Source organism: Buteo buteo, chromosome Z, assembly GCF_964188355.1.
Source record: "Buteo buteo chromosome Z, bButBut1.hap1.1, whole genome shotgun sequence".
NCBI lineage: Eukaryota > Metazoa > Chordata > Aves > Accipitriformes > Accipitridae > Buteo > Buteo buteo.
In genome coordinates, this window is record NC_134204.1 from 64,124,346 (window position 1) to 64,701,061 (window position 576,716).

General features: G+C 40.9%; 7 protein-coding genes and 3 long non-coding RNA genes across 25 annotated transcripts; 6 read left to right on the forward strand and 4 right to left on the reverse strand.

Moving 5' to 3' along the window:
* The first annotated feature begins 35,047 nt into the window (after positions 1 to 35,047).
* APC (APC regulator of Wnt signaling pathway) lies at positions 35,048 to 148,384 on the forward strand. 4 transcript variants are annotated; one of them, XM_075020999.1, is made up of 17 exons: positions 35,048 to 35,420; positions 36,402 to 36,489; positions 79,769 to 79,921; positions 98,870 to 98,954; positions 99,900 to 100,101; positions 106,656 to 106,764; positions 108,390 to 108,503; positions 112,420 to 112,503; positions 121,020 to 121,124; positions 124,858 to 124,980; positions 127,592 to 127,970; positions 129,054 to 129,149; positions 130,017 to 130,156; positions 131,615 to 131,692; positions 134,297 to 134,413; positions 135,097 to 135,311; positions 135,730 to 148,384. In XM_075020999.1, exons 3-17 carry the CDS (start codon positions 79,787 to 79,789, stop codon positions 142,295 to 142,297), a joined length of 8,550 nt encoding a protein of 2,849 aa, XP_074877100.1. In that variant the 5' UTR covers positions 35,048 to 35,420; positions 36,402 to 36,489; positions 79,769 to 79,786; the 3' UTR covers positions 142,298 to 148,384. The 4 variants fall into 4 exon arrangements, with proteins under 4 accessions (XP_074877100.1, XP_074877099.1, XP_074877102.1 ...); XM_075020998.1 differs by lacking the exon at positions 36,402 to 36,489; XM_075021001.1 differs by lacking the exon at positions 36,402 to 36,489 and having other exon boundaries at positions 124,858 to 124,956.
* A 7,277-nt stretch (positions 148,385 to 155,661) lies between these two features.
* On the forward strand, positions 155,662 to 162,362 carry SRP19 (signal recognition particle 19). Its single transcript, XM_075020074.1, has 5 exons — positions 155,662 to 155,789; positions 157,470 to 157,545; positions 158,594 to 158,665; positions 159,853 to 159,964; positions 161,037 to 162,362. Exons 1-5 carry the CDS (start codon positions 155,746 to 155,748, stop codon positions 161,168 to 161,170), a joined length of 438 nt encoding a protein of 145 aa, XP_074876175.1. The 5' UTR covers positions 155,662 to 155,745; the 3' UTR covers positions 161,171 to 162,362.
* Positions 162,363 to 167,633: 5,271 nt separating this feature from the next.
* Positions 167,634 to 190,167, reverse strand: REEP5 (receptor accessory protein 5). The gene is made up of 5 exons (XM_075019766.1): positions 189,879 to 190,167; positions 189,537 to 189,630; positions 178,019 to 178,157; positions 171,297 to 171,465; positions 167,634 to 169,914 (listed from the first exon to the last, which is right to left on the reverse strand). The coding sequence occupies exons 1-5, from the start codon at positions 189,994 to 189,996 to the stop codon at positions 169,865 to 169,867; spliced, it is 570 nt and encodes a 189-aa protein (XP_074875867.1). The 5' UTR covers positions 189,997 to 190,167; the 3' UTR covers positions 167,634 to 169,864.
* An 8,232-nt stretch (positions 190,168 to 198,399) lies between these two features.
* Positions 198,400 to 224,850, forward strand: DCP2 (decapping mRNA 2). 6 transcript variants are annotated; one of them, XM_075020646.1, is made up of 11 exons: positions 198,400 to 198,535; positions 206,403 to 206,554; positions 208,831 to 208,958; positions 209,365 to 209,463; positions 212,847 to 212,999; positions 214,665 to 214,777; positions 214,882 to 214,989; positions 215,759 to 215,882; positions 216,444 to 216,551; positions 218,295 to 218,346; positions 219,033 to 224,850. In XM_075020646.1, exons 1-11 carry the CDS (start codon positions 198,483 to 198,485, stop codon positions 219,194 to 219,196), a joined length of 1,254 nt encoding a protein of 417 aa, XP_074876747.1. In that variant the 5' UTR covers positions 198,400 to 198,482; the 3' UTR covers positions 219,197 to 224,850. The 6 variants fall into 6 exon arrangements, with proteins under 6 accessions (XP_074876747.1, XP_074876750.1, XP_074876744.1 ...); XM_075020643.1 differs by lacking the exon at positions 198,400 to 198,535 and adding an exon at positions 198,763 to 199,022; XM_075020645.1 differs by lacking the exon at positions 198,400 to 198,535 and adding an exon at positions 198,763 to 199,022 and having other exon boundaries at positions 216,444 to 216,530.
* A 277-nt stretch (positions 224,851 to 225,127) lies between these two features.
* MCC (MCC regulator of Wnt signaling pathway) lies at positions 225,128 to 450,566 on the reverse strand. Of its 4 annotated transcripts, XM_075020639.1 has the most exons (19): positions 450,162 to 450,566; positions 427,579 to 427,826; positions 411,216 to 411,427; positions 299,147 to 299,260; positions 292,114 to 292,256; positions 284,510 to 284,646; positions 280,447 to 280,610; positions 273,083 to 273,289; positions 262,103 to 262,249; positions 261,696 to 261,785; positions 260,867 to 261,015; positions 258,988 to 259,128; positions 257,685 to 257,785; positions 254,897 to 255,080; positions 247,566 to 247,800; positions 241,720 to 241,926; positions 240,652 to 240,749; positions 229,667 to 229,789; positions 225,128 to 228,613 (listed from the first exon to the last, which is right to left on the reverse strand). In XM_075020639.1, the coding sequence occupies exons 1-19, from the start codon at positions 450,296 to 450,298 to the stop codon at positions 228,433 to 228,435; spliced, it is 3,018 nt and encodes a 1,005-aa protein (XP_074876740.1). In that variant the 5' UTR covers positions 450,299 to 450,566; the 3' UTR covers positions 225,128 to 228,432. The 4 variants fall into 4 exon arrangements, with proteins under 4 accessions (XP_074876740.1, XP_074876741.1, XP_074876742.1 ...); XM_075020640.1 differs by lacking the exon at positions 427,579 to 427,826 and having other exon boundaries at positions 450,162 to 450,309; XM_075020641.1 differs by lacking the exons at positions 411,216 to 411,427; positions 427,579 to 427,826; positions 450,162 to 450,566 and adding an exon at positions 392,134 to 392,785.
* A 21,427-nt stretch (positions 450,567 to 471,993) lies between these two features.
* Positions 471,994 to 521,049, forward strand: LOC142027534 (3'-5' RNA helicase YTHDC2-like). The gene is given in 30 exon segments (XM_075021903.1): positions 471,994 to 472,457; positions 472,890 to 472,980; positions 475,967 to 476,163; positions 477,911 to 478,110; positions 478,717 to 478,883; positions 481,884 to 481,986; positions 483,191 to 483,201; positions 483,203 to 483,345; positions 485,608 to 485,715; positions 486,815 to 486,963; positions 487,357 to 487,492; positions 487,855 to 487,981; positions 489,015 to 489,080; positions 490,051 to 490,229; positions 490,405 to 490,501; positions 490,587 to 490,674; positions 490,792 to 490,872; positions 491,817 to 491,896; positions 492,946 to 493,057; positions 493,160 to 493,276; positions 493,631 to 493,828; positions 494,275 to 494,428; positions 494,930 to 495,135; positions 495,679 to 495,874; positions 502,867 to 502,915; positions 506,092 to 506,245; positions 509,708 to 509,840; positions 517,432 to 517,616; positions 517,900 to 518,008; positions 520,238 to 521,049. Coding segments are annotated over 26 exon segments (3,459 nt in total). The 5' UTR covers positions 471,994 to 472,081; the 3' UTR covers positions 506,120 to 506,245; positions 509,708 to 509,840; positions 517,432 to 517,616; positions 517,900 to 518,008; positions 520,238 to 521,049.
* Positions 521,050 to 526,869: 5,820 nt separating this feature from the next.
* On the reverse strand, positions 526,870 to 529,983 carry LOC142026720 (uncharacterized). The gene is made up of 3 exons (XR_012648896.1): positions 529,844 to 529,983; positions 529,281 to 529,393; positions 526,870 to 526,911 (listed from the first exon to the last, which is right to left on the reverse strand). It is a non-coding gene; the product is annotated as an uncharacterized LOC142026720 (long non-coding RNA).
* On the forward strand, positions 529,305 to 529,993 carry LOC142026718 (uncharacterized). Of its 2 annotated transcripts, none has more exons than XR_012648894.1 (3): positions 529,305 to 529,424; positions 529,501 to 529,739; positions 529,859 to 529,993. It is a non-coding gene; the product is annotated as an uncharacterized LOC142026718 (long non-coding RNA). The 2 variants fall into 2 exon arrangements; XR_012648893.1 differs by having other exon boundaries at positions 529,834 to 529,969.
* A 2,008-nt stretch (positions 529,994 to 532,001) lies between these two features.
* Positions 532,002 to 537,314, reverse strand: LOC142026719 (uncharacterized). The gene is made up of 3 exons (XR_012648895.1): positions 537,180 to 537,314; positions 532,800 to 533,029; positions 532,002 to 532,116 (listed from the first exon to the last, which is right to left on the reverse strand). It is a non-coding gene; the product is annotated as an uncharacterized LOC142026719 (long non-coding RNA).
* A 726-nt stretch (positions 537,315 to 538,040) lies between these two features.
* TRIM36 (tripartite motif containing 36) lies at positions 538,041 to 566,546 on the forward strand. Of its 4 annotated transcripts, none has more exons than XM_075019989.1 (10): positions 538,041 to 538,121; positions 547,227 to 547,461; positions 555,613 to 555,956; positions 558,282 to 558,428; positions 559,504 to 559,599; positions 560,542 to 560,795; positions 561,446 to 561,570; positions 562,115 to 562,408; positions 562,703 to 563,000; positions 564,540 to 566,546. In XM_075019989.1, exons 1-10 carry the CDS (start codon positions 538,059 to 538,061, stop codon positions 564,892 to 564,894), a joined length of 2,211 nt encoding a protein of 736 aa, XP_074876090.1. In that variant the 5' UTR covers positions 538,041 to 538,058; the 3' UTR covers positions 564,895 to 566,546. The 4 variants fall into 4 exon arrangements, with proteins under 4 accessions (XP_074876090.1, XP_074876092.1, XP_074876093.1 ...); XM_075019991.1 differs by having other exon boundaries at positions 555,631 to 555,956; XM_075019992.1 differs by lacking the exon at positions 538,041 to 538,121 and adding an exon at positions 546,069 to 546,181.
* Positions 566,547 to 576,716: the final 10,170 nt, after the last annotated feature.

Here is a 576,716-nt window from a genome sequence, read left to right on the forward strand (position 1 = left end):
ACTAGGTCCTGGCACTTTGGTGGGATTGAGGTTATATGAATACAGTCCTCTTCACAAAACAAATGTGGTGCAGATCCTCATCAACCATAGCGGCACCTATGTTAGGCATTTGTGTACCCCACCCTTGTTATGGCTCTAATCATGGCCGTAAGAGAAATAGGTTGGATGATGCAGTTGGGAGGGCCTATAACAAAACACATTAAGAAATCTCAGAATGTGGTGCGTTAGACCTGATTTTCAGAGGTACTGAGCTTTAGAACTAAAGCAGTTTGCTATATATTTTTCAATCTTTTCTAGGCGTATACTTTACCACTATTACCCATAAAGAGCTAAAAAAAGCATGTGTCCTTTGGATAAGTGGATTACAATGTCAGATGCAGGAAGAAGTAGGAATTCATTATTAATGCCAGATAAAGCTAGATCCCACCACTCCAATTTCTCTGCTGTGACAATTGGAGGCTGCATGTTCTGCAGATAAGGGAAATACATATGCTTCTAGAAAGTCTGGAAAGCACTTGTGTGTGTGTGCTTCAGTTGATTGGATACTGGGAGAACTGAACATCAGATCAGAGTATAGGTGAAGATTAATAAAAATGCTTGCAAATATACAGAATTCAAAAGGTGGCTGGGTCTTCTATACGAGATGGAAAAAGATGTGAAGAGAGACAGAGGCAACAAAAGGAATCATTACAAATATTTCCTGTTCAGTTCTGCTGGTGCTAGCAACATTGGTGTGCAACACAAGCAGCTGCTTAAGCTATTTTAAAGTTGCTTAACACCTGCTGGAGATGAAGTTCCATATTTTAAGATCATGTTACTGGCTACACTGTAACATGGTGTCACTCCAAGTACTGACAATGCATGGTAGTAGGGATTTAAAGGTGTTAAATCTTCTCTAATTCTATCTAAATTTAATTGCTATTTTAACATGCAGCATGTATTTGTTTCACTATTCTTTTTCCTAAACAACTAAATACAGTGTGTAAAACACAACAGCACATAAATACTACAGTACTCAGAAGATTTTCTTCATATTTGCTCAACCACAGGAATTACTGAGATAAGAAATGAACTGAAATGTGTAATTTAGACTTTAGAATTTATTTATGACTGAACAGCACTGCTTAAGAATCTTCTTGTTAAATCTGTAGTGACCCAAAGAAAGCATTCGTAATGCTCCTGCAATCACTGGGAGATGGCTCAGTGTCTTCAGTATCCTCTCTAAATTTATTTTTCTTGGCACACGCTCCCCACCCCACCCCCCACCCCTATATGCATTTAAAATTCTCAGATACAACTTTATCAGTACCTCTGCCTCACCTAATCATCTAGGCACCTGCTCTCTACCTGAGTCCAGGTCTCACCTGTAGGTAGGTGAGGTCCTCTGCAGAGCCTGAGCTGGTTGGCATGCCTAGATCACAGCACCATCTGTGTGCAGTGTCAGAGAAGAGGTAGAGGATGTCACCTGTGCAATGGGCTAATTGCTAAAGGAGCTATGCAGAAAGCAGGAGGTTTGGCTTTGTGCCCCTCCAGAACACGAGAGAAATCAAACCCATTCTCTCTGGTTTTTGCCTGTGGTTTTATAAAAGTCCTGATGCCACCTGCAGATGGAATTTCCTCTGACACCCATCTCCCTTTCTTCTCTGTCCACCTGCCACATGGTCTCGTCCATGCCCTTTTATCTGCTCTGACGCTTGCCAAACCCTTCACAGAGATGCCTTACCTGACTGACACAGCAACACCAAAAAAATGAAACCAACACCCACCCTCCTTTTCCTCTGGTAATTTCTGCCATGTCAGTGAATTAAATCAGCTTATGAAGGTCTAATTAGTGTCAGGGTCAAGTGTTAAAGGAGTGGCACTCAGGAGCAGAATCTGTTCTTCTTTTGGTGCCAACAAGCTATGATATTAGCTAAACCCATCTCATGCAGATGTGTTTTAAACTGGTGGCTGGTCACCAGGCTAAAGGCTAGACTGTCCTGCGTAGGCTGCCTGAGAAAGTTACCTTCTGCTCTCCTTGCTGTGTGTGCCACTTAAGTGTGCCACTACATAGCCAGGAATACAAGCCTAGGAGTTCACAAGAGAATGAGCAAATGACAAAGAGAATTGGTTTGCGATGTAATGGTGTTCAAAACAGGTCATTATTAATTTTTGCCATCTTATTGCTGCTTATATGAGGAAAAAGAGAAGTTTAAGTGCTCTTCCTTGCAAATCACAAAACTTTGCAATTTTTTCTTCCTGACTTGTTAAATAACCATTTCACTTCTTTACACAGGGTCTTAACAAGTAACAAAAGCATAATAGATTACAAATGACAAAATTACATGGTTTATGGCAATGCAGTGATATTTCTGATCTTTTTTCCCCATGTCTGCTTCCAAAATAGAAATGTTAATAGAATAGAATGTCCATGCATCTAACCACCATGGCATTCGCAAAGGAACACTTTTGCCATATATTTTACCTTTGATCTGAAGAATTGGCTAAATGATCCCTTTTTCATAATAGTCATTATCAGTTTTCACCTTCAAACCCAAATTCTAAATGCAAAATGAAAGACTACTTATAAACGTGCTATTTTAAATCTGATAAATTTAATATGGGTTTTAATAAATGCTTCCTGTGCTCATCACAATTTTGCAATTAAACTGAAGGAAAACATTCATTTTATACTGACATTGCACTGATGATAAGACTATCTCCACTATATTCATGTTTAACTCATCCATTATTACATTACTTAATTAGGAAAAAGGAAATGAAGTAAAGTCTCCTTCTCCCTGGGTGATCACTTAGACTTCCCTATTCTTTCCCCCCCACTCCTCATTATTAGGGTTAAAATGAAATTACAGGGATTAGTTCCTATTTCCTTCTGGAAGCATGGAGCTCTGTTACAACAAATTATTGAGCTAAAATGCAAAATTTAGATTAAGAAATAAAGCACTGTAGTAACTACTTGGTTTAAAATGTGCATTTCAAGGGAAATATTTGTAAGCTTATTTAAGTATTGATCAGTTGATAGTCAAACAGCAGGAGGACTGAAGATCGCAGTGAAGAATCTCAGTTATAATGCTGTTCTCCTTTTGTAATTATTCATCAGAATAGTTACCTGGTCTCATATTAGTACAAAGTTTATTTCATTTGTTACACTTTAAACGCACTTTCTGTGAAGATTAATGAAAGAGTTGATTGGAGAGGCAGTCAATAATTAATAAGCCTGATCCCTATCTAGTGCATATATAATTAGGACAGGTGTGATTATTCTTTTTTCGTTAACAGTTCAAGAAGTATCTTGTGCCTAATACATCCAATCCAGGCACCAGCATTTAGCTCCATATGAAAAATTGACTTCAAGATATGGCAAGATGTTGCCTGGCAACAGCTCTTTTCTTTTATTTTGAATGGCATTTTTGGGGCAGAGAGTGAAAAGGGAAGAGCTGGAAGGGAAGTTCGACTCGAGAGGCCTGCTCTGAGCTAGATTCCCGTGTTACTATAGGACTGTGATTCTGCTCAGGATGGATGTGGATCCCACAGGGGACTGCGTTTTGTGGCTCTGTCAGTTTATAGGATTGCAGACGGCTCCGCTTTCCCTTTGTGTCCAATTCAAGCTGCGTAGTTTCTTCTTTGACCCGGCCAAGCAAGCCTTATTAAGAGATGCAAATAAACTGAGTTTATTTTGATGTCAGCCACATGAGGAAGAGCTGTGATGTCTGGTTCCAGAGAGGAGCACTTTTTCTTTGGAATATATGCCAGGAAAGCCATACTGAAAAAAAAGGATCCTCATGCAGACCTGGGCTTACTTTGATATCTGTAGATTGCACAGCAGTCCTCCTACTCAGGCCTCCCAAATGCTACTAAAATTTCCAGCTCTGCTCATGTGGCAGGAGTGGTTCATTCAGTCTTGGGACTATAAGTAGCAAATACACATTCAAAATGTCCTTTTTCAGAATACTTGGGACCTATGTCCCCATAACCCTCAGCTTAGGCTAGATAGGATAGTTCAGTCACCTTTTTAGTTTTTTGGAGGGCTTTGTTCTGACTCAGTTATAAGGTATTTTATCTCTAATTAAAAAAAATAGCCCAAAGGAAAGGAGAAGGTGGAGAAGTTTGGAAAAACAAAATACACCAACAAAGCAATACGCTCAGAAGGCAAGATGTGAGCTTAAAGGCATGTTAATATGCCAACAGTACCACCAAGAAAGCTGAACAGAAGCTAAAAAGGAGAGAAAAAGACCCAACAAAACCCAGAGAACTTAATACCAGATATTTTATTTATCTATCATATGTCTCGTCTATCTACAACTCCAATGTGTTTCTCTACAAAAGCAGTAGTAGTTTAGAAAAAAAAATTGTGTGACTGACTGCCCATGAGACTTTCATTGGGAAAAGCAAATCAACTCCTGCAAAATCCCTAGGTGTTTTAACAGCAGCAAATCAAGAAAACAAGGTTCTGACTCTGCTGCTTATGATACTACCTTGTGAGGACTGTAATTTTCCTCCCTGCGGTGCTGCCATTCTCTTCCATCTATTCCCTCCAGGTAGAAAAAAATGAAATCACTTGTTTCTTAAGTCACTTGAATCATTATCCAACAGTTTCCTTCACATCCCATTGGGTTCATATATTAGAGTGATTTTGAAAGGGTATTGCTAACCTTTGAGCTTTTGACTAAGCTTGTCCTTGTCAAAAAATCCAATCTATCTTACTACTTCTGTTTTAGTTTTGTTTTTTAAAGTAAACTTAGCACACATGAAGAGTGTGAAGGAGACAAGTGCCTGATGTGTTAGCCTCCATATTAAAAGGAGTCTTGCTTTACTTTGTGAGCTCTTTTGATAACCCAGAAAACAAATTATTGGGGAAAAATATCAACCAATTTTTTCATAGTTTTTGTTCATGAATGCTGGATGCAACATGGCAAGATTTAGAGCTATTTTGCTGGTTTTGTTTTGAGGCAAAATTAAAAAAAGAGAAAAAAAAAAAAGTGAGATAAAAGCAAAGGGAATGACCTTACTATGAACCACATCCTCTCAGTCTGCTTTTAAGCTTGCACTTTTTCTTTAGTTTTCTGTTCTTGCTTTCACTTGCAGCATTATTGGTAATAGAAACAATGGGAAATACTAAAAAAAACCCACCTGCATGCAACTGACAGCCTTTTAATGCAATTATCATTTGGGCCTTCTCTGAAACACGGTAAAATCTTACCTACACCCATGTTCCCACCATTTTATATTTTAAAAGGAAAGGATGAGCATAGATGTGTCCCAGGGTCAGAAAGCAATTTACTGTCTGTGCTTATAAAATAAGGATTCATGCAAATGATAATAACAGTTGTTAGTTTATTTAAACCACAACTTCCTGAACAACTGCCCCACTGTGGGTGGAGGGGTTTGGTGTTTCTCAGCCTAATGTTTGAACCAAACAAGAAAAAATGGCATACACTTTTTCTATGCAAAAAATGTTTCAAGTTTGAATTCTGATACTGCCCCTCAGAGTGACTGCAAACTTTCCTGTCATGGTGTTATCTGGAAACTGCACAAGTATAGTATGTATTCAACTATGAATGGAAATACTGTTAAGCATAGGATTTGGGACAGTAACCTGTCGACCCAGCCTGAAATTCTTTCTCTCTTTCTAACAGCAGCTCCTTGACAGTTAGTTTCTGAGAGCAGCCTTTCAGCCAGTGGTATATGAATGTACTAGTAATTTAATCTGGAACATGTTTTACTAGTTTGCTTTACAAAATGTCAAAGGCAACAGCAGTAAAGCTTTTCATAAAAGGCAATAGACATAACAGCTGTTTCCCACTTTGTCTACTATAACCATCACTCTCTCAAGAATGAAATTCAATTGATTTGACAGGATTTCTTCTTGATAAATCCATGCAGCCTCTGTCTTATTGCTTTATTATCCAAATGTTTTGAAATGGTCACATACAATTTGTTCCTGTATCTTCCCTAGAATCAGTATCAAGTGGGACTGCTCTGTAACTCTTCATGGTGTCCCTTCCACTTGACTTTTTTAAAGATAAGTATCACAGTTGCCTTTCTCCTACCCTTCCTTTTTCTTTGAAGAGATCTTGAAAATAATTGCTGAGGTTTAGAGAGCGCTGACTGGAATACACATAACTTATGTCTGTATTCTTTCAAGGCTCACTCTTCCATTTTCTTGCCAGTTATTTAACCCTTAGTTAAAACTATGTTTTGTTCAGGCAGCGATCATGAATAAGCTCTAATTGCCTTTCTGTGAAGAGAGAAGCTAAAGATATAGCTGAAACGCTTCAGCCTTCCCTGCTTCCTCCATTATTTCCTTTCCCCTTTGTTACATTGCTGAACTGTATTTTCCTTTGTAGCCCCCCCTACACGAGTTTACTTTCCTTGTAACACACTGAAACTCAATTTGTGCCTTGGTCTTCTTAATTTATGGTTACATGCTCATGGTAATCCTATAAATTCATGTGCCACTTGGTTGTACTGCTTTAATAACAATAACTCAGGCGCATCATCTTTCCAGAAAGAATTCAGTTTAAGCTGAATTCAGTCCATGCCATTTCGGCATTAAAGCACAGGCTTTAGCAGTGGAAGCTTATGCATGCTGGCATAATGGTGTCTCCATCAGCAGTTGTAAAACTAAGGCTGCAACTGGACTGTTTTTCCCAGAACTCATATACTGCCTTGCCCCCAGCAATGTGTCACCTCTCTGCCTCCACTCTGCCTGCAGGTTTGCCTAAGTGGTCTTTATCAGGGACAGGTTAGGAAACACACAAGTAGTTCTTTCAGCAATTCTGACAGATGGCACAGGCAAATTGGGAGAGGTTGATAGGCAGGAATCTTCTTCACCAACATGGCTTTTCATAGACACAATGAGTGTCTGCTCCCTATTACCAGTAGGAAAGTACACTCCTAGAGAAATTTTACACCAGTATAAAATTAAAGTGTAAGCCAGATCTGTGAATTCCAGAGACAAAAGGTATCCCTCAGACTACATGTCCTGGTTTCAGCTGGGGTAGAGTTAACTGTCTTCCTAGTAGCTGGTACAGTGCTGTGTTTTGAGTTCAGTATGTGAAGAATGTTGATAACACTGATGTTTTCAGTTGTTGCTCAGTAGTGTTTAGACTATAGTCAAGGATTTTTCAGCTTCTTATGCCCAGCCAGGGCACCTGACCCAAACTGGCCAACGGTGTATTCCATACCATGTGACGTCCCATCTAGTTTAGGAACTGGGAAGGGGGGGGCAGGGAGTCACCGCTCGGGGGACTGGCGGGGTGTTGGTCAGCGGGTGGTGAGCAATTGCCCTGCGCATCATTTGTACATTTCAATCCTTTTATTACTACTGTTGTCATTTTATTAGTGTTATCACTATTAGTTTCTTCTTTTCTGTTCTATTAAACCATTCTTATCTCAACCCACGAGTTTTACTTCTTTTCCCCGATTTTCTCCCCCATCCCACTGGATGGGAGGGGAGTAAGTGAGCGGCTGCGTGGTGCTCAGTTGGTGGCTGGGGTTAAACCATGACACTACATCAGTCAAGCACAATGTTTGCTTTCACCTTCCTTTCTGTAGGAACTGCCATTAAATGTGTAACAGTCATCATGAGTATGACTTGACTGTAACAAGTGGTGTTTTCCAATCTGCTATATCTTGGCAGAATTGAACATACATTTAAGTATTGACATTGATCTATTAGTTCCGTCTTCAGCTGACAAAACAGCTGAAACAATCAGTGACTTGGCCAGAAAGAATAGATATTTATTTACATGTCATCACTGGTGATTTGAGCTGTGGAAATAAAAACCTGACTTCAATAGTCACTTGCTACTTGTGCGGTTGAAAAAGAAATACCCCAACGCTTGCTCTGTTATTTTCAAGACAGAGATGAAAATGCTTTAGGAAAACTGAGAATAAAAAAGGGGACTTCAACTAAGTGGATTGATTGTTGATGGTATCATTTGCAAATGACAGTACTAATGTTAACTTTATCAACCACTCTGTTACAAAATAAGGTGAGATGAAAATGAACTTTTGCTTCCATTTAATTGCCCAGCTTACATACTGAAAAATACATTAAAGTACAGTATAGGTAAGTATAACCTGATTTTGAGGTTGGGTAATATTTTTTCCTCACATATCAAAAGAATTTGAGAATCTTGAGTATATTTAAATTTGTAAGCCTTGGCACATACATCTGGTTAGGTACATCCCACAAATCAGTTATTTCTATATATTTTAGTTAGAAAGATCTTACTATGTTCTGCAGATATTTTAAAATACTAGATTATTAGATTGTCCATTTGCAGTTTTTTAATTTTTGTAAGACAAATGTTAGAAAGACAAGTTATATTTCTTTTACAAATTGCTAACCCAATTTTGTGATAGTGTTAAAAATGTGACTTTATAGGTGCTAAACTTCATGTCATAGTGTCCTAAATGAAAAAACAAGCTAGAAAGCTATTGGCAAATTCCTTGGTCATGAATTTCCAAAACACATTTTAGAAAAGCATTAAAAATAGCAAGTGTTTTCATCCAGTAAAATACATAATCTTTCAAATAACTACCCTCACATTTTTGTTTCTCATTATATTTCAATGAACAAAATTACTTCAATGACCTTTAACTCCTCTTTGGTATAAGAGGAAGTTGACTTTTTAGGAAACAGTAAGTCTTAGTGAGAAGCATCTAGCAGACATGCAAAGTTAGCATCTAAGCCTGGTGGGACTGTCCTTAGAAAAGATCACTACATAGTAGAACGCTGCTTAGCTGGCCTACTGGGTTTCACTTTTCATGTTAAATTGGTTGCAGCTAGAACATAATCTTGATTGCAGGTGCTCTTTATATAATTTTGTTTAAATAAATTTTTACCTGTAACTGAGTTTCTAGCCTGGCAACTGAGAAGTCAACCCTTTACTTCAATAGCAGAAACTTGTATCCTTTGCTTTTATAGACAAAATAAATACAAACAAAATGGTATTGTAGAAAAAATCACTGAGCATCTGCCAGCCAAGGCAAGTTTGGGAATACAGGTGACACAACACGTTTCTTGCTGTGTTGCCTGGGCCTATCTGGAGACTAGCACGTCTCCACACTTTTGTCTGTAGTCGTATACTTAACCAATCCTACCAGATCATCTTTGCAAAGGGTATCAGTTTTTATTATGACTGTTGCCATTATAGTCCATGGCAAATTAAAAGTCCTTAAAATTTTAAGCCATCTAACTAGCATCGAAGTGATGCAGATTACAATGTTATGATTTTGTTCTTTTCCACAGCAACAATTTTTCTGAACTATCATATTTCCTACCAAGAAAACAATTATCTAGTCTAAAACAAGACTTAATCATTTACATCATCTAGCTTGACCCACAAAAACTTAACTGTTTCATCTTACTCTTTATTCACATGATAAATGAAGGAAATAAGTGATATTCCTTAGAATAGGTGAGTGGTTGCTACTGTCCTTGAGGTTCTTGTTTGTTCTTTTCTTCTGATAAATGTTGGCTTTGGGAACCAAAGTTCCTGACTTACATCAATAATGAATCAAAGGTGCCTATGCTTGACTCTGAGCACTGTTATAGGTAGTGTAAATGCAGACATCTCAATTCCAGGGAGCAGCCCTGCCCTCCTGTATCCTTTCACTACTGTATCTTTCCAGCTTAAGGGCCCTTCCCACAATTCACTAACACCTTCAAGTCTGCCAAAAACTTTATAAATAATATAGTATAAGAAGTATTCACTCTACATATATTTGATTAACTCCTAGCTTGCATTTTAGTTTTCCCAATAGACCATACATGGCATACCAATAATAAAGGTGGCATGTGTTTAGGGTGTCCTTTTCCTAAACTTGTTTTCCCTCCCTACAGGGTTCCATCAATTTAAGGCTCCTACTAGCACACTAAGTGTGACAGTTTCCATTTACAAGAACAGATATTATACTATTCAGTTAATTTATTTATGATACTGAACAATCATTGTATAAACCAGTTGCTTTGGACATTGACTTGTAATCAGGGGCCTCTCGGGTTGAGACTGCTTACAAGGGTAGGACTGTCATCTGCCCATCCTTTACCAGTTGCACAGATATCTGACAGCTGCATCTCCTAAACTATGGGAGCGATTATGGTTACTTTAAAATCTTGTGCTATGAACAATGGTGTTTCAAGATCTGGCTGTTGAGAAACTGAGCTGTCTGCATAGCAGGAAGGCATGGAGCACCTCATCAGCCATCCAAGTTAAACTCTCATTGCTCGTCAGTCTGACCCTGCAGTCTTTGATTCAAACTGATGGTTAGAAATGAAAAGATTTCAAGAGTATTATTTGGAACATTTATTTCCCCTGTATCTTTGACCTTTTATTTAATTAAAAGCAAGCAATTTTCCTTTTATAAATTTTTCATCAAAATAAACTTTCTTTTGCCAATAAACAAAACTCAATACATATAATTAAAAATCATAGGTGCTAGCTGTGGCAATATAATTTCTCATTTCTGAATCTCAAAACACCTAACAAACTTCATTTACTGATAGTATTGATCCACCATTGTTATGTAGATAACTAATTGCCTACATTTACATACCCTATTTTAAAGCTAGAATTGGGCTTATTGGGCAGGAAGTAAAAATAGGCTACATTTTTGGCACAATCCAACCCAAACAAGAATATCCATGTTTCCTTTACCTAGAAATTTTTAGGCAAAAAGTCATGTGTCATCTCTGAGACAGATGAAAGAGCTAATCATGCTGAAAGGATCTAATTCTATAGCACTCCAGCCCTGCAAAATCTGGGAATGTGGCAACATTGCAGCGAGAAGAGTCTTGCTGAGCAGCTGAACACTGCAGACTGAGTGATCAGGAGCTCTGTAGGACTGGAGCTCATGTGCAGCTCTGCTGATTTGCTGAACTCTGTGGAAGCAGAGAAGCAGAATCAGCAGCCTGTGATGAAACTTTTCATCTCCCTATATTTCAGAAAGCTAGCCCAGCAGGCTTTGAACTAATCAAAACTCAGATGATGCACTTGGAGCAGACCTTTTAAGATGGAGCCTATTTTATCTGAACACTATACGTTTTCTGATCATGAGTACAGAGAGCTGTTTCAGAGATGCCAAATCTTTCTATAGTTAAACAGTTTCCTTTTAAGCTTGACTTTTTTGCATGAGATATTTTTGGATCAGATAGGTTCTACAAAAGCATTAAGGATTCATTTACATTCACAGTGAAGAAAAAAATATTTTCCCCTGAGAGAGCTGGAAAGCTCTGAAAAACCTATGTTCTGCCACACCAAGTTTAATGGGAGGGGAATGATATCTTGTAACTGGCTTTTCATAGTATCAGTATGTGCTAAGGTAAAAAATAGTACCAAGCTCCTCTGCATACAAATTAAAACCTTCCTTGGACATGTCTTCTCACTTAGTGACTGACTAACTGGTGTTCAGGCATTTACTGTCCCTCCCTCGAGTGGCACACACTTAAATGAGTGTTATTTTTTCAAGGATTAATATCCCAGCTTTAAATCTGGCACCTTAGCCCAGAGAGTTCACTATTTTAATTGTGTCTATGTCTTGATCTCAACAGTATTTGTATAGATAACAACTACAAATATGAATGCACAGTTTGGGATTTATGATAAGTGCTTACACTCCAGTAGAACTGTAGTCCCGTTTGCCCCTGTATGTTAGGTAACTTCATTTTGGAAATAAATGTCATAATTATCATAAGGTAAATGAGATTTAAAATGTTTAGCTACATACTTTGTTCTGTCTTCATATCTTCAGAACTGCTTGGATGTCAAAGGCTGATGACAGTGTTACATGAAGTTCAAGAAAGTTTTTTGTCCTTTGAAAAATACTAACACATAGAATTATGCTTAAAAAGTGGGTAACCTTACTGAAACCATATTACAGTACATTACATTAACTATTGAACAGCCATTCATTTCACAAGACAGTTACTTGTTTATATTGAATATAGTCTCCTTTCAGCCTCATTTGGAATAATCACATGCATGTCGTCTTAGAACAGTTTCACCACATGGTTGTCATCCACACATAACTCTATAAATCTTAGGTACACTATAAGTATGGGATTTCCAGACAGGATCACATTGCAAAATAAGGAGTACCAGTCAGCAGACATTAACTAGATTTAGGAGTAGATGGGTCTGTAAGAATATTAAGAGAGCCTCAGGAAATGGGTGGTGAAATACATACGGATTTATAAGCTGAAGGCATCCCCCAGTTTATTCTGTAAAACTATTAATATAGTCATGACAGCTTTATTGTTTCCTTAGTTAAAGGAGTATCTCTGGGCTGCAATTGTCAGAAACACAGAGCCACAGCTAGCACATAATGTCCAGTGCTTCATGCACAGCTGTTCCAAATATTGAGCCTACTAGCAAATTTTGTTGCTGATGATGTGACCTCCATGGGTGATACTAATTATGGAAAAGTTGAAAAACATTGTTTTCTGTCTATTCTCCTTTTGATTTTTACATCAGTATTTTCAGAGTAGACAATATGCTTTCCCACCTTTGCAGATCTACACTCAGGTGTAAGTGGGGACATGGAAACAAGCAGTTGTTGTGATGTGTGACCTATATTCTCTCTGTAACTTTTGGCAGGGCATTGAACATCTTTTCTTGATTTCTGCCTTGGCAAAATAAGTGCTACCATTTTAGTATATTATGCAATATAATGATAAAAAAATAAAACAGGTTATTTCCATTACTGTATCAGCAACTTCTTTCAGAGACCTGTGGCAGACAATTTGCTTAGTAAACTACTTCAAACTGCAACAAACTAATAGCAGAATGAATGTATACAAGTTGAACAAAACTGCTGAAGAAAGCACTAACTATAACAGTATCTCACATTAATGAGCTTTGTGTTGTTATATAGTAGTATACCATGGTACTGCCGATTCTGAGAATTCAAAACCTAAAAGCCATTTCCCAAAAAACATAACACTGGCATTAGCATATATTATTTTAAATAAAATAATAATTCTTTTTTTACCTTTCAGACCACACTCAAAAAAGTCTTCAACAAATTCAAGGAACTTGTTCCTATGAGAACGAAATCTAAACGGGAAACAAGGGTTCATCAAACTAGCATTTGAAAGAGGTAACATTAAAAAAAGTAGTGAATTATTCCAACAAGCAAGAAAACCAGGAAGTATACTATAAGACTAAAATGGTTACATCAGAAGCTTGTTAATGCTCTGAAAACCAAAAAAGAGTCACAAAAACATGAAATGAATGACACATTGCTAGGGTACAGTGCAAGATAATAGCTGAAGCATGTAAGGACAAATTAGAAATTGGAAGTATTCAATGGCTTTCTTCACCCTTTCACTTAAAATAAAAAGTATTCTGACCCAATTTTTCATACATATAAAGTTTAATAATAAGGTAGTAGGAACACAGCTTTCAGAACAGGAACTGAACAGGCTAGAGGATATTTAGACGTAAATTTAAAAATGTTTTTAAAGTGTAAGTAACTGAAATCAACAGGGCTTGATGAAGGTCACCCTAAAGCAATGGTTCTCTGGTGAATTTTCAGCTCCCACATCTGACCACATTTTCTCTCTCACAAGACAAAGATAAATAATTTAAAAAGAAGCTTTCTATTTAATTTTCTCAAGAGGAGAAAAAGCAGAGATTGAGGAATAATTATGAAATGTCATATATACAGGAAATACCTTTACTATCATATGCTTGAAGCAGTCTCAAATTTATTATCCAAGCAGCTCACATTACTAAAAAGTTTGGACAGCACTTTGACAAAAGCTGTGTCCTTGACAATTCTCCTCCAACAGCAGCTAAGTAAAATAGATGCCATATTATTTGTCCTTTAACATTACTGTGACAGATTTTTTCCTACAAAATCTTATTTAAATATTGTAATTTGAAGGAGTATCAAATTCTATTACCACTCAAAGCATTTAAGAAAAACAGTAGGAAGTAATTTTTCACACTACACATATTAAACTGTATGGAATGTTATGGACATCAAAACCATAAATGCTTAAAGATCAGTTGGACAAGTTCATGGGCAAAAACCTCTGACATGTAGTTTCAAGGCTCTGGAAGTCCTGTAGGTCACAACTCTTTGAGTTCGGAACAGTACATTGGGAGAAATATCCCTATATACTTCCTTCAGTCTTGGAAATGAGTGGTTGCATTTTTGAAACAAAATTTAGTGTCAAATTTTGCATTCATTTAGTTCTCCAGTTATAAGTACTCAAATAAGATGAAAAATACTCTTTTCTAATCTGACACAGGCAAGCAGCAGTCAGATATCATACATAATTCATGCCTGTTGAGCCAGTCTTCAAACACTGAGTGTTTTAATAAAGAGATAGAATTTTCTTTTTTTTTTTTTAAGACAGATATCTCTACAGATGCAGGAGACTCCAAAATTCATTGCCAAAAAAATTAATATAGGTTTATTACTTGAAATCATTAATTTTGCTTAAGTCACTCAGGTCGAGCAAAGAATTATCTGGTAAAACATTTACATATATGAGTATTATGTGTATGACATATTTACAGCATAGCGTGTGACTGTACAAAGCCAAAGTGGCTATAGCACTTGAAATATTTAAAGATGAGAGAACTGTCAACCAATCTTAGCCTGTGGGGAAAAATCATTTTTATACAAAGCAAAAAACACAACATGGATTAGAATGAGTGATTAATAGATGGGACCCCAAAAATAAGAGCCCTTGAGACAGAGATGTAAAAAAAACCAAGACAAGACAAGCAGGTAATATTTAAAATACTTGCTTTTAAAGAATAGTTTCTGGTGGTTTTTTAAGTTAATCACACTTCTGGGTATCAGTGAAAAGAATGCAACTTTGAGGCATTCATAGTGTCAGGATGTTGTCTGGAACCCTGGATTCCCTCAAGGGAGCTGAGGTATTTTTTAATACTACATTCATCATACAATTTCCAATCAACCCACTTCAGCCACCTAGAAGTACGTTTTGTGTCCTTTAGCATTACCACTACTACCAGCTTAACCTCAAAACTGCAGTAATCACAATTATGTGACTGCTTGGTCAAACAGGTAGAAAAAGCTTGTATTTGTGCTACATATCATGCAGATGTATTATTCTCCATAGCCTAGTGATTAGTACTCTTATCTTATTCTCCCAAGACTCTTTATGTGTCTTATGATGAACACTCACTCAGCATAAAACAGAAATAATACCCACAAAAGGTTCAGAATAGATGATCACAATTATCCCCTCTGGCCACTCAGGCTATTAGCTTATACATCTGCAGCAAAACATTGGACATTTTTCTAATGGGATGCTCTTATGAAGAATTGAATCTCTGACCGATGCTCTGCCAATGTTGCAAGTAAACAACCTCAGGGTTCCTCAGTTGAGGCTCTTCTTTTGCTGTGATCACTCCAGATGTCTATGAAATATGACTAGATATTGGCCAAAAACCTTTTGGCTATTAATAAATGCCATTTCTGGTTAGAATTATGTTTTAGCAAAAACATTTCAAAGGCCTGGATGCTACAAATAAGAAGGTTTCATTCCTGACCTTATTATTTTTCCATTTGACAGTCAGCTCCCTGACAGATCAACCCAGCTAAAAAATGTGGGTAAAATACTGCTGTAAGCAAGTTATGTATTAAATGTTTTAACCTTGAAAATAAATACAAATCTTTTTTTACCCCAGTAACTAAAAAGGTAAATAAAAAGTGAATAGTTTTTCTCAAGTTTGCCTTGACTATTCAGATCTGATTAGAAACTACAGGAATACCTGAGGCTGAATTTAAAAAAGTGAACAGCAAGTATTATGACAACAGTGTCTATATGAAGTTTAACTTTTGTAATTCTGAAGTATATATAAAAGGTAATATTTCTACCATGATTTCTAAAAATGGATCTCAACACCCCATCAAAGGAAACAGACCTATAATTTCTAGACTAAGGAGGGCAGTAACATTTCCCCTTTTCATCACCTTGAAGCTGCTTCTATTGAAGGCAAAGCTCCCAGATGGATATAGCTCAAAAGACAGAAATTAAAGCAGTGAAGCTCTTGTCACTCTTTCCCTTCATTCACGCACTGAATAAAATAATTTCCCTCATAATGCAGCTCTGTTTGTCTCCTGGTTTACTTTCCTTTTCTCATGTAAAGTAGCTACATTCATTTCTGTATTTTTGGAAGCTGCAGAATACCAATGACACAGAAGAAAAATACAGTGACTGTGCCAATATGCAGAGACTGATAGAAAAATACAAGATAATGAAATGCTCCCTCACTGTCTTTGTTTTCAAGATACAGGTTTCCTAACTTTTACTTCTTTCTCTTCTTTTTTCCACGTGTTGTGTTTTCCTTCTCTTCAGTCCATCCTTCCTCATCTTCATTTACCTAACCTCTCTCTTATTGTTTTTCTATTGAAAATAACATTCAAACTTCTGGTTTTCCTCATGAACTCCAGTAAGAGGATATAGCAAAAAATCCCTACACTTCCTTTGGGAAATGAGTAATCACAAGGGATGGATTTTCACTAATACTCTAACATGAACAAACAGTGGGGAAAAGTGCCTCTCCCTCCTAGTGAGTGCGTTCAGGCTGCTCGTACCACAAATGTGGCTCTGAGAGTGGTTCAGCCCCTGACCTGCTGCTCTACTTGTGAACATTCAGGTGCAGGAGGAAGCATTCATTTGGCAGAGCTGTGGCCTTTTTCCTTCAACAGTCCTCCACACCAATCAACGGCGATGGCTGGTTGCAGAGGAAGAAGCAGGCTGAAAGACCTTTGGCTGAGAAGGAAGCAGCAGGACTGAGATATTGATGCTCCCTATCTTGGCTGAGTATCTCTCCATACTCCTTTAGTCAAAGTCAAGAGGATGACTCTGACCACCTAATGTTGCAAAGTAGATGTGTAAAACAAGTGGGTCTGAACACATTCCTTACAATTCTTTTCCAATGCTCCTTCTGTGGAAGAGGGAGGCCGTAGGTAGAACCAGAATAGACTGGACTGACTAAACCAGAAGGCTTCGGTTCACTTTCACTTCTTTTCCATTTCTATTTCCTTTATAAGAAAAGGTTGCTATACTGCACTTGCTTGATGCCACAAAGGGCTAAATAAATTCCTTAGATTGCAGTAGTACTGCAAATTGTTATTTATGAAATATCCAAGATAAAGATTTTATGGCAGGTAATTCCATGTTCAATCCTCTGCTTACTGATGGCAAGCTGTGACCAGCAAATGTTTCTATACAATCACCCTCACTGCAGTTGTATAGTGATATTAGTTTCAGTGCTTTCTCTTAATGGTAATATTTCAAAGTGATGCTGAGTTACATATTCATGCTTATTAGCATAATTCAGCACATTAGGAGGCATTCAGGAACTGGAAAATGTAAGGGGCAATGCACAAAGGGATATTTTCTTTTTAAAATGTATACAGATGGCGAGCCATTACAAAAGGACTGAATGGCAACATAGAATAAGCAGGAAGTGTGTACTTGAGGAAAAGCTGTGGGGCGATACGCATGTATCCGTGCTGCATGGGCACAGCAATCAGCAACATCCCAGAAAGTATTGCTACACTGCCGGTGATTCTCTCAAAATCAATTGAGTCCCCTAAGGCAATGCAATATACTGGAAAACAAGATTGGTGCAACCTACATTATGATTGTGGGAAATTAAAACACTAGTTCCCTTTGTTAGAAGAAAAGCAACCTGCTTTTCAGAGGAAACGTCATAGATGCAGCCCCCTCTTCATTATTTGCATATGGTGTTGCCTAAAACCTACTGGTATTCAGGAACTGAACAGCAGTTGATACTGTAACTGGAGTATGGCAGAAACACAATTCTCTATGTTGTGCAGCCTCCCTGGTCCTCTTGCTTTAGCTTAGCACTGTCAGCACCCCCATCTGTGTGTAAAATCCACCCTTTCTTAGGATCTCCAGATTGAGCTCCCTGAGACTACTGTAATATTTAATGGTTAGAATGTGGATGAAATGGCTTGTGAGTAGCTTGATGATGATCTAATTGCGGCCTAAAAGCTTAAGAGAGACCAGTGACGATGTGATAACTGTAATTTTTGTTCATTTCACATTCTTTAACAGCATTGGTTACTTCACAGAAGCACCTGGCTATTTATAGAAGAGAAATAGAGAATACATAGAAACAGAGTTGTTGTATCCTCTCCTTTCCATTTAGCATAAAAAACCTCACCAACACAGGAAAGAAGGAAAAATATGATACTCATTACCCTGGATGTTTTACCAATTATTTTAAGACAACAAGAAAATAATTAATTACAAATAATTTCTAGATTCCAGACAGGAGTCCAAAATTGAAACTACTTGTATGTGGAAAGCAGCCTTATGTTTTTATACTTCAGCTTTATCTTTTTTATTAGCTTCACTGACTTTACCATTTCCTTCCTGTACAGAAACATCTTTAGAATTTGAGGTTTATACTTAAAAAATGCAACAAAAAATATTCTAATTTGTTTATTGCTATAACATTTACTAAGTTAAATATAATCTCCAGAAATTAAGGTACAATGCCAGTGTGTAAGCAGTGGAGAGATGCAGCTGAAGGAGTGATTTCCAAAGGGTAGGCTTTTATGTTTGGGAACAGAGTTACCTATTGTACTGTGGTCATTAATGATTAGCGCCACCAGAAACCACGCTGACATGACAGTAAGGCTGTACTTGAGACAGAAGTCTGTGTGTTAACCTAGCTTCTGACATAAACATAGCATCAATATACAGATGTGTGTTGCTATTGTGGTTTAACCCCAGCCAGCAAATAAGCACCACACAGTCGCTCTATCACTCCCACTCCCCCTCCTCAACTGGACAGGGGAGAGAAAATATAACAAAGAGCTCGTGGGTCGAGATAAGGACAGGGAGAGATCACTCAGGAATTACCATCACAGGCAAAACAGACTCAACTTGGGGAAAATTAACTTAATTTATTGCCAATCAACCAGAGCAGGTTCATGAGAAATAAAACCAAATCTTAAAACACATTCCCCCCACTCCTCCCTTCTTCCCAGGCACAGTTTCACTCCCGGATTCTTTACCTACCCCCACCCAGCGGCAGAGGGGAACAGGGGATGGGTGTTACGGTCAATTCATCACATATTGTCTCTGCTGCTCCTTCCTCCTCAGGGGGACGACTCCTCACTCTTCCCCTGCTCCAGCGTGGGGTTCCTCCCACGGGAGACAGCTCTCCATGAACTTCTCCAATGTAATTCCTTCCCACAGGCTGCAGCTCTTCATGAACTGCTCCAGCGTGGGTCCCCCACGGGGTCACAAGTCCTGCCAGAAAACCTGCTCCGTGGGCTCCTCTCTCCACAGATCTGCAGGTCCTGCCAGGAGCCTGCTCCAGTGTGGGCTTCCCTCAGGGTCACAGCCTCCTTTGGGCAACCTCCTGCTCTGGCATGGGATCCTCCACGGACTGCAGGTGGATATCTCCTCCACCATGGACCTCCCTGGGCTGCAGGGGGACAGCCTGCCTCACCAGGGTCTTCACCACGGGCTGCAGGGGAATCTCTGCTCCGGTGCCTGGAGCATCTCCTCCCCCTCCTTCTTCACTGACCTGGGGGTCTGCACGGTTCTTTCTCTTACATGGTCTCACTCCTCTCTCTGGCTGCAGTTTCTGTGCTGCAGCAACTTCTTCCCCCTCTTAAACCTCCATCAGACATGGCGGAAGCTTCTGGCAGCTTCTCACAGAAGCCACCCCTGTAGCCCCCCTCACTACCAAAACCTTGCCATACAGACCCAATACTGTTGCTAACCTGTAAAAAGTGGAGCAAGCTGATATCACATGGTGAGAGAAAAAGTTAATCTTGCATAGAAAAATTAACACAAAGCAAATGAAAAATAAATGTAATCATATATGCAAGCTTGGAGTTAGAAATCTTCACAAACACCTGAGCCAAAGTCAACAGGGGCAACTGATGTCTCATTGCTATGATATCCCACTCATTTTTACAAGGAGAGAACATGAAGATAGGTTCTGTTTTGCTGCTTCTTTTTTTTTCTTTAATCTGCAAGAACATACAATACTAGGTTAGAGAATAGTATAATGCATGAGGTCTTGTGATAGGATGCAGTGAAATATACTATGTTATTCAAACCACGAGGAGCTAAAGAAGGGTGTGTGTGTTATACCTCTTAGCAGATAGGAGAGAAGCATTACTTTCTTTCAAACAGTGGTTCATTCCTGAAACAGAAAATATCCTTGTTAGAATACCTACACAGAAGCACCTCTATTATATCCTTTGAAAACTTTTTTATTTACTAGTTGGTTCATTTATTATTTATTTATTTATTTATAAAGTGACTTTACAAGGTGTTAGATGGTAAGATTTCATTTGAAAATACGTATTTATTTTACACAACCTACCTGTTCCTCCTTTTCCTTACACAACACTGCATGATACAACAGCCCCTCATTAGAAGGAGGCATATTTTTACAGCCTTAAAAACATAAGTTTACCCCTCAAAGTAAACATGAATGAACTGCTTAGTATGAAGGGGGATTTGCTTACACTGAACTCTCAAAGAAAATACGACTGTTCCTCTTAGGTAGTGTATTGATCCCAAGCAGGAGAGCGTTCCACATTGAGGGACTAGTGATCCACATAATAGTTGACCTGTGTAGGCACAGGACTGTGCTACATTAGCAGCTCACTGGAACAGAGAAGACCACAGGCAGCACCCACTGGGTACCAGCAATTATATCACTTGCCTGGCCTTGCCTTTATCTAAAAGTGTAGCAGGAAGTTCTCATTACAGCATCCTTTAGGAACAGAGTTACTTTCTTGTAAGGAAAATATATAATCGCTCAGAGGACCAAAAGGGAGAGCGTCTCTCCATGGACAGGATCTGCTCTGCACAGTGCCATGGGAAAATCCATCTGGGCTCCACCCGATGCTACACAAGTGCAGGGTGCCCAGCAACTGAAGGGACGTAAGATCTACTCACTACCTATATCGCTCTTCTTATTCTGTCTAATTAAAGCAGTTATCTAGTTAAGCCATTTGTTGTCAAGCCTTGCTTACCGATCCAGAAAAAGCCCTGCACTGTTTCTCTCTCACCTCACCTCTCATCTTCCACCCCAGTACAGAACATGCAAGTACATGGCATGAGGAGACAGGTATGCTTGCACAGCTTACGCTCTGCGTTTGATCTTTTTTCAGTTCTTGTTTGTACAGGAAAGTTTGTATACATTTGCCTTCTCCAGCAATAGTTTCAAGTTCAGATCTCAGAAGAATTAAATAAATTAATTCGATTGATTCTACCATGCAAGTTTCTGATCTATAATCCATGGCCTGTAATCATGGAAATGCTTACATAAGCCCATAATTGTGCACAGCATTATCCCTTCAATGAAATAAACTTAAGTAAATGCTCAAATTTTTCCATGACCAAGGCCTGAATTTCTTGTGGTACCATGTATCTGATGGTTGAATTAAGGCAAATCTGTTAGCCTGTCTTTCTCATGTCTGTTTCCTTACCTATAGTACTAGCTGAGCAGAGCAGATTTCTGTAAACATGGTAAGTAATCAGAGAAAATCAGAAGGACATTGGGGGATAACTGAGAGGAGAGAAGGAGATGGTGGAGACTATAGTAATATAAATGCCTCTATATGCAGGAACTACTTTAAGCCCACACTTCTTTTAGTCAAAGAAAATGGTGTAAATATTTCTTCGTTAATAAGATCAACATATAAAGGTGTGGATATCGAACAGTTATTTATGAATCAACCTGATTTGCAAAAAGAAAGCTAGTAAGCTTGCAGCCAAATATTTTCAATGTCTCAAAGTAAGGTCTTCTCTCAGGCCTACTTCTAATTGTTTATCATTATTTGTTAATGTTACTAACTTTTTGTCCATTGCTTTAACTTAATTTTCTGTCTTGAGAACACAGAATTTAGGCCGCTTTTTAATGAAGTTGTACATTATGAGACATTTTGAATAATATATGGTAATGGATTCATTTCAGGAACTGGCAGAGTTCCTAACAAAATCATATTAAGCTTGATTGAATAGTATTTCCAGAAATTATATACATTTTGAGAATTCTGAAAGTATAAAACATTAAATGTGAATTTCCAGATTCCTAGACACAGATTTTTTCATAACTGTTAAATGAAGTTACCAGATTAGGTTTCACTTATGTCAGAGTTGAGGGCATAGTTACTTGCCCACTCTTCAAACAGGTAGTATGTAATCCATATATTTTGGTTATTTATTTAAGTGTCCCATATTTGCTACACAGACACAGGTAAGAAAACGGGTAAAATTGACCTCCTGTACTATTCTGTCCTTATTTATTTTCTCCATCTAATGAATGGCATAAGAAGTGAACCACAGATTTTTTTTTTTCATAGGGTATTTATAGTTCAGCCAGTTAGATTATTTAATGAAATTGCATCCAGGACAGAATGTGTACAGGAGGCAACCTCTCTATTAAGATGCAGACTTCTCAGTGAAAGTACTTAAGAATGATGTAGCAGCTGTGAGAGTGACAGAGGTAATTAAACTAAGGTTCTAAAAATAAAAGAAAGCGCATGGTGATGCATCCCATATTTGATTTTTCTTCCAGCTGCTAATTATGCAAATTTATCCTGATAATTGTTACTTAGGCTGGAATCTTCCTATTACATATTCATATCACTTACAAAGATTCAGTCAACCAACCTGCGTTTTGCCTCTGCCAATGTCTTCGTATACAGTTAAGCTTCTGACAACTTGGGCTTCAATATCTGTACTGGTTTTATAATGGTGTTACAAACTAGGTAATGCCAAGGATGTCAATAATTAGTCACTCAGGGAGGAGGAGAAGCCAATTCTCTTTCTTACGTTATCTCTGTGTGTTAACAGCCTCTTGGTTTCTATTTGTTTGTTTTTACATATTCAAAATCTTCATATAAGATAGGGGACACTGTGCTTGCCCTGTAGTTTGTAGTTTTCAGGCAGCCTGAACACACAGAGGTATAGGCATATGTGTCAATATTTCGGAGCTACTTCTCATAGGACTTTAAAGCTATAATCACAGGCAGCTGTAAACTTGTTTATACCAAACACTTTCACATTGAATACAATTTCTGCTTCACTTGTAAATAACAATCCCAGTATTACAGTTAGATCCTGGTTCATTCAAAGTTCTCTTTTTTGCACTTGCTTTAAGATTTGTGTATTATCTTCTGCATCTCAAAATACACATGCTTCATACTAGTCAGGAGGTGTTTTTATCTATCCATACAGAAAAATTCAGAAAAATATTAAAAATGTGATTATTCAGATTTTGTGCCTAATTAACTAAAGTTCACCAGGAATAGAAATCTCAGATTAGTATTATTTAGAAAATTAGACTGTGATGTAAATATTAAGCCATGTTTAAACAAAGTTGTTTTAGCACTCTAGAAGTTACAAATATTTAAATTCAGCAGTTTCATACAAGCACATTCAAGTTTTTCAAATGGACTTGAAGTATACGCTTATTAACTGTGTCCTATTGCACTACCAAATAAGTATGCAGAAGTGTAACTTTTACAATATTCCTTAACAGGGACTTACTAACATGCAATTATACTTGGTCTATCAAGTCCTGCAAGATTTGGCTCCATGACTTCCTTAGATTTCACAAACCTTTAGCATTTTTTTTCTCTTGTTCTGATGACAACGTTCTTGGAAATAAAAGAAACATTTTTCTAATTATTTTTATGTTTACAGATGGAAGATTCCCTATAACGTTATTTATTTTTAATGTAACACAGCTGCTATATAAAAAAGAATGAATACTTTCAAAGAGGTAACCAATCCTTTTTTAAATTATCAGTGTTTTCATCAGCTTAACCACATCTTTGCTTCATCACAAGGATATTTCTCAATACATTACATGATTCATTTGTACCTAACTTGCTAGAAACATGAACATATGTTGAACTTGTCTCTGAGAATCAAGCTTTTTGAGTTACAAAAGAGGACAAGGAGGACAGGAATGCAAACCTTTCCATACAGGTAATGTGTCCAAGAAACTGCCTTAAATTCAAGTGTGAGTAGACCACATTAAGGAGAAAAACAAACGGAACAATATCAGATCATCAGGACACAATGGCATTCACCCAAGGGCTCTAAAGAAACTGAAGGATATTGCTGAGTGACTGATTGAACAACCTCTTTTCAATGGGCCCAAGCATCAGAGGACTGCAAAGTGGTCAGTATGACACTGACTTTTAAAAGGCTTCCAAAGGAGATGCAGAAGAGGAACTACAGAGCCGTAAACCTGACTTCTGCATTGGGCAAGTTAGTGGGAAGCCATCAAAAAAAAAAAAAAAAATTAATGGGAGTGTGGATAAATGCTTTCAGCTGGGGAAGAATCCATATAGGTATTGCATGACTTCTCTTTACACATGAATCCAATGGCATTCTTTGAAGGAATCAGTAATCATGTGCATTAGAAAGGTCCTGCTGATATAGTCTACTTCAGTTTCCAAACAATGTCACTGTGTATCCCCGCATCTGGAAGGTTAGGCACAGTTGTCGTGCCTCCATGTCAAAATATGGAGTAAAACTCAAAGGTACACAGGCGGGTGTAAAAGACTTGGTACACCTTTCATATTAGGACTGACTAGCTCAACTAGCACAGTTCATCCTGGGAAAAAAGATGACTGAGAAGGCATTTCATATGAGAGAGGATTAATAGAGAAGAATTCCTTACTATCTCTCTGAACACATGAACTAAGGGGCTTCAAATAAATAAGCAGCATTCCCATTCAGAACAAACAGAACAATGTGTTCTTCACAGAGAGCATAACTAAGCCACACCGCATTCTCTACATTTTTAGTAGATGTGGTTCACTGACTGATTCTTGATTCCTGTGGAAAAGATACCATGATTTTATGAGCAAGCATTGTTTCATAATATTCATATGCAAATGAAATTAATGAAGATTGCACAGGCAACCTTCAGATTTCTTAATATTTAAGCGCTTGTCTTTACAAATAATCTTTTTTAAGGTTCTCTGTACATTGTGCCTAATAGCTCTACCACTCCATGAAGTGGTACACGCTGACCCAGAAGTGATTGCAAATGACAGCATTCTGATGCATAAGAAACATACGCCTTTCTCCAATACTCCTGCAGCATCCCACTGCAGTTTTCAACAGTTTCAGAATTGATTTGCACTTGTGACTTTCACTCTGCATGAAAGCAGCTGTGCTGCTGCTGGAATTTAAGAGCTGATCAGCACTATTTGTGACCAAGCAGTGCCTCAAAAAAATCTATATTGTACTAACACCTGTGAATGTGGAAATACTGTCTCCACTTCATGGTCTAGAGTTAACGGGCATGTCAGAACAGCTTTGTTTTTCAAGTAACCAACTGAGCAGCTACTTAGAAATATTTATTTCTGAATCATGACTAAAACTCTTGCAGTTTATCTTCCATAAAAACATGGAATACATGAGAGCAGGACACTAGAAATCTTAGCTAGGCTCAAATATCCTGTCTCTGGAGTATAAAAATACCTCTTTTACTCCTAAACCAAGATTATGATGTATAATTCTATTAACATACCAGGAATTTTGAAAGTGGTCACGGATGTGACCTTCTGTGAGGTCTGTCCCATAATGAAGAATTCAGTAATACTACAGCCTATCTCAAGCAAAAGATACCTCTTATTTTTTCTTAGGGAATTGCTCAACTCAGCCAGCTTCTACTGCACAAGAACTGTGATTAAGGTGTGGTCCATCACGTAGGTGCTGGCACAATTTTTTGAGCATGGCCTAATCTAAAACTCCATATTTTCCCCCTTATATTTCCTAAATCCCTGCCATTTCTCAGCTCTTAACACATGCCTTTAAGGGCCCTGAGAGCATGCTCCCTCCTGGCCAGGGCTCCGGACCAACATAGTATGATAACGCAGCTGCTGCCCCTTCCAGCCAGTGACTTTGAGGTGAGGGCCCCAGGCAGGGCCGAACCCCGTCCCACGGGAGCCGCTTTCGGCTGCGGCTTTACTGCTCAGCCGCAGCCAAGCCCCGGCTCCTGCTGCCTCGCAGCCCTGCCTGTGCCTGGCCGCGCGCCCCCTTCGCCCGCTCCTGGGCCCTGACCGCGGGCCGGCTTGTCACTACGAACCTGCCCACCGGCCCTGGGGCTGTGTCTGATGCTGGTTCCCCTCGCTGGCCTTCACCCTGGCCCCCACCCGTGGGCTAATGTCCCAGCGCAGCCCTGACCCATCCCTGTGCCCGCGGAGGTGCTCGATGCTCCAGGCTGGGAACTGCCGCCGGCTGCCCCCTGGCCCACCCCGCTCCCTGCCTGTGGGTGGCGGGACGGGCCCTGGCTGGCGATGCCCCTGCCCCGCGGTCCCCCGCCCTGTCCGAGGGTCTCCCTTGGCCCCCACGGAGCAGCGGACCCCCCCCGGTGCCCTGAGTACGCCGGGTGTTTCAGCTGCTCTCTGAACTGCGGTAGGTCAGCATTTCTCTTTCAGCATTTCAAACAACGCTGCAATACAATGATCAGATCAATGGTAACTAGATCGACTCAGCTTCCTAATACACTCCTGCCTGATGAATGTCCCCTGTAAATTACTGATTATTCTATGAACTTCAGTAAATGAATCATGTAAATGAGAGAAGCTTGGATACTACACAAAATCAAGCTCTCACCGAGCTTTCAAGGAAGCATCCTGACTCTCTAACGGCTTTTTTCCTCAAAATTTGCCACTTGTGTCAGTGATATCGTTATATTCATGAGCTTTTAATTTAGGCAGCCTTCAAAAATTTTTCCAGAATACTGTGTGGACAGAGAGACTGTGCTTATCTTGAACTATACATAAGCATTGCAAATACTGTTGCTATCAGTGAACTACAATTATAGACTTTCAGAAAGAAAGAATACCTAGTGTAGAGATGGTCATGAGCATAGCCATTTGATCTCACTGATACTGATGCATCAGTTTAAATTGAGGTATATCTGACCCAGATCCGATAATTCAGGCCTCAAAGGTTTTTTTTCAGGGAAACAGTAGCAGCATCTCAGATAAAGGTCACATGACTTAAGAATAGATCAATGACAGTAACAATCAAAAATGACAAAATTTCAAATTTCAAAATTTACATCTTTGACACAAAATCATCTATGTGTGTTGATTCTTACATAGCTTGCTTAAAGTATATTATTTCATTAATTTCCTGGATTATTGTATTGTATCTTATTGTGTGCTGATACGAGACAAGATTTCTATGTTTTCATTTAAGAATATAAATGCTAGACATTTAAGTCTAAAATGGTCGCTCTCGACTCCATTTATAATCAGCAGACAGAAACAGGTAACTCTAGCAGGTAATTTATCTTAACCGTCTAAAATAAATTAGATTAATCTCCCCATGTGGTATCTTCAATGCAACTTCAGATGCCCGAGATGAATCTCACATAGGCTGTCCAAAATCATGTCCTATCCAAACAGCGCACTGTATCATCTGCCATATTTACTCAAATTTCACAGAAGTTAAGGCTTAATATGGAAATAATTATAGTATGCACTGGAGCATTAGCATGCTGAAACAAAGTACCAAGACTTTCACATAAAATGTCATATTCTGGAGAACACTGAAACGTACTGCCCCATTTCCTTCCTACAATTTCTAACTTTCTTCCTCCAAGAAAACCACAAGTGTGGGTACTAGCAGTGTTAGTTCATTTATTCTACACAACAACCAATTGAGAAGTATGTCAAGCCCACACTTTTGAATAGTTGCTTCCCTGATAAAGAACTCTCTCAAAAGTTGTATCTGATGGTTAGAAAAATTTGAGGAAAAGAACAGATATTTGCTTCACTTGGAAGAATCCATAAAAATTGGTTCAGTAATGCTAATTCTGTTGGGTTTAGGGCTCATTTGAAATCCATATTATTCTTGCTGTTCGCAGTAATCAGTTACTCCTATACACAGAATAGAGACAGATTTTAACAAGGCTATATTTTTTTCCAGTTTTGGAAACGACCACATCAGCAAATTCGTACACCTTTATTTTGTAAGTTCAGTTTTAGTATCTTCACTGTGTAAACTATTTACCATTACTATTTGTTCTGTGCTGAAGTTTTAGCATGCAGATGGCTGCCTGTCTTTACTCATAATACAATATTTGTTAATATGATTACAGTATCTTGGGGTACCATGTGTATTTTTTCTGTTGATCATGGGCAATGTTTTAGATGTGATGATCAGATTCTAATTTCCCCAAAGATTCTATCACTTGTGTCCTGACCTTTGGTAGCCACAGCAGACTTTTAACTGAAACTTTCCTCAACAGAGTTTCCTTTGCACATCTGTTAGGTGTCTGTACTCTTTTCAGGTCTTTTGAGTAATCCAGAAAGAAAATTCTAACTCTGTCTCCTTGCTTATTGACCCCTCTTATTGTAAAGCAAGAACTATTTCACAGTCTTCTAGGCTTAATAGACTTCAGTACGTAAAGCACATGAACTGAATTTGGTCTTTAGGATTTCTCTGTCCATTCTATGTCTCAAGGGAGGTAACAGTGTTATTTAAAGATGCAGACAACTGACTTTCACAAAAACCCCCACCCTTCTTTTAGAAAGCTCAAGATTTAGGGTGCAAGTCCAGACCTCTTCTGATGTCTGGACTTGAGCATAACTCAAAATGATTCATTCCCTGGACTAAACTCAAAGCCATTTTTCATGAATATTCAAGACCCTCATATCTCATTTTCTTTCCTACTTCAATTCCAGCACAGGAAACTTGGATATATTCCACGCAACTATCACTTTCCTTTAGACCGACAGGATAAAATTAACTAAAAATTATGTGGCTTTAAGAGCCATCTCTATTTTTAATCCTGTAACCCCGAGATTGGATTTCTTTTCTGGCACTAGTGTCTAGTGTTTTTTTTCTTTGTTTTCCTTTAGAAGTGTGAACCTTAACATGAACCAGACAAGCCATCAATGATTCGTAACATGCTTCATTGCTCCAAGTTCTCTGATTTAATTAATTGGTGGACTGATACTTAACTACACACACACAAAAAAAAACCCAACTCAAAAAAACCCAACAAGCTTTACAGATCTAATTATAACTTTAGGATTCTGGGGTTACAGAATATCCAAGTTTAGGACTATTTCTCTTGAGAAGCATCTTTTTTTTCCTTTGTTATACTTTGGAACCCTAGGCATAAAATGTTGTGGGTTCTTGCTTTCCTATTTCTTTCCATTGATTGCAGCTACCCTAGACAGTACATTAATGAGTGACATTTTAATATGAAACTATTAATTGCTCAAACCAAATGTAAAAAACCAAAGTCATTCTTGTTAAGGGTCATTTGTCTTTGTGATTGGCAATCCTTAAAAAGAGAAGGCCAGTCCCCCAATAGCAGACATCTGTAAAACTACTATCTAAATGGTTCTCTCTATAGTTATATTTACTGAAGGTCCTCTGGACTGGCGTTTCTGCTGAAAGGTAAAAGTTGCCAAAATGGCTCCTACAAAATGCTCTTTAAATCCACAACACTGCAAACCGCCAATTGTGAGAAATGCTTTCCTTTTCAAACTATGAAGAATATGATTCTGCTTCATAATATAGTTAACATCATTGACAAATAATTTATTTTTCATGCATTTACTTAAAACTTAGGCCAACAGAAAAGATTTCACAGCGAGCTGTAGAAGTGCCCCTGCAAAAGCACTTCTGAAAATGTTCCATCTTACAACAAGCATCTGAAGATGTGGACCAATAGATAGAGAACTTTTCTTGGTGGTCAAATGTCCCTTAGAACAGGCTATAACTTTTCAGAATGTATCTTCAGTATGATCATCTTGGTCATTTGTCAAACTACTGAATAAGAGCTGCTGTCATTTTATGTTGCCCAGCAGGTTTTGGGGTCTTTCTGTCATATGGCCTTAGGTTTAGCAATTGAGGGCAGAAATTGACTTGTGTACGTATGTCAAACATTAGTGCAATGGGATACTAGTCTGATCATCACCTGAACATGCTCAGAAAAACTAAACTATAAATAGTAATAATCTTCAGATGAGTAACTGGCCAGCAGGCTGAAAAGACAGGAAAGCAGATTATTTCAAAGGCTACGTTAAGAAACATATTCTAGTCCGCTACTTTTGTGCTGCCAAGGTATATACTATTCACCCTTATCCAGCGAACTCCCCAGTAGGCGCACCAGAAAATCCTGTGTTTACTTCCAGAATGGGTAGTCGCACCAGCACAAGGCGCAGTGGGAGGGCAAGGAGAGGTCATAGCTAGGGCAAATTCCTATTGATTGCTAATAGCATATGCTTCCTTATACCACAATTTAGAGCAGCCACAGCCAGGTCTCTTCAGAATCATAACTAGTTATTGTTTTTTTACTTCTCTTGTATCTCCTTATCCTGTAAGAGGCAGATTAGCTCTAGAGTCTGATACAGTGACTTGCTCTCCCTTTCATGGAGTCGGATGGCGTATAAGCCAAAGTTTCTTTCTTCACTAGCAGTGCAGCAGGTGTTCAGCCACAGGGACCAGGGAAGAGCTAAGCTGCAAAAGCGTTGCAGCTGCTGCTTGAAATGCTCTCAGCATACCTCTGAGCTGGTCAGGCTCACGCTGCTAGGGCAGATACTCTCCCTACTTTTTTCCTGTGCAGATAGTCCTGATTGCAGCACTTCAGCACAAAGGTGCAGCTCATAGTCAAAATGCATATGTTCACTTTATTACCTCAAGGAATCAAGGTACTGCAGATGGTATATGACTACTGCTGTTGTTTCATTTTCTTGAAGTTGCTTGCATTTGGCTTGTTTATCATTTCTTCAACAGAGATGCTTTAGGAAATACTGAATAAGAAAATATAAACAAGGAGTTGCTACCTCATATCTTCCTTCTGTTTTCAGTCTTCCTCAATGAGATGCACTGTAAGATTAATTTCCTTTCAACATTAGTTGCTTTTATTGTTAGAACTCTCCACCTGATACTCAAATGAATCATAGAATCACCGAATGGTTTGAGTTGAAAAGGAGCTCTAAAGATCATCTAGTCCAACCTTCCTGCCCTGGGCAGGGACATTCTTCACTAGGTCAGATTGCTGAAAGCCACATCCAACCTGATCTTGAACACATCCAGGGATGGGGTATCCACAACTTCTCTGGACAACCTGTTTGTGGCTCTCACCACCTCATCATAAAAAAATGTCTTCCTTATGTCCAATCTAAATCTACCCTCTTTCAGTTTAAAATCATTGCCCCTTGTCCTGTCACTACAGGCCTTGGTAAAAAGTCTCTCTATATCTTTCTTATAAGCAAGCCCCCTTTCTATATTGAAAGGCCACAATAAGGTCTTCCCAGAGCCTTCTTTTCTCCAGGCTAAACAACCCCAACTCTCTCAGCCCTTTGTCATAGCAGAGGTGTTCCAGCCCTCTGACCATTTTCGTGGCCCTCCTCTGGACTCACTCTAACAGGGCCATGTCTTTCCTGTGCTGGGGGCCCCAGAGCTGGATGCAGTACTCCAGGTGGGGTCTCCCAAGAGTAGAGGGGCAGAATCCCCTCCCTTGACCTGCTGAGCACACTTCTTTTGATGCAGCTCAGGATATAGTTGGCTTTCTGGGTGTCATGTCCCAATTTCTCAGGACAACGACTCAGGTTTGCTGATTCCCAGGTCAGGACTAAGGTGAAAAGACACTGGGGATCCTTTAACTCACAAAACTCAATTTTTATTTGCTCCACAACAATTGGCATGAAACTACATCAGTAAACTGTGTAATGTGCTATCCATACGTCACCAAACATATACTACAAGCCTCATCTATTTGGGGATCAGTTCAGGGAAGAAAATAAGGAAAGTCCTCCCACTGAGTCATAAGGTTCAGAGCGGACCCCCTTCTTTTCTAGACTCCCTCTCAGACAGGAGCCCAGGGGCAGCTAGGTCCACTTCTAGTCCCAGACTTGGTCAACGGTTTATGTTTAAAGGGATGAGGTGTAGTGATTATGGAAAAAAAGAGAGAGAGGAAGAGAAAGGTTTCACCGGTCCTGGGTCCAGCGTTGGTCCAGTCAGCCTAGAGGTCCAGTTCCAGAAGGTGTGCACACGTGGGGCTTCAATTCGTGTCCTTTTATATTCTCCTTGCCCCTCCTCTGGGTAGGCACTTGAACTCATTACACTAATTAGGTGTCATGCATGGTTTGTGTTTCCAGAACCTTTGGGAAATGGGTCAGTGGGCTTGGCAGTCGTTTGGGGAGTAACTTCTCCCTCCCTGCAGGCATGGCCATTGTTTGATCTTTGGCCATACACGGTGAGCTGCCCCTCTCAGCGTATCAGAACACGGAGCTGCGCACCCTGTGGCACAGCATGCCCTCCACGCCCTGTTGCTACCCGGTTTCTCACCTGCAGTCCTGGGGTTTGTTGTTATGCAGAGTTCAATTATACAGATCTTGCCCCACTAGAATGTTTGAGACATTAACTCTTTCAGTCCCTCACACTGGGCTGCCAGCTCATGACCAATTTTTCATGCACCCCTACCCTCAAGTCCTTCTTCTCTGCTCTCAATCCATTCATCCACGAGTCTGTACTGATAGTGGAGATTGCCCTGACCCAGGTGCAGGACCTTGCACTGGCCTTGTTGAGCTTTGTGAGGTTCACATGGGCTCACTCCTCAAGCCTGTCAAGGTCCCTCTGGATGGCATCCCTTCCCTCTAGAGTATCAACTGGACCACTCAGCTTGGTGTCGTCTTCAAACTTGCTGAGAGCGCACTCAATCCCAGTGTCTATGTCATCAGTGAAGATACTATTAGTCCCAGTACAGACCCTTGAGGGACACCACTCCTTACTGGTTTCCACTTGGACACTGGGCCATTGGTAGTAACTCTTCGGACGTGACCATGCAGCCAGCTCCTTCTCCATCAAACAGTCCATCTGTCAAACTCAAATCTCTCCAATTTAGAGGTGAGAATGTTGTGTGGGACTGTATCAAAGGCCTTACAGAAGTCTGGGGAGATGACATCCATAGCTCTTCCCTTGTCCACTGACGCAGTTACTCCACTGTAGAAGACCACTATGTTAGTCAGGAGGAAATTTATTTGAAGATAGACTCTCATAAATTGGGTTCAAGAAATTTTGAAGGTTACTCTCTTTTATGAAGAGGAAGGTTACTGTGTGTACCACAGAGACATTTAAAATTGTTTTTATTTAGACTGTCATACAGCTAGACATTCTTTGATTTAATCCAAACTCCTTAGAATATTAAATTATTATGATTCTCATCTTTTAGCTTTTAGGCAATATGCCAGGGAAACTAAAGGTGGCTGAATTTACAAAAATACTACCAAGAACCATTGTCTTTCAAAAAGCCATAATCAGTGTGATACATCATATAATTATGTAAAATACACCACTTGGAACAGCTAATATTAGTTCACCTCACCCATTTGCATTATATTGGTCAAACCTGTATCAGCTTGTATTTAGCTATTCGTGATCACGGTTTGTAGGATACAGTTTTATGGCCCTTGAAATGGATTAGGGGATAATCAGGACACAGCAATGACAGAAATCACAACTAAAAATTTTATTCAAATTCCGGGAAAATTTCATTACTAAAATAAGCAGTACAAACAACATCAAAACAAAATGCATAGACTCAGCTATTTATCAGTATGTGCCAGCTTTCCTAAGTATCTGTTTAACACTCACAAACACTTGCAGTTTGACAGCAGCTTGTGACAGACTCTAGTATGATCTCTGTCCAAGAGGAGCAAGAGAGAGCTTGGCAAGACAATTCCTTTGATACTAACAAGGGGGCAGAACCTGTCTAGGCCCAAATGAGGAGAACAGAAAGCTGTAAAACACTGCGCTGCAGGTCAAATCTAAGGAGGAAATGAAGAGGACTAAAAAATGATTTGAAGAGCGCCTTGCAAAGGATGCTCAAACTGGTAGTAAAAAGGCCTTTATATACATCAAAAGGAAGAAGGTAGTTAGGAAACTGGTGAGATTGCTTAACGACAAAAGTCTAGAAGGGGTATGGGGGGAGTGTGTGTCAATGATGGCAAAGCTAGCACAGAGAAGCTCAAAGCGTTGTCTGCCCTCGACTGCAGCTGGGGGTGCTGGGGATTCATAACCCCACACCGGCTTCACACTGGGGAGGCTGGAAGAACTGTATCAACCTGAAGTAACTTTACAGGAAGTATGAGCCCAAACTGGGAAGTGAAATACTGGGTGTATAAGCCTGTCACCTGGAAGTGGAGAATGTCACCTGAACCAGGTGACATTCAGCTAAAAGTGATGAAGGACTTCATCTATGAAACTCCATAACTACTGGTTGTGGTGTACAACCCATCCTTACAGCTGGGGCCTGGCCACCAAAGCATCTCTGCCATCCCAGGGCATGCCAGAGCCCACCTTGAGAAGGAGAGACCGGAGACACTGACCTCTCTCGCTGTGAGGCTGAACCATTTATGTTAAAAGCTCACCGAGCACATGGACAAACATGCGCTGACAGGGAAGAACGTATCTTCTGTGAAGGGAAACTGCCTGGCTGACTGCTGGGTGAGGGTCCCAATAAACACATAGAGAAAGGAAGGGGGCACGTCCCACCTTTCCCTTCAGCTTCCAGAGTTGGCTGCCCGTGGGCACGCAGCTTTCTGCCAGGGCGAGTGGCGTTTCTGGCCTGTCTCTCCGACACCTGACAGCACGCTACTCTCCGCAGCCGAGCCAGGCCACCCCTCTACAGGGGAGTACCTCTGTTCTGCTGCAACCACTCGAGCACTGCTTCGGGCTCTCGCCTTCCGGCGACTTCGCCCTGCCAGCGCAACGCCGCCCCGCTCCAGGCCTCCGTTCGACGCCGGCGCGAAGCCACGGAGGCGGCAGGCGGCCCGGGAGGCGGCAGGCGGCCTGGGAGGCGGCGGGGGACCGGGACCCGCCGCCCCGCCCCCGCCGGGCCCTGCCCCCGCGGCAGGTGTGCGCCACCGAGAGGGGTGCGGGGGAGCTCCCGCCTTCGCGCATGCGCGCCGCCCCGGCGGCCCGGATTTCCTCGACTGCGCCTGCGCGCTCTCCTCTCCCCTCGGGCAAGATGGCGGCGGGGCGATAGGTCACGGGAAGCCAGTGAGGCGGGCGTTTGGGGGGGCCGGGCTGGCGGGGAGAGGGCCCCGGCGTCGCGGCTGAGGCGCGCCCGAGGGAGGCGGCTGCCGGGCAGGGTCTGGGCCCGCGCAGGAGCTGGGGAGGAGGCTGGGCTGTCCCGGAGCCCTCCGCGGGGATATGAAGAGCTGGGGAGACGGGGCAGAGGCCGGCCCTCGCCGGTGAGGAGGCGGAGCGGCTGTCCCCGTATGCGCGCCCGCCGGCTGCCCCTTCGCCCGCCCCGGGGAGGAGGCGCAGCTCGCGGGTCCGCGCCGGTGGCGGCAGCGGCGGGAGGCGTCGGAGGAGTCGCCGCGGCGCTGCCGGGCGGGGAGAGGAAGGCGGACAGGTGAGTGCCCCTCGGCCGAAGCGCCGGCCCCGGTGGACCCTGCCCGCTTCACCGGGCCCTTCTCGGGCAGCCCCCGCTAGCGGCAGCCCCGGGCGGGTTTGAACCAGGATTCCGGCTGTCTCAGGATTCCGTCTGGCTCGGGCTTGTGTGCGCTTCTCCTTGAAGGCGCCCGCCCCTGCCCCTCGTCCCCGGCGGTGGGTCGCCGCCCCGGCACAGGGCTGAGTCCCGTAGCTGCAGCCCCCCAGGCAGAAGGAGCCAGATCTCGTGGGTGTTACTCAAAGCCAGTAGTGGCTTGCTTGCTTTTTTTTTTTTTTTTTTTTGGTGTGTGTGGTAGTATAATGCCATTTGACTTCATTTAGTGATTTTGTTCTTCAAAATCTGCCTTGAAGTATTCAGATATTAGGTAGCTAAAATACTACTGGAATATGAAGGCAATAGGGTTAAGGCCCAGTGACTAGGTCTTAGGAAGAGCTCAGCTGCTGTCTTGTATGAAAAGATATTTAAAGTCCTTGACCTGCAAAAACCTTCCTCTAACTGTTAGATGAGTCTAACTTCAAAACTCGGTATTAGCCAGACTTATTTCTTCTGTTATGTGTCCTCTCTGACCTCTTGTAATGAGGGGTGGATCTGTACAGGTGTCTGTGACTACAGCCTCAGTTTCTGAAGTCATTCTAGCCTTAGCTGTCATTCAGGGCTTCAGAAGTGATTGAGTGTGAAGTAAAATAGTTCAGATTTCTGTAAATGTTGGCTTCATTGTGTGACTGCAGAGTAATGGAGAAGTGAAGATACAAGTGTACTAAACTATACAATGGACTTGTTTGTTGTTGCCTTGGCCCCCTTCATAATAAACAATAGGATGGTAGTGACCTGTAAAACTGGAAAGACAAGCCTTTTGATAACGCTGTCATAGAAACTTTTAACTTTCCAAAAAATAAAATAAGGTTCTGCAGAAACTGTTTTCATGTACTTGCTTCTACCAAGTACTGATTGAACAAGGGAGATTTTTCTACGGACCAGTGGAGAAACACAGATTTGAATGCTTTCCTTCAGGAGAACTGCTAACATTTTGGTAAGTTAAGCCTATGGCAAGAGTTAAGTAACATTAAGTCACTAATTGAAATGCAGAGAAACTGAACCTTTTTCCTATTCAGGTGCTGTAGCCTTATATTTTTAAACTGTGTTTGAAAAAAATGGAATGCCAGATGGATTCAACCAATCCTAAGCACTCAAGAAACATTACTTTTAAAGTGAATGTCATGAGATCATTGTTATGCTTCAGCTTCAACTTCCTTTATGCGTATTTTTTCCTTTAGTTACGATGAAGACTATTTATAGAATAGTTCTTTCCAGTGAGAAAGATCTTGCAAGTACTTGCTCTCCTTGGATGCTTTAGGTTTCAAAAAAAAAAAAAATTTACTTGGTAGAAGGTGTTTATACTTAGGGGTAAAAAGGAAAAAAAACCCAAAACTGTGGAAATCCAAATGGTGATATAGTTGATGAAATATTTTATTTCTAAATAATGCAATAGGAAACAGTATTGAGCGTAAGAACATGTCTTACCATGTGTCTTATTTCCATGCAATGTAATCCATGCTCAAGTATGTTGTCCTGGCTTTGGCTGGGATAGAGTTAACTTTCTTTCTAGTAGCTGGTATAGTGTTATTTTTTGCATTCAGTATGAGAAGAATGTTGATAACACATGGATGTTTTCAGTTGTTTCTAACTAGTGTTTAGACTAAGTCAAGGATTTTTCAGCTTCTCATCCCCAGCCAGCAAGAAGGCTGGAGGGGCACAAGAAGTTGGGAGGGGACACAGCCAGGACGGCTGACCCAAACTAGCCAAAGGGGTACTCCATACTGTGTGACATCATGCCCAGTATATAAACTGGTGGGGGGATGGCCTGTGGGGGGATGGCCTGGGAGGGTGATCGCTGCTCGGGAACTAACTGGGCATCAGTCAGTGAGTGGCAAGCAATTGCATTGTGCACCACTTGTTTTATATATTCCAATCCTTTTATTAGTATTGCCATTTTAATGTTGTTATTATTATCATTATTAGTTTCTTCATTTCTGTTCTATTAAAGTGCTCTTATCTCAACCCATGAGTTTTACTCCCCCCCATTTCTCTCCCCCATCCTTTTGGGTTGGGGGGGAAGTGAGTGAGCAGCTTTGTGGTGCTTAGTTGCTGGCTGGGGTTAAACCATGACATGTCAAGTTTTGATACCTAGGCATCTGTTGCAGCAAATGTTCGTCAAGTAACTAACATTATAACTACAGTTTCTTTAAAATGTTCAATGAATACCATCAGCAATGTGCTGTGCCAATGTATGCACAAAGTTTTTGATACTCTGTTTTGGTCTGTATTAGTGCTAAACAAATAGTTGGCCCCAGTGAATACCTGCATTTTGTATTTATATGTGTTGTGTGTGTGTGTATATATATTTACTTTCAGTAAAGACTTCTAGATTATTTCTAGAATCTTCTTGTATCTAGATAATCTCTAGAGTAAGGGATTTATATCCCTTTATGATTGTATTTAAAACTAAATAGCATAGTTAACAATTAAACTTCCTTAATCCTGTAATGATCAAGAAAGAAGATTTTGATTTGGCTGTCTTTATTTTGGCTAGACTGAAAATTTGTTCTTTTCTTTAGTTGGGATTGTTTTATAGTAGTTAACTTGTTTGTTCAATCAGCTCAGTAACAATAAACAGAATCATTCACACAGGTATTTTTATATGCTTTTGGAAATATTTTATGGTAGCAAGTTGTTCTGAAATATCATGAATGGCAAGTGAAAGTTTAGCACTGATTTAGGATAATGTGCATCTTGCTTCCACTTTCAAACTATGCCGTAGAAGTTGTTTCATAGCATTATACAATAGAAATCCATTAATTCTCTGGTCTTCTCTCACACTATCTGAAACTCAGGGTAAGAATCCTTTTTTTTGTTGTACGTCAACACAACAGTAGAAAGCAATGCTTCTTTTTCTTTTCTTTGTATCAAGGTACCATGTTTTCACAGTATCATTTATAGTAACTTGTAGGATAGTGATGGAATAAGCAGTGGTTTAATGGACTGGAATTATGTAGGTAGCCAGCTTGGCAAACAAAACATACACTGCTAACTTTTCATCTTTTAATGGCAGTATCAGTATTACAAATGTTAAAAGAAAAAAATGTATCAAGATTATTTTATGAGCTTAGCTTTCAATGAAGTCTACATTGTAAGTTTAAAAATGCAGTATGACTGTACTAAATGAATATATATGGACTCACCTGGGAGGTAGTTGTAACTGATCTTTAAATGGATCTTTTAGTCATTTTCTGTTCATGTTCATACTATTTTCATTATCCATTTATTTCCAGTATGAGTGAAGCAAAACCACTTCTACTGTATAGTCTTAGCTTTGAGTCCTTCAGATTCACATATATAACTTCTAACGTTTTGATATTTAATAACCCACACTGTTGGGATTTTGATCCTAAATTAACTTGAATCATGGCTACAAGTATGACTTTGTTAAAACAGTGTTAAAAGAACCTGTGATAGTGATTTCAATGCCAAGTAGTGCTGTGCTGTTGTAGAACTTGGGTTGTATGATTGCCATTCGGTTTTAGTTGAAAGTTTGCATCATGTTGCATCAGTTGTAGCTGGGCGATAAAGGTACTACACAGTAACCATTTGCTCAAAGTATCAGAGGTCTATATTCAGCAGGGGTGCTATGTTTCAGTGACAGTTATGGGAGAGGTAGGTAGTTGGCAAAAAGGTTAAAAAGAATAATACGTGTTTGGTTTTGTTATCTCCATGTGCTGCTATAGCAGTACCTCTGATACTGCTTGCTGGTCATGGTCACAAGGCTAGTATATGCTAATTTGAATTGACTGCCAAAGACTAATTGGGTTCCATGAGTATGTTCATTTGTGTCTTTGTTAGAGGATGATGGCTTTAATGTTAGTCATCACAAGTGGAAATCAGAAATTTTAAAAACATAAATGCTTTCTGAGATCAGAGAGAATTCATTATGCCATTACTTCCATGTGGATTTTCAGAAGGTGAGAAATAAAGTTCAGTAGACAAGAGTATCTTTCAAATTAGTAAATACAGTTGTATTAGAGCACAAGTAGTTTGATTTCTCAATTGAAATGGTAAATTAAGACCTTGAGTTTAAGGATCAATAGCATTTTGATTTGTCTTTTATAAGCATAGTGTTATTCTTCAGGGGTGCATTTTAACCGCAAATTGATAGAATAGTAACCTCTAATGGAAGCAGAGACCTTACTCACGTAGACTTTACAGTTCAAAATAGAAAGAACTTAGGCTTGTGTGAGATAGTATAGTGATGCTTCTTTTAATGCTGTAGTTTTTTTGAAGAGATGAACTTTTTCTTATCCTGTAATAGAACTCTGGCAACACAGTAACGCATCACTTAAGGCTTAGCTTTTCATACATAGATTAAATACTTTGAAAATTGTGTATTTTTTTTGTGGAAGTTGGATATCAATAAAAAGCTTTCTTATTTGTGCAGTTACTGGTATGAGTGTTGGTTGCTTTAAATAGATTCTGAAAAGTGCTGAGTTTCACAAAACTGAATTTGGCTGTTAGTAGATTGGCCTTTTTGTAGTAACTGGCATGTGGAGGGAACTGGAAGGAAACTAGGACTTCTCATTGTTGTGTAACAAGAGTGCAAAGAAATCATGAAAGCATAAATTGTGTGAGTTGGCTTTCCCTTTATTAATGCAAAAAGGTTCTCGGGATCACATGAGCTTTTTCTCCTCTCTGAAACCCCTGCTATGGAGATCTCACATTGCTGCTGTTCTTTCATTTAAAGGGCTTCAGCTAAGAATCTCTTTAGAACTAAGCAATAATTTTTCTTGTAGGGTTAAAAAATCCAATAAACAAACAATTTTATACAGAAATTTAGTTATATTGCTCAAACATGCCTACTTTGTCTCACTGTCCTTTCACTTTGTCGTGGTTTAACCCCAGCCAGCAATTAAGCACCACGAAGCTGCTCACTCACTTCCCCCCCAACCCAAAAGGATGGGGGAGAGAAATGGGGGGGAGTAAAACTCATGGGTTGAGATAAGAGCACTTTATTATCATTATTAGTTTCTTCATTTCTATTCTATTAATAACAATATTAAAATGGCAATACTAATAAAAGGATTGGAATATACAAAACAAGTGGTGCACAATGCAATTGCTCGCCACTCACTGACTGATGCCCAGTTAGTTCCCGAGCAGCGATCACCCTCCCAGGCTATCCCCCCACAGGCCATCCCCCCGCCAGTTTATATACTGGGCATGATGTCACACAGTATGGAGTACCCCTTTGGCCAGTTTGGGTCAGCCGTCCTGGCTGTGTCCCCTCCCAACTTCTTGTGCCCCTCCAGCCTTCTTGCTGGCTGGGGATGAGAAGCTGAAAAATCCTTGACTTAGTCTAAACACTAGTTAGAAACAACTGAAAACATCCATGTGTTATCAACATTCTTCTCATACTGAATGCAAAAAATAACACTATACCAGCTACTAGAAAGAAAATTAACTCTACCTGAACTGAAACCAGGACAACTTTAAGCTAATTGAGTCACATATTGAGTTTTATGGCTTGGTTGTGCTTTGCTGCTATTTCTTTGAATAAGATTCCCACTTTTTTTTTATATACTAGAAATTGAAATTCATTTGATCAATAAGAAGCGTTCCCCTCAATCCCCCTCTGGCTTTCTTTTTTACAGACTCTACTGGAGTTTGTGTTCGGATTGCAAACTCCCTGTTTAGTTAGTGGGGTGACTTCTGACTCAGGCCTGTCAGCCTGGCCTTGGTGCTGGGGAATGTTATGGAGTGGAACACCTTGAGTGCCATCATGCGGTGTGTACAGGACAACCAGGTGATCAGGCCCAGTCACTGTGGGTTTATGAAAGGCAGGTTCTGCTTGACTAACCTGATATCCGTCTATGACAACATGACCTGCGTCCTAGGTGAGGCGAAAGGCTGTGGATGTTGTCTACCTAGACTTCAGTAAAGCTCTTGATGCTGTTTACCATAGCGTTCTCCTGGAGAAACTGGCTGCTCATGGCTTGGACAGGTGTACTCTTTGCTGGGTAAAAAAACTGGCTGGATGGCTAAGCCCAAAGAGTTGTGGTGAATGAACTTAAATCCAGTTGGTGGCCAGTCACAAGTGGTGTTCCCCGGGGCTCAGTATTGGGGCCAGTTCTTTTTAATATCTTTATCAATGACCTGGATGAGGGGATTGGTTGCACCCTCAGTAAGTTTGCAGATGACACTGAAGTGGGCAGGAGTGTTGATCTGCTTGTGGGTAGGAAGGCTCTAGAGAGGGATCTGGACAGGCTGGATCGATGGGCCAAGGCCAGTTGTATGAGTTTCAACAAGGTTAAGTGCTGGGTCCTGCACTGGGGTCACAACAACCCCATGCAATGCTACAGGCTTGGGGAAGAGTGTCTGGAAAGCTGCCTGGCGGAAAAAGAGCTGGGGCTGTTGATCAGCAGCTGACTGAATATGAGCTGGCAGTGTGTCCAGGTGGCCAGAAAGGCCAATAACATCCTAGCTTGTATCAGAAATAGTGTGACCAGCAGGACTAGGGAAGTGATTGTCCCCCATACTCGGCCCTGGTGTGACTGCATCTTGAATACTGTCTTCTGCTGTGGGCCCCTCACTACAAGAAAGTCACTGAGGTGCTGAAGCGTGTCCAAAGGAGAGCAACGAAGCTGATGAGGGGTCTAGTAGAGCACAAGTCTTATGAGGAGTGACTGAGGGAACTGGGGTCATTTAGCCTGGAGAAAAGGAGGCTGAGTAGAGAGCAATAAGGTGTCCCCAAGTACCTGAAAGGAGGTGGTAGCAAGGTGCATGTCAGTCTCTTTTCCCAAGTAAAAAGTGATAGCACAAGAGGAAACAGCCCCAAGCTGAACTAGGGGAGGTTTAGGTTGGATATTAGGAAAAATTTCTTCACCAAAAGGATTCTCAAGCATTAGAACTGGCTGCCCAGGCAAGTGGTTGAGTCACCATCCCTGGAGGTATTTAAAAGATGGGTAGATGTGGCACTTAGGGACATGGTTTAGTGCTGGACCTGGCAATGTTAGGTTTACTGTTGGACTTGATGATCTTAAAGGTCTTTTCCAACCTAAATGATTCTATGATTCTAATAAAATTATTTGAATGTCTGAATAAGTATGTCAGGATAGAACTTACAGCTGTCACTGTATATGCAGAAGTGGATTCCTGCTGCTTATTTTGGTTTGTCTCCTGATGTGTGATTTGTTTGTGTTTTGGGTTTCTTCTTGTGTTTGGGGGATTTTTTTTGTTATACAGCAGTATTTTTCTTACCTTTCCATATTCCCCCAAATCAGTTAAGTATTAGTGTGAATAAAAATGTAGACTGAGGATGTGGTTAGATAAATAAGAAATGAGGTTCCAACATGGTGGTGAAAATCAGAAGTACTGTAATATTAAAGGTATCCCTATGGCTTTAGTGGAAATTATGCTCCAGATTGTCTTTGCAAGACTTTTTTTGACAAAAATCCTGTGAGCATCTTTGGTCACAGACTTTATATTCAGGTATATACAGCAAAACAGATCTGAATCCATGTTGCTACTTGGGTTATCCTTGGAGAAATAGAGTAATCTTCAGAGTGACAGGAGCAAAGTGTTACTACATCAGAATTATTACATGGAGTTTGTCTAACCTAGTAGTTTTATGTAATGTGGCTTTGTGTTGTAATCGTTTCCTAGAAATTGAGGGGTGTTACTAAAAACAAAGAAATATGGCATGTAGTGTGCAGAGATTTTTGTTGTTGTGAAGAGTGTTTCTTGTTTGGGGGTTTTATAATTAATCGTTTTTCATAACTAGTCTTTGTAATAAATATGTGGCCTCTGCTGGGACAGAGTTGATAGGGTTCATTCTTCCCTACAATTCAATCATTATAATGATGATTCTCCAGTTTGTTACAGGTAGCTCTTACTGCACTGTGGGTGTAAAGTTCTTGCTTACAATGTCTCACCTTGCAGCTGATCTCTGTTCTCAGAAGTGATTGATTTGCCAAGCTTGTGAAGTTTGTAATGTTGCTTTTTGTGCCAATTGTGCTTGGATTTGAAGGAGAATATAAGAAAAGGTGTTGAAGGTAGAAGAGTAGTTAAATGTTGTAATTAAGAGAAACAAAGGAGTGTGCTGCAGAGCAAGTTAAAATTGAGGTCAGTATATAGCTGTACCTGTATTTCAGTGCTTTTGTTTGGGGGGAGGAGCAGGAGAAGGTTTAGTTATTCCTATATTGGAATTTAGTAGTTCAGAGATTAGAGTCTTTCAGTTCCTGATTTTTCTAGAAGTGTTATTTCAGACCTGGTAACAGTACTGTCCTGGAATGTAGTAACTCTAGGAATAAGCTTTTCATGAGGCTCTGCTGTAAGATTTTGAGCAGATGCATTCATGTTCTACAAGAAGCAGTCATGCTACTTGTTATCCTAATAGATGCTTTAATGGTCAAGGTTTCTTCTAATAGTGTGATAGAGTAACAGCTTTTATTTTTATTTGAATGATAATGGAAGCAGTGAAACATTCAATTATCATTGATAATTTAAACATTTAAAATGTTTCTGTATTTTTAAAAAAATCCTGGAGTAGAAAATGCCTAATTTATCTTTGATTTATTTTAATAATGCAATCCATTCCTTGCTGTCTTGAACCATCTGAAAAGAGTATGTTGGAAAGTGCAACAGGTTTTTTGTGTGGGTTTGGTTTTTTTTAACTGCATGAAATTGTCACTTCAGTCACAACAGTTACCTCCATTGCTTTGTGTATGTATAGCATCCTTTGGAATAGGCTAAGATTCATTAAACTGTGAAACAAGACATTTCTTTTGAAAATGGAGCAAAATAGTTTCATTAAACAAGTTCATAATCTTACTAAGTTGTATTTTGTATGTACAGTATCTGAATAAAAATACTGAGATCCTCAGCTATTCCTCTTGGATGCAGGTCATAGTAGTCCTGTCTTTGTAGATCTAAATTCAGATGTCAGTCTTGCAAAGAACTTCAACTTTGCCTCAAATTGCTGACATCTTAGTGTAATACTGCTGTTGTCCCAAAAGTGGGGTCATTTACCTGGTGTGCGAAAGGCCAACGTGCACACAGAGCAGAGGTATTTTATTCCAATTCATGTTTGCGCAAAGATGGGAGCTAGGTGGTAATCCACAAAGCTAGCACACCTTATACCTGAACAGGCAAGCAATTTATACAGTTTAGTTTTACATATTTAGTTTCCAAAGTTCTTCCCCCAAACTCTTATTGGTAGTTGCTTATCTGCCACAGTTTCTATTGGGCTGAAGTTTTCCCCACTTCAGATTAAAGGTACAGTGTTCTTTTATTCTACAGCGCGTGCTCAGGGAGGGGTGGGGTGGGTAAGACTTTTTGGTCTTGAATTGAGTCGGTGGTCATGACCTCCCCCTGCTGCCTTTACCTTCCTCCAGTTACTGAAGATCTTTGCTGACTTCATGCCTATTAGCAAAGTTGAAGACCTTTGCTGACTTCATGCCTATTAGCAATTATGCAATTTTCAGTACCACCTGGGGTAGGATGCTCCCTTCTTACCAGTCTTTTAGTTCTTCTTCGGGGGCACAGTTGTTAGCAAGGCATGCATAGTTTGTACAGAGGGCATCCTGTTTCACAAGACCATTGTGGCCTTTTTAAGGTGGCTTAAGTACATAATTTTCCCCCTTTGAGACTGAGATCTCTTCATTTGAGTCTCATAAGTCTCACTACTTTGTTTTATCGTCATTATATATGCTCTAGTTGTGGCTTGTAAAACCAGTCTCTTGATACAACTTAAAACAACACAAAGTACGATTGTAAAAATTACAACAGTGATCAAAGTTTTAATTAGGTTTGCCAATCATCTAGTAAGGGAGAATCCTATTCCGTGTAATATTTTATTTAACCACCCTATTTCAATTGTTGTTCAGAACTTTTTTCTAGGTCTAAAGTTAATACTCCTCCATTTAAAGGATTGTCTGCCAACTCAGGTGGAGGGAGACAAGCGTTTACGCTGCTAACATTCTGGATTCGCCTAAAGGACTGGATAAGCTGTAAAACCAAATTCTCTTGACCTAGAGCTTGTACCAAATAGCATATTATAATAATCAGCTTCTTCATTCTCACAAAGTTCAACGATCTCTGATTAGCTGAAATTTAAGTTTCCCAGTCTGTGTGGCTCTCCACTTTTCTTAATCTGGTTCTGGTGCTCTTTTCACTTGCATGTAAGGAATCCAGAAGTCAATTCCTTCCACTTTGACTACAGTATAGGTTTTAAATAAGAGTGGAAGGTCCTTTCCTTTAGAGGTTCATCTTTCCAGGTCCATATGTAAATGATGTCCCCTGGTTGGAACGGATTAACTGGTATATCCAACAGGAGAGAGAACTTATGATTTACATACCTGTGCATTGAAGATAAAGTCTGTGAAAGAGGAATCAAATGTTCTTTAACATCAGCCTGCCCTTTTATATGCATTTGGTCTCCTTTGTTGTTCAAAAAAATTCATGGGATATGCTTTCCCATCCACAATCTCAAAAGGACTTAATTTCTCTTTGACCATAGGAGTTACTTGAATTCATAAAAGAGCTAAAGGTAAAATTTCTGTCCATTTAAGGTGTGTTTCTTCACAGAGTTTAGCAAGTTGTTTAAGAGTTTGATTCATTCTTTCTACCTTTCCACTTGATTGTGGCCTCCAAGGGGTGTGTAATTACCACTTAATCTGTAAAAACTTAGAAATCCCTTGCACCACTTCTGCAATAAAATGAGGCACGTTATCAGAGGAGATTCTTTCTGAAATACCAAATTGGAGTATTATTTCCTTCAGTAAGATTCTAATTGGCTCTCTAGCTGTGTTGGTACAGCAAAGGAAAGCCTCTGGCCAACCAGGAAAGGTATCTATCAAGACCAATAAATATTTATATTGGTTACACCTAGGTTGTAAAAAAAAAAAAAAAAAAAATCTGAAAAATCAATTTGTTGGTATTCCCTAGGAGTTATTCCTTGTTTCACAATTCCTTTTATAACCTTTTTCCCAATTTTTGGATTATTAGCACAGCAGATGGGGCAATCTTTTACTACCATGTCTGCTACCCTTTGAATTTTTGGTCCAAAAAGATTTCTTTTTGCAGTTATTGTCAGTGCATCTGCTCCTGTATGTGTCTCCTGATGTAATCTCTTGAGCAAAGTTTCTATCATTCTTTCAGGAATCAATAATTGCTTTAGTGGTGTTATCCACCAATCTTGTTCATTTTTGGAGCAGTCTATTTGTTCTGCTAACTGATCTTCCTTCTCAGTATATTTTGGTGATGGTAATTCTAAACAAGGCCCTGGTATTAAAGCTCCTTCAAATTTTGGCTCCTTTAGGGCTGCCTTTTTTGCAAGACAATTAGTCTTCCGGTTTTCCTTTTATAATTTCACTATTTCCCCTTTGGGCTTTACAGTGCATTAGTGCAACCTTCTTTGGTAGGAGAACCGCTTGCAGCAGTCTCAAAATTTCGGTCCCATATTTTGAGTTCCTTGTGAGTTTAACAGTCCTCTTTCCTTCCACATTGTCCCATGTGCATGTACCACCCCCAATGCATATTTAGAATCTGGGTATGTATTAACTCTTTTTCCATTACTTAATTCCAGAACTTGGGTCAGTGCTATTCCTTTTGAGTGGAAGTGTTGCTAGGCAGTGCCTTAGTTTCTAGTGGTTGGGCATTTGTTACCACTGCATATCCAGCTGTGGTAGGTTGACCCTGGCTAGGTGCCAGGTGTCCACTAAAGCTGCTCTATCACTCCATGTCCTCAGCTGCACAGGGGAGAGAAAATATAACACAAGTCTCATGGGTCAAGATAAGGACAGTTTAATAAACTGAAAGCAAAGGAAAACAAAAGATTTTACTCTCTACTTCCCATCAGCAGGCAATGTCTGGCCACTTCCTGGGAAGCAGGGCTTCAGTACTCATAGCACTTGCTCCAGAAGACAAATGTAAAATAACCAATGCCCGCCCTTCCATCTCCCTCTACTTAACTTTTGTAGCTGAGCTGATGTCATATGGTATGGAATATCCATTTGGTCAGTTTGGGTCAGCTGTCCTGGCTATGTCCTCTCCCAAGATCTTGCCCAGCCCTGGCCTGCTGGTGAGGGGAGGGAGGGTGGAAATGTTGGAGGGACAGCCTTGATGCTGTGCAAGCACTGCTCAGTGGCAGCCAAAACACTGGTGTGTTAATCAACACCTTTCTAGCTACTAATACAGAGCACAGCACTAGAGGGCTGCTATGGGGAGAATTAAATTCATCTCAGCCAGACCCAATACAATCTTCACCCCTTATTCTGTACCATTTGTGTTATGCTTAGGTCCCACATAATTTAATACATATGTATCTTCTAACTCTTCCATTGTGTTTAATTCTCATTACTGAAATCCTTCCTTACCAACACTTAACAACTGAAACTACATACTTAAACCACCTTTATACCTAACATACAGATTTATATGTTCTTGTTAAATACTATCCCCTGTCCTTTAGCAGATAGATATTCCATGGGCTTCTTCCACTCCTCTAGATGTTCATATACAGGCTATGACTTGGCCCCCATCTGTCAAGATGAGTGGTCAAGACAGGAGAAGCAGTATGTTCAGTTGTTGGGCACCAACACTGGCTTGGCTGGGGTCACTGTTACACTTGTCTGGTTCCTTGCTAATTTCACTCTTCTGTGGTTCAGGTCATTCCCGCTACATTACTTCCTACAACATACAACTTGCATCACAGATTATTTTTCCCCCAAGGTTAAATGTCCTTGAGGCACACAGCAGGTCTCCCCATCCTCCTGCGTTACCCACCAAGTACACCCAGGTCCTTGAGCAAAGACAATCCCATGGATGGGTTTGCCTTTTCCCATGAGAGGAGCAATCCACACTGCCTTCCCCAGCCACTTCCCCATGTGCACTACGGGGACCTTATCTCCTCCCACAGTATGTAGGGGTTTTGTTTGGGCAGGACCAGGATGGTTATCAGATCCTCTGCTGTTAACTAGCCAAGTGGCTTCTGTATCCCAGTGCTTCCATGCCCCATTGTCCAGTGCTCTCAACATTGTCTTTAACAGTCCATTATATCTCTCAACCCTTCCAGATGCTTGTGGGTGACAGGGGATGTGATACACCCACTCAGTGCCATGTCTCTTTGCCCAGGAGTTTATTTCAGAAATGAGTCCTATTGATTCAGTTCTTTCTAGGGTACCATATTCCCACAGACTTTGCTTTTCAAGGCCTAAGATGGTGTTCCAGACAGTGGCATGGTTTACAGGATATGTTTCTAGCCAACCAGTAGTTGCTTCCACCATGGTGAGTATGTAGCGCTTGCCTTGGCATGTTTGAGGCAGTGGTCCAAGGTAGTCAATTTGCCAGGCCTCTCCATATTGAAAACCCAGCCACTGCCCTCTGTTCCAGGGAGACCTTACTCTTGTGGCTTGCTTGATTGCAGTACATGTTTCACATTCATGAGTGACCTGTGTGATAGCCTCCATGGTCAGGTCCACCCCTTGATCACGAGCCCATCTATATGTTGCATCTCTCCCTAGATGTTCCAATGTTTTGTGGGCCCATTGAGCTACAAGTAGCTCACCCTTATGCTCCCAGTCCAGGTCCACCTGAGCTACTTCAATTTTGGCAGCTGTGTCTACCTCTTCATTGTTTCATTGTTCTTCAGTGGCATGGCTTTTGGGCATGTGAGTGTCTACATGACATACCTTTAGAGCCATGTGTTCTACCTGGGCAGCAATGTCCTGCCACAATGCAGCAGCCCAGATGGGTTTACCCCTGTGCTGCCAATTGGTCATCTTCTACTGCTGTAGCCACCCCCATAGGGCATTAGCCACCATCCAGGAGTCAGTATAGAGAGAGTACTGGCCACTTTCTTCATTCTGCAATATCTAGGGCTAGTTGGATGGCTTTCACTTCTGCAAACTGACTTGACTCACCTTCTCCTTCAGTGGCCTCAATGATGTGTCATGTGGGACTCCACACAGCACCTTTGCACTTCCGATGGTTTCCTACCAGAAGACAGTATCCATCAGTAAACAAAGCATAATGCCTTTCATCTTCTGATAACTCATTATATGGTGGTACCTTTTGGGCACAAGCCACCTCCTCAGGCAGTGCTCCAAAATCTCTGCCTTCTGGCCAGTCCATGATCTCTTCCAGGATTCCTGGGCAGTTGGATTTCCCCAGCTGAGCTTGTTGGGTGATCAACGCTATCGACTTATTCCTTGTAGCGCTGATTGCATGATGTGTAGAGGGGGTGTTTCCTTTGAACATCCAGTGCAGTACGGGCAATTGTGATGCCACGAGGAGATATGCTTCTGAACCAACAACTTCTGAAGTGGCTTGAGTCTGCTGATATGCTGCTAGTATCTCTTTTTCAATCAGGGTGTAGTGGGCTTCTGATCATCCATACCCCTGGCTCCAAAACCCTGGTGGTCAACCTTAGGTTTCTCCTGGTGTTTTCTGCCAGAGGCTCCAGGTTGAGACCATGCTCCCCAGCTGCAGTGTAGGTTACATTTTGTACATCTGGTCCTGTCTGGACAGGCCCAAGAGCTACCGCACGAGCTCTTTCCTGTCTGATATGCTCAAAGTCTTGTTGTTGCTCAGGGCCCCACTCAAAATAGTTCTTTTGAGTTACTCAACAGAGGGCTCACAAACTGACTATAGCCTGCAATATGCATTCTCCAGAACCCTACAAGGCCTAGGAAAGTTTGTGTTTCCTTCTTGTTAACTTGTGGAGACATAGTTGCTATCTTGTTGACCACATCCATAGGCACATGATGGTGTCCTTCCTGCCATTTTATTTCCCAAGAACTGAATCTCCTGTGCAGATCCCTTGATCTTGCTTTTCTCTATGGTGAAACCAGCTTTCAGAAGAATCTGTATTACTCTTTTTCCCTTCTCAAACACTTCTTCTGCCTTGTTGCCCCACACGATGATGTCATCTATGTATTGTAGATGTTCAGGGGCATCACCCTGTTCCAGGGTAGTTTGGATTAGTCCGTGACAAATGGTAGGGCTGTGCTTCTACCCCTGCGGCAGTTGATTCCCGGTGTATTGGACACCTCTCCATGTGAAAGCAAACTGTGGCCTGCGCTCTGCTGCCAAGGGAATTGAGAAAAGTGCATTGGTAATGTCAGCTGTAGCATACCACTTTCATGCCTTCGATGCCAGTTGATATTGGAGCTCTAACGTGACTGGTACAGCAGCACTCGGTGGTAGTGTCACTTTGTTCAGGCTGCGATAGTCTACTGTTAACCTCCACCCTCCCATCAGACTTCTGCACTGGCCATATGAGACTATTAAAATGTGAGTGAGTCTTGCTGATGACTCCTTGGCTCTCCAGTTGATGAGTCAGCTCATGGGTGGGAGCCAGGGAGTCTCGGTTTGTGCAATATTGCCGCTGGTGCACTGTCCTGGTAGCGGTTGGCACCTGCTGTTCTTCAGCTCACAGCAATCCCACAATGAAGGGATCTTCCGAGAGGCCAGGCAGGGGAGATAGCTGTTTGATCTTCTTTATGTTCACAGTGGCTACACCAAAAGCCCATTGGTGCCCCTTTGGGTCCTTGAAGTACCCTCTCCTGAGGTAGTCTATGCCAAGGATACAAGTGGCTTCTGGGCTGGTCACAATGGGGTGCTTTTCCCACTTGTGCCCTGTTAAGCTCACCTCAGCCTCCAATACAGACAATTCTTGGCATCCCTGTGTCCCCCCAGAGATCCAGATGGGTTCTGTACCCTGATGGTACCAGCGTACACTGTGCACCAGTGTCTATCAAAGCCTTATACTTCTGTGGGTCTGATGTGTCAGGCCATCACATCCACACAGTTTGGTATATCTGGTCATCCCTTTACTCCTCCTGGCTGAAAGCAGGGACCCTCTACTGCTATTCCTTGTCAGACTATTGACTGTCTGACCCTTGCAATGCCAGACCAGAAGTCCCCTCACCAGAATCAAGGGAGGTGGTTTCAGTTGTTCTATGCCTGGAAGATCACTGATTGCTTTCTTGGGTCTCTAAAGCAACACGCTGCCAGACGCCTTCTTGGGTGACCCCTTCTTAACAGCTGTCTTCCTTCTCGGTTCACGTACGCGGGCTTCCAGCTTAAAGGTGGGTTCACCATCCCACTTCATCATGTCCTTCCCTTGGTCACGCAGGAAGAACCAGAGTGTACTACATGGCATACACCTGGGGCTCCCTTTCCCTCTGATCAGGACAGGAGAGGACTGATTTCTTGGAGCATTCCTAACAGCCAAGGCGCTGTCCCATAGGGATGAGGAGATACAGAGATTTTCTTCAAAGTTTTGGAGCCAGGATGACACTCTCTCCACAGTTGGTGTATCCATATCTGGGCAATACATCGCTGCCAAGCTGTTAGAATATGACGATGGAGCACCTTGAATCACCTTCCTCCACGTGGCTCATGTGCACAGGACATCCTCTGGATCTTTGGAGACCTCATCATCATCTAGATCACTGTAGATGACTTGCAGCACTGCTAACTTTCTCAGGTACTGGATGCCTTCCTCTGCAGTAGTCCACTTTCCTGAGGAGTTCACAAGATCTTCCTTGAATGTACCCTCACACTTGAGAGGAGCTATTTCCAGAGACTGCAAATTGCTGTCTCTTCTTCCAATTCCTCTCTGAATTTCCCAGTTTCTAGCAAGGGATCCCAGCTGTCAGGCTTCCTTACCTTTCAGTTGCTGACTGTCAGCCCTGTTATCCCAGCATCAGAGCAGCCAGGCAGCAAGCCGCTCACCTGACTGGCGGCTGTAATCTTTCCACATGTCTTGAAGTTCTGATGAGGTCAGGGACTGGGTAGTTTCTGCTTCCTGTCTAAGTTCTCTCACTTCTTCCTCCAATTTCTTTATCAAAGGACCAGTTTCTAGATCAAACCTTTCCTCTTCTTCTTCTTCTTCTTCTTCCCTTACTAATTGATGATATGGACCCATTGATCTCCTTGTCCACTGTTTCTTTTTCACTACTGGGCCAATTACTGTAGTTGTTGTTTGGGTCCCTATATCAAGCGTGGTGTCCCCAGGTGCAGTTTGGGTCCCTGCCTCAACCATAGTCCTCTTGAGAGTGCTGAACTGTGGCTGGATAAGCACAGGCCAGGCCCCAGTACAGTGCGAGAAGCTGCTTGTTTTCATTGGGGTGGGCAAGGCATGCCTCTATCAGGTGGCGTGTCAGTTTGCCAGGGTTGCTTGCCTGTTAAGGTGTAAAGTCCCAGGTTATGGGACATGATAACTGTCCTAGGAATCTGCCCAAATTCTTCCATACACCCTACCACCCAGGGACTGGCCGCTTGAGGGCACATTTCAGTATTGCCTCACCCAAAAGTTGTCTTCTCTTATATCAGGATGAGACCAGATTGCACAAAACCCATAATATACCACCAGTATTAATTAGTAATATTGAACAGCTCACATAAGGATGAACAAGGACCTCAGGAGCCTGCATAATAAAACCATCCACATCAATCTCAGGTAGGGAGAGGGAGGTGTATTCCCTCATCTCCTCCACAAGATAGCTCCCTCAGCACAGCCATCAGTGCCAGGGCAAAGCACATAGCCATTGTTTGTTTTGGCACATTCCCAAGTTCCTTTATCCTCCCCACAAAATAGCTCCCCCAGCACAGTAAGGCCATCAATGCTAGGACAAAGCATGTAACTATTGCTTGTATTAAAACTTCCCAAGCTCGGCAAAATAGAGATAAGGAAAGCAGCCAACAAACTCTGTGACCCACACAAGAGCTTGCCACTTAATAACTACTATAGCTATAGCACACTTAATGCAAAACTGCCATTGTTGGGTCCCTGTTTAGGTGCCAAAAAGGACTGTGGTAGGTTGACCCTGGCTGGGTGCCAGGTGCCTACCAAAGCTGCTCTATCACTTCCCCTCCTCAACTGGACAGGGGAGAGAGAATGTAGCAAAAGGTTCATGGGTCAAGATAAGGACAGTTTAATAAACTGAAAGCAAAGGTTGCATGTGAAAGCAAAGGAAAACAAAAGATTTTACTCTCTACTTCCCGTCAGCAGGTGATGTCTGGCCACTTCCTGGGAAGCAGGGCTTCAGTACTCGTAGTGGTTGCTCCAGAAGACAAATGTAAAATAACCAATGCTCGCCCTTCCATCTCCCTCTACTTAACTTTTATAGCTGAGCTGATGTCATATGGTATGGAATATCCATTTGGTCAGTTTGGGTCAGCTGTCCTGGCTATGTCCTCTCCCAAGATCTTGCCCAGCCCTGGCCTGCTGGTGAGGGGAGGGAGGGTGGAAATGTTGGAGGGACAGCCTTGATGCTGTGCAAGCACTGCTCAGCGGCAGCCAAAACACTGGTGTGTTAAATCAACACCTTTCTAGCTACTAATACAGAGTACAGCACTAGAGGGCTGCTATGGGGAGAATTAAATTCATCTCAGCCAGACCCAATACACCAGCTCTTTGTTTTCCTTCCAGCATACAGCTGTTGCCATCAGTGAAGACCTCTACTTCCGCATCAGGCAGGGGTTCATCCTGTAGGTCTGGTCTGCTGGAATACACTTGTTCAATAGTGGTTAGACAATCATGTTGCAATTAATTGGTTTCAGAGATTGGGGGCAAGGTGGGAATATTCAAAGTGGAGATCAAAGAAAGTGTGACATCATCTTGCTCCACTAACACAGCTTGATATTTAGCTAATCTACTTGGGGAAATCCAGTGATGCCCCTTATATTCAAGGAGGGATGATACAGCATGAGGTACAAACATGGTAATTGGTTGGCCCAGTGTCAGTTTTTGAGACTCTTCAGTCAAGGTTGTGGTCAGTGCTACTGCCCTCAAGCAAGCAGGCCAACCTTTGCTGATCTTACCCAATTGTTTGGAAAAGTATCCCACTGGTCTCTTTTCATTTCCCAATTTCTGTGTTAATATTCCCAGAGCCACCTGCTGTCTCTCATGTACATATAATTGAAAGGGTTTTCTTAAATTTGGTCGTCCCAAAGTGGGAGCTTCCATCAACTTTCTTTTAATTTCATCAAAACCTGTACAGCATTCTGCTGTCCATCCCAAGATTCCCTCAGGTCTTTTTAGAGCAGCATGTAACTGTTTGGCAATCAGTCTAAAACTAGGAATCCATAGCTGGCACTGTCTGGCCATTCCTAAAAATCCCTTCAATTGTTTCTTTCTTACTGGTTGGGCTCCTGGTTTTAGTTTGACTTTTACTGGAGCAGCATCCTTGGCTCATCTAGGTTTCTTGGAGGCCCATACCAGAAGTATTACAGCACCTAAAATTTCCTCTGGGATTCTGGTCTCTTCTTGTTTCTTTTCAGTCAATAGACACAACTGATCTCTCCATGCTGTCTCTTCAGGCATGCGTAGCAGAATAGACTTATCAAAAAATGTTAATTGTGCTTTCAGTTTACACAATAGGTCTTGTCCCAAAAATGGTAGGGGGCATTCTGGTTTATATAGAAATTCATGACTCAAAGTAGTATTTCCAACTGTACATTCCATAGGTTTTAAAAATGGCCTAAAAGCTCACTTTCCTGTGACCCCAACAATTGGCATATACATTTTACTTAAAGGCCCCTTACAGCTACTTAGTACCGAATGGGTTGTTCTGCTATCTATCAGGAGATCTATAACTTCGTTCCCCAGCTTTATGGGAACAAGGGGATTGGCTGGGGAAATCTCAATATTCTCCTCCTGTCCCCTTCACACAGTGTCAGATGTCCCTAGTGAATTAGGTTAGTACTTGATTCTGGCCCCCCTTTTCCTGAGGATTCAGCAAATAATTTTTCTTTCTGTGGCATTCCTTCCACATTTTCTTGATAGGACCCCACTGATTGCTTCCAGTTCAATAGATCTGAGGTAGCGAATGGGACATGCACAAATACTGACTGTCCCTCCACCCTCATTGCCTGTCTCAAAGGAGCTTGTATAATGGGATGCTGTCCCCTCATTCTCCCTGAGATTGGGCTAAAATTCTCACTCCCTGCTCTTGAGCTGGAATTGGACTGGTCTTCATCTTCACTCTCACTACTATCCTGTGATTTCCTTTTCTCATCTCTTCATTCTACATTTAACCGGATTCCCCTCTGGGACCAACATCTACACATCTTCAGCCTCCCCAGTGTCCTTAACACACCTCATTTTACATTCTTTTCCAAAACAATAATTCTTTTTCTTTTCCTTTCTGTTAATACTTTCTGCTAATACATTCCATCAGCATCATCCACCAACATTCTACATTTTTACATGTTTCATGATCACGTCTTAAAACAAAAACAAATCAACATATGCAACTTCACCCCATTTATCCATCCCTCTACAAAACAACATCAATTGTAAAATAATATTATAATTCAATGATCCATTCTCTGCCCTTTTTCTCCATCCTCCACTTAATACATCAGCCACCATTGTGCACAATAAGCTTTTAATTTATCTTTCTTTAGGGGATCCCCTCCAAACTTTTTCCAGTTTGTCAAGGTGCTTTCTAAGGGAGAACAAAGGGAAGTCTCCAGAGAAGTAGCATTGCCCATATCAGTACCAATTCTAACCCAGTGTTCCATACACCAAAATGAGGGGATGTCTCCCTTCATTACAAAACAACATGTAGAAATGAAATAATAACCAAGTGTTTCATACACCAAAATGAGGGATGTCTCTCTTTGTTACAAAAACAATGCGTAGGAATGAAATTATGCTATTGCTGCGTATCTTTTGATGCGTCTTACGCAGAGCCCAAATGGGACAAAATGTCCCCCCAAATGCTTGCTATTCCCCCAAAGACTTTTTTTCCCCTTTTCCCTTATTTATCTATCAGAAAATACCTCTCTTCCAATAGTGTTGCACTATTGGCGTTGCTTACCGCCTAACTGTAGGAGAGGAGCCAATAGAGTCCCTTAATAACAGGTCGGTGCATGCTAGAGTCCACTCGCTTCTCTCCTTCCCATCAGGTGCAGCAAGATGAACTGGGCAAGGCTGTCAGCACTGTCCCATCTTAGTGTAATACTGCTGTTGTCCCAAAAGTGGGGTCATTTACCTGGTGTGCGAAAGGCCAACGTGCACACAGAGCAGAGGTATTTTATTCCAATTCATGTTTGCGCAAAGATGGGAGCTAGGTGGTAATCCACAAAGCTAGCACACCTTATACCTGAACAGGCAAGCAATTTATACAGTTTAGTTTTACATATTTAGTTTCCAAAGTTCTTCCCCCAAACTCTTATTGGTAGTTGCTTATCTGCCACAGTTTCTATTGGGCTGAAGTTTTCCCCACTTCAGATTAAAGGTACAGTGTTCTTTTATTCTACAGCGCGTGCTCAGGGAGGGGTGGGGTGGGTAAGACTTTTTGGTCTTGAATTGAGTCGGTGGTCATGACCTCCCCCTGCTGCCTTTACCTTCCTCCAGTTACTGAAGATCTTTGCTGACTTCATGCCTATTAGCAAAGTTGAAGACCTTTGCTGACTTCATGCCTATTAGCAATTATGCAATTTTCAGTACCACCTGGGGTAGGATGCTCCCTTCTTACCAGTCTTTTAGTTCTTCTTCGGGGGCACAGTTGTTAGCAAGGCATGCATAGTTTGTACAGAGGGCATCCTGTTTCACAAGACCATTGTGGCCTTTTTAAGGTGGCTTAAGTACATCACTGCTACTGTCTATATATCTTTGCTTGTGCTGCTCATCTTAAATATCATTTTCTGTGGTTACTTGTTTTCAAAACACCATCCTATTATTGGATGTGTTTTGAAAACATAATAGAAAATTTTTTTTCTTGTTGCAGGGTCTTTTAGTACTCATATTGGTCTTGATGGTTGGTCACATGGGTCTAGAAGCTTGTTTAGATCAGCAATTTATCATGCCTTCATTTGTGAACTTTTTCTTGCAATTAAATGTTGACTACTAGTTGCCAAAGCTTTGAAACATTGCCAGAAGTCTGCTTAATGCCTTGTAAGGGCCTAAGGAAGTGGGTGACCTTCACTCTGCTCTTGCTTATGTAGTAAGAAATACCTTTCCTGTAGCTGATCCTAGTGCCTGATTTGAAATTTTAGTATCATGTTGCAACCTGCTTTTTGGTGAAAATGCTGGCCATTTTGTCATGTTGCTATGCAGCAAAAGCTTCAAATGGATAGGTAGGAGCTTCATTTTCATGACAAAGAGAAATCAGCTTCCATTCTGAAAGAGAAGTTTGTATTTTATCAGTCCTGCTGTAGTGCCCTTCCAGTGCCCATAAAACTTGGCCCAAGAAAGGAGTGTGTCTTTTCGTCATGTTTAGGAGTTCTTCGAGTAGAAAATTCCCATTTATGATGTGCAAAGCATAGGTCATAAAGGGCTAAGTAGCTGTGGTTCTTTTACTGTAGTAGAAGGGATACAAGACAGAAGTTGTTTTTTTGAACCCAGAACTACTTCTTTTGTTCGGGTTTTATTTTTTGTTAGGTTTTGTTTTGTTGGTTAGGCTTTTTTAGAATTCAGCTATGGGTGGGGGTGGTGGTGGAGATTTAGGTGTTTGAATTAGACATTCCGCAAAGGAAACACTGTACACGCCTTGAATAATGGGATTTCTGGAGCTAAATGCTTGCATTGTCTCACTGAGATTGTTTTCAACTTCTGTATTTTCTGCTCAGAAAGATGTGCATTCAAAATGTCTACTCTTTTTAAGCTGTTTCCCACAGAACTTGAGATCCAAGGGCTCATGTAAAGTCTCCTTGATTACTGTGTATTAGTCATTAAAGGCTTGGCTGTGGAATAAAATTTGGGTAAATTTGTTGGCTGTCAGCAGGTGCTATACACCAGGATCTAGACCAACAACAAAGAAAATGCTGATTATGTTAGAATTTACTTATTTGCTTACTTTTGGTATCAGAAGCCTCCTCGTCAGCAATTTTGGAGTAAAAGCTTTGGTGCCAGTAACCTTGACGTTATAATTGGCACCTACCACTGCCAAGAAGACAGCGTCAGCAGGCAGTGCAGAGATACATGAGATTCTGAGGTTAGCAAAACCTAATATATGGCCAAATTCCTTCCATATTGTTGCTTTTTAACACAAATCTAAATTGATTTTTTAATAATACCATGTAACAAAAATTTTGTTTATGGACTTTATCAATACTAGGATTAAGCACAACTCTGAATACTTCCTAATTCCCTTATATGTCTATTTCTTTAATCTTTCTTGGTACCAGTCTTCCTCCTCCCCTGTATTTCAGCAGAATGACTCTATTGGGATTTTGTTCCATGGTATTCAAATTGTTCAACTACAAGCCTTTCATTGTATAGGACTCTAATTTTAGCTCAGTCTAGTGGAGTGGTGACTCAAACCTCTGTAAAATTCCTATTTCCGCAAGAGCAGGAAAAAAACCCACAGAGTTCCTGCCACTTGCTCTAGTATTTTTCTACATTTTATATTTTGTTGTTATTTCAGTGGAAACTGCAGATCTAAATTAGAAATACAAGCTGAAAAGCAGCATTAGCTAATGTGTGTTTTCTTCTTTGGTTCTAAATGTAGCTTATTTGTTTATAGGTATTGTTATATATGTTCATAACTTCTTTAATATTCTGTATACTGAATATGACTTGGGGTAGAAATGCCAACATAGAATAATGGTACTTAATTCGCATGTGTAAATCTCTAAATATGGTTCAGAATGAGCTCCAAAAAGGTTTAAGATCAGGACTCAGCTTGGAATCAGTGAAACAGTTTTAATTCGATCAGATTTTTTTTTTTTTTTTCCCCCACTTGGATGTCATAATTGTATCCAGGCTACCAGGAAGCACAGAGTATGCCTGAGTACCAGTTCATACATGAATGTGGTTATTATATTTTTGTCTTAGAACATCCTTGCTAGTTTAACATGTGTACACTGTCAGTCTATGTCTTTGCGTTCAGTTAGATTCACTCCGCTGTTGTGTTAATGCATGCCAGTGCAATCAAGTAGCCAGAATATTATGAGACTTCTTGTTAGTTAATATAAGACTAATGGGATGTTTGAATTGGCATGGAATTAGGTCTCTGACAAAAGGTTTAGATGCCAGTCCAAGTGATGGCTTGCTAATTAAATGTCTAAATGTCATTGTTAAGACCTTGAGAACTAGACTTGATTCACAGAGCTTTTTTCCAAAAAATGTTTCAAGTGCTCGAAGCTGAAAAGAGTGAATTGAATGGAGAAATAGAGCTTGTCTTCCTCTAAAATGAGTGGATTTGTGTCTTGCTTTATTTGCATGAAAAAGTAGTTGTCTGTACATTACGGTCTTTATACTGTTCCAAATCTCTCTCTCAATTTTACTTGTGAGCAAGATGTCCAGGTCTTTTTTTTTTCTTCTTTTTTTTTTTTCCCTTTTTTTTTTTCTTTTTCCACAAGTAGTGCCCTGAATGATGTAAAGGTACTGAAAAGTCCATGTAACAGTCTAGTATGCATGCAGCAAGGAAGACCTGAAGCTAGTTGTAATGACAAAGCCTGGTTGTAATTCACTGTTTTGTAAGTCTCGGGTGTTTTAGAATGTTTTAACTTGTTCAGAGAATAATGGGAAAACGTCTACCTTCAACATACTGGGGTTAAGTTTTGCATTTACTCTCTGCCAATATATTAATTCTTGCCTTTAAAGTCAACTGCTCTGAATATAGATAGCGTAGGAATGTATGAATTTGTTACTTGCTCAATCAGTGTTTATTGCTTGAAAATTTTCTGACTTGTGACTTATAAGTGATGGAGTTTTTTACAAAGCCAAGTAATTGTTCTTGGGCTATTTTAGTTCACTGTTTGAAGGAGAATTGCTTATTTTATTAAACTCATACTCTTTTAAGTTTATTGCACCATTTGTAAACATGGATGGATAGTGCTTTTCATCATTCTTGCCTCTGTTCTGCATTTCCCAGGTTGTTATGTAATTATATTGCAGGAGTCTCTAGAAGCCTGGTAAGCATCAGAACTGCTTTGTGTTGGGCAAACCTCAAACCCATAAAAAGACGTGATTCTTGTTCTGAAGCAATTACATTGCTTATAGCCTGTGGTGTAGAATGTTACCAGGCATTTGAACTGGGGAATGAGATTTTCATAGGCTCACTACTAGCGCTTGCCAGCATTTAGTCTTGGGGAAAGGAAAGGTGATAAAGAGTAAATAAAAGAATATCAGGAAAGTATCAGGCAGGTGTGGACTAGAAAGCCCCTGCTCTTGTAACTTTCTTGTTTTCAGTGAAGTCATGCTATACAGCCTTTCATGGAAGTGCTTGAACTTGATGGAGTGGCCATGCTCTATCACATGACTGAAGCATAGGTGTACCCTTCTATGTGGCAGATGCACACCTGGTTCCAGTCAAGTCACTCAACCAGATGACTTCTGTCACATGCATGTTTGATCACATGAAGAATGAGTGCCATGACATGAATGTCACATGAAATTTCCAAGGGATAAGACATGTCACAAGATAGGGCAAAAAATTCAGGGAAAGTGGAAAAAGTAAGAAGTGAGACTGGGGAGCAATTCATTCATAATCTTAAGTAAGAAAATTTCAATTACTGCTGATTGTGTTTCTGGAGTTTTCTGTTCGTGTGACAGAAGGGTTTTTTGCCAATGACATGGGATGTCTTCTGTTTTTTCTTCCTTGTCAGAACAAGTAGTACCCACTGTGCAGACTTTTTCTTGCCACCTGGGGTAATTAGCTTGCAAACTTAACCCCTTTAGTGGTGTGGGAAATGCTTAAAATTCTTGTGATCTCAGTTTACCTTCATTTGCAGGCACTAAGTTTGCCACCATTGGAGTGGGGATTGTTTTTAAAAAACTCTGAGGAGTCTAAAATACCTTAGGATATTTTTCTCCTAATAATGAAGGTTTAGCATCCGTTTTTTTAGCAGTGACCTCTGTCAACCATAGTGTAACAAGAAACTGAATCTGATCGTGCATCTGCATGGACATTCATCCATTTGTCATGTATAGATGTGAATACTGTAAATTCTTATAGTTGATGCTAAATATTAAGAAGAAGCAAAATAGGGCTTTGTCTTGGAACTCGGGCCACTCTAAGTATTCTAGGTATGTGCTCAGTTTCTTCTACTAGGTTTGACCCTTACTTAGTCTTTGGGCAGCTGATGGGTGTGCAGCCTTGGGTAAAAAGGTAAAACAGAGCCAAGAGCTGTGCGACAGCTAAGGACAAAGTATTCTACGACAGAGCGCTTTGATTACAAAATATAGGTCTAGTGGTGACCAGGCAGATCCAGAGCCTGGCACTCTCCAAGAAACATTGGAAAACGTAAAATTCTTGGTCTTTGTTTAAACATTTAATATTTTTATACTCTGTGGCCCAGATGCGGAAAAGAGGAGAAATCTGTGTTAATTAATGAACAGTCTTCTAGGAAGAGCTTTTCCTCTGAAAAAATTTCCCCAGAGAATCCCTGAGGTACACTAGACAAGGGCTTTTATATGGAAGATGTTCAGCCTTCAATACTGGTAACAGATGACTGAAACGGCATTAAAGATGGGTTAGAAGGTGCAATTACAGTTTTCCAAAAGTGCTGAATAAGCCTTTACTTTGCTGGAGGTTTGGGATGAGTGGGTCGGCACATGCATGAATCAGTGGAGTAAACTAAACTATGCTTGAAAGTCAACTCTTTAGTTTATCTGGTCAGTGTGAATTCACTTTCTGCACATTACAGACAGGTGCTAAGTTTTCTAGCTCGCATCTTTAAAATCATCTTTCCAAATTTCTGTAAAAGTCCGCCCCTTTAGAGGATTGAGTGAGCACCATCCATTTCTGTTTTCTGCCTTTTTAGCTTTTTCATCTTTCTTTTATGTTGTTGCAACAGAGCTTTTAGGATAAGATTGTTTTTCCCTTTAAAAACCAGAAATCTTTGTGAAAATTAATGCCCAATGTTAATACTGGGTAAGATGAAGGTATCTGCGGTTAGCTGGGGAAAGCAAGAGCTGATGTAGGTATGTATTGAACTTCTCTGTTGCCTTTCATCTGAGGTACTGCACAGCATTGGTCTGACTTGCTGCCTCCTCATGTCCTACAGATGAGGCCCAGATTAAGTAACAACTTATTTTGTTATATTTGAACAGAAATATTTCTGATAAAGACTTGTACTCTAAATTAAAGTCCCTTAGAAATGAGGCCTAAAAACTGTCACGCTTTGACATAGTATTAAGAGGAGGTGGAAAAGAAAGGTAAATAAAAGGAAGGCTGAAAATATGATGTGCAGCTGGTTAGAAGGGAAAGAAAACACAAGGCATGGCTGAAGTAAGAAGTGGTAATTACAGTACACAGATAACAGTAAACTACTTTATAAGCCTGAAAGAGCTGCAGTAGGGGAAACAAAGCGATGCAATACTGGGATGCTCTGTTGCTTTTAATTAGAGGATGAGGAAACCATAGGTAGTGCCACACAAAGTTTGTCAGATGGGGTTTATTATGTAGCTGAGCTAGAAGAATAGGTAAACGGATTAATGGTTTGCTATGCAAACTCTTCCTGTTTGCATAGAACATATGTGACCAATACTACAGATTAGGCCATAGCTCTGTACTAGATCTAACAGATTTGAGAAAGGAAGCAGTCCTTCTCCTTGAAGCTTCATTTCTTTAAGTTGCAGCAAGAAACCTGCATGCAGATGGAAAAACTCAGTGAGAGGGAAGAAAGCAGTACTTCTGGACAAAACTAAGGAATTGGCAAACAATAGAGAGCATGAGATAGTGAAGGATTTAAAGAGCAGGTGATTGCTTTCTGTATGTCTGGCTTATTTATGAAGTAATTAAAAGGCATGCATTTTTCTGCTTTTCTCATTTAGCTTGTTTACATGACTTTCTGGTATTTAATTGACCCCTGTGAAAGACAGATCTTTTCATTGCTTCTGGAAAAATCTCAAGTTCAGGAATGTGTGTAGCACAACCTTCTGAAAAAAAAAAAAAAGTGGAATTTTAGTACATTAGTATAATAGAAAATCTTAACAGAACAACTTGATTTCTGGGCCTGTATTCTCCGTGCAGAAATTTTCTGTTTATTTTTGTAGGACTAGTGTCAGAAGAGTTGAGTGCATGTGGTCTGGATGATGCATTAGGAACAGTGACAGTTCTTTTCTCCATTCTTTCTGGATCTGCATGAGAAAGGTGGTCCTTTAGATTCTTGATCCTCAGGAAGCCTCTTTTTCTGATGATCTTTCTAATTCTCATAGTTGGAGGTCATCTGTATGGGGAAATACTATGCAACGTTTCTGAGAGGTTCCTGATGGACAAAGTAGGAATACAGCTTTTCGTGGTGAAAACACTGGCGTTACTGGTTATGGGAGCAGGTTATGAGTATTCCCAGTAAGTGTAGATACAAACTATCACTGATCCTAGTCACATGATAAGGACAAGGCTCAGAGGCAACAATACACAGTCTGTGTGTGGTAGTGAGAGGTGAAAGCAACTTCATAATTTCCAAGGAAATGAGTAGCAGAGAGCATGTTCAGCTTCATAGATTTTTTAAATAAGGTTGAAAGGCAGGAGACAATTTTGTTAATAAAATCTGTTTATAGCACCTTTCTAAAAGGTGCAGCCTGATGTAAGTCAATGTGTAAAACACTTGTAAGCAAAGTTCTGAAGGCAAGATCTCTTAAATTGGCAACACTACACTTCACGGTTGCGAGTAATACCAACCATAGAGCCTGGCAACAGAGAGAGAGAATTTAACTCATTATCCAACCCACTCACTGCCCAGAGTCTCTGAGGTAAGTAGTACTGTGCATGTACAATGACTAGTAATGAAATATCAATCACTTTCATTATATTAAATAGTTAAAAGCTGCTAGGGAGAAGGGTACTGCTGCAGAGGGTGAGGTTATGAAGGCACAGAAAACTGTCCCATTTATGAGCCAGTTATCTAAAACTAGAAAACCTCTTGCATTTGCTGTTGTAATAGTCTTGATTTTATGAAGCAAATAAATATTTTGAGGAATGTCCTTTATGTTTTTAAAAATGTGGATCTTAATCTGCTCAGAGCTTCTATTTAGCACTACTTAGTAGTGAGGGGGAAACAGGGTTATGACAATTTTAGTTGGTCTCAGACTGGATTTTTATAAATGCAATAAAAGGTTGGGAAATACTTAGTGCATGGATTACATAAAATATTCTAGGAAAAGATTGCCAGTTCCTTTTCTGGAGCCAAATTCCCATTAGGCTGTTTGAGAATGCTGTGCTGGGTAGACTGCAGGGATCTTGTCCAAAATAATAGAAGTAATTGTATTTTGAATACTGAAACTGAGCTGATATTTTTCAGTACTGAAATGTTGTGTCCCTGAGATTCGATGGCTTCCATGCAGAGATTTCGTTCTTTTGATAGATTTTAAAGGAGTTTTTATGTAATACAGAGCAGGTATTGGTAGATCTGTCATGGTAATGGTATCTTTCAAAAAATGAAAAAGCCATCTTGTTCCTTCTGCCAGATAGAAAGTAACTAACCAAAAATAAACTTAGTCTAAATAAGACTTTTCTCTGTACAATTCCTTTCTGTGTTTCATTTTTTTTCCTGAGAGCCTGACCTTTTTTATTCAAATACTGTTTCATTGGTATCAGTTCTATTAGCAGAATTCTGTACTGCACAGAGAAAGCAGTTTTGAAAGAAAAAAAGAGTATGTGTAGCAATACCATTCACCTGTTTGGCTGTATATCAATGTTTTAACACCACTGGAAGGTACAGTGTGAGAAAGGTCATGTTATTACTAATAACATGCTGTTTCTTAAACGGTATTTCACTTAATGTTCACTTACTTCAGAGGCAAGTGCATGTGACAGACACAAAACATAAGCTACCATTTTTATGAAATCATAACAGAATGGGCATTACTATAAGCAAGGAAGGGAAAGCTTTCTGCTTCCCACTCAACTGTCATCTTGGCAGAATGTATTAGAGAATTTGTGCTGCTGCTTATGGTCTGCTTGTTCTGCAAATAAATACGGGACCTCACACTATAGAGCAGTGAATCTAACATCGCTCATCAGCACTGAATTTATTCAAACTTATGCAGCTTGTGACTACCATGCTCAGAAAGGACTAAGCAGTTCCAGGACTAACAAGGATCTTTTCACAAAGTGAGAGCTATAGTTAGTTTTTCAGAGTTGCAGAAAATGTAGTATGATGTGTGTAAATGACTGGAATACATTATGTAGCCTTCAATCTTTGATATTCCCATTTTGGATTCTAGAAAATTAACTGTATGCATTGAGCTTAGTTTTTCACTTGGAAGTATTCAATTTAGTTTTAAAGTGTATAGGATTTCAGTTTCTCTGGCATTTTCTTTGGCATCAGTTGTCTGGTATTGTCTTTGCGCAGAGTACTCATTCCAGACTGCATTGCACTTGCAATTTCTGAACATGATTTAAAACCATTACTGGACCAACCTGATTGGTATGTAAGCCACAACTCATATTGCAACAACTTGCTAACTGGTAAGGTAGGTGTTGAGCTATGTCCATACTTATTTGACTATACACTTACGCTAATGTAAATAATTTTAGGACGGAGAGAGCTGCACAGTAAAAACTGGGAGCATTTTGCTTTGCTTTTCTGAGGGGAGGAGCAGTGGTGTATATCAGTACTACATCAGTAAGATACAAAGAAACATGTCTTTAGGTCTAATGCCTAGCTAAGTTCTAAACTTTAAACCTGTTAAGAGTCATGTGATAATTTGTTACAGCTGAGGGAATGTGAACTCAGTCTCTGTGAAATGAAATTGAGTGGATCAAAAACCAGAGGGATGTCAACTATTGCTGTAATTAATAGAAGCTTTGTAGCAAAAAATCATATAGCCTGAAACACTTACCTTTGAATACGGCCCACTAAACTTTTGTTTAAAATGGTGTGCCCTAACAGCTTAAGTGACAGAACCTCTATAGTTAGCCATACTGATGAAAGTCAAAAGAGGATTGTGTGTGATGCTATGCTGAAGGTAGCAGATGACATCATGATTAAAGAGATGTGTAACATTAAGATGTTTGGTGAAAGGTTATCTGGTAAAGAACATGTTTCCTGAGAGTGGAGTGTTGCCTTCTATGACTGGAAAAAAGAGCCATGAGAAAACTGCTGAAATTTGTAGTAGTATTTAAGTATTTGTGGTGTGATTGCTCACATGCATACACAGGTCTGTCATGCCTTTAATTTTGTCTGGTCCCAACCATGAGGTATCATGAGCCTGCTTTTTTCATACGAATCAAAGAAATGATTATAGGAAAAATGAAATTTCCTCAGGCACGTGAAGATACATGTTTTTAATGAGCTATCTATCCTTATGTCCACTTGTATAAGTGTGTAACTCCATAATTCATTTGAAGTGCCACAGGGAAGGGCATTCATTTGCTCTAGCTGAGAAACTGTTGCACTTTTTCAGATGTTTTCTGTCACACTATTCTGTTGAGATGGACTGCACTGCCCATAGATTCATTCTTGAATACTTCTAGAGGATTAAGAAGGCTTAATACTGTGCTGTTTCTACAAAGCTGCCTTTTATATTAGAGGTGGATTATTTTTTTTAAACAACATCCCCATAGTACCTGTTACCTAGTTAACCTTTTTTAAAAAGTGAAAATACAGACTACAAACTCAAACAGCTGAAATATGGCTTAATTTCTGCTGTCTCTTGTATTCAGTAGTGTGCTTCTGTAGGGTTTTAAGTCATCTTCATGAATACTTTGTAACATCCTTATCCTTGGAGAGAGATCAGTTCTGAAAGAAGATTCTAAAATAGTTTCATTGATTTGTTTGTTTACCTGTCTTTTGGACTTTTTCCAGCCCATCACTAAAACTGGTACTGACTGTTGTAATTTGGTATACCTTAAACATATACATTCTTGATCTGTTATTGAAGTAGCAAGTAGCGGTGACAACTTTATGTCTGAAAAGCACATGAAAACAGTGTTTTTACTGAACTGCAAATAGGTCTGAGATACCCTTGAAGGATACGCCTACAGGTCACCTTTTTCAGACTCAGTGTCTATATGTGCTTTAAAAGTTAGATGAACTGTTTTGATTCTAATACACGCAGAACCTCATTTCATTTTCATGTAAAAGCAAAGTATTTGCCCTTATATAAATGCAAACGATCGTACTCCGACACGGTCTTTAGTCCTTGTGTACTTTTATTGAAAGGAGAACGAACGATCATCATCACAACTGAGCCGTGCCGATGCCTGCGAGCCGATGTCTGCAGGCTGCGTCAGGTCTCCTGCCCAGGGCTGTGCAGAGTACTGGCGCTCGAACGTACCGCTGCGCCTGCTTCTGCGTCGGGAAGAAGGTCCTGCTGCCCGCTCGGCGGTTCAAAACCTACCCAGCAGCTGGCACCGCACGTAAGCCTGTGTGCACGGACAGAAATCGCAGGCTCTGCTGTACGTCATGCGTGCGCAGCAGGTGGCAAGAGGCCGGGGACGGCTCAGGCCGTGGGCCGTGTGCGCCGGCGGGGACGGCCGCAGGGCCGTCCAGCCAGGAGCGCGGCGCCCGAGCTCGCCTCGCCTCGCCGCCTTCCCGTTAACTTCCCGGCCCCGGGCCTCGCCTGCCGCGGAAGAGCGCTCGGCCCCTCCGGGCGGCGGTGGGGCGCGGGGCAGCCCGCCGCAGCGGCGCCCCGCCGCCGCGGGCCGCGCCGGTGCCGAGAGCCGCAGCTCCCGGTCGGGCCGCCGGCGCGGCTCCGCCTGCGGTGGTGACGCGGGGCGGGGCGGGGGCGCAGCTGTTCGCCGCGGAGGGGGCGGGCGCATCCTCAGGGGCGCGCCGCCCCATTGGCCGCGCCGCCGCGCCGGGCCGCACGTGACCGGTGGGGCAGTATTGGCCGCGGCGCTGGCGCAGCCGGTGGGCGCGGGCGGGGCCGGCCGGGCCGGGTCGGGCGCGGGCGGCGGGATGGAGGCGCAGCGGCCGCGGCCATGGGGTGAGTGCGGCGGCGGCAGCTCCGCGGGGCCGCCGCACCCGGGCGGCAGCGGCAGGCGCGGCGGGGCGGCGCGGCTCCCTGTGACAGGGAGGCGACGGCGCCGCCAGGAAGGGAGAAGAAAGAGGCTTTTGTGGCCAAAAAAGCTTCCCCCCCCCCCCCCCCCCGAAACCCACCCCACCGGGCTGCGAGAAAGGGCTGTCGGCGCGGAGCGGGGGGGGGGGAACCCCGCGCCCGGGGAGACGGGCGGGGAGCCACTGCGGGCGGCACGGAGCCCCAGCCCGCCGCGCCGGCGAGGGGCACAAAGCCGCCGCGAAGCCCCGGTGCGGCCGTGCGCCCCGCAGCGCGGGCTCCGGGGCTGGGAGGAGGAGAAGGGAGGGGGGGCGGGCAGCCCCCGCCCGGCGTGCGGCGGTGCCCCTCGGGGGGCGGCGAGGCGCTGCCCGCCGGTGGCGGCAGCCCGGCTTTGTTAGTGGCGGGGGCGGCGGTGCCTCCGCTGCCGCAGCGCGTCCCTCTCGCCGGGAAGGGCGAGCCGCGCCGAGCGGGCCTGGCGGGGAGCGCTCTGGGGGGAGCGCTGCGCGTTCCCTGCGCCCGGGGATCCGCTGACTTCTTACAAATTATTTAACATCACAAAGAGATGCTTGGGTCCGTGACTTAACCTGAATGCTGGGGGAAATCTTAATAAATTATGTATGAAGCAGCGGGTCCTTTCTTTCCCTTTGTCAGATACGCAGCTTTTATTCTAGTAATTAGGTCATTGCCAGCAGAGCGCTCCTTGCTTTTGCAGGAGCGTGTAGCGATTTTTTGAAGGCGCATATGCTGCCTAATTGTTTCATCCTATTCGTTGTTTGGGTCGAGATTTAAAATTCTTCCTGTTGACTTACATGGAGGACCCTGGCTATGAGCTGTGAGGAGCGTTTTTCGCTTGATAGGATTTTCTTCAAGGGATCAGCGGAGCCCGGTTTTGACTTGATTTGGATAGTCATACACTGAAGGATGCCTTTTAAAGGCGTAGCGAGAAACATACAGCTGCTTAGTTTGCGTAGAAGGCTTTTCAGTAAACTGTCATGCCTATGTGAATAATACATTATAGATCAAATTTAGTTTTTAAAAACTTCCCCCTCGCTGTTCTGTTGAAAGTGCTCCTTAATGTTCTACCTGCTCTCTTTCTACTACTTAGTTAATTTTTCTGTTACTTCTAATGCAGTTGATAGATTTATGAATATTTTGTCAAAATTACAGTTCTTTGAAAATACACATAGGCATATATACTGAAAGCAGTTTCCTGGAACCAGACTCTTCTCTATTTTTAAGGACACTCGAAGTAACTGGTAAAATATTATTTTATCTTCCTCGGTTCTGTTAAATACAATGAATGATGCACAAAAAAGATTTGAAGACAAGTCTAACTTACTGAATTTAAATTTCTGCTTTGTAGTAAACATGCCCTCAAAACGTTTTCTGTATATACCATTATTTTTAGAATCACAGATTTCCTCTCTATCAGTAAGAGAGGCTTTGGATGATGTTAAATTTTAAGACATCAGTTGAGGACTTACCATTTGGAGTAATTGGTTTCAAAAGGTAAATTGGTGATCCTGGATGTTTCTTCTGTAATGTTTTGAATGTTTGTTACAGTTGCTTAAATATTAGGATACAGTAGCCGCAGAGGTGCTTTCACTGCTTTTTTTCTGAAATGAAAAAGGGTGACAAAAGCATGGTAGTGATGATGATGATGATTGTTATGGTGATGCTTCTTTCTCTACCTTTTTAAATCTTAAAAAGAAGCAGCCTTAGTATTGTTTTTTGTAACAAGAAGAGTGGTTCCTGTAAGAAACTGTAGTCAGACTCTTAAAAATGGCAGCTTGAATAAAAGTTCACTCTTAAATATAATACTTTGAATTATTTATGAGTGCAGACTTTCCTAAACATCATCACTCAAATGCTGTCGTACTTGCCAAAATATTTGTACAAAATATTTGGTTATGATAAATGTACTGATACGTGTTGTCATAGTACACTATTAGTATATCATCGGCATGGGATAATACAGCATAAGTTAGAAATGCGTATGGCTAAAGTTGGTTCCTTTGGTCTCTAAATTCTTATGTTGGATTTCAGTATGCGTCTTAGTTCAGTTGGTAAAATGTTTATGTTGATGAAACATGTTTAATTATTTTTTCACCAATGTAATGAGATCCTACTTAAAATAAGCTGTATTACTAATGATGATGCTGTGACAGTAAGTTATTGTCAGTGAAGTCCAAGTCTCCACTGGTGGTTTTCCAAAATTCGTGCAGGACTTGTGTGAACGGATGCTGATACATTTCCTGCAAGACAAATGGTCTTCTGTTCCCTACAAGCGCTGAAGGGAACCCTGAAAATGACCCTGATAGGTCATCTAATATGGGGAAATACTTCTTTATTACAAAATTAAAAAATTTTTTTTTTTAATTAAAGCTCTTTTATTTAATGTTAGTGGGTTTAGGTTTAATTTGTGTTTTCAGTTAAAATAGGAAAATAAAGACCTGTCTCAGACTTTCTAATAGCTTAAAGTTTCTAGAATTTTATCCTTAAAAGATTAGGAGAAATACAAAAGTAAACAGGAGCAAGTCATATGCAGTGAGGGCATACACAATTAGCCATGAATAGCAAAGACGATCATTATGAAGAATGAGTGTTCAGGCTTGTGAATCATCACTGGTCCAATATAAGTTATGATTCAAATGATGTCTGGACTGCTTTGTATTCAATATAGTATTTAAATGCAAATCATGTTTCGTGTTTTCACAGTCGTACTCTACTCTGAATGCAGCATGACTAACCAGCTAAGGAACTTCCCAACCCAGAATTATAAAGGAAGAAGCGGGGCTTTTTTCTTGGCAGTGTAATAAAGGCTGAACTTGACTGTTCATAGCCTGAAATGTATGGCTTCTTGATTTCACTCTTTTCGTATTAACAGGAATGTTTTTTTGATTGTTGGCATTCTTCAGTAAGATTCTAAACATGGGGTCATTTCTGTTTCTCATAAACACACACACACACACACTTGACCCCCATCATACTTGACCTGTAACAAGGAATGCAGGCCAAGAGTTCAGACCATCATCTTCTCTTTCCTTCTCCTCCTGGTCGTTTAAGGAATGAGGACAACATGGATCACTTATTATTTCATCAGCCAAGTTACGTTTTGGTTAGGAAGAACACATGATGCTTCTGCTTACGGTTGGTGAGTACAGGCCAAGTATCGAACTTAAGGAAGTATCCCAAAATATAACTGGTTTGAAAGCTCTTGGGCAAGTTATGAATTCATTTATGGAAGAACAAAAAACCTCTCTGCCCTATGCCCACCAGTCAAAAGGATTTAGGAAGGTCAGGTGTAGAAACACTTCAGTGTTTTAGTCTGCTGTCCACAAAGATAACCTTCATGCAGAAGTGGGTAGAAAAAACCAAGAAGAAAATCCTGTCAATGCAGCTGACGTTCAGAGAGAATTGTGTGGCCTTCTTTTAAAGGGACTAACCCTTTCACACATTTTATTAGGATAACTGATAATAGTGATGGCTTTTCATCAGGCCCTTGTTTTTTCTACATGGCTGAAAACCCCAGGAATTCGGAGCGTACCTAATATGGAGATTATAATTTGGTATAATTTGTTGTCAAATTTTTTCAATGTCAGCTTTTTCAAATTATTTATTAAAAGGGGTAATGTTACAGAACTTGCAGTTCACTTTCTGATATCAAAGCCCTTGTTGCTAAAACAAGCTGATGAAGAGCAGTTTTCTGTGATGGCTTTTCTGTTCCTTCCTGCATCTCTCTGATGACCTGAGCATGTTAATGTAGAGTGAATGAGAACGCAAACAGAAGGTACCAGATCTGCTGTTCCACCCACGGGAGATTCTCATTCTGTACCAACTACTTTCTTAATTCTTTTAACCACACCCAAAGCCTTGCAGCACTTTCAGACTCCTCATTATATTTGTGTGCCTGCGTAGCCCGGATGAGGAAAAACCAAACAAAATAGCTTCCCTTCTAGCTGCTACTGACTGGAATTTTTGTGGTTTGTTCTTAAATGCAGGTAGGGATCAGAGGATTAAATATGCTGGCAACAAAAGCCATTTTAATAAAGCATAATCTTATCACCAGGTGGAAATAACAGTTGTTTGGTGTGATGCTAGAGAAGGCAGAAATACAATTTTTCTGCTCTGTCTGGAAAGAATCAGGATAATGGGCTTTTACAATCTGAGGCCAGTGGAGTGTTTTTCAGTGAGTAGAAAAGGAGGTTATTAAGCAATGCCTGTGAAGGATAAACATTTTTAAATCCGCAAACCTGGAAAGCTTGCTCCAGACTGAAATGGGTAAGACAATCCTTGGCCCACTGATGGTCATTTTTGATAAGTTCTTAAACATGGTACTTAGAGTGCCGATATTTTGCCAGAGAGGATATTTACAGACCTTTTAACCTGAAGACAGGCTTGAAGCAAAATAATGGAAAATCTGATATAGGATTCAATCAACAGAGAAATTGAATTAATGCGAATTGGCATGCTTTGATATGTTAAAAATAAGAATGGCCAAAAACCCCCTCACTTTATTCTCTTAGGTGTATAGATAAAGGTAACTATATGAAAATTGTCCATGGAAGGCTGACGTTAGTAAGTGGGGCTGGCTTACCTTAGAACAGCTGTGCTGGATTTTTTTTTGCCCCTGTGTGTCAGCCGTACCCTTCTTTTGGAAATAGCCGTGTAACAGCTGCCAAATGATTGTGGTCAATGGCCCAGCATAGTAAATTAAACTGACACCTATTTCACATTACCTTGGTAGTCAAGGCAGTAATCTGCAGTGGTTTAGGCAGCTGCCACTTGAGCAGCTGAGCCTTTCTCTCTTCCCTGGGTGGGAACCTTGCGGAGATGGGTAGGGCAGACAGCTGGGGGCAAGCACTGGTGCGGCTGTCCCGGCATTAGCACTGACCACTTCCAAGTCAGAATCCCTGGACCTAGTGCTTAAAAAAGTCTGGTTTCAAATGTATTTAAGTTAAACTAATTGGAAAAATCTTGTGACAGTATGAGTGGTTTTTTCCCTGAATTCAGTGTGATATGCCCTTGAAGAAACAATTTCCCATTAGTCACATGGGGATGAATGACACAAATGAACAGAATGGTAAAGAATACTATGGACAAGATATTGGGCTCAGCACTGAAGAGCTGGGTAAAATTTGTGGAGGTAGGAGGAAGTCAGAGTTGACGGTCCTTTCCAGCCTTACTGAATTATAATCTAGATATTAATGAACTTTAGATACAGTGATTATATGTTGTTATATTAAGAACATAAGCTACATTGTGAAAAATCTTTAAGTTACAGAGTGTAGGAGCACATCTGCTTACTGGTGGTGGTAGTAGAATGCTAAATTCTGTGCATAATAAATGCTTATTAGAGGGTTGAACATCTTATTTACTACTCTCAATAAATCCAAAATCCATTACATGAACAGGAGCCTTGGTTGACATCGGTGATTTTTGGATTGGGCCTTATTGAAGAAAGTAGTTTTGCTGTTTTTCACTGCTTTTGATGTTTGAAACAGCCATACAACTTATTTGCTAACAAAAACCAAACAAAAATATCACCCTCAGGCAGTTACTGTGGGTGACAGAATAATTATTCCGTTGAAAATAGCTAAAATTGAAACACATAGGTTGTGGTTGTCTAAGAATGTTATCTAGCCTTACATATAGACAGTGCCAGGTCTCTGTCTTTATTGTTGAAAAAACACATGGTAAGGTTTTATATCTTAGATTATTCTGTTAGGAAAAGACTACAACTAATTTGTTCTATAAAAGTTGCTTTATAAAAATAGGACACTCTGGTAACAATGATAGCTTTTATGGTTAAAAAATTAGTAATGGGAGTCTGAAATGTTTTCATAAGGAGATTTGATTAATGTATCACAAATTGTTGGGGTTCTTAAGTAGAACTTCTTTAGGGCATGTTGAGTATATCTGCTTACTGATTTCAAAGAAAAAGGCTCTGATCAATAAAAAAATTGTAAGTTTTCAGAGAGTATTGCATTTTTTTCCTATCTCTTGAGATTTGAGACTGAAAAGAGTACATCTAAATTCCTGATTTCTGGGCAGTTGTTAACTGATATGGATTTCTTAATGTAGAAGAATGCATATCTAAATCTTAACAGTATGTTTGCATAAATTTAGACTTCTTATTAATTTTGATTTTAGTGTGTGAAAGAGTTATATCCAGCTTGAAATTCTTCTTTGATATGTATACTCATGCAAAATGCTGATTCAGTAAAGCATGACATTTCTTGTCATAATTTCACCTTACTTTGATAGCAGATGGAGAAGAAGCTTCTTAATGATGAGAAATATGGGTCAGGGAAGTAGGAGACCTAGATTTTAGGTGCTACTTACAATGAGGGAATTAAATTTAAAAGTTTCTGTATTCCGAGAGGGTTATTTCTTGAAGTAGATCTAGAGAAAGGGGTATCTCCATTCATCCCTATGAATGATGGCTACTCTGCGAGGAACAAACACAGAGCGCAAAAGGGAGCTTGACAGAAGCATAATAGTGAACTTTGCAAAGGTGGGTTGTGTTGCATGCATCATGCATTTTCCCTTGGGCTGGGTAAAATGTGAAATGGGTATTGGAGGCCAGAGTCGTGTGTCCCCCCCCTCTAGTGGCTTTGTGTAAGGGGCAAGGAAGAGTCATCTGTTCTTGACTCAGCTGATTCTGGTCCCAGTAATCTTGAATATGTTTATGTGAGCATGTACAGTGGTACAGCTTCAGGCTAGTGGGCCACGTGTAAACTATTCCTTGCTTTCGTTCGGACTGGTTACTGGTTACTTCTGCTGTGAATGAGGTGATATGTGGCTGTGAACCCTGTCTGGCTGAGAGGATCCAGAGTTTGACTCTTTCCCCAAGGCAAGTGTTTTGACCACTGAGAAATTACAAGAAGGTGCAGCGATACAGTCAATTTCTATCGATGCCATCAATTCTGTGTTTAAAAAGTGTTTTTAAGTAATTTTTTTTTGCATTCAAATAATTTGGAGCATAAATCCAAGGATTTGGTAAAACCCTATTTCCGGAAGAGGGGCAGATTTTAATTTTGAGGGTGTTAGCTCAATATACATGGAACAGCTTGTGTGTAATGGAGCCTTGTGATTTCACTCTGCAAAGTGCAGTCCCTGAGAGGCGTTGCGGTGTTCAGCATCAGGAAGCCTGAGCTGCTTGGTGGTTATGCATTACCTGTGTCCATTTCCCTCATTATAAAATTAAATAATGGTGCCTTTTGTGAAATGCTTTGGCATTTCATTATTTCAGGACAAGAAGATACAAATATCTTGGAGCTATGAAAATAAGTACAGTATTCTTCTATACTGCAGTTTAGGAATGTAGGATTGGATTTCTGAACAGCTAAGTCCAGTTCCTTTCTGTGCAGTGAGCTAGGCGAGGATGTTGCTGAATTTACAACTTCTGATGGATGTTGCCAGCCTACATTGATAAATGACCGATTTATACCCATTTGTTCTGTGTCAATATGTGTTTCAGCATAAGTATTTTTCTCCCTCTTGGGTGTTTTCCCCTCCCTAATAACAAAGTGTAGCTTTGTAGTGTTGTTCCAGCCTTTGTTGTGCTTGCCTGTCAAAGTCTCATATGGGAAAAGCTCTAGTCCCCTGATCGCTTAGCATCTTTCTCTGCAACCACTTAAATTCACTTTTCTTAGCCATGTCTTTGTAAAATGACTTGATAACTCTGGGGATCGTGTTTGCTTTCTTGTGCTAGTCTCATGTTGGTGGTGCCTGGGTGCCTTGCAGGCTGGCTGCCGAGAGGCTCCAAGTTGCTTCTCCCTGCTTCCAGGTGACAAGATTCCTACATGAGTGACCTTACATTTTTATGCTATTTAAATCCACCCTGTTTCTACTGCTCCGTTTCTCAGTTTGTCAGATTCCTTGTGTATTACCTGTAGTCCTCTGACCTTGTGAAGCCTGTTGAATTTATGGAAGCAAGTTTTGATGCTGCTTCTTGTCCCAAGGTCAATAATGAAGCATTTAAAAATACCTGTCATGACCTAGTTTTGGGGGAACTTTGCTAACAACCTGCCTCCAGCCTAACAGTTCGGCTTTCAGTACTGCCCAGTGTCATCTTGTCTTTGAGCTACTCCTTAGCAATGTACAGTTTTTCTGCTCATCTCTCTTACCGTTGTGGCTAGTTTTACATGTGGCACTGTATCAAACACCTTGGTGCAGCTGGGGTAGGTGAGATCTAGTATTTCTAGAAAGTAGTTTACTTTTCTCAAATAGATAGTAGTCCTTTATTACAGGCAGGAAAAAGGAGAATTAGAGGGCCAGGGAGGTAGGTATACATCTGCATGCCCCCAAGAAGTCCAGACGCTTCAGCCAGTGGGGTGGCAGGCATCGCTGGAAGCAGATGCCTAGGTGGCTCGCAGCATATTGCTAACGTGAGACTGGCTGTCTTCAGTCCATTTTTCAGCATGGGTATACTGACTGCAAACCCACTTTGCCCAAACCTTGCTATGCTCCCCAAAGATATGATGAGCACTTCCTCCCCTTGCCTCCCCCTCCCCAGAGGTTCTCTTTAAAATTCTTGCCATATCCTGAGGTGCTGATGTGACGCCCTGGTAGTAGAGAGCAGCTGCCAGGCATTACTGCAACTCCTGCTGGTGCAGGCACCTTTCTGGCAAGGGCCTCCGCGGGCAGCAGAGCTGCAGTCAGGCAGCACGGCTCCTGCTGGATGCCAAACTGGCAGGAGTGAGTGTCTGCCTGTGGCAGTGTTGCTTATTGCCCATTTGGGCATCTATTTAACAACAAGAAAAAAAATCTATTTAACAAAAAAATGAAGATGTTTTGGATTACCCAGCTTCCAGTAATCACCTAACTCAATTTTTTTAATCTGAAAACCCACAGAGTAAAGTTTGACATTTGAATGAATCAGGAAGCGTCTCCTAGTCTGAGGCAGAATGCTGTCTCTTAGTGGTGATGTCCTACTTCCGTGTTGTGAAAATAAAATACACAAAAGGACGTTTGGGAACTTAGATCAGGACAGGGAGAAGACAAACCAAACCTCCCCTTCAGAAACTGGTTTCTTACTCATTTAACTTAAGTACTCATTTAATTTAAGCTTATTTGGGATTTAAAATTTCAGAGCTATTCAGTTGCTGTCTTTCTACTTTAGCTCCTTCCCTCGTTCGGTTTTCTCCATTTTCTTTGTTGTGTGTATGTGTCTTGTTAATATGGCTAATTGTTTTACATTGCAAATTTTGTGAGTGAAAATTCATTAGTGTGGACAGAAAATGGAAAAACTTGATATTTATTATCATTACATGTCCTTTCATACTAATAACGAATTAAAATAATTGGAGAAAAAGGATCTTCTAGCTAGAGTCAAAATGCCTGTCAAATACATGGCACACAGCAGCCTCTGTAAATTAGATAGAGTTGAATAAATGTATGATATTCTTGAGTTGAAACCAACAGATCCTATGAATATTACAATACAATACAATACTGATTTATGACAACTAATGTGAAAATGTTTGCCGTTCTACCTACCTTTCCTTGGGCTTGTGCAGAATTGTCCATGCGGTGTATGTTCTGGAATGTGAACTACAGCTGTTGGTTTTATTAACAACAGTGGAAACTGTTACCTATTAAATAAAATAAAAACATACATGAAATGGAACAGAAGCAGTCTGCCTTTTTTTATTATTATTATTTTTTGGTTACAGCTCTCTTTGACAGCTCTTCACCTTTTAAGTAAAACAGCCTGATGGTAAAAGCACAGAATTCACAGTATAGAGTAGATGTTTCAGATTGCCTTTATTTCTCTAAAAATGAGGCCTCCAGTAAAGCATGACCAAATTTTGAAAAAGAAATTTGTTAGGGATTTTTTTTCTTCAGGTTATTGGTAGTGTCATGGAAATCACAATTCCATAAGCGGCAGGCTTCTTTCTTCTGTCTTTGATGATGACAGGTGCTTAGGGCGTGAAGACTTGCTTCTTGAAAAGGAAATAAATTCATCCTATCAACAGCACTACGGCTTTTGTTATTGTTCATGTCTTCAGTGGTATATATTCTTCTTTACGTTTCGTTGAGTTTAAATTTAGAAAGATTAAACACAATTTTCAAAATTTGTATTGGGGAACTAAAACCTTTCTGAATAATTTTACCTATTTTTTGGTAAGCTGGATAATTCAATTAAGATTCGTCTGGAAGAGCAAAGTTGATTACATAAGGAGTTACACAAGCAGTAAGGTCAAAGGCATAGTGAGAAGATACACAGAAAATGCTAAATAAGAGCTTTTAATTCTTTCATCTTTTCCAAAGTACTGCAGTAATGATGAAAAGGAATGTTGTCCCATAAGCTTTTTATTTTTTTTTTTCCTTTGAGTTACAGGTCGCATACTTAGGAAATTCCTGCAATGACATTGGAAGGGTCATTTGTACATGTATGAAGTGCTAGGCTTCTTTCTATTCTCTTGAATGGTTGATGAATAATAAATTGATAGCTTCAACTGTAAAGAGCTTCAAACATGGTTAGCCATGTTTTAGTTAACTTTTGTTGTTAGATGAACAACTTTGCTGGTTTTTGGTTTGGAAAGTGGGAAACAATTTGGATTTTATAATTTGAATTGGAGTATTTGTTTCTTTCTCCTTTGCAATGTCTGAGTAATTGTGGTGGCATTCTAGAACTGTGTTGCAGTATTACCCGAAATAATATGGGATATCTTGATATCAAGAATACCCTTCTATCTTTCTATTCTACTGTGCAGTATGACCACTTCTTGTGTTGGAATTTTGTAAGTGTATTTGTTCTAATCTTCATACCTTGGAGGGTATTTTTACAAAAGACTTGATTACTACTACATTTGATGCTTTTTTTCCTGTTAAAATTCCTCAGTATTTACTGTTTGCCTTTCATACATCTCCTTCAGTGTGTGCTATTCCTAGGAATTTTGAACATCTGTGACTATCTTTCATTTCATAAAATAAGTAGGCAGTCAGCATCTTTCACATATGGTTGACGGTGCTTGTTGTCTATCCAAAAATGATTAAATGTGGTCTGTTATCTGCATAGTTTCTCAGTGTTAGTATTGAAATGTGAATAGTAAGGATGCTTTTGTATGATGCTATGATTTTTTTCATGTATTCTGGCTTCCCTAATACCTAATGCAATTGTTAATGAACTTCTTTCATTTGCTTAATCATGTGTATCAAATAGAAGCCCACTGAAAAAAAGTCTTTGAACTGGCATTAGTTTTAGGAATTAATAGTTTGGTTTAATGGATTTAAATTTGTAGAAAGTTGAGTGGTAAATGGCAAAGAGAGAGATATAATTTTATGGTTAGATAAATTTGGAGTGTTTTTCTAAAATGTTTACTTTTTTAAATTTATTTTTTTTTAGGGCTGAGGGTAGCCCAGGATGGCCGCAGCTTCATATGATCAGTTGTTAAAGCAAGTTGAGGCATTAAAGATGGAGAACTCCAACCTTCGGCAAGAGCTAGAGGATAACTCAAATCACCTAACAAAACTGGAAACTGAGGCATCTAATATGAAGGTATTGCAAACTCTGTGTCTGTGTGCATCAGCATTTCAGTTGCTGCCTTTTGTGTTATGGGCTGGTAGTTAGTTACTCAACAAGTTTTGTGTGCTTTTAGATTCCTACAGAAGTCCTCTTCCAGACGGTGTAAGGGAAAACTATCAAATCTACTTCGTGAATTTTTTTTTTAATTTGAAAACTGAAATATTTCAGAACAGTTTTTAGAAACAGCTTCCTGGTTTCATAGCTTCTTTTCTGGTGTGTCATGATACATGCTACCATTTTAGCACTGCTGTGCTTACCAGCAGGAAGTCCAGTCTGCTGACATAGTTTGACAAAGCAAGTATTGTTCAGCTCTTGAAAACATGGGAGAGACTAGAGGTTTTCAGTGTTTTAAGGTAAGTTTAAAAATTTTTGGGTTTACTGCAGTTACAGTATTTAACATCCTGAAAGGAAAAGTTCATTTTAAAATAAGACCACAAGTTCTCCAGCCTCTCCCAAAGCATAAATTCATACTTAATAATTTCACCCAGATCTGTCCATCTGGTGTTTATTGGCTAGGTGTAGGCCTTCAGAGCCACCTATTCAAGAGGAAACACTAGGCTCAGCTGGAATTCAGATGGATTTTGATCAGTAAGAAGATACATACACAGCTGTATCCATGTGATCCATGACACTGAACAAGGCAGAATTTTACAAGCATTATAGCTGCATTAATGTAGTGCTCTTAAGCTGACAAATCCTGCTGCTTTTTGCTAATAGCCAGCAAAACCAGACTGCTTTTGGTACCTCAGTTAATAGGGCTCAGAAATTGTTGGTATCTCTGCATGTACTCCTGTATAGGGTAGGCATATTCTAAATACTAAACATTTGTATGTTCATCTCCTTGCTTTCTGTTCTTCGTATCACAGATTTACTGTTCCTTTATAACTATTCTTTATTTTTTTAAAATATGGTAATCTGGTGAATATAGGAATTAAAAATACTTTGAACTGAACTTTCTTTTCCTCCAGCATGTAGGTTGTGACCTGTATATTCACTATAAGAAGAAATATTTTCTTGGGTTCTGAAGCACTGTCACTAGTTACAGCACTTGAAAGAAGCACAGATTTTTCAGATGCATTTAATCCTTGCATTGCAGTGTAAAATGAAAATGCTTCTGCTAAATTGAAATGAAATTAAAATTAGTCCTTTACACCAGGTACTTGAAACAGTGGTTGGCATTAGCAGCTGTGGGGAAAAAAAATTTTGTTTGCTGTTATGTATCTGAAAGCTAGTTCTGTCATCTACATGGTTTTTCTTAATATAAGAAATTTGTCAGTAACTCTCCTTCCCTCCTTGTCATTGCAGTCTAAAATAAGGGAGGAATGAACAGGAGAGATGATCTTCTCATAGTTTGAGAAAGGAAGAGTGAAAATGTCTTTTTTCCTTTCTTTTTCCCCATACAGTTCTTTTTTCTTTCTTTTTTTTTTTTTTTTAGCAGATAATTAAATTTCCACTGACCTAGAGGCAGACCAGCTGTATAAGCTGGTCTCTAGGGCATTAATTTGGGATGTGGAACAGCTTTCTGTCCTTACTTAAAACCTGGCAGACCACCAAACGGAAAGTGGCTCTATCGCACTCCACAGAGGAGTCCTTATGAGTGTATTCAGAGTAGATGCCACATTTTTTCTCTCCTGAAATGCCATTCTAGATCCAAGGAATTTATCCTAAAAAAAATATCAACTTAAATATCAAATCCAGTATGTTTCTTTTCATTTTTGGGGATGGGTGGGGAGGAGGTTGTTCAGATTAATTTGTTTTGTTGTTTTTTTACTCCATATTCTATGAAGAAATCCTAATCAACTGTGTTCTTCGGGGGTGCTTGCTCCTGTGCCTGAACCAAGAAGCTGTTTCTTTCCCTTGTTTGTTTCAGATGTGTTTGGAAAGGTTGAAACCTAGCTTTGACTTGAACCTGAAGGATAGTATGGGAATGATCTTGAGTCCGATTGGAGTCTGTGGGTGAAGTTTGATGGGGATCATTGCAGACTTCTCTTTAGTCAGGAGATAATTGCAGTTTTGCAAGCTTTTGGAGGAAGTATGCAGTGGCTTTGTTCCACTGAAAGACACTGCATGGTTTGTATGCTTCCAGTGCCATAATTAGGGATAATTACAAGAAAAGTAATTAGAAGGACCAGAACAGTGGTGATTGAAAGCCCTTTGGCTACCATATAAGCAGTTAAAACTCCAAATATTTTGGAAAAATTTGCAAGAATGCAAGTGTCACAGAGCCCTAGCAGCCCCTCCAACCAAGTAAAATCCCAAGTACTAGTGGGGGAAGGGGAGTGGCAGTGGGGAGAACAAGCTGTCCTTCTGTGGCAAACATCACTGTTCTTGCACCATTAATTTTGATCTATGGGCTAGCATAGAAACATCTCACAGTGATTCTTTGGACTGTTAATGTGTTAGCTTGTGTCTCTTTTGCCTTATATTCTTTAATCAGTTGTGAAAGGCAATAGGAAGGACATTTTAAAGACAATATTGTATCTTTAAAGAAATTGGGTTTGGAAGTAGTAGTGTTAAAATGTTGTGTCAGTGTGCCTCATCTTTATAATCACTCTATTTCAGAAATATAAGGTAGTCATCCTGGAATTAAAAGCTTAACATGATCTCATCTTGCACATGTATTTATTACAAACTACTACTGACCTATATAGGAACAATGTCTGAATGCTTCATATTTAAAGCTAAATTTCATGTTTAAATGTGGAAACTGTCCATTTGCTGGCCAGAAAATGACATGATGGGTGAACAAAGATAAATGTGGTAACAGGGGTGCCAAAATGTTTAGTAAAACAGTGTCCACTTTGTTTTTTAATTTGTGTTGTCCTAGGGATTAACTGTTCAAACACAATAAATCCCTCAGAGTATTATGACTAACTTGGGAAATTCAGTTGTTACTATTGGCTTACTTTCAGATGAAATATAGCAGTTTGGTATGATAAAATGTTCTCTCTAAATCAACAAATGTGCTGTTTGATGGTCAATGAAATAATTATATTGGCCCATAAATGGAAAAAAAGGGTTTCAGTGTCTAGATGTAGATAGTAACTGCATAAAACAGACTATGGACAAGTTTAGAAAAAAATTAATAGTTTTATTTCAATTCAAAACCTGTAAAATGCATGAAGAGACAAAAAGCAGTCCAATATCAGCTGTACTACTTTGTGCGTGTAAATGTAGGAGACTTTTTGTCAGACTCTTCTGCCTGGTTCTTGTAAAAGACAAGTATTTTTCTGTTAAGAATGGCTTTTTTTTTTTTTAAATTATGTCATAGCTAATTCATACCAGCATTTTTCCCCTTGTAAAATCTGGGGGGAAATAGACATATGTAACTTCAAGTACTAAAGAGGTAGCAGAAGAATAACATCGTGCTTGATTTCCACACTCACTATCTGATTACTTGGATTTTACAGTAAATGAGCAATGCGTGTTATCTTGTGTAAGAAAGCCATCTTTATTACATGTAATGCTCTGTGGGCAAAACGTTCTCTTTCATCTTTATATAGTACACTTAAAATTATATTCTACATATGATTTTCCAGCTTATTTAATGTCCTCCGTTGTGTCCACATGTATCAATAATTAAATAGGAAGACTGTCAGTAGAACTGATTCAGATTTCTTGATTTTTTTTGAGAAATGTTCTACCCAGCTAAACATACACTGTAAAGAAACAAGGCAATGGTTAAACTCTTGTTCTCAGAAAATCATGAGCTGCTTATTCATGGGGTTTTTTTACAGGTTGGTTTTTGTTGGTTTTTTTTTGTGGAGGGTGTTTTTTTGGCAGATCATTGTCCTCATATAAAGGTTTTAGTTTTAGTAATTTTCTGTGGACTTTTTTGGTTATTGCTTTGTTTGTTTGTTTTAAGGAATTCAGATTTAGAAGGCAAAGTCCTAGAGAGCTAGTTACTATCATGTCTAGTGCAGATCCAAAGAGTGGTTTATTTTTGACATGGATAGTGTTCATGGGTTTCTTCTGCTAATTAGACAGCAGGGTAATAAACCTTGTGATGCTGTTGTAATAGATTGGAGTGGATTTTGATTAAATAAAAAAGCAAACGCTAAGATATTTTGAGGATTTTGATTTTAAATGTGTTTGTACAATGTTCAGCTTAGATGATTTAATGTGGTTGCAAAAGAAATTTTAAGCCTATAGAATATAATATCCCAGATTTATTGCAGTGTTGTGCACACTCTGTGAAGTTGATTAATTAACACTCAAATTAACAAAATTAAAGGTAAAAAGTGTGCTAAAGAAGATGCCATGGTGCCTGGTTTTTGTCTTGTTTCTGTCATGATGGATTTGTGAGAATATGAGAAAGCTTATACCTTATTAGAACTGAGTGTGATGTTACAATTAAATATGATTAAGTTGCATTTTATTTTATCTGCAAATATAACTTCCTATATCTTTGTATGACTATTTAAAGGGATGAATACACAAATCCTTAGCAGGAAGAGCAGACTGACTATCAAGTTAGCAACTTAACAGTTGCAGTAGCTTGTTTTTTTCATTAAAAAGAGGGTATCTGAAAAATGTACTTTTTCCAGCGTGGAGTTTGCTAGCATATTTTGTTAATAAAAACAGAAGATGGGTGTTCAGAGTGTTTCAGGAACTGGCTTGCAATGTTTTGACAATCTGTTACACTTTTTGGACATGAACTCTTTGTTAGCCTGGTATGGAAGTAGCATTTTGTGATCTTTAAGCTGTGAGAGTTTAAAAAAGAGTGCTGATCCTTTACATCATGTATACCAGGGCTGAATCACATCCTTTTTTTTTAGAAGTTTACTGTTGTGGCAACATAAGAGTTCAGATACTATTGGTACCCTTTATCCCCCTTGCCTAATTTTTAAGGTTTGCTTTAAAATGGCTGTCGAGGGATTCTTTCTTTTGGAATGTGTGACTACTTTTACCAGATGTCTCCTTGATTAGGTAAGCAGCTGATGACATTTTCTTTTAACTCACCAAACCCCATTTTATGGTCATACAATCTGCTTAGCTACCACTTCTTGATATTTAACCTTGAAAACCTACTTTATTCTGATCAGCTGTCTCTGATCATCAGTGTTTAATGATACTGATTGTAAAGCACAGAAGGTGCTAGGAGGTATTTTTGTATCTGGTACAAGAATTTTTAGTTCCAATATATCATGGTAAGCCATGTGCTTGCAAATTAGAATTTGAAGCCTAACATGTTCACAGAGACCTCTGATGCATACAGCTTAACAATTTTGTCATGTGCTGTATACATATGGAGTGTGTATCTGTCTATCTGTATATGAGGTTCCTCAAGTAGATGGTAGATAAATACATTTAATGGATACCCATGTTTGCAATACCATCTTCAGAAGTCTAACAGGAAAGGTTTTTAGTTGGCGTCACACACAGTAAAATGTTTCACCAAGGCATACAGAAATAAAAAATAATTATTGAAAAACTATGTTAAGCTATGAAAGCAAAGCATTCAGTAGACAGAATAGAAATGCTTATGTTAAAATAGATATATTTGATCTGGGATGGCTATTAGTGAATAGGCTACACATGGTAAGCAAACTGCGGTATAATTACATTTGTATTTGAATCTTAAATTTAGTGTGATAGGCATTTCTTTGTGGATCCTGTTGCACATTAAAGTATTAACATCATTTCCAGAACTGTCACTGGAAATCTGATTTACCTAAGTTATCTGGTATGTTACTTCTGCTAAGAGGGCAAGTCAGGTATAACATAGTGGATTATAGTTGCTCCATGAACCAAACCCAGTGTTGTGGTATCTCCACAGTAATTGCTCATACGGAGCTGAGGGATATTTCCCTACTACGTAGAGAACATCTCAGTGCCTCTGTCTCAAATTTAGGTGTCAACAGTAAAACTTCCAGAACAAAGGGATAAAACAGATACAGTGAATTGTCAGAAATAAATTATACTCACCCAAGTGTTTGAAAGCAACTTGAGTATGAAATTACTGAACTCTAAGGTACTATGTGTTCCACCCTCTCCTCTTCAGCAGTTGGCAAGATTGAGGTATGACCCCTTTGGCTTTAAAGAAGGAGCAGATTACAGCGTAAGAAAGAGGAGAAATCATTTACTGGAGTGATTGTGAGATCTGGATACTTAAAATTGTAGTAATGCAGATTGTTTCCCTTCTGTCAAAAGTCTTCATCAGTTTGTCAGCTGGTAATTTCTTGTTTGTTCATGGATCCTGAAGTTCCTCTGTAGTGGGTTTCCTCTTTGCAGCAATTCGTCAGGTATGGCTTCTTAGTCAAAGCTTCTCTTCTGTATAATGCACACTATGTCAGCCTTACTGCTTAAGAGAGATCTTGTGTTAGTTAGGTAGCCCCTAGCCCCTGAGATTCTTCGCCAGCATCTTTCCACTTGCTTCCTTATGTATCTTCCTTCATTTGTTTTCTGTTAAACTTAATGATACGCTCTCAAACTGTAGAATTCAAACTGAAGAAAGTTCAGTAATCTTTTTGGTTTTTCTTGCTCTTCCACAGACATCTGAATTGCTTACCAAATTTGTGTATGTATGTAATTTTCCTGCAAGATCCTTTGCATGTTTAAGTCCTTCTGGTATAACAATCACTTGTGATTGTCGAAGATCAAGATCTGTATTCTGTGTTTAAAATGGCCTCAGCATGCAAGTTATGGAAGCTGGCATGTGTGATGCCACTTTTAAAGAAAAAGTTTAGGAAAAACTGCTGATCTACTGACCTGCAAGCTTGAGTTTGTAATGGACATGCCAGAAACCACAGTAAAGAACAGACTACTAGTGGGCAAAGAGTTAACATTTCTTCCTTAGGGAGAAGCGTAGCTCACATATACGAGTTCTTTGAAGGAATCATTGGGTAGGAGATGAGCAATATTGGCACTAATGAGTCTGCTTGGATTTCTAAAATGAGTTTAGTAATGTCCCTCACCAAAGACTCCTGAATAACCTAAGTTGATTTAGGAAGATTCTTTGATTACTATCTAACTGAAAAGTAGAAAATGAAGAGCAGAATAAATAGCCAGGGTTTGGTTTTTTTATTTTACCAGTAGTGTCCTACTGAGATTTCTGCCATGACCTGTGTTTTTTCAAGATATTCGTAAGTTATCTGGAAAAAAAGAATGAGATTTAAAAGTTTGGTTTTTAGTGTGGTAAAAATGAACACAGAGTGTGAAGAGCTTCGGAAGAATCTTGTGGTGTTGAGTGACTGAATTGAATACAGAGCAAATAAAATTCAGTGCTCCGAAGCATAAAACCATCGTGACAGAAACAGCCTTAATTTTGTATACATAACGAGCGGTTCTGAATTAGCATAGCAACAACATAGAAGGAGGTCTTAGAGATGCTGTAAATATCTGAAAATGTCAGTTTTTTTGCTAAGTGGTCAGGTTAGTGCTTGGTTTGGATCCAAAAAGTCGGTCTAATATTGGGAATTACTGGGCATACATAGGGAGACAAAAAAGCTGTAATTATGTCAGGCTGGACACTTGCTGCATCCAGAAGTTGAGTAGTATGTCCTGTTCTGATGAACCTTCTCAGGAAGGATCTAGTAGAATTAGTATGTGTGCAAAGAAAATTAAGTGATATGAAAAGCTTCCTTAAGTGGCATGATTGACTAGAATGGGACTTTTCAGGTAGAGTGAGCTGGAAGAAAGAGAGGAGCAGGATGGGAGGAAGACTGTTGAGCTCTAAAAGATCATAAATAGCATAAGGAAAATTAATAGGGAATTACTAGTTTCCCTCAATACCAGATCTAAGGGACATCAAATAACATTATGGGATAGCAAGTGGAAAACAAAGAAAACAAGGTTCGTTTCTCGCTGTAAGTCTTTGCCATGGGAGCATTTGGATGCCAGAAGAATTGATCAGGAGGTAGTGCCACTGGAAATGTGGTTTCAGGAAGTCCGCAAGTCAAGGCTGGTTGGAAGCTGAGGGGAGGACATACAAGAGAAATGAACAGTAGGTTTTGTTTTGTTCATGTATCCTCACCAGGTTCCTGCTGTGGGAGGTGGGATGCTGGTGTCGATGGGTGTTTGGTCTATTTCAGTGTGAAGGACAGCATTTGCTCTTGGTTCTGTTCCTTTTTTTTTTCCAGTTGGATTATGCCACCTTAAGAAGGGGGAGGAGGATGAGGAGGAATTTCCCTCCCTTCTAGAACTCCAGAGCTTGTGAAGGAAAGGGGCCTTCTGAGGCGGGGGGGGGGGGTTGGGGGGTGGCTGAAGTGGCGTGAAGGAGGGAAGGTGGGAGCAGCAGCCTGTAGGAAATGGAGACCGCTGCGTAGCTGGTGATGGAGAGTGCGTTCTTGGACCAGGTAGTGCTCTGCAGTTCATATCTGCCCTGCAGGGGTACAGTAGGCACTGGGTGGAGGTGGGAGGGTGTTGTACCGAGACTCAAGAATAGGATTTGAAGTGTCTTTACAAATAACTTTTTTTTTTCCATTCAAATGGTTAATATTTTTAATTAAAAGGTTAGCTAATTATCCTGGTTGATAGTTTAGCTTCTTGTTTAGTTTTAAAACTTTTTAGTGTTCTTTGGGACCTCAACAGAAGGTGTTAATGAGAAGGTGTAAGCAGATCCACCACAAAGCTCTGGCCACCTGAAACATAGCATGGTCCCCAGTGCATTAGTTTTTATGTTCCTGGAGAACACTTCAGCAAATAATTTCAGGAAAGCATTTCTGGTGAAAATTTGTACTTACGTCAATTGGGACTAAAATGAGTGGTAACATAACTTCAGAAATTCTGTATGAGGTGGCACTAGGATAACTTTGTCACATTAAAAAGTGGTAGGTTTTGCGTGATGGGATTTTTGTTTTGGTGGGTTTGAGTGGTTTTTTGAGGAAACCAGAGTAGTTAGATTGTTGTATAAAGGTCCAGTGAATTTGAATAATTTAAGTTGCCAATATGATCCCATAGTTTCCTTACAATTTATGAAGCAGTTGCAAAGCATCATGGTCATCCTGTGATGTCAATAATATGCTGCTATGAGGCTGCGGACACATTACCATTTTTTACTGTATCCTTTGGTTCTGGTATTTGGTTTTTTCGCATCATCCTAGTTCTGCCTGTGTATGGCTGGCTTACAGCTCTTTGGAGAAGAACCCTGTTTACCTGGATACAGATGCTAGTGAAAGAAACTTCTTTTTTCCTTGCTACTAGCAGCAGTTAAACATAAATTTTCCCCCTTCAATTAGCCTGTGTGTCACCAGCTGATGAGAGCCTTCTAGCATGCTCTTTATTTGCTCATTGCCATGCAAGTAGTGTACCTTATAAAGTGGTGCCTGTGTTGAATCTGCCCTTGTTCTGGTATTGTTTCCATGCATCTTCCAGCCAACTCTAATGAGTCAACTTCATTTTGTCTGTCTGATTTTTCAGCATTCTGGCTGATGTGGCCAAAGTTAAGGGTTTTTTGGTTTTTTTTTACTTTGTACTCCTGGCTTTTTGGGAGTTATTTGTATGATACTGTGCACTCTGCTGACTTAACAGAGCTTGTTTTTCTTCTCTAAACTTCTATTTTTTTAAAGCTTGTTTTGATACATGCTCTGTCTAGCACACAGTAGAGGCTTTGTCTTGATTTCTTTGATACTTCACTGAATTTTGTTGTGACCCAGCTTTAGGGGAGCTTTAAGCAGGAGCATAAATTACAGCAGGCAATAAAAGGAAATGTAGAAGGAACTAGAAGTGTTTTGAAGGACAGCTCAAGGTGCAGTAGCAAAGGAGTTTGTGTAATAAGTTTCCTGCTTTTGAGAAGGAAGCTATGGGACGGAATTGGTGAATCAAAAGCATAAATTAAAGAAATTTCTGTGCGATTCTTGTCTGTATCCGTTTTCAATGGTGGGGACATTGCAATGAATCTGACCCCCAGATCTGTTCTTAGCTTGTAACACTAACAAACCTGTGATTGAAATAAACTACAATAAAGTAGTAATTCACACAATAGTTTATTTTTACTTTTTTTCCTCTTTAGATGAAAAAAATACTGCCAAAAAAAGACTTAAAATGCATTTTGTTTTATTTGGGTTTGCACATTCAAACATTATGGAAATGCCAGCTTTAAGATAGACAATGCCACCCTGATTTTGTCAGCTGGTGTCCTGGTTTTGGCTGGGATAGAGTTAATTTTCTTTCTAGTACCTGGTATAGTGTTATGTTTTGGATTTAGTATGAGAAGAATGTTGGTAACACACTGATGTTTTTAAGTTGTTTCTAAGTAGTGTTTATACTAAGTTAAGGATTTTTCAGCTTCTCATGCCCAGCCAGCAAGAAGGCTGGAGAGGCACAAGAAGTTGCGAGGGGATACTGCCAGGACAGCTGACCCAAACTGGCCAAAGGGGTATTCCATACTGTGTGATGTCAAGCCCAGTATATAAAGTGGGGGGAGTTGGCTGGGGCGGATCACTGCTGGGGAACTAACTGAGCATCAGTTGGTGAGTGGCGAGCAATTGCGTTGTGCATCACTTGTTTTGTATATTTCATTTCTTCTATTATTATTGTTGTTGTTATTATCATTACTATTTTCTTCCTTTCTGTACTGTTAAACTTTTCTTATCTTAACCCATGGGGTTTACCTTTTTTTTTTTTTTCCCCCCCCTTCTTTCCCAATTCCCTCCCCCATCCCACTGGGTAGGGGTGAAGTGAGTGAGTGGCTGCGTGGTGCTTAGCTGCTGGCTGGGGTTAAACCATGACAGCTGGTTTATACACCCTATGACGCAATTTTATCTATTCTACAAAAAAAGCTTCCAAAGTTAGCATACTAAATGGTCACAGTAAGGATGAAGATATACCCTTGTATAAAATAGTGTTATTTTCTGATTTACCTCTGCAGATAAAGTCTTTAAATGCAGATTTTTATGTGTATAATGATCTGTAGAGAGTCAGGTATTTCACTTGAAAGTTACTTCTTAACAGAAATGCAGTTTGCAGGAAAAAAACAGAACTCTTTTTTCCAGAAAGTTTTCGGGGTTTTTTGGGTTTGTTTTTTTTTTTACAGTATTAAACCTAAGCTAAAACTCCATCTTCTTCTAGCAGCTGGATTTCTTAGCCAAACCATGTCTCCTTGAATAAGCTGTGGTCTCACTATGAGCAGGTCGAATACATCGTGGAAGTTACACGAATGCAGTCACTGTCAGAAACACTGTCTGCAGGCAGCTGAGCTAGTAGGAAAGAATTAAGTGAGAATTGTGAGATACAGATCTCACGTAGCACTGTGGCATCCTGGACAGACAGTGCTCAAAATCCAATTATGTTCAGTACAACCTACCAAAATACTTTGATTCAATAATAATGTATACTTTGCTTTCAGTGTGACTGAATTATGTTTTGTATTCTGAAATAATATAAATTTAAAAAATTCACTACAAACTAACTGTCTTTGTTGTGCACAGTAATGAATCAGCTAGCTGTAGAAATATCACATTATACCTATTTAATAAGGGAGAAATCTGAAAATATAATAGTAGCGTAGGATCTGACATTTTCAAAGTCAGGTCCTCTTCCAAATGATTGGCTGTATAGGCATTTGCACAACAGATACGTGTATACCCCTGCTTTTGGTTAGAGCCTGTTTTAGCTTTATATTCATCCCACTCTGTACAATATGTGTGATAAAAATGGACAGAACGTGGTGACACCTTGTTTTGTTCTTTGAGTAGCCATACTAGCTTTCTACTTTTTTCCTCAAGTCTTCATATTTGCTTTACTGAACTGCCTATATGAACAGTCTTACTGTACATGAATAATAGCTAGCTAGTCTCGTTTGAGAGTGAGATGAGCTAGCTGTGTATAGTCTTACAAAGGCTGTTCAACTGGAGAATAAACTCTTAGGGGCAAGTTGGCAGAGTACTAGCTACTATCTTTTTGCTGCCCGGTAGTCTTCCATTGACACTGACAATGCCTATTTTGAGGGGCTAAATTTCTGAAGACTGTAGTTGCTACTCATGAAAATATTATTTTTCAGTGTTTTTCAACAAATGCGTTGCCTGGTGAACAAGTAGGGAGAAAATGCATTGATACAGCAGTAAAATTCCTTGCCTGTATAAATATTTGTGGAATAGGTGCTAAATTCTGAGCTTCTGTAACTTGTACTGTGTGAATTCATCCAGTATATTCTTTCCAGTATATGCTTCATTTCCATTTAATTTCAATACATCTTTTCCCAGTGTGTAAGCGCTTGAAATTCTGAAGTCTTTCAAGGGAAGACAGTTAGCATAGGAAACATGATATGCTTTTTTTTCTTTTTTTTACTCGTGTAAGATTTCATCTTCCTTCTCAAATTAATTCCCTTACTGTCAGGTGTTTGCAGAATGTTTTTGTGGTGCCCCACGCACCTATGTCTTTCAGGCGGGAAGAAGTGATGTCAGTCTTAAGGCACATAAAGGAGACTGTCACATCAGGATTGTGACATGGGGAGGAAGAATACTAGTAGTACAGTAGATCTGCAAGGGACAGTGCAATGGATAGATCCTCTAAAAATAAAAGTAATTTTGAACATATTAATGTGTGTTGGTCATTTGATAAATTCTAATGTGCGAGTGGGAGAAACTCCCATAAGGTGAACTGAGTTTTACAGATTGAATCAAATGATGAATTGTCTTCAGTGTCTGCACAACTAATATAGTCAGACATTTGTAAATAACTCTTTTTAAGGTCATGTGAACTAAAAATGTGGTTAGAAAAGTCATTTAGCATTTTACAAAACAGGCAATTAAAATAGCAGTGAATTTATTTAAGCAGTAAAGAAACAGCAGTTGGCGTTATGTTGTGTTTGGTTTGTGTCTTTTTAAGTTTGTTGTTATGAATTCATAGTAAGTAATATTTTTAGCACAATCTTAGCAATTCTGAAGATTCTTCCAGAATCGAAACTGGTTGGGAAATTGAATACAAGATTTTTTTAAATTTTTTTTTTTTAAGAATTTAGGTGAAATTCAGCTGATGATATAGATAGTTACTGCTGTTATGTCAGACAGCATTGGTTTTGAGCATAAAATCAGATAATGTTAGTTGATTTGACAGTGGGCTTGCACTGAAATCTTGGTACTGACTTCAGTATGTGGTTACAGCGAGTGACAGCTCTTGAGCATGGTAGCACCAAGTGAATTATTTTTCTTTTAGAAAATGACATTGTTTGAAATTAAAATGAACATGGTCATGTCACATAACAAATAACGTTCTGCAAGGTTAAAAGTTGAGTTGCTCCAGTGTTTCACCTCAGTCAGCAGTGCTGTCATCGTTGTTGTCACTGGGACCTGATTATAGGGTTGAGCAACGAAAACAATTGCTCGGCAGTTCAGGATCCCACCAAGCTTAATGACGTAGCGGTGTAATTCACCAAAGTATATAGGAGTAAAGGGCCTCTTCCATAGCTCTCACTCAGCCCCTGTGAGTGTTATACCATGTGTGATACAGTATTAAGGCACTTTCAAGTTCATACAGTTACGAAGGGTCATGTAAGACCTTGAACTTAAGTTTATGCTATATATAAATGCATAGAAAATAGTATTCTGCTGTCCATCCGTCACCTACTGTTTTGACAGCTGCTTTTAGTATATGTTACCTTTTTTCTGCCCTTTTAAGCAAATAATAATTGAAACAATGTGCAACACTGGGTTGAACTTGAAAAACTGCTTCCGGTTTAGCGTGCAGTTGGGTTAAAACATGAGTACAAATGCTGTCAGAAATATTCTCATTTAAAAATGCTGCTGATTTGGTTAAAAATAATAGTTCTCAGTCATTCAATATGCATATTCCCATCCTATATGGTGCTAAGATAGATGTTCAATTATTGTCTGAAATTGAATCACTTTCTGTATTTGTGCAGTTAAAGCTGTTTTTATACTCAAATGTTGTAAATGTAGTGGTAACCAAGATAAGCATAACATAAAAAACATGAACTGAAGGATAACTCAATTTGAGTTTTGTTTACAAACGTTGAAAGAAACACACAGTGAAGTCTATGTGTGTGTATATATATGTAGGTGACAGGAATGTCTCTTCACACAGGCCCAAGAATAGTTCTTAGCTAAAAAGGAGGAATGGGTATGAAGAGTGTCTTACTAAAAATTGATTGATAGAATAGCTTTTGTTGGAAATCTTTTTAAATGTAGACTCATGCTTACCTTTAAAAGATCCAGTAAATTTCAAAACATCTTGTTGCCTTACTCTTCCAGCTGATACTGGCCTGTGAGTATATCTGGCGTAGTGCTGCCGGCGATTTCATATATTTAATTTTCATGATGGTTTTAATACATTTTGGTGTTTGCTGAACACACAAAACTTTTAGAAAAAGTGAATACAAATAATAAAGCTTCTTCTATTTAAAAAGGGGGGGGCGAGGCGGGAAACAAGCAGTGTTTACAGAAGACAAGAATGTATTTGATTTGTCTCAGTTGTCATCAGTGCTCCTTTTCTGCCAAAGGAAAGGTATGTGTCTAAACTAGTATGTCTTTTTACAGATACCGTCTTTTGAAATATTTCTAAATATGAATATAAATATATATACTTAAAATTCTCAAAAATTGAATATACTTTAAAATCTTAATTCATTGGGATTTGAAATCTGGCATTTGTTAGCATTGTTCCTCTGTGATTCTTTTCTTTATTAGCAGCTTGAGTAAATTTACAGTCCTTAAGCAATTTTATTTACAACCCTTACCACTTAGCTGAATGCATGTATTGTTAGTTAAGGTGCTTTTCTTCTCAGTAGTTTTCCAATTACTCACTGACAGGTCTGATCTTTTTTATTTAATTATCCATAAAATAGTTGTAAGGTCAGGACTATATTCATAGAGTCCAAAAAAAAAAAAAGTACTTTGTTTCTGTACTTCACAGTCCAGAGACTGTGAAGACAGAAACCTTTTTGAATGATGATGAGTCATAGGGCCAGCTCCATTTCCAAAAGCATTCTTTTGTACTTCTGCAGTAGGATGGTAAACTAGGTTATATTTAAGTGACCATTAAAATAATTTGACTTTACATTCTTTAAAAGAACAGGAAAAAACTTTGCAGCCTTCCTTATAGATACACTTAGGTTTGCATATTTTTTTCAGAAAGTCACTACTAAGTCAGTAGGGAATTTGCTTAGAATTATGCTATAAACTGCTACTAATATGTTTATTCAAACTTGCATAACTAAAGGGAATATTAATCTAACTTTAGTTAAATTGATTCAGGTTTATTTGTGAAGAAGATTTTACATTATTTAGCAGACATATCAAATGCAATATAAAATTATCGTGGAAAAGTACTATTTCAAAGCACTGTATTAATCTTGGGGGTGGGGGGGGGGATGGGAGAACTGCTTGTAAACTTTAGTATTGAGTCCTGGAGTTATAGTAAGTGAATAAATAAAAATTTGCGTTATTACAGTAATAGATAACTTGCTGTATTTCCTCCAAATGGGCTATTGCAGAAAACTTCTCTGTTCCTTTATTCAAGTAAAACTGTAAATTCCCCAATTTGTCATTTTAGCACACTGCCTCATTTTCCACCACTACCTGGCCCAGGGGCTGCATCTCCCTCTCTAACCTTTGTCTGCTTTGTCAGGCTAGATTTCAAATCTTGCAGTGATTGAGTTTGAAACTGATGTCATAGCCTCATAACAGCATTGTTACTTTACAATGTTAGTATTAAAAAGAAATGTAGAAAAATATAGAAAAGAACGCTTTGCCTACTAATGTGAAAAAAATGCATGTGCTGTTGAAAAAGGGTATAATTCAAAAACTAAAAGTTACAAACTAAATTAATGAGTTGTGGCAGAGAAAATTGAGAGATGCAATCCAATATGCTAATGTTTAACTGTTGCCAGTATTCAGAAAGAGCAGTCCCTAGCTGCCTGGACACCTCAGTCATGTAATTTGGTAGCACAGGAAAAGATGATAGTATTTCCACTTAGCTGTTCATATTGTCTCTTGAAGAAGGAAGACTCATTATGTAGGAAAGTATCCTGAACATAAGATTTCTGATATCACAGAACTGCCACGCAGAGAGGTGAGAAAGAGGCTCTGAAGAAGAGAATGGGAAGAGGAGCTAGATGTTTCTGTTGGTTTTTTCCCCTGCACCAAGGTGCTGTTCTCAGAGGAAAGGGATTCATTAGTTATTTCTAAATTTATCTGAGTTGACAGGTCTTTCAGAAGCCTGCAAAAATCCCAAGACCACTCCCCGTACCCACATTGCCCTTTTAGGCTTTTCAGCTAAGACTGCTGTCTGCAAATGTTATCTGCTGTTACGTCAGATAATGTAGGAGTCCTTTGAAAAACACCAGGTTACTTGTTTGTCTGACTTTGCTGACAAGACAGATGTTACGTATAGAGATGGCTGGGCTATGTGGCTAATGAGGGTGCCCTTGAATGTACTTAAAAGCACAAGCACAGTGAAGACATCTTTCTGAGAGTAGTGATTTTTATCACACCAGACTTGATCCTAAAGGCTATGCCAGCATTAACAGGTAGTGCAGTAAGAGCAGGTCTGTAGATGAATTATGTTGAGGACCCAGCATGCATACTGTGTATGTTTCAGAGGATTTTGTTTTTGGACTAGCTCCAGCTAGTCCCATAAGAGTGAATGCCCATTAGCAGACTTGAGTGTAACTGCTGTCTTGGTTTGATTGGAAAGGAATTCGATTCATGCTTAGAGATCACCCTGAGATATGAACCGAAGTACAGCTGGTGGAGCAGACGGGAGTCTGGCATCAGACTGATCCAAACTAAAATGCAAATGCGGACTGACTCCATCAGTAGGGCAACATCTAAATTGGGGAATTTGGCCTCAAGTCCACCTGCAGAATTATTTCCACAAAACAGTGTAAACATAATTAGCATGTCTGTACTCTTCCTAGAGTACCAGCATCTAATTACACGGTGGGTGGCTGCAGTGACTGGGCTGCTACTGTTTACTCTGAGTCTAGTGCTTGGAGATTATTTCCCCAGAAGCCTGTGCAGTTCTTTACTCAAAATCCTTTTACCTTTTTTTTTTTTTTTTTGGTACAAGAAACAGTACTTTGAATATAGAAAAGCTCAGTAGTGTGTCTGTTTAAAGAATACCTTGACTTCTTGTAGATGCCATTTTGTTTCCTTTGAAAAGAGCAAAATGCATTTAAAAGATACCTTCTGTATAAGAACCATTGAACCATTAATGTTGATAGTAAGGTATGCTAGGCTCCTAAAAGAGCAAAACAGTGATGTGGAGATCTTTTAAATTGTCTAAAAGTCATTAGTTTTCAGGTCTGAACAGAAGTGCAATTCTGGGTGTAGAGCTATGTATGAAAAGTATGGAGTACCTTTCGTTATTGAAATTTGTTTTCATTTCCTGACTCTTGCTGCTTCTAAAAATATTTTCTATGGCACAGTATGAAAAATGATATTTTAAATTCCAGTTAGAGCTTTTTGCCTTGTGGCCAGTCTTTTCAATTTATATTTGCTATTGATGTGTCTGCCATTATGATCTAGAAAAGGTATTCACTAACTTGCATTTAATTTTCTACCTGAATTTAGGCCACTGAGCTTTAGGGACCTGGGGGCTTAGAAGGCCCTTTTAGTGTAGTTGTCATTGTTTACTATGAATCTTTTTGTGCATTAGAAGTATGTGCCTTCAGCCATATCATTTTATCATACATAGTTTCAGCAGCACACGACAATATTCTTGGCTTTGAAGCTTCAGGTGCATGAAGGAGTCCTAAATCTCTGTCTTCTAGGTGAGGTGGTGCTAGCAGCAGTAGTAGTAATAAGCCAAATAATATGACACCATAAAGAAATCTTAAGTCTTTTCCTCATAGGTGTGGTGGTGTGTCATGGTTTAACCCCATTCAGCAACTAAGCCCCACGCAGCCACTCACTCACCTCCCTCCCAGTGGGATGGGGGAGAGAATCAGAAGGGTAAAAGTGAGAAAACTCATGGGTTGAGATAAAGACAGTTTAGTAGGTAAAGCAAAAGCCACACACACAAGCGAGGAAGAACAAGGAATTCATTCACCACTTCCCACCGGCAGGCAGGTGTTCAGCCACCTCCAGGACAGCAGGGCTCCATCACGCATAACAGTTACTTGGGAAGATAAACGCCATCACTCTGAACATCCTCTGCTTCCTTCTTCTTCCCCCAGCTCTATTTGCTGAGCATGACACCATATGGTGTAGAATATCCCTGTGGTCATTTGGGGTCAGCTGTCCCAGCCGTGTCCCCTCCCAACTTCTTGTGCCCCCCCCAGCCTGCTCGCTGGTGGGGTGGGGGGAGAAGCAGAAAAGGCCTGGACTCTGTGTGAGCACTGCTCAGCAGTAACGACAACAGCCCTGGGTTACCAACACTGTTCTCAGCACAAACCCAAAACGTAGCCCCATACCAGCTACTATGAAGAAAATCAACTCTGCCGCAGCCCAAACCAGCACATGGTGGTAGCATTGATGGTAGTAGCAGTCATCGTAGTAAGAATAATATGACTTTGCTGGTTTACAGTGGTGCTAAGGCCTCACAGAAAATAAATCTTGGGGATTAGTTCTGCTCCGATATCTCTGAGGTTTAAAAAGTGTGGTATTCAAGATACTTCTGTAACTTTCAGAGGTGTCCAAATTTTATATTTTCAAGACTAACTTCAGGTACACAGATGGAGAAATTTAGCTAATTTCTCTGTGCTTTCAATTCTCCATCTGTAAATTCGAGATAACTGGTATTCACTTTGAGAAGAATTTTAAATAAGCTGATACATTGGACTGCCAGAGAGGATGAGTTATTCAGGATATACTTTATATCGTGACAGTGCTTGGGGAAATACTGTAGAATGTATTTGATGGCAATTAAAATTATGACACTTGATTACTGCTCACATGAAATATAGTTTACATCAGTGTCTCAGCAGCTGTTACATAAATGTGCACTTGAGGCAGGATAAGATGTATTTACCTTGTGGTTTATTATTGTGAGGATTTCTTAATTAAGCTTAATTTCTCACAGGAGGTGCTGAAACAGCTACAAGGAAGTATTGAAGATGAGGCAATGGCGTCCTCTGGACAAATTGACTTACTGGAACGACTTAAAGGTAAATCTAGAATTATGTTTTAAGTGAGTTCATTTGTTTCTCAGTTGTTTTTTCTTCAGGATAAAATTTTCAGCTCAGCTGCGTCTTTTTTCCAGTGCTGACTGATGGTTAGGCATAGTCTCAGTGCTTGTTATTGTTGCTAAGCATTTTTAGACACATTCTCAAAAAAAGTATGTTCCTATGCTGCTTTTATGCTTTTGCTACTGTTACCCTAGGGCTTCATACAAATTGCTTTTGATATAACTCACATTTAATTCAGTTCTTCAGAAAATATACATTTGTTTAAGCTAATGATGGATTAGTTCCACCAGTTTTCTAAACTTGTTTGCATGCCCTTCCCTCTCCATGTCATATTACTGGAATTGTGTCTGTTGCGCTGCAAATTGATGACCCCTTCCCTAGAGCATGTGCTGTAATGTGCATCATCCCATTATATGGGATGTGCAAAACAAGCCCAGACCTCTGACTCCCTGTGTGCATCCGTTATCCCTACCACTGAACCAGAAATTTCATAGGGGATGTCTACATTTAAAGGCCCTGTGGTGAACAAAGTTGTCATCGTTTACATGACAGTGAAGCATCTACAGGATATCTGAGAAAGAAGCTATTAGGAAGTGGGCCACAAGAACAATTAATATGACATTTATGCAAAACTCTGCCCATTTCTTAAGTCCTCTGGGAAAGAGGCAGGCAGGCTCATGTGGGGCATATTGTTCTGATTGTCAGGATTGCAGTTTGGCCATCTGCTCAGATGGCTAGTATTCTCCAAATGTATCATTAAGATTGGTTTTGTTCACATTACGTTATTCTGTGGATTTCCATGCAAAATGTTGCCATCAAAAAATCATGGATTTGTTTAGGAAATAAGAAATTAAGATATAAATGATCTTTTAAATTTGTGCTGCTGAACTTCAACTCTGAAAATGTTTGCTCTTTATTATCCAGAACTGAACTTGGAAAGTACCAACTTCCCTGGAGTGAAGTTAAGGCCAAAGGTGTCTGTGCGTTCTTATGGGAGCCGGGAAGGGTCTGTGTCAAGCCGTTCAGGAGAGTGCAGTCCTGTTCCCATGGGATCATTTCCAAGAAGAGGATTTATGAATGGAAGCAGAGAAAGCACTGGTTATTTAGAAGAGCTAGAAAAAGAGAGGTAAATTTCTTTGTTTATTCATCTAGTATGGATTGACTTCTAATTTTAACATGACATTTTACTGACACACCTAGTATTTAGCTATCATGCATATGGTTTTGATCACTGGTATATTTATCTTGACAGGTAAGGAAACCAGGAGTCTACATTATATTTAGGTTCACACAAAAAAAAAACCCCAAAAATCTTAGAGCACATCATACAGTCTCTACTGTTTCTTCATATATGCATTTCATTGTTACTCTTTGTTTGCTGAAGGTTCTTTTATTTTGATCAGCGGATTGTCAGCATCTGAAATATATTTAGAGAGAGGGGGTGGAGCATCCCAAACACCTCCATATCTCCTCACCAGTGTTGATAAGTGCTGAAACTGTAACAATGTGATGGTGCAATCTCTTCTCTTTTTTGCAAGTGGTTATAACTACCATAGCTGGTTGATCAGTTATTTACTATTAGAAGACATTTACCTAGTGATTCTGCTCTCTCAGCAAACCTGTCAGCCAAACAAAGATATTTACTCTTATCTTCAAGATGCTGTTCCCACCTGATGTTTTATGTTGACAAAATCATGGAATTTCTTTTCTTGGAAGGTAGTGGTATCCATTTAATAGGAAGAACATACTTTCAGGACATAATACAGATTTGTAGTACTTATGAATCACTTATAAAGAAAATGCAAAGAGCATGCAGCTGTTTCCACTGAAGACATCTTTCTATTTTAAAATGAACCTGACTGAAATCCCAGATGCTTTCATAAGCCTGTCCATAAGACAGGGTTTCCTAAAGATTTGGTCATTGACTGCTACTTAATGGATGGGATGTCAAGCTGGGGGCTGCAAAAGGGCTGCAAACCCAAATAAACAGCAACACAATATTTTTATGCCTAGTAGTCATTAGCAAGCAAAAAAATCCACTTCGGAGTCTTAATACAAAAGTTTGGTGGGTGGGTAATAAGTGGTTTGTGGGCAGCCCTTCAGAAACCCCTCCTCTAAAGGGCCTTTCCTGGTATTCAGTGAAATTTTTGCAGTCAAGAGCTGAGAGGAGTACACTTTGCTTCCAAGGTACTATTTCTAGCTCCCTTTCTTTTGGTCCTGTCAGTAGAATGAAAGTAACTTCCCATGGGTCCATACTGAGCTTCTTCTAGCAGCCACTCTATTCTAGTCAGGATCACTAATCATATTTGTTCTGTTGCATAAAATCTAGATTCCTGAGGAGCTGCATAGGAATATTTCGGAATTTGGGAATCTCTTCCCACTTGCTCATCCCAGTCTTCAAGAATCTAATGTGTCTGTCATTTTCCATCTTGACAAAACAGTGTACTTGTTTGAATTCTTCCAGTGCTGTTTTTTACCGCATGTAATTCTAAAATCTTTAAGTGTAGTTAGGACTTGCAGTTACGATTCAAGTGAACTCTGGGTACCTTTGAACAAAGAGTATTAATTTATAGCAGCTGGAGTTCTTCAGGGTTGTTAGCACATCTGATTTATGATCTGTGATCCTTTCCCACTCTTACGGATTCTAAGGTGATAGTTCTTTGGACTTTTTTCTTGGCAATAAAGACAGCTTAGGCAGTGAACTGGTCTTCGTTGCAAATAATGCTGAAAAAAAGGGATAAGGATATTTTAATTTCAGATGAGCTTAGGCAGTTTTACTGTCATAGCTGATGGGGTAAGATTTATGCTGTGGAGAAGATCTTTAGAGGCATGGCCAGATCACATCTGGCTTTATTAATAGTGAAATGATGGATAATCCAAACTGCCCTATCCTTTATGCTGTTTCAGGGGACATGTAGGAATGTGTGGGGCATTGATGCAGACCCTGGGTAGCCAAATGAATCAGAATTTGGGGTGGGGGGTGTAGGACCATGCGTGTGAAATCACTACAATTTCTGAAAGAAGATTAACCACTTGTTTTCCTATGCTTTGTGTCTGAACTTGTTTGGCATACTTAACTAAGTTTCTGTGTTTCTAAACATGTATATAAACATGTTATTTGCTAGTGGAATTTTATTTGGCACTTAAACAGATTTTCAAAGAACTCATGGAACTTGACAAGCCTCAAAATATTAAAATTATTTAGAAGAAACTAACATTTTTTGGAAACCTGCAGCAGGGTGACATTTCCAGTCAGTATCTTAACACACTGGCACAATATATGCTGCTCACAGGCTACAGTGTTTGGGCAAGGACCAAATCATGTACTAACTGTGTGTGAACTTGGCAAATTCCTGAGACATTTATTAATAAACTAATTCACTAGATGTTTATTAAAGTAAACAAGTAAGAAAAAAATTGCTAAAATTTGTTTTGTGTTGAAAAAATTACTTAGCTTGGCTAAATGTGATCTTCTGAGGGGAAGATTAATCAATTCACTTGCCAGAATGAAGTTGAAATTATCTGCCTGTTTCTCATTTGCTTGGCTCTCCTCTAATTTCAAAGTCAAAAAAAGAAAAGAGAAAAAAGTGAGGGGATGTATGTTTTTTGGTTGCCAATTTAGAATATGCTGTTCATTAAAAAAAACCTTACCAAGGTTTATTTGGTAAGACACTGTATCAAGAACAAAACATTTCAGAGTACACTGCAGGTTACTTTTTCTGTTGGTTTGCCTTCTGCAATTTAGGAGATTTAATAATCTCAACTTTGTAAATTCTGTAATTTACCACTAAAGATGATAATGTTGTGGTGAATATTTTACAAAAATGTATGCCTTGTTATTCCTTCTGGTTTATGCCACCCTTTTTTTTTTCTTAAACTTGATTTTGAGCATTTTCTCTGTCTCATGACTGCTTTCTCCCTCTACTCTTCTCTCCCTTTGTCTGACTGTATGACTTACCCAAGTCTTTACAGCATCTATCAGGAGTGTGTCATTTTCAAGATTTTATTACCTGCCAATTTAAGTGAAAGTATTAATTATAATTGTAATTTACATAATGCAAGTAGAGTAGCATGTAGTTTGTTTCCCTTCTCCCTTTTAACTGGGAATAACATTGACATAGTTATGCAGAAAAGATTTCCAAAAGAAGAAACCCCTTTTCTGCATTCATTTAGCTTCATATATTGTTGGGAGCTTCAGAAATACCACATTAGAGAAGTGTTTCAAAATACCCACCCTTCAGAAAAGCAGTTCAGATTGGAAACTTCTTTTTAACTCATAAAAGTAGTGTGAAGTTCCAAAAGCTTGCTTCATTTGCCTTGGTGCATTCTCACTGAACTTGACAGTGTATGACAGAACAGAATTTTCTCTGGTACTGTGAAAGTCTTGTTGTAAACAATTCTGGCATATAAAAAGGTGGAATAACTGCACTGTGTTTTTCCATGAATTTTTTTCCATGATTAGTAACAGCTCTTCTACCTTAAATGCTCTCCTAACCTCAGGAGGTTCCAGAAGGCTGAGAAGGAGCTGTACTTCTGGTTGGTGTAGTATCTGACAGTAATGTCAAGTGTGGGGAGCAGCTTATCACAGGCATATCTACAGAGACTTGCTTATTTTCAAGGAAATTGAAGTGCAACCTGCTATAGTTGTACCAACCCTTCAGGCTTTGTGCTGAGCGACCTTAAAGACATTGTTAAAACCTCAATTCTCATGGAGCGGTGATACCAAACTAGTAATCCCAAATAAAGCATTACTCAAAAGCTAAAATGACACTATTAAGTTAAAGGAGTTGCCCTCAGGTCATGCATTATGTTGTTTATGCAGCATTTATGGTTCCTAAGTTCTTTTCTTGCTTCTAGCATCCATTGTGCATGTCGAAACAGATTGAATGACACAGTGTCTCACAAACTGAATACATTTTACAAGAGAAACTTAATCACATGTTCACTTAGCTGAAAGTAATGCCTCCCATTTCTACTACCACTTCTTTGACATCCAGAGGCAGAACTAGTCAGTCCTTTAACATTTTCAAATCCTCATATAGTAAAAATACTTTCTATAAGGATTGCATTAATTTTGCTTTTGCAAATTTGATGTCACAAACTGGACACAACTGGTGCACGGGCACCCAAGGTGCTAAGAAGGGAAGCCATGCAGAATGCCTGTGTGCGCAGAGATCAGGCACCTGGGGTATATGTTAAGAAGATGGGCAGGTGGGAGGCTGAAAAAAATTACTTTCCGCGCAGGCTTTCCCTGAGCACCATCCATTAGCTTTTCCTTCAGTCTGTCTAAAGGACTTAAGGAATTCCTGCCAGCCCCATCCTTGTGGCTGAAGAATTACTATTTTCCTGTAACCCTGCTACAGTTACCTGCAATGGTATGGTAATTGGTGTTTATTGCTTCTTTTCACTGATTTTGACTGTAAACCTGTCTGATGTAAAACCTGCCCAGTAAATGACTTAATGTGTAGTCTTGACATCTTAGAACAGTTCTGTTTCAACGTAACTGTTGAATCAAATCTGGAAATTTATGTCATTGTTCATGTATAAAAACAGTCAGCACACTTAGATGTGTGTAGTTTTTCAGTCTTTTGCAGCTGAAGTGAGGGATCCTGTGAATTTTAATTTTCCAGTTGAACACTAGTCAGGTCACTTGCATTGGATATGGAGTATAAACGTTAAGTCATTAAAACTAGTTTGAAACATTTTAAAAGCAGGAACTAAGTCAAACAGATCCTTCAAAATACATATTTTTAAATTCTTTCTTCTAGATGAAGTTCTGTCCTATGGAAGTTAGATTATCTCCCATCTCAAACCATGGGTGGGATGCATTATCGAAGTAATCAGGGGAAATTTGTATTTTTGTTGTATGTTGTGTTTTTGTTCCTTAATGACCTACAGTAGTTATCCATAATGTGTTTGTGTGCTTTGTAAAGGTTCATGTGGCTCTTGCTCAGAAAGATCACAACCTGAGTTTAGAGAGGGATGCGGAAGTTAAGGCATGGGAAATAATACTGGGCAAACTTATATGCAGCTTTCTGTCTTCTGGCTAAGTGTTGATTTTAGCATTTCCGTTAATGTTAATGAGCAATATTAAAATGTCAGAAGGAAGAAGAGTGCTCACAGAAAGCATTTATAAGAAACTAATAAAACTTGTATTTTGGGGAAAAAAAGGGCAAAAAAAACCCCAACAAAAAAACAAGAGTGGATTTTCTGTATACTCCTACTTCGTCAGATTTTGCCTGAAAGTTTTAATACATATTTTGAAAAGTGCTGTAACAATGAACGCTGTATAACTATATTGGTAAAATTTACAACTGTATAAAGGTAGTTCATGAAGGATTGATAAAATAGTACCTAAAACTTCTAACAAATTATTGTCTTGGTAGTCTGCGTATAGTAATCTTATCTTTCTCATCTACTACTCAGGTATGCAGCATGCTTATGATACTCATTTAAAATGTTTTAAGCAGCTGCAAATGTATCCTGTCTATAATATTTGATGGAAAATACTCTTTTAAAGTATTTTTAATACTCATAAAAATAGCTTGATTTTTGTGTGCTTTACCCATGGTTTGGTATGGGTGACAAAGTTAGTAAGGAGATACTGTGTTGTGGTTTAACCCCAGCCAGAAACTAAGCCCCACAGAGCCACTTGCTCACTTCCCCCGTCCACCCAGTGGGATGGGGGAGAGAATCAGAAGGGTAAAAGTGAGAAAACTCATGAGTTGAGATAAAGACAGTTTAGTAGGTAAAGCAAAAGCCACACACACAAGCGAAGCAGACCAAGGAATTCATTCACCACTTCCCACCGGCAGGCAGGTGTTCAGCCATCTCCAGGACAGCAGGGCTCCATCACGCATAACAGTTACTTGGGAAGACAAACGTCATCACTCCAAACATCCCCCACCTCCTTCTTCTTTCCCCAGCTTTATTTGCTGAACGTGACATCATACAGTATGGAATATCCCTGTGGTCATTTGGGGTCAGCTGTCCCAGCCGTGTCCTCTCCCAACTTCTTGTGCCCCCCCAGCCTGCTCGCTGGTGGGGTGGGGGGAGAAGCAGAAAAGGCCTGGACTCTGTGTGAGCACTGCTCAGCAGTAACGACAACAGCCCTGGGTTACCAACACTGTTCTCAGCACAAACCCAAAATGTAGCCCCGTACCAGCTACTATGAAGAAAAGTAACTATCCCAGCTGAAACCAGGACACACTGTGAAGGCAGATGAGTTAATTTAATTCAGTAATGTAATTCAGGGATGTATACGCTCCTGTAACATCCAGGACTTTTCTTAAATGTAGTTTGATGCATTGTACAAACCATATTGTCTAAAAGAAGCAGAATACAAGTTAGCACATGACTAATAACTGGTTTTTGCTTTCACAAAATGCCTCTTAGCTTTAGATTTCAAAGTCGTTTTGTAGAGAAGTGTAGGTATTTTCCTCTTTTATAGATGTGGACCCGATATACAAGAAGCTAGTGACTTGCTTAGCACAGAGGAATGGATAGGTTTATTAGCTAGGGCCATGGAACTGCACTCACCTTCTCAAACGTCATCTTAGTGCCCTCTTCAAACCTTGTTTCTCATTCAACCTTTTATATGGGTATCAATGCCTATTTCTGTACCTACGTATGGTAACGAGGTCTTAACAGTGAGACATTTTCCACTTCTGTTTTTAATAGATCCCTTCTGCTTGCGGAGCTTGAGAAGGAAGAGAAAGAAAAGGACTGGTATTATGCCCAGCTTCAGAACCTGACTAAAAGGATTGATAGTCTCCCCCTTACTGAAAATGTAAGTACCTTCAGTATGTTTGGTCATGTATCTGGTGCTATGATCTCTGTTTAAATGCTCTGTGTATTTTGTGAAGTTGGTGACTTTCTCTACTATTATTTTAATTTAAAACATTATTTATTCACTATGTAAAACTAGCTTAGCCTAAACAATGCATTTTTCGTATATAATTTTACACATTTATACTGATAGGTATGAATTTTGTCAGTGATAGAGAGGAGCACTGCAAAGTCATAATGACAAATGAATTACATGTCAGTATGCTGCTTCCCTAACTCTATCCTCCAAAGGTCTTTTCTCTATCCATTCTGTTATTTAGTGGATTCTTTTCTTTTTGAGAGCAATATTAGCCTAAGAGACAATTAAGGAGCTCTTAATTCATAACAGCAAGAAAGTGGTGCTATAGCCTGTGCATGTATTGTTGCTCCAAGCTTTTACCTTCGCATCTCCAAACTATTTATAGTCAAGTCACCGTTATGTGAGATAATGAAGGTGTCTAATATGCCAGATAGCACAGGTTTTCCTGTTGTCAGACCTCAGCAACCTGGATATATTTGCATTGCATTCCTTCACACATACAGTGTTGGGAAGACCTGGTTACATGTCTTTACCTGATCAGGAATCAGTCAGCCACTTGGAAATGGAAACAGAGAATGGAAACGCTTCCGTGACTGGGGTGGAGCAGCTGCACTTCAGCAAACGTAACACTGAGTCATGGCTGAGCTTATCAGAGCACCAGAAGCAAGGGGAGAAGGTCTGAAAAGGATCTTGATGAAGTGCAAACCATTCCCAAGGACACAGCTGTGTCTGTGTCACTCTGTTGTAGGTTTTAAGATTGTCTCCCCAGTTTCATAGGTAATAAATTAACTTAGGCCTTCTTATGATTAGAATGTCTTACTTAACATCTACACTAAATCTCTTTTGTGATAATTTATATCCATTACTACTTACTCCAGCCACAACAAAATGACAGATCCCATTCTCTTTAGTAGCATTTTATGTATTTGTAGATGATTGTCTCTTTTTGACTCTCTGAATTGATCTTGGTACAGTCTTCTGGAAGGACTGCTCTTGGAGACTCATTCATTTGCAAACTGAGTAATTGTCCAAAACCAGTCAAGTGCTTTGCTCCTGCCTTGAAAAATCTGTATCAGATGGAATGTCTTCCCTTAAGCTGTGTTGTTGTTCCTGAATTGAACACTTGTGCTTTTAGTTAAGATAGTTAAAAATAGGGTAGGTGGCAGATGAATACTATCACTATGTGCAGTAGTTTGATACCCCTGAATACTTTTGAAAATACTGATTCAGATGGCATGCATAACAGTTTTATTGGTATGCTGACATACGTTAGTAGCCAGATATTATAGGCTTGTAAGAATGGTACTGTCTCAATGTTTATCTATTACATTTAGTCATTTGGCAGAACTTACAGGTAGTCTGTTGGTTAAAAACAAGAACACATAATATTGTTTAATAATGCAGTCCTATTTTAAGGATCTGTTACTATGTTTTGTTTGTTTATGAAGTTTGGTGTGGAAAAGTAATTGTTCTGCTTTTGTTCAGAGAAATACATAGTTTACATAAATGTTTTTTACTAAAATGCCTTCTCTGTACTTCAATTTCAGTTCTCCTTGCAAACAGATATGACCAGAAGGCAGCTGGAGTATGAGGCAAGACAAATCAGAGCTGCAATGGAAGAACAACTAGGTACTTGTCAGGACATGGAGAAGCGAGCACAGGTATAGTTTGTCTTTCATAATTAGAAGGAAGGGGAAAAGTTTTCCTGCATTTTTATTCAATTATTGGTAGTTGTATCTTTAAACTGTGTGTAAACACAGTGATACCTTAGAACATTTAGTTGGCCTTTCAAACACAAAAATAGGAATCAGAACGTAGGAAATAACTACTCAGCAAAAAGTACCCTCCTCTGCCTGTTCAAAAGAAGACTTATGAGTAGGCAGAGGTAGGCAATTTCTTCAAAAGAAAATACTTTTTAATGATTATTTGTTTATAATTTATTACCATTTTAGCTTCAAACAATCATATATTTGCTCTGTTTTGCATCTGTCATGCTGGGTTTTTTCATGCTTTTTAGTTTAGAATAAAGTCCAGCTACTTTTGTTAAGTTTCCTTAACCAGAAACTGTGTATCAAGGAATAATCTTTGAAAACAAGGTATTCAAGTGAGTAAGTGAGTGGCTGTGTGGTGCTTAGTTCCTGGCTGGAGTTAAACCATGACAGTAATTCACATACATATCTGGAATTTGTTTGCTCTCACAAAGAGCTGTTTTGCATTCATGATGAAGACATGTACAATTCTGTATGCAAATCATGTTACACACATTTGGAAGTATAACTCAGAATGTAATTGTGTGGAACCTGTAAATGGAATAATCAGTTGCTTGCTGGTTATAAAAACCATTCCCCCACAGTAGTAGAATAACAATTTGTATTATTTCCTACCATTTATTTCCAGAGATGTTTAATAACCAGCTTGGTAAGATAGTCTGGGTTTTTTTTATGGTGAATGTTACAAAAATAAGTCCTTTCAATAAAAATAGGCTGTTTAGGCTCTATTTTTCTTGCTAGGTTTACTCAACACAAAATTTTGCTACATAAGAAACATTTCTGATTAATTTTGTTTGTAATTAGAAAAGCTGCTTTAAATTTTAAAGTAAGTAATTCAGTAGGACTTTTCAGAAAATTCTTATGGTTACAAGTATTTAGCAAAACAGATATCCTGCGATTGTCAGGTGTGTACATAAAGGCTGTGTAGGGATTTGTCTATATAGATGTACTCAGACAGAGCCAAGTTTAATCTGCCTGGATAATAACTGGCTCTGATGTGGAAGCTGTATGGCTGTGTTATCAAGGTTTATCAGCACTGGTGATGCCCTGCATGAATTCAGCTGTGCAACTTGTGTCAGCCAGTCCTGAGTGAAGGCAGAACAGACTCAGGTTTGTCTGCAGATAACTGGTTACCCCTATTACAGAAGAAAGTGTTACAGCATTGACACTAGAACTTCTGGGAAGGTTTTTTTGCTGCTAACAAGCTTAAGCTAGAGTAAGGTGAATTAAGCTAAATAGGTGTGGTAGGCTGCTAGCAAAATTCTGAATGCCCTCGGGGAGAGAATAAATGCTACCCAGAGATGTTGAAACATTTTACGGTTTTCTGAATTAATGTTTGTCCATGGCCTTATCATAACTGTTTATGTGTAACATTTACATATTTACAGAAATTGCAGTGTCTATTGTGATTATATAAAGATTATAAAGTAGGAAGTAACTACTTCTGCATGTACTTCTTGTGAATTTGACTGGTAATTCCCCTTGGTTTCATTTCATCAAGGACAGGTGCCAGAACTGTGTAGAAGTTCATTGGTGTACAAATACATAAAAGCAAATTCTGGATTATTTCACTGTGATGTTTAAATATGCAAACTGAAATAGTCATATTTGGCAAGTATAGTGAACTTGCTACTTTTTCAGCTTGCTTTCTGCTCTGTATTTTCTTTCCACCCTAACTGATTGTGACACACAATACAATGCAAAACGTAGATTTAAGGGAGAGAATGGTTCAGCTGTATAAAGGCTGACATGGCAGACATCTCTGTATTAAGAGTCCCAAAGATTATTCTGTGAGAGAGCTGATAACCTGCTGTTGCCCAAGTGATTGATGCACTAGCCACCCTTTCTTGTGGACCTTAAGATAACAGCCATCTTCTTTCATCTGTCATGATTGGGCTTTGCTTCCTTTAACCTCTTCTTTCTGAAGCAAGTTAGCTCACAGCAACTCACTGTTGATGTTATCTTTTATGAAGATTATATACAAGCACACGCCTCAACAACAGTTACTCAGAAAGATGCACTAGAAGACTGTTAGCAATTTATTTTAGTGTTTAATTATTTACACTAACTTGTACTATTCCTTGAGGCTTATAATTTCACGTGGTAGTTCTTAATGTGGAAAAAAAGCATATTTAACATGTTTTATTTTGACTATTCAAATGTTGTAGCCTATATACCTAGTAATAAGTAGAAGCAAACTTAATTTCTGTAAAACATAAAAAATAAAAATTCCAATTCCAAGACTTAAATCATGTTCACATAGAATTTTATTTTTCCTTCATGTCAGAACAAGAAGGATCTCATTTTTTTTAGGCTTAGAGTTCCTTAAAAGCTCACAAGAAGTGTTTATTGTCATAAGAATTTATGCCAAAATCCTTAAAAGTTTGCTAAAACAGCAGACCACTAAAGATGTAAGAAAATTTGGATCCTGGGGTCTCACACATTCTTTTTTCTGTTTGTACAGTGTTTGGTACAAAGTTATGCTCCTGGTTAATGGAACTCCTTGATTTCCCTCTAATACAAATAATGAATTAGTAGAAAGAAGAATGGTCTGGTGTTTAAATCTCTGCACTAAAATTGGGAAGGGTGGATTGAATTCCTGTCCCTCTTGAGGACTCCATCAGTGATACTGGGCAAATCATGCAATTTTTTAAATATTTTTTTTTCCACCTGCAGAAAAATACTTCCCCATGTTTAGGTGTGTATATATGGATATTCAGATTCTCTTGATGGATTTATGGAATAAATTGCTGGTTACACAGAAAAAAACTCAAGGGGAAATTTAAGTTGCTCTTAAAGACAATGAGAGACATATTCTGCATGCATCACGTCGCCAATGCACAGTTATTTCCAGGAGTGTATTCTTTCTAATACTTAAGAATTTCTTGATCCAGGAGCAAAGGCGGGATGAATTATCTGTTTACCTCATGTTGTGCTGAAGCTTCTGTGTATGCAGCTTTCAAATTTTTATTGGCATTTTTTCTGATACTTTGCTTTACAAATTCCAATTAAATTTATAGTTTAATGTTCATAGCTTTGCATCTCTACTAAATGTTGAAGTTTATGCTGCTTTAGTTAATGCATCTTTTGCTTCACAATACAACTTGTATAGAGTTTATGTATCCTGTAACATTTGGGTTTTTTAACATTCCCTTCACTAACCACAGAATGGTTGCAGTGGGAAATGAGTAGCAATACGGCTGTAAAAGACTGATTCAGAGATGTCTATAAAATCCCAGACAAACCAAAGAAGCAGTATGTAGTTTTCTTCGTACTTAGCCTGTTAAATTCTTTGAGATTTGTAGGAGCAGAAAATATTCAGAGGCTGTGCATAACCAAAACTCCCAAATAATTATAGTAACTGAATATGATAGAAGTCATTCAGGATTTCATACCTTCAAGACACTCTGCAAATATAAATATCTCTCAAATCTCTGTAAGGCAAGTGGAATTCTAACATTTGAGACGAAAGTCAAATAATTTGCTAAAGATCTGCACAAAGTATCAGTTTCAGAAACAGGAAAATTGTGTAAGTTACTAGAGCATTTTTTTTATACCTGAATGTGTACCGTATGATGACCTATTACATCCAAATAAGTATCAGTTTTGTTAAAAACCCAACTACCCACTAAGTTTTAAATGTTTGCAATCATGCCTGTGTCTTATTACAAAGAACACTTGAATTACCACATGAATGAAGTAGTTTTGTAGTCAGCTGTATTGGAACAGAACTCTTCATATTGCCATTCTATACAGTAAGTAAAAGAAGTTTTGTGAACAAAATCAAACAAAAATGCATTCATTTCAGGTGAGGGTGGCGAGAATTCAACAAATAGAGAAGGACATTCTTCGTATACGGCAGCTTCTGCAATCACAAGCAGTTGAAGCAGAGGTTAGTGAGCAATTATTTGCCTACTTTTTATTATGGTATGTATCTTTTTCTAAAAAAAACCCTGAATTATGTGAATAAAGTGATAGGCAAGATTATTTCCATCAGCTAGTGATGTCACAGTTAATCAGTAGTTTATATGTAGGCTGTTACTTGCTCTCTTAACAGTGAACTGAGGATGGAATACTTGGATTAGTCTTCATGCTACTATTGAACTTTAATCACTAATGATATATCAGAAGTTTAATTTGAAATTTCAGTAAGAATGGCAAAGTGCAATGTATTATAAAGGCTGAGTCTTGGTTTTAGCAAATAGTTATAACAAACAGTTGTACATGCCTTTCTAAATATGAATCTCTGATAAGCACCTTTGTGGTTTGCTTGTCTTTTGAGAGAGATAAGATTTAAAAAAGGGTGAGTACAGCTTCTGTCAGACTTCATTGTAGAAGCCTGGCATATTTTTAGTATTTAAGTGTTGGGTTCTGTATTAAGAAATACAAGATAATGTTTTCTGTAAATTACAAAGTCTGTAGTAGTAATTGCCATTAGCAAAAACTGCTGTCACCGTGGAAGTTCACTTACAAGGTCAACTCCATTTCTCATACTGGTAAATTAAATATAAATTTTATGTTGGACCTGAATATTTTATGGTTTATCTTCACCCAGAGTAACTACTGTGAAAGCTCAGAGTAGCATTTTGGTTACTAAGGAATGTATATTTTTCCATTTTGAAAAATAATGATTTCATAATTCCAGGATTTGGGGGGAAATCTGGTTTTGTAAGTGAAGCAGACAATAGTGTGTATAATCAAAGTTGCCTGGTCTTTTGACATATTAGCCAATCCAGGTGTTTATACACATTGATGAGATGCCCCCTGAGCCTTCTCTTCTCCAGGCTGAATAGTCCCAGCTGTGCTTGCTCCAGTAAGTCCATATCTTTATTGTACTGGGGAGGCTGGAACAGGACACAGTACTCCAGATGCAGCTTCACCAGCTGAGTAGAGGAAGGATCATCTCCCTCAGCCTGCTGGCAACACACTTCTTCATGCAGCCCAGGATACTGTTAGACTTTTTGCCACAAGGGTCCATTGCTAGCCTATTCAACTTGCCCACCAGGACCCCAGGTCCTGTTCTGCCAAGCTGCTTTCCAGCCGGGCAGCCCCCAGCATGTACTGGTGCCTGGGGTTGTTCCTCCCCAGGTGCAGGACTTTGCACTTCCCCTTGCTGAACTGCGTGAGGTTCCTGTTGGCCCATTTCTCCACCCTGTCCAGGTCCCTCTGGACAGCAGCGGGACCCTCTGGTGTATCGGCCCCTCCTCCCAGTTTGGTGTCACCTGCAGACTGGCTGAGGGTGCACTCTGCCCCATCATCCAGCTCACTAATGAAGCTGTTAAACAGGACTGGACCCAGTATTGACCCCTGGGATACACTGCTAGTTACCAGCCTCCCACTAGACTTTGTGCTACTGATCACAATTCTCTGGTGCTCGGCTGTTCTGCCAGTTTTCAATCCACTGTCCACTGATCTAACCCATACTGTCACCTTGTCTATGGTGATGTTATGGGAGACAGTGTCTGAAGGCTTACTAAAGCTGATGTAAATAATATCAGCTGCTCTTCCTTCACCCACCAAGCTAGTCACCTCATTGCAGAAGGGTCAAGCCTGTGACCTTTGTAAAACCCTGCAGACTGCTCCCAGTCACCTTCTTGTCTTTCATGTGTTTGGGAATGCTTTCTAGGAGGATTTCCTCCATCACCTTCAATTGCCAGGGACTGAAGTGAGGCTGACGAGCCTGTAGTTTCCTTGATTTTCCTTCTTGTTATTCTTGAAGATAGTGACATTTGCTTTACTCCAGTCTTAAGGAACCTCTCCCTGCTGCCATGACCATTCAAGAGTGGCCTCGCAATGACATCATCCCTCTCCCTTAGCACCCATGGGTGCAACCCATGAGGCCATTAGGACTTGCATATGTCCAGTTTGTTTAAGCTCTCGCTATCCTGGTCCTCCCCACCAAAGGTAAGTCTTCGTTGCTCCAGACTTTCCTTCTGGTCTCAGGGACCTGGATTCCTGAAGGGTGGTTTTACTGATAAAGACTGAGGCAAAGAAGGCATTGAGTACTTTGGCCTTTTCTGTGTCCTATGTCACCAGGTCCCCTTCCCCATTCAGCGGAAGGCCCACATTTTCCCTAGTCTTCCTTTTGCTGTCTACATACCTGTAGAATCCTTTCTTCTTGTCCTTCGCTTCCATGCATGACTGGACAGCAACTCTTTACTCCTGGATTACGTGACCCCACTTCTGCCTCTTGTATTCTTCCTTTTAATGCCCAGGTTCAGTTACGAGCCTCTTGCTCATCCATACAAGCCTCCTGCTGCCCTTACTTTGTTTCCTACTTGTTGGGATGGACCTTTCTTGAGCTTGGAGGAGGTGATCCTTGAATATCAGCCAGCAGTCCTGGACCAGTCTTCTCTGCAGGGCTGTATCTCATGGGATTCTTCCAAGCAGAGACCTGAAGAGCCTGCAATCTGCTCTCCTGCAGTGCAGGTCTGTGGTCCTGGTTTTTGCCCTTCTCCCTCCTCTTAGGATCCTGAACCCTACCATCTCATGGTCACTGCAGCCAAGGCTGCTTCTAACTTTCACATCCTTGACCAGTTCTTCCTTTTTTGTAAGTATCAGATCCAGCACAGTACCTCTCCTTGTTGACTCTTCAATCACCTGTGTCAGGAAGTTGTCATCAGAGCAGTCAAGAAATTAGAATGTTTCGTCCTGCTGTTGCCCCTCCAGCAGATACCAGTGTGGGTGAAGTTCACCATGAGGCCCAGGGCCTGTATGTGTGGGGCTTCCTCCAGTTTTTTGGAAAAGGTCTCATCTGTTTCTTTTTCCTAATCAGGAGGTCTTTAGCAGATAGCCACTACAACAGCACCCGTTTTGGTCTGCCTGCTAATCTTCATTCCTAAGCTCTTGACTGACTCCTGACCCATCCCTAGGCAGAGCTCTATGCACTCTAGCTGCTTTCTCGCATAAAGGACAACTCCTCCTTGTAATCTTAGAATCATGGAATCATTTAGGTTGGAAAAGATCTTTAAGATCGAGTCCGACTTAAATCTTGACACTGCCAAGTCCCACTAAGCTGTGTCCCTAAAGTGCCACATCTATGCGTCTTTTAAATACTGCCAGGGATGATAACTCAACCACTTTCCCTGGGCAGCCTGTTCCAGTGCTTGATAACCCTTTAGGTGAAGAGATTTTTCCTAATATCCAATCTAAATCTCCCCTGGTGCAAGTTGAGGCCGTTTCCTCTTGTCCTATCACTTGTTACTTGGGAAGAGAGACTGACACCCACATTGCTACAACCTCCTTTCAGGTAGTTGTAGAGAGCAGTAAGATCTCCCGTGAGCCTTCCCAGCCTGTCCTTCCTAAAATGTCTGTATTCCTCAATTGCAGCCTTCCAGTCATAGGAGCTGTCCCACCATGTCTCCATGTTCCCAGTGAGGTTGTAGCCCCATGACTGTACACACTTCAACTCCTCCTGTTTGTTCCCCATGCAGTGCACATTAGTGTAGAGGCATACCAGAGAGGCACCCAGCTGTGCCAATTACCCAGCTTTCCCCACAAGGCGGTACTGCTGCACCTTCTTCCTTACATGCCTATGCTCAAGGGGATTCCACTTCATCTCAGTTGTATGGATTGCCCTTAGGTTCCCATCAGCCAGGGCCCTTGCCGTGCCTGCCCTACCCCCAACTTCCTTACTCGTTTGTTGAGGAATTGCTCTGTCCCCTGTTGTTTCTAGCTTAAAGGTCTCCCTACCTGGCTGGCCAGCCTCTCAGCAGATACTTTTGTCCCATTTAGTCAGATCCTGTCCCCAGAGTGTTTCTCTCTGGTAAAAAAAAAAAAAGCACTGTATTTTGGACTTCCTTAAGCTGAAGGACTCAAATGGCATTGAGATGCAACTACAGAATTAAGGAAGATTTTCTCTTAATTCTTCACTCCTTTCACTACATAATTTGGGTGCTGAATACATGGAAATTCTAATTTATTGAAATTTTGTTCTGGTGTGTCTTATCCTTAAAGTGTCTGGATGACTAGTTGTATAGTAACAAGTTTTAGGACAGAGTTACCAGGGTGTTTGTGACAAAGGTGGCAGTCACTACACACTGAGTAGCACTTTATAGTGTATTTTAATCATTTCCAAAGGATGGCCATCTTTTATGGAAAGCAACTGGATCTAATTCTTAAATTGCCTGGTGGTAAAGAGGAACGTAGTAGCAGTCAAACTGCAGAGTCCATATAGCTGAAAAATTAAAACGTGAGGCATTTTATACTGTGCCGGATATAGTGATACCCACATTGAACGTGTTCCTTATGTTTATAAAGGTTTAGTAACAACAATAGTAAATACCATAGCTTGTCTACTTACACAGTGGGCCCCTGTGGTGATGCCAATCACTGTGGAGCTCAAGTGCAATATATCTTGTAGACCAAGACCAAATATAATACTGCACCATAAAAACAGCTTTTGGAAATCAATGAGCAAAGAAAATTCTGACTCACATTTTTACAGTTTGGCAGATTACTAAGTCTTGTAAATGCTACTAGAAAAAGTTGAAGTCATTTACCTGCAAGTGATGATACCTTCAAATTTTGTGAGACTTCGTTAGATATTTTGCAAGATTTTCAGAACAAGGTTTGAAATCCACTGTAGAGTTAGACCACTCCAAAGAGAATTTTTGGCTGTCAGGTACAAATCTGAAATTATTTAAAAGAAAAAAGCGAATTCTTGGCAAGTGTTTAATACGGAGTATTCAATTTGTTATAGTGGTACAGGCCTTTCTTTCATAATATCTGTCATTTGAAACATATGAAATATTTCCATTGGGCAATGTTGCTGTAGATAAAATGTAAAGGATTTATTCCATACAGGACTCAGCAAACTTTAAACTGTTTGGACTGTGATGGACAGGGGTTCTCTCAAGTATTTGACTCAGTAGACTTTCTTTTTTCTTTGGCTCAACTGTAGCAAAATTGTTTCAATCTTACGGTTTCTTATTTTTGTTTGTTGCATTGTTCTTTGTCATACCATTTTACTTACAGCTGTATGTGTATTGTGTTTAATATGAAGTAATGGCAAAATAAACATTTTCTGGTATCTAGACAACAATAGTATATCTGTAGTTTTTCAATACACAGAAAATAATAGGGTGGTTGAGTATTGGGGAAAAAACCAGTGGTTTAGGCATGGCAATATCTTCTGTACTAATAAATACACAAGGGGCTGCTTTGGCAGCTCATGTTGACAAAGTATTAGGTAAAATTATTTGTAATTGTTTGACTTAGCAAAAATTATCAAGGCCTGCTATGCTTGCGAATGTCATAAAATAACTAGAGATTTATCTTTTTTCTACTAGTAAATACAGGGAAATTAATAATTGATAAGTGATAGCTATTGTTGACTTCAGAAGCACTTAGAAAATAGTGGCAAACAAGATGGAGGGAGCAACTCTATCTTCCTGTAATAGGCATCTGTGGTCTTCCACCATTTTGCTGCAAGAGCAAACAAGCATACTGTGTTAAAGTGACTTTTGTAGTGTGATGCCAGAATTCAGAAATTGCAAAGGGCTATAAACCCAGTTTATTCCTCTTCAAAAATTATGGTTCAAAATAGGTGGTGCTGTTTAACCCAGGGGACCTGCGTGCCATTCTCTAGCTGCTGTACCTCATGTACAGGTTACAGTGTCTGTGGCTGTTTACATGCTCTGGTTCTTTGCTGATGTGGTTTGTAGTTTATATATTTTCATCCACAGGTCCTATGTTCTGTGTTAAAAGGTAGTGCAAAGAGGGGACATACTTGCAGTGGTTATACTGTCTTTATAACCACTAATTCACAGTCTGGCAGATGAATATTGATTTATTTACAGTAATACTATATCCATAAAAATATATTTTAATCATCCTTTTGTGTGGATATGTATTGTTTTTATATAATATCAATATATAATAAATATATGTTGGTACTTAAATATATATTAACACATCTATAATACATGTCTATTTATGTTTATGTAAAGAATCAGTTTTCAATAAATACCTGCTATCTGCTGCCTTTGTTACTGTTAACTCCTTTGGGCCAGTCTGCATGAACGGAACAGCTTCATACTACAGATTATTTCTGTAGCTGAACTGGTAAAAACTCTTTGCTGTGAACTTGCAGATTTGACATTCAAGCCCAGCCAATGACTCATCTGACAATAATGTGTGTGCATGTTGTGAGTGCATACTGCATTTAAAGTTATATAAGCCCCGCTAGTAACTGTTAAAAATTGCCTTATAATTATAAATTAATTTGGGTGTTACGTTGACTACTCTTTGTAGCGGCATATATTTGAGAGTGCTTGAGTGGGAGTGGGAAGCCACCTCATTCGTAAGTAGCATGTAGCAAACAAAATGTGTGTGAATGGGAGAAGGACAGAGTGCTGAGGAGAGTGGAAACTCTTCTTGTCAGGGAATGAAATATCTCTGTGCTTGTGCTCTGGATGCATCAAAACTATTTAACAGATATGCTGTCATTACCACCGCAAAAAAAATCGCCCCAAACCCCGGAGTGTTCTTGGAAGAGTAGTAGTATTCCCCCTCAGGTGACCCAGTGGGTCAGAGCCTGGCTGATGAACAGTTCAGCTTTTTGCCTCTAGGCACATTGAATACTATTTCCATCATGGGATTGAAAACTACTGTCACCTAATGACTGGAAAGTTCTGTCCTGAGTTATACCGGACACTTAGATCTAGATTTTGTGAAACTCATCATTTATCCTTTATTCAAGACTGAAAGTACTGTGAGACAGGGATTCAGCATATAATACATTATACTGTATTCAGCACATAGTACGGCAAGGCCTGATCTTCACTGGGTCCTCACTCTTACATAGGGAACCAAATTTCTTTAGTTGTTGTATGAGCATGGACAACACTATTATTTCATACACAACAATAGAGATGGTGAATTTTAAAATTAGAGATAAGATTTAAAAGAATAGTAACATTGTGTCTCATTTTGTGAGTTTGGCTTTGTGGGTTACTCATTTTCCATAACTGAACATACAATGTTAAGAAAAATGTTACCTATCATTGTTTTCAATTTTCTTATGTTATTACTTTGTCTAATACTGCTGTGTTCTTTGACATACCTTATTCCTTTAGTTAAACTGTATAGATTTAATTTTTTATGTTTATCCCTGAATTATCACTTCACACATATTTAGTTAGTTACTGGTTTCTGAAATTCTGTTCAACGTTAAATTCTTTCCATGTTTGAGAATCTAACGTCTTTATGTGAACAAAACAGTTAGTATGCTAGTGATACTGTATGATTTTGATCACCAGGTAACTAAAGAAGTTTCAATTAATGTACATTGAAGAGAAGTATATTTCTGCTAAAAGTTAAAGAGAAATTTACATAAAGCAAGATGAGGCAGACTGCTATCATGGGCTGTACTGCTCAAGAACATTGCAGAGCCGCATAGAAACTGAATTTAATATACCAAGTGTAGTTAAATTAACTGAGAGGGATAGAAGAGTGTTGTCTGTTAAGGTAGTAGCCTCTGAGTCTGAAAAATGAGGTTTGGCATCAAAACTAATACTTTGAGAATAATCGTGCTTCAGAGGTAAGGGTATACATTTTCAACTCCAGATTTCAAGCCAGTTCCATGGACAGGATTATTTATGTCTTTCTGAAAACCTGAAACATTTTAAATGTTGGATAGATAATGTAGTGTGACAACAATAGATAATGTTGGATACTTCACAACTGCTCAGTTATTTTATTTATCAAGAAACTGTATTCAAAGGCCTGATTTTCGTGTTGATCTCATGATCCCTGTCAGTGGCAGGGACACCAGTTCAATTTTCATGTAGATGTATAGAAAATTGGGTCTCTTGAAGGAACTGAAATGTGTCTGTACCAGCTTGCCAGATCAGTTGGAATTATTTTGATAAAATATTAAATGGATCAGCATCAGGTTATATAAATTTTATTTGCATCAAAGTGGTTATTCCTGCACTGTTTGTCCTTAAAATTTTGAAGGATTCTTACAGTACAGGTATCCTTCTGTTGACGCAGAAATTACTCATCTTTGAATGCGAAGCTTAATTGAACTATGCTAGCCGTAGTCTCCAGTAAATGTACAGATCACGTGACAGTGCAGGGAAGACAGTTGTTTGCTCCAATTCTGTTACATTTCTGATAGTGATGTGAGCACAGCTGGTGGAAAATGGTGTTCCTGTGTGTCACAGCAAATCCTTTGTCTTGCAGGGCTATAATCCTCAGAGGACATGCTTCACTTTCATCTTGCAGTTTTTCGAAGACACTCGGTCTCAGCTGTTAATTTTTGAGGCTAAGGTTATGAAATACAAAGTACTGTTCACTGGCTTTGTGAGGATGCAGCATTGATGCATTCACAGTCTAGAAAGCTTTGAATGGTAAAGTGTACTTCATTTCTGTATGTAATTTCATAAACTCTTATATTAACAGAGAGCACCTCAAAGCAAGCATGATGCAGGTTCCCATGATACAGAGAGGCAGAATGAAGGTCAAGGAGCAGCAGAAATCAGCGTGGCAACTAGCAGTACCGGGCAGGTAAATTGATTATTTTGTTTGTTGGTAGTATAAATAAATACTCAAAATGTACAATGCTTATATATTGGTATATACCTTACGATGTTTGTATGCCTGCTCATTTTAAAAAGATACATGTTTTTCTTCTTTACATGTATACATGCATGAGAAATTTCTTGTATTTATTGGAAAGAAATGTTCTAATAAGATGAAGTATAAATATTCAATAATGCAGGGAGCATTTTTCTTTCGTTTAAATGATTTATGAGCCTAATGCTATGAAGGAGATAACAAGAACGACTACAGAAAATGTATTTTATTGTGGGTGAACTGTAATATTAGAAGTATGATTTAATTATGGAAAATTTTTCAAATTTTCACTTTAGTGATTTTTAAAAAAGAGGAGAACCAAATGGTTTGTCATTAATGTTTCTTTAATACTGTTTTAGACAAAGCTTTGAAACAGTAGTCTCAATGAGTTAATCTCCTGGAGGTGGACTGAAGGGTTATTTAAATTCTTCTAAATAATCTTTCATTGCTGTTCCTTTTATTAGTGAAATACATTAGTGGAATATTTTGAGGGGTACATTAAATTCTTTATTTGTCTTTCAAAACAAATATTTATCAAAATTTATGACTTCCTTCTTTGGCTAAAAATGCTTTGATTTATTTACCATGTGCTAATGATCATTCCCTTCATGATTTCCAACCGTAGCTGAGACATACCCACTAGTGATTTGAGTTCTTAAACCTTCACACTACAAATTTAATAGTTGAATTCATACGCAAAATATTTTTGCTACTCCAGGGAAGTAGAGTTATTTAAATACTTCTGAAAGTGTCTTGTACAAGAAGATTTATCAGAAAGAATTGTTGTTTGGCTAGAATATTTCACTTGATTTAATATTAAGCACAGACCATAGTTTTGCTTTCAGAGTATGTTTGATTACCATTTGGAATTAAGTTCCGTCAGCCATACCCAAGCAATTGCTTGAGGCTCTGACTCTAATTCTTAGACAGCTTTATCGTCTGGGAAGAAAATAGTTCAGTGCTGCTTTGGGGCTGAAAGCGAAATGTACTTAAATAATTGATGTATTGTGGCTGTATCTCCATCTTCAGTGTGTGAATCAGGAGATTTTCTGGACAAAATTTTACAGGGAAGGAAGGAAGAACTGTCATGTCTTGGCAGACCTATGCAAGTGGGAGATTCACTCAATAGTTCATTTGACGTCTTATGTTGAGGATTTGTGCAGTTTTGAACTTTGCCTCATAAAAATGTATAAAACATGCATATTCCTTCCTCCTGGAGGTGGATAGAGCTGGGGCACTGAATCTGTGTTAAAACAGACATCTGGAGATTATTTACTTTCAGTGCAAGTCCAGACAGAGGAGGTTTAATGGATTGGGTATAACATTTATTTCTGATAAACCAGCTCAATATACTTGGAGCAATCACTATTCAGTGGAGTGCAAAAACATTTTAACCAAATAATTTAGTTCTAATTGGTTTTGTTGTCTCATAATCAATGTTAATTGAAATACTGCCAATTGAATCTAGGATTTTTCAGGAATTCAGTTATGTCCGTTTCTGCAGCATCTTTCAGCTATCTTCTCTTTTCCATTACACTCACTATCCTGCTGCTGAAGTAAAATTTTTTTCATGCCTTTGTTTTGCAAGTTTTATAAAGGAATTCAATGAGATTGTCTATTTTGTTAAGAAAATGTGCCACAAAATAGGGAAAATTACCTAATCGACAGAGTAAATAGCAAGCATAGTAAAACAATGAGTGAAGGATGGTAAAATATGGAAGGAGAAAACAAGATGAAGTAGACAGACGGGAGAAGATTTTGAAAGACAAGGTTCTACACAAGAAGGGTCCACTTAACATATCCTTGCCATTTCTCATTTTCTCAGATGAATGGCTACACTACACTAGTTTTTTCACATCAGCCTTTAGGAGCCAGTAAGAAATGTAGTTACATTTCATTTGGGCATCCTGGCATCCTCAAAATAGCAAGGCCACGTGATGTCTCTGAACGGAACAGTTAGCTGAGTCAAAGTTGATACAGTTTGGGGGAAATGATAGGAAGATTACACTATTTCTGTCTACACCATGGTGAATTTTAATAGGTAGTGCTCCAAACTTAAGTACTTTTTACCTTCTTGGATTAAATGATCATACTGAACTTAATGATGGAGAATTCCGGCAAGTACCTCATGTTGAACCTGTAGTCCTCTGAATGTAGTTTGAGGTCAAGATGGTATGAAGGCATTGCTCGGTGTAAAAATCTGCGAATTCATTCCTATATTCCTAGCACTGCAGATTATTTAAGTGAATAATTGAGAAAATCCAATAGAATTTTCATTTTAAGCTTTAAGATTTTGAATTTTTCCTATAGTCAACAGAGAAAATAAGGGCTTGTTTACATAGGAAATATATATTCGAATAAATTGTGTGATTTTAAATAATCATAGTTATACTCTTTCAGCATATTACTTATTCTGGAACATGCATGAAATGTTCTGGATTCAAATGGGAGAGTGAAATGAGTATAATATTGTGTGTTTAAATATTCCAGTATAGCTAGGATTTTTTCTGTCTAGTCTAACACTACATAAAGTTATTCCTACCTTTTACTTATAGTCACTTTCAACTTCAAATTTAAGATGTTGAACTGTATGAACAGCAAATACTTGGAGAGGAATATTCTTATTCTTTCTTTATGATGCACCTAGGAAAAACATAGAAATTATTTCAAAGTGTCTTTCATACAGTTTTCTTCAGTGTGTTACATATTTTTATTGAAAAAAATTCATTCTTATTGATCCAGATAATTTGCAAAACAACATTTTCAAGCTAAGCTAATGAATTCATGAACAGATTTTAGCTTTTGTAGTGGATCAACAAAAGCCTGGTGATTACCTCAGTAAAACAGTGTTCTGATACTGAAAGTGTTCACTAGTCAAATGTATTTTTAAGTTCCCCAAAGTGAACGGGAAGGGAGGGACATAGTAAGGGGAACTTCCTAGATAGGAAGCAGAGAAAAAGAAAACAACAACAAAGAAAAAAAAAGGCAAATAGTGTGAGTGGATAAAAGGTGATAAAAAAAGGAAAAACATAGATACACAAAATGGATTAAAAGAGGACAAAGATGCTAATAACTGAGTCTTGCTACTACAGGTAGCTATTTACAATAATTTCTAGGAAAATTACAGCAAATAGTGTCAGCATTATTTTATACCTTTTCATTAAAAAATGAAATGGATACATCCACTCATAATTTGCGTTTGATATGGACAAATTCAAGTAGGGTTACTCCTTGTCCAGATGAATTTCTTATAACTTGTCAGTTCTTGCATACCTGCTTGTGTTCTGAAGAAGTACAGACTTACTCCTCTGCACTATAAACTGACATAAAAGTTGAGGTTGTTTTTTTCTCTCCCTGTAAAAACTGTAATTTGGTTTGTTGCAAAGTCCACTTCTCCTTCTTGGTGAAAATAGTAATTATAAAAGAATTCCATTGAAAATACAACTCTATTGAGACTTAATTTCAGGAAAAGTGGTTAATAAAACCCAGTTGAACTGTGACCTCTAAGTTGTGTCAGGGCAGAGAGGACCTAACTTAACAAAAGTAAGTTGACAGTTCATTACCATCAATATGATTTCATGATCCAGTGCTGAAACTGAATTGGGCAATAGTTATTTTTTCACTCAGACTTTTTTTTATACTGAATTGTTGTTTAAATTTGTAGGGTTCTGCTGCTCGAGTGGACCATGAGACAGCCAGTGTTATGAGCTCTAGTAATAACTATTCTGTTCCTCGCAGACTGACAAGTCATCTGGGTACCAAGGTAACCGAAGATTACAAACCACAGGTCGCTAATGCTACATTTTTACTAATACAATAACCTCATTGTTTCTGCCAATAGTACTAATATTAGCTGAAAGATCTATCCACACAGTGATTTTATTGAGTTAAAATTTTACAATATTTTTTCAACTTTTAAACTATATGCACAGAAATCCTTTTTTTTTACTTGCTGATGATCAGTTAAGAGTTGCTACTGCAAGGAAAAAATGAAATTACTAGAATGTCTAAAAAGCTTGTGATGTTGATTTATAATCCATGATGAAAACTAATCCTTTTAAGAGCAGTTCTTCAAATACTTTTCCAGAGTCCAAATCCATAAAGCAGATGCAGCTGCTAAGAAATCGAATGAACAAAAAAAAAAAAAAAAAGAGAAAAGAAAAAGTTATGTAAGCTCTTCACAGTGATACATGTCTGTTCACAAAAGACTGTGCTCAAACTATATGTGCAGTATGAAAAGAGATGGGGGAAAAAGGGGCAAATCTGTAACACAAAACTGAGTTCATGAACCACTGGAGTTTATACTGCCTCTGGAATCAGCAGCAGTATAGATATTATTGGTGGTGTGCTGGCTGAGCGCAGTCTTCTGGGAATTAGAGCTTATTAGCTTGACATAGTATTAATTACTTTGGGCCTTAAAACAGTGTTATAATGTTGTCATTTTGGTCCTGCACGGTATGCATATACCAAATGGAGGTGACATCAGCTAGTCTATCTGTGAGTTTTCCTTGCAAATTGTAGAATTCTCAAAAGCTGCAAACAGTGGGAGAGGCCTGAAGGCAGGGAAAGGGACTGAGTGTGGAAGGATACAGGCAAAGAAATAGTTTGAACTGAGTGTGCTGTGGGGTAGGAAAAGCTTAACATTAATGCCTGAGAAGAAGGGAAAGTGGTAGAGGGTCTAAATAGAGGAATGCATTTACAGATGCAGAAAGAGATGTGTCAGTGGGCAGTGAGTACATACAGAGGGAGAGACAGACAAATATTTTTTTAGTTTTTTCCTGTACTATTATTTGCCACAAGCTAGAGGCCGGATTGTGGTGGCTTCTTCAGCTTTATTCTCTGACAAAAACTTTACCTTCCAAATCCAAATAACACTGGATTAAAGCTGCCACTTGAAATATCTGTCAAGAGGCATGCATAAAGCAGATTAAATTCACTCTCCCTTAGGAATCCAAGTGGTTTGTTTTAATACTACATTTGATTTTTCCCAGACCAAGAAAACAGCATCTCCAAACTGGGATGCTAGGCTGTCATAAAATTGGCTCCAAGATTATTTCAGTGGATTTTGCATGTGATCATACGGTTTCACAGATTCTGTTTTCTACTGCTTCAGCAATCCTATAGTATTTAGAGAAGTACATGTTAACAGACTTGCTGCTTGATCTACTCCCTGCTATTCAATTTTTTTATAACTTGGTATTTGTACTCATCTTCAGGCACATTTGAATTCACTGAAGAAACCAATTAAATAATTCATTGGTCTGGTAACCAGTGCAAGTATCTAGTTATTTGTAGAAAACTTTGTCTAACAGTCCAAAGTCTCATTTCTTTCTTAATTGGTATATTCTAAAGAAACACACAGTCTGCTACTTCACAATTCCCCTTGATAGTTTCTTTATGTTGTGCTTTGATTTTGAATGTTCCTGTTTATCTTGGCTTTAGGAGTTTGGAGTTTCTAGGTAGTATCTAACACCATCCTCTACATCCTGTTACTCTACTAAAAGTTCATTAGAAGAACCAAATGCATTTCTTGATCTAAAGCTATTGAAGAAAACAGAATGGGAAAGACAAACCAAATAGTGTGTTGACCACTGTATTACATGACAGCCAAGGGAATCCCTCAAAAATTGCTATTTTTTAATAAGAAATTTGGTTACTCCAAGGTAAATGTGTAATGCTGGGTTTTCATGGCTTGATTTGATTTGACAAATACTCAGGATTTTATGTATATTAAGTGAGCATTTGTTTGCTTTACTGGTTTTATCCCTGTAAACTTGAAAAGGTGTTAATTTAACTCTTCCATTTAGCATTTGCTGTAAATAATCTGCTCCATATGCAAGTCAGTCATCATAACAAAAAATGGTTAGTTAATTTGAAGTAGTTTTAAAGGAAAACTTTAAAATACATGGATATCAGATTTTTTTAGCATCATGTAAGCTAAAAACGCATGTAATCATTCTTATCCTTTGTCTAAAATAATGGCATTTAGTACCACATAACATAGTTTTTCACTGAAGAGCATCTTTACATGTAAGTGTGATTCATACAGAACATATTTTTTTGAGACAGAATTAATTTTAAATATATTTTAGATTTCTCAAACTGAAACACTTTCTTTAGTACGTTTATTTAATCTTTTTGTACAATGGAAGTTTAGAAGTCTTTGTCATCAGTCTTGTAAATTAATACAGTTACATCCAGCTGCCACCCACTTCTTCTAGCCACTTAACTACTAAGTGAAATTTATTAAGATTATGAATTCTGAATTCTAAATAGCACAGATTTTTGCACCATTAAATAAGGTTTTCTTGTTGGTGTACCATTCAAATTTAATTTTAGTTTAATTTAATGTGTATCTTTTAAATGTAACTGTATTTTTAAAATCATTTGACCTGCAGGTGGAAATGGTGTATTCGTTGTTATCAATGCTCGGTACTCATGATAAAGATGACATGTCAAGAACATTGCTAGCAATGTCTAGCTCCCAAGACAGCTGCATAGCCATGCGTCAGTCTGGATGTCTTCCTCTCCTCATCCAGCTTTTACATGGCAACGATAAAGACTCTGTCTTGTTAGGAAACTCTCGTGGTAGTAAAGAGGCCCGTGCCAGAGCCAGTGCAGCACTGCATAACATCATTCACTCCCAGCCTGATGATAAGCGAGGCAGACGGGAAATCCGCGTGCTCCATCTTTTGGAGCAGATCCGTGCTTACTGTGAAACATGTTGGGAATGGCAGGAAGCACATGAACAAGGCATGGACCAAGACAAAAACCCAAGTAGGTTCTGCAAGCTGTATAAAAATGTTGCAAGGATATATTGAAAACAGTGAATTTACAGAAAGTACAATGTTAATCTGACTTCTTGTTGAATGTATGTGAGTGTGTGTGTGTGTTGTTTTGTTAAGCTGAGGTAGTGTTAGGAAATAGTATCTATTACAAATATGATACCCTATTTATAAACTTGTTGTTTAAATCATAAACCTTGCTGTGCTTTCCAGATAATAGTTCTAGTGTTCTGTATTAATATTCTGTAAATTAATATTGAATATGTACTCATTCTGTTTTACATTTTAGTGGATAGTGAAACATACCTACATAAATAATCCCAAATTGCTTTTCATGGAGATGTATTCAGGAGATAGTACATTTCATTTAGGAGAGGAGCAGAGAGCACAGATTTCTCAGGGGACAGTTAGAAGAAAGATTTAACCTTCTGGATTGCTTAGCTGCTTTCCTGAATTGAGGGCATTTTGTAAATATGGGCTGCAGGTGTCTGTGACAGACGTATTACTGAAATCAGTGGGCTGCATCATGGGTGTTGGAGTTTAACACATGAACCATTTAGCAGGAGTGGGGGTCTGAACAAGATGTACCACTACCATTTGTGCATTAGCCAGAATCTAGCTCACAAAAATATGAGCTTAAAAACGTCTCAGTTATGTAACAAAGGGTTTAATTAGCCATTTGTAAGGTCTTAACACCCAAAGAAGCAGCTTCACGTTAGGTGGCATATTATATTATTTAATGCCACCAGAATATTTAACCTTATTGATTTGTTTCACTAAGATTATTAATTTTTAAAAGTAATAAGATAATTCTTTTGTACTGGGAGTCATATTTCTTACTTAATATGTACATTTAGGACTCTGCCTAATTTCTTTTTCAGCATCAAGTGTATTTATAGTACACACATTTGTAAGTAACATTCTTAACTAATTGTCTGTTCGTGGATTACTGGGAAGATACAAACCCTGAACAAAACTGCAACTGATTTATTTTAAGATTAGATTCACTTTGGAAAACTTAGGATCTAGACAAAATCATCTAGGAAATACTAATTGTTACCTATTTCTGGATCAGTGCCTGCTCCAGTGGACCATCAAATCTGTCCTGCAGTATGTGTTTTGATGAAACTTTCGTTTGATGAAGAACACAGGCATGCAATGAATGAGCTTGGTAAGACCAAATGTATTTCCCTGACTTCCTTTGAGAAGCTTGCTGGGAACGCTGACACTTGTGTACCTCACTGAATATATGGCTTTTTTTTTACTACTAGTTTAAGCAGATCATCAGTTCATTTGTGTCAGTTGCCCTCTAAAGTGATGAATGCAGTTTAAATTAACCAGACCATTTCCGAGTAGATAAATTACTATGTCAGTTACTCTTTTTTCTGGCATGAATTGTGAATTTTGGAAGAGTATTATTATTATGCAAATATTTGCAATTTTAGAAGTGTTGGACTTACAATGGAGACTACTTTCCAGGGTGGGAGGTTTTTTATTGGTGTTTTGTTGGGTTTTTTGTCCTGAGTTGGTTCCTGTCTTGACAGCCTGAACTTTTTTAGTCCGTGTTCAGTTAATTCTGTGCATGCAATTTTCCTTAATTTGCTACATTTCATTATCAATTAACATATTCTATGTATTTTTCTCTGAAACTAACATTCAGTGATAATAATTAAATCAGTAATTTTTCAGATTTACTAAATAGACTTTTATGTAACTGGTGTGAGTTCATTGGTCAGACATAATTTTGGCTGGGTGGAATTAAAAGATGAGTGTGCTTCTTACTTCCTCATAATTCTTCCTGTTCCCATTTTCCCCTGAAATCTTGATGTCGTGCTATCATACCTTGTAGCTGCTACTAAGCACAGGATTCAAGATCCAGAGTCAGTATTTAACAATTTATTTACTTTTCTGAGCCTTTGGGTTTTAAGATGTGAAATTTGTTCTCTACATATAAATCCAATTTGCTCCTTGGTATATGTGTATTGTACTCATGATATTAGAGTACAGATACTACTTATTGCCTTGTTTGTTTTTAAAGGAGGTTTGCAGGCCATTGCTGAACTGTTGCAAGTGGATTGTGAAATGTATGGACTTACAAATGATCACTATAGCGTTACCTTAAGGAGGTATGCTGGAATGGCTCTGACAAACTTGACTTTTGGAGATGTGGCAAACAAGGTAAGAGTAAAATTTTAAACATACAGTAATTTCAGTTCATAGCTATGTTTGAATTGTAGTTCTCAAGACAGGTGACAAAAATCTCCAGGATAGGATATTGAGTTTGAGCTCAAGACAGAGGTTCAACATACTTGTCTTTCCCATCCTTTTCCTGATAGACAGCACCACAAACTGGATGTTTTATCATGCAAGTATAGTATCAACTCTCAAATTAAATCACTTTTAATTTGTCACTGAAAGTAAGGTTTTTATCTATTGGCTTGATTTTTTAATGAGCATTAAATTAGCACATAATGATTTCGAACCAATGATTACGGATAGTGACTGATTTTTCTGAGGATGTTGAACTAGAACGGTTAATTGAGTCAAATTTTGTAAAGTTGCCGGTTATTTAACGATACTATTACTGTCTGATGAAATTTTGTAAACCTCTTCAGGCTGGAGCTTGCTTTTAAATATCTGGAGCATATCTGGCTCATAATGGGCACTACTTCAAATTAGTATAAGAGAAAATAGGTTCCTTAATTTCCCACAAGGACTTTGCTTTCAAGAGATAGAAAGTTTCAATGATTTCTTGCCCCAGAGTTTGCCAAGCCATGGATCTTAAAATAATTTTGTTCTGAGAAGACTTTTATCTTCTGCTCTAAAGGAAGATGTTTCAGGAGTGAATGGAAATAACAGGCTTCATATAACTTGGGGTTTGTTCCAAGTTTTGTTCCAAGAGTAAAGCATAAATCCTTGCTGCAAATGAATAGCTTCACAAAATATTGTCTCTTTACATCATCCAATGAGTAATCACAACAGGGCTGCAGTTACTGGGTTTATAGCATAAACTAAAACACTCAGATATAAATGTATATGCTCCCCAGCAGATGAGTAGTACAGTTCTAACACATACTTTGTTTTTGAATAATTTTTAGTTGTGCTTTGTCACAATTTCCAACTTAAGCCTTACACTTTTTCAATTGCTATTGTATTCTTAGAAAGTTATTCTTCAAATGTCAGAAGTGTTATATTTGTGCCAGTCTTAAATATTCATATTATTTTGCATACTGTGTTTATTTGAAAGAAAAAAATATGATTGTGAGACTCAGTAGATAGTAGGTAACAACACATTGCCAGCTCACAGGTGATTTTTGTCTGGCACATAGTAAAGAAGGCTTCTAAGGTAGTAAAGTTCGAGATCAAGTCCTAGACCTGTTATAAAAAGTAAGAAAATTAGCACAATTTTACCACTTATCTATTGTCCAGAATAGAAATTTAGTTATGCTTAACTTTTTAGTAGCTGTAGACCAAATATTTATTGTTGGCAAGATATTTTATTAAGCTTTTCTTGACTAAGCTTTTATTGAACTTCAGATACGATTAGCTTAAAATAGCAAAACATTGTGCAGAAGCAAGCCACCTAACCTGTTATTTAGTACTATCCACTTTATTTTTTCTTCTGATTCCTTACAGGCTACATTATGTTCTATGAAGGGCTGCATGAGAGCTCTTGTAGCCCAATTGAAATCTGAAAGTGAAGACTTACAGCAGGTAATGTCCTTTCGAGATGAAGTATTTCTTTAGTTTGGACATTTCCATCACTTTGCATCCCCTGAATTACATTGCATTGTAATAAAATACTGTATTTCTGCTTTCTTTTCCTAATACTTACCTTCATTCTACTCATTTGGCCTCGCCACCAGTTATGTTTATGCTTGGATTCTATCATCTTCATGAAGTTTCTGGTGTGCTGTCCACAGCCAGCCTTCTCTTTTTTTAATTAGGCTTTCTCTTTGAAATACGCTTCATTCATCCCAGGCTGGGTTTTTTTGTTGTTGTTTTTATTGTTGTTGTCATGTTGTATTGTCTCCCTTTGATGCAAAGTTTGTATCTGTACTCATTTCACAAATTATGAAGTAGAACTTTCTTCTTGTAAAAATGCTTATCTGTGGGTCATATTCTGTTTTTTTTACCAAAGCACATATAACACATGGGCTATAAAACTCACTTTTATGACACTGATCTGTTAGTGGAAGTCCAGTTTTAAAGATGAGTTTGAGTGATCTTAGATTCTCTAATTTAGTCTGCTAGTGATGGTGTTAATGGACTGGTATTACCTGGAGAATTAATACAGTGTTGTGGCTTCTCCTACAATTGCAGCAAGTAAATAAGAGGGGAATAATAGAGAAACCTGTATTTCAAAAGAGAATCTGCATGTGATTTGACAAGTCATACATAACTACTCTTGACACCAGCACCACCCGAAGAAGCTTTCTAAGTACGAGCAAATGGTGTGACACCTGAATGTCTCCTCCGATGGCTCCTGCTGTGTAAAGAAAACAGCCTGAAAATAAAGTCTGTAGGAAGTGCATAGGGTGATCCTGAGAGTTGAGAGTGCAGAACTGTTCTTCATTGGTGTGGAACTTGTTTAAAATTATTAAATATTAACTTATAATCCATTCTAATTAATATATACTGTAAACAAGCTGGAACAGCTTTTGGAAGGGAAAACCCTGTTTTCCTTGCAGTTTGAGTCGGCAATTTTAAGTAAAATTGACTTTATCCCTTAAAACACTGTTCGCAGAAAATTTTCTCCACTAGAGGAGGAGCTAACTAGTTACAACTGAGAAAATAATTAGAATTACAACACAAGTTACTGGGTAAACTCTGATTTGGTATTAGGGCAGATATTAAGTACATTTAATATTCTTGGAAGGGAAGTCAGAGACACATGGGTCCTCTGACCCATGGTATGTCTTCAGCCACTAGCATGTAGACCCCCATACACGTGCGCACACACAGAGCAGGAAGTCCCTCACTCAGGAAAAGTTAGAAATGGGGTTTAATAAGAATATGGGACAGACTGTGCTCATCAGGCAAAGGGCACGGCGATACAAGCATATCAACCAGCTGACTGTTGAGATGCAACTGTGCCTTTCTGTCCCCTTATCCCTGTGTTTTCCCATGCTTGTGCCTCCCCAAATCATGTAGATCCATTCTCTTTCCTGCCTTTGGAACCTCTGGGTTCCCATCCCATAATAAGTCTTCTACAGTCCCAGAATGCTCTTCTCCTGGATCCCAGGAAGTGTCCCACATCCCTAGGCCAGGATTTCTAGACTGACCTGCCTCAGTCCAAAAGGGGTGGAGAGCTGTTCCCATCGACTTTTCGTGATGGGCGTCACGCCTGGGCCGTGAGGCTGGGGGTCTCCTGGGAGAGCCCTGGAAAGAGCCTGGACAGGGTGCCCCCTCCCCTGAGCCCTTAGTTTGGGTTCCCACCCGCCTTTGGGCCCCTGTGCTCCTCTCTGCGCGCTGAGATGGGCCCCTGATGGGCCGATGGCTCCTGTGGTGGGACTGGGAGCAGCCAGGGCAGGGGATTGATTACTGGGCTCTTCCATCTGCCACTGCCTCCCTCTGCTCCCTTGCGGGTGTGAGCAGGGGAGCATTCATCACATAATCTAACAAGCTTATGCACTTCTGTGACAACGAGAACATCGATGGGTAAAAGTTTTCTGTCAGATTTCATGAGGGATATACATGCTTACTGCAGCCCATAAATGGATGGAGTTTAATACTGTCCACTGTAGTGACAGCCTGTCTCAGTCTGGCTACTAGCAAGGACAAGGACATAGGCTGAATGGCTACTCATCTTCTATAGAAAACTATTCTGATTGTAAAAGACACAATGTATTTTTAAAAGATTTTGAAGAGCTTTATAAACATTAATCAAAGTAATCATACCATCTGAGAGACAGGCAAGTCTTACTGTTCTATTTTACAAGCAGAAAGGCTGAGAAAAAGATGATACAAATCTCTCCTGAGATTACATAAGTAGTGCGGACATCGGAGTAAAGCACAAATCTGGATTTTTTGGACTGATTTTTCAACACGTGTGGAAAGCAGGGAACTTGATTTCAAATCTTTGTTTTAGGTACCCACACAGAAAAAACAGTACTTTTGATCAAACTTCATACTGAAATGTTAGAACAGTCTAGCAGGCAACACAACGAAAAGCACATTTCAGCAAATTTTAGTTAAGTAGCTGAACATGACCACTGTTAATGAATCCACAGCATTCCAGAAATCCAGGAGGAAATCTGATAACCTGCTCTAGAAGTAGCTATGTTGAGATACATTATTTTTCTTTCACATTTGTAGGTCATTGCGAGTGTGTTGAGAAACTTGTCCTGGCGAGCAGATGTAAACAGTAAAAAGACTCTAAGAGAAGTTGGAAGTGTGAAAGCACTGATGGAATGTGCTTTAGAAGTTAAGAAGGTATTCTGTATAAATGATTGAGATAAATTTTGGAGAGATTGCATTTATTTTACACAAAACACAAATATTGTTGTCCTTTTTGATAAAAGCAGTTGGTCAAATATTTGGGGTGGTTTAGGTAACTTGCTTTGAAGAGAGTTGCTTTGAGTTAACATAGCAGCAGCCCACAATGTAGCAATGACATCTCAAAACTATTAGTATTTCTGTACTTTTATTTATGAGGGTTGACAGCTTTTGCTCTTCAGTTTCATGAACTGTGCTGTTGAAATAGCCTTTTTTATAATTTTGCAATTTAATAAAACCTCTTTTGAGTTAGTGAATAGATAACTACCACTTCTGTAATTTTCTACATATATTTTTGGTATACAGACAGAGTCTGGATTCCATCACAGAGTCTCCTGACAGCTAGTATTCAAGCCATTTTTACCATTATGGCAGCTAACGAATATTGTAGCACATATTTCTGAAAACTTAGGGGCAAGTAATACCAAATCCATAGCTGAAGGAAGGAGAGAAGCGAACAAAAGTATTAACGTGTGCACTGCTGCCTGCATCTAACTTATCAGCCCAGAAAGCAGAAATTGGAACATACGTAACTCCTTGAAGCTAACTTAGGTATTTCTGAGAGCTTGTGATCAATAGTTGAAAACTTCTCTAATTCTGTCATTTTGTTATTTACTTAGGAATCCACCCTAAAAAGTGTTCTGAGTGCCTTATGGAATTTGTCAGCACACTGTACTGAGAACAAAGCTGATATATGTGCTGTTGATGGTGCTCTTGCATTTCTAGTCGGCACACTGACATACCGGAGCCAAACAAACACTTTAGCCATCATAGAAAGTGGAGGAGGAATATTAAGAAATGTTTCTAGCTTAATTGCTACTAATGAGGACCATAGGTGGGTGTACTTTTTATGACAATCTTTAGCAGTTCCACATGTGTATTTAGTAAACAGTTTCTGTGACTGAGTCTTAATATGTATGCATGTATTAAGTATAATAATTAAGTACAGTTATTTTTTAATGCATTTGATAAGGCAAGTATTTCACTTACGTAACAGGAATATGTGGATTAATACCTGCTGCTTGTTAATGATGAATTCTACTAAAAGCGAACTATTTATATTTGTAATAGGATTTGATTAGCATTCAGATGAAAGCTAGAGGAAATATGAGATAGATTTGCACTGGAGAATTCATGATTATCTTTTCTAAGGGCAAAACTTGCCTCTAGCATAATAGGTTTGTGTTTTGCTTTGTTTCTTATCCTTTTGAAATGCCACTTACTGGTATTTGCTTTCCATTACTCAACACCAGGCAAATCTTGCGAGAGAACAGCTGCTTACAAACCTTGTTACAACACTTGAAGTCACACAGTTTGACAATAGTCAGTAATGCATGTGGGACCCTGTGGAATCTTTCTGCACGAAATGCGAAGGACCAGGAGGCACTCTGGGACATGGGAGCAGTCAGCATGCTGAAAAATCTCATTCACTCAAAACACAAAATGATAGCCATGGGTAGCGCTGCAGCTCTAAGAAACCTCATGGCAAACAGGCCAGCAAAATATAAGGATGCCAACATTATGTCTCCAGGATCAAGCTTACCTTCTCTTCATGTCAGAAAACAAAAGGCACTGGAAGCAGAATTAGATGCTCAGCATTTATCAGAGACTTTTGACAACATTGATAACTTAAGCCCGAAAGCATCTCACCGTAATAAGCAGAGACATAAGCAAAATATATACAGTGAGTATGTCTTGGACTCCAGTCGGCATGATGATGGTATATGCAGATCAGAGAGTTTTAATGCTGGTAATATGACTGTACTTTCACCATATTTAAATACTACGGTATTGCCTGGCTCTTCCTCTTCCAGTAGAGGAAACATAGAAAATTCTCGATCTGAGAAAGACAGAAATCTTGATAGGGATCGAGCAGTAGGTTTAACTACCTATCATCCAGCTGCAGAGAATACCGGGAACTCCTCTAAGAGAATAGGAATGCAGATTTCTACTGCTGCAGCTCAGATTGCCAAAGTTATGGAAGAAGTAACAAGCATGCATATTCCCCAAGAAGACAGAAGTTCTGGTTCCACTTCTGAAATGCACTGTTTGACAGAAGACAGAAATGCCCCGAGGAGATCAGCCACTGCCCATACTCATTCCAATACATACTTTCCTAAATCTGAGAATTCAAACAGGACATGTCCTGTGCCTTACACAAAAATGGAATACAAGAGAGCTTCAAATGATAGTTTAAATAGTGTTAGCAGCACTGATGGCTATGGTAAAAGAGGCCAAATGAAACCTTCCATTGAGTCTTACTCCGAAGATGATGAAAGTAAATTTTGTAGTTACGGTCAATATCCAGCTGACTTGGCACATAAGATTCATAGTGCAAATCATATGGATGACAATGATGGAGAGCTAGACACTCCTATTAATTATAGCCTTAAATACTCAGATGAACAGTTAAATTCTGGAAGGCAGAGTCCCTCTCAGAATGAAAGATGGGCAAGGCCTAAGCATATAATAGATGATGAACTGAAACAAAATGAACAAAGGCAGTCAAGGAGCCAAAATGTAACCTACCCGGTGTACACTGAAAGTGGAGATGATAAACACATGAAATATCAGTCACCTTTTGGACAGCAAGAGTGCGTTTCTTCCTTTAGATCAAGGGGATCCAGTGGTTCAGATCAGAACAGAGTAGGCTCAACTCTTGGAATTAATCAGAAAGTAAACCAGTCCTTGTGCCACATTGATGATTATGATGATGATAAGCCAACCAACTATAGTGAACGTTATTCTGAGGAGGAACAACATGAAGAGGAAGACAGGCCAACTAATTATAGTATAAAGTACAATGAAGAGGAACATCATGTTGATCAGCCTATTGATTATAGTTTAAAATACTCAACAGAAGTTCCTCCTTCTCAGAAGCCATCTTTTACTTTTCCAAAGACTTCTTCAGTGCAAAGCACTAAAACTGACCATATTTCCTCAAGCAGTGGGAGCACATCAGCCCCCTCAGCTGCTTCAAAGAGACAGAATCAGCTTCACCCAAATTCTGCACAGAGCAGAGGTGGTCATGCGCAAAAGACTGCCTCCTGTAAAACTCCCTCTATTAATCAGGAAACTATACAAACTTACTGTGTGGAAGATACCCCAATATGTTTTTCAAGGTGTAGCTCTTTGTCATCTTTGTCATCAGCTGAAGATGAAATAGGACGTGATCAATCCACACGTGTGACAGATGCTAACAACACACTACAGATAGCAGAACTAAAGGAAAACAGTGGGGCTCTATCTACAGAAGGTGCAGTAAGTGAAATCACATCAACATCGCAACACATCAGAACAAAATCCAGTAGACTTCAGACTTCTAGTTTGTCTCCTTCTGATTCCTCTAGACATAAAGCTGTTGAATTTTCTTCAGGTGCCAAATCTCCCTCAAAGAGTGGTGCACAAACTCCTAAAAGCCCACCAGAACATTATGTGCAGGAAACCCCGCTCATGTTCAGCAGATGTACTTCTGTAAGTTCCCTGGATAGTTTTGAAAGCCGTTCAATTGCTAGTTCGGTTCAAAGTGAGCCTTGCAGTGGAATGGTAAGTGGTATTATAAGTCCCAGTGACCTTCCAGACAGCCCTGGACAAACAATGCCTCCAAGCAGAAGTAAAACACCACCCCCTGCCCAAGCAGTTCAAGTAAAAAGAGATGTAGCTAAAGGTAAAGTACCTAGTGGAGAAAAGAGAGATCCTGGTCCTAGACAGGCAGCTGTAAATGCAGCTGTTCAAAGAGTTCAGGTACTGCCAGATGCTGATACGCTGTTACATTTTGCCACAGAAAGCACACCGGATGGGTTTTCTTGCTCTTCTAGTCTGAGTGCTCTGAGTCTTGATGAACCGTTTATACAGAAAGATGTAGAGTTAAGAATAATGCCTCCGGTTCATGAAAATGAACATGGAAATGAAGCAGAAACTGAACAGTCAGGTGATACAAAGGATAAGCAAGACAAGAAAGCGGAGAAGCCTACTGAAGCAGAAAAAGACATTTTAGATGATTCTGATGATGACGATATTGAAATATTGGAAGCATGTATTATTTCTGCAATGCCAACAAAGTCTTCACGTAAAGCCAAAAAGCCTTCTCAAGCATCTGCTCCAAAAATACCTCCTCCTGTAGCCAGAAAGCCCAGCCAGTTGCCAGTTTACAAACTTTTGCCTTCACAAAGCAGATTGCAATCCCAAAAGCATGTGAGTTTTACACCAGGAGATGATATGCCACGGGTATATTGTGTTGAGGGTACACCAATAAATTTTTCAACAGCTACATCTCTGAGTGATCTCACAATAGAATCACCCCCAAGTGAGTTGGCCAATGTAGACAGTGTGGGTACGGGAGCAGAGTCAGGGGAATTTGAAAAGCGAGACACCATTCCTACAGAAGGTAGAAGCACTGACGACTCTCAGAGAGCAAAAAGCTCAACTCTGACTCCCCCTGGTCTGGATGATGACAAAACAGAAGAGGGTGATATTCTGGCTGAGTGCATTAACTCAGCTATGCCAAAAGGAAAAAGTCACAAACCTTTCAGAGTGAAGAAGATAATGGATCAAATTCAACAAGCAACTTCATCTCTAAGTAATAAAAACCAACCAGAAGGTGAGAAAAAGAAGCCAACATCACCAGTAAAGCCTGTTCCCCAAAATAATGAATACAGAGCACGTATAAGAAAAACCACAGAGCCTAAAAGCAATATTAATAATGAAAGAAGCTATCCAGAGAACAGAGACACAAAGAAACAGAGTCTTAAAAATAATTCAAGAGAGTTTAATGACAAATTGCCAAATAATGAAGAGCGTGTGAGAGGAAGCTTTGCATTTGATTCCCCTCATCATTACACACCTATTGAAGGAACTCCCTATTGTTTTTCACGGAATGATTCCCTGAGTTCTTTAGACTTTGATGATGATGATGATGTTGACCTTTCAAGGGAGAAGGCAGAATTAAGAAAAGGAAAAGAAGCAAAAGAAACAGAAACTAAAGACTGCACTAATGCAGAACAGTCTTCAAATCAGCAATCAAGTAACAGGACACAAGTTTGTCAAAAACACCCAACAGGCAGAAGCCAGCCTAAAACTTTGTCTCAGTCAACTAAAGATATTCCAGACAGAGGAGCGGCTACAGATGAGAAAATGCAGAAATTCGCTATTGAAAACACACCTGTTTGTTTTTCTTGCAATTCATCTCTTAGTTCCCTCAGTGATATTGATCAAGAAAACAATAACAACAAAGAAGGGGAACCTGCAAAACATGGTGAGGCTACTGATTCACAGATGGAACCAAACAGACCACAGACTTCTGGTTATGCACCTAAATCATTTCATGTTGAAGATACTCCTGTATGTTTCTCTAGAAACAGCTCTCTGAGTTCTCTTAGTATTGACTCAGAAGATGATCTTTTGCAGGAATGCATTAGTTCTGCTATGCCTAAAAAGAAAAAACCCTCAAGAATAAAGAGTGAAAGTGAGAAAAATAATTCCAGAAATACAGGTGGTATATTAGCAGAAGATTTAACACTGGATTTGAGAGAGATACAGAGGCCAGATTCAGAACATGGTTTCTCACCTGATTCAGAGAACTTTGATTGGAAAGCTATACAAGAAGGTGCAAATTCTATAGTTAGTAGCTTGCATCAAGCTGCGGCTGCTGCATCGCTATCTAGACAAGCTTCATCAGACTCTGATTCTATCCTTTCATTAAAATCTGGTATTTCTCTAGGGTCACCATTTCATCTTACCCCAGACCAAGAAGAAAAACCTTTCACTAGTAATAAAGGTCCAAGAATTCTGAAGCCAGGAGAAAAGAGTACACTGGAGTCTAAAAAAGTAGAATCTGAAAGTAGGGGAATCAAAGGAGGGAAGAAAGTGTATAAAAGTATAATTACAGGAAAAACTCGCTCCAATTCAGAAGTTTCAAGCCAGTTGAAGCAACCACAACAGACAAGTGTGCCTTCAATTTCACGTGGTAGGACAATGATCCATATTCCAGGAGTTCGAAATAGTTCTTCAAGTACTAGTCCTGTTTCCAAAAAAGGTCCCCCACTCAAAACCACAAACTCCAAGAGTCCCAGTGAAGGCCAAAGTTTGACTAGTTCTCCAAGAGGAGTCAAGTCATCAGTGAAACCTGAGCCAGCTCCTGTAACTAGGCAGCCATCAGGGTTGAACCAGAGTGGATCAAGTAAAGGACCTTCTAGATCAGGATCTAGAGACTCCACTCCTTCTAGACCTCAACAGCAGCCATTAAGTAGGCCTCTGCAATCTCCGGGCCGAAACTCAATTTCCCCAGGAAGAAATGGTATAAGTCCTCCGAACAAACTCTCGCAGTTGCCAAGGACTTCATCTCCTAGCACAGCTTCAACTAAATCTTCAGGTTCAGGTAGAATGTCATATACATCACCAGGCAGGCAGATGAGCCAGCAAAACCTTACAAAGCAAACTGCCTTACCCAAGAGTACCAGTAGTATTCCACGAAGTGAGTCTGCTTCAAAAGGGTTAAACCAGGCTCTCAGCAGTGGTGGATCAAACAAAAAGACTGAACTATCCAGAATGTCATCCGCAAAATCTAGTGGAAGTGAATCTGACAGATCTGAGAGACCTGTTCTCGTTCGTCAGTCAACTTTCATTAAAGAAGCTCCGAGCCCGACTCTAAGACGGAAATTAGAAGAGTCAGCTTCATTTGAATCTCTGTCTCCTTCCAGACCGGATTCTCCCACAAGGTCCCAACTACAGACCCCAGTTTTAAGTCCATCTCTTCCTGATATGTCTTTATCCACTCATTCAACTGCCCAGACTAGTGGTTGGCGAAAATTACCCCCTAATCTCAGCCCTGCTGTAGAATATGATGGGAGACCAGCAAAACGTCATGATATAGCTCGTTCTCATTCTGAGAGTCCGTCTAGATTGCTGATCAACAGATCAGGAACATGGAAGCGTGAGCACAGTAAGCATTCCTCATCCCTTCCTCGTGTAAGCACTTGGCGAAGAACTGGAAGTTCCTCATCAATTCTATCAGCTTCTTCAGAATCAAGTGAAAAGGCGAAAAGTGAAGATGAAAAGCAACATGGAAGTTCTCTTTCTGGACCCAAGCAAAGTAAAGAAAGCCAAGCACCAGCAAAAGGTACTTGGAGAAAAATAAAAGAAAACGAAATTCCTCAGATAATGAATGATCCTCAGCATTCTTCCTCGGGTGCCGCAAATGGTTCTGATTCCAAAACTCTCATCTATCAGATGGCACCAGCTGTCTCTAAGACAGAGGACGTGTGGGTGAGGATAGAGGACTGCCCAATTAACAATCCTCGATCTGGAAGGTCACCAACTGGAAATACTCCCCCTGTTATTGACAGTGTTTCAGAGAAAGGGGGTGTGAATGGTAAAGATTCTAAAGAGATTCAAGAAAAACAAACCCCAGGGAATGGAGGTGTTCCTGTTCGTACCATTGGTTTAGAAAACCGTCTGAACTCTTTCTTTCAGATAGACAGTCCAGACAAGAAAGGCACTGAAACAAAGCCTCTGCAGAATAATCCTGTTCCTGCCCCAGAAAATAATGAAAGTACTGTAAGTGAGCGTACACCATTCAGTTCCAGTAGCTCAAGCAAACATAGCTCCCCCATTGGTGCTGTTGCAGCAAGAGTGACTCCTTTCAACTACAATCCAAGCCGCAGGAAGAGTAGTGTGGACAATAGTTCTGCTCGGCCATCACAGATACCAACACCGGTAAATAACAGCACGAAGAAACGCGACTCCAAGTCTGAAAATCCAGACTCCAGTGGAACTCAGAGTCCTAAACGTCACTCTGGCTCTTACCTGGTAACCTCTGTTTAAGTGCAACAAAAAATAAATAAAACTGATGTATTATATACAGCAGCTATTTAGAAATTTTGTTTCAAATGAAACTTTAAAAGATTGGGGATTGATTCTTTTGTTTTTTTTATTTGTTGTAAATAGTTTTGATTCTTGTTAGAGGGTCCTTGTTCTGGAAGCCATATTTGATAGTATACTTTGTCTTCACTGGTAATATTTTGGAGGAATACCTGATGGACAGTTTGGAATAAAATTGCTAACACAAGTATATTTGTACAGTATGCTTAACATATATTTAATTAGCATCCCATCCCATAATCCTTCAAATATGGCTTGTCGTTGAAATCATGGAACATTGCAGATAGAGATGATACAGTCATGTTGCTTTATCAATTATTTCTAGATTACAGACTGACTAAACTACATCAGGGAAGAATTGGTATTATTTATGCAAAAAAGTATATTCAGTTTTAGTATTTGTGAGTCCATCTAACCCAATAATTAATCATGTGGCTGTGAAATTCACAGTAATATGGTTTCTGCTGAACAAGCCTTCCCAGCCTGCTTTTCTGCATGAATGGAACTGATGGTTCATTTTCTGAAGTAATGATTAACATTTCTGTGGTCACATAATGTGCATAGATAGTTATGGTGTAACAATTTACACTTTCTTTGTGCTCTGGAAAAAAAAAAAAAAAAGGAAAACTGTGTAACTGTAAAACCTTGAACAAAATTATTTTACCTGAATTAGAGTTTATCTTAAAGTAGGTAGAATTTTTTTGCCATGCTGTAACTTGTTGTATATTCTGGTATTTGAGGTGAGATGGCTGCTCTTTTATTAATGAGACATGGGTGATGTCTCAACAGAGACTAAAATGAACATTTCAGAATAAATTATTACTATATGTAAATTGTGTGTGTTACTTCTGCATTACCTAAAAATACGGTATTTTGTTTTGAGATGTCACCATATAATGTGTTATATAATGCACTTAAACTTAAGGCCTGATCCAGCAGAATCTTGCACCTCCAATATTCGTTCTTCCTTATCACTGACAAATGGCTGTTGTAGGATGCTTATAACAGTTGCAGGATCAGGCCCTAGGTCTTCTGTAATATATTTGTAATTGAGACAGTTTCACACATCTCAGGTGCATAACAAGGCTAAAAGGCAGGGTTTTTCCAGTAGCCAAGCAGTATAATTGTTTTCGTGACTGCAAGCCTGAAACAATATTGTATCTATAAAAATAATATTTGTAAAACAAAAGATTTTTTTAATTGGGGGAAATAAGGTAGAATGTGAAATAGTTACTATAGGATGAAATTTTAATTCTATTTGAAATCTTCATGCATTTTTTAAATTTATTTTTTAAAAACTATGAAGGGGAAAATATCGCAAGAATGCCATGGCAGCAAGAAATTTGTTACCGTAGTAGAAAAACAATTTTATACACAAACCAGGACATTTGCTGCCCTAAGCCTTTTGGATGCAAATACGGTCTGTGCTACAACAATGCTGAAAAGACAGATTTATGCTTTAAAAATATAAATATAGTATGAATTTAGATGAGAATTGGTTTGAAGTAGAAACATGAGAGAGCAGAACATTACCCATTCTGTGCATGATTGAACAAACCATGAAACAGTATGTCAGTTTTGTTGTATCTCAACTGGACTATTCTAAAATTAGCACTCTAAATAAATGATATTCAGGATTCAAAATGCCCTGATTTCAGGAAGCCCTGAAATAGAGCAGTTTACCTTTATGGTAGCTTTAACACAGTTGCACAGTGTATCACATCTGTGGTTTTTGTACTTCACCTGATACTGAAATGAATCAATTTTTGTTTTGAATTCACCATAAGACATGAGCTGTGTATGAACAGAATTGAGATACTATGAGCCAACAGAAGTCAACTTAGATAAAGTCAAAAGCCAATACCAAAAATATCTGTTTGGCAGAATTGGTATCTTATTTGCTCTTTTGTTCTTTGCTTCCTGTCAGATTTGCGTAGAGACATGCCGTGTTTCTATATCATCTAGTAGATCTGTTAACAAGCAGTGCTCCTCATGTTAGCATTTGAAATATTTTGCATATAGTATCTTCACAAAGCTTTTAATGGGAATATTAGTGTCCTTTTAAAGATGAAATAGGAGGCAGAGATTTTCTGATGTGTTCAAAGTCAGAACTTCCTATTGGAGTAGAATACAGAACTCCGTCCTTGAGTTTAAAATGCAAGACCACTTTTGTTATAAATGATGTGATACTTTTTTTGTGCTGGACTTTTAACTACTGATATGAAGATATACCACATAATCCAGGATAGCTGTTCAACACTGGCTTTACATCTATGAAGTGTTGATATAAGAATTTAAAGGTAAACTCAATCTCAGTAAAGAAATTCTGATTTTAGTTTTATAACTGAGGGAATCAGAAGAAGATGAGGTGAAACAATAAATAATTGTATATGTATCAAACACCAGAATGTCTTTGAAAATTGTAGTGGCTTCTCTAGATAGTCTTGGAGGTACTTCATGATCATTATAATTGGGAAGTTTCTCTTAATATCATCATAAGTAACCTATATTTATAGCAAAGACAGATGAGAGAAGCTTTCCAGCTATAAGGGTAGTGATACACTAAAATATGCTTCCCATGGGAGTTGTTAGATTTCCATTATAGAAGATATAAGAAGAGGTTTATGAAACATCTCATAGGGATGGACTATAGTATATTTCGTATTGCCTCTGTGCAGAGATGGGCTTAGGTGATCTTTTGAAATCCCTTCCAGATCTACATTTCTCTGATTCTTTATCTAAAATATTTAGCATCCACTAAGAGCCTTTTAGAATATTTAAGGACATCCATGCTGTTTGATTTATGTTAGGGATGAGGATACAAAGTTATATTCTAAGCTTAACTATAAAAAACAGATCCCGGAAATACAAAACTCAAAAAAAAAAGAAAAATGGCTGTAGTAAGTATAATTGGTCTTGGATTTTGTTAATGATGTCTAAATTCATGATAGTCAAATTTGATGTATGCTGCTAAATATTTACTCTTCTTTCTTGGTTTTATTTTTATGAAGTTGCCACAGCAGGTGCAAGGACATTCTTTATGTCAAGGCAAAACAAAGGAAAGCAAGGAGCTAAGGAAACCAAGACTCCTTTTACTATTCTTCTGGGATGCACTGCCTTTCTTTTTGCAGATCGTGACAGAACTTTTGTGACTTGTGCTCAGACCTTCAGTTGTCCTTGAATTAGCTTACCATATCCAGAACATATAAAACTTGTACTTAAAAATCATTTTATACTGAAAATACACTCATAAAGCTCATTTCAGACTGACTTAGAGCTTTGTCCTCTTGATGTGAAAAGCAGAAACATGACCTCTCCACAAATGGTAATTGGTTCACTTTTTAAAACGTACATTCATTTTAGTTTCCTGCTGTGTGCCCCAGTTAAGGTTATTGCTCATTTTCTGTGAAAGCTTTTCTGATTAAATATTGCAGACTTTAAAGGGGAACTAATCTATTTCTGTTTTTCATGTGCAGTTCTCTATCAGAGTATTTTCCCCTGAAAGCTTTAAGGTAATTCTCAAAACTCTGTCAGAGATGACAGCTTAAAAATTGAAAGCCTTGCCAGGATTTCCTGATGAGATTGGAATATTGTTTCAAGCAGGATTTGGCTGCAGAATACAAGTATAATTTATGCTATAAACTTCAGTAAGCAACAGTATTCTTCAACATAGACTAGTATCTTTGATGGGTTTGGGAAGTTAGTCGCTGTGTCTTGGGTAAAGGGGGAGGGGAAAAAAAGGGACAATTTTGGAGACTCTCAGCCATATTGTCCCAGGGATGTACTTTCATATCTTCCCCAGTAAATTACATAAGCTGCACAGGAGAGAGAGAACATTTTGTCCCACAAATTAATGGGTGTTTATTCTGAAAGTGTATGAGTAGACCGTGAAACTGCAACACTTCCGTTCGATAATCTGACACTTGAATTCTTTGATGGTTGCTTTGGAGGACTTCCTAACTGTCCATCCCCCCATCACCTATAACAGAAATTGAGATAGAAATAGAGATTACCAAGAAGATAAGAATGTATTAGTATCTTCATTTTCTTAAGGATAAAGATCCATGTTATTGCTAGAATCAAAGAAACAGCACGCACTGTTGAAAGAAGTTTCCTTCTCCCTTCTGTGCTTCTGGCTGTGAATCCTGGCTCTCATCTGACCTTTCAGTGGACTAGCTCACCTCTTACTTAGCAGAACTGATGGAGGGTGTAGGATTAGTGCTGCATTTAGTATGCTGAATTTGCTTAGTGCAGAGTTTGACAAGCACTGCCTGAGCCAGCAGAAAAGAAAATAAACAGCTAGGGCTGGTAGAAAGAGGTTGGGATAATTTCCTTTATGGGTGGTCAGTGGGTTGGATCAAGCCATTACAGGCAATTTTAAGCTGATATGCCAAGTTTCAGACCTGTTCTTCACCCCTTTTGAGACAGCAAAAGCAAACTAAAGTTGGGGGGGGGGGTACTTCTAACTATTGTTCACTTTGAACTTTTGCTTTGCATTTAAATACATTATGTTCGGGTAAGTCCTTTATCCTGGAAATTATGACAACTAACTTCAGAAATATTACATCAGTCTATAGTTTGCACTTGTGGAAAAGAAGTATTTCTTCATCAAAAATACTCCAAGAACAAATTTTTCTACCATACGTAAACTTCTAGGTGATAATTTTTAAATTTACAATATTGAATTCAATGCAGTAAATCCTTCCAGTAAAAAGGATTGTTACGAGATGTCTCCCAAACTGTCTTTTCTCATCTAGCTTTCATTAAATAGTATGAACAGCCATAACTGTGTGGCTAACAATCACACGTAGACTTCCACCTAAACATAACTTCATATATCTACTGTAATGCCTTGCAAAGTCGCATCCACCTGCCTGACAGCTCTGTTCTTGTTGAGATGTGTGATTTGGATGAAGCTGCGTATCAGAAGTAAAGTGTCAGTTAATACGAAGCGTCACTTCCTTCACATGCTTAAAACTTTGGGGACCTTCTTAATACCAAATTACCCAAATGTATTCACCCTCTGGTTCCACAGCCATCTCCTTTGCACTTTTACATTTAACCAGAAGAGATGCCCATGCTTTTATTTTCAATTCAGATGACATGTAGAAATATGATTGCTGCTTCATAGTTTCCTATATGCAGAATAACAGATTGTATCTGTAAATGTGTTATAGAGAATGTTATGTAGTTATGGTTGAGTTTGTAGTCAGAATGGTAAGTTAACTGGTTATGTGTTGTGTTTGGTTACATACTGGAAGTGCAAGGGAATTTGTTGTGGTGCAGAAGAGCTTAAGAGTTCACAACAGTAATTAATGTAGGTGTCAATTAATTTGTGATGCCAAGATGAATACAGAGTATGTATTTAATACATAGGTTTTCTGCTGTCAACTTTCAGTTTACCAGATGTGCTGTTTACTTACTTTAAGACTGGGTAATGCCTCCCTAGCATAGTTTTGCAAATTACCTTTCTTAGGAAATTTCCACATAGTTAGAGTCTTATGTATTTATGAATTGCTGCCACTTCAAGATTTCAGGAAATTATTCTAATTTTGCTGTTCATGAAAGCATCCTTTGCTTGAGTGGCTGTGGAATTGCAGTTAGGACATTAGGAAGATGTAGAGGGAGCTTGTTCACTCAGCAAAATGCACTTCTGCCCAGACCTCAAGCCATACGTACAAACTGTATCTCTAATGCCCTACTTCTTGGTGGGATTTAACATGCATAAAGCTTGTGCTGGTTCTCTGCAAGTAATTAAATTGTTATCCTCTGAGATCAGATGCATCTTCCCACCTGTAAATGTTGTTTCTCTTGAACAAACTCAGCCCACAATCATCCTTCCTTCAGTTCTGTTGTTTGCTTCTGCCTGAGATGCATTACTGTTTATACCCTAACGCTGTAATTAATTCTTTCTTCAACTATTCTAATGTATTTTGTTTCACAGTATACTTATTCTGAATTTAGTCTTGCTATGCATAATTTATTTATTACTTGCAGTGTTATATAAAATTTCCTCCTGATTGCACCTTGTCAGAGTGGAATTGTTTTCTTGGCTACTACTGAAAGTTGGGTGTCTGCTGTATTAGAAATATGATTTCATTTAAAAAGGAAGTTGCTGTTAAGACACTTCTGTAATGATTCAGCATATCAGAACAAATGCTCTAAAAAACCATGCAGTTTTGTTTTGGTGGTAGTCATGTTTCAGATAAATACGAAGTGGAAAAAAACAGCTCAGAGACATGCAGTTCACCAGTAGAGCTCTGTTTTCTTCCATGTTTCATTTTGGAACAAACTGCACGAAACAAAAAATCTAGGTCCAGCACAGTGTAATTCCATAATCTCTCTGTTACTGACAAGAGGTTTGCAAGAAGGTTTATTTCATTATGACTCATAAGCACAGCACAGACTGGGTTAATTCCAAAGTCTGTCTTTTCCATAATGAATGCATTCTTTAGTCCCTGATTAGAGACTATTAAGAGACCTAGGTTGATTAATTCCCGACACACACACAAACCTGTATTTATATATACATGCATATTTTGCACTCTTACATTCACTTTAGGCTTTGACTGAGTTAGAAGCATTTAAACTATAAAAAAAAAAAAGCACTGTTGCTGAGTTACTAAGATCCTTTGTTTTCTAGTATTTGTAGCCCTGTGTTTCATAGTTGAGAAGAGTTCTAATTTCAGGACTGATTAGCTGGTACCTTATTTTTGAAGTGTTCTAGAGAAATAGGCACTTACGTCTTAATTTATATGCAGAAAAGGAAATTGCCTTGCTGGTAATATACACAATTCTATTCAGAATTTAAAAAGAGCATTGTTACTATCACCTGCAGTTTAAAGTCAGTAGGGATTGTGAAAACAAGGGAGATTTTGAGTGATTACATTTACTACAAATGAAGGTAGATTATGGCTAATTCTGTCCCTTCTTCTACTAATCGTTTGTACAAAAAGAATATTGTTTGGGGCCAGGGCGGGGGGGGCAGGCAGTTTGAATACACCATAACACAGAATTCAGATTTGCTTGTGTATCTTACTTAGATTATTGGTAAGGTCTGTGATGGCACACATTCAGAGTGCAAGTAGTTATGAAAGAGCAGACAGGTAGATGTAAAAACTAAGCCATAATATGAATGGTGAGAAAACTCCCACTTTAAAAAAATCTTATTATTCCATTGTGTAATGAAAGGGAGTTGACATCTTTTTTCTTCCTATAATTGAGCAGTTGAACAACGACAATGGATTGATACTTTTAAGTGTTTTAAGTCATTTTGAGTTCTTACAAATAGAAATCCCCTAGCTTAAGTGAAAGCTATGGATTCAGTGCAAATACTGTATTACTCTGTCACACACAGATGATGGCTCCTTTTGATCTTACAAACTGACTGTACACAGCTGTGACTTTACACAGCTGTCAGCTGTTCTACAAGGCTAAAACAGAAGGCCAAGGAATGACTGGGTGTAAAATCTGAGGTCTATACTTCAGAGACATAGTCTTTGCAAATATGAAGGAATGAGAGATGGGTAGAAATCCCTGTTTTTCTATTTCCACTTTGCCAGTTCTCCTGTTGCCAGCTAAATAGGGATTTGGATAAGAGTCCTGGCAATGTGGTGAACGACAGTCTCCCCGTATCTTAGTGAAATACTGTATATATTGTCTGCTGTGCTTTCTAAATTAATTCATTTAAGTCAAGGCTTGGGTCTAGGTGACATAATCCAAAAGATTTTTAGCTCTGAACAGCATACAAGTCAGGATGACGGTTTCAAGGCCACTTTGTGATTCTCAGCTGCTCTTGTGATGCAGCACTTACACAGATTGAAACAAGTAAGCCCAATGTGGCTTTAGAACATCCCACATGCCTTAAAAAGGCACAAACATCAGGATTGTTTATAGGCCTCTACCATTGAGATGAACAAAAGTGATGTTTCTGATTAATAAAGCTGTGTAGCTGTTGTCTCTGTAGGATAGGCATGAGGTAGTACAGCTCCAGAAAACACTTACATAGAAGATATGATTTTGGATTGTTAAGACTGAAAGAACTGGGGTAGTCTGGATTTAAAATAACCACTTCTTTAGGGAAAATTGTATATACAGTCTTTTGAAAGTGGCACATACCAGGAGTGGTATGGTTAATTCTGCATGTTGAAGTTCTATGATAAGTAAATACCAGTTTTATGAAACTAAATGAAGGGCAGCATTATTTTCTCTCTTCTCTATGCTGTTTAGCTCTCTATGCTCTGTTGGACAGACCTAGTTCACACCTGTCTATTACTTCCACCTTAAGAGTCGTATTTCATGAAGTATGTTTCCATTTCAAACAGTTTCTTTTTTTTTCTCCAGCCCCTGTATTTTACTTAAAAAGATATTTTTTGAATCCCTGCTTACAAAGATTGTGGAGAAAATCCTTCTCAGCTTGCCCCCTTCCCTTCAATGTCTACTGAACCAACCAGAGTTTCACTCTATGTCCCCTTTCTTTGTTCTGCATTTTATCTGCAGTCCACTATGGAGCTCTTTCACCAATCTAGCTGAAGATACACCTCCTCCCAAATGACCTCACTAGTCCAATTATTATATAGGCATTTCTAGCATGTTTAGACTATGCAGTGTAACATCAGGTTAAAGAAAACTAAACATGTAAGCTAGGTCTGAATAAACTGGCACCTGCACATAACACTTCCCCGTAAAACACAGAGAAACTGTGTCTCCTCAAACCATCTACATTTTCTTGGGCTCCCACTTCTAGTTAAGACACCTGCATTTATCCCAGGTGAAACGTACCAGCCTGTACCACAACTGCTTTGAATTTCTGTTTCACAGTTGTACAGGGCTCTTGTTGCTGGGTTGTTTTGTTTGGGTTTTTTTTGCTATTTTTCTTCCCCAGACACCCCGAACAGTAAAAAATAGAGTCTGACTAAGGACACCTGACTTGCTGCTTAGGCGCTGAGGGAATTCTCTGCTTGAGATGCTTGTAGTGCAGTGCTCATTCCCTGCGACTTCCCCCTCCACTGCAGTTACAGCAAATGGAATAACCTCACGAAGTTACATGCAGCTTTCAGACACCAGTATGCCTGCTACTAACCAAAGGCATTATTTGCAGTCTTGAAATTTTGCTGCAGATGTACAAGAGTCTTATCCTCACCAGCAATTATACTTTCTCTTCATACTGCTTTAAAATGTTTAAGAAGTGTCAGCTTTTGATTCCTTCATCATTCAATTTGTGAGGTCAGGGACAGCAGATACTTGGGAAGCACATGCACCTACAACATGCCTGAGCTAGTGTGCTTTGTGACCTACTTCTGTCTCTGAATTCCTCAGGCTAGAAATATGCAGAATTCAAGTCTGAAGTGTATTTCTTATGGCACTAGAACAAATGCAGTGACTGGATGCCATGTACTCACTACAGTGATGATGGGGATTAAATTGACGTATCTGTAGCCAGTGCTTCATTTTAGGCATGCTAGTTTCAAGATACTGTGAATTCTAGCACCAATAAAGGAGATTGGTATGTAATAATAGCATCTGCAGAAAAGACATGCTTCCCCTGTTGTGGTCAGTCATGTATGCCATATGATCCAATCTGTAACTCCACAAACTCCATTTCCAACAATTTTTGAATTATTTTTCCATCTGAAAAAGACGTGGAAAGTAATTTTTGTCATTGCCACAAATACTGATACAGGCTATGTAGCTTTTGTTCTGTTACAGTAAGTTTAAATATTGTTTTAAAAGAGAAGCCATTAATCTAATATGTTGGTATTAAGAAATTTTATGAATTCAAAGGAAAAAAACCCCATGCAATTGTCAAATACAACACATTAAACAAATACATAAAATCTTTCTCAGTGTCCTCACTAAGTGGACTGAGAGCAATATTAATATGCAACAATGGTACTGTGCCACTCACAAACTGCAGCTGTATTTAATGCCTTCTTTAACCTGATGTCAGAGAAGTGTTTCTCAAGGTGATGTTCAGTGGTAGCCCATTATGGACCAGAAATTGCTTTACAAAGTAACTGAGAAACTAAAAACCTTGCAGAAATCTAAGGGGGAAAAAAGAAGTAAATCTTAATTAAGTTTTAGCCTGTTTTTTATTTAATTGTATGTGAAGCTGTGGTAATACCAAATAAATATTTCTTAGCATTTTTTCCTAAAAGCATTAGATTGTTCTTCAATTTAAACTCTGCTGTAGCACTGTCCTTCAGAGGGAGATTTGTGTTTGTACCCTTTTTGTGGGTTCAAATCTATGTGTCCCAGAAAGAAAGGGCTATGCATATTATTTGAAAAAAAAAAAAAAAAAAACAAACCGGCAATAACCTTCATTTGCAACGTGGTTTAGCAATGACCATGTTTCATGCAATGGTCAGATCATAAATACGCCCTGCACACTGCATGCCTGCACAGAGACACAATCAATATGTAATGAAATCCAGCATGTCCACAGTTCACGTTGTATGTATGGTCACAGAGGGTTAAACGGTGTCAATGTTCTTGAAGCCTTTTTTAGCTTTAAGACCTTCTTCTCCCCAGTCACAAGGACAGGGACCACAACCTGGTGTTTGGGGAGCACAACCCCACCACCATGGGATGCAGTTGCCATGCAGGAGGCATGCAGGTGAAACACTTGTAGGCCAAGGCTACGAATGCTGCTGACCTGCCCACCTCCCTCCTTCCCGCCCCTACAGCCTACCTCTGGCTGGCTGAATGCAGGTGACAACAGTTGACAGGACAAGCTTCTGCCACTGTGGCTGATGTGCAGATGTAAGCACTGACAACCTGGACAGTAGGACAACAGCACCCAAGGTAATGGCAGCTCTAACACTTTTTTAGGTGGTGCAGATCTCAATGGAAAGTCATTTAATAGACACATGAATGTGTGTATGCAATGGAGATTTAAAAGAAAAACTCTGTGCAAAGAAGGAACAACATAGGAGATCCATTACCAAGCTGGTGTTAACAAGATGAGAACATTTTGTTGTTAAGCAAAAAAATATGTCTAAGTAATTATTTTTAATAATTATCTCTTAGAGGGGTACACTTAACTCTCTATCAGCCCGCTTGATGGTAATTGGGAGATAATCCTCCAAAACTCTGTCTTTAGCACTGGACAACTATTGCATCAAAAGCTTCCTTCATAACTTGACACACGTTGTTTACATAATTTATTTTATTTTTTTTAGCTGAGGAGCTTGTTGAGTCATGTTTGTGAGGCACTGCCAAATTGCAGACTTGCTACCAGACAGCTGTAGTTACATTTTCAAAAGCTGCTACTGCTGAGGCCCCACAGTTGTACTGTTCCTATTTTCTGCAGTACTTTGTACAGTGTATTCACTTCTGACACAATGAGAGCAAAGACAGAAGACAACAAAACTGACCATCATTCAAAAGACTGAATAGACAAATAACTTATTAATCAGTGCCAAATGCCACCCCGATTCTTTCTGAAGCTTCTCCATAACTCTTAACTCTTCCACATTTTCATGAACTGTACTTGCAGTTCTTATCTGGGAATATCACTGTGTTGCACTGGGTCTCAGCATGCTCCTCTTCTGTATTTCATCGTGGGGAGCTAGATGCTTTGGTGGAGCAGAAAAAAAACATAAGAACATGGATAAATATTGAATAAATACCTTCAGTTCTTTGGTCTGCTACATAGGTGCTGCATGCAGTTTAACTGGTGAGTGCAACAGTGAACAAAATGTGCCCTGTGAAACTCACAGAGTGACCAGAAGTTGTCAGGGACCTCTGGATGTCATCTGGTCCAACCTCCCTGCTCAAGCAGGGCCACCTACAGCTGGGTGCCCAGGACCATTCCCATACAGCTTTTGAGGATGGAGACTCCACCACCTCCCTGGGCAACCTGTGCCAGCACTCGGTCACCCTCACAGTGAAAATGTTTCCTGATGTTCAGAGGGAATCTCCTGAGTTTCAGTCTGTGCCCACTGCCTCTGGTCTTGCCACTGGGCACCACTGACAAGAGCCTGGTTCTGTCCTCTTTGCATCCTCCCTGCAGGTATTTATATACGTTGATAAGATCCCCCTGAGCCTTCTCCAGGCTGAACAGTCCCAGCTCTCTCAGCCTTTCCTCCTGGGAGAGATGCTCCAGTCCCTTCATCATGTTGGTGGCCCTTTGCTGGACTCTCTCCAGTATGTCTGTGTCTCTCTCAAACTGGGGAGCCCAGCAGCAGACACAGCACTCCAGGTGTGGCCTCACCAATGCTGAGCAGAGGAGAGGGATGACATCCCCTGACGTCCTGGCAACACTCCCCCTAATGCAGCCTGGGATACCGTTAGTCCCCTTTGCAGCAAGAGCATGTTGCTGGCTCACGTTCAACTTGGTGTCCACCAGGACCCCCAGGTCTTTTCTGCCAAGCTGCTCTCCAGCCGGGCAGCCCCCAGCATGTACTGGTGCCTGGGGTTGTTCCTCCCCAGGTGCAGGACTTTGCGCTTCCCCTCGTTGAACTGCGTGAGGTTCCTGTTGGCCCATTTCTCCACCCTGTCCAGGTCCCTCTGGACAGCAGCGGGACCCTCTGGTGTATCGGCCCCTCCTCCCAGTTTGGTGTCACCTGCAGACTGGCTGAGGGTGCACTCTGCCCCATCATCCAGCTCATTAATGAAGCTGTTAAGCAGGACTGGACCCAGTGCTACACCCCTAGTTACCGACCACCCACCAGACTTTGTGCCGCTGATCGCCACCCTCTGGGCTCAACTCTGATTAGCGCTCGTAGCCCGTTCCGGGTGCCTATCATCGCTCCCCCGCCACCATTAAGCCCGCACGCTTCCCAGGCGTACCAGGCAGAGGTGGCTGCGGCTGCCAGGCCTCCCGCCCCCTTCTCCCGGCGGAGCACTGCGCAGGGCCCCGAGCGGGACCGGCGCTCCCCCGCGCGCAGTGCGGCCCCCCGGCCGTCTGCCGGTGGTGGGGCTCGCCAGCCCGCCCGCCCGCCGGCTCGAACCGGGTGCTGGCTGGCTCTGCGGGTTTGCGCGGGCGGGCCGGCCGGCCGGCCGGCCGGTCGGTCGGACGGCGCGGCTCACGCACTCCGACGTGCCGCCGCAGCGACTCCGCTCTCGCACGACGCTTCTGGCGACGGAGACGCCGGCGGCCTCGCAGCCCGAGGCGCCGCGGAGCGCCTTCCCCAGCCCAGCCCGCCCAGACCCCTTCTCCTCAGCCTGCCCCGCACCCACGCGCCGCGAGGGCGCATGCGCGGCAGCGCGCGGGGCCTGCCAGCAGCGATGCGGGGCCGCGTTCGAGGGTGACGCGCTTTAGAGGCAGCAGCAGCGGCCAATGGGATTCCAGGACGGGGAGGGGCGGGGGCGGGATTTCCTCGCGCAGGGAAAGAGCAGTGAGGCCGGTGCGGGTCGGCGGCGGTGGTGAAGGTGGTGGTGGTGGTGTTATGGCCGGTGCCACCACCGCCGCGTCTCCGGCCGACAAGGAGAGGTAACGCGGTCTGTGCCCTCCCAGGCAGCGGCGTGCCCAGCCGCTGCCCTCCCGCCGGGGGCTGCCGGCGGCTGCCGGCGCCCTTCCTCGGCGTGGGACACCGTCGGCGGCGCCTGAGGGCTGTAGCCGGCCGTGAGGGGCTGGGGCTGGGGCTCGGGCTAGGTCTGGCTGAGGGGGACGGCGAGCGGCCGGCGCCGGGCTGGCGGGCCGGGTGGCGAAGGCGCACGTCGGCTCGGGGCGGCGGGAGGTGGGTCCGGCTCGCAGCTGTAACAGCGTTTGCAAGTACGTGCGGTAGTCTGTTGCAATAACACGTCACGTAAGATGGCTGCACGCTGAATCGGGTACGGGCTGGCACGCTGTGTTTCGGCCGAACAACCCGCGTCGCGGCGAAGCGGGGCCGGTTCCCGGAGGCGGCGGTCGGGTTTGCAGCCCGCGTGCAGGGCAGCGAGGGGGGCAGCCGGCAGTGTCCCCGCCGCCGGCGTTCCCGGCGGCCAGGCTGACGTTGTGCTCCCGGAGGAGGCTTATTGCAATGCAGGTGTTGAGGGGGGAGGCTGAGGTTTGGCGGTTTCCCCTGGGGGAGCGCCCGAAGCTGTACTGTGCTGTCACTCGGTCCGCGTGTGGTGTCGCTCGGGACAGCCGAGGCGAGCAGGAGCAGGAGGTGGCCGGCGGAGTGTGTCGGTGGCTGTGAGCGTCGGTACCGGGACCGAAAATCTGTGCAGGACTCTGCCGCTTTCGCAGAAGTAGTAGTGGGCGCGGGGAGAGGGCTGCAGCGAAGAGGGGAAAACACCAGTGGAACGATATTGAGGAGAAAAAGAGTAGCAAGAGTCGGGATGACCGAGGCTAGCTTTACAGGCAGCAAGAAGTGTTTTCTGGGGGGCAGTAAGGATCAGTGTCCTTGTCAGTCTCCAACTAACTGAACATTAGCCTGCTCCGAATAACTTTCTCGCTTTCCACTTCCCTGTTTTCTTATGCTGTCATGGCTCCTCATTCAAATGTCGGCGCTCTTCAGCCTCTCCTTGTAAGCCTCAGCTAGTTGCTTTTTTTATTCTCTAATAAGAAGAACAATTGAGGTTTTGCCACTCTTGCCACCTGTATGTGCTTGACAGGTTTAAATCTACTGAAAAATCTTTTCAGTTTCTAGGCATAGTTTTACAGAGGCTTTATAACTTACGCAAATGTGGGTTGTTCTGTGTGTCAATAGGGGGGTGGGGAAAAAAAAAAAGCCATAGCAAAAATAACCCTCTTCTTGCTTCTGTTAAGAACTTGTGTACTTAGTGTACTACAGTCTTTTCAGGAAACCTTTTTTAATTCTTTTCAGGGAAGCATATATGTTTCTTTCTGGGTTTCAGGGATTTAAGAAATGGGTCAAAACATTCTCTTTCAGCCTTCTTTTTTTCTCAAGATAGATAGCGCCATCCTTTGTACACACTGTGCCCCAAAAAGTGGTGTCGTAGAAAAAATATTTCTGACAAATGGTCGTACAGTGTCCTGGATAACTCAAAATGGGGTTTTGCAACATCCTACTAATTGGTCTAGGGAAAATAAATGGTTGTTCTAAGCTGCTGTGGGAACTTCTGTGTTACAGCTGTGAGATTTACTTTTTGTTTTACTAGGAAAATACTTCATAAGCAATTAAGGAGTTGATATTACTTACTGAAACTCACTGTTTTCTCTTTTTAGATTCATCTGTATTTATCCAGCATATTTGAATAACAAGAAGACAATAGCAGAAGGAAGAAGGATACCTATAGACAAAGTAATTTTGTGGGTGGCAGGGAAATATGATGTTTTGTTTTGCTACGCAGTAGTGTGTAGAGAGTTGGAAAATAAATCTCAAGCTGTTGATCTTTCCTGTCCCCCATGGCAAGTAGCTCAATAACTGGAAATTACAGTGTATTTGAAGATAACCTAGAGTCAGCATGCAAATTTGGTAGAAGAGCACTGGGTTTAAGTGTCTACTTTCATGTGAGCAGCAACTTTGGCAAGCAAGTGAAGTAATGAGAAATTTAATGCACTCAACCTCCTACATAAGTAGTTTGCCAAATTAGAAAGCGATGCAGAAAAGAACAGCTAGCTAATGATTGTTCTTTGGTGACTGACTATATATGCCTGTACTCTATGCCCTGTCCCCTTTGCCGCTTTCAGAGATGGAATTTACAGTTGCGTATGGCACATAGCCTCAGTAGTTATTGTTGCTTTTAATCTGTCTAGAAATAGCTTTTGATTACCTCACTCCTTTGTAACATTTTCAACAACCAGTGCTGGGAATATAAAAAGGGCTTTTCTCACTGCTTAGAGTTGTTTGTTTGCTTTTTTTTTTTCTGATAATGGTTAAAGTCTTTCTTGACCATGCAAGTTTGCCAGTCAAAGATCTCTCTATGGAAGGAATCTGCTGCCCTGTGCCTAGAAAGTTTCCATTCTTTTCTCCTTCAGTCCTTGCTATAAGTTTGCTGTTGCTCATTCATGGCTTATGGGGGTTTTTTTTGTAAATATAATAAATGTTATTTAATTTCAATTACTTTTCCTAAGCAATTTTTCTACTTGCTCCCCTGCCCTAATTAATTCTGTCTCATCTGTTTCCTGTTTTACTGATGTCTTACCTCTTCTTTTTTTTTTTTATGTTTTCTAGACCATAGGAGCACTCACAGGTGACTTCTGCAGTAGATTTGTCATTATTTCAAGTGCCCTCTCTTTCCTCATCTGCTTTTTCTAGTTACAGAGTACAGGGTGGGAAATAGCTAACTGTTGCTATATAGGTAGTTCATCACTGAAAAGTAATTAACTGTAATACATTGTTTTAACAGGCTGTTGAAAATCCTACATCTGCGGAAATCCAAGATGTATGTGCAGCCGTTGGATTCAATGTGCTTTTAGAGGTAATTTAAAAAAAAAAAAAAAGAAGAAGAAAAAAAACCACCACAAAAACCCCCACAAACTTGTTATGTGTGTCTGTTCTTCTTTCATTATAACTTTTCCTATGGACAGGATAAATTACAATTGAGAAGTTTTTTGTTACCAGCCAAGATATTTGCTTGCTTTGAGTAGAAGCTGACCATAATGATGAAGTAAATGTTGGAAAACCCAGATCTCTGAGACAGTGCCACTTTTAAGCTTATAAAAAGATTACTGTTATTTAACTGTCTTTCTGAGAAGACTATCCTAGATGCTTAGAAGTGTGTCAGAATAAAAGCTAATTTTTCAAGCTGCAACTCTGCAAATTAAACTTTTAAGAAGGCATATTTTTAATGAAGAGTGGTTACCTTTTGGAATGAGCGTCCTGTAGGAATAGGATTCTGATGCTTGAAATCTTCAGAGTCCTTTGGAGTTAAGTTTTAGGCAGAGAATGTAATTTTTTATATATTTTTTTTTTAGTGTAATACCTGCTTGCTCTTTAAATAGTTTAAGTTGTTTTTTTCTTAGGGAATGAGTCTGGCTTTCTAGAGAAGTAACTTTTTGCAGTTTGTTTTCTGAGGTAATTATTAATTTAAAATACTGTTAAATTTTCTAAGAATAATTTAGGTCCTTATCTAAGAGTGTGACTGGTATCCAAAACTGAGCGCAAAAATCACTTTGCTTTTTAGAAGAGCTCAAATATATTCCTGTTAGTGCACACCAGCCTGTGAAATAGCCAGTACCAGTAAGAAACCTGTAACATTTTAATCAAAATGAAGGCTGTGAGTATCCAAAAGCAGGGGGCCTCAGACTATGACCTATGACTTACTGTCTTTAGGTGTCCAGAAGGGTTTGTGGCGATGGAGATGGAACAAAAACTTGTGTCACTGCAGTCCAGACTGGTGGGGAAGTAGAACAGTCCCTGTAGCAGGTTGCTCACTAAATTGTTCAGTACCAGTAGCTGGTTGCAGCAGTGCTTCTGAAAAAGTTGTGCTATAGCTTTAGATACTACTGCAATGGCTAAATGGTGGATGACACTGTTGGAGAGCTATGGTTATAGTTTACATCTGTTCAGAATTCCAGGCTGCTATGACTTAGATCAATTGCCTGACAAATTTTGCAGAAAATATTCCAGTACTGATTACAGTAAGTTTCTCCTTTTGTATGACAGAAAAATAAGATGTATCCTAGAGAGTGGAACAGAGATGTTCAGTACAGAGGTAGAGTACGAATCCAACTCAAACAAGATGATGGCAACCCATGTTTACCTCAGTTTCCAACACGTGAGTAGAGTACCTGGGTTAGGCACTTTATCGGTTAACAAAACAGAAAGACTTTGTTTATTTTATGTTACCACGTTGTTTAATTAGTTGTACTATTACAAATTTTACAAGTTTACATTAAATCTCTTTGCCTTTGTAAGTCAACTAAATCAATCTCTTTGCCTGTAGAAGTGAACCAAATCAAGTTGGTCTGTGAGCATTGAGTGGAGTTTGTAGAATGTTGTTGTTTTTGATTCCGCTGTTTCTTCAGTGGTTGCATTGGAGGGGATCGTGAGGAACGTTGTGTGATTGCCATGTTGAGCAAAGCAGCTATTGAGTTCTGGCTTACTGTTTTGTTGACCAGAGGATTTGGTATTAAAATGGCTTGATTCCACCTTTATCTGAGGTTACGTGCATCAGCTAGGCATCAGTATGGATGCCAAATCGATAAAACACAATACTGAGTTCAGTTGAGCTTTCTGCTGGCCATTTTCATAAGTTAACAAAGCTGCAGCTCCCTTTAACTAATTAACAGGAGTAGTTCATCTTGAATGACAAGTAATACAGTCTTTTGCATTTTTCCTGAAAATTAACCAGTGTGTAAAAGGGAAGCAAATATATATCTGAAGTATATATCTTAAGAGCAAGAAGAATACTGAATCTAGCATAAGAGTGCTGTTGGTTAGAAAGAGACGATCTAAAACCACATTCCTGCTGGAGGACAGCAGTGCCTCTCTAAAAATGCTTGCAGCTTTTGCCTGGTCATTCTGTCCCAGGTATTTTAGGCCATTAAGAGGTGAAGGGAAAGAGTAACAGGAAGGGTGTAGATGCTTTGGAGATTGTCCAGTTATGTGCCTGTTGCAGTCTGCTGTCAACGTTTATCAGTCCTGCACTTTTTTAAAATTTGGGGGGGCGGGGGGGGTGAGAAGAGTTTTTCACAAACTTGTAGCTACACAAAGGAAGGAAGCAGGACTCCTAGGCTTTATACCTAGTTTAACAGAAGTCTGAAGTGGGGCTAAAGTTTCTGACTTTGAAAATGATGCAAACGTTCTTAACATAGAAGTTGTGCATTGATCTCTGCCTGTATTTTTAGGTAAATCGGTGATGCTGTATGCTGCGGAAACCATTCCCAAACTGAAAACAAGAACCCAAAAAATAGGAAGTAACGATCAAAGTCTTCAGCAAGGAGAGGGAGGCAAGAAAGGTAAAGGGAAGAAAAAGAAATGACCTCATGTCTGGAATAATTGTTACGTCACATAGTTGTACTTAGGGAAAATGTGGATGGACGCTCACTTGCTGCAACTTTGAAGTGAAATACATGAGGAAAAAATGAATAGGTGAAGCTGAATAGAACTGCCTGCTTTTCTTGGAACTGGAATGCATGAAGCTGCCTCGCATATGTATAACAATAAATCTGTCTTCACACACACTCTGCAAGCCTGAAGCTAGCATCCACTTTTAAAAGTGGAAAACCATAAGCAAATGGGGTGGGTGGGAGAAGAAATATGCAGCCTTTGATAAATAATTAAATATTCTTATGCAGACTAGATACCTGAAAACTGGTTGCCTTAGTAAACCATTTATCTATGCTAGTGAGGTGATAGTCTTAATTCTGGAGGGTCTTTGCCACTAAAAGAAAAATGTAGATCGATGAAGTTGATCGCTCTGTAAACTTCCCTTGCTAATAATCTTTCACAATTGTCAAGTGTACTAATAAAGGTGACATGTTAATTTTTAAAAAAAAATGTAATTTTATAGAATACTTTTTCCAAAAGTGTTAGTTTTTCTTCCACAGCCTGTTGTAAAGAAGTTGGTGACATACATTGTAAGGATAATATTGTAAAGTTTTAAGATAATTTGAAAAAAAAAATCTCCCTTTTGTCTCTTGTATAATATGGGATACTATATTGTCCTATTTTAGGTGGTTGAGAGCTTAGGAAATGTGGATGTGTTTTCTGCCAGTCAAATACTATTTCTGATATCTGAGGCTTGCAATATCAGGTAACTTAAAATATTTTTTTATGTAGTACACAGGCAGGGACAGAAGGTTATTTGGAGCAGATGAGTTGGTCAGAACAGCTGTCCAGTAGCAAGGCTTCTTCAAAGTAATTAAGAAATGCACTGTGCAAATTAAATGAGGGGTAGTTTACTATAAGGAGACTAAAAAAAGAAGCAGCAGTACCTGTTTTGGTTTAAAAACAAAAATCCTGCATGAGTTTTCTAATCCTCACTATATGAAAACAAAGTCAGTTGAATACTTTCACAGATGACTGCTGGAAACAAGTTATTGGATTATTTTTGATAAATTTTTTATGTGGCAGGTATTCTCTTTCAGGATTTGTCTCGTTCGTCTGTCAGGTATACTATTCCATGGCATCAACTTTTTCCCACTTTAAAAATAAACTGCATTCAAAACGTATCTAGACATTTAATGACTTTTCTAAAGAAATGAAACTTGGTAAAGCTCTTGACAATGTCTCTGCTGAAGTTACTTGTGATTGTAATTTGAGTTTTCTTATGTTCTTATATTACTTATTCCACTCAACTGCATCTTTTTCAAATAGATGGTGAGTTACCCGTGCCCCTTGAAGGTGATGCTGATAGGTACCTATAGTGCAACTACATAGAGGCCCTGACTTGTGAATAGTTCAAAGTCAATTGTATTTCCTGTCTGTAATAGTTGGTAAGCGTGGTTCTTGTGTTGCATTATTTAATGAAGGAGGAGGAAGTGTTCTCATTCTCATGACGAAGTTCCTCAAGCCAAGCCCTGTACCCGTGTGAGAGCAGCAGTATGTAGGCATGCTAAAATAGAATGGCTTAGGAGAAGAAATTCTGTGTTCTAAGGCTGTAATTGACAGTGGTCACACACAAATGTCTTCAGTTTTTTTTTCTGCGGATGTAACAGTTTACATGAGCTACCTTTGGAGTGTCTGGCCTTGAAAACATGCTGAAATTTTGAGAAGTTGGGTAAATGGTATTTCCGTGAGTTGATGAAATGACATGGGGTAGGAACAGCAGGAACAGGTGCTGTCTGAAAAGTTTTTTTTTGTTACAGAAGACAACTGGACATGGTTGGAGGTTGTTAATTACATCCACTCTGTTATAGAGTTAGGGAGGTGCTACAGGTTAGTTGCAACATGGGGAAAAATACAAACTGAGGCATGTGAGCAAGAGTGGAAGATACACTTGTAATATAAAAGACCACAACTGCCCATGGATTGTGGGGCTGAAGTTATTCCTGGCTTTTCCTGACTGCTGAGGAACTTTTGTGGAACTTTATTTATGAGAGCTCTGTGAAAATTATTTGGTACAAGATAACTTTGCTCTGTGGTGTTAAATGGAGGGGAATGACTCCTGCCAAGTCATGATCCTGTTATGCCTAACTATTGTAAGTCAGAGCTTTAGACTACAGACAGCTGAAAAATGTGGAGGTCAAGTCCGAGGGGGTATCTGTTTACAGTGGCCAGAAATTAAATATCTTAAGAACTTGTCTGTGCTATGGTATGTATGTTGAGAAAGAACCTTAGTGGCATTGCTTACCAAAATTTCTCAATCAAAGACCCAAAATAGTAAGGCTATTAAAGTGTAAGGATCTTGCAAAAGAGACTGAGAAGGACTTCTGAAGAGAGTAATACTGAGCTCAAATACATAAAACTGATTCAATCAAATGAACAAAGAAAGCTCTACAGGTGTTTCGGGTAAAGCTGGCTTTTTTTTAAGCAAATTGTGCACTACTAGGAAATCGGATGATTGCTACCATTAGGGAGATGAAGTCTGATTCCTCCAACCCCTGCCCGCTTATCCCCCATCTCTAGATGTGTTCATTGTTTTGTTTGTTTGATTTCTGTCTGGCTTTAGAGTAAGTACACTGTGTGAGCAATATTTGCTCTTAAATGAGGCATCACAAACACAACTCCCCTCTTTCTGCCTGGGTTAAACTTATAAACCAGACTTTGATTTCTGTATTTCCTGTTTTTATTAACCTGGGCTCCTTAGAGGATTAAAACCAAGCAGGTCAAGATAGTAAGTCAGGTTCTTCTGCAGGTCTTTTCCCCCTTCTTCAGCACCCTTCCCCTCCCCCCTTCACTCCATCAGTTCCTGGGAACAGGGAAGATGGTCAGAGGCAGTTGTGGGACTCGGAGCGGAGACAAGACTGCTGTCAAAATACAGAAATCCTGCAACTGTTGGTCTCAATGCTATCAAGAAAAAATCTTTTTAAGGGAAAAACTGGGTGATAATGGATGTCTTTTAATTTCAACTGTCTTAAGCAGTGTAGTTAACTAAAGACACTGATGGTCTGTGGTTTCCTGTAGGTGGCACTATTAACAAAGGCATGCATTGCTGGGTGGGCATTTATTCTGCATCTAAGACGTGAGGAATATGGATATTGAGCTTGTGTCCCGTCAGAAGATACTAGTCTAGCTATTTAAAAGTATATCCTTGTACTGTTTTTTGGGTACCTAGACAAAGGTTAAACATTCAAAATTCACATGTGAGCTCAGAATCCTTATAACAGTTTCTGTGTCGGCAACGGATGGGAACATTGATGTTGGGCATTAAGCAGATCTGAAGACAGGCAATCAACAAAGGAATTACTAAAAATGAAAATTCAGCACTGTTGAGATAGGTGTCTTATTCTTTTAGATGTATGGAAGAAGGCACATAGCCACTGTAGTGGAAGCACGGCCGTCATTATTCAGTTCTTAATGCAAAGAAAGTGAGTTCCAGAAGGTCATTTTGGAATGTGTTTTAACTTGGGAAGTGACAATAATGTATGCCCGTATGTCATTCCCCGCCTTCAGCCATGAAGTAAATTTGTCAAAGACCAGCTCTGTGGAAATTCTTGCAAAACTTGCCTGTGTGTATGTCCTGTTCCTTCTGTGCACCAAATGGTTACAGCCTTTTAGCCAGAACTCCCTTTTGGGGCAGCATATACATCTGGGATGTTTGTATGTGCTGTACTGAGGGCATGAAAGATGCTGTGGCTCCTTTGTTTCCTTCTCTGTAGCTGCAAATGTAGTTGTGTTGGAATGGAATGGACTAGACTATTTCAGTTGGAAGGGATCTAAAACGATCATCTAGTCCAACTGCCTGACCCCTTCAGGGCTGACTGAAAGTTAAATTATTAAGGGCATTGATCAAATGCCTCTTCAACACTGACAGGCTTGGGGCATCGACCACCTCTCTAGGAAGCCTGATCCAGTGTTTGACTACCTCTCAGTAAGGAAATGCTTCCTAATGCCAAGTCTGAACCTCCCCTGGCACAGCTTTGAGCCATTCCCGGATGTTCTGTCACTGCATACCAGTTACTTAGCTTCTTCCTGTTACAGACTGGCCTTTATGGGGTTATTTTAGCTCTTATGATAAAATAACCTCACTTTTCAAAGAGGGTTTTTTCCCCTAAAGAAAAAAGACTTAATACAAATACTCTCTTCATCTATTGCTTTATAATTTTTGAGCCTGTCAAGTCATTTGGTTGACACGATAAAAAGAGCACAGCTCTCAAAGATAGTAAATTCCTGTTAAGTCATGAAGCTAAGTGATCAGATTAGGAGGTAAGACTATGTTAATGCATCATCAGTGAAGAAACTTTCTATGCCCCAGATGGGACAAGGAGAGGCAAGGAGAATGAGTGTTTATCCTTTCTGGTTGGCAGTTTGCTCAGACGAAACTGCATTTAATATGTTGGGTGTTCAGTCAGCACACGTGCAGCTGCAGATGAAGTGCAGATTAGATCTAGTAAAATCGCTACCAGATGAGCTGCCTTTTGCTAAAGGCCCTGAAAAGATGGGAGAATTGAGCATACTGTAGTGGCTGTTGTAAGGGAGATGGGAGGAGGCTGACAGTCACTGGGAGTATGGGACCTGGGAGAGAGCAGGGAACACTCCAGGCAGGAATTGAGTAGCCTACACTGTAGTGCTATTTCTTATGAAACAGTATTTATGTCTTTTTTTCTTCTCTATCAAGGTTTGCCGGTTTTTTGGGGGTGTGGGATTTATGTTTTGTGGTTGTGTGGGGTTTTTTTCCAGAGAACAGAACTTAGACCAAGTTAGACTATGTCTAACTGAAGGCTTTAGGAATTCTCCTCCTGCAAAGATGCAGTAATACAAAATGGTAGGTATATGAAGTGTCGTTTTGTGCAATCCCATAGCCTCAGCAAAGGCGTCAACTACATGGCCTTCCAGAAGATGCTAAATTCAAAGCCATTAATCTTCAGTTATTTTTACTTTACTAGTTCATGAGTTCATGCGGTCATCTGAGGATTTTTTTCTCTGAATATCTTAAACTTATGTACCTGGAGGAAGTCTGTTTTTCAGAAAGTTACGTCAACTTGGTTGTACAACTGAGGACTCCCTTTGTGGTCCCAGGTTGTTACTCCTCAAGTACCATTTCATTCCATCACACTGGATGTAGAAGTTCTCTGGAAAGACAAGACTGATGTTCACTATAGTTGCATGGCTGCCACACGTGGAGTTTACAGGAAATACAGTGTTTTATGACCTACAAGAACTTGCGCTTTTGCTTTTTAAAACTCTTCTTCCTTCTTTGCATAATGAAGCTATTGTTGCTCAAGTCTGAAATGGGGTGGGAAGTGACTAAGGAATTAGTCATGTTATTTTTGTGCCGATTCTCAGGCTATTTCAACAGACTTGACAAGACCAGAATGCAGAATCAAGACACTTACTTGAATTTGACAAATTAAAAGTTGTAAGGGTTCGACCTGACAAGCATCTGTCACATCTTCCACTACTTAGAAGAATTTCCATTTTGTTAACTATCTTGCCTTGGTTTGAAGAATTCAGTTTCATTTTAGTATCACTAGTGGTGATGTTATCATTGTGGGGTTTTTAAAATGTTTTTTCTGAACTTTTTTTTTCCTTTTTGCTAAGTTTAGAAATATGTACGATAAAGCAGAACAGATGTCCTACTTAACAGTGGTAGCAGAAAGAACTCTTAAGTGTAACCCCCCCCACATGCCTGCCAGTAACTATGCAGCATTATTTTTTTAGGTCGTTTACAGAATACTAGAAAATCCATGGGCAAGGAAAAAACTTTGAAGTCCCTGTAGCTTACCATTTGTCCCCTCTACATTTCTAAAGAACACTAGACCTTTATGATTCCTTAGGTAAGCAAGGCCATGAAGTCTGGAAAGCTGTGCTGCGCAGGCAGCTGCTCGTGGTGCTCACTGTTGAGAACAGATTTGTATTCCAAACTCTTAAGGCCTGATGCTCTAAACCAGCTCGGTTGCACTCTAAGATGCAGTCATGTGGCAGAAGTACTTCCTTCAGGCTTTTAGAGAGGTTTTTGCTAGTTCCACAGTAATGAAGTTTGGGTAAAAAAAGTTAATATCCTATAAGGAGGACCTTCTGCCTTTTTAAAGTAATCAACTTTTCAGTGTTGAGGTATAAGGTTCTTAAGAACTACTGAAGCATCATATCAGTCCGGTAAGAATCTCTTTATTTGTGTCCATTTTTATTTAGCACATTACAACTTCAGCACAGACATGGAGTAGATGTGTGTACCAACATTTGCACATACATGTTGTGAAGAAGACTTTGAGAAGAGCACTGATCTGTGGGGCCAGCCCAGTGGAGTTACTTGCAGGAAAGGGTAACTTGCTGCAGAAGTTCAGTCATTTCTACTTGCATCAAGGCAAACAAGAAGATCAAGTTCTTTTAACAACAAATGGTAGTTCTACTTCAAGTAGAAATCTGACAAAGGAGCAATGAATTTAGCTGCTGGTCAAGAAATATCAAGTTGTAAAGACAGGAAGTTGACTAAACCCCTAACTGTTCAGTTCTAAAAGAGATGTGAGCAAACGACTGTTTTCACACTTAACCTAGAAATGTTTTATCCCCATTGTAACAGTGGAAGAACTGTTGAGTAGTATGAGAAATGAAAAATAAGTTGTCTACTACAGCCCTCGTTAGGCTTGGAAAGCCTAAGATTTATCAGCAGCTTTTAGAGAAGTAAGTTATGTAGTACTTTGTACCCAAATCAAATAGATTATTAACTATCTTTATTCTTACTTATTATTTCAAGAGGTGAAACTAAATTACACTGGCCACATGACTGCTATATACAGTTTGTAGTGTTTAAAACACAGCACTAGGATTTAGTATGGCTGTTACAAAAAAGTTCAGTGGGTTTAAGACAGAGGAAGATATAAACCAGATATAATATATAAAAGATATAAACTTAAAGGGTGAGTCACGTCAAACTTTTAACTTGCTTACATCTACAGCTTTGCTGTAAACTTTATTCTCTTCAGCACATCCACTCATAACAGAAGGTTGTCATGGAATGAATAGCTGTGCTATTTTACATTTTTTTCCTTCAAATGACAAACTGCATGCTGTCCTACAGAAAATGATGCACAGTGGGTCTCATACTTCCCTATCCAAGTTGAAAGCCATAAGGGCTGTGTTTTCTAGCTTAAAATGCTTTCTCTTAAGACACTTTTACATCTCTTCTTACAATACGTATCTCTCATTTAAAACTGACCTGCTGAGTTGCACTGTGTGCTTCATTCTTTTGCAGTTCTTGCAAAATTTACAGTGAATGTTTATACACCAACTTGTTGCAGAAAGCCAGAAGTCTTCAAAAGTCTATTTTAAGATTAAATCTTTTGAATCTTAAGATAGCGGATCAGAAATCACTTTTTATTGTATAAAAAAGCTTAAGCTTACCTTCTGTGAGTTAAGAACTATTATAGCATTACTGTAGGCTTTAAAGAAATGTCAGCATGGCGATGAGAACAGGGAGCTTTCAGTAATTCATGCTTAATTTGTTGAAAATACTGAAAAGAGTGTGAAAGAGTAAATACAGATTCAGATTAAAAAAAAATACTTTCCACTGATTGCAAAAAAGCCTTTATTCTCTTAACAACTTTGTTTGCATTCTTACTGACTGGTCAGGAATATATTATACATCTCTATTCAGGAAGTTTCAGGGCTCATGCAAAGTTCTTCTTAGTACTGTCAGAAGAGACTGCACATTTTTATGAGCAGAAAAAGCTCACTGAGGATGTAGTCCATTCCCTTAATGATGTAGTTCTGGGACTGACACCCAAGACAGTTAATATTTCAACAGGACTTTAGGAAAAAGTGTTTGTAATGGTATCACACCTTAGTGAAAGGTGGTTTGTGCTTTTGAGTGTGATCTTAAAAGGCACTCTATTAACAATTTTAGATGACAACTTTATTTAGCAAGAAGAGGCAAGGAGCTGTACTTTAGTCATCTTGTGCTAATATCTTGTGCAATTTAATGCATCCATTTCCGGCTAATATAAGCTTGATCACTTGAATGAAGTTACTCTTTCCTATATTTAGTATCTATCCATTTAAGAATATACACACAGTACCAAATAGTGTATTACAACAAAACATGCAACAGTGAATAATCTCTCTCATCAGGTGCCCAGAACATGTAGTTTCATCATTTACAACTTCATCGGTGGGGAATACATCTGTTACGCCATCTCTCACAGTAATTCCCTGTATATTCAAGAAGATCCGTCAGACTAGTACTTTCCTTATACAATAGCTTCATGTCACCAGATGAACCACAGTCAAAATGTTAAGAGTAATTACATACATAAAGAGACAACTAAAGTGCAGAGGCTGTGGGATATATACTTTTTATTTAAGTTACTGCAGAAAGAGATTACTGAAAGATTTCTTCTGCATTAAGATGAATAAAATATTTTCATTAAGCTTCAGATGCTGCCCACTGCATTGCTTTTAAATAAAAATGCTTATTTTCTATCATCAGACACAGCAAAGTAGTAAGCAAACTTAAAACACATTCCTTTAATATATCAAAATGTTTCCAAGGCAGTATTATTAAAATTATACCACAGTTCCCAGTAACATCAAGCTTCATAAAGAGGTGGTAGGGAAACTTTATCCAGTTAACAGTTTAAGTGCTCTTCTTTTCTTCACCCAGTAAGTTCACTGTTGCTTTCTTGGCTGCAGGAAAATAAAAGCAAGTTTAATCTTAGTCTGTAGGCCTCTAAGTGGTTTATTCAGTGGTCTTGAGCTGCATAAAAAAATAATTTTCATTTTAGTCACGAAAGAAGCATCACAAAAGAAGATCATAGCTTTTGTATACACATACACACAGTCATAAAACTGATCATATAAAGATTTTAAAAAATAAACCATAAGCAAGAAGCAGCACAATAAACAGCACAGACTGACTTACAGCTATTATATCAATAAAATAGAGCTGCTCACAGTTTAGGACATACAGGTTTACAGCAAGAAATATACCACCAAGCTGATGAAATAGGGTTGGAATAACGCTAATATGTGTGTGTGTACATGCGTTCATGTGCACGATTTCTTAAAAAATACATGTATGTGGAAATCTTTATATGTAAAAATAGGAAAAAGAATAAGCAATAGCATGAGAACAGAAAAATCCCATGTGCAGCATGGAAGAACATTACTAAGATACCTGTCTAACAATAACAATTCAGGAAGGGTCATGCAGCAAAATCTCCAAGCATAGTTGAGAAAGGCAGATCAGTTAAATAGTGACAGGAAAACTGCTTAAGCTGGTAAGAGAAAATGAGACTGCATACGTTGTATGGGGGAAGGGAGACTTAAGGTGCTTTGAAATATCTTACAAATAAATTTCCTTTCAAATAAAATTTAAATAAACCTTCATTTCAGCTACTTAATACGTTTCTTTCTCTTATTCATAAAATTATCATCAGACATTCTAGAGTATGAGGGTCCATGATAGAATGGAAGGAAATAAAAGCAAAAATCAAGCAATCTACAGGCTGTTGTAACATTCATTCTAACAAAAGAAAAACCTAAAGTAATTTCTTTAAGAGTGGGCTCAGAATCCTTTGTTCTCCAGAGAAGGAAAAATACAAACACTTTTAGATGGGAAAACATTTCGCATGTTGCTGTTTATAAAGGATTTGCTTTACTACACAACTGGCAGCCCTTCTGTACTACCAGGTATTTGAGATGGTATTTTAGGAGATACAAGAATATACTGAAACAATAACTGTATTTATGGAAGGTATCTTGTGAGGATGTGTGGACCTGCCTCTACAGAGAATGATCATAGTGATATGTGTGGTGGGAAGACACACAAACTAATTAGCCATTTCTTCCACTCATAGCTTATACTCATTCTCACATAACTGTACTCCTAGAGAATGAGATCCACTGCAATCCTCTTTTCCTGGCATCTTCATCCAAATTTAACTTCTCCATTATAATTTACATAGTCTTCTTACAATTTTTTTCCCCGCAAATGATGAATATTAACTGTATTATTGGAGTTGCTCAGCAAAATTCCTCCTACTTGATGGGAACAGTCTTTTCCTCACCTTCTTTGGTGATGGTATCTGCAGTCTCTGCAGCCTTGTCTTTCAGGTCTTTAACAACACTGTCGAGCTGAGCTTCATGCTTCAGGAAGAAAGGCCGGATAATTCGATGATAGAGAAACTCTGCCCCATTAGAAGGACTTGGAGCCATGCACCACAACAGGAAGCCACACTACAAGGAACAAGAACATCTGCCTAAGTAGAAGAAATGAGCAGGAGACAAGATGTAGCATGCGTTCCTAACTCTGCTAGACTTCAGCATATTTAAAACAGTACATCTCCCCCTTCATTTTGTATGGTCACAGTCCAGTAAGTATGCACATCAATATAGTTATATACAGAGAATCTTTATATTGGAATAATTTCATGGACACTGACAGGATAAAGGAGAAGGGCTTTAGCAGGAAAGCTAATCTGCTAACAGGTGTATCAAGACTGCATAGAATCATAGAATTATTTAGGTTGGAAAAGACCTTCAAGATCATTGAGTCCAACCATCATCCATGCCCACTAAACCATGTTCTGGAGTGCCTTGTCTATGTGCTTTTTGAATACCTCCAGGGATGGTGACTCAACCACTTCCCTGGGCAGCCTATTCCAATGTTTGACCACCCTCTCAGTAAAAAAATTTTTCCTAATATCCAACCTAAATCTCCCCTGCTGCAACTTGAGGCCATTTCCTCTCGTCCTATCTCCAGCCACCTGACAGAAGAGACCAGCACCCACCTCACTACAACCCCCTTTCAGGTAGTTGTAGAGAGCAATGAGGTCTCCCCTCAGCCTCCTCTTCTCCAGACTAAACAGCCCCAGCTCCCTCAGCCGCTCCTCATAAGACTTGTGCTCCAGGCCCCTCACCAACTTGGTTGCCCTTCTCTGGACATGTTCTAGCAACTCAATGTCTCTCCTGTAATGAGGGGCCCATGTACTGTTTTTTTTTTTTCTTTTAAAGGCAGAAGTATAAAACCTGATTAGACAAAACATTAGTCCCTCCGGCTACTTCTAAACTACGTGGCACAAGCTGGACTGAAGGTCTAGGTCCCTAAATCACTTAAATCCAGCCAAAACATATCCCTGTCCTCTCTGCTTCCCTGCTTTGCAAATGCAGTGAGGGAAAGAATGGGATTGTGTATCCTAGAGCTGAAGTGACAAAGAGGAAAGGTATATCCAAGCTACACATAGTGTACAGATAAGGGTAATGCTTTTGGATTGCACAGTTTAGGTATAGCTTTTATAGCACAATCTGCTCTCTGGTAAAAAAAAACAAGCACCACAGTGTGTGAGGTAACATTTCTGCATCTTACAAAGGGGATTGGAAAGACAGCTATTACATGTATCACAAGTATCTGTCTTTACTACTGAAGCACCTTTGTTTGGCTTCAGTTCCACTGTCATACACAATACAAAGATAGCTATGCAAAACAAGATCAAAACATCTAAGGGACAGGAAGTGCCTAACTAAATTTGCTTGAGCTCTGAAAGTATATATAAAAAGATTTTAGAGGATAAAACTGCAACAAAATTCAGCAAATTTTCTCAGCAAATGTGGACACATATAGTACAATATTATTCCATGTCAAAAGCCTCTCCAGAAAATAAAGACAGAACAGCTTCTGACAGACCACCTTTTCTTAAAACACAAACCAAAACCACCTCAGCCTTAGCCAAAATGTGCTTTGTTTTGATGTTAGACATGATTAAATGTTTGAGGATTTCCACACATTTCGGGGAGGAGAGGGAGAAAACAACAAACACTCAACTCTTCCTCCTGAAAAAATAACTCCTCTACACAATTAGCTAAGTTAGGCAGCAAAAATCAAACTAAGAATTTAAATTACTATAAAACCATACGCAACTTAAAAGCCTGTATTTAAATACAGTAGCTCTTATTTAAATAGCTTAGATTTCAGAAGTTTTCCAGTTTTCACAGTGTCTACAGCAGCCAAAGAGATGTTTCAATGCATGTGCTAGCTTCTTTAAGTAATTTAAAAAATATAAGCAGTCATATTTATTTACGAGGTTTCCAGCACAGCGCATAGCGGAAAAGCATTTCCTAGAAACTAGTTCCATCAGAGTATCCTTCCAGAATTCCACTGTGCCTAGCGAGACATTTCTGTCTCCTGTCCTTCCCCTCATACTTTTGATTTCCCACTGTAAAACTGCAAAGGCAGAACTACATCCAGATATTTGTTTTGGTATTACATGAGAAACTCCTAAATAACAATTTGACCGTTACAAGGTGATTGACGTCAAGAGACGTTATTTTAAAAGAAAGGCTCAGAGTTTAACAGAAAAAAAAAAAAGATAACAAAACCCCTTTTCAATTATGAAAACCACATAGTCTTCTTCAGGCAAGCCTTCCAAGTATTTCTGAATATCTCCCCCCTCTATTCTTTCTCAGATAAGGGATATTGAATGTTCTGTATGTTCTGCTCTTCATACCTGTAAAATTTTTGCTTTGTCTTCACTGCAGTGCACACCACAGTAAAATTGATCCCCCTGACACACATCAGTTGAAGAAAACACCTACTGGTTTTGGAGGAGATTGCTACTCCTTGTTTCTTTAAGGCCACTTGTCATTTCCCTTGCCCTAGACAAAATGAGTTATGATATATTTGGAGCTGGAGAGGTGTCTTTACAGGCTGTCTCTTTGAAAAGGATCACTGATTCCTGGGAATAACAACTGCCTTCTACAGAACATTTTGCCAAACCAATTTACCATACTTTTAGGTAAGCTTTAAGCTTTCTCCTTTGAACTATTTGATCATGGTGTCAGAACAGAATGATTTAAAAGACTGTTTGCCCAGAAGACAAAGAAAGGTTTTTCTAAGTAAAGTGTCCACCAGTGAGAATGCCTACCAGGAACATTTCAAAGAATTAAAAGAAATAATTCAACATGCAATAAAATCTGGCACCAGTAAGTGGCAACTGATGAAGTATCATTAAGCACGGTCAGAGAAAATAAAGGCAAAAAGTGATGGAATATCAATTTTCAACAGCTTCTATTATTTGGAACTTAATGTAACAGAAAGAATAAATTGTACTATCTTATGTTGTTACCTTTCATTAAAAGCTGAGAAGTATATTGATTTTATTTCCTGTTAAAGAATACCTGGCCAATTACTGATAGTTATTTTACCTGTCCCAATATATAAAGGTGTTACTTATTTCTCCTGCGTTTCAGGAAATCCCTCACTTGTTAAGTCCAACTTCCTCTGAAACTGAAAGAAATTGAAATTTCCCTTTTCTTGCCTAAGAACAAAATTAGTAATTTTGATTTTACAGCTTTGTCCCAGTCTAGTCTAGCAAAAAAATCAAATCTTTTACAGTTATACATATGTTCTCAAATACCTATTACTTTTCAAGTGTACTGAAACAGATGTTTATATACATTTTCTAGAGGACACATACCAAAGTTGCAAATCTGGCTTTCCAAAGCTTAAGAATGTCAGACTGCTAACTTAGTTTATTTTTCCCTTGTCTCTCATGAAACTGAACTAACACAGACTATTAAAAATAAAGTAGTTTGTAGAAAGGTCCAGAAAGCTCAGAGTGATAAAATTGTTAACTGGGGAAAAAAACCCCAAACAACCCACTATATTCTTTGTGACCCTCCAGACCAGCCAGAGGAGGGAATGGGATTCATGCAATCAAGTGACTTCCTTAGGCAGACACCTGAGCTGGGTCTAACCCACTTGGACCTGGTGCTAGCAGCTGTTCTTGCCCTGGCAGCACGAGACCGAATACGGCTGGGTTTGCCACTACAGCAGAGGAAATGACTGCAGCTGAGAAACACAGCAAGCGTGCCCATGGCCAGTTCCAAGCTTCTACAGACAGAATACTATCAAAACCCAAGACACGCCTCATATGACCACAAATATGAACACACTCCTAATAGACAACTGCATTCATTAAAGCAAGGTGTTGATTTTAATGGAAGTGAAGTACTCTTTAGTCAAAATCAATAATTAATTGCATGGGGTGCATGGGTGAGAGGAGGGGATCTCTGTCTTGAAGCAGAGTCACACTGCCCCATTTGGCATGTTGCTACACTCACAATGACAACTCCTCCTGCTTCATTTGGCTGAGTGCCTCGTAGCAGCAGTTTGCATAATGCACCCAGTGTGACGTGCCTGCTAGGAATTCTGTTCAGAAATAGTATTCTATTATTTCAAGACAGAACTGTTAATAGAGTCAGGAGTCTCCTCTCCCTCCCACTACCAAGAATACTCCTAGGATGATAACCTCTGCTACTTTCACTGGCTACAGTATTTTAATACCTGAATGCCAAAGCAATCTTTAAATAATTAACAGAAGTATTGAGAAACAGATCACATACACATGAAATCATGAGTTGCATGCATGTCCTGTGCTTCAGATCAAAAAAGCAGATAAATTAAAAAAAACAAACCACAAAACCCAAGAAATCTCAAAACAGTTTTCAACTGGAGAACAAAAGTATATGCAAATATCATAACATATTCAAAGAAGTTTTTGAACATGCCTTTCTCCCACCTATATAAACTCCCAGTGTGCTGAAAGCTTTGAGCTGACAGAGCCTAGGCTCTGGACTTAGGGGAATATGGGAACAGCTATGATCAATGTCTCAAACCTGCACATCAAAGTATATAGAAATATTGAGCAGCTAAAACTCAGTTTGGAGTGGAAGCTACAAGCTGTATCAAATAAATGTGAATATGCAAATTTAACATATTTGGAGAACAAAAGCAAGCTTGAAATCGCATGAATGACATATCTGGGCTTCTATTTTGTAACATCATAAAAGAGACATGGAGACATCACAAACTACACTACGAGAGGTTTTATTTATGGAGGGACTGAAAGTTGGAAGCTGCCTGCTTCCTCCTTTTCCCCACATGGAGTAACTTCCATCCTTCCACCCAGTCAGCAATACTTTCTGATTCTCAGCCAACACTTTCTGTCTGCCTTTGTACCACAAAAGTAAACCTCTCCTACTACCCACTACTGACAGTAAATACTTGACTTCTGTGTGCCTTCGGCAGCTATCGTAGAAAGCTGTGCATTGACCATAATTGCTTCCTTGTGTTTGCTTTTGCTGAATTGAGAAAAGTACCTTTCTGTTGATGTCACCACTACATGTAAATGTGGCACTTCTGATACAGTATTATCAGAGCCAACTGTGGTTGGTCTTTATTTGCTAGGTCAACCTGAATTTCAACTGCATGCTCTTCAGAAAGAGTGCTGTGCTGGCATGAAGAAATCACTGCTGCATCTTTTACCACCAAGAAGTTAGAAAAGAAGCTCTGAAAACACACTGTATGAATTCAGAACTGTGAGTATACATTACTGCAGACAATGGGTAAAGTCATAATCCTGCTAAACTGTAAGATGAAGTTGGGGTTGTGAAGTAACTGCGTAACTGGTTAAGAACAGATTCTTCCAGTGCCATAAGCAATCCTTCTGGATCTTATTCAGATCAGATCAACTTGCACTTTGATCACTATTTGGCTTGGACTTAATATATTAAAACAGTGAAACTTTCACATATATGTTACCCATGCTAAACTTCAAAAATTAGCAGATTCTTCTTAAAAACTTTGCAAAACCATTAAGCTTGAAATGGAAAACATATCTTCATTTTTGATTAGGGGAAAAAAATAAAGAGGGGCAAGAGAGAAAGAACTTTGTGCGACAGGCCAGAATATTTTTAGTTTGAAGCAGTAGGTTAAGTATGTGCTTTTTCTTAGGGAGCTAGGGAAATAAATGTCCAAATGGTTGTACAGTTGATGCCTGTTAAAGATTCAAAAGTAACAATGCAGAAGTGTAACCAAGCTATCAAAGTCAATTTTTGTCTTTAAAATATGGCATTTCCTGAAAAGCATCTGGCAACATTAGACCTTACTGTCAAAGTTTTAAATGACTACACCACAATAGCTAGCAAGCAAATCCTTTCAAGAACTTTGGTGGGGCTAAACCAGGCTAGCAAAGCAAAAGAGAAGGAATAGAACAGGCCATTGAAACAGAAAATAGGTAACAGTTCTTTAAACTAAACAACTGACTCTCCAACAAGCTAGAATGTCTTCTACCCAACAGCATACATGGTAATTGGCTATCTCCTGGAATAATTTAACATATTAAAGTTGATTGACAATACACTTACACCTTAGCTGACAAACAAAGCTTGGAACATTTTAAGCAAATCATTGTTGGTAGTCAAACCACGCTAACAAATGCACATTAGCAACAAGCTCCTCCGATACCTGCCATTTCCTTTCAGAAAGTGGGCTTAATTAAAAATGAAGTCTGTATGATTCAAACTATTCTTACACTGCAAGTTTCTTCTTTGCTCCCAATAGCATGGATGTTAATACTTCCTTTTGCTGTCTTTGTAATTTTACTCTCAACTTTCACTAATGCACTTAAAGCAAAATTACAGCCACTCCGTAGAGTTTACCATGTGCTGTCATATTGCCCAAATTTACCTGAACACCAAGACAAAGAACTGTCTTTCCACAGTACAGCTTTCCCTGCCACCCATCCCAACTTCCCCTCTTGCCTCCCCAAACCATCAGCCATGAACAGATCACTTTCATAGTGGTAAATTACATGTAACCAGCATCTAAAAATAAGGTGTGACCGAGGAATGATTCTGAGGGAATCTGTTGTCATCTATCCATTCTTGAAGACATTAAATCAGTTATATCAAAGGTCTCATTTTAGGAGAGGGGTCACATGATCTAACATACCTTTAGCATGTAGTAGAAAGGGAACCAGGACAGAAAGATATCAGAGAAGAATTCCACTATGCTGAAAACACCATACACAACCCAGTAAGTCAGCCACTGTGTGTCATCATCTTTGTTGGGACTTTCAATGGCCTTGATTCTGCAAGGGAAACAAAACAAGTGAGCAGATCAGTAGCATCAGTCTCCTTTATAAAGGTGAAGTTTTTATGACTCAGATTTGTTGTTACATGTGAATCATCATAATTTAATTACTCTGTAAATCATACTATTAATGATAGTAAATCATACTATTACTGTGATAGTATCTATCATACGGACAATGTGTCCAAGATCATTGAAGAGCAAAGCTTTTCCCTGCATGTCAGACTTCAGAAAGAAAAGGTAGTCAAGCTATTTCTAGCTCCGTGATTACAAAAAAGGAACAAAAATAATTGTGAGCATCCTGACCTTGTTCATGAGACAGATCATGGGACAGGGAAGAAAGGGGACAATCTCTGGCCAGTTCCAGTTCTGGATGCATTGTGGTAATCCTGACCAGAAGACTATTGTACATCGAAGCATTAGTGATCCACGTAACAGTTAACGTGAGTGAGCCCAGGCCTGTGCTACACATACAGCCTGGCTTTCAGGGCTGTGCTGTGCTGCACAAATTCCCTTGTCAGGGGATAAACTCAGCATGCTTACTGAAACAGAGGATCGCACAGGCAGCTCCCACCGGGTACTAGTTATTACACCACCTGTCTTGGCCTTGCCTGCATCTAACAGTGAACATCATCCCTCTTTGACAGTAGGAATGAACAGAGTTGTCTTGAAAGAAAAATCCTACAATAGCTTAAATTATCAAAATGGGGTAACCTTGTCTACAAATGAGGTCTGCCTAGTGTGCTGCGTGTGGCTCGCAGGCCCTTTCAGTGCTGCACAACTTGGGGTTCCCAGCATCTACAGGGATGTAAGATTGTCTATACCATTCTCTGTTTCTTTATAGTGTTAGCTCTAATAAATAGCATTTCAAATGAAGCTTTAAAGAATCTGAATGCCCTTCTTACTGGGATAACAGACCAGCACTTCCCAGTGTAAACAGCATCTAGGTAAATATTTTAAATCTAGTTCAGGATTTAGAGTGAATCTCAAATATCTTTACTCATAGTGTACATGCACTAGATTCCTCTTTGAAAAGGTAAACCGTTAACATTTGCTCTAACTACTAACAAGCAGTTGTTCTACAGAAGCAGAGGAGATCCAGTACTTCCCGCCCCATACAGTGAGGACTACGCATCTGCATCACCAATTTTTCTGCTCCGTAGATCCATTCCTACAGGATTTGCAAATCCTGTTGTAGACTAAGGTATTAAGAACAGAGCAGAGCAACCTCTAGTAAAGTCTTGGGCTTCCTGCATAATGACTAACCGGGTCTTTGTTCTCCAACTGGCAGGACAATGCAGTTTAAATTTACACAGTTCTAAAAGCAGTAAGTTGAAAGAAAGACTCACATCTGCTTCCTTCAGTAAAAGTAGTAAAGTGGAGACTCTGGACTTGCTAAATTCCAGATTAGCACTGTAAGAAGTTTTAAAAGGAAATGCCAGCAACTGTGAGCCTGGTAATATGAAGCTTGAATATTATAAAGCATTTGTCCTCTTCACTCATGCCGTAGGATTAAAATCCACAGACTCAGTCTAATGAATTTTTAATTCTTTTATAGCTTATTCCTTTAATATCAGTTATATTGTTGCTGAAGCAGCATCTGTGGGATATATCAAAGGTGCAAAGTTTTCTTTTAATCCATAAAAAAGTATTGAGAGTTAGGGAGGTTTACAAAATAGAAAACAGATAGATGGCTAGCTGCAAGTACATTTCCTGGTTTGCGAATTGAGAAACCCTTTGGACTCTGTCACTTCCTAGTTCTGTAAATTAAGGAAAAAAAAAAAAAGGGAAGAAAAAAATCCATCATGTGATATGCCATATGTTTTAGCAAAAGCACTAGCAAACCCACCACACACAGAGAGAATTGGCATAGCTACTGGACTGAATTACTTTGAAATGCAATACAAAGATCTGATGCTTAATTTATGTGGTTTCCATTAGAGTTTGTGGCTGGCCAGCAGGGTCCTGCAATGGGAACAGCAACAGCCCTTGCCATACCCCATCATGCACAATAAGGCACTGTTATGGAAGTACTGCATCAGCACAACTGGAAGAACCGGTTTTCCACAGGTGGACAGCAGCAGGTCTGCCTACTGCTGCTCTTAACAACACAGTGTTAGGAAACAGTGTTAGGAGGCAGTCTGCTCAAAGGCAGTGCCAACCTCCCATGATAAACCACATTTTTTCTATGCCCCTACTTCTCAGGTATTCTAACACAGGTGGGTGAGAAGGCCCTTCAAAAAAAATTCCCAAACAACACAGGAGGTAAGGGAGAGGGCCACTGATCTATTTTTAAGGTGTGAAACTGTACTTCTGGAGGGAAAGAAAAAATACAGGTGACTAGTAGGGAAGTTAGAGTGGTGGATAAACAGAGGAGAGAAAAGAACTAATTGCAAAGTTTCTCAGTGTTAAGGAAAACTTCCCGTAGAGGTTCATTGTGTGAGTTTCTCTGGTTCTGCTGACAACTTCTCCATTAGAAGCATACAGGGAAAGACTTATTTCACCACAGTAAGCATGCTAGCTTGGTATTTGTGAGAACACTTTGCAGTGAAACTGCTAACAGTCTTGCTGTTTTCACTGTCTGAAGCCATCCATGGATTTAAGGAAGAATTGTTTAAATTTTTTTAACATTATTAAAGTCATCTTAGTAATCGTGACAATCAGTTTTCATAAAAAAAGCCTAGAATCCCCAATTTTGTGGCAAAGGGCAGATGGAGTATCACTGTGTTAGTGAAGCATGCTCTATTATCTTCTCTCCTGTAAAAATGAATGGCCTTTGAGAGCTTCTAAATGCCGTGCCATGGGTGTGCTCCCTTTGAACGTTCACCATCTGCTGCTGTAGTTCCTTAAGGTGGTATCTTGAAGGGAATACATGAAAAAGACACTTTCATGTCAGACAGTCACAAGCAGCAGTACAAGTAGTCAAAAACCCATCTGATTTAACCAGCTGACATGCAGCATTACCTCCACGTGTGGTATTTTCTTGCACACTGTAGGAAACAACACATTCCCCCTCCTTCTATAATGGTCTGGACTAGGTAGGCACCATGGGACAAGCTCAGGTGGCAGAACCCTACCACACCCACTAAGGTGACAGCCACGTCAGCCGAAGGAAGGGCAGAAACTGCATCTGTTAGCAGTGACTCCAGTCCCAATCCCATTTACTGGGAGGCAAGGAAGGAAAAAGCAGAATATAGCAGAGCTGTCAGAGAATGAAAGTTTTAACTGAAGTCAAGGCAAGGCAAGTATTTTATAAATATTCTGCTTCTGAATGGGAAATATGTCCCTCAGCTGAGACTGCCAGTGGAAATCCAGTCTAACACATCCTTGTTAAACAAGAGGGCAAAAGTTATCTCCACCCTTTGCTACTTACACACTCCTGAATTAGCAGTGGCATAAGAAATCATTGTTAAAAGTTAATTCACACATGCTGTACTCAAAGAATAAGCATATTATAGGTACAGAAGTTATGAGTTTGGGGTGGGTTTTTTTGAGTCCAGATGTGGGAACCAGAAACAGAGAAAGAAATGCCAGATTTTATTCCTGTAGTCTCACGTGAAATGATCACTCAGATCCCTGCAACTTACAAGGTGTACCTGATGACTCTTGTATAAAGTTACAAGTTTAAGACAAAAGATAAGCCTCTGTTAAGTCCAGTGCTTATGTTGTAGTTAGGGAAGACGGGACCATTTTGTGCATCCTTTCTTCAGTTTTCTAATTAGTGCTATACTAAATGAATAGGTGGGCATATTTGTGACCCTCTTAGCCAAGCGTAACTTTTTTTTCCTGTTTAACTTAAAAAAAACCAAAACTGAAATGACCTATACTTCTAGAGCTTATACTTTTACAGGTTTGCTTCAACTCTTTACAGCTGGTTGTGGTGAGTCAAAACTTACTTCTAGCTAGCTACCCAGACATACCTGTGGGATCAGCACTCCACTGCACCACAGACTTCCTCAGTTTGGTGCCTCCCTGTCATCCTCATTTCAGACTCATCTTGGCAGGCTGCCTCCACGACATCTCACATCATTTCAGTGAAACAAGCACCTACGTATTTGTATTTGCTTTATCATTTTGTCTTCTCCATTTTCATCCATTGGTTAAAAGCCTTCTGTCTTCCACCTTTCTTTCTCCTTACTGAGTTCAATGGCAGAATAGTGCATTTGCAGATACTGAAAACATCTTCCTGCCAAATGCACTTACACAACTGCTACAGTGTAAGACTACCATCTCCTCTCTCAAAATTTTTTGTATCCAGAAGATGGCAGCAGACAAATTCATGAAGGATAGCAAGGGAAGCTCACTGTCCATGCAGGGACAGATACCATTAGAAGACAACAACAAACAACATGACGGTAGTATAAAGGGTTCTACCTTCATTCCTTCAAAGGAAATGCAGACTGAGGCAACAAAAGGAGCAAGTGCCATTTTGCCCACCAGTGAAGCGAGTCCTACAGACTACATGTTAACTCCACACAAAGCTAGATTCCTGAAAAAAAGCAGCAATCCTCTCATTTCATTGCCCTCTGCTCATTCTTGGCCAGCTCTCTTCCAGAATAACTATTTGTAGGGCCACATGATGAGTCAGCTCCCCAGTTCTGACTCAGGTTAAAACCAGCTTCCCCAAAACACCCACCCACACACATGCAGGCTTTTTTTACTGGGATTAACATGTGTCAGTGCCTCAGTGCAGCCTGCCAAACCATTTGGTTACTGCTTGTTCTGCCACACAGGCCAGGTGATGCAGGTAGTGCTGTGCAGCAGGAGCTCTGGCAGGCTTCAGCTCTGCACTCCCGGGGAAGCTGTCCACACACTCTCTCTAGAAGGGGGATTTCCTCCACTTCTACCCTTAACACAGACAAGGAGAGTCACTGTGGCCTTCAGCATGGCTCACCTGTGTATGCAGTCTCAGGCTAAGCTTTACCAGCTTCACTGTTGACTGTACTTTTTTTACCTGTGTAGTGCAGAGATGCCAGATCCCACCAGAGGAAGCCACTTGCTAAGGATCCACAACACAATGCTCCTCTACTTTTGACGGCTGATTTTGTTTGAGAGAAAAAAAAAACGTTCCACATGCTTTGGTTGCTTCTCCACAGCTGTTACTGTTTAGGGTGCAGGCACAGAGATCAAAAAGTACTGTTGTGACCAAATGGAGAACTGGGCCCCTGCTACGCACTTAAAACAATACAGAAAGAATAAAAGTTACATTTTCCTGTCAACCTATGCTGCACTGTGGAGGCTATATTTCAAGTGTAATTTTGTTAGAGATCTACTATGGTTTTTCAGTTCTGTTTACTGCAATATTGGCAGAAGAATTCTAGTACAGCCTTAATTTATACAAATGTACAGTAAAGCATGACATCATGGTGCAACATTTTCAGACTTGTATTAGTTGGTAAAATGTTGCTGTTTCAAGGTAATGACTGTGTAAGGAGTTTTTAAACTAGAAACAAAAATCCTACAGTTTTAATTACTGAATCTAATTTTAAAAGTGACTCATCAAGGAGGGGAAAGGGATTCAAGTTTTAGGCTGAGGACTAACTTCTAGGTTGAGGCTGGTTTGCAGAGACCTGAAGAATCGCCTTTATGAGTACAACACTAGTTGCTAAGCTGTGTAGCAACAAAATTTTGTTTTATTTTTAAAAAACATTTAAGTGCACAGACCCTCACATGAAAGTTTGCATTTCTATTCCTAACAGCCAAAGACAGCCTCATTATCCTCATCTAAAAATTGTGTTATCTTGCTCATTGGATACATAGTTGACAAGTAGGCATCCTTCTTTTTGGGACAGCAAGATCTTGCCAGCTCTCCTGTGTCAGTCTCACAGCTGTGAAGAAAGACTTTTAAAATGTAACTACAGTACATCACGACAACAAAACAAACAGGAAAACAATAAAAGCAACTAACAATAATCAAATTTTTTTAATCTTTTTGACTCCAGCTCACTTTTTCAGCATTTAGTATTGGCCATGTTACACATTAAATGTTAGAAGCATTGTGACTCACCAGGAGGAAGGGTAGTTTAAAAATATATTCCAGCAAACCCCACTGAGGTAAGTCTATTCCTTCAACATCTGTAGGCCTACATCAACCAAGTCACTTGCAGTCAGCACAGTAAGAGGGAGGACTGCATGCCAGATGTAGTACTGCAGTGCATCTTGACCAAGAAGGTCTGGTAAAATGCCTTCATTTATGTCTCAAACATATTCGCAGTCCCTAAAAATAGTATCTACATCAATTATAAACTGGAAATCTTCCCATGAGCTTAATTCTGATTGTGGACCCATCTGCATAACAAAGACCTTTTTCTTTCTAACCTAAATTTAAGACATGGACGGTAAGTTCAAATTTTCCTACAGTTATCATAGTACTAGACTCTTTCTTGCATCTAACCACTTGCCATCTCTAGAAAGTAAAGCACATAATTTATCCAACCAACGGAAAAGACAGCTTTTGTTTTAAACATGGCACTCTAAAACCTAAAAAACAAAAGGCAAGTATGTTTGGAGGAACTGCTTTGGCAGAACATATATAATAAAGTCAAAATACACTTTTTAGTGTTTGAAGGCCCATGTAAAGAGTACCAGCTGGGAGAGGAAACAGCATTAAGTGCAGACAAATTTGGAAGCTTTCTGCTTATATTTGTACTGAGCATTGTGAATCTGCCTAGATACACCAGGTCTCTCAAATCACTTTTATAAATAAAGCAGCAGCAGAGCATTACTTGTGAACATTAGCATATCAAGCAGCACCTTCCATGAAGGAAAAAAGTAAGCATTCTCCTCAAAACTTGTTAAGAGAAAGCAAATTTGCTGCCCTAGCTCTCAACAAATACAGGAACAGTTTTACATTCTCTAAAGAACTGTGACCAAAGCAGGGTTCCTGTTTTAGAGGTACAGAAGAGGCAAAGGAGCTAGGAGACAGGCTCAAGACCCATGACAATATTCAAATTAAGACTTGAATTGCATGTTTATACTTCTCTACAATCAATCTAGATTGTTTCCTGTTTGTAAAATGCCATGAGCGGCACTTACATAGTAAAAACAGCTAAACTGAAGTAACAGCATAACATCAGCCAAAGCAGAGAGGGGCATGATTGTACTGTATTGCTTTTCTCCCTTGAAGACACCACTAGTTAAGTTCAGACATTTTACTGCCCAAAGCTATTTCCACCTGTGCAATTTTTAAACCAAACATGATAGCACCTCTGAAATTTCCAATCCTTTGCACGATTTCTTAGTCATCAAAGGCTCCCTTCCTGCTTGCGCTCTAATTTTTTTGAGGCAGTTAACCACCACTGGCTATGGGTGGAGCTACATTTAAACAGGCTAGCTCTGGAAAGTTCACAGCAGCAGTGAAAATACTGGCAATGTTATTTATATGCTGCCAACACTCACTTCTTCCATCTACTAGTCTGAATATTGCCTTGTGCAGTTAAAGCTTGCTAGAAGTAAAAAAAGTTGCTTCTTACATTTGTGGTAAACTTTTCAATGCTGGTTTACTGCAAACACAAAAGCCTGCAAACTAATATTAGATTTCAACTTAAAATTAATTATTCTATTTCATCACATAGCACTTAACAGAATTTTAGGGAATAAGACTAGGGTTTTATGACAAACTTTAATTCAGATTGACTGACTTACTGGCAAACAGCTAGATAACGTTTACTTAGAAAACTACTGCTTAATTTTGTCTACGTTAAGAGCCTCGGGTAAGTCCTTGCCAGTGACAGGGCATAGAAGACTTGGATTTTCAGGAAGATTTTGTATTGCTACAGAAGAAACTCGTCCATACATAAAACCACTAAAGACTTACACAAAGAAAAACTGAAGGTGAACATGAACAAGGGGGGAGACGAAGGAAAACAGCTGTGCCTACCTGAAACTGTAACAGGCATTAACTAGGGAGCTGCCCCCTCCCCTCATGTTGGCTTTCAGCCTTGGCCGAGGCCAGCACCGCAGTGATGTGAAAGCAGGCAGCAGCTGTACCGCTTCATGCTGATGGCCAGGCACACCCCATCTGCTAGGTCTAACCCAGCGGCTACAGCCTCAAGCACTTCACTGAAATTCGCACCTGCTGCACAGCACACACTGACAATGAATACAGATAACGATGTAAATAAAAGAAAATAAGCTACAGAATTATACAAGGCCTGACAGGCAGATACCTGCACATCCGTAAAACTGTCCTGGTTTCATGTGTGAGCAGAGCGAAATCTGAGCTGAGCATCCTTGTCTGGGTTTGGTTTTTTTCCAATGTATTTTCTTTCAGGCAAGCAGAGATGAACTGTAACTACTGTTACCAAGGTAACCTGTAACTAAAATCCTACTAAAACAGATTTGGACTATGCCTAATAGGTCACTCACCCGGTGGTGCATTTGCCATTTTAAACAACTGTAAGGACAGGAGGCGATCTCCATTGCAGACCACAGACATTTATCTGTCCCACTCCTTCATGACTGTCTTTTCTGCTGAGCAGAAGCCTGACCCAGTACTTCACTGTTTTTCACTTTAAACAATTCGGTCACTGGCAATGCAGAAGTGATACACTGATCTGCTTTGCAACAGAAGAAAGTAAGTTAACTGGGGAAAAGTAATCTGCTTTTTCTCTTTCAGTACCTTTCTGAGACCTTTCAGGCTTAGATCCATTGTTGAACAGCTCCTGACCTCTTCCAGAAGCCACCGCTTTTACAGCAAAAGCCATTTCAGGGTGTTTGCAGCTGATGAAAACAGCCGAAAACTGTTTTCTGCCCAATGCTAGGAAGCAAATCTCACTACTGTTAGTTCATATAGCAGGCTCTTCAGCTGTCTTTTCAAGGGGAACAGACCAAATAGAAGAGAGGAATAAACAAACCACCCTGACTAGTGTTCTTTATGCTTTGGGTCTTTGTGCTTTATGAGCATGGGGGACAGCACTTAGCAGCACCCTGACTGCAGCACAAGGATCCAGAGCAGCAAAAATGAAAGCAAGAATCACTCCAGTAATTCAGCTTTATCTTCTTGCAGCTTAGCCCTGCATTAGGATAGAGATCCTACGGCAGATATGGAGAGTGGCATGCTGGCACCAAGAAAAGAAGAAACCCTTATGGTGGAAGAAGGGTAATCACCAAAGAGCATTCTTGCTCTTTTTCACTGTCAGGCAGCCCATGTTTGACTGAAAGCTATCTCGGGACATAGCACAGATGTCCCAGTGTATTGCTGTCAGACTGATCCCATAACACTGTATGGGCTAGCAAAGGCAATGTGGCCCATCCTGAGTTCACACACTGCACTCCCAAAAAAGGGGAAACTGAATGGGACCGCGAAAACACGTGCACTAGTGCATGTCCACCCATGTCTACTCTGCACCCACACTGCTGGCTCTGCAGGCTTGAAGGCAGAGCAACACGTGGGAAAATGCTACGTACCAGCTCTGTACTTAGGAAGGCAGGAAAGGGGAAGGGATCAAGCCCACCTGTGCCATCAGCAGGCTGCTTTACAAGCTGGAAGCTGTCTGCAGGCTGCCACTGAAAGACACTGGGCACACAGCACATCACATACATTTTAAATTAGATTTTCACCCAAGACTATAATTTTCTCCTGAAAATGTTTCAGCATTAGAAAGAGAGCTAAAGGGAAAGCATTAACTGAGCATGAATTGGAAAAAACAAAACTGGTATTGTATTCATGTCCATGTTATTCATCATGTTTTTTTAAGAAAAATTTGTAGCCAAGGACAATGATATATGCACCCATTGCTGAAAAAAAACCCCAAATCCAAAACCAAACAAAACCAGAACACTCCATGGTACTAACATCCTGGAGGTAACTTTTCACATTAAGATAAATTTAAAACCACCTTAAAACATGAAAAACGGTAGACACTCTACACAAAGATTTAAAAAAAAAGTAATTTTCTAGATTTGGAATGAAAAAAGTTGGATGAGAAAAACCCATTATTCATATTTGATTTGCTACTCTTGCCTCCGCAGTTCTAAAAGCTTTTATTATCAATTTATTCACCATAGTTGCATAACAGCAGATTTAAAATATAATCCCAAACCAGTTTTAAAACAGATTTTAAAATTTAAATATGATTTTAGAAACTAATTATGTAAGTTTAATAGTGACTTGTCAGACACAAAATATTACATAACCATAATTCCTACGCAACTATTTTAAGGTTTTGAAGCTTTGTTGGCTGATATTTTCACTTTCAGATTTTAATGAAAAAATATCTTTTAACTGATCTTTTCACTAAACATTGCCTTATAGAAAAAAAAAAAAAACCCTAAGGTTCTCCAGAGTTCTTGGCCTATAATCTCCTAAATCAGTGCTTATCAAAAACAGCAGTTAGAAAAGTGTTGCTTAGTTTTAAGCATCACAACCATAAGACGTTTCAAAAGAGTCTAAAACTAAGTCAATCTCCCACATCTTTGAAAAAAGCAAAAGAATCCTGTTTTGTATTGCCCAGGAGCTAATTACAGAGAACGTATTTTTGTAAGTTGCTGACTGTATTTAAACAGTTACATAGAAGGCAAGCACTGTGTTTCAACAATATAGCAGTATAGCTGGGAAGGACTTCCATTTTATGGATGTATTAGGCTACACAGAATATTTAGTACATTTCTAAATGTTCCAAGTCACTTGGAACATACTCCACTGTGGCCTTAACTAACAGGAACTCAATTTTGGTCTAGTAGCAATATAATGTCCGTGAAAGACACCCGATATTGTCAAAACCAAAACATCTAAGGAGGCTTTCATTTGAAAAACTTAGTATTTTTAATCTAAGAGGAGCTCCAGTGTCTTCCTTCCCCTCTTCTCATCAGCTAGGTGGTTTTGGAGTAAAGAGCTGTCCTTAATGCATCTCTGTCTCTGGCCCGTTACATTAGCTAGTGCTTCGTATCAAATATATGCTGGCACTGCACCAGTGCCTTCCTGCATATCTGGGAGCGTCCTCAGCTAAAAATATCAGTGTGGGTTTTAGCAAATACTGTTACAACAGTGATTCTCCCTCCTGTTAGCAGCAGCAGGTAAGACACATCAGTCCAGCTTCTCACTGAAGATGACGAAGCTGGGAACCCGCAGCCGAAATGTAACTCTCTACAGGAACTGGTTTTCGAGTGTGTAAATTACCCAGCATCTCCCATCTCTAATTTGCTACGTAGCACTTGCCAGGTGGAAGAAACCTCATTCTCCACTTAGCACGCTGCGCCTATACATGCTAAGGGAAAGGGGTGGGCGGGAAAAACGACATTTTGGAGCGTGGTCCTGCCATGCCACCGTGACAGACCGCGCACCGGCACAGGGCTGCGATTTTGCAGCCGTGTTGCCGCCTCCGCGGTTAACACGTGCAATCATCGTGGTGAGAGGGGGGGAAGTCGCGACACTCACGAGACGTAGGCGGGGTAGCCGAAGCCGATGATGTTGCAGAGCAGGGACGCGCCGTAGCCCACCACCAGGTACACGGCCACCGCCCCGACGATGGCTGCGCGGGGAGAGAGCAGAGAGCCGTTAGCGCGGGCGGCCCCTCACCCCGCGGCGCTGCAGGGGGGACGTATCGCCGCCCGCCGCCCGGGGAGGACGAGGAGCAGCGGGAAGGGCGCGGCCGCCCCGCCCAGAGCCGCGGCGGCCGCCATGGGCCGTTCCAGCCCCGCCGTGCGAGGCGCCCCCCGGCCCCCCCGGAGCGCCTGAGGGGACGCGGGCGGGGACGGGGGGGCGGCAGCTCGCGCTCACCGGTGGCTATGTACGTGCGGTTGACGCCGGTCTTGCTCTCGATCCGCTCGAGCACGGCGGTCATGCAGTTCTTCTCGTGCAGGAACCGGTCAAACCTCTGCCTCATCGCCGCGCTCATGGCGAGGCCGCCGCGGGCGCCGGCTCCTCAACCTCCGCAGCCCCGGGCGCACGGCGGCCGAGCGGCAGGCTCTGCCTGTGGCGCCGCCCCGCGCCCGCCCACCGACCCACAGCCGCGGCGGGGGGAGGCACCGCGCCCGGCTCCGCCGCCGCCGCCGCCGCCCTGGGCCGGCGGGAAGCGGCGTGGCGGGGGTGGACGGGCGCCGCTCCGCCGCGGGGAGGCGGTAGCGGGGAGGCGGCAGCAGGGAGCCATCTTCCGCCGGCCCTCGGACTTGCGCCCGCGCCGCGAAATGGAGGTCGGGGGGGCGCCGCCTGGCCTGAGCAAGGCTCCCCCCTCCTTGTTCGTGGGCAGCCCCGGGCACGGGCCGTGCTGCAGCGCAGGGGAAGGGGTGAAACGGCGTCTGCCTGCGGCCTCCTGCCGCCCTCCAACAGGCGGGGCAGGCCGGCTGCGGCCGCGTCCCTGCCGAGGCGCCGGGACAGAGGGGCGACCGGGGACAGCCCTGCAAGGAAGGTGCTCCTTGTCGGAGTGAGCAGGTAGTGAATCCCCCGTGTAAACGAAGCTAAGGAGGCGGGGGGCCCACACATAGCCAGCTCCAGTTCCCTAAAATTGCTCAGAAGGCTTTAGAAAAAAAAAAAAAAAAAAAGGCAGCAGTACGCGTTATCACTAATTTCAGATGTGATGAGCAAATGTCAGAAATGGATGGTAGGAATTATGTGATGTAGAAGAAGGGTTATGGTGACAACATTGCACGGCTACCCAAAAGGTGTGTGACAAGACCGAGGGCAGTGGCTGCTAGCAGTAATTGCCCTAAAATTTGTGGTGTGCACAATGTTCTTGCCAACTAAATATAATTTATTGGCTATGATGTAGTCCTGGAAACTTCCATCGCTGGGCTGACCCTTCCCAGCAACTCCTCTGCATTTGACTCAGCATTACAACTAGTAACACAGCCTTTCTGTGCGTTCTTCAAACCTGTGTCACCCATAAGCATGCCAGAAAATAAAAATCAGACTTCTAAAGATTTTTTGTGTGTGTCTTATCGTCACCTAGAAGAAGAAAGAAAAATTTAAATGTAAAAAGCACATTGTGTGTTCCAGCTGTCATTGTTTTGGGGGAAGGCATCTTGCAAAGAATTAAAACAAGTTTAACTCCTGAAATACGTTTCCTTCTTTCAAGTACCTTATTAAAGGCAGAGGTGAGGAGAAGAGGGAGACTAATACCTAGTTACCCGGGTTAAAAGGTTTGTCCCATAATTTCAACCTTTTTTGGTGACTGAAGATTTAATCTTGTTTAATGGAATCATAAAATACAGTTAAAAGATATTTCTGGAGGTTACGTAGTCCAGTCTTGCGCTCAAAGCAGAGCTAATGCCAAAGCTAGACCATGGTGCTCGGGGTTTGGAGCACTGGGGTCTGAAAATCTTCATGGATGGAAATTCTGCAACCTGCTTGGACAGCCCATTGCTATGCTTAACTGCAATCACAGAGAAGATTTTTTTTTCCTCGTGTTTGAAACTGAAATTTCCCTTGATGTCACATGTGACTCTTTCATCTTGTCCTTTGCCCTGGTCCTCTGTACCTCTGAGGAGGGTCTAGTTCTCTTTAACCTCCAAACAGACAGCTGAAGGTAGCAATCCAATGTCCCCATTTACCCTTCACTTTTGAGCACAAGCACAACAACCCCAGATCCCTGAGCCTCCTCCTATGCCATGTGTTCCAGCCCCCTTCCTTTCCTTTTCTTTGCCATATCCATCTGATGTGTCTTGGCCTTTACAGAGAATGTGGGGGACTGTTGGGACAGGGGTTACATAGCATGAAGGGTGCTGCTGCTTTTAAATTAATAATGACTAGTAATGGTGCCAGATATCCTTAAGAAATGGTCCTTAACAAGATGTGTGTGAGATTTAATTCTCAGCTGCAGACAGAACAAAATTCTATACCCGAATTTAAAATACAGCAATATTAAGAATGTTAGCAACTTCACTAAGATTCACTTTTTTGTCAAGCACAAGGACATTGCTGTGTAGCAATCCCCCATTCTTAAAAGAACACTTTGCTATTCTGATGTACCTAAGGGTTAAAAGTGACATAAGGTAAGCATCACCAAAGGATGCACAAAGCAGTGTGACCCTTATTTTGCTTATGGGTATGCTGGGATGTGGAGAAATTATAGGACCTGTTAAGTTCTAAATGAGCAATTCTCAAACTGAAAAGGGATCTGTGGACTCAGATCATGTTTTGCAGGAGTGCAAGAAGCCCCATGGAAGCTTACTTTGGTCTTTTGGTTTTTGTTTTCTCTACCATGCTCTCTCTCCTCATGCTTAATATCGTTCCTCTAAAAATTCTGATTTTTTTCATCATACCTGTAAGACTGAGGGACTGAGGAGGAGAGCAGACACGACACAAAACTATTCTAGAAAAGGGAATCTAATAAAAATGTTAAACACAACTGAATTCCAGCTGAGTTTTCATAGTAACTTTGCATTTTTGTTCTTTTATTAAAAAACATGCTTTTAAATGTGGCATTAATATCTCCCCCAGTTAATCTGTGCTAGACAAACATTTTCAGTGTACTACAATGTGCTGGGTAAATTCCTTTTAGCAGTAACAAGCATAACTTTTTTGTTTATGATGCTTTAATTGTTATGGAGTGAGAGAAAAATGGGTTAGAAGAAACAAACTGGAAAAGCAAATAGAAACAAAGGTAGCGTACTGTACTAGAAAATAACAATGCTCTTCCAAGACAATACAGAGAACACACAATATAGGTTAGTGCTCCTTCTTGTTCCCAGAAAAGCCTCAAATTAAGAACAAGGAAGGAATACTGTAACCTGAAGGAGCTAGCCTAGAGAGGAAAGTTAAAGGAGGATCGTGTGACCTGCTCAAGGAGCTTCTACTGGAGATGAGGAAAAGCAGAAGAAAGTAGCACCACTACCCTGTGGAGGACCAAGAGATGAGTGCCTTCCCACCTTGCAAGTTTTGAAAGTAGTGATGTCCTAGATATCAGAACCAAAGCACGTGCAGTAGTAGCCTGTTTGTCCAGGCTACTCTGCTTATACCTGTAGATTATCACAAAATACCAGAGCTGACATCTAAAGTCTCAGGCTACAGGACACACCTGGGCTGGAAAGAGGAATTGCACCCTTAGACCACATGCAGACCGGCAGGCTGCATATTCTGCCTGCTGAGGGTTGCACTCTGAAAAGAACTAAAAGAAAACAGCATGTAAGAGAGTTATTTCCTTTCTGTTGTCCTCCATTTTTCATTTTCCCTTTTTGTACCCTGGTTTTTTGTCTGCCTTTATTTTCCAGGTAATGCAAATTAGTATCTTTTCTTCTCCACTTTGATGTTTTAAGCTTTTTAGTCTGATTTTAGGATCAGAGTGGCCTAGGGACTAGATGTACTCACTGACTTCTTTATCTGCCTTCCACACTACATGTCTTTTCACCCTGAGGTGTGGTCTACTCCTGTCATCCATCCGGAGTCAAAGGCTAGCCTCTGGCTTTAGCACAGGTCCATACTCCTCCAACAATCTGCTTAACTAGGAGTTTGGCTGGATCGTCATGCCCAAAGGATGTGTAAATGTGTTACCTGGATCAGCTGGTTGAGCCTGTTTCAGTTCAGTGTTGCCTTAAGTAAACCATGCAGTCATGCCCTATAGCCTGCCCTGTGCTTTACTGCATGCTTGTCCTGTATGTATAAGAATGCACATGTTATTGCCATTAAATTAATGATTACCTGCAAAGTCTTAAATCAGAAAACTATTTGAGTGAATGTTAGGAAAAGCCTAACGCAGATTTTTCTGTGCAGGCTTATCACAGCTCTCTATACATAAAGTGAACATGGGATCACTGACTCTTCTTCCACAGGTTTCCTACCTCCTCTGCAGGGTTCAGAGAACCTCACCAGGGTTTAGTTACCATACTTCATCCAAATCTTCTACTGAATGCATCTTATTAATTATTATAATTTCTTGTACATCACTACACATGCAGCCCCCTCTATGGTGCTTCTCATATAATAAAAAAAGAAATCACAAACGCTGCCACATTATTTTCAGCAGATCTTTGTGGTTGTCTTTCCTTAACAATGAGGGAAATGAGACAAGCATGGATTTAAGCCTGAATTTTCATTAACTTTGTGTGGGTGATTTGCTATACTTAAACCTTGCTTCAAAATATTTTAACTATTTATGTTTCTCAGCATGGGTTATATAGCATTCGTTATATAGTATGTCCACCATCCACCTAAGATATAGGTCTGTGTGAGCTCTCCCACTCACCTTGTTTCCCATGTAACACACCAACTGAGCAGAGCAGGGGAGTAGTGCTTGCGTTGTCTCCTTGTAGCTTTCATGAAAATTTGACCCAAAATACCAGCTTGCAGCAGCTGGGGTTGCTGAGCTCATATTGCTTATGAAAGTTAAGTCAGTGCTTTTCAGCCCTCTTCCCTGCTACATCCATTAGCTATCCTCTATTGGAGATTTTAGTATAGAAACCATATCTTGAAGGCCTTAGCGGAATTGATGCCTTTTTGTGATGACCTAGGCAAGCCTCAGACCAGCTCACTTGTTTGCAGACTCACCAGGATCCACCTCAGTCTTATTCTAATTAACATAAGCTGCAAACACATGTTTATTAAGATCTGGGTTTGGCCGGTTCTTGATTTCTTAGAGTGTCCTCCTAGTCAATGCAATTCTATCTTCCACTTTGGTCAGCCTCTCCAAGCAAAACATTCTCCACCCTTAACTGTTGCTTTTCCTGTGCAACCTAGCTCCTCTTCTGAGACTTGTTATAGACACTCGTGACAAATTGGAGGAGCCAATTTGTATTAAATAAAAGATTGAATTTATTAGCAAGTGATAAGAGAGCAGAACAGCACTGGGCGGCTGGGGAGACAGTGCTCTGCCAAAAAGCTCGCGCCGAAACTGGGGAAGAGTCTCTATTTATACAGTCTCTAGCCCCTGATATGTGGCGGCTGGTATCTTCAGTATTGTGTGCTTGTGCCATCAGTTGTTAGGTGGTCGTAATCTGCCTTCTGGTGGTTGTTGGGATGAAGGCCGAAGTCTTCCTCAGCTGTTCTTTAGGTGACTCAAGTCCCATTCATGCTCTGTAAAACGTCTTTCTACATATGCTAATCATCAGTATGTAATTGTCTACTCAACCGGATACTCATGGTCTTAGATAAGTGAAGAATGTCCCTACCTCTACAGGTTTTAGATAAGTGAAGAATGTCCCTACCCCCACATGCGATTTCATGAACAAAGTTAACCCGTTCATTACAAGACTCCTTTCTGACTGTGCAAACAGCAGACCCTTTTTTTTAAATTATTTTCTGCTACCTTCTCTCCTTGTCCCAGTGCAAAGGGACAATAAACATTATTTTCCAAATATCCTATTGTTGCCTTTCTGACTGACTGCCAAGGTTGACTGGTAGGCAAAGATTTAAAACCCGTTTGACTACATCGCTGGGTGATTCTGCAGGTTGCTTGGACCTGTAAGGTGTTGCAGGTGACAGGTGAACTTCTCAATGGTATACTGGGCCCTCCTACTATCCTAACTGCCCTTGCAGCTTGACAAGAGGCATTGCCAACTTTGCCCTCAACACATCTGTGCATGGAAGTTCCCTGGAGGGGCCTAGGTATAGATTTATCTCTGGGGAAATATTATAACCTGAACATGTCAGCTTTAAACTTGCTTTGCGTAGGCTAATGGATGAAAGGAGTGCACGTTATTTTAGCAAAGGAATTAGAAAATGTACAACAACATTCTAAGTGAGAAAAAGAAACCACAATGATACACAGTTCCAAATCCCACTTATGAACACATTTTTTCTTACATTTGTGTGCTGGCTAGCCTAGAGTCTTTCGGCAATGTCTCAAAAATGGAGCAAGCAGGAATGTTCAAATGTGTCTCTTCTCGCTCTTCTGTCCTAGAGGCTTGGGAGCACTGTCTATAAACTTTCATTATGTTCCTCACTTAGTACATTTCTCCTATGTTAAGCAGCTTATTATCCAAGAGTGTTTTATAACTTAGGTACCATTTGACACATTTACTTTTTCATTTTATCAGGTTTTTTTTTTTCAGAAACCATGAATAGGCTAATACTAGCAGGGATAACATGTCAAAGTGCATTTTCTAAAACACTGGTTTTTCTCCAGTTGTAGGAGCTCCTGGTACCACATCCGCATGCATGGGGTGGGGGGGGGAAGTAGCAGAGCAGGGAAATACACTAGCAGGAAGAGTACTCTGATACCTGAAAAGGATGTAGGTCATGTAACTTTTACAGAACCTCATACGTCTACCCTTTCTGGTAGAAACTGAACTCACTAGAACCCTGAGCAAGGAGATGTACCAATTTGCACTCAGACCCTTCCACCTGTCCCTCTGTCTAGCCGCATTAATAGTATTGTTAGTGCTTGACTTCCCTTCCTCTGCCGAAGTACTTCTGTACGTCAACATTGATGTGAGCCACCCATCACCTCAAATATCACAGTCATAAAGGTAGTGGGGCAAAAGTAATTGTCAAATACCACTGTGTGGAGTTTGCAGAAGAGAGGCACCAATGTATGTCAATGTGCTGCTTTACTAAGATTGTGCTCTAAATTCTTCTTATGATATTGCTCGTTCTATACATGGTTGAATGCCCTTCCTTTGTACTTCTGCAGCTATCATGGAGTCTCCTGTTCTTTAACTTTGGAAAGGAAGCAAAGGATACATTTCTCACTTTCTGTCCTTAACAGTTAAGAAATGAGTTATGGATATACATATGTGTTGAGTCTTCAGGGTAACACAGGGCTGGTGTCTTTGTTAGGTCCTTTCTTTATCCAACTGAGCCTGTGAGCAGACTGATTTTAATATTAAGGGCTTAATTTCATAGCACAGCCAGAGCCAAAATTTCTCTAGATCATATTCTCTTTGTTGTATTTCTCTAGTTTTTTTTCTTTGCTAGTGATCTTTTTCTTTTAAAAAGATTGCAGTTTGAACTGGGAAGCTGAATTGGCTCAGTACAAGGCCCGGTGGAATAACAGAAGTAGAGCGGCAGAGGGAAGCCTAAAATGCGCCATCCTCCTTTTGGTGCTTTCAGGAAGTTAGACTGTGTGAACTCACTACAAACAGTTAAGCTGCTCCAGGCTGTCGCAGGTTATCATCCCATCATCCCCCCCCCCCATCATCCGTTCTTATCCTCTCTCCTCTGCTGATACTGACCAAGCTGGTTTTTCTGGTTCTGGCAGCTGAAGTGGAAAACTATGCACTGCTTTACACATCAATTTTTCTACCGGTTCTGTCCCCGGTGTCTCCCTGCGAGCCACTGCAGAGGAGAATGGGACCACAGCAGTGACAACCTCAATGAAACTGCCGTGGCAGTGTGGTCTGAGGCACCTTGATGAGGTAGGGGCGGGGAGGGGACACGGCGAGGAGGGGACACGGCCAGAAATGCTTTAAAAAAGTCACTTCTAGCTGAAATCAAACGCGGCCTCAAGAGACCGGCCCGCGGCGGCTGAGGCAGCGCCGGCTCAACAAGGGAGCGCAGCGATACCCTCTGCCGGCTGCGGCGGAGAGGGTATCCCACGAATGCCGTCCCGCCGAAAGCGTTGTTTGCCACGGCATTCTCCTCGTCTCTGTACCGCAGGTAAAAATGTCTTCTGTACCTGGTTACTTGCACTGCGAGGTTTACGTATCTCCAAGCGTTGAACTTCGTGACTTCAGCCCAGAGCCTGGATGCTAACGGAAATGAATTAACGGAAATACGGTGCTAGAGGCAAAGCCTGCGAATTTCAAACTGGTCCCCCCCTCCCCCACTCCCCCGGTCCAAAGTGAATTCAACGCGTGGACGAGGAGGGTGAAGCAAAGTCTGATCTAGAGGACGCGGACCACCTCACGCCCAACTGCGGCACTCGCCGAGGATGGGAAAACCCTGTAACCCGGCCGGGGGCTGCGAGGAGCCGAAGGGCAAACGCAGGGCGCAGCCCCGCGGCGCGGCCTGCCTCGCCTCGCCTCGCGTCGCCTCAGCGGCGGCAGCGCCCGCTCTCCCGCCCGCCACCGCCGGCGGCCGCGGCCTGCGCGGGCCGGCAGCAAGCGGCGGCCGCCAGTAGCGGCCGAGATGGCCGCGACGGCCACGCGCCGGCTGGCGTGCCGTGCCGTGACGTCGCGTGACGCAGCTCGCGGCTCTGGCGGGCGGCCTCCCCGCCGCGCACGCGACGATGACGCCCCGGGCTGGCCGCAGCGCCCATTGGCTGCCTCCCGCGATCACCTGAGGGCCCCATTCCCTCAGCAGCTCTCCAGCGGATTGGCTCGCCGCGTCAGGCCGCACCGCCAGGCGGGAGGCCCCCCCGGCCGCCGGCGAGAGGCGGTTGGCGGAGGAAGCCGCCGCTCTCTCGCCGCCCCGCCCCGCGCCCCGCGGGCAGCAAGGAGTCCCGCCCTCTCCCCTCCCCCCCGCCGTGCCGCGCTTCGGGCTTCGCCGCGTCGGGATGAGCCGCGTTTTCCCATGGACACCAAACGGGCCGAGATCCCCAGCAGCGTCTTGGACGACCTGTGCAGGTAGCCGCGGGGCGGAGGCGTTCCCGGGCGCGCCTCACGACCGCCGGCCCCGGCCGGCCGGCCGGCGCCTCCCCCCTTCCCCCGCGCGGCGGCGCCCCCGTCCCGCGGTGCCGCGGCCGGCCGCGGCGGGGGGGCGGGGTGGGCGCCGCCTCCCCGGCCTGCCCCTTCTCCCCCCGCGCCGCCGGGGCCGCGGGGCCATGCTGGGCAGGCGTGGCGGGGGTGGCTCCGCGGTTGCTCGCGGCTGCTGGAAGCGCTGCGTGGGCTGGCGGGACTCCCAGGGTGGAGCGCGGCGGCCCCGGGGAAAGAGGCGGCCGCGGCAGTCCCGCCGCGGGCCGGGAGGCGGAAGGAAGGGGCTCGGCGCGGCTTCCCCCATGCCCTTGTGGGGTTGCATCCGCCGCCCTTGCGGCTTGGTGGCCCGAGGTCCGCCCGCCCCGTGGAGGGTGCCCTGGCGCGGCGGCGCTCTCCTCTGCCGTCAGCAGGACCCGAGGTAGGGCTGAACTGGCGGCGGGGCAGGAGCCGAGCGCGGGAGGGAGTGCAGGGAGCGCGGTCTGCGGGCTTTTCGTGCGGTGTTGAGCACCTCGTGGAGTTCGGCCGAGGAGGGTAGAACTGGGTCGGTGGTGGTGGCGCGGGTGAGAGCTGCAAGCGCGAGGTTGGTGCGGCGGGCGAGCTGGCGAGGTGAGTTCCCGCTCGGAAGCCTGGCTTCGTTCAGAAGGGCTGGCAGGAGTCCCTTCTGCTGGATTACCGCTGCTGGAGGAGAGTGTTCCCGTGAGGAAAAAAACCAGGAGGAGCCAGAGGAATACCCTTCGGTCTGAAACTGTCCTTTCCTGCTTGCCGGTCCTTTTCAGAGTAAAACGGTTAGCTTTTCATATCCTAAAGGCTACTCGTTTAAATTTTCAAAAAACATGGATTCTGTGTTCTTGGAGAGGGGAGAGGCACGCTTTCCCCATATGATCTCAACCTCTGATCATCTGCAGTGCAGCCCTTTGGACGTCTGAATTCACCTATCGTCCCCAGAATCTGATGCCCCATGCTGGACGTGATAGTTGACATGAAATAATCCTTCTGTCTTACCACCTCAGAAGGACTCCTTCTGAAGTACTTATGTACAAGAGGGAAAGGTTGCTAGAGAGGAATTCCACTTACTGGAATTGCTGTGCTCAAATGAGTGAAAATGCGTAAATGTGCGCATACCATAGGAAGCTAGAACCTCTTTGCTCTGTAGCGTTTTGTCATGTATCTAATGCAAGAGTTGGAGTTTGCAATACGCAAGTAAATTTTCCATTCCCTAAGTCTGGCCTCTGAAGCATCGTGTCTTCTTTGGGCTCCCTACAGAGAGATGGGACTTGTCGTTTAGGTCCCTGCTGACATACGAAACAGGGCTTAAAACTTCTTCAGAAAATTCAGAGGGGAATCACAATGCTTGCAAAACTGAAATAGCCTGTTAGTGTCACTCCTGTGGGGTGACTGATAGAAGGGCACATGAGTATTCGGATCTTACGTTGTTACAGGGTCAGTCCCACTGTCTTACTGTGTTCCTCTGAGCTGCTGTCATTGTCTACCTTTGAAATGGTGTTTTGTTTTATAATTCTATGAATGTAGTTGTGTGGCTTTAATTAAAAAAAAAAAAAAAGCCTTAGAATGGTAGATCAGGGGCTTGTAGTTACCATCTGTCTTGCTCTTCATCTTTCCCTGATTCACCTTGTTGACTTTCATTAGTGCTAAGAGATAAGCCCTGCTTCAAATACGTTGCCTTGCTTGGACATGGACAGAAGAACTGAAAGGAGCGGAGGAGTCAGGCTTTCCTGTGGGAAAGAGAAAGGGCTCCGGTGTGCACAGGGGGGAGTGACAGGGCCTGATAGGCCTTGGCTCAAGGGAGAAGATAAACTGTTAAATAAGTGGAAGACCAGTGGTGCTGTGCTGCAGGTGGTTGGCTATAAAGGGGTTATTGAAATACCTGTTGCTTCCCACATTCTTCAATCTACATATGGTATTAGTGGAAGTTTTGGTAGAAGGAGCCAGGCAATGTTTCATACTCTGTTTTTGAGAAGATTCAAAATATTTTCTAGCACAACCTATACTTTGTTTTTCTTTTTTTTTTTTAATACTGACAGCAAATAAAACTTCAGTACTAAAATAATTATAATTTCAGTATAACAGGTTTTGAAAGTGACAGGACCCATACGAATTCTCTAGTATCATTTCACATGAACTGTAGCAGTGTGAGCTGCAAATCTAAATAACTGTTAGTGAATTTTTAGGAGATGAGGAGCATTCACGTTACTCTTACTAAGCTAAACAATTAAATCTACTTTCAAGTCAAGTTTGCCTAGTATGTATGACATTTTTATGTTCTTTTTTTTTGTGTGTGTGTATTTGAAAACCAAAAGGTAAGTTAAAGCTTAGATGTCCACAAAACAGAACTATTGGTTTTATTTGTTTCTTGAGAGTGCTAGAATATCTCTCAGACTTCTACATTTCATCTTTGGACAGGAATATTCTCCTTTGTCCTGAAGCCAAAGGCCTGGATTCTCTGCAGAAAACTCTTAGTTGTTAAGAATTTCTGTACGCAGGAGATGGGATCATCAGTAATTCTCACTGTAACTGCCATTTTACCTGCTCGATACATTTTCTTATGACAGAAGGATCACTGTGAGCTGGTGCTAATTCTATCAGCTGAACTAAAATGTGTTTGGATTTTACTTTAAGTTGAACCACTTTCTTTAGATTCCTCACAGGCGCTCCTATCTAAGTGGAGGCTCAGGGAGGTTCCACACAGAGCCTACTTCAAAGAGGCTCGTTCTGGGTCCTCAGATCACCTGTAGCTGTTCCAACTAATTCAGCCAATTAGTTTAAATGACAGTTACACTGTTTGGGGCAGCTACAGCTGCTTTAATGCCTGCACGTAATTCTCATGGCTGTTGCTACCTCCGAAGACACACAAAGGTGCCTTAGCTGGTGTCTTAATTTTCTATGTCTTGAGGGGAGGGTGTGGTGGTTCTTTTGTTTGTTTGCTTGTTTTTGTTGAGCCTGATGGGTTAAAAAACCATGAAGTACTACTAGGTAATCTTCACCATGTCAACTATTTTAGTTTTGCAATTGTGAGTTAAAGCTTCCAAGTTTACAGGTACTGTGCAGGATGAGTGGATTTCTTTTTGTAGTAATCAATTTTGATCTTAAGTTGACAAATACCGTTCAATTGTGTAGTTAATTGGGTTAAGACTCCAAATTTTTATTCTCTGCAACTCAGTTTTGAGATATGTCAACTTCTAGGAGGGTCTGGATTATGTTCTTAGACCAGGTTTGTGGCTTGATGTTACTTCTGCAAAGTTTTGCTTGAAGTATTTGTGTGATCATGTATGTTGCTGAGGGTGAAGTTCAGCTATTTAGTAGCAACTGCAGCATTCAGCATCAAATTAAGTTCTAATTGGATAAAGGAAACTTAGTGTACCTATTTCTTCTGTGGAAGGAAAAAAAAAACCGACAAACCCTGCAGGCTCAATATGTACTTGTAGATGTTCTCTCTGATACTAACCTTAGTGTTTTTCCATGCTGTGAGCAGTGGAATACATAATACTTTCATATAGCTTATAGCTAAGCTTAGATGTAGAATTTTTAATGCACATTACTAAAAATTCTCTTGCATGTTGGCTTTATTAAGTCAAGTACATTGGGTGACTCTCAGGCCCTGGGCTTTGTTTGTCCTGTGAAGCTCAACATACAAAGTTACCTGCTGTAATGAGTATGTTCAGAGTCAAATGTTCATAGCTCACTTTACAGAATCTAATACTGAAATTATACAGCACTGAAACCTGTATTAGGGAATCAGTATAAGCTAGCTCTTTAAAAAAACAACAACAAAACTCCCAACAACACAAAACCCAAACAAAACTACAGCTTTTTCCAACAGTGTAAAATAATAAGTAGGCTTTTATATTCAGCTGTAGAGATCTGTGTGAGAATTGAGTGTAAGTGATAATGGTGGTGGTGATTACTGTTACATTCTTTTATTGCAAAACCATTCTCCTAAGGATAACAAAAATAAGATTAAAAACAGTAGTCTAATGCACTTTCATTTAACGTTGGGTTTTTTTTTTCCCCAAGCTGTCACAGTTTTTCCTTGCTGGTAAGCTAAATTAAGAGACTTCTACACTTAGAATTTGTATTCAGAGAGTAAAATGTTACTTGCCAGCATCTGAAAACAAGTTGAAAGCTAAAGCCAGGTACATAATGTCTTCAAACATCTGTTGAGTTCCTAGGCTGTTTTAGAATCACACAATGCCAGGGTACAATTTATTCTAGTTCTGGTAAGTTATTGTTTGTTTAAGCTTCAGTAATAGGACTGCTCTGACCCATTCTTTTAAATAACAAGTCACAGGTATCCACGTAATTTTTTTTGTCATGCTGTCTTGTGCTACTGAGTTGTTCTTTACTGAATAAATAAGTGGATATACAGAGTCTTAATGTAGGTTTGGGGGCTTCTTGGTGTTCCCTTTCTCCTATAAGAAAGTGCTGTTACCCCATCTTTTGATTTCAGGACTGTGGTGGGGTTAACCTTGGCCAGCAGCCAGAGCCCACCCAGCTACTCACTCTCCCTCTTGAAGAGGATGGGGGGAGAAAATAGGATGGAAAAGCTTGTGGCTTAGGATGACACAGGAAGGTTGCTTACCAGTTACCATCATGGGCAAAACAGACCTAACTTGGGGAAAATCAATTTAGTTTCTTGCCAGTTAAAATAGATTTGGATAGAGAGAAACAAAGACAAAAACATTTAAACACCACCTTCCCCTACATCCCCATTTTTCCCAGGTTCAGTTTCACCCCTTCATTCCTGACTCTTCTACCTCCTCCACCCTGAGCAGCGCAGGGGGATCGGGAGTGGGGGTTGTGGTGGGTTCGTAACGCTTCATCTCTGCCTCTCCTTCCTCTTCATGCTTTGCCCCTGCTGCAGTGTGGGTCAGTCCCGTGGGCTGAATTTTCTTCAGGACATACCCATCTGCTCCGGCATGGGATCCTCCACAGGCTGCAGTGTGGGTATCTGCTCTGCCGTGCAGCACCTCCTCCCCCTCCTTCTTCTCTGACCTTGGTGTTGGCACTGCTATTTCATGCTCTTTTTCTTTCTTCCTCTGCCTGTCTGGCATTTTTGTCCTTTCTTAAATGCACTTTCCTAGAGTTGCCACCGCCTTGGCTGCTGGGTTCAGCTGTACCCTGGAGTGGGTCTGTTGGAGCCAGCTGTGTCCAGCATGGGCAGCCCCAGCCTCTTCTCATCGGAGGCCGTCTTGCAGCCCCCTGCTGCCAGTGCCTGGGCACCCGCACCTAGTGCAACCTAGAGATGCCTGTTGTTAGTGCTTCAGTCACTCTTAAGTAACTTAGGAGTTAACTTTTTGATTAATAAGTAGTGTTCTAATTGGCTTTGCTCTTGTTACTCTAAGCCTAATGCTGGCATGTTCTTATTCCTCTTTGGTATTACTTCTACATATTGTATCTTCAGATTCACATGCAGCTGCAGTGCTGGGGCAAGAAACCATCATCAACTAGTTATAAAATAAAATGGACTTCTACTTTTTTTTACCTTTAATCCACAGCAGCTTTTTATGTAAGGGCTATTTTCCACAGTAATAGAGCCTTCAAAAAGAAAGGAGCAGTCGGGGGGGGTGGTATTGCGAATTGAAAATTGGCAAGTAGGAGAATGTTGTTGAAGCAAATATGGTTATTTATGTGAGGGAGAGTGCTTTTTTAAAGGTATCTGGTCAAGGACCTTCTTCAGTGCAAAAACAGGATAGTAAGAAAAGGAGGAAGCCATAAACAAAACATACAGGGACACAAATCTGAGGGAGGCAGTGATGAGAACCAAACCTGGCTGCTGATTGATGAGGGTGTGTGGGAATGTTCGTTCCAGCAAGCTTATCTGAGCGGGGACCTGCTCCTGGGAAACTAAGGGAAAAAGGGGAACCAAAAATACAGAGACACAGACCTAAGAAAACAAAAGTGGAGACAATGACAAGAAACAAACCAGCCAGGCACAGTAATTGATGGGCTATCAAGAAACCACAGGCACCACTTCCAGGAAGATCAGCCTGGCTTTTGCATCTGATGAGACTGTAAACCAGGGGGGATCCCATGCACTGGGCTGGGAGGGGTGCGCAGGGGAAGGGGAGCAGCAGGGGACAGAGCAGGGGTAGGCAGAAAGGGGCATAAGAGGGGCGGGTTGTGTGTTTCCTTTAGAAAGACTGTAAGACTGGGCTGGTCTGTACTCTTGTCCAGCTGAGCCTTTCGCCGGATTGCCACAGTCTGTCCTGTCTTCTTACATCGTCCTATTAAATCTTTTCTTAATGTTCTCTCTGCATCATCTCGCTCTCTGCCCCACGTACAGGCATGCTGCAAGGATGAAGTGCCAGCTACTGATGAGCACTGTGTGTGTGAGTGGACAGGGCCGCAGCTACCGGAGCGAGAGGGGATGTCGGCTAGTCGCGTGGGTGGGGGTCTTGGCTTCCAGCTGCGGGGGGGTCGGAAACCGTGAGTGTCCTGAAAACCAGCTGCTGCGGGGGAACTGTGTGAGTGAGGTGAGTGAGGGGCAGAGCGCTGGTGGCTGGAACAGGACCGTGGGGCGCAGCCCATGTGCCTGGTGCCAGCTGCTGGGCTGGTGGCGAGGGGCGAGTGTCTTATCTTCCTCAAACCTGTTGTGCATGTGTACTCACTGGCAAACTTCAGGCTGGGCCAGCCGGCGTGGCAGGGACCTGCGTGATGGGTATGAGGGCCTGAGGTCTGGGCAGGGGTGTTGGGTGGACAGAGGGAGCCGTGCTGGTACTTGAGGGAGCTGTGAATGTGCGTGTACTTGTGAACCTGGAGAGTGTCAAGTGTGTGCCTGCACTAGCGACCTTCTGCCTCTGCCAGCGGAAGAAGAGAAGGGGACTTGGCGCTCTCTGCTTGAATTTTGTGTGAGTCCTCCATGTAGGTGCTGTTGAGGGCAGCACCTTGTCTGTGGCAGGCTGCGTGACCCGCTGTGTTAGTGTTCTGTGTGTGTGCCACTGGAATATATGGTGGGCTCTGCTACTGGTTGAACCTGCCAGAGGTATTTCTGGTTCTGGCAGTGATACTATGTGCTTTTAGAACTTAGCTCATGGTATTCAGGAGCAGAATGTAAGAGATCTCTGTCAAATGGTTTAAGGTCAATGGGGTGGATGACCTTAAATTTCTAAAAAGAAAATTCTATTGTTCTTGATCTTACAAATAAATAAATAAGTAAAGCTTCTTCTGCTTAAGTAAAATATGCTATCACACAGTGCTGCTTACACTTAATACATCTCTGGGACTCTATATTTGTGTGCCAGTATCTGAGCTAAAGCATAAAGGAGACTTGAAAAATAAACCAATTGTCAATGTTCTATTTCAGACTGAGAAAATTAATGGGATCCTATTGAATTTTAAAATCTACATAAATTAATAGGTCACTGTGGTTTTACGTGGAAATACACAGCTGTGTTTAATTTGTGTCCAGAAAAAAAAGTGTTGATATCTGTTACTGGAATTTGCAGGTGTTCTTTGAACATGTAAAAATGCTTTCATTCTTGTAATGCAGCCATTCAGGTAGGATGTCCTTGTCCTCCCTGTTTTCACAACAGTTAATTTACTTAGTTTATTGTAATTGACTTTTGTGAAAGAACGTCATGATCCATTCTCCTTCTTGACATTAAAGGTTGTATTTTACTTTGATGTGAAAATCTTTTTCTGTCCAGATCACCAGGAAGATCTGGTGGTGTGTTGCTCTGTGCTAATTTATCGGGAATTCACTGTTGCAATGCATTTTTGTTGTTAGATTTAAATAAATTGATGGATTGGGCTAACCTTACTCTTAATTCTTTCCTTGCAGCCGATTTATTTTGCACATTCCAAGTGAAGAAAGAGACAATGCAATCAGAGTGTGTTTTCAGATTGAACTTGCCCATTGGTTTTACTTGGATTTCTACATGCAGAACACACCAGGATTACCTCAGTGTGGGATAAGAGACTTTGCTAAAGCTGATATCCTTTTTATTACTGTGATTGTTTTCCGTCTTGGTGGATAAAGTGCAAACTGAATATTGTTAATGAAATTTCATACTTGCAGCAGGAAAACGTCAGTTCATGTGTTGGTAATTAAAAGTTAGTATTGCTAGGTATGTGATTTTTATCTGTTCATTGCTTCCACAGTTTTGTGGCATCCACGAAAGAGATGTTTCTCACACTGCTAAAGAACTACGGAAAAAGGGTAGTTTCTGATCTTTGAGGATTTTTCCTCGTGGTTGTGCTTTGGCAGACTAGGTGGGTCTCAAAGATGAGCTGTTGGCTAGTATAGAGTTAATTCTCTTCATAGTAGCTGGTATGGGGCTACATTTTGGGTTTGTGCTGAGAACAGTGTTGGTAACCCAGGGCTGTTGTCGTTACTGCTGAGCAGTGCTCACACAGAGTCCAGGCCTTTTCTGCTTCTCCCCCCACCCCACCAGCGAGCAGGCTGGGGGGGCACAAGAAGTTGGGAGGGGACACGGCCGGGACAGCTGACCCCAAATGACCACAGGGATATTCCACACCATATGGTGTCATGCTCAGCAAATAGAGCTGGGGGAAGCAGAAGGAAGGGGAGGATGTTCAGAGTGATGGCGTTTGTCTTCCCAAGTAACCCTTACGTGTGATGGAGCCCTGCTGTCCTGGAGATGGCTGAACACCTGCCTGCCGGTGGGAAGTGGTGAATGAATTCCTTGTTTTGCCTTGCTTGTGTGCATGGCTTTTGCTTTACCTACTAAACTGTCTTTATCTAAGCCCACGAGTTTTCTCACTTTTACCTTTCCAATTCTCTTCCCCCATTCCACTGGGCTTAGTTGCCAGCTGGGGTTAAACTACAGCATAGCTCTTCATGGTGTTTTGTCTGCTTAATTTAATCCCTTTCCAAGTAATTAGTGACATAAATGTTAATGTAGCTGAAGGTGGTATGTGTTCCCCCATGGGCTGTGCCATGTATTTGTTGGAAGTACTGAAAGTTGCTCCTAGAAACAGTTCTGTTTGTAAGGGAGAGGATGCATTTTTACTGAATTCATACGGTTGGCCTCTGGTTTTTTTCATTGCTTACAAGGGCCACTGGAATGTAGACTGTCTAGTCCTTGCTGGAGGAAAAACTTGTGACTTTCATTCAGCAAGTGTTTTAGTTGTAACCTTTTCCTATATGTTCTTGGTGTGGGATTAGAGTATTGCTTCTAATTTTCATTATACTACTGGTTTCACTACACAACATACTTCTCTGTTAGTTGATAACATTAACTTGAAACGCTACAGCTTTTATTTTAACAATAAAGTGTAAGAATACGATAATTCTCTGTTGCTTGATATTATGCAGTTATATTTTATTTATTTTGGCTATGTTTTTAATTATAAATGTATTTTCAGACCAACAGAATTCTTCTAGTAATTGTAGGCGGTGCAGGAAAAATACAATGCAATAGATGTTATTTGTTCATTACATCTGTCCCTCTCCAGCTCACATTTGCCAGAAAAATTAGGTTTGCTGCAACGTGGTATTTTTAAGTACTCTGCTACAGAATTTTTTTTTATTGGTAGTGTAATTTTATATATAATATTAATTATTATAATAATATTAATTATTAATAATACTAATACTTTTATTAAGGACTTGCATATTTGCTTTCAAAGTTTTAGAGTTATAAAGGTTGTTCATGTTTTCTCTGCATGGTGAGTTTTGGTAAAGTGTGTTAGAACTTAGATCTCTGTAATTTGATGTCATTAAAACTAATTGTTTTGCATAGTAAATACTTAAGTACAGATTCTTTACTGTAGTCTAACAAATAATTGTGGGAAAAATATATCTCCACTTCAAGCAGGAGATGAAACTGTATTTTTGTCTGTCTCACTTCAAAATGAAAAAAAAAATGTGTTTAAGAATAACATATTCAAAATAACTGTTATGTGAATACGTTTTCTTTAGAATTAGGGGAGACCTTCCTTGAAACAAGCAGCCTTGCACTGTCTTTTTGGTGTTGTTTTGGTTGGTTGGTTTGTTTGTTTGTTTGTTTGTTTGTTTGTTTTTCCCCCCAAATAGGCTTGTATGAGAATTACCAAATTACGTGATGCTTTCTGACCTTTAGAGTTTGGTAATGGATTATTCATAATACTTCCAAGAGAATATGTCTTGAAAGCACTTAGGGGGAGGGAGTGTGGTTATTGTAAATGTTAAGTGGGTATCTTCTGTATGTCTGTGTGTGATCTGAAACTGGATGCTTAAGTTTATCTTCCTTAACATGCTGCTGTACTCTTCAATCACTGTCCTTTTTTACTGCCTCAAGGTGAAGATGTACAAAAGGTTTTAGATGAGTGGAAAGAATACAAAATGGGAGTGCCAACCTATGGTGCAATTATTCTCGATGAGACACTTGAAAATGTAAGTACGGAAATAGTTGTGAAGGGCTAGAGGTAAGAATGGCATAATGCTGGCAGAAGTAATCTTTTTGTTGTTTATGTTTTTTATCTGGAGAAAAAAAAAGTGCTTCAGATTCACAGAGACCTTGCAGGTACTTGACACTGTTGAGTATGTACAGAAATATAATATGGGAGACAGTACACAGACTTCCACTTGCTTTCCTACTCAGTTTTGGTTTTTTTATTCTAAGTTGCATGATCCCATAAAAAATTTCACAGTTCTTGCTGGAACACAGAAAACCTAATGGGTTCCTTCCTCCAGGCTGAAGTATCTTTTTGGAGAAGCAGGGGAAGGTGAAGGGAAGACATTAATAGAAAGTGGTTACAATAGTGGGTGTTTGACAGTTGCATTCCCTTATGTTTTGCAGGTTCTTTTGGTTCAGGGCTATTTAGCAAAGTCTGGTTGGGGATTTCCAAAAGGGAAAGTAAATAAAGAAGAGGCTCCTCATGACTGTGCTGCTAGAGAGGTAAGTTACATTTGATTCCCTTAAATTTAAGCTAAAGAAATTTTTCTGAGAGCTGGATATATGCGTTAGATGAAAAGACATTTTGCTTTGGTATCTCTTTATTGAAATCATGTAAATAAATAGTCTATTTTCGCAGGAGTTGTCTGCTGTAGCTTTTAGTGCTTTTCTGAGTTCCAGAGTGATAATAAGGGTGTGATTATATAATTTAAAATTAATGTTCAATGTTTTTAACTTTTTGCACTAACTTGCTAAGTTAAGTACTATTTTTAAAGTTCTCTGCTGAACTATCAATTTGCTTCTAAGTATTATTTTTGGTGTTTGGGAGATCTTATATACTTTGTGGTTTTGGAATATTAATTTCAAGGGCCACTGTAACTGTAAAAAGGTGGAAGAATAGGAATTTAGCTTATGTACACTGGGCTATGTAAACAGGCTAAAGAGTTGAGTTGGAGGTTGTAGAATATTATGTAAAAATTATGAAGAGCTCTACTTTTCTATTTTTTAGTGATGCAGGAACAAGGAGCAGTATATATAGCAAGGAAAATCTGAAAACTAAAATCTGTGGGATTTGTTGCTGATGGAGACCTAGATATATAGTGAAGCTACATATTAAAAATAGCTTGTAAATGAATATTATTGATATAAATTCAATGTTCATATAACATAATAAATGTAGAATTTTTGAGAGGGAAAATTAAGATGAGTGAAAGTAGTAAGATGCGTTAGTTTTCTTCACAGTTGGACTGAATCAGTATCTGAGAAACCATGGATTTTTTATTTTTTTTTAAATATACCTATCAAAGATGCATGAATGAAAAATTCTGTATTTCTGATTCCGTGATGGTGCTTTCCATAGCACTCATATTTAATATGGACTTGGAATAGCAAAATAAGGTGCTAGATCTTGACATTGCACTATTATGTGATGGACACACATGAAATACACTTTCATGTTAGCAGGTACTGATTTCTGAGTGTAGAACATTATTTATATAAGTGACTTGCCAAAGAGTGAAACGCCTGAGCTACAGATGCAGTGGGCTGTCAATGCAGAACTTAAGGGCTGGGAAGGATGAGCAGAGACTTAGTAAGGTTGATTACTCAATGCATGTCTCTTTCCCCCTACCCCATAAATAGCTTGTTCAGTTAAACATTTACTAGTAAGGTGCTTTTAGGGTTGGTCTGAAGAACTGACTGAAGGGAGAGGAGATCATAAAAATACATGGACCACAACAGAGTGGACAGGACAAACTAGGTGTTAACTGCTTCAGGAAGGAATGATGTGAAGTTTGACTTCCTCTTTACTTCAGGTTATGCTAGCAAAACCATTCAAGTGGGCACAGTTATAACTGGGAAAAAAATCTTCTCTCTCTTTTTTTTTTTTTTTACTTTATTTTGAGAATTGATTTCGATTACATTAGTGAACAAAACTGTTGCTATGATCTTTTCCATCAAGGTAAATTGTCATTGTGGGTAAACTGGCAAATTCTTCAATGCTTACATGTGGCTGGAATCAGGATGTCTGTAATATCTGTGCATAAATCTATAAATCTTTTAACTGCTTTTGCTGGAGTCAGCAGAGGTCTAAAACCATAAACTGCATTTGTATAAGGTCTAATTGAAGAGGTCTTCACTGGGCAGTGCCTGTACGCTTCAGTAGTATTTTAGAAGCCGATGAGAGCAAAAATGAAATGGATGATTCTCTTGGTAAAAGGAGTTTCTACAATGAATTCACCTGAATCATCTGGAAAGATCACTTAGGAAGAGAAAACATTAGTGTTAGTAGTAAGAATAAGTATAGAAGAAAAGCGTATCTTCTCTTAATTGAGACTGTGTGGTGGGTTTTTATGTGGGGTTGTTTTTTGGTTTGTTTGGGCAGGGGGGGTGGTTTTTCTCCTAATCTCTGCTATTCTTAATGTAGTTAGATGGGAAGATGGCTTGCTTTTTATTTTGATAGAAGAGGAGTTGTATGTGCTAATGTGAAGAATAACTGGTCAGTTACTTGCTTTGAATTAAAGACTTCTTTTTTTTTCGTATTTGTGCTTAATTTCCTCTGGGTTTTCAAAAATTGAACAACCATTTTGCTGATGCCAGTATATACATCAGTATTTTGCATAACATACTTTGAGTAGTTCCTGCTATTACTATTTTATATGCAGTTATTTGATTCTGTTTTTCATTATATGTACCCACAGGAGATGGGGGTGTAGAGGAGGTTTTACTGAAGATCCTGTCCCTCTTTTTAATCCTAAATCTGGTTTTTAAAAAATTTAGCTAAGGACTTCTGCCTTTGGACTTTTGGCAGTGGGGCTTAATAGCCCTGGAGTTAATATCCAGTTCTATGAGTGATTAATTGTTCACATGCATGTTCCACTCTCAGGGTAGAAATGTTTTGGGCAGTGGGATCAATCCTGCATGTTTTCTGAGTACTTGTATTTCCTGTGGAGACTTTGAGGACTAGAAAAATACTTCTAAAAATAAGTATTTACTTAGCAAGCTTAGAGGCATGATCTGATTTAAGCTATTAGGTGTGTTTGACATGAATCTTTTTATATTATAAACCTTGTATATTTGAGAATGTTGTCACAAGTAAATATTTCAATGTAAGGTTTTGAGTAACCTGATCTAGTGAAAGGTGTCCCTGCTCGTGGCAGAGGGGTTGGACTAGATGATCTTTGAAGGTCTCTTGCAACCCAAACCATTCTGTGGTTCTATGATCCTTCATGGCAAGACCATAAAATATGCAAAGAAAATGCTCTTTTAAAATATCATTGTCTTTCTAGTAATCTCCAGCAGGTATAGCACTCCCATTTTTTTCTTTAAAGTAGCTGACAATGCAGTTTTAAATTTCTTTGTCAGCGTGAATATGCAGTTTGAATTTTGTAATTAGAGTTTTGCTACCCTATTGCTGGGGTTTGTTACTAATGTAAAAATGATTATATGTATTGGGGGTAGAAGGTTTGTGAAGTAGAAGGACTGTTGAAAGAGAAGAAAAAATGACATGCAAGTAAACCTTGCTAGAATTTGAAGATGTCTTTGCTCCCCAAATAGTAGCCTTTGCTGTGAATAAGATTTCCATGCATCCAGCAGCATGGAGGAGCAGCTAGAGACTCCTCATCCATATTAATAAATTGCTACATGAAGGTGTAATAGAGTTGTTTCAACTTTTTTTACAGGTCTGTCTTAGAGAAATATAAAGCACATAGGATCTTAGATACTTTTTCTATTATTGAGCATATATCTATGTGTAAAGGCTTGTCTTTCCCAGTAGTGGCCTGCTTTCGTGGATAGATCTGAAAAATAGTCATTCCTTCCCTTGTGATGATAGGTTCTGAAAGGATAAATCTGATTATACACACTGATTTAATCTATATGCTTCTCAGGTGTTTGAAGAAACTGGGTTTGACATAAAAGAGTATATTTGCAAAGAAGAATATATTGAGCTGCATATTAATGATCAATTAGCACGGCTGTACATCATTCCAGGAGTTCCCAAGAACACAAAATTCAACCCCAAAACTAGAAGGGAAATTCGGGTATGTGTTGTTTGAATCTATAGGAACCTTGTTGTGGAGCTTGGTTTTTTTAAAGCTAATGGTCTGTAAAATAATGAAGCTACCAAGGACGATGAATACCTCAAATACTAGGTACAAATGGCATCTTTGCACTGTAGGGTCTTGTCAACTTCTTACAACTCTTCTGCAGACTGATTCTTGACCATCTGTCTGATGTCTCCATTCATCTTGAAAACAACATTAGAGCATACTGTCAAACTATAATTCTCCCTTTCTTTTCTCTTAGGTGGTGTATGTGTTAAATCATTTCATATTATTCCTAGTTATAACTGCCTATATAACTATATATTCTTCTGAAGATGTAATTATTAATTGGTGATATATAAAAGCCTAGATATCAGAAGGAGAAACTAAGGATTGTGTTCTCTCTTTCATGGCTGATACCATCCAGACTTAGAGAATAGTGTATTTTAAGGAGGAGGTTGGGAAGGGAAGACAATGGGAACTGTTTTGGATGGTTTGTGTACCATTAGGCTTTTAAAAGGTATCGTGAAAGGGAGAAGCAAAGACTCAGGTAGTAGACTGTTGGAAACTTTGTTCCTGATATACATAATCTTTGAAGTTTGAATATGTATCTTGTATTGCAATTCAGTTTGAAACAGCTATCCCCATATTTTTCATGTAGATGGTGCTACTGGACAGGGCATCTGGTTTTCTAAATAGGAAAAGGTACTTCCAGTTGACTAGACAGGAGTCTCTTAATTTCTTGCATGAGACCTGTTTTTCAAAATATGAAGTAAAAGATTATGAACTTTGAGGGGTTTTTTAAATGTACAGTAAATAACCACCCGTTGTATAATGGTGACCATCTGCATGAGGGTGATGAAGAGTTCTTACAATGACAGATTTCTGTCTCCCTGCTGAAACAGTCTTCATCTGATCTAATACAACTAGGCATGCTGTTTCTGTGTTCCCTGTAGAACTATACTGAAAACCTGTTCAGTTTGTAACTTATTTCCATAATATGCATCTTATCTGGACTTGAGGCTTTGGGGCTAGGTTCTGCAATAGAAAAGCTCATGTGGATTCTTCTATGTGTGTATATTCAGAATTCCTGATTTTGTTCTCATTCTGCAAAGCATACAGCTTTAACAATTAAAGCTATAATATATAAATTATAACACATGTTCTATAGTTTACCTGTGGGTTGTTTTATAACAAAAACTGAAACTTGCTCTGCAAACTAAATCCCCTTCTTTCTGATAATTTTTGAACTAGTATTGATGGTCTAGTTTTGATGGCATTTTAAATAAAAATAGCAAGAATAGAGTCACTCTGAAAGTTAGTTAAAGCCTCTACCTTTATTTATGGCACTCAGTGTGCAGTGGTTTAATTTGGTTTTTGAAACCCTTATTCACAATTTAGTTGCTGGATAATACCTTTCATATTTTAGGTGCCGTATCTTGCAATGAGTATGTGCTGTGCCATCTCTTACTCTGCAGCTGCAGTCAGAAGAATGACCCCATTGTTAATTAACCTTTTATGAAAAACCCTGTTGTGGTCTGTTAATTAAAGTCTTGATTGTAATTTTTTTAATTGAGGGAAATAATTGTGGTTGAAACACATTTGTAACATTCTGTAAGGCTACAGTAGTGGGTGTTTTGATTTTATTTCTTGTTTTTCTAGAATATTGAGTGGTTTTCCATCAACAAATTACCTTGCCACAGAAATGACATGACCCCGAAGTCCAAGCTGGGTTTGGCACCTAACAAATTTTTTATGGCAATTCCCTTCATCAGGTATGTCTGAGATGAGGCAAATGCTAGGCCAGTGCCTTTCAGACATGTTTAATTCCTTTAGATTTGTTTTAGTAAGTAGATCTTGTTGCACTTCTTGCTCACAGGCCGTTGAGGGAATGGATTTCCCGAAAGAGTGGAGATTCCTCAGATAGCGACAATGGATTTTCATCTGCATTGAACACACCCTCTAAGCCCAACTGGGAAAAAGCTAGGTAAGAAGCAGGTCAGTTTAACACCTCTATATCCTTTCTATAAAACATTGGTCATACAAAGCTGTTTGTCCTTTCTCTTGCTCCAAGTATTTGTGTTCCAGTAATAGAATGGGTTAATAAAAAAATAAAGTTGTGTCCATATCTCATGGGACTGTAAATAGGATGAGAAGTTAATTAGTGTCATGATACACTTTTTTGGTAAATTCTGACATGTGTCAGAACTGAGATAATTTCTTGAGTCCTGTCTATGGGAATCCAAAAAACAGAAGCTAAAACAAGTAGGTAACTTTCAATGCTTCAAGTTCAATGCTTTTGGCACTTCCATAGAGGAAAACCAGGACTCTCTAAAGTAGGACTGTAACGTACTATCAGAAGTAGCTAGCTAGATAAAACCTGTGGGGGTTAATAGGGGAACAAGTGCTGCTGGCTTTTGATTCAGCTGAGCTAAAAGCGGTAGAGCAAACTTTAAAACCCGTAGTCCCAAAGAGAAGAACATGCTCCAGTAATTCGAGTCAGGTCAGCACCAACACTGAGAACAACAGGACAAATGCTAATGTGGACCTAGCTTGCTGTCTATGCAGAGCATAGGTTTCATACCAGCAGGCAAAACAAAGCTGGGTGAATGCAGGGAGCATTATTAATTTCCACACTAGGTTACTTAAGCTTGTCTTCCAGGTTTTTCTCAAAAAGCAGAAAATTCTTTCGTATTTTTCTTCTGCTATCAATAGGTTTGAAGTTGTGTTGTAAAACATTTGTTTTCCTGTACTAGATCCAAACTTCGCTGTAGTCATCATGTGTTTACAGATGGCTTTTCAGGAGAGCAGTGGGTGAAGCCAAAACAGCCACAGAAGCCATATAATCATCCTGAGATGTCTGAAGTTTTGAAAATAAAGGTATGTTGTTTCTTAGGCAAACAGATGCATCTAAGCTATTTAACATATGTCTTTGTTCATAAGCGTTCCTTGGAATGACAATATTGGATTTTATCACAATAGCATGCAAAAATAAAAATGTGGGGGAAAAAAAAATCTTCGGGATTTTCAGATTTATCTGGCGTTAGTGGTGGTGGGTATCCGGTGGTAGTTGTGTTGTTTCAGGTATAGATAGTAATTACTACTCACCATTTTGGTGTCCTCCATGTACCATTTTGAAATATTTTGGGTACTATTAATATATATGCATCAGTGTATGAGAACTCACTGAACTGAATTTATTTTGTGATACAGTGTCTGTGATAGCACAAGAGAGACTGAGTAACAGCTGATGACTCTTTGTAATTTGAGATATGTTTGGTTAATTTCAGTGTGTTTCAGTTTGTCTACAGAAGATACTGTTCACGTGTTTTGAGGTTATTTGGAGGTTACTTTAACTAATAAGTAGGAAGTGTCAGTGCAATGATGTTCAATGCTGCCATTTAAATTCTTCTCTTTGCTACATTTTGGACTTTATGGCAGGGTCAGACCTTGAAGAGCAATGGCAGAAAGCAGTATCAAGACACTTTTAGCCAAAAGAAGCGAACAAATGGAGTCCACAATCAACCAGTTAAGCAAAACTATACCTTGGTAAGAAACATGCAGTGATTAACAGGTTCCAGTAATGCTTAACGAATGTCCAGGCCAATGTCCTGCTGAAACAAAAGTAGAGTGCATATCTAACAAAAGTATATTTGATCAGAATATTTGGTATGTATTTGTAGAAATATGACATTTCTTACCTTGTATGCATATACATCTATAGAGAAGCATACTAAACTTCAAAGTTTGCCTTTTGGCAGGAAGTCTTATTTTAGCAGTTGAAAATGTCATCTGTTTCAGTAGACAATCCTGCAGCTTTCCAGGTACCTGTCAGGTAATAGCCTACTGTAGTGTGTCATCATAATAATAAAAATAATAAGTCAGTGTAGTACATGTCTTATTAATGTATGGTATATTATTGTAAGCATGGAGTTCTGTTATGCAGCAATTAGATACAAAGTGGTAATGCATACACTTATTATTTCCCTTCTCTGTAGTGAAAATATTGAGATGCAGACTTGACTTGAACACCAGAATCTCATATGGTTTTTTAATCATACAGTAGAACTGCGGCGGTCTGTAAATTCCAGTGTGGTATTCTTGGTTTGTTACCTTTTCCTTGCAGTAACTGATTGTCTTTGTCCCCACCGTTCTGCTGGCTGGGAGAAGGCTCACTGAGATACCTCTCTCTTTTTAATATAATGCCTCTTTGGTTCCTCCCTTCCCCACCCCCCCCCATTCTTTACGGCTCTCCAATTCTACTTTGTTGGCTCTTGTGCAGCAGTAAGCCCCAGTTCTCCATGCAGCTCAGCTGGCTTGTCCAGGCTTCAGTTTTTCTCGTTTACTGCCTCTAAGCTAGATGTTTCCCATTCTGGCTTGTGATTATTACCTTCTTTCTGTTTTTCATGTGAAAGTGCAGAACCATTTACTCCTGTAAAATCCTCAGTATAGCAAGAAATGGTTAGTTGCATTTGGGTCTGAGAGTAGAAAAATGAAAAGTTGAAGAATTGACTGCCCAGAAATTTGACTGTATAGAAAAAACTGTAATGGGAATCTGTAGGATCTTGATGGAAACAAGTAGAACTGTTAATACTCCACAGTTACTTTGTAGGCTTTTTACAGACTTTGTGAAATACTTCTGTGGTATTTCATTTGCATTTTCATGATTGTCAGTCTTTTGAAGTTTAAATATTTCATGTCCCAGTGATAATTTTCTAATACAATTTGGAGGCCAGGGAACTCTTAATTCTCACAGAGTGCAAAGGGCCATACTTTCCTCTGTATTTATACTTACAGCAGCATACCTGGGGCTAAAACTTAACTCTTCCCTGGAGAGTTCTAAGTTTGTGTCTCTAATGCATGCTAATTTAATTGGCAGTAGCAGTGTGTTTGCAAATACATTCCCCTTGCCTTTTTGGGACAAGCCGACTGAAGAATGGGCTTATGCATGTGCAACTTTGATTCCACACCATCATATGCAAGACCTTTGCAGCTTAAAACATTTATAAAGAACTCAATTTTTTTCCCTAAAAGCCCGCATTTTAAAAATGATTTGTTGACTGTTAAAAGGTTGCATGCTTCTGAAAGACTTCTGGACTTGAAGCATGCTTACTAGATAAAATAACATGACAGAATTCATGCTGAACTACAAGTAAAATAATTCACACATCAGGAGGTGTGTCAAAGCAAATACAACCAGCATGCCTTTTAGCTGATGCTTAAGCTATGCCCCTAAGAAATGGAAGCCATTTTTTAATGAATTGTGTAATGTATGGTCATTCTCTTAAACAGAAATGTGAAAAAAGGCTTCATCCAAGAAGACTTCAAGATAACTTCGAAACAGGCAAGTACAGTCTGAATTTTCATCCACTGTCATGCATTACAGGCTGAAGGCACCTGAATAATGGTGGTCTTTCCTTGTATGCTAACCTACCAAATATTATAAAGCTGTATTTTCTAAGGCAGTCTGAGGGGTTTGGGGTGGGGGTTTTGGGGGGTTAACTTCCTGTGCTGCTCCATGTTGGTTTTGCAGTTGTTCTCCTTATTTAAGACTGTCAGATTATACCAGGTGGCTGAGTAAAAAGTAACTGAAAGCTGGCTTAGGAAAATAGCATCTGAGTCAACACAATGCTGGTAACTGAGTGTTGGTTCAAGGCTTTCTGTCCAGCTAGTAATAAGCTGCAGTTGATATTGGACTACTCTGGAGAGTGCACACAGTTCTTTACTTACTGCTCAGAAAATTGGCCATATTTCTTTCCTCCTTATTAAGAAATAACTTGCAAAACAGCATCTGTGGGTAAAACTGGCTATTGACAGTGTCTTCAGATTGCTGTGACTTTTAAGGTTTGTTCTAGCCACTAGATGACTTCTAAATATGGCTGTTTGAGTTACTGTCTTCTGTTTATGACCAGGCATACATATTTTGTCATGAATATTAATTGAATATATATTTGAGGTATGGCTTTTTATTGATACTCTTACTGATAACCATCTGTTTAAAATTTTTTATGCTTTTTTCTCTTTAAGCAGATGCAGCATATGACATGTATTGCTTCAGTGAAGACCCACTGCCAGAACATGTAGAGGGACATTCTGTGGCATGGAATGGCCATTACAAATTTGCTTTCTCATCAAGAGCTTTCTTGAGTTTCAAGTTTGACCATGATGCCATAATGAAAAGTTTTGACCTCTGACAGCAAACTTAATAGGAACAAAAATCAGACTTGCCTGTTGCAATTGAGGGGGTTTCTTATCCAGCCTTACTCTTTCTCAGGAGTTTTTTTGTTTTGTTTTGTTTGTTTTTAAATGCAATGCAGGGACTGACTGGTGGTTTGGAAGGGTTTGTTCTTTTTGCAGTATGGCAGTGGCACAGTCAAGTGTTGCACTTTAAATGCAGTACAGCCTTTTTCCACAAAAGTACCTTTCCAGTGTTCAGTTCACTTGTTCCTAGCTGTGCATTAGAGGGCATTCTTTTTCCTTTGTTTTTTTTTATTAACTTGCTGTGTGTTTTGTAGTATGTCATTGACTTTTTTTTAACTGTTGAGTATACCTGCTTGCTAAACTTCAACTGCTCTGATGTAAATTATTGGACTTGTTAGTCATTATTGCATAGTACATTGCAATATTACAGCAGTGGCAATGAAACTGATACTCAGAGGACTCCTCTGTCCTAGCGATTTTGAAACCAAGTTGCACAGTTCAAACCTAGCCTCAGCCTGTCATCCTCTGTGTGTCCTGGTTGCTTCCCCAAAATACCTTCCCTCCTTCACACTGATAGTTTCTGTTGGCTGGCGATCAGTAGTACTTGGAGTCAAATCTATAGCATGTTGACTTCTTGTACCTACTCTGCCTCTGTCTTCAGTAAGGATACACAAACTGGGTAGAACTTAGCCATTCAAAGTGTCTAGCTTCACTCTTATGCAGTGTCCCCAGCTGCATAAGAAGGAAGTTGCAAAGTTTTGTGTTATCCCAGTTGCAGCTGCTTTCAGAAAGGAAAAGCTTAAACTTGTCTGTGAGAGGTTACTCATGTAGAATTTATACTGAATGTAAATAGGCCTCTAGATCTTGCTGAGGAGGAAGGCAGGTGCATGGATAATAGAGTCATTGTGTGACACTAAACGGCTTAATCAGGCTTGCAATAACTATTCTAAGGGTGTCCAGTATTGTATTCTGTGCTGTTGTCCTCAGATCTCTTGTGTAGTGTATGCTCTGTATATATCCAGTAGTACTGAATTGCACTTGCAGTTAGCATTTAAATGATGTAGCCTCAGTTGTTTTCAGCTACAATGCTTTCTTAGTAAAAATATAAAAATCTGGGGGGGCAGGGGGGAAAAAAACAGTAAGAGTTGAGGTGACAAACTGTTAAATCACCTTCATGTTCACGTTAAGGGGTTTTGAACACGTGCTTTGCAGTTAAGAGAAATGCACTGAAATAACTTGTCACAGCAGCTTGTGGCAGCAAGCATGTTGTCCCAGATTTAAAAATGGACTTTTCTCTGAAGTAAAGGTAATTGGTAATTTCATAGGTTGAATGAACTATGCCCTTGTCTCATCACAGTGTATGGTCATGCACTGGGTCTTTATGCAACTCGTGTCATCCAAAACCAAAATCCTGGTCTTCCTTCAACCACCCTACTTCATCTACCCTACCTGATCTGTTACTTAGTGCTTTTCCTCAGAAATAGCTTTAGAACCATATCCTGGTTTATTTACCTGTCTGGCACCAGGTGATTTGGGACTATAATGCTGTAATAGTCTTGGTGATGGGAACGCTGGACTTCTTATCAGTCAACAGGAGAAACAGACTGCAGCATTTCCTCCTTCTGGAGGGCAAGAGTCCTGAGGGCCTTGTCTTTCAAGACCAAATTGTGAAATAGCTCTCGCTTTGTCTCACTTTGTTTTTTTTTTTTTTTTTTAAAAAAAAAAGGTATCCAAAGGCTGCTCAAAACAGTAAATGGTGAAGAACAGTAATTGAGAAGGTGGGATAATGCTGGAGGAGGTTATGTTACTCAGCTTCAGGTGAAAACTAATCTTTAGTTATTTCTTTAGTGTAAGTAGTTGATTTCCCAGCAGAAGTGCCTTTACTCATGGTGAGGCAGAATCTTGTATTTGGATCTCGAGGCTGCTACTGCCGGTGGAGTTAACAAGACTCTCCTAAGGCATGATTAAATACCAGGCTGTGGAAATCTTTAAGTTGATGTTTCAAATTACAGTTATATTTCATCTAATGCTCTGTGAAATAAGGGGGATATTGATGAAACAGTGAACTTGCAGCTTCTGTCAACTGTTTGGGAAATCATGTCCCAGACAGAGGAAGTCTTTAGAATGAAGCAAGTGTGTCCTATGAATAGGAGGTGCTAGCTGCCCTCTGTATTCACTGGGTCATTTTTTTCTTCTTAGTGAAAGGTTGGTTCAGTGTAAGAGAAATTGGTTCCTTCATTAAGCAACCCAAAGTGGAGCTTATACATATGTCATGATTTTAGTAAACCTAGCCTTAATGTGAGTTGCAAATAAATGTGATAAATATGCAATAACTTACTTCTATGTATAAGGGTACTGTTTCTTGTAGTAGCATTGCTTTCTGCTTTCTCAGTAAGGTTTCTAAAACAATGTACGTGTGGTGGCATGTGATCTATCTACCTTATGGGTTCCACCGTGCCCTGCACTGTGAACATTTTGAATCGTTTACTATTGTTTATGTTCTTATTTCACCATTCTTTTATAATTAAGTATATTTCTAAGTTTAGAAGTACAGTTTACATTATCTTCTGTAAAACAGTGAAGAAATAACAAGTGAGATACAGAATTTAGTTCCCTGAATTTTTATTTTATGGGAGCTAGACACAGAGAAACAAGTAACTGTTTGCATGTCAGACTCAAGAGCTGATGTTAAGATACTTGAAAAACAAACATTGCTCAATTTGAGAATGCTTGCCTGTAAGGGGTTATTCAGATTATGAATGGTCATTCAATATTCTTGAAATTTAGGAACTCATGGAATAAATGAACATTTAACAAAGGAACCTACAAATACTTGGGTGCTGGGAATCTAGTACTAGTCTGCAGTTTCTAGTACTACATAAACTCCCTGCTCTAGTGTGAAATTTTTAGTATCTCTCCTTCACAGAAGGCTCTGAACTTTGAACTCTGAAGAGTGATCTGCCTAATTGAATGACATATGTTCTGTGCTGAAATGCTATTAACATCAACTCCTTGTACATGCATGCTTTTCAAAGTAGCTGTGTCTTACATAGTTTGAAGTCTGGAAATGGTACTGGGAAGAAGAGGGGAAATAGCTTTATTTATTGCACAATCAAAGTATTTTCTTTAACACAATGTAAGTTTAGACAAACCTTGCATAAATAGTTTCTAACAAAATTTTGGGCCTAGTGACTGTTCCAGGCTTCTATGCTGTGCTCCAGCCTTCCTGATTTAATTTGGTGATTTGAGAACAATATTTACTGTGTTTTTCCTTCACCTACCTGTTATAAATATAAGTTCCTTTCTAAAACAAGGCAGGCTTTGCGTCTGGTTATTCCTAACAGACTTGCTCTCAGATTGTAATTTCAGATACAAAATTATTTTTTCCAATTTTTACTTTGTGTAGTGGAATTGCTTTCGTTGACTTGCAGTTTATAGCAGCACTCATGTCATTCTGGTATGAAGAGCAAGAGTTTACATGAAGAATCCAAGCTCTAATATCCTGTGGTGCAAGATAGCACTGCTGCTCCATGGGTGACTGGCTGTCCAGTTGTTGGGTCAGTGGGCTGTTTAGTCCTCAGCTATCCATTTTTTATAAACTCTGAGCAAGAGAGTTTTTTCCAGAGGTAAAGTCAGGTGCCTTCATCTTTTAAATCAGAAGTTATACTCAAAATGTGTTAGGAAGCTCAAAATTATTGAGAACTGGTAGAATAACCTCTCTTGTTGATTTAAAATAATTTTATTTACAGAAATTGTCTTGCACTGTAAATGTTAAATAATCTGGTGCTTATATATGACTTCATAATTTCAGATTGTTTTTGTTATTACAGTGTTTCATCTTTTGAAGCAACCAAAATTATTAAGATATGGTCAATTTCTACAGACTAACTGAAGGTGCTTTTACAGTAAAGTAGGCTTGGAAATGTCACTACTCTTGCATAATACGTTTTTGTTCTTACGCATTTATAGCAATAGTGTAGTTCAAGAATGAAAGTAGGCTAAATGCTAGTATTTGCACTGTTCTTAATCCTGTATATAAGCACTGATAGATGCAGTAGGATTTGTGCTGTGTGTGCATTTCACAGTAGATCATGAATTTATAAGGAAGACAACATATGTAGCAATTACCTTGGCCATATTCAAGATCATGCAAGAGGAAGTATTCTGGATTAGTAATCATCAAAATTTCACAGGGTACAGAATGTTTAAATTTGAATAGGTCAACTATGAAATTTATTGAAAACACTGAGTATTTTGTCATTGTTAAGGATTTATATTGTTGATCAGAAGAACTAGTTTCTAATTTCGATTATGGGTTACAGTTCAGTGCCTTTAAGAAAATGATTACAGCTCATGGAGCATTAATAATTTTAAAACAAGGCACTTAAAGCTTTTTAAGAACATAGATCCTGCAAACTCAGTTCTCTACAACACACTTTCCACTGTGAGAAAAAACTTACTTTGCAAATTTTTTTAACATGTTTGAGCAAAATTACTGAACTAGGGAGATGAACCATTTGTATCTTGCTGGTTGGGTATGTATTTTTGTTATGCAGGAAAAGTATGCAAAACTGCATGATTAAGAGCTCTCAGCAAATACTTCTCCAGCCTATACTTAAAACAGGATCCTTAAGTAACTTTACTATGTCTGCATGGCACTGCAGTATATGGAAGCTGTAGCTCAGCCCTGAGAAGCAGTTTAGCTGGGTTTGCAAGGCACTTTAACATTAAAAAGCAAAACAGACTCCACAGAAGAAGGTGGGTTCATTAGTTTTGGCATAATGCTAGATTGCTGTAGGTGTTCCAGGACCCAGGCTGACTCAGGTATTGCTGCCCAAAGATAACACTTTTCTGTGCAGCATTGCATGCCTCGCAGAAAATAGGGAGCTGGTGTTCTATTATATGGCTCATGCATGAAGGGTTATGTCTTCCTCCTGTTTGTTTAAAGCTCAAGAACTTGATCTGTTTTCCTCACTGGTATGTAAGTGGCATATCGGTGCTAATTAAGCAGGAAGTATGTACAGCTAATAGGGTTAAAACCATGTAAAGTTACAGATTTTGTTCAATTTCCATTATGTTATCTTGAAGAAAGTTTGCATTGGTCAGCTCTTCAATTTTAGTAAATAAAATCTGTAACTACCTGTAACTTGCTGTACTGATGATTGTGATTTTGTTATTCACTGATGCAGAAACTGAAGCACACCATTTAAGAGGCTATGACTAAACTGACATTATCTTCTATACTGTAATTTTTCTCTGTAAAATTAAATGACTTGTGTATAAACTTACTGAAGTACTGAAGTATGAATATAAGCATTGCTGATCAGTGTGAAATGTAAAGCCTGTGCTGTGGGTACAGGTTATTCATTCACTGTAGAATGTTTAAATGTTGCCTTAAGCCAATCAGCAGCACTGATTATATATAGTTCCAAGAACAGAAGTATTATTTTTTCAAGTCAATTGTAAAGGTGGACAAGGGGCCCATTGAACACAATGGAAAGCAAAAAATTTTTTTCTAAAAGGTGTTAGATGTACTGGAGAAAGGAAGTATGTGAACTTCAATCAGTGCTCTTGAAGTATTTATGAAATAGCAATTTTTTTTTTTTGTCCATGTAACTTCTTATTAAAAGAACTGGATGTGTGGAAACGGTTTCATATGTGCCCTTCCATTTCTATGAAGTGCTTGCTGAAGCTGTAGAGGGTTTGTGGCAAGTACTGATGTTCTTGATCTCAGCTCAAACCTGTGATCAGATCTCCAGTGAGTTCTTACCAACTTTTTATGTCCCTATTATGGGAACTTCCCTGATAGTGTCACACCATCTCCCTCAGTAACTTACCTTGGAGAAAGTCTTTGTGGTACCTTTAAGTAGATCCATTTAACAATAAGATGGCAAGATATGGTAAAGCAACCCCCAAGGCAAAGAAACAGCATTAGAAATTTATTCAGAATATAAGAACATTTGTAAAATAAGTATTATAAATGTCTCTGTATAAATAAATGCAGTTTTTACAATTCTATATCAAATAAACACAAAATAGCTATTTTACAGCAGCTAGGAAACTAAAAAGCAGCAACACATTTAAAGCTAATTCAGTAATGTGAAAAGTTTCTAAAATTACAATGCATGGTACAGTATTAAAGGAGGAGAAAATCCTAATAAAACCAGTGGAACAATACTGACATTAATGCAAATGTAGTCACATGTGCTTTGCAATAGCTAACAGTACATTCAGGCTGGTGAAGATTTATACGTTTGGTTAGGAAAAAAAGTACTTTTTTTCTGAAAACACTGTGAAAGACAAAGTTTCATGCACTCTGATGACTTAAAAAAAACCCAACACCCTAAGATTAATTAACGAGTGAACAACTTGGGTTCTTTGGCGAGAACCACCTCTTTTTCTTGCTTTGCAAATGTACTGTTTCTGCAACAAGTGTTAAGTGAGTTAGGTTGCTGTGACTCAAGGTGATTTGTGCACTTGTCTATAGGCTGGTGTGCTGGTATTTCAAACAGTTGCGTAAAAGGAGGTGATTTTTTGGTATTTATCTTCAGGGTTGGTGCCATTTTAACAGGTACACTGGAACTGCAGCTAATTGTTAATATTTTCACAGTAAGAGTAAACCTTTTGCCACTTCCCTATTAGTCTTTTCCAGTATGCCAACAAATGAAGCAGTAGCTGCTTGTTTAGGCAAAATAACTGGTGGTCTGGTGAACTGTAGCTACTGCTGAGGCTGTATGATACCAGTCTAGATTTTTCATCTACAAGCCCTATGGGAAGAAAGGGCGAGTGGCTTACATTTACTGATGATTTATAATTTATTCTAAAACACTTTTAGAGCACAGTTGCCAGGGAACATATGCAGTAGATGTAGTAAAACAGCATTCAGTTTATGCAGAATCAGCAACTCGTTAGACCTGAAAAAGGCACCGAGGGCCACTGCAGCTTTTTATGCCTTTAAACCCAGGTGCATTTTATGCTTTCTTAATTTGTATCTTTCCTTTGAAGACAGGTTTAAATTCAAATGCTTTAAGCTTCGTTTTATTATGTTTAGTGGCTTCTCTAGCTACCAAGAAATAGAAAAAAATGAACACAAGAGGAAAGCCAGTGCAGCAGTGGTTTCTAGTCACCTTAAGCGAAAGGTATTTCACATGGACAGTTTGAGATGACCTCAAGTTACATGGGTATTTCAGATGCAAGAAGGCAAACCTGCAACTGCATTTTTGCCACAGTACACAGTGGATAATTTTCTTTGTGTTTCTTCAGAAACAAGTGTGACCAGCTGTGAAGCTTACAGCAAAACCCCACATTCCTGTTGGTGAGAAACTTGGTGGCCAGAAAAGGGAAACACCATAGACAGATACTTGGCAAAACCATAAAGACCGTAAGAAATCAGTGTGCCTGCTCCTTCAACAGATTGGTTTGCAAAAATTTCCATTTGCATTATAAATTAAGAAGTGCAATTATCTTGAGAAATAGGACTGATCAAAACTAATCCCAGGGCATCACTACCTACAACTTAATTTTGAAATCAGCATTGTTTTCATTTGCTATTGCAATCAGTCACTTACGATATTGGCTTTGCAGCTGATGTGTCAGACTCCAGAGTAGGAATCACTACCCTAAGAAAGAAGAAAATAGCAGCTACAGTAATAAGAGATGTCATGAACACCAACTGCTACAGTTTCAGGTGTAACCAAGACTTAACAGTAATGCCATATTCTGAACGCAAATTCCCACAACACTTTTGGCTGCCTGGCCTAACCCAGGAGTAGACAAAAATGGTTCAAGTCCTCTAAAAATATTTCCTTAGTAGTAGTAGTAATTGGAGGAATAAATGAGAGAAGTTATCCTAATTCTAAATACACTAATAAAACTTGAGGTGCAACACAACAGGTAAAGCAAAAAGAATAAACAACTCCTGAAATCAGATTCACTTGAAAACAGAGCCTAAAAAAATACAGATTAGAGGTGTAACACCATAACAGGCTAATGGACTCTAATTTGGCATGTTAAAACAAATGTGGAAGCTTTTTACATACTCGGTCACAAAGAAGCAAATTCTGAATGAAAGGTGCTATGGCAGACTCCTGTATTTTGCTCCCTAGAGAAATCAGCTTGATTGATTGGCATGCTTTGCTTAGTGTTCATTACCATAATAGGCCAACATTTTCAATTTATTCAGTTTGATAATACAGTAACATGATGTGACTTAAACAAAAGAAGAGAATGTTAGCAGTAACGAAAACTAACCTAAGAAGCCATATGAAGACTTCACCATTCACATTCTGTTTGTGGCTGTATATCCATACACCTACACATTTATAGTTTTGTGCCTATGTATTCAATATTAAATAGGTACATTTCTAGTAAGTACCTTTTTTGGTCAAAACAGGTATAAAAAGAAGACAGTCTACCTCTCGATCACAGAAAGCCATAATAAGCACTATACACATGACAAACATGGCCCAGCTTCTTAAAGAAAACCTTGGCTATAATGTATTAACAAGAAAAACGAACTGTTTCACAACATAATTGCAAACACCATGCAATATAAATACCAGGAGGTCTCCTGTAACTTCTTACCCAACCTTGGCACAATCTATCTGGCATGGTGAAACTCATGGCCTTTCGTCCTCTTACAAACTGTAAGAAATACACTGTTATCGTAATTTTCAAAGATGCAACTAGGGTTTCTTGTTTTTTTCCCAAATCAACAGGAGTTCTCCTACCTGATCTGCACTGTGAGCGACAGTACTGCAAGTACGGTGCAAAAAATCAAGCAAGCCTACCATATCCCCACTCTGCAAGTCTTGAGGGTACAATACAGAGCTGTGTGCAGAGGGAGCTGAGGGATGGGGAAAACTCTCTAATTATTATCTCCAAACTTCCCAAATTGAACCCTCTTAACATGAATTATTTTGCTATATGACATTGTCACCCATGGGACAAACATAAAATTTAATAGAAGCTGTATGAATATAGACATAATGACACAGACAACGTACATAATTATAGCATGATAATTCAGGCACTGCCATTTTACATTATGAAACAGTCCTTAAGGTTAACACTTACATTATCCCCATGGCACCTCTCTGGGATCCCAGAGAAGGTGCTTAAGTATGTCAGCGTTGACAGTCAGAGCTTTTAGTGTTTGAAGCTACCTAAAAGTCAGCCTCCAAAAGAAAGAAATTTGTAATGGCACTAAGCATCTTTGAAAGAGATGCATTTAAAGTGAAGTTTCATTGGTGTGTGGTCTAGAGTTCTCCTCTTCTAGTAAAGCTATTCTTTGTTTGAGCATCCTTACTTGTGTTTCATGTCTCTCCACCATGGCCATCATTTGCGATTCCAGTTTCTTCAGCTTATTTTGATGCTTCTTCTTTGCTTTTTCGTAAGCTGCTACCAAGTTGCTGTTAGAAATACAAGGCAATACAAAGTCATTCAAAAAGGCTTGTTCATAGCAAGTAAGTAAAAGTGCTACAAAAATCCACCCCAAACCCCCACCTTCAGGGCACCCCAAAATTTGGGTACCGATCATCTTTCTGAAATACTAGTACTTTAAAACGCCTTAGATGCAAACCTTATTGATCCAAACCCAGATCAATGCTAATCTCTGTATCTTTTCTGGGGCAAGTACACACCTTTACCAGTAAACTGGTTACTGAAAACATTTTTAAACATGGTTCAAAGAACCAGCTAGACAGAGGTTGCTGATGATGACCTTGCAAAGCACTGTTTGTGAGTCGGTACCACAACATTAAATGTGTAATGATTTACAAAAACATGGCACAGCCAGAATCTGCTTACAAAATCCAGCACTGATTTTGCATTTTTCATTTAAAAAATAAGTTATATTCGGAGGATAGCATCTTGTGCTAATTTGTCAGCTGCTAAGTATCTTCTGTGCCTCCACCCTGACTCAGAAGGAAAGCTTGAGATGGGTACTCTTCCTCACCACAAGGGCTTTCAAGTATAATTTATTAATGAAAACTACATTGTAAGCAATAGGTTCCTTGCAGCATGGGCAGCTACAGTCCTCCATACTCTCAGTCCACCCAAACACAGTGCCAGAAAAATCTACGTAGAGTGAGCAATAAAATTTAAGCGTGATTATCGAAGACAGTTGATTAATAAAGAGGCTGGAGCCAAAGAAAAGGGAGCAATTTTAAACAAAATAACATTCATAAATCTGGCTAAGTGGAGGATTTTGTTTGTTTCAGTAAGAATGCATTTACTAGTAACTCAGTTAAGATTAACCTTTTTCCCCCACTCTGTTCTTACCTGTGTAGTTTTCAGTGTCCTACATGGGAGGTTTGCACTTCCCCCATCTCTAACTATAACCTTAAAGAGCCAACACGTGTGAATGCAAGGATCCAGAAATGGCTCATTACGGTAGGGGGAGGATTACCGGGACACGGCAAAAAAAAATCAATGGTGCAGCCATCTGCTGGTAGATCCTTTACCTGTTTGCCCTTTTAAGGTCATTAACAAATTCTGCAGACTGCTGATGTCTGATTTCACTGCTCTTCGTGAGTCTCTCCAAAGCACTCACTAACTCTTGCACTCTAGCTTTCAGTTTCTTCTCCCTGGATCAGGAGAAAAGGAGGGAGAAAACTATTTTCAAAACAGAAATAACACTTCAGCTTGCAAGTGCATGATGCTTGTCCTGTGCTGGGTTGACAGGTTGAAAATATTTTCCTTACTAGCACTTGGGTAATACAGGAGGTAGCTCCTACATTAAACTTTTCCACAGATTGATTTTTATAATATTCACCATTTTAGAATATAGGATCAGAGATGCAGCAGACAGAAAACAAAACAAACTTCTCTGGTGGATCATGGTCTTGTATGAATCACACTAAGAAATAATCTCAAAGATACATAAATAAAAATTTAAGAATAACCTGGCACGTACCAGCTACTGTGTCTTGAATGAGATAGATAGCAAAGAAAACTACCAAGGGAAATCAAACATCATAGTAACCATATAGGAATTTTAATTAAAAATACCATACCAGGATTGCTCTTAAGGAGCAATCAGCAAGGCCAGTCCATGTGCCAGCAGGAAACAGAAAAAGTTAAGAACAAGAGATGGGAGTACAGACAGAAAAGGGCAAGCACAAGAAATACAGAAGAAGAGAGAGCACAGGCATTTTCTGTTATGAGGTACTCTTCTTCTTTCAAATAAGCCACAGTAGTGAGGTTTAAAATGCCAATTATGAATCAAAAACTAATTACATGAAGCATGCCAAAATGGAAGTACGGTACCTTATGATTATTTTTACATTACAAATATCTCTGTGAGGGAAAGAAAAAGTGAACAAGGCAGAAGTTCTGTGGAGGGGTAAGCATTACAGCTTGGGGTTCAGGCTGGCTTTAAAAAGCGCTTCCAGCACAGGCGAGCGTGTTTCATGAGGGGGGGTGCTTCTTCCCGGGGAGCTCCCTGCTGCAGAGGCAATGGCTGCCCACAGCCTGCTCCTGTACAGACATGGGACTGTCCCACCTCTTGTGCAAGGATGCTGATGTGGAGACCCAGGAGCCTTTCTCTGTGACCCATCCTCACAGCATAGACAGCCCAGAGAGAAAAACATTAGATTGGAAAATAAAAACAGGGGGATAAGAGTGATGTAGAGCTGGACTAAACCAGGACAAAGTTAGATTTTCCAGTGTCGAACCTTACACTTGGGACCTTTCCATGTATGAAGACATTTGTCTGTGCTTTGCTGCCTAGAACCGCTTTGCAGTGATTTGCCTTTCCCTCCTGCTTTTGGCGCAGTGCTGAGTAGACTGGATTTTGTCTCAATAACAAGACTACCACTAGCTCCCACATAAGCCCACTCAGGCGAATGAATACCCTGAAGTTTGTGAAAGCTTCCCCAGCTCTGCACAGACAACACGGATGCTCCTTGAAACCCAGCTCACAAGCCTGCAGTTCCGAGGCTGGCCCGGCAACGGCAGCATTTTATAACTAGAGGCAAGGACAGCATATGTGGCATGTTCCACTGTGCCCAGCTTCAGCAACAGAAGGGCTTTCACAAAGTCAGCCAGGGAAATATTCCAAGTTAGCAGTTTATCCCAACACACTGCAGACGCTGGTTTACTGGCCAAATTAAAAAGGACATAAGAGGGGCCTTGTTGATGAAGAATCATCAGTATTCTTTATATGTCCTTTCATTGAAGTAACATACGCAGAGTTTTCAAATTACACAATCTTTTCCCCCAGCAGTCAGAAAGACTCAGCACAGTCTACAGTCAAAATCTGCGTTCTGCAAAGAAAACAGGAACATGCCCCCCCCAAGGCCAGACCTATTACCTAACATGTGTGTGGCACTACTAATATGACAGAACAGAGTAGGGTAATTTGGTGCTTGTCTGCTCCAAAGAACGCCACAGCCAGAGGCTCTGGGAAGGCTCGGTAGCACCGTGCCCAGCACTGCGACCTAGTGTGAACAGCAAGTCCAGTGGAATAAACATTCACAGTATTTGGATGGGGAGAGAAAACAAAATCATGTGAGGCTTATTTAACATTACATGCAAGAAAAGGTATAGCTGGGAAAACACTGCACACAGTCCCATGGGGAAAAACCCTGTGGAGCCACAGGTTTACTGCAGCTGAAGTCCTTAACACACCTGCTCTAACAAAAGCTGCATGGAAAAGAAATGCAGTGGAAAGACTTGGAGGAACTTGTCATGCATGGTAAAGCTTGGTTGCTATGGTGACTGTTACCTGATAAAACTATTATATCACCTTTTGCCTGGTTTTGCGCTTACACCTTGCAACCAGTCATGTTCAGTCAGAACTCAGCTAAACATCAAGAGGTATTTCTTTACGTTTGGCCTGTAACATCCTTGTCTTGCTGCTTGCCAAAGATACAGAGCCAGTGGAGTGGTAAGCACCCTGGGCCTCCACAGGCTAGGCTCAACAACTTTCAGATGCTAGTTCTGAACCACCTAGCTAAATAGTTAACGGTGGGTAATCCTTCAAATCTAAAGATGCCTCAAATTTACACTCATACTAGTAAAACACATGTATTCCCTGAGCACTGATCCACAACAGTTCTTTTGGCTTTTCTTCATGTCTTGAAGTCAGTGAAAACAGCACTAGTTAGTGCCTACTCCCACTTTAATCACAGGGAAAGCAATGGGCAGTTTGATTGCATGTGCTGAAACATCCCAAAATCTTACAGAAACAACACATAGGGATCTACTTCTACACTTACTGTTCCCGATTTAAAACATGCCTATCTAAATATCTTCACTTCAAGTGGCATTTCATAGACAAGCAACAGCTGAGTAGACAAGACACAGCAGCGACAGTAAAGGCACAGTAAATACCTTGCTTTAGTCTGGGAAATGGAGATGCATATACACTTGGTTAATGACTATTACATGCAAAAAACATGTAAGGTTTTCCCTGGAGTGCTGCACGTTCTATTTTAGTAGCAGATGAGAGACCTCAGAGCTGTACCTTACTGGCTGGCCAGCAAATGCTCTATCCCTTTGTAAAAATCCCATGCCTCATAATGCTAACTCTTCCTACTTCTCTCCATTTCTATCACTAATTACCTCAGTTTGGACAGAAAAAATTGTCCTTATCTGTGTCTCTCCAAAACTGATTGCTCAGTTGGGCAGTGAATGGGAGTAATAATGAATCCTGAGGTGCTATCTGTATTCCTTTAATGCATTACAGGGTTAGCTGTCTTTATGGGATTTCTAGCACCACTTCGCTTTCCTGATTGCTATTATAAATCAGCAGGATATGAAGAATCAGCCACTACAGGCGTAATAAGACAGAATATTTTAAAACAACAGTCCTGGTCATATGCAGCATTTTTCCAGGATGAGAACATCAAAGCTGCGAACCAGGGATGGAATTGCATTTGATGCGACAACCATAGGAACATCCTCCTGATAGGGATCACTATAAGGCTGTGGCACAGCCTTCTGCTGCTGGACAGTATTCCAGAGTCTGAAGAGCAAACTTGCACAGAAGCTTACATGCCAAACTCACACTGCTATTGTGCCCCAGGGCTGTAATATGGACCAGTATAGATCCTGAGAAAGCATTTATATGTGTATTTTGATGAGAAGAGGGAAGCAGAAGCAAGTATTTTTGTGAGAACACAGTTTCTGTGAGCCCCAAGTCACAAGTCAACTGGGCCATGAAAGTCAGCACAGCTTTTGCTCCTAACAGTTCCTCTTCCAACTGGCTAGTGCTGCTGGAGCTGAGGAAAACACAGCCGCTGCACCTCGTGCACACCGAGGAAATGAGCATGTATTCTCAGAAGGGGGAACAAGTTTATGATCTAAGGGCATGGTTCGCTTCCTACACAAGGGCTCTCTGCTCTGGGGCACTCGAGAAGTCAGCTGGGGAAATCCCTGACTGCTCCCTTTCCAAGGAAAAGCTCAGAATAAATGTATTCGGAGGCCTACAGCCTACTCCAACATGGCTAAACCCACTATTTTCAGTGAAATGCCTAATATGCCAGCAGCAAAGGCTTTTGTTTTGTATTTTCACAATCAAAACACTCAGTGGGCAGTCGCTAAGTTGTTTTCAAGGGCTTTTTGTTTCAGACTTACAGGATGGTTTGCATAGGAAGGCAAGCGGACAGGGCCTAATGTTTTCTCTGGTTTGAAGGCTACCGCTGCAGAGCGCAGGGAATTCTGCCAGAGCCGTAAAGGAAACTGTCTAACATCGGGTACATTTCTGCAGTTTCTGTCAATTTGGCCTCTACACAATGACACCATGTTTGGCCCAGAATAATGTAAGCAAGATCTTGCGCACCTTGTATTTTCCCTCCTGTCTGGGCTTTTCCAGACATGTTCAGGTTTCATATGCCAGAAGTCTTCCCAAGCAGATTTTCTGCCCTTGCTCATTTCATTGAGAATTCCCCAGTGCTGCAAACAAGGAGCTGCTCTTCCCTGGCACACAGAAAGGTGATTTTTCTGCCCCTGGCCTGGAGTGTACCCAGCTAACTCCCTGCCTTGTGAAAGCACAAGCCATCAACCCTCTGCCCTGGGGTCAGGAGCACCCACAGCTCTTGCCAAATCTGGAGCCAAAGAGGAGTAATGACGTCTCTCCAAATCAGGAGGCAAAGTTTCCCACAGCCGGGCAGAGGAGTCAGGGGCCTTTGGGGCCTGATTATCCTACGTCTTGCTGTCCCTAGGAACATCCTTTTACCCACCCAGGGAGCACTGCCTGCTACAAGCAGACCCCTTTCAAAGTCTGGCTCCCCTGTTGGAGTGGCACCATTAGCTTCAGCCCAGCATCTGCTCCCGAGCTTCACATGCACAAAGCCCTGGTGCAGCAGCCAGGGGGGCAGAGGCCCGAGGTTTCCCAGGTGTAGGTACCTGTGCAGGCTGGCCAGCCCCCGGGGACATGGGGTTTGGGGAGGGGAGGGAAGAGAAGCACCTCCTGCATGGCCCCTAGCTTTCTGCATGGTCCCTGCTTTGAAGAGGAAGCACACACGTCCCTCCCACCCTTCGCTGCTAGTCCCTTTCCTAATATCCTCCTGTTAATTTTAAGCCTGGCATGTTCCCTCACTCCCCTCTCTGCCTTTTCCAGTTCCAGCTGAACAGGGTGACACATGATTTTTTCTAGGCATTTGACTCTTCTTCTCTCAGGATGTAACAGCTGGACATTTAAAAGGAATGCAGACAAATTCTCTTTTCATCAGCACTTTAACCTCTTAACATCAGACTGGCATACAGAATCCCCAAGCCTATTTGAATGCATGCCTGCCTCACTGGACTGGGTTGGCCTGCTAAGGAAAACAACTAATATATAATAGAACTTTTTCCAAAAGGCAACAAAACAACACTACGCAAATACCAAATGAGTCTTAAAATCACCCTCTTCAAATGCCTCATCTTCCTGTCTCACCTCCTCAGGCATCAGTGGGCTTAAGAATACCTGTGTTGCCTGCTACCTGTGCAAAGGTAGCCCTTTCTGATCACAGAGAAGACAGAGAGTGCTTTAAAAAATGCTTTGCTGGTGTTAAGATACTGGACTGGTTTTTTTGCTGATTGTCAGATGCTTAGAGCAGATCTCAAAAACCAGACAGTACCACAGGCATGTGTTACACCACCGGCAGTGGGGAGACAGGCCAGGTGTGGTCCTGGAAACAACGGACTGGCAGCAAAAAGGGAGAACAGGCCTGGAGGGAGGCAGCAGCATGCCTGCCGCACTCACACCTCAAACCTCCCAACCAGCTTTGCCAGCCCAGCCTGGAAGCTCTCCAAACCTGGAGTTATTTGGAGCTCCCTGTGATGATTATATCCAGGTGCACAGCAGCTCAGCAGCTCAGATATCCATGCAGTGGTAAGGAGAACTACTTATTCCATGTCAAAATTGGAGGAGAAGAAAAATGACAGTTATCTGTGATGCATGTAGAAAAAACAGCTACCCGAGGCGCTTCTGAGGAATCTGTCCCTTGTATCACCATGAGTCACTTCTGTTCCCGCACGAAGGTTTCTCTCAGTGGGGCTCGTGGTGGTGGGGATTTCCAGGGGCAGGCCATGCCTCCTGAACCCCTCAGGCAGCCAAGGGAAATCACAGCACAAGACTGCATGGTCATAAAAAAGACAGAGATCCCCAAAATTTGCAATGACTGCAATCCATGCCAGTCTCTGGCTTTCAAATGTCCCAGAGTTGCGTCATCTCCCCATTTAATGGACGTGATAATGAGAGAACAGAAATAAGCAAATGTAACTGACAAAAAGCAGCCAACAATGTACTGGAAAAACTCATCAGTAGCTCCTGAACACCAACCTCCACCTCCCTCCCCCCACTTTTATCCAGTGTATGTTCATCCTGTACTTCGGCCAGAGAGAAGATTTTACTGATTTTACTGAGCCATTTTAAACCTGAATCATTACAATATGATGTGTTTTAGGTGCTTCTCTTTCATTTCCAAGACTTAGCCTTACTGACAGTCAAGATAGGCCTGAATTTCAGAGATGCTTCTACCTACTCCTTGATCCTGCTATCATGAAAGTAACGGTGGCCCTTGAAAACATAATAAGCTAAGATGTTGTCACATAAAGTTTGTGGAAATTTAAAATAAAGGAGGTGGCTTGATTCATCTCTGGCTGACATAGTTTCAGGAAATAGTCACTGCCATGCACAGCTTTCTGTTGAAACAGTTACTCTCTCAAAACAAGCAGTTTTGGCACAACAGAAGGTTGCAGTCTTTGGACACGTATAAGGACTTAAGACTGGCAAAGAACATTACTGTGTCTCAAAAGACACACAGAAGCTATTGCAATAGCATGAATTTTCTATGTTCTACTAGAAATACCTGCAGTTTCCACTTCCAGAGAGGCAGGACCATAGCTCTGTGCAAAATATACTTTTTGTTAAGAGGAAAAGAAGTTTGCCAGTCCTGATTACCACCCTTTTCCCTCTCCATGGTGACTTCTCCATTAGTAGCATCACTTACTAGGTTATCTCTCAGTTCAAAAGTCATCAGATGTGGTCAATATACAGCTGTTTTGTTGTGCTGCCAGATGGAAAGTCACCCTTTTGTGAGGGAGATACTGAAACACATCTAGACTGACACAATTCATGTAACCCTGCACAGCCATCAGAGACCATAACTTTGTGCCAACTGATGACCTATCTGAGGTCTGAACAGTCAGTCTAGTTACAAAGTGTTTTGTCTGCCATAGCCCTTACCTAGTATTGTCAGATCCTTCCTGCCCAAATATCCTAATGCTTATAAAGGATTGTCTTAAATACATATACAAAATACAACCCTATGCAGACAGAAAAGCTATCAGCAACTGCAAATACAAGGAGAGACTGCAGGAGGACCTCAACAATCAAAGCATTTCTAATAAGGCCTGGGGAGAGGAATTAGTTTCAGTCTTGCCAGCTTGGCCATTTCTCACAGAATGAAAGAATTTAGCGGGAAAAAAACATTAGTTGTATGACCATTACTATCACCCTGCTAAAGCAAGAGCGCTTCCTGTCTGGCATTATTCTTACTGTCTCCTTCCTACCATCTCTAATGCACTTATAACCTGGTATGTGCCTGCTAAGTTATAAACTCATACAAGTCATCTACAGTGCTCCCTTCCCCTGCTGCAACAGAGCAGAACACACCAGCAAGGAAGATGTCATTTTAAGGTCTCCCTCAGGGACTGTGTAATGTGCCTGATTTTGGGGTATTCAACCAGATCCTCTCTCATAAACCTAGCCTCTGGCACAATCATTGAGGTACCAGTGCCAGGCCCAGGTCATGAGGCTGCTGGGAATACATTTTTGCCCTCCCAAGAATAAAGCACTTTGTGCCAACAAGCTCATTTATGCATGTGTCAAACTCAAGAAAAAACTCAAGAGGCTTCATGTCCACTGAAATATTCCATCATTCCATCAAAAAAGGAGAAAGGGGAAAACAAAATTGCGAAAGACTATGGCAGAAAGTATTTATGCTTGGCTGGAACAGGATGTGTCTCTAAATTAGTGGCCTTAGCCTGCAATACCAGAAGTTTGGTAACCTAGATGTAACTTTTACAACATGGAACTTGCAGATAATTTACATTTCTCCTAGTTAGCATAGTGGTCATGGAAAACAAAAGTGACTTCTGTGGAAAGTCCCTAAGATGGGTTTTAATGCTGAACACTGCTACAGGAAGCCCCGAGTCCTACTGGAACAAATATGTTATCAAACAATAAATGAAGAATTGCTCCTGCCTTGAATTTCTGCTGATAGGCAGTACCAATGACAACTTGGGGAGCTTCACAACACACTGCTGGATTCCAGATTTATGAGAAAATCACATCTGCAGAGAGAAGACAGGCTACCTCTGTGGATGAGACTGTTCTGCTGCAAAGCCATTTGCAGACTATGAACAAATAAATGCTTCCAAACCACACCAAAATCCAAACTGTAACTGCTTCCTGCTGTTTTATTGGGGTTTCACTCTATTTCAATTAACTGAGAAGAACCTGACAGTTCTGCAGCAACAGAAGGACAGTTAATGGGAAAGCAGCAGAGGGGGGAGCTGCCAGGGCTTTCATCTCTGTGAAGACAGGATGGGGAGGGGGCAGCAAGCAGGGTTGTTGATTGATATGACATTCTCCGACAAACAGAAGGACCCAAAAACAAATGGATTTTTGTTCCTATCCTTGCAGCTGCTGTCCTTTGCACCAATGTCTACTGCCTGGAGTGACAGCACACAGGTCCAATTGCTGGATGTGTGCACTAACTGCAACCAGCACTGAAATACTCCTGAATGTTGGTATTTAAATATTGCCTCTAGACCACAGATTCAGTGTGTGATATTCACTTGTTTCACATCACTCTCCTGCCCCCCAGAAAACATGGTTATTGGACAAAATACTTTTTATTTTGAATTCTGGTCCTACTACTTTGGTGGGTGAGGAGGGTGCTAGTGGGAGTCACCAGGATTGAATGTTTCTCTCCTGGTTCACTCACAGTGCCAGGACTTGTTTTCCCATACAAGTGGGAACAGCTCTGAGAGACTGGCACATGCTAAGCGCTAAGAGTTAAATTCACTTTGTCCCCAGAGGATGTCTTCAGACCAGAGGTCACTTCAGACCATTCTGCACTGATGTAGCACTTGCAGGGAGGAAAACGCACTTTGATTATTTTTAAAATTCTTTTGTGGATCCACAATGGTATAAATTTCATTGTGATATCTGAGGCTTCATTCATCCAGGACAGCAGTTAGGAACTGCTGGTATTTTTTAGCATAGCTGTGGCCAAACAGGTTGCAGAGAGCTTTCTCTATGTGCTAGACAGACCTTCTACAGACTTTCAGAGAGAAGACTTCAGGATAAGGAGACTAAGCACTCAGCCTGATTTGGCTGGCACACTGATTAGGGAGAAAAATACCCTGTCCACATAGCTCACTGCAACTGTGCTTGAGCCCCACTGGCAGTAGCAATCACATTTAGTACAGTAGTATTCCCATTACACAGAGAGTCTTCACTTCAAAATTTATGTACAGTTTAATCCGATTATTTTTCTTCCCCATTTCTGCCTGACAAACTGTACTTGCTAGGCCCCTGGCTGGAAATCCATGCTAATCAACTTAAGGCCTAGTAGATAGGGCAAAGTTTTTTTCTCTGTGTTGTCAGCAAACCACATTTCATGACTGTACTCAAGCCTCCGCTAACTAAGGTCACTGGCATCTTCTTGAAATCCAGGAGCAAATAACAAGAACAGGAAAAAGCTGCAGCTTGAGTGAAGACATAAAATGCCAGCAAAGCTGCTCACACTGGGACTGGAGTGGGGGGGGGTATGGAGGAGGCCAGTGGCTCTATGCGATGTTTATGCAAATGACTTCGTTGATGGGTTTTATCCTCCCACACACAAATGACAGTTTTGATTATTCTAACCACAGAATTTTGTTTCCTGCATCAAGCAAACTAAATACTCAGCAACTGCCAGACTATTAAGCAAATGGTATGAGATGTATTGATTCTGCAGTGGTAATGATCTTACATTTTTACATAATGCCTTTCAGGCTTAAGTGTCCCTAGACATACTACAAAGTTGCACCTATGAAAAAAGCACTTCAGGAATGAAACACCGCAGCTGCCTAAAAGGATGTTCCACCATTAAAGAGGGTGCAAACACCAGAAAAGGAAAATACACTCTTCCCAGACAGAATTCTTAGTAGCATTTTGGACAGGTTCTAAATACAATAATCAGATTAGATATTAGATAGCCATGTCTTAGAAGAGGTGGAACAAGTACTGAAGCAACTACTGAAACAGTGAATATCTTTGTAATCAAGTTTACCACATAGCTGGTGCAGCAAAAACTGCTGCACAAACAAATACCTAGTTAATGTATAACTGTACTGAAAGCTTTGGCTCAAAACCTGGCTGTTGATAAAAGCAGTTTGTCAAGACATCAATTTTGTCTCTTGTTGGAAAGCTAATGCTTGACACAACAATGTCATTTGTTATTGAACTGTGGCTCTACTTACATACTCAGGAGGCAAATGCAGCATCTGAGTCATCAAAATCACTGCAATTCCTACTCCTGTAACTCCTACCCAAGTTCTAATCTGTGACCAGCCTTCTTACCAAAGATCACACTTCAACTCCTGTCTTCACTGAAGGTTTTCTGCATGCTCTCAAGCAAGTCATGTCACTTTTGTGTCTCATATTCTTGCCTGAATATGGACATTCCTGATATTTTCAGGGTTTCTTAGGGATACAGTTAATCTGAATTTTAGAGAACCTCAAGGAGAATGGTGCTCAGCTCCATTCAGCTCCAGGACTCTCATCAGCTGAAGAACAACAGCAAAAGAGAGGGAAAGGTTAGAAGAACTTCAATACTTTTCCTTCTTACAGGAAACATCTGTGATGGCTCGTAAAATCACTTTAAGGTAAGAGCGAAGGCTCAGAGCTAAACTGTGCCCTGGACCTACAGAACAAGTCATGCCTCTGGTAAAGGAAGCTGCTTACCGCCTGAGTGCATTTGTCAGTTCAGCAGTCAGTTCACTCTCGTTGTATGGTCTCAGCTCAGCTAGTGTTAACGGTGTTGTGGTGCCATCACTGCATTCCTGAGAAATGAGGAAAGGCCATCTAAGTTGAAGTTATTTACCATCTTAACCAGAAAACTCTGAAAACCTCTTAGTTTGCAGCTACTTTTAAAATGGAGGGAAAATAAACATCACAATGTCACAACAACATGGCAGTGTACCAACATACCAAGAAATGGACTAACAGATTAACACTTCACAAATCCTTCTAAACGTTTCCTAAACCACCACAGCTCACTGATCTGCAGAATTCTGCTGTAATGTGCGTAACTGCTGGTGCCTTATATTACTTTGACACCACACTTGAAACAAAGAAGCACTGGATCAAACAATTCAGATGACGCTTTGCCAGAAACAAATAAGAAAGATGTAGTTGATACACTAGCTCTGGATTTTGTTTTTAAAGGTATTACTGAGGTTTTCTGGGGACACAGTACGAAAATAACAGGACTAAAGTTTTTCTAGGTATCACTATTTCTTCAAGCAAATTATTGATGTAAATGCAGAAATTTGTTTATTTTGCATTATACTAAGGAGAGGAGTGTCTTCATTATCAAATAATTACAAACTGTCTGACTGCAGCAAAGAGACTGTCATTACAATGCTCTAACTGCTCTGTTTTTTTCATATTTTATGTTTGGAGTAGGGGGAGGATGGTGTTTTGCTTAGACTCTTCCACTGCTTCCAGTGAGTGGCAACAGGCAAGACACAACATGTTCAACCACAGTAGTCTGTATGTTTGGCAAGAATGCCTTTGTTGTACTCCTCCCCAAAATTACAACCTTATTTTAGACCAGACTTAACAGTAATTCTGCAAAGTCCTCATAAGTGACAGCATGGACAGAACCACCTAAAAACTGGAGAAGACAGAAGAAGACGTACATATAGACAAAACAGGAGAATGATTAACATCCTAAAGACTGCTATAGGGAGGGGAGGGATACAATAAATCGTGTTTACACCAATTTTGGAAACTTGTTTCACTCCTGACCTTGCCCAATTTGTCTTTGCTTCCGCTGCTGGTTGAGCTGAGAGACCTCATTCTCTGCTCTTTTTGCTCTTCCACTTCAGACTTCAAGTGCTCAATATGGACGAGGTAGGCCTGCTCCTGGGCCTCTCGAGTGCTCAGTTTCAATTCCAATGCCTTCTTCTCCTTCTCTAGCAGGTAAAGCTGTGCCTTGAGCTCAGCCATCTCCTCCTGTTGAAGAAACATTATTAGCATGCTGCTTCATGGGACTACATACCTAAAGAAAGACGAGGTTAAACAAGGTTTTCATCCACTATACACAACTGGAGGTTGAAAAAATTGCATCTGCTTATATTCTTCCATAAACATGATCCACAGAAGATAGACACTGGTAATTCACAGAAAGCAGCTCAATTCTGAGAGCTAGTTCTTGTGTGTAAGTCTTCTGCCACCCTGATATTTATGACAGGACTGTCAACTCCTGTAACACAACAACTGCTATGTGGGGATAGACCTCTGCTTTAACATCTGCTCTGACAGTGGCTGGGCAGAAGTGTAAGAACAAGGCATAAGTGCAGTGACCCTCCTTTCAGCACTTGCTCCCAGCCTCCCATGAGAAGCAAGCTGATGGGTATCCTGAACCAGAAGGCTCTTTGTGTTTAACAACACTTCAGAAAAGTTTCTTCCACAAAATGTCTAGTTATTTTCCGAACTCAGGAAAACCTAGCATCCACAAAACATTTAAAGAGATAGTCCTAAAACATAATTTACATTATAGGTTTAAAAAACCACCATCAAACAAAAGACTGCCAAAACAAAAAGAACACCCCACCCATCCCAGAATCACGTTCTCACTGTTGAGCTGGCCATGCCCTAGGTCACCTCATGGGTGAATACTGAGCTCATGCAGCCATCTTCTGTATTACAATTCAGTTCTAAACTTGTTCACTGTGTAAACATCTCTGAAAGGCGGAAGTTTCTTGTTGTGTGGCCAGCCTAGGAACAAATCACTTTTTTTTAGTTATTTTTTTAAACAAAAAAACATATTCTAGTCACAAAAATATCAGATGTATCTTACCTTATCCTCCAAAAATAATGCTCTTTGTATTATATCCAGTATTAACAAAGATTATAGAAACACAAACCTTGGCACATACTTAGACTAACTTTTTCTGTAGAAGAGAATCTATGTTCCTACCAAAGATTTGCTGTCTGGGTTAAGTGTAAGCAATGCACACAGGTGTAGCACAGTTACAACCAGCATATAGTAATCACAGGTAATCACTGGCTTATTCGGAATCACCAACCATGCAAAAATAAAATCTATATCCTAAAAACCCTCTGGCTTGGAAAGGTTTTTATGAGCTTTAAAATCATTCATTTATTCAACTAGTTGTTTGTGAACTGAAGGTTAGAAGCACAATCAGTTTCATTCAATGTGGTTTACAGAAATTTAGTTGTTAGGCAAACTTATCATTAATTACCTTTGTCAACAGTAAAAATGTAAATAATACTGGTAAATAATGATGGGGAAATTTAGTTACAGGAGTTGAACTGGATTGTCTGGTATACTTAAGTGTATGCATTTAGCTTCTTAAGTCTGTATTTCTAAAGCCATTAATCTACTTAGCCTGCTTAGTGAAGGCTGAGAAGTAATTTGAGCAGAGTATTTTGGCACTTATGTGAATAAAAGATACTCTTGACAGAAGGCTATCTATGTGGGAGGGTCATAACAAGATCTTCCCAGGCTGGAAGTTGAAGCTAGGCAAGTTCAGTCTAGAAATAAGGGACATTTATTTAAAAAAAAAAAAAAAGAAAGAAAAAAAAAAAAGAAAGAAAAGGTGAATTTAAGCACCGCAACAATGAATTTGTGGAACTGATTTTCCCATCACTTGGAAGTTTTAACTTAAAGACTGGATGTTTCTTTGTACTATGTATCCTAGTTCAAAATACATTTGAGGATCAATGGTTAACTCCTTTGTTTATGAATACAGTAAGCTTAGATCATCATATGAATTCACAAGTTTGCATCCTGTCCCAGAAGACATATCACAGACTCCAAAAGCACCCCCCCCATATGTTAGTTTTCTCATGTCGAGACAATGTGACTTTGAAGTAGAGAAGCAAAGACAAAGCAGGGGAAAAGTGGAACAACTGTCAGCTAGTGTATTACAGAGGCTCCCAGGGAATGAACAGGAAGGAATCGAAAGGCTGAAGTTAAAAATTAAAACTACAGTTGAGGATTCTGGTATGGACACATACAATCTGTAAGGCAAAGTGGCAACAGTAACATTTCATGTGGGAAAATTTAAGTAGCTCAAGTTTACTTAGAGAGTTAACTAGTCTTTACACATGCAGTAATTTTTTCCATGAAAATATGTTTTTTACAGATAGTGTCTGAATTTCATTTCTATGACATCACCTTTGTATATTTACTATCCCCTTTTTTTCTAATTACAGGATGCTGGTGAAACGTTTTGCAGTTTAACATACTTGCTTCTTCAGAGTGTGGGCCTAAAGCACAAGTGCATTTACAAAATAAAACCCTGAAGGAGGAGGTAGAGGTAGGAAGCGGTCACTCTTCCAGTTGATTGCAGAAGATTTCTAAAACCCATGCAAATTCACAAGCTTCAAGCACCAAATCTAGCTGTCATTTCAAGACTAATTCATTCAATATTGAGAAATATTTTGTACTTGTAGCCATACTGTAATTCTGAATTTGGGTGAAAGCTTGAATGAAAATTAACTACTGATGCAATGTAATCAGAAACACCACAGCATCCTCAAAATTAAAATTTGTGTTGGATGTGGTCATGTCAGGAGAATAAAACAGCATGGACTTCTATGTGGCAAAAAGTTCTAAAAGTCACAAAAATGGACGCCAGAAGGACCACAGGACACAAGGTGGAATATACCAGCCTTCAGAAGTAAAACAAGTATCAGAGCAGATAAATGCTAGTTAACTGTATTTTACTATATACATCTGTAAGAGCATGAAATGCTATAACAAAGGTGGACAACAGGATTCTTAACATCTTCTGCAAAGAGACTGTAGTCTCAAAGCACATTATGAGCAACATTATCACCACCTGTACACAAAAGAGGAAAAATTATCAGTGTAGAAAGCTGAGACTTCTTATCTAGATTAAGTCCTTTGAAATGCAAAAAGGCTGTAAACCAAGAATTATTTACACCCATCAGAAGTAATCTCCTTGCTAACTGGGGCATGACAACAACTGACCTCAAAGCAAGACCACTGAATGATGACAAACCACATATCTGGAAACACGGTTAATTATTGCTTGAAGCAAAGAATTGGATTTTACAGAAGTACTGGTGGACCACTACGTCTTACACCCTGGATCAGTTAAAAACCAAAACAAAACAGGGCAACAGATAGACCATCCCCAAACCATCTTTTTATGGATCATTTTCATCAGTAATGAAGAACTACTGGTGTAAAGGCATTTTCAGAACATTATCAGCATAATGCATAGATGCAAGAAGTAATATGACTGATGCAGTGATGATTTTTTACTGGAAGTCATAAATGAAAGGTGCCGAAAGATGCAGCAGAGATTCCAACACAGATACAAGTTTCAGGAAGACAGCAGCAGGTTGTAAGACCCAGCAATGCAGGAAATCCTTGAGCAGCTCAATTAATCTGTATCATCCTTGCTAAGAATGTGGAAGGGAGGGAACAAATTAAGAGCTGCTACTTGATGAGGTCCTCTGCAGCACAGATGAGTCCACCTGCTTCAAGTTAAATAAAATACCATAAGGAAATTTAAATTCTCCAGTTGTCTCAGAAGGCAGATGCATATGCTATTCTGTATGAGGCACATGTTCCAAATAATAGATACAAACAATAAACTCAGAAAGCCAAGACATCCATGAGTCCCACCCTTAAGTTCAGCTATGTTATAGCTTGCTGAATGTAAGAGCAAGGTGTAACGCAGACCTGAGCAACAACCATGGATGCTAATAAGGTAGCATATTCTCTTGGGACCAAAGCACGCAGAGTGTCACTGTGCCTTTTGTAATGCTTTATGCATAGAAGACAGGCAGGAATTTTCAATTTCTGTAGCAGGAGAGCACTTACCAATAAATCCATTCCAAGCTTTGACAAACTTGAGCATTCACCATATCCCCTTTCAGAAACTTAGGGATTTCCTGCAGTTGTGAATTCCAGCAAAGTACAACACATTATAAACAGTAACAGTACTGCCAGTTCCTCTGCACCAGAAAGGACTGAAGGTGACTTCAGCCACCTATGTAAAATGTGTGTCTATTCCAGAAGGCACTGCACACAAACCAACCAAGAAGAAAGATTTCTTCTTCTAGGGACAATTGCTGCAGTGAAAACTCAACATGCTAGGTCCAGCCAAAAGTTACGAGTGGACACCATACGTCAAAAACAAGTTAGACGATCATTTAGTGAACAAAAGTATTACCAGCACTCAAAACTGTGCCAGAAATTAGGACATGCAACTGTTGATGTTCCTGCCAGTTCAGGGAATGCAAAGGCACTAATCACAAGGGATAGCTCTGCAGTTTGGCTTTACCAATCAATTTAAAGATAGAGGTAAGAATGGTGTACAAGAGATTTCAGGGAAAATCTGGATGCAAAAGAGGAGAAGGAAGTGTGGTATCTGAAATATACATCTAATTATCTACAAATGTCTTCCAGTACATCTTGCATGCTTTAATTATGGGGAGTATATTGCTGTTAGCCACAATATATTCAAACAACTAACATAACTTAAAATCTTCTGACTGGTAGCAGGCAATCTTTTTTTCTGAACTGCAAATATTGAGTGCATTATTGCAAAACTGTATTTGTCATTACGGAAAGGCAGCACCACTAAGAACATAATTATAATTACTAACCTACCAGTTAGCCAGCAGTAGCACATCTGAAGAAAAATCTATAGCTTGAGAAGCTTACAAAAGTATTAGGATTTGCTGTCCCATATGATACCATCATTTGACATATCTGCCATTAGTTGACTAAAACAGGACTTGCTAACATGCAGAAATTCAATTTACACAAACTGAACCAAAACTGGACAATTTCTAAATGCAGACATGTGCCTGTATTGCCTTTAGTATGTTCCTATGTTTTAGTTCACCTCTCTCAAAGTCAATACAGAAGCCAGATTTAAAATTATATAAGCTCTATACCTGGTCAATAAAGGACAGTTTTTCTAGATCACAGCTTTAGAACTGGATGGGTAAACCAGGCCTGAGGGACCAGAGTTTTCTCTGAAAACCTCTGTTCCTGCATGTCATTATATACTGCAGTCTTTGCTTGGGCTCTGAACTGAGCTACAGATTGCAACACAGTGCCTAGAACAGCTCTGGACTTGTGACCGACTGCTGGAGAGCATTAGGGATGATAGCTTCTGACAGACCATTCCTCCTCCCACGGCACTATTAAAAGGAGGTGAATTTGTTCTGCTTCAGTTCACAAATATTCAAGATGCACATTTGCAAGCTTGTAAGGAAAGTAATGAACTGTCTCTTGGGAAGTGCTGTATCATGCTTTTGGTCACCCTCAAGCAACTCAGCTGCTATATCTCTCAGAGAGAGCATCTGGTTTGTCACGGAGAGCATTCCAAGTTTAGAGCCACGGATGAAGTCCTTGCCTAATTCAAAACACACATAGCTCGTCACTGTTAATGCACTGCCTTCTGTCACTTTCTGACTACTGGATTTTTATCCCTGATTATTTGTTTCAACAAAGTTACCCTTTATTACCCAGTGATCACTATCAAATCCTCCCGTGTGTGTGACTGAGCATGTTTTTGTAGCACAGGGGCATTGTCAGCAGTGCAGTGCAGTTAGCTTGTTGGATATTAAAAAAATACCTTCATTGCCATAAGTTCCTGCATCAAGACTGCATTTTCCAGGTCTAGCCTCTGGCTGTCTCCACGAGGTTTAACGTCATAACTAAGGGGATCAATGTGGATGCTTTCCAGCTCCAGCATTGTCAGTTTCACTGCTGCCCTGTCGTTTTTCAACTGCTGGATGTAATCCTTCAGCCGCTGCTCATCCTCCTTTGTAAATTCCGTATCACAACTGCTTGCAGTTGAGCTGGTAGTACTGGAAAGAGAAAAGAACCGTATTAAAAAAAACATTTGGAATAAAATCTCTATTTTTACATCAAACACTCTCCCTATACTTCATCAACACATCTGAGTCTTACTTAAAAGTTCATAGAAAGGACACACGCAGCATGGACTGGACGTTGCAATGTTCAGAAGATGCAAAAGGGTGTGACAAATTCAGAGAAGAAATTAATTGTCTAAGCTGCATGAGAAAATTGGATCATGTGACAACTTCTCTGCAAAGCCAGATACTCAGTAACATGTAACTGAACTACTTTTTCTGGAATGGTGTCTTCTGAAACAAGTACTTTTTTTTTTTTTTTTTTTTTAAAGCTACTCAAGATTTCTTAGCAATAACCTAGCAGGGCAAGCTGCTCTCTGCTGCTCAGGCATTGATTCTTCATGTTGTCTGGGAAGAAGCATCTGCTAAGAAAAAAGAATCAGCCCAGACCTCATTTATTTCTGCTGATGGCAATACCAGTTATCATCTCGAATATTTTTAATGGATATTTGTAGGAAAAAACCTGAGCAAAACTCCACTGCCAAATGCCAGGAGGTAGCATCCTTCAATTCATGTTAAGGTGTATTCCTCTGTATACTGACATTCCTTCAGGGCTGGAGGGGCTTAAAACCAACCCATAAGTTAGCAGGATTTTTAATAAAAAGTCAGCATCAGACTTGGTGAAACTTCTCCTATCTACAGGCATCAAGCAAATGACTCCCAACAGTCTGCCCCACAAATGTTTACACAGAGATTACAGAAAGAGAGAACTAATGTCTCAGAGCAAGGGTGGCTCAGTGCTGCCTAGCCACCTACATGCATGCCAGTACTGCAGGGGGCCAAGACTGATATAGACGCAGCATTCCAGGGCTGAATATAGTTGCAATAACACTAAAAGGAAAATAAAATGCCATGTTGTTTCTGTAACCTCACTCAAAGCTGCCTGCTGTCTCCTGAGGTCCTGTAATCAGCTGTCGGGTGAGGGATAAGTCATCCATTAACTGCGCTTGTCTGGAATGCTAGATGATCTCAGTTATCAGCAGGGGAATAAATCACTTTCTGTATCAAATTGCACTGCTGTTCAACATTTTTGTAGGAAGAAAAAAAGCCCCACCCGCTACATGCTGTGAGAGTCAGGATGATGTCCTAAAATATATTATGCATGCGAAAATGGGGAAGCCTACCAAGATAGGCTTGATTTTGCTCTTTTCTTTTGGTTCTACCTCAGCTAAAGCTACACTGATTTTTAAGTGCCTCAAATAATTGCAAATGTTCCCACAAATTCCAAGCACAGACTTGGAGGAGATGGAGAATTGGCAGGTCTACAAAGATTTCTCAAAATCCTTCCCTCTCATGAAATATCACATTACAGTTCTCTACTACAGTTCTCTGTCAATTTCCCATTATTCCTTCCTTTTCTTAGGGATAATAGGTGCCATATTTACTGCAAGTGTAAACTGGTCTTTGCTTTTGTTTTCATCCATTTCCATCTGCAGGGAAGCTAAAAACACCCAGTACCTACACTACACAGAAACTCAGACTGAAACAAATTTTTGTTCATACTTAGTTCTTCATTAGAGAATCTCAAAACACTTAATAAAACTTGGTTATACAGAGTCTAAAGATACTTTTCTGAAGCAGAGATTGATATAAAAATTATGGGGATAGACAATGTGAGAAATACTTAATTCTGTACCGAAGTCATGTTGCAAGTTTCCTCAGCACCCGAAGACAGCAATTGCACAGCTTTTCTGGATTAAATGTAAAACAGCTGTTGTTGAAGGACGGACAGCTTTTAAAGCCTACACAGGCTTCAAATCTTGGGACACAAATGGCTCATCTTAGTTTTTGCTTGCAAAAGAAAGAAAACCTAGCTCTCCTGCTGGGAGTGAAACCTGAGCAAAAATGCTGAAAGTCTATTGTTACGTTGTGTTGGATCTCATACTCACTGGATATTCACAGATACTTGCCCTTAAAGATCCATGGCTATGCACGTATATTTTAGGGGAGAGCAGTCCAAACTAAGGAAGGCAGTCTGGGTTGTTGCCAGTGATACTCAGGCTGCTTTTACTTCAGTCCTGGCTGCCCGCCTGCCTGTCTGCAGCTGAGTTGGCTCCTCTGGTGAATTGCTAGCAAGCTGCTCCTCTTCTTTTTTTTTTTTTTAAAGAAAGCAAGGGGAGCTTAGCAAGGAACCTGTCTCAGCCAGCACACAAAGGGACAAGAATCTTCCCTCTCCGCCCACATTTAGCAGCAAGCTGCCACCCAGAAGACTGGAAGGAGTATGGGTTGCAGAAAGCCAGGGTACAAAGCCCACTTTGCACTGTTGTAAAAATGAGGCTGCATGATGAGGGACAGAAGCAACGCTGCAGTGTTTCTGAACTCTCACAGCACAGATCTGCTAGGGTGTGTTCCCCCAAAAGCCCTACCATACAGCTCCCCACAGCCATAATGTGAGCCCATTGCTGCTCTATTTAAGGGCCCACAGCTGGTGAGCATATGATCCTGAATTTCAGATACTGCTCTCCCTTCTAACAGCAATCAGGACAAAGGAAAACAGACTGACAGAATGCATATGTAACATAACACATTCTTCCAAGAAACCACATGAAACTGTTGCAAAAGATGCGCAGTTTCTCATTTCTCAAGCTTGTAAGTAAGGATAGAGAAAGGATCACAATTCCATCACACCTGGAAGGAATACGACATCAATCTACTCATTCTCACTGCTGTTGTACTCAGAACAAGCAAAGAGAAATGTTCTTCCCATCCTCTTTATCCCTCAAGCCTTTTACAATGACGTCATGCCTGGATGATGTAAATTAATTTTCATATACACCCTGTGGAAAATATGCAGGTTGGTATAGTATAACATGCAGTTTTATTTGCTGCATGCATATGTGTCTTTGCATGTACATGTGTGTGTATAAAACGCAGTAGATGGATATAAATGAGGCTTCCAACAGTGCCTCTGTGTAACTTCTCTACACTACAAAATTCTGTCCATAAAACCCTGTATAAGCTTCAGTTCATCTGTTAAAAATCAAGTCAATAAATAAATCTGCAATTCCGCAAGCTGCAGATAATACAAAAGTTGATAGAACTAAAACAACGCTGACGGAACTGAATTCACGAAACTTGCTTGAATGTCTGCACGCAACCTTACACTTTAAAAAAAGCATTTGATACACAGTATACATGGGCCAACCTATTCTAGGTGAACGTTGTGGCTTGAGATCTGAAACAGCACAATGCTGAAAGACAGTAACTTCCTGCGAAACTAAAAAATACTCCAACCAGCCAAAAGATAAACAACAGTATATTTGGCTAAAATCAGAACCTTTGGTGAAACTACCCTGCTTCCTTCTGAGACTAGTTCAGTCCAGCAATGAAGTGTTATGCAGATAACTTTAAGATACCTGTTGGGATATTTCTAAATAACTTACTTTCACGCTTCAGCCAAGATAACTGTCTGTCAGCAACTTATCTGAAATCTGAGGTGATTCTGATGAGAGATATAGTTCTACATTTGGCTGAGTTCAGATATTTCGTGACACTGCGTAATACTGAAAAGAATTTCCTTTGCATGTAAGAGACCAGATCTTCCCCCCCCATTAATCCAGATGTAAGATTGGGCTTACTACCACTGTAAGGAACAAAATCCACCATTTTCAGTCAGTGTTACAACTGGAGTACTTCTCTTTTGTTTCCTTCTTTTCCAGGTACAATCAGTCAAACCTTGCTGGCAATTTATGTTCTATAGTTAGCTTCTGTCCATTAAAATAGTTATGACTTCTAACTACACTGCAGACCTATTTCTAGTTTCAAAAAATGAATTGGCAACATTATTGTGTTGCTGCCAGCCAAATGAGTTGCTATTATTTTTATTCACTTCACCAGTAACAAGCTCTGCAATGCTCTTTCATTGCATGTCATTTCTTTTCATTTCAGTTGCTCCCTTTCACAGTCTTTAACCACTTGTCACTAGTGGCTCACCAAGCATTTATTCTCAGTAATGTGTTCAGTGATTTGACATTCAGAATCTCATTTGAAATGCCAAAGCTAAAGATGGGTCAACAATTCCATTATAAGTCCCTATTCTACAGGATTTCAAACAGCAGGGTGAATTACTCATTCATCACAAGTCTCAGCAAAGGAGAGTTTTCATCATCCCACTACCTCTTTACTCAGTTGGTTTCAAAGGGAAAAGGTAGCAATATGCATCTGCAACTAAAAGCCTGCAACACTAGAGCAGTTATGGCAAAAGATCAGTCTTGCAGATTCAGCGTATGCTTGAACCACGTAATGTAAAAATGTTTCAATTTCAGTGCAGTGGTCCCCAAATGGTGGTTCACACAGCACTCACTAGTGATGTGGGCTTGTTCTACTCCCCAGTTTTATAGACTGCCAAGTTCTTCAAGACAAATAAAAAACATTAAGCCTGCAGAACAGCTAGAAATCCGCAGTCTGCTATCCTATCTCTGCTTGGATTGCTATTGTAATGGAAAAGAAAAGAAAATGGAAACCATCAACATCAAAGAATAATAGAAGGCTGGAGGTCTGTGGCAATGGGACCTCCGTCTAGAGCAGCAGGGAGCCAAGTCACAAGGGAGCACGCGTTAATGGGTTGAGAAAGCTAGCAACACAGGCAGGATAACTCCAAAAAGCAGTAGTGTCCTGGAGAGAAACAAAAAAGATCCAGAATGATAGGGAAAGGAGAGTTAAAGACAAAATCTTCAATTTTTTAAACCTGCAATAGAACATTTACTGATATAAATATAGAAAAGTGTGTGCCCTTTGAACCAACACAGATTTTCCATCTACAGGCTGGCACAGTGTCATGTGTCTGTAAGCTGAAGAGGGGATGCCTCTATTTTGAGACAGGGTCCACAGGAAGGAGAAATCTGAAAACACCTCTACCACATACCACTTGAACACAACAGAAGGAAAGAAGAGAAGATTTGTATTTCATGGAGAGGGTAAAGTTTCAGAAATATTTTCACTGATAGGTATGTTTAGACAGAGACAAATTACATTGGGGGGGGTGGGGAGTGATGACAATGTGTAAGTGATGATCTGATCAGGATGCCCCTATGACACGTTCCTTACTTGCTGTGTGCCCTTCGGGTGAGTGAGAGAAGCTTTTCACTCTAATGTTGCACATATATCAAAGCAGATTATAATAGTTACCTTATTCAGTACAATATCTTGCTTCATGCCAGAAAAAATTACCCTACAATGACAATGACTCAAGCTGAAGCACCTCTCTTGCACACACAAGCATTTACATTTCATGACAGTTTATACTGATGAAATTTGAAAACCTATGCCATTTTAATCATACTCTGCTGAAACTTCATCTACTCAGCCAACACATTACGTGCACACATATACGCATTGCCAGCTGACCACCAAAAGTTCACAGTAAACAATGAGTATGAGGGATGATTCTCCTCCCCAAACACGCACATCTTACTCCCTTAACCTCCCCCTCAAATAACCAAATATGATGTTCAACAAAGCAAGGACTGTAGAGACTATATTCCTACCAAACACTTTCAGTGAAAGGCTAGGAGAACAAACACTAAAACAGAACCACTATCACCACCCCCCACCTCCCCTGCCAATTTCCCTTGTCAAAGCTGGAAACGATTTAAATTATTTTCAAGAAAAAAAAAATTATGCCCTGAACACACACCAGGTATCTCAGAAGGAAGGAAAACACTGAATTAGTTATGAACAACTGAAAATGACCCTTCCAAATAACAGAATGGAAAAACAAGCTCAGCCTAGGTAGTGGTGTTGCTACATGTGGCCACTTACAACATACTCACATGCAGGTGCAGATATGGCATAAGTGCATGCAGACTGAGGCAAGTCAAGTATTTGAAACAGCTTTGTATAACTTCTTTCCAAGGTCAGTAAATACTTTTGGTACAATGAGCAATCAATGTGTTAACAAGTGCAGATGCTACCACATTAATTTCTATATAAAGATACAGCCTTCTTGGACTGAAAGTGCGCCATCAAAATTCTTTGAATAAAAATGTTAAAATTACCTCACATTTGGACCCTGTTCCCTCAGGTTACCTTTTTGCTCACTTTTTAGCTATTCCATGCTAGTCACATGGCAGGAAACAAGATCTTTTGGAGGAGGCATCAGCAAGAAGAGGAAATGATATAGTACTAAAATAAACTTCTAAAAGTGTCAAAAAATGACAGCATTTGAATAAAGAACTGGCTCAAAGACTGAATTAAAATGAAGTTTTAGAGTGAATCTGAGAAACCAAAATAACTTTTAAAAAGAAAAATGTTAATCTATATTTATCCAGGATGCTTGCCAAATTCGTATCCACACACAAGCACACATATTCACTGCACACAGTACAATTACACTGCAGGCAGGCAACAACTCAAAATGAAGCTGCTAGCAGATGTATTTGAACTGGAACACTTCTGCAATAATAGCTCATTTAAGTTTAATTATTTTAGACGTCTTCAGAAAAACTGCAATATCCAGCCTTTCCTGGAAGAATCCACTCTGTCTGTCATGATGTTCATTTGTCACTCCATGTGCAAAAGAATAGCATGGGAGGGAAGAATTTGGAGGGGGGCAAAGCAGAATGAGAAGGGAGAGAAAATGGTTTAAAATAAAATGGCTGAATTTGCAACATCTAGAAAAACGATTCTTGAGGACTCCACAACGCTGATGGAAGCATACTTCTGATCTCTGTTTCTCTGTACATCTGTGCTGTCCGCATACAATAGATATGAGTAAGAAGTACGTGATTTGAGTTCCAATAAAACAGCAAGAAAGTCATTGAAGTAAAACAAACATAATGGTTTTGCCCTTTATGAGGAAGATCAAAGTTCAGAGTCACCCATTTGCAACAAATTTATACAAAACCCTTCTTGGCTGGAGTTGCTCAAAGCTTAAAGACAATTAGACCACTGAGGCATGGTGACTTACAAATCAAAGCAAAGAAGCCAGTGGACTGAGGTGAGTGAGGTAGGTCAGCAAACACAATACAACATAACTTCTGGTCTAAAATCAAACCCTTGGGGATTAGAGGAGCAGAAGAGTTGCAGTTACCTTGTGTGGCTGTTGGATGACAGGCTTTCCCATGGCTGCACGCTACAGCCTGTGATTGCATAGGCTCCCCCGCAGCTCCCATCCAGTTTCATCAGCAAGGCTTTTGCTGCGTTCTCAGCTGTCTTCCTGCAGTCATGAGCTCTCTTAAGCATCTGGGTGATGTTTTCATCACCTGTCTGGTCTCCTAGTTTTCAAGCAAACAATCTGTTTCAGAGCTTTGAGGAGGGTGATAGAAATTAAGGCAAGAGCAGAGATGCTTCTATGCGCTCTCAGTTTATACCAAAACGATGACAATAAATTACCAATCTGTGATGTACAAGTAACTTCATTTCTGTGTGAGCATCACTGGTAACTGGGCTACTGGCCTCAATGTATCTCCCTTCCAGCCACAAGCTCCAGGTACTTGTTGCTCCAGGTACATGTCTTAAGTGATGTTTTATCTTCACTAGCTTGTCTGTTTGTAAGGGTGTATATTGTGCATTAGGATTAGGCTAGGATGGTCAAATTAATAATACACTGGAAAAGCCTCAGCCTAAATTACAACTCTTAGTCCAATCAGTCCAGTGCTGTTTCACAGTGCAGTCACTTCCAGTGCTTTTTCTCACAAGCACCTTTATCTCAAGCCTAATGGTTTGCAGAACACCTTCTTACAGGTTACCTTTCCAGCTGGAAGAATTCCCTTACTGCTTAGATACAGCCTTTCAGAGTTTATTTATAGTCATGCATACTAAACCAAAAGAAAACTACCACTGGTGTTTATTAATTTGCTATAATTTCTAGTGGTTATGCAGCATCTATACAGCTGGTAAGCCATCCCTTCAGCAGAAGCAGGACAGAAACCACCACTGTCACTATTCTTATGGTCCTAACTCCAGATGGAGTCAAGTCATTAAAGTAAGACACATTAGTGGCTACACTGAAAGTCTCAAAAAAGTGACAATATATTCATATTTTACCACACACAATGCAAAGATGTTAGAGAGTATTAAAAAAAACCCAGTTCGCTCTATGTCAGATTTTAATTTCATCCTTGAGTCAAAGACCAATTACCCACACTTCACACTTGCTGAGTGAAGTACATGCACTAGAAATAACATTAATGCAGAAAAAAGGAAGGGACAATGTTCTGTTACGAGCAGCTGGATATGCTCAGCTCTAAGTGATGCAGAAGCAACTCCCATGAATTTTCCACTCACAGACGCTGATATAAAACTTGACCGATCTTCAAACCAAAAATCTGCTATGTTATCTAGGTGTTTTAATCAAATTTCACAGTGAAGTAAAGGTACATAAACCAAACACAACTTCCTCCAAGCTGTGTTATGTAAGGGGAAATTGGCACTATTTCTACCACAGGGCTGTAACTGGTAATACCCTAATTAAGAGCTGTAGACAGACACCTATATAAAAACTAAACTACACTCTCTTTCATAAAATGCACATGAGATGAAACCCTACTCAAACCCAAAGTATTTCTCCCTTCTAAGCTCTTTTTCTGCCACCTATGTGAAGAGAAAATCCAAGACTAAATTAATTCACTTCTTCTGGCAACTGATCTCTGCCAGCAGGGAAAGCTCACTAGCACATTGTGGAAAGGAATGACCCAAGTCTGGAAGAAAGGTGGATAAAAATCTCAGGCATCCACTCTAATGTTTAGCATATGGCACACACTGCACAGGCCAAGACAGGTAGACAAGGGCCTGCTTCTAGCACTGGGAGAGGTACAAACTAAGGGTGATGGTTAGCAGCACAGCAACTGTGGGCTGAGTGCACCTAGTCATCTGAAACAAGCAGCTGACCATGTCAGTTCTGTGGCTCTAAAGCCAGATGGTCACTCTGTCTCTAAAAGCTTTCCATTTACATTTCAGTGATTCCTGAGAAGCTAGCACTATAATACTGTCTCAACCAGGCAGTTACTACGTCTTAGCACAGCATGAAGAGCGATTCTTCTCCCTCTGAAGGCTTCCCCTCTTTCTACTTGAAGATTACTACAGCTACCTTCTCCTGTCAGTAAAAGGGATGGGACTATAAAACATAGGTTAACATTTATTGTGTAAATACCTCTTTCTATCAGAAAAGTGGAGCCAGCAGCAACGTCAAGCTCCAAACACTTCTGAACTGTACCTATCATAGCAGCTCATTCATTACTTAGTGAGCAGCATATTTAAAAACAACACCTAGCCACAAGATTAACTATGCACAAAATATGAAAACCCGAGAACATATAGGCTAATAACCCCAACAACACAGTAAAACAAGATACAATGTTTTAAAATTTCAGAGCAAAGGTAAAATATGGGGTGAAAAACTAGAGCAAAAATTTTTTTTTTTTGTAACTATTCAACCCTACCTTTGTATTGCCTTAATCCCAGTTTTTCATAAGACTACATTCAGTTTCTAGGGGGTCAATGTTGCTGGTTCAAATAAAATCCGTACTTGCAGTTACCACAGCTGTATGGCCCTAAGCCACATATGCTCATACTGTTCAGTAATTCCACTCTGTACAGTTGCATGGCTGTAACAGCCTCACCACTGCCAGAACAGGCATCCCCTTGTGATAGTACAGGTAGGTTAATTTAAATTGCTGGTGAATTTTATGATTTAATTCCTGCCTCTCTTTTCCTTTTCCTCTATTTTTTGGGTGTATGAAATGGTTTACTTAGTTAAAAACAAGAAAAGACGGGAGACCATTCTTAAGTGATGGGTCATGAGATGATTCACTGTTACAACTAACTCTAATGCTAACTGACATGCAAAAAAAAAAAAAAGTGATCAATTGACATCTTACCAACAGAACCAACACCTGCAGCTCTGAACTGCCCAAGAATGAGACTCTGCTCACTTTCTGCCAATGCCAACAGCAGCTCGTATGCTTCTATGCACTGTTCACTGAAAGAGAAAACAAAATACAGAAAACAAAAATCACACAAAAGATATCTGCAATTTAGAGGGGAAGAATACCTGCAATAGCACCAAGAGGTAGCTGATGAACTGCATGATTCCCTACTACTTGCCTAACAGTAGGGATATTAAGTGGCATAACACACATAGTTTCTATCAGAAGCATTCAACAGTCTCTCCTTCCTTATGATGGTCCTGGGTTGCCCTCAACTAAGGTAACAAGTTAAAATAGAAGAGAATGACCTGATGTGAAGTAAGCTCCAGAAGCATGTTCGAAACAGTCAACAATATGAATGGCGGTCGACGTGATCCCTTTGAAAAACTTTTTGCATGCCTTCTTACTATACAAAACATAGTATTCTATACTCTACTGTATAACTATACTATACAAAGTATAGTAAGAAAAAAAGAAAAGAAAAATACTTGTTGCTCTGTCCTGTCTCTAAGATTTTTCTCTTTACAACACAATGGCTTCTAAATACAGTTCTGAGTCACTCATTCCTGTTGCATTCTAGTGTTTTTGAAAATATATATATTAATAAACATATTTGCAATTTACATTTCCTTGTAATCTGCTCAAGGCTGACAGTAACAGAATACATTCTTTAAAATGCACACAATTTGTCTTAAGACCAGAACTGCCTGTTCCAAATTAGTTGCAGCTGAAGAAGTTAAATGACACCATCTTTTTACATATAGTTTAAAGCAAATTTAGATACTTGTAACCAGATACCAAGCAATTAATCCACAATTCCAACTGACATAACATAAAGTCGCTCTGAATTATGTGGAGTACAATCCTACCCTTTGGTCCACTGGTCTTGTGAAAGGTGCCAACGTAATACAGAGAACCTGTATCTTAAGACTGGATACAGCAGGGACAGTTTGAACCTGCACACAACCCCTAATTCAATGTTAATTCAGTATTTAAAAATTAAAAGATAAATCTGTATATTTCTATTAGATTGAGTTCACTACTGCTGGTGAACTACAGCTGAAACACACTTGTATCAGTAACTTCAGTTCTGTAGTTTGCCAAGTAGTTTAACCAAAGGGCCATTTTTTCAGGGAGGAAACAAAAAGAAACAATATTACTATGGCACACCAACAATTTCCCCATGAAAGACTTCTATCAAGTCTCCCCCACTCCCTCTTTTTCTGGCTGAGACACCCTCTGCATAGGCACATACCTGTATTGCAATGCAAGCCTGAGGGCTGTGGCATTGGACTCATACTTCCCAACAAGCATGCTCATCCTCTCCGCATTGCTCTTGCACTCCTCCAGTGTTATTGTTAACAAGTCATTCTGGGATTTCAAGTGCTCAATACGGCTGTAGAAAAGAAAGGAATTTGTAACCTTCAAGCTTAGCTTCCAGACACTGTCCTGTAAACTCTACAACAACAGTAATTTAAAACAACACATACCATTTGGTCTACACAGGTTTTTAATGAAGATGGCAAATCTGTGTCCCATATCAAGACCCAAGAGAATAGCAATTTCTCTTACAACAGCTTCTTCTTCTCCTCTCCTTCCCATAAAATGTAATCAAAACCCTGTGCAACAGCAGCAAGCAGGAAGCTGTACCCTTATTTTGTAGCCACCAGACTGAGTAGGAGAGTTTCATATTAACCTTTTGCTTAGTTTTTCTGCCTCCATTCCTCACTTCCTGCTGCCACATTTGTGTCTTGTTTTAAGTGGCACACTCATTAGTGCAATGTGTGGGTGTGTGTAGGGGTCATGCAGCTGCATAAATGCTCCCTTTCTTTGGAACATCCAGAATAAGTGTTTCACTTGAAGTAATATTTTGGCTATGATTAGAGAGGTAACTTTCAAAATACGAAGTTTCAATGAGGCAAAACCTCCAAAAGTTCTGGCAATAGCCAAACAGAAGCTCATATCAGAACTTAATTGTAATATTCTGCTCAATGAGCTTGGCTCTGAATCTGAAAATGACGCTTCAGAATTTCAGTATTACTGCTTATTCTCATTGCTGATAACTGCACTACACATAAATGTACTATGCCTAATCTTCAGAGTTGGACATACACTGAAAACAGGCAAATTATTTCAAAATTTGGACAGGTAGCTAATGAAGAAATCAGTGCCATCCAGAACTCTAAAATGACTGACTTCCTAACAAACACAAGAAGAAGGAGAAGGGCTAGTATACCACTTATTCAGCAATCAGAATAAAGCCCTGACTCTCCCAGCTGCTAGAACTCTCAGATGCTTCACCTTCTATAACTTCTTTGAAACCTCCTATAAGGATACATGTTGTCAAAGTGTAATTGTGCAGTGCACAGAAAAAAGAGGAAAAAAAAAAAGAAAAAAAGAAAAGAGCGAGCATGTTTTGCAGCACTACAAAAACATGAGTTACTAATAAAAGAGATATTGTACTGATCAGACTAAATTTGAGATAGCTGTGGGGAAGGGAGAACTTGGAAGGAAACATGCTGAGACACGATTCTCATGCTCCTGATCCACAGTTTTGATTTTATGTGCTGAAGAGGACATGAAGCATTGGTTTTGATAGTGCTTATTGAAGGTTAACACCAGCACTATTTTAAGTGCAACCAGAAAGCTGCAATCCTTCTTCTGCAGACATGTCTATTTACTGGTGTATGTACTATACTACCATACATTGGTACATTCACTGATAGAGTTAATGCTGTAATTTTGTTTCATCAGGACAAAACCAAGCAAGCTAATTCCAGAATGACAGAGAATAAGTTAGGGGAATCCATATTTCTAGCAGTGATGTGTCTTACGAAAAAAGATGCCATGTCTACTTGGTCAGTCATAGAGAAGGACACTCTACAGTGCAAATTGTCACAGGTGAAGGTGCCATGCTGATCTAATAATGCATGACCAAACTGTTACACTAATGGAAAGAATCCTTAGCATACAATTCAATCTTCTCTTCATCAACTACATTCCATGTTTATCTGCAGCTGCCACAGTTGAGCTGGGACTGAACCAAGAAATGTTCAGAAAGGATAAACAAGTAGTAACTTTAACAAAGCTAACAGCAGACAACACATTTGAGCATATCTAACTTTCAACCTTACCTATTTAATCTCTCTGTCTCCACTTCAAACTCTCTGATTTTGCTTTCAGAGATAGCAGATCCATGTGAATAAAGAGTCTGGAAGATTTCCTGGATATTTGAGCAGTCTTGGAGGGAATGTGCCAAATGTTCAGCCACAGTACTAGACACCTGCACAGGGCAGTTAATAGATCATTGTGAAGCGATAACCACTGGATTCCTCCCACAGGCAGTCTGCATTGGGAACTGCATTTGCTTGCATGCACTCACTTCAAGGCATTCATTATTCAGTTTTTTTCTATGAATTTTATATTGAATAGAACATTTACAAGTTTCCACTTTAAGAAACAACTGTTTTGATTTAAAATTCTACTAACCAAAGGGTGAAGTCCACTACTTCATCATACATTTAAAAAGCCTAATATGCAAGTTATTTACTTTCTTGAAAGCTTAGCAAAAGGTCAGAGTTAAGTTCTTCAGTGAAACAAGTATTAACACACAGTAACAACAGCACTACAGATTTACATTGGCATTACAAAGCAGAACTCAGTTTTCTGTTGACTGAAGTTGTGAAATGCAACTGAACAGTCTCTTCTTGAAGAACAGTAATTTGGAGGAATTGACTCCAAAATTACCCCCTTGAAGTCACTCAGAGAGTGATTTCTAGCCACCAGTTATCAGATCTTAATACTGGGTGAAATATTCTCTGTTGAAATATTTTTCTCAAAATAACTTTTAAAGTATTTTCAGTTAGCTCATATATTAATTTAGTAAGAAAACAATGCTGTTTTTAATGGAACACAGGTCATCTTCAGAAGGTATCATGCACGCACATAATTACTAGTCCTTACCCCTATGCTGCTGATTTCTGATCCTAAGACAGGTCTATCAGATGATGAAGACTCTGATCTTGTCTTTGACAACTTCACTCTTTCAGCAATCTGTAAGTCAGAATGCTGCATAGGTTACACAGGAACCCACACTCCATAAAGATCACACAAAATGCATTTGTTCACTGACTACACTTGCAAACCGAAAGTAAAATTGACACCTGTGCTCTGAAAGAATTACAATCATTAGTGCTTAATTAACTAGCGCTTTTCTGCAGCTCAAGTTCATGGGCCTGCTTAGGACCCCAGAAAACTCTGGGGATTCTAGCTATCTCCCAGTTAATCACACACTTGCACAGCAGCTGTGCAAAATGAAGCCTGCTTCTCCCAGATAATGAGGAGTGTTACCGCAACACACAATAGCTCACCTTGGCTATGGGAATGTCATTGCTACTGCTGCTTGTGCTCAGCTCTCCTGTGCTGGGATTAATGGGTCGATTGGCAGAAGTGAGACGACTTGGGCTGGATGGGCCTGTTGCCTGCACGCTTTGCAAACGTGTTTGCAGTTCCCGAACCTACAATAAAACACAACATTCTGTTTTTTCCACTTTTATGGTTTAATAGTTCGGAGGTTTTCTCATTGTCTAGCCAAGCCTAATTGCTTCTGGCTTTAGCACAGAAGTTGTACTTTTTCCTGTGGTGGAGACAAAGTTTTCATGTGGGGAGCAGATGAATGGAGGTTGTCTTAAAATTCCATTGTTTTCAGTTTTTTGAACTATTTGCAATGTGGAAATATGCAGATGTCATACTGTAGAGTAATTACTCAAAGTTTCAGCTTGTTTTATATAACCCCTTCAGTGCAGCTGTACAACATGTATAGAAATTGTTCTCTCTGGGGTGAAGCTAATGCTCCAGACTAAGATTATGATGCCTAAACAAATCAAATTAAGATCCTGCTATTAATGGAAAGCTCCAGTGTTGAAAAAACTCTTGACATAAATGTATCACAGGGTGACTTCATCATATTTAAAGGTCAAAGAATTCAACCATTAATCATGCTTTCAAAACTACAGTTAAGTAAAGCTACCATATAGTGAGTAATGTGCAGACAAGAAAATACCAGCAAAGTACCCAACCAACAGTCTGCAGCAGCTCTCTGTAAACGTACACTGCAAACACTGCATGGTCCTCATAACACATCAGATACTTCTAGAACTGACGTCAAAAGATTTTCAGGACTAAAGGGGAAAAAAAAAAGTCAGCAGAAGCCAAACTAGCTGAGCTAAAGATTATAGTGTTTACCTTGGAATAATTCTTAACAGACAAAGAATAAATGGTCTGCTCAACACCGGAATTATGCCACAAGGTAAAGTGACAGAGTTCATTTTTCCCACAGAATCTCAAACAAAAAGTGTGAGATGAGAGAAGGGGGAGGAAACCATCTGAAGAGGAAATTTCCCCAAATATAGTGCTTACTTTAATACTCAAGTTTCTGTGCTGATTTTGTTGGAACAGTCCACCTACAAAACAGAACTGGTGAAATTTTACCAGAAGTCCAGTCCATTTGATATCCCCCTGTAGCATGAAACGCAACTCGTGATTCCTACTCTCTAAAACAAGGTGGGATTTTATACTAAATACAATACATTTACACAAAGAACTGATTAAGGAAGCTGAAATCCCCTAGCCAAAAAATATCAAAGTTGCATTACAGCTTAGGCTTTCTTCAGCTATAGGCTCACCAAGTGCATGGTCAGTGCTTTAGCAATCTCCGCTTGAAGAAGCGGCAGTCAGCATATTCTCTGCACAACACATACAGAACCTACTTCACTGAGGAAAAAGCTCATCATGGAACTCTCTCCAGTCACCAAAGCAGTTATCTTATGCCTCCTATGATCCCCTACAGTCTGCTTCTGCTTCCCTGAAGAGCACCCCTGCCTCTCCCTCAGTTGTATACAAACTGAAGGTCAGATTGCCTGAGGACTTACTGTCAAAGTAACAGAGTTTTTAGGTATGTGCAAATTACAAAAAAGCAAAAAATCCATGTTTTACATAACAGAGCAGAATAATTGCATGTTACTAATAGTAAGATATAGGTGGCAACAATAAGAGCACATAAAGGCTAACTGCATTTATAACTTCCCTGTTCAGTGACAGAGAAGTGCTACACCTTATACAAAATGAATCCAAACCACTCCATTGGTCTCTCTGTTAAAAAAAAAAGATAAAAGTACACAAAACCTCAAATCAAATCCCCAATGTTTAAAGTAATTTGCTGAAAAATTGATATGGTTGCTTGTCCCAGAATTATACATCTTAACTGCAGTTACATCATGAAGTTACCTGAACAGAGTGTATAAAGTGCACATTCGTAGCACGTATCTTCTACATATTTTCAGCTGAGGCCTCCTTTGTACATATAGACATACATAATTTCAACACGGGTACAGCTGCACTAATGCGAACCTTAAGGACAGAAGTGCTCTACTGATGCAAACCAATCATTTCAGCCTGCTGATATGCATAAAACTGAAATAAACCATGTATGCGTGTTTCTGCTTGCAGAAGTGGAATGCCAGTGCAGATAGGATTTGTACTGTGGCATTAACACTGTGGAAAAAAAAAGCAACCCCCAAACTTCATTAAATCAAAATCATATTTATTACTATTTCTTTTAAAAACTGGGCTGTTTCAAACTAAATTCCCCAAGTACTTAAGTTACAGCATTGTTTAAAAGCAAACTGTACTGGGTTTGTGTGGCAAGGTTTTGGCGGGGGGTGGGTTACAGGGGTGGCTTCTGTGAGAAGCTGCCAGAAGCTCCCCCCATGTCTGACAGAACCAAAACCAGCCGGCTCCAAGTCGGACCCACCGCCAGCCAAGGCCGAGCCCACCAGTGACAGTGGTAGCGCCTCTGGGATAACATATTTAAGAAGGAAAAAAGTTGCTGCAGCACAGAAACGGCAGCTGGAGAGAGGAATGAGAACACATAAGAGAAAGAACCCTGCAGACCCCCAGGTCAGTGAAGAAGGAGGGGGAGGAGGTGCGCCAGGCACCAGAGCAGAGATTCCCCTGCAGCCCGTGGTGAAGACCCTGGTGAGGCAGGCTGTCCCCCTGCAGTCCAGGGAGGTCCACGGTGGAGCAGATCTCCACCTGCAGCCAGGGACAACCCCACGCTGGAGCAGGTTGGTGCCTGAAGGAGGCTGTGACCCCGTGGGAAGCCCGTGCTGGAGCAGGCTCCTGCCAGGACCTGTGGCCCCATGGAGGGAGGATCCCACGCTGGAGCAGGTTTTCTGGCAGGACTTGTGACCCCGCAGGGGACCCACGCTGGAGCAGTCTGTGCCTGAAGGACTGTAGCCTGCAGAAGGGACCCACAGTGGAGAACTCCGTGGAGGACTGTCTCCCATGGGAGGGACCCCATGGCGGAGCAGGGGACGAGTGAGGAGTCCTCCCCCTGAAGAGGATGAAGTGGCAGAGACAACATGTGATGAACTGACCCCAACCCCCATTTCCTGTCCCCCTGTGCCGCTGAGGGGGGAGGAGATGGAGAATCCAGGAGTGAAGCTGTGCCCAGGAAGAAGGGAAGGGTGGAGGGAAGGTGTTTTGAGATTTGGTTTTATTTCCCATTACCCTACTCTGGTTGATTGGCAATAAATTAAGTTAATTTTCCACAAGTTGAGTCTGTTTTGCCTGTGATGGTTAATTGGTTGAGTGATCTCTCCCTGTCCTTATCTCAACCTACAAGCCCTTTGTTATATTTTCTCTCCCCTGTCCAGCTGAGGAGGGGGAGTGATAGAACTGCTTTGGTGGGCACCTGGTGTCCAGCCAGGGTTAACCCACCACACAAAAAGGAAAACCACTAGGGATGTATTCTTCATAAAATCAAATCCCTGCCTCAACTGACTTAAAAATTGCTAAAATATTCACCTATGCCCAGAACCCAGTCCTGCAAGATTTCAGCCCCATAACAAGTAACATGCTAAATTTAAGGGCAATCAGGAAACAGAGTGTTAAAGTTGCTTAAAATGCTAAGCATTCATTGACTCCAAAGTTTAAAACCACCTTAGGTAAGGACAATATTACACAAAACTTTAAGGCAGATAGGTTTCCTTTAGTCTATGTTTTATTACTGAGCAGCGACTATTGGCCATGATCACAAAACCAATTATTCTTAAGGATCTGTAAAACAATGTTAGCAACAGAAAGAAAAATGAACACAACTAAGTCTGTAGCCAGGCAAAGCTTTGCTCAGCAAAGCATTTATAAAAGAAAACTTACAGCGCAGCACAGTTATCATTCTATGTGAGTCACTGCTTTAACACTGTATCATAGAAGCAACTACAACTTAAAGAAACTGCCTGCTTATTCATGCTTCTTGATGTATTTACTGATTCAGGACTTCATTTGAGAAATTACATGCTGAATTAATTGCTATAAATAACTGCACTAACTTTAGCAACGCTGAGTACTGGATGGTAATTCTGAGCAGGATAACAGGGCAAGTTTGTCTGACCTGTAAAATCACCAATCTCACAATTCACACATTCACCAAGCCAGAATCTCATGACTGGGTTGCCCACCCACCAGACTGCCCAGAGACAGCTTAGGTAACTATTTCTGGTCACTGAAACCTCCACCATAAATAGAGCAGAATGCACCACCTCCTCAGAACGTACTTTTCACACTAGTAGTAATTCTACAGGAAAAATAAAGGAAGACCAAAGAACGGGAATCATGAAAAAAAAAAAGAGTTCAGAAGAGCCAGTTTCTTCTCTGGATTGGTGAATGCATGAGTTATGAAAAGACTACTTTAAAAAGTATGATTAAAAATTATCTGACCACCCCTGCTCAATACTTCTACCAGTCTCAAGTGTCATTACCAATGCAATATAAGTTATTCTGAAGGTTATGTTTATTAGTAGAAAGAAGGTAATTGCAATACCGCATGTGAGACACAATAAACAACTGGAAATTGGAGACAGAGGAAGGGCAGATCTCACTGGAAATGGATGACAAAATTGGCAAAATCCAATGGGTGAAGACAAGTAAAGAAACAAAACCAAAAAAAGTTCAACTGAAAGACAGAAAAGTGTGGATTTTTGAGTTGGGGAGGAATAACAAGGAAGGATTTAAAGAAAAGATTTCTTCAGCCCTTGCATCGTACTAGTTTACAGACAGACATATCCAGAAGGATATAAAAATTGCCAAAGTTCTAGAACTCTAAATTGAGATAGAAAGTGGCTGACAGGCAGGTCTAATTATATGATCAGAAAAAAAAAAGGAGGCGAGAACAGAGGAAGAAGGAGAAATCCAGGGAAACATCTGTGAAATCCACATTGAAAAAACAGGAAAGAGAGAAGATCTTCTAAACAGCTGGAGGAAGTCCAAAGAATTACAGAAGTAAAGAAGTGCTGGAACCTTGGAAAGAGCAGCAGCGGGGCATTAAGTGAGACACAAGGCAACAGAGCCATTAGACTTCTGAGCAATGGACAGCCTAGATACCAAGATAAGTCAGGTGCAATCAGATGTTCTCAAGTTACTAATATAAATTCAAGTAACTGGAAATTTTATTTATTAATATTTGATGTTTAGTAATATGAACCAATTGTTTAGCTGCATTTCTGATTTTTTCCTTTGAATGCTGAGAATTGGAGTAAGAAATAGGGAAAAATAAAGCATAATTTCTTGTGGATACCTTAAGAACTAAATAAAGAGACAGCAAGGGTAGAGAAAAGGGGCTGACATACTACAGTAATGTTGGATTTATGAAAGACTTCGTAAGTGATTAACAGGCATCATGGACATGTTTGCAGAAATGCATAGTGGGTTACAGAAAATACTTTGGTGGAACATGCTCATTATCTATAATCATGAATCTTTGTATTTTACACATGCATACTCACAACTACATGATTGGTTAACATATCCCAAATAAAAAATGACAGCTACATACTGCATATTTTTGTCAATGATTTCCACATTCAAAGGACACCTGCTGCTTTTGTTTCTAAACCAGTTTCAAATAAGGGGCATCCCTGTGATTGTTTTCTTTCTACCCTACTTATGACCTGTTTTATCATGCAGTATCTTTGAACCCTTCAAGTAATAACATTTTTTTCCTCAGCATTTTAATACCACTTTAATTTTTTCTCCCTGTTATATAGAGGAGAAAGATGAGGTATAACAAAGCACAGGAAGTGAAAATACCTCTCCCACTTTCTAATTTATTCATGCATACTGCAAATCTGTGGAGGAGAAGATGGAAAATGAAATAGTGGTGTGACAATTCAAGCTGCTTTCAGCGGTGAGGGCCCTTCCCAGCCTAAAGCACCGCTAACCTTTCCATCAGGGCTAGTGGTGATTATTTTCAGCCAGATAATTTTCAGCCCCTCTTAAATCGCGAGTACCACAGCTAACAAGGTCTGATTTCCTATAGGTTGTCTGTTGTAGTTGACCAAGTATGGTGAAGAAGTCTTTCCTGGTATTTGTAAGGGCCACCTCCTCACTGAATTCTCTGGAGTTCTTATCAGTTCAAAGGAGGCATTTACAGAATCTCAAAGATGTCTACTTTCAAGAAGTATGTAAGAACTTAACTGTCACTAGGAGCCCTACTCCTCTGGCAGATCTGAAAATCAGTCTGCAGTCTGAACAATTATTTTGAGGAATGGAGAAAAGGAACAACACAAAGACACAACAAGCTGCAGGAGAACAGGCACACTGCTAGGGTTTATACATATGACTTTTTTAAGCAGCAAGAGAGACTACAGGGCGCTGGGGGATACAAATATGTCACCAAGCAAGCGCTCCTCTGCATTTGACACCTTTCAGACAAAACTCCCTCATGCAGTGCTCCATGAGGAAAGATCTGGGTGCCGCACCTCTACAAAGGAAGCACAGCAACAAAAACCAAGGATGTGGCAGGACATGACATGGGAGGTGAAGGGTGGATTCCCTAAAAGCTCCAAGCACAACTTAAGTGTTCTGATCCAGGCTGGCACACAGTGGCACAAAGGAGGGCAGTAAGCCTATCTCAGGCTTGTTCTCATTTCATTTCAGATTACTCACTGAGCCATTTGCATACAAGCTTGGAAACAGAAGCAAAGCTCTAGTTTGTTAACAGCTAAGTGGAGATACTGCTGCATAAACAAATACCATGCAACTGAAGGAGGCAGAGAATGGAAATAGCTTTTGGCTGCTACCTTAGGTTTCTGGTGCGCACCAAGAGACAAGAAGACAACAGTTCAAGGATCATGTTAAGCTGTGCAAGCTGGTAATAATCTCTAAATGTTCGCAACGTACCAGTGTTCTCTAGCAACCTGAACAATACCTTCTGATCCCAACACGAATGACGCCAAAACAAGGACAGCTGAGCAGTTCGTGCCAGCTTTGTGTCATCCGAGAACAGTGCCTGTGAGGCCAAGGATCTGACTCCTGCTGTGGTTTGGGTAGGTTTCAACTCCTCGCAAGAACAAGGCATTTTGGGAGAGCCCTCACGCTAAAATGAAGTTTCTTGGAGTGGGGGCAATCTGGGCAGCTGGAGGGATCACGCATTAAAATGGCACTTTTCTACTCCTCTGCTGATTATGTTTTCATTAAGGTCTTACATCAAAGACAGCTAAAATACTAACTCTGTTCTTGTTATGGTCAGTTTGGTGAATTCAGCAGAGTTTGGAGGAGATACAGAACAATCCTCACAACTAAGAGCATTTGATTAACTGAACAAGTTGACATCTGGCTTTTGCAGAGAATAGACTTCAGATACCTCCTGAGCTGGAACCGCCTTTTCACTTTAGACGTAGTTCTTCAGAACACATTCAGAGAAGCCTGAAGACTGCCCACACCTACTGCTTCTCATGTCAACAGGCTGCTTTTGGGACTGTGCTGAGGCACTACTCATCTGGCAACTTTCATGGGCAATTATTAAAAAACCCACAACTTTTACTTGGCAGTCATGATGGAGTTTATATGCTGTATCAGTGCTGCTCATCTGACTCCCCTGGTGGATACAAGAGATTTTGTGTAAGAACACAAATATTACTTTTTCTAGTACTATTTAAGTCTGTTACTACATATAGCAGTCATAAATAGTGCTGACCTGATTACAACCTTATTCTCATGTAATAATAACATTAATCTCACGAACTGGTACAGAAGTTCCCTGGCATCTTATCTGTATTACTGGATTCAGGATTATGGTCAGCTATATGTGAACAGTTTCTAGGCCATTGACTGGCCCAGACTTAAATCGATTTTATTTTTAATATGGCAATATCATACAGAGGTAAAATAAACCTCTATGTTATGACATTAGCCGCTACACTGCAGGCACCCTACAGAAATAAGCGATTACCTCATTTACTAATGACCTGTGAGAAATAAATTCCATATGTATATTGTTTCTTAGCCACTGTTCTAGAAAGAGGCTCAATCTGTTAACCGAGCACAGTAAATACCTAATTAAATTAAATCTCCAACAAGCCTGAGAAAAATGTATTAAAAGCACTCTGCTTGATTACAGACATTGGTCTAAAGCAACAGACCTATTGATCTGGTCAACTTCAAGCTTATTCGCTTCACCCAATTTAATTTGAGAAAAACAATAACTAAATTTTAGTTGGATCTCCCTTCCCACTCTCCAGGGAAATAATCTGAAGTGACTCTGAGTTCAGGTGGCATGCAGAAAATATTTAATAGGTCAAAGAAAACCATGTACACCATTACATTAAACATGCAAATACGGTTTCCAGTGCAACAGTTATATACTGTTCCTGGCAGGGTCATATGCCATGGACAAACTTCTCTGGTGGGGGCAATAAACCAGTTGTTCTACAAGTTCAGGATGATATTAAAAACCATATTTCAATAAAGTGCTCTATAGGCGCAAACTAAATGAAAACAACTGAAAAAAAACCCGGCCAGCTGTGCCTGAGTATGGCGGCTGCTTGATTTTGTTACGCTCTGTGACAATCCAACATTAACCCTTTGTCTACTGGGCAAGACATCTATCCAATCTGTCCAAGAAGAATTTCCTTAATTAAAGAGGAATAAACATTTAAACTGGCTTGCTGTATACGAGACAGCTCACAGTCTCTACAGAGCAATTCAAGACTTACCCTCTCCAGGGTCAGTGGTGTGAACATAACTCAGGTCAGTAACATCCCACTGCTGCTATCATCCGACAATTGCTCTAGCCACTTACACGAAACAAGTTGATGACCTAGTTCTGTTTCCATCAGAGATGCTTCCATAACAAAGAGGCATCAGTAACATATGCAGCATCCCTGCCAGCAGTTCCAAGAGACAGGCCAGCAACTACTAGATTAGCATGATTAACACACCATCCTTTCAGCCCTAGGCCCTGCCTATACTAAGGAAATTGTGAAATACTCAATAACATAGCCAATACTTGTGTGGTTCCACAAATGCTTGGTTCACTGGGGAGTCCAATATAGATTGACCAAGTCAAGCAGTATCCGCATACACAGAACTAAACAGCATTTTCCCCATCATCTGATCCAACCCTCTGCTGTTGCTGGCAGCCAGGCAAAACGTAACAGTATTGTGCAGAGATACTAAGGCTAGCTCTAGGATTAATGCAGCTGTATTAACTGGGCCAATTAAAAGTATGCTTTTTTGCCTTCCTTTGGATACAATCCTCATGTAACCATCCTGGGTTTAATAGGTATCCCTGCATGGTCACACATTTCATTATACAAACATAACTTTAGTATTTTAAAGCTCCATTTTCAAAGTAGCCTATTAGTCAGTAGCCTTACTCCTTACTGTTTCTCCAAAAGCACAATCCTCTTGTCTGTTAGACACCTCACAGTCCGATTTCTGGCCTAATACAACCATGAGTGGTTTACACTAATCTGTTCTCACTCCAGTTTGGTCTCTAAGTTTGAACAGCCATTAGCTCCCATTCTTACTTGCTTTCTCCAGCACTTGTGAAAAGAAATCAAATTCAGATTTTGCTGATCTCTGGTGATCGCTGGTGATCACAAACACCAATTCTTTCCCATTTTCTGTTTTTTAACTGAGGAGCTCCCGGCTGTCGGCATAAACTCTTGTTACCAATCTTCTAAGCACCTTAACTTGCATTCCGTACCTCTCAAAATTTAAATCTTTTTCTATTAATTCTATCCTCAAGGCCATCTATTTTTTTCTTGTTTGATATCCCAATATTGATCCATATCACCTGTAGTGTCAATATCTGCATTTGTGTAAGCAAATTTCACAAGCACATGCTTCTATTCTCTGCCCGCTTGCCACCCCCATCCCCCCGTCCCAATCCTGCAATAATTCATCGGGTGTATAAATGCTGCTTCTGTAGCAGTACTGCCTCTGCTTAAAAAGAAGTGTAATTATAAAACCAGTCCAAAAACTTCAGGACTGAAAACAAAGTAAACTTATGTTATATAATAAAACTAAATTTTACAAAGGAAAAGTTGAAGTGGTCTTGTTTTACATGATAGCAGATTACTATTCTTCCCTCATCGCACACACCTTTTTTTTAGTGTTAAGAGAGGATAGTTAGTTTTGCAAAGTGGTATCCGAAGACTGGAATTCTCACACAACGCCCCTTCATGCTAAAATGATACACTCGCTACAAAACAATGTTGTTTTAGAAGCACTGTATTTGCATAAAAGGTTGATCTGCTGCCAGTAGGTGAAGAGCAACACTTCCAATAATTCTACCAAGATACAGTTGTCTCAGTTGTCACTCAAATTGAACAGAAACTTGAAACTGCCTGTTTTAAAGACAAAATTATTTCATATCTAGTCAAAACTCTGCAGATTTAAGAGGGACAGAGTCAACAAATTTTAAAAGTAAGAGATTGAGGTCATGTTCTCTTGGATCTTTCATCTTTTTCATGAACAAATTTCCAGGCTTTTTTAGTTTGGATTCCATACAAAGCACAAGGCCTTTATCTGACCTTGCAGCATCATAAAACATAGACAGGGAAGCAGGACATGGCTGGGACTACTCATTGTTCAGTTCTGAGAATTATTACCCACTGACAGGAGTCCTGCTCTTTTTCTTTCTCCTAATCACAAATCGAATTCCCATTAAAAACAAAGAAATATTTGTTGTTTACAGGAAAACTCACTAAATGAACATCTGTTTTTTCTATAGACAAGTTACATATGCTTCCTTAGAGATGAGTATCAGGTTTTCTGTTAACACATGATTTCTGACATCAGCTTGTTGTACACCTTGGCTGTTCATCATACACGCTTTTTCAATTATGTTCAGTTTTGTCCCAATTCTGTAACTTGTATAGCTCAGCTTTAACAACAAAAAGCCCTACAGCCAGTACAGGAAGCAAGATTAAAGAGAAGCTTGTTCTGGTGACAAAATTATGCAGGCTAGGAGGAACAAGAAGCCATCATCTATGCAGCACTCTTACCCTTCTACGCAGTCTGTCCCTTTCTTCACGAATAGCATTCATGGTGGCCTTGGTCCTGTTGAGCTCCTCCTCTTTGCTACACAGCATGGCTGTGAGGCTCTCATTCTCTTCCCGCAAGCCAGCTAGCTCCTTTTCCCATCGAGATCTCTCTTCAGATAGATTTGGATAAAGGTCACGTCCCAGCACACCCTCAATCTCTTCCACGGTCTGCAAAAAGTCATCAAAAAACAGAAAGAGGCAGAGAAAGATGATTGAACAGGAGTAATGGTACACAGGACGGAAGTGTGTAACAGGCAACTATATATACTTGCATGTACACACCCAGCCCCACAACACCATCAGTTTGCTCTTTTGTTTGATAAGTAATGTCAAACAACACTATTGCTTATTTTGTTTGATAGTTTGACCATTTTCTTAAAATATTTCATACTGACCAACAGCAAAGCAGATGGATGTTTTACATGCAAATAAAACATGTCACCCACGAGTGACTGACGTCCTAGTAGTTTCACCTCAGAACACTTTAAAGCAAATTAATGACTCCTTGTCATGGGTGAGCACGGTGTTTGCCATTTCCCTGCCTCAGTAACAGGGCAGAAAAGTAGAAGCCTGTGAATGTGCATGGCATGGGGCCTTTTTTGGTTTTAGGCCAACTCCGCAAAAGGGCAAGGAAAAGAGTGGGACAGTAAAAAAACCAGGACTCTTCTTTCCCATGTTCCTGAACATGTTTTCCTCAAGGTGACAGAGAGATGAAAGAAATAGAACTCGCTTTGGCTAGGCTTACGCTATACCAGAAGACATTACAGCCTTTGTAGTGGTTAAAAAAAGCTGGGTTCCTCTGGGACATATAATGCCATTCAGCATTTCCTGCCCCATCCCCTTGCTCAGAACTGTGCCTGGTAGGCACCATTCAGCACAAAGGATATTCAGCAACTTCCACTGGGTGAAACTAAATACACACACACACACACCCCACCAGCAAGGTAATATTGCCATGCCTGAACTTACCTACTGTCAGACTGGTCATTCAACATGTTGAAACACAGCATAACGCTCAATGTGCCAGGTAACTACGTGCAGTTCTGATTCTACTACACAGTGTATGCTGTGCCTGTATCAATTTTTTTCACTTATGGAAGACCTTTGCAACACGCAAAACCCCTCCAGATGTTGCTTATAAGCTTTTGAATCTCTCTGAAGGCAGTCTGCATTAAAATGGTAGGAAAACGACTGGCCTGGCTGAATGGGGAGCTTTTGCTAGGACTCAAGGAAAAAAAAATGGAGAGTTTATCATCTCTGGAGGAAAGGGCGGACAACTTGGGAGGAGTACAGGGATCTTGTTAGATCATACAGAGAGAAAATTAGGAAGGCAAAAGCTCAGCTAGAACTAAATCTGGCCACTATTGTAAGGGACAACGAAAAATGTTTTTACAAATATGTTAACAGTAAAAAGAATCCCAAGGAGAATATCTTTCCTTTAATGGATACAGAAGGGAACGTAGCAACCAGTGATGAGGAAAAGGCCGAGGTACTTAATGCCTTCTTTGCCTCAGTCTTTAACAGTGAGTCCAGTTATCCCCAGGGTACTCCACCCCTTGAGCTAGAAGGTAAGGATGAAGAGCGTAACATACCCCCCTTAATCCAGGAGGAAATAGTTAGGGACCTACTACGCCATCTGGACACTCACAAATCTATGGGACCTGATGGGATCCATCCAAGAGTACTGAGGGAACGGGCAGAGGTCCTTGCCAAGCCACTCTCTATCATCTACGAGCGTTCCTGGTCAACAGGGGAGGTCCCAGAGGACTGGAGGCTTGCCAATGTGACACCCATTTACAAGACGGGTCGGAGGGAGGATCCGGGGAACTACAGGCCTGTCAGCCTGACCTCGGTACCGGGGAAGATCATGGAACGGTTTGTCCTGAGAGCACTCATGCGGCAAGTCCAGGATAAGAAGGGGATCAGGCCCCGTCAGCATGGGTTTACAAAAGGCAGGTCCTGCTTGACCAACCTGATCTCCTTGTATGACCAGGTGACCCATGAGGGAAAGGCTGTGGATGTTATCTGCCTTGACTTCAGCAAGGCCTTTGACACTGTATCTCATGGCATACTCCTTGAGAAGCTGGCGTCTCGTGGCCTGGACAAGTGTACTCTTCACTGGGTGAAAAACTGGCTGGATGGCCGAGCCCAGAGGGTTGTGGTGAATGGGGTGAAATGCAGTTGGCGGCGGGTCACAAGTGGTGTTCCCCAGGGCTCGGTGTTGTGCCCCATTCTGTTTAATAACTTTACCGATGATTTGGATGAGGGGATTGAGTGCACCCTCAGCAAGTTTGCAGACGACGCCAAGCTGGGAGGCAGGGTCGATCTGCTGGAGGGTAGGGAGGCTCTACAGAGGGATCTGGCCAGGCTGGATCGATGGGCTGAGGCCAAGTGTATGAGGTTCAACAAGGCCAAGTGCTGGGTCCTGCACTTGGGTCACAGCAACCCCACGCAGCGCTACAGGCTTGGGGAAGAGTGGCTGGAAAGCTGCCCGGCAGAGAAAGACCTGGGGGTGCTGGTTGACAGCCGGCTGAATATGAGCCAGCAGTGTGCCCAGGTGGCCAAGAAGGCCAACGTCATCCTGGCCTGCATCAGAAATGGTGTGGCCAGCAGGAGCAGGGCAGTGATCGCCCCCTTGTACTGGGCACTGGTGAGGCCGCACCTCGAGTGCTGTGTTCAGTTTTGGGCCCCTCACTACAAGAAAGACATGGAGGTGCTGGAACGTGTTCAGAGGAGGGCAACCAAGTTGGTGAGGGGCCTGGAGCACAAGTCTTACAAGGAGTGGCTGAGGGAACTGGGGCTGTTTAGTCTAGAAAAGAGGAGGCTGAGGGGAGACCTTATGGCTCTCTACAACTACCTGAAGGGGGTTGTAGTGAGGAGGGTGCTGGTCTCTTCTGTCAGGTGGCTGGAGATAGGACAAGAGGAAATGGCCTCAAGCTGAGGTAAGGGAGATTTAGGTTAGATATTAGGAAAACATATTTACTGAGAGGGTGGTCAAACATTGGAATGGGCTGCCCAGGGAAGCGGTTGAGTCACCGTCCCTGGAGATATTCAAAAAGCGAGTGGACGGGGTACTTCAGGACATGGTTTAGTGGGCATGGCTGATGGTTGGACTCCATGATCTTGAAGGTCTTTTCCAACCTAAATGATTCTATGATTCTATGAAGACACATGGGAAATAAGTAAATATATGATATAACTAGCAACCTAGAAAGTTTCGTTTCATTGGATAATCCAAGAACAACTTATAGCTGAAGCCTATATTTTTAAGTTTAATATGGAAGATAAATAACATGTACCAAAGTTAAAAATAGTCTGCTTAGTTGTATTATTGAAAAGGACTTATTTTTTATATATAACAAAAATTACTAACTGAAGTTTAGCTCCTTAATTTGGGGGACACTAAAAGAACCAACCAGAGTACTGCTGAAAATGACAAACCAAGTTGAAATCACAACTCCACTTTTTTTCTGCAAGAAATCTTCCCACTGTCTGACACTGATGTGTCAGTGAAATTTTATTGTATGTCTGTTATAATGGAAAGTTGGTTATTTACTGTTATCAATTGATTAATCTTAAGAATAAATCTTGGCTACAGCAAGACTCCTTAGTGAGGAGGAAAAGACACTCATATAAAAGAAAAAAAACTATTTTTAACAACTAGTTTAAGACACCTCTATGGAAAAAGCAGGGACAAAACTTTTGCAGTCAGGTTCAGTTTGTCCTTTTAAATTTTATTTCATGTCTCTCTTGCATAAAACTGCCATACAATTAGAGTCATAAATATAAAACTCCATTGACAGAGTATCTACAGTATAATTCTGCTTACATATTTGGTAGTAAGCTTAAATTACTTTTCTAAATGAGCAATGCCTTGCAACATCTCTGTAAGATGAAAGAAGCCGCAGCTCTCCCTTACATTAGTTTCACTTGGACCTATAGGTCTCAAACTATGACAAGGTAAGTTATTTCAACACAACGTGAGGATGAGTTCAAGTTCTGAATAAGCACAGGGCGGTTAATCTTACAACGTGAAGAAAAGCTCTGTAATGGCAGGAGCATTCTCTCTTGATGATGCTAGCTTTATTTTAAACCATCCCTCTTTGCTGCTGTCTTCTCTCCCTTCTTCCCCCAAACATCCTCTCGTCTTTCACGCACTTCCCCTGCTGTTCCTCACCCCTCTAATGCCAAGTTCTGCTGCTGCCTCCTTCCTCCCCATACTCCTAGTGTTGCTGTTTTTCCAACCCCTCCCTTTCCCAAGCCTCTTCTCCTCCTCAGAGCCTCCTGGAGCAACACTGAAAGAGGAAGGGCTGTCATGAGGAAGCAGCGGCAGTGGCTCAACACCAAGGAAGTATCTTCAGACAGAGAGGCTGCTCCTCTTTTTCCAGACTCCATTGCTACCGTTTGCGCACACAACTACAACGTTCAGGCAGTGATAGCATCAGTATGCTCTGACAGTTGTACTAAGGGCTGCCCTACAGCCCTTAACAAAGCTGAGGGACCTTTCTGCTTGCTTGTATGCTCCTTCATTTTGATGTGATCAGTATCATTTTGCTAACTGAACTATTACCACAATTCTCCAGTTTGATGACCAACATACTACCATCCTCCATGGTAAATAAAACATAAATATTGTACATGGATATATCTACGTAAACTACCGGGTTGTTTATTTTTCTTCAAAGCAGTATTACAGAGCAGTTTTATCTGGCATGCTGCTGTACAGCAAATAAATTCAGGTATAATTTCATGGATTACAGGATTGAATTACAATGTAATGTTCTGAGCACAGGGCAGGATGTCATATCATGGTAATTCCAGTCTTGTCTCTGACACTGCCATCAGTACTCTCTGCCTTAGTTTCCTTTCAAGAGGAGTTGTGTTACAGAGATGGTATTAGATTAAATCAGCAAGTGTCAGGTTTAAAAGAAGCAAAAAGCAGCACTTTTTCACAAGGCATAATTCAACGGTAGAGTTTATTCCTAATAGAATTTATGGAGGCCAAAAATTTAGACGGTTAAAAAACACAGTAGATACAAACACATAAGAAAATTCCACCCATGACTATTAAACACAAAGACATCATCTCTGCCTCAAGAAGTTCCTAAACCCACCTTGCCGGAAGCATTTCTGAAGGAGGCAGAAGAAGGACATACTATGCATGTCCTTTTTGATGCAGTCTTTCTGTTGGCATCTGCCACTAGACAGATGGACTTTTGGTCTGACCCAGTGCAACTGTTTTCATGTTCTAAATGGTTCATGTTTGGAAATATTTACATCTTTTTTTAATCGGTAGAGTTTTAGTGGTAGGTATCTGTTACTGATAGTTATTTACTCTTCAAAATACATGAAACATTAACCGGCCTACTCAACAGAAATTTTCTTAAACAAAGGATAGTTTTGTAACTGTTCAGTTATCAGACAATCTGATAAATGTCATTTCAAGGTCTTTTCATTCTTTGTGGGACAGAAACAATTGAGCTAGCTAGGGTCACATGACTTGTATAAAAGAAGCAAAAAAAAAAAAAAAAAAAAATTACCAGCAACAGCATTAAAAGAAACCCAGTAAAATTTAACCATCGAAGCAGAAGGATTCAAAGCATTTAAATGCATTAGTTCATCGGTGAAGAAAAAAGCCAACACTCAAAGCAAAAGAGAGTCAGAATTTCAGGCTTCTGTTCGTGATTCTACCTGTTTTAAAAATCTCTCAGTTCTCTGTCTGAGTAAGCAGGAAAGCAGAAATGACCTGCAGCCATGGGTGGAAATGTGGAGAGGGGCTCCACGTTGTAGGTTTTGCTATATTAAACACATTGATGACACACTTCCCTAGCACATAACTGGAGCATCTCAGAGATTCATATCTTCCTGAAAGGTTAATAACCTTTGCATGCTATCACTAGTCAAACACAAACAATCCCAGGCTCTAAAGCACAGGCACTGGAGAAAAGCTTTCCCCAAAAATGGCTACACACGTAGAGATCACCTGAAAATAAAAGGCCTGCATTTCTGAACCAGGAAGAAGCTGCTGACAGTTACTTGTCATTATAAAGTTGGACTGTAGTTCATTTGAATTAACAGTAAATAATAGGGTTAAAATAAAAAGCTTTAGAATTAAGCTTATGGCAGCTATTTTGACATTTTATTGAATCCACCTCCTTCAGAGGTTCTCACCTCACTTCAGAGACCTCTGTAGACCTCACACAGACCAATCTCTACCTGTTTTCCAGGATCTACAATCTCTCTCCTGGTGAATACTGACTTCTGAGAACACTTAACCCTAAAACTCCAGATAATACTGGGTAACATCCAAAGTATTGATCCTAATCCTCCAACACACTCAAATAAACTGCTTCAAGACCATTCTCAAGAACCCAGAAGTCAGTCTGTCTCTCTCTCAAATATACCTACATTCTTCAAACTACTACTCAACATTAATTTCTTTATAGGCCATTATATTCCTCGGGTACCACCAGGCACAGAGGGGACCATTCCCAAAGGGCTAAGCTGTCTAGAATGGTCACAGACCTCCCCACTTCAAGAGCAAACTGTCAATATATTTGTTTTTATGTAAATGAGTCAGTGACACCTTTCCATCTGACGCAAAAAACTTGTTCAGCTCTTTCCCTGTATATAGCAAGAGACTCTACGGTTCCGTCGCTTTCAGGTTCTGAATTGCAATCCCTTCATTACATGTGCTACCTGGCATCCCTCTTCTTGTTCTGTTACACACACAATAAAACCAAGACATACAGGTATCAGCTGAATTACCTGTTCATGTGTCTGGCTTCTCTCATTAGAATTAATATACCCCATATGTTTTGTGTTAAATGCTAGCTTCGCATTTTAACACAGCAAAGGCACAACTTAGGCATAATATATGGCATTTTATCTTCAAATTTCAGCGAGTATTACATATTTTTGTACATGTTTATACAAAATGTACATTTTTGTACATTATTGTAACATTTTCTGTTACTGGTCAATGACTAGCTGTGTGACCCTGGGCAAGCGACAACTTGTTTGCTGGATAACCCGCAGAAAGTAAATTAACTGCTGAGTGTCCTCATTTCTCTTATCTCTGCAATAAGCGTAAGACAAATACATTTCTGATTTGAGATCAAAAGTCTGTTAGTAGCTCCTCCTGTGCCTTGGAGAATTCAGTGTAAAACAGGCATATTACTGCCTACCCAACACATCCCGTGAGCTGGGGCTGATTTCTGTGAAGTACTCCAACACCTTTGGAAGTAAGGTGCTATTAGTACAGAATGCTATCAGGTGTCTCAGGCAATGTACATGCTGCATTTAGAGCCTAATGTTACTGTTACCTTAATGGCTAAATCACAGTGTTCACTGGCGGTAGTGAGTTGTTCAATATGTCTATCCACTTCTGCAACCGATAAACTGCAGCTGCTTTTCTTCCTCCCACAGACAACATTTTCCAGACCTGTCAGCACTCTTTGCAGTTCTGAATTCAAGTCACTACAGTTATCTAAAAGAAAGCAAAACAAAACAAAACAAATATCGCAACAATTAGTGACTCAGTGAAAAAACAAACTCTAATCCAGGAAGTGCCTGCTGCAGAACAGCTAGGACCGATACGGTTCAAGGAATGTCCTTGCAATCTGCCGCTTTTTCCTCACCAACTGATAGGCTTAAATACCATAACCACATCAACTGAAATCACAAATTACCTCCCATCTGACAAATAACACTCCCCCTACTTATTTGAAGTGTTCATTTTTTCTTCAAAAAACTCTCTTTCTGAAGGACATTTTAAGACACCGCATGCTCACATACTCTGCCATTTCTTTTTTGTTATTCTTTTTGCCATTCAGCAGCTACTATCCTGATTTTATTGCCCTTAGAGGGTTTTCTCTGTATATTCAACATCTTTTCTGCCTGGTATATTCATTGACATTATGATTTGACATTTCTCAGAAGAATTTTTGTGGTTGTACTTAGGCACTGCTTGATTTAAAAAAGAACTGGTGTCTACAGAAATAATCCCTACTGACTATCTCAGCACCTATGTTTCATTTTTATAATTATTTCTTCTTCAAATGCAACTGCAGAAAAGGAATCATAAAAGCACACCTTGTTCTTTGCTATGTTCCATAGTAGAAACATATTAGCACTACATACAACAACACTATTTAATTATATAATGCAGGAGGGAATCACTTTCTTTTCTGTCTTTAGGCAAAGCTCTTCTAGTGCCTTTGGCACCACTACAGCGTCCTCCTTTTCTGTGAAAACAAGTGGGTCTCAGTACCCTGCTAGCTCACTTCATAAATTATTTTCATTTTTCTTAGGCTCACATCTGGCAATAGACAGTGGCAGTTCCTAAGGCAGAGACATGGTAGAATTCACTCTTGTGCTGTCTCTCAGATGTGCTAGTTAGTATTTCTGGCTTACTAGTTAACAGTTTGCAGTAACTACCAATGGTACAGCACACAAGCAGTGCACTATGATACAGCAGTGTGCTGGCAGTTCCTATACCTTACTAAAAACAGTGGCAAGCATTCTTGCTGGAGGGTGTTATTTCTATACTACTGCTGCAAGCGTTTCACCATGGTCAGAATTCCCTAGTAGCCTCCTGGCTGTGGTTCTTACAGGGGACTAAAGTAGCAGGCATTGAACTGTGTCTGAAATTTAATCAACATGAGACACTGTGCAAGAGAGGACTGAGAGTGGTTGGATGAAGGGATGAGATGATCAGAAAGTAAAAAACTGTAAACTCATTACAACAAATCTAACTCCACAGCCTAACACACATAAACATGAACCTATTGCTGACCAAAAAAGAAGAGTTTAAAATGATGTCACAATATTGTATGAAAAATGTGAATGGGCAACACATACAGAACTTTACTCTTGAAGTCATATTCACTAGTTCTTGACTAGCAGCCACCCATCTGTTGTAATAATAGCAAAAATCCCTTTATAATAACAACTCACTTATGACCAGCATATACCACGCAGGATGCTTAATTGTAAAAACCTCTATTTTGTTTGCTTGAATTTGTTTGTTTCCATAACATCTTCTATAACAGACATTTTGTCTATTTAAACAATCTTCACGAGACCTTGTATGCTGAGTTTTGTTCCTACAATAACATTTTCCCCAGAAAATAAGGGTTTTCAACAATGAGAACCCCACTTCTCACAGAAAACCAGTACAACCCAATCACAAGCTCTGCAAGACTGGAGAGCATTCATAGTTTTAACTCTTGGTGTTTTATTTCCTGTAGCAATGGAGCAGCATATCCACATGCATTAGTGTATCATGACATATTACTGTTTTTAGTAAGTCACTGATGCTCATTCCATTAGGGCAATAACCAAGGTCATGCACATGGTTATTAAGTCATAATTTTTCATCCTTACATACCTGTATCTAGAAGGATAAAAAAATACATACATATTTGTGTATATATACATGTGTGCATAGACACACACACACACACACATATACACAAAAGGATTTATTTTCACAGGAATATGGAAACAAAACCCCAAAAGGACAGAGTCTATGTATAGAAGAAAAACATGGAAAAAAAAGGCAAGAATCCCTGGAGTTAACATTCTTATTTTGTCCATTGCTATATTTCATTTTATTGCCATGTTTCCCACTGTTAGCAGAAACTTAAATGGATAACTTGCTGTTAATATACACAAACCCTGCTTCAGCTCCACTCCATGAAGAACAAAATCAAAGCCCTGGCCCCCAAATAAATGCTGAAAAGTAAATTAGTTTGAAATTTTTTTGTCAAAAGAAAGGAAAAAAAAAAGGAAAGAAAATTAAAGGAAAAAGAAGTCCTCATGTTAGAATCTGTTCAAGTAGGAACTTAATAATAAGTGTTAACTTTTGACAGCAAAACCACTCATTTTTTAAGAATATAAAAACCTCTACTTAAAATATCTTGACTCCATGCAATATTTTGTTAAGAATACTTTGAATTCAGTATGTTAGACACTTTGCGATTACATTATTATTAATATTATTCTACCAATGTTTCTAGAAATTAAAGACACTGAAATACAAATGTGCTGTGGCAGGTCTTGCATTTATAAACAAATACAGCTGCAGAGCTGGTGTATCCATTTCAATTTAAGAAATCAAAAAGAAAATCTCTTTTATACAGTTGCTTACAATATCAACATGTTTTCTAAATTATTAAACTCCACTTGAGGGCAATGAATACTATGCCCAAAAGTCAGCCTGCTCTCAGGTCCATTCCTCTAAAAGGCACTGTCCTGGAAAAAGCAGCAGAAACTTCTCAATAATGAAGTGCATTGCTCCAAACAAGTGGAAAATGTTTTAATACAGTTTCTTATGTATGGTAGCAAATATTGCATGTTGCACTATAACCATCAAAGCCTCATGTAGAGGTAACAGCTTAATATTTAAAGATCACAAGTTCTGCAACAGGGCTTAAGACTGCTATTTCAATGATTTCCTGGAACAGTGCTCATGGTACGGTATCACCCGAAGAAGCTCCCAGGCACCCAGCTAGTTTACCTAGGGAAGAAAATGGAGACCAACTATTTGGTTTTAAATATAAATTAAGAGAAATAGTATTCTGAAGAGAATTCTGAAAATAAGTCATAGTGAGGATTACACCAGACTTGTGTTCATCTACAGCTGTGGTCCTCAGCTACCATGCCCAAACACTTAAAACATTATCATACTGAAGGCCTAGTATCTGCTCATGCTTATGCTGCAAACTTTATGGAGTTAATTATTCCATACTTGGAGGTTCTTCAAATGATCAGTAACTGTGCTTGAATGACAAAATGGATGGAATTCTGAAAGAAAGATGCTTGCCCTCTTAGCTCTTAATCAGAAAAAACTAGTTACAGGCTGTCTGGAGGTGCTCCCTACTTGCACTGTATTTGAACATCTTGTGTCAGATTTATTCTTGTCTAAATCCATTTTGGTAAGCTATTCCACACTTCAAAAATGCTCTCAACTTTCAAAAAGTGCAGACATCCTTTATAGTTAGGCTGTAAAAGAACTGGACAGACAGTTCCATTCCCCATGCTTTCTCCCTCAACTTTTACTCTGTCTGCAATTCTTTTCTAGAGTTAGACTACTTTACAGGCACATGTAAGGTATGTGAACAGCTTTTTTCTCCCTCTTCTTTCCCCAAAGTCATGAGCTCTCCTGAACAATCATTCCATTTTAGATTCCATAGCTATTCTACATCAATGCAGAGAGGTTACTTTACATCTAAGTTCATAGTCATGGGGAAGTTAAGCATTTGTTGTCATTAGCACAGCCTAGATTCATTTATTTCCTCACCAAACGTTTGGATTTGCATTTCAAAGGCTATGATGCCTTTCTGCTGCGAGAAGGCATCACGTCTACTAAGAAGCATAACTCACCCATGTCTGCAGTGACCATGGTGGATTGATTCTCTGGTACCGAAACAGAATTCTGGTCCATGCTGCGTGAGTCTTCGTTAACCTCATGCTGGCTGTGGCTGAGCTCTGACCGCAGCTCTGAATACTCATCTTCCTCCCTGGGGGAGAGAGGGAGAGCAAAGGCAGAAATAAAATCCTCTGAGGAAATACGTATCTCTGTGACATTTACTTCAGACCTGTAAGCTGAGCCACAGGATACAATCCACACAAGTGCAAGTGTTCTGCCCCACTAGCGGAGAAGGGTTTATACCCTTCATGGCAAAGCAACTGCGCTATGCCCACTTGCAGCAGCCAGTGCCTGGTTTCCACTTCTTTATTCCCAAGTTCACTGTTACTCCAGACCACTGTACAAGGAAACAATGGGTGGAACTGAGTGCAAGCAAGGATGTGTGCAAGAAGGACATACAAGGCTTTGCAGCAACCCTCCAACCAATTCTTAATCAGCACAAGTGTTTTTTATCCCAAAGTGGATTAGCAACAACCGATTCTGGTCTCTTTCTCAGTTTCAGGATGCCACTGGCTTGTGTGCAAAGCAAGCGTGCACACACATATCGCTGCATACGTGTATCAAAATGTTCTTGGGGACAGGTAGGTTTTTCATCTTCTCTTCTCAAAAGGAAGTGAACAGATAAGTGAGTATGGTGCTGAACTGCTGGAGTTACTGGAAAATAAAAAGCCTCAATTACCTAGGTTTTAACTTATTTGTCAAGCTGGTTCTACTAAAATAATTGAGGACAAGGAATACTTTAGCTAAAGCTAAGGAGCTTGAAAAATTAGGGCTTTTCCCTCCTGTCTCCACACAAAGAGTTCAAAGCACTGGGAAAGAAGATAAGTAAATGAATAATAGCTTTGCCTAAGAGCATTTGTAAACATTTTTTCTTTGATCCACTTGCTGATTTGACTCAGGATTTTTTTTTTTTTTTTACTTCCATAGTGACTGTTTTGACATTAGAGTATATATTTTACAAATGAGAAAAATGCCAGCTTATCCAGGTGCAGAGCCACTCTGATAAGTAAGCAAACAGCCATCATTTTGTTACACACTAAATCAGAGATTCATTTTGCTGCACATTCAGCAGAAAAGTGTGAGAATGGAACCGTCTGGATTTGGAAACAATAAGAAATAGCAAAGAGCTATCTGGGGATCTGCATCTGGGAGGGGCACCTGTAAAGTCAAGTCTGCTGTGTGTATGCTACATGGTGATGAGTGTTTCTCGCAGAAATATTGCAGGGTTTAGCCTGGAGGTGTGTCTGGATTTGCCAGGCAAAATAGCAGAGAAGATGGCCCATACACACAGGGAACAATGACAGAAGTAAAGTCTGCTCCCAAAGTAGCAGAGGTGACAATTTATGAACCAGGCCAACTCAAAAAAGGAATTTCAGCTTGCTTGCCAAGCAGGGTTTCCCAAGGTACTGAGATGTAATCTACAAGAACTATTATGCTCTTTTACCCCTTACATTTGCTTCAGTGCAAAGAAAGTCTGACTTTATCAGAAGCACTTAGTGACTATTATTAAACAAAAATGCAGGTCAGCTGGTTAAAACTGAGATTTAGATCAAAGAAAGGTCTTTAAGGTACCATGCAATACATGTTTAAGAAAGTGTGAGAACTAAATCATGAACAGCAGGAATTAAAACAGTGTAGTGAAGACACATAAGCGTGAGTTAATATTCCATGAACTCATTTATTATTAGCCACAGCACAAGCCAGTAGTAATTAGCTTTAGACAAAAACAATTACCAAGCATTCAAACAGTTGCATGTTTTTGATCTGAAAGTAATTCATTTTTACACTGATGAAACAATTAGTCCCACATTTTTAAGACGTGAATTACCTCTACAAATGTACAAGAGGCTGTATTGATCATAAAACAATGCCACACAATAATAATTTCTCACCACTTCTTTTTTGGCTCTTGTTGCACAGATTTTCTGTTTAAAATCCAACACAGCTTCATCTAGCTAGTACTAACTAGTGCTGTTTTTTCAGTTTAAGCACCCTCAGTATCTTGGGACAGTTGAAAAGTATGTCATACGGCAGGACTCACACCATTCTGATGGCTCAAGCCAGAAGTCAGTTTCTGAATGAACTAATGCTTCTAAGACCCAAGCAGAGAGATCAGAAATCCATTTCTGGTAAAGCAACAGCCAGGTCAATCGGTTTCTCCACCACCAGCCTGATGGGGAGCAGATTGAGGGCTAAAAACACAAGGGGGAATTTGAGGGGAGCGGTGCACCACAAATATGAATTCTGCTTTTAAAACTGAAGCTGGCAGTAACAGAAGGTGCTGTTTGAGACTCCCCCTTCTCTAAAACAGAAGAGTCCTTCAGGGGCACTGGAAATGCAAGGCGCTCAACAGCTGACGATGACTAGCCACCGAACTCCTCCCACACCACCCAAAAGGTGGAGCCATTAAAACTTTCTTGTTGCTGCCATCACCTAGGGCCCTGCTGGAGAAAGCATGTATTTGTCCTCCTATGGATGTCCCCCCCGCCCAATGGTTCCCAGTTGCTGGAATGTCATGATGAGTTGGAAGCAATTAGGATGCAGATCAAGCTGTTCTAAACACAGACCCGCCTGGGACCAATGCCGGAGCAAAAAAGTGTGTTTTACAGCTATGTCTGCACTTATTGCTTTCCTCATGTTCGGGTGCAACTGAGAGGATCACAACTGCTGCACAGACACTGAGAAAAACTTGATTAAGTAGTGAGCAAAACGGCGTACTTTCAGCATCCTTTCACACTGCTGACGAGTTCTGCCAGGACGCTGGCAAGGTGCACATTCTCTTCACGGCTGCAAACAGTGCCTAGTTTCACACTTCAGGTGCCAGCAGTTTTTCAACAATCATTTTACTTGAACAGGGATTTTTCAAGCATTCTAAGCCCCTCACATAGAAAATACTACAGGTGTTATGCGCACGGCAACGCAGAGATTGACTGCTCCCTGTGTATACACACTTAAGGTCCCTCTGAACTACTTCACCTGTTAACAAATAATGACACACTTGAGACAACATGGGAATTAATCACTGAAGGCGTGTGGGGCTGGGCATTGTATGCTAAAGCCAATGCTATCACACCCACACTGCCATTTCAATTGAATCCAAGTAGCTTCCACCTGGCAAATATTTAGAAGCTAGAATCAGACCTCCAGGTCATTGTGAAAATAGAAGTGCCATGTGTTGTTTCTTGTGATGCTGTAGTCTATTCACTCTCCTTCCACATTAACTCCAACACAACCTACTTTCTGAATATATTTCAGAATAAAAGCTTTAAGTCTGAACAAATGGTTTTACAACAATGGGTCACAAGCTTCTTGACAACTGTTTCAAATAATCCTTAGCAGGCACCAATATTCAACAGAGTATATTTCTGTTTGGTATTGTTAAAGTTGCCTACTATTTTTAGAGATGCACAGATGTACCCAAACAGCCACTGGTTTAGAACTAAAAGCAATTTGATCTCTTCCTTTTTCCTTCTGCTGAACCTCAATTCGACAGATATCTAAGAAAGACTGTCAGTCATAGGCCAAAGTTGTTTTTGCGCAGCCAAGGTACAGATGATTTTGCCAGCCAAAGACATGATTAAGAAAAAGAGTTGAGTTTGAATGAATCTAAGGCAATATTAGTAACTTCTGAAGTCAGGAATATTCACCTTTAACCTGGATGTAATTCCCTTTCAGTACACTACTGTGTAATCTGTAAATCCTTTCCGTGCTTCAGAGTTATCAGTTGTATCCTTTATGTCCAAGTATTTACAATATGACTCTACAACTGGGAAGATCCATTTGATTGGCTTTGCTGTCTTCTAGGTTGTACATACGTGGGGAGAAAATGGGAGTAGGCATACACCTTCTTAAAGGACAGAGAACCTTTGCAATGCAAAAAAAAAATATCTCTCTTCTACAAATTGAAACACCAGAAGTAGGGGTAACGATGCCACTGGCATCCATTCAACATGCTACCAGGAACCCCAAGCTAGCATTGCTCAGTGAAAGCTGTTCACTCTGCAAGAAGCTGACAAAATGTGCTCTGCACAATCATCATAGGCTCTTCTGCCCGACAGTCTGAAGAGTTTGATGAAAGCCTGTGACTTGACTTTTATAATGAATTTAAGCAAAATACTAGCCACCTCCTCCCACTCTCTCCCTATTAATGTAGACAAGAACAGTGAGACACTGTCACACAATTACAATTTTCCAAGAAAAAAAACAAAGCCAAGGTTTATGTTTCCAGACTGCTCAAATAAAAAAAGCATCCTTATCCTAGTGGACCACTTCTTTAGTGTTTTTTTGCTCCCAAATTACTACCTTCTTCAGCTGGTAGTGGGTAAATTCTGCACTGTCACACATGAAGAACTAGGCAAGCAAGAGGCTTGTCTACTTGCATAGTATGAATATAGGCAGCTCTCTTTTTACCCTTAGTATCAAATCAGTCACAGCTGTATTTCAGGGGTTTTTTTTGGTGAGGTTGGGCTTCCAAACCAGCTGGGCTGTCCAGAGCAGCATCAGCAGGGAGATGAGACAACTGCAGATGAATGTTGGCTTGCTCCCACAACCACGGTGACCTCATTTTCCTTAGGGAATACTGGAAGAACGTAGCACAAGAGCAGCAGCTAACTTCAGGTGGCCACACACATGGAACTTGTACCCAAGAAATGGCTAGCAAACCTAGAACAACCCTAGAAACTTCTAAAAATACTCCTGTAAGATTACTAAGATCAGCGTATCAGATATACCTGGGAAGAGGCACAGACATTGGCATGTGACTTAAGCTCTCTTCCTAGAGCTGGCATTACTAAACCACATCAGCAAAAGCCATTACACTTCAAGCTGTGTAAAACCCCTGACACTGCAAGGGCAAAAAAAAAAACCCCAAAAACCAAACATCAAAAAACAAAGAAAGAAAAATTCTCAGAATGGAGAACATTAACTAGCTTAAACAGCCTGCCAACACTCCTCAGACTGTTGCAATACCTTACTCAGATTTAACCGCTCTTTCTGCTTACTTTCTGCCCTACTTTCTGAGGGTACTACTCACATTCAAACAAAGAGCTACAAATTTAAAGATAATACAGCTCAAGGAGGATAGTCAAATACCTTCCATGAAACTCCAGTTTCTTCTAATTGTTTCTAGAATATTTGGGGGTTTTGGAAGGAACCATGAAGCATGTCATAAAGCGGCAGTACATCAAGCTACATGTTAGTTTATTTTTACAGCCTAAAAATGATACATGACATTACTGAACAATCTCCGTGTCAGCACTAAGGAAACATTTATCTGTTCTGCAATTAATGTACACTCAAGAAGACTGTTTCCATACAGACAGCCTAAATTTTGTGATAGCACAAGTAAAGCCTCCACTCAGCATTACTTGCAGGTATCCAAGAGTCAAATCAAAACTAAAATCCCTCCTGTGTTCTAGTTTAAAGGAAAGTATAAATGCTGAGGCGCTAGCAGGGCTGTGCTCCTAGAATCCTTTCTCTACGGACTGTTTTGTTCCAGCTCCCGGGCTCACAGTCCCTATAGCCAAGGGTGGAGTGCTGTGAGTCACACCTGTCACAGCAAGAACCGCAATTACACCACCCTTGCTCCATGGGATGCAACAGCTTCTCAAGAGTGACGCAAGTAGATACCAGAGCGGATTTACAGAAAGTCAGAGCAGGAAGTATCAGTTTTCCTTCTTTCAATTGTCTTTACAAACCTTATGGAATCTCTCCAATTCTACCTCTGCTTGCCGTTTTCAGGAGGAATATTACTCCTCTGTTCCCCAGACACCAAATTATTGGCCTACCAGAGAAAACAAGCTATTCCAATCAATAAAGGAAATAAAAAAATCCACTAACTTAATGAACATTTTTGTTCTTAGTAATAAAACCAGAATAAGTAAAACCAGAGGAGGCATCCTAGCTGTCTGAGCAAAACAAGCTCTCACGCAGTACGACCAAACAGGTGGGGCATGGTGCTGGTGTGGCACATGTTGCAGCAGTGTTGTTCTGAAGCCTTCAGAAGCCTGCATCCCCCCTGAAAGGGGCAGCCAAACTGCACTTTTCATGAGAAGCAGCATGCGCTTCCCATCAAGCTTGGTTCTTACGTCTCACTTTCCTGTGCATGCTACAGCTGACTGGTTTATGGACATGGTTAAACATTCACAGTATCCACCTGATCCCAGTATTTTGTAACTGAACACCACTTGGTGTTTACCTTGCCACAGGGACTCCAAAAAACAATTTTTATGGATTCTATGTAGTATTTTTCTTAAATGTCATAGAGTTCTTCTGCCATTCAAGAAAAAAATATCAATGCAGCTCTCATACTTCTCAGATTTTGCTTTCAAACTAATCTTTTCAATTGGTAGAGCTTTACCAGAGAGGAGGGCGGGATGGGCTGCCAGTATCATGCTGTAAAGAAAGGTGACTTGAAAGAAGACTAATGGGAAGTTTGTCTGCAGAGGTATCAAGCAAGAGTGAACATGGCAGTCACAGGGATTTTTTCAGGTAGGTACTACCAGTTTAGAAAATACTTACCTGAAAAATCTCACCATGATCATCACTAGTTATGATCATCTCAGAGATGTAAATATTTCTCTTCTTAAATAACATCAACATAATGTGGTTTTATCACTGCTTTTATAGTGGTATTTACGGTACACCAAACCTTTTTCCTTTCGTATATAAATAGTTTCATGAAAGGTTAAGTAAGTAGTTGTAACAACATTGCCTGGTGCTAAGAGAAACATTTACAAGGGAGAACAAATGAAGCAGTTACCAAAAAACCTTGCAGCTAATAGGCAAGGAAAACTGAAAATGTGCTACACAGGCAGAGCACCGTGTCAACACTACCTATGAAAGTGTGAAATCTAATTTGATGTCCTCTAGAAAATCCATAGATTTGAGTAGTTTAGTTGCATCCTCATAAGCTAAACTTTTAAGAGCTCCTCCTCATTCTAGTCCAACTTCCTCTAGGTTGAGAATGGGTAAGAGCAAGTGAGGAAAAATAAAGTGTTTTCAAGACAGTAACAAGTAATGAACGAATGTAATCCCCCAAGCTTTGCTGCTCCAAAGACAGGCAACAGCATGATTTGTACCATTGTGTTTTGTCACAAATACCAGTACAAGTAGATGGAAAACCTACTGAAATCCATTTGAGCCATATTTGTCTCCACAAGTGACTTAGCTTAGGTGATCTATAGGATGCCACAAAATAAAGTTAAAAGCAGAGGTGCAGGCTGGATGGCTACATCTTCCTTTATCCACCATTACTATCACTCATCCGGTACCTTGGCATGTATGTTACGCTAAAGGAATATTTAGATGGCACAGTGCAGTTCTTCACAGTGCTCATTAAGCTTTGTGAAGTATGATTTTGCCATAGAGAATGTACCACTTCTGAGCCTCGGGATGATACTCTACAGAACACATACCTTAACTATGGGCAGCTACACAATACCAGTCATAACAAGCCTAACTACCTTAAAGTCATCATCAAATTATATTTAAAGTATAATTCACACCATGTTTTGCACCATTCTTACATTGGCCCAGAATATCGAGGAAGTTGCTGTACCTTATTGTTGTTCCCTGTAGTCGATCAATTTTCTTATTTAATTCGGCAATGATACTGTGCAGCTCTGTGATTCGTTCCTCATAGCGTAGTGTTGTTCGCTCCTGCACGTCTTCATGCTCTCTCATTAGGTGGGATTGTTCACACTGAAGCAGAGAAGCAAGGAACAGAAAGGGTCTTACGAATAATTGCACAGAGATCAGATATAAGGCAGAAGTGCACACTGTTAATGGTTTTCTTACTCATCAAACCAATACTGCCTTAGCAAGAGAAAAGGACAGATGCAAAATATTGACATACACAAAGGTATGCAATTACAAGATTTTAGGAACTGAAAGACTATGCAGTGTACTTATTACTATTTTTTTCTAAAGGGCAGAAGTTGCCCTTCTTGCTTGAACAAAAAAATGCCATTTGCAACTCAAAATAGCTATAAATGTCTCATCTTTGAATCCGTGAACTTAATGATGCATCACGAATCTTCAAGGATCTTCCCAACGTGGCCTGAATTAGAACAAGTCCTAAGGCAGAAACCACATTATTGTAAAGAAAAGTAACCACACTTTGAGGATATGACTTCTTCTCTAGTATGAGTATTTGTTTTTATTAGCCTTTAAAGATAACATATTTTTTATTATTTTAATCCTCTACAATAAAATGCTTATTATTTGAACAATTAGAAGGCTACACAGCTGCTTGTTTTTTATACCCATCATGAAATCCTCCTTTTTCTTTCCAATAGAATTTTAAAATCCAGCCTCTCTGGCTTACTCTTCATGCCAGCAAACACGCTACTTCAATTACAGCAAACAATTACAGTCTACTGCAATTACAATGCAACAGTGCGTGCTGATTGAAGTTATGCTTGGTAGTGGCTGGAAAGAGCAAGACTCCTAACTTTTTGCTTCTGGACCCCTGCAGGAAAACAGTCAAGCCTCCTTGCAACCACAGAATGGTATGTACTACGCTGTCAATAAAAGAAAAGTCACAAGCCAACTGACAGTATAAAAATCACACTCGTTAACTGAAGACCTGCAATGTAACGTCCTAGTAGCATTTCTAAAGGCTACAATTTATAGTATTGGATGAGGTCCTCCAACATTACTGTATCGAAACTTATTTTTTCAAATCAAGTAAACACTCTATACAGAGGTAACTCCCTCAACCCTTTGTGTCATAAATATGAAAATTATACCCAAACTACTGGGTATGCCAGCATTTTCATAGTTTGCCCTTATACTTTTTGGCCACTCACATTCACAGCTTAGGAAGATCATCTACATAAAAGGCTGCCTGAAAACTAGAATTTATGTTGAGTTTCAATAACATTTTTATTTTAAATTTTAAATAAAATTTCTTTCAATATTTTTAAAGTCCAGGAATATGCACATTGAAAGGTAGCCCAGACACTAGAGCACCCTTCCACAGACTACAACAAAATGGTTTCTTACTTCAGCTGGAGTCAAAAGCATTTTCGCCTACACTAAGACAAACAGATCATATCTTCACACTGAAGAGGAGAGCAAAGGGTCACATTTTAGTGATAGGGTCATAATGTTCACCTGGCTTTTAAGACTTCATGTTGGCAACTGACATGGTTATACATGTGTATTATAATGATTTCTTATTGTAGCATCATTCCGCAACTTATTTCTCACTTTCCTGTATCTTAACATTGTATCTGGCTGAAGAACTACCATGGCTCTCAAAGTGCAGAATTAACACAGAGAAAATGTTTAACAAAAGCTTTAGAACAGATTTAAGTGCAATAAAGAGTTGCTTATTCTGCCCTTCTAAACCTAAATTTCCTCCAACACACACTGATACCCACAAATGCTACCTAAGCATTATTCAGATCAATTACATGCACTGGTTTTTTTCTTTTAAACCAAAAGATGTTTCAGATGGAGTGTGTAATAATTATTTTCAGACAATAAATAAAAACTCTACCACAACAATTTTTGTCTTTCTAAGCAGTGCACTGAAAAGCAGGATTTGTTTATCTTAAGTGAAGATATATGGACTCTTGCTAATGGACCTCAGCCACATTACCAGTCTTGCTTTCTGTTTTCTCCAGCCATTTCTCAGTCACCATTTTTCAGGATAACCATCATCTAGTAACAGACATACTCTGCGAACAACCAGCAGTCTGGCAATAGAAGTCAACAGATTCACATTTGGTTCTTTAAAAGGGCTCTTGGATTATCTTGGGCAAAAGTAACTGGAAAAAGGCAGAAAGGAAACCTTTGTGAAAGACAGGACAAGATGCTAAGATGTACTGCTGTGCCTTGGAGGTGGGTACAGAGTTATGTCTCATACATTCTAGTCAGCCGTAACAAGTCTCAACTAAAAAAGGAAAAAGCATCCAAACAATAGAAACATAGTTCAGTATGAATCCCAAAATGCAGCAATGGAAAATTCTTCTGGTTATACAAGATTGCTCCTTATTATGGCACATTCAACTCAAAGCTTAAAAGGGAAAAGAAACAAATGCATTCTTTGGTACCCATTGCTAAAGTGTGTTTCTGGGACACTGAACCTGTTCATCATCCTCTTTAGTTTGTGTCCTTTGAGTCTCTGAACAATGATATGACACCAGTTCCTATTTATTTCCAAGGTGTACACATTCAGCTCTTGCAATTTATTCGCATGTCACTCACATAAACTTTTTAAGACAAATACCTTACACCCTTTTCCTCATCCCTCTTCCAGCCTCATACTTCAGTTCTGATCAAAACCATTAAGAGTTCTAATTCTCTCAGAAAGCAAACACAGGGGTAATCCACTGAGAGGATGCAAAAGATGAGCAATTGTTGAGGTTGGGGAAGAAGTTTCCAGCACAGTTCTCAGTGTAAGTGACCCTTAACTCGTTTTTGATACAGACTAAAAAGGTTATTTCAATTACAGTATAAATTAACAATGCCTGGAAACACCTTTTTCTGACATCTTGATGCTGGGAAACAACCACAAGAGCAAGAAGAGTATGAGGGAGAAGGATGGTAAGAGAAAATATTTTAACCCAAGGATATTGTCTCAACACATGATTCTACTGCCTATTAATGTACACAAATTCCTAGCACAGTACATACTACCAGTGCAAACCTTTATGTTAAATTTGCAGTGTTCAGTCAGAACCACCAGCAGCAGTGCTTGGTAAGAGATCCCCCAGTGCCTTAGGCCCTGTAGAGACAAACACTGGCAATGGCATTGTTCACCAAGAATACAAGTCATGACCTGAATGAGCCACAATGATAAACCTGTCTAACAGGCTCACAGAGGCTGAAAATCTTTGCTCAACTAATACAGTATTTTAATTGAAGGGGAGTGGCAGATTTTAAAGTGGCAATCCATTCACCTAATTTTAAGTATAAACACAAGTCCATCGTGCCAAATCCTCAATCACGAAAACATGCATGGTCAGAATTAATTGTTTGGTTGCATATTGTGTGTATACTTGATGTGGAAGAAGAATACAAGTACACAGGAGTAATCCATGCGAGATAAGGACATCACACAACAGAATGAGTAATTTCAACATACATCTGAACACCATGCATTTGTATTTTGAGTTACTTTGTTAAATGAGAAACTGAAGCCTTCCTGTAAAGTTCACATATTCTTATATGCCTACAGAGTGCTAGTTTTATTCTTATACTGAAATTCTGTTGTGCCCCCCTAAATTCTGAATAACTGAGAGGATGGTAAAGAATTATTACTGCAGTAATGGGACTTACTGCTGTGTCATACAGGATCCAGAATAATGCAGCACAGTCTTTGTTACCCTGTGTTTAGAGCTATTGTAAAATTCCAGAATTACAAGGACTACCTTGTGAAAGGAGGTGAAATGATAAGAAAGATGTGGTAAGTGAATTGTCTATTCTTGTTGTATTTCCTGAAATGTTCAGCATGTCATTAAATCCCATGTTCTATCACAAAACTGCAGAACTCAGCGTCACAGGATGTAAGAGATGTGAAGAATGTGGATGGCTTAGGAAGAAGATTAGATAAATCCATGGAGGATAGGACCATGGAGGACTATTAAATGTGATGCAGTCTCCTGCTCACAGATGTTTGCGGAAAGGTCGGGGCTATGAAGGAGCACAACTCTCCATATGCGTTTCTTATGCTCTCCCTTCAGACATCCACTATTTATCATTATCAAAGCCAGGATACCGTGACAGACAGAACTACTAGAAAGCACTACTTTTCTTCTCACAACTACAGAAACATTTTTGGAAGAAGACATTAGTTGTGGTTGACCAGTACTTCACAGTAAATTTCATTCAAGAGATCACACCATTGCCAAATTGTACACCGATACTAACATAGAGACAAGGAGACCTGCTGTCTTACTGAAATAATAAAAGGGTGTAGGCAAATGCTGTAACAGGTCTCCACAGACTGTAGTTTTGGAAATGAGCATGATACAACAACCAGTAACCAATTACATCCTTTCACAAAATTTTAAGCACAGGCTATCCAACTATCTTTCTTCACCATTTGTCACCTATTACTTGAATTGCTGTTGCCCAAATCACCTCTGCTCTGCACATCACTAATCCTTTCTTCCAAAGTGTCTCACATGCCTCAAGAAATGATGGGAAGGGTAATATCAAAAATGTGTTTTAAGAACTGTTTGTTCCAGAGAGCATTTACCATGCTAGCTGAAATGAAACATGCACTGCCTTTGTAAGTATAGTCCAGATGCAGAACAGAGATTTAATACTGACCCACTAGCATCCAAATATGGTCATGCAGAACCTCAAACACCTCTCATTTAATTTATGCCTTCTGAACCTCTGATTCGCATTAGTGAGGAAGAAATGCATCAGAAAGAGGTTGTAGAGGAAACAATTATATGATATGATACATATTAATTTGGATGAATCTCTGTGGAGTGGGAGAAAAAGTTCAAAAAATTATGTTAAGTGGAGCATCTACTTGGAAGTGATGCAGTTAGAAAAAGAAGAAAAGATAAAGTGGTTTCACCAGAGCCTGTCTAGTACTCAAACGCAGCCAACACACTGAATATATGAGTTGTGCTTGTTTAATGGCTTATTCCTTAAGGAAGGTTGTATTTTATTTAGTACACCCCCCCAAAATTTTCTATCCACTTGAGGGCTTAAAAAAAAAACAAAAACAAAAACAAAAACTTGAAAAGAACCAAAACATTAAAACTTCATAAAAATTGTTCATTCAAAAGGAATTTTTTAATCTGAAAGCTAGCTAGCATGCTAGCTTTCAGATATTGTGATTTTACATTATGCACAGTTCGGGTAGCCGTCATCACTACGTTTGTGTTCACAGGTACACAGCCCAAGATCACGTAAAAACCCTCAGCATTACAAACTGAGCACTACATACACATGCGTAATTGATAACCTGTCAAAGAAAACACCAAACAATCTTGTGCTGACAGAGCACATGTTAATTGGGATTAAGGACTGATCCTTAATTCCAGGCACCATCAAGAGGGATTCATTACTGTATGGGAGCACCTACAAGGCATTCTTCATTGGCTGAGAGTTGATATGTGTATTTTTAAACAAAGATCTGGAAATAAAACTAAAACACTAATAAAAACCTGTGGTTAGCACAAGACCCTGAAGAGTTTTAAGTAATAACAAAGTCAGTGTAGTCACGCAGAATGACGTGGATCATTTGGACACAGTGGATTCATCCGACTGTTTAATGATTGTCAAATGCAGCCTCATATCAAACTGCATGTCAGAAAGAGGACTCTATCTCAGAGTGCAGCAGAAATTAGAAAAGGATTATAGCTGATAAACAATGTTAACTCCCAGCATGGCTCTGGCTCACATATCGAGGGAAATAAAAACATAAAAGTGTTTTTTATTTCTGGATGTTGCATTGACGGTCTGCATTAAGAGTATCGCTTACAAGCCCCAAAACCTTAAAGGTAGCTGAAAAAACATCAGAGAATGCAGACAAGGGCCAAAATATGGTTGGAGGACTGAAGGAAGAGCCTTAAAATCTAGACTGCTTAAAAATTTCTACATTTGGCTTGAGTTTAAGTAACACACAGTTACAAGACCCTACAAAAATTCACTGAATACTGAAGACTCTAAATTCACAAAATCACAGAATGGCTGAGGTTGACAGGGACCTCTGGAGGTCATTCATCCAACCCCTTACCCAACTTAGGGAGGGTCACCTAGAGCAGGTTGCCCAAGACCAGGTCCAGGTGGCCTGAGGACTTCCAAGGCTCGAGATTCCACAGCCTCTCTGGGCAACAAATAAGATGCTATACCTTACAGGGCAAAATGCTTTGACTGTCTCTATAGAAGTATAAATGATTATATATTTATAATTAGTTTTGAAATGTAAGTACTTATAAAAGGTACTGGCCAGAAAGACAGTACCTGAAAAAAAGGTTTTGTTTATAGAATAGGGAAATATTAAGAACAATAGGTCAGTTTTCCCTGTTTGCATTTGCCTCTCTGCATACATCTTGATCTGAGAAGATTTTTTTTTTTTTTTTTTTTAAGAGCTGTGAAACCATTAGAGTTCTGACCTTATTCTTATTTAATCCCTTGGCTTTCCACTGACCATGTTTTTCACCACAGGTACATACAAACTGGCTTACTAGAAGCTAGACTGAGATCACAAATAATTTCTCACAAACCACCAAACCATTGCCAATTGGCAATAGCTTTTGATCAGTGTTAACATGTGCTGTGTTTGAATCTGACCCAGGAGTGAAAGGCTCTGCAATCAGTTACCTAATAGACTGAGAGTATGCTGCAATTTTTATATTCTAAAATATGTCTAAGCAGTTGCTGTTTATATTGGCTTCAAAACAAAACTAATTCTTTCTTGGTATTTTTTAGAAGAATGTCATCAGCACATAAAACTTAAAATCCACAGCATCTATGTTTCTTGCAGTCTTAAAATTCTTTTCACTTGTGACATTGTTCAGATATTTTATCCTCTCCCCACGCACCATATTCCTCTCTGAAGAACAAGGACAACAGAAAACCAAGGACCATCTTCAGAATCTTGAACTATTGCTCACCTGTGCCTTTGCCAATTTCTTTTCCAGTAGGTCACGCTCCCTTTCTGTTTGTTGTAGACGTTTATTAAGCTCCACTATGTCTCCCTTTAATGAAGCCAGGGCTGCCAAATGAAGCTAGAAAACAAAAGGAAAGAAACAAATTAACCAACTCACAAGCCATGTAGCAGTAGCATTTGAAAGAAGATACAGTATTATACAGCACCTATGATATCTGTGGATTTCTGCAGTAGTTAATAGGAACTTTACTGTAACAAGAGTCTGAAAGAAATCCACATGCTACTAAATACTTTTTACATGGAATTCTCTCCAGACAGCACACACATTCCTTCACCAGAAAACACATTATAAGGATAAATACAATGAAGTATAGTCCAGTTGGAAACATGTAGATTAGTTCTAACGTTAGTTTAATAGGAAGCAGCTTAAGTCTGGTATTATAAAACCTTACATTCAATGTTGACTCAGATTTGTATTATAAAAGAAGGTGTATCATGTTTTGATGCCTTCAGACATATATAGGTTATCGGTTTGGTGGAGTAACTCCATGCATAGGATTTAGGTTTATTTTGCAACTAAAGCTTACACCACTTTGAGCTACTGCTCTGTACTTGTTGTTCTCCTTGGTCCCACGTCAGTGAGTTTCAGTGATTCTCATCTACTGAAGCCAGACATGAAGAACCTGAACTGTTCTTCTTTCTGCAGTAGATCCTTCTGATGGAGGACATGTTCTACATTTCTGATAGCATGGGGAAATACATAGCAGACTGGGATAACTAACATCATCTAAATTACGTTAGCTACACAACTTAGAAATCAAGAACAATTCCCAAAAGAATCCTGTACTTGTAACTCATTCACACTCTCTTCCTGTCCTTAAATATCCCATTCATTATTACACCGAAGGCATCAGTTAGAATTCAACACTTAGTATTGACAACTACAACCGAAAAGGCCAAGAGGGAAACTAGTCACTAATACTTTGTAGTAGTAAAGAAACAATTCCCAAGTTATACTGGGTGAGAAAACAAAAGTGACCTTTCACACTGGACCAAGTAACACAGAAAACAGCACTCTGCGGCCAAGATTCAGACTGAAACACAAACCCTGTTTCTAGTCCTCCGGCCAGTTTCAGTCCTTCACGCCGACATTTTACTTGGCAGGTCACTTTTAAGTTATTTTTCTTGTTCCATTTCCAGTCAATCTGCTAACACATCCTATTTTGGTATCAGTTTTACCTTTACAGTACTGGAAGCCAGCAAAACCATAGGTGTTTCCATGCACTGATGTGTGAAAGTAGCTGTATGACAGGTATGGCAGCAGAGAGACTAGATCATTTGGCAACAGCTCCTTCACATACAGTATTCCCATTGTTACAGAAAAGGCTTCAAGACAGAAAACATAATTTCATAAAGACTTTTAGATGTGAATTCTGCAGTTTTAAGTGCAGCGTAACTAGTTATGCTAGAAGCTCTGGACATCCTCATTTGTGAGTTCAGTTGAAAGCATTTTTATTACGTCAGGTCCACAAACATCTTACACACGTGCAGCTATTCATTTCAGTACAAATATACATGCACACATTTTTATGTTGCAGCAGGTTTAAGATTCTCAAGGCAGCCTCATTTTTCAAGTGAAAAAACCAGTAATTCGGGCTTGCTACAGGCTTGTGCTACACAGCTGCTTTCAAGAATGTACGCTGAAGTCTCTTAATAAACCAGAGACACCCTGAATATCTGTATTTTTGGCCTTCAGCAGAGGCCTTCCTTCCTACCACAGGAAACTATGCACTGGTTTTACAGTGTGGAGAAACAAGAACCAGCCTAATTATACCAATCTGTTCATAATTGACTTCCAATTTTCAGGAAAGCTGGTGAATTTATCTGTTTCTGTTATCTGGCCACTGTTTCACCTTATTCCCTTAACAGAGGGGAAGTGTTGCAATGAAGCTCACCAGCTTGTTCGTGAGATATTGCATTCTTCACCACAGCTTTCAAATAATACAGGAAAAAATGGCTGCAATTCTCTAAATTGAATAAAACAATGCTACATAGTCAAGTAAGTATCATTCCCTTTCGTACACGATAATCAAATAATCACCAGCTGTGGTTTTAATTAAATACCAGACCAATAATGTCCATACACATGGCACTGTAATATAAAAGGACACTGTTAATCTAAAACTCTCAAAGAAAAACAACTTGTTCTCTGAACAGTGGAACTAACGAGGCGGATCTTCTATGGATTTGTCTTTGTCCTCTTCCCACACTGCAGTCAGCACAGCTCTTCATGTCCGCTAGCACACCCCGAACTGGGTAAGAAACAGCATGAATTGTGTCTGTCTAGTTTTATAGCAACACTACTGCCTAGCCTGGCAGCTCTTGACAAACAAGGGTACCCGATATAGGGTCTCTCTTCTTCAAGTAACCAAAGGTTTTCTTTACTAATTACAAGGGAAGTTTGTTGCATCTTCTACTACCCAAAATTATCCTTTCCTTTCATAAAGTGGACCAGTCCAGTTTCTGAGTACTAATAAAGCAATGGGAAAAAAAAAAAAAAAGTTACTGAAAGGGCAGACTAGACAACAGGAAGTTATCATACCCAGAGGAGGGCTGCTTGGGATGCTCTGGTTTCACGCAGGCACCCAGTGCACACGGCAGTAAGTCATATGCAAGGGGTGCCTCCAGCTACTGCTGCCATACATAATGAGGTTAACGCAACTAGTGTAGCTGTGTATTCTTGGCAGAGCCAAGCTCTCCTTCCCAATTCCTTAAAAAGGGTGTTAGAAAGTATTGCTGCATCTTCCCCTAAGGTGTGAGCATTCCCACAGACCATGGTTCCCAGTGTGTTTGTATAGCACACAGCAAAGTGGGAACTGGAACATGGATTTTTGGATGCTGCTGTAACACAAAGAAGGAAACATCTGAGCAAAGAGCTACAGTCAACAAAAGAAAACTCTGGGAAAAAAAGCTCACATTTAGAATTCAAATTTAATAATCCAAACTCTTGAAGTTGGAAAGATTCCATTTAAAAATCTCAACCGGAAGGCAGCAGGTCAGTCACAACTGTAACTCTGCAGCATGGAATCACTAAAGATATGACAACTGAGAGAGGAGAATGGAGGTAGCCATATGGCATACTGCTGCTTTTCTCCCCTTAGCAAACAGTGATTGCCAAGGCACAGCTACTATCACTAACATTCATAACAGACATTTATAGTTCAAGGTGGACTGCCTCTTAATGATACATGATTATGAAACAGGTCAAAAGTTTGTAGAAATTAACGCAGACACCAGAAAGATTTCTGTAAACATATTGGTCTGAACCTTTAAGCAACAGGTCCCACAGAGAACTACGTCACGCAGAGAAAACAGTTCATTAACAAAGCCTCCACTATTCATAAACATTGTACTGATCCAATACAGCTACTGTTGAATTCCACCAGGAAAAAAACCCACTACGTGATGCTGATGCACCCAAACTGTCCCACAGGACAGGCAAGGTCAACACATGTGAGAGCAGTGATTGAAAAGGGATCAGACAAGCCAACCAACTTGCTTCTCTACCATCATCCAAGGAAATAAGAATTCCTTCAGAAACGAAATCAGATGCATAATATTAATAAAAAATGTATCACCTCTCTTAACTTAGAAGCTACAATTTCTGTGAATTTTTCTGCAAGGACAACAGCAGGTTGTTTACTGAAACACATATACACCACATTTGATACCCAATACTAGCCCGCCAGATTCTTCTATATTAAATATAAAATAACAGTTACTATATTATTTATTATTATTAATATAACAAACTGTGCATACCATGCTATCTTTAAAATGCAAACCACTGTACAGCTAAGTTTTGAAAAATACAATAATTGAAAAAAAATAAGAACAAGCTTAGGAAAAGTAACTTCCTGACCTTTCTTCCAGCCTCCTTTATGACTGCAGTCTCTTCCCCATTATACGTGGTTCTACAAACATCTCATACAACACTGCAGACATGATTTAATGATGTATATTTTGCACAGTGCTTTAAAAAATGCTTTTGGTGCTGGGCTTTGTGAAATATTCTATGCAGGTACAATTAAAAACACTATTTGCTGGCAGTGAGGTTTCTCAGGAATTTTGTGGGGAAAAGAATACAGAAGTGGATGGGATAGTAGTATCAACTGAATGCCAAGGAAGTGGGGGACTACCGACAGGTCTGTAGTACATATTGCTGGAAGCGTTCTGAGGCCATGAACAAAACAAGAGAAAGATGCAAAGGGCAATGAAGGAGGGTGCTAAAAAATGACAGGTTAAGGTCAAAGCACTCCAAAGCAGTACAATTACTCTTATAGTACTTTATGTAGTACAAGTACTTTTATAGCATTTTCCCATGCCAATGTGAACTGTGATACTCACCAGGAAGTTTGATCCACATTTTTCTTTCCCTCAGCCTGGAACCAGACTAATTAAACCATATTGCTGCAACCAGTTGTACTCACTGCTTATGTTTGCTATTTTCAACAGTGAAATCACAAAAAGGACCTAAGCACATCCTTCTCTATGATATTAAAGAGCTAATGTTATCTTTTTCCTCATTTCCTTCCTTCCTCAGCTACAGCACTGCTGCACATCAGCTTGGGAACATATGTTCAGAAACATAACCTCTGACATAACAAGGGACCCATAAAAGCATCAAGATCACTGTAAGGAGATACCAACCCACATAGCAATACGAAGCAGCCAAACACCAAAGGACCAATTTATTTGTTCTATGTGTGCCCTCTATGACTGACCAGTAAACCCCTACCATGGAAGAAGGTGTCACATCCCAATTCCTCAGGACGACGCCTCACGTCTGCCGATTCCCAGGTCAGGATTAAGGTGAAACAACACCAGGGATCCTTTAAGTCACAAAATTCCATTTTTATTTGCTCACAACAAGAATCGGCATGCTCACCACCAAAATCGGTATGCTCACCACAAAATCGGCACGAAACCATGTCAGTAAGCGATGTAACGTGTGCTAACCATGCATCACCAGACATGTACCACAGGCCTTGCTTATCTGGGAATCAGTTCAGGGAGGACCACAAGGAGAGCCCTCCCGCTGAGTCAGGAGGTTCAGAGCGGACCCCCTTGCTTTCTAGACTCCGTCTCAGAGAGGAGCCCGGGGCGGCTGGACCCGCTCCGAGTCCCAGACTTGGTCAACGGTTTGTGCCTAAAGGGATGAGGTGTAGGGATGGATTATGGAAAAGGAAAAGGGAGAGAGAGAGAGGGAGAGAAGAGAAAGATTTCGCCGGCCCTGGGCCCAGCGTTGGTCTCGTCGGCCCGCGGGCGTGGGCACGTGGGGCTCCAGTTCGTGCCCTTGTTATCATCTTTTCCCCTCCTTGGGGCGGGCACCCGAACTCCTCAGGCCCGTTAGGTGTCCTGATCGGTTTGTGAGCCTTTGGGCTTGGGGGTCGCCTGGGGAGCAACCTCCCCCTCCCTGGAGAAGTGATCTTTTGCCATGCACGGTGAGCTGCCCTGCTCAGCCTACCCAAAGCGGCGTTCTCGGAACAGGGAGCTGCGCACCCTCCGGCACGGCCTCCCCCTCCTGCTGCTGGTGCCCGGTGCTGATCGGCTGCTTCTCACCTGCCGCTCCTTGCTGGGCTGAGTTAGTCCTCAAGCAGAACTTGCCCCAGCACGCTGTTTGAGACGCTAACCCTTTCAGTCTCTCACAGAAGGCTCAGAGGATATGGGCGAGAGCGATGTGCTCATGAAGTTCAGGGAATAACGCAGGGTTTTCACTGATCACAGCTGATGCAAAGAAGCTGACTTGATCTCAACACCAAGTGGACTTGAGGGTGCTCTTCTTTTTAGATAAAGAGCTATCGACAGCTGAGCATATCAGCTGGTGGCAGAAAGGTTTCTCCCTATGTTCATTAAAGAGAGTGTGAATGTCTCCCTGCCTTAGCCAGGCCAACAAGGGGCAGGTGTGTACTTGGCTCAGCCCAACATAGTGTATAAAACCCAGAAAACTAGCAAAAGAATTTCAAAGGCAGCAATGGACTTGAGCTGGCTTCAACCCATGAATGCCTTCCTAGCGAGACTGGGGACAGCCAGCACTGTGACAGTGAGCGTATTACAGACACCAGTAATGGGAATCACACTGGCATCATGACTGAACCGTGTACTGCAATGCTACATTCTCCCACATGTAACTCACATTTGTATTGTGTTTTCAGTGTCTTTTGTATCACTCTGCTAAATCAGAAATCCCATGTAACATCAACTATCTTCAAATAAGTAAATCTGATGTTAAACATGACACCCCGCATGTATGGAATATCTAAAAGAACCTGGTCAAACAGTACAGGGCTCTGACCTCCTCTCCTCTCTTTTGTTTCCCATTTGCATTTCGCATGGTTTAGGGCAAATAGCCCACAGCACAGACATTTTCTGTGTATTGCTACTCTTTTTTTAATGACAGGCAGTATACACAAAAACACCTGATCAAATATTCAGAACACTGCCTCACCTCTGAAAACCTTGCCATTTTTTTTGTTATCAAGTGACACTGGACACCACAATGGATTTGAAAACCCAAGCTGCTTTGTAAGATGAAAGATGTGAGGTATAGAGGATAGCATGGAAAATAGTCAGAGTCCCAGCTAAAACTGCAGAAAGGGCAAACAACAACCAATGCCTATACATCATACTTTGACACCCTTCTCCTTCAAGGGAAAGAGGGAAATATGACTAAAACCTGCAATTGCTGTCAAGGAAGCAAGAAGGTTGGTAATGAAAATTCATAATGAAAAACACATTTTAAGACACAGAACAATAAAACCTTGCCTGGATTTTGACTTCAGGAATCTCAGGGCTGTGATGGTGCTGTGCATTGCTAACTTTCATTAATGGCAGTAGAGAACAGCATCAGGGTTTGCCCAGGAAAAGCTTAGACAAGACTGGCACTCATCTGCCAAAATGAATGAGAACCTGTCACGCTAACACATGGTAGATATACTTAAGATGGGTAATAAAGGTACAAGAGGAAAAACTTACACAGAACAAAAAATATGTAAGACATTATGGCATCAGTTCACATGACCAGGAAACATCTGAAAATTTTCAAAACAAAGGAAAATCTAGGCAAAGTTTAAAAAATCTTCTAAGACAGAAGTTAAAGATACAAAACTTGCGTTACAGACATTTGCTGTACATAAAAACAGAAAGGTATTGGCAATTTTACATTTTATCAAGAGCACAGATCAGCACTACTTGCAAATAATATGCTTACTTAAAGTGATAGTTATATAAATATGTAGCTGCTCTCAACCATTTTTCTTCTCAGTCCTACACAATTTTCATGCCACCTTTTCCTGGACTTGCTTCATGAACCGTGCATTTTTATGGTCCAAGTGATGAAATAAATGTAATCAAAGTAAATTTCTATGGATATACTGACAAGATGGAGTGGAAAGACTTAAAAGAACCACCATCTCCCAGAAGCAGTGACGGGACAGCTCAATATTACCTAGACAATTTCAGCTGTATGATCTCTAGAGCATAGCCCTGAAGTACCACTGTCATCATCCCTTTAAGTAATTACCTAAGGCAAAGTCAAAATATCTGAAAAAATGGTACCAGTGAATTGTTGGATGTGCCTACAAACATGCCTGGAAACTGTATGTTTGAAACAACTGTGCTAATAAAAAGCCTACAAATTTTTGGAGTGACGTACAAAATGGACATTTTGTGACTATGCTGTGGAAACAATTATTGTCATATTAGACATTAGACAGTTACTTCATATTCTTGTGCAATACTAAACAAATAACGTGCCAACACAAGCCAGGATGGAGCCATCCAAATTCTAGAAAAAACAAAGACCAAGTGTTTGTAAGACATACTTTGTTTTAATCTAAAAAATCTGCAGAAGATGCGTTCAATCTGTTTGCATCACTTATAAACAATTTCAACTGCGCGTTTTGTTTTTTAACTGGAAATTAATATTTGCAGGCACTTGTGAATATTTCAAACCATTTCTTTAAAGAAAACAAAAATTCCCACCTTAATCACAGTAAAAAGTATTTGATAAAGAAAATATACTACAAGATTGTTCAAAAAATGTCATGGAACAGGTAATCTAATGTTATTCCAGTGAGTAGGATCAGTTTTAGAACACATTTTTGTTTGTTTGTTTGTTTTTACAAAAGGATGTAATCATGGAAAAGATCTTCCTTTGAAAAATTAACCTGACACAGTTCACACTTCATGAATGGAGCACAGTGCTACTTTGTACTTCGGAGTGTGCCTGAGGGCTAGACTAACAGCTCCACTTCTATTACAACAGGTTTTTACACCTTCATGGAAAAGAAAATTGTAGGTGACATGAGAAGAAAAGCCTAAAAACAAGACCTAAAAGTAACCAAAAGAGATGAATCTCTGAATCTGGAGACTGTACAAAACAGCTGTACTTCGCAAAGTTTACTCTTTTGCGATTCTTAAGAAACTTAACTGTCCCATTGCAGGGCAGCCCACACATCCACACTGATAGCCTCTTACCTGGCTTTTGCACCATGTGTGAAGGCTCAGCCTTCCTTTTGCCCTCCAAAGAAGGAACCTGTTGCCACTTCCACTCCCAGTGACAGAGAAAAGCAACAGTAATGCAGGGGATGGAAACATGGTGGTGGGGAGACCGTGGTTAGGACAAAATACTGTCTTCATTTCAACTCAGTCTCAACACTTTGTCTGCAACCACAGCTTTTCTTGAAGTAAAAATAAAAAAATTTATATTAATAAACCATTATGAGCTAGGGAGGGCTTGGTATGCCCAAACTAATCAGAATTTGATCCCACTTCAGTGAACTGACTTAGCATTCCTACCCTCCTTACAATTACTCTCAATATAATTTAAGTAAGGCAAATTGCCTCTTTTTTTATCACTGAATTGATGGAAAGAGGAAACAGACCTGCTTTTTATCTATCACTGCTTCTGCCCAACACAACTGAAGAAAATGAACCAAGAAGGGAGAAAAACAGTGAGGTTCAGTGCAGGTCCTTATCCCTTGTAAATCTCAGGATGCAAAACCACTTTTCCCTCTCCCTTTCCAGTTCGCAACAACTGCCGCAGAGGTGACGAGCATATCATTCTCCCCTCAGGAAAGAAATGAGTGGAAAACTAATCCCAAGAATGCGCCTCACTCAATTCTCTGCATTTAGTGTTAAGGTGACACACATTCAAGTGCTGGATACAACAAAGACACAGAGCGGGTGTAAGCTCATCCACATCACCTTCGTTTCCAACAGCCCCACCATTCTTTACACCACCTTAACTTGCTCCTTCAACTTCAGTCTCTTCGGACTGAGAACAATCCAGATCTTTCAAAACAGAGATAGCCATTCAAGAGCCACTCAAAAATTAAATACTACCTATTATGCTAATTTAATAATAATTTTAAAAAGCATCCCATGGCTCTTGTGCTCTTTTTAAAACTTCTCTACTGGAAAATTATTTCTGACTTCCAAAGATAAGACTGTGGACTACCAACAAAGCTGTACTTACAGTGATACAAGGATCTTTGTCTCCAGCATGACCCATATGTTCTGCTATCATCAAGAATTTAGAGAAACAAAATTTGTATTGCCAGGTCAAATCAGTGATTCACCACGTCCAGCACTCTGTTTCCACCATAAGCCAAAATCTGATGCTTCAGCAACGACAAAAAAACTCACCAAGCCAAACAAAAAAAAAAACCAAAACACAAACCCATCAGCTAAACCCCCTAGAATGTACTTGTCCAATTGTTTGAAATTCATAGAAAGCAAACATCTTCCCAGCTTTTCTTAGTCAGCTCATGCCCTAAAGTGCTTTATTAGAATGTCCGTTATGTAGCTTCCAAAACTACCGCTCTAAAATGATTTTTAAAAGCGGCTGAACAATTTTAGAGCCCCCAGCTGTGGCAGAAAAATTCCCTGGATGAGCACAAGCTTGCTTAACAAAATACATTCAGTTCAGTTCTTAATTACTTCATCATTCCAAGGTTAGCTGCATCTCTGAGACCTTCACATTCCCTTCCCTGCTTCTTTAACCTCAGGCCACCAGCCAGCCCCTCCCCATAGGGCTTCTGACGGCCGCTCCTCCCAGAAATCCCTGCACCCGTAGTTGCACCCACCACTTACATGTTTTCCAGGGTGAGTGGAGAACAGGCGGAGAACAAGTTGAGGTCTCCAGTGACCTCCTGGCTTACAAGAAAGTAGTGTTTTTTAAAATGTTTTTAGAAAGGTAACATACTATGAACAACACTCAAGTTGTGCATGGTTGGCCAAGTATCATCCCACCTTTACACTCCTGGCTGTAAATCTCAGACCTCTCCACGCTACGGTCCCCGGACAGTGTCTCACTGCTGTGGGTCAATTCGTAGCACACGCGACTGTCCCCTAGGTCATACCTGCCGTTTTAGGCAGATCTCAGTTCTTTTTGCCTAGCAACCTTTACCAGCCAACCAGTTCAAAACTGGATGTGCAATTTCCCCAAGGGGAATTAACTTCTTCAGCCTTAATACAAATCCCTAGGCAAGAAAATTACCTATGCTACTGTAATATACCTTCAGGTCCTGCAGGAAGCTTCCACAATTTCCCTCTTGCAACACACCATAAACCTTTGTAAAAGTTATCTTTGGGTACTTCATTCATAAGCAAGATCCAGTGCATTTTGGCACTTCCAGACTTCTCAAGTCCTGCCTCTTTCATTGCCTCCTCTTTCTTATTACCTCATCAATACACCAGGGAAAAGCTGACTGATTTTACTGAAAGCTTTGCAAATGGATGGCAAACTGCAGGAGGCTTTACATTACTTCCGGTTGAGTTTTCCCACTGCACTGGATGTTATTACTGAAACTGTAATTTTAACAAATTGGACAGAAAACAATCACTGTTGCAAAATGCAGCCCTGATAAGGCTCTGGGGTGAATCAGCTTTAATGTTCAAAAAGAGAGTTACTACAACACTGTTAGAGGAGTTTGTTTGCAACAGGAAAAGCTAAAAAAGCATCTGTTTAGCTGGGCTTTAGTACATCAGTAACTAGTATTTGTTTTTTTATATTTAGATAAACAATTAAGCTCAAATCTTGATGAAAGCATGTTAAATAAAGAAAAATCTCAAGCACAATTTCTACATTCTACCCCAACAAACTCCCTTCCTTCTAAAAACAGTCCATAGGTCTACCTAAATAAGTTCTTGCTCTCTATGGTGTAACTCATTTGAAATAAATCTCATATGGAAGAATTCCACTTAAAACCTCTACCTCTTTCTCGAAAAACATGAAAAAAAAAATTGCACTAGTGAAACCCACTAGTTTTTTTACCTGCAAGACCAAAGCAGTGAGTCTGAGGACTGAGAAACTGAAAATGCCCTCCACCACCTTGTCATACTCCAACTGGTACCAGTTATTTGCATGTTCATATCTGGTGCTAACCATCAGAAAATCTTAAGCAAGATTTCTGCACGATGCCTCAAACTGCTTCCTGATGTCAACTACCTTTAGAAGGAAGCAGACAGCGCAGAGATACACCATTTGTGAACCAGACTTTTTGAAAGAAATTAAATTGCATGAATGAATTTTTCTTTTCAAGTCATTATATGGCTTATATTTTAAGCAATGGAACCTCCAGTGCACAAACAACTGAAATGGTCAAAATAAACATTCATAAATATTTAGTATCAATTGCACTAGCACAGGTAAGTCTGCACGGCTGGCACACTTCAATCTGTTTACTGAATAGGGATTTATGTAGACAGGTTTTTTAGTATTTCAGAAACACCTGGATATACTATTCCATTCAGGAGAACTATTTTCTTTTGTTGTGCACTAGACTAATAATCTAACATGGTATCTTTGTCCGTAGCGTCAGGCATAGCATTTTGTTCAAGTGGCTTCATACTTTTTCAGCCATTTATTTAGCAAGCTTCTCCAAATACAAAAGCAAGTAGCTGTAAAATCTGCAGAGAATCAAGTGTCTGTAGCATGACAAAACCCTACTAGAACATTTGACTCAACTGGTGAGAGCAATTTGTAAAGATAGCATCAAAAGTAATTCAAGAGTACAAGTAGCCAATAATTACAAACATGAAGCTAATCGAACTGTCATCCATGAATGTAACGGTTAGAATTTCAGCCCAGTTCACAACTCGGTCTGCACAACTCGTGGGTGGGAAAAGGTGTCTCATAAATCCTAGTACAAGATTAAATCTGTTTCTCATAACCTCTCCTCCCACAATGAGCTCATTTTTGTTCTTTTGTATCATAAGTTCAGATGCAGGGACTTGACCGATGAGCTTTAGTTCTTCTTCAAGTGAGGATGCCTCTATTTTCTTTTTCAATTGATGTTCAAAAAATTCCCTTGTTCATCAGGAAAAAGCGCCTAACAATTTTCTTAAATGTCAAAAATTTCTGCAAATGGAAAAGCCATTTTCTAGCCAGACTACTATGTACTTTGGTTTAGACTACTCATTTTATATGACCTTTTCCCTGCAATTTCTCTGAAAAAGAATAAAAGTTAAGATTTAAAAGTTTTAGAGTGTCTACTGGAAAAATTAATCTTCACTGGTATATACATGCACTCAAAATTTAACTGCACTTAATGAAATTACAGATGCTGATAACTAGCAAAGCTGAAAGCTTCAGTCAAACAAAAAATAAAAAATAGCAATTGCTCTAACATTTTGAGATTAATTTACATAGTATTTCCACCATTATGTGCCTGCCTCTACCAAGCCAAGGCAGGTTCATTCCTTATCTTGGACTCTGAATGCCAAAATCTACCCCATATTTCTCCCATGCAATCCTATTAAATAAACAGGAGTCGCATTGATATTTATGAGTCCAGAGCACAGTTCCATGGAAAGTGCACATCCCATGAGACTGTCGTTCTCTCCTTGAGTGTAATTTTCTTTGCCTTAAATCATCAAATAATAACACAAAAAACATTACCAATTCTCTAAGGAAGCCAGCACAGCACAGGAAGCTACTTCTAACGCATTTAATAAAATACATTTTTTATGTTTATATCATACAAATGCACACCCACGTATGCACATATATAAAAGAAAATCAGGGGTCATGACAAGACAAAATTTATAATTTAAAGGCATTGTACATGTCACACAGCCCATTTAACACTTCAAAATGTCTGCATCCTTCTTTTGACCACTTTCACTAACATACACAAAAAAAGACTCGCCGTGAACATGGCTCATAAAGAGCTTTCAAACAGTAACTGGCACAGCTACATGTCTACATAAGGTTCAGGAAATAAATCTTGTGCTCTCTGCTGCCCATATAGGAACATTAATCTTAAGAGGAACACAATACAGTCCCTCCTTATCTGTTTAAAGTAGGGCAAAGATTTTACTCATGTTAATTGTCCTGACAGAAGAGTATCAACACTGCATTAATCCATTTAACACATGGCTTATTTTTCACCCCTGCATATTACATAGGCCCAAATGCCTGCTGATACCAAAGCCAAAGCTATTCTGCGTTAATTCCTCATAGAGCATGTTCCTCACTCATATAACACTCTTGTTTGTATCTTTATACAGCATGTGGCATATTACTCACAAAATTTGGTAGAATGAAAGTGAAAGTTACTTTTTTCATATTCCATGGCTTTACTGTTTATGTAACATGATACTTCACAATTCAGGTGAAGTTACATTGTTGCATTATTATATTTTTAATTTACATTCTCAAAATTGTTTCTATGGGCTCTATAATCTTCACATATTAAGAAGTATTATCTTTAATGTAATTTTAATAATGAAACAGTAACCACTCCAATCTAACTGAAGAAACATCAGTGAAAAAAAGCCAGGATTGTATTTTTGCCGCCTTAAAGCAAGTTTCCTGGTTCAAAGAGCATACTTAAGAAGTGCTGTATCAGGCCAGACCACAGGCTGACAGTCCAGCATCCTTCCTCTGAGAGTAGTGAATCATAGAAGTTGAAGAAAAAGTGTTAAGAACAGGGTACACATTTGTAATGCTTCCCTGGTATTGCTTTGCATGTTCTGCACATCAAGAATAACTTTCGTCCCTTTTGATCTTCTTCATATCAGTCATGAATTTATAATGCTCTCTCAAAACATATACCCCTTTTTATCCCTTATCACCTGAGGCTGACATGCCCTAATCTATTTAGCAGAAGGCGCTCTTACAGTTTTGATCCTCCCTTTTGCCCTTCTTTGGAACACTCTGGTTTTACAGTTCTGGTGCTCGACATATTACAGCCCTCTGGGACAGTGCCTGGCCACAGAGCTGACAATGCTAACCATTTTTTGCTGTCAGCAACCTAAATCTATGCATATATTACATAACTGGCCTCTGCTATATTAACATTTGGGTCAATCTAGCCTGTATATAAGCAATCCTTGTGTTCTGAAGTATATCTCTGGGGTATATCCCATGGTTCTTTGTGCTGAGAAGTTCGAAGTTGGTTTCCCCCCCTGCTCCTCAGCTAACTGTATCAACTGCAGGAAAAAAATGTTTGTCTTCAGGAAAAAGCAGTGGGAAAGGCATTAGCAGTTTCCTTTTTATGAAGTGGGTTGGCTCCAGCTTAAGCTAAAGTATTTCTGGGGCTTTAATGAGTATCCTCAGGCACAGAAGCAAGCATCAGTTCAAAATGCGGACACAGGCATATGCTGCAAGGTTTTGTGTGTGAATAGTGGTAACAACTACTGGTATGTAAGTAGGAACACAAGACATGACTATGCACATGACAGCTGTAGAAAGAACTAGAAGCCAACTTTCAGGAGACAACATCATGGTATGTATTCGAGATGACAATTACCTGAATTATTCATATCCTACAGAGCTGTGGATAACTCGACTTGTGTTGCTGACATTAGTGAACCAAACTCCTGTTTTCATTCATATTTTGACAAATGCCATCAGAAGTATGCAGTTCTGGTGAATCACCACCACATATACCCAGCATCCATCCTGAGCAACATTCCCCCACTTTCTAACAGAGCCAGCTAGCTTGGCTAACCATGCCATTAACACAGTGTGCTGTTTTAATACCCAAGCTACACCTCCACTATACCATGTTGACTTAATTGTAAGCCTTGACATTCACCCATGGAGGTCAAGGGCATGCAAGTGGCTGCATCCCCGCCTCCGGTCTGCAATTCCAGCCTGAACTCTCCCTTCCTTCCCTCCTGCCTGTTACGATTTCTCCTGTCTCAGGGATCCAGGCGTAGGACACTTTTCCATGTCCTTTCTTTGCTGGATTGTTTATTGTCTTCCCTATGTACCATTCTTCTGTTCCCTCTCTTCACCAAAGCTGCCAGGCTCACCACAGCATCACCTTGTGCAGCCTAGAGCCTGCAGTACAGCAGCTGTTTGCAATCAGCCCTGTGGTCCAAGGACGAATTAGCCCCTCATTAACTCTCTCCCTCCTGCTGTTATGCACCGATGCAGCTATTTACCTAATTGCAGTGAGCAATTAACATTGTCTCTGTTTGCAGGCACCATTTTTGCCTATTTCAGCTGCAATGCTGAGTATGCAGCAGAAGCAGCAATCTCAGCTGCCACAGATATCTAAGCCCCAGAGAGCATAAAACCTCAAAGCCTCTTTCTAGAAAGTAAACTCGATAAACAGGTATTTTAAAAGAGACTTCATGACACGGATCAGATTTACAACAGCAAGGGCCAAGGCTAAAACGTGTTATTGGTGGAAAAGAGCAGCAACATTAAAAAGTAACCTGTCATTTCTTTTTTTTTCCCCTAACCTGCTCAAAATTGTGCAACGCTTCATGATTTAACTTAGCTGAAATGCACCTAACTGCTAAATCACATGCCAGAATTATCTTGGAATATGTATTGAAAAACAAGCTTTTAAAACCCTGCTGAGATAAATCTGCTCTTTAAAAAAAGTGATAGTCGTAGAAAACTAACATTAATTAAGCTGTCATTAATCCTTCACAAGGATATTCTTACTCTGCAGCAAGAAGGTGCTTGTTCCTCCTCCTCCCAACCCCGTCCCTCCATCTTTCTCAGTCCACTTTCAAGTAACGTGAAAGCACTCTGTTCAAAGAACCTACACAAGAAGGTACTGCTGGCTACCTTTCATACACAGCTACGCTCAGGCATCTCATCTGATTCTTAGAAGTGGAATTTGCCATTAGATGGACCCCGACTGAATTTTACACAAAACCATTATTAAAAAATAGCCAAGCTTGAAACGAGTTGCACAGCTCTTACACAAGTACAAGCTGCAAAGCTGGAAGTGACTACCCAGGTAGAAGGAGCAACCACTCAGTGCCTGCAAATCGAACCCTGATCAGCCAAATACGCACATCCCTCCTCCCACTCTCCCTGCACTCCTGGGAACAATCACAGGATAGCATTCTGTGCTTGGTATAAGGCTTGCAGTCCTAGGAACAGACTTTCACCATCACTGTTTTACTCTTCCTCTAATGCCACCAGAGGCCTTACTATTTCCATGTTGAAAGAAATCTCACTGCAGAACCTGGGAGTCACAGAGCAAACTCTTAGCATCACAGAACTGACTCTGAAACATATGTTTAACTGTTTTACTCAAGTGAACCTAAGACTGCATTTGGGACTCTTTCTTCTAGCCATGCAGATGTTGACATTTCTGAGGGGGTTAAGACTGGGGAACAAACTAAAAGCAAGCCAACAGTTTCCATCTGAAGGAAGAATCCTTACCTTGTGATCTCAACTTAATGCTCCGGACACAGTTCAATTTCAGTCACTGAGCATATCTCAAAGCACTCTGCAAAGCACTCTTGCAGTCTCAACAACTGGAAGGTAAAAGAGCTACAGATGCCACTGTGAATTTGCTCTTAACTGAGCCACACAACAGCATACCTTCCTGCCAACTTAGTTGCTCTAACATCACTGTAAGGCAATTTAATCAGGAGCAATCCAAACGTCCACTGCAACAAAGAGGAAAAAGTAAAATTGGATTTGACCCAGAAAAAGGGGGAAAGTATTTTTTTTCTCTTGTTCTAAGGTTCCAGAGCCAGACAATGTATTTGAAAGTCCATGCCACTCTAAATAAAGACCTACTGATAAGACACTGTATGTTACTAGAGCAAAAAGGTGTCAACCTCTGTTAGGACACACTTTTGAAAGAACTATTTCTAAGTCCTGGACTGAGACAGAAAGTTTATAAAAAACATATTCCACCAAACTTCCATAGTGGAGATAAAATAAGCCTCAGTCCTAGTGTTCCCTTCCCACTTCAAAGAAACTGTAATCACAAAAGCATAACTGTACGTACAGTGTCATAGGATATGTAAATTTTAGTGTAATTTTTCATGTTCCTAACATACCATATATCTACATCCAGTCAAATTTAAGTGCAGGTATTTCTTGAAGGAAGGGAGGTGAAGGGCTGGAAGGGAAGAAATATTTCCTCAGCTTGTGTCCACCAACTGTATGAGATTCTCAAATTTATCTTCTCAAATACCGCCAGTAGAGTATTTCTGTAAACATAATTTGTAGTGCTCTTTAATCCTGAGATTTCCCATTTGTCCAGTCTCAACAGCAGAGAACCAGAGAAATTTATAATCTGCTTCTCTGAGCTCTGATCATGCACAGTTCATATACACTCAAAACCTCCACTGAAGCTCCATTTACATACATATTATGAGACTGGAACAGTCCCCCTGCACCAGCAGAACATTATGCTGTCTCCTCAAGGAGCTGTGGGTCAAAACTGAATTAATATTAACCTGGTTAAAACTTTTTGCTGAGGTCAGTTCCACTGCCTGGCAAAAGCATGAGATTCAAGAGTAAGCCTACAAGAGTGCAACATGTGGGATACCACAGGAGCCCTTATCTCCCCAGTCGTTCCCCCTTTTCCACATTTGGCTAAGAATAAATGCCAGTTTGGGCTGCTGTTAGAAAACAGAGCAGGAATGCTTAGGCACCGTGACTAGCAGAGCTTTTTCTGAGTCACAGTGGTCCAAACTCTCCAGCGGCGACAGAAGGTTCATAACACCTATTTCATGGCCCTCCTTGCAGGTAGAAGCAGCTGGCTGCGTAATTCAGTGCTGCCCACCAGCCACAGGCAGGAATTGTCAGTTCTGCCTTCTCTTCCTTTTCGTACAAGGATGCAGCAACAGCAGCTCATAGTTTCCTTCTCAGGCTGTGTACGAGCGCCTAGGGAGACACTCAGCTGTAGGGCTTACGTATGATTCCCCTGTAGTCACCCTCCCTTTTCACAAAGGTTGTGATGGCAGACTGTGTGGACTTGGTCTGTAAATTGTGCTGCGTAAATTAGACCACCCTGCTCTGAATTGATATACTGGAGTTTTCTGAGATTTAAGTTAGCTGCTTTTCTTGAGTAAGGACATTAAGGACTTTTCTAATTAATAGCAAATGTTCCACTACATTACAAAATCAGAAAAGACAAAGATCTGGAAAAGAATTCAAGGACAGTATAAACCAGATGGCTCTAGGCAAGAACATTACATTTAAACATAAACATCTTTCTGCTCGAGTCATGCACATTTTTGCAGTGTTACTGACTTAACAGTTCCAGCGTTATCCTATATCCCAGAACTATATACTGCAGGAGATACAAATGCAGCACAATCAGCCAAGGGAAAATTAGGTTTTGTCGTACATCCTCAGCTATGTAACTATCAATGGACAGATTTGAACTGCCAACAAAAATTATGGAAACTCTGAGAGTCAACCACTCCGTCTGCTCAACCAACTCCTCAACCACAGGCAGAATGTACACAGAGGGGTATGGCCCAGCCCTCTGAAATCCCAGCAGGCCTTACACATTGTAGCTTAATTTCCATCCAAGCTGATTTTGCGATTTCTAATCCTTAAACGTGGGATGGAGCAGTTTCTCCCACCAGTCTGAATCATCCACTTCAAAACTATTACATCCTCCTCCTTCACACTCCCTACAGACTGTGGGAAGAGCGGGGACTCTTCTATGCCCAGTGTGACAGAACTACACTATGATCTTTCAAACAATTTAAAAAAATCATTGCATGGGCAGAGATTTAAGAAGAAGTTCTCAACAGCCCTTCCCTTAAGTCTTTTCAGCGAGGTAAAACCATAATAGCATTGTGGAATTTAACTGATACAGTTTACATGTTACACTAAAAAAATGCAAGGACAAATCAAACAACACCCCCCCATCCCATCCCCCCAAAACAACAACAACAAAAAAACCCAGATAATTTCATATTCTTGGAGTCCAAGTCATTTAGGCTGACTTTCCAAATAACACCAACAATAGCATTACATCCAGATACTCCTGTATCACATTTAAAGACAGAGCTGGGAGACTCATTACGGTCAACTCTTCTGCATTAAAGCCTGCAAACACCACATGCTACTGGTTAAGGATCCCTGGGATTTCCTAAGCTGAGTCAGAAAGTAAAATTAATAACACTTAAAAGTCTTTGAGTGAGAAGTACCATATAAACACTTTGCAGAAAAGGGTAATGGTATTTCTCTCCATAGACAAGAATAAATGAGATTGCTTTTCTTTTGCAAACATTATACAGGGAATGGCAGACCTGGCACTGGAAGCCAGGTGTTTCATTTCCCAGACCAGTGCTGTAATCATTCAACCATCTTGGCCCCCAATGAATTTTATAAATATATTTTGGCAGGCACAACATAGCATTATCACTGCTTACTATCCTATTCTACTGTGCATGAATTATACACTACAGAACTGACATAAAAATGGTTAGTTCTTAGAAACTAATAAAACTCTAAAGACAATACTGTCTTTTTAAAAAAAGAAAACTGAGGTGACATTGCCAGGTTTTTGGTGGCAAATAATGGATTTTTTAGATTAGGACAATGGGAATTAGCAAGCTTGTTTTGAAATAGTAATTGAGAAGAGACATTTCATTCACATAAAACCACAATTGCACCAGTGATTTTATCTGTCTGAAGCAAAACCATGGAGGGAATGAAAGAAAAGCTTTTACTGTTGCACTAGAATGAATATGGAAATGAGGGGGTTTTTTCCATTGTAGATGTTAAAATTTAGTTAACACTTCTTTGGAAACTGTGTAGTAGGTATTAAAATCAAGATATTTCAATCTGTCTTTGCTGAGCAGAGAAACAAGAAAAGTGTACGCTGCCCCCCTGTACCAGAAACAAACAAAAAAGACTTCATAGATCATCATCCTATACCTTAAAATATTTTAATGCAGCAGCTATAATACAGAGGAGAAAGTAAACTAAAAAGGAACAAAGATATACAGAAGCTACACTGGGCACTAGTGTCCAGAACAGAGTATGTAAACGGGGCTGTCCATTATTTATAGTTAAGAAAGCAGGACCTCAGATGGGAATTGAAATAATAGATACAGCTTATGTTAGTTCCAACTTGTTCCCATTTCATGGAAGCCCTGCGGTTGTTTCAGAACGCCCCATTTTCTTTTATAAATTAATCATAGCAATGTGCTCTGTTGTCAGACATCATGGAAATACAGGACCAGCTGACAAACAGACTCCTTACCCTCATTTTACAAGATGACCAAATTAGTTCTTTACAAAGGACATATCAGTAGATAAAAATACATCCGTCAGTGTATGTAAGCGGTATGTTTGGAAATTCAACCTGGATTTTAAAAGACTTATGAAACTAGAGCTAATGCAACGTATTTACTGTTACTTAAACAGGGAAGCAAAACCTGATCAGCAGTGGTGTAAGGCTGATGAATGGTACAGAATTGTAGAATGATTCACGTTGGATGGTAGGTCTCTAGCCTGATCTGCTGCTCACAGCAGTCAAGGTTGCTCAGGACTTTTTGTACAGCTGGGTCTTGAAAACCTCCACGGGTGGACACTGCACAGCCTCTCTGAGTGACCAGTTCCCCTGCTTGACTGTCCTCACAGGGAAAATTTTTTCCCATATATTCAGTTAACTCTCATTTCAATTTATGCATATTGTCTATGCACCCTCCCACTGTGCACCTCAGCAAGAGCCTGACTCCCTCTCCATGATAACCACTCTGCAGGTCCAGGGGGCTTCTGTTAGACCCAGCTGAAGCCATCCTTTCTTCAGACTGAACAAGCCCAGATCCCTCAGCCCCTCCTCCCACAGCATGTGCTCCAGCCCCTGAGCATCTTCGCAGCCCTCCACTGGACGCACTCATCTTTACGGTACTGGCAGGCCCCACGCTGGATGCATAGCCATAATGGGCACAGAAAATAATGGATCCAGAGTACAAGGCACAATGCGTTTAAAAACACAATGGCTGTTATTTGTTAGCTAAACAGCTTCACCAGTAACGCCCAGCTGCTAAGAGGTAAAAAAAAAATAATTGCAAGTTTATAATGAAAAACTCTTCCCAAGCACCCTTACAGAAATGCAGTAAGATTACTGCAGGAAGTGGCTTCACTTCCATTCTGCCACTGCTACTTTATTAAAAAAACAAAACAAGAAAACCCAGTCAAGCACCCAAAGCAAAAAGCCCTAGATGATGTAACCACAGAATACATTCAATTTAAGTAGAAACTGCAAGCGTCTCAGGAACGCTTCATTTCAGATTTAATTAACTTGGACATAAACAATGCCACAATACAGTAAACAAACAAGGTACTAAGCTGTGCAGCAGTATTAACTGGCGAGTCCCACCTTACCTAACTTCTTCAATACCTGTAAAGGGGAACTAAAAATGAACTAATGACATCTGCAAATGAGAGTAAACAGGGCGGTGCCGGAAACATCAGTGAAGATGAGAAACAATACAAAAGACCCACAAAGATGGTTTGGAAATTAAAGTGAATTTGGAAGAAGCCCAGATAATGTAAGACGAGGGGATATTACACTAAGAGTGAGTTAACAGGTAGGAGGGCCCTGAGAGGGGCACAGAGGAGAAGTGAAGCAGCAGGAGAACAAACTGTCTTTATGGAAGGGGTCTTGTCAGGGAGTCAAGAAGATGACAGCTCTTGCCCATGCCGCTCACGTAAGAAGCCATCTGGAATAGTCCATTCGGTCCTGAGAAACCGAACACCAAGCACAGACTGAGGTTCTGAGGGAAATTCAGAAAAAAAGCCAACAATAAGAAGCATAAAGCCACTGACCTGATTGCTTTGTCTGTCCATCTACCTACTCTCAGCTGCCATCTTTGTCACAACAGATCTGTACTTGCATGAGGCATGTGAAGTTGAGATGCATAATCTGGGTAAATGGCAAGGAGCACGAGCAGCTAATTCCAGGGTATGGACCCAAGGAGGAAATGCATTTTGGCCCATGAGAATTTAGATATGGAAGAATAAGAAAGGGATGTATATCATTATTTTTTTCTGACTATATGATTTTGTTCAATTCCAACAATGTCGCCAAAGACATTTTGAGTTTCCATTATTTACAACATGTTGAAGAGTCGGAAAAGGTTCTACACAGTAGTAGTAGACAAAGATACACACAAGGTACACTGAGTACTAGTGTTAGGAACAGAATAGAGAGAAATCTTGCATTTGGTTCTCTTAATCTCTTGTCTTTAGAACATAAAAGTATATGTGAAAACAAAAAAAGGAAAAAAAGCCCAAGAAGAAATGAAAGTATAGAATTATTCTTACTCTAAAGTCTTAAAAAAATATAACTTATATTTAGAACAAAGAAAACTTAACACCACAACTAGATTTATACCAACAGATCTTTATTACTGTATTACTACCTCCCGTGCACAAGCCAATAGCTTCTCTTAAAATGTGTGTCTGGTAGGAATCCAAGAATTGTGCCTGAATTCCTTTGAAGAGTCATACTTGTCATAAACGAGCAACACTGTGGGAAAGCATGTAAACCCATTAACTGGATAGCCCAGTATAGTTTTGATTGGCATTCTTCTAATCTTGCTTTAGGTCAGCATTATTTCTGGCTTGCCACAGAAGACACGCTCAGAACGCCTGCCTTTCTGATTCTCCCCCTCACACCGCTGCAGGACAGCGAGCGAGCGACTGGCCGGGGGCTTGGCTGCCAGAGGGGGTCAACCCACCACAGTGCTCTACAGCACTGAGCAACCCAGCAAGCTCCCAGCTGGGAGAATCTGTATCACTCGCAGCACCTGGATCCTCTCCTTTCTTCCAAACACACCCCAAAGACTAATTTCATTTCAGTACGTGACTACAAGAACAAAGAGGGCAAATGAGTAAGTAGAAGCAGGAAGTAACTAAGTCTAGCAATGTTTTTTTTAAATCTACCTAAATTTAAGAACCGAAAAGATGCGCTAATCCAGCCTGCTAAAATGAACTTTCCAAAATCTAAGTGAGATGTTATATAACTCACTGAAACACAGAAAAAAATACTCTGTGCCAGAGGAGGAGACTTAACAATCACCTAAAAATAGCTTTTAAAAAACGAGGGAGTTCACTTCCAAATGAGAGATTCTGACTTTGCTGCTTTCATGCTGGCTGTAATCCAACTCAGCAAGAAAGAGGTTTGCCTCTGCAGGTCTGACTAACGCAGAACTCATGTCAGAGAGAAGCAACTTGGAAAATAATCAAATACCAATCTGTTCCTTATTCTACAATGGCCAGAAAAAGACTTATGGGTATAGCAGATAGGGGTCACGTGCACTGTAGCTTTTCAGAACTTGTCTGAAATGAGTTTCAGCACATCCAAAAAGTTCCTTCTGTTGGAGTGAAAGCTGACAAAAGGCCATGGCCATAAAACTTCCTCCAGATTCTTTACAATTAAACCTCTGTTTTTTCATGGAAGCTCTAATGGAAGAAAAAACTGGACAAAAACAATAGCAAAGCTAACTGTCAAAGCACAGAGGAAGCCAAGCAAACTCTGCTTAGGAAGCAAGCCCGGGAGATTCTGTGACCACAAACCTTGGTTCTTAGTCAAGAGCATGGAACTAGCCTGCAACAGTGGAACAAATTACCAGCATGAAGATCAAGGGGGCAAATGCTGTCTCTGTTGTCAGAGCATGCCATCCCTTTCTCCTTCTGAAAGGCTCCTCTAGAACAGAACAAGACTCTCTCAGCTGAGCTACTTCAAGGAAACACCTTTGTTCTCAGTCCTCATGACCATCCTTCAGGAGTTGCTAGGAAAATCAATGGGCCACAGCTCAGGCTGAGTCCCTTGTCATCACCTTCTCTTCAACATGCATCTGCACCTTCACCTGCAGAATGCACAGATCTATGCTGCTACTCCGCACCCGCATTGTGGTTGGAGTCGGTCATGCACCCTGCTGTGTGCCTTCTGTCCACACCACTAATAAGGAATGTATCAGCGACCTCTCTCTGCCAGATCTCCATCTCCCCATCAGCGACCTCTCTCTCTGCCAGATCTCCATCTCCCCTGCACTGGGAACGCTAGCACCATCCTTTGGGCGACACTCACCAGCAAGACAGAAGGGCTAACTCTGCTTGCTTCACACGGAGATCCCTCCTGAAGCTTGTCATCTCCTGTTCTCCAGTGCCTTTCTTTATCGTTAAAGACCTGCTCTGTGCTTTGGTCATCTTGACTGTTCCCATAATTCCCCTGGCATACTTAAAATGCCATGGAAAAATGCTGCTGTCTTCCCAACCTGGCCTGTACCACCTCTCAAAACATCTCTGCTGTCTCCGTGGTGAATTTTTGACCCTGTCTTCACACAGGTGTTTTATTCAGGTGTTTATAGAGTTCCATGGGGAAAGGCTCACTTTTGCCTGTTTTTTGAATTACTGACGCCATCCCCTAGAGGAGGAAACACAGCTGTCGGGTAAGCAGGACTGTGACAGATTTCCCGAAATTTAAATCTGAAAATTAATAGTGTAAGAATAAATACGACGTGCCCAAATTCCGAAAAGCGGAATGGCGACCCTAGTGAGAAATAAGCAAGTCTGCTACTTGGGCTGCAATCTCTCACTCTCGGCCTCTATGCTTATGCTTACCAGAGCATCCTGTCCACAGGGAGGCGAAATCTGTCCCCTCTCTGAGTGACAGATGCTGTGAACAACTGGGTTGGGGATGTTAATAAAAGACAGTCAGAGCATGTGAGCAAGCAAGAGCGTCAAGATGTGCACGCCTGCCTCTCCAGGCACGGACCAGTGTCCCACTGACAGCTGTAAAGCACACGATGAGTTCAGACAAGGAAGAGGAAGAATGCACAAGAGGAAGGCCTGTGGACACGGCTGAACATTTAGACCGCACACACTAGCCCACACTGTTCACTCTGCTATAATGTTACACAATGACAAAGGGATGGGAAGGGAGGTCTCTAATAGCAACAATAATGTGTATATTTTGGCTGGAAACAGAGGATTTACCACACTGGATCAGAAAAGCAACCTATCCGAGGTGTTGTCTTTAGCACTGATTAAAATCCTGCATTTTGGAGGAAACAAGGACAGTAAAATGTATGTAGTTAATGAAATACTCTGCATGGAAGATTAAAACTATTCCTTATTCCCTACTGTATTTGGGCTGAGGTAATCTGTGCCACATCATCTTCTAACAATGAGCAAGATTAGACAATGTACTGGTAAAAACAAAACCACCAGAGTCCTGTCTATGCAACAGCTGCCCTTGTGATAGCAATGAAGGAAGTGAATAATGCATTTGAACTTCTGTCGCAATAAGTGGCAAATGGTGAATGTGACTTCTTTAAGTACAGAGCAGAGAAAGGCACTGTATCCATCATACCTCCCATTCTTACTCAAAGTTTGGAAAGACCCTCCTTTAACAGGAGGAAAAGGAACATAGCAAAAAGACAGGCGGTGGCTTCTTCTCTAGGTGTAAAGTTTTGGTGTATACCGATTTGTACAGGATGCATACAGTGCTAATCTAATGTAAACCAGCCCAAGCACCTCCAAAAGGAAGTGGAAAAAAGAAAACAAGCAAACAAGGTCGGACACTTTGAAAGGCCTACACCAACAAAATAGCAAGCTAGGCACAAAACAAAGCAAGAACTGTTTGCAGTGTTACTTGGACAATGCCAAAGAAATGTACAGTGAAAGGGAAGGCTGCTGTAGATCTTTCTCTTATTGTAACTGCTAAAAAGCCTTTAAACCTGAGAACCAGGCTGGGAAAAAAAAAAAAAAAAGGTGTTTTTTTTTAAAGCATAGATATCTTTGGAAAAGAAAGATTCTTTGGATTTCCCAAGAGCATGTTTCAGAACACAGCTCCCTCCCAACTTCCTCAACAACAGGAAAGTAGCTAAGCCACAGGGAAGTAAATGGAGAAGAGGATCCTGTACTATAAATCCTTTCTGCCTTGTCTCAGCCTCCCAAAGCAAGTAACGACTATTTAGCAAAGCAGAGGTAGTGCTTGCAGCACTCTTCAGAAGCACTGGCCAACTCAAAGGGAAAACTGAGGTTTAGAAGCAGTCCTGGATGTAGCACAGGCAAGTTCATTACTCCTAACACACAGACAGAGGGAAAGAGTGGAATGGACTGCCCTTTTCTACCTTCTTTATTGTGGACGTGGTAGCAAGAACTTTTCCTGTTTGAGCAAATCATGTACAATTCCTCCCCTTCCTACACCTGCTCCAGTTCTCATGGGCTCTGTGGCTGTCACAACAGCACTAAATTTGAGAGGGTTCCAGGAATCTTCACCACTGCCCTTTACGCCCTTTCTCATGAGATGGAAATAAAGCAAATACATTACAGGCTGCTAGGGCTTACCTGTACTGGCATGCACAAGAGCTGACTGGCGAGGTTTGCTTTGTTTTCTAGTAAAAGAATGTAATGTATGCAAAGATGTGGAAGCAGGTTAAGGCTGTAACAATAGCTGTTATATGATGATTGAGATTAAAGAGAAATGCTTATTGAAAAATAAATGCTATGGTTTTTATCAGAAAACTTTATTACCGTTACCTGTTGCAACAGACCATTTTGCGTAGGCCCTGCTACACACACAAGAAAGTACCTATGCAGTCTGGTCCAAAAGAGTTTATGCTCTGGATAAGAATGTGCAGAAATTAAATCTCCTTCAAATGCAGTATATTCAGCTGTGTGGTCTAAATGCTAACGATAACTGTAATTAAGTATTATCTCGTATTTTTTATTTGTCTCTAGCTCTTCTGTACTGCCAGGTAGGTTCACATCAAAACACCATTTACAACCAACCCATATTTGGCATTCCAGTAAATGTACTGATGTGAATTAAAAGGCCTGATAACTGAAAACAGGTTTATTCTTGCAGCTGACCTCTGCCATGTTTCCAGTTGGCAATGCAAGTACAACGCCGATCAAAATATAACGGTATAAATTCTTTGTACTCAGGTAGAATTTGGTAAAAAGCCATTTTAAACATTGTCAACACCATAGTCACTGCAATCGGTACACGAGTGCAGGCAGCCTTTGTTAACTAATTACTTTAGAAAAAAGACATTTTTAGTGAAGGAGTTCAGGATGCTGTATTTATTTCCACTACATAAGCGCTGCAAATATTTTGTGAACATTTTATATAAAATAAGCTTGTTAATTGTTTCTCTTGTATTAGTTGTGGGGATGGAGGCGATTAAAAGCTATGGAGAAGCTTTCAGATCAAAGGAAAGAACATGTTGGCTATGACATGAGGTTTTGTTTGGTTTGTTTTCTGAGAACACAAAGCTTCCCTATAACTCTCTAGATCCTTCAGTGATACAAGCTCCCTCGTGAGTCAAAATTCTTTCTCATTTTTTAAGTTTCAACGGTCAGCTTAGTCACGTAATTCATCTCACCTGTATGTCCAACACAGGACCTCCTTCCATTCTTTCCCTGGAGCTCCCGTTCCCAACATCCCACCTATCTGGTATCTTTATATCCAGGCCGCTTAATTACTGCCCAGCACCCCCAGCACCTCCTCTCCCCGTAACCTACCTCCACCTCTGAAATACGCGGCTGCGATCTCCGCGCGGAACTCAGGCAGGGAGTTTGGAGGACTGCTCCCAATCCTTCCTGAGGTACTCAGTGAGCTAATTACGCACTCCCCTGTTCACACCAACATATTTACAGCGCAGAAAAAGACGAGAATCATGTTTTAAGTCGCTGCTCCTGCTAGTTAAGATCACGCAGAGATTAAACACACCCGACGGGTACACACTTACTATCCACAGCCCGACGCTTTTATGTCCAAACTCAGATTCAAAGTTTCGTTCACACAGGCTGGCACCTGCCTGAGGTGCCCCGAGTCACCTGTCCCGTTATAAACCAGGGGGAAAACAGCTTCAGCTGCAGAAAAGTGGGGGGCCGGCCATGAAACCCGCGCCCAGTCGCCGCCCACCTTCTCTCTTGCTGCCTCCCCCGGGTCTCTCATCCTCAGCACTGCGGCCAACGCAGGCGGCCGCTGAGCACCCCACGGCCGACAGCCCACAGACACGCCGCCCGCCCGCCCCCCCCGGCCCCCTTCCTCCCTCCCTCCCTCCCTCCCCCCAGCCTGGCCCAGCGCCCCCGGCCCCAGCGGAGAAGCGGCAGGTCAGAAGAGGGCTCCGCGGCGCCCCGTGATGTCACGGCAGCACAACGCTGAAGCCAAGGAAAGTTGTGCGGGGGGGGCCAGACCGGTGGAGATAAGGATGCCTGGGCATGCTGCCCTCCTGTCCGCAGAGCCGCAACACCACACAGCGGCTGCCCCGTCCTGGGTTTCAGAGGAGGAATAAATCTGTAGTAAACTCACCTAAAACGCACAGTTCGCTGGGGCTTGGTTGGTCTTTTTCTCTTCTTTACCGCGAGTTGTATTTCTGGCAGCGGGTCTCCTCCCGTCCCCTGCACGAACTGAAGGTGACTGACCGAAGCCCGAGGGAGGCAGGCAGCACCACCCCCCCGAGCCCTGCCTGCCGCGCACAACTCCCCCCCCCCCCCCCCCCCCCCCCCCCCCCAATCCTCTCCAGACAAACCCTATGCACAGCTAGTTGTTGTTTCAGCAGCTGTGTGCTTCCTCTGGAAAGGCTTTCTCGTTCATGTGCGCGGGCACGTATGTGTATACATATTCGGGAAAGGAAGGGGCAAGCGCGAAATGCCCTGGAAGAGAGGAGTGGCCAGTCCCGCAGCAACTACTCCTTCAAGTACACCCTGAGTAAGTGCCACACTGCCCAAACGGCAGCAGAGTTGCCTTCTTCAAACAGGACGAAAGCCTCCTCGCACTCTACCCCCTCCTTCGGCTACAAACCTCTGGCTATCCCGTATCCCCAGTATGGACCGGCGTGAACACCCATCAACACATCTCTCACCAAGGACCTGCAAAAGCATGTTAAGTCTAATACCAGAGAGGCACTTCGCATAATCCTGCGGTTTTGGCCGTTCTTTTCCCGCAGTACCTTCCGGTGCGGCCTTCCGTATTCTGCAGATACTTATTTCTGCTTCATTTACAATTTGTACAGAATGTCACAAAATGCAGCAGAATACTGACTATTTGTGAGAATTTCTGTTTTCCTGTTTCTTTATGAAAGCTCCTTATCCACATGAACAGGAAACCTTGTGGTAATCAGCCTCCTCCCTTTTGTTAAAAACACTGATGCTGACTGCCTGGGAAGCAAAAACAAAGCCATCCTGAGTTCAAAGGCATTTCTGCGTTCCTGTTGTTTCTCTGACAATGCTATGTTACGGAGCAGCCAGGTTTTTTTTCCAATAGCAAAGCAGTAAACTGCACTTTTAAAAAACCCACATACACAATAAACAAAGCTTCTCACATCTGCTTCTGAAGAACAATGCCCTTACCTTAATGAACTGCTTACTTGTCCCATTAGCAGTGAACAGAGCACCTTACATCTAACAAGCTCTGCAATTTTTTAATCAGTGCAGCTTAGTGAACCCTTGGTCTCTGCAGCACAGGAAGCATCTCAGCTTCAGCCTTCTCTCTGAGTCGATCCCCCGGCTCTCAATCGGTATATGATGAACATGTGACAGCAGGACTTCTCCATCGAGACTCATCTCATATCAATAAGAGCTTTCAGGATGACCCAAACCACAGATTACTTCACGTCTCAATGGTACTTTGCAGACCTTGTCTGGAGGCTGGAGAGTGTTCCCCTTGCATATCACATTTCTAGCTTAGCAGCTGATTTATTTGCAGGTGCTCACATTTGTAGTAAATTTCCGAGTAACAAACCTACAATAATAAGCATGCATATACACCAACAGAGGGCAAAACGCTCTACAATTCAACCCAAGATTAGAAATCACAAGTCAGAAACAGAGGAGAAAGGGAAACTTACTATTTTTCTCTAAAGACATGCATATTCATCTGTTTTTGCAGTCCTAAATACCACTTTGACAAAACACTACTACATTATTTAATAAGCCAAATTAAAACACACAATTTTTCCATATAGGGGGCATCCAGAAAGTACTATAAGAAGTGTAAAAGCACACAGGAAGATACTCTCCTTTTCTGTCAAGTGTTTGAGTTCTTAAACCCAAATCTGTAATTGTCATCATCATTAATGAAAAAATAAGAAACCATGAAAACATGACATATACAAGATGATCCTAAAGCTCAGCAGAAGATGAATAAAACAAATATATATCATTGTCAATACTCAGCTTACAAATGTCACCACGCTAAAATTCCTTCCAAATAAAGTTCTGGGTTGCAGATCCTAACAACACAGCCAACTTCAGTACATTGCAATGTAGACCGTCGTATTACTATCCACATATGATCCTTTGCATTTGAAAATGCACATGTTATTTGTCACTGCTGCTTGCAAGCTGTTTCTAGAAAGGCAACTAACTAGTGGTCAGACTAGTATTTTTTGTCTCTTTCCCTATGGTTTAGTACAAAAACATCACAAAGCACTTTCTTTTGGAAGGAAGTCACTCCAAAAGAGTGGGTGATTTGCAAGAGAACACCCATCTCTTGCACAAATCATCACCAAAAAAATCTGCATTAATTGGCACTACGTGGCTGGATGATAAATTTCATCACAAGTTTGGTTTGAATATGAATGACAAATTTCAGTTCTGAGCTATTTTACTGAAAACTGAATTCCCTAAATACATACACTTGCATATACGAAAGTTAAACGCTGGAATATGTGAATACTTTTGTACAGATACATGCTCCTTTTTATAAGCAGTAGTTTGGAAATTTGATTGAACATCCTGACGAAAATTAAATTTTGTTCACTACTGCAAGATTAGCAACATATTTAAACAAAACTGAATTATTTGACAATACTTCCATAAATAATGGCTGTTAGCTGTCTTGAGTGACATGGAGCTTCCTTGGACAGACTGTTTTCAGAGCTCCTAACCTCACCTACCAGGTGAATGGCACTGGTAGTCATTCTAGGTTTATCTCTCCGAGTCATTGTCTCCATATACATTGTACAACAGTCTTGCCTTGCAAGCTTTTACCATTACATGATTTTTAAAAAAGAAACAGCCCATGTTATCCATGTAATCCTGCTGTTCTAATGTGCCGGTATTACATGCACAGGTATCTCCAGTCTATTCTTCATAATTTCTCTGTAATTGCTCTGTTCCAAAGCTGTTTTAGACTCTGCCCCTGCCCAAAGTGCCATACCACCATTGAGCTGTGCATTTGTGATGCGTGCCAACTTGTGCTTCCAATTCCCTTCATCATAACTGATACCAGCATGCCTCTGCAACCCTGAGGAGCTCTTCTGGATTAATCATCAAACTGTGATATTTTAAAAGGTGGTATAGATGATGTGCAACTTCTAAGGATTTATTTGCTTCATGCACTTGTGTGCTCAAAAGCTTCCTTCCATTTTTTTTCCCCTTTTGTGCTATAAATAAATAAAAAAAACCACCCAACTGAAATCAGCTGGATAAAGTTGCTTAAACTGCTTCCTAGTAACTAAAGCAAAAAACTCTCTGATATGCTCATTTAAATGTATCCTCAAAGACACAAGGTTCTCTGACCAGCACGTTGACATCATCAAAGCCCTTTCATAAAACTGTTTTGAAAGAATCTTCAGACCAGCAGTAGGTGCTTCTGACAATGGTTTATGCCACCAGGAACAACCAATTCTCATACTATCAAAAGGAACTTCTGAAGGAAAATGATGAAAACTTCGCACTTACAGTACAATGAAACGGCCAAAGCCAATGAGCGTGTGGGTTATGGCAGACCAGCTTCTGAAGCACTCATATTTGGAAAATACTTGACATGAGACACAGACAGGCATCCTGCCCACCAGTAATGATAACCCTAAAAGCTGTAAGTAGCTATAACCACCTCCTCACTTACCCAAAATATATCCATTTACAGCTAACAAATACGTAAAATAGTAATACCAGAGTAATCCGTGGGCACCTTGCAGAAATGGTAAGCTCAAAAACAGCCTCTCTAGCAAATCTTCTTTTTTACTTTCAGCCTTTAAACCTCCTTCCTGTTCTTCTGAAAGCAAACTGGACTTTAAAAAGATTTTTTAATCCTTACTTTTTAAATCTGTATTTTTGTTTCAGAGAAACTAAATCAATATCCAGCCAAACCACACCAAATACCCAGCCAAACCACACCAAATACCCAGCCAAACCATATAAACAAAACCAGCAAGGGGTGTCAGAGAAAAATACAATAAAAGCAGCAGTTCTATACATAAATTTCCTTTGGAAAGGTTGCAACATATTCCTCAGACAATAATCAGAAAGATGTGCTGTTGTACCAAAAGCTGGTGTTATGCCCAGTGCTCCTGAATTACATTAGAACAGTTAGCAGCTTCATCTGACCTATTTATGTTCCCTCTTTTAATGGGCATAGCTGATTCCAGAGAAGAGCTATGCAGACCATCTGTCAGAAAGACATTTAAAAAATGTTTGGAACATATAAAAGATAACAGTGAGTGCAGTATTTATTAATTCTTCCATTAAAAATAAGACTTCTCAGTAATTTTTTAATGAGCTTTGTTGAGTAAAATTTATATATAATCTCAAATGCAGTATTTGTCTGACTGACAGACTCATCATCCTATCCGAGACCCTGCAAAGAAAGGAGGGAAATCTACAGTTACCAGCAAACTAATTAATATTACATGACAATCTCTCTACCCATAGCAACTCTACCATTTGAATTGCTCCAAATAAAACTAAGTATTCTAACAGACAGATAAATTGGGTCAGGGCAGTAAGTGCATAGAGTGGTGCTGACTGAAACATTATTAAAATGGGAGCACTGCTCTGACATACATCCCAGTCTTGTCCTTCTTTGAAAATCATGACTTCCCTTCCCTTCTTCAGAAAGCAGTGTGCCTGGCAAAACAATTACTTCTGGGAAGCAATGAAGTCAGAGAGAGGAGAACTTTATATCTCACAAACACAACAGACAGCACTGCAGTAACATTAACCAGTTCAATACAACCAACAGATTTTAATCTGCAGAACTAAAAATTTACTTGCATTTACGTAAGCTAAAAAACCCAAACCACCTCCCCCCCAACTTTTTCAACAATTAGCTTCTTCTTTTGTATTTTTATATATGTACATTTATGTAACAGCATTTACATATTTCATGCATACGAACTCTGTCTCAAAACCTAGCCTTTTATCTCTCAGTAATTCTCATGCAAAGAGGATTAAACTTTTGCTACCCAGGCCTTCAGATTTGCCCTATGATTGCATGCACAGGTAAATTCATGCCTGTAACCAGCACTTGTGAAAATAAAGGGAGAGGTGAAGATTTACCAGAACAAGTAAAGGGCTGCTTACACATATCTGAACTGCAAAAAAGGCATTATTTTCAAGAATACCAAATACATCCGGTTGAACCAATCTTTTGGCCAATCTTGACCTGTACTTTGAAATCGCAATGCTGGAAACAGACTAAATGTTCATTTGAATGCAGCCAACATCATACGAAAGGCTGTCAAGCAACAGCAGTTTACTGACCCATCTACTTTGTCCGTAATTCTGCACTAATAATATATAATAACATGTTATATAATATACATAATATATAACATACAGAATAATAACATAACTCCGCATAACACACAATTCTGCATTGTGTGTTTTATTATTCCTGTTTCTAAACGTGAGTGAAGTGCTGCCTCAGTTTAAAACAGGTTCTATCAATTCAGCTGAAGTTAGCCAAGAATGCCTGAATTTCTAATGCAATATTCCGTAATTTTCAATTCCCCTCTCTCCCCCTGAATTAACTCCATGTCACCCAAGTATATAATTTTTAAAGATCCATTTTGCTTACCACATTGACCGACGGGAAAGCTCTTCATGCCCTGGAAAACCGGCAGCTCTATTACAGTGTGAGCCACATACGGATGCAAGCCGATTTGGGTGTGTCGGTGATAAACAAGTATGGACAGTGATCGCATGGAACAACTGGTTGCATTACAGTCACAGAATTTAAAACCAGAAGAAACAGTGATGATCTAATCTGACCTCCTGCATAACACAGGCTGTCTCACCCCACCTAGCAATTACCTGCCTCTGTGACAAGCTTGATATGGTAACTCACCAACACTGGTTTTGCCAGATCCATTTTGAAACATTCACCTACAATGCTAATTTGAAGCATGCTGCGTCAGGCAGGTTCTGCACCTCCCAAACACGCTTCCCAGAAGACGGAGGGGGTGTCCTCTGCTGGATCCAGAGATACTGCCCTACGTTACCACCCCACAGTTGTGCTGACAGAGCAGTCCTTCGCTAACTTGCACAAAGCAGCCGAATTAGCTCACCCTCCAGAAGAGCAGTCATCTCTCTAGTGTCTCATGGAGTGCATGCACTGGATGCAACACCCAGGCATGAGCACCAACAGCTGCGACTGTCAAGCCAGCAGCTGTCCAGACAGCAGATAAGGCCAAATGCACTGTTTTAGCTCAAGGACTTGCACCCCACCTTAGGGTGAGCACCTGGAGATGACCCAAGGCAGATCTCTTGCATGACTTCAGTGGCTTCCACAAGCCTTGTGAGAGCAAGGTATCCCACAGCTGTAACACCTAAATGAAACAACCTCAGCAAAACATTTATTCAACTTCTAATTGGTTTTGGCATTGTCAGATAAATTATTCAGACACGCTAGCAGACACCTACTCTTTCAATACAAACATTTTAGTAAGATTTATGTTGCAGGTATGTTTTGTAAGTACAAAGACATTTTTGTGTCACAGAGACAAAACCAATTAGATTGACAGGATAAAATTATTTCAGGTTTTCATATTCTTCATTAAATTGTTTTGTACATACCTAATCTCTTGTATGATTATTTCAACCAATGTGTTTGACAGCCTGAGCCCATATACAGAAATATATTTAAAATTGAGTTTCAAACTCTTGCTTTCTTTAGAACACAGGATTTTCCAGTGAATCAATTTAGTTGTTATATTTTACAAACCTAGAAGATTTTAAAAGCTTTTTTTTTTTAAAAAAAGTCATACATTCCTTATACACATGGGCATTCAATTGCTGTGAAAACTCTCCCACAAAAACACTTGCCTTCTGACCGCAACCTACACATTTTTTCTGCTCAGGATTCGCTCCTCAGTATTTATCATGAGTCAAAACAAAGGAAGATAACCAAAGTAGTCTACCTCAGAAATCTATCTTGAAGTTAACTATCTCTCCTGCCCTTTCAAGTGCAGTAGTGATCAGCATATCAAGCATTAGACAGAAAGGTTTTGTGTACTGTATCTATCTTCCTAGTCATTTCACACAATAAAAACTGTTTGGAAGAGCTGCAGCGCTACAACTTGCTTGGACTACAATCGCTGAAGCATGATTAGAGTTAGAAAACCCACAGTGCTGTAACTGCACCTTTCAACTCTGTGCACCTTCTCCTTCTGCCTTCTTAGGTAACAACAGCTTAACTGTGCTGTTAAAGAAAAGAGGTTTTTCTGATTGTTTTTTCTTCTGTTGCTATATGAACTAGTGAGTTAGCTAGTATATTCAATTCTGCTTCATTTATCACTAACAAAACCGCCAATCAAGTTCTAAAAGCAGAATTATTTCCACAAGATACAGAACAAAACCACCATCTGCCTTTTACATTCCACATTTTCTTTTTTGAGTTATGCACATGATCTAGATGTTTAATACCAATGCAATGATAAAATCCTTAACAAAATACAAGGGCTTTTCTGTTTTACTGATGTGTAGGTATTTTTTTTGGCAGCTTCCAACCTGACACCCATCATACTGAGGGACACAGTGTTTCAGGTCTCTGTATTCTGGAGAGGCTTCTGCCTAATCCCTGTTCAACATCGGACTCAGTCCACCATAACTTTTTGAAGAACATTTTCAGCATTTATCAGAGATGGTCAACTCGTAAGTGTATAATAATTACAAGTGTATAAACTAAAGACAACTGCTGTGTTTGTTCTTTCCCAAATACAGTAATCCTTTAGGGAAAACACTGTCAGCATAAAATATTTTATGCATGAATACTATTTTCATGCTTTCAATTTTTATATAAAAATACAGAGACAGCGCGAGAGCACGTAATCCTTCAGCAAACAGAGATGTGGTTTTATGGGCCAACAGGCAATATGGCTTGAGGGAGAAGTTTCCAGCAGAATGCTCTGATCACAGGTCACTGATTTAGTTGTAAAAAGTTATCCAAGTATTCTTCTGGCTTCTCATTTTTTAAATCCTATTAAGTTATACTGACTCCATACTTCCATGATATCACACTGTTTTCCACATTTCAGATGAGAAAATAGTTTTAAATAGATGCACAGTTGAAAACGCAAGGTTGTGTGGATGTCGGTATCACCATCCTAACCAGAAAAAAGATGTGTTTTAGTGTTCAGAAAACTTGGCATATCACAACTTTCGCATTGAAGTTTTTATTTATCACTGGATAAACCAGGTAAAGTGGATTATAGCAGATGATTTCAGGGGTTTAGCTCAGCTGTTGTGAAAACAACCTTGTGTCCTCTCTGTTAGGAATTCATAATGAAATACAAAAACATTTCTTGTTGTAACAAAAACTGCAGCTGTATCCTTTCCGAACTGTGAAAGGAGGGCAGGAGGCATGGCCAATGGCACTGACTCACGCTGCCAGGAAGAGTTAGACAGTGCAGCTGAAGCAGCTCTTCCCTCTAGCCGACCTCTCAGATTACCTCCAGAATACATAGTTCTTCCTGAGCCATTGCAGCTCACAGCCATCGCCACCAAGTATGAACCGTTCGCGGCTTCTGGCTGCATCACTGTGTAACAATGCAGACGATGTGGCTGAGAAGCCCAACTGACGTCCAGCTGAGCCAGACCTCTTACGGACAACAGCAGCCTCAGAAAGGCAGTTAACAGCAGCTGGACAATCTCAGCCCAAGAGCATGACTAAGAGCTCAGAATAATTTCTTTTAAAAATGCTTTTGACTTTCCCCCAAGAGGTTTGCACACTCTGTGTGCAGATATATATCCACTATATGCATATATATTAAGAGCAGATCAATTGGTCCGCTCAGGTGTGAGATAAAATAGTAATGAAGTAAATTTTACACTCGCATTTTTCAGTATCAGACGTGATGCTTACACTCCTACAGTTACTGAAAAGTGCAATCCTCATAGCTTCTGAACCTGTTTCAGATCAGTTATACTTCTGTTGTGTAAGCATCACAGAGGTAACAGATTTTAGGCTAAATTTAATCCTAAATCAAAACCATTAATGTGTCACCCAAAACTATTATTGCAAAAATATTTCCCTATTACAAATAGCCCCATTTTAAAGTCAATTTCTCAGTGGTGTCACAAAATTATTCCCTTTTACACTGTTACATGAGTACAATTACTGTTACAGAGAGATCTCCCCACCAATTTTCTTATGTTCTCTCAAAACTTTCCCAGAATTATTTCAGTACTTCCATCCACGTAAAACAGATTTGTCTGCACATGCACTAAACACTTAGACACACCCTGGCTCCTGAACACATTTCCTCCAATTAGCAGTCATATTAACCTTACTTCAGAATATTTTAATAAACAAGTATTTAGAGAGTCATGTTCCCCTCCTATCACTATCCTTCATCTAAACAACCCATGGTGGTAACCCCTCCTCAGCTCAACAGGGGGGGGAAATGTAACAAAAGGCTCGTGGGTCAAGATAAGGACAGGCAGAGATCACTCAACAATTACTGTCACAGGCAAAACAGACATGACTTGGGGAAAATTAATTTATTGCCAATCAAAGTCAGAGTAGCATAATGAGACATAAAAACAAATCTTAAAAACAGCTTCCCTGCACCCCTCCCCTTTCTCCGCAGGCTTAACTTTAGTCCCCAATTCTCTCCCTCCTCCCCCCAGCAGCACAGGGGGACGGGAATGGGGGTTGGGGTCAGTTCATCACACGTCTCTGCCGCTCCTTCCTCCTCAGAGGGAGGACTCCTCACTCGTCCCCTGCTCCCGTGTGGGTTCCTTTCCACAGGAGACAGTCCTCCACGAACCTCTCCAATGTGGGTCCTTCCCACAGGCTGCAGTTCTTCACAAACTACTCCAGCATGGGTCCCTCCCATGGGCTGCAGTCCTTCAGGCACAGACTGCTCCAGCATGGGCCATGCATGGGGTCACAAGTCCTGCCAGAAAACCTGCTCCAGTGTGGGCTCCTCTCTCCATGGGTCCTGCCAGGAGCCTGCTCCAGCACAGGCTTCCCACAGGGTCACAGCCTCCTTCAGGCATCCACCTGCTCTGGCGTGGGATCCTCCATGGGCTGCAGGTGGAGATCTGCTCCCCCGTGGACCTCCCTGGGCTGCAGGGGGACAGCCTGCCTCACCATGGTCTTCACCACGGGCTGCAGGGGAATCTCTGCTCCGGCACCTGGAGCATCCCCTCCCCTCCTTCTTCATTGACCTGGGGGTCTGCACGGTTCTTTCTCTCACATGTTCTCATTCCTCCTTCTGGCTGCCGTTTCTGTGCCCGCCACAACTTTTCCCCCTTAAATCTGTTATCCCAGAGGTGCTACCACTGTCACTGACGGGCTCAGCCTTGGCCAGTGGCAGGTTCATCTTATAGCTGGCTGGTATTGGCTCTGTCGGACATGGGGTGAGCTTCTGGCAGCTTCTCACAGAAGCCACCCCTGTAACCCCCCCTGCTACCAAAACCTTGCCATGCAGACCCAATACACACCCTCACAGGGAAAAAGTGTTTCCTGATGTTCGGCAGGAATCTCCTGTGTTTCAGTGTGTGCCAAAGTCAGGAAGAATGCTGAGGTAATGCAGTATGATCTCCAGTGAACTACAGACGTGCAATATTGCAAAGCTGTATCTGAGTAATATCATAGCTTACTAAAAATGGAGGAATTAACATTAAAAACTCCAATGTTAATAACTGGTTCTGGTTAGAGGCTTTTGGCCATCACCATATACAGACTGCAGATTTTACAGATTGCAGATACTGCAGATGCAGCAAATAATTTTCCACCTTTTTAAAATCTTTATAGTGAAAAGGTGTGTTCTTTTTATTCTGTTTTAATGAAAGTGACATTGAAGCACTTGCAAGTCCAACCCATAACCCCTTTTTATGCCTCTATCTGTAGAGTCAGAACATAGACATGCTCTGTTCCCCAAAAAGGTGGAACGAAACACATTTTATTGAACAGGAAAATGTCTGTAGGGTTGTTGTGGTTTAACTGGTAGGCAGCTAAGCATCTCACGGGTGCTCGCTCGTGGGACATGGTAAAAGAAAGGAAGAGTAAAAGCAAGAAAACTTCTGGGTCAAGATAAAAATTGTTCAATAAGTGAAGAAGTGGAAGAAGAGAGAAAGAAAACAGAACTAAACTAAGTGATGCAAAGGCATTTGCTCAGCACCTCCCACGGGTAGATCAATGCCCAGCCAGTTCCCAAGCAAGAGATGGCTAACCCCCTCAAATCCCCTTCTCTTTCTTCTTACTGCTGAGCATGATGGTATATGGCATGGAATCTCTCTTTGGTTAGTTCAGGTTGCTTGCCTGGTTGTGTCGCCTCCCAGCTTCTTGTGCACCCCCCAATCAATTCACTGGGGGCGGGCAGAATGAAAAACAGAAAACCCCTTGACTCTGTGCAAGCACTGTTCAGCAACAGTTAAAACATTACTGTGCTATCTGCACTGCTTTGGTTAAAAATCTAAACCAGCACCACATGAGCTGCTATGAAGAAAATTAACTCCGTCCCAACCAGGCCCAGTATAAGAATGAAAAATTAATGCGGATGAATCACATGCTAAGACAAGAAAAAATACCTCTAACTGTAAAATAAAATAAGGAGGAAATGTTAAGAAAATCTGTTTCAAAAATGTTTCTGGTAAAAAGGATTGAACAAACACAAAAACCAGTGTGCTAATCTGAGGGTGAGGCTATTACATGATAACTAACTCAGGTCTGCAAAGATGTTAGTGAGCTAAAAATAAAACAAAGATGGGTGGCAAGGACAATCCAAGGCTGCAACAAGAAAAGTAATTAGACTATGAAAGAGCTTACTGTTAAGGAAATCCTGACTCTTAAGGAAAAGAAAATCAAGGACTGACTCTTCACTGTCTTCATAGTACAAAAATAAAATTGTGACACCGGAAACGACCAGATGCCAGGTTCAATACAAACAAAAAGATAGCTTCACACAATGTGCCACCAGGCTTTGGGACCACTGCTCTGACATGTTGTTGATATTTTCAGTTTACATGGATGCAAAGAACTAATATTTCCATTAATGCACAAAAAATCCTTCAAAAACCATTAAGCAGAACGGCCTACCCCTAAAACAGAAAGTCCCATGCTGAACACAGTTGGTGGGACACAGCAGTACCTCACTGCCTTACTTTTGAACAAGCATCTATTCTCAACCACCATGTGAAGCCAGACCACGGGGTAGGTGGACTCCTGGTCTGATGTCATACGGGCTTACCTCTTACATATGGCTTAAGAAATTACCTTCTCATTTTTCAATTTAAATTTTACAACTCCCCAAAGCTTGTTTTCCTTATTAAAGATTTTCCATTTCAACATGGAGCTGTTTGGTCCCACTCCCACAAGGTTGTTTCCAGACCCTCACTGTGTGTGCGGCTGATTGATTCAGCACAAATAGGACCCAGTGCCTTGCAGGCAGAAGAGCATAAGCCTTCAGAAGCAGAGCAGCCACTAGTGAAACAGAACTCTCCTCTCGGAAGTGCTATCCCTGCTCCTGCTTTCTGCCCAGAGCATTCCACCTCCTCACCCATGCCAAATCGTTCGGCTTGTACGCTAGCTTGTTTTGCTGCTGCCTGAGTGGGCAAGAACAATTTATTTTACCTCACTTCCCCTCAAATTCAGTGCTGCTTGTTTTCACTAACACCAACAAACACCAGGGAGATAGTGGCTGAAAAGGAAAAGAATCTGGAAGAGCATGAAGCATAATAGGAAAAGGAGAGGAAAACAGACAGAGAGAGGTTATTTGGAAAATTGAAGCTGAGGACTGGAAGTGCAAGTCCAACACAGTACAGCAGAAGAAGCAGGTGATGAGATCAGTGATCAATCAGCAAGGAGCACTTTAAGCATATACACTGAGATTTTACCAAGGTATTTGGGGGATTTAGGTAGCCAAACAGCACATAAGTTTAGTAGTAAACACTAAGGGAATGGCAAAAAAGTAGTTTTAAAAAGAGGATTTTCCTTCAGGAGAATGCAATACAGAGCAGTTAGCAGAGACTGCAAAACATGGAGGACAAGATTAGGATTTCTGACAAGTTTAAAATCCTTGTAGCTGGGATCACATCATCATACAGGTTTCATACATCAAATCAGCCAAGAATGCAGTGTGTGAAGGAAGAAAGGACAGCTTGTTTTAAACAATCTGCATTTGAGACAATGCAGAAAATACTGTGGGAGCAAAGAGAGGACAGATGAGCAGCAGAGGTATTTCTATATAGCTGCAGTCTCAACTACCACTTCGGTGATGGTATCAGATTAAACCATCCAGTGAACATTACAGGAGAGGGAGCTTTGTGCCTACAGAAGGAAAATGTTCACTGGTACGCTAAGAATGGTACTGCTTATTTCCACTGCCAAAGAAGCCAGGGTTGCAAAGGAGAACCTAATCTAAAGAGGCAAAGGACAAATTCGGCACAGGGCTCTCTCTAGAGCAGCTCAGCAGCATAAGCAGAGGTATGAAGACTAGTGAATAGGAGTACAATGCCCTTCACTCCCAGTTAATGAACCAGGCCGCCAGGACTACTGCTCCTGCTATCAGCAACATTTGGTTGTTCTCTGTTTATATCACGCCCTGATGAGCTCAGTATTGTTAGAAGTACTCCTGTAAGAAAGGATTGCAGCTGAAATGTGAGACTTGATTAGCATGGACAGGTAAGCTATGTAACAGCACTGTGAATCCATACAGTTTACACCCCAGTCAAAATTCAGCCCAAAGAGCATTAACTGAAAGCTAGATCTCTATACTATTAAACATACAAGACCTAGACAATTTATCTCTACCAAAAAAATTAAAAAGTCAATTTTTCTTCATGTGTGTAGCAGTGCCTCAGTATAAGTTTAAACACCGCATGAACACTGTGTCATTAAAAGGGTTTCCACCCTGTGACAGCAGCAGTGATCCACTAACACTAAACAACAGCACTCAAGTGAGAACAGAAGGATCCTTTAATCAGTGGCCAGCAGCATGAGATACCAGAAGTGTGAATGCCTTTGTTTCCATTTATCTACTTATCCATTTCTCTCTGCACATCCTTCCCAAATAAAGCAACGGACAATGTCTCAAAATGACTCAAAGAAGACAATATGCTACGAACTTTTATTCAGAAACATTCAAATGTGGAGGATTGAGCCAGACATGCTGGCAGAACGCTCTGTCGGCACTGAAGGTTTTCAAGCAGAAACAGAATGAAGTCTGTTTCAAAAGAAGGAAATACTTGACCATAACGACAATCTGTAAAGCTCAAGGGAAAAACAAAGCTAGCACAGAGATTTTTGCTGATGGTCTCATGTGATAACTCAAGACCACAGGCATAATTTTTCATGAGCCTTAATATAGCTAACAATTAAAAGCATTTTGTGTATGAAATACTATCATCTGTTGCCACCCAACACTGAGGGAACAGACCAGTTCTTTTAGGGATCCTTGGCAGAATGATGATGGCACTAAATTGTAACAATATTATGATTAGTATAGCACAGAATTTGTGATTAGAATGGCACAGGACTTCTATAAGCAGGATCAGTATACTATAATCTATAAGTAGCGTAATACAGAGTTTATAATACAGCTTATAATTTTTAGTCACCTAAATAATACAGAATTTATAATACAACTTAACTTGTAATTTCTAATCACCTGGACCCTCTGCAGATTGGGTCAGATCTTAATACATGGTTGGCCATATGAATGTAACAATCACAATCTAGACTCAAAAATCATATAAAAGAATACGAGTCACTCACTCAGTCCTCGGAGGAAGCAGATGATGATGGAGGCATCCCTGGCCGCCGGAGGGTCCCTGTCTCACTCTCCAGCAGCAGCTCCAGCCCAAGTTCCCCACTTAGGGCTTGTAACTGCTTGATTTTATGGTCAGTGTTCTGGGTGCTGTTACGCTTCCCTGTTCTGTGATAGGGTCATCATGACCATGGGGTTGGCTGGGTGCCTGGGACCTTCAAGGCCAGTAAAGAAGGAGTAATTGCCCTGGCGCCCAGGAACCTTGAGGCTGGTAGGGAGGGGAAAAAGGAATTTGTTTAGTTTGTCTGCTTGCTTCACAGGACCTTCAGGGCCTGATATAGAAGGGAAAGGAATGAATACGGGACCCCCTTGGTCACCGAGAATGGCTGCTTGCCTTATAAAATGGCATTAGTTATGCTAACCACATTACCAGGGGTTGGGAGCAGGGGGTACCGGTCACACCTGTGCACTGAGATGTCAGCAGACAAATGATGACACATTTGAGCACATATCCACATAGAATTCAAGTGTAACCAAGCTTCATGATCTTTCCCTTACCAAAGCCAAATAAATCACTTTGAAATTTCCCGGAGTATTCAGAAGCATGGCACTGCCCATGAATACTTAAACAGAGGGCAATACCCATCAGAGCAACCCTGCCACAGCAGAGAACAATCTTGACTCCCACAAAGCCATGATGAAACCATACACTGCCAAAGCACCAGTGTGTGCTCATGCCTAACACAGACCCTCTGGACATGCCCAGTAAATTCAACAAAGCTCAGAAGAGGCTTTCAGTGCATATACCTACATTTCCTGACCACCTCCCAGCATCTGAAATTGGACTGACACAAGAACAATTCACACAGCTTTCTTCTAGCTACTGTTCTTCCTAAGGACATGTAAATGTGAGCTGGGAGTAAAGCAAGGTGAACTGTTCTGCTGGGTGACACAACAGTCCCCAGGAGCCTACAATACCAACCTCTCATCAACAGTGAGATGTACAGTTTTTCAGTGATTGGGATGTCTGCATTTCAGTCATCCAAAAGGAAAGGGTTATTCACATGCTGATCACAAAACATAACGAGCAATACAAGAACAATTTGCAGTATCAATCAATAAAACACTAAATGATAACATTTCTACCCATATTCCATCACTGAAACATTCTGTGGAAATAGCAGCTATGTGAATTTGGCTAAATTTAGGAGAGAGGTTTTTTTGTTGTTTTTTTAAGCTCCTAGGATCATTACTAAGGTGATTTTCAGTGACAAGCTTTATGCACACTACCATATGCATGTATAAAACAACTAGATGAACAGGAACAAATCAGTAAATGTGCAAGCTTTGTGCAATCTACCCATGTATTTGCATTTTGCAACTACCAGGGAAATCATCTGAAGAAAAAACATCACAAGAAGGTATGAAAAGAAGTGCAGAAGGATTCTTTTGAATGCTGAACAATCCCCAATCATTGTGTCAGGTATGTTTAAAACCTTTCAAACTTGTAGCAAGCCCTCCTTTCAACCAGGCTCACCTTAGCCTTACACATAAGCAATTCCAAATAATGTCCATTTTGAATACAAAATACCTAACCATTCCAAAAACAAGCTAGCATGCAAATCACCAGTAAACTGAAATACGCAACACAGTATTACTCCTTAATTTTGTTCAGGTACATCCAAAGTTTAAAGTGGCAGTAGGAGAAGGATATTATCCAAGTAGAAGTAGAGAAGACATACTATCACTGATTTTCCACAGTAAACATTTTGAAAGAAAAAAGACCTTTCGTAGTAGCAAGTATTAACCATCAGATTTCTGCTTAGATGTTGCTTGGGGTGTTTTTGTTCACAAAACCAGCTTGTCGTCCCAGCTCCCCAGCTCCTTTTAAAATAAACCTATGAAGATTGGAAGACTTGGCAGCGCATCCAACAAACTTTTAAAATTACTTAATTTTTCATCCGTGAGAGCATCTGTTCTCTTTGCTGTTTAAGAAGAAAGTCTGGTTGTTAAATCGGCAGAGTTTGGACAGCAATATCTAAAGCAGGCATTTCTTCAGCTTTCAGAGTTGTTAGCACGAGCGAGTAAGCATGCAAACACACACATATATACAACAGGTAACACACAATCATACACAGCCAGCAATTCTTGTATTACAGCAGGATTAAGTGCCCAAAACATCGCAGTAATCCAATGCAACACTCCTGAATTATTAAACCTCAACCTCGGTATTAGTTGAACCCACAATTAATTACTGCTTTTGGTAAATTCTCACTACGGTTTCTTTATGCAAATGTTTTCTACATATGCATGGAACCAAAGAAAGAGAAAAAGTAGAAGACTAAGCTATAAACACAACGGCACCACTGTCATCACACTCCACAGATAAGTGTCTCTGCAACTGTGCATGTATTTGAAGGGTATCTGATAAGTGTTCTGTTTGACGTAGTCTTTAGTCAAAGTAGTCTTTATCTTTAAGATAAAAAAAGGTTCCAGCTGAAACTGGAGAATACTGTGGGTACTAATGATATCACAACAAAAAGTCTAAGGTCAATCAAAAGAGACTTCAGGGCCCTGAGAAGAATGCTAAAAAATTCAGGATCACAACCAGTGTTTTCCTCAACCCTCCCAATAATAGGGAAAGACTTTGGGAGTAAAAGGCAAGCCCTAGATACCAATACCTGGCTCTACGACTGGTGCCTCTGCCAAAATTTGGGGGTTTTAAAGCACCGAAGAGTCTTTGAGGCACAAGGTATGCTGGGGCCTGACAGGATCCACCTGTGCAGATGCGCAAAAAGTGTCTTTGGACATAAGCTGGTGGGACTGATTGAGAGGGCTTTAAACTAGAATCAATGGGGGAAAGGGATACCAACAGGATTGCCAAAGGTTAGCCGAGGATTGGCATGGCATTGCCAGAGGGTGGCAATACTAGTAGGAACATTTACGATGCTCTTGGGAGCACAGAAGGCTCAGGAGCATATCTAAAATTCTTGTACACCAATCCAGGCAGTATGAGAAATAAACAGGATGAACTGGAAGCGTTGGTTGGTTCCCAGAACGATGATATCATTGGTATTAGTGAGACCTGGTGGAATGAGTCCCACAACTGGATGGGATGGAGGGCTATAGGCTGTTCAGGAGGGATTGGCAGGGCAGGCGAGGTGGAAGTGTTGCACTGTATGTAAGGGAGAGGTTTGACTGTACAGCCCTTACAGTTAGTGGTGATGTGGTCAAGAGCCTCTGGGTAAGGATTAGGGGGATGGAAAACAATGATGTTGTAGTGGGTGTCTACTACCCATCGCCCAGCCAGGATGTGAGCACCGATGAGTTATTCTATAGACAATTAGGAAAAATTTCTGTATTGGTAGCCCTTGTTCTTATGGGAGATTTCAACTTCCCAGACATCAGCTGGGAATAGCATACTGCTGTGATGAGCAGGTCTTGGAAATTCTTTAAGTCTGTGGGAGATAACTTCTTGTCAGAAGTACTCAGTGAGCAAACTAGGAAAGATGCCCTCCTAGACTTGCTATTTGTGAATAGAGGAGGAGTCATGGGGGATGTGATGATACGTGGCTGCCATGGCCACAGCGATCATGGAATGGTTGAGTTTAAAATTTTCAGTATAATGAGAAAAAAGGACAGCAGAATTGCTACCCTGGACTTCAAGAGACCAAACTTTAAGCTATTCAGGGAGCTACATAGCAGACTACCCTGGGTATCTGCTTTTGAAGGCTTAGGAGTCTACAAGTGCTGGCCGGTTTTCAAGAACCACCTTTTAGAAGCACAGGAGCAGGCAGTTCCACTGTCTCATAAATCAAGCAAGGGGGAGAGAAGACCAGCTTGGCTGAACAGGGAACTCCTTGTGGAGCTCAAGAGGAAAAAGGAATTGTACAATCTCAGGAAGCAAGATCAGGCTTTGCAGGAAGATTACAGAGCCATGGTTCATATATGCAGGGAGAAGACATGAAAGGCCAAAGCTCAATTAGAGCTGAAACTGGACAGTGCTGTGTCAGACAACAAGAAAGGCTTTTTAAAGTACACTAACAGCAATAAGACATCTAAGAAAACATCAGATTGATACTTGTTGACGATGGTCATCTGACTAACAGGGATGAAGAAAAAGGGGAGGCATTCGATGCTTTTTTTGCCTCAGTCTTTTATAATATGGATACCTGGGGCTGCCTGATCCCCAGAGTAGAAGGACCATGACTGCAGGAACAATGACTTTCCATTCATGGACACTGAAATTGTAAGGGACCAGCTGTATCAGCTGAATGTTCAGAAGTCCATGGAGCCCGATGGGATTCATCCCAGGGTACTGAAGGAGCTAGCGGATGTTACAGCAGGATCCCGCTCTATCATCTACCAAGGTCTTGAGAGTCTGGGGAGGCCCCTGCTGACTGGAAGCTAGCCAGTGTTAGTCCAGTTTATAAGAAGGGCATGAGGGATGACACAGGAAACTGCAGACCTGGTAGTCTAACCCCAGTACCTGGAAAAATTATGCAGAAGATCACACTGGATACTACTGAAAGGCATTTAAAGAACAATGCAATCATTAGGCACAGTCAACATGGGTTCACAAAGGGGAAGTCCTGTATGACTAATTTGATATCCTTCTACAATAAGGTCACCCACCCACTGGATGAAGGGCAAGCGGTGGATGTAGGTTTTCTGGATTTTAGTATGGTTTTTGATGCTCTCCCTCACAGCATCCTTCTGGACAAGCTGTCCATGTGTGGGATGAGCAGGTACATGCTGTGCTGGGTGAAGAACGGGCTGGAGGGCAGAGCTGAAAGGGTTGTCATAAGTGGGGCTACATCTGGCTGGTGACTGGTCACCAGCAGTGCTCCTCAGGGCTCAATTCTAGGGCCAGTTCTGTCCAATACATTTGTCAATGACCTGGATGCAGCAGTTGAATGCACCATTAGCAAGTTTGCTGATGATAACGAACTGGGAGGTGCTGTTGACTCTCTCAAGGGACAAGAGGCCTTGCAGAGGGATCTAGATAGATTGGAGCATTGGGCAATGATTAATGGGATGAAATTCAAGGAGTCCAAGTGTCAGATTCTGCACCTGGGATGGAGTAACACTGCATAAATGGGGAGTTGCAGAGGAGTGGCTGTGGAGCAGCCCTGCAGAAAGGGATCTGGGGTGCTGGTTGACAGCAGGCTCAATGTAAGTCAGCAGTGTGCCCTGGCAGCCAAGAGGGCAAAACGCATCCTGGGGACCATCAAACACAGGATAACCAGCCGGGCAAAGGAGGGGATTATCCTGCTTTACTTAGCACTGGTGTGGCCTCACCTTGACTACCGTGTGCAGTTCTGGGCCCCACAATTTAAGAAGGGTGTGAAGGTCCTTGAATGCATCCAGAGGAGGGCAACAAAACTGGTGAAAGGACTGGAAGGCATGTCCTGTGAGAAGAGGCTGAGGACTTTTGAGTTTGTCTAGTTTGGAGAAAAGGAGGCTGAGGGGTGACCCCATTGCTCTCTACAGCTTCCCAAGGAGGGGAAGTGGAGAGGGAGGTGCTGAGCTCTTCTCCCTGGGTTCCAGTGACGGGACGCCTGGGAATGGCTCAAAGCTGTGCCAGGGGTGGTTCAGACTGGACATTAGGAAGCATTTCCTTACTGAGAGGGTACTCAAACACTGGAAGAAGCTTCCTAGAGAGATGGTCGATGCCCCAAGCCTGTCAGTGTTTAAGAGGCATTTGGCCAATGCCCTTAATAATTTGATTTAACTTTTGGTCAGCCCTGAAGGGGTCAAGGCAGTGGGACTAGAAGATCGTCATAGGTCCCTTCCAACTATTCTATTCTATTCTATTCTATTCTATTCTATTCTATTCTATTCTATTCTATTCTATTCTATTCTATTCTATTCTATTCTATTCCATTCTATTCTTTGATGCCAACAGTATTATCATTTTAGTAGAATCCAAAGACTGCTATACCTCTATGGCACAGTAATATTCACTGAGGAGCCCTGCTTGCATTTGTGTACATATTTAATTTTAATAGTAGGCTACACATGAGGTAATCAGTAAGTTTTTTCTGCTAGTGTTTAACAGATGCAGTGTTCTATGTGTGCAATTAGCCCATTTCTAAAATAAGCATATCTCCACCTTTCTTTTCTTAGGGAAACCTTTCCTGGACTTTGAACAGCGAAAGCATTTCATGCTATACTGAGATACTGCAAAGGAAAACTAGTCCATATTTTCCATTCTTCAGCTGACTTAGGTCTTTATCTCTCTGCTACTCGACACCCTCTGTATTTAATGTGTTACAAAAAGGATCATGGCACACTGGTGTCAGCTGGTACTCCACTGCACCTTAGCCTTTATTGGTTCTCTAGCACAGCACCTGACAGTTTCACTAGTACTTCCTCTACACTGGGTAATAAACTAAAGTAATGCCTAAATTACAATTCTAACAGAATGGGAGGTTCAGAAAAGGCCCTACTATCTTAGGGACTTTGATCTTATACTCAAGCTCTACCCATAAAATGCAACTTCAAGATGTTATTCCTGCATGAAAATTAACACTCAGAAACCAGTATCGTGAGCTCCAATGTGACATCAGCTGCTTTTCAAAGCTGCTTTCTCACCTCTATGTTGCAAATTTAAAAAATAGTAACTAATCATCAGCTGTTACTATCACAGTGAGAACTGCAAAAGGTAACGGGAATGTAATTGATGCAGAGGCAAGGCTGGAGACTGACAAGTTCAAGTTTTGAAAGATGTGAGCAACTGACCTCTGACAGTAAGTAGCTTAGGTGCTAGTGATAGTAGTGATTTATAGTGTGAATCACTAACTCCTGCACTGCCTCTTTCACTGGGGGATGATCAGCAGCCTTCCAGGCACACTGTGAATGGCAATTGAAGGGGGCAGGAGAAAGCAAGCAACATCAGATATCAACTTCTATTTTTATTCTCTGTTTGAAAGGGGAGGGAGTCCATTTCTCTTTTTGCAATAGAACATGACATTATTTTAAGTTTCACTGAGATGGAGAGAGCATAAAGAGACCCAGCAGAGTGCACACACTCATACTGCTTGAGATATTTCTCTTTTCTTAGATATTTATCTTAGAAAGACTCTTCTGAGGGTCTCGTTTAGAACTGTATCTGTACTTTACTTTCTCTTTGTGATACTGATCAGCAATATTGTTCTAGTGAGTGTACTCAAGATCATGCCCTCAAGAGTATGGCCTGCATAGCTTGCTTTGGTTCTGGTCTGCAGAATCCTACTCAATTTTAAATAATTTCTGAATCAATCTTCTCACAAGAGCCAAAAAGGGGAAAAAACAATTGTAACAGAAACAAGATGTATAAAAACTACAGAAATATTAAGCGACAACAGAATGATTCTCAGGAAAATGTAAAACCTGTCTTTAATCCAAAAGCATATTTTTTCCTTCATAAATCATGCTTCCCTTATAGACAGCTGATGTTTGTTTTACTACTCCTTGTATTTTACCCACTATTTTTATAGGCAAATAGACTTCAGTTCACAAAAAACTAGTCTCGCCAGCAGCCTCCTAAAGTCCGCAATCCAGAAAAGGCATCAGCCTAGCAACTGCTAGCACTCGCAAAGGTCAGGGCAGCCAGTCATCTCTTCCTTCCTGGGAGATAATGGCTTAGCTGGGTGTTCTTCCCAGGGAAGATTTTAAGCTTTCAACCTGGCTGTGCTCTGAGAGACTGTGGGGAACTGACGATTAAAAGACGTTGACTTTTTCCAGTTGCCTATGCCATTTGTGTGCAGTGGCACAAACTTCTAGAGCTAAATGCCACAGGGTTCCAGTATATATCTATGTCATGAGAGAAGAAATCTGGCTTTGCTCCAGTAGCTAGGAGTAAATAAACAGATTAAGAGCAACAAGGAGTTACAAAATCAAAAGGTTTATTGTCTACTCTGTGTAAATTTGTATTAGATGCATCCATCTGACATATTCAGGATATGAAAGTGCCCATCAGTATAGTATTTGCTCTTTAAAATTCAATTCTGAATGAACTTTAATATAACTTAATTCTAAATTGACTAATTTAACTTCTAACCCAACTTTCAAAAGAATTTTTATATCCATATATGAGCAGGTTTCTGAAATTCCTTTATTTAAAAGGGAAAAACAAGTGAAGGGAAAAATCCCTGGATTTACCTTGTCAAAACAAACAAAATGCTGTTCTCTGAAGCAATACACTGAGATTTTCCTTTTTTTCCCTTTTTTCTTAAAGTAATAGTGATTAAAACCAACACATTTTGTACACCCAGAAGAGAAAGAGAGCAAAACATGACTTCCTCTCATACAAAGCATCAGAGACCAGCACCCCACACTTACCTCCTGTATCTTTCCAGTGGGTCCTAAATGAGATGGTTTGGGGAGTAAGTGGGTGAATCATTCCATACTTTTTCACCAGCAGTTCCACTCATTATGGAGGCATTCTGTTAAACAGCAGGTCCAGAGAAAAGCAACAGCTGTGCATAGACCAAATTCACTTGATTGTGACAATGCTGTGGCACTGCTGTTGAAGAGATTTTCATTATCTTAGAAACACAGAAAATATCCTGGATTGTTATACTGTCTTCCATCAGTGTCTTTGTGGTTACGCTAATATTTGCTCGAATCCAGCCCTATTTTCTGTAAGAAGCAAAAAACCGTCTGACCTGCCCTTTTTAATGCTCAAACTATGTGGCACAATCAAGACCCGTACTATTTTTCTAATTGTAAGAGATGAAAAGTCTTCATGTTTCCATATTCTAGTCCAAGATTTCTAAATGTTTTTGTGTAAGCACTACAGAATTCAATTAATCCACTAAAATCTTCTCTTAAAATTCCACATTAAACCACATTGCATGCTGTGTCTGGTCACAATTTGTTAACTACTGGTAAGTGAGAAATGAGAGCTTCGTTTACAGGATATGACCTTTTACCTGTTACATTCCTTCTGTGTAGACTCCGTTACAAAATACCGTTTAACCACTTTTGCTACTTCCTTGTTAGCCTGATTTCCAGAAGGAAATCCTGCTCCAATTCAGGCAAATTTTCTTGACGGCTGTGAAACTTTAAACAGTGTAGGTACAGTCTAGCCTTGCCAACTTGTCAGTAACTCTGAAAGGAATGGCTTGAGATGTTGTGATTTAGAAGTGGAGTTTAATCAGTAATCAAGAAGGTTTTAGTATATGTTCTGATCCAAATTTGCTTTGAGATTATTTAACCTCGTCAGCATATCTTAAAATGTCCAAGCTACTTCTTGACTACACTACAAGTCAACTCTATTTGCACTAACGTCTGGTCTCTTCTCTGATGAACAACTCATTAATTGGCAATATATTTTGCAAAGCCTGTTCAAATTTGAAATTTAAAGAGGCAAACTCCTCATTCATTCTAAGTGGCTTAATAAACTACAGTTGTGTTGATATTTTATTTTCACTGGTAGCACCAGGCACTGCATGTCATTTTCCGCATCTTTCGTTCTTCAGAAAACAAAAAACCACTTCCCTCTCTTCTGCCACATAAATGACGCAGAAAAAGCTTATGATGCCCTGTAAAATACACAAAATTTAAAAAGGCATCCAGGCATGAAAAGCCATAGCCAAGCTTTGGCATTCTGCCATATTCTCCTTCACATCAACAAATACTGCATCCAATTCCTCAATTACTCTGGCAAACTCCAGGTGACTACCATAGTTTCAAAATTAGTCCCTAATCTGATCTAAAGTTAACATGGCTAGAACTGCAATAGCGATACAGCATCCAATCACCCAACTTCAAATGACGCTCAGGTAGACTTTCTTTTCAGTGAGGTTCAGCTTCAGTATTTTTTCCTGTAGTTTAAAACCCAGGGATTTTAATTGGATTATATATGTAACCTCTGCCATGAGTTGACTTTTGAAATTTATTTGTTCCCTATGTGTTCATGAATACCTCTGTGATCTGCTAAAAAAACCACAAGAAATAAAGTGTCAGAAAAGCTGGCGTTATTTACATATTTCGGCAAAATCTTTACCAAATTAAACCTGAAATGATACTTTAATCCAGTTGACCAAACCCAGTTTATTCTGCAAAATGTATTTCACATAGTGCTTTTCGAAAATAATTTCTGGATGCTGCATCTTCCAATCAAAGGTAAAAATAGTATCTGGAAAATAGGCACCCTACCAGGAACAATCTAGAGTGGTCACCAAAGACCATGAAAGTTACGAGAGCAATTCTAGTAAAAGCAGTTTTCTGTTACTCTGGAAATTCCCCAAGCCAGAAGATTCCCTTCCCATTTGAATAAAACATTCTCTATTATTTATTAGCAATAGCCAACTACACAACATTTACACTTATGCAGTGCTTAATACTGGGACATTAACTTGCTCATTTCTAAAGTCATATTTCTATTTGTGAGCAAACTAAATTAAGTGGTAAGCAAGCCATTTGAAAGCTAATTAACCAAGGCAGCATGCCATAACAACCAAGTAATGCTACACTAAGATGTCAAAATGAGAACTTATAATGAAATCCAAAGTTTTACTGAAACTTAACCAGTAAAGAAAAAGATTCATTACAGGAGGTCATAAAGAAAATCCTACAACACATCTCTGGACCCTACACAGAACTGATCTCTACATGCACCACTAACTCATTCCCTGCGCAAGAGAATTCAAGTCCTGTGAATTTCACAGAAGGTATCACAAAAAGGGGCCAATATGGCATGGGGAAATTACAGAAGGAATATAGACCATATTAGAGGAGGAAAGAGGTTTTATGCAAAAAGATCCATATAATCAAAGAATTTAAAAAACCCTTCTAAAAGAAATAACAGCAGCAACAAAAGCCTCCTAACCACTTCCCCCCCCACTTAAATATGTGTCAGTAACTTGGATATAACTCAGGGACTTACTGAAGAGAATTACTAACTTTGATTTTTCTGAGACTCCTTATTTTTCAGAATTACTTTAAACTATACTTGAACCATACTTTCTATACTCCACCCATAACAAGGTTTTAATTTACTTCTAAGTACACCTTTGTTTCTTAGAAATCTTTATAAACACCCAGGCTACATGCATAAAAGAAAGCCTCTTCTTAAATCCTTTTCTTTTCTTTTTTCTTTCTTTTTTTTTTTTTTTAAATCTTAGTTTCCCATTGGCACAAGTGGTTCATCTTTACTAGAAGTATTCCCAGAAATATTTCCCATTATCTATAAAAGTTTATCAGATCTTTGACTCTAGACAAGTGTGCTCAAAATACACTTCACAGTAGTTGGTAACTAAGCTATGTATTTCTGACAGTATAGCTTATTATTTAGTACCAATATGGGACATTTCTCTGGAAGGTTTATGGAGCCCATCCAAGATTTTTTAATTCTCTCTACTTTTCTCAATTTATCATTACATTTTGTAACTTCCTATTTTAGACAGGGAAAGCAGACATTAAATAAAACTTTGATGACACATAAATACATACCACACTGGGAGTTAAAAAACAGGCTTATCTTCCAGCCCATTCCATTAAGAATAATGTAGGAACCTGCACTCAAGTTCTCCTACATAGCAGTATACTCTACATATATGAATTGATGGTTGAAAATAAAACCAGCAACTGACAGAAGCCAACAGCAAAGTATGTTCAGTGCTAACACAGAAGCACTGTGACAATGGATAAGTATCTACATACCTCAACATAACCACGTGTTTTCTTTCAGTAAAGAAAACAGAGGTATGTCCACTTCCCTCCAGTTTACCATTCACAGCTGCTTGATGCATTGTTGCACTGTGCCTGAAAATGGCTATATTTTAATGGAGAAGGTATCACACAAAGATTATGGTATATTTTGTTCCCTCTTTGATTAAACTTTGGTTATCCTTATTAATGATCTCTGTCAGCCTCCCTTTCAATGATACACTCAAGGGCAGGCTTGCCACTGAGAGGGACATGAACACACTGGAGGAGTGAGCCAGCAGCAATGTCATTAAATTCAACAAGGACAAAGGCAATGTCTGGCAGACGAGATGAACTAAACTCTGCAATGGGGCATGCTGGGAACTGCCTGCCTGGGCAACAGCTCTGCTGAAAAGGGGCTGGGGGTGCTGGTGGAGACCCAGCTAAACAGTAGCCAGCAGTGCACGATGGCAGCAATGAAGACTAACAGCATCCTGGATTGAACCAACGTGAATGCAGACAGGATATTAAGCTAGGTGAATACTCCCATCTACTCTGCACTCTTGAAACCACGTCCAGAACTGGGGGTTTGGTTTTGGGCCTCACAGTACCTGAAAAACATTAATGAACTTGAACAAGCCCAGCCAAGGGCCAACAAGATAGTCCGGGGGCTGGAGCACTTGAGGAAATGCTGTGAGAACTTGGCTTGTTGAGACTCAACATGACACAGATTTGGGGAACCTCAGGGAGCCTGCCAATACCTATGAAGATGTTATCAAGAAGATATAGCCATGCTCTCTACTGAGATGCATGGCAGGAGGACAAGAGAGAATGGAAATAAATTGAAACAGAGGACATTCCAGATGGATGTATGGAACAACCTTTTCCCTGTGAGGACAGCCAAGCAGCAGAAGGGGTTGCCAAGAGATGCTGTTAGAGGTAATCTTAAAAGGTTTCCAGTCCTAACTGAATAAAGCCTTGAGTTGTCTGGTCTGAATTCAGTGTTGACTTTGCTGTGAGCAGTAAGTTGGTTTACAGATATCCTGAGGTCCCTCCCAGCTTGAATAATTCTGATACATAACTTCTGCTCTGTGAAACAGAACCTGGCAGAATTTAGTCAGAGACAAACCACCAGCTATTACAGGCTCAATATTACAACACCATTAGAAGTTAGACCGTATCTATAACCACTCATCTCTTCATTGTTCAAGCAAGTAAGTATTCAAAACCCTGAGTGGCACGGAAGAGTTGAAAAGGACAGTTATTTACTTTGTCTTCTGACTTGTTTGGAAGTATGGGATAAGCAGAAACCACTTCCAGTCTCACCTTGGGCTGGATTCACAACAGCCTATGAGCCCTCGTGGAAGCCATGGTTGAGAACATGGCAGTCCCAAATTTGAACATGGCCTGAACACCAGGCCAGGAATCCAATATTCCCAATTATCTGTAGTCCAGCTGCCATACAGAGGCACTGTTGAATCCTTAGTCCAGTTATTTGGTACAGCTGTACAGATCACAACAGACAGTTACACAGGTCTCAGGGAAACCATGTCAGTAAATCAAGTCCTCAGAAGCTCCCTCTGCACACAGCTTCTCTCCATGCTACAGATCTGACCCACTATCAGTGGTGGCCAATGCTCCATCTTCACCTAATTCTAGAAGAGCATTTGTCACTGACTGCAGCTGTTCAATAGAAACATTATCTTCTGCAAAACACGAAGTATTTTATCACTGTGAACAGCTGAACTGAATATGAGAAACACTTTTAGATAGTTGTATTTGCATAAATAGATTTTATTAAACATCCTCCAACATTTATGGATTGCCAGAGTAAGCTTTAGTTACTGCTCCCACTGTGTACTATTTGTAAAACAATTAAAATTATTTTTGGCATGATTTTTCATCTTACAGAAAGGGCCAGCTTCTACTCAAGAAAGCCAGAAAAAGAAAGGGTAGAATCCTTGTCAGAGTGAAATGGCTTTAGGTCCCTAGATTACTGGAAAGGAACATATACTGATTTTAAGGTCTATATATATGACTGCATTAGGGTTATTTTACTACAGACTATGATCTCAACATAGGAGATCAAAGGCTGAATAAAATGGTCTAGATCCAGACCTGTCATTGAGGCAAAGCAACAGCTATAATATACATACAAAACACAGCCACATATGAGTAGTATATAATTTGAGAAAACCATTTCTCTCATTGACCTCTCCTTTCTCATGAAGTATACTGATTTAGGAAAGCTAAAGAAGAGATGTAGATGCAAGCAGGAAACAAAGTGGCATATACCACATGTGTCTTAAGGGGGATAAAGAAAAACCTGAAAAATTCTTAGACAGTTGAATGGAATGGAAGTCTTATTGCAGTTGCCCCGCGTTCTGTATCTGCATTACACCCTTCAGCAACAGCAGCAAAATCAAATTAACTAGGAAAATAAAAGTTCATTTCAGCATTTCCTGTTCTTCCTGTCCAGTATCATCAGTGCTAAACTATTTCTGGCTAGATTAATATAAGAAGTCAAGAAATAAAAATTCTGCTCAAATCATTGCATAAGGTTATCATGAGTCAAGGCAACATGTGTGTGTGCACACCCTGAGCAATGAGATTAAAAAAAAAAAAAAAAGAAGAAGAAAAAAACCCCAGTCTATAAATAACATCATATTCGATTATCCATACAGGATTTTGCATTTTGACAATGATACAAAACTAAAAAGGTAACAAGTGGTAGGATGAGAGGAAACAGGCTCAAGTTGCGCCAGGGGAGGTTTAGATTGGATATTAGGAAAAGCTTCTTCACTGCAAGGGTTGTCAAGCACTGGAACATGCTGCCCAGGGAAGTGGTTGAACCACCATCCCTGGAGGTATTTAAAAGATGTGTAGTTGTGGCATGTAGGGACATGGTTCAGTGCTGGACTTGGCAGTGATAGGTTCATGGTTGGACTCAATGATCTTAAGGGTCTTTTCCAATCTAAATAATTCTATGATTCTATGAAATCAATGACATGCACAAATGCTCATCACAGTGTAGTTAAATCTAATTTTAGGCATGTTAAATGCTCAAAATGGAACAATCCTCTTCTCCAACACATCATGTTTTGTACTACAACACGAAGTATTTGAATGCTAAAATGGGAAAACTAACTACAATCATATTGGTTAATTCAAGACATGCTAAGACAATTTTCTCCTTCAAAAAATGTGAACATGTCAAAAATACTTTTCAGTCACTGGTCTCAACAACATAATGAAGAAAATGTAGTTTGATTCACAAAGTTAATGCATCAGTTATCATCCATTGTTCTACCCTTTAAACAAGCAACTCTTCAAACCAGCACTAACCAGTAATGAGTTTCAAAAATTAAAGGGTTTGCACTTTCACATAACTGGAAGATTACATAAATGCTGATGAAAGTGCAACCTACCAGCCAACCCTGCTGGACTTTAGTCTTAAAGTCCCATATGGGTCAGGATGGGATTATGGGGTGTAACTGGTGTGGTGAGATGGGAAGATTCTACAAATGAAAGAGTTCTGAGATTCAACAAATACTATGTTTCCAATGAGAACCGCTTGCTTACATAATTCTCCAACAAACATTTTTGGCATCTTTTCTCTTGTGTCTGCATTGCTGGCTACCCAACGATATTTCTTGAAAGGACCAGGAATATTCAATGACTCTTTGCAGCCTTAGGTTGGAAATCTTCACCAATGGGTCAGAAACACAAGACAAGTAAGTGATGAAGTAGTAACAAGCCAAACAGCACACAAATCTGTGTGCTAACACAGATTTTATTTCATCATTTTTAAAAAAGAAAAAAAAACCCACAACCACCAAAACCCTCAGCTCTTTGAACCCCAAGTTAACAAACTTCTCCCTCATATAGCTTTCTGTTCTCTCTCCTTTCAGCCTGCCAGCACCACAGGGAGTAAATACTTCATCTTAAATTGATCATAGATAAACATTCATACCAATTACTACCCCTGGGATAAGAGTAACTAGAAGTTATTTAAAAAAAAAAAGGGGGGGGGGACACTCAAATATATAGAATATGTAGCAAAAGATAAGATAGTTTCTGGCTTATATCTTGGAACAACTTTCCAACTGTGATACACAGTGAGTGCAATTCAAGAGTTGTAAGTGATCTTCATAAGAAAGACTTCTGGTCTAATGCCTTCTCTTATTTTCTTACATTGTAAATGCAAGACTGTTAAAGACCTCTCCAACAGCATCCAGATGTAAAGATGTAGACAGCCACACACAAATACAGAAAAAAAAAGAGCACTTGCCTTGTGAAACAGGACTCTTATTAAGAGGTGAAAGAAATAACTTCAACTTTCCTCCCTTCACTGGGAGAAGAAGAGGCCACTTTGCTCATTTTCTTACAAGTGAGGGGCTTGACCAATTCATTAATGATGTAGTAGTTAATATGAACCAACAAGCAAATGAAGAGAAATATGACCAGAAGCATTTATAAACAATGGGAAATCTCATTGAAATGCAAGAAAATAATTATGATTTTGAAAGACAGAGGTTACTCTGCTGAATAGTATTTGGTTTACCACTAATTTAGTATTAGAAGGTGTTACTAGGTACAGGAACCAATCTAAGCAACCATGTAATCTAACTATATTAAGGGTGGAAAGCAGAAAAGAAATAAATGAGCAAAATCAGTTTAAAGACAGGGAATGAATGATTGTCCAGGAGAATCTACTTTGCAGCTGAATTTTCAAGTTCTCACCTTGAAAATTGGGCTAGTGCACTCACACTATCATCACAATTAAAAAAAAAAATCACAACTCTCTTATGCAGTGGAAAAGACAGAAATGCAGAAAGGGAGTTTAAAAAAAAAGGTATATCTAAGAATGTTGAAGTAAAACAAAGAATACTCAGACAAAGTTTAAAAAAGGGGGACCCTGACAACAACATTCAGAACAGTTGTATAATGACCTCTCAAGGGAAATGCTAAAGACTCCATGACTTGGGAAGCATACACCCAGACTGAATAACAAAATACACATAAGGAAGCACTCTTACACTGGCAGAGATGTGGAATAGATGATTTTATGGATCTTTCCATCTCTAACTTGTATAGTTTTCCAGTTGACATAATTTCAAAGGTCATCAAGAAACCATAAAAAAACCCCAAACCTGCATCATCTAAAAAAAAACAAAAGCAAAAATACCAGATTGCAGACAAGAACATTTGAAGTGACTTAACCCAGCCATGTGACCAACATACCCAAAGGAATACAGAAAAATAGATTAAGACACAGTTCCTGCTGCATTTACTGTCTTCTCTTTTTCCACTTTATTCGCAGTTCTGTATCATCAGCAAGAATTAGCTCAGTCTGCAGCGGACTTTTTAGCTTCCTGGGAGGAGGTTTGATCTAACAGGTTGGACTTGAGTTGCAGAGCTTGCCACATGGATATTTTTCATTTCAGCTAAATGTCAATAGGATTGCATTTAACATCTAACACTAATACAAATAAATTTTATCCATCCTGTAATAAAGGCGATACAGGTCAGAATACTGCCCTTAGTCCTGCTTTTGCACTACTTCCGTACACATGAACTCTTCTGAAAAAGAAGCCCTCTAGGCCAAGCAAAAGATCTCCAATATACGTTGAAATGATACAGGGAGAAGACAGCGGACACAAGGAAACAGTAATACAATATTAACAAGCAGACTGACGAGTGACAGAAGCACATTACTAACCTACTCAAGGCTTGTCTAGCCAGGAAAGCTATACAGGATGAGGGAAATGTTTAAAACACCATAGTTGCTGAGTATAACTTAGTGTGTATTTGGTCCTATTTTGTATTTAGCCAAAAAAGTTGGGGTGGTTTTTCCTTTTTTGGCTCAGTTCAAATCACTTTCAAAGCAGTACACCTCAAACCAGAAAAGGGCATGTTTCTACTCAGAGGAGAGTCTCGCTCAGGGAATTCTACCAGTATAATTACAGCTATTTAAATACGTGCACTGGCTAACAGCACTACTGCACAACAGCCCTGTGTAGACAAGCCCTTACTGTTTTCTCACATATAATATGGGAATAACTCTACTTCCTTTCATCACAAGGGTGTTAATTAATTGCAGCACTCTAGATAATAGAACATGCATTTTTGTCACACAAACATTAAATCTCACCAACTTTTTTTTCAGATGGGACTGTTTTCTTAAGTTTTTTTCCAAAAATTGCTGGCTTAGGAGCCCCACAGTATGACAGCTCTACCTTTAGCTAAGGGCAATGCGTCTTGTGTGGAAATATTGTTAAAGTTTTTGTTCACCTAAGTCACCTGGAAGAATCATTGAAAAACAGTGACTTGGCACTCAGCAGAACTGAAGTTGCTGCTGCGGCTGCTGCCACCAGTGGAACATTCCCAGCTTTAGACATCCCAGGTGCACTGAAGCCAGGCTGGCACACAATGGGTGACCAGTAACTAGCTAATGCGCCACATACACAGGGGACTATGGAAAAACAAGACTGTTGTGTTTATTCTTTAAATGAGCAGACCATGGTCAGCAAAGCTCCGAGGTCAAAATGCTTGATACGGACTTCAAAAAAATACAGTTACAGGATTCTGCAATGCTAAGCAAAGGAATACTGTATTACTTTACCTCTTTGATTGTCATCTGAAACACTATATTGAGGGAATCTACAGAAATTTTTGAAACTGAAAATGAAATTCAAGCACTTGGTTACATTTACCACTACCCCTTCTGGAAGAAGATAAAAACTTGGACCAGTATAAGGATGGCCACCTCAGATGTGAAAGGGTATCATTCTGAACCATCTAATGGCTCAAAAGTTAAAATATCCTTCATGTGGACAAACAAAAAAATGGATTTGGGAGGACTGAGGAATGCCTGAAAGAATACAGAAGACTATCATAAACATCTCTCCTGGTAAGTGTTGGGATAGGCTGCTTTTTGAAGAACTAAATTAAAAATAGGAGAAAAGCTGACTTTATTTACTGTTTTTTGTGACTTTATTAGACACATACATTAAAAGTATAGTTAGCTACCTAACTTTAGATATTTCAGGCCACCAAATTAGCACCCTGGCTATTTATATATTAGTAGCTATAAATTACTACATGGAGAAAAGTAGAGCAGAATCACCAACACCTTTCCTGTTTGTTTTTATATGGAGGCTAATATTGGACTGTATTCGTACCTCCCTTAAATGTCACAAGGAAACTTAGGATATTTTTCTGAACTGAAAAGATACGGGTGAAGAAAGCTCACTTGAAACAGGATTACAGTCTTACACAGATTTAGAGAAATAATCATGGAATCTGCCTCCAGAAATACAAATTAGAGTTTTCCAAGGAGTCTAACAATTGCAAGTACAAGCTGATGTCCCTGGGATTTAGGTATTTAGTTTCCACAGACTCTTTCAAAAAACTCAGCTCTAAAGGAATACCACATTTATTTCAAATTACAATAGGGACTACTACAGCATCCATATCTGGAAGGCCCCTGCTAGCACTTCTCAGCATATGAAGCACACTATACAGATGAGGTACAGGTACCTCCAAGGGATGTGCAATTAATTTCATGGCCTAAATACCTGAAAGTCACAGTAGCAAACCAGCTCACTGACGGGAGGTTTGGGAGTTCTTTAGCAGGGGATGGGGAGATGAGCTGTTACAGGAGGTATGTGGGTGTGTGTCATTATACAACTGAAATCCACAAGGGTAGGGTAGGAGAACTATACATTATAAGTAAGGAAACCTGACACACAGTATACCTCTTGTCCAAGACCAGGTAATGGATGATGTATAGGAATAGTCAATGCACCTATACAGTCTATAGATAAGGCACTACAATTTTGTCAACATAGGTCCTTACGTGAGCACACTTCTAATGGGAATGCCTTTTCACCATTTTTGCTACACTTCTATTTTTTAAACATGAAGTATATTCTCATTCACAATTGTGTTAGAGTCCTGTCTATGAACTAAAAGGATTCAGGTCTAAGAGGATAGGTAGATACTTACATGTCTCTCCTACTCTTCTGCTGCTCCAACACCTGAAGACTCAGACACACTATTAACAATTAAGCTCATTTAGACCATGACAGTATATTCAGGTATACTGTAGTCTCACTTTTTTCTCTTCTCCCTCCAGTTGCAAATTCTTTTTCCTCAGAAGTGCTATACCTCTTACTGCTGTTCTTGATGCACTGCAAATCACAGTCACAGGTAACCCACAAGTAACCTTGTTTCCTGCAAGTAGAGGTTAGTATCACATCGGTCTGTTTTGATAGGTTTTGGTTGAAGGTCAGACGTACTTGACCGCATGAGTGGTAGCTTGAACTGGAAGACAAAGTACTTGAAAGTTCAGCTCTACAAACCATACACAACCTTGAACTAGATGTAAGATATAAAGGATGAAATTTCCCTTCCACCTGTCCTCTCCTTCCTTTTTTGCCCTTGTTTTTGATTAAACCATATCTGATGCCTGCTTCCCTAAGCAACAGATTGAAAAAAAGAGTGACAGAAATCCATAAGCTTTCTTGGAAGCTTCATGTGATCACAGACAGCAGTTCATGGGGTTTTCTCCTGTATCCACTTTGCATATTCAGTGGCATTTTACTAGCAGGAAAAATACAAATAACAACAAATTAAAAAAAAATAAAAACAAACCACAAAACAAACAGAGAGAACACGCTGCACTTAAATGGAGGGAGTAGTTTTAATACTCATTCTACACTACTGCTTTTAACTTGTGCCCCTCCCTTGCTTTTTTAAATTAAGTTTGGGTTTTTAATTTAATTTTTTTTTAAATCACATCCGGATGCTTGCACTTAAACATAAAAGGTGAGTATCTCCAGAAAAATACCAACTGTAAAAAATACTGTGTCCATGAGAAAGAGGGACATCAGAAGCAGAAATTAGGCAATTTGACTAAAACTATTTACACAATCAATGGCAATGCTGCGGTGAGAAGTAGGCAATGGCATATCACTGGCAGCAGTGTTTAACTTCAGAGTAGCAAAAATGAGAAGAGTAGGAACAGTTTCCTAACTGACATATTATAGCTCAGTTTCACTATTTGCAAAATAAGTAAGTCCTCGGGGTTTATCTGAGAATGAAATATATATTCATAGTTGTAAAGATAGACTTTATGATGAATAAAATATACAATATTATTTTTACTTAGATAAATTAGTTCCATTCTAAGCCTAAACAAGTCACTGTAGGGATATAAATGTGCAACTCTAACTCCCTCCCAAGCCAGGCAATAATTCCTAATATTTGTTTTAAAATTAAAATGCCAAATGGTAAATGACTTGACAGTACTATTTTTATAATATTGTTCTGTTGCAGTTTCGGTTTCTTTATTATGTTATGAAATCCTTAAGACAGAGTAAAATTAAGACACAGTCCCTATGTACAATGCACTGCACAATCCCAGAGCTTAGTATTAAGTCCAGGCAGCAACTGTTGAAGTGTACACTTTTTTAGTGATCTTTTTACTGAAATTTGTATTTCAGTAAACAGGACAGCTGGAAATTGCTATTCAAGAATAAACGCTTACATGTACATACAAGTCTCCATAATACATGGAAATGTTGAAAAGTTAATTTAAGGAAGAAATGACCCAGAGAAGTACCCAAAGGTAGGTGACCTTAAGACTTTTTTTATTGGACAGCATACTCAAAGTGTCTAAGAAGCACAGTATTTAACTCCTGTGAGGGTATTTCCAAGATGACTGTAAACCTTCAGAACATCTATGATCTTCATGATGAATTTGTGGCAAAACATGTAAGGGAAAAACAGTCTCTGCAATTTATTTTTTTTCCCCAAATACATTTCTTTTGGAAAAGAGCAGGCTACAGAATAATGTTAATAGAGCAGGCTGACTGTAACTCAGAAGACTCTCAAAGTAATGTATCAATGGAATGAGCTACTCAACCCTCCTGCTACCTTCAGAAAATGAAAATATTAACACTACTCTTAAAAGAATTAAGTTATTCATGCCATTAACTTCTAAGCCTCAGGAATCTGCTGTAGACAAGGATTAGTTTAGTGCAATAAGCACCCTGCTTCTGACTGGCAGATGTTATAACCACATCAGAGTAGTCTGAAATAAGTCCGTTGGAGTCTAGAAGAACTTATTTTCAGAAATGCTGCATACTTGCAAAGGGAATGTCTGGACTGTAGAAAGTAAGTAAATAAAAGCTACAGACTTAACTTTTTCTATTGGAATAGAATGTAAATAACACAAGCCATTGCTGTATTTTTAAACAAATACCCCAACAACATTATTTATTAAATGTTGGTATAATAAAGTCATGCTATGTAGGAAACAGCTTACTTAAAGCAAATTATTTTATATGTTTTAGAAATTATTTCTCTATAATAATTTTGCAAGCTTTACAATGTATATTTTATTCAATAATGTGAGCTAGATAATGTATTTCCTTTTTGTTTATTTAAATAGATCGGAAACATTTCTGGTGGCAAGGGTAAAATGGCACAAGAAAGTATGCATAAGTTAACACACAGGCAAAAAATCCACCTGGTTGAGACACTCCAGAGATGAGTTTGAGGACTTCCATCTGGAGCAGAGCTTGCTTGCATGGAAGTACTAAGTACATTTGAAATCATGACACTTTGTGTCAACACTTAACTCTGCAGAGAAAGATCTGAAGAGGGTTTTACTCTGCAGAACAAGGCCACAAACCCCATGACTCCTACTATCTGGTCTGATGAGCAGCCTCATTCACAGAGTCTCTCTGCCTGGTATTGCACAGGGATCCTTGTGGTGCGAGAGGTGTGGTATGAAGAGTGTCATAAAGCAGTAAAAGCACTAGTAAAAGCACTTCACTGCTCTTTCTTCTGCTACCAACAGACGTTGGCTGGAAAAATAACAATGCGAGTGAACAAGAAAAGTTTCTATTCTGATTTGTGGAAACTGTGATTCAAAAAATACATGCCAGGTGATATGAGACAAACTCTAAAACAAGCGACAAAAAGTTATGTGCAAAAAGTAGCCAACAGTTTAAGAATGCTAAGAGTTACAGCAGCCATGCCAGTACCTATCGTATCAATTCAGTTTCTCTAACAACTTTTATTTTAAGTACACTCTCTGTTTGTAAGGCATTTTGCATAACACTCCCTAAGGCGTCTACTTCATTCTTCATTAAAAGAAAGTTTTCTGCCCTCACGTTAAGGTGCTGGGCACACCAATATGTACAAAAAGGGGGGTAAAAAGCACCTAGGCCTTTGCTACTTTAGCAGTTCTGTTTGTAATCAGTCTCCTCAAACATATTATCAAGCTTCCTTCGCATACTTGCCTAGGTGCTGAGAGGTACTGTAAACATAAAACTTCAAAGAGCAAGAGAGACCTGCATTTGGCACGGACTAAGCTTTCACAGAATATCAAATCTCCATGAAAATATTTCCAGAAAATCTGGCACAATTTACATGGAAGGGAAAAAGAAAAGAAAAAAAAAAGTTATTTTGTTGCAGAAACTGATTGATGCTGCTTTGAGAGGGGTCTTCCTGTGGTATCAATGTATTTTTCTGCACTGTCAAGTAAAGTACAGTTAGAGAGCGTAACTTTGCATTCCTCATTCAGGTAGAGGAAATAAATGGGAATTCTGCATCAAGTCTGCACTTTTTGAGTTTTGATAGCACACCTGCCTTAGCCAACGGCAGAAAGAAAGCATGCTTCCAGTTCTGAGCTGACAAAAACTTTAACATAGTTGCAGTTAAATTGGCAAGAGGACAAAGAATAATTATTCTGGATCCACAGTATGAGTGACACATCCATTCAGAAAGTCAGCAAACCCACTGACATAGACAAGACCCAAGAAAAGGATGCATGCCCACCAGGATTAAGCCCTTCATAACAGGAATTAACAGCTAGAAAACTTTACCCGAGAGCACTTCGCTTGTGTCAATAACCATAGTATCCCTGCAAGTACATGCACAAACAGAGCATGCAGTCCCTCGGAATGGCATTTGCACAGTTCTGAGCAACACAACCAAACACAGACGTTAATGGCGAACTTGGTTTTGCAGCACTTGGACAAGATGTCCTGGAAGCCATTTACAAAGCTACCACTCTCCAGCTGTCCTTTCTGCCACAGGTTGCCATTCCTAGAGCAGAGTCAGCAGAAGACACTGCCAGAACCTTGGTGACTTCCTCACAAACCATGATGTCTTATATGATCTCATGTTTAGCTGTGCTCAAACCCCATCAATAGGTTCTACACTAAAGCAGTATTAGCACATACTCATTTCAGTACAGTAGGCGGGAGGTGGTGAATTGACCAAAACAGCATTTTTTGCTAAACTTTAACTTCAGCAAATGCTGGCAATACTTGGCACAATACCACATCCTTAAGGTCCCATCTTAGTCTACTAGTGAAATAAATGGGATGCATAAATACAACAATTTCACTTTGTGTTTATCTATTACAACCTTAAATGCATTAAAATAAATTGATAGCATTTTGTCTCACCAAGACTTCAAAAATCTCAGAGAACAGTACATTTTATTTCAGAGAGCAGAACATTTTATTTGTGTGTGGTTATAAAAGCCTGTGGAACAGCTTGTGGAGCCTTGAAGCAACACACAAACTGTGACTGACAAAGAGAAATGGATGGTATGATTCCTCTGAATTCAGAGAAAGGGCTTAGTTGCCATATCTCTGTCAGATAGATCACCATTAAACCACTGACTACTGGAAAACCATTGTTAAAACAGCAGATCAAATAGGTACTTAGAAGAGGAAAGAAATGAACACTTCTCAAGACCCAAGTTCATATCAAGCAATACCAACATAATGTACTGTTACTAGAAATATTGAAAGATCTAATCATTAATAGAAGAATTAAACATACAAGAAAGTACGGCTTAATGTCTTACCTGAAAGTGTTTACAAATATCCTTACAGACACAGAAACCCATATAAATATTCAAAAACTATTTCTCGAAAAAATCCAAAGATTGTTTCTCTTTTTTTTTTTTTAAAGATACATTTAAAGTGTTTTCAGGTACTGACTAACATACCAGCTATATTTCTAAAGATTTCTTTTGTTCAATGAATTTGTCATGGCATCAATATCAGCTGCTGTTGTGATATTCAGAAAACGCAACCGAAAGTTTGTTCTACCCTGCAGGGAAAGTTTGCTCCCAATTTCAACGCAGTCAGTGGCAGGATACTTTTCTTTAAAACAACGAACCTGAGAGTCAGCCTCTGACCTCAGGCAGCCACTAACTTACATGTCACGTCAATGGCCACACTCTTGAAATGCAAAAGAGTGTTATGCAGTGCGGCAAGAGTTCACAGCAGCTGAGCTGTGTCTGCAGAACACAGCTAGGACTTGGGGGACATCAATGGGAACAACTGGCAAGTCTATACATTCATGCATCCATACAGCTCACAGGCGCTATAGGAAAACAATGAGTTGAACACAGATATTGGAGGATGCATACTGTTCTGGAAAGAAGGAAAGAAAGCAAAGGGGAGCAGAAGCATGTGTTGTAAACTATCTGCCAGGCTATAAGAAGGGAGAGTATGGACGAAATAGAACCTCAGGATCATTTCAGAAAGAACAAGAGTCTAAGATTTGGTTGGGAGTTTATGATAAACCAGCCAGGCTGCATTGAAGCAAGAACAGAAATCGTTATACTATCTATGGGGCATCATGGGAAACTAACTTCTCAAACATCAATGCCAGAACAAGCATTCCCAGCAGTGGTGAGCCTAATCACTTCTAGATGTCCTACCTGGATTCTTCACTGGTCCCTAAAGTGAGCGCAATACTGCTAAGGAAGAGGGATTTAAAATAAAAGGAGCTGGGCTTTAGACTGAGCAGAATTAAAGCAGAGGCGTCTGTTGGAACAGCAGCTCCAAAAGAGGTGGTGCAGACAGCTGGTGAATGGCAGCGTCTCAGACTGCTGAGGCAAGATGTGCAGGAGCTTGTCTGTCAGCTCCTTAATATAGTACATTTGAAACTGGAGTTTCAGCTAACTAGTGAATGTAGTACATTGTAACAAAAGAATTGAGAATCTGAATGCTGAGAAGGTTCAGAAATTCCTTAAATTAAAAAAAAAAAAACAATAATAATGAGGGCACAACACCAGTTCTATCAAGATTAATTATTATTTGGGGAAAATAGTTAACTCTATGTATTTGGCATATTTTATAAAGCTTATTATACACTAATCAATTTTCTTATTGTCTTCTGGAAAGAAAAACATCTTGAAAAAAGCAAAAAGCAGAGTGGCCATGAAATCACAACTCTGGCAAGGGAACTAGTATAGTCTCTGAGGCTCCTCTCAACTAAAAAAAAAAAAAAAAAAACCAAACAAAAAAACCCAAAAAACCAAAAAGGAGGGTTTTTCAGGTTGACAGCATCCCTTTAAATTAAGCATTTATTACTGCACTTACTCAAAGCACACAAGACAAAGCTCCAGCAACTAAAAAAAGGTTTACTTTGAATATATACCATAAACGCAAACTGCCTTGATTATTAACTGCACTGCATTATTGTGGCTCTTAAAAGATACAGTCACTAAGACCAGAAAGACATGGTTTGTGCAAATTATGATTCCTCATGACTTGCACAGACCCCTGAAAGCCATGCTGATTATACCAGGATAGTTTTTATGAAATGAGCTTGACATTCTTGTTTTATTTCATCCACAGTTTTAATCTCTATCAAGACCAATCACTGTCTGTTAAAGAATAATTTATTCCTGTGTCAAGCCCTTTTGTAATTCTTTAGGGGATGAGTCATCAAGGGATAGTAGCTCCCTTAAATCTTTGCTTTATCAAGATAGTGAACTTGCTGTAGTCAAGAAAGCATGATGTAACCATGAAGCACAGATAAAACCTGGACAATGTAAAATAAATTCTTAATTTATTTGAGATTATAAACAGGCATTAATATAACAAACTTTTCAAGGGAACCAAGTGCCAAGGACAGATGTTAGATCATGTGCCCTAGAGTTAAAGACTCTCATCCTAAGAACCTCAGCCAAAGCTACAGCAGTACATTATTATCCAACAAGATAATTTAAATCAGAGAGAAACATGGAAACACTGAGTTTGTGAAAGAACTAATTCTTTAAAAAGAAAATCTAAAATCTGCTAAAATCTACTCTGAGGGTGAAAATTCTTGTGGACCACCACCTGCTTTAAAAACATGCTGCATAAATGGATGCATTAAAATAAGTATATTTATTTCCCACATTCTTTATTGTTAGCTATATATCAGAGCAGGGATAAGGACTTGGTCTAATTACTGCCATCCCTCTTGCTTTGTTGATAGCTATGCCCTGTTTAGAAGATGCCAGACAGAACATTACTTTGGAATGCTGGGCAGTCTGGATTTTCAATAGCAGCCAAGTCTGCTCCATGATTCATAGCGGATAAGGTTTTCAAAATACCAGAGCCCTTCAGGCAGCTGCCCAAGTAATTGCTTTTAGATTATTATTACTACCACACTAAAACAGAATATTCATTTAATAGGTCAAATGATCAGTCTTCAAAAAGGACCAGAAATTAATCAGGATGAGAACTGGTAGAAAGCAAAAAGGAGCCTTTTTAAAAAAATTAATCCTACCTACTTTCACGGTGGCTGTAAGACTTCAGATGTGCCTCTCAGACATGTTCTCTAGGGCGCCCAGTCTAACAAAGACCAGTATTTTGATATAAAGAAACAGACCTTGAGATCATCAGGTTTTAAATTATATATATAATTCAAGTAATCCTTTGGGGAAACAATATCCTTTTCTCTAGAACACTGCCAGAGAAAGCAGGACTCAAAAGTATAGGAAAACATGAAGAAAAACATGGGGAAAAAAACATATTTAATATCACAGTTAACAAAGGAAAACATCAGTACAACAGCATGAGAAAAAGTGCATGGCATTGCTCAAAAAATCTGGATTTCTCATATATTCAAAACTGGAGGCACAGGGAAAGAGAGAGGGGAGAAACATTTCAGAGCGGCTGATAAAGCCCTAAAATAAAATATTCCACGAGCCAAAAAAGATAGTAGAGCAGTCCATTTAGACTACAACAAGGTGACGACAAAACTAGAATATTACTGACCAACAGTTTATGAGAAACAAATGGCCAGACTCCGGAGGTTCAAATCAATTGGGCAAAGAAGGAAAAAAAAAATGAAATCCAGATACTTACAGAGCATAATGTGTCAGCCTCACTTCCCAAAACATGATTTTGCAAATAATTTAGCTTAAAAAAAAATTAAAAAAAAATCCAAACAAAGACTGGTTCTTTCCATCAGCAAATACTTTTCCTACAGAGGACCTTCTAACTTAAATAAAAACCAGCCGTCTTTTTTCCAATACAAGTGATGTTTTAAAGGGCTAAGTAATATATAACAGATACATAGTATTTTGTGCTTCCAAAACACGGTACAAACACTAACTAACGCTCAGAACAACCCTGTAAAGGTAAATAAATGACACAAATAAGAGTAATTTCTTTTCTGATTAAATTAAGCATGGGAAGGGAGGGATCACCAAGTTTCCCCTTGCCCTGGGACAAATACACTACGTGCACTTACTGCTCTTCCTTTTAAAACAATTAGCCATTTGGAATGTCTGCTGTCTCTAATGGCTTTCTGCTCCACCTCGACTGGAATTCATGCCAAGAATCTTACACATTAAAAAAGGTCCAAATAAACCTGCTGTAATTCTTGAAAGCTATATGCCACAAAAAACAGTTGACTGGATTGCAGCTTTAGAAGGCTCAAGGATATTAAATTCCCGTCTGTTTTTGCTCATGTCCTGCAGCTACCCCAGCATAAAGCTCTGCAATAGGTCATATACGTTGTCATTTGGGAACCAAAAGGAAAGTACTTTATCTTTTACTTGTGTTCAGGTTCAATACACCAACTTTCCTTTTCCTAAAGGAATTTAAAATATTTTTTTTTCTCCATGTATGAAATCCACCCATTGCCAGTTGGTTCACAAACTTTAATGAAGTGGAATATGGGACCACTTTTAACTTTTTTTTCCCCCAAAATTACAAACAATATCTATTTTCTCGAACAGTTAAAAAAACCCTGTACAATGTTTCCCAACACATATAAAATCTTTTCAACAGAATGCCATGACACTAGTCCAGTTCTCATTCTGCCACAGAACACTTGGAAAATGCCGTACTAAAATCTGCACTGAGCTTTTTAATAAAAATAGGAATTAATTTCATACTGGTAACTTCAGCTTTCATACAAAAAACTCACTAAGAACATGTGTAGGCCTAAGTCAGTAAACATCGATCACTTGCAAGATCCGTGATACCCTCAAATGTTAGTTTGTTTTAATGTTTTACTGTGTTAACATGTGAGTCCCAAGATGTAAAAAAAAATTACTGTCTTTTATTACATCTCTTTGACGCTTGCCTGCTGCATCTAGTGCTATCCTCCCGTCTTCTGTGAAAAAATAGCAAAAAATTTTCAGATTATCTGTAGGAAGAGCTCCTTCTACTCTGATTTTCATCTCCTTCCACACTTTGCCCTTACAGCAGTGCAACACTGGAAGTGGAGTACGGAGCTCAAGCATCTGTATGCCTCTCTCTATCTGTGTACTTTATAGATGTCTGAAAACTATTGCTTAGACTGTGGTACCACAATTGTTAAAACCATATCTCAACACTACCAGACCCCTAGTAGAAAAAATTCCATCTAGATTGGGCAAGGTCACATGTCTGTATTTCCAATGAATAACCCAGAAGGAATGATAATAGCATTTATACCAGCTTATACTTTATGCTGATTACTGGAGCACAGACAACAGATAATCAGGCATAAAAGTAAGGTAGTTTAGGCATTACCTGATCTGGTATGAAGCGTGCTGGTAAAAAATGAACGTGTCAAAATATTTTGAACAACTCCAAAGAATGAGTACAATTTTTTTCCCTCTGTTTCCTTCCTCTCTCACTCCCTTTTTCTCTCCCTCCCTCTCCCTTTCTCTCACCTCTACAGGGCTCCTAAAGTTAAATTTACTGTGTTGCTGAACCGCAGTCTAGGACCCAAATTAATGTGCACTGCAATACTAAAATTCAGCCATTGCCTATCAGGGTTCCTAATTTCAATGACAGCTTTGTAAGTGCATGGTATTTATCAGCAAACCACAAGACATTGTGAGCCCCATTGTTCTGGTGGCTCTGACAACTTACTTTGTAGCTTATATTAGTATGACAGAGAGCTTAAAAAATGCTAGTATTGGCACTGCCTCGTTTCGTTAACAAAAAAACAGGTTTAAGACTAAGGTTCTGATATACGAGAAATAACTTCCCATTCAAACATAGCAACATGAATCCAGGAAAAGCTTAAGAATTCAAATGAATGTGAGAAATAAAGGAAGAAAGACAAAATTGTTCCAAGGAAAAATGATTGTAAATCCTCATCTAGTCAAGTAACATAAAATCATGTGATCTTTATTAGTCTACTATGAAGACAATCAATATTTTTTGCCAGCAACTATTGATCAAGTAACAACATCAATTAATTACTTTTTTCATGTCACCCAGTCTTAGATAGAAGTATTCTATCTACTATGACCAAACAGAACCCTCTCAGCAGTACTACAGAAACTGCAGCTTTCAGATGCTTTAGGACAGCACTTTATTGTATTTTAAAAGCAATTTGACAAAAACAGAGTCATCAAAAAAGTGAACAAAAATAAAAGTATTATTTTCATGTTTGCCAAATTATAAATGGCTATGTTTCAATTAAAATTTCAACATATTGCCAGGCTTGCAAAAAAAATTTCTTGGAACATGACCTACCAAAGAACTCTATTCTCTATCCTTTGCATTCTCTTTTAAATTCAGTGTTCATTTTATTTCAGCCCAATGAGAAGCAATGTTTTCAGGTGGTTTATAAAAATTTCCACTAAATGAGGAAGATTTTGATTTATATTGACAAACTACATTATTGTATTGCAATGACTTCATAATCATAATCAATGTACTTGGCACACAACCATAAATTGTGTACCACTTATCAGATTTGCTAATTAGGAGGTTGCAAGGTCTTTATCTTTCTGCATATAAAATTTTATACATGAAATGCAGCAGCACTGAAAGCAAAACACTTGGGTTAGTACCACTAATGAGTGTAGCAATGCTAAAATGTCCATGACTTCACTCTGGTTACGAAGGTGTCAGTTTATCTAGATCAATTGTTTTTCATAATTTCTATTAAAATGCCAAAGAGAAGTTAGTAGACCACCAGACTGAACAGAACTAAGTTAAACTTCAAAGCCATTCATTCTCTTAAAAGGAAACAAGAGTATTTGGTAGAATAACATCAAAACATTCAGTTATGTTTTCTTCTCTACTTAAAATTTTGTTTTCCCTTTTAAGCTGCCATAAGACTCTGGCTGTAGGCAAGGAGAGAAACAGTAGTGGTACTGGGGCTAGGGAACTACTAGACAGACATATGACATTTGCAAATTAGTATTGGGAAACTAGCTCCAAATGACCAGAACTAACTACATTCAGACACCTCTCAAATGCTACAGCAGGAAAAAGTTTTTGAATAGGAGGATATTTCAGGAGATTGCAGGAGGGATCACAGAGAAAAGGTAAAGGTATCTTCATATGATCTATTATCACTTAAGGTCAGCAGAGTAGTAATCCAACATAAATTCTAAAGAAACAGCTATTTGCAAAATAGTAATCTGACACACTGGCATTTCAGCAAAACTCAACCTGGCAATCAGCACTTGTGAGTTCTCCAGGAAAACTACTCCCCACAATGTCAAAATCTGCCAAGGAAGCTTGACTTTTCAGAGTACACCACAGGAAAAAAAGCAACTCCTAAGGAAAAACACCTAACCATGAGTTCTCCAGAAATCTTACTTTTATCATCAGGATTTTAAGTACTGTGTAATCCTCAGTAATTCTAAATCTATGGGTACACAACCAGGAGTGGTTTCAAGTCAAAGCACAGCACTGCATTATGGCTGGACCAACACCACCTAGGACTACCCTGCCCTTGCCTGTGCTAGCCTTAGCACTGTTGCTCATTGTATTTAGTTATTACACTGGTTTAATTGTGACTATTCATTTGCTACATCATCACATTAATTAATCACAGGGCAGAAACATGCCATTGTGCCAAGAGAATCAGCCCCTTTCTCCAAGCAGTTGCAGCCTTGTACAGTCAATGCTGCAGGAGGCAGGATTCCTTCCTCCTTTACTGAAGACCATCAGTGAGAACTCCGGAGGACCGTGCGCAATCTTAGAGTGTAACATAAATAAAAGAGTGAGGCAGAGAAGAGGGACACAGGCACATGTCAAAACCAAAGGGATCAAGGGCAGCAACAATAAATTAGCAACTGCAAAAGGGCTGAAAGAAAGGGCAAATGAAAGCTGAGAACACACATGGCATCTAGTAAAGCTCCAAGACAGAAGAGAATGAGCTACAGGCACAGAAAACTGAGAAGCAAAAAAGCCTGCCCAGAGGCAAACTATAAAATTCAATAAACATCTGCTGATTGAGCCTCCAGGCTCTACATACAACTATTATGAGGTAGGGGAAAAAGGACTGCCAACAGTTTTGCTAGCAATTTTTCTTTAAATATATAAATAGGAGAAACTATGGTCTAAAAATCCTTTGTGTCATGGTCACCTTTTTTTTAATCTATTCTCTCAAAATTACTAAATCACAACATCTCTTCAAGCAGTGCAATCAAATCTGCTTAAAAGCTGTAACATTGTCATTCTTATAAAGTAAAACTGTCCCAGCTCAGCCCACCATTAAAAAACCTCTAAAAACCTTTTCTATAAAATGTTTTTTTAAGTGTAATTTCACAACCATGCCCCAGTAAGACACGTTGCTCTCTGCAAGACCAAGCAAGGCAACCAGAACTGAGTTATCAGTTTGACTAACAAGATTTCTGATAAAGCATGTAACATAATGTAATTAACAAATGGAAATCTAAGTTCTCATACACTACAATGACAGAATTGTGTCAATAATGGTGTATAGCTTTTTGCAGCTCCTCAAATGAAATGCACTATAAAGTACAAAGCATCACTGTCATTGCAATGGTACTGTACATTACTGGTATTTCAAATTTAACACAAAACCTACTCTACCAGTTTTTCTATTTATCCTTTCTGTAAAAAAGACAGGTTATTACACTTTGGCCTAAATAATACCCACTAAATCTTGGCAACTTGGTCCTTTAACCATTCCAGGATAAGTCAGATAGATAATTTAGGGTTACCAACTGTTCACAATTCCCATTCAGCCAAACAAAAAGTACAGCTTTAGTGATAACCCAGTTGTATGGGAAAAAAATAAATCTAGAAAATACTGAAAAACAGAACTATAACTGGACTGTGAATTAGTTCATTGACTCCAAAAGACCACATAAATTCATCACTTTAATTTCTCAGTAATGCAATGGCAAACCTGGTTTTGATGATGTATTTTCAGTTCTAGAGGAAAGGAAAGGCAAGTCCATAGGTGGTACAAAATAGCTAAAAAAAGCCTTTCAAAAATAGTTCTAGAATTCCTGAGTGTCCTCTTATGTCTTTATCGACATTTCTTATACGAAGGGAATATTTTCTTTTCTTTAAAATTTAAATATTTTACATTATCATATCCATTCATTATCATTCCCATATATATAGCACATTTTACCATTGTATTGTATTGTTCTGCAGCAACTTAATATTGCTCGTTTGTGAGTTTGCAATTTTTTTCACATTAAAAGCCATTAAGCTCTGGTGATGACACATGAAAGACACCACATGACCATAAGAGCATAGCTTCAGTTTAAACAGTCAAGAAAAAAATCTCTGCTGTTAGATTTATAAAATGAACACTGACTCAGTTGTCAGAAGGATGCCCTGAAACCCCTCTGAAGTCATGCATCAGCAATAATGGCAAATGTTCACAAATGAGAAACTCATTTAACTTCTTATGACAAGTTTGAGGTTCATTTTCTCTAACCATCTTCCCACTTCTTCCTCCCCTCTCCCAATGGATGCTAGCTCCTGTTCTCTGCTTTTCCCACACTGTAGAGTACTTCCATCCTGATTGTGCCAAGTACCAAACTGAATGTTCATGTAGCCGTGATAGAACAGTGGTGTTAAGACAGTCCTTTCCGTGGGAAATCAGAAAGGGATTACTAATTTTTATCTTTGTTTTAATCCATTAGGAGCTGTGCTTATAAACTCTGAATTAACCAGTGTATGAATGGATTTTGATCACTGTAGAATTTCCTGCTTTTCAGAAATAGTGTCCCATTAGTTGCTGACAGTAACACATAGATATGCCAGATAGGTCTGTCATCTCCAGGGAACTTTGTATTATGGAGTACAAAACAACCGTGACACCTATACCCACATCAGGAATTATTCAGATTCTTCTTAGACTGAATTTACTATAAATATGTCTTTGAAATGGAAGTTTAATTTCAAAGCTGATTTAGGTGAACAAACTGAGCTGGATTCTGTATAAACAGCAAACTCATCATCACTAGAAATTCCCACATTACTGCATTTCAAAAACAAAATCTAAATTTAAACTTCCCTATTGTGATTTCTGTAGTACTGCCTTTTCAGATCCTTATGAAGGCAGCAATACATGCGATAGAACATACAGAATGTCAACATCTGTTAAGAACTAAAACTGCAAAATTTTCCTTTGTTCTCTTGGAAGGAAAACTACTTCCATGAAAAGCCACTATAACTTACTCTAAAAAATCGCAGCAAGGGCACAAAGAGGAACAGTGGAAAGGTTTGCCTCTTTTCTTTTTCTTTTTTTTTTTTTAAAGCAGTATAGGTCATCCCTTGTAGTAGTTTGCCTTTTTTTTTTTTTTTAAAGCAGAACCATGCAAAATCTACTAGAACCTAACCACATCATTCTGCAAAACGAAATGAAACATTTAAATAAACTGTCAATTTCTGATGTGTATTTCTTTTAAGAAATTAATCATGATAGGATACTACTCTCTCTTACCACTCCAAGCTAGAGAAGTTTCTGACAGAATTAACTTACTAAATGTTCTTCAAAATAAGTATTCTGTTTATTCTCAGAAAGTTCCCTACTGCTTTTTAAAATTCTTTTTTTTTTCCTTTTTGGTTCCAATATATACTATGCTCCTATCATCTTCAAAGACACAATAGTTCATGCACTTACAGAAATACTATTTTATCACTCTCATGACCACAAGATCATGGAGTTCGGGATCCTGAGGGGAGAGAGGAGGGCAAAAATCAAGATCACAACCCTGGATTTCAGGGGAGCATGCTCTGCCTTCCTCAAACATCTCCTTGAAAAAGTCCCATGGGATAAGGTCCTGGAGGGAAAGAGGCCCAAGAAAGCTAGTTAATATTCAAGGATCACCTCCTCCAAGCTCAAGAGAAGTCCATCCCAGCAAGTAGGAAGTCACGCAAAAACACCAGGAGGCCTGTGAACAAGGAGCTCCTGGCAAAACTCAAACACAAAAAGGAAGCATGCAGAAGGTGGAAGCAAGGGCAGGTAATGTAGGAGGAATACAGAGACATTGCCCAAGCATGTAGGGATGAGGTTAAGAAAGCCAAAGCCCAAACGGAATTGAATCTGGCCAGGAATGTCAAAGGCAACAAGAAGGGCTTCTGTAAGTAGACAGGTGACAAAAGGAAGGATAGGCCCACTGCTGAACAAGGCAGGAGACCCGGTGACACAGGACATGGTAGAGGCTGAAGTACTGAATACCTTCTTCACCTAAGTCTTTACTAACGAGACCAGCTTTTAGGAATCCCAGGCTCCAGAGACCAAGGGGAAAGGCTGGAGCAGGGAAGACATACCCTTGGTGGAAGAGGATCAGGTCAGGGAAGACTTAAGCAAACTGGACACACATAAGAGCATACCCTGATGGGATGCACCCACAAGTGCAGAGGGAGTTGGCAGCTGTCATTGTGAGGCCATTCTTGGTAATCTTTGATCGATCATAGTGACTGGGAGAAGTGCCCAAAGACTGAAGGAAAGCAGATGTCACTCCTATCTTCAAGAAGGGCAACAAGAAGCACCTGGGGAACTACAGGATGGTCAGCCTCACCTCAATCCCTGGGAAGGTGATGGAGCAACTAATCCTCAAAATAATTTCTGGGCACATTAAGGACAACAAAAGCATCAGGGGTTGTCAGCATGGCTTCACCAAGAGCAAGTCATGCTTGACCAACATGATCAGCTTCTCCAGTGGTGTGATGAGAGGACAGCAGTGGATATTGTCTACCTGGACTTCAGGAATGCCCCTGACAGCATCTCTCATGAGATCTGCCTAAAGAAGCTGCTGATATATGGGCTGGATGAGCAAACAGTGAGGTGGACCAAAAACCAGCTGAACAGCCAGGCCCAGAGAGTGGTTATCAGTAGAACAAAGCCTGGTTGGGGGACGGTAACTAGCAGTTGCCCCAGGGGTCATTACTGGATCCAATACTGTTGCATATCTACATTAACGAGCTGGATGATAGGGCAGAGTGCACCCTCAGCCAGTCTGCAGGTGACACCAAACTGGGAGGAGGGGCTGATATGCCAGAGGGTCCTGCTGCTGTCCAGAGGGACCTGCACAGGATGGAGAAATGGGCCAACAGGAACCTCACGCAGTTCAACAAGGGGAAGCGCAAAGTCCTGCACCTGGGGAGGAACAACCCCAGGCACCAGTACATGCTGGGGGCTGCCCGGCTGGAGAGCAGCTTGGCAGAAAAGACCTGAGGGTCCTGGTGGACACCAAGTTGAACGTGAGCCAGCAACATGCTCTTGCTGCAAAGGGGACTAACGGTATCCCAGGCTGCATTAGGGGGAGTGTTGCCAGCAGGTCAGGGGACGTCATCCCTCTCCTCTGCTCAGCATTGGTGAGGCCACACCTGGAGTGCTGTGTCTGCTGCTGGGCTCCCCAGTTTGAGAGAGACACAGACATACTGGAGAGAGTCCAGCAAAGGGCCACCAACATGATGAAGGGACTGGAGCATCTCTCCCAGGAGGAAAGGCTGAGAGAGCTGGGACTGTTCAGCCTGGAGAAGGCTCAGGGGGATCTTATCAACGTATATAAATACCTGCAGGGAGGATGCAAAGAGGACAGAACCAGGCTCTTGTCAGTGGTGCCCAGTGGCAAGACCAGAGGCAGTGGGCACAGACTGAAACTCAGAAGGTTCCCTCTGAACATCAGGAAACACTCTTTCACTGTGAGGGTGATCCAGCTCTGGCACAGGTTGCCCAGAAAGGTGATGCGAGTCTTCAACCTTGGAGATATCCAAAAGCTGTCTGGACATGGTCCTGTGCAACTGGCTGTAGGTGACCCCATTTGAGCAAGGGGTTGGCCCAGATGACCTCCAGAGGTCCCTGCTAGCCCCAACCATTCTGTGATTCTGTAACAGAAACTGAAATCTCATTACTGAAGAATATGATCATGTAATGTTCTGAATGAGATATGACACTTACCTATACCTCATTGGCATCAATCATCAGGTTTGAAACTGTTTAAATAAGACATAAAAAGAGATTCAGCGTAACACACAATACAAAAACAGAGGAAGTTAAAGAAACTCTCACAGGAAAGGAGAAAACCTGCTTTCATAAGAAGCAATTAGCATATTTATTTCCATTGCAGAAGGGGTAGGTATTGAAATTCAACCACATGGAGTTTCACAAAGACGACAACTATGGGTGTTCACACGTATTCAGCCCTGTAGAATGTGAGACAGAAACTGTACTTTTTAAAAAGCATGAAAAAAAAAGTTCTGTGTTTGCAGAGATCTCTCACAGAGTAACTAAATTAATACAGATCTCCATGCCATCACGGCTTGACTGTTATGAATCAATATACTTTCTTCTACTTTGCACCACAGGGAAGATATCCGTCAGCAGAGGAGGAGAAATAAAGAGATTCCATCCATTCTGAAAACCAGCACCTCATAAGACAGAAGAAAATCATCATTGGAAATATTGTAACAATTTTTTTCCTTCAGGTATAGCAGTCACCTCAATGTTACTATCATACTGGTATCATTCACAGCATTTAACTGACACATCATGCTACAGGCAGAGATACATTTTCCCTCAAAGATTTAATTTTTTTACTGATTTCATTGAAAGAAACTGCATGCTTATTTAGTATGGGTCAGACCTCCCAGCAGGCTAGTTATACCTGGCAGAACATTGACTTCTAGGACACCAAGCATCATGAGAGAATCATTTGTTCCTACAGGAATCAGATTATGCTATATAAAAAGAAAGAACCAGCTGATGAACAGGTAGACCACCATGAGTTTCAATAAAAAGAACCAAGTATGTCTACAAATCAGTTTAAATAAAAAGAACCACCTAAGTCAGTAAATCAGACAACAGCAGCATCAGTAACTTGCAAAAATTATGCTGTACTATACTATGCAAGCAAAACAGAAAAAGAGATGGAGGGGCAGAAAATGAACTTATCTCAGATTTAGCAACAGCAATGGACAGTCCTCAGCACACCATTCTTAAGCGGGCACCTGCTCTTTTCTGCAGGTGACAATAACCACTTTGGTTTCTGTATGTGGCTGCAAAACCCATCTCAAGCACACTAGACCCGGCAGTCCAGGACAGGATGATACAGCTGACGTGCCACTTGAAGAATGGTAGTATTAACTCCAACTACAGTTAACAAGCTAGATTCTACTGCTAAATACCTGGCAACAGTTTAAGAGTAAGCAACCTGTGCAATTTAGGTAGGATGCAAAGTGCAAAAGATTATTAAACTAGATGGATTCTGCCCTCTGAAGGATAACTCTTAATAGCAAATAAGAACAGTTTGGGGTAGGGTTATCTCAGTCTCTTGTAGATGAAGGTCAGATAACACAATGTCTTTGCAAGCAAATTATAGATTTGGGCTTACAGTCTGCAAAGGATAGACTTTGCAGGATAGGCACCTGTGCTGTTTTGTGGGATCACCAGCTTCATCTAAACCTCTGTAAACATGGTTCAGAAGGGCACCGACTTGTTAATGGACTTATCACATAGCACAGTAATGATCTTATATTTCTCTGCCATCACAACCATGTATCATAGTTCTGTGTTGACAATTATAATTCCGTCACTGCAACTAAGTAATTTAGCCTTTTGGAAACATTTCAAAAAGTTGCTCTGGCAAATCAGAAACCAGGGGTGCTGTTATGATTCTAGCAAACACTGAAATATCCTCACATTTTAAAATGTATAAATGGTCTATTTTAAAAACAGTATCTCATTTCAGTTATCAGCAGAAGGCCATTATCCATAAGCCTGATGCAAATTTCTACTTTGTGATGTATTACATTCTAGTGAAAGCTTGGTAATCTGCAATAAAATCCAGCAACCACCTGCTGGAGCATTTCCAAAATTCTACAAAGGTTAGTGATGGTAATTTACAAAATTTAGCATGCAATCACTAATACTACAAACAACCAGTTTTTAATAAAAGAAGCATTACCATGGTTCAAAACCCAAGAGCTGAAATTTAGAAGTGCTGGATTTACAATGTTAACACAAACATAACTAAAAGCCTTTGCACTACTGTATTAAAACAGATACTACAACTGCACAATGTTTTTCCTCTGCGTAGATGGGAAGCCTGCATGCATTTCCTATACCCACATATATCCAGGTCTGGTCTCTCCTTGCTGGGCGGCTTCTCCATTCTCCTCTATCCCCAACTTTTTGTTCCATGGCCCACAGCCAGGTCTCACCCATACTCTCCTCAGCCACCCTCTCTCCCCAAACTCACAAGTCCCCATTCTCATCTCCCAGACACCTTGTAACATACACAGCTTCCTACCCAAGGAGTACTCCCTGTGACCTCTGCTACCCTGTCCTTCTGTAACACCTCCTCACTTCAAGTCCTGGTTTCTCCTTCCAGTCCACTTTCCAGTGTCCTTCGTACCTGCCAGGCAGAGTCCACTCTCCCTTGTGCCCTTTCCTGATTTCCAGGTCCAGCTCTTGTCCTTTTCAACTTTAAATCAGAAAGCATGATCTTCAGAAACTGACAAGGCTGGACTGGACGGTTAAGAGTGGGAATTATCTGGAGCCAGAAAAGAGCAGACATCTTGACAGCTTGTCACAGTGACTGTAGCCTAAACCAAAAACCCAGGGAACAACTGTGGAAGACTTCCACTAACCTCTGAGATAAAGCAAACTTTGTGAAATCTTCACTGCGGAAGCTTTAGCTGCAGTGATCTAGACAAAACTTGTAGTGAGCACCTACAAACATTTTTGCCTCCTTCCATGAATACCTTCACAATATCAGTTAAAAAAACAAAAATCACATAAATGCTAATACCCTGGGAAATTCCATTCCTATTGCAAACCTGCATGGCAGCAAAAAGAATCACCACATGTTCTTGTATTTTTAACATGAGAAAGCATTGTCTGTTTCACTAGCTTCATTTGTGGAAACAAACATAACATTTTGTCTGATAATCTTCCCAAATAATTCATCCTATGAAAGACTGCAATTTCAATGGTCAAAGTCTTGCAAAATGTTAACTCTGTCATTGCATTACAATACAAATTTTTAAAAAGATTTATTATGAAGGCAAGGCCAACCACAATTTTGGAATTTCCTTAATGACCACACGTTTAACACAAAAAGACAAATCTAGTATTTTAACAGGAGTAAACTATTTCCACCTTATTTTGTTCAATGTTCTATACTTTAATAACAAAAATTGTGTTTATTATTATGGTAGCAGCCATTAATAATTAACTGTTCTTTATAACACTTTCTCATTTAGCTGAAAATAGTGGAACAACACAAGCACAAACAAGCAATGACACGCTCACACTCCAAGTAGAAAGCTCTTAAGATAGTAAGTAATGCCAGTAATTCTTCGGTCATCGCACACTGACCACATTTTTATCTGCGTTTAGAAATATTTAAAACAGAGACATTTGGATATTGCAGTAAGAAACATCTGAACAAAGTTTAGTTATGTTTAAAACCACAAATTTAAACATCACAAGCTTTTCTGCTCCAATTTCAGGTTCACCTCCTAAAGCTAAATATTTACATACATATTGTTTTAAAATATTTTGTATAATACAGGCTTCCACTGAGAGAAGTAGCTTTTTTGAAGTGCATATCAAGGCAGCAGTTCTACAGCATAAAGCTGCACTCCAAACAGAATTTCAAACTGTGAAACAGAGAAGTGGACTGTGGATGACTTAATGCCACTGTGGAAACTGTTACCTGTTACCATGATTGCTTCCAGCTCACATAATGTATCTGTAATGCCAGATTCTGAATTCTACTACAACTCTTTGCTGACATCTGAGTTTTCATTATAAGCATCTTGGGATCTTTAAGTGACTCAAATCATTATTAATTACACACATTCAAATAATGACCAGCAGTCCCACCACAGCTTCACCATACTAATAGGAAACAATCCTTAGTTTAGGAGAGTTTACAGTCAAGGCAGGCAAGGCAAAAGATATGCACATAGAAGCAGGGAGATTTACTCAGGGTCAGCACAAGGAGACACAGCCCAAGTCCCAAATAGCTCTGGTGCCATCTCTATTCTACCACCAAGGCCCCTCTTCAACCAAGATGCTGGTTTAATGTCTTACCTGAAAAAAAAATAAATGTCATCACAAGTAGCAATACTGAAAAACTGAGGGAAAATAAAACCAATTTTTATTTTTTCTCTAGAATTTTAGATACCAACTACATGCTTCCAAAAGCTTTGACTTTCTAAAAAAAAGACAATACTCTAGTCAACTTTACGATCTAGGACAAAAATTTATACATAGGTGGGGCATATCTAAGCATACTGAAAAATACTTCTTTCTGTAATTCTTTAAATTTGGCAGAACTGAAAAGATTTCTGTTAATTAATATTTTAACTCCAATGACAAATTTTCATGTATAATTACAACAACAGAGTTGGAACATGTAAGCTGATTTACAGACTCTTAATGAATATTCCTATACATTGGAGAAGGTAGAAATCTAAATCTTCAGAAAATATAAATCATTTATGCAGAAGGTTCATTTATATGACAAATCCTGACATGGGACTGACTAATGCAGACTGCCACCAGTGTCAAAACACTATCTTCACCAGCACCAGATCCCCATACCAAACCTCCATCCTCCCATCACAGAGAATCTTTGAATTCAGAGACCATCACATTTCCCTACAGAGTACATAAGTAGGTATATTATTACTACATGTAATAGAAAAGCTCAAATAGGCTTTTCCATGCTATTTAGGAAGCAGAAATTCCCAGCACAAGTAAAACCTACAACTACAAATACTATACAATGTCATAAAGACAATAAACATGAGGAAAAAAAACATAAGTGACAAGAACACATATCACATATCAATCATTTATCAAACTACTCAGAGCTCCAGAACAAAAATACCTCATTACACCCCACCATAGCTGTCCAATCCCATCACAACATCTCTCTCCATGTCCCCTCTTCACACATGCATACAGCATAGACACTTCTGCCTTTGCAAACATTAACTCTGCAATCTTTGGATTCTTCTTTCAGAAGCTTTTGTTTATGTGTTCCTTTACAGACTACAAACCCATAGATTGCAAAGGAACATATAAAAATACCTTCCAAAAGGAGAACCTTGCAATTGTTCCCACACAGCGCCATGTCATGGTATGTCCAAGTCTGATCAAGGACAAAAATACATTTTTCTTTTCCAACACAGGTTGGAAGGGGAGAAGGGAAAGGATGACGATCTTTATCTCCAAAAATCTCCCACGAATGAACTCTGGCTTTTTTATCTAAGAATAAAAACCATCAAGTATCTAGAAGCATTTAGAGGATCCAACACACTGCTAATGTTACGTTCACAGCATATATTTGTCCGAAGTGATTTTTCAGCCCATAAGGCATTTTTCAAACACTATTTTTTAGGAGCAAGGAATATTAAAATATCAGGCAGATAAGTTACATAATCTCTGACTTTTTTTTATTAGGAGGCTGCAAAAGAGCATTATCTGTGCTGACAGTGTCTGGGCATTTTGACTAATGTTTTCATAGTGCTTCAATTTAATAACGTCCAAGCCTGGAACATACTCTGTGCCTGATAAGCAGCTCACACAAATCCACAAAAAAAATTTTCTTTGAAGTCACTATGTTTTAACACTGGAAAAACCATGCATCAGTCACACTGTAAATTACATACGTTGATCATGCCAGAGCGCCCTCAGCTCGACTATGGTTTCGCATTCATGTTCTAACCCATGTTGCTAAAATCAGCAGTACAGGTCACTGATAACATAACAGCAAACTTGTCTATTAAAAAAAAGCAGATGTCCAAAATACTCCAGAAAAGCTGACCTTCCCATCTCAAAGGATGCTTTCACCTATATAATTTAACATAAGATTTCAAAATAAGCTGTAAAAATAAATTAGATTTTTCAAAGACATAAATAATGTGTAGTAGATCTATGAAATAGAGCAGAAGTGTATCCAATCTAAATGTTGCATTCAGACTTGATGGTCATTATGCAGGAGCACAACCATTAAAGTTTCCCACTGAAGTCTTTTCTTTAAATTAGGAGAGATACATCAATGTAACCGAGACATACAGTAACTCTTTAGATTCTGTAATTTTATTTCACATTTACTGTCTCAACACACCGCAAGACAACAGTATAGGAGTATGTTGGGTTTGCAACGTTGACTAGTACTTCATAAAGCCTGTTTGAACCAGGAAAGAGGAGAGAGTTCACCCAAAGAAGATCTGCAAACTACCTCAGCATCTCTGAAGCAATAAAGCTGAGACCACTCTTGTAAGGCTACAGGTGTTACTGCTACCACCAGAACAAAGTTTTATCCAGATCCCCACTAGAATCCGTTTAAGAAAGTTCTCTTTAAGATACTTTGATCTAAGCATACTGGGTTGCTGTGCTCACTTTTCTAAGACTTTAGCAGTTCACAAACACTGTTCACCTTTTTGGTTTGACTACTGTTACCAAACAAATCAGTTACACACCTTTTTCAAGGTTAAAATAATTAAAAATATTTTTAAAAATTGACATATGTGTTTAACAAACACATATAAATGATATATGTTTCTTTTCTGAGTTAAGTAAACGTGGCCTGTCCACCTATGTCGAATCCGGTAATCAAAGTCCAAACTGCTAAAATTTTGACATTTCCAATTAATGTTTTATCCAAATTTAGGTTAATATGACGTGTCATGATTACGAGTTCCTTTTAGTCTCCCAGCCTTTCTAGTGTCAAGGTTGATCCTTCCAAGATTTTACCCATGGACATCCCTATCTCTAAATAGTCATGAGTCAGGTTAATAGTACCCTCGATGATGTGGCAGCAGGGTAGGGGTAACTTTACTAAAGAAATAAGTAGCAATACAGCAAAAGCAATAAAAAGACAAAACATCAACAGATAATTAAGTTCTTACAACAGATCTCAAATGACTCACAAACATATGTACATTATCAACTGATGTAAATAAAGCTTTCCTTGAAATACATCGTGCAAGTTTTTCCTGTCGGGAACTTGAGATTCCTAACACTTTTAACACTTTGTAATTGCCAGAATACCATCTTCCTCGCGCACCCACAGGGAATCCCTTAAATTTAATATTTTTAGCATTCATTAATTCCTGAATTTTATTTTTAAGATGACAATATTTCTTTACTTTTTCTGCCACTGCATCTGCCAATGATGACAATTTACTTTTGTATCGAATTGTTACATTGATAACCACTGCCTGGTCTCTTTTTCAAGGTTAAAATAATTTAAAAATATGCCATGTTTAGTATTTGATAACCACATTCCACTCTGTTCTATTGCAGGGCTGCAATATTTTAAAGGATTAACAATAAGGTTTTATCACACTTCCCAAAACATCTTCTGACCAGGGAAAACATACACCTTCTCTGGTGGCAAGATGCAGTACTCTCTTCTGTTACAAGCTGCATACACCTTTGACACTGAAGGCCAAGACCATGTCCAGTAGCAGAGATGGAATTGCAGTAGGACTTGGTGTTTACCTGCTCACGAGAAGTACTGGAAGTATACTGGCATGCTTCTTGCACGGCCAGAGACCATTCAGGAAGCAGACGCAACATTAGGGTGACATTTACTGGCTGACTGTCTTAATGAGAAGACTATCAAACCCAGGAAGGTGAAACAAGTGTTTGAGATTTGAGCCTAGACTTGAATGTGTACCAAACCTGTTCCCCATTCCATCAGTGCTATCTCCTCACATGTATGTACAGTGTGAGCACAAGCTAACGCTTGCTCTAAAAGAACAGAGACACACACGCCAAAGTACCTCAGGGTGGGGATTGCCATTGTTGAGCTTCTCCCTTGCCAGTGAGCCTTGGCTCAATATCCTCCTCTTCTGCTGGTCACACACCTCACCCCACAAGTCCCCTCAGACTTACTGGCCTCATGTACACAACTTCAAGACATGCAGTCCCTTTTTTTTCTGTAATTCTTCTTCTATGTCATTTTTTCCTCACAGTATTAATTTCTAAGTATAGCAGCAGCGGAACAACAAATCTTAAAAGAAAGTGCAATATTGTCCAACTGTAAAATCATAAAAAAAGTCACAGTTTAAGCCTTTCAAACTTGGCTCTCTCCTCAATTCTTCACATCTGGTATTACATATAAGATTTTGGTTAAACCTTTCTTATGAACACACTATTCTGCTTCCTACACAAATACAAATTTTGAATCCTATCTTCCCTCCCCCTCCCAAATTTTAAATACCCTATTGTTAAAATAAACAAACAAACCAGTTACTCATTTTTCCAACACAAATACCCCATCTGTTTATTCCAGTCAATGTAAAGGGTTAAGAAATATGTAGCTGTATCTAATGCTGCAAGTCACAACATTCACATTCTAAACCCTTGACTTCCAAGCACAAAGCAAGAAGCAGAAGGTATAAAGTATGAACCTAAAGCAGCATGGTATCTTCTGATTTTGCTGTGCAGAAAGAAATATATCCTTTTTAGATGTTATACACCATCAACTTATACAGCAAGTGCTAAAAGAACACAATAAACAATCACATTATACAAATCATCTGCATCTAAAGTGCTGAATGTATTGCAATACTATAATGCCAGCCCTTATCCCACAACAAAATCTCTTAGGCACAGTTTTACCATCAGCAAGTTCACAAGGCTTACTTTAATGAAAATTATATCTGAGAACATAATTTGGCTCTTAATGCAAGGATATAATTTAGCCCGTAAGTATACAACTGAGAAAAATATAATTAAACTCAGTACTTATATTTCCTCCATGTTCCTACACTGCTAATTTAAACTGTCCCAGAATTAGTCATGGGCATAACTGCTGACCACATTTAGCCCAATAGGTGTAGTAGGTCAGACCACAGATCTCCCTACCTCAGCACACCTTCTCAACAGTGGATGGCCAGGGGAGTGTATAAGAACAAAGCTAGTATGCAGTGATACTTCCCCAGAATGCAGGGGCTTAAAGCCAGGTAGTGTCTTCAAATTTGGAAAAAGAAGAAAATATAGATTAGACAATCCAGCGCATTCTAGATGAACACCCCTTTCTGCAGAAAAACTGAATGAGTATGTACAAAGCATGTAAATTCTGATATAAAGTTTCATTTTTAACTATGTAAAAAACAGTCTGTAATTGCAGTTTCTGTGCACCGAACAGCTTACCTGTACACGTTTTTCAGTAACGTTCACGATACTGGCTTTAAAAATATGCTTTGTGATTACATTAAAGGTTTACAGTATTGTATGACTAAAAACCTGAAGGGATCCAAAGAGCACTTACCTAATTTGGGTGTCATGTATTGCATACAAATCACATCCTTCCTTGATCAAGCCTTAAAAAGCAAACTCGGCAAATCATGTTAAGCCCTAATATTGACAGGAGAAGGCCCATTTCGTAATAATGGAACTGAGCTTGGCTGGACACTGTGCTTATTTACAAAAGTACCAAAGGCTGTCGTGCATCCTCATGGAGTACAGCAACAGTCATCTGCAAATTCTAGATTTTTTTAGATTTGCCTCTCTTAATGTATCATATATTAAAGAAAACTCCAAACGTAACACCACCACCAAGCTAACCTTGCTATGCAAGAACAATGCTTCTCCTACCTCTCTATGCAGTTACGACACACTGAATCTACCACACAAACAGCACACTGGCTAATCTTTCTTTCTCTGGAGAGAAGAAAGAGAAGGTTGAAGGGAGAGAAAAGCACAGGAAATGGGGTAACATGTACTGATACACATATCAGCAAACAACAGCTTGAACTCTGGATCTAGGGCACCACAGAGCATGAGTTTTGTAGAAGTCTGACTGACCTACAACAGAAATCAGATTTTTTTTGTGCTTTCTGCATGACCTTTAGACAGGGGCGGGGGGGGGGGGGGGGGCAGTAAATAAAGACTATCAAGGTCTCTGTTTACCTGGACAAGAGTTTAGGAATAGCAAACATCAACCACACACAAGTTTCTACAATCACACTGTGCCTTGAAAAAAAAATATGCCTTAATTTCTTCTCATTTCCCAAAGAGTGATGTAAATCTCAAGTAGAAAGTTTCAATACAAATGGAACGAGTTGCAATAATTTAGTTTTCTATTTCGTTTAATGCATCCATTCAAGAATGTATTTACTCTATCTTCAGGGCTTTCTAGTTTTCCTGTTAATTTTAATAACAGTAGTTTCATGCCTAGAGCTCCATGTACTGAGATACAGAGATCAAGGCACCTACACCAAAACCCACTGTGCATCATGTGAATCATGGTCTTTCTTGGTCTGTTATCGTATTTGCCATTCAGACACACACACTGGTAGCAGCCCACTGTGATGTGAAAATTTGAGCTGACTGCAGAGATAGCGGTGCAGGTGAAAACACACTAAGACAGCAGTCATTTAATAAAATTCCTGTTGTAGCCAGTTTCAAATTTTTCCATTGTTCAAATGAACACAATGCTACTGTCTTCCATTGATCAAAAATAAACACAGCATGCAGAAAACACAGCCAGAAAGGAAGGAAAAAGGGGGAGAGCATGACGAAGAGGGGAGAAACACAGGTATATAAACCGTAGGTACAGCCTTTACCCAGGGCTTTCCACCTTTGATTACAGCAAGCAATACAGTACCAGTCACCAATAGGAAAAGGCCTAACATGAGCATACAAATTACAGGGAGTTGGCTGAGTAATTAAGGGTTAGAGGGGAGCAACTAACTGCATCTTCTCCCATATGGGAGGTGGAATATGATGCTTCTGTAAGGCCTCCATGTTTCATTCAAAACGCACTGTTTTATCCAAGACCAGTGCTGAAGCTGACCCGGCCCTTTCAATGACTCAGGCTAAAGCACGCTCATGCAAGTGGCTCAAATCACAAAGATGAAGACTAGCAGCAAAGAAATTATGATTAGCAGCTGGGGAAAGTTCCCTGGTATGTCTGCAGTCAGAAAGGGGCCTATTTCTAACTCTCCTCTAGCACTAGAGTACAAACGTGAATTAAGTATTAAAGTAAGCTTGTTGGAAAAAAACAAACAAAAAACCCCAACAAAAATGTTGCATGGTGCACAGTCACAGACTTCTTTCAATATTTCCCATATTAAAACATCAGAAGAAAAATATATTTCTTACAACAATAATCTTACTTTGTGGATGTGTGAAGTAAACTTGAACAGGTAATATTTCAAGGCACCAGTGCTACCAGTGAATACCGCCTGCTCCAGATAACAACCCAATCATCAAATCTTTGCGACACTCCGTGTTTTACGTGATACTGCACAGTCTTTAAAATTAAATGTTGAGGGGATAGGAAGCAGTGATCAGCAGGCCATCAATACAACCGTAGCCAGAAACACCATGGCAGACTCCTAGCAAAAGCAACCCTGGCTTTTATGCTGAGTTTACGAACTCCATTTATGCTGCATTTCCAATACACAATTTCTAAGCAATCTTTCAAAAAACTAACACAGAGTTAAAGCAATTGAACTCTTTTGTATTTAAAGGATGAACACATACAAAATTTCTTTCACAAGAACCGCACAGTCACAAACCTGCTGTTGCTCTTGAATGGCAGGGTACTATACTTGTTTAGGTCTCACACGTTTACTCTGCTTCCCCCCACACTGTTGTCCGCCTCACCAGCCTACTGATTTATTTTTCCATTCTATACCTCAGTGTCAACTTCCTCTGTACAATTAACTCCAGAAATTGTTAACTCTCTCATTCTGCCAAGCATATCTTACCTAATATTCCTAAAACACCAAACACATAAAGTAAACAAAGGGTATGTTGCAGTAAAAGGTCTATCAGAGAAATGGGCAAAAGGCAAAGAGAAGCATTTCAGTTAAACTGGGGCAATACAGACTGCAGATTCAGTTTTCTACAAAATTACCTTAATCAAATGCTTGGGAATTCATAGCATAACTAACTTAGCAGTTCTCAGTAAAGCCCATAAGGATGACATATCTAAGACATTTCAGTAACTGACAAAATATGCCACTGCTAAAATATTTATTAAGAATTTGCATTAACATCTGATATCGCTTTAATTTCAAAATTATTGAAAACACACACACAATCATGTTACACAAAAGCCAGGCATACCCACAACTATAAGAAATAACAGCTTACTATGGTTTCCAATGGAAAAGCAGAAAGTTTCCCATGGCTTGTTTTCTTTTAGGCAGGGAAGGAAAGTAACCTAATTAATCTAACCTAAGGAAGCATTACTTTGGCTAAATATAAGCAAACACAACTTCTGCCAATGTTGTTGTCTTACCAGTAAATATTTGTCATCTTCCTCTCACCCCACTTCCCTCCTAAATCAGTCACCATCTGCTTAATCTCAAGTGAGATCTCCATATTTCACCTACTGCAAACATGAATGTTGGGTATACACACAGCTCTTGGGAGGAAAGGCAATCTCTGCTGCAGGATAACAGGAAAAATGTCTCTACAAGGTTACAGTCTTTTGCTTTTCACCACTTACTCCGCGTAAAGCAGCAAAAAAGTTCAGGTCATTTCCTGACTGGCACAGCAAGTTATAGTAAGATACACATTCTATTAATTTTTAATTGCGTTTCTTGCAAACTGAAAGCCCAAAAGGGGAGTGTTTCTTTTTAAAGCATAAAGAAGGGCACTGAAACTGCTTACCTCACTCAGCTCTGCAGGGGAGTCATTTCCATATTTCATAGCAACTCCAGAATTCATGATTAGACTTCTCAGGGCTTGACGATTTCTGCAGATTTTAATGCTTCACAGCTTTGTTCAAGTGATTCAATACTTTCTTCTCCAAAATTTTTCCGTCTTACACATTTTGCTCTAGACAGCCATTTTTACTCCACATTGATAGTTTAAATTAATGGTGCACGATCTTCTACAAGAACCAAACTGGTTTTGACTTCATAGACAATCCATTGCTGCGAGAGACTTGTTAATACTGTGAAGCGCTCTGAGAATGCAGCAAAGGAACTGCTTGCCAGGATCCCAGGGCTGTCTTAGTCCATCTGCAAGGCGTGCTTCACTTCTGCTGCCTGTTATATGCCGCACTTTTCCACAACTCTGTTTAAGGGCATCTCCCAATGCCGCTTAATGTACTCAGAAAAATTTGGTGAGCTTCACACAAGTTCACAGAGAAATTAAAAGAAGAGTGCTGTTCAGGGAGGGAGAAAGGAAAAGAGAAGAAAGCTCCCCTCCCCGAGACAAACCAACGCTACACTTCACGCTAAAGTTTCCCCTGCCAGTGAGCCTGGAGTTTAAGTGGTTTATGATCAAACACAGCTGTCTTGCTGCTGGCTACAGGGTGCATGGAAGGGGCGGTACTAAAAGGAGAGTGCAAGTGGGAGGGAGAGAGCTACAGAGAGTTCATTTTGGAATTACAGGCATCTTTCCAGCTTTCTGCATACTAATTACTATACACAAAACTATAAAGCTAAGTAACAGGAAATGCCACTTGGATAACAATAAATTGGATTCCTGTTTCCCCATTCCCATGTGCAATTAAGTAAGGAAAAGTTGGGAGGGGGGTGTAATGGGGGGTGGGATTGTAATGATTTCAAAAGGTCACGGTAAGCCCAAAAGGACCATTAGAAAGCTGCAGATTCTACGTAACACACTGACATTTTATGATGACTTTGGGGAGATGCTACTGGAAGAAGGGGGAAAAAAAGCATTTGCTTTCAACATTCAACTAATAATCTAGAAAAATCTTTTAACAAGCTGGACTTGTGGACATGCTGCACCCATTGCAAGAACCGACAACCTCCTTTCCCCTTCCTTCCATCCCCTAAAACATAGTGTAATCCCCACACACTTTGTGATGCTGGATTATGATGCACTTTTGGAGTTAGAAGTAGGAAATAACATACCCTGCAGCTGAAATTTACCTGATCACCTTAATACAAAGTCTTATTAAAGTGTCAAATGAGTTCAGAAAAAAAACCGTAAGAAACAGGACTAAATGCTATCTATACAAGCTGTGGCACAATTCTTGCACCCTGGCAAAAACATTTACAGGGGAAACAACGCTCTCCAACAGCAACATTTTGAAAATCATCTTGTTTGGGGTTTTTTTTTTCCCCTCCTCTGTTAATCACAGATTAATATCAGTATGCAGACATAGGGATAATTCATCCAAATGGCAATACAGAATTAAGAACAAGAACCAAGATAAACACATATATATTGCCCTATGATACTAAAAAGCAGTAGCACTTTCTGGGTCCCTGTCCTTCCTCCGTGCCCAGCATCAGAAACTGCAACTCTCCTCTGGCCCAGGGGGTAAGGGGAAGGCCACAATCTCTTTACAAGACTTTTTACTTTCACCCTCCAGGTCTATTTTCTAGCCTTCCCCTGCTCTTTTCTGTATTTTTCCTATTCTCTAGTTTGCTTTCTAGTAGTCCGTATCTGGGGGTTTTCCTTCCTCTTTTCACACCCACCTTGCATTGCCTCCATTCTTCGTTATTTTCCTCCTTGAGAGCATCCTCCCTGCCTCACCTTCTACATTCTAAGCCTCTACGCTTAGCGCTTCTCTGCCTGTCCCTCCCAACTCCTCCGCTTTGTTCCCGGCACATGTTTCCATTTACCGCCCTGCGGTAGCGGCAACGGGCTGCACCGCTCCCTGCTGGCAGGCGGCTGCTGGCTCAGCCACCCCCCCGCACCCGCAGCCTGCGCCCCGCGGGGCACCCTCCGCACTCCCCCGCCTCCCGTGGGTAGGAAGCCAGGAGCAGGCAGAGCCCTCCAGGACGACAGACTGCAGTACGGCACAGCACATCCACAGCAGTTCCGTGCACCCGTATCCCGTGCATTCAAACGGGATTCGCGGTGCTTCGTACCCAGGAGCAAAGGTACCGTGCAACGACTTACCTCAAGGCACGTCCAGGAGAAAAAAACAACTTCAGTTCAAAAATCCCTGCAGCTGACGCAGTACGTTTAAAAACGTTTTATCTTTTCCAAGTTCTGCCTTCACAGACGGGAGGGTGACAAAGTTCTTGTATTTTGCATCCCTACCCCTATCAACTTCTACATTCCCTCTCTAACCTGCTTAGAATCTGCCCCCGATCTGATCTTTGTCCAGCCCTGTCACAGGTATCACAGGTTCACCAACACAGGGATGAGTCTCAGAATTACTTAAGAATAAAGCTCTAAGGTTTTCCTTTTCTAAAGGAAAGGTCATATTAATGATGGCTTCAATATACTGCATTTCCCATAGTATACCCCTATACTGCCAAATACTTCCGAGCAGACCATGAACAGGCATTCAGAAATTAAGTTTTGATTCACTTTCCTCACTCACCATTGTTGTCCATTCCTGGCAGACTAGCCATCAGACAGACCAGAGCACATGGCATTACAGATGCATCCCAAGCAAACTGGTGCAGGACACTTGAGGATCTGAACTAGATCCACTCTGTACTGTACCCATATGCTGCAGAGGATTTTTTTCTGCCTCCTTCCTACTCCATATAGTAACATGTTAGAAAGAGACACAGATACTGCCTGAAAAACAACAGCAGAATTCACAGTTTCAGATGTGCGCAAGAACATGGGAGATACACGCAGGTTCTTTCAGAACAAAGTTTATTTAAAAATTTAAAATTATTTTTACTCACGTGCAAATTAATGAAACAGTTAAACCAAACTGATGAAAAACGATTTTACTTTAACCGCAACTGACTCCCATTGCAATCTCTGCATGCTTGCACTGAGTGGTACGGGATTACCCATTTCTCAGTTGGAAAGCAGCAACTGTTACTTTTAACTAACCCGTAAGTACTGGTGTTGCTTGTTTCAATGTCCTTATAAAAAAATCTGCAGGCATTTCTTTATTGTGGAGGGCCAGCTAAGACTAAATGTAATCATTCTTCTAAAATCGTTACTATTACATCACATTTTTAAATACTCAGTAGCATCAGGAACATATTCTGAATACCTGAAGACACAGAACTTGTTCCTCTGTGAAATGTCATACTATCTAGCATTGCTCTGAGTCCATTTACTAACTGAATGAAAACATTACATCACAAAATTAAATTCCCAGATAGACCTGATCAATTGTCTCCAGGCAGCGTCACCATTTTCAAATACATGCAAGTGATCGAATACAGTAGCAGGGTACTAAGAACTTTGTTGAAGCCAAAGTGTATTTTCCCTTTGGCTTGTGCCAAACGCAGGCTTCAAAGAAGAGAAATGAAAACCTCAAGTATGCCAATTTCACATTGCCAGGAAAAGAACACGGCACCCTCAGATCCAGAGAGAGAGAGAAAGAGAGAAGTGCCTGTTGGACTCAGTCTCCCTCTGTTTCTGTTTGGTGGCTGACTGTTCGTTCTTTCTTTCTGACTCAGTTCCTTGCCTAGGACAGCAATGCTCCCTTGCCCTTAACCTTGTGCCTGTCTTCTTTTTTAGCCTCTACAGTCAGGGAGGGGTTCAGGATGGGAACAGGAAGAGAACTCTCTTAACCTACAGATGTACATCTCTTAGCCCAAGAGGACATGGTCTCAGTGGATGCCTCAGTGTGTACTGTGATACAAACAAGAAGGGGGAAACAAGAAGCTAGACGAACCTGACTGTCTAAAAGCCTCAGTAGGGCTTTCAGAAACAACATCCACCAAACGTGTTCTGTCAAGACAGACATGCTGGTCTGGGCTTCCCCTCAATCTCAGAGCATTCTGATCAATTACTGCTTTCTGTACCTCTAAAGCACTCATGATGCATACTGCTTGTAGGTAAGTGCATTTGCACTGACAGATTCTTCCCAAGATAATTTCAGAATTATCCAGTAACAACCATTAGTGTGGCCCGTTTGCTGATTGCTGATCTAATAATCCTACGGCCACTCTATTCTATTTGTTTACTCTTATTACACTGTGGTAAAAGAATCAATTACATGTATCCAAGACTCACTGAGGAGCCTACCTTTTGATTCTATCTGAATAATCATTTAATAAGATCTACTCTATCACCTGGTGTAAAAGGATTCTTTTGGGACAAGATACAGGTCTCGCCCTTCTCACCTTTACTTTTGAAACTGCCATAGAATATGGAAAAAATTAGCACTGTATTTATTTTACAAGGCTTCTCCCTCATATGTCTCAGTAGTTACAATACTCTATTTCTTAACAGTTATTGGAGCAGGTGTGACAACTGCCACACATGAACGTTCCTTGTTTCGACAGCTGCTAAGTGAGAACTACTGCATAAAAGCAATTATCTATTAAATATGTATGTACCACATATTCTTCAGCATAGTGTGTACCACTTTCTGAGCAGCAGTTTCACTCTGCATATACCATGTACAATTAGCTGATGACAATTCCAGGATGTATGAAATAAGGCCTTCTTAGTTAGTTCTGTTTAATTAGCTCTGTAATTGAAATGCAACTAACTGAAGTCCACTGAGCATTTAGTTCATTTTGTTTGTTTCGATATCATCTCTACAGTTAGAGCAGCACCCTGCATAATCCCACACACAAATAAATTACACCTTCAAATATTGCAAATCTACTACACATAATTTGAGTACAACATGTTTTTGTGCTCACTCTGGCACAAAATGCAGTGGTGTACTGCCAAAGTCTAATTTTCCATGGACAAAATAGTAGCACTCAGAAGGTTAGCATGAAGGCTAAACTTGGAAGCAGAAATTCAATAGGGTAGTTGGATAATGTTTCCAGAAAATTCTTTATTCAATAGCACTAATGCACTATCATTTAAAAGGGGGAGGCTGAAAGGGATGGTAGGTTCTTCTTGATGCAAACTGTTCTCATTAATGCTAGTGAAGGTTATGCACCTAGGTTGAGAGAAAAAAAATCCACCTCATTGCAAGTAACCTTATACTGAAGAATGAAGCACTGTCCCTGAAGAAAACACAAGCAAACTTCTCTTCTTTCCTTCAGTCACACCATCTCAATTAGTCTAACACAGACAACGTCTAGAATAATGTAATTTCCAAATAGCACTTCAATCAGCTACTCTCACCTGTTCACCCTTCCTCAAATACTTAATTCACTTAAAAAGTCATGTCCTTGACCTGACCAATCTCTTTGGGAGTTCACATTTGATCCCTTTTTCCATCCTCCAGTATTTCACACCATGAAGCCATTCACCAACCTGTCAAACAGCCACTCTCATTTTCTGTCACTTCATCCAAAGCCATCACATTCATTTTGATTCCCTCTGACCCCACAGAGCCTTAGCATCAGATCGGGAAAAGAACTGGGGAGACAATGTGTGCCTGTTTTTCATGTTAGAGACTTGTCTGTGAGGACAACGGGGAGAGACGGTAACAATTCCTCTGCTTCTTTCATGTTGCAGCCACCTAATTATCAACACTGCTCATTTGCTCCTTGCTTAAAAACACAAACGAGGCCATTCTGTAAACTACAATTCATGCCATCATACTTCTGCTTAGCTTCCCTTCATTGTCCAGCATTCCCTCAGTTCAGTCACGCATTCCTCCAGTTATTAACCACAGGGTAAATGCACTCATTTCACTTTCAGTCCCTACAATCTTGGTAGCCATTTTGATTTAACTTCTCTAGATACAGCCTGTGGTTTTGCATACTTACTGCACTAAAAATATGACCACACTTGGTAAAATGCCTGTGGATCAATTCTACCTTTAAGATATCCACTCTTCTACTTTATCAGAACTTGTATTCCCTCACGTTTATCAGTTGTGAACTGACTCCCTTTCAAAAATTCTCACTTGTGTAAGAAAGATTTGCCAGGACTCCCCTGCTAAGTCTCTCCCATTTTTCCCAATTCCTGATAGTGAGATTTCCTCAGTTACATTCTCTCCTTACTCCTAAACTCTCTTGGTTTTATATCTTGCCCTTCATACTGTCACTTCCAGTTCCAGCCCCCACTCCACAGTCATGATCTTGTCTCTGCAAACATCCAGCAACCCAGTTCAGCTGCCCACTTCTCTTTTACTCTTCGCTTCCAAGACATCTATGTGTGGTCAATCTGTAATTCTTTTCCCCAGTTATAAGATTCCTCTCCACTCTAAATTCCATTACAATTGGCATATGGAACACACAACTCCCGGACCTGGATCAGCAACCATGTAAGTGCCCACAGTGACACAAAGAAGACGGAGGGATCCCAGCCCCAGGTTTAGATCAGAGCTGTACTTGGACGCTTCAGCCCCCACCTAGCCAAGCATCCCATTTCACCATCTATGGTCAAGATCTCTTCTTCATGTTTAACAGATGCAGATGAACTGATGGATACTTTCTGACTACATGTATATATAGACACATACACACACACACACACGCACACACACGTATTTGTGTATATATACACTCATATACATGCGTGTACACACATTTATCTATATAAATGTACATATATATGTATATATACATAGGTATTTGAAAATTTGCATTCACTGAAATGTTCCATTTGAAACATTTTCAATCAGATGAATTTTGGCAAATGCAAGGCAAGTGTCTGACAGATCCCTACTTGAAGCTCTACAAGACTTTTTGGCTGGCATGAGAAAACAAGAGCATCAACTTCACTAAGCACTTAGAGGGTTTGGGGAGCTTTCATTTTGGCAGAAATTATAACAAAAATTACTTCAACAATGATGTGAGCTGAAATTATATCTATAAAACCTCTAGTGAATCAAACCCCCTAGTTTTCAACCAGATCTATTTTACTATGAACAGTTTATTTTACTTGCTATCTTCCTTGGCTGTATAGTTTTGTGGCTGCACATGAAGATCAGCAAATTAGCCTACAGATCACTTCTCAACTCCCTAACTATTTTCTGCTCAGTAAATATGAGTATTTATTTATTTTTGTAAAGGTCTGTGCTTTTTTTTTTTCCTCTCCCTGGATAGCTAAACATAAAATCCAAGCTCTCTATTCTAACCCTCTGTCTGGTCTATAAAATTCAGGGGTTTGCCCTTCTAACTGCTTTACCATGTACCTTTTAAATCTCTCCAGTGACTTTTTTCCTATACATCTTCCTACATTTAAGCTTCTCATCAAAATCTTCAAGACTGCTTTACCTCTGCCTCACTCTTTCCTACTTCAACCTTCGTATCTGTCAGTTTCATTTTACATTGGGAGGGACAGCAAACATCCCTCTTCAGCATTTATGATATCTCTGACTTTCTTGTATGGTCTGTTTGATTCTACAACCAAAGACCTGTTTACACTTTTCTCAAGCCACTTACACTTACTTCAGGTTCATGAAATATAATTGCAAAGCTAAAATCTTCTTTACTTTCAGGCCTCATCGGGATAGTCCCTTACTTTATTAAGTTTTGAAATTACTTGCTAAATATTTCTAGTGTTTGCTCTTAGATAAGGGTCTATCAACGAGCTAAACCAAAGCAAATAAACAAGCCCGTTTCTTTAAAAAAAAAAAAAAAGTCTTGTTTGTTCTGTCTTCACAATTTAGAATCCTGGCACAAGACATTTCATCATCATGAAGAAACACCTGGCACCCCTGTAGGTGCTACAGAAACAAAGATTTTTCCCTCCTTTTCTATAATGCATACCAGAAAATCAATATTCATGTAAAAATTAGATTCAGCCAATAATATGCACTTATAATCTCTTTACAAATTCATAGGGTAGAAAGATTCAATGTCTTTTTCTCCAGTCCCTTCTGCAAAATTGTAGCTTCAAGTAGGTAAAATAATAGAAAACTCAGTGTAGGAAATTAGAGATGGCTAGTTAGCTTAAAGGCACAACCCTCACTTGAGTACATCAGTGGGGTTCTTATTTCATTATGAACTCTTCACAGAACAGACACTGCCCTTCCTGAAACTCAAAGTTCACTTTGCTTCCTACCATGATGAAAAGTAGAGTTTACCAACATGCTGCAACATAGCTATTATAATCTGTCTCCCAGCTGAGAAGTGATAATATGGTTTCCTAGCCCAAAGTGAAGCAATCATGCTGAAACAGTTCTTAACAAAAAGTAGAAACAGCAAGCACAAGAGAGTGCCTGTGCAGAAGTACTCGCCTCCCATATTCTCTGCACTGGCATCAAAGAAGTCCCCCGAAACAGCTTTACTGACAGCCATATACTCATTTTTAAAAAAAACAGAACATAAAGAGACGCAGCGGGTTTGAACAGTTGCGGCATTCTGCACTGCCTCAGGCCAATGTCCCAGACCTGACAGTGACAGAGAAACAATTCCAGGGAGCAGGAGCATCCTGATGAATTTAACCATGGCACTGACAGGCTTCTATGGAAACCCTGCCTTGTCTCGCTTGGTTGGCCAGAAAACGGTTGATTACTCCATTACAACTGAACTAGCACTGAACTGCAAAAGCACTTAGAGTCCATTTGCAGCTGTGCACTGCAGTTAAGATTTTCACTTTATTAGCAAAATTCCTATATATCATGTAACCAAAACATAAGGGTGTGTAGAAGGGGAGGGGGAATAAGTCTTCTCATCTTTTTAATAAACAAGGATTCACAGAAGCTCAGCACTGCCAACTGCAACTGCAACTATGTCAGGCCAACTGTTCACATTCAGAGAACAGGCAGAAAACCTGGTAAGACCCTGTGAGAAGAGCTAAAGGTAGTCTGTTTCGGGTTTGTGTGGTGGGGTTTCGGTAGGGGGGGAGGGGCTGCAGGGGTGGCTCCTGTGAGAAGCTGCTCGAAGCTTCCCCGGCTCCAAGTCGGACCTGCCGCTGGCCAAGGGCGAGTCCGTCAGCGATGGTGGTATTGCCTCTGGGATAACAGATTTGAGAAGGGGAACCGGTAGTGGGGGAGGAGATTGGAACTGTGAACAAGTGAATGCCTGTGCCTGCAGGACTGCAGCCCATGGACAAGACTTGCACTGGAGCAATTCGTGGTGGACTGTCTCCCATGGGAGGGACGCCACACTGGAGCGGGGGATGAGTGAGGAGTCCTCCCCCTGAGGAGGAAGGAGCGGCAGAGACAGCGTGTGATGAACTGACCCCAACCCCCATTCCCGTCCCCCTGCGCTGCTGGGGGGAGGAGGGAGAGAGAACCAGGAGTGGGGTTGAGCCGGGAAGGAGGAATGGGTGGGGGGAAGGTGTTTTAAGATTTGGGTTTACTTCTCATTATCCTGTTTTGATTTGATTGCTAGTAAATTAAATTGATTTTGTTTCTTCCCTAAGTTGAGCCTGTCTTTTGCCCGTGACCATAAGTGGTGAGTGATCCCTCCCTGTCCTTGTCTCAACCACGAGCTTTTCTTTATATTTTCTTCTCATCATCCCACCGGGGCTGGGGGAGAGGAGTGAGCGAGCGGCTTTGTGGTGCTTTGTTACTGGCCGGGCTTAAACCACGACATAATCTTTCTGGCACACCAGAATCCAAGAGGTTAATGTTGCTTCCACAGACTAATCCTGGGCCTCAGGCTCATCTTACCCCAGCCAAAGCGAGGTAATAATATTAATAATATATTCTGTATAGCTGTGTGCAGTGGTGCTGGCCCAATATACCAGGAGAACTGTTCTTCATTTCAGAAAATGGCAAAAAAAAAAAGTTTGGAAAAGTAAAAAGATCTGAACACCTGCACTGGAGCCAGAGCTCCCTTAACTACAGCAAAAAAAATGGGATGTACAAAGACAGTTTCTAAGCAGTGAGAGGGGCAAAGATACAAATTCCTTGCAACTAAGTTAAATTAAAGTTTTGAAACTTTGTAGACTTTCAAAACATCTACTAACACACACTTGTTAAGACCCCCTTTTCTATAGCACCTTATTGCCACATGCCACTTCCCATCATCCAATTACAACCGCAGAGCTGGGTCAAAACCCATCATTCTGTGCACTTCACCTTAGTTATATGCTTGTAAGAGATATTGTTCAACTGTCACATAAAAGATCCAATTAAAAGCCTCAGTCAAAAGGATCTATTAAAAGGCTGCCTGAACAAATGTGCCCTGTGCTGACACCCATCACATTGTGCTGTGATTGTCTGCAGATGGAAATAGTAACAGAATTAAAAAAAAAAAAAAAAAAAAAAAAAAAAAAGAAGAACTTCAGCATATATGCTACTGAAGGGAATTTTCAAGAAAGTTAAGAAAGTTTATAATTTGCCTTTTGCTCACCTCTATCTCTGTCATGATCCGGTAAGTTCAAAAGACAGAAAAACTACATTTCATATAAAATAGATGAGTTCTGGTAGACCTAATCCATAATATCTATTTTAACTTATAAGAGAAAAATTAATAACTGAGCATTATTAGAGGACTATGGAAGCCAGGACTGTATAAACACAATGTATAATCCTATTACACCTGATGCCTGCTTCAGACAAACAAAATCCATTGCAATGCTGGCTTGAAATCAAAGGCAAACAGCAAACAGCTTCCCACATCCCTAAACATAAAAAACGTCTGTCAGACAAAACTGCCTTTGTGCCTGCTTTCTGACAAGCCAAGCCTCCTGAATCTATATTCCAATAATTGGTTCTTGCTTTAATGGAATTCTCGGATTCTATTTTTAGCCTGGCAGAATGGAAACGATGCCTAGTTTGGAAACAAAGGCACAAAAGGCAAGGTTATCTTGGGCACAAATCTTTTACAAAGAGTAGGCTCTGCTGTCCACACCACTAGGATCTTCTTCAACTTCAGGCCTTCCAGCTTCCAGCTGAAGGAATCATTAGGCTACATTTTACAGCAATAGCTTTTATTGGCATGAAAAATAAATTGTAATACAAGTTGCATGTAGGACATGGAAAACAAATGGCTGCAAGGGGAGGAGAGAAAGAGACCCGGCTCCCACGGTTTACTGTAACAGTACGCACTGGTTCCCAAATACAGAATAGACTCCCCAACAAAATAACCTGGGAAAAATCAGTCTGTGCACAAGTAACAGAATTCTGACATACCCTGTAAAGTGGCTATAATAGAGAACCCAAGTGTTTCTTATCCACACTAGCCTCATGCAGAGGGACTAGAAAGGCATTACTCTCTCATCCAAAAAGATGTGCCTTGAGAGCATGGGATACCTGATGCTTTGGGGCCAAATTTCCCTGTCTATAAGGGAAGGTGGGTGGGGGAAGCTGAAGGAGCAGAGCTTCCCAAAGGAAGGAACAAACAAGCTTAATTTAAAAACAGAGAAGATGGGGGGAGGGGAGGGGAGAAAAAGGGGCAGACTTTGCCAGAAAAGGACATGCCAATATTACTGAGTTATAAAACTTAACACCAAACTTGACACCAAACAAAAGTAGCCTACAAACTGGCCATGGAGTTACCTTTCACAGTACAGTTCTGTCTTCAGAATTCCTTGATACTTTCTCTTAAAAGATCACTTCCCCAAAGATTTCAATAAAACTCACATTTAATTTTCAGCTGATGGCTATAAATTAAATAGAGAAAATGGTTCATATTTTGGATAGCTGTAATAATATACCTAGACTGCCACAAATCTCTATGAAGCCCTTTTTTCCTCATCCCCTACAAAAGTGTTTTTGCTTTCTTTGGCAACCAGACAATCCTTCCTGTTTTTAAGGAGTCAATTTTAAAATCTACATTTACTAGCTTAGTTAAAATGAGCCAAAACTGTAGCTTAAAAAAATTACAGTACACATAATGATGTTTACAGCTTTTTGGGAAGGCGAGTATTACGGGGGTTTTAAGCAGTATAATTTTTACTCTCTAAACATGCTATGGACAAGCAGACATCTGTTATCAGTGGATAATCTGATCATATCAGTCTTTGTAAGGAAAGACTGTCGGCTACATAGGCACATCCCCTGCTAGTCACACAGCAAAGGACACTAGGAACATCAGCTGGCTGTCTTACAGCCAAACTGGGAGGTAACAGAATAACTAGTGTATTGTCAAATGGTCTGAAGTGCTGGAGAAAGGGCTGGACAGAGAGATTAAATTCAGCATTTTTAATTTCATCACAGAATGTCATATGTGAATATACACCAAATACCAACCATCTCTATAATATTCTCTTGCTAAATTATTAAGTACATTTTATAACATTAAGGCATTGCAAGAAACCATTATATGCTCAATAACATGACAGCAGAATAGAATTTACATGCGGATCACTTAATTTACATTTACATGCATCTCAGAGCGCACAAATGGATATTGTGACTCAGGATGAAACAGCCCATTAATGCTGTTTCAAGCAGTTACCCAGAACCAGCTGCACTACAGTCTGACATAACTGTAAACATAATGATAATATTAAGTGTGCTCGTTTATACCCAGAAGTTATTCATATAAATAGGCCACAGCAAGTTAGGTTTGCTTGATTATGGAGTAAATCATCTAGGTGGGAAAGGAAAAGCCACCTGTCCATGAAAAACATAATAGCGACTTTTGGAATATTATCACTTAGAATGAACTATGTCAACTAAAAAGAATAGCTTTCTCAAAACAGTGGTTCTGTCTGTCATAACTTGCAGCTCAGTGCTCTTAAGGAGGAAAAATTAGCAATGCAAACATTCACCGAGTCTGATTAATGAAGAGGTATCACAGTAAGAATATCTATTTTCAGAGAACATGATGCTTCCTAAGACAAAGACATTAAGTTCTCATCTGCTAGTGATCATGCTGAGAAACTAATGCTAATACAACTACATACTGCTTTGCTATGAATATTTCCAGTATGCCTTTGTACTTTATAAACTTTTGGGTTGTGTACCCAACAGAGATGATATCTGCATTCGGCACAGAGTCTAGTCAGAACTAAATTCAGTTTAGTCGCCTTAATTCTGCTGTACAGAAAGTATAGCCTGTGTCGCGATTTAACCCCAGCCAGCAGCTAAGCACCACACAGCTGCCCACTCACTTCCCCCCGCCCCACCCAGTGGGATGGGGGAGAGAATTGGGAAAGGAAGTAAAACTCGTGGGTTGAGATAAGAATGGTTTAATAGAACAGAAAAGAAGAAACTAATAATGATAATGATAACACTAATAAAATGCCAACAGTAGTAATAAAAGGATTGGAATGTACAAATGATGCACAGGGCAATTGCTCACCACCCGCCGACCGACACCCCGCCAGTCCCCAAGCAGCGATTACCCCCCCTGCCCCCACTCCCCAGTTCCTATACTAGATGGGACGTCCCATGGTATGGAATACACTGTTGGCCAGTTTGGGTCAGATGTCCTGGCTGTGTCCTGTGCCAACTTTTTGTGCCCCTCCAGCTTTCTCACTGGCTGGGCATCATAAGGTGAAAAATCCTTGACTTTAGACTAAATACTACTGACCAACAACTGAAAACATCAGTGTTATCAACATTCTTCTCATACTGAACTCAAAACATAGCACTGCACCAGCTACTAGGAAAACAATTAACTCTATCCCAGCTGAAACCAGGACACCTGTCACACAGATGCACAATCAAAATGGTCCATTCCCAAGCTCAACAAAATCTTTAGTACCTCCAAACGAGGTACACACACATGCAAATCAGACAGGAGTAGCTGAGGAAGAGCATGTACCAGAGTAGTTACGAGAAGATGCATTAAGGATCTTGCTGCATTAGCTTTCTGTTTTGCTCTTGACGGAGACATTCCAAAACCAGCTCCTTGTAAGATGAGAAGTAAGTGCAGATTTGGCAGGTGGAGCAATCTGTGCCAATGCCCTCCTACCTAGACACATGCATCTTGCATTGATAGCCCTGAACAAGATAAAGCAGGATTATGCCTGCTTATTGGCCAGAACAACAAGATGCTGCAGGAAGCAATGCTGGCAACTCTGTAAATATGCCCTTCTCTCTGAGTTAGTAAGAAAAACCACATCGGTGGTACTTGCATGATTTCTTTGAGGAGGAAAGAGCTACACAGGCTTCTAAAAGCAAGTGGTTATGAAGAAATTGTACCACACTATTCTCAAAAATATAGCTATACTCTTCCCCTCTGCAAGTCAACCATACCCTCATCAAATCTTTCTAAATGTTTTCAACCAAAAGGGGTCTGACAAGGAAGCTGTGGTCAAACAGCTTCCAATAGAGCTGGAATGTCTTTGGAAGGAAAAATCAAAGATTAAAGGATCCTGGTCCATACCAGTCCAGGGACTCGATAGTTAAAAAACCCCATATATCAGCATGCTTGGGGTCACATTTTAAAAATGTTAAGATTTTTGTGCAGAGACTTTCTCAGCAAACCAGAGTTATTTAGAGCTAAAAGAACAGAGGTATGAGATGTTATCATCATGGCAAAAGAAACAATCCCAATTGGGTTTACTTATGTAAATGTAGCTACTTGTCACAATAAATACATTAATCTTAAACTAACACTAAATTAAGGCATCAGAAACTAACAGCAAGCACACAGACACGTATTAGCATTTATATGCACAATTCTACTAACAAAAATAATAATCTAGTCTATTTTAATCACATGCAAGGAGAATATGAAAAGGGAATTAAACATATCCAAATCTCATTGCTCCAGCTTATTAAACTTCACTGGCATTCTAATGTGAAATATGCCTATCATATTGAGATGCTGTCCCGTGCGATGTTTTCAGAGAACAGCAATACTTCAGCTCCTACAGCAGAGTGCTATCCCTCCTGATAGCACTGCAGGGAACACATCAAGATCGCATGGCCGCCTGGGAAGTGAACATATGTGACACCACACGAATCAGCTATTTCACTACAGTTATATGACTATCCACATTAGTGATCCTTGTCCAACTTTGAAGATTAAAGTACAAATAAAAAACCACTCCCAAACATGCACACACACAAAGAAATCCTTTGAAATGCTTGAATTCTTTTCTATCCATGAAGAATATCTGAATTATTTACATCCCAATGCAATACAAACCAAGCTCATAAATGATTACATTTGGAACACATACAAGGGTTCCCATCAGAGATATTTGCTAGTAGTATTTAACCTACTGGCACAAACAGGTAAATACATCATCAGTAAGTGGTGACAGGTCATGAGGGTTAATATGTTAGTCATAAATATTGGTACCAAGGTGAAGAGCTATAAAGAGAAATGTGTTCTTAATAATTAGGTGTAAAAATCTGAATCTGAAAAACACTGAAAGTGTTACACGCCCTATAAAGACTACAGAATAAATTATTCAGGTGAAATAAAAGCTGGATCTGAAAACATGTGTTAATAAACCAAAACACAGCAGAAAGATGTGAAATGCACAGATAAAAACATATGCAGTGAGTATGAACGGTTAAATTTCAAACAGCACTTTTTAAAAAGAAGCATTGCTCCTGTGAAGGAATAGGAATAATGCTTCAGAGCAGGTATTATGTTTTTATAAAGCTCTGTAGAGCTGTACATTCACAGGATTTCAAAAAATGCATTTATAAAATTATTGTATAAAAACTAAGCAAAGTGATAGCGGATTGATGTTCATTTCGCTTTTGCAAATGGAAAACTTAAATGTTAAGGGCAGTATGGAGACCATCTGTATTGACTGAGGAGTATAATCTATGCTGTAGTAGTACATAATCACCACAGGCATGTCTTTAGCCTGACTGCACAGTTTAAAATCAATAGAAGTCTGTCTTCTTTTGAAAGAAGACAGAAAAGAAGAAAGCAAAACAGGAAATCAAGTAACAAGAATTGACACTCCAATAGGGAAAAGCACTTCAAGGTGCTGAGACAAAAACAATCACATGACTTTAACCAGAAAGCACCTAACTGATTTATATTCACCCATACAATAGTTACTTTGTTAGACCTCTGAGTCTAAAGTCCAAACATCTAGAAAGAAATGTAAAAACCACTGCTTTCAAGAGTGTATCCATATGTCTGTGTAGATGCATTTGGGAGAAGCTGCCACGAACAGCTCATCTGGGAGCAGGATAACACAGAAAGGCTCTGCTCTGCTTTTTCTTAAGCACTCTGAAGAAGATAAACCTCTTTGGTTAACTTTAGGAGCATTTAGAGTTCCAAAGAGAAATGTCCACAGAGTCTGTTTTTAAATCTTTCTCCTTCTACTACACGGCTTTACAAAAAGAAACACAATCAACTCCCGAAGGGAAGAAATGCAGTTATTAAACATCCATCAGGTTTTTTGAAGCAATCCTACTTACAGCACAAAGGAGTCTGCCCAACTCCTTGTGTACAACTGGAAAAGTTTGCTGGATTCAGCCCATAAAAATGTGAAAGCTGAGATCTGTCATTTCTGAGAATGAATGCAAGGCAGCAGCTTGGCTTGTCATTGTAGCAAATGCAGTTAGGTAAAACAATCTGAGAAAGAGACAGAGAAGGAAGTACCCATATTAAATCACAGCTCTAAGAAGGCTATGTTTATGTCTTTAGAGAGGCTAAATTTAGACTAGAGTGAGCATGCCCCTCAGCATTAAGAACTGTGTAAAGGGAATAAATGTAAATAGTGAAAAACAAAGCAAACCATTCTCTCAATTTTCTCCCATTCCTTTCTCACTCCATTTTAATAAAGCCAAAGCAAAAATTTACATATGACCCATGACACCAATGCTCAGCAGGAGTCAAATGGAGATCTTATTGTATTCATCTACATATAAATGAGAGACTGCTGATTCTACTATGGCTTGAAAGAACAGAATATTTGCAAGCAGAAGTATAACAGATGCTTGTTAAAACAAAGATTAGGCATCTTTCATGACAGTAAGCATAGAAGGAATTTAGAGATGGGAATGAAAAGAAAGTCATAATAACTAGGGATCTTTCTTCCTTAGGAGCCTTCAGCATTTTTATTTTTAAGATTTTTACATGTCATAGCAATGCAGTAGCCTTCACACTGTGCATTCTTGAATAACACTGTATACCTGTCTTCGTATTTGCAAACGTACAACAGGTTACCAAAGCCCACCAGTTCTGAACCACCGTCAGCCAGGAACATAGACAGAGGACATATTAGTACCCACCCACCTTGAAACCTGAATGAACTCCAGATCCAAAAAGGACACAGCAACTCACAGTTCCTAATCCAGAAACAAAAGTATGTAAGCCACTCTTTTTGCTCAGCTACATTGGTCTTAAGCAGCTGTACTTAAACTTCTTTTGAAGTGCATTTTGCATCCTTTAAAATAATCACATGTGAAACAGCTCATGTCTTTCCAAAATCATAATTTTTAAGCAAGTCAGTCAAGGCTATGGCACATGTATAACTGAACAGGAAAATCTATGTTGATTCACTCGCTGTCTTCCTTAGACCTACACTTGCACCTTTTTAATGTATTATTGTGAGATCAGTTTTACATGTGGGGAAGTACTTGTTTCATTTGAGTTTGGCAGTGTTTTCATACAAGTCAGAGAACACAGGACAGAAGAGAACTCAAGAAACATTCAAAAAACCAATGCCTCACTATTTTCAAATCAGTTCAATATCCAACTATTAGTAATTACATTTAAATGATGTTTCTTGCCTTGATGATGACATTACTCAAGGCAGGGTCAGATGTCTTACTGGAGAAACACGACATCTACTGCTTCTCTTCTATCTCTTAAGTCTACCATTCTGTTAAAGGAGATACTAGATTGGATGGATGTGATTGTTGTTTTACAAATCTACATGTTCTCTCTTATTTAAAATTGCCCACATTTCCAGGAAACTACTGGAACGTATAAATAAGCTGCTAACTGGCCTATAATTTCCCAGGTCCTCCATCTTACCCTCTTCATAATACATGTATGCCTGCTTGTTTTCTGCTCTTTCCAGCTTCCATATGCTTCTGTCCAGCTTTGAAGATCAAAGAGTTTATGATTTATCACAGCTGATCCTTTACTATCCTTCCTAGGGAAAACGAGGACACAATTCCTTTAAGGAGCTGTCAACTTCCTTGAACTCTTTTCTCCCTTATATAAGTTTTAATATCTACATATTTTTATTCTGCATACGGGAACTTTAGGTCCTATATCAGCTCATGTTCAGGAACTTAAAAAAAACATAGAAGGCTTTTGAAAACACTTTCAGAATATTTTTCATAATTTTCTTTTCAAATAATGCAGCTTAAATAAGTTGATTTTCCTGTTGCCAGTAATCACTTCCACTAGATATGCCTTGACCAGCATGTTGGACTAGATGACCTCCTGAGGTTCTCTTACAGCTTGAATTATCCTATGGTACTGTGAACTAGGAATCTATTTCAGCAAAGTCAAGCATGCCAATAAACAGTCATTTTAAAAATGAGAAACTTTTCACTTTCATTTTAGCATCTTTTACTTCTCCACTTAAACTCCTGTGCAACACAAATCAGAAACTTGCTACAAAATGAGTGGTCTTTTATAACATGTCTGGCTTAAAATTAAAACACAAACTTGATCCCAATACACTTTTGGGGAAGCAAAAAATAATGCCCTACTCCTTCAATAGTTACGTGGGGTTTTTTACAACAGAGAATAGATCTTGCCTGTAGAAATAAAAAAATCACAGTGCTAGCACACCAAGGCTTTAAAACAATTGTCAAACAATTCAGTAGGCAATAATGAAGTAACAGGGGAAGAGTTTTTCTGCACAACACTTCTGAACAACCTGACACCATACTTGAAAAAATTAATTGATAGGAAGTTTTCAGACACAACTCTTACGTTAAATTGTACAAATTAAGAACTTCAGTTTGGCTCTTCACAGACTCCTACTCTTTTTGATGAAACTTTGTTACACAACCTTTGGAAATCCTATACACTTACCAGCTGCTAAAATCACATCGTTTTTCTGGTAAATGAAAGGCAACAGCAGCATGGCATTGTTTCCATGAAGGCTCAAAGGCTCTAAGGCTGGAATTAATATGGTTCTTTGGAAAAACAAAAAAGAAAAAAATTTTACAAAACTTAAAAAGAGAGGCAAAATGAACTTACAGTGTTGGCAAGTTCTAAGTAGCTTCCTCCAACAGAGTTGCTAAAATTTGAGGCCTGAACTAGAAGTCTTTGCAGAGCAGCCTGTTGAGTCACATTGCTTCCACCATACTCCAACACCTTTTGTAGCGTAAAATGACTCTGGAGGTCTGGACTCTGAAGGTCTCTTGCTCCTGAATCATACTCCCAGCTTTCCCTGGCTCCTGATAAGGCACCTAAAATGCAGAAATGGAAAAATATTCTAGTATGGACTGTGTGTAAAGAACACATAGAATCACAGAATATCTCAAGTTGGAAGAGACCCATAAGGATCATGGAGTCCAACTCCCTGCTCCCTGCAGGACTGCCTAAAACTAAACCATATGACTAAGAGCATCATCCAGATGCTCCTTGCACTCGGGCAGGCTCGGTGCAGTGACCACTTCCCTGGGGAGCCTGTTCCAGTGACAGACCACCCTCTCAGTGAAGAACCTTTTCCTAATGACCAATCTGAATTCCCCTGGTGTAGCTTCATTCCGTCTCCTCATGTCCTGTCGCTGGTCACCAGAGAGGGGAGATCAGCACCTCCCCTCCGCTGCCCCCCCGTTGAGGATGTTGTAGACTGCGAGGAGGTCACCCCTCAGGCTTCTCTTCTCCAGGCTGAACAAGCCAGGTGACCTCAGCTGCTCTCCCTTCCTTGCCCTCGAGGCCTTTCTCCATCTTGGTCGTCCTTCTCTGGACGCTGATATCTTAATGTCCTTCTGATATTGCGGCGCCCCAAACTGCACACGGGACTCGAGGTGGGGCCGCCCCGGTGCAGCGTAGAGTGGGACAATCACCTCCCTCGACCGGCTGGCTGGGCTGTGCTTGATGCACCCCAGGACACAGCCCTTTTGCCTGCCAGGGTGCACTGTTGACACATGAATAAGCTTGCTTGTCTTTCCAGAAAGAAAAAAAGCAAACAGGTCCACCACCATTACTCCTCATCTTGCACATGCTGACAATGCCAGAAAAAAAAAGTAGTAACATTTTCAATGCACAGATGATTTACTAAATTACAAGATCCAGAAGGAAAAATAAAAGCATTTGCATGCATTATTTGGTATAGAGTAAAACCAGCATAATTTACAATAGCTAAGGACCACTGAATAAGCGTCATTTATTGTGTTCAGATTGAAAAGCAGCACTGATCAGAGAACAAAAGAGGAAAACCATAATTCAACTCTTTTTATTTATTGAATACCAACACAATAAGTGAATCTTTTAGCAGTATAGTTCATCACTTTTTATGTCAGCATTGCCTTTCTTATTTTCTCAGGATTGCTTGTTTCAGTTCAAGTTTTAGAGACACATCAATCACAAGGTGTTTCATTACAAATCAGTGCAAGAATATGATCATGTAGCTAGTCGCAAACAATGAACACTTCAGAGAAAATGCCTATATTGTGAAGCTGTAGGGTTGCTGTTTCTCTGCATATAACCCTTCCAATTCTCTACAGCCAGGGACAGGCTTAAACCCTAAAACAAATTTAACAAAATGTTCTTATTTTATCAGTAACTACTTCATCCCTGGGCACTTCTGCTTCCCATACAAATGTACCACTCCTTTTAAAATATTGTTATGTTTTAGGCTCAACAATTTCCTATGGCAAAACATTCCACGGTAGATATTAGATTATTTAATAACCCTAGGCAGCACTGTAAAATTTCATATGTAGCATAATGAAGATTAAAAACAATTAAGTGACTTGTCCAAGCACACATTCTAAGTTAATAGAAAAGTCAGAACAGAATCCAGAGCTACAGAATCCAGAGCTACAGACCAGAGCAAAACTCTAAATCCACCATGCAATCATCAAACTGTAAGTAATTGTCTGTAATGCCATCATATTAGTTTGACAGCTTTTCCTTTTTATGAACTAGTTCTCTCTCTCAAATATTCATTACCATTCTAAGTGAGCCTTTACTAATCAGTGGTTATTACTTATTCAGTACAATGCCAGGGAGAAACAATAAACTATGTAATGAACTATTAGGAGAATGCCTCCCCCTTACCAAGAAAGTTGAAGCTGCAAAAGTGAAAATAGAAAACCAGCCAGAAGGGAAGCAAGACAGCAACTAAACTGTAGGTTTAGGTCAACACCCTAACACCCTGTAAAACAGTTATGCATGATAAACCAACTTAGGAAACTCAGAGATAGTTTCCCTGCATTACCATAATGACAATATGCCAGTCTTTAAACATGTAAGTAGAAAATAACACAAGACAAAAAAAAATGACATTTTATACTAATATAATTAACATGATTCATTACCACAGGTAACGACTAAAGATTAATTCAATTACTTTTACACCAAGAGCATGCACCACCGTACTTAATCTAGCTACATGTTACAAGCTCTCCAACAGAGCTGAACTAAGACTGCTTAGCAGCAGTATCTTACATTGTGTGCAGTGTACTACGACTATTGACTATGCACAGTGTTAGGTATCTCTGCCCTCTTGTGGCTACAGTACACCGTACAGCAAAAAAAAAAAAAGAAAAAGAAAAAAAAAGGCAGCAGCCCACAGAGCTGAGCAGCAGAAATGTCTCAGGAGCCTGAGGGAGACAGGGGATCAGTTCTGCTATCTCCCGGGGTTCAAAAGAGTCCGGGGAACAACTCTATCGGCACAAGCATAGCCACAGAATTAGGAGAGCTGGTTATGTCAGATTGATACTCCTCCTCTGTAAAACAGAGCTAAATATGGCACATATTTCAACAGAGCACGTGCACTAGATTTCTACTACTCAAACGACATTGTTCTGCAGAAGAGCTTTCACATTCATTCAATTAACAACAGTAGCTTTGTTGAAGACCCAAGTGGCCTTCATAGATTGCACCATCTGCTATCAGACTGGAAGCACTTACAACATTCAGCTGGCTCAGAAGTCACCTGTCAGTTACAGATGGATCCAGGAAAGATTGATTTTTTATGACTGTGTTGTGACTGTATTTTTAACCCAAGTTTTCTTAAAAGTTCAACTCTGTACTCCTAATTTAAAACATACTAAAAATGCAAGGAGAGATGACTGTTAAAAAGGAAGGCATTTCCAGTATTTTATTTTGGGCTTAACCCCAATCTCTAAATTTGCCCACTACTTTCCCAACAGATTCAAAAACTCTGGCTGTTAAGATGCTGTCCTCGTGGGTCATGCACCTTTCAAGTCTTAGCTCTGCAGGGAAACTGTGGAGGTGTCAAAACTGAGATTTCGGTTGTAACTGAAAATTCTGTCAGGAATTAACATACAACTCTTCTATGTTGCTGTAATTAACACACCACTCTTGCTCTTACAGCAGTAATCAGAAACAAGGAATCATTAGGTATGATGGCACACCAAAAGCTCATAGCTGACCTGGCAACTAGGAATCTGTAGTTCCTAAATCTGTGTTTAAGAATTAGTCTTTACAGAACTACACACATCCCATAGTAGTTTTCCCTGTTGCTCTACACTTCCTTACAATCATATGAAACATGAAATTTCTGTATTAAATGAAAGAAAATTATTATCATGAAAATTCCCGGGTAATAAGCATGCTAGAAAATTGATGACTAAGCAGAAGAAAAAAAATAAATTAGTTACACAATATTTATATCAGCCAAGTAATATTAAAGCATGTAATTGTTTCCAAATTATATAAGTAACATTCCAATTCCAGAGTAAGACAATTGAACCAATCCTTTTTGGAATGAACAGATACATGAGACTTCTCTAAAAGTATAAAAGCTTCTGATTCTACACATGCTTCTACACAAGTATTCCTTTAATTGCCTTCATAGCACTACTACCACTTGCCTGTCTTGACCTGTAATTAATTTTGGGTGAAATTCATGTTATAGCAAACATTCAGTACCTAACAGGAACTTTTTGTTTCTAGCCTTTTGCAGAGTAGAGGAGTGGAGCATCTGAGTGTACATGGATCCATTAGTACTAGTCAGGTCAATAACAGCAGGGCAACCTAGATCTCGTCTGAAACATTTATTTAAAGATTTTTGTCTTCTGCAGGTTTTCCTGTTCATTTAGTTAGCCCCAGCTCTTGCTTATTTCCTTACAATTTACAATTATTTAACCTTTGACATGCGATGTCACATTTAAGAAAAACAAAGGACAGATTAATTTGATGACACATACACATACAAGATTCCATAATCACAGATAAAATTTCAATTGGTGAATTGTACCAAAGCTGTTTAAAGTAACTTTAATCAATTCCCTTGACAAATATCACTATGATAGGACACCTTACCCATCTGCATTGAGACTTCTTGATAGCTTAATCTTCCTTTATCACCTGCAAAGCTCCCAGTAACAGTACAGAGGTCTGTGTTCTGGTACTGGTGTCACCCTACCATGCTGACCTGAAAGAAAATAGCATTTCATCTTCTCTACTAGCAGTTAACCTTCTGCCTAGAAGGCTTGTATTCTGCAACAGAGAAGCAGGTGCCTACCATAACTGCAAGTCTACCCATACAGCCAGGCTTTTTGGTTTGGTAAAGGTTAACTTTACCAGGCTATGCTGATGGACCAAGCACTATGTGTTTTCATCTTTGCTCATAGAGTAGGGAAGATAACCCATCAAGATGGCAGGGTGCTGAAGATGTATTAGTTGCTGAAAGGATCTAGGATATCAGGAGAAGTGAGGTACTGTAAGATGAGCCCTGCATCAGCTTCTCAAATGAGTGCGGCTTAAGAATGGCAGACATGAAGACAGCTGACAATGTAATACACTATAAGCACAACCAGCCTCTAGGTCATATAGCTACACCTCACACAATGAGGAGAGTCTTAACAGCAGAGACCTGAAGTCTGATCACTGTTTTCCATAAGGCAACAGTGACATTTAGCTACTTAAACTTATTTGAGGAACTCCCGATGTTTAACACAGAATATGATTTATATGTGCACTGGGCACAGCTCACAGCTTCTGGGAGAAATTTTGTTCTAGAATAGGATGATTTTACTGCTGAGTGGGCAGTGTCAAGTCCTCTCAGTTCAGTGTCTCAAAACCTGTTTCAATCAGCCATGATTTTGTAATCAGAAGTTGCATAATTACTTTAAAACATTTTCTTCATGCCTTATTACTTGTATACAACAATTCCTGCAGATACGGTCCACCTGATTCTACCATCTCATTTCACACACCAGATCACTCAATAGGCATAAACAGGTTAGATTTAGGCAATCAGTGACTTTACAGTTTCCTCAGGCAAGCCAGACAGTTCCTCTCTTTTCCACTTCCATTGTGTTCAACATCCAAAATTCAGATTCTGACTACCTGAAGACAATCCTACTGTATTCCAAAAGCTTTATCTTACCAGAAGAATGGTTATTTTTCAGCTTTTTTTTTTTTGGCTAATCTTTCATTCAACAGTTAAAATGTGACAACCTATCAAAAACAGGGGGAATTTTGAACACTTACTCTATTATTCAATGAAGGCAAGAGGGAGATTTGCAAAAAGCACTAGTCATTTCAAAGCTCCCTACTAACTTCAGTAAAAATGGTTTTGGAGGTAAGAGCACCATGGACTGAAGGGAAAAACATACAAAACTAACAAAGAATGGTCATTTTGCACTTAGTAGTCAGCTGAATAAGATGTCCAGGAGTAGGCCTAGCTATAATAAATGGGGGGTAGGGCAGGAAACCAAGAGGAATGGAGAATAAGTCTTTGGACATTCAGACATACAGCTCCCATAAGCTGATGCAAAAATTACAAGGGCCAACTTTAAAGAAAATTTAGAAGTTGAAGAGAGCTCTGATTGCTCAAGCAACGTATGAAGTACAGTAAATCATAACAACTGAAAAGAAGCTATGCTCCAATGAAGGATCAACTTTACACTAAGCCAACCTGACTAGAGAAGTGAAAATTATAAAGTTGTATTTAGAGCTTATCAAAACTATTTCCATTGTTTTCTACATAACAACACATGTCTCTGTAAAACCAATGTTCTCCATAACACATTAGAAAACAAGTGTTTTCTCTCACATCCTGCTGCCTGTGATACTTTTCCTGGAAGAGTTATAGGAAACTAATGAGGAAGCAGGGACAGCTTTTTTGTTCACAAAAACCTTCTGGTAGAACTGCTTATGTCTGGAATAGAACCTACTTAAAACCACAAGATAATCACAAGAGGCTCCATGCAAGGCATGGAACCACTCCCATACAGGAATCAAAGACCGAAGGCTTCAGCTTCACTGTCCATGGTTACCACCTGCTACACGCCTGAAGCCTGTCAGCTAGAGTAACTCTTTCCTATTTAAGAAAAACACACTTTAAAACCTATTTATTATTTTGCATCAGATGACAAAACAGTATGAAAGACAGCATGGCAACAGAGTGATGATAATAACTGATCCTCACATACAAAGGTGTGTAAGAATGTTCATTTAAAAATACAGAAAGCTGTCTGTTAAATATCTATTACAAGTTCTGGGAGAATTCAGAATAAAAGAGGTTTGGGGATTTTTTTTGGTAAAAAAAAGTGTGCAGAGGCATAATTTTTAAATGCATTCTCAACTCAGCATTCAGTCCTGGAGAAGGTTCTCATCAGAACCTTTTGGAACTCTTCTCCAGTGACCTAGAAGGAAGTAAACTGCTATGGGAGAAGCAGTTATGGGAAATGATGAATCTCCAAGACAAGGGTCTGTGGGATCACTATCTAGGTTTTGTTCCTCCCACCATACCGTTATCCGGTTTGATGAACACTGCATAGAAGATATTGTGTTGGGCTATGTTATTTCAGCCCTTTCCTCACTAGGATTGGAAGTGAGGATAACAGGCTCTAAAGGAAGGAAGCTATAGCTACACCCCTGACTAACTAAGGCAACTTACTCCATGGGAGAAATCTGTTTCATGAAATTAGATCTAAGAGGAAAATTGAACCAAATCAATCATTTTCGCTCTAAAGAAGAAAAGCCTTGGATTTCTCAGAAAAATGCATCTTTGATAATTTTTGTTTAGATTTAGTGTTTCCTAAAACCCCCAAAGAACAAAAAGCTTCAGAACACTTCAATATTATGCCAAGACAAGAAAGTATACTTTGAAAGACTATAAGCAGCATTCTATATGCCTTTACTAGTACCAGGAACATACAATACAATGCACATGCTTGATAGCATTACAGAGATCACAGAAATACTCCTCAGTATCAAGTAAATGACCTAACAGAGCGTAATGTTTCTGGCATGAAAATATGACAAAGAATAAATGGAAAGAGAAGTCAAGATTTGATTCAAAGAGTAAAATTCTTCGCCTTTGAGAACATATAAAACTAATACTCACAACAGACAAGAATTCTCTTGTAGACATAATTCCGTAAAATAAATCTTCACCAATTATGTTTCTCAGTGACCACTGAAGGCTCATGCACAGTTTTAGGTGTGTATCATAAGTGTAGTACGTACACCAAGTGCAGTCAGCTCACACTTCATCTCCCCTGTGTCCCTGAACTACAGTTATAACATCTTCACTTTCTACTGGTATGTTTCTTAAAATCATCACAAAACCTGAACCGTATTTCAGGTTCACTGAAGTATGCTCAATATTGGTACATTCAGAATTCAGGAATTGTGGCATTTTGTGCTGCCAGACTCACTATAGGGTATAACTATAGAGTAAAACTGGGAAATACTTAAATGCAACTTTAAAGAAATTAGAACAGTTTGCAACTCAACCAGCACTCTCACTTGCTAAACGTTGTGGTTTAAACCCAGCCAGCAACTAAGCCCCACACAGCCGCTCGCTCACTCCCCCCATGGCAGGATGGGGGAGAGATCAGAAGAGTAAAAGTGAGACAACTCGTGGGTTGAGATAAAGACACTTTAATAGGTAAAGCAAAAGCCATGCACACAAGCAAGGCAAAACAAGGAATTCACTCAGCACTTCCCATCGGCAGGCAGGTGTTCAGCCATCTCCGGGGAAGACTTGGGAAGACAAACGCCATCAGTCTGAATGTCCCCTTCCTTCCCCTGCTTCCTTCTTCTTCCTCCAGCTTTATATGCTGAGCATGACACCATATGGTGTGGAATATCCCTGTGGTCATTTGGGGTCAGCTGTCCTGGCCATGTCCCCTCCCAACTTCTTGTGCCCCCCCAGCCTGCTCGCTGGTGGGGTGGGGGGAGAAGCAGAAAAGGCCTGGACTCTGTGTGAGCACTGCTCAGCAGTAACGACAACAGCCCTGGGTTACCAACACTGTTCTCAGCACAAACCCAAAACGTAGCCCCATAGCAGCTACTATGAAGAAAAGTAACTATCCCAGCTGAAACCAGGACACTAAAGCAATGCTAACATCTCTTTTTTTAGGCTTTTGTGTTTTGATTTTTTACACTCCATGATATATTTTTCTAAGCAGATTTTTACCAAGTACAAAAACTACTTAAAATCTTAAGAAAAATAAACTGAATGCCTACGCAAAAATTGGACAGATAAAAGAATGAGCTTGCCGAGAACAAAATCATAAAGTAGACAATCAAAGTTTGTATCAGGTAACTCATTCCTTATAAAGTCTTGAAAAAGTGAAACATTTAGTGAAGTGTCTAGTGAAAGAAAAAGTTCTTCTCATTACAATTTCCCAGTCACGAAACACAGTTTTGTGGATGAAGAAGCTGGGCTTCTTAAACCAGTAGCCTAAGCCATGCATATTAACAAATGCTTGTGGAATTTCCGTCAAATGACCTTCCTCAAATTTATTTCAATTACTGTAGAAATGCATGTGTGTAAACTATTGTGGTTTCAGTATTTGCCAGCTGACTGGCATTGGCCATAAAGGAAATGATGAAACAGAAAACAAAAAGCAGCACACAATCCATGACACCTTCATACACCTGTCCTTGAATCTGAAATTATTTAAGATTATCATTGAGACACAACAACCATTTCCTCTGTTCAGACACAAGAAATGGAAGATGAGAATGACTTATCAACAGTCTAGAAATCCAGGTCCCCTAGAGCCCAGTGTTGTTTAATTACCAAACTAAATTTTGGCAGAACACTGATGGCTAACAACTGCATTGTACTCAGGAACTCAATCTAATATTTCATTTGAAGTTTATAGTAAGGGAGACAATAATCCTTTTTCCCCTGGAAATTAATGATTTCTAGTACAAAGGGGTATATAAGGAAAGGAGGAAAAAATAAGGAAAAAGGGCACATAAAACCTGAAATGATACAGAGGCTAGGTGAAGTTCCAACATACCTTCCAAGTACAGTATCTGTACTGTATGCACTGTACTTTTGAAAAAAGTTATCTTCCCTCATATGGCAATTTTCTCTGTATGTGAACAACGAGCTCCCCCTCCAGATTATCTTCCACTCAAGTCAATCTCAGTTTGGATCTGACTTCAATTTGTGTGTACCAAAGCAAACAAACAAAACTTCCTGAGTTTGTTGTCTGTCATTGTCATTTTGTTGCTTGCTGTTTTATGAACCATAGTACATCAGACCTACACTGGTGGTATTACAAGTGGGCAGGTGAAGAGCACGTCACCATGTAAGTCAGGAGAGGGTAAGGAGAAATGTGCTGAAAAGCAACTCTTGTTTTACAAAAGCTAGAGAGTGGGATGTATCACAGTGCTTATCCCTGAGCCAAATGAAGCACGGCCTCTATGAAAATCCCAGCTGCACTCTTTTGGTTTCTCAAGCTTATCACAGTTTGTGTACATAGCATAAACTGGGACAAAAGTGATGCTGTAATCCAGTTCCACGCTCTATAGAGGAAGCCACAGCTCCATGTCTTGCCACCTGAGTTGACCAAGAAGCATGGACAGCTGTAACGTTCCACTGGAACAAGCCCGATCTCTGGTCCTCTGTAGAGCTGCATGGTGCTAAGAGGGCCAAGGACGAGGTGCCAATTCCAGCTACGTGCTTGTGTCTGGGCCAACCATTCTATTGACTCCTGGTAGCAGCAGCTATCAAGAAGGACAGCTTCCTGCGTTCCTCCGTGGCACCTCTGCCCACCGGTCTGTCTGTCCTCCCCCTTCCCTCCAATTTTTTAAGTTATTTGGTAATATCAAAGACATTTGATAGTGGTGTCAAAGTCTCAAATATACTAAATTCCTCTAAGTTCTTTGGAAGGCAGGGAGATGACAGACTCTGTTAGTGCTCCTGCGGAGAAAAACAATGCAATGTGATGCAATGGTCAACCCTGAATAGACACACGGCGGGGGGGGGGGGGGGGGGGGGGGGGCGGAACACACACACACACACACACACACACGCACACGCACATTGAAGGAGGAGGTCAGGAAATTGAAACAAAGCAAAAAGAATTTGTTCCTCGTACAACAAAAGGGTAAGCTGTGCTACTCCAGGCTGCAGGACATGGCGAATGCTTATAAACCCCAGCATGGGTTCAGAGACTCAGTCCTGTAAGACAGTATTACAGAAGGAGGGAGGCAATGCATGTGTGAATGAGTGCAACTATCTCTAGTTCAAAGTCCCTGAACTGAAATTTAATAGGGAAGCATCGTTACATGTTCACCCAGTTCCTATTATCTTCTCTAACCATTTGCTTTGCTAAGAGACAGGATACCATTTCAGAATAACCTCTGGTCTAATGCAGATTAGCTGTTCTTACATTTTACAATTATTCAAACCATAAGAAAGCTTCAACCAAGTCTGTTGCCCTATTAGATATCAGAGAACCCATTCTGCAGGGATGACTTGCATGCTTCATAGATTTACTAGTGTTTAACATATACCATACAGTGCAGTTCTAATAAGATTAGTCCACTGTCAATTACAAATCCCTTCAAAATCCAGGTTCATATATTCTGCGGCTCATAGAACTTAGCACTCTACATTTCTTAAAAAAAAAAAAAAAAAAAATTACCTGTATTCTGTTGCTTTGCACAAAGATGGTGGTATCAAACAAACATTTAAAGGTAATAAACTGAATCACTTACAGTTAATGAAGTTTGTATGTAGTAAAAGTTGGCCTAGCAGATATTCACAGCTTTTCCAGTCAAACAAATCTAAAGTGAAACTTTGCTTATAAATCTCAAGAAAATCTGCAGCACACCTTTGAGTCCAAATGAGCTTTGTAGTTTTAAATTAAATATAGCATAAATAAATGTAATCACTGCATCAGTTTCTTGAAAGAAATTTATTTGCAGTTAAGATCAAACGTGGAATTAATGCAAAGCAAATGTAATGATTTTTCAGCCTCAACTGGCCTGCCTCTCAAGTTTACCAATAAGTTTAATCTGAGGCTGCATTTCTACTATTCCTTTGACTAATTCTCATGCTTGATCCACAAAGTAAATAAATTATCATATCAAATTTTCAAGGGACTTACTTTCAGTAAAGAGAACAGAGGAGCTGGCTATGAATTAATTACTAACTACTACCCTACAGTCAAAGATTGCTTATGGACTCTGGTATTCATAACTATTTATCTAGAATATGAAATCAGATCAGTAAGTACATGCAGCTTTCAGTGGGACAGGAAACCATTCACCTTTCTAAAGAAAGAATTATTAATAAACAGTACAATTTCTTGTTCATCCTCAAAAACAATGGGTACTAGAAATAGACTATTTTTTATCATGGGAAAAATGGCAATTTGCTAATTACCTGTAAAGAGCTAGACAAATCTATACAACATACAATATAAATAATTCTAATTCTAGTTTCTATACAAGACATATAAAACTATGTAACACTGACAAACCTGAAAGAAGCCACAACTGTTGAGGCAACTTCCTGCCTTAAATCATGAGAGGTGTAGTTCTGCTTTATTATAGGCTCTCATTCACCAAGCAATCCACTTCCATCACTCACTAGACGATTCACACAGATTTAATGTGCCTATCATGGCTTTTGGTCTCCATAACTGGAAATAGGACCCACAGATCTCATCAGTAACTGACATTCTTCCTGTATTTCCTACTGAAATGATATATTAAAGAGTCAGGTAGCACATGGTCACTGCAAGATTCCAGCAACACTTTCAAAAGTGATTTATTAATTTTTATTGTATTTTAAACAATGTCAGAAGAACATTAACAGAGTTCACATTCCATTTCACTTATAGAAAAATTACTGGTTATTACTTGCAAATTATTGTTAAAGCTCCCATTGACAGTAACAGTGTAGGGCAAGAACTACAATACATTATAAAAGCTTTCAGTTGCTGATATCCAAGCAGCAAAAAGCATTACTCTAATAACTTGCAAAATGTCTTTATTCATGCAATTGAATAAAAGATTAAACTTTTAAATCTATACACTCATTTGATTGTCAAGATCATAGATAGAGATGGCAGGTTTGGCTTACTGAGCACAGGTATGACTGGGTATTAATAAACCTGAGTCTTGTACCTTGACTAAAATAGTCAGCTGGTTTCCTTACTTCTGCATCCCACCTGGAAACACAGGAGTGGAAACATCTGTTGGGCAAAACTACTAGAATAAAAAATGATGGGTGAGATGAAGTTCAATAGTCATTTAGATGTAATTTTTCTTAGGACCTTTTTCCCAGTTATTTTCTTTATAATGAAATGCAAAAATCATAGGTAGCAAATATAAACTTTTATTTATATATATGCATATGTTTTTGCATTCTTTGTTAAGAAATTATGAACAGCCACAAGAAAAGCCTGCAGAAAATGCTGTCTGACTGCTAATCTCTGCACAATTACATATCATGACAGAGGTTGGATTCCTTTGCTCCAGATCACAAGGACTCCCACTACTCAGTGACAGTCAAATGAATTTTGAAATTTTTTAATTTATACACCTCACATGGATAGATGATAACAGCTTTCAAGGATTATCAGCAGCTGACACATTACGTAGAAATTAGCCTTGAAAAAGCCCTGTAAACTATCTTTGAAAATAATGTTTATTAAAAACACTGTTCTTTTTCTGAAAGAAAAAAAAAAAAAAACCACACAGAAAAAGAATATCCACCAAGTTTATATGTTTGATGATGTCTCCCGTATTAAACAATGTTTAGAAAGCAATAGCAAACAGTCAATACAACACAGTCAACTCTTTGATCACTAGTGAGTACATACGTGAGACCCCAAAGACAGGAAAGGCATAGAAGCACATGCAGATTTTAATTCAAGCTTGACTGCAAGTATAATTCCTCAGCTCTCATTATGTTCATACTCTGTGCAGTGTTTATATCACAGAAATATATTAGAGTGGTGTTTCCTTGACTCTTTTTAAAAAAAAAAAAAAGATCTGTAGAACATCTTGAACAGTGCTGCCACAATGGTTTTCTTTTACAACCAAATAAAAACCAGTTGCATTCTAAAGGCTCATTATTATTATTTCCTACCACCCTGTTTTTTATTCACATGGGGCAGCATCTCCATATGTTCTCTAATTACTAAAAAGTCTTACAGAATCTGCAAGAGTCAAGGCAGGACAAGTACAAAAAACATTAATTCCCCATAGGTCTAAAAACACAGTATGGTAAAATAGTCAGGCTTCATCAGCACAGAGCAAAATATACCAAGGCAGGAAATTCAAAGGTCTTCTGGACTTAATTTTTCAAAAAAAAGTTATGAAAAGAAATATGAATTCACTCACCAACTTTAAAAATACATTAAATTACTCTTGTACAACTAACAGGAATTGGAAAATAGAAGAAAACAGTAGGGATTGAATTGTATGCATTAACAATTTTGAATGTTCATGTATGACTTTTTTGGCAGCAATTAATAAGGATTTCTTTGTGGGATACATTTTGAGACTAGTACAGACCTTTCTCTGGTAAAGCTTAGGACCCATCTTTAGCCTTGATTATCACAAACCATAATTATTAGGCTGGTCTGTCTAAGAAAGAAGATTTTAAACCCCAAGTTGCTAGAAATCTGGTCAGCAAACAGGGAAACTTTGTACAGCAGTCTGAGGGCAGAAGAGTTTTCTGTTTTGCGGGAAAATACAACACTGGCAGCATTGAAAAAACAGGCAACAGAGGCAGAAGATAATTTTATGAGCTAGGGAACACACACCATCCTTAACCCAGTAAAAAAAGATATTAGGCATGATCTTGGTTCTTAACTGTTGTCTGATACAGCTCCTGAAAGAGATTCATGGGCTGGAAATACAATTGAGCCCAAGGATGATACAGTACAGACAGTGATGGAGAAATGGGCATAGAAACTACGGAGTTAATTGTCTTGCAATTCAAGAATATATATGAAAGAAGGATAAACAGAGGAAATGTTAACAACAAAACACCTCTATGACAAAATATGACTGAAGCAGTAAAAGACATGAGATAGAGAATAAACAGAGCTATGAAACAGATTTGCTATGCCAAGCCAAAAGCCAATGAGCATGAGATGTTGGGATGGTGAGGGAGCAGTGCAGTCAATCTAAAAAGCAAGAGGATAAGGAAATCACCAAGGATACAAAGCAAACAAGGAAAATTTGAATGGCTGAGATGACCAGCCAAAAACACATGCAGAGTTACTAGGAGAGAGAATAACGTGCTAAACCCACCCCCCAATAAATAAATAAATAAACAAACCCCAAACACAAAACCAAACCCCCAAACCAACACATGCCAAATTTTACATTCTAGGAGACCGACTACTGAAAAAATAAAGACAGGTGTTGACTGACCAGTAAACCCGTACCATGGAAGAAGGCTCAGAGGAGATGGGCCAGGGTAACATGCCGATGATGCTCAGGGAATAATGCAGGGTTCTACTGATCACAGCTGTTTGCAAAGAAGCCGACTTGATCTCAACACCAAGCTGGCCCGAGGGTGGTCTTTGCTTTAGGTAAACAGCTATCAACAGCTGAGTCAATCAGTGGTGTGTTTCTCCCTGAGTTCATTAAACAAGTGTGAATGTCTCCCTGAGTTAGGCAGGCCAACATGGGGGAGGTGTATACGTGGCTCAGCCCAACATAAAGACTATAAAAACATGAACAACAATTTCAAACAGAGCAATGGGCTTGAGCTGCCTTCAACCCACACACGTCCTCCCGACGAGACTGGGGATGCCCTGTGTCATGATGGTGGGCATATTAGAGAGACACTGGGAATCACATTGGTACTGTGATTGAACTGTCTATTGCAATTGCTATATTCTGCTATGTGTAACTTACATTTGTATTGTGTTTTCAGTGTGTTTTGTATCACTTCACTAAATCAGAAATACCGTGTAACAGCAACTATCTTCAGATAAGTAAATCTGATGTTGAACAGCACACCCTACACACTTGGAATATCTAAAAGAACCTGGTCAGAGAGAACTGGACTCTGACAACAGGTCAGTTCCATGAGGAACCAGAACATGGACAAGCAAGCTCTTGAGGAAGATGCATGAAGTATATTTGACTGTAAAAAAATATTCCTAACTTAATTTAGGACACATGCAAAGAAAGACTGTTGGGATGACTAATGAAGGCTCTTTCATTAAAAAAAGTATTTAAAAAAAATCTAGGCTCATGTAGTCTAAATGAAAGGTTGAGGGGACACAGCTCTAAATACAATCAGAGGCTGATGGCTGCCTTCTGAAGCATGGATGTAGGTCAATTCCAGATCATGGGCCAGCAGTCATGTTTAGCTAGTATGCAGCTGCTCTAGGGAGCTAAAGCATTGACAACATCCCCAGCTTTTTCCATAGTACCTTGCATTTTAGGAATTTTGACCACAGAAGTTGTGTCCTCTGCTCTCTTGCATCTGCTACAGGGTGAAAGGAAGCATTCTGTAGGTGCTAACATTTCTGATCTAATGCCGATTGATCACAGTGCTATCAAGGACTGGACTCAATGACACAGACATTCCCTCCCTACATCCCATGTTCCTGTAGATGGCATAGCAAGGTTGTTTGGGTTTGGGGTTTTTTTTTCTGGGTGGAGGGAGGGCAAAAGGAAAGGAGAATTTTTGTATTCTCTAAATCACAAGGCACTTCCAGCACTCAAGATCCTGGACTAAGTGGAATGATTTTTAAAGCATCCAAGAAACATCCATATTCCTACAGTATATCACATCTGAAAGACAAAAGACTAAGGTTATCTCTCTCCTCATTTTTAGTATTTCTACCTAACTACCTGTCTGGGCTTTAGAGGCAACAAAGAGCTCACTGGATCTTCAGCCACCAGCTGAGCTCTGCAGATCTTGTCCTTTCAAGAAAAATAGTTGTCTTGTGCAACTTTTCGAAGAGGTTTTTCAAAGAGGATGTTCTGCACACATTCTAGTCTCCATACCGATGACCAGACTGCATCAGTTACAACAGCACTCTAATATACGAAAAAATTATGCCACAGCATATTCACAAAGCCCTTTAGGGGAAATCCTGATGCCAGTAAAATTGGTAACAAAACCCCTGGAATTTATCCTTCGTTAAATTACATCAACAGGATATTTAAAAGTCATACCTACCTAAACTGTTATTGCTGCTAGTTGGCCAGGAAGCTATCCTATCCCTTAACTTTTTCTTTTTACAAGAGTCATCCGATTTCACAGAAAGCTCCACTTCCTCCTTCCTGATTTCTCGTACCAGTTCCATGCGGCACTGACTAAAATCCTGGAAGGAAATTTTTCCATTTTCATCTGCTCCCAGCTGGTGCATGATCTCTGCGACAGACTCCTCCATATTCAGCTGGCGGCACACCATCAGCAAGTCATTCCTAAGGATATTTTTAGAGGGAAAATGGGGGCAGGGAAAGGATGGAAGTGGAAGAAGGATTGGAGAATTGGGAACAGAGAAGAAAAAAACAACAATTTAGTTTAGAAGAAAAGGAATACTAGCTCTGTCTAATCTGGAAATGCATTAATGCACAGACATTTAAAACCAATAAGCCAACTATTATTTTTGTTAATTCAACAAAGGAACTATGAGGTTGGCAAGAAATTACAACACAGAAAGACTATGGAAAAGAAGGGAACATTTTTCTTTAAGTGTTAACCTCTATTTTCATGCCATTATTAACACTTCTACTAGCAGAGATGGACACAAGGGAGAGCTGAATCCTGCTGTTGATCTTCACAGTATCGTCTAAAAAGCTGACATAATAAGAATTCAAATAATTCTCTTCTGACTAGATCAATGGCTGCTTAAATTTCCATTTTACTCAGGACAGGACAAGGAAATTTCTTTTGCCACTGAACAGCAGTAAGCTAAAGAGGAAAAACATATAAAAGACAAAGAAAACAGCAGAAAAGTGAAATAATATTTTGATTGACTGGCTTCAAGCCTATCTCCAAACATTCTGACTACAAAACTCTCTTAAGAAGCTTGCTTGGTCCAATTGTTTAATGAAACTCAAAAAAGGGGGAGGAGGGCAGTACTATCAAAAATACTCTGGCACCGACTACAGGTGGCCAAGACAGCTGCAACCAAATCGATATGGAAAATACTTAAAGCATCTGATAAAATTTACAAGTTTATACAATGTGCTTTTTGGAGAGATGCATGCAAATGACCCTAAACATACCATCCAGGCAAAAAAAGGTCAGGAACACTATAACCAATGCCATTTTCTATTTTGTGTGAAGACAAGAACTTCAAGAACATACCTTAGGCTTAATTTGGGGTAGAAAACTAGTCTCAGGAGAAAATATTCTGAGGGGTCGTTCCCCACCACTGCCTTTTTTCTTTTTCAAAACTGAGGTAAGATTAAGTATTTTGAAAGAATTCTCAACAGTAGCAGTTGGTAAAAAAAAAAAATTAAAAAAAATCATGAATAAGAAGTTGATAACTAAATAAAGCAAGCTGAATAACCATTAACAAGTCTACTTGGGGAACAACAAGAAAGAAGGTATTGGATGTTAATAGGATATGAATGTAAGTGGACTATTAGACAAGCACCTGATATTCTCCAACAGTGGCAGATGTGCAGCTCAGTGAAATTCCTCAGTCACTTGTTTCATCAGAGACTAATGCCCTCAGAAAAGGGAGGGGTTTTTTTAAGATATTGTCATACTGTCTTTTTTCAAAATGTAAACCACTAAAAAAACCCCTGCTGTTCTTAGGCAAACACAACTCTGCAACTGTAAACCCAGACCAAATAATCTTCCTGAGAGAGCAGAGAAAGCACCTCTGCTCCTTTCCAGGTGCTTATAGTTTTAATAAACGGCAGGAGACAAAGTTGATAGACTCAGGCCTGCCTTGTTCTGCTGCTGCTCAGAGAGTCTCAGCCACCAAAAAAAGGGAAAGCCAAAAGACCCTCTTTCATCCTCTTTTCTTCCTGTTCCTGTACCACCTAGCCCCATCTCACTTCAGGGAGGAAGAGGCATGGGGAAAGAGAAGGAAACAAAATCTTGAAAAAACTTCTCCAGCAACTAAAGGATGACAGATACATATTTGTCAAATCACAACTAATCACTTTCTAAATAAAATGTGGGTAACCCCATTCAGTCAGATCTGAAGCAACAGCTGCCCTACACTATCAAAATCTTCTTGGTGCCCCATTTTCTCCAATTTCAAATGTTTAAAAAAATTACCACTACTTTGCCACTCTCACACTTCACTGTTTCTTTCCTGCCCTCCTTTTCTTAAATACTTTCTGAGTTGGATTGTGTAATACTACCACACTGATTCATACCACAAATAGTATGAATGTCATGGCTTCTTTTAAGTGTTGCTTATTTTTATGTTGTACAAAACCCTTCTGTAGGAGGAAGGTAAAGGAGATGTGTAATAAGGTTAGTATTATGTGAACTATTAGCATATTTAGTGGTGTTATTATTTCATTACTAATATCTGAACATCATTCAGAAGGTTTCTGTGAAAATATGATACAGTGAAATATCCAGAGCTCTTGCACTAGCAGTTTCACTAAAGTAATTTATTATCACAGTCAAGGCCCATCTATTCTACGTAAAGAAGCTGTACATTGGGTGGAGCTTCTTAAGTCTGTTCCACACAGGAATTCCAGAGCTGCCCCAACAGAATTCTTGGCAGAGGTGTTTACAGTAAAACTCAAGGGTAATAATAATTATATTATGACCATATATTCTAGCAATAAATAAATAAATAAAATAAACTCTCCGCTTATGACAAGAAACAAATTAATTGTAAGAGAATTAAACTACATTGCATAGGCCAAATATAAGTGATTGATATTTGCAGTTAAAATTTTGGTCAAAGTTTTGCTCTTAGCTTTGAATCTGGTCAATGACAAAATAACTAATCTTAGCATGGTTCAGTTCCCCATTTTAAAAAACTAAGACAAACCAATCTCACAAGGGTGTTGCAAAGAAAAATAAGGATGACAAAGCATTCAGATTTTCACAAGGGGTATGACAGACACAATTGAGCTATGTCTACACGTGTTCTCGGTACAGCACCACAGACTGAGGAGCTCAGTCTGCTCAGAGGAGTGCTAGTTTTGAAGTAAGTATCAGGAGGAGCAGTGCAGAGTGAATCTGCCAGGGGCTTCCAGGACAGCGGTCCGTTGCCCTGGGCTCAGAGGAGCAGTTTCCCCACACTGGGCTGGTAGGAGGCTGCGGCACTGGCCTTACACAGCCCTGTCTGCGACAGCTGTAGGCTCCATCTCAGCACAGCCCATGAAGGACATCTACAAATCAGTATCCGGTTCCCGACAGTCAAAAAGTGCTAAGCTTTCTCTCCTGTTACGCGAATATGAGCTGAATACAAGTTGTAGCACCTGCAGCCCAAGGACATTGCCTGAAGGAACCTATAGAAGCAGGAGAAACGAGGTAATATATTACAAAAAACAAGAAATCGGAGACTGCTTGAGTACCTGAGGACTACTAGCACTACTGAAAATAGGTTTCATTTACTTGGAGTGCATCATGCAATCTGAAATTACAAGAGTTTTTCACCTCTCCAACTACAAACATTATCAAAAGCATTTTTATTTTTAAGTAAAGACAAACATTTTCATTTTAAATTCTACAAACATTCCCACGTAGATCTGCAGGAGTTTCTCCATGTAAATATCTACATGTTGAGAAGCACAACTAATTGGAACTTCTAGTTGCTTTAAAAGAAAATTGTCTCAAAAGCATTCTGAAATGTAATACAAAAAACCAAAACCAAAACCAACCGAACTTGGTAGCGTAAAATTCTACAACCAGTGATTATGACACCAGAGGGTTCTGCTGCAGATATGGCCCTAGTGCTTAATAACAGAAGCAAAAAATCCTCTTTTTTTAAAATTAAAATAACATTATTTATAAAATAATCCAGCCACCTATTTTGATTCAACTTTAAAACCCGAGATGACTATAAAAGTCTCTCCTAAGACACCAGTTCAATACAGGCAGAGAGATGTACATAATTCCAGTACATCTGCTCTTAAACCTAAATGTTCTTTATTCTGTGGGAGTTAAATGACATTTTTCTACTAACTGCTACAAAACTTGGATCCATTTTTATGGTGACAGACACACAGGAGACCGCTGGGAACAGGAAGTCTCTATGTTAGAGAACCCACTCAACCCATCCAAACATATTTCAAATGAATTCTCACCTGTATTCAAAGGTAGGAATTTTTCAGAGCCCAAGGTTTGGGCATTTAAAGCTACTGGGATGCTCTGAAAATACCAGCTAACATGTAACATATGAACACCTGCCACCCTGTTACAGAACTGTTTTTATTAAACGCTGTTTTATGCAAATCAGGCTTGCTCACCTTAAGCTGATGAGCACCAGAAAAAAACAAACAACTAGAAGACACAGAATAGACAGAGTTTTCAAAGAAACACAGGATTAGAGTAGATAACATTTACAAGACTATTTAGGTTTATGAATACCGTAATCTATAATATTTTGAAATATTTAGAATGTTTTTACTCTTGGAAAGGCTTAATTTCACTTTTTACGCTGTTTTGCCCACGGCACACAACTGGAAATCAGAATCTAAACAGCCAGCTTTATTACTTCAATTGTAGTTAAAGTTTAGCTCTTCAGAAAACAAAGAAACCAAAACATAAACCACACAAAATCAAAACTGTAATACTTCACATAAAAAAACCCAACAACCAACCAACCTGGACTTTCCATAGTATCACCTTCTATTAACAGTCTCAATAGACTACATCCCAAACATGTAAAAAACTCTACATAAAAATACATATTAACTGATATCAGTGCAAGAATACAGGCCCTAAACCATTTTTCATTCCACAAATCAGAAAGATATGTTGGATTCAGCAAGTTTGCTACATAATACTAAAATCTTTCTCCAAAATACATAATCTGGAATATTTTTAGATTAAGGACCCCAGCACTAGGAATTTGCTTAAATAGAATCTTTTAATTTAACTTTGAATTAATTTCACTTTCATTGGAAAAACTAAAAAAAAAAAAAAAAGGTACCATGTACCAGGTTTTAAGGACATGTTGGCTAGCAGGTGAAGGATACCTAGATTTTGAAAACAGCCAGAAAGAAAGCTAAGGCAGCTGTAAAGCTGAACTTCTGCTGCCACAAGAAACTGTTGTTCTTTTAAGAGGAAAACATCAGGTCATTCTGTCACAACCTATTCTAATTATTTAGCCATCTACCTACCACACCAATCCTTCAAAGAATTGTTATACATTCCACCTTGTTAATTCCTACTAACATGATTTAAAAATACAGGATTTCTCTAACAATTAAAAAATTAGCTTAACTTATAACTCGATATAAATTTGAAACATTTAGAATTTCTCACCCAAGAGAAATTAAATCTAGAAATACTGTCATATGTACTGCATGCTATAATAATATTGGGCAGTTAACATATAAATCAAGCATATACATGCATAGTCTAAAAATTACAACATAAAAGTGTTTGGGGGTTGGGTTTTTGTGGTTTTTTTTTTTGTTTTGTTGGTTGGTTGGATTGGGTTTGTTTTGTTGGGTTTTTTTAATAAATGAAAGATCAAACTTAAAATGAGTGAAACTTCTATTAGACAACAAAACAGTAACACAGTCTTTTTCCTTCCTACAACAGCCATACTCCCTGCTGTACTCATTTTTACCTTCTGATTATTGCTCTGGTAAGCATGAGGAACTACCTAGGTAAGCCTACATGCACGCTGCACAATACCTGCAAGAGGTTGGCTCTGAGACTGAACAGAACCAGTGGAGTAATTTTCATGTTCTTTCTCCATCTTATGTTCTACCAAATTCATAAAGGAAGTCTGGTAAGGATGGTTCTACAGCCACTACATAACACCAAGAGCAACTATATATTTACTTAGAACTATTTAAGTTTTCAGCTACTAAAAAGATACAGTCATTTTGCTGGGAAACATTTAATCTTTGCTTATGCAACTTGCAGTCTAGGTGCACAAATACCTTTGAAGAAGGAAAGTCAAAATTAAAGATGCACCCAAGTTCCCTAGAGGCGAGTAGAGTAAGTAAACAAACAACGTAAGACAACCTGTTCCACGCAGTTCTGTTGAGAGTCACTTCTAGACCAATACTGCACATAAACAGTGACCTGTTTGAAACATTAATTTAAAAAGGACTAGCCTGGAAATGCCTGTCTAACGGAGCACTCTGTAGCATCCCCAGAAAATGAAGCAGTAAGAAGTTGCCGATATAGAATATATACCAGAATCACTTGAGTTAGATCACTTTTATCCCCAGTAGGAGCATGTTTAATTTAGTTCCCTGGCATAGCCACCAACCTCCAGAGCACTCACTGCCAGACCCTGACCCAACTGCTGTGTTTCTGGGCCTCACACCGTGCCCCATCTGCTCTGACTCTCACAGCAAGTCAACCCCCTGACTGCTTAAATCATGGAATTACACCAGTTCCCTAACTGACTTTTCTAAGAACAACTCCAGGCAAACAATCCTGGCAATGATCTCCGAATTGTTTTTTTCTCAAACAACTCACATTTGCTACTCATGCCAAAAGAGTACTTTTCTAAAATACCCAATTTTGCTTTCTTGTTAAGAAGCTGTGGACCCTCACAAAAGAGAAGAAGAGAAATCCAGTCTGAATGAAAGCTGCCACATCACAGAAAATGCTAACAGAAGTCCCTCCCTGCAGCTGAACGTTCTCCAGACTTCTGTCTGGGATTCAACTACATGGCCTCTGCAGGCTTCAGCTGGTATCACTGCCTTCATGGAGCTTGGAGACAAGCAAGTAAGACCAAGATGGAATTCCACATACCTTAAGCACACCCTCCTCCAGGAATTTCACTGTGTGGGATTTGGCCTAGCAAAAGCAACGACAGCCTAAATTCGTAAGACATGTCTTGCATGAAGAATTCTAAAGCTGCTCTTACTTGGGACAGCCCATAAAAGCGGGATGCAACCAAAACATAGACACACTTTTTGCCTCTGTTTCTTCACCAGTCTTTGATTAGACCAGGGTGAAATAAATCCTCCAAGAAGTACCTCACTTCTTCCTGCCAACCAAAGATTTCCTGCAAATCACCAATCTTATCTGCCCTGTACTCAGCTTCCCTCCCAATGAGAAGTAGCTTTCTCCTCTGACATTCTATCTTTCTAGTCCTTTTTCCTGCCCATCATTCTGGCTTCCCAAAGCAGTCTGTCTACAGGTTCCTTTGCTCTGTTTTCTACTTCTCCATACAAACAAGCAAGAATGTGCGATACGGTAGGTCAGCTTGTTGCTGTCAAAAGCAACAATTCCACTCTCCCACCCGTCTCCCCACATTTTCCTCCACCAGGGCTGTCTCAGCAGGCAGTTAAACCAGCACAAAACTGATCATAGTAAAGGGAATAGTTTTTGTTTACTCAGCTCCGCACACGAGTTCGCTACAGAGTAAGATAAGCCAGCACTAGGCCAATAACAGCACCATTCCCTTTGGAGGCAAACTAGCCTCTGGTTTATCATTAGACAGCTGGCTCATTTTCTTCACTTTCTGTAACTCACCGTCCTACCAGGACAGGCAATCACATCTTCACCTTTGTAACACAGGACCTATGGCAACTCTCTTACATGTGGAGACCTTCAACTGACAGAGCAATTCCATCAGATTGACCAATACTAAAACTTCACATGAATTTATCCACCAACAAACCTTATTAAAAAAAGCTGTCCTCCAGCTCGCTTGTTTTATTGGCCATCAGTGAAAAAAACTTTGGATAAGAGCTTATCATCTTATTCTTACAACTTGAAATAAGTACAAATGTACAGCTGATAGACTATATCATCACACAAAGACTACACGGCGCAATACTTCATTTAAAGTTTTGGGAGGAAAGTTGAGAAAACAGCCAGCAACAACTGCAAAACAAAGTACAGGTAGGTTTCCACTGAGCTCAATCTTCAGTCAGAACTTCCAGAAGGCTCACAGAGTAACTGACACCTTGTGCTCAGAGTAGAGGATCACCTCTATCAGAATTTTAGATGGGGAAAGAAATGGCTAGATAGCATGCCCTAAGCACCACATGGAACAGGTTGTACAAAATGCTTATTCTCCATCTGTACCAACAGGAGTAACTCACTACAATTCCAAATCCATCTGATATACCCAGAATGCATAAGCAACAGAAAACGTATATTAGAGAAGCCCTCTGTATTACACTATGGTCTCTGGCAAACGAATCACCTCGAGGTAAGCAACCAAACAGAGAGATCACTTTTGAAGGTTACCAGACTAGAAGACTATGTCCACTGCTCCATCTGTAAAACATGATTAAAACAATGTCCTCACCTACATGTGGTGCCGGAAGGAGAATTTAAGTAGTTTTGCATTCCATCTAAGGCCTGATACATGTTTTGACTCTACAAAACAGAAAAACAATGCCGGAATTTTTGCTAACAGATATAGCAGTCTGGAAGACTAGGAAAGGAGACGATCATCTATATTAGTTCTTACTTAGCATTTTTTTCTGAAGTACTGATTTCTAGAACCAGCAGCGGTCACAAGAAGAAATTTCTGTTCCTCTAATCACTTCACACTCAGTAACATGAGACTTCATCACCTTTATCACAATCTCAACAGCTACCAGTTACCACAGACCGTTTCATGTACAAATACTTTAACAGGTTTTTTTTGATTCTCCAATTCCCTCAATTGTTACTAAATTTGATGGTTTAACAACACAGAAGCTATTACTATCTCAGGTGCAGATCATCCTGATAGACTCATTCAGCATTTCCATGTTGTCTTTTAAAAGATGAGGTAAAGCAAGACTGAAGTTACAGCTTCTGAAGTAACAATCCGGACAACTTCACAACAGCTGGAATTTTCCACCTACTACTACCTGGACAGCCCGAAGAAAGGACAAAGAATGAAGAACTACAAACTTACTGCAACAACACATCTGCCTGGCAGCTGTTGTTAGGGAAGAAGGCCCTCAGTTCTAATCTCTGTTTAGTAAGGTATATTCATTCTCATCCCTACTATTCATTCATAGAAAGACTGATAAATTGATGTGTAAACAATTAATTTCTTACATGTGTATTTGGAATAGTCAATACATTGTTTAACAAAATAAATTTTGTTTCAAGAGTGTTCTTTTTGTTTTTATTCCCTAGTACTAGTGAACCTAGTAGTATTCATCTACACTTTCAAACCACTTTCTAAATGAATGTAAAAGATATGCAGTAACACCCACATTGCTATTCTTTTTTTATGTGAAGTTCCATTTCCTTTTTACTATCCCAATATCTCTCTTTTTCTGTGTATCAAATATATTGTCAGCACAAGGCAAAAGTTGTAAAGGAGGCATCTGCAACTAAGCAGATGTTTTTGACAAGTCATGAATAACGTGAGGCGGGATGGGATGCGGAATAGGCACATTAGCTGGACACACTTGTTAAAATGCTGAGCAGCAACACTGTTGATATTGGGATTTGAAAACTCACACTGAGGCTTCAGCTTTAACATCTCATTGTGATCAGGAAGGGAATTCACACAAATGTTTTTTCATGCTACATGAAGACTCGGGAAAACATAAGAACATTGGTTGCCATTTGCTAGTTATAGGATATTTATTTTTCTATTTTTTCACCCAAACATGAGGGAATCAAAGCAAAATGTAAATGTAAAATTGAAAGCAGAATCCCACAAGGAGATATTTATTCCACAGCTACTGGGTTCTGCATATTTGGAGTCTATATGGCACTATATGGAGTCTTGCACATTTGCCTGATGATCCCACAAGCACAAGAGATGAATTGCAAAACTCAGCAAATAACCTCTTAAACAGCGGAAGACAGGCAATTAAGTTCTAACAGTAGAGAAAACACATTTGACTCAAAAAAACAAGACAAGAAAAGTGCTGCAGAAGTAAACAAGGTGGCCGTGTTTGCAGGGAGAAATTAGCCCATATAAGGAAGTAGACAGAATAGCCTAGTGTACCACTGACCATGTTGTGCCAGCATTTTTAAAGTACAGAAATTATTAACCTCTGCACTAGGAGCACAATATTGCTTCAAACTGTTCTAAAGAAAAACTACTCCTACGTTCTCAAATATGATCTATTCTCCCAACATGGCATAGTGAAAAGAATCAGGGTACACAGCTGCTGTTACAGGATCAAGGGAAAATAAGAGTCAGAGAAGCTTCAGGAGAAGAAAAAGGAGACATAATATTTTGGAGGGAAGAAGCTGGTAGGTGTCTGTTCTGGGAAATGAAAAGGTGAAGGAAAAGCAAGGAGATTTTAGCTGTGTTTTAAATCTAAAGAGGAGTAGTGCAGAACTCCATTCTCAAAATTGTATAGGTCAGCTAAACAAGCCGTATGTTATTAAAATGTCACTCCACAGAAATACAGCACATAACAAGACCATGGAAAGGACTGCAAAGGAAAATTATCCAACACTGTAACCAAGGACAGGGAAAAAAAAAATCTACTGGTGTCATCGCTGATGGATGGGTGTCTAAGCTGTTTTTAAGGCTGCCACAACCTCTGTTGGTGATCTGTCCTAGTGTTTCACTGTTCTCTCCTGCAAGTTTCCTAGTTTAAAACTTCCCAGCTGCAATTGAGAACATTACTTCAGAAAGGAAGTTAACAGCCTGTTTTCTGCAATCACAGGGGATAAGAAAAACAGTCATTACATATTTAATACCCATCATCAGATGTCCCACCTTCTTTTGAGTAAAGAACTCCAATTTCTGCATCTCTGATCATCTTCAGTAAGCTGCTCTCATCTCTCTCCAACTGATCCACCAATCTCATGAATGACAGCATGCAAAACTAGACACCAGCTTCAAGCATAACTGAAAAGAGTAGAAAAGTTGAAAGCAGATGTCCTGTCTTATAATAGCATGATACTGTTGATTCAGCTTTAACTTGAGACCTACTATAAATCTCAGAGGATTTTCTTCAATCACACATCCTGTATTTTTACCACCAAATGTGCTATGGTGTACTTGTCCCTACTTTATCTCTCTTGATTTTTTTAAAGCCCTATCTCTAATTTGTCAACACCAATTTTGACTCCGATCTTAACCCCCACCATGTCTTCAATCTTCCTTAGCTTGGTGTCATCTCAAATTTAAGAAAGTTTACTCATTATCATGTCATCCAGATCATTAATCCTTAACAGTACTGATCTGGCCCAGGCCATCCTTCCAATTTCAATTTGATGCAGTCTTTTATTTGTAAAACAAACTATTGGTATCTAATGATCTCCAAGTACAGCTTGAAAAAACCCTAAATCAAACTCTCTCGCTCACTCTGTTTCTCTGGCTTGCCTACAGGCATCATAAAACATCAAAAGCCTTAACAAAAAGACAAGACAGAAGGCATCTATTGTTTCACTTCCACCACTATCTGCTCTTACTAGACTTGAGAAAGATCAAATGGGTTTGACACAACTTTTTCATAACAAATCCATATTCAGTCAGTCAGTCAGTTATAGGCTGTCTGCACACTGATCTCCATCTCACCACAATTTTGAAGAAAAGAAGCATATTTTACTTTTCCCCACTTTCTGGTACTCCTATCTCAGGAAAAAAAAAAAAACCTGCAGAATAGTTCTGAGGCTGCCTTTAAGAATCTTACATCAAGATTTTCAAGTACAACTAACTGAAACAAATCCAAGGACTCTCTAACTTCCTTCTTGCCACTTCCTTCCAAAGTATTTCTTACCAGTCCTATTTGCAGGGACCAACTCACTATATTTGACATTTTCAGTGTCAGAAACAAAAAAAGAGGAAACACCGCCTGCGTCTCAGCATCAGCCATCAACAGCTCACTGGCTCCCTCTCTTGGGTAACGTTTCCCTGGTTTTCCTGTTGCCGTTCCCACACTCCGGGAGACTTTTCTGTTACCCTTGAAACACCTCGCTAGTTTCGTTTTCCGCCCCGCACGTTCGGATGCCTGTTCTGTCAGTCCGCAATCGACTTGCAACCTGACCCAGCAGCAGCAGGAGAAAGACAAGGGTCAACAGCCAAGCAGCCCCCAAACCCTGTGTGCTTTCAACCAGCTGAGCTTTTCCTTCACAGCTCTGCCCTGGCACTCTTCCAGGCGCGCAGCCCGCACCACCGCTCCTCCTTCTGGGAAAGCGGGGGGAAGGTCCCTTCGAGGGTCAGCGCCTCCCACCACGGGGTGCGGGTCTCACCCCCATGTCATACCACATACGGACACGACTGCCTGCCCGTCTGTCGCAGGAACTCCCAGCACAGAAATGCGTGTTTTACAGACGGCACAACAAATGCACATTCTACTCCCGAGACGTAACTGAAGAGGCGTACTCTGAACATCTACGCCAAGCTGTTCACACAAACTGCATCTCGCGACCTGTGAGAACAGTCTGTCCATTTTTGGCTAAGGCTGTCATCTCGGGAGACAGAACTGCTGCAGGCAAACAAAGGTCCATTTATCAATGGAGAAGCAGAGCTTGTCAACAGAATCTCTGCCATTCTGTGCTTTCCTTTGTGCTGCTTACTAGTTTCAAATTTTGCTAAAACACAGTATCAATTCAGCCTACAGACTCTACCACAGGGTAGGGAACTACCAGGAGCACAGTTTTCGTTCAGAGGTAGTCTGGTCTTTGTTACCTAACTTATCCTTCAAAATTACAGAAGGGATTTCATTGAATAACTGCTAATACTACATAGACACTGTTTTATTCTATTAAATATAAGAAAGTACTGTTGCAGAAAAAACTCTCAGAAGAAAGGAGATGCTAAATGTCCTGATTACAATTCATTATTACAGCTCATTCTATGTTAATTAACATAAAAGGTCGTGAGTGCAAACAGTCACTATGCCAGGATGAGTTCCACATATGCACTATTTATTCTAAAAGATGCCTGTGGACATTCACGGTAAAAATAAGGTGGATCTGAAAAGCCACGGATCCACAGTGTAACGATTTTTCTCCAGAAGCCATTTGAAGCCCATCCTTTGGACAGCACACAACTAGGCACAACACTAGCCTTACTAATCTCTTTCATTTACCAGCTGAGATACCAAGAGTCTAAATAAAACCTCTGCTGTAGTTTTATACCTTTTAAAACAATGCCGGTTTTATGGTCATGAATTAACTTTTAGAGATGTTTCTTAGTTCAGGGCATTTGGAGTGAACCGTGTTTAAAAATCAAGCAGACATAACCAGAGGCATCACAACTAAATCCCAAACTCAAGTTTCTTAGCCCTGTCTTGTGCCAACACTAAAAGTCACACAGTCATAACATGAGTCAGAGCCATGAACTGACCATGCTGGAAAGAAATATTTCTTACTGGGCTGGTTATCAGCCAGGGCAGTTCTTTCACTGAATAAATTCTAGTGCAGACAGAGCAAAACTTCAGGACCGCGCACAGTGGAACAACTCATTTGGCAGCGTAGTTTGACTTCAAAAAAACTATGAAACTTCCACTTACCTTACCCAGTTCATTTTCTAAGAAGCGCAGGCGCCTAGCTTAGGGCTGCATATCTGCAAGAAAGGCCAGGTGCCCAAGCATCTTGTGAGGCTCCTTGCTCCCCAACAAAACATGCATGACCTGTTGCTTGAATTGATTTCAGACACTAACTACCCCACCCCAGCAATCTATGGAAAAAAAAATATTTTTTTAATTGTTTTAGAATCCATCCACAATGGCCAGCAAAATACTTGCACATGGCATCCTCAAACTGGACAAACAATGGGAGACAAAGACATACAAGGAATTAACCACCCACTGGCAGAACTCTTCTTTCATCTAAGTGCCTCCCAAAGGAGGCAACCCATCCATTAATTTCAAACTATAGGTTTTGGCAAATTAATTCTGAAAACATCTAGAAAGTTGCCTCTTAGAAACATGAGCTAATGAACAGTGGTTAGGGAAGATGCTTACTGCCTTGTCTGCCATAAGCAGAAGATGTAATCACAGACAAATGAGACAAATTCAAATTTTTACTGTAGTATGCTAGAACAGCCACCAGTGGTTTCTATGTTATAAACCTAGGGCTATGGATTTGCCAGAAAGGCCAGGTATCAAAGCATCTTGTGAGGTCCTCCTGCTCCCTATCATCCTTGGGAGGAGAGTAACAGAGTATATTAGTGAAGTTAATCTTTCAGAACTGCCACCAAGAAACTCAAGAAAACACAAGGCAAAAAATCCCAGTTTAACAACTACCTCTTTTTTCCCCTCTAGTGACCAAAAGGGAAATTACTGACTTTAAAGAGAGGTTCAATTCTCTTACAGTAATAACCCAAATAACATGGTATTGGCAACAACCTCATTAAAAATTAGTAAAATTCAGTAAAAGTTAATAAAGCTAAGAAACAACTTCAGCACTTAAAAGATAACTGGATGGTAACTTTCCAAGGGATCAAAAAGTTTGAAAATTGTATTCTCAAGTGACTCACTGTTTGCTTAGTTTTTCAACATCACAATCTACCTGGACATCAGGCTCCCAAGAAAAAGAATAGAGTAACACCACGTAACAACAAGCCTGAGATATATACTTAAGTCACTTTTCCCAGATTACTAATGCCAATGAGGAAAGAAAAATGCAATAACCTGTATAAAACACATCAACTAACTTTAAAACATTAATAACTCCAGCTACAATGTTGTATTATACATACCCCTTGAAGGGTCTTATGTTTACATAAGAACTAAACAGCTAATTAAAAAATATGAAGATTTAAGTTATGAATATATTTCTCTGACTGTGTATTAGCTGTAACAAATACAGACTCTGAAATACATAAGCCTCTTACGAATGTTGATTCTTGGTATGTTTTCTGGACACAATATTTAACAAAGGGATACTTTTCATCCTAAACTAAGCATGCAGGGTGTCTCTCCGGCTTTTCATCTATATCTGTCCCTCTGTCTTCCCCCATAACTTGTTCCTTTTTTGGTTATGATGCCCTGAGCAAACCTACGGATGACAAAGACTAAAATCCCACAGAATTCTATACAACTGTGGAACTATTGACCAAGGCAAGTCCCAAGAGAAACAGAGAAAACAGATTACAATCATGTAAGAAAAAGCACAGTGCTTTCACTCACCATCTTATTTGGCATACAGCAAGTATTGTGCTGTATCCATATACAAGCACTCCTTCAGTTACATGGATCACAGACCCCTATGACAGCTTCCTAATGGAGATGGATGAAAAATAAAATTAAGTCTAGGAACAGAACCTGGGAGCTAAAACTGTTTTCAAGACACAGTCAAAAACTAGTGCAAGAACAAAGTCAGTTTTACCAAGGTTCAGGTATTTTTTTGCTGGAATTCGTAAAACTGAGCTGCGTGAAACTTTCAGGAGCTTCAAGAAAGCACAGAGCAAACAGTCCAGATCTCAACTGAAAATAAAATCTTGTACTGGGGTCTAACAACTTTTCTAACTCCATGGTAAGAACAGCCCAGCAATATGAAGAGCCAGACTGAACACAAGGACTAAGCAAATCCTCGTCCCCACCTTGGTGACATTTTGCAGACCACTTTTAAATGATGTTCCCTTGTTAGATGGCTGGATTGAAGCCAGAATTAGGACTGGGGTACAGTACAGGGTCCCAAGCAGTACAGGGACCAAACTGCTTTTGAAATCTGAAACCCCAGTACCTGCAAAACTAGCAGAATAGTATTACTTCTCTCACAAGTCTTCAAAGGCAGTTTTTTATTTCCACCTGTTCTGTTACAGAGTTGATCTTTTTTAAACCTCTTGCTTGTAGGATATATGGCTTTATCATTCCCTGGTCTGCTGACAGCTAAGCACTCACAGCAGCTTCTATGTGCACATTTTGCTCCTGATGCTGCTTCCAACCAGCACAGAATAGCCTGCAGGGACTAGAAAGTATCTACATGCAGAATACTAACTCATGCCCAAATTAAGTTTTCAGAGATCCTGACTGAATGTGTTTGCATGGGCTCATAAATGATCATCTTATGGGTAAACCCCATGTTTTACCACCACAGGGCTGCAGAACTACATGTACAGTATGTAAAACTTTATGCCCGCAAAAGAGCCTGATAAAATCTTTGACAAACCTGCCTGTGTATGATTGTACATTTACAGAGCTTAGTTTAATCTTAGCAGCAATTACTGAGTTAGAACAGTCTCCAGAAGGTTAGTAGTGTATATATGAACCAAATGATAGAAAAGCTCCTTGTCTGGATCTTTTTGCAAAGTCTATATATTGGGTTTATTTCAGAAGAGGCATCATTTTAACATTAAACTTGTAAATCCACATTATTACACCCATACAACTGCCTCTTCTCACCCTTCTCCAGTTGTCCTGAGAATATTTAATGAAAGGAAAACAATTTAATCACAGGAGAGCATAACCAGAAGTTAAAGAAAGAAAACATAGTGACAGGAAGAGCATGCTCATGTTTTTTTCCTATATGTTTTCTTGCGGCTACCACTGTCAAAACTGCTTTGGTAAGTACAGCCTTTGAGATAAAAGGCCTTTTTCTCTGTCAACAGAATTGTTTGCACTCTGCTTGACAACTCCAACCAACACTAGGAAATTATTAATTGCTAAACACAGAAATACACAGCAGAAAGGAGGAGTCTGAGAACCTCACGGCCATGCAGTAGGTATATTCTTTACATGGTTAAAGACCTTGGTGTATTGCAGTCAGGTCCCTTGGGAACAATGAAAGTTTCACCTCAACATCAACACAGCGCGCCTCTGCAGTCTGAAGAGTAACAGAAGAGAGAGGCTAGCAACCACACAAGGCCAAACCTCTGTCTTCTTTAATTCTAGTAAAAGTGTTAACAGTTACCCTAGTATAGAATTTGGAACTCTGTACCTATCCATTTATTTCTCAGCAAATATCTATGTTAAATACTATGCATTTGTTTCATTTACCTATTTTATTTACAGGAACTTTCACAAGTTCATCATCATTTACCCCACACCAGTAGCTTCTTCATGTCGTGTGTGTCCCCCCCATAACAATGTGCAGTGCAGTTCTGAGCTCATCATTTACTCTATGACATTCAGATCACTACCTCCAATTTATATATGAATTTTAAAACATATGATGCTTGGACAAGATCTGTGACAATGCCTTGTATGAACCTGATTTGTGGTTTCATATGGAGCTATATCCTAAAGTATACTGTATTCCCTCTGAACAGCTGCAAGGAGAATTAGATTACAGATTACAGCCTTAGGAAATATCTATATTCACCCCAAACACTTTGCAATCATTACTTATGTTTAAAGGGGAGAGTAAAAAAAGGAATAGCAAAAGATTGTTTTAGAAAAAAAGTAACTTCTACTTTTTAAACACAAAAAATCATGGACACTTTTGTCATTTCATAGTTCTATTTCTTATATGTTCCCTCCTGAAGAACATCACATCAAACTCATCAGGACAAATTCTATGCTACTATACTACAATCATTTAAAAGTTCGGCCCGTATTCAGGCAATAAAGAGTAAAACTGCTCCTATTTTACATACGGACCGTATCTTTTAAATAATTGAATTATTATTTTTATTCCAAAATTCTCTAGTTATTAGGCCACTCTCTATCCATTTATTTAAGAAGATTCCAAGGCTGTCAGTTTGGGCACTTACATTTCTCAGCAGTACTTATTCTACTTATAGAAAATGGCAAGAAAAGAAAAAAAAAAATATCAAGAATCCTGTAAATGGATCTAGTTCAACCAAGTTAATAAACGTATTTACACGAACGCTAGTTTGCAACCTGGATTATAGCAATAAATACTTTCAGTTTCTTCCATGGCTACAAAAACCCAGCTTATTTAATTACACACCAAAAATTGTAACTGGATGTCAGTGTGAATTACTAATCTGCTATGACACAGCATATGTTACCCAAGTAACAACAGCACAATAGCCAAGGCAGTAACTTGGCTGGTCACAGACAAGCCACATCGATTTTGCTCCTTTTATGTAATTGGTCCTTTTAAGCTTCAACAGGTATCTCTTTAAATATCAAGCACAGCAGTTCAAGCACATTAGCAAAAGCAACCACCTAAAAAAAAGTTCAATGGCAATGGCTGTGGTGGAGAGTAACAGAGAGCACAAAATCTCTTCCCTTATAAACACAATTAATAGATACATACTTTGTCTTCTTGAAAAGACTTTGTTCTTCTTTTGTAATAGCATGTGGCCAATAGATGCTGAAACACTGAGGGGGGGTGCCAAAATATACTCAGCAAGAAAGATGGGAACGCCCTTCTGCTGCAGCCCATTAAAAAGGGCTTGTCCTTGCAAAGGTTTCCAGTTCCAAAAGCTATGTAGCACTAACACCACTCAGATCAAATCCAGCAAGTTCATTTTAACCGCTTCTGTGAAGGGCTAGCAAAGGAGGTAGTCTTTCCACATGACCTTTTAACCGGCTGTACAAGCTCAATACAAAATCAGTAGGTTTATGGGTTTTTAAACATCTTACTCTACTTTCATCAGAGATTTTCTGCAAGGCATTGACCCCCCTGTAAAACAATCTGTGTACACAGGAGAAAATGTTTTCAAACTCTACAAACAGAACTTCGTTGCATTTTTCTCAATATCATGACAATTCTCCCTCTGAGTTAAACGCTAGCTTTACCTATCTACTTCATACCCCTAGAAATTACTTATCCTTGCTTAAAAATTAAAATCAGAAAACTAGCACATTTGTAAGCTAATAATGAAATTAATTTTTTTCTTCACCTATTATCTCCATAGCTCATAGCTTTGTTTTTTAAGCAAAAATATTTCCTGCAGATTCTAAGTTACCTTATTTAGACCTTGCAGTGTTAGAATAGAATCATCTGGAAACCCATTTAGTGACTTCTGTAGTAAAGACTAAATGTGTTATGTGGTAAATGGAACTTCAGTACAATCCACACATAATAAAGCTACGAGGCAATTAAATTTCTAAAGAAGACATTAATCTAGCCTGCCACCTGTAGAAAACCAGCATGCTCTCACTTTCCTCACTGACATCAACCAAGGCCACATGTCCTGACCTTCAAAAAAAAAAAAAAAAAAAGAAAGAAAAAGCTGCAGGTGCCATCCCCAAATGCACCAACCCTCTGAAGCTGAATATATTTTTAACTGTAACATCAGATTCTGAAGCTTTTCAAAGCAAACAGAATAAAAAGCAAAATAAATGAATGCAATTAGTGTTTTTTCAGTTAACAGCTTTTTGCTAGTAATAACACAGTCCAGCTACAGCTGCAAAAACAAAGTTCTGCTGTAAACAGTGTTTAAGGCTGCCTTTTGCTCCCAGCAAGGCTGATCCAGCTGATCTCAAGCATTCAGAATCCAACCTTAAATATGGACTACTTTGCAGCTGTTTCTTGGTTGTTTTTTTCTTTTGTAAAGTTACCTCTCATATCAGAAGAATGTCAAGCACTTTCAAGGTGTTAAAATAATTAAGTAACTAATGTTAATCCCAAAAGAAGCAAAAGCCATTTCAGTACAAACCAACACGTTAAAACTCTTGTGTTTTCTTAGTACTTTTGTCTTGCTAGATGTTGCAAAATTTCAATATGCACATGTCAAATGCAATGTTCAGAGACACAGGCTTAGCATTTCATATCCCATCATTCAGCTTCTGGGTTATAACCACCCACAGCACACATTTAATTATGGTTTATCATTTTGGTATCATCCTATTTAGAGCCTGAAAATTAATCAGTATCTCAGGTGAGAGCCTGAAAATTAATCAGTATCTCAGGACATGCTCCTCCTCTCCATCTGTGCCTTTACTTCCCTGCTATTATTTGAAGAGGTTTACAGTTTGATGCACAACAAAGCATTTCCACAGCTGAGACACCATGTTACTTCATTAGGAATGCAAATAGCTCATTTCCCCATGCAATATGAACTAAATAAACATGCATACAAAATGCCTGCCTTTGCTGCAAGAATAAAGATCTTCTCTTCCACAACAGCTCTGGAGTTGGAAAGAAATCTTACAAACCCCTGCATGTGTTACACAAACAAATGACTGACTAAGCTTCAGCCCTGCAAGCAGAAGAGAAGGGATACTCATTTTGAAAGATATGACAACTTATGCCAAGTAATAGCTGTAAAACTTGCAAATTTCAACCCCATTGCACTGAAAATAAATAAGTTCTGAAAAAGAGGCTCAAACCAATAAAAGGCTATAGCTAGTTCTAGTCCACAAGGAAGAAGCCAACTTTACTGGTTGCTGGCTTCTCAGTTTTCAGCTCTTCATACCAATGCCCATGCATTTATTGCAACATGTAACCTGCTGTAAAAGGTGCAATAAGGTGTAGAAGTCAGCCTACCATCTCCACGGGGGCTACAAGGAAGGCAACAAAGAAATTGTTGCCCTCAAGGACGAGCAAAGGAAAGTCCAAGGAAGCAGGGCAAGAGGGAACAGGAAAATCAAGCAACTGGCCTGTATGAAAAAAGAAAAAGCAGAAGCAAGACAAACAGTATGCACAGAAAGGCAAGACTAAGTTTAGTGTAAAATCAGATGTAACTTTTTTTGTCTTTATTTTAATTAATTACATTAAAAAAGATGCAATTACCTAAACACTAAGACTGTAAACACCACCACCACCTCCCCAGTTGCTATGCTTTTGACAGGGACACTCTGTGTCCATGAAACAGAAAGAGGTGTCTGTAAGACTACTGTGGTGCATACTATAGATACATCCAAGAACCACTGGGCAAGTCTGCTCCTGCATAGGCCACTGGCATAAAATAGATCACGAGGAAAACTGAGACACTACACAAAGCAAGGAATGCATTCCATTTACAAGACTGATTACCTAGGATAGTTAATGAAGTCAAGAAAAGTAAATGACTCCTTCTCATGTCAAAGATAATTTGTTAAACATTCATTCACTACTTTCTCACAAATATGGAAATCTAAGGGAAGACAGTAATTTCTAACACTGCTCTCTGATCAAGGCCACACCAGTTCGGCCTTGAAGGCACAACTCCCTTCTGAAGCAAGGTATTGGCAACCTTCAACAATGGACCCGCCATCTCCTGAAGGACTTTCAGCCACTATCCTCTGGGCTTTATTTCCATTTCCTCCTGAAATCCAGTGTCCCTCCTCAGACATGTCCTGGAGTTTTCAAAGCTTTCTGAATGTTGCTTGAACTACACTGTTGAAACATCTATTTTGAAACACACAGAATACAAATTTGGAACAAAACTTAGGCAATGTAGAGAAGTCAATCAGAAATGAGTGGCTTGTGTCATGGCAGCATCTCTCAACTGTCCATATGCAGCACTAAAATGTTAACATTCCCTCAGTAAGGTCTTTAAATTATAAATATACAGAAGTCTGTTGAGTTTACATTACAGAAAAGTATCGCAGTACAGGTCAGCAAGTGTGGTCTGAGGAGGCAGCGTACACGTTAAGTGAACATCCTAAGTGTTCAGACATCAGAATAATTTCCATGAAGACAGTAAACAAATGGAAAGAGAAGTGATCGTAGCACAGTGGTGGGAAAGCATACATTTTCAAAGTTTACATTTCAGAACCACAACTGTCAAAATAATCATTAGACTGGGGAAAAAAAAGAGAGTTCAGGGAGCTGTTTAGATAAGAAATATCATGACCCTTAAATTTTATTTTTAAAGTGACTGCCAGCTGTTACAGGTTTTCAGCAACTTGCTGGCTCCAAAGAGATGACAGTGGGGATTGAAGTTTACTTAGCCTTTTTGCAGGGTCATATTTTTAGGTTTCAGGTTAGATGACAGACTTCAAAATTCCCTCACTCCACTCGGCTCTCTAGAGGCACTTACTAACTGCAACTAGCATAGTTTTCATTTTGAAAACACAAGTTCCCACCACCTCTGGCAAATCTCGCCTTCAGAAGTTCACTGTTTTTTAAATTATGGTGTGAGAGCAGAGGACTAGCTCCAGATATACCCTTCCAACAAAACCCAGTCCTAACCAAAACACGCTGCCAGTATTTCCAGATGCACGGACATTTCATTACGGCTTATTTCCAACTAACCTACGGCAAACACGCAAGCTCACCACCTCCCCCACAAAACCCATCAGCCTGGGTCACATCCCGAAACTAACTGGGGACCAGTAGAAGAATTTCAATGAGACTAAAACAAGGATGTTGGTAAAAGCTTATTAAAAAACAACCCCAGATGACGACGTGGGAGCTCAGTCCGAAGTTTCTCTTCGATTACCTGTGACCAGCTTTGTTCGTTTACTTGCAAGAACCACCTGCCCAGTGCGTTAGCTGATAAAAGCCGCCCAGGTTAGATAGAAGGCGTGACCTGGCAGAAGCGCTCCCGGCGGTATCCCTCCGTTCCCTAAAAGCTCTCCCTGCTGAGGCGCGGCCAGAGCGCTGCTCTCAAACCCCTCGCCCCGGGAGCCGCGGCACCGGCTGGGGCTGGGGCCGGCGCTGGCCGGGCTGGGGCTGGCCGGGCCGGCGCTGGCCGGGCTGGGGCCGGCCGCGCCGTGCCACCGTCGGCAGCGGGCAAGGGAGAGGGGCGGTGCGGAATGTCCGCTCCCCGCGCTGCCAGCGGCACAAGCCGCGGGGCGAGGGCGGCCGCCCCGCCAGCGGCGCGGAGGGTCCGGCCTGGCGGCGGCGGGGGCTGCGCTCCGCCAACTACTCAAACTCGGCGAGAAGTTGAGGCGCCGCTCCACGGGCGGCCGGGGAGCGGGGGGAAAGGACGGGGCGGCTCCGCACCAGCGGCGCGAAGAACCTCCTCCCGCTGTCGCTACCTGCTGATGAAGCCATCCCCGTCGCCGTCGCAGGTCTGGAAGAGGCGCCTCATCCTCTCCTCCTCGCCCGTGCTGGATGTATCGCTGCTGCTACTCCCGGCGCTGCTCAGCGCCGCTACGGCGGCTGCCGCCATCATGCGCCCAGCTCCGGAGAAGGAGGAGGAGGCGGAGGCGGCGAGGCTGCCTCAGGCGCCCGGGGCTCCCGGTGCCGCCGCGCCTGCCGAGTGCGAGCGGCAGCACAATGCCGGCGCGGGGGCGGGGAGCCCCGGCCCCGCATCCACCTCCCGCCGAGCCCAGGCGCGGCCCCGCGGGGGCGGGCAGGGGGCCGGGGCGCCGCGGCCGGAGGCCGGAGTGGCCGGGCCGGGCCCCCGCAGCCCCGCCTCCCGCCTCGGCCGGCACCCTGCTGGAGCCGCGCTACCGCCGCCGGGCGCCGGGGCGTGGAGGGGGGAGAAGGCGGCGGCGGCGGCGGCTGCCCGCGCCCCCCCCTCCCCTCCCCTCGCCTCCAGCTCGGCCCGTCTTTCGGCCGGCCTCTCTCCCGGCGCCAGGAGCCACGGCGGCAGCGTGAGCGAGCGGCCCAGCCAAAGCGGGGCTGGCTGCCCTCGTCATTACGGTTGCGTGCCCCTTCGGGGAGAGTCCGGCCACCAGGTGCCGGGCGAACCTGGCGCGGCCCGGGGTCGCTGCTCTTTTCCTGTCACTGGGCGGGCCCAGCTCCCTGCTTCGGGAGCGCCGCGGCCTCGTTTGACTTCGGCTGGCCCGCGGGAGCCAAGCCTCGGCAAACCACGACGGACCCGACGCTTTCAGTAGCGCTATGTTTGCGCTTGGGACGGGGGTATCGAGCGGGTGGGAGCGTTCTGGGGCACAGAGCACCAGCCCCTCTGGGCGCGTCCGGTTCCTTTCCACTGATCGGGTTTCACCCGGGAGGTCCGTCAGTTGTTTTTCTGCTCCAACAGTTCCCTGACAGCTAGCGCTCTGAACGTGGTCACGGCGTACACCTCTCCCCGTCTTTCTGTCCCCTTTGCAGTTAGGGAAAAGTCATTTTCTTAGCAGTCTTCGTGTTGCCAGGTGAAAAAACATTTTCATCTCACAAGTAGAGGATAGCTTCTGCATTTCCTTTAGTATCCTTGGCACCCTTTTCAACACCTAATTAAGTTTTAATCAGCCCTTTTATTCATGTGAAACGATCTGATACACCAACAGCACCAATGGCAATATCTTCCATCTCTACTGGAAATACGTATTTTGAAACCATCCAGAACGGCATTTACCTGTTTCACAGTAGTGTTAACTTTGCTTACTCCATCATCCTGTGACTAATTAGGTCAGCCAAGTTTTTTCCTAACCATTTCTGTATATGGAAGAAAATACCTACTTATTAAGGACATGCATTTCTCTCATACTACCAGATACTATCCTTCTCCTATTACTTAAGTCTTTGAAGACATCCAGTTCTTCCCACATAGCAACTTGATCTTCCTTGTTGTTAACAATGGCTCATGAATATGTAAAGTCAGCAAAGCTATCGCACTTCTCTTGTTGCACAGTCCCTTTCAAGTATAAGAACTGATGGCAATGGTTCTAACTGTTAATATTTATTGTACCTTGATTAAGTAAGTCATTACAAGGCAAAGAGACTCCATGGAGTTTTATTAACTAAAACTGCTTGCAAGTGCAAGCATGAGTGTATACTCACTCTTAGATTGTCTCAGTCTCTGCAGTTTTCCAAATTAGGTCGCTCCCACTGGTTCTTGCTGGATGACCAGAGCACTGGGGTATGGAGCCAGCACACTTCCATATTCTATCAAGGCAGTGAAAGCAGAGAGTACTGCAAGCATCCTCTTTTCAGATTGTAGTGTGTAAGCTCTGAAGATTTACATAATGTTCCATCTTTTGACTTACAGTGGTCTCACTCTTAGTCTTAGCACGTTGTTTTTCCAAGTCCTATGTGGGATGTTGCTCATGTGTCGACTGGCTGTTTACTGCAGCTCTTTGGTTTACATGGAGGATTGGATGAGCTGGGCAGTCATAAGGCCATTTTCTTCAGACAGATCCCATAGACTAGCTGTTCAACACCACACACAAGAATTCTTGCACACATCTTGCAAATATAGCACACGGTTCTTCTTATTAAGAATTAGAAGTCTTAACCATACAGAGTCCTAAAACAGTGTTTCCTGACAAAGCCACCGATACCGATATAGCAAGATCAGATCCAAAACACAGCAATGAGAATCTCCAAGAACAAACTCCCTCCATTGTAATGCTATCCTCCAAGCCTCACAGTTAGCCAGTTCCTACCTTTTTCTCTTTTTAAACTAATCCCCCACATCATCTCTAGCTAAATTTCCCAGTTGGCACTTCATCTTTGTTCTCATCTTACCCGCATGCTTCATACAGTAGCTTTCTTTGTGGATCAGGAATTCATCCACCTCTTATATTCTCTCTGCTCCTTGCTAATGACCTTTCTGAGTTAGTTAATTATATGTTGAGTTTTTTCCTGCTAGCTTTCCCTGTCTGGGGAATCAGTTGCAGTTAATTTTTGCATTTTCAAGGTAAGTCCCAAGAAAACCTAGTGCAATAGTTTCTGACTTCTCCTGATAAAAAAAAAATCACTCACACCAGTTCCTCCTAGCTAATAGGAACAGCTGATATCCTAGCTGTGGTATGGCATGCAAGACAGTAAAACCAGCTGAGCTTGCTGGCTTTATCGTGATCCACATCTAACTTTTAAAAAGATGTTTCACATCGGTTGGGAAGCAGTAGTCTAAGCTGTAGTTCCCCACATTGCCTGCTGTGAATTATGTGGCAATTCACTCCTGCTGCCAAAAACCAGAGTTTCAGGTGGCAAAAAACATGTTTAAAATAGAGAACATGCTGTGCAGTAAAAGCTACAATCCTTCCTGAAGTGCATTTTCACTGTCCCTGGTGGGAAGGGTGCGTGGTGTCCAGAAAGTTATGATGAGAGAACAAAGAAGGAGGGGAAGGAGTGAGGCCTCCCTACTGCTGCCTGTCCCCTCTCAGAAAATAGACTTGGTATTTCTCAAAAGAAGAGAGTTTGTAGGTGTTCTTTTTGAAACTGGGGATCTTAACTGTCAATCTGTTTTTTGCTTATCTTTTCATCCAAGTTAAATGAATCCATAATTTTTCAGTATTATTTTCTACAATCAACTTTCCATAATGCCCTGATTTCCAAATGCAAATACCAAAATACACCAGAGAGCCATTGCAAGAATTAATAACAATGCTAGTAGTACTAGATGCATTTATTCTCCAATCTTTATATGCACAAAATCTGAGATCTCTGAAAGTTAGGTGTGAGACCCCAGATTTCCAGACGAGCTGTACTCCTAAGACTTCCCACCAAATCAACAGGAGTTTTAAGTTTGTGTGATCTCTGAAAGCCAAGACTATCTCAAGTTAGGTGTTGAACAATAGAAAAAGAAAACCACTGTACACCTCTCAAAATTTTACTGCAGATGGTTTTGCAGAAGAAAACAGCTAAAGTAACTCTACGTAGAAAGCTGCCAAATGACCAAAATCAATTGACCAAAAAAGAGAAAAATTTCCTGCTATATAGCTTTCAGCCATAGCACTCTTAAGATTAACCTCCTTCAAAACCAACAAACAAAACACCCAGTAACTTAAGATTTCAAGTAGTAAGTTTTAATTTAGTTATATTCCTTTAAACAACGTAGCCAGGCTGTGTAACACAGAACTTTCTCAGCATCAGGAGTCCAATTCCCCAGAATACCATCCCTTCCCATTTCCTGAATACTGCATCCAACCCTTTTCCAGTTGTGCCAAACACACCTTCTGGAGTTCCCTGTTTCTCCATGAGGTTCTCGGGTAACAGGCATTTCCCTGTAAACTGGCTGACACACTGTCACGCAGCACTGAGGGGACAGATGAGTTCTTTTAGGGATCCTCAGCAGAATGATGATGGCACTACATCATAGTTACAATTAAAGCTTTATTTTCTTAACAGGATATTATGATTAGTATAGCACAGAATTTATTATTAGAATGGCACAGGATTTCTACAAGCAGAATCAATATCATACAATCTATAAGTAGCATAATACAGAATTCATAATACAACTTAATGTATAATTTCTCATCACCTGAACCCTCTGCACATCAGGTCAGATCTTAATACATGGTTTGCTGTATCAGTGTAACAATCATAATCTAGGCTGGAAAATCATATAAAAGTATACAAGTCACTCAGTCCTTGGAGGAAGCAGGTGTCGATGGAGGCATCCCTGGCCACTGAACGGTCCCCGTCTCACTGTCCAGCAGCAGCTCCGGCCCAAGTTCCCCACTTAAGTAGTCCTATGTTTGAGTTACGGCCAAACTGTGGTAATACTGCTCAATTTAGGGTTAAACACGATGCATTGTCCTTTAAGGAGGACCATTACTCAATAGTTTCACCATGTAGGCCTGGTTACTTGGCATAAACAATGCAGGCTTTGCCAGTGACTACACCCTTGAAGAAGTGTTTTGGGTTTGTGTGGTGGGGTTTTTGGTAGTGGGGGAGGGGCTGCAGGGGTGGCTCCTGTGAGAAGCTGTTAGAAGCTTCCCCGGCTCCAAGTCAGACCCGCCGCTGGCCAAGGGCGAGCTCATCAGTGATGGTGGTAGCGCCTCTGGGAGAACAGATTTAAGAAGGGGAGCCTGCAGCAGAGAGGGGAGTGGGAGGTGAGAGAAACCCCTCTGCAGACACCAAGGTCAGTGAAGAAGGAGGGGGAGGAGGTGCTCTGGAGGAGGGGATGCCCCTGCAGCCCATGGTGGGATGGCAGGCTGTTCCCCCCCCCCCCAGCCCATAGAGGGGAGCGGGGGAGCAGATGCCTACCTGCAGCACAGGGAGGAGCCCATGCTGGAGCGGGGGGGTGCCCCCAAGATGGCCGTGACTCCATGGGAAAGTGCACGCTGGAGCAGCCTGTGCCTGAAGGACTGCAGCCCATGGAAAGGACTCGCACTGGAGAAGTTCGAGAAGGACTGCAGCCCGTGGGAAGGACCCACATTGGAGAAATTCGTGAAGGACTGTCTCCCGTGGGAGGGACCCCACAGTGGAGCAGGGGCAGAGTGAGGAGTCCTCCCCCTGAGGAGGAAGGAACAGCAGAGACAACATGTGGTGAACTGACCCCAACCCCCACTCCCCATCCCCCTGAGCCACTGTGGGGGAGGAGGTAGAGAAAATTGCGAGTGCAGTTGAGCTGGGAAGGAGGGAGGGGTGGGGGAAAATTGTTTTAAGATTTGGTTTTACTTCTTATTATCCTTGTTTTGATTTGATTGGTAGTAAATTAAATTGATTTTGTTTTTTTCCCCAAGTTGAGCCTGTCTTTTGCCCATGACCATAAGTGGTGAGTGATCCCTCCCTGTCCTTGTCTTGACCCACGAGCTTTTCTTTATATTTTCTCCTCCTCATCCCACCAGGGCTGGGAGGGGAGGGGAGGAGTGAGCGAGCAGCTTCATGGTACTTTGCTGCCAGCTGGGCTTAAACCACAACAAGAAGGAACTAAAGACTGAAAAGAAAGAAACATCCTGCTCCAGAAGGCACCAAAGCCCGGATGATTGCCAAAGAAGCATGAACTAGGGGAAGAGTAAAGGCGGCAGGGGGAGATGGCGACCACCGACTCAGTTCAAGACCTGAAGACTTACACCCCCACTCCTTGAGCATGTGCTGTAGAATAAAAGAACACTGTGCTTTTAAGTTGAAGGGGAGAAAACCGTAGCCCAATAGAAATGGTGGCAGATAAGCGACTACCAATAATGATTTGGGGCAAGGACTTTGGAAACTAGGTGGGTGAATCTAAAACTGTGTAAGCTGCTTGCATGTTTAACTGTAGGGTGCGCTACCTTTGTGGAATTACCACCTAGCACCCATCTCTGTGAGAACATGAAATAAATAGTGTCTCTCCTCAGTGTATGACTATTGGCTCATTGCACACTGGGTGAGGAATCCGCTTTTTGGACCACAGTTTTTGGCACCTTAGATGGGACAGCTGTGAAGCCTTGACTGGCTCGACTTGCCAGCTGATGACGGGGAGAAGCTCCTCTTCGGACTCCAGCGCACACCGACCTTTTGTTTTGGGGACTCCATGAGTACTGTCCCTGTCCAGAGCAGGTAAGCAACCCAAAGGTGCAATGTGCATATTAGAGACATTGCAAGGGGGGGGGGACTGTATATGGTAAAGGTATATAGAGGTATTTTATAAACTTTGTGCACACTTGACAGTGACAACTGGAGTGCATGAAAGTGTGGATAAGAACGTTCTTTTGTGAACAAGTCTTATGAGGAGCAGCTGAGGGAGCTGGGGCTGTTTAGTTTAGAGAAGAGGAGGCTGAGGGGAGACCTTATCACTCTCTACAGCTACCTGAAGGGAGGTTGTAGTGAGGTGGATGTTGGTCTCTTCTGTCAGGTGGCTGGAAATAGGACAAGAGGAAATGGCCTCAACCTGAGGCAAGGGAGATTTAGGTTAGATATTAGGAAAATTTTTTTTACTGAAAGGGTGGTCAAACATTGGAATGGGCTGCCCAGGGAAGTGGTTGAGTCACCATCCCTGGAGGTATTCAAAAGCGCGTAGATGGGGTACTCCAGAACATGGTTTAGTGGGCATGGATAATGGTTGATCTTGAAGGTCTTTTCCAACCAAAATGATTCTATGATTCTATGATTTTGGGGTAACAGTATGGGAGCAGGACAAGGGGCAGGACAGTCTGCAGAGCCTCCCCTTTGCTCTCCATTAGGATGCATCCTAGAACATTGGAACAAGATTGTTGGGAATACCCTAACAAGGAAGAAATTAAAGAATATTGTATTCAGTGGTGGCCAGCATATAAATTAGATGATGAAGAAAAATGGCCAGGAATGGGAACTTTGAATTATAATACCATTTTACAGCTGATGTTGTTTTGTAGAAGGCAAGATAAGTGGGATGATATCCCATATGTGGATATGTTCTTTGCTTCCAAGAAATGATTATGAAACAAGAAAGAAATGCAAATTGTCAGTATCTGATTCAAACGTGTTAATGAATGACAATATCTCAACTGATAGAGATTGTTTATGAGGTGTATAATAACAAAGAGTTTAAAAAGAAAGAAAAACAAAAAAAAGAAACTAAAAGATCAGAAACAAAAGGCTGCTTTTAGCAGCAGCATTTACTTAAGCACAAACATCCTCCAGGGGAAGGGGTTCCTGGAGAGGACAGGGGTGTGGAAGGGAACAGGGAGGAGGGGGAAACATTGAGAATAGAATCCCTTTGGGGTTTGACCAATGTGCCATTTGTAAAGAAAGGGGACACTGGAAAAAGGAATGTCCAAAGAAAAGACTGACTTGGTCTCCCCCTTCTACCTCTATCCCTGAGGCTGATTTACTGATGATCGGCACAGAGGATTCTGATTGTTGGGGACCAGAGGCTGAGAAGTTTAACTCCCCAGCTGAGCCCCTGGTTCCAGTCAAGCTGGGGAATTAAATTCTTTAGTTTTTGGTAGATACAGGCGCAACTTATTCTGTGTTAAGTTGCTGTAAAGGACCTATGAGTAAGTTCTCTATCTCGGTGGTTGGTGCCATGGGAAAGCGAGAGGTTAGGCCCTTTCTCCAACCTATAATGTGTGAAGTTGGAAATAAAACATTGACACATGAATTTTTGTATATGCTAGAACGTCCATTACCTCTAATGGGACGGGACTTACTAAATAAACTGGGAGCACAGATAACTTGAAAAAAACAAAATTCAAGTGCGTATTCCTCAGAGTAAAGCCTGGGGAGCACAAGTTTATGTGTTACAGGAACCAAGGGAAATCAAGGACATGAAGAATGAACAAGTTGAAATCCCCTCCGAAATAATGGATGCAGTGGTCCCCTCTGTGTGGGCAATGGAGAGGCCTGGAAGAGCTAAATCAGCTGAACCAGTGAAAGTGGAATTAAAACAGGGAGCGAAGCCAGTAAGACATAAAAAGTATCCTAAGAAATGGGAAGCTTGCATGGGAGTGGAACCTAAAATAAATAACTTTTTGAAGCATGGACTGCTATGAGAATGCCTATCCAAATATAATACCCTATTCTACCTGTTAAAAAGCCACATTCTCAGGAATATTGTCTAGTACAAGATCTAAGGGCTATTAATCAAAGAGTGACTGATGTCCATCCAGTGGTACCAAATCCATATACTCTGCTGAATGCAATAGTTGATTTTAATATTTATTTTATAGTTCTGGACCTAAAAGATGCCTTTTTCTTTATTCCTCTGGAAGAACAGAGTCAAAAACTGTTTGCCTTTGAGTGGGAGAGTCCTACAATGGGAGGCAAGATGCAGCTATGTTGGACAGTACTTCCCCAAGGATTTAAGAATAGCCCCACCATCTTTGCTAATGTACTGGTGAAGGAACTGGAACAATGGCAAGTTAAGAACTCGTTAATTACCTTGCTACAATATGTGGATGATATCTTGTTGGGGGCAAATACTGTTGAGGTGTGTAAAGAAGCAACTATTAGTTTATTGAACTTTTTAGGGCTGGCTGGATATTGAATGTCTCAGAAAAAGGTTCAGATTGCACAGAAAACTGTGACCTATCTTGGTTTTGAAATTTCTCAGGGAGAAAGGAAACTGGGGGTTGAGAGGAGGGAAGCGATTTGTCAGATTGCCCCACCCAAATCAAAAAGAGAGTTAAGAGGATTTCTTGGAATGGCCAGGTGGTGTCGCCATTGGATACCTAACTTTGGATTGATGGCTAAACTTTTGTATGAGGCTAGTAAAGGACCAGGAGAAGTGTTGGAATGGACTCCAGAATGTCGAAAAGGGTTTGATGATATAAAGGTTGCTGTTATGAGGGCCCCTGCACCAGGCCTCTCCAGTTTGACAAAGCCTTTTGAGCTTTATGTGCATGAACGAAGGCATCAAGCAATGGGAGTGCTTGTGCAAAATTTAGGGGACTGGAAAAGACTGGTAGCTTACTTTTCAAAACGGCTGGATAGTGTAAGCTCTGGATGGCCGGGATGCTTCAGGGCGGTAGTAGCCACAGTGGTGATGTTAATACAGCAGGCACAAAAGTTAACAATGGGACAGAGAATTACTGTTTATGTGCCACATGCAGTTATAGCTGGTTTGGAACAAAAAGGACATCATTGGCTGTCTCCAAGCAGGATGGTACAGTATCAAGCAGTATTACTTGGACAAGAGGATGTGGTAATGCATCATTGTTGCCCTCTCAAGAAGAAGGATTAACCCATGATTGTTTACAGACCATCGAGCGAGTATATTCTAGCCGTCCAGATTTAAAGGACTCCCCTTTACAACATCCTGACTGGGAGCTATTCGCTGATGGAAGTAGCTTTGTAAATAAAGGGGAACAGAAGGCCAGGTATGCTGTTGTGACTTGGGAGAAGGAAATAGAAGTGCAAGCATTGTCTGTAAATACATCTGCCCAGAAAGCTGAACTGATGGCTTTAACTCAAGCTTTGGAATTATCAGAAGGAAAATGAGTTAACGTATATACTGATTCAAAATATGCCTTTAGTGTGATACGTGCTCGTGGTGCAATTTGGAAAGAAAGAGGATTGTTATGCTCACAAAGGAATCCCATAAAATACGGCAAAGAAATTATGGAACTGCTTGCTGCAGTTAACAAGCCTGAAGAAACAGCAGTTACATATTGCAAAGCCCATCAATCTGGATGTACTGATGTAATTAAAGGAAATAAAAAGGCTGATGAGGCTGCAAAGAGGGCAGCTTTATGGATAAACATGGCAGCATTAATCCCAGAAAGAGTTTTGAAGTACCTGTATACACTGAAAAGGAAAATAAACTTGCAGAATTACTAAAATGTAATGAGATTCCAGAAGGATAGTGGGTAACGTTGAAGGGTCAGTGTATAGTAAGTTTGCCTGTAATGAAGGAGCTAATGGAAAGGACACGTAAAAGTATGCACATGGGAGTTGAAGCTTTGCTTGAGGCAACCAGATGATATGCTGTGGGAATTAACATGTTGTTAATAGCTAAAAGGATTATACAGAAATGTGATGTTTGTTTACAGAATAATCCTAAAATTCAGAAAAGTCTCCCGCTAGGAGAGGTAAGAAAAGGTTCTACACCTGGAGATGACTGGCAAATCAATTTTTCTGAGCTACCTACTTGTAAGGGATATAAATATCTATTGGTGATTGCGACTACTTTTTCAGGACGGCCTGAAACTTTCCTGTGTCACACCAAAAGGGCAAGAGAAGTAGTAAAGCTTTTATTGAAAGAAATCGTTCTGAGATTTGGGGTACCAGAGGGATTCTCCTCAGATCGAGGACCACACTTTGTAGCAGAAATAGTCCAAGGGGTATATCCAAATTTTTACAAATCAAATGGGACTTGCATACACCATGGAGGCCGCAATCAACGGGGAAGGTAGAAAGGATTAATCAAACAATGAAGAGACAAATTAGTAAATTGTGTCAGGAAACACACATAAAATGGATTGAAGTTTTACCCTTAGCATTATTAAGAATTAGAGTTACTCCAAGGGTCAGAGAAGGGGTTAGCCCTTTTGAGATCTTGTATGGAAAACCTTAGATAACAAATTTAACAGGAAAAGGCAATCAAATGTGCCTAAAAGGTGACCAGATACTTAGTGATTACCTCTTGTCCTTGGCAAGAGTTCCTTCTTCCCTCCACAGGTATATCCAAATAAGAACCCCTGTACCTTTGGATTTGCCTGTGCATTCATTTAAACCAGGAGATCAAGTATATTTGTGAACTTGGAAAGAAGAGCCACTAGCAGAAAAATGGAAAGAACCTTATTTGGTATTGCTGACAGCTCATACCACCGTGAAACTGGAGGGAATTGACTCATGGATTCACTATACCCGAGTGAAAGCAGCGCCTCCTAAAATGTGGAGAGTTGAGGAAACTGGCTGAAAATACACAGAGATACATGCACTGTACTTGGATTAATATAAAGTCCATCCTGCGTTTAGAGTGTAGACAAGGGGAAGTGGTTTTATATTGTTTTGTGGGAATTATTTTAATATTATTTTTGTCCTATTTGTCTACCTTTTTACAACCTAGTTAATGAGAAGAATGTTGTGGTTAGTTTTTCTCACTTTCATGAATCAGGTGAGTCAAGGGAACCAGGAGGGCAACGATAGCCCGTGGGGAAACAACCTCCATTTGGGGATAATTGTGGAAACAAACCCAGATATTACATGAAGTCCAAAAGGATGACACTTCCACTGGAGTGGAAGAAGTATTTAGAGGGTTGACTTCCTGGTTCCCTGATTTAAGTGTACGGGTTAAGAAATTGATAAAAATCTTAATAGTTGTAGTAGTGCTAAACTGTTACATTTAGAATGAGACTTAAATGAAGAATATTCATACAAGTCTCAAAGGGGGGGAAAAGTAGTCCTATGTTTGAGTTACGGCCTAACTGTGGTGAGACTGCTCAATTTAGGGTTAAACACGATGCACTGTCCTTTGAGGAGGACCATTACTCAATAGTTTCACTATGTAGGCCTGGTTACTTTGTATAAAGATGCAGGCTTTGCCACCAGCTATACCCTTGAAGAAGGAACTAAAAACTGATAAAAAGGAAACATCCAGAAGGCATCAAAGGCCAGGTGATTGCCGAAGAAGCATGAACTAGGGGAAGAGTAAAAGCGGCGGGGGGAGATGGCGACCACCGGCTCAGTTCAAGACCTGAAGACTTACACCCCCACTCCTTGAGCATGTGCTGTAGAATAAAAGAACACTGTGCTTTTAAGTTGAAGGGGAGAAAACCGTAGCCCAATAGAAATGGTGGCAGATAAGCGACTACCAATAATGATTTGGGGCAAGGACTTTGGAAACTAGGTGGGTGAATCTAAAACTGTGTAAGCTGCTTGCATGTTTAACTGTAGGGTGCGCTACCTTTGTGGAATTACCACCTAGCACCCATCTCTGTGAGAACATGAAATAAATAGTGTCTCTCCTCAGTGTGTGACTATTGGCTTGTTGCACGCTGGGTGACGAATCTGCTTTTCAGACAACACTTAGGGCTTGTAACTGCTTGATTTTATGGTCAGTGTTCTGGGTGCTGTTACGCTTCCCTGTTCTGTGATAGGGTCATCATGACCACGGGGTTGGCTGGGTGCCTGGGATCTTCAAGGCCAGTAAAGAAGGAGTAATTGCCCTAGCGCCCAGGAACGTTGAGGCTGGTAGGGAAAGGAAAAATGAATTTGTTTAGTTTGTCTGCTTGCTTCACAGGACCTTCAGGGCCTGATATAGAGGGGAAAGGAACGAATACGGGACCCCCTTGGTCACCGAGAATGGCTGCTTGCCTTATAAAATGGCATTAGTTATGCTAACCACATTACCAGGGGTTGGGAGCAGGGGGTACCGGTCGCACACCCCTATAAAGATAGTGCAATCTAGCGGTCTATTTAACTGAATTTAGCTAATTTGCTACCCACTTTTTTAGCTGTACTTGGTAGGTAGGCCCCGGACTACACTTCAGTGATGGGACAGCAATGTTCTGCGTTTGCCTCAGCCAATAAATAGAAATGGGGCAAGAGGAACAAGTAGCTTCATCTTTCCCCCTTTTTTTTTTGAATATGTGCCAGTATCTCAGGCCACTTTTATAAACACAGTACATTTTAAGAGTTACCAATTACCTAGTTATTCAGACAAGGGTAGTGTGATGACAGAAAAATGAGGATATAGCGGGAACAGCTGGGAGGTAGTGCCAAGTCTGGCACGCTTGGACCTGATCTCTCAAAATCCTCACGTCGTGGTTTAACCCCAGCCAGCAACTAAGCACCACACAGCTGCTCACTCACAGCCTCCCCACCCAGTGGGATAGGGGGAGAAAATCGGGGAAAGAAGCAAAACCCGTGGGTTGAGATAAGAACAGTTTAATAGAACAGAAAAGAAGAAAGTAATAATGATAACACTAATGAAATGACAACAGCAATAATAAAAGGATTGAAATGTACAAATGATGCACAGGGCAGCTGGTCACCACCCACCGACCAACACCCAGCTAGTCCCCGAGAGGCGATTCCCCGCCCCCACTCCGCAGTTCCTAAACTAGATGTGACTCCCATGGTATGGAATACACTGTTGGCCAGTTTGGACAGCTGCCCTGGCTGTGTCCTGTGCCAACTTCTTGTGCCCCTCCAGCCTTCTTGCTGGCTGGGGATGAGAAGCTGAAAAATCCTTGACTTGAGACTAAACACTACTTAGCAACAACTGAAAACATTGGTGTTATCGACATTCTTGCATACTGAACTCAAAACATAGCACCGTTATCAGCTACTATGAAGACAGTTAACTCTGTCCCAGCTGAAACCAGGACACCTCAAAATCCCTGAATTCTTTGTGCTTGGCGCACCGTTACTTCTGCCGAACGAAGAAAAGACTTTGTATTCCAAGCAAGCGGTAAATGTCAGGCATTAGGAACACGTTACAAATACTACAGAAAACAGTTTGGGTTTAAAGCAATTAATAAAGTGCAACCGCTTAATGTCCCAAGCTTTTTTTTTTTTTTTACTGTTGTGGAAACCTCACTTTCTGTGGAAGTTTTGCGTGCCTGTTTTGTACGCACACGATTCTTTTGTCTGAAAGCAACGAGAATGCACTGCCATCAGTCGTGACAGGTGAGCGTGACTCGAAAACCGCCGGCTGGCTGACCTGTCCTGCACCTCAGGCTGCTGCTCCCAGACCTGATCCTCGGTGCCTCTGGAGCCCCGCACATCTTTGCCCACCGGCTGAGCTGCAGCTGGGCCTCCTACGGAGAGCGGCCGCTCCCCGGGGGCTGGGGAGCCGGGGGTGCTGGGGGCTGCCCGGGGAGGCCCGGCAGGGCCCGGCAGCCTGGGCCCGGCAGCCTGGGCCCGTCCCCCCACCCCAGCCAGGGAGCAGGGCAGGGGGTCAGCCCCGGGCGTCGGGCACCTCCCTGGGGACAGCCGAGGCCAGGCTGGGACGTGGGCCCGTGGGTGGGCCCGGCGGGGCCACCAGGCGCTTTCGTGGTGCATGACTTGGCACGTGCCCACCGGGCCGGTAAGATGTGGGCCGCAGGCCCAAGTGCATACCCCTTGGCCCAACCCGTGCCTCGCCTGCATAATCTGCGCCCAGCCTGTGAAACAGCCGAGCAAAAATGATTTCCTATTGCGAACATTTTTTTAGTTGGGGAAGTGAACCTGATACAAGTATTTTGCTGCCTGTCACATAGCTTACTTACAAAGGGCGTATTTCTGGTGTTACTGTAACGTGGACCGGGGTTAGCTATTTAAATTGCTCCAGCTGCTTGGACATTCAGACTGAAGATTCTGACATACACGAGGGTTGGAAGCAGTGCCTCGTGGTATCAAAGGAGAGATTATCCTTTACTTCCATAGGCTTCGGATAAGGACCATCTTTGTTTGTTGGTCTCCACTCTAACAACATTTAAAGTAACAGACATATAACGTGAGTTAAAATAAATATTATTTTAAAAATCTTCATATACAGCAAACTGCATTTGCTACCAACAGAGCCACCGTTTACCAGGAAATTGCTAGTTAAACTCTCATCAAAATCCTGACGTCTGGAGCCACTGTATTATCCTTCTCACATTACTTCATTTAGATCCGCCTCACATCACAGACCTAGGATTTCAAGCTCCAGCTGCAAATGTCAGTCTTGTGCAGCCTTCACTGTCGCGTTCTTATTGAGCAGAGCTGGCTGAAAATTCTTAAAATACTATTTTCAAAAGAAAATAACTTTTCCGGTGAGACAATTTTTTGTGATTTTTTTCTCCTGCTCCTGCAAAACCGAGATATTTTGTCTAAGATTGAAAATAGTTTCATGTAGATAGAATATTAATGCCATTTTTTGAGAAGCCGCCTTTTCAGTCTTCACCTTTATAATGCTCAACCAGCTTGCAAAACTGTTCTGTTTTAAAGAGTGTACTTTTGCTTGATGATAATGAATGTAAGTGAGAACAGGTTTGCCCCTTTTTCCAAAAATGTCCTAAACCACTCTCCTACTCAACACAATTTGCTAGTCCTGGATCTTGCATATGGATCCACAATTTGTATCTGCATACACGACAGAACACTTAGTTCCTGCATTTCTTTTATGTACATGTAAACAAAGATGTTGAATATTTCCACTGTTGTTTATCAAAGTTTATTTTTTGAATCTCTATCTCTGTTAACAAAATACTACTTTGATTGAAAAAAAGGGGGACACTTGTAAAGATAAATGGCCTTTTGATAGGCTGTGACTATGAGGTAACCTTGATAACTTCTTATTTCTGCAGACTGCTGATGGCTGCAGTAGTTAAACATGTTCTGTGCTTCGGAAAATTTCTGCAACACAGGTATAACTTTGGTCAAAATATTTCAGTGAAACAGTATTCTACCAGGAAATGACAATTCAGTGTAAATAAATGTCTCTAGGGAACATACCAGTTCCACTGAATTCCAATTTCAGCAGAGACACAAGCATATGAATGACGGCTACAAAATCCTTCTGCCTTCAGTCTACCCCTCAACACGTCAAGACACGGGATCCCTGCAGTTTTCATGCTGCTTTTATGATATGTTCCAGGCATAGTAAAATCTGTTAGTGCAGGATCATTCCACTCTCCCTCCTGCCCTCTGTCATTTGCTTACCCTGGAAACTACAGCTTCTCATTTTAGGAGGGAGGAGTAGTAGAGACAGTAGCTGGAAGAACTGGGGCATATTTGACCCGGTTGGGAACCCTCCCAGCCCTCATTCTGGATATATTGCTAAACTCTGTAGATGCCTTGGGCTCCACAGGAGGCTGTTGCTCTTTTCCCCTGAAGGTTCAACAACCCAAGCTCTGGACTGCTCTAAATGGGGATCTGAGAGAGGTAGTTCCTCAACGACAAAATAAATTAGAGAACCGTGTAACCTTCAACATCAGTATCTATGGAGTTTCCAAGTTCCACAGGATATTAAAGGAGAAAACTACAGAGAACAAAAAGATAGTGATGTATAATATTGCTCACCTTTTGCTGCTGCTATGGTAGCTTTCTGCCTTAAATTATTGAGCATGCAGGATTTGTGCAGAACTGAAAGTGATTTTGGGTGACAGGTGTTATGGGGTATTCAAGGTAAAGTAAAAATCCCCAATAAGGTCAGTGGGGTGTCTATACAGACAATATATACTTTGAATCAGCTACAGTGAAACAGATGATGCCCTAACTAAGCCTCTTGTAGCTAATATCCTTTACATTTCAAAGCTAAACCCTAGATACAGTAGAGACAATTGTACTATGTAGTAGTAAGACATACTTAAAAGGGTGATCGTGATATGGATAGGCAAACCAAAGACAAATATGTGATTATTCCTAGAGAGAGATTATTTATAAGTAAAGATTATGACATATTCCTGGATTTACAACTTGGTTTCAAAGCACTAATCTTGAAGGAAAGACCATCAAATAACCCATCAATGAGGAAACAGTTACATGGCTTCTATTTTGTATCAAAAGGTACCATTTTTGACAATGGAAAATACATAAAAAGGAAAGAATACAAAAATGGGCTAATGAAGCCCAAAATAAGCAAAGAAAACTCATTAAGATCCAACAAAAAGTGCATACCCATCATTAGATTTCATATTGTGAAATCTGTTTGACAAACAGTATCTTATCATAGAAGACAGGGAATTGTGCTAGACAATGCAGTTTTATAACTTTTTTCCTAACCAACAAAAAATATATAACAAACAAAACCTAAGCATTTTCTCCTCTCCAAAACAGGGTAGAGGACATAATTTTATTCACAAATTGGAACAGGAGGCAGTGATAAACAGCAATTCTCTCCACTGAACAGAAAAACGTTACTTTACCTTCTAGATTCATATGGTTGTTTTGAATGTTTTATTCAGGAAAAAAAAAAAAAGGAAGAAAAAGAAAAGAAGCTCCTGTTTTGGAACCTAAATAAAATGAAACCTAAGTGATCCAAATGATTCAGAAATAGAGGTGAGCTGGGAGTGTGACTCTGTAAGGATGGTTCCTTGAATTCCTCTGGTTGCCAGGTCCTGGCTCAGAACAAGAGTGTGGTTTGTGCATGCAGACACAGCTTCTGTGCCTTTAGACAGACTCAAACGTGAGTAGCCATGGCAGTATTTCGCCAGGACAAAGGTTGCAGACTTAAACTATAGCCTGTCACTTTCTTCTCTACCTTATGGCCAACAAACTTGGATGTTACCAGATGCCCTGTAGCATTCGCTACATATCAAGGTGCCACGCTTAGATCACTGGTCGGCCCGGACCAGGGAAAGAGACAGATAACACACACAGTGTGAGCGCCAACTTCCGCCTTTTATTGCGCAGTTAATTCCTTTTATACTAACAAGGGGAGGTGGGGTTACAGGTACATCACAAGGCTGCGACTAATCCTCTAACTTTCCGTGACAACGCGAGATCTTCCGAACGCCGACCCCTACAATGCCCTGCCTCTGAGGCCTCCTACCACCCTTGTCCTGAAACCCTTTGTGAGGACATGTTTTGGCAGTGAATGAGGGCAGAGAAAAAATTAGTGTAACTTGTAGAAGAGTGGCAATGAATAAAAGAATTGGTTCCATGAATCCCTAACAGAGGTGTGTGGTTAGTTGGATTTTCTAGAGTTAATAAGACACAAACTTTGATCAAAATTTAACCTGGACTTGATGCATTTTTTAAGTCTTTCCATGATGTCATAAGGACTGTAAGCTCATGCTGCAGCCTTTCTATTTAGCTGATTAGGAGTAGGATTTCTATCTTCTACTCCGTTGCCTATTTTCATTAAACTTTGAGGAATTTGGCATCTAAGACTTTCACCCCCTCCTTCATTTTTTGTTTATACTGTTCAAAAGGTTCAAACATTATTTAAGGAAGGACTGAAAGCAGACAGATAGAAGCACACCTGTAAATATCTATCTATACACACACTGACACACCATTGATTAAACTGATCAATAGACTTTTTCCCTTATGCCTCAAAAATAAATAAAAAATAAAGCAAATAACGGCAATAGAAGAGACAGATGAACAAGAAATTATGTGTCAGTACATAATACAAGGAGTAACATAAATGGGGAGGAGGCAATCAACCATACAGCCCACATAAGCAGCAAAAGTTCTGGAGAACTGGCAGTGTATACAGCTGTGTGCAGTAAAGCAACAGATGCCCGTTTTCACCACAGGGAATTTATTAAACAAATACTTCCCATTATAATTTCACATTAGCCATACTTCCCTAAGTATGCGTAAGTATGTATCTCATTTTATGGCATCATTAATAACCATAACAGCCAACACCTATCTGGATTTCCGAGTTACTATGATGCTTAAAATAAAAACATATCACAATGTCTTTTTTGTAATCAAGGAACTGAAAAAAAAAGAAATCCTGTGCTCCTTCACTAACTTGCTCTTGCAGAGTAATATTAGCTCATCAGTGATTCTTGCATGCTATTTCAAGAGATAAGTCTTACAACACTAAATTCTTCAAAAAAAAATTCACAAAAAGACTAATTATTTTGCAGTCAAATCTGACACACTACACTTACGCAGTACATAATGGATTTACAAACTTACTTTGCAGTTCTTTTTCTCTCAGTAGTGGCATCTTTTGTGGAATTTTATAGTATTCACAAGAGAGAAAATATTCTGCAAAGTAAAAGGAAGCCAGCAAAAACTGCTACATAAGTACCTCTGAGAAGGGTAAGATAAAAATGCACAATTGTATTTGAACATGCAGATGTATTTTAGCATAAAACTCTGCTGTTTCTTAATGCTTCTCATAAAAAAATATATGGGCATTTGGACATATGGTGATAGAAGGAAATAATTCTTACTCCGGGAGATATTTGTTTTGTGTAAGCCTGAGCCAGAAGGTATTTCTGAGGCCAACCATGAAAAACAATTTTTAAAAGTCTTACACGTTGTTAATTCTAATAAGAAAATCTACAGCTAGTAATTTCTATTAACAGAAAATGTATGAAGAATATATATGAACCACCATGTGTAAGAACTTGGAAAGCAACAAAGACAAAAGCTGTTGTGTGTATATGTTTTTCAGAATGATCTGTTGTATGTTCCTGTTGTACTTCTGCATTTAATATGGACCTGAGCTGGAGCTAGAATGCTAGACTGAGTGAAAATCTGGCTGAATGCAGAAGAGCACTTCCTTTGCTGGTAGACACGGACCTGTCTGCAAAGGTCTTTTCTCAAAAGCTGAAGGAAGACATAACTAATGGGAAGCTGGACCTGTGTTACACCACCACGAGACATGCCCTATGTATGCCACGCTAGTGTCAGCATGTTTGGATCCCATGTGCACCAGAAAGTATGTTGCTGCTTCTCCTTCCCAGGGCCATCGGCTGCACATAGACCAGTCGGAGCTGGAGGGCAACCTCAAAGGTGGTCCAGAATCACCCTTAGTGTGTTTGGAAGTAAATTCACCAGAACAGGAGACCACTTTGCCCAGCTGCCCCCAGACCTGGGCTGAAGGCACAATTCTGTCTTCACTTTTTTCATATGCTCAGTGTGGATTGCAATCAACTAGTTAGCAGGGCACAGCACTTGTTGCAGTATGCAGTATGTGGGTGACAACTCCTTATCAAGAAAATCTTCCTCCTGCTTCACTGTAGCATGGAACTACTCTGTGTTCAGTGGGTTTTGTTACCTAAATGCTGAGTCCTCTAATTTGTCTCAGCAGTTTGGGAAGAATGATTTAGTGGCTGTTTGAGTTTTTTTTTTAAGGTATATTTACAGCAAAAATGTATAGCAAGCAGATAGTTTAAATCATGCTCAGTGTGCCAGCACTCCACTCATCTTTACAATGTGTTAAATTCAAACACTATTAGTTTACTGAGTTGGGCTTCCCTTTACTTCACTCATATTTTATGAGTTCCTGTCTTAAACTCCTGAAGACAGATTAACCTCTAGGATAGCGGTACCAACAGAGTTACATTAGCTGTGAATTCAGGCTGCAACCTTATTTTCCAGCAGGAATATATAAAAATGATTCTTTCTTTCTCCATGTGCATCCTGACTATATGCTTTGAGTCACGTCTTTTTACCTGAGTGACTGCAGCTTCCTGTTTTTTTCACACTTAATAGCATTGGAGAGTCAACCCAGCAATGAAAGAAGCAAGCTATGTATTAAGAAGTTTGTTATGCAGGATGGACTCAGGCTTCATTGCGCTCTTCACTATATAGATGAGACCTAACGCAACAGCTAGTTATTACCTCTGTGTGCTGTTGTATACACAAGATTGCAAACTGAGATCAGAATAGGCCCTGAGGAATCATTTTGCAGAATCACCTGCTTTCCTTGTAGGAAGGCAAGATGATGCTGTTAAGACATAGGAATTGGTAAGAGATCTGGGTTCATAATTAAAGATTTCTGATGTGACTCTCTCAAACGAGTTACAGTCTATCATTTATTACTGTTGATACTAAGGAAGATAAGAGGATTCCTTATCTTGTTAAACTAAAGGTTTAACTTTTCACAGTAGATGTGATGTGCTCTAACTCGACAGCACTGAATGTCACAGAAACAGCTATAAGGAAACAGCATTAAGTACTTTGGTTGGAAACGTATAGGAAGGTATCTGGATTAAAAAAACTGAGAAAATTTTAAAAACAACCTTACAACAGAGCAAACCTTCAGCCCCAGTGCCACTTCTCAGTGCAGAAATATGCTGAAGTGAGCTTTGTATAGGGCCTTGGTAGAGGTCTCTTAGGAGACATTTTTCAGGCAGCTGCATCAGACAGTGTTTATTTGCTATTTATTCAGTTCTGCACTTGAGTTCACACCTGAGGAAGTTTGCTCTTCTTCAAAGTACTCTCCTTCTGACTGAATGATGTTTCCAAAGTAGCAACCCTCAGCAGTTAATCCTGTGTCATGGCCACGAGTTGGGTTTTGGGGTTTTTTGGGGGGTGGGGGTGGGGTGGTGTTTGTTTGTTTGTTGTATCTTTGGTGTGGCGTCAGCAGGAAAAGACGATCGTTTCAGCCAAAGGCTTATTTACCGACCTAAAGAATACTCAAGACACCATCAAATCCCCCTTAATGCTAAATGGCTAAACAATTTGCCTTGGAGTACCATCTTGAAAAATTACTTGCATTTTACAAAACCGAGGTCAAGTAACACTTCACAGTGAAGAGGCTGAGGACTGCAATGATCTCACCCACCTACATTTAATGTCATTCAATTCAATTATGTAATTTATGACCAGACAGATACCAGTGCTACTTTCCAGTCACTGCCAGTTGTACGCTACTTCAACTTTACCAGCCTCGCGGAAAAAACCCCAGCCCCTTCCGTTCGCGGTACCACTTCGCGTTTAGCGGACGCCAGCCTGGGGCAGGCACCGCCCCCGCCGCTGGCTGCACCCCGGGGGTCAGCAGAGAGCACTTCTGCCGCCCCCCCGCCTGAGGAGGGCAGGTTTCTTACCCCCCTTTCACGCTCACCCACGCAACGGCGCTGGCAGCTGCCGGCAACGCGTCACGCCGCCCGCGCCACCGACTTGCGCTAACCGCCCCCAAGGCGTGCGTGGCTGAAAACAACCCTCCAGCTGCCTGGGCCCTGGGCCCTGGGCCCTGCGCCTCCCGAGCCCTCCAAGAGCCGCCCCGCCGCCCCCCGAGGCCCTCCGCCGCCCCGCTGCCGCCCCCGGCGCTGAGCAGAGGCGCCCGACGGCCGCCCCCAAGCGGGGGAAGACGGCGCGAGCTCGCGCCCTCTCCGCCGCCACGGGGGCGGAGCCTCCGCCGGACGGGAGCCGCGGCGGGGCAGCTCCTCCCACCCCACCCCCACCCCCGCCCCGCCTCGCGCCGCGCCGCCCCGCCCCGCGCGGTGACGTCGCGGCGCTGCGGCGGCCCGCTGCGCGCTCCTCCGGCGGCGGGACGCGAGGCGCAGCGCGCGGCCGCCGGGCTCCCCGCGCCACCGGCACTCGCTGCCGCGCCATGTCGCGGCCCAGTAGCGTCTCGTCGCGGCAGCCTGGCGGGGGCTCGGCCTCCTCCGCCGCGGCCGCCTCCTCCTCCGCCGCGGCCGTCTCCTCCTCCGCCGCGGCCGCCTCCTCCACCGCCGCGGCCGCCTCCTCCTCCACCGCCGCGGCCGCCTCCTCCCCCTCCGCCGCGGCCGCCGCGGCCTCCTCCCCCTCCGCCGCGGCCGCCGCGGCCTCCTCCTCCACCGCCGCGGCCGCAGCCGCCGCCGCCTCCTCCCCCTCCGCCGGCCCCGCGGCGGGCCGCGGCAAGAGGCTGAAGGATATCCGCGTCGACGAGGAGGTGGAGATCGCGGTGAACCTCGCCCTGGAGCGGTTCCGGTACGGAGAGGAGAAAGGTGCGTAGCGGCGGCCCGGCCGCGGGGGAGAAGGGCGCGGGGGGCGCCCCGCCCGGCAGGTGCGCCCGGGCGGGCCCGTCGCGGCGGGCCGGCAGCGAGGAGCCGGGGCGGCGGCTGTGGGCGCCTGGCCGGGGCCGGCGGGGGGAGGCGAGGCCCGGCGCGGGGGGTGGCGGGCGTCGAGGCGCGGAGGGTCGCCGCCGGTTCGCCGGCAGAAGCCTCCCCTCGGCTCCTCTCTGCCCGAGTGAGGTGGCTTGCTCGCGAGCCCTGCCCCGCTTACCGCTGCGAAGTTCGGTGCGGCGGTGCCGTTAGTCCCGCTGTTGGCGGGAGAGCGTGGGAGGTTTGGGGACCGAGGAGCTCGTAACGTCGAGGTACTGTGTCAAGGATACTGCGCCTTGTGTTGCCACGTTTGCCTTTTTTTCATTGTTTTTCCAGAAATGGAGTTTCCTTCCTCTTTCACTAGCACCGAAAGAGCATTCGTTCACCGGCTCTGTCAGTCTCTCGGACTGGTATCTAAAAGCAAAGGGTAGGTCGGAGTCTGATTTTTACTTTTATCGCCTTTTTTGGGTGCAAACGTGCAGGGTTTCATGACTAGCGTTAAAGTGATCTGTGTTCCTGGCGTGTCCTGCACTGTTGCAGGGAACAGTACTAGAGAAAAAAGTTGTAAAAGTAGGGTAAAAATGAGTATCTTTGCGCTTTGCTTCAGGTGTACTTGAACTTGTGACGTGCTTAGTTTGAGGTAGCTTGCCCTCGTACTGTTTTGTGGGTTTCATAGCTCCGTAAAAAAGACGTCTCACCCAGATCTCTTCTGTTTTTCACGTACTGTTGTGTGCCCAAGGGGTTTTGAATAGAACCTCATACCTTGACAGATAAAATGTAACCTAGAGTAGCATGTCCGAGAGAGTGCTTTTGTTGAGAAGTGCAGAAGAGGGTTCATATGCGGGTATGGCGATGTTTCTTTCTCTTACACTGCTCTGATCTTCTGAAGAGAAAACCCACGTTCTTTGATGTGATGAGCTTGCATGAAAGCTGAGAATCGGGTTCCCCTGGGAGTTCGCGTGGCAAATCAACAGGAAAGGAAAAGATACAGGAAAAATGCAGATACGTGGAGTAACGTGTATAACGTGTGTGTGTGGACTGTGGTAAAACCGTAGCAGCATTTGCTATTCCTCATTTTTGGTGATACTTCACGATTCTTGCAAAAATATTGTAAAATGCTAGTTCTCTGATCTATACTGAATTAGGGAGTAAGTGCTATTCAGTACTGATTGTGTTGAATGTGTAGCTTGGTTTCAGAAGATCTTACTCAAGTATAGTGCTGTTCAAGTGAAGTTATTCTTCCAATGTTATTCCAGTCTCAGGAGCTGTGTAGCTCATTTTTGCTACATTTATTTGCCTGAGACAATAAATTTGTTTGAGCTTGCGGACCTTTGCATCATATTTTGTGAACGTGGAGCGTTAGAAAGCCTTGTCAGATGTGTGCAAGTGGTTAGCAGGAACATGCTTGTGTTGTACGGTGCCTGCTCTAAACTGTAACTGGTATGCCTGCTTGAATCCTTGTTGATTCTTTGTAGAGCTTTGCAAGTGTCTCTGAGCAGCTCCCCAGTAGATTCTGTGGTATTTTTGGACGTTGTTTTCATAGAACCATGGTATATCTCAAGTTGGAAGAGACCCATAAGGATCATGGAGTCCAACTCCCTGCTCCCTGCAGGACTGCCTAAAACTAAACCATATGACTAAGAGCATCATCCAGATGCTCCTTGCACTCGGGCAGGCTCGGTGCAGTGACCACTTCCCTGGGGAGCCTGTTCCAGTGACAGACCACCCTCTCAGTGAAGAACCTTTTCCTAATGACCAATCTGAATTCCCCTGGTGTAGCTTCATTCCATCTCCTCGTGTCCTGTCGCTGGTCACCAGAGAGGGGAGATCAGCACCTCCCCTCCGCTGCCCCCCCGTTGAGGATGTTGTAGACTGCGAGGAGGTCACCCCTCAGGCTTCTCTTCTCCAGGCTGAACAAGCCAGGTGACCTCAGCTGCTCTCCCTTCCTTGCCCTCGAGGCCTTTCTCCATCTTGGTCGTCCTTCTCTGGACACTGATATCTTAATGTCCTTCTGATATTGTGGTGCCCCAAACTGCACATGGGACTCGAGGTGGGGCCGCCTCGGTGCAGCGTAGAGTGGGACAATCACACCCTGTTTTTGTTTTGTGGTGGTTTTTTTTTTTTTTATTGAATGTGGAGTGTTGGGGGTGACATGAAGCTTGGAGAATAGTTGAACTGAAATTTAAATAGCTGAGAAAAAAGGAAATATGGATCTGGGAAGACCTAAACTGTATCTTTTTTTTCTTAACTATGATAATGCATTGCACATTAAAGAAAAAAATTTACTTCTAAAATAAATTCAAATGTTCTACTCATGTTTAGTCTCTACAGGTTTCTTCAGTATTTATGCTTGTAATATCTTTTGAAATGGTTGGTCTTTAAAAGTGTTGTGGTTTAACCCCAGCCAGCAATTAAGCATCACGCAGCCACTCACTCACACCCCCCCCCCCCCCCCCCCAGTGGAATGGGGGAGAGAATCATGAAAAGAATTATAACTCATGGGTTGAGATAAGAACAGTTTAATAGAACAGAAAAGAAGAAACTAATAGTGATAATGATAACACTAATAAAATGACAATAGTAGTAATAAAAGGATTGGCATAAACAAGTGATGCACGATGCAATTGCTCAGCACCTGCTGACCGATGCCCAGTCAGTTCCTGAGCAGCGATCCTCCCCAGGCCATTCCGTTCTTATCCTGAGAAGTAATTTTCGAACTGTTGATATGTCATGGTAGCCCAGGCACAGGATAGTTCAGTTTCAAACCTATATACAGCAGCTCTTCGCATTTCAGTATCAGACTTCAGTCTGAGAACAAATGCCACGGTGTTATGATTAAGTGTTTTGGCTCTAATTCTACATTGTAAATCTTTGAAAATGAACGTCCTGGGAATCTTAATTTGTTTTAAATGATTTTATTAAGTCTTGGAATAGCACTGGAAGGCTTCTTGTTTGTCTGTTGTGTCCATTTGTTGATTTTTAACCTCTAACTCCCTTAAATTACTCTAGAAATCAGGTTTGTGTCATACCTCTCAGTATTGATTGAGTGAGTGATTGATGGACCTGGCTGTCTTTTGGGAAGCAAATGCAGTGATAGACCTTCAACAGAAAGGTAGCATAACAGTGTTACATTATGGAGGCCTAATTGTAAAGTTGTGCTCAGTGTACTCATCCAAAGTCTGCAGTGCTGCACTACAGTGTGTGAATGTGGTGGTTTGATGGTGGATGTTGTGGATGCTTCTGTTATTTTGGTGTGTGTTATGCTACCTAGGACATCATTTGCAATTTTCTAGTTATGACATTATATTTGACAGTAATCTGATGACCATCTTGAAAAAATTATGGTCAAAGTTGATTACATAGAGGTAAATAAGTTACTTATTCGTAAAATACGTTTTTCTTTTTTCCTCCAGGAAAGGAGCAAATCGATACCTGACTGTAAGGAAGAAGGATGGATCAGAACTAACACACGCAGTAATGACTTGCGGCTTGGCTCCCAGTACGAAACATACCATTCGGAGTTTAATTCAGAGATTTCCTGTCACAAATAAAGAACGAACAGAACTTCTGCCAAAGACGGAGCGAGGAAATGCATGTGCTGTTGAATCTGGTATGTTCAGTGTGTCTTCTGATATGGACTTGTCAATCAACACTGCTTAAAAAACCCAAACAATCCAACCACAAAACAAAAACCTTTCTTTTCTGTCTCCTCTCCTGTCCCAACTGACACCCTCCCCCCAAAAGAAACCCATTAATTTTCTTGACTTTTAATTGTTAATATAGGAGGGTTTATAACTAGTGTCACAAGAAACTTAGGCAGTCACATCACCCACATTCCAATGCCTGCCTTGCACCAAGTTACTTTTGAATCTTCAAGCTAGTTCCAGCTAAATTTATTTGGAAGCACTTTTCTGAAATGTGAGCTCCTACAATTTCCATGAGGTGAGATTGAAAAGAGAAGTGTTACCATGACTGCTGTATGAGGACACCCTTATGAGAAAATGAGGCTGGCTGTTCTGCGTATAGAAATTCACGTTCTTGATAAGGTAAGTTTATCTTTTGTTTCGTTGTCTTCTAAAATAGATCTGGTCCCTAAGGCTACTTTCTGGACTTCTTGATTTCTAGAATATGAAAAAGTTCACTGGAATACAAACTTCTGATATAGTGTGGTTTTTTTTTTTGAAACAGTGCTGTCAACAAGGTTATTGCTTTAACAGTTGCGAGTGTAAGAGTTACGTTGTGTTTCTGTGCACAAAGCTGGGTGTAGTGCACAGAAAGAAAACACTTGTACCAGTATGCCTTGTTTCGTTGGATATTTCTGATTTATGATAGTGCATGCTTTAAGTGCTTCCTTTGCTAATTTTCTTTTTCAGTTGTTTAATAGGATTGTTTAATGAACAGAGGGCAACTGTAATAAAAGTACTGAAAAGCAATTCCTTAGGAATGTAGGGCATATAAACTAATGAATAGTGTAAAATTTATCTTTCTTCGCTTCACCAGAATGGTTTTTGGCTCTTTTAATTTGTGTCTGTCTTGGTAAGACGGTGCTTGTAATTTAATATATTAATCTGATTATCACATTAAATATGTATAGTTGAATTTACAGCAAGTTTTTCATTGTTCTGGAAAATAATTCTTGAGGAATTATAGAATAGCATTTACTGAATCTGAAGTAGTGTCTTCTGAAGATGTGCAGGTTCTTTGGCTACTTATGCATTGCTTTCTAATACATCACACTGCACTGTGCTGTATGGGTCCAGGGATCTAGGTACAGCATGGTTCAGTTTGTGTGATTTAAGACAAATGTTACAGACTAGAGCGTTAGGTTATGTAAGACTGTCTGAAAGGAGGTCATAAAAGATCAGAGAGGATGAGAAAGAAGGCGGATGAATCACAGTAAAGGTACCTTTTTCTCAGAAGACCTGCTTGTCAGTTTGGAATACCTTAAAGGTTTAACTGTACAGTGAATATTTCTAGACAAACTGTGGAGGTGTGACTGTGCGGACATGATACAAAGGCCAAGCAAATACGCCAGGCTGCTTTTCTGGGGTTTAGTTTCTGTTCTATTTTTGCTCTTCGTGACCTTTTTTGACTTTGAGCAGTGCAGTGGGATAGTCTGTTTTTGTTCAAAATATCTACGAAAGTAGTAACTCATTTGAACAGTATTTATTTCAAGCACCCTAACAGGATGCGTTACTATGAATATGGCTTTTAAATGTGTGATGGGGTTGTCACTTTATCTATAGGGATGCATATAAAGTTAGGAATGTTCATTTTTACGTACGATTTTAAATACATTTTTTAGTATTTATTTTTTTTTGTGTCTGTCTAAGTAAATTGTTAACTTCTCCTCACAGAAAACAGAGATGTGAACAAGACAAGTGGACGGCTTAACAATGGTATCCCCCAGGTTCCAGTGAAAAGAGGGGAATCGGAGTTTGATTCCTTCAGGCAATCCCTACCAGTTTTTGAGAAACAGGAAGAAATTGTCAAAATAATAAAGGACAATAAAGTTGTTTTGGTTGTAGGGGAGACTGGATCAGGAAAAACTACTCAAGTAAGTTTATTTAATGAAATAAAAAAGATAACAGTGTTTATACAAAACGCACCAACTTTGTAATACTTATGGAGTAAGGGATTTCTTTATGCTAGTTTTAAGGCTTTTGTTTTCCTACATAGTCAAAAGTCTTGTGTTCTAGTTCACTTTCTTGCTTTTGAAATACTAAGCCAGCAGATACTTACTAAAAGCATGAAGGTTTCTGCACAATTTTCTGATAGATACTAGTTTTTTGTTAAAATGATATAAAATATTGCAGGGAGAGTAGCTATGATTTTGAATAGCCCTTTCTCTTCTAAAGCTAGCTCTCTTAGTTTCTAGAGTAGAATATTATTGTGTTGTAAATGAAATACTACCTACAGGTATTTTTTTATAGATTTCTCTGAAGAGAAGCTTCAACTTTTTTTTTCTGAAACAGATTAAATTTGAAATAAGAAATTTATTTTTTCTGCCTTCCTGCCCCTTCAAGTACGTTTGCAGTGCTAATCCCATTGTGAATCCTTTTGCAACCTATGTAATATTGAGACGCAGTTAAATTGTTTCACCATGGTAAAAAAGAGATAACTTTATCAAACTAAAAAGTAAATTTAAACCACTTCTTTACAGATCCCTCAGTTCCTTCTTGACGAATGCTACAAAAACAGAACTCCGTGTCGTATATTTTGCACTCAGCCAAGACGTTTGGCAGCTGTTGGTGTGGCTGAGAGAGTGGCAGCAGAAAGAAGAGAAAAGGTTGGCCAGACAGTTGGTTATCAGATCCGATTAGAAAGCAGGTACTAATGCTATTTCTTAAAGTCAGTTGATCTTGTTTTGGTACTTTAGTCTTGTGTACATTTAAACTACCGTATACATGGGATACGGCCTAGTAAAAGCTCAGTATGTAAAGTATAGATAGGATATGTGATTTCAAGTCATGGAATATTGAAGAGTGAAAAGGACGGTTTTCATCCTGTATTTGGGAGTTGCATGTAGTAAGTTGTCTTATACAAGTGAATTGCAGGTACTTTCTCGTGATTTCTTTTTGTGTGTGTGTGGCATTTCTTGTCTTACTTTCAGATCAGGTCTATGCTTTCTTCTCTTTTTTTTCCTCCCTACTTTTAACACGTATAGATCCAAAAGTTCTGCAAGCTTTGCAGATAAGTAGGAAGACCAGCATGCTGTGACAAATGCTATATAGTGAGAGTTGGTAGGGGACATAAAAGGAAAAAAAAGCAAAATTTGAAAGTGAACGATGAAGTTGAGTATTATTTGCCAATCTAGTTTGGGTTAAATTTATTCTCTTTCAGCTTTTATGTTTAAAGCATGAACTGATACAAAAGTAGAGATTTCTAGGTCACCTGGGAAATTTGTCCCTGAAGCAGAGCAGGAATGGATGAAAGTCTGAAGACTGTGTGCGGTTTCTAGATTCTTTGAACTGTGTAGGTAGTGGGATTTCCAGGAGTGGGTAGCACTTGGGATATGGGTGAGAGGAAGACAGCGAACGGTATAGCTGGTTACGTTGCTTGTGTGGATGAAGAGATCACATAGCTAATGAAAATGAATGCACTTGAACAACAAAGCCAAGTTAAAGAAGAGTTTGAATATGTGTACAAAAGCTCCTAAGGCTGTTAAGGGATTAAAAGAGCTAGTAACGATGAATTGCAAATAAGGTGGATGATTACTGTTTGGAAGTATTATGCTGTCTGAAGAAGAACGAAGTATAGGTCAGATCAAAATGGAAGAATTACTGGAAGCAGTGCAAAAAATCCTGCTTAAGAAGAATCAATAGATTCATTCAAGAGAAAGAGCGAAAGGGAGACATGACAGTATTTCCAACTCTGGGCAGAAAAGATGTGGAGTGGAGGGGTTTAGATAGGAGGAATAACACAGGAGTCTTAATTTTTGAAGTTTTATTAACTATTGGACAGCAATGATGATTTCTAGAAGGCTACTGAAGAAGAGAGAAGACTGAAGATGGGTAAAGCAAAGCATTTCTATCTTGGATATGTTCCTTGAATTGAATATGCAGGAGGAGTGTTGAAAGGAGTGATGAATTCCAAACTTAGAAAGAAATACGCGTATAACTAGGGCGCTCATGTCTTCTGGAAAAGAACTGTAGAGTACGATACAAAGGAACTTTTCAGTACTTCGGGTGGCAGTGCTGGAGAAGGTAGTGGCAATTACTCTTTTTACTTGTACAGCTAACTCTGCCACGGGTACTAGAATAGTAACTTCCAGAGATTTTGGAATTCTTGAAGAGAAAAATTAAAGCATTTGAAAAAGATCAGCTGATTTCTTTGTGATTCAGTCAAGTATAGTGTATTGGGTCTGTGTTGCAAGGTTTTGGTGGCAGGGGGGCTACAGGCGTGGCTTCTGTGAGAAGATGCCAGAAGCTTCCCCCATGTCCGACAGAGCCAATGCCAGCTGGCTCCCAGATGGACCTGCTGCTGGCCAAGGCTGAACCCATCAGCGGCGGTGGTGGTAACGCCTCTGGGACAAGAAATTTAAGAAGGGGAAGAAAACCTGTGCAAGAGAAACTGTAGCTGAAGAGAGGAGTGAGCATATGTGAGCAAAACAACCCTGCAGACACTGGTGTCAGTGAAGAAGGAGGGGGAGGAGGTGCTCCAGGCACGGGAGCAGAGATTCCCCTGCAGCCCAGGGAGGTCCATGGTGGAGCGGATATGCACCTGCAGCCCGTGGAGGACCCCACGCCGGAGCAGGTGGGTGCCTGAAGGAGGCTGTGACCCCATGGGAAGCCTGTGCTGGAGCAGGCTCCTGGCAGGACCCATGGAGAGAGGAGCCCATGCTGGAGCAGGTTTTCTGGCAGGACTTGTGACCCCCTGGGTGGCCCATGCTGGAGCAGTCTGTGCCTGAAGGACTGCAGCCCATGGGAGGGACCCATGCTGGAGCAGTCCGTGAAGAACTGCAGCCTGTGGGAAGGACCCACATTGGAGAAGTCTGTGGAGGACTGTCTCCCGTGGAAGGGATCCCACGCTGGAGCAGGGGAAGAGTGTGAGGAGTCCTGCCCCTGAGGAGGAAGGAGCGGCAGAGACAACGTGTGATGAACTGACCCCAACCCCCATTCCTGTCCCCCTGTGCTGCTGGGGAGAGGAGGGAGAGAATTGGGGAGTAAAGTTAAGCCTGGGGAGAAAGGGGAGGGGTGCAGGGAATGTGTTTTTAAGATTTGGTTTTATTTCTCATTATCCTACTCTGATTTGATTGGTAACAAATTAATTTCCCCAAGTTGAGTCTGTTTTGCCTCTGATGGTAATGGGTATCTCTGCCCATGAGCCTGTCATTGTATTTTCTCTCCCCTGTCCAGCTGAGGACAGGAGTGATAGAGCGGCTTTGGTGGGCACCTGGCGTCCAGCCAGGGTCAATCCACCACATGTAGGCACATACAAAGACTATATCCAAGCATATGCTGAAGAATTGGAACCCATTTTTCCAAAGCAGTCCACACTGAATTTTCCAGTAAATTAAACAATGTGGAGAGGTTCTCGAGGTTCTGTTTCACTTGCTTTGTTATTTATATAAATTTTGAATCTCACTTTGTTAATTAATCCATTGTCTGAAGTTTTGAAGTGTAAGCATTAAGATTCCTTAGGAAGTCTCTGGGAATAGTCTTAGTTTAAAAACAAATAGTATGCATGAATTCTTTGGTGAGAGAACTATAATCTAATTCCACTTCTGGTGAGCAGCTGTTCAATCCTTTAATTTTCAGTAAGTAGCGGAAAGGTAGCAACGTTTAAATGGTGCAAAATAATGAAGTATCTTTATGAACTGTTCAACAGGGTTTCTCCAAAGACACTGTTAACATTTTGCACTAATGGCATACTGCTTCGCACGCTAATGGCAGGAGACAGCACTCTATCGACTGTGACACATATTATTGTGGTAAGAATCCTTGTATTTCATGTGATGTGGAGCAGCGTGTATTGTTAACTGGAAGATGAGATCCTAGTTTTCTTTATTAATTTGCTGAGCATTTAAGGTGTTTTGTTTGGTTAGAATCTGAATTAATGTTAAAGACTTACTGAGTCTTCATTGTAGCATATACATTTTGGTTTGGTTTTTTTTTTTAGAAGTACCTTATTTTAGGTTCATGCTAATAATTTTGGAATCATGATGCATTTGTGGAGGACAGAGCTCTAAATTTTTCTGAACTTTCTCTGTCAGAAAGCAGAAGAGCCTTAGGGAGGCTTATGTAGATATGATTCAATGTGAGTGTGTCAGAATTTCTTGTATCATGTACTTGTTTTAGCAGTACCAGGTTTGCAGTTTGTTTGCCCAAATGTTTTCAAGATAATGAGTAGTCTAATTTTCAGCAAATTATTTAAGTGTGTTTGTTTGTGATTATGTGAATATTGCTACTGTGGAGTTTGATAAGGCAGCAGAACCAGAATGTTAACTGCAAGATTAAGTTCTCCACTGCTGAAGACAGAAAAATTCATGATAACTTTAGGTGCCTGCCTGTTTATCAAAATGGAAAAAAGTGTGAGAATGATTTAAACATTCTTGACTTCAGCCTAAAAATGTTGTATTTGGGTCCCTGCTTCATAAGTTCATAATATAAAACAAAACAGAACACACCAACAAAGATGTTTAATCAGTCATGTGCCTTAATTGATGATAAGCTTTGTGCATGACTTAATGGATGTAAGCAATCTTAATTTTTTTCTAATTATGTGGTATCATGCATTTCTTTAAATGTTCATCAATTGTGAAGTGTGAATTTATTAAAGTAAGATTTGTAGGATTTGCAGTTTCTGTCATTATCTTGAAAATGAGATTAAAATATGAGAATTGGAAAAGTTTCCGAAGTTCACTTTAACCTCTGAAATGAAGGTATATGTGGCTTGAGCATTACCAGTGCAGTCTGCTCTGATATCTTTATAAAACTTTTTGAAATATTTCTTGACTTTAGGGTGGTTTTTAAAAAAATTCTTCCTTAAACTAGACTTACACATTTTAATGCGTCTGTAATATACCCACAGATTATGTATTTTAGTTTTTAGAGAAGTTCATGTTTGTGAAAAGTTAGGATCTTGGATCTGTGATGTTTATCTGTTGGTTGTTTTTTTTTTTCCTTTTGTTATAGGATGAAGTACATGAGGGATAGGTTCAGTGACTTCTTGTTAATAAAACTCAGCGATGTGTTGCAAAACCAGACTAATCTAAAACTAATTACTTCTAGTGCTGCCCTAGATGCAAAACTCTTTATTAGGTATTTTGGAAGTTGCCCAGTAATACACAGTAAGTATTTATGTAAACTCTTAAATCTGAGTATACCTGCCCTAGGACTTAAAGATCTTATTAAACTGTAGCAAACGATTCTGAGTAAGGGAGTATGATAAATACACTGAGAGTTTATAGCAGTGCTTGTTCTTTGTTCATTTTTGTTGTTTCTTAACTGCCTGCACCTACTTCAGAGTGAAGTGTTTTTATCACAGGGAGTTGTCCAAGTGCAGGGATGTCCTGGCCCCCACCATGTTCAATTCAAGAAGCAGGAAAAAAGTTCTTAAAGTGCTGATGTCCATGGTGATAATAGACCCTAGGATCTAGAAGAGTGTGATATTTATTAATTCATTCCAGTAGATTCTAGTTCTTCAGGCTCACAGAGATTGCTACTCATTACTGGATAAAATACAGATGACCGCACCTCGTCACTTTAGAAATACAGTCCTAGGCAAATTGGGTTTTCATGTTTTAATCGCATGATTCTTTATTTTAAAGGAAATTATTAGCTGTTAATCTACGTAAACAATGTAAACAATGAGAAAAGGCATGGCAATTTATGTTAATTTACATTCAGACTCAGTAATCTGCAGTTAGTTTACATTCAAATGCAAAGAAAAGTTATTGTCATTGCTGTTTTAATTTCATTTGACTGATCTTTAGTAGAGGTAAAACATGGAAGTGTGGGAGATGCTTTTTTTTTTTTTTTTTCCTTCCCCTCTTCACCCTCCTGGCTTGTAAATTTTCTGCATGGGTGAGCTCCTCTGGCACCTTGCAGTGCTCTTCCTTCTTCAGCAGTGATGTCTAAGTATAACGTGTTTTGAAAAGAAGCTTTTAAGAGAAATGCTTTCTTTTCAAAACAATCAAGTAGACTGTCTGTACCTCAGCCTTTTTTTAAGAAGCTCACCAGTCCCAGGACATGGTCAGGATCACTTTCTTTAGAATGTTTTCTGCAAATCATCAGTTTATTTTAGTGAATGTTCCTGAAAAAGAAATCTCTTTTTCCAGATAGAAGTGTTTATTTCAAGTTCCGAGTTCTGAATTTCTGCCTAGTAAAATGAGGCTTGCAGCTTGTTGGAGGCAGGAATCTGGAAATTACATGATTTCAGTGTTTTCCAAAATTTTTTTGGAGAGGGGAAACCTCAGTTACAATTGTTGTGTGGCTTTCCAGTTTACTCTTCTTGTACCTTTCTGTTCATTTAGATGAATGTGTTTATTCAGGAAATTCTGGTGACAAACTCTTTCTCCAGTTTACCTCAGTGGTTATACTGTTAATCCATGTACTAGTCTTCACAGGCTAATCACAATTGAAAAGACACTCCTTTTCAATTTTTGAGAATTTCAGAATTAAAAGAAGAGAGTTTAGATACTTCAGCTGTGAATGTAATGAGAAAGATTCGATCCTCCTTCAATAATATTGCTGACAGAATCCTGACCACAGAAACCAACCTTTTGTAGTTGTGGGTTTCTGTAGTACAGAGTTTGTGATCAGTGTTGGAAGGCTTCCTCCATGACAGCTTCTAGAATTATGTGAATTGCAGCTTGTTCTTTCTGAAGAAAAGTCCTAGGTGATTTAAACTCAGGTATGGCAAATGTCTGCTAAGGGACCAGAAATTAAAATCTAGATATTTTAATTCTTCCTCTGAAAAAGAATCCTTTCATGTCCATGAATAAGGTCTAGAAAACGGTGATATTGAAAAGGAAATCACAGTAAATGATCTCTTTTATCTGGAAGCATTCAGTAAAGAAAGCCAAATCTGGCTGAAGTGATTGAGGAAATTGAGAGAAGTCCATCTCATTGTATACTTCTTGGGAAAAAAAGTAGTTTAATACAAAGGTAGCAGTCTGCTTGTGGGATCTTGCACTCAAGCTGTATTAATTGCTGTTATATTTTGTAATACAGGTGGCAATCTTAGACAGTAAATTCTTTTTTGTAACCCTAACCAAAAATGGCTGTTTTCTTCTTCTCATTTTGATAAAATTGCAATTAACTGTCAATCTTGGGAGCATCTCGTGCTATAACACTTAATAGAATTGAAGAGGTTAATGAGAAACAAGGTACCCAGCTGGCATTTCCCTTTTGAAATGTTTTGTTTTGTGGCCCAGTAATCTTAAGAATATAAACTTAAAAGACTTTTCAAGGAAAGTGATAATTCCTTAAATCAGGCCCTAATAATGCTTAATTCACTTTTTGTGTCTACAAAAATGCTTTTAAAAAATTAAGATTATAAATGAAGCTAGGGAATATCTAATATTTTTACGAATTATTTATACTTTCAGTACAAGGAAGACCTTTTGAAGTTAAAGAGATGTTTTTGGAGGACATTTTACGAAGCACTGGGTATACAAACAAAGAGATGATAAAGTACAAAAAAGAGAAGCAGCGAGGTTGGTGGACTTCTTAATTTTTAGGGTTGGCAATGAGTCTCATTGATTGAACAACTAAATAGGATGATTCTCTGTTGAAATTCCAAAGTCATAATATTGAATGAGACATGACTAGATGACAGCAAGTATCTTTAACTCTCAGTGCTTACATTGTTGAAGTAGATTACATAACTTAAAAAAAATATTTTCACTTTCTTTCAGTAATTGCATTCTTTTTTCTTTTAGTTGATAAGTGGAATATTTTTCCTAATTATTATGGAGTAGAATTGCATATAACTGGGGGCTTTGCCCACATGAAAACTATATAAGCAGAAGATACTCTGTGCTGACTTTTGGGTGCAAATTGAAGTGCAGCCATTAAAGAGGGCAGGATTTTGTACATCTTGCACAGAAGCATTTCCTATTAGTAATATTTTTCACTGCATTCTTCAGACGTGGATGTATTTAACATATATACGTAGCCCAAAAGCATTAAAACACTTGACCTTTAATATAGTTGTTTTTCAATTAATTAAGTAGATATATTATTTGAGAAGTTTTCCTGTCAACTGAAAGTAATGATCCTAGTGTGTATTTAGAAAAAAAAAAGGGGGAAGGGGGCAAAACCCAAAGCTGTAACGTACAGTCCTCTGTACATTTATCATGGTGCTTAGCTCTGATCATTGTGGATAGAAAAGTTCAGTTCAGGCACTGGTGTCTTCTACTGTTTCTGCTACTTGTGTATAAAAATTAGTTGTTACCTGCAGCAGCTGTATCACTTTGGTATTTCACTTCTGGAGAGAGATCTGGACTGAGAATTTGTGTAGAAAATACTTAGGAAGCTCATTTGAATGCAGTGGGTTGGAATACTGGAGACTTGGGGGATTAAGCACCCAAACGGTATTTTTTACTTTGTTCTTAGAGCAGATGTTTGCAATGGTGCACTTTGGGTGCCCTTAATCATGGAATTTATATTGGACTGGTAACAGTGTTCTAGGTTAAATAAAAGAGATTGAATAGGTAAAACTTTGTGACTTGATGTAACTATTTTTTGTAACTGAAAACAATGGATAATTAAGACTACTGTAAAACTTTTTTGGAAATACTTTATGCATTCTAGAAGAAAAACAGCAAAGCACTCTTACTGAGTGGTGTTCTGCTCAAGAAAATAATAGCAAAGTGGAATCTCGGAGACAAAGATCTGTCCCAAGTGCAACTGAAGAGTATAATCTGTTGGATGATAGTGGTGATGCAGTATTTAATCAACTGGTATGTTTTTCCTTTTGTTGGAAGAGATGTTAAAATCTGCATTGAATTATTACTACCCATTTAAAAATGTTTTCTAAAGATATTACTTCTGTAGAGCTTCTAGAAAGATACTAACATGTTTTAAAACGATTTTTTTTTTATTAGCATGAACTACTCTAACTAAAGTATGCTTTTCAATTATGATGGTTGTACAAAACTTTTGTTTAGATCAAATGGCTATACTGCCATTGTTTAAAGCATTTGCATATGATAAATGCTTTAACTGATACCTGAATGCTGTATTTCTGGTTGTTGCTTGGAAAACCTAACTGTTCAAATTCTTCGTGTCTAATGTATGAGAATAAAGACGACTCTTTAAGAGATTCATCTTTCAGTACTGTTTTTTCTCTTCAGACTGAAAAAGATGCGAATTGCCTTGAACTGTGGCTAGTAAAAGAGATGGATTCTTGTCTTTCTGACATCTGGTTGCATAAAGATATTGATGCCTTTGCTCAAGTGTTCCATCTCATTTTAACTGAAAATGTCAGCGGTAAGTTTCTCATCTTATTACATAAGAAAAAAACAACCACAAAATGACTTGAATCTCTGTGGGTACTTTATCTCCAGTTTCAAATGTTGTTACCTTTGAATTCTGATGGCTCTTGAAAAAGATGAGTAGGGTTAGTAGAATTAACGAGTTTTGTAGTTGTTTGTTGTTGTACTTGTTTTGAAGTATTGGCAGATGTTTTGTTTCTAAAATAGTGTTAAATTCACGTGAACTGACTGGTGGGATGAAGTGAGGAAACAAATTCTCTTTGGGCTGGGTTTTGAAAGTCATATTCTTACTACATTTAGATGAAAAAAATAGCATGTATTGGTTTTGCTGATTTTTTTTTTTTTTTAACTTCTCAATTGATGATAGGCACAGTGAAACCAATGCAACTGCATTAATGATTGCTTCAGGGAGGGGATTTCTGAGTCAAGTAGAACAACTGATCAGTATGGGAGCAAGTATCCACTGAAAATCATCCAATGGCTGGTAAAAACAAAACAGATAAACTGAAAGATTTATTTGTCAATATACAAATGAGAAAGAAATATAGAAATTCTAAACTAATTTGCTAAATTTATGAGACTACTGTAAGCACTAGTAGATTTTGAGAGTCTAAACAGTTTCTAACTGCTGTTTATCACATTGTATTCTGTAAATTCTAAATTAGAAATTAAACAGTTTCGAATATAAGATAGACAGTCTTGGTTTCCATGAATCTGATTTAACACACTGGTTAGAAGAAAAAAATCAGGTCTTACTCACTGGGTTGACTGAATTAGACCCAAAAAGTTTGATGATTCTTATTTTAAGAGAGTAACCTATATTGGGTTTAAAAATAGTGTATTACAGGTACAAAGATCTTTACTGTGTTATATCTGTAAATACACTGTATCACTTAAAAATATTCATCAGTCTGTAAAACCTTGGAATTTTGTGGCCATAAATTGTATCTTCATATAAACAGGGAACTATAGTAAATAATTGTAATATGAGATATTTGGTACTACCACTTGAAAAACTTAGGAAGGAATGCAGTTGAGAAGGAAAACACAGTGAACTGCGTTGTGTGGAGGCCAACTTCCCTAAGACATCAAAAAGCCCAATGTTTTCACACATTTTGGAGAAAAATGTCTGGGATGTGACTTCTCAGGATGATTTAAAGGGGCTAGTAAAGGGTAGTGCAAAAAGGCATGGCTTACCTCTGCTTATTGGTGTGTGGTTTTTGAAGGAATGGCACATTCTTCCTCCTTGTTTCCTTCTGCATGTTTCCATGTACTTCTGTGTAAAACTGGGTCTTTCTTGGTAATGAATTGCAGTTATCTAAAAATCGTATAGCTATTACACCTGTGTATGCACTTTAAAATGGAAAGTTGCAGATCCAGCAGTAACTGCACTGATTAAACAATAATGCAGAAATTGATAGAAAAGTGCGGTGTCAGTTGTCGTCTCATCTAATGTGCTATTCATATGTATCTTTTGAAGTGAGAAATTAATAAAGATTTTTATGCAACTCTTTCAGGATGGCTTTGGACTGGGCTAAGCGCTTTGGACAGACAGAGGTTGTTGACCTGTTGGAGTCCTACAGGTAAGCTATAACTGTTTTGCAGAAACAGTTGTATAGCATGGTGAAGGGAAATTGATGTTTTGTCTTATTTTAATCAGAACAGTTTTTACCTTTTTCTACTTTAAAATCTGGCCTATATAGCAACATCTATTTGAGAATAGGAATATTTTGAAAACGGAGTTAATGTAAAAAAGAAAAAAAAATTTGTTTTGTATTCAGTATCATAGTGATTGTGTCTGCAGAACTCCTAGGATATAGTTCTAGTGGTGTAGGACTTCTTTTAGGTTATTAGCATTTATCATCTTGATATGGACATTCCTACCATGATTATATATCTAGGCAGGATGTGATTATAGTAGCAAATAAATATGCAGAGGAGATACTGATTCTATACCATGTACCATTTTAATTTCAGGTGCTTATTTTGGAAACAGATCTATTGTGTGTTTTTATCTGTATATTGTTGATACATGATAGGCATATTAAAGAAACTTTATATGAGCATTATGTACACTAAGCCATTCAAGAATTGTTTTTTTATTAACTTACAGTTATCATAGTTTAGTTACAGTTTTGTAGAGACCTATTTTATTATAATTTCTCTTAGTGTAGTTTCTGTTAGTGTAGTACCTGCTTAACTGTTACGGTAGGGAAGTTTTTGGAAGATAGAATTATTTTAAATATTTTTCCTTTAACAGATAAACAAATGGTGTCTTTATACTTTGAGTTCTGTCACACTTGCTTATGGTTGTGTTTCAATGAAGTATAATGAAATTAAAGTTAACACTAAAAATTGAAGTTGCATGCTTTGCTGGGTTAACACTTAAATCAGTGAACAGTAATAGTATTGTGGAGATACTCTTCTGCTAGACTTTAAAATTAAAATTCGAGATGAGTAGTCTTGTTGGTCTGATCTAAATTTGAATCAATTGCTGAGTACAAACCCAAAGCAAACAACCTCAACTCTGGCCTGTGTATTTGTGTGTTTCAGCGCTTCAGTGGAATTTGGAAATCTGGATGAAAGTTCCCTCGTCCAAACCAGTGGTAGCGACCTTAGTGCAGAAGACAGAGAACTGTTGAATGCTTATCATCACAGTTTTGATGATGAAAAAGTAGATCTGGACCTGATTGTGCACTTACTTTATAACATCTGTCATAGTTGTGATGCTAGTAGGTATATACACACACTCCCAATAAATTGCTGTGTATTCAGCTTCTGATGAATGGTGCTCTTTTTTTCAGTAATAGCAAATAGGTAAAACCTTCTGAGTGCTAGTATATGCAGTACTGACTTATATTTGAAGTGAATTTTCTGTTGAAGTCTGCAAACGAACTTCTTTTTTAGGAGCGATTTTAGTATTTCTTCCTGGATATGATGAGATATTTAGCCTGAGGGACCGTATTCTTTTTGATGACAAGAGATTTGCTGATAATGCTCACAGGTAAAACCTCTAGTTTCTATGGTCGTCTTGAGTTCTTACTGTTTGTTTTAAAGATCCTTAAAATGTGCTCTTTGTCTTGCATTAGATACCAAGTTTTCATGCTTCATTCAAATATGCAGACTTTGGATCAGAAGGAGGTGCTTAAAAGTCCACCTTCTGGAGTCTGCAAAATAGCAAGTATCAGAGGACTTCGTCAGATACTATATTGATCTACTTTGTCTGTCTTTACTGTCTTTACAGTTACTATAGTGGTTTTGGTGGTGGTTTTTTTTTTTTTTTTTAAATTGCAGATTCTTTCTACTAATATTGCAGAAACCAGCATAACAGTCAATGATGTTGTATTTGTTATTGACTCAGGCAAGATGAAAGAGGTATGATTGGCTTAAACTGTCTTTGGGAAGTAAACTTCCTAGTGTTATTTTAAAATACATAATATATAAATTTTGGAGAACTTTTTCTTTTTGTATAGCAGGCTGAGAGCTAGTGCATGTCAAGCCACAAAATGTACTGGGAAGTTTTGATATCCAGTTGTTTTAGGATAAGTACTGTAAATAGTTAGCTGTTTAAAAACCCTGTAAAAGCTATTGCAGGTTGATATATTGATATATCTGTCTTATTTTTTTTTTAGATTTAGTATTTCTGTTTGATTTTTAAAACAAGCCCATCAATTTAGACTGCCATCTTCCTGAGACTTAGAGAACACTGGGAGTTCCCTTTGTTCTTCTATTGTATCTAGCCCAAGTCTAATCCATTAAGTTTTTAAGCATTGTTTTTAATGTATTGAATGCCCATTCCCTAATTACTTGTTCAAGAAAATTGAGATAACATGATGAGGCAGTTTAAGACCTAGTATATGGCTTAGAAAATAAAATTGGATTTCGTAGGAGATACGCACAGCAAATTTCTGAAGTTCTCATGGTAATACAATTTTTTTTGTAATTTTGCATCAAATGTAGGAAAATAAAGGTGTAATTTCCAAGTAAGACAGAGAGGAAAACTTTATTCAATGTAACATATTTTTGCTTGGTTTGTGATACAACAAAACAGAATCCATGTCTTTTATTGACTTACAATTACCTATTGACTAGAAAACTTTAATTTAGAAAACTGTGTAGCACAAAGGTATTGCGAAGGAGGTAGCATAAATTCACTTGAAACTAAGTACTTTCAAACATACCTTTGCGCCAGAAGCTGCTGGTTCTTCTTATTTTTTTTTTTTGCAGAGTTCTGTTGATGATCTTAATCATTAGTAACTTTTATTTCATGTACTGTATTCAATCTTGTTTTTATGTTTCTTGCTTTGCTTTTATGGAAGTCTTTTGATGCACTGAGTTGTGTTACAATGCTAAAAATGGTGTGGATTTCAAAAGCCAGTGCTATCCAGAGAAAAGGCAGGTAATAAATGCTTTGTACTGAATTTTACTTTGCAGATAGCCACCATCCTCTATGTTAAGAATAAACTACACACTGTAGTAGCAGCCACACTGCGTAATGTTACTAGCCTAGTCTGGTATTGTGTTGGACAATGGCCAGTGCTAATTCTCTGCAGAAGAGTAAGGGTCAGCATGTATTTCGTTGGAGTCATTTCCCAAGTTGTAGAAAAGTGACACTCAGGAATTTCCCAAAGCTTACATTAGGTCTAGGTTGTTTTCCCCCCATGAACTTGTTCTCCTTCCTTTCTCTCCCATGTAGCACCAGCAGCTACAGTGTCCAATGAGGTGTTTCACAACTTACCTGTGGGCAAAGCGCTGCCTATTGCTAGTTTTTAATTGATTCCCCTTCATCCCTGTATTGGAAGAGACATTGAGAGTGATTCCTTATTTACCTTCTCCAAACTATTCATGACTTAACAGGCCTTCATCATATTCTTCCCAACACTGGGTGAGGGCTAAGAGGATATGTAGCAACAAATACCTATGTTTTGTGGTACGACACTGGCACTAACCTGCAGGAATTTGAGCGTGAATGTGAGCATTTGCTGTCTCTGTCCCCTCACTCAAAGTTGTTTGGTCTTCATTCTACCTTTTACTCCCAGAGTAACTTCCAACTGTTTGGGGGATTTGAAAAGGAAGAAATGAAGGTTACAACTTACATTCCTTACGGAAAAGGACACTTGAGATTTGGATTGATCTTAGGCTAGCAGAAAACCCACATCACTTTATTTTTAGATAGGCCTTATTTTTGTTTCTCCAGATCTTTCAGTGTTGGGGTAAAATTCTAGTAACAAGTTTCCATACTATGAAAAATAATCCATGTACTGCAAAACTCTCACTTTGTGTGGAACTTACACTTAATGGCAAAATTATCTTTTTCTTAGACCTGCTTTTACATTTCCATTCTAAGTTTGTGTGTGTGTGTGGCTTTGTTGTTTTTTTTTGTTTGGTTTTTTTTTTTTTTTTTAAAGAAATTCTAATTTTCAACAACTTCCCATATTTATTTTCAAGGGCTGGGCACGGTCAGCCGGGAGTCTGTTTTCATCTCTTCAGCAGGCTCTGATTTCAGAATATGTTGGAATTTCAGACTCCAGAACTTCTGAGAATGCCACTCCAGGTGCATGTTCAGTTAGAAATTATAACTTTAAAAAAATGTATTGTCATCAAACCATACTACTAACTCCAAAAAAGTGTGTGGTGGTTTTTTTTTCCCCCCTAATCTTAGCTTTGTTTCCACACAAAACTTCTGGCTCCGATTAATTGTCCAATTGTTGACTTTCTTATGAAAGCTCCTGATCCTCCACCAGCTTTAATTGTGAGAAATGCTGTGCAATTGCTGAAGGTCAGCAGAGGAAAAGGTTTAGATGGGAATTGTATTTGATTCTATATTTGTGGTGTGCAACATATTTACTGAGTTTTGTTTGTACTGAGACTGTTGTTTAGTTACTTAAGGATGCTTTGGGTTTTTCTGTGTTGTCTGTTTTAATTTGTGTGTGTGGATATATTTTTCTGTGTTAAGGGAAGAGATGGCTTAAAAATCTCGTCTCAAACTGTTAAGAGTTTGACTTGCTTTCTTAGTGTTTGGAAACAAGTCTAGTTAATACCTAGCATTCACATCCTTCCTGCTTTTATTGTAAATTAATTTTGTCCACTTCCCCCTCACCCCCTCTTTTTTTTTTTTTTTTTTTTTTAACAGACAGTAGATGCGATGGAACCTTGGGAAGATCTCACTGAACTTGGCTGTCATCTCACTGAATTACCAGTAGAGCCACACCTTGGTAAAATGGTGTTGTGTGCTGTTGTTTTGAAGTGCCTGGATCCTATTCTTACTATTGCTTGCACTCTTGCATATCGAGACCCTAATCACAATAGATCACATATCGAAGTAAATGATGTACCAATGAAGTTGAATGTAGAATGATAGACTGTGATTAAGTCCTTAGAGAAGAAACTTTATTTTTGCCTAGTGGCTTTCTTGTGTATTGGACTCATAAATTTGTGAGGAACATTTCTTACAGATTTTTTTGTTCGTATTTTCAAACCTGGTTAAATTCTGAATGTTCCAACAAGGTGCCACTTTATATCCTGAGACACTGATAACTTAAAATAATGATCTTAACATAATGATCTTTAAAATAATATAATGATCTTATAATAACATAATGATCATTATGTTAATTTAGAGAATGGGTGAAGAGAATCTAGTGCTTAACCAGAAAAAAAAATCTGGTTTGATACATTTTCTTTCTTTCAGAATGATTTTTGCCTTCGTTTTATTGATGTACATGTAAATTTTTTTTTTAAAGTGTATTTTTAAACTTTAGCTAATTAAATTAATAGGCAAATGTAAAAAAATACTCTTTACAGGCATGGCAGAAGGCACGCAGTGATGGCTGGGAGAGAGCATTCTGCGAAAAGAACTTCCTGTCTCAAGCAAGGATGGAAATCATTATAGGAATGAGAACACAGTTGCTTGGCCAGCTTAGGGCCTCAGGTAAGTAGCTTGGAAAAAATTTTTACATAGTTTTGGAGTCAAGTGTATGCCTAGTACAAGTGTTTACAAATTGTAACAAGAACGGCATTCACTGGTGTAATTTTCCTTCCTTGATTTGAAACAGATCAGTACACACTGGTGCTGGGCATGGTGCAGATGCTAGAGTGAGGAAATGTGGGTAGGGAACAGCTGATCTAAATGAAAGTGCCCTGGTTGTTCCACATGCCACTGGTTTTCAGTGTGAGATATGTTGCCTTGGATTTTTACGTTCTGATAAATTATTTCCATAGGAAATGTCTTCATGTTATAAAAAGTAATTCTGTGTTAGTATAAAACACCTTATCAGTAAGGATATAACGGTTTCTTTGTGCTGTTAAGGTTTGGCAGTGGGGAAAATTGTAACAAATTTGTAGCTTATTTCACTTTTTTTTCCCCCAGATTCCTTTTTCAGAGGCACAAAAGTAGATCTTAAATACAAGTATGTTTTTGTCCTTTCTTCAGGTTTTGTTAGAAGCAGAGGAGGAGTCGATATTAGAGATGTTAATACTAATTCTGAAAACTGGGCTGTAGTTAAAGCTGCCTTAGTGGCTGGGATGTATCCCAATCTAGTGCATGTAGACAGAGAAAGCCTGGTTTTGACTGGACCAAAGGAGAAGAAAGTGCGATTTCATCCTACCTCTGTTCTTAGTCAACCTCAGTATAAAAAGGTAAAATCACTCTGAATTTATAGCTCCCAAAAAAGAGTGCTATATCAAATGTTTTAGAAACGTCTCTTCATAGTTGTCAGTACTTTAAAAGCAGCATGTGCATTAAACACTACGTTTTTAGAACACGTTTTTCCTGGCAGTTGATAAAACAAAGAATTGGAGTTGGTTTATTTTTCCAATATTATTTCATCAAAACTTACTTCAGTTAGTCCTTCTTCTAGGTGGAATAAAACAAAATGATATGAAAAACTAGTTATGAAACTCTTTTAAAGAGGTAACAATCTCTGCTCATAATAGCAGGAAGAAGTTCTGCTCTGGAACTTTTTTTTTAGATCCTTTTTTAAAACAACATATTTTGTTTCAAGGTGGTAAGATAATTGTGAGTCTGGTTGAATTCTCTCTCACTTTTTAAATTGTGTGTATAAATTTATGCCTATATGAATATTTATTTATGTCTACATATATAAAACAAGAAATATGTTAAGATTTATTTTAGTTACAAGTAGAGGGTAAAATAGCCTATTCTTGTTTGCTCTTGCACAGATTCCCCCAGCAAATGGGCAAGCTGCAGCCATTCAGGCACTTCCTACAGACTGGCTTATATATGATGAAATGACGAGAGCTCACAGGATAGCAAATATCAGATGCTGTTCTGTTGTAACACCTGTCACTGTGTCACTCTTCTGTGGACCAGCTAGATTACCAAGTAATGCTTTGCAGGAACCTTCATCCTTTCGAGGTATAGCAGGGTTTGGATTTGGAATGTTTCCATTGGTATACACTAGTATGTGATATGCAAGGCTTATTTTTCAAGAATATTTAATGCGTATATTAGCTAATTCTTAAAATGACAGAGCTATAGTTTCTGTAGCTGTTCAAGAATAGTTTATAGGTTCTGTAATAAATGTCTCAGTTTTGTGAATCCTTGTAGATTCATATCCATAAATTACACTTACATAGTTCTGAACTCCCAGAAATTATAGTTTGTAGTGAAATAAAAAATGCAAACAAAATGTCTGATGACAATACTAATGCTGAGAAGTGTAATATGCATGTTTTTTCTAAAGACCAGTTTATTTGATACTTTGAATCAGATTATTCAAACTAAATAATAATTTAGAAACTATCTGTGTGGCAAACAGTCACATTGCTTCCAGCTGAAACATGCATTTTAAAGATTATTTTCTACTGATAACTTTTAATGACAATTAGCTGTACTATTAACTAAAGTAATAGGAAATATATAGAAATTTCCTTTTTATTTATTTATTTTTTATTTAAATGGAGTGCTGTAGGAATAGAAGCAAAAATAATCTATCCTGCTGCCAGTTCTCTAGAAATACTAGTTTGAATCAAAGAGTCCAAGTTCAGGACATGGTTTAGTGGGCGTGGTGGTGGGTTGATGGTTGGACTCTTTTCCAACCTAAACGATTCTATGATTCTGTGATTATTTTTGAAGCTTTCCTGTTTTGCTCTTAAACTGTTACCCTTGAAATAGTGTTTATGCTGATTGAATTGCACTTAAAAAAATAAATTAGAATCCTACTTAATAGCCATATATATGTAATTTATTTTTTTTCTTAATGGGTCTTTAAATCTGCTGTTTTACTGGGAAATAAGCGTAGAGCAATGTGTGGGTTTGCAAACAGCGTCATGCAAAAGTTTGTCTATGGCTTTCTGATGAAACTTCTAGACAAAAGATTCTGATGAAACTGCTAGACAAAAGACAATGGCTGCAGGAGACAGCAAGCTGCAGGTGATAGTGGCTGCATAATGGCCCTTCAGCTGTTTCTGGCTGCCTGTCCTGCCTATGTGGTGCTCTTGCTTTGACCTAATGGCACTGCTCCCAGCACACATCAAGCCTTAGCATGAGCTGGATTAGCCAAAATCTGAGCAGGGGTTGAGTGAACCATGGCAATGGCATAAAGAGGGATTTGTGGGATATTTGGAAAACAATGGGCATATAGTGAACAATCCAGACAAATGGAACTGATTATTCTGTGAGCCAGAGGCCTCTGCAGGCAGCAGGCCTCAAGGACGTAATGAAGATTAACTGTTGCTACAAGTCTGATGAAGCGAGCACGAAAAGTAGAACAAGGTTAACTGTTGCTACAAAGTTTGATGAAATAAGCACAAAAAGCTGAACAAAGTTGGGCATACGTGACTGAAAGCAGGACACAAGACAGAATACAGGCGGAGGGAACCATTCGTGTGATCAGAAGACCTTATCCTATCAAATTATTGTTTTAGGCGTGTGGACAGCACATGCTAACCAATCAACAGATGGCTTACGCATGAGCGGAACTAAAATGCTTATATAAACCGAGCTATTTGGGCAATAAAGTGGCATCTGCTTGATCATATTGATTGTGTGCAGTGTCCGTGACTTCCGCGTCGACAAGTGGTGCCTGAAGAGGGACCCTCAGATCGGTGTTGAATTCTACGACAGAAGCCGATGGAGAGAGGGTGCGGAAGTCGGCTGTAGGTGAGTGCTGCCCCGGCACTCGGGAACACACTAGCGTTGTGGAAATTCGCCCTGATCAGGCGAGCGGCCGGGGAGGAGATGGGGTCCACTGTGTCCAAGGAAGAGGCAGCAGTGGTTAAGCTCCTCCAACATATGCTCTCAATGAGACGGTTAAGTTATGACTCGTCTGCCCTGAAAGCCCTGTTACTTTGGGCGAGAGAAAAAGGGTTACTCCCTACATTTGGAGATGCTTTTGCCATCCCTACTTGGGAAAAGATAGGGCAAGAACTATGGCAAAACATAAGTTCGGGTTCAAAAGAGGCGAGCAGATTGTCCATGATGTGGGGGTTAGTTATAGAGACTTTAAAAAGTATGAAGGCAGAACGCTTGGCTGCGGCATCTGCTTTTGCAGCATTAGGACCGGAGGGTCCGGAGAAGATGCCTTCCTCGACAGCTCTGCTCTTTCAGCAGCCTCAAATTCCAGCTGCTGTTCCAGCCCTTGTATCTGGGGCGAATAGGGTCTCCGCAGGGACTTGTGCAGCCAGGAAGTCTGCGGTAGCAGATCCAGAGCCCGGAGACCAGCCTTTGGAAAAAGCCGACAGCCTGGCGGAATTTCCACCACCACCAGCAGAAGAGATGAGAAACAGCTCAGTCTCTAGATCCCGTTCTTCATCACCTAAACCAGTAACCTCATCCCTGTATCCACCGCTGCCGCCATCCACTCCTCCATCCCCGTTTGAGGAAAAGGAGGAACGGGTGACAGGTCTGGGGGATACGCAATTGAGGGAAATGCTACAAAAGCTGGAGGCTCTCGAAGCCCGCCTGGAGTCATCAGTGAAGCCTGAGCCAGCGTCATCAACTTTTCCTGCGCCTCCACCACCTTTCACCGCAGAATTTTTGTCGTTCCTGCGACCACCTCCAACGAATCCCTTTACTTCACAGGACATATCGGGTGAGATCGGTGCCATGGCACCTTTGCCGCCGTCACCTCCGACGGCTTTGTTAACGGGGGGTGGGGTCGGAGATCCAGCAAACAGATGGAAGGGGGTAATTAGAGATGCTTTAATTGAAGGTCAGTTTATTCCGTTTGTGACAGGTGCACATGGAGGTCCTGTTTGGGAAGCATTAGACTGGAAAGTTTTAAAGGAAGCTAAGGCAGCAGTTACTCAATATGGGTTAAAATCACCGTGCAGTCAATCTATTATTCAACATGTATTTTCTGCGCATTTGTTGACACCATATGATGTTAAAATGATTGTACAAATGTTATTGCTTCCATCCCAGCAGCTCCAGTTTTATCAAAACTGGCAAGCGGCCTGTGAAAATGCAGCCGCTATCCCGCGACAGCAAGGGGATCCTTTATTTGGTGTACAGGCTCAAATGTTGCTGGGTGCGGGCCCTTACACCAGGTCCGACTGGCATGCGCGATTTGCCGTAGAAGTCTTACAACTCAGTCAAGACTTAGCTTTTAAAGCATTGAATAACGTGCATGATGAGAAAATTAGACATACTTTTACCTTGGTGAAGCAAGGCCCCACGGAAACGTTTTCAGCTTTTATTGGTCGATTGCATACCGCTATCATGGCACACCCTGATTTAGATCCTGAAATGAAAACCAGGTTCTTGGATGTGCTTGCTTTTGATAATGCAAATGAAAAAACCAAAAAAGCTCTTAGTATACTGCCAAAAGGTTCTACCACCGCTCAGCTGTTAGAAGCTGCAGACCGGATGGTAGAATCAGAAAAAGCAACAGTGATGGCCGCTGCGGTAGGAGCGGCTGTAAAACTCCTATTAACAAAAAGCAAAGGAGTGCGAAAAGATAAAAAATGTTTTCGTTGTGGAAAAATGGGGCATTTTAAAAAGGATTGCTGGAGCCAAATAGCTGTTGGCTCGAGCGAGACCAACCCGAGTGATTCACAGAAAAAGTGGTGTGTAAACTGTCAGCGAAACAATCATAACACCCAAGAGTGCAGGAGATCGGGAAAGGAGTTGCAGAGCGCGACTCACCCGCGCGTGACGACACAAGGACAGGGTGCCTGGACCGCTGCGCAGCCGCAACCGGCAGAAGCGCAGGGGTGGACGTGGCAGCAGCAGTAGACATTACACTGGTAACATCCGAAGTGCAACTTATAGATTCTGATCAAAAAGGACCATTGGGACATGGGCTAAGTGCATTGCTATTAGGTCGTTCTGTTTCTTGGAAGGGCATTTTTATAGTGCCAGGACTTACTGATGCAGATTATTGTGGTGTGATAAAAATTATGGTCTATACGCTGACCCCTCCTGTTACCATGCCAGCTCGATCAAAACCAGCCCAGTTAATACCATTTCGGGCACGTGTGCCCAGAGCGCAGGCCGTGGAACGAGGCCACGGGGGTTTGGGTTCCACGGGTCAGCCTCAAGTGCTGTTAGCTGTTGACATTGCTAGAGGAAAGCCTGAGGAAAAAGTCACAATATCGCACCCTAATGGACAATCCCTGGCAATGTCGATGCTGATAGATACCGGAGCTGACCTTACCATCGTCCCTGCAGGCAGATGGCCTAGTGAGTGGCCGCTAGTGTCCGTGGCTACAGGGGTAGTGGGAGTAGGAGGCGTTCAACGAACAATGATCAGTAAAATACCAATTTCCTTTTGTTTTTCAGATGGCACTATGGTAACTACTTGACCGTATGTGATACATTTACCGATAGCTCTAATTGGTCGGGATCTTTTATCCCAAATGGGTGCTCGTTTAGTTGCACAACCTTTTTAGGAGCAGCCTCTGAAGAGCAGCCTGTATTAAAACTCACCTGGAAAACAGACGAACCAGTGTGGGTGGATCAGTGGCCGCTGAAACAAGATAGGCTGCAAATCATACAGATATTAGTGAATGAACAATTGGTAGCAAGACATACTGTATCTTCCACAAGTCCATGGAATACACCCATTTTTGCAATTCCTAAAAAATCAGGAAAATGGAGGTTGCTACATGACCTTCGAGCAGTAAATGCGGTCATGCAAGATATGGGTGCTTTGCAACCAGGTCTGCCGTCCCCTGTTATGATTCCAGAACATATTGATTTGAAAGATTGCTTTTTCACAATTCCCTTACATCCCAGTGATGTTGAAAAATTTGCATTTACAGTGCCCTCAATTAACAAATCAGAACGAGCCAAAAGGTATCATTGGGTGGTGTTACCACAAAGCATGAAAAATTCACCTACATTATGTCAGATGTTTGTATCGTGAGCGTTACAGTCTTTTCGAAGAAACAATCCAGAATTGCTGATACATCATTATATGGATGATATATTGGTTGCAGGAGAAAATATGGACATGAGTAAAACCTTAGTGGAGATCACTAAAGAATTGGAGCCTAAAGGTCTAAAAGTAGCCCCAGAAAAAGTCCAATGTTCAAATCCGTGGAAATATTTAGATTGGGTCATTACAGAAAATGTGGTACAGCCTCAGAAAATTGTGTTGAAATCCAAAATTTCAAACCTTACAGATGTTCAGAAACTGATGGGGGACATTCAATGTGTAAGACCTGTTGTGGGAATTACCAGTGATGATTTAGAGCCCTTGATGCCATTGTTAGGGACAACAACAGGAGCAAATGATTATCGAAAACTATCATCTGAACAAAAAGATGCACTTGACAAGGTCATTGACAAAGTGGTTTCTAATAGTGTGCTAAGAAAAATAAACGACTTGCCGTTGCAATTCTTATTGATTAATACTTCGGTTGAATGAAAACACCTTATTGGGTTGATAGTTCAAATGAAACAGAAAACTGCTATTTTGGAATGGGTATTTTTGCCTTTTCAACCTAAAACTACTGTATATACTAAAATTGAACAACTAGCACATCTGATGATGAAAGGTCGAAAAAGAGTTTTGGAAATTTCAGGACATGAACCTGGAACCATGCTTGTGCCCATAAGGCAAGACTATTTGGACTGGCTAATGGCCACCTCAGAAATAATTCGAAGTGCTTTAGCAGAATATCCAGGAAAAATCACAAATCATTATCCCTCTGATAAACTGTTACCATTGTTACAAAATCAAGAATTTGAAGAAAAACCAATCAGGTCAGAAACTCCTGTTGATGGATTAACAGTATTTACAGATGCAGGAAGAAAATCAAAACGAGCTGCTGTAGCCTGGTATGAAAATGATCAGTGGCATCAGCAGCTACTTTCAGGACATACTGGGAATTCTTTGCAAACTTTAGAATTACGAGCAGTTTTGTGGGTGTTTCAGTGTTGGCTTGATACACCTGTCAATGTTGTGTCAGACTCCTTGTATGTGGTGGGAACCACCCAAAGATTAGAACGAGCAATGATTAAGCAAGTAAAAAATCCTGTTTTACATATGTTGTTGATGCACTTACTGTTTTTGTTAGATCAGAGACAAAGTGAGTATTTTATTACTCACATTCACAGTCATCAATTTCAGCATGGATTGTCTATTGGCAACAGTATTGCAGACAATTTAGTTGCTCCTGCATGGCAGCAGCACAGAATTAACCTGTTTGAGCAGGCCCGAGTATCGCACAACTTTTTTCATCAGTCAGCAAAAGTTTTAGCGCGACAATTCAACTTGAAAGTCTCTGATGTGCAAGGCATTGTGCAGTCGTGCTCTGCTTGTCAAAAGATAGGATTTGGCTTAGGCATTGGAGTGAATCCTCGAGGTTTAAAGTCTTTACAACTGTGGCAGTTGGATGTCACCCACATGCCTGAATTTAGCCATTTAAAGTATGTCCATGTTTGCATTGGCACATTTTCACATGTGATATGGGCAACTGCTCAAACAGGTGAGACAGCTAAACATGTGATGAAACATATGCACAGTGCCATTGCAGTCTTGGGTATCCTGCAGGAGCTTAAGATGGATAATGGTCCTGCATATGTTTCAACTTCTTTTAGCGAATTCTATACCTTATGGAGGATTCGTCATCTAACAGGTATCCCTCACTCGCCCACTGGACAAGCCGTTGTGGAAAGAGCTCATGGAACTCTTAAATTGCTTTTGCAAAAACAAAAAGAGGGAGAACTGTTGCCACCATCTGAGAGACTTGCAAAAGTGCTGTATGTGTTGAACTATTTACGTTTGACAGAAGGAAGAGACTCCCCTCCCATTGTAATTCATCACATGTCATTGCAATCAGGGATTCAAAAAGAACCTGATGCAATTAAAGTGCTATAGTGGGATTTACGAACTGGGGAATGGAAAGGTCCAGTAGAAGTGAAACTGACCAGTTGTGGTTATGTTTGTGTTTTAACAGATGAAGGACCAAAATGGGTGCCAAGCCGATGGGTGAAACCATGGAAACAAGGAAAGTGATATCTGATTCATGAATTCATCATTTTTGTTTTTGACAGAGACTTGAATGCGCGGTGATTGATTGTGTACTACCATTTTCGCCAGCTGTTTGTCTTCAGAACCAAGCAAGTCAGATGATCACCGTGCCCAATCTGTCATTTGTTGTTCTATTTTAGGTTAAAGATGCTGAAGTGGTGGTTTGTTGTTTCAATGTTTTGTCAAGGTGCTGGAGCATTTTGGGCTCCTTCTTTACCCAAGACAAATACATGGCTCACGATTGCCAACCTTACCCATCAATCAACCCTGTGTTTGGCTATGGCCAACCCCGACAACCCATTTTCTGCATATTTGGTGGGGGTGCCTTTGGCCAATGAGGCATGGCCGTCGCCAAGCATAAGACTACCGTCATTCATGACCAAGGGCACTGGCAGAGTTGACTACCGGGATCAGAGTATGTCATGGTTACCTGGGGCGGTAGTGGAACCACAAGAATTAGAACTCTTAGGTTCTGTAAAAATGGATTATTGTGTGATGTTTAACTATAGCAGTAATCATACTAAAAAAGGACAAATAGTCAATGCAATGTTGCCTGTGTATTGCAATGCAAGTGATTGGTGTAACTATACTAGTTCAAACCGTTGGAGATCTAGCAATACACCAATACAGTTACCCCCAGGGGTGTTCCTGATTCGTGGACAGTGAGCTTGGCCTGGCATACCCTCTCATTTGCAGGGTGGGCTGTGTAGTTTGGGTCGTTTGACTGTATTACTTCCCAACAACACCCAAATTTGGCAACATAGAAGGAGGCACAAAAGACAAAAGTGCAAAATTTGTTACCATGCATTTGAACCGGAATGTAATGATCAAGTGGAATTTTGGTTGCCTAGCGAAATTGTGGCAGCCAGCCTTTTAGCCCCAGGAGTAGGAGTTGCAAGTGCTTTAACGAATCTACGAAAATTGGGCTGTTGGCTGGCCAAACAGAGTAAGTTAACTTCACTGGCCCTAGATGGCTTGCTTAGCGATGTTGATAGCATACGGCATGCAATGTTGCAGAATCGAGCTGCCGTTGATTTTTTGTTGTTAGCACATGGTCATGGTTGTGAAGATTTAGCTGGAATCTGTTGTATGAATTTATCTGATTACTCTGAATCGATTCATAAAGCTATACAAACTATGAAAGATCAAGTTCAAAAGCTGCAGGTTAGTGATGGTTTGGGATGGTTAGACAGACTGTTTACCCATTGGGGAATTATGGGATGGGTAAGAGATTTGTTAAAAATGTTGGGAATTGTTTTGTTAGTATTATTAGTCTTGTTACTAATTATTCCTTGTATACTCAGTTGTATAGGATAGGTGGTACAGAATGCAATGGCCAAAGTCTGGATTGTTCAAAAACAAAAAGAGGGATTTGTGGGATATTTGGAAAACAATGGACATATAGGGAACAATCCAGACACAATGGAACTGGTTATTCTGTGAGCCAGAGGCCTCAAGGACGTAGTGAAGATTAACTGTTGCTACGAGTTTGATGAAGCGAGCACGAAAAGTAGAACAAGGTTAACTGTTGCTACAAAGTTTGATGAAATAAGCACAAAAAGCTAACCAATCAACAGACGGCTTACGCGTGAGCAGGAACTAAAATGCTTATATAAACCGAGCTATTTGGGCAATAAAGTGGCATCTGCTTGATCATATTGATTGTGTGCAGTGTCCGTGACTTCCGCGTCAACACCTGCCAGCCTCCACCGTTCTGTGATTGTGTGTGTGCGACTAGGGGATATGCAGGGCAGGAGACAGTGATGGGGGCGGGGGCAGCTCAGGGTAGGAGATTTGTGCCCCCTTCTCAACAGAGTCCAGGGCTGGAAATGAGGGAGAAGAGGTACAGCTCTCAGCGCTCACCCCCTTGTTCCCCTTCTCTGTTGCATAGCTAGAGCTTTGTCAGTGCTGCTGCAGCCACTTTCACCTTGTTTTCTGCCTCCCTTTCCCAACTGTGTTTCATTCCCTAGTGTGAGAACAGTCCCTTGCTGTCTAGTGTGTAATAAGTATTTCTCTCCCAGTTTCTTACTTAGAAGCAAAGCTTTTTGGCTTTGGGAATAAGTGTGACTTGCCTGAAAAATACCCACATAACATAATCTTAAACTTGGTTTTATACTGCTTTTTGCTTGTGTTTTTAGGATGAACTGCAAAATAAAAATGGCAACTGACTGGGCAATAGTGCTAGTAAAATGTGATCTGTAAACTTCCTTGTCTCTACTACTCAGTATTGAAATACCTTTTACCCTGTTCGAAACAGTTGTCTTGCAGTCGCTCCAGATTGAACCATCCTAACTATCTGTGCTGGTTTTGGCTGGGATAGAGTTCATTTTCTTCATAGTATGGGCCTCACTTCCTCTGGGGCGGGGGGGGCATTGAGCAAGTGGTTGTGTGGCACTCAGTTGCCGGCTGGGGTTAAACCATGACAGTCCCCTGAGTCATCCTGTTACATGTTTTTTCTGTTTTCATGAAGCAGTACAGTCCAGGATGTGCCTATGAAATATCAGAAGGAAAACCAGTAATTTTAGCACAGCTGTATCAATCCCTGACCATTATTGCGATTTGTATCATGTGACTAGTCAGCGTTTAACTCATTTTAGCTTCTCAGTTGACATTATTTGCAATGTAAATACTTTGTTTAAGTTCTGATTATTGTTTTAGAATAGAGATTAAAGTAGATGAGAGGCTAATTTGGTATTGCTTCAATAGACAGAGAGATTACTAGTAATCCCTCACACTGCTTTCTACTCGTAGATCGTTAGATAGTAAAATCTTTGTTGAAGGGACCTCCAGAGGTTTGACTGTTTAACAGTGCTTACCCAGCTGCGAGGAAGCCAATGCCCAGTGGTGTGTCAGGATAAACTTAGGTACAGTTGAGCACATCCCATCTTTTTGCTTAACTTTGCATAAATTGCACTCTTGGCAAAGCTTTTTTCCAAAGCTTCCTGCTGACCAACTGTTTACAGGGGTAGCAGAGCTGTGCAGTAGCTTAATTTGATTAGAAAAGCTGAGTAGGATGCCTTCAGTTTAACCATAGCGAGCGAAGGGAAAGGAACTTTGTTTACCTCTTAATTTGGGGAGGGGGAGGGAGAAGCTTGACTGTAATTTAAGGTCTTATGATGTTTTAATATTTTTATTTTCCCCCCTTTTTTCTAGGGTCCAGGTGTATTTCATCCCTATGATAGTGGGCACATAGCAATGACTTACACAGGTCTGTCCTGTCTGGTTATTCTTGGAGATGATTTAAGTCGAGTAAACAAAGATGCCATACTGGCAGGACTGAGAGCTCTCCAGCTGGAGGATGGAAGGTGAAAGATATTTTATGTTCTACAGCTCCCTGGAAGGTTAATAGAAAACCCAGATGCAGAATGAAACATAAGAAACATGTTTTTTATGGAAGTACCTATGTAGTCTTTTATTTATATTAGAAAATACTTCATGGGTAATCAGTATCAGTCATAGAACACATGCCAGTTTACAGGACCAAACAGCTCTTTGTGTATAGATTTGCTTTTGTATTGGAGAATGATGGTATTTGCTTAGAACTGTAGATGCATATTACTGGAAAGATAATGGATTGGTTTATGTCTCGAGGATAGTTTTTCTGCTCTGTCCTTCAGGTAAGTGAGGTTTTCTGTGTTTATATTCTCTGTTTTTTTGCAGGGCCCTTGGAACACTACTATGATGATGTTTGCTGTGCTTTGTGGGAGGATGGGGTTTATTTAGTTTCGAGAGATTCAAGATATCAATACACAGGATGAATTACCTTATATATTACTTGTAATAGGAGTGTAACATTACTAAACTTCATTGTGAAATCTGTCCTTTTCGCCTGCTTTTTTTTAATAGATGGTATATACCCCTTGATCCACTTCGTTGGTGGAGGTTTGGGTTTTTTTTAATGCAGCTGAAGCTGGTAGCTAATGAAAACTTCTGCTAGTGCACGTGATCTGTCTGTGTTGTTAAGTTTTATGAATGTAATTTTTGAAAGAGTACTTTAAGAAATGCAGAATTACAGAAATGTAGTTCCTGAAGGAATTATCTTTTACTTCACAATGAAATTGCTGTCACCCTTTATGAGTTAAGAAAGCTTTTGTTTTGGTCAAATGGCTGTGTATTGCCTAGACATCTTTTATAATTAAAACTTTTTTTTTGTAACACAACTGTAAAAATGCAGTGTTACATGTGTGTTTATAAAAAAAAAACCCAAACACAAAACTCCAGAATGTTTAGAATGTAACTGGTGAATATGAAGTATATGATGCACAGTTTTCTGTTATTTATAACAGCAGGCTGACCTTAACGGGCCAAGTCCTAATGTATGGATGCAGATACATACACATGTATTTGTTGATCTGCTATAGTTTGCAGTTCCTTCAGGCGTGTGGAGGTGCCTGTTCCATTGCTCCAAGCATTCATATTATTTGTCAGACCATTTTTGTTTTTAAAGTATATCCGAAAGGAAGGAGATGCTCCCAAGCCACTAGCATCTTGAAGTGGTTACCTGTCATCTTGCCAAATTACAGGAATAAGCTACATGCAGTTAACCTCTTTTGCGTGTTTGTGTCCTGTGTGGTTTTGATGTGCAGACTGATAACTCCTACACATGATCCTGTGCCATCAAGCCCCTATAGGAAAAGGAGAGTGCTTTGCACTGGTATAGAATTGTTACTTTGAGAGGAGTCAGTTTCTACTCTGACAGACATTCTCATACCTATGAAAACCACTTTTACTGCTCCAAAGGGGAAGGATGTGTGAAGGCCAGAACTTGAGCCAACATCTTGTCTGGATGGAAACAGCAAGTGAGCTCAGTGAGGGAAAGAGACGTTTTTCTTGTGTTACCCTAGTATAAGTATGCAAGCCTTAGTTAACAAAAGACAGGTGTGAAGAAACAAAAACTAAAACCTACAAACAAACAAATGTAATTAAATTATATTGTCTTTTTTACATTATGAATAAGTGTGTGTATTTTAATTTCTACCTTACGTTAGCTGAACGTGATTTGAAGTGTCTGGATAACATACGGTGTGGTTGTCACCTGAGGATAGGGCGAGATTATAAACCACAGTACTGGCACATGTTAGAAGTGTCCTGGTTTCCCAGAATGTCCTGTGCCATATCCGGAGAGCAGTGGCCTTCACGCCTGTGTGTGCAGCAGAGAGCAGGGCCTGGCACAGTTATGGTTAGGAGAGCTGGAAGTATGTCCCAGGAAATGTTGGAGGCTTTTCTGTGCAAGAAGATAATGCGGTTCACGCTTGAACTGCAGGGTCAAAGAGGGAGTGTCCTAGTGGTGATAGCTGTGCTTAAAAGACTGTCTTTAAAGTCAGAAGTACCTTTGGGTTTTGTTCTTTGTTTGTTTGAGAAGAGGTTTGTCGGGAGGACTCATCAAAATATTCTGTTGTGCTGGCTTCTTGCAAATGGTTAAGTCATCAAAATATACTAACTAGCTCTTTGAACCAAATGGAGGCTTGTCAGGCAGCAAATCATAGAACAAACAGTTAAAGGTTTATTTATTGTTACAGGTAATTAAACTTGCTACCTATTTCTGTTCATGATAGAATCATTCAGGTTGGAAAGGGCCTTTAAGATCATTGAGTCCAACCCTTAGCCTAACACTGCCAAGTCCACCGCTAAGCCATGTCCCTCAGCACCACATCTACACAACTTGTAAACACCTCCGGGGATGGTGACTCCACCACTTCCCCGGGCAGCCTGTTCCAGTGCTTGACAACCCTTTTACTGAAGAAATTTTTCCTAATATCCAATCTGAAGCTCCCCTGGTGCAACTTGAGGCCATTTCCTCTCATCCTATCACTGGTTACTTGATAGAAGAGACCAGCACCCACCTCACTACAACCCCCTTCAGGTAGTTGTAGAGAGCCATAAGGTCTCCCCTCAGCCTCCTCTTTTCTAGACTAAACAGCCCCAGTTCCCTCAGCTGCTCCTCACAAGACTTGTGCTCCAGGCCCCTCACCAACTTGGTTGCCCTCTGAACACGTTCCAGCACCTCCATGTCTTTCCTGTAGTGAGGGGCCCAAAACTAAACACAGCACTCGAGGTGCAGCCTCACCAGTGCCGAGTACAGGGGGACGATCACTGCCCTGCTCCTGCTGGCCACACTATTGGTGATAGAAGCATCCAAATTACAGCATCCATCTTCATTTTAAGGGCTTCCGAGAGAGCACAGGATTGTACTAGATAACCCGGATACAACAACTTTAAAATGTTCATAGAGTTTGGAGAGATTGTAGCCATAATAAATCAAAAACTGGATTGAAGGTCATTTTCACCATTTGTATTGGAAATGGTAGTAATAATAATTAAATTTGTACATACATGGGAAACTGATCCTGAAGGTGCAGTCAGGAAAGGAAGCCTTGGGAGCTGTTAAGATTTCTAGGAAGGCAAAGAATTCTGTCCAAAACAGTAAATGTTAAAATGGTAACGCATACATCAGTGTATACTGTGATAGGTGAAAGACTGTAAGCATTAGCATCTTTGAATGAGTAAAGACCAGTGCCATTGCATTGCTGAAAATAAAGTCTCCCAGGCCTCTAAATGTTAATAGTTCTATTTGTTTTGCTTGCCTTAATTAGAGTCACATCTTCTAAAAAGAAAATCTAGCATAGCTTTGGGTTATATTTATGTGAATACTGTAAATAAAAGTAACTAATTTTTAAAGGAAAAATTACACAATTTCTTAAACTGCTTTTCATATTTTCTGATATAACTGGCTATATAGTGTATAATGACAGAAACGTTTCTTTCAGTTTCTGTGCAGTGCTCGAAGGAAGTGAGAATGATATGAGGTTTGTGTACTGTGCTTCCTGCATCTGCTACATGCTCGATAACTGGTCAGGCATGGATATGAAAAAAGCGATAGACTATATTAGAAGAAGTATGGTGAGTATTCACAAAGTGTTATTTCTTACTACATTTTAAAGTTACTAGCTTTATTTCTTAACTATGACTAAAAATCTCTGTCCAAAACTACTTTCTTTTTTTTTTTTGCATTTGTATTTTCATTGTAATGTGTGCGCACTAGCAAGAAAATCTTATTTGGTGTGTTTGTTCACTGCAAATTAAATCTGATCTTTTTTCTTTAAAACTCAATTTAAAATCGAAAGCAAGTTTTTGAAAACTGGGGCCTGATGTTCCTATAACTTAGAAAAAGTGCATAAATCACTGCATCCATAAAATTCTCACATTTCAATGAGCTGTAGTCCTGCTTATTAAATGATATAAGAAATCAAAGGAAAAACTAATTACTAACGTCAGTTCAAGCTTAATAACTGTTTCCAGTCATGTACTTTGTTATTTATTAGATATTTGGAATGAAGGAAAATATTAGTATATACACATTTTTTTCTGTGTCTGTGCAAGCTGTCTTCATATTTGGTTGGAGCAAAAGAGTTTTCAGCTTTTTTTCATGATGTTTCATTAGTTCAATTGAGTTTCATTTTCCAAGATTAAAATAGTGCTTTTCAAAGAAGCTGAGTAAGCTTGAAAACTACAGTTCCCTGAATGTGAGTAGACATACATAGTAAACTCAGTCCACAAAAAAGAGCCAAATTTATGATTACATACAGCTTCTGTTGTAAACCACTATGTTTTAGTAGTTGCTGCCAGCAGTGAGATTGTAAAATTTGAGGGAGAAACTCTTAAGTCTAAAAAAGACTTAATCTCCTGCTTCAGACCAAATTGGTTTTTATTTTTTAAGGCAGTAGTTAGATGTGTAAGCATTTCTTACTGTACATCACAAGAAGCTTTCTGGCACACTACCATAGTCTTGGACCAACCGAGGTGATCAAGGGCAGGGCTCAGTCATACAAGCATACGGACCAGCAGTCTGTTCATGCTCTACTATCACCTTCTATCCCTTTTCCCTCTGCTGAATCCTCTCGGTGGGTTTCAACTGGGGACAGTGATTTTTCTGTTCTCCTTTTACAGTCTGAGGGAGCAGCCAACGCAGGGTGCTTGCTTTTGACTGATTAGGTCAGGAGGGTTCTTCGTCCTCTGATGCTTGCTGGACCTTTGTGTTTGCTGAGATTAGCCTGTAATCGGATAGCTTAGCAGAGATACAATAGGAGAATCAAATATTAAGAAAGAATAGAGAACTAAACCAGAGAGCAAAATCCTTATCGTGTTGTTCTATACATCACATCAACTGTTAGTTAGCATTTTGTACACTTAGTGCAGTTTTGGTCCCAAGTGTATGATGGAAGTGAAAGGGTACAAAGAAAGTTAATTGTCAGAGGTATGAACCAGCTTCTGTAAATGGACCGTTTGATATACTAGGAGTCTTCGTTCTGGAAATGAGATGACTAAGTGGAGTGTGACAGAGGTATGAAAAGTAGTAAGTAGCACGGAAAAGATGAAGTGAGCAGGGAGCAATTATTTATTTCTAAGACAAGAACTAGAGAGCATCATATGAGGCCATTGGTAGAGCAGGCAAGTGGAGACGTTTTGGAAGTTTGGAGCTTTGAAGTGGCACTGGGGATTTACTGTCTACAGTGATCTTGAACCAGATTTATAGTTTGCTTCTAGAGCCTTAGTATTAATCCTTGTACCAGCAAATTCCAATTGTTATGTTCCTACTGGGAAAATTGACGCCATTTCTTAAAAAAAAAATAAAAAAATTGAAGCCTGAACAGAACAAGGGCTTGTAGTAATACTTCAGTTGACCAGTGAAATAAAGCTGGAGTCTGGGCATGGTCAAAGTCCAGCTTATCACAAAGACTGTGTCTTTTCCCGGCTAGCTCAGAGAGTAACTTAAAGAGATCCTGTAAGCAGTTGTCTTAGCATGTGCTAACATATAGCAAGAGATGCTGTATTTTTGTCCAGGTTTACTGTGAATTGTTAGATTGACTACACACTGTGTTCAGTAGGACTTCTTTTTTAAAAGCATTGGTATATTGTTAATTCACTGCAGAGTTGGTATGCACATGCACACTAGTTTTGTCTGGGTTTTCCGAGTGTGCATTGCTTGGTCAGACCAGTATTTCAGTGCACTAACTCGGTTCCAAATTGTCTGGCACTTCTAGGCAAATACACAAAAACTTTACACCCTGCTTGGTCACATCGTAGAGCTGAAGATATTTCTGAAGAAATCTCAAACATTCGGGGAGTAGACCTTTGTGAAAATCATTTCACAGTGGTGGCTGTTCCTTCCTCTCATTCATCTCTTTCCACAACCCTCCTTGAGATGTATTCCAGTTCAATTACCTATCGCATGAACCAAGTATTTCTTAAAGCATGTTTCTTAAATAAATACAATGAATGTGAAATGTGGTATCCAAGAATGTTAGCTTGATATCTCCTGTTAAGATTTTGTAGGTGGGGCTAAAAATAACCTATATATATATATTACAATTCAAAGTAAATTCTATTTGAGATTATTTCGTCTCTTAGTCCTTGTGTAACCAACTATACAGTGAATATTGTTACTGACTTTTTTGCAAATGCTTATTCCTGTTTTAGTATAATGTTACTTCGTTCTGGTACTTCCATTAATTATAAAACAAAAGAGGTTGCATTGCTCAGTAGTACACTGGTGTGACAAAGGTGTGGTTTTGTCGTACCATCATATGTCATTTGCACATAGATGAAACAAGTGATAGTTAACGAACTTTTTTCAGTTACTCAAATTGGCATACATGTGCAGTGCAGCTAATCTGGATGGAGAGTAAAGTGACTGGTAATACACTGTAATCTTTGTAATAAATTTCTGGATTATTTTAGCTTATTCTTTGGAATTTGTCTCTTTAGTCATGCAATATAAGAATTGTGACGTAGTTCAATACAGCTGAAGGAGGGAGGAGGTTTGTGTAGTTAGGCATGTCAAGAACAACAGAAGATTGGAATATGAAACAAGGCTGTTGCTTTATTCGGAAAAGTAACTATATTAAAAAGAATTGAATCTTCGTACAGAATAGATAGCCCTCTTGTTATCATCTGACTGGAAAGTGTTTATACAATACCGGTCACAAATAATTGTGCATCAGTTTTATTGTCAGTAAAATAGTCAGGTTCTAATCACACAGTTTTTATCAGCATGGGTTGATTTTTGGCTTTCACATTCAAAAGACAGATATATCACTAATCAAAACAACAGACACTAAGATGCAGAAATTTTTAGTGACTTCTACAGACTCTAAAATACTGGGTTTTGCAACATTGCTTGGTTTACTGCCGGTTTGGTTTTTAAGCAGAGTTATCGAAAGAAGCTTTAAGTATAGCATCTGCTACTTCTAGTATAGTAGAGTCCTCCTGAAATGCAGGTATATGAGTCTGTTGATGTAATTAAGCTGGTTGTAAAACTTTTAGACTGTGAAGCAAAGATTGTATTCCACTGGATTTACACATTTCCTGAGGATAGTATTTAATTATGCAGTTTTCATGTTGCAGTAACCTAGAGCCTCTTTTGCATATATATAATTTCCTGGGTCTTTTCAAAAGGACAAAGAAACAAAAGTATTTCCTTAGTTCTTTAATGCATACAAGTCCCCAAAGAGCAGCTGCTGTCTGTAAATAAATAGGTACCAGTAAGCCAAAGTTCAACTATTGTCTATTAAAATTTCAAGCTAATTGTACAGCTCAACATATTACACTGTCTGGGATGCACGCTTAACAGCTTTTTTCCAGAGCTAATTACTTTGTCATACATAAGCAAACCATCTCCTTTTACAATTACTGTTTGCAGAGTTAATTAGCTTTGCCAGCATAGCTGTGCGAATCATCTTGCCTTTGCTTAGCAATTAATGGGTCTGTGGTGTGTGGTAGCACTTTTGCATTGCGTTCTCAAAAGGCAGTGCGAAGAGTTTACACTGTATGTTTTAACTTTCAGATGTTCCTAGGTGTTACTTAAAATTGACTGGTTCAAACTTCAGAAGGTCAAGCTGCAGCTTGAAGTGTATGTATCAGATGATAGTCTTTTTCGTTGCCTCAGCCTGCAGCAACAACTCAAAAACTGAGCAATATAGTTTTAATATAGCTTCTTGTTGTGGTTTAATGTCAGCCAGCAGCTAAGCACCACACAGCTGCTCCCTCACTCCCCGTGGCTGGGATGGGGGAGAGAATCGGAAGGGTAGAAGTGAGGAAACTCGTGGGCTGACATAAAGACAAAGTTTAATAGGTAAAGCAAAAGCCACACACACAAGCAAAGCAAAACAAGGAATTCATTCACCACTTCCCACCGGCAGGCAGGTGTTCAGCCATCTCCAGGACAGCAGGGCTCCATCACGCATAACAGTTACTTGGGAAGACAAACGCCATCATTCCGAACGTCCCCCACTTCCTTCTTCTTTCCCCAGCTCTATTTGCTGAGCATGACACCATATGGTGTGGGATATCCCTGTGGTCATTTGGGGTCAGCTGTCCCAGCCGTGTCCCCTCCCAACTTCTTGTGCCCCCCCAGCCTGCTCGCTGGTGGGGTGGGGGGAGAAGCAGAAAAGACCTGGACTCTGTGTGAGCACTGCTCAGCAGTAACGACAACAGCCCTGGGTTACCAACACTGTTCTCAGCACAAACCCAAAACGTAGCCCCATAGCAGCTACTATGAAGAGAATTAACTATCCCAGCCAAAGCCAGCACACTTCTGTGTCTGCTTCTATTTCTTTTTTTCTTCTCAATGTCAGCTTTAAAAACAGATGTACAAAATAATCCTTAGGTTGTTCCTAAAGATACGCTAGCTCCTGTAGCCATTCTTTGGTTAGGACTATAGGAGTCATTAGTGGTCTGTCAAGGTGTCCTTTATCTACTAGCCACTGTTAAATGTTTTGGAGAAAGCATGAGAAGTTCATAGTCAGCACCCCAGGAGGGGGAGTTAAAATTGCTTTCTGTCTGATCAGATATTGAACCAATCATTAATTGAGCAGTTAATATAGAAGACATAGGACCTGTGCAATTTCACTTCAAAAGTTAAACTTCATTTTTGTTCCTACTAAACAGTATGGTATTTGTCCAGTGATAATTTATTAAGTATTCTATGAACTCTTGTAAAATAAACATTTTCCATTTTACGTATAACTTACTGTGATCTCTTGTTTCTGATGCAAAATGATTTAATGAATTTTTAGGGAAGAAAGATTGTTATTCCTACATATACAGCATCATCTGGTCCTGGATTGCTCTTAACAGACCTGTACTATAGTATGCTTGGTGCTTTGTTCATCAGACTCAAGTTTCTCCTTTTTCTTTCACTTAACAAAGTGATTTTTCAGCATTTCTAAGGTATTTTTTTAACAGTAATATTTTATAGGGCAGGTTTAGTCCAATAGTATGCTTTATTATGTTTTTGCTTCTGGTTTCCGTCAGCCCCCACCCCATCTTCATGTTTTTTTAAAGCTTGATGTTCTTGCTCCTTACTAAAGCATTTCTTGTACTTGAGTATTACACACACAGCAGTACCTTGCGTTTTGCCTTTTTGTACGTTAACCAGCTTTTGGGTTAGAGACAGATCATTTTATCCATTTAATTTTGTTTGGAATTACATATCCGTTTGCTCTTTTTAGAAAGACAGAAAAATTGGGTTTGGTTGTTTTTTTTCTTTAATGGTTATCTGCATCACACGTTTTCCCTTTTTGGCAAAGACATGTTTACCCATTTTCAGACTTTTAACGTAGGTAACAACTAAAATGCACTCCATTAAAGTCATAAAAGCTGCCTGCATTGAAACAAGGCTGATTTGTTAAGTGTTTTGTGCCAAGACCTGTGTTTGAGGTGTAGGTTCAGAATTTAATCAGGTTAAATGGTGGTTATGGGCTGATGATAATTTTGCTAGCAAACTGAGAAATTGCAATGTCTGTGAAAGTGATGTGGTTCTAAAGTAACTGGTTTATGGGCTTTTTTCTTCAGTCTTATGATAATGGCCTGGCACAGGGAGCTGGACTGGAATCTCATGGTAAGTGTTAAAATGGTCTACGTCTGTTGTAAAGACTGGGATTGCAAATGCTGTAAGAGATGCAGGGTATGTCATGCCTTTCCATCTTTTCTAATTTTAAGGAAGTAGGATGATGAGGAGCAAATCCAAAACGTGCCTCAGAATATCATCTGTCGTCTTCCCTTAGTTCCAGCTTAATATCAGACCAGATGGGCTGTTAATATAACAACTCCATTAATCTTACCTCATGAATGTTTTGTTGAAAGGTGTTGCCTGTAGTTCTCATCTCTTGCTGACAGAGCAAACTTTTTCCATGCGTACCATTGCTACTCTGGATTTATCTGCAAGAGATTTTGTGCAGCGCACCTGATAATCTCCAGTTTCAGCAGCTATTAGTAAAACCTAGAAACATTTCCTCTGATAGACTACAGCATCCACGAGGGGCTCAAATCTTGAAGCAGCAGTTAATTTTTGTAAACTGTAGTTGTGAAGATGGGAATTTCCGAGACTAATATTTTTAAGCAAGATGTTTCTGTGCCATGAAGTCTGGTCTGCTTGTGACAGAGAAACTATTGACTTCTATGTGACTGAGACTAACTCTATCAAATGTTTGCTAGCTTTATCCTTAGTGTTGAGCTTTGATAGGATTCCATTTGTTTTCTTCCTGCAGGATGGATAAAGTTGAAAAACTTAAATTATACCCCTACGTATTTAAAAAATTAGTTAACTAAGCTACTGTAGAATGCTAGTGATAGCAGATAGCATTACTTCAGTATCCTTCCTCTCCTGCGCTTCAGCATCAGAATGAAAATAACCTTAGAGTTACTGAGGTCTTCTGGCACTGGGATAGTGTAAGGAACTTTGGGCCGCAAGTCTTGCATCAACAGCTTGCTCACGGTCTTTCCCAGGCTGTAATTTTATCATATCAGGTAATAAACTCAGAATGAGTTTTGATGGTCTTTAAAAAGTGTTGGCCATAGTACACAAAGAACATGAGTTTCTCTTCTAATTTAAAATTTATAGTGTAGTTTCCTTGACAACAAAAAATTGCTTAGAATTTTGTAATAATCTGTATCTATTACAACCATGAGAGTCCAGCAGTCTTTTCATAGTATTAACCACGTCTTTTTTTTTTTTTCCTTAAATTTTTTTTTTTTGGCGTTCTGCTCATCAGACACTTCTGTGTCTTTATATCCTCTGGGGGATTGAGTCTGAGACTGGCTTTGGCATCTTTGCTTCAGTCTGATGGCTGGTATCCCAATAGCTTTCTTTTTTAAGTTACATATGAAGAAATGTTTTCTGTTGCATTGCAGTTTACTTATTTCTGGACTGCTGTGTAATGTAAATTGCGCAGCATTGAGAGGCAATCCAGCTTTAAGAAAACAAATTCAGGTTTATCTGTGCAAGAATTGGGTTGAAGTTTTTTTCCCCTTTGACATACATGAACTGAAGTGTTTTTATTTATTTGGATTTTGGGCTTAAAATTAACACTTTTGTACTGCTAAAAATCCATTGATTTAGTTGTTACTAACCTAGTTAAAGTCCTGAGTGAGGTCATACAGGCTTCAGTGAAAATCTGGGTATCAAAACATTGCAAAAACTCTCTCTTCACAGGTGGCTCTACATTTTGTGGTATTGCATCGCTATGTTTGATGGGTAAACTGGAGGAAGTTTTTTCAGAAAAAGAACTGAACAGAATAAGAAGATGGTGTATAATGAGGCAACAGAATGGCTACCATGGACGACCCAACAAACCTGTAGACACTTGCTATTCCTTTTGGGTGGGAGCAACATTGAAGGTAGTGTATGGAACAGCTACAGGATAGTTACTGACTTGTTTTGATTTCTTTAAGCATCATATCTTTTTGCTTGAAAGAGTTACATATCTGGCACAAGCATATGAATATGCACAGATCACTATAAAGGCCTTTCATCTTGAAAAAATGCAGGATATGGAGGTTTACCAGATTAGTGCTATCTCTGCTGTGACTGCTTATATCATAAAAGATAGTGCCTATTTAGTATTAAAAATATACTAAGATTTAGTATGTTGCTGTAATGGTGTAATTTATTTCTTTTCAGCTCTTGAATATATTCGAATATACAAATTTTGAGAAAAACCGAAATTACATCCTGTCAACTCAAGATCGTCTTGTTGGTGGATTTGCCAAGTGGCCAGATAGCCATCCAGGTAAATTTACTTGTCAAAATCATGGTGGGTGTGTTCTAAGCTAAAAATACATTCCAGCAGTCAGACATCCAAGAGGTGTAAAGGAAGTTTTCTCCTCAGTCTCCTTCAAAAAATGGAAAAAAACCAGCTTAAAATATAATGAGATTTTCATTATTTAAGTGGAAAGAGAGAGGTGTAGTTTTTCCCTGCTCAGTCACAGAGCAAATGAGCTGTTGTTGTTTAGACTATTGCTAAAAGAGTATCGCTGTCTATTTAGAGCTGGGCAAGCCTCTCCGTATGTGTTTAACTGTTCTAGTTAAAGGGAATATTGTGCAGTGGGTATCTTTGTAAATCCTCTGAGTAAAGTATTTCAAAACATTTGTTTCCTTAATAAAAGAATCCTTAAGCTTATTCAGATGTCACTGATGTATGTAAAAAGTCGAAACTTACGTAGTCACATATTACGATTTACAGATTGTAGTTGCACATAGCAATTATACGTAGTATATCTGAAAGTAAATTACTGTCCTTTTGGAAGTGCCTAATTTGAAGTAGAGAAAAACTTGAAAAGATGCTAAAGTCTTTTAATTTGAAATAATTTTAAAAGATGCTAGAGTTCAATGAAGGTATTGCAAACTGTGAAAACAAACCTTGTGCCAGTAGTGTTGCCTAGTGACAGTTTGTACGGGGCAGATAAACGGTCTGTAAACTGACGTAGTAAAGGATGAGTCTGTTCAGAATCTGTGTGCTGATATTTCATCCTTTCATCGTTCTCAACAACAGTTGATAATTTTTCAAGGTAAACTCACACTGAAAACACAGTGCTTGTGATAGATTTGCTTCCCCCACTCCCCTGAAAATAAGCTTAGGATTCCTGAGAACTTTACCTGTATTTACTCTTCTGTTATATAGATCAGTCAGTATCACTTGGAGGAAATATTTCTATTTATCTTGATGAACCATTTACGTAGTGAGCTAGGGATTAAAAAATCTGTTTAAAACACAGCAATGTGCAAAGTTCCTTAACCTGTCTTTTAGCATAGCTGTGATTGTTTGAGATAAGATTTGAGAAAGTCAAGACTAATAATAAAGCTGTTTGCCTTTGATTTGTGTGTTCTTACAGCCTGCACACTACTGTTTCCTATAAAGCAAGCTTTTGCTGTCTCTTGTTTTGTTGTGATAGGTGGGCTTATTGCACTATTCTTTCCTCAGGCAGATGGTGACATAAGTGTGTTTTGAAGGACAGAGTAAAAAGTCAATGCAGTTCTGGTGTGAAGAGTGACTATAAATGCAGCATTGCAAATATTGTTTCTGTGGAACTGTGATTTTATTGTCATACATACACAGCTGAGCTTCCTACAAGCTCAGTATAGTATCTGAAAGGCAAGCTGTCTTTGGCTTTGTTGCAAAACACAGATGTGACAAAATATTCCAGGGAAAGTGTGCAAAGTAAGAACATGCATTTTTTCAAAGGTGATTTCTAAGATAGATTCAGAATTTGAACTTCTGTAGCTCCTACTTTATAAAAGCTCTGTTTAAATTTGGATAGTCAACCTGTCTTTGCAGTTCAGTAATGTTTCTAGGAAGAAGTCTGGAAGAAATTGCAGAAAACAGTCAACAGCTTGTGATAATATATGTATTACATGGACTTCCAAAGTTGCAAGTTACTTTTCACAACTGATGATTCAGGGAAATATTATTTTGTAGCACTGATATTCCCATGCTAACAGACATCAATACAGTCTTGGCCTGGAGGCCAGTAGCATTATTTAACACTTTTTCTTGATTTAAAATAGTGTTTGGACCAGCATGCTTATTGAGCAGTGAGCTTAGAAAACTTTCTTGCCTTTGAAAATAAATCTAAAAAGTCAAAAGACTCTTAAATGCTAGTAATCCTCTGAAAACATGAGCCTCACAAAGTGAATCAGGACATGACTTGTTTTGTTCATAGTGATTGGCAGGTTGTCAAATATAGGAAAGGCTTTCATCTGAAATATCTTCTGAATATCATTGTAGTAGTATTACTGTTCTATGAAGCAGGCATGGACACTGGCTTAAGGAGAGTCATACTTCAAAACAGAAGTGAACACCTGCTCTATTTGTTCTGTTCTTTGTTTACAAATAACTGATACGTATTTTTTTCTAAGTCTTTCATGTTAAGCAGTTAGATCTGCTACCCGGTGTTAATGTTACTTGTTGAAAGCATTAAACCACATTAATGTGGTTTACTGGAGTTAATTTTCTTCCTAGGAGCCCGTATGGTGCTGTGTTTTGGATTTGTGACCAAAGCAGCGTTCATGACACGCCGATGTTTTAGCTGTTGTGGAGCAGCACTTACACAGTGTCAGAGCTTTTTCTGTTTCTCACGCTGCCCTGCTAGTGAGCAGAGGAGGGTGCGCCAGAAGCTGAGACTGGGCACAGCCGGGACAGCTGAACCCCGCTGACCACAGGGGTACCCCATACCACACCGCATTTTGCTCAGCAGTAGAAGCTGGGAGGAGGAGGCGGGGGGGGCGTTTGGAGTCACAGTGTTTGTCTTCCCGAGTAACTGTTAGAGGTGATGAAGCCCTGCTTTCTGGGAAGCAGCTGAGCACCTGCCTGCCGATGGGACATAGTGAACAAATTCCTTGCTTTGTTTTGCTTGCACTCGTGGCTTTTGCTTTCCCCGCAAGCTGTCGTTATCTCGGCCTACGGGTTTTCTCACTTCTACTCTTCCTTTCCTCTTCTCCCACTGGGGGTGGAGGGGGGAAGTGAGTGAACAGCTGCGTGGTGCTTAGCTGCCTACCAGGGTTAATCCACAACACTTTGCTACAACACATACCTAAGCCATTTGGGTTTTTTCAGACTTGTGCATAAGTCATGACTAGATATAAATAAACTTCTATTTGAAATTACTAGATGTACTGCTGCATGCCCCAGGAGGTTGTGCCGCGACTCTGATGTATCTCGTTTGTTATCTTTAAATTATACACAATATAAAAGAATTGGAAGTACATACAGATCGAAAGGTTTAACATAAAAGAGAGGGTGAAAATGAGCGTGCGCAATTACTACATGTAAAACACTGAAGTGACATTTGCTCTCATAGAAGTGTAAGTACACCTTACTTTGTTCCAGTTTTTAAGACAGCAGCCGAGCAGTTGTGAGGTTGCATGCTGCATTCTGTATTTGTGAGTCACTTAAGAAACAAAATGTTTGGACCTATTTTTTTGACCTTGAAAACCTGGTGTATTTCATAGCTTGAAACAGGACTACACAGGCTACATATATGTGTTTTGGCTAGAACTAACTTGAGTATTAAGTTAGCAGGGTTTTGCACAACTGCTGAACTTTGTGGTTAAACCCAGCAAATAGCCATATACAGGTAAGTAGGTTTGTATGTTGTTTTTAGTGCGTATCAGTGCAGCTGTCCACAGGGGTTAATATACTCTTATGTCCTGAAGTTGAGGTGTCCTTGTCTGATGTACTTTCTGCAAGGTCAGGAGGGGCTGTATCTGCTGAGCATGCTTTTGTCTGCATGTTAATGCTGATAAGCAGAAGCCTTTTTTCAGAGCCTCTCTATCCAGATACCTTCTTGTAATACCATTTTAGTCAGATATGAATTTACTGACACCTCCAAAAGATGCCTAAGTGTTGAGAATTTGTAAGGGGCACATTTAAGTTCACATCCTCTTTCCATCTTCAGCCTGTGATTTCACAGGCAGATAATCCAATCTAGTGGCTTGCTGCTGCCCAGAGGAGGCACGCTCACTTCTCTTCCTCCCAGCTTTCCCAAGTACAGCTGCACGTCCTTTCTCCTTTTTGCATTAGCTTTGGTGTATATCAAAACCTGCAGACCAGTTTAATTCACTAAAATGTCAGAAAACTGTCCATTTTCTCCTGATTGGGTTAATTTTCTTCCATCTTTTTTCAATTGCTTTACGTCATGGAGGGTGTTCAGCGAGCTGTAAGGTAGGCAAGCTGGCGTAAGGTAGGCAGCCAGAGCAGCGTGGGACAGAGAAATAGGAGCATCCCTTTTTTGTGGCAGTCATCTGTTACGACTGATCAAGCCACCTCATGAATTCTTACCCTTAGTGTATTCTCCCAGGAATTTGAGGGACTCCTCTTTGAGTATGACTCCTTTTCATACTTCTAAATCTTACTGTTTGGCAGCTATTGGCACTGATTTTGGTATTTCAGTAGTCAGCTGTTCATGAAATAATCGGCAAAAAAATGTTCATGTTGGGGGAAAAAAAAATTGGCTTTGTGGACAGAAATTATCTCCAGATGCTCAAATTCTCTTGCTGTTTGGCCTGAGCACTCAAGAAAACTGGACTCTAGTGTTAGAGATTGCAGACTATCAGTTCATGCTGGTGGCTTTGGGTAGAAATCAATTTCTTCTGTCAAAACTCAAGTTTAAAATGTAGCTCCTGTTTGTTTGTTTTCCTTGGCTGTAATTATTCAGAGGTGTTAATCCAGGAACACTTGACTCTTACAGCCTGAGCTAATTTTCTTTTTCCTTTCCTTTCCTTCTTTCAGATGCTTTACATGCCTACTTTGGGATCTGTGGTTTGTCGTTAATTGGAGAACCTGGTATTTGCCAAGTTCATCCCGCCCTGAAGGTAAGCACAAGAACCACAGAGCGCCTTCACCACCTTCATCAGATCTGGAAAACAAGGACTCTAAACAGTGTTCAGACAACACACACGTCTCTACATGACTGATTTAGACTTGAATGTAGTTCTGGTAGCATAATTGTAGCCCAAGGTTAAAAGCCATGTATAACCAATGTGCTCTTTTAAGTGCTGGAGTCATACAATCAGATCTGTGTTGGTGGCATCACTTTGATAGGGAGTTGCCTTCAGCAGGTTATTCTGCATTGTGAAAAAAGGAAATATTTTGATTATATAGAAATTTGTCACCACAGACTGTAAGTGGCTCTTCAAATGGCTTTACTTCTGAGAAATCCCTTGAGGCATTTAAACTTCATTTTTTTTTTTTTTTTTTAAATTTGTGCATACTGTGTCAAAATATATAATGGGGAAGTATTTTCAAAATCTGTTTACATATCGTACAGTATAGCACAGAACCTTGGAGTTCTTTATGACCTTAATGTTTGACATATTTTTGGTAGAGAATCTCCCATTTTAAGTCTCGGTTAAAGGTTACCTTTTATCGTCTACTTTCAGATTCCATAAACTTTGTTAAAAAAAATAAAATAAAATTATTTTATTCAGTATACTGGACTTCTAAAGTCGTGTGGCCTTACTAAATGGATTTTATAATTCTTCGAGTAGCTTCTACACAGATGCCGTGGATCGTTAGCCAAAGAGTTTTCATTTGAAATGTTCTCCTTGTGTGAATGCAATGAGAGTGTGGTGGATTGAGGTATGACAGTAAGAGATATTGAACACAGTCTTTTGGAGGAGTGGTTGTGTGCAGAGCAGCATTAGAACCTGTTTCCAAAGTCAAGCCTTTGCAATACATTAAAAGTGTACAACTGCACTCTGATTATTATTTTATACGTATTTCCCTCTTATGGAGTTCCTTAACCATTCTGTGTAAAGAATGAAACATTGGGCTTAAAGTAGTGGCAATGGTTTACTGTTAGAGAGATGATGAACATTCTCAGCTTATTTAGCAGTGGTGCCTTACTTCGTATGCTTGAAATGCTGCTCAGAATCAAAGCATGTAATTTGCAGCTGTTGTGTTTGTGGCAGGTCAGTTTGTGCATTTCAGGCATACAGTAGACACCAGGATGTCTTTCTACTTGCCAGTCATTAAGGCACTTTTTTTTTTCTAAAGGACACCCAAACACAGATAACTGAAGACCTCTCAAGCCGGATTAAGCACACTGTTTGACACCGCTAAGCCCAAGCAAAAAGGATATAGACCCTTTCAGTCAGCAGAAAGAGCTTCAGGAATAACCATGGTTCTGATTTTGCAATGCAGTGCAAGTGAAAAGGCTAGAGGAGTTGTACCCCTATTAGACATGTTGGAGAGATCCAACGGGCACCTGCAGGCTAACAGAACAATCCCAGTGTCCAAACCTGTAGCAGCCTTCCTACTTAAAGAAATGGTTTTTATTTCTTTAAGCAGATTAATTTCCATGGCAGCATTGAGAGCATCACCAGTGGTGGTGGTCTGCTTTGAAAAGCAGAAGAGCATGGGGCAGGGCTTGGAAGTAAGACGTGTGATCTAGGCATGTCCCAGTAGACACTTTCCTTGCGGGAGGAGAGGCTACATAGCTGGAAGAACTATGAAATCTGGAGCGGTGTAACCAACAGGACTGTAGGGCTAGTATTGGGACGGGTGAATGAGGTGCTTGAGTAGGACTGGTGCAGAGTAAGAGAATATTAAAACTGGGAGATACAGAGGGTGGAGAGAAGAGAAGAAAAGGGAAGGGAATGTGGAGTAAGAGTGTGGAACCAAATCGGTGGAAAGGATTTGAGCTGCCATGGGTAAGTGCATAGATCAGGGAGTAAGAGCAGGAGGGAGGTACTGAGTCAAGCAACCTGAGAGAGTGAAGTGAGGAAGATAGAGCTTGGGAATTTGTTTTATTCCCCGTGTCCTGAGATGACCTGAAATCAGCTGCAAATAAAAACAAATAGTAGAGATACCTAAAAGAGAGGATCTACCAGGCTGGGGGCACACTACAGCAGTTTTGTGGGAGTCCATTTTTCTGGAGGAGCTTTATGGGATGTTGGTCAGCAAAGGCTGAGGTAGCTTCCCTGAGCAGAACACTCAGGTCATGAGGATCTACCTAGCTGAGAGTCTACTAAAAAAAAAACCACCAAACTTGGTGTAAAAGTTGTTCAAAATAGCACAGTATTTGCTTGTCCATGACATCAGATGGTGGCTGCAAGTTGACTCGTGGTAGAGTGGGGTGGGATTTTGGAACATGGCGAAGTTACAATGAAGATGAGATGTAATTGTAGCTACCCATCCTTACCTGTACCTCTCACCTTGTTGGAGAACTGTCTATGTCTAAAAAACACTTTTAGCATTTAGTACATTCCCTGTTAGAGGAAGTACCTTTGAATTTTGGAAGAGTTGAATAAGGTGCTCTAAGCCTCTGCTGGGAAACATCCCAAATATTGATACTTTCTTACTTGGCTGCATGAGGAATGATGTATTTGATTATTGTGGCGCAAATCCTTACTTGTGAAATCCTAAACTGTGGTTCCTGAATTTGCCTGTCTGTGACTGGGTTCTCATCTGTGAGGGACATCAGGGTAGAGAAGTATATGGGGACAACAGTGAAAAATCATACTCTGTGAATAACAAGTTAATTTCTCATGGCAAGTAATTTAATAGTGTTCTGCTTTGAAAAGCAGCTAATATTTCTTGCTTTGTTTTCTGTATCTGTAAGCTACCTTGGGTTGTTTCTACAGATTTTACATTTCATATCTCCTTGGCCCCCAGTTATTCTACAACTTTTTTTTTTTCACAGCTAAATAACGTCATTCTTTCAGGCTGAATGTTGGCAGCAGTTACCCTTTTCTAAAGGCTGCAGGAGGCGTATTTGTTTCCCATTAATTCCCAAAGTTTGTTCTGAAGCCAGAAGAATTTGTATGCCTTCACCCTACACTGAGAATCTGATTACACTGAGAATCAATTAATTGGTTTAAAATTTTTAATCTTTATGTTGACAAAAATCTGCGCTAATAACCAACTCTGCATGCATCATTTGCCATTCTTAATGCCCTAGTTGATGTGAGGCAAACAAATGGTGAACATTGAATGTTAACTGTGTAGTTAATGCTAGATTGCATTGCCTCTCCCATTTTTGTGGTTATCGTGTCTTCTGACGAGAAAAATGTTAAATCATAAATCAATGGACAACAATTGCACAGATAAGAAGAGGAGTCCATAACCTAAACCTCTTTTAAAATGGAGACGTCCAAATGCAGCTAAAACTCGAACATGAACTGTGAAGCTTAAATGTAGCTAGAAAAAGCAAACCATGTGATCACTATCCACCAGTAATAATTTTCTGTTAACCACAGCTTTACGTTGCTGAGGCTGAACCTAAGTAAGAAACTAATACATTAAATGGCTTTACCATGTTCTTGAGGATGTAAAACATCTTGACCATCAGGGCTTGCACTACGCACAATGGCTACGCTGCCACAACCTTTTGAAGTTCCAGCAATGGTATCGTACAACAGACCCGCTTCCCCATTCTTCCTGTTTATCAAGAATATATTTATAAACTTAATGCCTTATGTAATCCTCAGCAGCACTCAAAGCTTGCTGATGTTGGCTCAGGCTGACAAATATATGCCAGCTGGGTTGCCCCTATCTTACCTGAAGGGCTCACAAACTGTGTCTGTGGTTCTACCTCATCTTCCGGAAAAACAGCTTTGAACTGGCTTGTTGAACACAGGAAGTTAAATGTGTCCTTTCAATGGGATCTGAGGACTGAGGTTTTAACCCTTGTCATTAGGGCTTTCACAGCAACTTGATTTCTACGTAGCTGCTGCCAGATATGGTAACACCATTTTGGAAGACTGTTGCTAAATATGTTTGTATTTATGAACTTTTCCCCTTGAGAAATTTTTTTCTCAATGGAACAGTCATCAGCTGTGAAAAAAACTAACAAGTAAATTGGGTGTTGGAGCACGTATGCTGAAGCACATAGTCTACCTTGATCCATGCTCTAATGCCCTGTAACAAAGTAAAAGATAACCTGAGAGGAGCTGAAGAAGTTACATCATATATGCAGTTCTCCATGGAAGCCAGTATCAAAAATTAAATACCCTGTAGAAACAATAGTGTTCCCAGAAAAATGCATTTCACCTTTGTAGCAAGTCCTCTGCCCTTCATTTTGGGGTTATCTTGTGTAGAAGGGAAGGAACAATGATTCCAAAGTCGGAACCTTCTTGGACAGCCCATCTCCTTGGACAGCCCATCTCCTTGGAAGAACCCCGCTGTTGGTGCCCCTGCAGAGGTAGAAGACACGTCGGAATGTGAGGAGAGAGACCCCCAGGTAAGCGGAACCTATTGCTGCAACTAAAATGTGAAACTTCTCCAGAATTCATCAGTCAAATGACAATATTCATCTGTTTAGGTTGGTGTTAGATACTGTGGTTGTTCTGAAAAGCTCTCGTTTTGCTATTGCAAGTAGAGACTATTTTAAAAGTTTTCCTCACTTTAGACAAGCACTGGGTGAAAGAGAAGAAAGTCTCATCATCTTTATACTAAATGATTATTAAATTACTGCACCGAGTGGTTACAGTATGTCACAGATTTACACTTCCAGCCCACCAATTTAAAGCTTTTGTCTTCCCGGTCTCTATTTTCCTGAGTAGTTTCTGAATTTAATGAAAATCAATGAAGTGTTGCTTTGGGAAGCAGGGAAGACTCTGTTATTCCTTGTGAGCTGTAGCTCTTGTGGGGTGGGTGTTTTTGCCAAGCCAGTCAGATGTTCTGGGTGAAGAATTGCTCACACACCCATCTTCTCAAGGGCACAGAAAATTATAACCTCCAAAGGTTTTCAAGCTGAACCCACCAAAGGCAGCAAACCCCTACGCCACTGCTGTGGTTTGGAGGCACTGGCAAAGTGCTTTGATAACTGCATTGCAAGGACGTCCTTTAAAATGTTCATCTGTAGGTACGGGCTCTGTACTTGGGAATGGGACTGGACAGAAGTGGCCATTATCACTGGAGAACAAGCAGGATCCCGAGGAAGGAAACAGTCCTGCCTCTCAATAAAAAGGGGAAGTTCACGAAGGAAGAGAAAAACCTGTGTGAGAACAATCTGCAACCTCTCACTTCAAGAATTTCAAAATGCGCATGGGAGGGGAAATGTTTGTGTTAAGGAAAGAGCTTTCAACTTGACAGATGAGGTTGTTTATGTTAAACTCACAAATGAAAGCAGGGAGATACACATGTGGAAGCCTGTGTTTTTACAGTTTTAGTCATGTATGCATGTGAAGGTGGCTTCCGTGTTAACTCCTAACAGTGATGATGACCAGGCTCTGGTACAAGGACCAGGAGGACCCTGTGCACCGGTTAAACCAACCACCTTGCATGCTCGCAGTCTGAGAGAGCACGGAGACCTTCACGAAGCTATTTCTGCAAGAACCATCCCTGGGTTTCCATCCAGATCTCTCCCAATGTCCCCTTTGCTACAGCACGTGGGACAGAGGCTCTGCCTCACCCTGGGAGGGAGAATCCCACCTTACCCTTTTATGGGAAGTCTGCAGAAGGACAATTTGATGTGAAAATGACAGAATAGAAGGCAAGGTGCAGCTTCCTGTTGTTCGTCACCCTTCCTGAGCGCTTGTGGGACGAGAGTGGTGTTTATGCTGCCTGGAGAGCTAAATACGCAGGACTGCTGTTGAAGTTGTATGCTGCCTTTGGCTAATCCAAAGGTTTCCCTAAGCACAGAGCTATATTTGTTTGCTGTTGTTATGCTGCCCGGGAGTCTTCATTTAGCAACCTTCTTTAAATTATGACCATTCCTTACTAAAATAGGCTCACTTTACAAAATTACATTTTAACCTCGGACCCAACCTTCGTACTGCTTATTATACCATTAAAGCCTCCTTTAACTTCAGACTCATTTTGGAGAAGCACCGTGCCGAAAGGCATCTGTGTAAACCTACTGCCCAAGGAGCTTTCGTCAGGGGTGCTCTTTCATAGCGGGTTAGACTAACAACTTTTGTGAATGACATAAGGACAGCTGATCCCGCCTTGGGGCAGTTTGGTGGACTCTTAAGGTCTTAAGGACCCTCCTGGGCTATTTTTTACAGTTCTTTAGTTCTACTTTAATGCTGTAATTTTTGTAATTCCCCCCTTCCCCCCCCCTCCCCCCCAGTAAATTCTTAAATTAAGGAGAGTTTTGCTGGTGGAACTGTTTAAGGTAGTGCTGATCTGCAAGGTACATAGATGGAATGGGGGGGGTGGGGGGGTGGGGTGTTTCTATATATAGCACAAAGATACTTCAGAGGAAATCAGAAATCTTAGAAGGATTGGGCATATTTGCACTCTGGTCTGTACGCTCATACTTTGCAGGTCAGCTGTCCTGGGGTGGTGCTGGCTGCCCAGCATCCTTCTGAAATAGCCTCTGAAGTACGCAGCCCTCTGGTGGGGTCAAGCACAGGATTCTGCTAGAGATCTGTCTGGATGAGGCTTTCCAACACAGCCATGGGGCTCTTCTATATTCTTTTTGTATACGGCTCTATATATAACTCCCTGTATATGGCCAGACAGAGTGCGTCCTGTGGAGTGGTGATGACATGTGCCCTCTGTGGCTTCACGGTTGCTATAGATAGCTTCCTATGCAGACCATGCAAAATGCTCCTACCAGCAGGCTCCATGCCTTGACACTTGTTTTCACTGTAAATAAACTCCAGTCCCAGGCAACGTTCTGCAAAATGAGCTGCTGCTGGTACGAGTGAGGACTGCGATGGTGGGTATCTAAAGAAAAGGTGTAAACCGCGTTAACAAGGTGAGCTTCCCTGGCCATAGGCCAAGTCCTGTCCCCTTCCCCTCTGCCACCCCGGGCTTATCCTCGTTTTTATTAGACGCAGATACAAGGGAAGAGCGGAGGCACGTGTTCTCCGCTCTGCCTGAGATGCACAGCCCTCCCCGCGGAGGGGTGTTCCCGACTCTGAGGATGAGTGGGGAATGGCAGCTATCGCTGGGAAAGCTGTTCCCCAGCCCCGTAATGGGCACGCTCCGGTGCTCAGTAGCGCTCGGCACAGGACCCAGGCAGGCACCAGAGCCTGCGCTCGGCCCTGCGGGGCCCCATGCATAGCAGCAGGTAGGCTCCTAGCACGTTGCTTCTCCTGCTCCTGCGTGGCCCTAACTCTGCATCTCCTTTACCACCCGCCTGTAACCCCTCTGAACTGCTGCAGGCTTTCTCACCTCCTGTGACTCCAGGTCATGGTCCAGGAGCCACAGAAGAGGGAGGCTTCGCAGGTCCCTGTACGAAGCGAAGGCAAGCACACTGCTTTTGGCTGCAGCAGAAACCTGAGGAAACACGCGGACCCGCATTTGAGATGTTACGTAGCGTCTGGTCCCCAGGGAGGGCAGTATTTTCCGCCGAAGACTCCGCAGGCTATGAAGAGCAACAGTTCCCACGATCTCCCTTCTATAAAAGGAAATTAAAGTCTGCAGCAGCTGTTGATCTGATAGCCAGTCTGGATGGGATCCCCCTCCCGCCCTCTTACTGGCTGCCCAGCCGACTCCAGCTACCCACGGACAACTCTTGCCATCAGAACAAGCTGAGCCTTCTGGTGCTTTTTGATGCTAGCCAGATTTGGAGTGAACAGGAACATAAAGGAAGTTTGGGGTTTTTGTCCTTCAAAAACAAACGCTCCGACGTCAGTCACTCCAGTGAAGGTCTGTACATTGCAAACACTGGCAAAGGAAGATTCGGATACTTCGGAGGCTCTTTGTCTTGCGGGCTGAGGTGGCTCAAGCCTACGCACTTCTGCTCATCTACTGGTGTCAGTCAGGAACAGATTATTCTTGATTGCTTTAAACTAATGGCAAAAAAAGAAATAAAAAAAATAAAACCAAACCAGGCTAAAGTGTCCTTCTGCCAACATAGTTTATTTCACCCACCCCAGCTCTATATGAAAACAGTAAAAAGGTAATAAATAATGCAATGCTCCTAGCTAGTAGGAGAAGGATTTTTCTTGTCTTCAGCCAGTTTGAAATCCTTGGCTGGCAAGTTATTTGGGGAGGATGCTGGGAGGAGCCACCCTTGGCAGACCAACATGCATTTGACTTTCCCTTCCTTCCCAGCAGGGCAAAGCGAGCGTGCCCTCGTGAAGTGAGTGCATGATAGCCGAATCGGAGGGAAATCTGTTCCACTCAGGTTGCTGCATCAGGGATGCCTTTTTAAGTATGCTGAGAACTGCTGAAGTCGCCAGGAGGCCTGCAGGAGTCAAAGGAATGAAAAGAAACTTGCATGGAAAACCAGGGAAACTTCCTTCTCTAGACACTCCAGAATAGCACGTAAGTGCTTGTCTGCCCATGGTGGGGCCCAGTCTCCCATCATCAGGGACCGTGCTTCTGCATATCACCCGTGTGAGAAAAGCAACCGAGTTCACGCAGCAAGGTTTGTACTAGCTCCCTCGGCACTGCAGGGTGTATGGGACAGGGACACCTTCCAAAGCAACAGCCGAGCACTCGGGGCTGCAGCTCTCTTACGCTACACCCTGTGGCTGGCCCTGCGCCTTGTGCTGCTCGGCTCGTCCTGCCCCACGACACACACGGGGAATCGTGATTTGGGGCTTTTGGCCCCAAAGAGTGCTGGCCAGCCTTGGCATCCGTCTCACATCCAGGACAAGTTGCTGCCCGAGATCCAGGGAGCAGGAGTGTCACAGTGCTTCACCCTCGGCTTTTTGTCCACGCTACAAGGAGCAATCTGCTTTGTCGTGACTTCGGACAAACTCCCCTAAGTGACAATTTTGGCCTTTTGCTCTGCGCTGCACGTCCCTTCATGCGCATAAGCCAACTTTGTTCAAGCCAGTGGTTCTCTGAGGGGTCACCAGCGCTTTTTCAGCCTTCAGGGGGGGAAGGAGATGCAGGACCCCCATCGGTGCGGTGCTGCTGGCCGAGGCTGGCTGTGACAGTGTTCTCGCTGCGCTGTAGGCAGGTGCTCCAGCAGCGCGGACATCTGCCTAAGTGCTGATCCCAGCTGGCTACTGGTGTTAAAAGCATGTTGTTGGTGTTAAGGGTCTGCAGAGCCTCGGACGCCCGGAGGACACCCAGGTAAAGGTGCAGGCTCGTTCTGGTGCAGTGCGGACGCCGGGAGGGTCAGCACTGGGCCACAGCGGGGTCTGCACCGGCCTCGCTCTACGCAAATTCAATACGCAGGGACCTTAATCCACTTTCAGTGGGGATTAAAGACTGTATTAACCCATGGGTAAACGCAGCGGAAGAATTTAATTGCAGGAACACAGGGCATGCCGTTTTGAAAAGGGAAAGTGAACTCAAACCTCATCCTGGGGTAGTTAAGCTGAAACAAAAGCACAGGACCCCAGCTGACGCATTGAAACCTTGAAGGCATAAACTGGACATGCTTTGTAGAGGGGCATGATACTCTCTCGGAAGGCCAGACGAGTCTGAAAAGCTTTCGTGTCCAAGCCGCCTTCTTCAGAGCCTTCACTGTTACAGAACTGCCCCTTCTGGAAAACACACACAATCACTAAAACATAGGTTGCCGCAGTCGCATGCAGATCTCGGCAGCGCTCATCTTTCCCTTATCTTTCCCTGATTTGCATGTCTCTGATTTCCTCATTAGACACATTCTTTTAAGCAAATGAATAGAATCAGTAAATTAACGGACTCAAGCCTGCTGTGTTTTCTCAATTAAAATTTGTTAAAACTCTAGATATCCAGAATTCTCTTTATATTGTCAAACTTGATTAAGTGTAGTTGTAGCAAAAAATGGCAATTACGCTATATGCTTGTGGTATGCATCATTACGTACTTTAGCTGATTCCTTATAAATATCTAATAACATACTCAGTACATCAAATATTAATAGTAGTCTACGTACTTAACCCACATTTCTTAAATGAGCTTGTTCCCAGGGGCATGTGGTATTATGCTAGTGTCACATGGGACAGGCTAGGAAGAAATATAACGGTAGTTTTTCACATAGTACAGATGCAGTTTTCGCTCTGTACTTTATTTGGTTTGTTTATGCCTCACGAGTACTGAAGGAACATGTTTACGGTATTTGGATGGAGGTCTTTAAGTGGGAGCAAGACAAAAAGCCTGGAGGTAGGCATCTCCAGTGTCAGAAAGGTCTGAGCACAGCAGAACAAAAAGTCTGGCTCCAAAATATCGTGGATTTGAAACTCACCTTTTAACTTTAGTACATTTGCCTTTGCCGGAGGACCTACAGCCAGAAGTAAGGGAAATGAGAGGTACGGGCTAAGGGCAGGACTGTTTCTTCTGGCCGTTAGCAATGGATGATGTTGACTTAGCCACAGAGCAGCAGCAGAACCGCTTCAGTTTCTCGTGTTGATTGTTGCTGTTTGTTTGCCATATTTAGTGTTATCGGTTTCGTGACCTCCTTGGTTTTGCCAGTATCTGTTAGAACAAAGTATAGAAAAATAAGTAAAACCCTGTTTCAGTCTGTGGTGCTGGAAAGTAAAAATTTGATCACTAAGGAAGGCTAGACTCATTGAGGAGAGAAAAATCAAATTCTCCAACAGGAAATGAAGATGCGAATTGGCAGATGCATCACAGAGAGAGAGCTGGGCATCCCAGGGAATCACAGGCTAAATCTGAGTCCTGGGTGGGATTTATTAACATGGCTATCAGGGAGAAGGTGCAGGAGTTTGTCTGCTTGAAGTGGCCTTGATGGGACCTCAACTGAATGTTGAAGAGACGCAGAAGCAGGCGGATCCCTGACCACTCACCAAGAGACTAGATAGTTGTGCTCCTTTTTCTTCCCTAGAGCAGCACAGGTGGGAATGGGGGGTGGGGGAGGAATCCCCCCGTGGTGCCTAAAAGAACTAGAGGGGATGGGGTTTATTGCAGGGAGAGGTTTAGGTCTGCATGCAGGTACTGTGAGGTTTGAAATACACTTTGGTCTCATTTGTCCTGCTTGTAAAACTTTTCCAGCCATCAGAAGGTCTCATCTGTTTCATGGCAGTTTTTTAAATTTTTTTTTCTGCTAGTGACAGTTCCCATCTACATCACTCCCTGTGGGAGGAAGCAGTTTATATAAAATTCATAAACTATTTACACAAATTCTCTTTAGTATTGCTCAAGCTGGATGCAAGCCTCTGAACACTGTTGAGAGAATAAAAGCAGGTCACAATCCTTACCCGAGGCAGGCACAGTTGGAAATGCATTTAAGTGGTGGTTTTTTTCATTATTTCAAATGTACAATTTAACACTGAAGTAGTTCATACTGAATACTGGCACAGTTTTCCACCACCTGTAACGTCATCTTTCTCGCATCTCCATTGCTCTGGCATTGCAATTGGCAGCGCCATCAGAGTCCCCCGAGATGGAAGTACCTCTACACAGATCTGTTTCCCCCATGCATACTATGAAATGGAAGCACTCCTTCTGTCCTCTGTACTCAATTATTTGTGTTAGCCCTTCCCCTACTGCCACCTGCAACTGGTTTCAAACACGTTTTAAGTAGATCTCCCCAGGCAATGATGGCCAACAAGTTCAAGCGTGGTGTACAGGTGGGAGAAGACCTCCCCTCAGGACACTAGACGGCTGCCAAGGGTGCATGTTTGAGTGGAGTCGCTGTGTAGTGGAAATGGGAAAATACCTCACCATCCTAGGGGAGCGGAAAGAAAAGAGCATCTGAGCAGGCTTCACTGCTCAGATTTCGTTCAGAAGTAGAAACTAAGGCGGAGAAGGAGATCAACCAGAAAATCTAGAGTTGTCGCTGCTGTCCTGGGAGAATCAACTTAATTCACAGGTCGGGAAACACAAACTTCCTTTCTATTTTAATTTCTATACCAATGTGCCAAGACAGATCCCTGTGTTGCACGACACTTCAGGACTGCAATACAGGGCCAGAGTTTTTCCACTGGTATAAAATTATACAAATGAGTTTACATCAGTTGATAATCTGGCCTGGGATCCTTGCTTTTTTTGGAGACCCACTTCACGTTTAAGTGATAGGAAGCAAATAAAATCCTTCTGCTGATTCATTTTACCATAATATGACATGCTCTGAGATCGCTAAGTTCCAGTCAACGGAAGGTTTGAATTAATTTTCAGACATCCTGGTTCCACAGAAAGGAACCAACCTGAGAGATGAAACAAAAGGAGGAAAAGCGTGAAAAGCAATTGCACGTCTGCGATTTAGGTGGAACAGGTGAGGAGCTCCCGGCTATTTCTGACGTACAGCCTACCGCAGTAAAGGTTGCATAAAACACAGCGACCAGTTACTAAGAGGGGTGAAAGTCCCTGGGCCACCAGCTGCAACACGAAGCTTCTCCATCTGTCTCTGGCCTTCCAAGTGCACATTCCCCTGTCAGCCTGCAGCCACTCAGGACAGAGACTAGCACAAACTGTCTTCCATCTGAGGGGGGGGTAAATGGGAGCGCCCAGAATGGCTACAGGAATTGATATCTGCTACAGAGAATAGTCCCAAATTCCTAACTAGTCTGGACCTATGGAGACAGCTCGTGTTGGTGACCCTGAACCTTCCACAAGGCTCTGCCTAGGCTTGCAGGACTCTGCAGAAATACAGTCTTCTGCAGGGCTGATGGCAGAGAGCGCTGTCATACAGGGGCCAGGACCATTCCAGCAAGAGCCACTTGGGAGGATGCCATCGCCAAAGCTGTGAAATCAACGCAAAAGTGGTTTGTAGCATCCTCCTGCTTGCCTATCACTGGCAGCCACCCGAACCTGGAGTGCTAACAGAGCTAACAGCTAAACTGCTCCAGGAAAAGAGCATGAGAGAACTATCAGCTTCTTCCGTCTTCTCCCATAATTCTTCTTGCCCTGGCTGACATCACGACTTGAGCTACATTTACATCTCTTTACGTTCACGGAGCACTCTAATGAGAACCACAGCGCTCCCCTGCTCTGGAGGACAGCACAACTCAGCTGGGACTGGGGTGCTGATCAATGTATGGAAGCAGGACATGAGGAGGTGAAGGGAGCGGAACCAGGAATCATCCTTTCTGTCCCAAGTCCTTGAATTTCAGCCCAGGCTGGCCATAACCCACAGTGTGTAGCAGAATGGGGGGCGGGGACGGGGGACGGGACACGGACACGACTTAATCACACTGGTGCAGCAAAAAAATCATGAGAGAGCAGCCAGAAATTCAGAGCACATAGTTCAAAATACCGGTGCGATTCATGGCCAGAGAACGCAAGACAAAAGCGCCGACTCAGAGCAGCCAGGCGGTGCGTGCACCAGGGGAGACCCTTGTCTCACAGGCTTTGGGAGATGGTTGTTGGGGGTCGTTTAACACTAACGTAACAAAGCTGCCGTGACACTCAGGTGCAGACATACCTCCAGCTGAAAGGGTTCCAGGGGACTAAACTGCTGCATGTCGTCTTCTTGCACGAGGGAGCAGAAAGGGTTGCAAGTCCCTCGGCTTTCCACACAGCCTGTCATTCCTGTGCATTCAGGTCAAAGGTACGTTTGGTGCTTGGCGCTGGCCAAGCACCAAACCTTCCTTGCTGCGGGAGTGCCGCTGCTGCTGAGGCCACGGCCAGCACGGTGTCCTGCAGGTGACTACGGGACTGGAGCAGCCTGAGAGAGGCGAGGCACTCCTTCAGGCAGCCCCTTGTCCCAGCCTCGGCCAGCCCGGCTCCCTGACGGCGCTCAAGGCTGACCCAAAGAAATTACGGGAGCGAAAACTTCCTACATGAGTGCCGTTTGGTGAGCCGGAATTAGATCAGAGAAGCAAGGTATCTCGCGTCGAGTTAAACGGCGTACCGAGGACCTCTCAGCTGCGCGGGCGACGACAGCCGACTGCTCCCTGCGCCGCTGCCCATCGTTTATTCCCGGGCTGTTCGCACAAAAGCAATACGTGGGACGCTGAAAGCCTGTCTGTATGCCAATAACGGGCTCTTTGGTTAATGAGTCATCTGATATATATAATTGTACAGTATCTAGTAGCAGAAAAGTCTGGTAGCTATTCATGAATCCCTCTTTCCTGAGAAAGAAAGGGTCTATTGTTTCAGCGAGTAACCTGTAGAGAGAGTCTGGGATACCACTACTGCCGTACCAATACGCCTGGGAAAGACAGCCTCCGAAGAGATACGCTATACTGTTACAGAACACCCTTCGGTATGCTTTCACCACGGAGGGGTGATGTGCTCCACGGGCTACCCGACAGCCACGGCGTAAGGGTGGCTTGTCCCCTTCCACCTCTCGGGTTGGGAGAGAGCTGCTGAGAGAGCAGCGGACTGGCCATTCGCCCGTCCCTCTCCCTCAGGTCTCGGGGGCGGCTGGGACCGCCGGGTTTGGGGCAGTTTGAGACCAGAGGAGGGAGAAACGAGCCAGCTGCTGACTGCAGTGGCCCGCGGTGCCTCCGCCAGCAGCGAGCTATCGCAGCGGCGCGGAGCGGAGCCGGGCAGGCAGCCGGGGTGCGACGTCCGCCACACCTCAAACACCGTTCCCCAGCTGTCCCGCGGGGGCCCCTCGCTCTCCGCGTCTGGGCGGCGTCTCGCAGAGCCTCTCCCGGTAGCCGGCCCCCTTGCCCGGTGCCGGCCCTGAGGATCGCCTTCCCCACGGCCTGCAGGGTACCTGAGTTGCTGCGAGCAGTTCCTCTGCCGCAGCTGCGCCCGGGCGCGTTGCGCCCATCTCGTCTGGAGGCCCGGGATGCAGAAAAGCGGCTGCGCGGGAGCTTTCTTCCTGCTGGAGCCACCCCGGGGAGAGGCACGCCACCGCCGAGGGCGAACGCACCAGACGGGTCGTACAGGCGGCTGCGAGCGCTGCGCCCGCGGGCGCTCTTCCCGCAGGTGCGGTGCGGCCCGCTTTGCCCCGAACAAAAGCGCGGCGTTCAAGAGGAGCGGGTGGGCGAGCAGGGGGCACGGGCACCGCGCTGCGCTGCGTCCCGCGTCCCGCGTTAAGCCGCGCTTTCGAGCCTCTTCGAAAAGAGCCGTGCCCCCCGCGGGCGCTGCCCCGGGCGGGCAGGCACGGCACGGCTGTGGCGCCGGCCCCGCGCCACGGGCGCAGCGGCGACCGAGAGCGGCTCCCCCGGCAGCGCTCAGGCGTGGCGAGACCGCACGCCGGTCCGGCCTCGCCCGCCGCGACGCGGCCCGCAGCACCGCAGCAGCGGGGGTGCCTCCGGGCCCCTCGGCGCGCCCCGCCGCCCGCCCCCGCCGCGGCGGGGGGAGAGCTTCCCGCCGGCGCCCTGGCTCCCGGGAGCATCCTCCGCCGCGGCGGGGGGAGCGGCGGCGCGGAGAGCATCTCTCGCGCCGCCACGGCTCCCCGCCCCACCCGCGGCGAGCGCCGCGGGGGGGGAGGCCGGGGACGCGCGGCGCGGCGGGGGGCGGAGGGCGGAGGGAGGGAGGGAGGGGGGGAGCGGCGGGGCGGCCTGCCTGCCTTCTGCCGGGGCGGCCGGCTTTTTTCCTTTCCTTTCGTTCTGCCGGGGCGCGGCTGACCCGCGTGGGGCGCGGGGCCATGGCGGTGGGCGCCGAGAGCAGCCGCTTCGGCTACATCTTGGACCTGCTGAAGCGCGACAAGGTGGGGGCGGCGCGGCCGCGGAGCCGCCCGTGTGCGGGGACGGCGGGACTGCCGGGGGTCCCCGGCGGCGGCGTATCGGTGGGGGTGCGGGCAGGCACCCCCGGGCCGCCGGTGGGGTGCGGGCAGGCACCCCCGGGGACGCCGGTGGGCGTGCGGGCAGGCACCCCCGGGCCGCCGGTGGGGTGCGGGCAGGCACCCCCGAGCCGCCGGAGGGGTGCGGGCAGGCACCCCCGGGCCGCCGGTGGGCGTGCGGGCAGGCACCCCCGGGCCGCCGGTGTCGGTGCGGGCAGGCACCCCCGGGCCGCCGGAGGGGTGCGGGCAGGCACCCCCAGCGCCGGAGCGGCGTGCCGCTGGGCCGGCGGGCGCCTGGAGGGGAGAGTCCGTTCCCTCCGCAAGGGGTTGTCGGGGGTTCGGGTCTTCTGGGGGGGGGAGGGCGGCGGGGAAGGAACTTGGCTCGTCTCTAGAGCTGACGCACTTTGGGGGCTCGCCCGATACTCCGCGGCTGGCGGGTGAGGAAGCTCAGAACCGCTGACGTGCCAAGCGTCGCTCAGCCCGGCACAGCGAGGCGCCTGCCGGTCCCGCAGCCTTCTGCTCGGTGCGGGACAGCTTCTCCTGCGCCGCTGTGGAGCTGCCGGGCTAACGCGGGCCGCGCCCGTGCAGCCCCCCACCTCCCGTGTAGGGGTGCTTCGTCTGTCACCCCTGCACGGCCGGACTGGCTGCGGGCGACGCTGGCGTGAAAAGCGTCGCCCCGGGAAGTGGCTCAGGGTTGGCGCATGTTGGGAGGGAAACGAGCACGTGCGTTCCGTAGGAAAAGGAGGGGGGAACCCAAGCGCTTGTACTTGTGAGCTGCCGATAGGTATAAAAACCGGGGAGCGCTTCTTCCGCCCTCCCCCCAGAGACTCTGCTGCGGTGGGTTTGGAAAAAGGTGCTGCAGTCACGGTACCTTTAAACTTAAAAAAGCGTGGCAAACAGGGGTGTTATTGGAAAGGCGGTTTGTCCTGAACGCATCCTGAAGGCCTTCCAGCTCATCTCCAGAGGCTGCCTGCACACGCCGTCTTTTGCGCCCACCCTTCCTCCTCCTTCCTCCCCCCCACTGCCTCTTCCAAAAGTCGTGGATGAAACCTCAGAGCAGATGAGAGAGGAGCTTCCCGCGTGATGTTCTGTGGCTTCTTGCCCGGGAGTAACCAGGCTTGGGGCTCCAAAGGAGAATTCGGGTGGCCCAGCCTTATTCCTGCCCATTTTATGCAATACACAAAATCACAGAGGGTTTCGGGCAAGAAACTCCTTTTGCCTGCGACTTCCCTTTAAGGGGTGCTGCGCCTGCTCCGTATCTCACAGTGAATGAGTCTGTGCTGGCCGCTTGAATCGGACACCCTCTGCAAGAGCCTACAGTTCGTTAGAGAGCCCAGTTAGCACAGTAGCGTGAAATACGCATGTTTATTACAAACGGCGCTGGTGTTTATACATGGAGGATTGCCGAGCCCCATCCTCAGAGACAGCTGATGTACCTGAAGAGGAGCAGTAGCCGTCGTGTGACCTTCAGACGCTTTCCGTAGTGGCGGTCACTGCTTGAGGCTCCCCAAGGGCCAGCTGCGAGACCTCTCGCTCTCCACATCTTCCTCTTGCATTTCCTTACCTCTGGACCGGGGTTTTAGATTACAGCCCTTTTGTAATTTATTGATGCTGTCCAGCAGCTTGGAGGTATTCTGCTGGGATAATTAAGCAGCCTTCTCAGGTGACATAAATCATGCCAGCAAAAGGACAGTTCTGCATGGTAAACTGTATTTGCTTCTGGGCAGGATATTAACTGCTTAGAGGTCCCAGCACTCCAGCTTCCCCTTTCCCGTTCTCCCTTACCAGTAAAGCTTTTGCAGCAAAGCCTGAGAGTGTTAACCTGCTCTGAATTAGCGGCTAAGCATCAGGCTTTTGCTGAGCAAAGAACTCCTAGAGGACCACGACTGCGATAACTGTACATTACGCTCACCTCTCGCTGCGTAAGGTCCCCGACAGGTACGATACGTCAGCTCGTAGGCCCCATGGCGCTGTGACCTCTGTCGGCACTCGTGCTGGTTTTCGACTTAGCCTGCAGCCTCTGTCAGGCTTCTCAAACAGGGCAAATCATTGTATATCGCTTTTCCCTGGGGGAACGTCACTTCAAAAACCTGTTATCTCTTTTAATGATCTGTACTAATTATTCCTCTGTGCCTCTGTTTCACACACGCAACTTGCACATGTACCTGGAACAGAAAGATGCGTGTAACACTTTTAGCCCCAATAAGAGAGTCCTTGTGTAATCTGTATATCCACAACATCTGTTTAGGCTCACTACGATACTCTGTGAGATATTCTGGGCCTCCGAGGCACCTGTCGCAAACGTCACAGCAGCATCTGAGCACTCCAAAACGCCCCTGTGAGATAGATTAACAATTAACTGCACTTTGTAGCAGAGGCACTGAGGCAGAAAGAGATTGTATGACCTTCTTTCAGGACTCTGAAATCCCAGTTCAGATCACAGCAAGGAGGGACGCTCAACTGTCTCAATATGACGCAGTATTCCAGAAATGGTTTCAGGCTTCTTTTTTTCCTCTCTCTTCTTCACTGTCTGCAGGTTTCCTTTTGCAGAAGTCAAACACACGAACGCCCCTACAGTTATTCACCCTCACTCCGTTCAACATCGTCTTACTTGCGTAGATGTGTGTTTTCTTCATTGGAACGCATCTGCTTCTCTTGTAGTATTAACGTCAAAGAATTTTTAGATGCTGTAAAGGAATATTTGTGTCCGATGGGGGTAACTGATACCAACAGTTGCCATCCGTTTTGTAGAACCATTTTTGGGCATTATCCTGTAAGTGGAGTAAAATCAATAAACCGATAAAAACCAATGTGAGTTTCAGAGCGAGGCTAGCAACACTGACACTGTCCTTGTGCACTAGCTGTTGACTTCACTGAAATAAGGATCTTGGCATGCTCCATTTTTTAATCAAACCCCTTGCCCTCTCTGTTTTTCCCTCTCTCATTTGCTTTGTTTTACCACCAATTCCTACCCTCCGCATGCTTTGCAGAAACTGACAGTTTGTGATTCATAGGGAACAGCTTTAAAAACATTTCTCCAGAAAAAGCATTTAGAGAAATAGATACAACTAAAATCAAGCCCTAAGCCCATATGATGTGAACGTGAGAAATGTGTAAAAATAATTTCAAGGGCATTTCAGATTCTGCATGCCCTCCACCTGGACCTTGCAGGTGACACTGATTTCTGTCCCTCCCTTCTGCCTGGTTTCATATAGTGGCTGATGTACAATCCTCTCGTGGTAGCATTTCAGCTTTTCTCCAGGTTAGAGCAAGACATGGAGCTGCACAGGGGTACAAAAACCAAATCACATGAGGAACTCAAGAGAGGGAATACAGCAAGGTTTACTAGTGGCTGCGGGGGCGGGCGGGTGGCTCTGGGCTACCTGACTCAGCTGAACTGGAGTTCTCCTCCTCATCTTTCAGAAGATAAGGCTTTACATATTTCTTGCTTATGCGTAGGGAAGTGCTTGTTTGAGTCCTATGAGGAGAATAGCTCTTTTAACAGCAATTTTCTTCCACTTACTGAGTATCCAGAAATGTGCCAGGTTATGTCTATATTATGAGGGGTATTTGAACAAAAAGGTGACCTGGGTTAAAAGAGCATGTAAAGAAAACTTGGAGTTCAAATTCAGGTGACAGCTTCAGTTAAGTACTGCAGAGGAGTCTGAGTTTGAAATCTAGCAGCTAAGAGGAGTTAAAATCCAATTTGCCTGTCTTCACAGCTTTTAATCTGAGTTACTTCGAGGAGTTAGTCAGCCTGTGTGGCAAAGGTGTGTTTCCACAGCTTAGCCATGTCCTCATCGCTCCAGTAGTGGGTTCTCTGAAGCACCTACAAGAAACCAGGACAGTGGGATATGACATGGAAAGGACGAGCTGCCAGCCTTGCCCTCGGTGACAGGGGTAGCTACAATCTGAAGTGAAGGAGAGAAGGCAGCAGGACAGAATACGAGTTCCCTATGCGCTACGTGTGTATTGTTCGTATTTTTCATGCCACATCTTTATGGTGTCAGAAACTGAGCCTGTGGCTGGGCTTCCTGTAAATTTGATTTTATTTTTTTAAAATGTAAACCTTTTATATTCCAAATCCTTTTCAAAAATAACGTTTCCTTTCTGCTAAACAGCAATGATTCGTTTACAGGTACGATTCCTAGTTCAGAGCTGGGGGGTATTTTGACTTGAACGCCATGTATTTTGGGGAAGCTTTTTCATTATAATTCTTTCATTTGCTTGGCAAGTGATTACGATGTGGAGGGAAACTGCAGAGTCCTCTGTGTGGACTGCTGTCTGTAGCTGCTCTTTGGATCCCCTGCAACTGCTGCTTTCCAGGTGTCCTGGGCATGAAGCAGAGTACTGTACCCGTGGCAGTAAGTGAAAAAGTAAAGATATACTGAGCCGACTTAGCACACTTTGAGATGTGCTAGCTACAGATGCTACCCAAAGCTGACGGCAAGCCCAATATTCTGGCAGTTCGATGAGCGTAGTCTTTATTGGCTCAGTGCTCTGTGCATAGCAGTGGCTCGCGTGACCTTCCAAACTTGTTCGGTCCAGCCGATCAGGTCATGGGATCCGTTAGGAAACCCATCCAGCCATGAGGGTTATAGGCCTGCAGCACATCTCTGCAGAGCAGATAAAAAACTAGAGTCAAAGGATTAGGGATTGATATTTTTGTTTTATGACAAGAGGTCCTCAAGTCATCGCTATTTTCATGTTGAAAAATCCAAGGTCTATAGGACCTTGCTGGCTGTTCAGGGTGACACAGTTGAAGGGTAACCATCAAGACGACAAAGATAAGCCTGTATTCCTGAGCTAAAACAGGCACATTTCTCTCAGGCAGCATAAATTCCTGCCTTGTTGCTGCGCGAACACTTTACCTTTCAGCCTGCATGACTGAGAAAATCCTGGGGAAAAGAGTCATCTTCAAGGTTCAACTTTTTACATAGAGAAGCACATCGCATTGCTGACAATTTACAGAGAGTGAGATGCGGGCTAAAACGCCACAGCATCCATCCTGGCAGAAAGTACTTCCATTGCACAGGGAGAAAAGTGTCTCCCTGGTAATTCGGTCCACAAGACAGTCATCTTAGCTCAGGAACAAATCTCACTATTCATCCCGTGTTATCTCCACTGTGGACACACTGGCTCTGCTCTGATGCAAGCCTAGTGCAAGGCAGGTAGCAGCAGTTCAGTCAGATGGGTGCAGACCAACAGGGAACTGGCTCCGGGTCGAGCCACGGTTGCAAAAGCAGCGTGGAAAAAAATGTCTAGGAAAGCTTTGGTCTGAGGACTGGACTACTGAAGGCAGGGGAGGTGTTGCCAGAACCTCCCGAGCGCTTTGGGGCAGGGCTGTGTTGCTTCACGCAGTAGGACCCCAACTGCATTGTGTAACAAGTGTAGGATTTCTATGGCTTGTTGAAAACAGTGCCGCATCCTTCCTTTGAACTGTACTGACAGTTAATGCAAATGAGCGCTCGGGAGACTGCTGCGTATCAATGATTAAATTAACAAGCACATTTAACCTGAGGTAGGAGGGAAAACAGGATGACGGTCCCGTCCCCGTGTCCCCCCCAGTTTCTGTTTTGTGCTCCTGTCTTGGGAATGCAAGGCATGCCAGCAACGCCTGGTCAGACGCTGCCTGCTGAGGGGGCAGGAGCAAATTATGAGGGATGTGTTGTACTATCTTGACACTTTCCAGGTAGTACTCCATGTAAAAGGAGTGAGTCCCTCCTTAGCAGAACAGGTGTCCAGTCGTGTGGTGGAAACAAAGCAGAAGGGTAGCTCCGACTTCTGGGGCCACGCTGGTCTTACTAACCCCTTCTGCAGAGGCTGCCAACAGGAGTCTTTTCTGACAGCGGTTCGTGCTCTTACCTTTTTAAAGTACCAGTGATTCCTAACTGGTGTTGTTTCCTCCCAGTACCTTAAAGCTAATGCGAATTTTGGCACTGCCGCGGCAGCAGTCCTAGGCTGGGGGGAGGATCAGACGGCTAGTGAAAAGGTGTGAGTGCAGAAGGGGGAGTTTTGCCCTTTGGAGGCCTTCAAGGACCTTTTCATCCGTCTACCACCGGAATGCGGTGGAGGGGGAGGTGGTAATTCAAATCCCGCTCTGAAGTACCCTGAAGCCGGAGCAAACAGGCACACAAACAAGCTAATACCTTAACGATCTATTAAAGGATTGCTCAAAGAGTCAGCCGCAAGTCCCAGTGGTGACAGTAGTTGGCACTGTGGTCTGTCTGAAGGCTGTGGGAGGCCAGGAGGAAAATGCGTGCTCCAGGTTTGTCCACGCTAGCAACACCCTCCTCTGCTGGCACCTGCACCTCTGGCGTGACGTGCAGACTAGTTTGCCTTGCTGTGCCCCAAAGACGAAATTTCTTCATGCCGTTTCAAAGGCGGCAGCAGAGCCCAAGGGGCTTTGTTTTGTTCCGCAGCTGATCGTTTATTTGGCACCAAATCAACCGCATCCAGTGTCAGCGATGGGTAGCGTGCTAATGTAAACAGGGGCTTAGTAAGAGCTACGTCCTTTAAGGCCTGCCTGTAACATCAGGAAATTTGGGGATAGTCCAGGTGGTTACGGGATAATATAGTTACTGCGATGCTTGCAAATCATTACTCAAAACACAGTTGGAAGGCTGAGAAAAGTCCTTCCCAACCCATCCCCCCATCCCCTGCTCCCCCCCCTTCCCCGCCCCCCCCAGTCAAGTGACGTGTTTCAGTTTGAATATGCATTCTGTGCATTACCGACATTACTGGAGTCGTTTCAAGCAGAGTAGCCTGTGTCTTTCTGAGGGTGGTTTCTAAAGTGAACGTGAAATAACATCTTTACGTGTGTTCTCTAGGAGGTTTTTTGGATGCCGGATGTGCAAAACCCTCCCCGCTGTCCTCCCGATTCCCGAGCGTACTTTTCCATCCACATTTCACGTCCAGGCCGCTGAAGCCCAGGTGTGACTAGTGGGGGTCACTACTGTGACCAAAGCCCAAATGAGACCCGTCAAGCGCGTTTGTTTTATTGACTCACGGGGAGGGCAACTCTGAGGGGAAAAGGAACTTCTTGTCCCGGTGCGAGTCTTTCAGGTAGGCCAGGAGGTCGACCGCAGGGTTTGCCAAACCGACAGCACTCCCTCGTTCACGGGATCGTCCAGGCTCCCCCGCTTCTGTTCCCTCGGCCTCCTTCATCGTGTCACGCAAGGACACCGCAGGCTCTCGCTCCCAGTTTCCCGACCACCCGCTTCCCCCCTTAGCCTAACGCTACGGCGCGCGTCCGCAGCGGTGGCGTCCGCGCCCTCGCCAAAACCCGCAGAAGCGGCTGGAGATGCAGAATGTTTTCGTCCGTTCCGGCCGGCGGTCGACGGGGCGTTCGCGGCCCCTCTTCCCCGCGCTGCGCGGGGAGGGCAGGAGGTGCGGGCCGCCGTGACGCCCCCCGCTCCGCCCCAGCTGCCGCGACGGCCGCCCGGTGCGTGGCCGCGACGGCCGCCCGGTGCGTGCCCGCGCCGCCTCCGGAACGCGCCGGCCCCGCTCGCTTTCCCGCGCCCCGCGCCGCTCCTCTCCCCGGGGGCGACGCACGCCGGTACCCCGGCGGCGGGGTCTCGAGCGGGGAAGGCGCTGGCCGCTCCCCGCCGCTGGGATGGGCGGCACTTCGGGGGCCGCCTGGCGAAGGGGACCCCCGCGTTCACGTAGAAGCCGCTCGTGCGCCCCCCGCCCTCGGGCCCCGCCCCTCGGGCCCCGCCCCCGGCGGGACCGGCACCGCGCTGCCCCCTGCCGGCCGCGCGGCCGCGGCGGGCGGGGCCGCCCCCGCGCCGCGCCACGCCGTTGCCCGGTGCCCGGTGCCACGCCCGCGCGCCATTGTGCGCTGGGCGCCGCCGCTGGCCCCGCCCGGCGGCCGGCACTCCCCCCCGCCCCCCGCCCCTCGGCGGGACGCCTCCCGCCCGAGCTGACGGCGCCCCGCCGGGCCGGCAGCCGCCGCCGCGGGGATGGAGGGCGATCGGCTGGAGAGCGCGGTGAGGAGCCGGGGGACGCGGCCGCCGGGTCGGGGTCGGTCGCCTCGTGCCGCGGCGGGGGCGCTCGCCGCCGCCCCTCGGTGCGCGGCGGCGGCGGCGGCGGCCCGGTCCCTGCCCGGTCCCTGCCCGGTCCCTGCCCGGCTGGGTGGGAGCGGCGCCGGCGGCAGCCCCGCGGCGCTGGGCTCGCCCGGAGGGCTCGGGCCGGGGGCCGGGGGCGCGCCGGGGAGGCGCTCCCGCAGGGGCGAGAGTAAAGCCGGCGCGAGTCCGTGGCGGGCCGAACGGCGAGGACGCGGGGGGGGCGAGCGGGGCGAGCGGGCGGCCGGCGCCCCCGCCCGCAACTTGATGCTTCGAAGCCGGGGCTCGGTTGCCGCCGGCTTTCCCGGCAGGTACGCCGGCCCGGGAGCGCGGTGCCAGGTGGCGGTGGGGTCCTGGAATTACGGAGGAGCCGCGCAGATCCACGGGCGGCTCTTTGTGCGGCAGAGAAATAGAGAAGGGAAGAAGAAGGATGGTCCCGACTCGAACTGTCAGCCTGGTGAAGCCGAGGCAGCTGCAGTCCCCAAGTGTGAATTCCGCGGCGGGAAAGCCTGCCGTGTAACCAGCCTGACACCTAAGCTCTTTTTTTTCTCCCCGTCCCCCGTCCCCCCCCCGGAAAAGCCAGCGAGCAAGCCGAGTTCCACGTGTGGACTCCTTTTGTTGGGAAGTACGGTTGCTTTCCCCTCCCTAGGTCCTCGAGTGGAATTCAGACTGCTCCCCTCCTCTCCTTTCCTCCCCTGCAATGCAGACATGACCTGAAGGTGCACTGAGTTTGCCTAGTGGCAGCGTTCGTTTCCGTCGAAACGAGCGTTGTCGGCGCCTTCAGAAATGTTAATTGAGACTCGTTTGCAGCGTCGACCAGAGGAGTGCTTCAGACCATCTAAAACTGCGCAGCGGTTATTCCACAGAGCTGGGCTTTGGTGGCATGCAGACGACATGCAGCTGTGCCCCGAGTCTTGCTGGCTCACGTTTTCTGCGCTTACACTGGTTTCTCCCTCTTTCTGTCACGAAGGTTACCATTAAGGGGATCGAAAGAGAGCTCATCTGCCCGGCGTGCAAGGAATTGTTTACCCATCCGCTGATCCTTCCTTGCCAGCACAACGTCTGTCACAAATGTGTGAAAGAAATACTCTTTGCGTTGGAGGACGCTTTTGCTGATGGAGGCTCTGAATCCTCTAATCAGAGTAGCCCTCGAATTAAAATCTCTTCTTCTAGCATGGACAGAATTGACAGGATTAGTAGATCAGGTATGTACCGGAATTTTTGCGTGTTTTCCTGATGGATTTTATCCATTAGACTGATTTGAGCTGAATGGTGTCTGTGTTGGTAAAATGTCTTCCCCGTACTCCTGACGTCCTTAAAGGGGATAGCGCAAGTCTTGTTCGTTCTGTGGCAAGAACAATGGCAATATTTTTAAGGAGAGTGCACTGTATTTCATAGATAATAGACTTGTCTTTGTGGCATCCTGTAAATCTGTGTAACCATTGTGTTTGTTTATTCCAGTTACAGCGAGATGCAATGGCATCGTGTTCCATAGCGTCCAGATGTAGATTTCAGCAGTTTCATTGCCTGTCAGAAGTACTGTTGAGGTGGTTCTCTCAGGTTTCGGCCAGCCTAAATTCAGTAGTTCCAACTTCCTTCTGAGCCTCTGCAGACTTTGCAGATCACGGCTTTGTCCTACCCATTCCATTGTGCTTCCAATAAGTCATTTTCCATGGATGATGATCATTGCATGGTTGCAGAATTGGAGGGCAGATGACCGTAAGAAAGACGACTGCACCAACAGTCTCTTTCAGTGTGCTCTGCTCGAAGCTTTCAGGAGCGCGGAGCTGCAGGACTGCTCACGCTCTTTGTGCCATCACACTAGAAAGATTCTTACAGCTGTCTGCGTAATCCACGGATGAGTCGATCCGCTTTCACGCAGATACATCACAAGTACTTTGTGCATGCTGTACTTCTTGAAAGAAACCTTGGCTTGGCTTTTAGGCTTCCTTCTGACATAATTATCCACTTTAAAGCCACGCTCCACAGTGCTCTGGAAGAGTCACCCACAAGACAAACCCTAAAGCTGTATCTTGCATTTCATATGTTACTAACATTCATCCTCCCCTTCCCAGTTTTCAAAGTTCAAATGTTTCATTTCACCCGCTTCTTTTAAACAGCTCCCGAGTTGCTAGTACTGGTGCTCTTTCAGATCAGTTTGGTGAGTGAGTGCTGTGTTTGCTATAGCTTGGCTGGTTGAGGCTTACATGGTTTGGGGGAATCCCCAAACCAAGTGGCTGGTTATCTTCATTACGGTCCTATTTTCTGGACGCGGGGTGCACAGCCCCACAGTCACTGTTTAGCTCTGCGTACATTTCAGCTGCTTTCTGAGCCCTCTCTGACTGCAGTGTTCAGTTTGAATGAAGAGAGCCCGTGGGTGACTGCCTTCTCCCAAATCCGAGTCTATTCCCTTTTTTCCCCAGCGAGCGTAATGTTCTGGGACGGCATCGTGCGCACGGACCGAAGCGGTCACCGGTTTCTGCTGCAGCTGTCCGATTTACGTTTTTACAAGGCGGACCTTGGAGCACCAGGCTGGGTTCCCCGGGAGCGGTGGATGCACCGCGGGTGACCCCACCTCCCTGTGAGAACTGGGGCTGGTGAAGTGTGGGAGTATCAGACAGGCTTCACGCGGGGAGCTGCCCCCCCCACGCTGCCTTCAGCAGCGTAAGCGAGGAGGTAAATCCTTCCTCTCTCATCGAAAGCTGCCCTCCAGCTTCCTCCCCGTCGGGCAGTAGAAATAGCGACGTAGCATGGCTCGGCCCGCACGCGGTGCTGCGGCACAGTCTGCCCGGTGCGCTGAGGAGGCAGAGCTCCCTTGGGAACCTGACGTTTAATTACTACTAAATGTGCGGAGTTGAGTTCGCAGTGCTGCCATAGCTGTTGGCTGCTCTTCTTGCAAGGCTCAGCATTACTGCTTGTTATGCCCTTAATGAGAGGGCAAGACCGACCCATTCCTGGCACTCCTGCCCCCGCTGCCCCCCCCATACCCCCATACCCGCACACAAGTTGTGGCAGGGGTTGTAATCTTTAAAGCCACCGTAGTCCGCCACCATCCCAGCAGACCGATGGGAAGTTACGTGTGTTATCTCCTCATCTGACCTGCTAGTAGAGGGAGATGAATGCTTTCCTAAAGACTTCATACCTGTTTGATGAGTAGCAAGAGAGGGTTGAGACTTGGAAATAATGGGCTTTCCCCCCTTCCCCCCAAAGAGTGTTGGGCAGATGCACATCACAGGAAAATTATCTTCTCAGACAGTTCAGATTTGCAAAATGAAAAGCATATGGAAATGGGAGCTTTAAAGGACACATTTGGACATTCAGGTTGTACTGTCTTTGTTTCTAATGTTACAGGCATTATAGCTCCATTGCTATGTAGGGTGTGAGATTTGCTCTCAGATGTTTGGTACCAGTAATGTTCAACCCGCTTGCAACTTGCATTTGTACAATTCTCGTCTTGCATCTGACGTACCCGTGCTGTGCACTGCCTTTCTTAATTCATTTCGTGATCCGTAGGGGAATTTGTAATAAAACAGCTCCATAAGAGAGAAAACATACAAGAAAACATCCACAGTGGGGCCTCATATGTGTAACAAAAAACCACTAGAATTTCTGGTAAGCTTATGGAGGGCACGTCACTGTCAAGACATTATTGTTATATTTGAAAACGTATACGACACCTTCCTCCCGCTGTGGGTTTTTTCTTTTTGTTTCACTTAAGGAATCCCTGCTATCTCCATAAGGAGTATCATCTATTTAAAATGATTTTGGCATTTAAGTTCTTGAGATGCCAGAAGGAACTGCTCCGTGTTCCGTATTTGTTGTGCACACGCAGCTTGCAATTTACAAATACAATTTATCTTAATGTAAAAAGGCCGGAACTGGTAGAACTCTTTATTTTTCAATTGAAACGGAGTGCGTGTGCTTCTGAAAACCTAATGTGTTGGTTTAAAAAACCCCCACTGTTTATGTTTTATATAAAATAAGTTTCGATTAAAAGATAATGTTGCATATAAAATGAAAATAAAGGATATTTCTTATTGCTAATCCATCTTCTGTAATGTTACTGCAATTACAATGTTGGTGTAATTAGAGTAAAGCATGTAATGTGGTTGTGTTGACACTTGCGCAGCACTGACTGATAATGCAGAAACTGAATGTTTCAAATATCTCTCCATGCGCTCCCCGGCCCCCCCAATCTCTTCTTTGTCCTTTTTTCTGTTCTGCTTAAATACTACAGTTGTTTCACATGCTAGGAAATTAAACGTTCTTGCCTTTCAGCCCTGCAGTAGTGTAACAGCCACAGGAGAGAAAACAGTTGATGCTTTTCGTTTGAAAAGTATCATTTCGTAAACCAATGGTATATCTCATTTTTTGATTTCTAAACAGCTTTCTGTTCATTGTTTGCAGCCTCACAGAGGAGGTCTTTTGGGTGGAGAGGTAGAAATGCTTCACTTCTTGTATTGGCTAGAGATAGTCTAGCATTTAGATCTCAAGTGAAATATTGTTGGTTAGCATATAGCTTTTGTCAGTGGTCAAGTCCACAAAATGGCTTTTGCAGTGAGCAAAGGTACAGCAGAGGACTTCTATAAGGAAAGCTTTTCATTCTGTTTAACACTGACTTAAAGGTCAACTGGACTGGAATTCAGTTAAGGGTTGGATTGTATTTTTTTTTTTTCTTGTCTGTATGCATGACTGAATATACATTGATGGGTACAAAAATGCACGTTCTCTCTTCCCTTTGAAACAAAAACCCAACAGTCCCGTTCCCCCCCCCCCCCCCGCCCCACACTTTAATTTTTAAGAGTTTACATGCTCAAGTTTCAGTAAAACTGCTGTCTTATTGGTAGTGAAGTGTAATTATTAGACTGTTCTTTGTAACATTGAGAGGTCGTGCTCGGCAGTCAGTTTTAAATGGGAGGTCATACTGGTTCTTCATTTTATCTGAGCTTGCTTAATTTGATAAAGAAGCAGGTTGAAGTTTACACCATGTTAATCTGAGTAGGTAGTTCTGGATCTGGCCATTAAGCACAGCACATCAATATGCGAGGAAAACTAAATATTTCAAATTGATACACTTGTAATGTTTGGTGTGCTTAGTGACACAGTCGGGTTGAAGGATAGCCAGTGTCTCTTTGTTTTAAGTACATCTGATTTCCAACTGAGCTAGTCTGAGCATCTCAGCCACTGTGTGGGCTTGTTAACATAAATACTTCCTTTTTTTTAATGTGATGCTTTGTCACAAACAGGAAAAAAAAAAAGCCCAAACCTCCATCTTGCCGTAGTATTGACAGGTACATGAACAATCCATAGAAATACTGTGTCCTTCAAGAAAGACACGAACTAAGCTAAACACAAATCTGAATTTCACACTCAGTGGAGGACAAAGCAGCTAATCAGAAGGGGAAGTTTAAATTGGCTCAGTTGAAGACTGAAAGTGTCATAAACCAAAGATACCGTAGGACACTAGCAGAGCTCTTGGAAAGCTGTCCTTATCTGCTTTTTTTGCAGAAAGCACCCTTGATTTGGGGAAGATTAAAGTATCTGAAAATGACATTTTGCAGCTACTGACTTCTCTCACATTTTTTTTCTTTTCTTTCTTCCTAAAAATTTGTTCAAAAGCATTAACCGAGTCAGGGGTTGGGGGTAGCAATATACATTTACATTTTTTTAAAAATTTTTTATGAGAATCCAGTTGACTTTTAAAATCTTTATTCTTTAAGCTCTCACACATTTAACTTCCATGTCTTCCATAACCATAGAATTCTGGTGACACTGTTTACTTGGAAAACACAATTTTATCTTTAAGATGTCTTAGCCCTTTGCAAACCATCAGCTGCAGGTTGGGCTTTTCAACATTTTAAGTGTTGGTACCTCTCCTTGGGAAGAGGACATTTAAACATTGCCTTTGAAAGACACACTTAAGATAGCTCTTTGACTTGAGTCTTTGCAATCTATATCCTAATATTTGTGAGTTTGGAGTCTGAGCATTAGCATATGTTGTGCTAATTTTTGTGCTAATTTTTTAGTTAAGCATTGAGCTATTCATTGCAAGTGGAGCAGTCTGTTTACAAACCCCAGTGGAAAATCTCTTGTGATGATTCCTAATATTTCGCAAAATACATACTTGTTTGTTGTAAATCAGATTGACAAAGTGTAAAAGAGAATATGGGGAGGACCTAATCTCTGAGCCGCACGTCTAATATGACTACAAAATCCATGGGTTTTGCTGCTCTGATTTTTTGTGGATTGGGGGGTTTTTTGGTATAAAAGCAGAGTTCAGTTTTAGCAAGCTGGACAGAAGGCCGATAGGAAAGGTAGTCTTGAAGTAATTTAGCACTTCATCAGTGCTTGCTTTTTAAAATACAAGCGTAGAAATCCTATGAGCAGAAAGCAGACTAATTCTTACTGCATGTTAATATTTCAACACTCGCCAGGCAAAAAGAGGATGTTTCCATACTTTAAATGTTGAAGTGGCAGAGCATGCCAAGAAGTTTAGCAAGTAAACTTTCAGGGTTTAAAATAGGGGAAAAGAACCAACCCTAGGCTCTTAGAATGCTGTCAAAGAAAAGGGGTGAGACATCTGAAGGTGCACAGGACTTCCTTGATACTGGATTGCTTTCCATAAGCAGAGTGTCACCAGTCTTCGAGAGCATGGCTTGTGATGATGGTCTTGTGTCAGTCCACCACGGGCAGAATGAAAGGCCTCCATTGGGATGCAGCTGAACTCGCCTTTGAGTTAAACAAACACCCCTTCCACGTTTGAGCCGCTTGGGCCAGACTTCAAAAGCATGCTACTGGATACGAATTTCAGATAGTATTTTTAAACTTGACCACTGCACCATGGTTTTTCCTCTTACTATGTTGCTTTGTCATTGCTTGCTCTCTGCTACAGCGTACTGCTTGTAGGCAGTCCCTGTACACTGTATCATTATTTTCTTAGTTTTAGCAAATGTCAGTACTCCAGATGCCTTTCTGTAGCTGTTGACTGCATGGTACTGCATGCAAAATCATCTTTTTGTTCAGGCCATTGTAGAAGTCTGTGTAGAAGATCTCTCTGTGTTCCTGTGTGCAGTGCTAGCTTGGAGCATACATTGCAAATACAGTTTGTGTTTCACTGCTGTGGCTGTGCATTGCATGTGTGTGTGTTGCACAGTGTATGCCAAGTTGCAGGTACTGCAGGACATACAGTTTGAGTAATTAATTCACTTCAAGTAAGTACTGAAAAAAATAAAAAAAACCTAATCTGTGCTTCCCTGGGCCAGAGAGTTCTGTACAGTGGCTTTTGTCACCCATACTGTTCTGTAAATGCAGTCTAGTTGTTCTGCTCAGAACCTACAGAAAGGCATGAGACCAGCTGAATTTGAGACTGCCACCTTGTACACACTTACTCATGCTCTTTCTGTGGGTTCTTAGCTGGCAGTCGTGCATAACTACCATGGGACACATGTCAAAGATTTTTAAAGGAACTGGTTCCTTGTGGGAGTGTTGGTTCGGGTTTTTTGAAGAGACTGGAAAGGCCGTGATGGGAAGGGAGGTTTTGGATTGTTGGGTGAAGCAGCCACAGGAGAGCAGCACAAGGCAAGTGTCTTTTAGATAGCAGCAAAGGACACTTCAAAAAGAAATGAAGCCTTGACATTTCTGATGGGAAGATCTAAATACAGACTAAATACAGATGAGAACAAATGTCCCCTTCTGAAGAAGAACCTATTTCAACACTAAGAATTCAACTTTAAGTCGTACCTCCATTTACAAATGTGTTAGTTATACCAGCGTGCAGTCCTCTCAAAGGGATCTTAAAACCACGCCCCAGCTACAAAGAATGTTTTTTTTTTCTTTGTAAGGAGAAGCTGAGAGGATACATGTTAAGCCTAAACACTGGCTTGCCCTGCTTCAGAAATACATAAAGGGCTCTTTTTGATAGTTGTGTCCTGTGGGTTCATGAGTGAGACACGGGGATGCACTCCCTGTTTGATAGCCTCAAGAACGTTACCCTTGTAAGTAGCTTTTGGGTCTGCGTGAGCCATCCCCTTGAGCAGGCTTCTTAGGCTTGTGGCTTTACCTGAGCCTTTGATCCCTTTATTTTGGAGAGGAGGGGAAATTTGTGCGTAGCTGTTTGGTAGGAGTGCAGTTTCTCTGCTGTCTCCTTTTGAAATGAAAAGAGATAGACGTACCCTGTGTAACCATGCAGATCTGTGATTCCAGAGGAGGGCCATGAAGATGATCAGAGGGCTGGGGAACCTCTCCTATGGAGGCAAGCTGAGAGAGTTGGGGTTGTTCAGCCTGGAGAAGAGAAGGCTCCAGGGAGACCTTACAGCAGCCTTCCAGTACCTAAAGGGCGCCTACAAGAAAGCCCAAGAGGGACTTTTTACAAGGACATGTAGCGATAGGACAAGGGGTAATGGCTTTAAACTGAAAGAGGGTAGATTTAGATTTGGATGTAAGGAAGAAGTTCTTGACTGTGAGGGTGGTGAGGCACTGGAACGGGTTGCCCAGAGAGGCTGTGGATGCCCCATCCCTGGAAGTGTTCAAGGCCAGGTTGGATGGGGCTTTGGGCAAGCTGGTCTAGTGGAAGGTGTCCCTGCCCATGGCGGGGGGGTTGGAACTAGAGGACCTTCAAGGTCCCTTCCAGCCCAAACCATTCTATGATTCCCCAGTTGAAGGTAGAAGAATCTCTCAGGCATAACCATCTCGGCATCGCCTTTGGTGCGCGGGGCTTACTTAGCAGCCCTCCTTTAACAAGGCCATTCAGCAAGGGCCAAGTCAGCCTCTGCGTATTTTGACTAAATGATTTGTCTGGGATTTCATACAGGTAATATCTAGTTCTTTTGTTTTCCTCTTTATTTTTAGATGATGCCTCTTGGGATGAGCCAGATAAGCTCAACTCAGCCAAAGCAAACTTGAGGGAGCTCAGAGTTGGCTATATTTGTCTGGGAATAGCTAGTCTCACAGTGGAAATAAGCATCTTTCACTTCAATATGTTACGAAGCTGTTGCTCTCTATATGGGCACCCAGTTAGCCTAAAACCAGCTGGTTTCTGGAAGGGTTTGTGTTTAGTGGTTTGAAAGGCTGCAGCTTGAGTGCATCCAAAACTAGATGAAGCAGATAGGATTGGAACAGCTAAATTCGTCTTAACATAGATTTAAGTTTTAGAGCAGTAGTTTGCAATGTCCCCTGGACTCAGACATTACACTGCCTTGTGGTGGCAAATGTATTCTCTTTGGCTTGGCAGACTGCATATGAATTGGTATTGTACTGGTTTGGACGATGTGCTACAATAGTTCGGAATTGGTTCATAAATTCCGGTGCTTCTCCCTTTAAAATCTAAACCTCTTCTGTTTATGCTCCTCCTAAATCAGGATTTGGTGTCTACACAGGCAGAAAACGCAATTCACTGACTCCTCGATCGAGTCTGTTTCCTTGTCCGGGTTGCCAGCGGGATATTGATCTTGGAGAACGTGGCATCAATGGCTTATTTCGCAATTTTATTCTGGAAACCATTGTGGAAAGGTACAGACAGGCAGCCAGGGCAGCCATTGCTATTATGTGCGATTTCTGCAAACCTCCACCTCAAGAGTCCACAAAGAGCTGCATGGACTGCAGTGCAAGCTATTGCAATGAATGTTTCAAAATACACCATCCTTGGGGAACTGTGAAAGCCCAGCATGAATATGTAGGACCAACCACCAACTTCAGACCCAAGGTAAGGATACCGTATCTTACAGAATTTGGGTTGTGCCATTTGGGCACAGAATTTGGGTTGGACCGTTATTGCTTTACTGATTATTGCTGTTATTTATTGAGTGAACCATAAGCTTTTGTTTTTGTTGGTGATGAAGTGGTTGTTGTTCAAGAGGACATTGAGAACATATTTGAAGGGGACTCTAAAAATAAGGATTTTTTTACTTTGGGGAATGGATTGTGTTATTTGTGATTTGGGTCTTTATTTTTTCTTTTTTTTGGAACACTTAATGATCTTGAACATCTAGAATGGGAGTGCTTTTCTCTGAAAGTCAGGTTAAGGAGAATGCCTGTGTGCGGAAACTTAAAAAACCCAAAACAACTGGCCTCCCCCCTGTCCCCTTAAGGCAGGTTGCCTTTGGATGTTTTGTGTCTGAACTGGATCCATCACAAAGCATCTTCTTCCTCTTCTTCCTTGCATCTAGCAATAGCAAAAGGTGGAGTTCAGGTCTCTGTTGTTATTACACCCTGTTATTTTTTTAGCTAGAGCAGAAGAGAAAAACATAATGGCACGTTTTCTACTTTACATACTGCTGCTGCTGCTGCACTTAGACAAAACAGAGTGATTGCAAGTTCCGTTACCTTTGTTTCTCCTGCTAAGTGTAGCGCAGAACATGGCAGTGTCTGTGGCCAGTGACCTTGCTGGAGGTCCCACAAGTATTGGAAACGCTGGTGTTCAAAGAGTCCTGATTAATTTTGATTAAATTAAGTAGATCTGATTTAATGGGCAATGCGTAAGAAACTTCTTGACTGGTGGTGTACTTTCTTTCTGAGGCTGGAGAAATCAGAGCCTCAGAAGTCAGCGAGCTGGCAGATAGTGAACTTCTAGAAGTCCACTTAGTGCCGTTTTTCTTGAGTCTAACACATTCATTGTAGTTAAGAACAAGCATGAGCTTGGTGTGCTTTAAAATGCACTAGCACACAGCTGTCGTTGTGAAATGTCCCTTCATTGGATAAATGGGTAAGGTAAAAGTTTGCATGCTGTCTTCCAGCTCTTGATCTAAAATGCTGCACAGCTCCTTAAAAACTTTGCTTCTATGGTACCTAAACCCTCACTGCTGCAATGTTGCTACTTAAAACCACCAAAGGCATCTTGTGATCCTTGTGTAGTCATAAAGGTACCATGTTGTTATACTACATGCAGACTGAATTTGGGTTTAAAAGTCAGGAGTTGTATTCTATTGAAGCAGAGCAAAAGGGGGAGAAGTGGTTCAACTGAACTTTACTGTGCTCTTATAGAGACTTTTTTGAGGACTGTTTGAGCGTAATATAAAGAAAGAAAAGTGCATTATTTTCATTGCACTGCATTGTTAAGACCTGAGCTGAATGCATGGAGTATTTGCTGGTCACCTGAACAATGTTCCCAGTCATCACTTTAATTTACAACCAGGCTGGAAAGCACTTTGTAACGTGTGTGGTGGGGATGGGAAAAGCACACACTGGGCTGATTGTTCTTGAATTTTGAGAGAACTAGACAAGGTAATCTGCTACCCTCTTCTGTCTCCAGCTTGCAGGCTGTAATTCTGGCTTATACAGGGTTTCTGTTAGGTGTGACTATGCACTGCTGTGGAAAAATTCCTTCTACAGACTAAGAGCATGACCGCAGTGTTTGGAGATGTCTGCCTGCACAGCCCTATGTGTGTGTGTATGTTTTGCAATGGTGTTTAAGCTGATACTGGAATTAGCGTTCAGCATGAACAACTCGTAATTGGAGTCAGACAGAAAAATTGAAACACTGGAGCCTTTTGTCTTTAAAATGACTGTGACTGGTGGTGGTGGTGGCTGCATTTCGTTTGTTGCTCCAAGAGCAATAGTTATGTGGCTGATCAGAGTCTAGCTTAAACTTAAATCATTACCATATTATGGCAACTCTTGCTTTAAGAAACACTTCATAGCTGTTTCAAGAGATGCTGGCACGGACACGGTTAAATTTGACAGGGTGGGTGTGTTGTATGTTGCATTTACAGGTCTGAACAGGAGTGTAGGGAGTCTGAGGCATGCAAACAACTTCAGGGATTAGCCACAGGGTTGATTGCAATATAGAGGCTACATGATGTGTACACAGACATTGCCACAGGTTTACTGACTGTAAACCTTGTGAAACAGTGTGTTCATCTGCTGGCTGTCACTGGCATGGCCACATATAAAAGGTGGAAGATAAACTGAATATAAAAAATTCACTAATGACATCAGACACTGCTATGGGATGAGTGAGTGGTTTGATGGCTTGTTGAGCCCCTCAGTTTTTGGAAGTACCCCTGCATTCGCTCTGCTCTTTTTTTTTCAGATTTTGATGTGTCCAGAACATGAAATGGAGAGGGTAAACATGTACTGTGAACTCTGCAGAAGGCCTGTTTGTCATCTTTGTAAACTGGGTGGATGTCATGCAAACCATAGAGTAACAACCATGAGCACTGCCTACAAAACCCTTAAGGTAAAAGTAAATACTGTTGGACCTGGCCTTAAGAAGGGGAAGAGTACTGAGCTTCTGGTGTAAGGGCAAACTCCTTCTGGCAGGAAGCCAGGACATGTGTTTAGAGGACACTGAACTAGTCATGAGGCATGCTGTTGGGCAACGTCTGTTAATGTATATATTAGTGTGACATAGTGCACCTCTGAGAAACTAAACTGTATTTTCTATGAGGCTTGAAACATAACCCCTTAAAAGTGCTTTCACCTTATTTTAGCCGACTGTACAGCAGTACTGAGCAATGTCGAAGGTTTAAGCAGTTAATACTTTACAGTCTAGCTTTTTTAAGATAAATGTCCTTGTGGCTTGGGTTAGCTGATGCTTTAGAAGCCCTCCTGAAAAATTTGCATCTGAAGTATCTCTTGGGACCTTGTATAATTCTGAAGTTGCATAGCTGTTAATTCCCTAAGCACAGTACAACAGGGAAGACTTGCAAACGTTGCTTTGTTATTAAAGAATGATTTCCTGCTACCTCCGCTTCTTCCTTTTCTTCCTTTCTTGCTCACAGGGGGGAAAAAAAAAAAAAAAGAAGACCAAACCAGCCAGCCTGGTGCTCTTTGGCCTCCTTGACTGTTTGCAAGGCTTTTCCTGTACAACTGTTACCTCTTGCAGCTAAGGGAGTGCAGAGACACTCCCAAGTTCATGCTTCGAAACACTATTTTTTCTAGCAAATCTTATTACAAATGAGTTAATAACTAACAAGGCTTTTCTGTAAGTTTTAGTAGTGTCCTGAAGCCTCGTGTTCCCAGCCTAAGAGAGGGTGACTCCTGTGGCTGGGGAAGAATGAGCCAGCTGAGGCTGTTACCTCTTGTCCTTAGAGGCTGTGCCCCCAGTCCTGCTCACAGCAGTGGCCTCATATCCCTGTGCAGTCATCAGAGGTCACCGAGCAATTCTCCGCAGGGTTGCTGCTCGTGACTGGTGGCAGGCTGCTGTCCTTTTCACTAGATAAACCGAGCACGAGTGGGATGTTCTGCCTGCGCTGGTGGTCAGTTTGGGTGGGATACCCTTACTCTGCCAGTTTGCTGGTTTTTTTTAACAGGAGAAGCTTTCAAAAGATATCGAGTACCTCATCAGTAAGGAGAGCCAGGTGAAAGCTCACATCACACAGCTGGATCTGCTGCTGAAAGAAACAGAGGTAAGAGTGGCTTGTGGGTTGTCTGGGGATGGCCCTTGCAGGGACACAGCAGGGACTTGAACTGTTTTTAGTGAAGTGTTTCAAATCCTTTGGGTTTTTTCAGTTAGCCAGTGAAACAATTTCTGAACAGTTTGTGTTAGTCCTGAATCACACACGGTAAGACCTAGTCCTGACAGCATGGGAAATTTGGGCAACATACAGATACAGGGGGAAGTTAAGTTTTGGGTGCTGCTGTAAGTTTAATTGAAATAAAGCTTATTTGATACCTTAACCAAAGAGAGGTGGGTTAGACTGACAGCTCTTGTGTATTAATGGTGCTGCACAATTTACACTGTCTGTTTGCCTTGAGGATGTTGCAGTAAAGTCAGAATTAAGGGCAAAATCTCCCTGCAGAGGAGCCAGAGCTGGGAGCTCACATACAAGCTGAAAAATGCAGTGGCAGAAATTGCAGGAGTTCTGGCACTTGCCTTTATCTTGATAGAGTTGTCTTCGTACTTCGTAGTTCCTTTTATCCAGGGCACTGGGCAGAGGTGGCACTACAGTTCTGAGGGCATATGTGAGCAACTGGGCTGGACACCCAGTTGAGGGTGATTGGGGAAGGTGGAAGAGCACCTAGCTCTTGGGCATGAAGATTTCAGAGACTGACCTGCTTTTACAGTGCTTTTCGATGAGCTGTTCAGACAAATGCTGTGCATAATTCAAGACATAATCAGAGGAGTACTTTCCTGGTCCTCGTTCTCTGTGTTAAGATAGTAAATGCTCACTAGCTTGGGTGCAGTGCTGATTCCATTTTCAGTGCTGAAGAGCATAACAAAGCTCATTAGTCTTGTCTGTCAAATGGATGACTAGATTGCTGTGATACCTTCAGCAACCTTAGGTGTGTTTCTGTACACAGTCACAGTGCTGCGGGCTCTGTCTAAAATGTCTTTTGTTCCCTCCTAGTGCAACAGTGAAAGAGCTAAAGAAGAAGCATCTCGGAGTTTTGAGAAATTATCTCATGTCCTGGAAGAGAAGAAATCTGCAGCTCTTAAGGCAATTGAAGCCTCTAAGAATTTAAGGCTGGAAAAATTGCAGACGCAAGCGGAAGAATATCAAGGGCTCCTGGAAAATAATGGCCTTGTAGGATATGCTCAAGAAGTGCTTAAAGAAACTGATCCATCTTTCTTTGTTCAAACAGCAAAACAACTTCATGTCAGGTATCTTAATTATCTTCTGTTTGAGGTACAGGCACTGTTCCAGGATGTCTGGTCAGTCATACTCTTTTGACACCTGCTAGCAAAGTATTGAATGCAGTACCTTGTATTGCAGATGCTCAGGAGATGGTCGTGGTACCATGCAGTAGAAATTACTACATGACAGTGTGCGTTAAGGAACAGCACACAGGAGGGGCTCTGTCCTGCGACAACGCCTAGCCTTGTTCAGTAGGACTGCAGTGGAAGGGTAGCCCATTCAGCTCACTGACACATTGCTTTGCTCAGAGATTGTATTGGGTATTTGCAAGTTAATCTAACAGGTCTCTTCTGGCTTTAAACTCTTTGATCTTAATGGTTGTTCTCTGTTAGTGCTTCACACCTGTTTTGTTCTTTTGAACATAATGCCCCAAACTGTTACAATGCTTTGCCAGCTGAACAATTACCTGTTCCTTATATTTACACTGAGCTACAGAAAACCTTTAAATTTTGCATTTGAATTCTGTCTAGAGAGGCAGAAATTTCTGGGAGGCATCAGTGAGTACATGAAAACAGAACTTTTTTTAAAGCAAACCCTAGCATTTTTACCTTAAGGAATGCAGACATGTGAATTCCCTTTTCTCTCTTCTGCCATACTTCTGCTTCTGTGCTTTCAGAATCCAAAAAGCTACTGAATCTCTGAAGAACTTCAGGCCAGCAGCTGAAACTACTTTTGAAGACTTTGTGGTGGACATAGCCAAGCAAGAAGACATCCTTGGTGACTTGGCCTTCCATTCCAATGGTAAATAGCGAGAGCATCAGGTCTTTCTCGAGTTACGGTTTTAAGGGCTTCTCTGGAAAGAGGCAAAACTTATGCAGGGCTGTAGTTGCAGAACTCGGTGTTGTGACTTGTGTTGTCCCTTCTGTCTCCGCGATCCACAAGGCATTGCCTGGTACCAAGGCTAACTTCAGCTTTGATAAAGAAGCTAAGATGCCATTGCATTCAGTACCAGTTTACACTGGCTTTCAAAATTTCGTAATTAAATAATACTAGGTCTTCCGAGAAGCTTTTTGTTGTATGACAGAAAAGAATAATTTTTATATGTTTTTTTTTAGCTGCCAGCAGAAATAAGTAATACAAATTTCAAAGTAAAAACAGAAAACAGGGGATTTATTTAAGTGTATGAACAGAACCATCCTTGTATGCACTCTTCAACTAGGCAAGTCAGATTTCACTCGCACACACGCAGTGCTATAGCCACTCAAGAAGGGGCTTGTATTGTTAACTCTGAAACGACATATATCTGAATTTGAGGTTTTTTCCTCCTGAATCTCTGGCATTCCAGGTCTAGAAACACCAGAAATCAATGAAGAGCAGAGCAGAGTCTACAACAAAGCTCTGATCAGTTGGGAATGCCCTGGGAAGACAGACTCAGCTGATACCTATGTTCTTGAGTATCATAAGCTTAATAGAGAAGAGGAGAGTGCGACGTGGCAGGAGATCAAAGTTTGCAGCAAGAGCAAAGTAATATCTGATCTTGATGACAACAGCAGCTATGCCTTTAGAGTTCGAGGATATAAAGGGTCCATCTGTAGCCCTTGGAGCCGAGAAGTTATTTTGCATACGCCTCCAGCTCCAGGTATTGGATTTTCTTATGTCGACCAGGTGCTGAATCCATGTCTGTCAGTGTTCAGAGCTGTAGGTGGTTTCCAGTAGCTCCCGGACTTCTACTGTGCTGTTACTGGTTGCATAAATGTTGAGAAACACTGTTAAGAAACAGGTTAAATGGGTAGCATACTGAGACTTGCATGACATTCCTGGTAGCCTTTAAAAGTGAGAAATTCTAACACCCGTGTGACTTAAAATGTAGTTTATAAGCACAGAAGGTCAAATACTTAACTAAGAGGAAATTTTTGGGGATACTGTTTTTCAGTTTTCAGTTTTCTTTTTGATGACAAATGTGGGTACAACAGCGAACATCTCCTGCTGAACCCAAGAAGAACCTCTGTGGAAAGCAGGGCTGGATTTCCTCTACTGCTGGGATCTGAGCACATGCAAGTCGGATGCTACACAACCCTGGATTACATCATTGGTGACACTGGGATTGCCAAAGGGAAGCACTTCTGGGCTTTTCATGTGGAAGCCTATTCCTACCTGGTGAAAGTGGGAGTTGTTTCTAGCAGCAAGATACAGAAATTGTTCCATAATACCCATGATGTGACCAGCCCAAGGTAAATTCCAGACTCTTGCTTAATACATGTTTTATATAAGGAGATGGCTTTTTAAAAAATAAATTAAGGGTGAGTCTGTTCTCAGTTAGTACGCAAGGAGAACCTAACCAGTGGAAAGTGCTTGAAGGGTATGGTGTAAGCAGCTTGTCCTGTTCACCCCCCACTACTAGTAGAAAGAAATTCTAATTATCCAGAGTCCTATTTTCTTTCTTTTTGGGAACGAAATCTTTGGGAAAGAAATGTCAAGATACATCTATAGGGATGTAAAGCAAGAACGTAAAAAAAAGCCGTCAGTTGCAAGATTGAAGCAATGCTTAATCATCAATAGTAAGACTCTGCCTTAATTCCCTTAGCATACGAGGTTTGGCAGCCATTCAGAGGTACAATGTTCACTGTGCATATCTGTGTAACTTTGCTGTAGTTTGCATCATGGTGGACTCAAGTCACTGGCTTATCCCAGGCTATACGCTTGCTTACAGTACTGGAGTGCTACTGAGCACAAGCCAGAGTACAGTGGACAAACCAGCAAAAAGATCTCCAGCTCTCAATTACAGTTGTAGTAAGCCTGGATGTGTGCAGGAACTGCAGGCTGGGGGGCTATCTCCTGGGAACTCCTAACTTTTTCAGGAATCTAACAAATGTATTGGCTTCCTCCTGTATAACATAGTGAAAGTGTAAAAATGCAAATGCCTTGAGCTGCTGAAAGTCAGATGGAGCCTTTTTGCAAAGTGAGAAATTAGAACTTGATTTCCTGATTTCTTTTTCCTTATCCACACAAATATCTGGAAAACTTTAGCTGACACACATCCAACTTGCCCCCAAACACCCCAAACCTGCACACCTAGCTAGGGATTGTCCGCACAGAAGAATGCGTGCTTCTCACCTCTGTCTTCATCTGGGGACAGGAGTAGGGGGAAAAGCATGTAAACTGAACAAACCTAGCTACAAACTTTCCCCACTAACCAGCTGGGGAACAGGGGTTCACGGAAGCCTCCAGGCAGAGCACTTTTAAAAAACAAACAAACAAACAAAAAACCCCCAACCAAAACCTTAAACCACGGCTTTACTTTTGAAGACAATGTAATACAGCAGTGTCATGGAAAACTCAGAGGACAACAGTAACGTTAAATGTATTTACTGGTGCTGTTTAAGATTACGTAAATAAAGTTAAACATATGTTGTCTGTAATGATTAGTCATATTTGCTAAATTACTTCTCAAGTTAACTAAGTTACCTGTGGGTTCATTAATGATTGCCTAGCATGAGTACATTTAGATACATCCACTCCTTAGTAAAGCCTTCTGTGGCCTCGTCCTCAGTAGTAGTGTTTAGCTGTTATTAATTGTTTGAGGTGGCCCAAGTAACTGTTCTCCACCTACTAAATTCATCTTCCCTCCTGGCTTAGCTATATTTTTACCCCACAAGTTTTTGTGGTTGATAGCGTGGTGTTATCTATCATACAAAAATGTTTTCTCCAGTTCATGTCACTGATCACGCTTCAGAATATGACAAAAGCAAATGGTTGTTTTTCTGTTCTAGATACGAGCAAGACAGTGGTCATGACAGCGGGACTGAAGATGCCTTCTTTGACTCATCACAGCCTGTCACACTGGTCACTTTAGGCATGAAGAAGTTCTTTATCCCCATGACACCTGCTTCCCCCAAGGATCCAGCAAGCAGAATCCTCCCCCTGCCGTCGTGCTTGGGCATCTGCCTTGACTGTGACAAAGGCAAGGTGGGGTTTTACGACGCAGGTCGTATGAAATGCCTTTATGAATCCAAGGTGGACTGCTCTGGCATGATGTACCCAGCATTTGCCTTAATGGGTGGCGCAGCGGTTCATCTTGAGGAAGCGGTCACAGCAAGGTATGGGGAGTACCACGATGACATCTAGTGCAGTAATCTCTTCCCATTGCTGTTCTGAGATGGAAAATGAAAGCAGAAGAATTCTACCTTAGTTTTCAGTCCTGATTAATTACATTCTACCTACATGTTGCTCACAAGCCTCTAGGCCGTGCTTTTTTTAAACAAACAGTCCAGACACTTCCCACACCAGTGGGAAATGTTCTTCCAGGAACTCTCCTGCCTTTCTTGTGATCTGTGCAATGCTGTTATCTGCAGACTTTCTTCCCAGGGGGAAGCAGGGAAGAAGTTTGACTAGCAACCAAAATTACTCTTCAGGGGTAGAAATCTGCCTTTTATGTAACTTAAATCTACATAGTCAGTTTTCCATTGAATGAAGTCAAAGCTGATAGCACGTGATTGCTGTTCTCCTTTTAAGAAATCTGCCTGAATACCTCTGAAGGGTCAAATGTTTTCCAGTTAACCCCTGAGCAGCAGAGGCTGGGCCTTTCAGATCGAAGTAACATTTGCAAAAATACAGTGTAAAGCAGGGAGAAATCAGAACTGCAGCTGAACGTTTAGGTTCTCAGCACATTGCTGGTTCATGTCCAATTTTTCATCCACCAGGATCCACAAGTCCTTCTCTGCAGGGCTGCTCTCCATCCCCCAGCCTGTACTGACACTGGGGACTGCCCAGACCCAAGTGCAGGACTTTGCATGTGGCCTCAGTGAACCTCATGAGGTTCATATGGGCCCATTCCTCAAACCTGTCAGGGTCCCTCTGGATGGCAGCCCTTCCCTCTAGCAAGTGGACTGCTCAGTTTGGTGTCATCTGCAAACTTGAGGGTGTACTGGATCCCACTGTGTTGTTAATGAAGATACTAAATAATACTAGTGCCAGTACAGACCCCTGAGGGACACCACTCATTACTGGTTTCCACTTGGGCATAGAGCTGTTGACTGTAACTCTTTGGACATGGCCATCCAGCCAGTTCCTTTTCCATTGAACAGTCCATGCACCAAACCCATCTCTCTCAAATTTAGAGGTAAGAATGTTGTGGGGGATCTTATCAAAGGCCTTACAGAAGTCCAGGTATATGACATCTGTAGCTCTTCCCTTGCCCGTTGATGCAGTCACTCCATCACAGAAGGCCACTAACTGAGTCGGGCACAATTTGCCCTTCGTGAACCCATGTTGGCTGTCTCTGATCACCTCCCTGTCTTCCATATGTTTCAGTGTATCTTCCAGGAGGATCTGTTACATGATCTTACTGGGCACGGAGGTGGACTGCATCTGTTTATAGAAATCTACATAAAAAAACACTTGGGTACTTGCACTGTTAACTTGTGTTGTGGAAAAATAAGGATCTAAAGTGAAGGATGTTTCTAATACATACTTGGTGCTTTCTAATTTGGGGATATGCTTTCTAATTTGGGGATAGTGTTGCATTTTGATGAATGTGTGTGAAGTATGCTTACTAAGTACATGTATACAGCTGTAGAACTATGAAACGGGACCTGAAAATCACAATACACTTTAATGAATGTAGGTCATAATGCAAAACCTTTGTGTGCGTTGCTGTCTGAACTGTCGTACTGATCTGACCTGGAGTCCATCCCTCACAGTGTCCTCTCTCCTAAGCCTCTGTCTGGTGGCCGCTGTCAGAAGAAATTGGCAGAAATGGTAATTGGCAGAAATGTCATCTGCGCCAAGGTGTGCTTCACAGCCCTTCTGGGGCTAGAAAGGCCCAGCAAGGGCAGCTTCTTGTCTGGGCCTCACCTGCAAATATTCCTGCCTCAGTAAGGCTGTACGGAAGTATGTTCCACGCCTTTATTGTGTGCTTGTGTGAGAAACACTTTGATGTCCCAGGTGGCAGGTGTGAAGGAGTGGATATCTTCTGAAACTTTATCCTGCAGGAGAAATGGCACATTGTCCCTCGCTAATTATTCTTTGGGCCATTTCTTTTTGTAATAGACGGTTATCATAGCCTTTCTGTCCCATTATGCCCTCCCCTTCATGTTTCCTCTTGCTGGAGGGAAGCCATTCTGTACTGGTGAGCATCCTGCTGCCCTCCTTCCCCCTCTTGCCTTCTGAGGCTGACTGAAGGAGCCCTCCATACAGACACTCTGTTGCTGTGAAGGATGACAAAATTCTGGGTTTTCCTTTTTTCCATAATTCTAAAACCATATTTGCCTTTTTGGTTGATACCAAATGTTAAGGTAACATTACAAAGTTTCTTCTGCAGTGTTTTCCACACAGTCCTGATGGTTAGTTGTAAACAAGTTGTGAACATACAGGGTTTCTCCACCTTGTGTGTTATTTTGCATGTTAATGTTGAATGTCATCTGCTTGTTTACTTAGTCACTTAGTCCTGAGGGCCTCCTGCAGCTCTTCAGTCACTGCTAGAGCTGAATGTTCCTGGGTAGCTTCATAGGTAACACAAATGTAATCATTTTTTTGCTTGCTTTTCCAGATCTTGGGGCAACTTAAGTTGTAGTGGGATGCAGCAAATCTCTTTCTGCTGTTAAAATTTATTGTTCCTTCCACTTTTTTTCCCTGAGTCATTTACTAAATCATGATTAGCTAGTGAAGCACTGAAAACTTTTACATGTTAGTACACTCTGTTGAGTAGATGACTCATGTTCTTGTGTGTGTGAGCCCTGTAGTCAGATAAACCCAGGAGATGGGATTCTCTCTTCAGTAGCTGTGATTTCTCCCATTGTATAATCACCATTTGTCCGTTCATCTACCAAACCTGGTAATGGCTTAAAGCTATAGATTACAGGGTTGAACTTTCTGGGTTTTGTTTTTGCTAGACCAAATCTCCTTCCACAGACAAATGTATCATTTTTGATTCCTCTGTTTCAGAAATGGGTCTAAGTTAGAGGTTTTTGTCATGGTTAGCACTCCACAGTTCCACGTTTGGATTCTTTATAAGGATCTGGACCAATATCACCAGGCTTTGGCCTTTCATTACTTCATGGAAATATTAATAAACTGAACAGTCTATCTTAGAATGAAGAGAGTCTCTCAGACTCATTTATTTAAAAAAAAAAGATTAAATTTTACTGATTTGAGAACATAGAAGTGAGAAATTAAAAATTTAGGGGTTTTTTTCTACTATAGCTTTACCTTACATTCGTTTGAGATGTGCTCTGCTATGCAATTACTTATTCGACTGGACAGAGACTGACACTACCTTAAACATTTATCTAATCTACCTTTTGATATGTCTGTTTGTATTTATCTCATTCCGAGTTTAAATGATTTGGCTTTTGGTGTTACTTGAATATTTAGGATGGATTCATTACAGTACCCTATGGTGCTTACTCCAGCTTATTAAATAACACAGTCAGAGGCACTGAAAACACTGTCAGATTTTTTCCACTGCAATGGAACTGTCGCCTTTCAGAAATACAGTTCAGCAGTACTTGCCTATCCAGATACTTATTTTTCCAGAACAAGTTTCTTCCTGTGAAACAGCACTTTACAATGTAGACTAAGCTAAGAATGGTGTGGTATTGTGTGGATCTTTGTGCAATATAGCTGTTTGGTGAGTACTGTGTGATTTGCAAAGCTCCATGCAGGTGTGAATCATGTAGACACTTTCAGGATATCTAAAGCTTTAACAAAAAGGCCTTGTTTGAAAATATTCTGAAATGTAAATGTGATGTCTTTTTTCTTTCTAATAAAAGCTGAAAATACAGTAGCTTGGTCATTCACATTATTACATCCCAGCTCTGAACTACCCCGGTTGAAATAGTATTTCTTAGAATAAATGACAGCAGGTGACTTGCAGGGAGAAAGCACTGCTTTTGGTTCTCAAGTCCGCTCATATACCCGTACCTCTCATTTTAGGAGGAATAAAGAGGCTAGTTTGGACTAACTGCCACATAGGCTTTTACTTATGATGCTGATGTTAGGAACTTGGCTGCCTGAGGCTCCCTCTCCAGGCTGGGGAGGAAAATGTGTGTCCAGAAGGAACTTGGCTGTTGGGGATTTTTAAGGGAACCTACTCATTCCTTAATGGAGGAAGCAGATGATGCTTAGCTCTCCAACCAGAGCAGCCCAGCTGAGAGAGCTAAGGTCAGTTGGATGGATGTACCTTGCTCTGCAATTCTGAAAATGGGTGCCACTGCTTAAATCTGCATCTGTTTGAAAATTCAGTGTTTACCTTTGTTGACACTGCTCCTTTCAGGATGTTTTAAGTTCCAGCTTCTGACGGTTGCTGCCTTCAGGCCTGCTGTGTGTGCACCTGTGAGTGCTGGAGGCTGTATTCACAGTGATGTCCTGTGAGCTGTGCTAGTGTGGTTAAATCAGCCACAGAGTCAATATATGTATCTGGTTACTTTAGGCGAGAAGGTCTGATGCTCCTGGGAAAGCAGCAGTATGGAAACCAAGTGCAGTATTCTGCTGAATTCTCTCAACTTTCTGATTTGGCTGCCATCCTCAAGTATGTTGTTCAAAGGTATAAATGCCAGGTTTGTTTATTGCTTGAATCCGAGTAAAACCGACACTGTAGAGACAGAAGGGTGGCTGAGGAAGCACTTGAAAAGGACTCGGGCCGAAGAATATTCTTGGCGCCGCATCAGCACATGAATGCAGAGCTGGCTGGCACTTCCTGAGGTGCTTGCCATCAGGGAAAGACTGAGATGGTGCGTGGTCTTTGGCTCGGCTCCTATTCAGTAACAACTTTCTGAAAGCTTATTTTGAGGTTCAGAAAAACAAACCGTGCATCTGTGTGAGAGAGAGCTTCAGTTTGTGCTGGAGTCTCAAATTAGAAAGAAGCGGCTTTGACTTGGCCTGAAGGATATTTCTAGCTCCTTGGCAAAATAATAAGGCTTTTTGTGTCTTTATTGCCCAACTATAAACATTGCACTGGGCAAATCCAACTTGGCATGAAAGGATCCATTTGTTTTAGCTAGCCTGCCTGGTTTGACAGGCTTAGTCCTTGTTCTTAACCCTTTTATTCCTCCTGCCTTCTGTCTCCCATAAGACATATGTAAGGGAGAAATGGGAGGCTCAAACACTACCAGAAAGTGTTTCTCTCAAAAATTTATCTTTTCCTGCCTGTTTATCAAATTCTGCCACTCTTTTGCTCCATCACACCCATATCAGCTCTGCTTTGGTGCAGTTACTGGATTTCCTGCTCTTTTCTCAGACCTGGAAACAACGACAGCAGCAGTATCCTCTGCTCCTCCATGCACTGTACCTGGGAGGTAGAGAAACAGAGAATCATTTAGGTTGGAAAAGACCTTCAAGATCATTGCGTCCAACCATCAGCCATGCCCACTAAACCATGTGTTGTGGTTTAACCCCAGCCAGCAGCTAAGCACCGCACAGCCACTCACTCACTCCCCCCCATCCAGTGGGATGGGGGAGAAAATTGGGAAAAAAAAAAGGTAAAACTTGCGGGTTGAGATAAGAACGGTTTAATAGAACAGAAAAGAAGAAACTAATAATGATAACACTAATAAAATGACAACAGTAGTAATAAAAGGATTGGAATGTACAAATGATGTGCAGGGCAATTGCTCACCACGTGCCGACCAACACCCAGTTAGTCCCCGAGCGGCGATTCCCCGCCCCCACTCCCCAGGTCCTATAGTAGATGTGACATCACATGGTATGGAATATACTGTTGGCCAGTTTGGGTCAGCTGCCCTGGCTGTGTCCTGTGCCAACTTCTTGTGCCCCTCCAACTTTCTTGCTGGCTGGGCATGAGAAGCTGAAAAATCCTTGACTTGAGACCAAACACTACTGACCAACAACTGAAAACGTCAGTGTTATCAACATTCTTCACATACTGAACTCAAAACACAGCACTGTACCAGCTACTAGGAAGACAGTTAGCTCCATCCCAGCTGAAACCAGGACACCATGTCCTGAAGTATCCTGTCCACTCGCTTTTTGAATATCTCCAGGGATGGTGACTCAACCACTTCCCTGGGCAGCCCATTCCAATGTTTGACCACCCTCTCTGTAAAAAATGTTTTCCTAATATCTAACCTAAATCTCCCTTGCCTCCGCTTGAGGCCATTTCCTCTCGTCCTATCTCCAGCCACCTGACAGAAGAGACCAGCACCCACCTCACTACAACCCCCTTTCAGGGAGTTGTAGAGAGCCATAAGGTCTCCCCTCAGCCTCCTCTTTTCTAGAGTAAACAGCCCCAGTTCCCTCAGCCACTCCTTGTAAAACTTGTGCTCCAGGCCCCTCACCAACTTGGTTGCCCTTCTCTGAACACGTTCCAGCACCTCAATATCCTTCTTGTAGTGAGGGGCCCAAAACTGAACACAGCACTCGAGGTGCGGCCTCACCAGTGCCCAGTACAGGGGGGCGATCACTGCCCTGCTCCTGCTGGCCACACTATTGCTGATGCAGGCCAGGATGACGTTGGCCTTCTTGGCCACCTGGGCACACTGCTGGCTCGTATTCAGCCGGCTGTTGACCAGCACACCCAGGTCTTTCTGGGCCGGGCAGCTTTCCAGCCACTCTTCCCCAAGCCTGTAGCGCTGCATGGGGTTGCCGTGACCCAAGTGCAGGACCCGGCACTTGGCCTTGTTGAGCTTCATACGACTGGCCTCAGCCCATCGATCCAGCCTGGCCAGATCCCTCTGTAGAGCCTCCCTATCCTCCAGCAGATCGACCCTGCCTCCCAGCTTGGCGTCGTCTGCAAACTTGCTGAGGGTGCACTCAAACCCCTCATCCAAATCATCGGTAAAGTTATTAAACAGAATGGGGCACAACACCGAGCCCTGGGGAACACCACTTGTGACCCGCCGCCAACTGGATTTCACCCCATTCACCACAACCCTCTGGGCTCAGCCATCCAGCCAGTTTTTCACCCAGTGAAGAGTACACTTGTCCAGGCCATGAGACGCCAGCTTCTCAAGGAGTATGCCATGAGAGACAGTGTAAAAGGCCTTGCTGAAGTCAAGGCAGATAACATCCACAGCCTTTCCCTCATGGGTCACCTGGTCATAGAAGGAGATCAGGTTGGTCAAGCAGGACCTGCCTTTCATAAACCCATGCTGACGGGGCCTGATCCCCTTCTTATCCTGGACTTGCCATGCGAGTGCTCTCAAGACAAACCATTCCATGATCTTCCCCGGTACCGAGGTCAGGCTGACAGGCCTGTAGTTCCCCGGATCCTCCCTCCGACCCGTCTTGTAAATGGGTGTCACATTGGCAAGCCTCCAGTCCTCTGGGACCTCCCCCGTTGACCAGGAACACTGATAGATGATAGAGAGTGGCTTGGCAAGGACCTCTGCCTGTTCCCTCACTACTCTTGGATGGATCCCATCAGGTCCCATAGATTTGTGAGTGTCCAGATGGCGTAGTAGGTCCCTAACTATTTCCTCCTGGATTAAGGGGGGTATGCTATGCTCTTCATCCTTACCTTCCAGCTCAAGGGGTGGAGTACCCTGGGGATAACTGGACTCACTGTTAAAGACTGAGGCAAAGAAGGCATTAAGTACCTCGGCCTTTTCCCCATCACTGGTTGCTACGTTCCCTTCCGTATCCATGAAAGGAAAGATATTGTCCTTGGGATTCTTTTTACTGTTAACATACTTGTAAAAACATTTTTTGTTGTCCCTTACCATAGCGGCCAGATTTAGTTCTAGCTGAGCTTTTGCCTTTCTAATTTTCTCTCTGTATGATCTAACAAGATCCCTGTACTCCTCCCAAGTTGCCCGCCCTTTCCTCCAGAGATGACAAACTCTCCTTTTTTTCTTGAGTCCTAGCTCAGGAAAGCTCCCTGTTCAGCCAGGCCGGTCGTTTTCCTTGGCAGTTCAACTTGCGGCACATGGGAATAGCCTGGTCCTGAGCCATTAAGATTTCCTTCTTAAAGAATGCCCATCCCTCCTGGACCCCTTTGCCCTTCAGGACCGTCTCCCAAGGGACTCTCTCAACCAGTGCCTCGAAGAGCCCAAAGTTTGCCCTCCGGACATCCATAGTGGTGGTTTTGCTGACCACCTTCCTTGCCTCACCAAGAATTGAAAATTCTATCATTTCCTGGTCGCTAAGCCCAAGACGGCCTCCGACCATCACGCCTCCCACCAGTCCTTCCCTGTTCGTAAACAACAGATCTAGCAAGGCTCCTCCCCTGGTTGGCTCACCCACCAGCTGTGTCAGGACGTTATCTTCCACACACTCCAGGAACCTCCTAGATTGTTCACTCACTGCTGCGTTGTATTTCCAGCAGATGTCTGGAAAGTTGAAGTCCCCCACGAGGACAAGGGCACACGATTCTGAGACTACTGCCAGCTGCTTGTAGAATGATTCATCCGTCTCCTCAACCTGGTCGGGCGGTCTATAACAGACTCCCAGCACAATATCTGCCTTATTGGCTTTCCCTCATCCTCACCCATAAGCACTCCACCTTGTCATCGGAATCGTGTAGCTCTGTACAGGCAAAACATTCCCTAACATAGAGAGCCACCCCACCACCGCTTCTACCTTGCCTATACCTTCTGAAGAGCTTGTAGCCATCCATTGCAGCACTCCAGTCATGGGAGTGGTCCCACCATGTTTCTGTGATGGCGACTAAGTCGTATCTACCCTGCTGCACAATGGCTTCCAGCTCCTCCTCTTTATGGCCCGTGCTGTGTGCCCTGGCATAGATGCATTTGAGCTGGGCTATCGAATCCACCGCCAACATTGGCACGCTGCCCCCAGGCTCACCTCTGGTGCACCTAGTTTTATCCCTTACCCCCTTCAAACCTAGTTTAAAGCCCTTTCTATGAGCCCTGCCGTCTCACGAGCAAGGATCCTCTTACCCCTTTGAGACAGCTGGACACCATCCGTCGCTAGCAAGCCCCGTGCTGTGTAAACCTCCCCATGATCAAAAAACCCCCAATTCCACCGATGGCACCAGCCTCTGAGCCACGTATTAACCAGGTGTGTTTTCCTGTTCCTTTCAGTGTATCTCCCTGCCACTGAAGGGATTGAGGAAAACACTACCTGTGCTCCCGATGCTTCCACTAATCGTCCCAGTGCCCTGAAGTCCCTTTGGATTTCTCTCCGCAGTCTCATCGCTGCCAACCTGCACCACCAGCAACGGGTAATCATCAGAGGCCCGAACCAGACCCGGGAGCTTCCCGGTAATGTCTTTTACCCGGGCCCCAGGGAGGCAGCAGACTTCCCTGTGGGATGGGTCAGGTCTGCCTGTTGGGCCCTCCGTCCCCCTCAGAAGGGAGTCGCCTACGACCATTACCCTCCCTTTTCTTTTTTCAGAGGTGGTGAGGATGCGCGGGGCTGCCCGACCGGGCCTAGGCACCTCCCTAGGTAGGCCTTCCTCTACGGCCTGATCCTGACGGGCCTGGTCCGCAAGTGCCAGAGCCCCATGCCTGTTGTGTAGGGGGCAACTGGGAAGGTGAGGGAGACCGGGAGGGGATTCGCCTGCCTCCCCGAGCAGGGACCTGGATCCGTCCCCCTCCAGCTCTCAGGTCCCCTCCTGCCCGGGGGCCCTCCGCTTCTTGCGGAGCCGCCGTCTGCTGCCTCTGCCCCAGGGACGGTTGGTAGGGCGTGGGCCCACCAATCTCTCTCCCTCTCGCGCTCCCTGATACTCCTCAACCTTCCCGCTGCCTCCTTCAGCCCCGCCACCCGGCTGAGCAGATGGTTCACCCGGTCACACCTCACCCAAGAGGCGTCCCCGCCGACCGCCATCGTTGGTGACAGACGCAGGCACTCCCTGCAGCCAGAGACCCGGACAGCTGCACGTTCGCACGGGAGCTCTGCCTGCGTCGCCGCGTTTTTCCCGACAACGGCTTTCCCCCGAGCGGCAACTCTACCTGGGTCTCACGCCCACCGCTTGAGCGGCCTTCTCCAGCCGGGAAGAGGAGGAAGAGGAAGGGGAAGGGGAAGGGGAAGAGGAAGAGGAAGAGGAAGAGGAAGAGGAAGAGGAAGAGGAAGAGGAAGAGGGGGGCGGCACCCTGCCTGCCCGAACTGCCGTGCCAGCTGCCACGCCGCGCTCCCGTTCGCCCGTGCTCCTCGGGGCCGTTCAAGTCTCCCGCGGTTGCCCCTGGCAAATCCTCGGGAAAGCTACTGAGCAGAACGGGGCCGTTCAAGTCTCCTCTCTGGCGAGAGCCGCCAGCTCCGGCCGGTCCCTCCGCTCTTCCCCGGCGCTCCGGGAACCTCCCGCTCCGCCTCAGTCCGGCGCTGGGCCGCACGCTTACCCTTGCCTCTGCTGGCCTCGCCGCTGACTGAATGCTGCTGACCGAACGAACCGCAGTGTTCAAGTCCAGACAGACAGACTGCCTTGCATTGAGCTACCTTTCTTCGCCAAGTGGGCGCTTAAGAAGGTCTTGAATGTCAGGGTAGAATGGTTAGTTGCAAAACCACGAGAAAGATGTTTTGTGGCCAAATGTTGTCAGGGTAAAAAAAAAATATTAATCCCTTCCGTTCTGCTTTTGTGTCTTGGCGTGAGCTACTGTGCTTATCGTCTACACTGGAACGTCGAGACTTAAATTATGGCACCTGTCTGTAGAATCCATGTGGCTGCCTGAAATGTCCCAGCACTAGCTGCTAGGGGAGAAGGGAAGAAGAGTGTGTCAGCGTTTCCCAAGGCCATTCCTGAAGTACATGGCATGCAGTTTAACTGGATGCCTTGCTCTTTGAGGACATGCAAGCTTCCTGACTTTTCACTTTTGAACTGCAGCACTTTTGAAGTTCTGATCGCTACTGGATATTTTAAGAAACTCAGAGGCTACAGTTCAGCCTCACCAGAGTCTGGCAGGGCCCAGAGAAGTTGCTGGCCCATAGGGTGCCTTGCGGCAGCCCCCCTGAGACCAGAAAGGAACAGTGTTAGAAACCAGTACTTGGCCTGTTGGCATTTCATCTGATGCCACGTTGAGGAAAGAACTGCACTGGCCTAGGGTGGGGCCAACAATGAATATAGACCTGGATGCTCCGGGTTGTGGCCGCTCAGGTCTTGCAGGCTGATCTCCAGGCTCAGGGATCCCACCTCCTCTCTGGGCAACTGTGGTGGGTTGACCCTGGCTGGGCGCCAGGTGCCCACCAAAGTCGCTCTATCGCTCCCCCTCCTCAGCTGGACAGGGGGGAGAAAATAAAACAAAAGGCTCATGGGTCAAGATAAGGACAGTTTAATAAAGTGAAAGCAAAGGTCACGCGTGAAAGCAAAGAAAACCAAATGCTGTTATTCTCTACTTCCCACCAGCAGGCAATGCCTAGTCACCCTCTGGGAAGCAGGGCTTCAGTAGGCGTAGTGGCTGCTCCGGAAGACAAAAATGCCCCCCCTTCCGTCTCCCTTTACTTAGCTTTTATATCTGAGCTGACGTCATATGGAATGGAATATCTGTTTGGTCAGTTCAGGTCAGCTGTCCTGGCTATGTCCCCTCCCAGGATCTTGCCCAGCCCCAGCCTGCCACTGAGGGGGGCAAAAATGTTGGAGAGACAGCCTTGATGCTGTGCCAGCACTGCTCAGCAGTAGCCGAAACACTGGTGTGTTATCAACACCTTTCTGGCTACTGATGCCAGAGCACAGTGCTACGAGGGCTGCTATGGGGAGAATTAACTCCATCTCAGCCGGACCCAATACAGCAACCCGCTCCAGGGCTTCATGATCCTCACGGGGATTTTGGTTTTGATTCCGTATCTCCAGCCCGAACCCCTCGAGTTCCAGGAGATGCCACCGTCTCTCACCCTCCCACCAGGCAGGGCTGGGAAGAGCCTGCCCCCATCCCCTTGACGCCTTCCCCGTGGGCACTGGCGTGTGCTGTCAGCAGCCCTGACGCCTGCTCTGCTCCACGCTGAAGCAGCCCCAGGCCCACAGACCCTCCTTGCCTGCCCTGAGCCCCTCTGCTTTGTCAGCCTCCCTCCTGCCCAGGACCCCAAAGAGGACGTAGTGCCCG

Coding starts and splice junctions, on each gene's coding strand:
- TRIM36 (XM_075019989.1), top strand. CDS start 538,059: ATGGCGGTGGGCGCCGAGAGCAGCCGCTTCGGCTACATCTTGGACCTG. Junction 558,429..559,503: donor CTGCCTACAAAACCCTTAAG/GTAAAAGTAAAT, acceptor TTTTTTTAACAG/GAGAAGCTTTCAAAAGATAT. Junction 560,796..561,445: donor GCAAAACAACTTCATGTCAG/GTATCTTAATTA, acceptor CTGTGCTTTCAG/AATCCAAAAAGCTACTGAAT.
- APC (XM_075020999.1), top strand. CDS start 79,787: ATGGCCGCAGCTTCATATGATCAGTTGTTAAAGCAAGTTGAGGCATTA. Junction 98,955..99,899: donor CTTACTGGAACGACTTAAAG/GTAAATCTAGAA, acceptor TTTATTATCCAG/AACTGAACTTGGAAAGTACC. Junction 124,981..127,591: donor CCGAAGATTACAAACCACAG/GTCGCTAATGCT, acceptor TTTGACCTGCAG/GTGGAAATGGTGTATTCGTT.
- MCC (XM_075020639.1), bottom strand. CDS start 450,298: ATGATGGCGGCAGCCGCCGTAGCGGCGCTGAGCAGCGCCGGGAGTAGC. Junction 284,647..292,113: donor CTACAGGGAACAACAATAAG/GTACAGCAACTT, acceptor TCTCTCCCCCAG/GGAGGAAGATGAGTATTCAG. Junction 259,129..260,866: donor GAGACAGAGAGATTAAATAG/GTAAGGTTGAAA, acceptor TCTTTTCTACAG/CCGTATTGAGCACTTGAAAT.
- SRP19 (XM_075020074.1), top strand. CDS start 155,746: ATGGCCGGTGCCACCACCGCCGCGTCTCCGGCCGACAAGGAGAG. Junction 155,790..157,469: donor TCTCCGGCCGACAAGGAGAG/GTAACGCGGTCT, acceptor TTCTCTTTTTAG/ATTCATCTGTATTTATCCAG. Junction 157,546..158,593: donor GAAGGATACCTATAGACAAA/GTAATTTTGTGG, acceptor TTGTTTTAACAG/GCTGTTGAAAATCCTACATC.
- DCP2 (XM_075020643.1), top strand. CDS start 198,907: ATGCCCTTGTGGGGTTGCATCCGCCGCCCTTGCGGCTTGGTGGCCCGA. Junction 214,778..214,881: donor ATGGCAATTCCCTTCATCAG/GTATGTCTGAGA, acceptor TCTTGCTCACAG/GCCGTTGAGGGAATGGATTT. Junction 216,552..218,294: donor TTAAGCAAAACTATACCTTG/GTAAGAAACATG, acceptor TCTCTTAAACAG/AAATGTGAAAAAAGGCTTCA.
- REEP5 (XM_075019766.1), bottom strand. CDS start 189,996: ATGAGCGCGGCGATGAGGCAGAGGTTTGACCGGTTCCTGCACGAGAAG. Junction 189,631..189,878: donor CCGCACGTACATAGCCACCG/GTGAGCGCGAGC, acceptor CTCCCCGCGCAG/CCATCGTCGGGGCGGTGGCC. Junction 169,915..171,296: donor AGATACCATCACCAAAGAAG/GTGAGGAAAAGA, acceptor ATTTTCCTGCAG/CCAAGAAAGCAACAGTGAAC.